Source organism: Oryzias latipes, chromosome 17, assembly GCF_002234675.1.
Source record: "Oryzias latipes chromosome 17, ASM223467v1".
NCBI classification, from domain to species: Eukaryota; Metazoa; Chordata; class Actinopteri; order Beloniformes; family Adrianichthyidae; genus Oryzias; species Oryzias latipes.
In genome coordinates this window covers 21,140,226-21,660,868 of record NC_019875.2, presented here as the reverse complement: position 1 = coordinate 21,660,868, position 520,643 = coordinate 21,140,226, and the positions used below count along the sequence as shown (strand labels likewise).

The following is a 520,643-nucleotide window of genomic DNA, read 5'->3' as shown; positions in this document are numbered from 1 at the left end:
TCTGCCTCCCCTCTTTCTTCGACCAACAGTAGTCAAATTTCCACCGACACCCTGTAGGTTAACAGCATCGGTGGCGGTCGTTGTTAACCCGGGCCTCGACCGATCCGGTATGTCTAAAGTGTTGTGGATGATTCGCATGGTTATTTTGGCAATTTTTACGCCGGATGCCCTTCCTGACGCAACCCTCTCTATTTATCCGGGCTTGGGACCGGCACAGAGGCAACTGGCTTGCAACCCCCTGTGGCTAGATATATCTATATCTATATCTATATATATATATATATATATATATATATATATATATATATATATATATATATATATATATATATATATATATAGCAATAACATAGTGTGGTGCAGCGTTACAATAATTTGTGGTTAAATTAGCTTGCTAACTTTTTTTTTTTTAATTGTTAACCATTTTCTTTAAAGCCAAAAGAGCCGCAATGGAGGGATTGAAGAGCTGCTTGTTGCCTTGGAACCTCAGGTTGCAGAACCTTAACTTCATCAAACTATTTTGACTTTAAATTTGTATTTCGGATAGTCTGGCAGTGAAAATAAGCAGTAAAATTAGAAATCATTGTTTATTAATCTATGGAGAGAAATTAGACTCAGTCGGATTTGTGCGTGCGTAATTCTTGATTTGTGCGTAAATTAGGATTTGTGTATGCATATTCTTGCTTTGTGTGTGCGTAAATTAGGATTTGTGCATAAATTTGGATTTGTGCGTGATTTGTTACTCACATAATATGTTTTGTGTACAAGTTAAAAAAATATAAAATGAAAAAAATACAAAATGCAATTTACGTGTGCACAAATCAAGATTACAACAGCTTGAAACTACTTACACACACACATCTTTAAAAAACACGCACGAATCCCTTGTTACGCACATCCGAAGCCAAAGTTACGCACGGATCTACCGTGAGACTGTTTTCACGTCTCACAAATTCGTCCGTAAGTGCTGCGTTTAAATACCAGTGGAATGCTCGGTCATTAGAATTTTCCAATCAGCCTTCCCTTCTAAACGTATTTAAACGTATAATATACTTTTAATATACATATTAGCGTTTAAAAGTGAACGTCATATTCTCAGATAATACTTTTTATTTTCTTTTAAATTTTTTTTAAGCCTTGCTACACCCACTGAAGGAAATGCGTTTAGAAGGGAAGGCTGATTGGAAAATTCTAATGACCGAGCATTCCACTGGTATTTAAACGCAGCACTTACGGACGAATTTGTGAGACGTGAAAACAGTCTCACGGTAGATCCGTGCGTAACTTTGGCTTCGGATGTGCGTAACAAGGGATTCGTGCGTGTTTTTTAAAGATGTGTGTGTGTAAGTAGTTTCAAGCTGTTGTAATCTTGATTTGTGCACACGTAAATTGCATTTTGTATTTTTTTCATTTTATATTTTTTTAACTTGTACACAAAACATATTATGTGAGTAACAAATCACGCACAAATCCAAATTTATGCACAAATCCTAATTTACGCACACACAAAGCAAGAATATGCATACACAAATCCTAATTTACGCACAAATCAAGAATTACGCACGCACAAATCCGACTGAGTCTAATTTCTCTCCATATTCCTTGTACCAGTAAGTAAACAGATCAAATATAATTACAATGTAAGAAACAATTTTGAATTTCAAGGAAAATGACAAATGTATTTCTAAAGACACCAGATATAAAAATGGTACAAGTTTTACACAAAATGAATATTTAAAAGTGGCAAAATGTGTGGATAAGAGTTGATTTCAAGGATGTTTAAACAGACTATAAAAAAGAAACTAATACAGATTTTCAAGTTTATTGGAAGATTAGACCGGATAAGTACTATTATATGTGCTGTGCCAAAAAAAAAGAAATGTTTTTAATGATTAAACTTTTTAATATAAGTTATTTTTATATCCAAGGCAGATGTCTAATAGAATCTCAAAATATTCTATTCTATTCCTTTTTATTTATTAACAGAAAGCACATCGAGAAAACACATTTTTAGGATATAGTTGTCTGATTTTGATTTTTTTTTAAAAACGAAAAAAATATAACATTTGCAATGCTATCTGTTCTGACACTAGATAGCATTGTTTTTTTTCTAAATTCAGCGGAGATCTTCTGCTCTAAATTTAAAGCTTCATCACTGTCCTGTTTTAGAGAAATATTCCAGTGTTATCACAGTTAGATTAGCTAGTCTTTATTTACAAAGCAGACTACAATACACTTACAGGCTGCTTGGGCAAAGACAGCCACACGGCATTTCTCAACACACACCGTCACAGAAGAAGCTCCCGAGATCAAAGAAAAGTAAACGACTGACACTCAAAATCTACACTCATATATGCAAGAAATGAAAACCACACAGACTCAACACAACAAATATATATGACAAATAGTCCTTTCATAGTTATGCTTAGGCTGGAAATGAAGAAATGTCTTAATGAAGCAGTTTGTCGGTAAAGCTGACATTTATAAAAAAATGTTTAGAAAAACAGCCAATGAATTTTTTCCTGTGAAATGATTCAGATTTCCAGATGTAAACCAAATTACCATACTACCCCGACCACTTTGAGCAAAGTTCCAATGGCTGTAATCAAAGGAATCTTCCCCCTTAGGAAAAACATACCCACTTACTTAAAGGACATCAGATCCTAAAGACTTTAAAAGCTCTAATAAGACAAATTTTAGGATTCTTAAGTATGGGTAAATATAAGACAAATTTTAGGATTCTTAAGTATGGGTAAATACGTACTCTCAGATTTCTGTATGTCTAGAACAGAATAACTCTAAGGGAATACAGCATTTCCACAGTTTACAGGTAGAGGATTGTTTTTGTTTTACAGGAGTTACAGTCTTTTCTTCTTTCGAGTAGCACAATAGTATAGGATGCTCTAGATAGAAATCCACTGTATAGAACACAAAACTTATGATGCTCAGTCATGCAAAATGCCAATTCAAGTTCTATACACTACAGTTCTATCTAACAGGTCCCAACAGAAATAACCTGTTCAACAGAAACCCTCATTCTGAGAGTCCACACATCAATAAAAAAAAAAGCAGCCATTAGTCCAGCAGGAGGAGGTTTTTAACGGCACAGTAGTAATAATGTCAATGTCAGTCTGTAATAATGCCAAAGTCACTGTCTGGTGAAGTTTGCTACTAAAAGTCCAGGTTTGTTGAAAGCACATAAGTATGAGTATATTTGTGTGTTTTATGAGAGCTTCGCAAAGAAAGAAGAAGATTTGGGTCTCATGTCCGTCTGGGCTCCAGCCGGTACGAGAGCTGGGTCAGCGCCCTCTGGTTGTCGATCACGCAGAGCTTCCTTACGTAGCCACGAACCTCCGCTTGATTCTTGTTCGGCTGGCAAATGTCGGGGTCTACATCAGGAAACAGGAAAGGTAGATCAAACGCCAGAAAGACAACAGACTATTCCAGATTATGATGATACAACCATCAAACGGCATCAAAAGAAATGGTAGAGACTCACTAAATGGTTGACTTCGACAGTGCCTCACTTGACGAATTGTGTTTGCAATGATCCTCTGAAAGAAAAGAAAATGCATTTGTTCAATTTATGTAACAAAAAAGGCAAGAAGACCATTCTTTTACCCAGCTTTTAATAACCCCAAATAGATTGTATCACCCCTGTCCCCCGAAGTGAACAGAAACTCACCATTTTCTCAAAATTGACCATGTTGTCAATAAAGGTCTTGTTGCCCTCATGGGTAAATGTCATGTCTGAAAAAAAGGTTAAGGATGAAGAGCAGCAGAAACTCTACTTGGATGTTGGAGAAACTAAAAACTGTACATCACAAACCATCTCCTTCTTGTTTCTTTTCTATAGATGGTCATATACGTTTAATTGATGTATGTTTAACTCACTGTAACACACAGTCATACCTTTGAGAAGGAGTGGCATGAAAGGGATGATTGGTGGTTCCAGTTTGGTGACAGTGATTCTGTAAGTCCTGTGGTTTCTTGATGGATCCTGTTATATAAAAGAATGTTAAAGTTTGCCCAATCCTTTATATGTGAGGCATAAATCAGCAAATAAAATAAGCTTTGGGTTACAGTTAGACTGAAAGCAATATTAATAATAACAAAATTAAATGTATACATGCTTTTTCTGAGTGTTAAGATAAACCTGCGCAAAAATAATATCTGATTTATTGCTGTCAGAGTAAAACTCACCATCATGCTCTCAAACTCAGCATAAAACTTCTTGAATTTGGTGGGAAGTTTCTATTGATTATAAAGCAAAGTGGAAATTAGTAACAAAGACAATTAATGATCTTCTACACAGATGTCTTCTAACTTTGGAACGGTTTAAGTAATGAGCTCAAAAAATGTTCAAATATTCAAATATTTAAGAAAATGTATAAAGAAACTCTTATTTCAGGATAAGAGGATAAGAGGATCAACAGGTGTTCCAATTCCAAATACATGTGTGAACTTGGTGAAATAATCAAAGCTCTTTTAATTACAACCAATGATTATTACATTGTAATGTGCAATAATGATTACTGAAAGGTTTGAATTACAACCAATAAGCTATTGATTTTCTTTACTTGATCTGCAATGTGTAGCAATAATTACTGGTTTAATGTGATCATGTGTTCTAATGATAATCAATTATTATTAGATATCGGTAATGTTACTGTTTACTGAAATCGTGAATGAATGTTTCCTAAGATAATCAATCATCAATAAATAAGCACTGGATTTTGTTACTTGAAGAGAATGTATCGGATCAGAACCGGATTCAAAAAATTGTAAAACTATCAAATGAATGAACTCAGTAGGGGTGGGATTATATAAACTTGCTTTTTCCCACTCCTTTTCAAGCAATAAATCAAACTCTACTTATACTTTAGTTAATGATCACTGTATTTAATTAAGCAAATGTGATTTAAGTGACGTTTTTGTTTTGTTTTATTTTCTGTCTTTTTAATCTATGCATTTCATAATTTTTGTAATGAGTTTGATAAGTATGTGTAAATTCTTTATTGCTTTGACTACAATGCTTGAAATAAATCAATAAATCAAATCAAATCAAATCAAACAGTTTTGGGGATTTTTCTTTTTTTCTTTTTTGAGAAAAGATTTACCTCCCACGTCTGGCTCAGTCTGCTGACAGCAGGGTTGCTCATTCCCATGATGATGGCAAAGAACGAATTAAGGTTCTTGAACTCTCTACAGCTATTAATGAGAACAAGAAAAAGTGGTTACAAACTGTAAATATTGCATGCTATCTCAAGGGTTGTTTTTTAATTACTGACTGTGCAGCAATCTTGATGAACTTCTTGAGGAGCTGCACTCTTTTGCTGAGTTGATTACAGAGGCAGACTTCAGTGACCACCCACAGCATAACCTGGTTGAACCTCCGCAGGAACAGATCGAGATTAGCTGTGGTCCTCCTGAAGCTCTGGCGACCGAATGTGTGGTAAAGCAGCTCATGCTATCAGGAAAAAAAATACATGCATAGAAATAATTGTCACTTTGCATTCATTAAGATGTTCTGCTACAATTCCATTAAAAAAAACCCTAGTACCTCATGTACACAGCTAAAGAGCTCCCAGTCAAACATTGTCATTTGATAAGCCAAATCCTTAGAGCTCATGAGCTCAAAAGTTGACATGGAGCCAGCAGAGGGACCTTCTTGATCAGGATGAGGAGTCTGATATACAATAAAACAAATCATTTATTAGCATTTTTATTTAAAGAATGAAAAAACCTTGAAAACATAGATTTTTCTTAAGACACTATCAGAAAGCTTGTACACTAAACTCATGTTGTTTTAGTTTCTTACCAATCCACTCAGCTGATCTCGAGGACAAGCAAACAACCTGCCGTTAATGCTCAAAGTGGAAAACACTGACACATCATTGGGTTTCAGGATCTGCTTCTCTGTTTTGTGACAAAAAATAGGAGAAAACAGAACACAATAAAAAGCTGGTCTTATCCATGACTCCAAATCTGCTGTCATTTCACATCGATTTTGTTTTTCTCTCACCACCGGCAGAGCTGAGGTGGATGAGGAGAAGCTCGTCAGCTGTGCCGAGTTTGTCGGTCACTGCACTGATCACTTCCCTGCCCGTTGCTGCCACAGCAATCCGAATTGTGGTATACGTGTGATCACTGCAGTACACCTTCAAAAGAACTTCACACATTCAAAATAATTACTTTAAAATAAAATTATAATAGTAATCAGAAAAACTGGTTAGTCCACTGCAGAAACAGACCCCCTAAAAATAAATTAGAAATAATTAGAACAGTTTTTGTTAAATAATCCAAAAATAAGTTTCAATGGAATAAGTAAAATTATCACGAATTTTTATTTTGATTCTAGTCATTAAGATATTTTTTCTTAAACTAAGAATCATTTGCTATCATAAAACTTTATTAAAAAGAACATTTTTTTACAATACAAAAATAAGCCATTTTTTTGAAACAAGGTCTCTTTACTCTCTTCTTATTTAGTTTATGCACAGCCAAAAATGAATGTGCAAATTATAGTGTTTTCTGATGTTAAAAAATAGAACATCTTCCTGTTTATTATTTTTAGCAATGACAAGGCAAATAAATGTGCTCCTTGTTTTGTTAAAAGTTTTGAAAGTTTCTGAATATGCACCATAGTTATGTTCTTTATATTTACATTTTCTTTCTTTGTTCCTGTTATTGTTGCTATGTATTATTTTCATGTAAATCCTAAATTCTTACATGCTGGAGAAACAACTAAAAAAATGTATAATTGCACAAAGTTTTATAACTATCGATGACAATTAATATACCTTTTTGTAGGAATACAAAACAAATGTTACCAAAAAAAGTCACTTGAGAAATACTAATCAATTCAGTTGAGTACTGTTTTTTCAAACCTAATCAATTCAAAATAAAAAGTATCATTAAGTAAAACCATTCTTGAAAGTGCAGTCTTACAGAATGGTCAATTGCTTACAGTAACTATACTAAGACTAAATAAAGTTAAAAGTAACTAAAGCAGCATCTAAAAGTAAAATAGTAGGCAACTAATACAAAACTACCTCTAAACTATACTAACTTTAACTATTTTAAAAGACATTAAAAGTAATTAAAGTAGTAATAAGGTATTTTGACTAGTAACTAAGTAATAAAACCTATCACTATCAACCTCTAGATATGTCATTTATTAAAAGCAAGTTAATAGGAAAACTTGTTATGTAAATAGATGTTCTTCCAAAAGCTGCAGGCAATATGATTTTGTGCATAAAGATATATACTAATTTGCACATTATATTAAAATTTACCATGAAAATAATTGCATAAATAATAAAAATAGAAATGTTCTTACTGTCATCCTGATTCTTGATTGGCTGCTTCTTTTGTAGCCTTTCCTCTCCATTGCTGAACTGTCGTATCAAAGTTTTCTGTCGAATTACAGAACAGCACCCACATCACATGATCCAGCTAATAACATAAATCACAGCCAAATTACAAACACTTGTCTAAAAAACTAAAAACATACCCTTTTTGACGATTTGGCTTCTTCAGAACTAAAAGACAGTTAAAAGTGACACAATAAATGTTGCTGACACATATAAAAAAAACACTGAACTCCAACTATTAATGTGGTGGGAAGTTATCAATGTGGTGAACACAGAGTTAAACAAAATAAAATCATGGATGGATTACAACAAATTATCTTTGAACCTAGATAAAACCAAAGTGATGTTTTTTGGTAACTACAACACCAATACCGAGCTCTCAATTCAAATAAATAATTTCTCAGTTGAAAGTGTTGCAGTGATCAAATTCTTAGGGTTGTTATCGATGACAAACTAAGTTGGAAGCCACACATCGGACACAAAGTTTCAAAAAGTATTTTAATTGTAAATAAATCTAAATATATATTAGAATACAACAGTAGATATTTATTGTACCGCTCCTTAATACTACCATATTTCCCATAAATACTTCCTCTCTTTTTACTTCAAAAATGAGCCATCAGAATTGTACATAAAGCCGCCTAGCTTGATCAAGCAAACAATTTTTTTTATCAATCCAGACTTATAAAACTGTATGACCTAGGTGATTTTTACACCACACAACTTTTATACAAAGGCAGTGGGAAATCGTCACCATTAAATATCCACAAACAGTTCTTAGAAAAATGAGTTGGATCCAGCCGTCTGCCTGTTCTTGTGACAATTACAATGTGTAATGTGCAACTTATGATTACTGGAATGTTTTAATTGCAATCAATAGGCTACTTATTTATTTATTTTTACTTTTCTTTTTCTTTTCTTCTTTTCTTTTTTTTTTTACTTGAAAATAATCTATCTAATCAGAACCAGATTAAGAAAACTATGTAGAACTATCAAATTAATTAATTTAGTGGGGGTGGGATGATATAAAATCGCTTCTTCCCACTCCTTTTCAAGAAATAAATCAAGCTCTGCTTGAACATAGTAAATGATTACTATATCTAATTAAGCAAATGTGACTTAAGTGTGTCTTTGTTTTTGTTTTTTTATCTGTGCATTTCATCATATCTGTAATGAGTTTGATAAATCTGTCTGATTTTCTTTATTAGATTGACTACAATCAATGCATGAAATAAATAAAAGGAAATCAAATCTAATCAGATGCAGAAGCGGACACTTACTGTAACTTCACAACTTTCTCTAGATCGACAGCCAAGTCTTTGAGACCTCTTAGTATCCGAGAATCATTCGATACACTTCCATACAACTCCTGCAGAGACAAACGGAGGGATCACTCAAACCGTGGACAGCACCCTGTCAGAAGCAAGTCTAAATGTTGCTTGTGTTTACCTCCAAGAAGGAGATGGCAGCAGGTTCTTCCTGTAGCAGGTAGGTATGTGCGTTTACCCAGCGCAGAGCCAGAATTAGAACCCTCCTCTTACAGTTAAGTGCATACTCCAGCCTCTCCTGCTCAGAGCCAGGCGGAGAAGCAGCATGGTAGGTGCACACAAGGTTAAAGATGAAACTTTAAACTGTAGATGCTAGATGTCTGATCCTGTGTTTAAATAAGTCCAGGCTGAAATCTGTGTCTGGCATCGTCATCTACGTTTTATTGCCGTCTGGGAGAAAATGTTTCTAAATCTTTTCAAAGAGTTTTTACTTGTGTCAGAGTTTTAAAGCGTTTCACCTTAAGTATCTGATCACATTACTTCACAACAGAATGTAGGGTATGTCTAAATAGTAATTCAAAAGGCAAAAAGGATATTGTGCCATTAATAGAGGGCACAGCTGGCTATTGGGCATGAACACACAGTGCATCAAGACAAAATCATCCACCGCCGGGTCTAACAGAGGGGAAAAAACAAAAACAGAGGAAGTCAAGGTTGAAAAAGAAGATAATAATCACAGCACACACTAAATATACACCATCTATTGATGCAATAAGTACCAGACTGTAAGACAAATCTGAAAAAGCCTAACAACTGTGAGACCTTTTGTTTTGGTACGATCTTATAATATATTTTTTAAATTAGATTTAATAATTAGATTCATGTAAGGGAAGAGGCATACAGGGTGAATTATCAAAAAGGAGATAAGATGTTTCCTTTATTATAATTAACTATAAACAAGTTAATGCAGAGCCATTGTTCATTGAATAGGTGATTGATTTAGAGGATGACGGTTGGCTAAAAGGCTGCTGTGGTAACAAGCTAAGATAACATCTTTGATACAATTTCTTAACTAATAAAGTTATTTTGTAAAACATATTAAATCATGAAAGATTGCCTCTGAAGGAGCACAATAAGATATTTGATGTAGCCATAATGAAAGTATATTGTTATTATATGTCACACAGATTCCACGCTGTGGTTTTAAACAAATATGGTCAATTCTGATTTCAATGACTTTTTCTCATGGTTTGACATTTTGCTACTATTTTAATGGGGTTCACAAAAGAGTTTTGAAAAAAAATATTAGTTCAAATCTTACTTTGTGTTTGCTTTTATCAACAAACTTTATCTCCACACAAATGTCCTTGACACTTCAAAAGCAGTTACAAGGTATTTTATTCAGGTAAAGCTATATTAGTTGCAGATAAAAAATACAACATCTCTTCTTTGAACAGTCATACCAAGTTTTTGAATTATTAGCAATTTGATTGTCCACTAAACTCATGTTGTTTTAGTTTCTTACCAATCCACTCAGCTGATCTCAAGGACAAGCAATGATTTAAAACTATTACAAATCTTTTTATTAAAGTCTGTTAAGACTGATCAGTCTGGTTGTTTTTGTTTATGCATCTTTTTCAAACCACCAGTCTTAATGCATTTGGTCTAGTTTAAACATGACAATATCTTAAAAGAACAAAGCTTTGATTTAAACTAGAGTTGAACTGACTACCTGGTTCATTGTGATGAATGTCAAGTCTCATAGCTTCCAGAAAGTGTTCAAGGATTTTCTCTGGTGTTCCTGATATCACAGTGTATCTGCGAAAAACAAAATACTCAAAGTGATCAAAATGACAGGGATACGGATTTTTAAGGAAGAAGCAAACATATTACAAAAACATAATGAGAGTGCTCACTTCTTACCTTTGATTAAGAAAGATAAAACACAAAAGAATCCGGCTTAAATAGCATTACATTTAAAAGACAAAATTAATACTTTAAATAATATTTACTATTCCTAAAGGGAAACTGTAAAAAATTCCTAGAATATGCTAAATGATAAAATAATTTCATTTTTTCTTCCAATTTATGTTAAAAAATAAGATTGCACTGTAAAAGATCATTCATACAGTGTAACCTTTGCATTAGCATGGGTTAACATTAAAAAACAATAATCTAAAAAATCACCTTCAACCAGTTTTCCAGACACAACAGAACACTTACTGTTCATGTCAACTTAAATAAACAAATATGGCCATTTGCTAAATTAAAGGCTCAAGAGACTCCTATGTTTTCTCAAACCTTTGATGAAGCTTTAAAAAACAACAGATTTGTTCTTAACCAAAAATTGAGAAATATGACAATGAGCAAATAAAAAAATGGACATCACTCACTTGATGCCTCCCAGTGTGGATGCTCGGGGGCTCTTCTCTAAAACCAGCACAGACTGTTCGTGCTCTTTCAAACGCACTGTGTTAGCTTCCACATCCTGAAACAAAAAGTTAACAAAAAGAAAATATATGGACAATACAATACTGTAATCTGTAACAAAAATCATAGATAAATCTGGGTCTCACCAAACATTTGATTACTAAGAACAAGGGCAACATTCAAAAATAAGGCTTATATTAATTCATCCATTCATTATTCATCTTCTGTTTTGGCCCTTTTGGGGTCACGGGGCTGCCAGAGCCTATCCCAGCCACTTGTGGGGGGAAGGCACGGGACATCCTGGAAAGGTCGTCAGTCTGTCGTAGAGGCTTATATTGTTTTTTAATAGCATTTTAGTTTGTATCTGTAATTCTATTGGCTAGTAAGATAGCAAAGGAAACATTAGCTGAGATCTGAGTTTTGAGGCTTTTCCTTCCTTTTTTTATGTTTACATATACTTAAGAGACAAAAGTCTTAGATGAAACAAAACTTAAACAAATGTGAACTCTTTAGAGTTATCCAAAAGTCATAGAAAGTGTTTTCTGGTAGTTTTTTGGGGCTATATCTAAACTATGATCAGACCATGTGCTGTGATGTCTCACCCTGAGTATCCTGTTGAAGTCTTCTTTATCCACTCGGAGGAAGTGACAGTTGTCCTCTCTCAGGACGATGGAGGCAGCACGAGGCGAGTCTGTTACCAAGGCTAATTTCCCAAAGTCATCTCCTTCGTGAAGAGTGCAAACTACACCCTAAGACACACAAACATAAACCCATGAATGCATACAATACAAATGAATACACAACAATACAAATGAGCTCCTACACATGTTGGGAAGTCGACTAAAAGCCTAAAAAACAAGAACACAAACCATTAAAACAGAATAAATTATAATGTTCATGCAGAGAGTTTGTGTCATGAGATCAATGTGTTTAGAAATCCTCTGCCTTTAAACTGAATGTGTGTTCTGACAATCTCTTGAGCCAGTTAATCATAATGATGAGTCATGCTGAGCTGGGCTGACTTTGCCCAACTCCACTGCTGGTCTTTCCCATGAGCTGGTCCGCTGCGAGCAAACTACTGCAACTGCTGCAGCTTCAAATTCCACATTGACAATGGAGAAGAACACCACCATGACATCAAAGCTTTACAAACAGAAGAGAAACTGAATTTATATTTTAGATGACCATTAACCAAAATTCAGAGGAACATTTCAGGCGTTATGGCCTGAAACATGTTTATTCTGTTCTTAAACACAAACCCTAAAGTGTAATACTTAAATACATTATTTGGATACAAATCCCTTTAAAAGTGAATAATGTTACTCAAACGGTGCTTCTATCGTGAGATTGCAATTCTATAATAAAAATGCTTCACCTGAACAATCTGAACGTACATGTGGTTAAGCCAGACATTAAGTTTTGGCTGCTGAAACAAAAATAACCTATACGTCGGTTCCAGCCATGTTTTGGTTGCAATGAGCACGGGCGCAGAACTCTGTAACCACACACCTTGCCATAGATAACCACGTTGACGGAGCCTTTCAGGATGATGTACCATGATGTGCCCTCCTCTCCTTGGTTAAACACTGAAAAAACAAAGATAAATTCAATACATCACATAGATCACATACGGTTATGGCTGAATAACACATTTAAATTATGAAATTTACAACCCCAGAAAGACCTAGAAAACAGATTTCTGTTTATCATCACTTAAAGACCCACTCAGATGAAAATTCAGTTTTTGGTGTTTTAAACATGCTCTTGTGGCATTTTGGAAACACAATGTTTTGCATTTCGGAGAATTTCTTTATTCATGAATTTTGAAAAAAGGCTTATTTGTGACATAGAAAATATACTCCGCAAACCTTTTGCATGGGGAGGGGAAATGGGGGAGGGGTTGCTTCGTGCCAACAGCCCCGCCCACAACTCAGAGGTGAATTTCCAATGAACTACTACTGAAAAACTACGTCCCAGAAAACAGCAAATGTTAAAAACAGCTTAATCATAAATAAAAGACCACTGGGAACGCTTTGAAAATAGATCAAAAGATGATCGGAGTGGTTTTTTTTTAAAAGAAGCATAACCTTAAGTTAACCTACAGAAAGTTTTCAAAAGTCCAGAAATAAAAGAACTGTTAGCACCCTTTTGTTCACACAAACTGGTATTTGTTTTAAGATTTTATTCAGTGAGAATGAGAGCCTTTCACACATTCTCCACAGCATATGTCCATATTTTACCACCACTGCAATCCACAAGAGGTGACAATGAGATTTAACAGAGACAAAATCATTCGAGATTTTTTTGTCAATATTCTTTTAATCTGCTTTCATTATACAAAGAATAATTTAAATTTTTAGAAACTTGCATCTTCTCACACATGGAGCCAATCAAAAGATTAAAAATGTTCTTGATAAAGCGCAGTTTCGCTCCGGAGGAATAGTCTTTTCAGGAATTAGACGGTGAAACACTTGAACTATGTGTGCGCAACCATAAAAACATTTGAGGAAGAGGCAAAGACTCACACACAGTTCCAGCTTTTGCATGTGATTCGAAGATCACGACACTCGCCAGTTCACGCTTCACCTGTATTTGGAAACACCATGTTTTGATCGTCAGGCAAAATCCAGAGTAAAAAGGTCAAAAGGTTATACAGCAGACACGTCAAGATTCTTTAAAGATCACTTAAAACAGTTTAGGAGCAGCCACAATATTTTTACAAATCTGCAACATTTGAAATCATCCCTTTCTAGACTTGATTAATTCGGTGGAGACCAGCCTTTTCTTTAAAAACTTCTATACATACATAGCTTTCTTATATTAGAAAGAGAAACCCTGTATGGTGCAAGAAAACAACAAGAACCCCACCTGGAAATGGCATTTCTTCACACAGTGAAGCTTGCCAGAACAGGACATATTGTGTGTCTCCAAACACTTATAAATAATAAATAAAACAAAAAACTTGTCTCTTGCATTTATTCAAGTGACTAAATGTTAACAAGGAAGAACAGGGAATACCAAGGGACTCACAGTGTTGGAGAGGTGAGCTAAGGCCTTGATGTGAAGCAGCTCATCATAGATGATCTCCAAGTCATCCCCTGTCCTCTGACCAGGCCTATGGACACAGAAAATTGGGTTCAAAAGCCAAAAAATATAAATAATCCCTAACTTGGTTTTTTTTTTTATTGATATGGCAAACTGCTGTTGAAATAGAAAATTAATAGACAATCGAAATTAACACAGTAAACCGGTAATAGTAAGGTTTACTGACGATTTCCTGAGGATCATGCGCAGCAGTGCGTCAGGGCCAATCTGAGCAAGGAAGAGGATGGTCTCTGGCAACTCTTCCTCACTCTCTCTCTTCTCTTCCTCACTCGGCAAAGGCGTGTCCTCGTCTTCATCATCAAGAAAGCGATAGAAGAGGTACTTGTCCTGGAAGCCCAGGTCCTGGTCCACTGGAGAGCAAATGAGCAGAAATTTTAGTGACAAATTGTCTTATTAATATCTTGTTTAAGAATCCTAGAAATAAAAACAGTTTAAGGAAATGACCGTGGGACGGTCGCTATTCAGTTTATATTTTACAATCATTTGCATCCTCCTTTTAATTCAAACAAACGCTGTAATACTGTGAGGAGCATTACAGGTTGAGATGATGGATGGATGGATGGATGGATGGATGGATGGATGGATGGATGGATGGATGGATGGATGGATGGATGGATGGATGTTGCTTCAGTGAATTACACTTTAAATCAAATTACCGTGATTGAGCACCCCTTCCTCCAACAGCACCTGCCACATTCCAACAGCATGGGACCTTGTGAGCACGCAAGCACTCTGCATCACCAGCCAGTCCACCAGCTCTGTTCCTACACAGCATTGTCTTTAAAACACATGCAAGCACACAGTTTGAAGATTAAAACTTTACTTTTGTTTTCAAAAAAACAAAGCCTTATTGGTGCATCAAACAGTAAAAAAAATCTCAGCAAGTTACACTTATCTTCTTATAATTCTACACTGATAAGGACTCTTGTAGACAGCTAGTTTCCCATACCTGTATGTTTTAAGGTGGTATTTTCTGTCTCGGATCATGTGGGGTGCTCTCGATAGGATAGCATTGCGGAGTACCTTTCCTGCTCTCTGGAGCTTCTCTGATGGGATCTAAAGAAAGCAAAGCCCAGTGTGAAAACCCCACAGATGCTATGGAAATATAGAAAGAGAGATGTGCAGAAAGCAGCCAAAACGTCTCTCATCTTGCCTTTTGTTTTGTTTTTTAAGGTCAGTTTCACTTACCCTCTTAATTTACAAAAGCAAATGGTTTTAAAAAAAAACATTTAAATCCTGAATAAATTATGACTTCAAGTGGGGCATGTTTTCTTTTTATATTTTGGAAGTTGGAAAATCAAAATTCTTTTTTTGGATCAGCATCAGAGGCAAATGGAAGCAAATAAAGCATTTATAAAAAGTTGCTTAGAGGCATGCAAACCAAAACTCCTACAAACGGACCAACTACCCAGACTTTGTTGAACAAAAAGCGATGATTGAAAGCAAATATTAACTCTTTTGCTTTAAAAGCCAGAGTCTTTAAGTCAGAGCCAGAGGTTTAACTGACAGAGTTTAAACACTTGGGTAATGTAAGACATGGGCAGTACAAGAGGTGTGACATAATTTTTCCACTGATGACACAACCTTTCTTTTGAGACTCGTTGAAATCGTGTGTACCAAAAAAAATTACATGCATCAAATTGCCCTTTAGCAGTAAAAAACTCACAATGATGTGGAGCGCTTCAAAGAAAACTGCATTTGTAAATAGAGATGAGCATGTCTTATTGCAGACCACCCCTGCATTTCAGGCACTGCGGAAGATGACAGATGTGCATATAAATGCAGACACAGCTGCTGCTGCTGCTGCCGAAAACAACAAAGGAAGGCATTTTAATTTGGCAGATGGGATCTCTCTCCTACGTGAATGAATAAACCGGAATTAGAATAAACTGCTGAACATCACAGCTATGAGTCTTCTGGGGTCTTTACTCAGAAGACATGTGCTTCCAAAATCCATTCTGGCATCATAGTTTGGGTTGAAAAACATAAAAATTATTTATTAGATTTGTTTTAATTGCCTTTGTAACTCTATGAATGAATAGCTTTTAATTAAAATATTTGTGAAAGTAGTTTGAAGCATCAAACATACTGATCCTAATCATATATCAGAAGAATATGCTTGAACTTTGATGACTGTCAAACAGATGTAGCATCTGTTTCACCTATAAACACACTACCATTTTAGATACATTATTAATCAAAAAAGAAGAATATAAGCCTCATCTGGAACAGAATACAATTCCCAGCTTGTTTTGTAACACTTTTTGGTAAGTGGGGTTTGTGCTTTTTTAATTTTCATTCCCATTGAGAACAGACATTAAAGTCAATCTGTGTGCTCTTGGATAGTTTACCTTGTTGTGAGCTTTGCTTCCAGATTCTGAATTCATGTTGTCTTTATCTGCGAGTCCTGGGGAGAAAAAGCCCCATCAAGGTGGTGGAGTGGACAGCTCTTACACAAAAAATATTTTAGTCCTTAAAACATTAAACGAACATCCTATAGTTTTGACTTCTTTTTTTTGCAGTTACAGTTTACCAGCTTTATCATTGATCATTTAAAGTCTCCTTGTTGCGTCTGCTCATCTACTCACTGTCGTTGTTTGATCCGCTCTCCATGGCTCCATATGGGGGGGCTAACAGTCCAGCCAGACTCTGGCGATACTTCTGCAAGGAAGCACACACATAACAGATATTCATAACATGATTACATCTCTGCTGACATTTATAGATCGCCATTGTTGTAGTTTAAATGAGCAAACATGCATTAACTTGTGTGTATTTTCTTCGTTAAAGTGGGTATTAGCCTAATGTTTACATCAGTCTTCTACTGTTAATAAGATGTTAATAAGGTGTTAATAAGACATTTCTTCTGAATTCTCAAAAAATATATTTTATAGCCCAACCTTTTCTGTCTTACCTCAAAAATCTAATTTTCATGATGCAAGAGGAAAACAATGACCACAGCTGTTGACCAATCAGAGGTCAAAATAGAGCCATCTTGTCCCTTTGGAAGAAACTGTGTTTTAAAGGATGTAATAAAGCACTACAATGTTGTGGCATACTGTGTGATGTTCACCTTTGAATCAGTGAAGTCATAGGATCACCTCCACTGAATTTGGATTTGGACAAAAAACTCCTTTGCAAAGAAGTTTTGCTTTTCCAAACTAAACCAATTTTCATTAACCCTTGTGCTATCTTAGATGACCCCACCCTTGCATTGACGTGTTCTCCCTACCATGACAAAGGTGGATAAAGTTGGAAAGATTTCATGTAATCCATGGACACCAGTGAAGATCACAAATCATTGAAGAAAAAAGGTTCAGCGCACTGTCTAGTGGGTCTAGATGACCCAACTCCCAACGTTAAAGTGCCTAGGATAGCATTTTCAACTAAAGACAATTTTCAACTGAAGATGTCAGTTTGTAAATGCAGTTAAAGTATATTTATAATTTCTTATAAATATTTCATTTCATTCTTGGTGGGACTGTTTCCACAGACTTAAATGTGTTCATTTAAATATTAACTTAAACACAAAAGCATGTGTTTCAGTTATTTTACTATAGGCCCGCTTAAAGACAAAAATAAGCATTTTCAACGACAAATCCCAATAGTGCCATGTCTCTCCCTGAGGCGTACAATGATACTTGAATACAGAATCTCAAGAGCCCCTTAAAACAAAGCCTTTTGTACAGCCAAGAGCATTTATATGCAGAGCAGCCATCATTATATAATACAAACACAAGCGTATACACGCACCAACCAGCTGTGGTTAACCAAAGGTCTGTGCAGCTGTTAACAGCAAACGTGTGTTAACATTTTATCAGTTTAGAAGTATAAAAATCTAAGCAGCGTTCCAGTTTAAGCCTGATCATGCCACTGCTTGTATTTTGTAGTCAATATGAAAGCATATACTTGCTGATGACTCTGTCAAACAGATGTATCATCTGTTTCACCTATAGACACACTCCACCATTTTAGATACATTATTAATCAATCTAAAATGTATATTGTAATTTTAAACAAAAAAAATCATTTCAGTTTATTTTTGAAAGATAATTTCAACCAATCTATGAAAAAGTGGAAACAAAATTGTTTTTTCCCCTCACAAGCTATGCAGAAGTCAAGAAGTCAGACTCACCTGAGGCAACACACTGAGCTGTCAAACCGCAAGAGCTGCCCTCTGCTCCCCTACAACTCACATGCACGCCACCGCGTTGCATCCTGTACAAAACATGCCTCTCTCCTCCTTTCTGCCACCCTCTTCCTCGCTCTTACCAACACAGTCGGCACAGTGTCTGTCTCTGTCTCTCACCCACCCTCCCTCGCTGTGATAGAGCCAAGAGCCAAAGCACTTTCTCTCACAGGTTACCAGGGTGATCTGAATCTCTGTAACACTCAGAGGCTCTGGTGGAGAAGTAAGCAGTAGGGGGGGGCAGAAGTAAGCAGTGGGGGGGCAGAAAAATGGGAAGGCAGGGCAGGAAGAAGGTTTACAAAGAAACGTGGCCAACAGAGGAAGTAGAAAAGGGGAATGAACATGCAGAGAAGGTAATTGGGCATATGAGCTGCCGAATAATACAAGAAATTTAAATAGAAAGGTCTATTAGCGTAGTAAATGTCATGGTCCAGGACACTGGTGCATCACCAGTAATGCTCAGGGTAGTATACCCACACACATCTGTTTACCCATCCCACTTCCATGGGGTTTCAGAATTATGGAGCAGCACCTCTTTTCTTTCATCCTCGCATCAAACACACGACTGCCTTCATCTTCTTGCTTTTCAGTCCTTGAAAGAGATGAGTCCGTGCACATTAGCACACATGTGAAACACAAAGCTCTTTTTTACAACGTGCTGGATCACACTCAAAAGAAAACAGCCTCAGGGCTGTGTGTTCTGTTCCGTCTCCACTGTCCCCAAATAGACAGCAGATGGGGGGCCATAGTGCACTTAGTTGACAGACAAACACTCTCCAGGTCTAATTAAACTGTTTATTTGCAAAATGTATCAATTATACAGGCCTTATCTCAGTCTTACAAGCCCATGTGGTACAAAAAGATGTCATGTCTGAATTTCCTGTTTTATACCTGGTAAGGTAGAGATTATATATATATATATACATAATACATTTGACTTTATTCAAAGGCTTATTGTGTATTGTGAGTATTCATTCATTACTCTTCTAAACCCATTGTGTCCTTTTTGGGGTCACAAGGCTGCGGGACCCTATCCCGAATATTTGAGCATTATTTTTGAAAATAAAGAACTTAAATTCGCTGTTAAGACAAATTCTAACAACAAATTTGTGTTCAAACCAAGTGACATTTAACAATTACAATTCATTTAATGATCTTTAAATGTCGCGGCCATTTTAATCTGCTGGAAAACCACTTTTCCATATGACACAAAAATAACCTACAGAATGAACAGCAGGAAGTTTTAATACTGAGGCACATTAGTCAAAGATTAATTTCAAAGGGATTAGGACGAGAAAATCTCTTTTTTTTTATCCTTATTTCTTAAAATATTTTTTAGGATTCCAACAGTCCACCTGAAAATAATAAGAGAATATAGAAACTAAGAATATGTAAAAAAGAATTATGAAAAAAAAGAGACTTACAGGAAAATGTATGATTATTTTTCTTAGCTAGCAAGCTAAAAGCTTCAAGGGCTTTAAAGGACAACTTGCATAAAACCGAACGACACACTAGTCTTTAGATGTTGCTGCACAGACCTGATCTACACCTTTGTCAGGACTTCCTTTCTGAGCAGGAACCAGTGAATGAGGGCAGTGACCTCAGGAAAGGAGACCCACAAAAGAGCAACTACACAAAGCCACCTTTAAAAGAACATTCTTTAAAAAGCTATAAAAAGGAAGTGAGGCTTTTATTTTGTATGAATTGGTTTTTGTCACATGGAAGCATTTATTGATCTTACTTCAACACTGCCTGCAGATTTATACATTGTATAGCTGTGTCAGTACTGCACTCTGCTTACTTATCCAGTTATACGTAAATACTATTATTACAAAATAAAAGCTACTAACTTCTAGTGGGCACGGTGTTTACGCGTTAGATAATTATTTTTAAAACATTGAAAGCATATTGCATTCAATTAAAAAAAAATCTGGTGAAGATGATTTTTTTTAGTGTATTTAGAAAAAATATTGTGTTTCTGGTAGGGTTGTGCCGATGGACGATATCATCGTCCATCGTGATGGGTGACTGACATCCCGATGGAGAGACCACCATCGTGATGCCACGCCCCCGCCACGTTGCGCGTCGACACCATAAGCCGCGGTTACATGTACAAAATATCTTGATGGGATCAATGGTCAGATTAGAATCCAACCGTGTACATGGGCCCAGAAAAAATGTTTTCAGAATATAAAAACGTTCACTAAGGTCACACTTTCGGTCGGAATAAATCATTCGCACATGCGCAGTAGGGTTTGAAAAACGGAAGGATATAAACTCCGCCGAGCGGCTTTTTTTTTTTTTCAAACTTTATTGTATGTAACAATTCAATACAAAACATTGTTAAACAGCGCCGAGCGGCTATATACATTGACATGCCAGCTCGGTAATATACGAGACGATCTTCTAAACCTGCTTTTAATAATGTTACGGTTATTATGAAACACCTGTTCGCTCATCATTTGAATTTTAATCCGTGTGGTCAGTGCTTTTTCTGAACGAAGCCAGGATTAGCAGTATGCTAACACGGGCTAACAACATTAGCTTTGGGTGGCGCTGCATGCTGGCTGCACGTAAACATGTAAGAATAACATCAGCCTTTATTTAGTCGGGACACGACTGGAAACACAAATCCGCGTGATTGTTTGAATGTTTTCTAAGGACTGAGCGACATTTCTGCTTTGAAGCTCAAACCGCTGTGTGTGCTGACGATCCGAGCTGTGCTCAGACACACACTTTTAGACCCGGTTCTGAGTTCGGATGCTTGTACCCCTAGAGCTGCGGGACGGATCGCAGTCTTAAATCTCCCACACATACCGCTCATGTACCCCCCCCCCCCCCTTCCCCTAAAACACAAAGCTGTAAATCCGCGCTCCGCCGGTCCACTTCACTAGTGAAGTGCGGGAGCGGACTACTTCTTTTCTATTTTGTTTGTTACTTTTTTGTTAAAGTCACTTCCCTCAGTTTATACTGGATCATCGCGGATTAGTCATTAGTTGGGAAATAAAATGAAAAAAGCAAAAAAACGAATAGCAGTTATATAAGAACGAAAAATGTGTAAATACCCCCCCCCCCCCCCCCCCGACGATGTCATCGTCCATCCCGATGGTTGACAGCAAACATCGTCAACGGCCAATTTAAGGGACATCGCCCAACCCTAGTTTCTGGCATATGTGGAGATAATTTATTTCTGAGGTAATTTCAGACCACAAACGCAAGAAAACTGCATGTTGATGGGCAATTGGAAACTGTCGGATAGACACAACATGTCTGTGTCCAGAATAAACATTTAGTTTTCATTGAAATGAGGTAGAAAATAAATAACAACCACAGTTATTGGTTAAATAGGATTTGCCGGCTTCATGCAAGACTCCAATATCAGGCCGTCAACAAAGTCCTCCAAAACATCCCATACATTCAATTTTATTTTTATCTTCACATCACGAAAAATAATCAAATTGACATCACTCATTGCTGTCGATACAGACTCCAAATAAATTCTTAATTCACAGCATTTAGTCACAGTTGATCTGAAAATAGGATTGTTTTGCCTGATGTTAAAAAAGTAAAGTGGTGTTTTGCTCCATTTGCTTGTTGTCAAATCTGTTGCTCCTGAAATTTGGTCATGTTATAATTCATTTAGAATGCATTTAAGGTAGACTATAGTTGCCTGCTGTCTGGCTGCAGCAATGGTTAGCAAATAGCTGCTCCCCTGTGTGTTTCTACCCATCAGTTCTAACTCATCTCATTTCTGAGATCATGTGTATTTAGTCAATTCAGCCAAACCATTCACTCAGTGAAGATGAGGTACTACAAAAAAAAAAAAAAGGCAGGGCAGTAAAACTCCAAAAGGAGTTGTAAACTGCTGATCAAGAATTTTAGGTGAGAAGAAAAAGAGGGAGGGTTGCCCTCTGGTGGTACATAGCAATAATGTTGACAGAAAAAAAAGCTGACTGAAATCTTTGTCTCACCTCCCAGAGGGTCTTAAACTCTCTTTGTTCAATCCGGAGAAGCTCACTGGTCTCTCTGCTGACGATGGTGGCGTGGCGAGGTGTGTTGTCCAGGATGGACTCGCCGAACGCCGTTCCAATCCCCAGGGTGCAGATTGTGACGGCATCCTGCAAAAAGAAAAGAAAATGCTTTAAACCAAGATGTCAAATGTAGTTCATTGCGTCGACTGTTTCTTAAGCTGTACCATCATTCACAAAATTATGAGCGTAGAACATTTTGCAGAAAGAGAAACACATTTCAATGATCATCATCAAGAGCAGGATCTGTTGTTAGGGAAATATTAAAATGAATAAATGCATAGGATTGCAGTGTATCTGTAGTTTCTTTAATTTTCTCATATCTTCTGTTGGAGAACTTGATAAAACCTAGGCGATAGAGTACTTAGGATACTTACACAGACATACATTTCCCATATAAGAGAGATTTAAACACAGTTTTTCCCCTTTTTATGTAAAAAAAAAACTAGTTTCAATGGTTTTGTTGAAACAAATGCATTAGGCATGTCAGAAAGCACAGTTTCTGTTGGATTTGTGTTCTATGCTTTGGCAGCTTTGTTCCAGCGGAACAATATCAAACAAAAACCAGGAGCAGCATTTGTTCAGCTGCTTGGATCAAACCAAAAGAGAGTGATAAAAAAATCTTTGATGGAAAGAAAACAAATGTGAAAATCAAGAGCACTAAGACATTATAATGTTTTATTTTATTTAAAAGGGTAACATGTAAACAGCTTCACTCTCCCCTGTACCTGTAACTGCGTTCTTCTTACCTGGTGATTGGCAGTTTCTGATACTTTCACGTCCAAGGATCCAGAAAGAACCGCGTACCAACTGGTGCCTATGTCACCCTGTCGAAACACTGCAATGAAAATGTACAGTAAATAGTGACTCAAAGCAAGTTATTTCCTTTTTATACCAACTGTAACAGTCATTTATGTCAGAAAATAATACTGGGATTGTTGCACATTGCCTCTAGATACATCAGCCACATATGACAACTTCACATTTCAGGTATCAGTCCTTGAGCCCCCTTCCCAAAGAAATACTTAAAAACTAAACATACAAGCATTTTTCTCAAATCTACATAGAACACAAAAAATAATCACTGTTTTCCAAAAGATTGAGCAGTGTTTCCTCTTCAGAAAAGATCACTAATGACCAGCTCTAAAAAGCTAGCAAAAACCAGAGCAATAAAACGAGCACAGCATGAAGCTGTTCTCACGTGTGTTTATAATGCCACAGCTGACTGAGTTGTGAAGACAGGCAGTGGTCAGTGGGAGGCTGGCCTAACCAGAATGCAAAGCAGTGTCAATCATGCCAAGTTTGTGCATCTGCAGCATTGAGATAATACCACTGGGAGCGTTGCAGAATGCCTCCAGCTGCATCAGACACATATGACTGCAGCTCATGAAGATCAGCTGAGTTGTCCAGCAAAATCTGCCAGCATCTCAGATAAAGATAGCATCTCTGCTGTGAGTATTCATTTCTGAATATTCCTGGCTTTGCTCAACACAACATTCATGTAGATTTTTTAATAGAGACAATGACAAAATACTTAAAGAATTTGCATTTCTTAAGCCCGTGACAAAATGATGCAACACAGGAGGTCAAGCTTGCCCAAAATTCTGTTTCAATTAAAATATGTTTCCTTGTTTTTTCATTAAAATGTCATAAATCTTTAAGGAAAGTATATCTTCTTAAAGCTCCACTCTGATGAAAACTGGGTTTTTGGTGTTTTTAATATTTTTCTGATGATGGAGAACATATATTAAGAATATCGGGATCAAAATGGCATTTCGGGCATTTCTTTGTTCAAGTCATTGTGAATCGGGAGCAGATGAAAAATTGCTGTTTGAAACAGATTTTATTTGTTACACAGAAACTACAATGGCTGGACCACGAGCTCCCTGTGCCGCTTCATTTTGTTACATCCATTTGTAGATGACTGTATCCATGTACAACTTTGTTTTTCTCATTTGAGGGGGCATTTGGCTCAAAGCTGTACCTTTGCTCAAATATTGCTCGCCATTTCTGTTGCAACAGTAATGTTAGGCTAGAATGTGAAGACCTGTAAACTAGTGGGAGAGTGTAAACAGAGAGCTCTCAGTAATGGGTGACGGGGGCAGGGTTGCTCTGTGCCAGCAGTCCTGCCCACAACTCAGAAGTGAGTTTTGATGAACTCCTACCACTCTGCAGAAACTATGTCCAAGAAAATGACACAGGTTTTTTTATTCTGGCTAAAAACAGCATAATCATAATTAAAATAGATCAAATGATGATCGGAGTGGGATTTTTATTTCAGGATTAATCTTTTGCAAATGAATCAGATAAATAACCTCAGGTAGAAGGTAAAATATGATATGTTATAATTCCTTTGCAGGTTAAGGGGTTAAATCTTTTGTTTGTTTTACAAACATGCCCGTACAATTGTCATAACACCTTCAATGTTAGGGATGCACGATATGAGGAAAACTCGCGTTATGCGATATTGGTGATTAATATTGCGATAACGATATAATTCGCGGTATATAAACAAATAGCAAAACAACCAAAAACATAATTTCCGTGTTCACTACAACAGTTTAAAAATTATACTCCAACTGACCCTTGTCGACGTAGCAGGCAAACATCAAACATAAAAGGGCTCATCTGATTGATCAACAACGTAAACGGGTCCTTCCGATTGGTTAAATGCATAAAGGGATTTATTTCATTTGTTCAATATTTCAAGCTGCCATGAGTTTGTTTTAGCACATTTAAGGTAACCATTTATTGCGATTTTCGCCGTCTTTTGCGGTATGCATATTGCACAGCTTAATGTCGCGATAACGATAAATTTGCAGTATATTGTGCAGGCCTATTCAATGTGAATGAAAAATGTATCCTGAGCTAATATACAATTTTCTATTAAATGTAATAGCTTTCTTTAAATGTGTCAAAAAATAAGCCCAGAATGCATAGAGGAAGATCACTGCACAATGCAGGCAGGCTATCATACTAAAAAAGAAAAACAGCAGTTCTATGGCATCAGCTGGTGCAGGATAAAGACTCATTTTGCGGAAGAAAGCATTTCGTTTTTATAAACCTTTAGTACGTTAAGTAGGTTTGCTTTGTATTTTCACTTACACGTGATTCCTTTTTCCAGGCATTCGTAGAAAGCGCAGGCACAGATCTGTAGTAAGAGTGGAGGTGGAAATCTCTGGAAGGCTTTGACCTCTCGCAGTCTCGTAAGAATAATGTCCACATCCTCTCCAGAGCGCTCCGACGGCCTGTGTGGAGAAGACTCACCATTAAAGATGTAAAAACATTCAAAATATCTATAGTGGGTTTGGCAAAACAGATCTATGCCATTAAAATATGGTGATTGTGCAAGATTTCTCTGTCTTTTCTACGACCATTTATGCCTGAAGTGCAGGAAATAAATCAAAGCCTTGCAAGGGGATTTAATTAGCCATAGCCTAATGTGAAATAGTTCCAATTAGAAACCAGTGACCTAAATACTTCAAAAAGAATATGGACACTTAAGAGATGCTGTTCCAGTGTTATCTCCGTTTGCTTTTGTGTTTTGTTCTGGGGCCTTTAGATGTGCTGTGAGCTCCATTTCTCTCTACATAGCCCCTCAGTGGGTGTTCATGTAAGATCTTGTACTGGGGATGTTATAATGTGCTTAAATGAAAAGTGGGTCTCAATTGAGCAGTTGTTGGACATGAACAACAGTGCTCAGACAAGAGAGCCCCACACAGACGTACAATCTGACGGTTCAAATATTTTGTTCTGAAACTGCAGTGATGAAAAAGCTCCAGCGCTCAGAGAAAAGCACACCTCAGTCAGCACTCATTCACTTGTTTTCTCTTCGCCTGGTGATTCATCCCTAAAACTGCTTGTTTGTGTGTTTGTACGGAGGAGCTAATGCATCGAGGGCTCCTTCTTTCACAGATGAGAGACCGTCTATCCCCCTTTTCATCTTTCGGCTTCTTTGTCGACTCTCGCCTCCAGAGCTCTTCCTTTATGTCTGGCTGCCTCACATTTGTCTCCTCTCCATCTACTTTGTTCCTCCATCTCGGGACTCGCGTGTTTCTCTATGAATATGATCTCATAAATGGCATGGACTCTTTGTGTCCATTAGGTCTCAGCACTCTCATAGAGCAATCCTGTGGATATTTTTGTTTACTTGTGCTTCACAATCTAAAAGCTACAGACTCCGTTTTTTTTTTTTTCCCCAATGTGTCAAAATAAATATATATGAGTGACCAAGCAGTAGATTAATATCACTGTCTGGCAGCAAACCCAGTAATGAGAGTGGAGCTTTTCTTTTTTCTGGCACATTTTTTAGTCTCTGACTCATCATCCACCTCCTGAATGGTCTTCGGTGCTGAGACGGAGCATCATATTCCATTGTGGGCTGGGTTAATAGTTTAGACAGGATCTCCCACACATGACGACATAAGAAGTAAGAAAGGCTACTTATAAAAATGTTTGATCGGTTAACATCAGCAACACCCCTGACCCATTTGTCTATATTAAAACTGCAAAGATTAATAGGTTATGGCCTCCTTGTTCAATGGTCACAATTTGTCTTTTTCAGAAGCCTGTGCCTGCTGGCTTCCTGTCTGTGCATCGTTATACTCTGTGTGACATGGATGTGACCTGAGAGGCGTTCACCTTGCAACACTCCCTCCCTCCATCCATCTTTCTTTTTTTTTTTTTGCTCTTTTCTCCGACCCCCCCCCCCTTCCAGCCCTTTCATCCTCGACTTCTAATGTCAGCAGAGATATCGGCTTTCAACCACAAGTTATGACATCGCAACACAAACGACACACACTCACAAATTGGGCTGTGTGACACACCGAGGAGAAAATCGAGACACCAGAAGGTTCTGCAGACTGTTTAAAAAAAAATCCATCTGTAACAATTCACAGTTTATAGATAAATAAGTCATCAGTTGACATGTCAAGTTCAACACAGACATGTTTCACAAGCTAGCAAGATGTGGGAAACATATTTAGCTTTTTTTAATGGGTTGGCATAATTTCGTGTGTTATTATTGGAATATCTGCTAGCAAGCTTGGTCAAATTAGCAGATGACTGACTACTCCAACAAATCTTGGGTCTGGGTTTAGTGGTCAACTGATTCTCCTGGAACTGTTTTGCACAAAGTATTTTTATTTGGGATCAATAATCACACAATCAGCACCTTATGGACACCAAAATGACACCTTAAAATTACAGATGTATGTCATTACTGTACAGCAGAGCAAACAACACCATGTCATAAATACCATGTTAAAGTAAAGCTTTAGAGGTGCTGGTTGTTATTCTTAAAGCCTGCAGCTCAGCAATCGGATTATGATTCTTAAATATAATATATAAAAAGAGTTTACTTATTTTTAATTTGGGTTTGAACATGTTACAGTTATATATTTGAGTTTATTCAAGTTTTATGCAATATGTAATATTTTTCATATATTTGGGAATTGTGTTTGCAGTGCTTGTTTGGTTCCAGTTCTGCCTTGTGGGGAGAAAATCCTAACTTTAATGGAGAGAAGTTGAGTTTCCACAAATATACGATAAGTTGGATTTCTTTAGCAGGTGAAAAAATGAAGACGCTATTGATACAATGAAAGTAATGCTAAATAATAATAAAAAGCAACATGTTTTGGCAAAAATGTAGGCTTCCCATTTCTAAAATCAGCCAAAAGTTGCCTGACATGAAGCTAAAACAGGAAAGAGATGAAGAGGGGGAAGATGGATATTTACAATCTGATTTGAGTCTTTGATGCAACAATATTGTAAATCCAATCCCTGAAGGATCGCTTTTCAGCCATTAAAAAAAAAAGAAAACAAAGAATAGGATCCTCAAAATTCACTCTAAAAAGCTTTTAAGCCAAAAGTTGTATCATTTTTTCCATAAAATTCTTAACTTCTGAATTGATCAGCAAACTTATCAATTTGATAACTTTCAAAGTTATTAAATTGAAGATTAACAAATATACCTTATGCATGTAAAAGAATTGAGAGTTGAAGGTATCCCATTTCTATGCATTTTAGGGATTTTTTTCTGCCTTTTCTAAGTTCTCGAGTTCACATATGAGCGGTAAAAAGGCAAAAATAAAAGTAAAAACTCTGCACCAGTGTTGTGCAGGTCTGAGACTATCTACCACCTTCCTGAAGAAACGGAAAACAAAACAAATTCGATTTCCTCTTGTTTATTTTACACTAAAGTGCATTAAATGTATTTTATTAAAGCAGTTGTACTTCAACTTATATTTTTATGTTGTTCTCTGTTCACCAACTTCATTTCTCCCATCAACAGTTATTGTAGATGAAGGTCTCCACACACAAAGACACTTCAAATGCTGGATATTGATTGAATAGGAGGTGAAAAGCTTGAGAGCACTGAGTGCTTCACAACAAGATCCCATCCCCTTCTTATAGACTCTGCAGACTGGCAGCATTTAGTTTAGGGTGTGCATCACTGCACCAAAATCTGAATTTCTTTTTGGTTGTTTGTTTCACAATAAACAAATTAGTTTAAGACACAATAAACTCACTATTTTATATTATATTAGCTTTGTATAAATTCCAGCCTATAAAATACAGCTCCTCAAACTTAGCAGAAAACTAAATTAACATGGTAACAATTCTAAATAAAATGAGTGTACCAACCAAACCCTATTTATGAAATTAATCTAAAATGTATTTGAGCTCCATGGAAAGGTTGTCATCGTATTTTGATAGTGATAAACCAACAGCTAATATTCGCCTTTGAAAACTCAAATTAACAGATCTTGGAATCTCGAGTTCTCCTGAAATCAGCCCATTTTTATCATTATTTAATAACATAAAATGATCAAAAATAAATAAATAAATAAGGTGATTTTAAAAATGTATCAATGTTCAAAACAATTTCAATATTGACAACAAATATCAATAAACTGTATTTGGATGATAGAAAAGATGTAATTCCAGGTAGAAGATGGCAGATTCAGGTTGCCAGTGGTAACATGGTGATGCATCAGAGATGGTGTGCAAGGTAAGTGTGGGTGCATGAGCCATGCATATCTCTTATTCTATTTTTTTATACCAATCTGTTTGACATTTACTAATGAATGCAGTGTTACTTGCATCCGTTTATTTGGACAGGTCACGAGGACAGGTATGATATAGACCAAAAAAACACATTTATAAACCATATTGAAAGGATTTTGAGACAAACTGGTTTGTAGACATTAAATGGTCCACGCCATAAGTGAAAAAACAACACTCTGCCTCTGATGGTTGTTTGAACGCACCACCTACACATGGTCACAGTTGTATTTTAAATATGTATGGTTATTTAGTCTAAGCGTGCAGACCAACCATGTGCGCCTCATCCATTCATCAAAGCCCGCGCAGGGCAGCTGCACCTCCAGGCCACCAACGCCTTTTTTGGCCAAGCACGCACACAAACTGTTTCTTTTTGGGGGGGTTTTCACCACCAAGACTGCGTGTTTCACGCCGCAGTCAGTCCAAATCGAGTCTACAACGCGCGGAGAACGAGGCGTGTCATACTGTCACGGTTGCGGCGATCGCCGGTTCCGATGAATCACGTTGAATAAAAAGGATGCGACGAGCAAAGGATGCGACAGCGTGGCTGTGGGTCGTGATCTGCTTTACCCACCTTTTGTCCAGGCAGCAGATCCACTCCGCCAATGATGGAGACGAACTGGGGGACGGCTGCAGCGCGACCATCTTCCGCGGCTGCATGTGGCTGTGGTGCTGCCGGAGGAGGATGCCCGGTTGTCGGTGGTCGTTAATGAACGTACCCCCTCCCCGCCCCTCCGCCTCACACGACTACAGGCTGCTGTCACCGCCTTCATCGTGCCATGCAGAGGCGCGCACCGGTGACTGCAGCTGCAGGCAGACAGCGCAAACCCCACGGGGGGAGAGCTTGTCATTAGAATTATTATATACTCCATCAATGCTTCAAATAACAAGGAATGCACTCTGACTGTGGGATACAAACACAATATTCCATTCTTGGATCAATAAGCTTCTCTGAAAGGATGAGACTACAGGTGGAGATAGAGTCTTAGTTTCAACTATAGTGCCTATTAAAAGTGAGAGTGATGCAACTGAGTACTGTGAAAATTCCCCACCTTAAAAACTAGGGGTCTAATAATTAATCAATGAATCGATTTCTATTTCTACTATCCAATCAATTCTGTCTGTGTGGAGTTATTAATTGAATTGACCTATACCATGTGAAATAGTTTCAAATCCTTTTTAAATTTAATGAAATTAATCACCGTTCAAAAATACCTTTTGGATTGAGGCATGTTAGATTTATTGTACTACAAGTGCCTTCATACTACATAACAACACACCATCATGCAGTCCATTTAGACTTTGAATTTTGGAAAAACATATAACCTTGTATTATTTTATTGTGGAAAAACAAAAGTGGGCTGAACTTAGAATTAATTTTTGAATTGATTTGACATTAATTCTTGTTTAATTGTTTGTACGCATATTTAATTTACACTTGATTATCTTGCAAGAAATGAGAGGAATCTGGAAAACTTCACCTGCACTGTTCAGTAGCAGGTATTTACCTCTGAGTCTCACTGGTTGAATTTTTGGCTAAAGACGTCCTGGATTGAATTTCGGTCGGTAAATCGTATCAGATTGTTCAAAATGAGCTAATATCAATTATGAATTATATCTGGAACCAAAAACTGTAGTAATTGAGTTGTTAAAGTGAATCGTTAAAGCTCTATCAAAGATTCTATTTCATGCAAAGCAGCTTGCAGAAAGTCATTACTTTCAATCACAAGCTGCAGTCTAAATTTTGGGTCTAAAAGCAACTAAATTCAAGAGTATTAGAATTCAGACATGCCATGTTTGCATTAGGAGAGAAGCATCACCTGTTCTGTTCAAAGTTGTTTTAAAAGGGTCTTAAAATCCTTAAATTTAACTTGTAAACCCTCATCCCTGGCTTAAATTGAATTGGATTTTATTTCTTTGTATTCGGGATATTGTTTACTGCTGTTATTGTTTAATATACAGTAAATCCAAAGGTCTGTACCACTTCAGTTGATGTATGACCCTCTGAGGTTTTCTCAGCAAATAGAGAAGGTTGCAGATAAAGATTTGGCCTATGGGTGACACCATTAAAGATGATGATAATATAAAACTCCCTTTCAATCTGTCACAGCCACAGAGTGAGGAATAAACAGAGTGATGCAGACGAAATAAGGAAAATGAAGAGGAGACTGCACACCATAGATCCAGTGATTGATCAATTAATTCATACATAACAGGTATGTCAATTTGACAAGTTAAGGATGTCATGAGTGTGCAGCTATATGAAGCAAGGCAGGACAAAAAGCTGCAAGATCCCAGAAGAAAAAATCGAAATGTGTACAAACTGTTTCGATTTTAACCTTGAAGGATGCCTCATACGGAATTACATAAGCGACAAAGGAGCATTAGTCGTTTAGTTTAAAGCGATTAGAAAGAGGCAGTCTGTCAACAGAGAGGATATAGTTTGTCTTTTGTTTTTGTGACAAAAAGCTGAAGAATAACTGTGAGGAGGGAGGATAAAGCCTAACAAGGCTTTGTCCGTGGTCATTATGTGCATTGGAGAAGCATGGCTGGTCACACAAACAGAGGAGGACATGAGAGATTTGGAACAGGATGAATGAGGCAGAAAGGAAAACTACTGTAGCCCCACACACACACACATTAACAACTTCTTCTCTTTTGATCTGAAACTTGTATTCTAATTAATAATTGCACAACGTCAGATCCATTTTTTGAAAGTATGCCCATAATGAAACGTGCTTGTGTACGCTCACAGCTGTCTTATCACCTTTGCCAAAAATGTCACTTCAGTGCGCATAACTGTGAAACTGAAGGGGGGGCAGAGCCTGTTTTCATCAGCCTCTTCACATGATGTGTGAGTTAGCGCTTGTCATAAGAAATGAGCTAATGTGGGATTTTAAAAAGTCAAACTATATGAATATTGAAATATTTTGCTTTTCTATTGAAAGAAGTTTTTTCAAAACATATCCCAACATCATAAAAAAGATTTTAATTATTACTTCTAATTCATTTATTCTCTTTCCACAACACTTCAGTATTACTCATCAAATTATGACTTTCAGTGTTAAGATGCATGCAGTGCACCATCATGGACACGAAGTGGCAGTATGACTATACATCACCACCATTTTTACAGCAGAATCAGATGTTTTATGGCACACACATGAACTTATTGCATAACTGAAAAAGAAAGATATCTTACTTCTAAACAATTAACCCAACAAATGGGTGGGTCAACAAATAAGAACATGTGAAAAGCCATAACCGTTTTCAAAAGTCTGATTGATTTCCTGTGTGAACTAAAAAAACAAATGACTGCCATGTTATCTGATTTTTAATAGAATGGAAAAAGAATAAATAAAGTTTGTAAAGTTTAAAGGTCGAATGAACTCTAGACTCCACATGGTTTTGTCCTTGTTCTTTAGACAGCAATAATATCTTGTTTATTTTTTAAAGAGAGAATTCTGTCATAGTTGCTGCCAGAAAATGTAGCTTTCAGGAGTTGAAAGCAAACACCTGGATATAAATAAGTCATCTGGTAAAGAGATCACAATAATAATAATAATAATTATTATTATTATTATTTAAACATTGCAAAATTGACTTTTTTGTTTCTTTTAACATTTATTAAATTACAGTACTGCTATTAAAACATTTGACAATATATGTACGGTACTAAAGTCAGATGAAGTATACTTTTTAAAAATCTAAAAACAAAAGGTATTTTATTATGAATAAATATAAAATGTTATTTGCATTATATTTGCCCTATATTTGCATATATAGTTGTAAGCATCTTACTTTAAAAACACACACACAATTATTCAATAAATATATGTTTCCAGCCTTACTTACGGTAGTTTTTTTTCTCATACATATATGTGACTTAATTATCAAGATAACCAAAATATACATAATTGGGCAGAGACAGCTAGCTTCAAAAATCAACTATTATTGTTATAAAGTGACCTAGCATTTACTTTATGAGCAATATATGAGCAAATATGAATAACTGATTATGTTCAATTTGGCATCTGCATCTAATGCAACAACTCATTCTTCATTGGAAAACAGTTTTTCGTCAGCCTGACCAAACATGTTTCTAGCACTGGTCATAAAAAAGAGTGACAGCTGGTTTGATTCAATAAGAGTCAGAGGCAATATGACTACAAGTTATGATATGATTGTTTTAAAAGCCATTTCAAAGGTGGACTTATTGTTGTGTTTTGATCATTGATTGCTGCAAAACTCAAATGTGTTTAATGTCACAAACTGAAAATTCCTGTTTTTATAGATTGTTTCAGCTGAGCACTAAAGCATGGTTTTATTAAATACAGCAAATCATCAAGACCCTGAAGCTGCAAGTCACAGGATTTCATCTTTAAATTGTAGTTTAAATGTGGAAAAGTTACTTTTTCTAATAATGTGTGTTGAGTTTTTCAGGAAACTGCAAACAGAAGCAACAGATTCATAAGCACGGTTAGAGCAATTAGCATCTTTTTGATGCATAATGAGTGAGATATTTGACTTTAAACTTTTTATAGAGGCAGTGTAGTGACTCAGGCACTGATTAGAGAATGTCGCAAGGGTTAGCAAAAGGTAAACAGGTTTATTGCTCAGCCTTGCGTCACTTATAACTGAAGTAAAGATAATAGGCATGTGATGCCTTTCTATGTGACTTACTGAACAGCAGCTACGTTTATGACTTATCCTTTATTTTTCAACTCATTTTCACCTTTCAGGTCAAGGACGGTTTCATTTTTTTTGCATTCATCTGCTCTGTCGCCTCCAAGCAGCGTTTACCCCATTGACTTTACTTTATGACCCACCTCAACGTCATTCCTTTCATTTCCAACTCTTCTTTAAATCACTATCTGCCTTTCCCCCTCCCTTTCCTGGTTAGCCTCATTCAAGAGAAGGGCTTTTGTGATTGGACAGTATTTATATCAAGTAGGTCCCAGTGCCACCTGGGACAATGGTCTCCAGTCAGATCCAGGTCAAAACAAGCAGAACCCATCTACGGCTTTGCGTGAATCGGTCTGATCCAGAGGGGTCTGGCTCCTTCTGCAGGCAGGTAGACAGGTAGGCTGCTGCAAAGACTCAGTCATCACACACGAACAGGTAAAGAAACATGTGAATCAACAGCTGCTGCATCTCTGCTTATGTTTGTCTCACACAAAGGGAAACCTTTAGGAGAACTAGCTGGCCGGAGAACAAGTACAGCAAGATGCTCTGTTAGACAAATATTGGCTGCACTGGCTGGGACTCAGGTAACGGTAAGTGCATGGGAAAAAAAAATAAGCTGCACACTTTAAAGTTATTAAGGATAATGTGTCCTAGATTTGTGGCCAAAAAAGGAAACATTTGCAGAATCGCAGGAAAAATGGAGCACAGAATTCCCCTCAAAATGCCTTTGTTTTTTTTAACTATATACTGTAGTAAATGGAGAACACAAGAGTCCAGGGTTCTGTTTTTAAAGGCAAATAGACTTTTAATGTTGATCTAAAAGAATGTGCTTTTAACACATCTAGTTGTTCGTCTTTTTCGTCACGCCTTTGGAACAGTCAATGCAGAATTAACCTGAATTCCTCACTAACATTTAGGACTAAAGAAGCTTCTAGATCTTTTAAAGTCCAGCTGTCCCGAAAAACTGAATCCTGCTAGTATGACAAGACCTGGAAGTCTGAGAATCTTCAACTGATGGGTGTTCATGTCGTACGTTTTCAATGTAGGCTAATTTGTTTTAGTGCTGGTACCCTCGCCACCAGTGTTTCACGGTTACGGGAGTAGTTTACACGGGATTACTCGGGGATAATCCATTTACAGTATTTAGAGACATGAGTCGCCATCTGTCTGTATTTATTATCTCAGCGAGAGACCCGTCACCGCCAACTGACAGCAAACAAACAACCCCACGGTGCTGAGAGGAACCTCCCAGAGTCAGAAAAGAACGGCCTTTCTCGTTTTTGGTTGTTAGCTGCCTGTAGCTGCACGGTGGATTTAAACGTCAGCCTACGACCTTTAAACAGCGCGCGCGGTTCGGAGAAGACGCTTCTGATGCCTTCAGGTACCACCGTAAACGCATATCCCAATGTTTAAGTTGCTCTGCGCTAGCTTTAAGCTATTGTTTTTTCAGTAACATGTTATATAAAATATATTTAAAAAAGCATATTATTGACTGTGGGTTCAAAACGAAAGAAAGCACCACATTGATTAAAATTTATTGGGACAGATTTGCTGAATAATTTCGCAAGTTCTGTGTGGGGGCGAATTATTTAATAGATTTTGGTCTGTTTTTTTATATATTGTACTCAAAATATGTTAGAAAAATAAAACCTGTTTATATATATGTTTGTCACTTCCTTTTTCCGTCGATGTAGCTCAAATGTCCTACTTTTCTGAAGGAACAATAAATACCACTTCACTAAAGAGCACAGACATGTAAGCCTTGTGAGAGTAGAGTTTTCCGGGTTTTTCATGGTAATGGGGAGCACACAGTAAGTTCAAATTGTGATGACAATGTAAAAATCATTTAAAAGGAGCAAGTTTGCTGTTTTATAGTTTGAAGGGGAATACTGTGGAGTGTATCTGTGTTTGATTCGGAATTATAATTAGAGACAGGTGGCGTGTGTTGCATAAATTGGAAAACCCTAAGGGAAAAGTTACAATTTTACTAAATGTTCTTATGAATCAAATGTTTTGTGACATTGTGCAAGCTCATTATAATAATCATGTTTTTCCTTCTTTCACCTCAGATATGGAGGTGTTTGGCAGACTAATTGAAGTTTTACATGAAGAGCTTGTCTTCTGAATGCAGTAGGACAACAACTTCAAGGACACCTTGCCTTTCTGTCATTCAATTACACCAGCAAAACTTGGACTGAAAAGTGAAAAAATCTTTTTTTTTTACTTTTTGAGCATTTTCTCTCCGTAGAGAGGCTTCATTACCAGATGATGAGGACAGACCATAAAGGCCGGAGTGCCTCCCCCCACAGGATAACCTATAAATCCGACTTCCGTGCTATCAAATACTCATTTGACACAGGAAACATTTCACACGGGTCTTCTGCTGCCTCCCATCGCACTGCTGCACATCCAGACAAGCTGTTTTCTACCATGTCGGATTCCATTATGTCTCACACCAGCACCGACAGCGGCGGCAGAGGCAGGATCCAAAGCACAAGGGGGACAAAAATCCGAGAAAACATCTTCCTTCAAATGGACAATCCACATTCGAGACAAGATGGTGCTCCGGTCCAAAGTTCAGGCTCCACGCCTCTCCTGCTTGTCCCAAAGCCCAACTCCCTATCTCAAACTTCCCCTGTTTTTGGGTGCAGACGTTCAATCATCAGCTCTTCTTCTGTTTTGAGTTCTTTGACATCTACCCAAGAAAAAGTTCGGGGAAAGAAACCCTCTAAATCAGAGGAAATATCTGATTTTGACAGAGCAGCTCTAGCTCAGAAGTTCTCTGTAACAAGAAGTTTGTTTGAGTCTAAAATGATGGAGGTTGGAGATAATGGAGTGCAGGCTTTGAAACCTGTTATCAGAGGAAGCAGTGGCGCTGCAGATGGAAAAGTAGAGGCGGAAAAGAAACTGCTAAGTGAGAGGATGAATCACACGGAGGAAAATTGTTTAGAGAAACCCAAACCTGTAAATCAGCTCATAAATACTGTGACTCTAAAACCTCATGTAGTGAAGTCGGTGTCAAAGTGCTCTAAATCTCCTGGAGTGCACGAACCTGATGAAGAACCCAACAAATCACCCTCCCATCATGGCGAATGTGATGAAACCACCACAACAACACAAACAGAGGCGGACGGAGGGAAAAGAGCTACTTTTAACCCCTTTTTGACTCCTGATGAAACTCTGAGGGCAGAACGTGTCAGCATCAAGAACGAATCATCTGAAAGTGATGAAAACGAAGAGGAGAAAGTGTGGAATGAGAATAAACACTGGCTCAAGGGTGAGATGAGCATGTCTGTGAGCCAAGGGGAAGGAGACAAAGAGGTGGCCCTTGTAGATGAAGTCTTCGAGGACATCATCGTGGACACAACACCAGAGCTGTTTGGAAAAGAAGAAGATGCGCTGATTGTTTCCCTGGAACACCCAAAGGAGTTATCAGAAGATGGGCACTGGAAAAAAATGACTGAGCATGACAGAAAAGACATGTATCAGCAAGTGAATGAACGGAGGGAGGGTGAAAGGGAGGAGCAGAGCGCCAAGTCGATTGCACAATCTGAAGAGGAGTCAATGGCAGAGGGAGACGATGGGAAGAAAAACATGGAGACAAAGTTAGGAGAAAACGTTCAAGGATTGGAGGAAGTCATTTTGCAAGAGGAAAAGGAGGAGGGGGAAGGTAGAGAAGTTTCAGAGCAATCGCAAGGTTTAGAAGCAAAAGAAACAGCTGAGCTGCAGGAAGTGCTTGTAACTGAGATGAAAAATGGGATCCATAAAGGAGGAAGTGATGGAACTGATGGTGTGGGAGAGGAAGAGGACCAAATGGTAATCTCTGGGATTGAGAACAAGGCCTTTGTAGACGAACAAGACACCCATCTGGAGGTTTTAGAAGGTGAAAGTGCAGAGCAGGGAGACTCTTTGCAAAGTGAAGACCACTTGGAAGAGGAGTATGAGGAAATTCCTGGTGTGCCTGAATTGGATGAGCGGGAGGATGAGGGCACATCTGACAATGTGAAGAGGAAGGTCAGGTTCTCCACTGCACCGATCAAGGTACGGGTTTCTGTGAAAACCGATATGCGGTCAGCCGTCTATGTAGGGACAGCTCCTTTGAGAAGCCATACATTTGTCAAGCTGTCAGCTTCAGCCTGTGTTTTAGTCTGTAAGGAAAGTCTCAGACTGCAGTCGTCATATTTGTAACACACCAGTGGGGAAGAACGACAAGATGCTACATGTAACAGAGGAGTGCTGTCTTCAAGCAGGGAGACGGGAACAACCTTCTGGTTTGTTAATAGATTTAAAAACCTTTGCAGTTTCTATAACAGTCAGTGTAGTAGCACCAATGTCACATTATGTGTGGGGTAACTTGTGATTTTTAGCAGCAGTTCTCCTGCCATATGCCCCTCGTAAGACTTTACACTTGGATTATGACGTCTCACACTTTCTTTGCCACACTTCCAGCTATAAACAGTGTTTTGTAGCTACAGATGGTTCTTCTTACATTTAGCTCATGCATTTGATGCGTGCATAAATTAGTATGTCTGCATATTTTTACTGTCGCTGTGTTTTAACATAATGCGTTTTTCAGGTGTACAGCACCTTTTCTAACGAGGAATACGATCGGCACAACGAGGACATTGACCCAGTGTCTGCTTCCGCTGAGTTTGAGCTGGAAAAGAGGGTAGACAGGATGGATGTTTTCCCAGTGGAGATCCAGAAAGGTATTTTATTTCCATTTGCCTTTATGTCTAGATCCAATATCGCTGGGGTTCAAAAGGGAACTTTTTTCCACCAACTCTAGGTGAGGATGGACTGGGCATCAGTATAATTGGAATGGGTGTGGGAGCAGACCAGGGGCTGGAAAAATTAGGAATCTTTGTTAAGACTGTTACTGAAGGGGGAGCAACACATAAGGACGGACGGTAAGCACCCACATCCCTTTTTTTCTTTTATTTAAAAAAAAAAAAAGAAAATATTTTTTATGCATTTTTGTGTAAACATTTAAGGATCCAGGTGAACGACCAGATAGTGGAGGTAGATGGCAGGAGTTTGGTTGGCGTGTCTCAGCTATTTGCAGCAACAGTCCTCAAGAACACTTCAGGGCTTGTCAAGTATGTTCCAAATATTTTCCTTTTTTCTCTACATTCACATTGTCGATTTGTTATAATGTTCTTTTGTGCCGCTTTAGTACAGTGGATTTTTGTATTCTTAAGAGGAAATTTGCTGTGGCCGTACTGCCGTGGTTTGAAAAGAAAAAATGTCCAAAGATTTAATGATGATGCGAGCTGAAGTTGCTTAAACATAGGTGGCGTGGTAACTATGTTTGATGGGGAGGATGTCCTAGTCTGTTGGGATGTGTTCTGACTGCTTCCAGCTGTACTTTGTGTGCTCACCTGCAGGTTTTTAATCGGCCGGGAGAAGGAGGGAGTGGAAAGTGAGGTGGCACGACTGATCAACGAAAGCTTGGAAATGGATAAAACAAAAAGCAAAAAGGTGAATTTGATCAAAAATGGGCAAAGTAAATGCCAAAATGTCTTTTTTAAGCCTAAAATAACTAATAAATGCGTTATTATTTCTGCATTTTGTAGAGGGCAAACAGAAGCAGTGGGGATGAAGACATTGATGATACCACGGGAGTGAGGAGTTCTGTTGAGGAAGAGGAAGAGGAGGAGGAAGAAGAAAAAGAAGAAGAAGAAGAGGAGGAGGAGGATGTGTCCCTTTTGTCCAGTCTTGACAACTACCAGCTCTGTCTGAAATACCAGCAGGTACTTTTCATTGTTGATAGGACACTTTTGTTCTTCTCAGTAATCTGTCTGCCCCCCCAACAGCTAAAAAGCCACTGAAATACGTCGGAAAGAAATGTTTTTTTTTTTTTTTTTTTTTTTTTTTAACTTGTTCTGTCCAACAGCTGAGCAAACAGATTAGAGCTGAAGGCTTTTTGTGTTGGACAGGTTTTACTATCACAAAAAGAGGTTATATAGCTTCAAGAAACTAGAGTGTAGATTTGTATAAACCCCTTTTTGTCGTATTATTTTTTATTTATTTGTTACATTTAGTGTGTGTGGGGAGGGAGAGGGGAAGAATGTGAGGGGAGGGTGGAAGAGAGTAAAAGGAAGAAAGGTGAAAAGGTGGGGGATACAAGCACTGATTTGACTCAGTTATTAATTTAAGCTGTAACAATTATACCAGATCTGCTGGAAAGACGAATGTTACATCAAAGGTGAAAATCTGACACTAAGATGAGCGAGAAAAAAAAACTGTCCATCAATACACTGTAGGTAAGGAGGAGGGATGAAGCAGACAGGGAGCAGTGTGGAGTGTGCACATGCACGTGGGGGTGGAGATACATGCATGCTGCCGACGTGAACCGTGTGTTCATAAAGGGAGCCAGATCCTACCCAGCCAGACCAGCCAGACCAGGAGAGGGGAGGAGAGCCCCCCAGGCCAGAAGCCCCCCCAGCATCCGGACCCAGGCAGCCCGGGAGGGGAGGAGGAGGGGACCGCCCACCCCACCAGCCAGGCACAGAGAGGGCCCCCCTACAGGGGCCCCCCCAATGCCCAGAGGCACAAGCGAACCCAGCGTCCGGCCCCCAGGCCACAAGACAGGAGCGCTTAGCCGTACCAGGCGGCAGCCATGGGGGCCACCGGGCGCCGGACACCGAGACAAAGGCCAGGGACGAAGCCAGGGCCCCCGGAACCCAAGAGCCGGCCACCACCCGACCGGCGCCCCGTCCCCGCAAGCCAGCCCAGGCCCGCGACCTTAGCAACCCAGGGATCGCCACGCACCCACAGCCACAGCCCCCCCCCCTAAAACCCTACGCACTACCGTTTTAGAAAACGTTTTGTGTCTGCTTTTGGGAGCTGCGATATGCCCAATGTCAGGTATGCATTTGATTTTTTTTTCCTTTCAATTGTCTGCAGCTTCAGGCAAAAATACATCGTCAAACAGCCCAGCTTCACTGTGCCAAAGAAAAGGTAGGTCACCAAATCAAGATCGAAAACTTGCACACAGCTAATAATTGTGCTCAGTGTCACACTCTACCTTTGTGCCCACATTGGGAAACCAGTCTGACCCATTTAACGGTGTATAAGATGGCTCTAGCTTGATGTGGAATTAATAGAATACAGGCCTCTGTCCAACTCTCTATGCCAGCCCTGCTTTCAATTGCCACTAAGAGATAATTGGGTTGGTAAAAAACCTTACGGTAAGAATAGTCTTAATCTGGAAAACGCTTTTTAATCTGTGGATTCCTGCTTTGTTTCATAATGAATTGCCAAATTTGGGGACATGACAAACTTTTTTATCCAGTATTTTCAGATTTTCATTGAAGTTCTGTATTTTTTTAATTGTTTTTTGTTGACGGGGAAAAAACAATGTGTGCTGTATTTGTTTCAGTTAAGAGCATGGGAGGAGCAGCAAGCCAACTGGGTAAGCGAGAAAGCTGAGCTGCAGCAAAGAGTTGAGGAAGAGGAGGAGAAAGCTGAGAAATTAGAGAAGTACGTTGGTAAAAATTCTGTTTTTTGTATGTTTTTTTATTGATTTTATGTCAACGTTTAGTCATAAAAAGTTGTGACTACAGAAGAAGAAAACTTTAGCTGTTTAAAAAGGAGCTAATGCCAACCTATTTTAATGATCAGATACTGGCAAGAGGCCCAGACCCTCTGCAGAGTCGTGAGTCAGCGGCTTGCTGATGCACAGAACCAAACCGAGAGCCTGGAGGTCAAATACAGCAAAGCCAAAAGGCTGGTCAGAGAGTACCAAAGCAGGTATTTCTGAAGATTGAATGCACAAAATAAAATACAAGCTCTTCTTTTTTGCTAGACACAGATATTCCCCATGTTAGTTTTGAATTTTGTCATGCAGAGAGGAGGAGATGGAAAAAACACTTTCAGATTTGAGGAGAGAAATGGAGGATAGAGAAAAGCAACACAAAGAAACCATTGAAAGACTGCAAATGCAGGTAAAAGGAGATGTTTTATCTGTCTTAAGCGTTCTTGTTTTAGCAAGGTCGGTCATAAATCTATTCTAATCACTTCCAATGGTTTTTCACAGGTGGGACATTTAGAAAGAATAGAGCCTGATCCGCAAATAAAAAACCAATCTGTGGAGTCTTCAGCCACAGGTAAGCATCTGTATAAAGATGACATGTGAATATGGCTTTATGATGCTAACAGAACCACATCATCCTCCACAACCAAATTTAAAAGTTCCCAGGTCCAAAACAAATGTCTTCCATCTCACCAGAAAATGTGAAGCTTTCATAGCTGGATTATTGCTAATAATGGAAACCGATCTCTTGCTAAGGATGGTCTTTTAAAGCGGACTAAGTAATCAGGTGGTCATATTACTGACTCAAGTTGCTGAAGATTTTCAGAATTTTCTCCAAAGTCTCATAGAACATGTGAATTAGTTGTTACAACTCCTACAAGTGAGAATAAAGGGTTTCTACAGTCTGGAGGGAACCCACACAGTTCCTCTGAGGCAAGGATGTAGGCCAGACTCTTCCACAGTCCCAAAGGGAATCAGAGGACTGGATCTGAGCTGAATTACTCTTTAAATCTACTGATCCATAATAGACCGAGCCTATATCGCCCCTTTCTTTAGGCGGCGAGTCCACAGGAGGGCTACTTCATTCAGGATAAGCCCCACTACCCCATGGGAGGACAGCCAGCCACCTGCTGCTTGTCGATGAGCCCTTCCTCCAGGCTTGGCCCCCAAATTTGGCCCCAATAACCCTTGTAAAGCAGGGGAATGGAGGAAAACAGAATTGTGTTGCTTTATTTGTAACTATTGGGGTTTTTCTAATGGCTAATGGTCTGACCCATCCATTCAACCAAGGCTGCAACAAGTTTCGCTTAAGATCAATAGTATTATTATACAGTGGGAATTAAACAGAAACTATCTTAAAAGCAGATTGAAACGGGAAATGTTTCTTAATTTATGTATAAGGTAATTGAGATTTTTTAAAATATCGGATGAATACATGCTTGTCTGATTAAAGACCATGTTTTTTTGTTTTTTTTATCAGACTGGTATGCTCCTCTTCCCAATACGGGACGTCTGGACTCCAGCGCACACATAGCCAGAGCCCAGCTTGCCCAGAAGTCTAAGCGCCATCCACCTTCACGAGACAAGCTTCGAGAAAGTTTTAAGAAGCAGGTTAGAAACTCTTGATTGATCCTAAACGCACAAATGCCAGACTCATTTGCCTTCTATTGCAGGAGGAATGCGTCACAAAACCAGAGGAGGATCAATCCCTGCCTTCATCTACAACGGTTCAAAGCAGCAGGACTGAACTGTCTAATGCTAATTCCTTCTCAATACTCAGTCCTCAGCCTCCCACCAGCTCCCTCTCAACTCCTCCAATTTTCATCACAGACACAGAAGCGCTTTCTCCATGTAAATCCTCATCCTCTAAAAAATCAAAGAGGAAGTTTCCAGACTTTAGGTGAAAGAGCTTTTTTTTTTATGACTTTTTTTTTCAAGCTTACCTGAGGCTGAATCTTTGCTTAAGGTAATATTTCTCTGTTGTTTAGTGGCCTTCGCAAGTCTCTCAGCAGACGGACAGGTGAAAAAACCAGCAGATCTGCAAACAGCAGGTAAGAAAATGTCTTTAGGACACAAAACAAAGGTTTTTGGTTTTTTTTGGTACACCTGTCTTTATTTTAGGGCAAAGATAACAATGATTGTTGAACTTTAATGTGTCCTGGGCACAATAAAACCACAAACTCTGTTAAGAAAAGGTTTCGCTCCGAATACTTCACCTCCACCCACCCTAGTGATGTTCCAGCTCCTTCATGGAGCTGTAAAGAACAAATGACTCTTTGTCTATAGACTCCTTGTTGTTTTTAACCAAAACACATCAGTGAATTTCAATTAAATTCCCAAGGGATGCTTTGACCAAACTAGGTTGTCATGTATAATTAATAAATAGATTTGAAGCCACAGAGCTGGACAATACTCCTGTTCCATTTTGGATTAACCTTTTAAAGAAGGAAATGAAAAAATATCAAAATGTAATAAATTTGGATATTGATATATTTGTAAATATTTATGACTATACATTTGAATAGTGTGGGAATGTATTTGGGTGCATTGGGGAATACAATGTAAATGGAACCAAATGGGTGTTTTAACATGACAATTGTATGTCAGATGTTTCAATGTGTGTATGTTTCTGTGTATGTGTCATCTATAGCTGTACTTATATGGGTATCTGAAACTGAATGTGTACTCATTAGAGAGGGAACAGGACTGATGGATGATGGGTGCACTGGGTGTAGTAATAAAATTGGTCTAAGGCATCTGGGCGTGAGAACTCATAAGACTTTTACTTCTCACTCCCTTTTGGATATTTCATGTTTTTAACTTATTTATTTTTAATTTTTCATATCTTTCTTTTCAAAGTATATGTCTGAAATAAAATATAATTAGCATCATAACAAAAATGCAGAATTTTCTTTTCAAACCTGTATAGATGTTTTTGTTGGATTTTTAAAGCCAAATCTGTTTCTTTAGTCTTTGACTGAAAATGATTGATATGAGATCAGGCAGGACTCCGCAAAGCAACATTTTCACTTGAAACTTATGAGGAGAGATCAATTGAATAATACTTTGCATTCATTCTGATGAATATGTACCACTAGGGGGTCCTGTGGTGACTTGGTGGATGAGCCAGTGGAAGTTTCTCCATCTGGCTCAGTGAGCTCTGTTCCTTCCTGCCTACGCCTTCCCTGGTTTGGAGAAAGGGGGAGAGAAAAAGCTGGAGAAAGGGAGAACATCAGGGAGAGGTTACGGTCCGTTTCCAGCAACAGCTTGCCTTACCTGACAACCACAGGTAGAAGAGATCAGGTAAGGGACAGCTGGCCAGCAAGTACTCTAAGCAGGACTTCTTCTTTTTCTTCTTGGGCTCCTTAAGTTTGATTTGTAAAGATGGTGGTTCTGAAAGATGGTTTAGCAGGTGTGAAATAATTAGGTTTCTGTTGGTTCCAGACTATTGGTTCTCCTGTGGGCAGCTCCAGCTTGGTGGGTCATGTCTCTGATTACTCCTTCTCTGGAAACTCTCATACTTGCACCTTTTCCTCCTCTGAGGTGAGCCTGTCTTTCTATTCCTGGGTTTCTGTGTCTGGATCTTCTTTCCTCACAGACTGCTCTGTCTGGCCCATTTTCCCGGGTGCACGCTCGAGTTTTAGTTAACAGCTGTCTCTCTTTCTAACTCTTCTTTCTCTTTTGCCGGAGCAGACTTTAGATGACTGTCCAGTTCCGAACAATAACAACAATCAATGGCAAACCCGACCTGTGTCAGAGTGGAACAACCAGCAGGTTTCCCTGTGGCTCATTGCCATGAACATGGATCAGTACTCAGCTGAGTTTGCTGCAAAAGGTTTGGATGGATCACAGCTTCTCAACTTGGACAGTCATAAACTTAAGGTAAGTCAAATATTTGGGGAGGAAAAATTAAGACTAATTAAAAAGTTTTATTGTTGTATTAGGAACCCAACATGTATCATTCATCTTTTCTATACTGTCCTTGTTTAGGATAAACAAAATTGTCCAGCTGTAGAATTCTCTAGAACAATTGTATCCGATAAATGTTTTTTTGTTGAAAGTTTACATTGTAGTTTATATGCTCCGCCCCTTGAAAACTTTGTCCTCGCATGCAAAACGTTTGAGGCAGAAATCTTCTCAAAAAGCTTGTTTTTTTTATTTTGCAACTGTATAAAAGTAAAACTTTTTCCCCTTTATCCTTGTTTTCTTTTGCACGCTATAGAAGCCTTTTTCCTTTTTTAAGTTTTCCAGCTGCCAGTATAAAGTGAGACATTGACAAAGACGCCCTTAATTACTTTCCCTTTTGATGATTTGCTACCCATGCATGAACAAGGTGTGTAACAGCATGGGATGTTAGTTTTACAAAAATCAAAAAATGATGAAAACAGCAAATCTTGCAGACTTTTATCTCCAACTAGTTTTAGAAATTGATATTCTACAACATTTCAGTTGAAAACATCATAAAACTTTAAATAATTGTACCACTACTTTTAAAACTCTGATTATTTTGGAATAAGACATCTGGAAGAACTGTAAAAAGCTCTTTTTTTTTTAAACTGTATTTTTCATAATCTAGTCAGTTTTTGGTGTGAATATTTTGATGATTTAATGAGTATTCAACCCAAAGCATCACACTCTGGATTATTCTCTCGTGCTTCTATTCTATTTCAGGCTCTCGGTGTTTCTAGTCAAAGCGACCGCTCCATCATCAAGAAGAAGCTGAAGGACATGAAGAAAAGAGAGGAGAAAGAGCAGAGGAAAGAGGAGAAAAAGCTAAAGGAGGAGGAAGAAAAGTTAACTGGACTGAGGGAGGAGGAGAGGTCTGTAAAGAGCATCGGGCGCAGGGGCCAAACTGTTCGAACTGAATCTCTTTTATAGTTGACAGGCTGAAAGAAGTCAAAGATGCACCACCAGCATAATGACTTTGTTAAACATGTGCAACAAGCCTTTTTATGATGTGTAAAGGTCAAATATATTTCAATAGTTCTTCTCAAAGCTCCCCACTGGTCAAGATAAAGGCGAAGTTGTGCTCAAACCAGTTATTCTAGCACCAAAGTTATATTTCATAGCGAAGCTGTGTATTTATAAAGTGGAAAGACTGTCTTACAGTTCTTTTTTTTAAATTATGAACTATCTTTAGAATGATTTTATTATTTAATGGTGTGCAGATTCTTGCATATTTGTATTTGCTGTAAAAATTTTATGTGTTAATAAATAATACTCAAACCTTTCTTCTGTGCCTTAAACTTGTATTTAGGTTGGACTCCCGTTTAAAAAAAACAAGCAAACAACTTTTGGTTTAAAAAAAAAAAAAAAACAGGAAACACTTTATAATTGAGATCAAACAAGGACTTTTGCTTTGTGGAATATTTACAACATAAGTCAATGACCTGTAGATGACGACATACAATCTGAGGCACAAAGTGCAGAGATTACCACAGATGAGGCACATTAAAAATAAAAAAACAGTGGGAAAAACTAACATTTCAGAGAAATCACCAGTGTATACATTTCATGTCTTTGGCCTTTTTAAGGGCAAGTAACAAAAATATTCCTTACAAGAATAAATACAAACAATTCAGAACCATCAAATGTACAAAACCTGCCAAGCCACTCTAGAGATAGTTTAGCAGGAGTGTCTTCCCCACATCCCCTTTAGACGAAGGTCATGTAGTTTGTAGTAATAGTTTTTTTTTTTAGCAAATTTGTTCTCATTGTGCAAGTGCTGGAAAGTTAAAAAAAAGAGAGAGAAAAAAGGAGGTGGTTCATCAATTAGCGAAAGTAACTACAGGCAGTCAGATTCCATTGGCTGTTAAGAATAGTGTCGGTTGTCATGCCAGGTTGTCATCCATGGCTTCTTTTCCAGGTTTCCCCAGTCAGCGTTTCCAGGGCTCCTCCCTCTCTCCTCTCGTGTGATCCGAACAGCATTATAACTGGGGACCTTGTCTTCATATTTGGCACGTTCAAAAAAGCCACACTAAAAGAGGAAAATAAATTAATTAATTCTTCAAAATATTGCTATTAAAAACAAGAGAAAGCGGCAAAAGTGTGACAAATCCGTTGAGAGGGATAGATGAGCCATCTGTGCGCATTCGTGAAGTAAGAAAAACAGTTTTTGCTTGAATATGCAAAGACAACTTTACAACCAAGCGACTGCATCCACAGTAGAAAGAAAAAAGAGGAAGATAGTTCAATGAAATGCAAATCACCCCCCAAAGGTATTCCACACAGCAATAAATGATGCTTTTCTTTCCCAGCAATCACCTCCACTGGCCATGCAAGTAGAATGTAGCAGTACACACATATGTATGTGTGACAATATTATGTGCCGTGTTTGTCACAGAGCAAGAAACAACCACTGCTTGCCCCAAACCAAAGAGCAGCGCTTTAAAGGCCCTCTCCAATCATCCATTGATCTGTTTGAATTATGTTTTAATTATGATTATGGTGTTTTTAGGCTAATTTTTTTTTAAAAACTCTGTCGTTTTCTAAGACATATTCTGCAGAGTGGCAGTACTTCATTAGACATTCCCGTCTGAGTTTTGTGGGAGGAACTTTTGGTGCAGAGAAAGCCTACCCACATTTCCCATCATCCATCTTTTTACACACTCTGCAGCTAACTTACAGCCCCTTACAACCCTAACTTAACATTAGTAGTGCAACAAAACTGGCGAGCAATATCAGAGCTATCCAGCTGTACAGTCACAAGCCAGCTCAGACGAGGAAAATTAAGACGTACATGGATCTATTTGTCTACAGGTGGATACATCAGAATGGAACACTACATAGCTTGAGGCTGATTGTAGCACCTACATCACTGCTACAAGCCTTTCTTTTCTGCTACTGATTCACAACCATTTGTATAAAGAAATGCTCAGAAATGTAATTTTAAGCCTAATTTACTTTATATATGTCCTGTTATATATGGAGTGGGTCTTTAAAGATGAGCAAGAGGAGGGAAGTTCCATTTACAGAGGACCGGCTCATTTTACCCTCTGTCTTTTTCTATGCATTTGAAGTCAGCTTCTCTTTTTCTGATGGGTCCTTAGTGTTCTTTCCCCCAAAGAGTCCAGACTGAGAAGAGGCAAATAGTTAGAAAATGTGTGGGACCAGTGCTGCATATACCTGGAAGCTTGAATTTCATTTTTATCCTCATATATTTTCCAGCAAATATGTGATTTTGACTCGCAGTTTTTGTGTGACAATCCTACCTTCCAAAGAAGGAAAGCCAGCAAAGCCAATAGCAGCAGGCCGAACAGGACGGACAGCACGATGATCCACCACGGCACTCCACCAAAAGCTGAGAGGGCTGCACGCCTCTCAGGAAAAGCAGTCAGTTGCACCTGCAGACCACAACAGCAAAAAAATTTAAAATGTATTCTTCTCTCCTAATGTAAAACGTTTATCTCCTCACCTCTAGTTTATTTTCTAAGAATTTTTACCCTAAGGGTTCATGATGTACAACCATGATATCTCTATTAAGTATAAATACTCATAGATTGTTGGTATTTTGATTGTTTAGCTAAATGCAGTTCATATTCAGTTTATAAGCTATATGCAACTAGGAAGTATCTTTTTTAACCCTTGTGCTATCCTAGGTACTTTAACATTGGGAGTTGGGTCATCTGGACCCACTAGACAGTGCTCTGAACCTTTTTTTGTAATCTTATTTGTAATCTTTACTGGTTTCCATGGATTACATGAAATCTTTCAACCTTTATCCACCTTTTTCATGGTAGGAAGAATACGTCAATGTAAGGATGGGGTCATAGGATAGCACAAGGGTTACTCCAGTTTGAAGAAATTGTTAGAGTTTTCAGCTTTAAATAGATTCATTAATGTCACACTGACATAAATGTGATGACTAATAGAATGCATGTGTGAAAATCCTCTATACAAACCCAAAACACAGATGAAAACAGAACCTTTGTGGACTAACACCGCATTTGTAGGAAACAAAACCCTCCTCGAACTACAACTTCCAACATCCCAAGTGAAGACCATTTCCAAGACTCAGACGGTTCGTTCTTGATGTCAAAAGCCTTTCTAGCATGAACCTCTACCCACGTGAAAAGACATGAATGGTTTTGAACAGCTCGTGATCTTAAACATGTTGAGCATTGTTTCTCCTTCATCTCCTTCATAAGGAACTGGATCTGCAAATTTGGAAACATTTAACTTGGCAGATTAATGCACTGATAGATTATCCAACTCCTTTCATAAAAATGCAGCAATGCATTTAGTGATATTTTAAGGGGAAAGGGATTTTTTTTAAGAATAAAATCAAAGAGACTGAGCAGATGAAATAACTAGCTAAAATAACTGATGTAAAGACATAAAGGAAGATTTTAGGGAAGTAATTCCTGGAAAGGATAAAACTATTCTTTTTCCATTGTATTGTTTTGTTTGATGACATTAGAGCTATTAGTGGAATGTGTTCAGGGAAATAGTGGCAACTCTTTCAGAAACATTTAAATGTATTATTCTTAAAAAAGATTTTGGTGCCAAAACTGCACTAGTGTTTGTGAGAGATAATCATCAAAGGTTTTATAAGTCATTTAAGATATTGTTCTACCATCTTAAAAAAGTTATTTTGGCTTTAATCACCTGTGTTACAGCATTCTGCAGCACCGTGTTCTTGGTTGTGCTGTCTACACGCAGGTGGGCCGTTACCATGACCTCCACATGATGAAAGTCTGAGTAATCCTGTTTAAAGGAAAATAAAATATTAGTTTTCTTACAAACAATTGACACATTAACCATGCAAACCTTCCAAATTAAGAAAGTAAAGTGTTTAAAATAACAAAAGCAAAATTCCTTTAAAAAAAAAAGGACTTGGAGGGAAAATCGTGTTACCTCCAAGAAAGTAGTGTTCCAAAGACGTGAGCTGAAAGTGATGACTGCATTGCCGTCCAGCCCCCCCAGAGGGCACTTTATCTTCACACATTTTGCCCCATTATTACAGGACTGTCAAAGACAAAGATGTTAGTCACAGATATTTTCTACTGATCAAAAATCTACTGATCCGAAATTGTATAAATCCATAGGAAAATAACATAAGAAGCTGTGTTACCAGAGTTATTTCTTTCTTGGTGTCTATTAAACGGGAAATGGTGCCTTTGACGTCGACTTTGGTGCTTTCTGCTGCTCTTCTCGACCTTGCTGTATCTGGTTTCTTTAAAAAAAAGGGGGTTTATAAGTCAAGTTATGTCTTAAATTTAAAATTTCAATCTCTTTAAAGGATGATAAAACTGCATAAAATAATAGAAAACCATTTTTGGTTTCTCAAACTTCTTTTGACTCACTTTATTAAGAGGGTTGATCTCTGCTGAGGGAGTGCACTTTATCTGATCCACTCCCATGGAGTTGATATTCATCAGGTACAGTAACCACTTCCCCTGCTCTGTTTCCTTTGGCCAGTCAATCTCAAGCGTGGCAGTGCCAAAATCAGTTAGGCGTTTTCCCAGGTTGATTACCTGGCAAAATAAATTGATCCTCTTTCTCATCCAATTCGTGGGCTTGAAAAGATGAGCAGGTTTCCTGCACTCACTCTGAACTGATGTGTGATGCCGCTGCCAATGTCGCTCTCAGTGATCATGGCCGTTTCACCTTTAATTTCTCCTGTATAGTGGACCTGAGATGGATTGACTTGGCTGGAAAAACACAAAACCACTGTGAGAAACGTAAATTGTATGTTTTCCTCTCATTGTTGTGTTTCTATGTATATGTGTGCATTTTCTTTTTACCCCAATAAAGACAGTTGCAGCATGATAGCCACCTTTGCCCTTGCTTTGACAGTTGACTTTGACTGTTTACTTGTCCTGCAGGATAAAATGTATATACTGGTTAACTTTGGGTGCTCCAAAGAAACTACTTTAATAAGTTTAAATAACATTTACTCCAAGGAATTTTCAGCATTTCTAAACATAAACTTACGTATTTAGCATGAGTGTAATCTCCACTTCAGATATGTTAAAAGAGATGCCTGCTGTGCTGAAAAAAATGTAGAATTTTGTCTGAAGAAAAAGAAAACAGTTTAATTGGAATGGGATTGTTGGCTTTGAGCTATCCAAGATATCCAAGAGCATGTTAAAAACATGAAAAACACATATGTCATCAGAATGGGTCTTTAAGTTAGCTGTCCATCTGACTTTCTCACCTCTGCGTCACGCATAAAGGGGTTCCCCAATTCACAGTCAGCCCGAGAACCCTCCTTATTGGATACACAAGTGACAGGACTTTCCTGAAATTCAAAAAATTATCCCAGTTAGAACCAGAAATGCGTACGTAATAGAAGAGCCAGTAGGAAAGACCAACTTGAGAGGAAACTCGATAAGTTGAGTATGTCAGAGAGCTGGGAAAGATGGCGGTCAAGGAGGCCTCGTGCGCGTCGTCTCCCTTTTGATTGGTCACTGTCACTTCCAGAGCGATGTCCTTTTGATTGCTTAACGAGATCACAGGAAGTCCGTCCTCCCTTCAGACAAAGGAAAGGTATTAACCTGCATGCTTCTTTTGTCTGTGTGGCTGCTGTTCTCCAAAGAAGCTCATTGCGAATGAAAACAAGATTCATCTTCTTACTGATTTAATTCAGTGAAATCATCTTCAGTAGTTGTCCTGAGGCCAAAGCGATAGTTCATCTTCAGGTTACTCTCACATTCATTGTCCTGACCACAGCCCTCTTTTAGGAACTCTACCTTTAAAAAAGAATAAAGAAGTGCAAAATGAGTGTGAAATAAAATTATATTTATCAAGTATGAGACATGTCTTGTACCGTTGCTCGAGTTGGTTTGATTTCATCCAGCACAGGTGTCAGCTTAGCAGTGGAGCTCTGCCGTCTTCTGCGTTTAGCGTCCTGGATGCTCACAGACACATCCACAGGAATCCCTTGTAGTTTATCTCGAATATTTTCCTGAAAGGTGTCAAAGTTATTCCTAGTCCACAGTGTTCTTCTTTTCGCAGATGATGCTGCATTTGTAACACACCTGGATAGCGAGTTTCCGGGTAACACACTGTTCCTTTCCTTGCTTGTCCATGGTGATGGTACCCGTGGACTGAGCGTTGCCGTCAAGCTCAGAGGACTCTGTGAAAATTGCTCTGGGTTTAAGGCCTTTCTTCCTGAGGTCAGCATCTGCCTCAAGAGTGTACGCAACGGCTAGACAGGAGAGAAAAACACACAGTTAAGGAAAAAGATGATGTTTAATGATGCAAGTAAAGTATAAGATGGCTAATCTTACTGAGTGTGGGGGCATAGCTCTTTGGGTTGGCAGTGTAGGTGAAGCATGCTGTGACATCCATGCTGAGGACACAACGTAATTTACAACAGAATGATTGAAAATCATATGAAGTAGAAAATGGAAATCCAATGCAGAGTTAGGAATGAAAACATAGACACTTTTACCAGAAAGCTTTGCCACAACTCTTGTCTGCAAGGTTTATTTGATTTGGTGAGAATGTGACTTCCTTTTTGATGTTAACAACAGGTCGGGCTCTGGAAGGCAAAAGGGAAGGAAGAGATCAATAGGAAGTAACATAGGATAAGATTAACTTTTTGTGTACAGCTTTCTCACCTGTACACAAAGACAGAATCGGAGAGAGATCCAACAGCTAGATCTGGATAAGTGTTCTTATCCAGGTCCATGTTGCCTGCTAAAGAGTATCCAAACAGCTTAACTCCTAAAGGCTGTCCGGAGAGCACCTGTTGCAGAAGGAACCACAAATCTGATGAAGGATTGGTGGATCTATGTCAAGCATGAGATTGTAATAGAATAAACAAAAAAACAACTTTTTTATTCGCTTGAGCTGGATGGAGGATGTCATTGCATTATCCTCAGTAATTTAAAATGAAAGCACTTCGAGGGTTTTTCAAGGCAACAGTTTGTGAGTTTGTCATGTTATTTGAATTTAAAAGTCACATTGTATTTCTTCAATTTATTAGCCAAATGCATTCTACCTTAGTTGTGTCCAAATTCCTTCACTCTTTAGTACACTATAGTGCATTTGCCATTTTGTGGAGCTGTCCAAATCTACATGGCCAAAATTCTCTACGCTGGAAATATCCCAGAAGCCTCTGTGAAAAACTAGTGTGCATTGATGCTCACTAGACTGGTGAATATAGACCAGAATTCCTTGCGTTTAAATGATTTTCCATCATAAGAACACAGTGGATTCATAATTAGTCTAAATTACATGTTCATATTTTTTAGGATGTTACATTGGGAAATTGATCATGTCATACTTGTGGTTAAGAAAAAAGAGTGAGCATGGTGTCCAAACTGCTCTTAAAATTTAGGGCACTTGATAGTCCCACACTAAATAGTTTTTAGTAGTTAGTGTAAGAAAGGAATTCATAGTCAAACTGAGACAATGGATATATTTTTGTTGCGTCTCAAAAGAAACTATCGTTATGATTGACATTGTCCAATTCTGACACAAAATGCTGTAAAAGGTATGACTTAACATACCTGTGGGTCCTTTTCAGAGATTATTCCGGTGGCCGAACCGCAGTAAATGTAAACTTGTCCAACACCATTATCTTTATAAGGAGCACCCACTGCAAAGTCTAAAAACAGAAAAAAATGACCTCACAGAAGTGTCACGAGAGAGAATCAGGCAGTAGGATGACATCATCCTCACCATGGTAACCATCCTGATTGATGTCTCCCAGGTTTTCCACGGCCAAACCAAACATAGAGTCCTTAGGTCCATTTATTCTGGTGGGAGTGACTTGGTCCCAATTGCCATTTTTGTTGATGTAGATGTAGATGGCTCCTCCAATTTCCCCATCCTTCACAAAGAACTGAGGCGCTCCAACCACTATGTCCTCCCAACTAACCAAGAGTGAAACACTCCAATGAGTCTTCTCACAAAACGTTCGAAACAGTGAAACTGCATGTGGGCCAAGCAGTATCCTCACCCATCCTTGTTGAGATCCAGTACAGCAAGATCATAGCCAAAAGATGAGGCCAGTCCCTCTCCTTCTAGAGTGTACTCCTCTAAAAGTATGTTGCTCGTGGTTAGGCCTTTTTTCAGCAGCACCACAGCTCCACTGTGATTTGCTCTGGGAGCTCCAGCGACAACCGTCAGCTGGCCTTTATTTGTCAAGCTTCTCCCTGAGTCCAACGAGAACCCTGAAGGAAAAAAAATCTGAAATGTTAGCCCGCAATGTCAAAGGAGAGTCAGGTGCAATTTAGGTTGAAGACAAAAAATGATATATTTTTACCGAGATAGCTGTTGGCAGGAGCAGGAACCAGGTTAGGGTTCTTCTGTTTCTCATCTCCTAACTCATACGGCCCATCATCAAAGATGCCCATTTCTACAAGACTGAAGTTCTTTTGCTCCAAGCGAACAATACCTTGAGGAAATAAGATAAAAGGATATTGAGTTGACTATGTGAATTAAACCATAATTTATTAGTCTTACCTTTCCAATTGTAAGCTCCAGGAGCCCCGAAAATGAAGTAGTGGTAGTCGTCATCAAACGTAGCTGAGAGACCCTGCTGGCAGGAGCCGAACATTTCGTGACCTCTGAGCCTGCTGTCACAAAAATGCCAGCTACCCCCATCTTCGTTTGAATCGGCACGAATACTTAAGTCCTGACTGAGCACGTAGCAACGACCAATGATGTCACGGGACTCCAGGTTTGTTCTAACGTTGTTTCTTCGCTGGTAGCGATGAGCACAAGTCTGCCAGGAAAACAGAGACAAAGGCTAAAGTGAGTCGATGGAACATTTCCTTTCTTTTACTATTGTTCTCCTTGAAGTACCTGCTTGAAGATTTCTATGCTAATGATGAGTGAAAATGTTCCAAAACAGAGAGAGCCATACCACAATCTTGCCACCTGGTCCTTGGCTGCTGACGCTCACACCCATCCACTGGTTTTCCTTGCTTTCTTTTTTGACATCCTCTGCAAAAGTTTGTGTTGACGCTCAAATTTTGCTTTTAATCGTGGTCTCAAAAAATATTTATTAATAGATGTCTCACCGTCGTTGTCAAAAATGATTCTTGTGCAACTCTTGGAAGATGATGCCATGTCACAGCTGTAGAGCCCTCCAGTCACTTTGGATTTTTGGTTGCTTAAGGCTGCTGCCCGTGGGGCTCCAACCAGCAGCCTACAACAGAGACAACATTTTTTACAAGTCTTCCAAATGAACATTAAGTTGGTTTATATTTTACTCTATGGTTACACACAGTAGCTATATTCACAGATGCTTCTGCTCCCAAACCAATGTTCTCACACTAAAGTTAACCATTAGTCACACGTGGATACGGGCTGCCTGCAGGCAAAAAAAATGGGCTATCTTGTGCAGGGTACACAGGTTGTCCGAATATCAACCTGTAGAGCAAAAATGTTCATACACATTTTTTTCTACAGGCATGCTGTGAGCAACAGGTCATAGTGAAAACGTCCCTTAAGGTGGTGGCATAGACCTCAAGGGAACTGCAAGATACACCTGCGCTCCCCTAAAGATGTAGCCACTCTGCTCTATGACCCTCCAGGAGCCCTGACAACCCAAAATCCCTCAGCATCCGAACGTGTCAACCCCCATGTGGGTGGAGATGACTAACGCTATAAGTCAATGACCTCTTTCAGGCTCCTGAGCCTGATACTTGAACCAGACACAGATGCCGCCTTTGTGGACCTCAAAAGGGAACTGCCACACCCATGATTGGAATCCAACTCTTAAAATTGTATTTTGATTAAATCAAATATCATTCATAGAAATTGTGTTGAAATTGAGATACATAACACTTTCCATCTGTATCTCTATCTCTATCAACTTCACTTCGTCCAATGCCCTTTAGAGTTAATGTTGCACAGCATGCTGGTTTTACCAGATGAAATTAGGCCATTTTTAGCTTGAAAACAAAGCAGCCTCACATGCAGTCACCATCTTGGAGGAATTTACTGTGACATACTGAGCTGAGGAGGAAAGTACCAAAGCCTAATGTCATCAGCATGTTCCAAATTTAGATCTAACTAGTCCGCTCTGCGAGGCACTTAAAAAAAGTCAGTCGCTAGAAATTTAGCTTTAATTTTGATGCAGTTGCTAATTCAAATGAACATTCTTGGTTAATAATGTTTCCTTATTTCCTTTATTTTTTATGACCAGTGAGCTTTTCTGAAAGTGTCCAAACTAAGTTTTAAAGTTCAATTTGTTTTTTAAAACCATTATCTTCAAATCCAATTATTATTATAAATTTATTTTTGATCAAGAAAAATCTAGAAATTTCAGTCTAAATCTGACTTAAATGTAATTTCCTGTTCTCATTCCCATTTTTGTCCCTTTCGGGGTCACGTGGCTGCCGGAGCCTATCCCAGCCACTTGTGAGCGGAGGCTGGGTACACCCTGGACAGGTCACCAGCATGACGCACGGCCACAATCACATATACAAATTCACACCTATGGTCAATTTAGAAATTTAGAGTAATGTAATCTAGAGCAGTGTTTTTCAACCTTTATTGAGCCAAGGCACACTTTAACCTTGACAAAAATCCCGCGGCACACCAGCATCCCAAAAAAAAAAAAAAGCAGAAATTCATGGTCTGTATTGATCAACAGCCCCCCCCCCCTGCCGCAATCTCACGTGGATTTTTATGATAATTGTAGAAGTAGAAGTTGCGGCTGTTTTTTCTAAGACATGAAATAAAAGTTAAATTAGAAAATTTAGAAACTGTTTGTTTGTTGTGGTTTCAAGACGTTTCACAAGGTCGACTCAGTATGCGCTGTCCCTTTAAGCCAATGCATCATGGGAGATGTAGTGTGAAAACGGCAGAAAAAGGGCAGAAAGACTCGCGTCTCTGAGCTTCATTGTTTTGTTCACCTGTTCCACGGTCTGATACCGGATTCTGTGGAAAGCTACACCGCTAAAGACGAGCTTTAGCTGGTATTTATGTTAGAACTGAGCGACTTTATCAGCAGAATTAAGAACAAGGAAGTTAAGACTTTAAGCACTTCTGATTGGTCAGACTGATGACATGTGATTAAGCCTTCAAGAATGATTGGCGGAGACAATTAAAGGGGCGGGGACTTTTCCGCAAACTGCTATAGCTGCAGGTAAATCGCGGTACCGTCATAATTATCAAAATGTCTTTAATAGAATTAAATAAACACAAAGAAAAAGTAATTTTAAGATCGTTTATATTCCTAATTACTCAGTGTTTTATCAGGGCCTGTTTGGATGAACAAAGAGCTGAAATCCTGCAGATGGGAAATGTTGTTAGTGCAGTTAATGAGGGCAATTTCCCACGGCACACTTGACCATCTCCCACGGCACACTAGTGTGCCGCGGCACACTGGTTGAAAAACACTGATCTAGAGCATGTCTTTGGAGGGTGGGGAAGCCGGAGTCCCCAGAGAAAACCCACACGTGCACGGGGAGAACATGCAAACTCTACACAAAAACCGGGCCGGGGCCTTCTTGCAAAAGCACTACCCACTGCTCCACTGTGCAGCCCTTTCTCATGTTCTTTTCCTACTAAAAGCCAAAGACAGCAGCTTCAAATTCCTTCTACAAAAATAGCAATGTGTGAATTTAAAACCTTCCAATGTTTCAAATATAGCATTTTTTTCTAATTAAACACAATAATTTGTGGACATTTTTAAATAAGACCTTTTTAGAGTAAACTTACATTTGAGGTTTGACACAACTATATCTGCAGGTATCATATTGTAATAAAACTATATTTTTGAACATGTTATATCAATATCAGGGAAAGTAAATCTCAAAATAATGAGACGGTGAGTTGAGGTTCCTGATTTGCATGTCTTTGCTCTAAGTCACATACAGGGATTCTAAACAAGCCATGATGCTAAGATTTAGAATAATTTGTAATAAATACAAAATAAAAAAATGGATTTTTGTGTAAATATTTTTTATTAAACAGATAAAAGCTACCAAAACATCAATCAGTCTATCTTTCCATCAATCCATCAATCTTCCAAACCCGCTTAAGTCTTTTTAGGGTCACCGGGCTGCCATGGTATCTATTGGGTGAGGGCGGGGTACACCCTAAACAGATTGTCAGTCGATCGCAGGGTCACCCAACAACCCACCCTCTCACATTCACACCTAAGGACAGTTTAGACTCATTAGGAAGCATTTTTTGGACCGTGGGAGGAAGCCGGAGTGCCCGGAGAAAACCCTGTTGGATCATGCAAACTCCACACAGAAAGGACCCATCTGGGATTTGAACCATGTGAGGCAGAGTGCCAACCACTACACTACTGTGCACCCCCGTTTATCTGTTTAACACATGGCTAACATTGTCAAAGGTTAAACTATATATCATGGCAGAATTCAATTACTGAAAAACCTTCAAATTACTGTTGACCCCATTATACATGTTTCATCTACATTGATAATTTTTGTTCTGCAGGGCTGAAGCGCTGACATTAGTGTGATCATTTTGACTTATTGCTCTGGGACATTATGTTTATCTAATAGTTTAAGACCAGAACAGGAAGCCTCAACTTGCAGGCTTTGACCACAGTAAAGCCTTAGACGACCAGAGAGACGGAGTATGTGAACCTTTGGGTTCAAGCGAGCAGTGACTCACAGCAGACACACACAGAGTCACGCAGACTGGCTCTGCCTGCACAACCACTGCTAATAGTTCAGGGTGACCATGAGACAGACATCCCAATGAAACAGGACTGTTGTTTCTACGGCGGTAAACTGGCTGCCGGCTCGGGCACCACTCGTTGCTCAGCAACAACCTGTGGTGCCCTACCGACAGGAGGAGTTCACTTTTAAATGGGTTACAGATTCAGGGGCTGAAAACGTGTCAGAAAACTTTTCCATCCATCTGCCAGGATGAGGAAAGCTGAATCTGAGTGGTTGAGAGATGATCGTTTGTGGATCCCAGATGTAGAATTGATTTATGTCGTTCTCGGCATTCCTTCCAGATTTTTTTTCACTTTGATGTTGGATAACCTTGAATGAACTAAGAGAGGGGTATCTGTTTTTTATTTTTTAGATAACACATAGCGCTGACCTTTACTGCATTGTTTTGGTGCAAAAATCGCAGTCCCTCTTATTAATTCTGAGCTTCCAATCATATTTTGGAGGACCCAAACTCTTAAAATCAGCCATTTTACTCCTCTCACCCACATTCTCCCTCACATTTCTCCTTCTCTCAACTTTCCCACATTCTCGCTTGGTCTCCTCCCTGCTTTCACCACTCCTGCAAGTTGTGTGTTCCCTCTAGATTTTTTTATACAGACATCTCTGACTTGCAATTACGTAGGAAGATGGAATGCTACATTCACCCGGACTCTGCAGTCACAGGCACGAGCACACAAGCACTCACAGGTCCTGCTCCTTCTCCCTGCAGCTACATGTAACGTTCATCTTCGCAAGACATAAAAAGCTGGCACATGCAAGTCTAGCGAAAAGTTGGCATGAATGGCTGGTAATGGATTATGAATCATTGTGCACACCCAGCTGGGGCATGATCCCACCACAGCATTCGTGTTTTTGCAGAGAACATCAAATGCACCTTAAGCAGAAACTGTCTGTCAACTGATCTCTTGTTTTTCTGTTGCCTCAGGTTAGGGCTGTTTCAAGCGGTACACGGCGCTCTCCGACACACAGATGACTGACAACAAGGCAACGCCTATAAGTGCTCAGCCGCAGCATCAACATCATGAGAACGTTTGAACAAAATGCACACGTCTCTCTGCAAAATCGAGCAAACGAAGAAGCAGCATGATTTCTATCTTCATCTGGGTCTGCAGTTTGAACACACAGATAATTAATAAACATGCAACTGATCGAATCACACCAGATGACGTCAATAAGCAACTTTTTGGAAGTCGTGGCTGTTTACCTGCCAATCGCAGACCCCTGATCACCAATCGGTGCTCCCACAACCAACAAGGGGGGAGCTTTAACATCACATTTTGTCTGGCAAACAATACAAATCTCAGTAACACACTAAATAATAACATACTATTGTGATAGATGTTTTTTACCAAAAAAGGAGATTTCCCACCAAAATAAAATTGCTATTATGACTAACTGATGTTTTTATAGGTGCACTAATAAATAGAATTAAATTCAGTTGTATTGATTAGTATGGTATTTTTTTGCCAACTGTCATGTGCATTTCATTTGACAGCTGAGGAGAGCAATAAAAAGCTTAGTGTGACCACAAAAAAAGTGCAAAAACTGGTTTACAAGGAAAGTTAGGGACTTGTCAAAGAAACAGGGTCATAACAGCATCATCATCTTACTCCTCCTTAACCTTTCATGACCTTTAAGTATAGCTTTAAAACTTTCTTTCTACTTAGAAACACCAGAGAGAAGATCATTTCTTTATAAAACAAGAAAAATGGACCACCTTTTAACAGTTGAAATTCCAAAACATTCAATTCTGCCAGAGCTGGAATTGTTACTTTATAATACTTTTGTATTGTAGTAATAACATTGTAGTAATAACATTGTAGTAATAACAGCAGGAGTGACAATTATTTGTATTCAAAAGAAGCTAAATCTGTTGCTGAGTTTGGCTATAAACAAATTTGACTTAAAAACTTAACATTAGTTAGGTTTGATAAAAGCATAAGTGGGGTTTGTTCTGTGTCAGAAATGAGGCGGAATTCGAGGCAGGTGTTTAAACCTGTTGGGCGTTGCGTTTAAGGACTGTTGGTAATTCTTCAACCTACCTGAGATCCAGGTAGCTTCGAGCTCTAAGCTGCTTAAGTTCATTTAAGCTCCACTTTCCCACCAAACTTTAGAAACTCTAACTGAAGCTTTTTCATCGAAATGTCCCCCTCCAAACACATTTTTCCTGCAAACTCCCGACTCTTACATGGTCTTATCCACCGGACTCAGCTGCCGGTGCATGGCGAGAGAGAAGCCGAACAGGCTCCCCGGGTCCCCGTCCTTCCGCAGCACATTGTCGGTGTCCAGGTTGAAAGCTGCGAGTCTCCTGCAGCCCAGGACGAGGCAGGTGAGCAGCCACAGTCCGCCCTCCATTAAACTGGTGAAGCTCTGTGATCTGAGAGAATGGAGGTGAGTTCTTGGCGCTGCAGAGGCAGAGTGCACGAGGGCTTCTGCTGGGGGGGTGAGTGTTATAGAGTAACCGTCCCTCCCACTGACTGACACACCAGCACTCCATCCTGCGGGTTTAGACCTCATCACTCACGCCGGAAACCAAAGCAAAGCATTTTCATCAATGTATTAAATTCAGGATTCAGTTCTGATTCCAGACAATAATAGTGCTGAAATTGTGTTTTTGGTGTTTTAACCAAGTCCTTGTTGCATTTTTCTGATGTTGGAGGACATGGAGAAAATTAGACATAAATAGTATTATTTCTGTGTTCAAATCGTTGTGAATGAAGAGCAGATGAAAAAATGCTGTCGACTACAACCGACAACTAACTGCAAACCATAATTCCCCTGCTCTGCTCCATCCTGATGCATCCACTTGTAGACGACTAGATCCATGTACTTCTTCATTTTCTTTGTCCCAGTTGGCATCTGGATCAAAACTGTCCAGCTGGATAGCTCCGATGTTTGCCATTTTTGGTGCACCGCCAGTGTTAGGTTGGGATTTTGAGGGGCTGTAAGCGGCAGGAGAGAGAGTAAACAAAGAGATAATGGTAAAGAAAGACCCTGGTTTCTTTTTAATTGGTTTTATCTGTATAGCAACCATTTTATTTTTTGATCAATTTGGGGAGAGAGATAAGTCTGTGTAATTTTTAGAGGATCCTGCTAAATTAAAATTTTGGATCTTCTTAGCAACAGAGGTTTTGTTAACCACTTCTAATATCTTCATATTGTTTTGCTCAGCTTGAGCAAACAGTTCATGTATTACATTTTCACAATATTCGTGTAAAAATTGTGCGAAAAACAGGGGAACTTATGGTAAGCTGCTTTATAATGTTTTGGCTTTGCAACACCACAGAAACAAGACATTTTAGACTTAACATTTGCCATTTTGTGTTAGTTTTGGAAAAGTAAAGCTTTTTTCCCCAAGTAGCTTCTCAATGATGCTCAAGGAGTTATGAAGGGATAGAATAAAATCCCTACATTTATAGCTGGTAATAAAGGTTAATTTTCTTTTTTTCTAGGAAAATTCAAGATGAATTCTATGTCCTGTCCTATGTCTATGGTGGTGGTTGTAATTTTAACCTGGTGGCATGTGTGGGAAATTTTATGAAGATCGCGCAAACAAATGTTTTTTTTTTTTCTCCATGATAATGTCAAAACTTCCTTTGGACATGCCTGGTTAGTGGATTGTCAAATGTTTTTTGAGCCCCATAAGAGTTTGGCAAGTTTAAACTTTTTTGTTGTCTATACCCCAAGACTCATTTTTACCACATATTAGGTGTGTGCACATTTTGGTGACTTTTTGAGTATGTAGCATGGCAAAATTGTTGCTTAAACATGGAGTAAGAGAGAAGAATTGCCAAAACAATATGCTCCTTGCAGTCCAGGACTGCACCCACCCATAAGGAAGCTGCTATTTTGTGTTTTGGCTTTGCAACACCACAGAAACAAGACATCTTAGGCTCAACATTTGCCAAATAACTTTTCTATTCTTACTTTTGCCATTTTTTTAGTTCATTTTTACCAATAAGTCACCTTCATGATGCTTTTATTTTCTGTAATGATGAGTCACAGAAGATTAAGGCCAGAAACTAGAAGGCTGGTGCCCTTGAGAAGACTTTTAAGGCATTCCACCGTATGCTGATCCAAGGCCAATCCTCACAACACTGTGTTTCAACAGACAACGCTTGCATTGTCTGCACAGTGAGGAGGAGGAGGAGGAGGAGGACAGGAGGGGACAGGGAGGAAGAAACAGTCCCTATACAGTACTGTAAATGTCACAAATAATGCTGGAAAAAAGGAATGGAGATAAGGGCAAAGAAGGAATGTGGCAGACAGTTCCGTCACCCAAGACTTTATCATCAACACTCTTTGGACAGAACCGAAGGATCACCCAGTTCTGCCTTTCCTTAAAATAGAAATTCCACATTGATGCTTTCTATTAGATTTCCCTTAATGATTTGAACATTAAAACTGAATAATTAAGTTAAAAAATATCTTCCTTGTTTGATGCCTTAAAAATAGAAATCTAGGATTTTAAAACTCATCCTAGTTGTTTCCTTGAATCCTGTTGGAGGTAGAGCGTTTAGCCACCAAGCCCCTGTTTTATGGGTTAAACTCCCAGCTCATGTAAGAAAGGCCGACCCAGTTTCTACATTCAAAGTTAGACTGAAAACATTCCTCTTTGGACAGGCTTATTGTCAGATTAGCTAGTATTCAGAGATTATTTAACTTAATGTTAATGTGTTTAAATTAAACGTAATAACAATAACAATTAGTTTTTAGTATGCTGCTAGTAATTTTGAAGCTGGAGTAGCTATGGTGAACTGGGGTTCTGTCCTCTTTTATCATCTACTTCTACCCTTCCTCTCTTCTCTATTCTTGATCATTATTCATCATTTAGTTCTCCATGCCTCTGTTTGGTGCAGTGCGATTCATGTACTGTCCCTCTTTCCCTCTCCCCTCCTGGGGAGTGGGAGTGCTTCGAGATTCCAGTTTGCTCATCCGTGCTCCTCTACCTCGTCTCTGGCTCGCCTCTACTACCGCTCCTACACCTGGCTGTGGATCCTGTCTCCGGCTTGTCTTTGCTCTGTACCTGGCTGTGTACCTCGTCTCTGCTCCTGCTCCTACACCTAGCTGTGGATCCTGTCTCCGGCTCGACTCGCGTCCCCGGCCGTCCCCCCAACCACGGCTGGATGAAGCTCGTCTGCTGGACTTTATATATGTAGTTGTAGGGTTAGATAAGTTAATTCCTCTCTAAGAGTTCTGGTAAATCGCCTGTCCGTCCTGGGGGAGGATCCCTCCTTCATGTGTACACCCCTGGGGTTTCTTCATTTTCTCCAGAATCCGTTTTTTTAAAGAGTTTTTCTTTACCGCGAAAGACGGTGTAAGGGCAGGGATGCCAGTTTAGTTTAGTCCATTTTTTTATTCAATTTAGTATTTTCCTATTGAACTCTATGTATTCATGATCCTTTTGATTCTATGTTTTACTATTTCGATTACCGATAAGAAGCCCATCGAGACGACTGTTGTTGTGAATTTGGGCTATACAAATAAAATTGAATTGAATTGAACTGTCTGTAATCTGAGCTAAATTGTTTAATTGTGAGTGTGATACAGTTTCATAGTAGAGACCATTATCAGGAAACACATTTTTGTGTTCTGTTTAAGCCGCATGCTTCATGTTTCACCTTCATCACTTTTTTCATTTGAAATCTTTTTAAATCTACCAGTTACCATCACATCAGGAATCACATCTACGAAGCTGCATTCACACCAAATTCATGTCAGACGCCTCTCTTTTGACAGCCATCAAATTCACTGCTGGACGCTTGTCCAAAAATGTGTTCGTATAGACGCTACAGACACGTGTGGGAGGAGCCACTGCCAAAAGTATATTGACAGCATATCTCATATATAATGCAAAATGCTCTGCTTCAATGTCTCTGTGACCCAGTTTGACGACTTGCTGTCCTGCGGTAGTTCGAGGATGGAAAAAAAAAGATCAAGAATGAAATTTGACAACATTTTTATGTTACGAAGTTGAGGCGAACTCTCAATGCGCCACACCCAATGCTCAAACCGCAGACCTCTGATCGAATCTTTATATTAACTTAACATTCCCCTGAAGCGCGAATCGTGTTTGCTGTGAATGCAGCTCAAGGCATCGGGAGCTGTACTAAAATATTAGTTATTTAAAACTTAAAACAGCAAAATACAATAAATAGAGTTACATCAAATCTTTACACTTTTTTTAATCAATCATAATTTATTTAAGAATCATATCCAAATGATGTCTAAAGCTTAAAAAAACACTATTCTAATAAATTCTTGTTACATGACTTGTACTTGAAGTATTAATTAATTGGTTTTCAGACTTTGGAAAGACTTGAGTCATTTGTGCTGCTCTCTGTACAGCATGTTCAGCACCAGTTTGGCACAAAAAAAAACCTTCCCTCAGGAAACAAGGAGTGACTAAAAGCAGGAGTTGAAAAGGCAGCGCCTGGACTCGCCTGAGACACAGCCATTAAATGTTCTGAAAGCCACAGTGCAACAGCAGGTATGCTACAGCAATGCTGGCGCGAGGGTGCGGCACAATGGGTTGAGGGTGTGTTTTATAACCCTAGAAACAAGCACTCCGTACAGATAAATGCACACTCACATTACTTTCGTAACTTTACTTTTAACCCAAGATCTTTTCCAACTGAGTTCACAAACTGCGCCTTCACTGAGCAGAAGGGGCTCACCTTTGGGTGAGGAAACAGTTGGTTAATACTTGTGAGGCGGAAACCATCATCCTTTAGTGGCAGTTAATGAATAAGTGCTGCTGATAGGAAAAACGGACAGAGAACGCTGGCTATTTCCTCTTTTTTAGGGTCAAAATGCTGCTTTATAATAACTGCTTTAAGTAAACTTTTAAAAAGTGTAATCAAAAGGTAAATGTTAGATCTTTAAGTCCATTTCTGAGTTGAAAAATGTTGATTTTGCAACTAAATGCATTTCCTATGTGGATTTTTAATACCTTCAGACATCCCACCCTTACATTTGTGATGTAAATATTACCAATATATCATAAGAATATGTATGTGTTTTAAGTAAAACAGAGCTATTTGAATCCAAAGTGGTTGTAGGCAGAGGGATTTACGATGGTTGTCCTTAAATCCTTGTAGAAACCAAAGAATGGTTTATTTGACTTTCTGAAAGAGCATTTATTACAGTCAGTAAAGAGCAAATGATGCCTGCTCCTGTTGAGTAGTGCAACCAAACCCCTCAGAAAACGCCTCACTCTTTTCATGTCATGTAGAGACGTGTGTCCCCGCCCCAACCAGAGGATGTAATGTGAGAGGCCCTAGTGTTAATGGGTCTAAGTGCACTTAAATAGCAGGCAAATCCATTGAATAACTGAACTAAAATACAAAGAAAAATAATGTGTTGTGCCTTATCTTTAAAGCTTTTGGCAGGCAATTGCTGGTTTTTCATAAACACATAAAAACCTGCAAAAATTCCATCTTTTTGGTTAAACTGTTTGTTTTTTCTTGCCTAAAATTGTTATTAGGGAGATACATGTCTGGCAGTAATAATCAATTCCAACTAAACATAAAAAATGAACATTTAGTTTTTTATATTACCTTTTATGGCCAAGAAACTACAAGAAGACCTTCATGAAAGAGAGGAGAAAACATTTAAAGATTGGCATTACTTGTCACAATGACAAAAAGCTGTAAAAGCAGAAATGTTGCACTTTTTCCAACATCATCAGGCTACATTAATTCTAAGTTTTTCTGTTTAAAGTCATCAAAATGTTTGCGGCAGAAAAAAACTGCGTCACTTGGTTCTTAAAGTCATATGCTAGAGTTAACTAATATTAGATATTTATTTTGGTCTTGATCTAAAAGTTTCATGTGATCTATATTCTTTTCTTTTGAAACATCTAGAGTAGATGCCAATGATAGTGTCGTCACAGAGCTGGATCTTCAGGACCCGCGCTTTATGCAAAGTAGGCCACAACAAACTCAGCACTAAAATTGGATATAAATTTAAATATATGCGCTTCCAACATTCCTTAGTTCGTCAAAAAGTACTTAGTTTTTTGTGGTTTTTCACCTCGTGGACAAAAAGTCATTAGCCTGTTTTATTTTCTGTTTTATTTACTTCTGTTATTTACCATCCTAATTGTCTACCAAATATTCAGAAAAAAACTAATTTGAATCATTTAAGTCTCAAATGTATCTCAGATTATTGATCTATGTTTAGTTTATTAATCTTTCCTGCTGCATTTTGTTAGTTGTCCAGACATCCTTCCTTTTCAAGTCTCAAACTATGTAACCCTTGTGCTATCCTAGGCACTTTAACGTTGGGAGTTGGGTCATCTAGACCCACTAGACAGTGCGCTGAATCTTTTTTTTCAATGATTTGTGATCTTCACTGGTGTCCATGGATTACATGAAATCTTTCCACCTTTATCCACCTTTGTCATGGTAGGAATAACACGTCAAAGTAAGGTTGGGGTCATCTAAGATAGCACGATTAAAGGAATTATGAAAACATTCATATTTTTCTATTAGGACTATTATATTGACATTTGTAGTTTTATGCAGTTCTGTTTATGAAATTTAATACAGCAACCACCCATCAGACTTGAGTGGAGAGCCTTCCATTTGGTCCGAAAAAACAGGTCGATAGGCAAACATTTCCCATACACAAATAAAAATAATAAAATTTTGTTCAGGTTGGATTTGTGCCGATTTCCAGGATGATGTATCTGCAGTCTGTATTTTAACAGAATAATCTGGCCAATCCCTTATTCCTTCACGTCAGTAGAGAATTAAATAGTTTCCAAAATGCTCCGTTTTTTTGTGCTGCCAATAAAACGATTACATTCTGTTACATAACCGTTACTGTGTCTAATGGTACTAATGCACTTTAGGGATGAACATTATTAAGAGCTTAATAATGTTGAGTTTAAAGCATTTCTTACTATCACAGTTTTTAGACATTGCTGGTCTGTTTGATGGAAATATTCTATTCCGTTGTTTGCCAATGAACAAAATAAAAGTATTTGACTTAACTCTGATTTTGCTATGCCAATTAGTCCGTTTTTCCTTGTTTAATTCTGAAGACAAAAACAGACAAGCGTTATCTAAACTGCTCAATACATATTTTTCTTAGTTTATTCTTTATATTTTTCCCAAATTTTACCTTGTTTACAGCTTCTTTATGAGTTTGGTATTTTGTATAACTTTAGGTTACTTTGAAGTATGAATAATCATGTTGTTTCAAGACCCCCTCTGATGGAAATTGTGTTTTTAAAATTTTCTTGTGGTCTTTTTCTGATGATGGAGGACATATATAAGTAAATGAATTTTAAAATGGCATTTTTCTGAGTATTTATTTATTCAAATTGTTGTGAAACAGGAGCAGACAAAAACATGTTGGAAAAAACTTGTAGTGATGTAGAAGCTACATTTTGCGGGCCACAAGCTCACTGCTCCGCTCTATTCAGATGCATTCCTTTGCCTTACTCTGCCCCAACGGTGCTGCCCACAAAGTGAATTTCTGATGAATTCTGTAGAAACTATGTCCTAGTTAATGACCCACTGTTTATAAAAATGTGGCTAAAAATTGCATAATCATACTAAAAAGATAACTTCGGAACGCTTTAAAAATTGATCAAAAGATGATCGGAGTGGGACCTTGCTTTCAAAGGTGAATAAACAGTTTCGTTTAGTTTGTTTTTTAAGCAGCCTTAGCATAAAGGACTGGAACTAATTGTGAATTCCCACACATACATAAAAACTAAGCTGTTTAAGTGGAACTCTGTGGAGACCGTGGAATGGGAATTGTTTCAGAAATTCCTTTTCCCATCCCTTCATGGCCTCATTTCAATCTATCTCTTTTTGTAACAGGCACAGCACTTTCCGCACAAAAGCACACACAGACAAACTGCTTTTATGTTTACTTCAAAGCAGGAGAAAAAAATCATTTCCTGTACATAAGTCTTTATCGTCTCATGACGGCAGGATCCGTTCATCTGCATTTTAGGCATTTATGACTTTTGACTAACCACTGAAGGGAGCAACTAAGGTAAATGTGCATCAATGTGGTGGGTGTGAATCTCAGTAAGAGTCCTTTTAGAGCAGCCTCAGGCAGTGCATACCATCTGCACGCACACGTGCACGCCGCTCCACCCTTTACCTCCTTCAGCAGTCTGTCACTCTTCAGGATCAACAGTGCAGTCAGAAGTAGAAAGAGACCTGCATGAATGGAACAAGTCCCGCTGGGGAAACACACTGAAGCTCATCCAAAAATGAAAATGTATGTGCAACAACAACAAAAAAAAACATGAAAACAGTCCTGGGAACTTAACAAAGATGTCTTCCATTGAAATGGAAAAGTGTCCAACAAAAGCAGTTGTCTTTGTCTTTGTGAACTGTCTTTGACCTCAGTTTACAAGCAGCTTCTTGGCCACCCTTGCAAACAAACACATAATTGCAGATTTACCTTTTCTTAATTATACAGTGAATCTAAAACTTCGGGCTTCAGTGGCTTTGTAAGCTGCAATAGGTAATTCTTGGCATGACAAAGTGTACTTACATAAATCAAGTTTGTCCCCAGATGTAGAATTTTATTATGTGAAACAAATTATTTTCACTAAGTTATTAAAAATGACCAATTAGGTCAGCAACAGATCTTGTTACTTGTTAAAGGACATAAAATAAAAAATAGAAAGGTCGCATAACATAAAATACGTAATGATCAGAGGAAAAAACGTGATCCAAAAATGTATTTACTTGCTGACTGGTGAGTAAATATCAGTTTTTTAGTGACAGAATGTGGCGGCTGGCGCAGGAAAGTCCCAGGTACGTGTTACATATCACAGGCCCACTCTCCCACACATGCAGCCATGCAGGTAGGAAACCCCTGGATTGTGGGAATGTCAGAGAAACAGGACACCTTCAGCTGCCACAGAACAGTTTAACAAACTACATCATCTCACACAATAAACATGTAGAATCTTAGCAAATCTTATATGGGCAGGTAAACACACTAGAGAAGGTGGATCAGTTTACAATCTAACATTTTGCTTTTTTCTACCTCTTAAGCACTTAGGAAAGCACTTTTGTTGACTTTAAAACCAAGCAAAATCCTTTGTTTGAATTGCATTTTTACCCAAAACTTGTCTTGGATCCACATACAAGAAACTGTTAGTATTTAGGACTAAATTTTTTAAAGATAGGGGGGGGGGCGTCACTTTAAAACTACATAACAAGAGTTCAGGAATGAGTCCCAACATGCAGAAACAAAAAAGAAAAAGAGAAGCATCACAGATTACTCAGATCTCAACATTTGAGTCTGCCACTCCCTGCTCCTCTTTAAACTCTCTTTTCACCATCTTCTCAGCCCTTGAATCCACTGAACGATCTGTTTTATTTGCTTTAATGTCTTATCAGCTTCTGTTGTTTAAAGTTCAGCTTGGATGTCAGTCAATCGCTGAGTCATGAGTAAATATAAAAACTGTCAAATTTGAATCACAGGATGGGAGCACTCTTCATGTGTCGAAACTTTAAAAACTGTTGAAGGGCTTGGACAGAAGAGACATTTTTTAAATAAAAACTGTATTTGTTTTTAGTATTGTTTTAAAATATCTTGTCCCCAAAGTTTAGAAATCTGGAAAAAAAAAATGCTCAGACACACACTTTAGTCCTCTTTTGTTACGTTCAGGGTTTAATAAAACCATTATGAATCATTTCCTGTCTTTCACCTGGTCAGCCTCTGGATGAACACGTCGACCTTTTCGCCCACGGTTGTGTTACACCCACAAACGTGTTGGCATGGACACACAAACCTTCCTGTAAGAACACATCAGGAGCTGGAATCTAACACACCCCTCAACCTTAAATCACCCGACAGCAGCTCTTCAACAACAGCTTTATTTCTGTCTCCATTCTACACAGAACTTTTACCAACATCCAAACTGTATTTAACAAAACTGTGTACAAAACAGGAACAACCGTAAAGCTTTTGATTGCTGTCAATACAAAAGAAAACATTTGGGAACAACAGTGCCATGCCTCCAGTCAAACCAATAGTTTTTTAAGGTAGGTTTGTGGGGCAGCTTTTGTTGTACCCCACCCTGTAAGACATCGCAAAAGGGGCAAAAGCATCTTAAATACTCCATCATAGGCAGATATTTGTTGGCTTTTCTATCGTAAATCATAGCAGCAAACTCATTTTAACCCTTGTGCCATCTTGGATGACCCCACCCTTACATTGACATGATCTCCCTACCATGACAAAGGTGGAAAGATTTCATGTAAACCATGGACACCAGTGAAGATCACAAATCACTGAAGAAAAAGGTTCAGCTTACTGTCTAGTGGGTCTAGATGACCCAACTCCCAATGTTAAAGTGCCTAGGATAGCACAAGGGTTACAGGTGGCAGAACCAGTATGGTTTAGATGACTAAATCTGCTGCCATCTAGTGGTTAAACATAGAATACAGATTAAAAATACAGATGATGAGGTAAATTAACAGTTTAACCCATTAAATGATCGTTTTAACAAAACATTTGTGTGACAAGAATGCTTGACCTTTTTGTTGGAAGGGATTTATCTAATCTATAGTTAAACGCCACCTCTCACATCACCAATAAAGCCCCTTTTTTATTAAAAGACACAAAAATATCATGCAAATAGTGATTTAGGTTTAAGAAAAATAACAAGATTGTTTTTATTTAACAGTATTTGATACGTTTTGTTTTAAAGAACTTTAGATCTTCTTTGTGCTGGCAGCAGAAATGTCCTCAGCGTATTTCAGAATTCTTAAGCTCAAATTAATGCAGATATTTCAACTCCAGGTAAAATAAACAGACTTTTACAGTAGTTGTAAAATCTGAATACCAATTCAAAACGTCACTACCCATCTTACTAAAGTGTAACTGTCTTTGATGTTGTGCTGCTGAAACCAACGGTCAGATTGTCAGAGATTACTTTCTCCTGGTAGTTTGGTGAGAATCTCTACTCCATCGGATGCGATGATCACTGTGTGCTCAAACTGGGCTGACCTGAGTGAGGAAAAGCACACGGTGCAAAACAGATGTTTTATATCTGTAAAAACTGCAAACATTTCCCCAAAAAGATACATTTGTCATGACTAAAAAAGGCAGAATCTTGAGAAAAAGGATTTTGAGAAAAACATACCTTTTATCATCCGCAGATACTGCCGTCCATTTATCTTTTAAGATCCTAAACTCAGCCGATCCTTCCATCACTATGGGCTCTGAAGGAGCAGCATCAACAGAGATTGTGAACCTATGATCAACCTGAATGTCATTTCTGTGTGTGCCTTCAATGAGACAAGTGTCTGTCAGTCACAGATCCAGCAATTAAAAAGATGACAGATAGAGGTCTGTAATGTTCACTACAACTGTGAGGACAGAATGAAAAATAAGAATCCAGGAAATCCCATTGTGTGAATTTTAAAGAATTTATTTGGATAATAAAATATTTGGCTCCTCCTGTAACTTGATGCTCTTCTATGACCCACTTGCTACCTGTATTAATGTCACCTGTTTAACCTGATTACCAGGGACAAGAATGTACACCTGAACAATAATGGGATGATCTAATATACAATAAGCAGCTTGAAGAGAAACATGGACAAAATATGACATCACTGACAATCTTTCTCCACCAGAAGCTCCATGTAAGATCTGACCCAGTGGGTGTACAAATGATCGTGATGTTTGACCTTTGCTGACCGGGGTTACATTCCAAAGTGTTGAAATTAATTTTTATTGCACCATAAAAGAAATCAATTCTTCAAAAAAAAAAAACAATGTGATTTTCCTAGATTCTTTTTTCCCCATTCTGTCACAGTGGAAGGTATTTCAAATGAACATTACAGACTTTTGTCATCTTTTAAATAGGCCAACTTGCAGAATTTGTGACTAACAAATACTTTTTTACCCCTCTGTAGAAAGTGCAGTGTCACTTGCCGATTGTGAAAGCCATTCCTTCCTCCATGATGATGTCATTGTCGTTAGCTGAAAACAAACACTGTCCTCGGTTAAAAGAACACAAACTCTTCTAGTCGTTTATAATGACATAAAAACATTGTTTTCTGGCGCAAATATTAATGATTAAAACACAATAGATGATCCATCTCTCCAGTTTTAGGGTCAAACCTACCATGGTGCCAAATCTCAGGGTGGCAATGAAAGGAGGAGCCTATCCCATGTCCAATGAAATACGGACACACTTGAAAGCCATTAGCTCGGACTATTTCACTGGTCGGACATAAACACATGGCGTGTTCAGAGGAAATGATTTAGTTTTTAATCAAATACATCTTTTTTTTTGTTTTTTTCCATATACCTGATAGTATTTCCTATAACGCAGAGCTGTGCCCCCGGCCTGCATACAGCTATGGCCTCATCCCTGCAGCGTCTTGCCGTCTCCACCAGCCGCTGACCAACTTCATCCACCTGACCAATCAGGAAGGTTTCTGAGGTGTCACCATGGTAACCATCCAGATACACCTGTAAACAGAGAAAACGTTATGTGAGCGCTAATCAGAGATTTGAGTTCAATTAACAATAACAGTCACTTTGTGCTTTACTTACAGTAACGTCTATGTTGATGATATCGCCATCTTCAAGTTTCCGACTGTGGAAAACAAACACTTTACCATACTCACTCACTCACTGCAAAAAAACTAATGCATATTTAAACAATGACACATCAAGGGGAAACAGATCTGGTCAACATTAAATTAAATAATATTTTTTTTCTGGAATGTCCTCTTTACCTGTCAGGTATGCCGTGACAGACCACATTATTCACAGATGTACAGACCGACTTGGGAAAACCTCCGTATCTGAGGGGGGATGGGTAAGCATTGTGCTTGATGGTCTCCTGGTGCACGATGAAGTCTATTTCATCTGTTGTCATGCCAACCTGAAAGCAACGAGTGAGGACTATTGAGATATTTTTAATGGTCCAAACAACTAATGGTCCAACAACACAGCTGTAGTGATTGGGTACTTACACTCACGCTACTTCCAGCTAGCAGCAGCACATGTCTTGCTAGCTGACATGCTCTGGTGAGGCCTTCAATCTGCTCTTGGTTTTTTATTTCAATGTAATCTGGCCATTCTGGGACCAGTCCAGAGGTAACGTAGTCAGGCCGCACTATGTGCTGCAGTCAGGAAAGAGACTGGAGGGTAATGAGTAGAATTTTGCAACAGAAATTTTACAAAAATATTAATCAGTGTTGGAGAAAATATTTAGAGGGAACCAAAACTTAAATTGTTATTACTCTATATCGTTCGAGGATCCACAAAACTAGTTATTTCATTGTTTGGCTCAGTTTTAATTTAATTGAATCACACTTATCAGGAAGTAAAAGTTTCACCACAAGAAAACGAAACAAAAAAAATCTATTAACCTGGGTTTAATTTTGAGAATGAATTGGTGTAAATCCCAATTTTTGATTAAATAAATAAAACATGGAATTCAAACCGATCTTTGTGGTCAATTGGAGGTTTCCATTAAATTACATGTTTACCGTAATTTCCGGACTACAAGCCGCTACTTTTTTCCTGCGCTTACAGCCCTGCGGCTTATTCAGTGACGCGGCTAATTTATGGATTTAATTAGCGGCCGCCATGTACGTACTTTTTAACTCAGTGAATAGTTTGTATTCTTTGTCTAACACCAAGCACAAGACATTTATATTCAACACACCTCTAAGCAGCCAAACAGCATGGACTTGACTTCAGGTCTTAGACACTTTAGTCATGGTTCAACAAAATGAAACACGCATGCCCAGCCGCATCCCAGAATCCTTTGGGGCCATTAGACCCAACGTGCACGTGATCGCCGCTACAATATGATGAAGCTTTCAAGTTAAAAGCAATCGTTAAAAGCAGCGTAAAAAAGTCCACCGTCACCAACGGGTTTGGAAAAGCCGGTTTGCTGCGTGACGGAGAGAACAGCGCATGGAGTGAATTTACACTCCATTTACGGTTTCTAAGGAAACCGTAAAAGCGGAATTTTGCATTGAAAAACTCACAGCCTCCGTGTGAGCTGGAGACATCTTCTCCTGCTGCTCTTATAGAGCTGCGGGGCCGATGGCAGTCTGATGGCTCCCACACGTAACAACGCATCCGCCCCTCATACACAAAACGTACAGTATTAAGTCCGATTGCTTTGCACAGAAACGATTTGCTCCGTCCACCGGCGCAACGGGGACGAAGTGCTCCTCCTTGAAGCCGCCCTGGCCAGAGGTGTCGGAGTAGATAGGAAGGGGAGACAAGGAGCGCGCGGGGCGGGAGCGGAGCGCAGAAGCGTCCGCGGAGTGCAGAGGCTTCTGAATTCTGACGCACGCGCCGCACTGAGGCGCGCGTATCGCGCTGAGGCGCGTGCTTTTCAGTCGCCGCTGCTGTATTTTACCGGTGTGTTTTTAACCAGTCCTGTTACTCCCATAACGCTGCCGCGACACAAGCGTAAGGAGAGCTTTACCCGTTCACCCCTCCATGCACCGCTGATACTCATTCTTAAACACGTACAACAGAATGGCGAGCCGGGCATTGGCCCCGCCTTTAGCCCCTAAGACTCATGGGAAATGTGGAATCGCGGATGTAAATTTCCTCATCATAACTGAGGGATGTAATGTTGATTATATGGTTACTGTTTGTAATTTTATGTATGATACCTAGATTGTCAATAAGTAAAAAAAAATGAAATAAAAACACCATAACTGAGGAACTTGTGAACAGAATAGAGGTTCATGCTGTTTGACAGATGTCGATACACTCAAATACATGAGCCAGAGGCAAAGCTGGAACCACCCACAATGTGCTAATGAATTGCACTCACTCTGGGATTCTGGCCGTGATCTGTCAGGATGACAATATCGCCTAACACATGAGCGGCTTGTACTCTGACGCGGCTTGTGTATGTATAAAACTAATTTTACACGTGAAAATGGGTAGGTGCGGCTTGTAATCGGGTGCGCTTTGTAGTCCGGAATTTACGGTAGTTTTTTTTTGGCACAATTGTGTGAATTGTGAATAACAAGATGTGGCAACATACCTCTGGAACTGGATAGGACGGCCGAACAGCAGCTGGTCGGACAACACTTGAAGAACTTTTCCATTTTCGCCAGAAAAACTGGCGGCGCTGCTGACATTCGTGTGCAGGAGGGGGACCAGAACCCCATGAGCAACACAACCTCTGTAGAAAATCTTTCAGTCCTGAAACAAAAAAAGGTTTTTCTGAAAGGTTCAGATTTCTGGGAGTAAATCCTCTGACATCATCTACACAAATGCATTTAGAACAGGGACATTTTAAAAAACAAAATCACTTTTGGTTAAAGACAAAACAAGATCGTTTTTTGAAAGTCAGTTGCTTAAGGGCCTTCTGTAATTGAATGAAATATTTCTGTCACTCATGCAGTGTCTCCTGGAGTGCATTCTGCATACTGGACTACACTGAACTACAATTGTGAATGGTGCGCCTTGGAAAGAGGTTCAAATAACTCCAAATATGTTTTTGATTACTAATAAAATGAAATATTGTTTTTAGAATTTACCCAGAACAAGTTTATATTCAAGGATTTAAGCTTAACATGGATATACAGTGCAATTACTCTCCTGAGACATGTTTGTTTTTTGTTCACTTTTTAAAATTAAGACAAAATTGTGATTTTATTAATGTTTTAAAGAAAGCGTTTAAATTTTGAAGGAGTGTGTTGTTTGGTCACATAATAAAGTAGTTTGCAGAGGAATCCTGGTTTGTATTTAATAAACATTGCTCCCATTGTGGCTAAATTAATGTATATAAATGCAAAATCATTAGCAGAAAAGCAGGTTTGATTACAATATAGTATAGACAGTATAGACCTTTTCTCTTATTCTGAAAAACACAAAGCAATTAGAACCGTGTCTGTGTGATATGTTGACATATTGCTGTAAATTATTACTGACTGTCTTTTATGTAGCTTTACGTCGACGAATGAAGTTAACTCTGTAGAATCAAAGCGTTCACTGCCATATGGTTCTATGTAAATGTTTTTTGTTTCTGTTCAATCACAGTGGGCAATAAAGTTAATTCAAACAAGCGAAAAGAGATCACATAGCACAATGTCCTAAATGCGTCTAATTTTGAAAATTCGAAGAGTGAGAGTGACAAATTATGAATACGTTTTCAGAAACTTTAATGGGAATGTGTGGTCGTGTTGATAAATCATTTAGTTTTTACTAATAGTGTGTCAGTCATGCAGGAGTTGAAACGCAAGTCTCATGGATGGAAATTTAAGCAGGCAGAAATCTGAAAACGTCTTACAATATTTATGTGTGTCAGTAAGAAACATGTTTAACGTAGTACCTGTTCTTGCCACCAGTCCAGAACACCGGCGAACCGTAGACGCCATTGCTGTTGTGGTTTCTTCTTCTTTGAATGTGGGGTTTCTTTTTATGGGTTGAGGTCGACAAATGTTTGAGTGGCTCATTACCGCCACCTACCAGTGAGGAGTGTGAACAACACCATTAAAAACACATTCACGTGATGACACAAACCAACAAATAAAATGTTGTTGTTTTTTCCATTTCGGATTGCGCTTCAACTTTAAGAGTAAAAGTAGTACACCTGAAGTTTGTTATTTTATTAGGGTACTTAAATATACGCTTTGCAAATAGACTGTATAGACCATGTACATGCAGTGTAGAAAGTATAGACCTACAAACTGAATACTTTTTCAGACACTTTAATATTACAGTATAAAGAAATGATGCTATATAAAAATAAGCTTCAAGCAAACTGTCTCACTTTTATTATATATTATATTCTTGTAGTACACAAATTAGACTTCTTATTGCTAAGGGAAGAAGCAGATACTGTTATCAGAAACAGAGACGTTGCTGCTTTATGTTCTTTAATACTTAGAATGCAAAGTCAGATTGATATAATTAAGGTGCACATTTTAAATATTCTGAATGTAACTAATGACTCCTATCGCATTTCATGAACAAAAATGATGGATTTATCTATCTTTTACAGATGGAGTTGGACTACATTCAACACAAAGGTACCACTCTTTCCCAGTACTACTTTGCACTTAATAAAGTACTACCACACAAGCTATTTACCATTGTTTCTGAGTAGTTCTCTTCTGAAATTTCATAAACAGCTTTTATTTTAAGTCAAAGTCTGCTAATGTTGTTGATTTGACCTTTTTGCTCCTTGTGATTTTCCTGAACAGCAATGCAGCAAACTATTATGAATGTTTTTTAAATTGGACATTAAAAGTGAATTTGTGTCTGTTTTGGTTGCAGCACAAGACGTAACAAATGCATGAATGAGTTTTTTCAGCATCACTTTTAGATAATATATTTCTGATCTTAGCTATACTGCACAGGTGAAAAAAGGCAGCTTTACAAGCCTGTGATATTTGATCCTCAAATGATAAATCCTGGTTAAATAAAACCCCTGGGATTCTAACTGTGGAATTGGAGGCTATATTTACACCATCCAGGGAGATTACCTGATCAGACAGACTATCAGACATCTCTCAGGTTTTTAGAACCTAGTATAGTGACCTCAATTTTTCTGGGTTTAGGAGGAGGAAATTAATTGTCATCCAGGTCTATGTCTCTGATGCAGGCATTAAGTTTCTCTATATGGTCATTCTGGTAAGGTTTAATGGATAAATACAACTGTGTATCATCTCCATAACAGTGAAAATTATTGCTGTGTTTCCTGATTATGATTTCTACGGGCAGCATGTAAACCATAAACAGGATGGGTCCTAAAACTGAAGAACAAGAGAGATTTCCTAAACCACTAAAAAGAATAAGATGGAGCAATTTTTGTTATCTCTGTGACATTCCCACGAATGTTTTCAGTTTTTCAGTAAATAAAAGGTAATTTTTAAACTGAATGAACAAAGAAAGCGTAATAAATGAAAAGTCTTATAAATAAACAGATGGGAAGACATTGGACAACTGAGAAAAGGTAGAAGAGGGTTCCTAAAGTTGTAAAGAGACAGGAGGGGGCAGCAGAGAGAGAAAACTCCGAACTCATGACACAATGACCCCCAAATGAAAACTACTGTCACCTGACCTGGTGCTTGTAAAAACAACCTGACAGACCATGTTTAAATATAATCCAATCTCAACCTCAAGGTCAATGGCTGGCAGAATCTTCTCAAAATAAACCTCTCATGGTAGACATTATGTTCATGCTTCAGATAGGAGGAACATTTTTCAAGAAAGTGTCCAGATACTTTTCCCAAAAATCACAGGAAACTCCACTTCAGGCTTTGAGCAGACACATGGCGTCCAGGTATAGGTCTTAAATGAAATAGGAAGCTAATGCATGTACAAATACTGGAATCACTGTCTGACAAAAGCCTGCTTTTGCTTCCTAACTCAGCTGCGACACCTTTGGAAAAGATCTTTAAGAATGGAAGATGTATCTCAACAAACGTTGTACTCATGCAGTTTAATAATAATTATTGATACTTTATTTATCCCATGGGGATATTCTTCTCCACATTTGACCCATCCCCTGGGGGAGCAGTGAGCTGCTGCCTAACCACACTTGGGAGACAGTAGCATTAAGGACCTTGCCTAAGGGCCCTCACTGGGTCATGTTAATTGCTCACCATTGATATGGTAATTGACCCAGTACCATCATTTATCCCCCTCCAGGAATTGGTCCCCGGGATTCCTGCATGGTAGCCTCTCACCTTACCAACCGAGCCAATCAAAGTTCATCAAAGTTTTAAAAAATAGTCAAAAAGAAAAAAAATATTTTGCACTAATAAATAATTTTTAAATTAAATGTTTGATTTGAAATGTTTGATTTTATATTTCAAATCATAAACTGCATTAAATTGCAGAAACTTACCTCAGTTCTTTGCTGTCAAAAATTATATATCTTGTATCATTAAATCCACAAAATGAATGAAGATTCAATTCAAGTGATCAGTAACATTCTGGATTAAATAATTAGTTTAAATGTTTCTATACCAGTTGTGACGGTCATCATGAACACATTGTGGTGGTGGGGACAGAGAACGCATTAATAAAAGGGAGCCAATGTCAGACTTGCAAGGAAGGAGCCTTGAGGAGAACCAAGAATGAGGTATAAGGATTTAATGAAGGAGAACACGAGGATAGATGGTGTGGTGAAACACCTGCCTTTTGTTCCCGAATTTTTTTTTTTTTTTTTTAACTTGTCCTGTCCAACAGCTAGGCAGGCAGATGAGAGCTGAAGGCCTCTTGTGTTGGACATATTTTAATTTAACAAGAGGGGTTATTAATCTTCAGACAAACCAAAGGTATGACTGAATAAACCCCTTTTGTAATTGAGGCCAAACTTTATTAATTTCAACCATGTTTGAAAATCTTTGGTGTTGGACCGGACAGAAAAGAAAAGAAGGGAAGAAGAGAGAGGGATGTTAGAGAGGGGAGGGTGATAGTGAGAGGGGGGGTAAGACCTTGAAGCAGCATAGAGCAGACAGGTTTACTGGTTGTTTATCATTACGGTACGGTTCAAATGTAGTACAAAAAGGGCGGGGCCTGTCCACACACACTCAAATGTTATCAACACACCTGCTAGCTGCAAAAATGTCCACATGTCAATATGCACACAAAACAGATAGTGTTCACAAACGCATACCTATGCCTTTAAACCAACTAGTGTGAAATCTTTCATTCATTCAATCATGCAAACTATTAGTGCAAAGGTGAGCTAACACCTGTGTTCAGGTGAGTGTTTATGTTCTTCTAAAATGTATGGTGGAATGTGAAAAGAAGGAGGAGGAGCGCCCAGCCACCCCCACACCCAGACCCCCGCCGCAGCAGCAGCGGCAGCCGGAATCCCCCCAACGCCACACGGGAACAGGCAGGGAACAACCGCCCCCCGGGCGACCAAGACCGCCACCCAGGCCAGGGCCAGCAGGATCGCCGCGAGGCCCCCAGAGCCAGAGAGCAGGGAGGCGCGGAGGGAAAGAGAGCGCCGCCCCAGCCCAACCACGAAAGCAGCCCCCCCGCCGCGCCGGGAGAGCCCAACGCAGGGCCCCACCGGAGAAGGACGCCCACAGCCCCAGACGAGCACCCCACCACCACCCAGGAGTTCCGGGCATCCCCCCGCCCCAACCCCAGGTACGAGCCAGGACCCCCCAAGGGAGACCCACTCCGCACTCCAGGCAGCCACCCACCCGGCCCACGGTTGGTCCAGGGAGGAGCAAGGCAGGGGCCCGCCCAGGAGGGGGGAACCCCGGGGAAAAAAGGGGACCCATAAGGGGTGTTGTAAATATGGCCCGACCAGGCTCGGCCACTGTTGGACGTTTGGCGGGGCCCAGCGCTCAGGAGCAAGGACCAGGACCCACCCCCCAGGGACACGAACACCCCCGGCCCAGATGTAATGTGAACCCCCCCACCGTGCGGAGAGAGCACCGCCGAGCCCAGGAAGCCGGCACCCAGGGGACACGGCCGCCGTCGCCAAGGGGCCCGCACCCCCCACCAGGGAAGGGGTAGGGGAGAGATGGGCCCAGGTCCCACTTTCCTTGCAAAATGTGTGTGCGTGTATGTGTGTTTGACAGGGTGTGTGTGTGCATGTGTGTGTGTTTATGTTGGAATGTATATATTGAAGGGGGAGGGGTGTGTGTACTACGGGGGGTGCAGTTAAAATTGGCGAGTAGGGCACTAAGGGGACATCTCCTGTCGTGAACGAATTGTGCTATACAAATAAACTTGCCTTGCCTTGCCTCCTGATTACTCACAGTGATGGCCCCCCCTCCCCCCCAGAACGCCCCCCCACAGGACAGGGCCGACAAGCCCCCCACCCCGCCCCACCCCAGACCCCGCAGCCGAAGCGGATGACACCCAGAGCGACCGGGAGCCCCGAGAGGATTGTCCCGTCCCGTCCCATAGCCAGGGAAGGGCCGATCCCAGCCCCAGGCGCAGATGGGCAGCCCATCCAGCGCCGCTGCCCCCCCCCCCCGAGCAGGGCCCCCCGCCAACCCCCCCCCAGCACAGGCAAAGGGACCACCCCCCCAAGCCAAGCCAGACCACCCCCCCACCCCCCCACCACGCACCCCTACACCCGAATTGAGACAAACCTGAAAAGTCCTGCAGTTCTTCCAAAAACCACAAGAGGCAGGTTGCATTCATGTTGACTCTTGACTCCTTGGTGCCCGTTGATGCAAATATGCACCAAACCACTTCTGCTCCAAACCTCACTTAATTCTGCATCCATATAAAAACACAAACACTTTTATTCAACGCTGAAAAAAAATTCAGGCGTCAAGGAGTTAAAAGTTTCACCAAAAATACACATATTTACAGTTTTATTGAACATTTTTAAGAATATTTTCAATATATGATAACTGTGTGAAGAAAATGAATCTTTTTTTAAACAATTAAATAGAGATGGAGTAGGCTTTTAACCCTAAAGCCTACTCTATCCAGACTGTACTCCGATTTGCCCTTTTTAAAATGATGTTGAGGTGAGAAGAGTTAGGTCGGTCAGCACGACCATTCCAATCTGTTGTGTCAGAGAAGAAACCCTTTTAATGTGTGGCTAAAAAATTCCTACAGAAAGAGTAGATCCCTGTTCCTGGCTGACAATGAGACAGAGTAGACTGGTTTAAAAAAAAACAGAACAAATTCTGTTGGATAAAGTAGAAGAAATGTTAACTAATATCACCACATGGTGATGGTGTTCCAGACAAAGAATTATGTCCTTTCACAAAAAGTAGTACACTTGAAGTTTATTTAATTAAGTCTACTTGAGTGTCAGTATAGCAGGTAGCCAATACTATACACACCATGTACAGTATGTAAGTAACTGAATTCTTCCAACAGAATACTAAATAAATACCTTTTCAGACTAAATTGGAACATTTTAGGCTTTTAATAGATAGACAGTATTTAAAAAGTAACCTTCAAGTACACTGCCTTGCTCATGTTACAGACAAAGTATACTTGTAGTACACTTAATTTAGACACTTTTTTTCCTATAAGGAATTGCATACATTTAAATCTTTAATCCAAAATATTTTGGTCAAACAAAAATGCAAATCTAAAAATACTGTGAGAGTAATTCTTATTTAGTTATTTAACTTTTTAAACTTGGCTTTTAATTCTTAGGAAAAAGGCTGCCTCTCTGTCTTTTTATCTCACCACATTACAATTGATTCTCCTTTAGGAAATATTTGTGATGTTTTGTTTTATTAGTATAACTTTATTCCTTTATACGTTTTTATCTCTCTGTCACTGTGAAGCACTTCAGGTCAGTATGAACAATATTTAATATTGTTATTTTAAATAAAAATAATAATAATAACGTATTATTATTGATTTTATTATGATAACTTTATTTAAAAGAGACACATATTTATTTAAAGATTTAAGAACACATTATTACCCTAAATTATGTCAAACGGGCTGTTATAGTAGTGAAAACTCAGCTATTGCATCAGTCTGTCTTTATATACGAGCCTTTCGAGTTGAGACTTGATTAAGTAAGCCCCACATTTAATAGTTTGGGTGTTGTTTTGTTATTGTTTGTGTTCTTGATTTGCTGGCACGCGCTAACTCAGGTCGCGCTTTTTTTTTTTTGTTTTTTTTAACCACACAGGTCGCGCTGCGCCGCAGTCGCTCACTGCGCATGACGTCAAATCAGCATGGCGGTCAAGGTGACTTGGGCACAGCTCTTTGGCGACTTACAATACTCTAAATGAACCTGTGTGCATGCTGCTTCTCCGTGTCTTCGCGTTCGGGTTCTATGAGGCGACGCTCCCCGGTCCCGTCCGTGTAGGATGAGCGGGGTGCGGTTCTGTCTGGCGTGGTAGCATCCTTGGGCTAGCTATCGCACGTCAGTCAGTCAGTGGCTGGCCTTGATGCAATCTCCAAGCTACAACAAGTTATCGAGAAAACGCACTAAAAACAACTTCTCATTCGCTAATAGGGGGTTGATGAAAATCCCCCCACTGACAGGAGTCGTCGTTTGGGGGCAGTTGGAGTCGTGTTTGCTCTCTTTTCGTTGCCTCGTGCCTGTTTGATGCGTAACTTTATGGCAACGGTTTGTGTCCTTCCGCAAGTACTAGATGCTTTGCTAGCTGTTCAGCCGGTATATCGGTACTTCGAGGATGACTGCTGGGCTAGTAGTAGTTAGTTCCCTGACATGTTTAGCATTGACTGCGTGTGGTCGTATGATGTTGGTGGAGAAAGGCTGTGTTTCTCGTTTACTGTTTTTGTTCTGTGACTGCTTTAAAAGAGACGTCAAATGAGCTAAAATTAGTGTGGATCGCTTAGTTAGAAGTACAACTCGATTTGACCGTAATCCAGTTTGGAATTAGCTGAGTTTCTCATGCCATGTATGTTTCTTTTTTTTTTAGGTGCAATCGACCAAACGCGGGGACCCAAATGAGTTGAAAGCCATTTTCCAGAAGGTACAGTTTTGTTGTCAGTAAATGATCTGTCCTTGGGTTGGTGGGTGTCACATTGCAGCGATCAGATCATGCATCAGTGTAGTCTGCATTAAAAACTCACCCACTAGTTTCACTTGGTTATGAGTTCAATAATTCACCTTTAATCTTATTGAGACGAATTCTGTAATATCAAAAAGAACATTTTTATTTTTAGTGCTAAAAAACAACAATAATAATTTTGGACCTCAATATTGACGCAAGATGGTCAAGTCATTTAAATTTTGGTATAAATATATATATTTTTTTGCTACTTGTAAAAGTTTTTTTTCTTCCTTAAAGACCCACTTCAATGAAAATCAGTTTTAGTGTTTTGCGAGAACATAAAGAAATTGAAGCTTAAAATTTGCTGTGAATTTAGAGCAGACAGAAAAAAAAAGCCATTTGACAAAGCTTGACATCTGTTACTACGGCAACCACAAGCGTCCTGCTCCGCTCCATTCTGATGCATCCACTTGTAGACAAACGGATCCACGTTTTCCTCGTCTGAGCTGACCTCTGGCTCACCACTGTACAGCTTGTCATTTTTGCTGCTAATGAGAGGTTGTGCGTAAGAGGGGCGTGTAAACCAAGGGATGATGGGAAATGAGGGTAGGCTTACTCCACAGCAACAGTTCTGCCCACAACTCGGAGGCAAATTTCTAATGAACTTCTCCCGCTCAGCCAGGACTATGTCCTAGAGAACCACAGGTTATTTTTTATTTTTTTTGGCCTATAAACCGCCTTAATCATATTTCAAAGAGCACTGGGAAAAATAAAGATCAAAAGAGGATTGGAGTAGGAGTTTAAAGTGTTAAATCAAAAGCACAGGTCTGTGTGAGATCTGGGATGTAATGAACGCTGGAAGCAGAGTTAAATGGACTTTGCTTCCGTCTACCTTTATCCACTGTCCTTCATGATGAATGTGACCCAGCATGTGATGGTCATGAGGCACTTTGGACTGTACTCATCCTCAGCAGGTCACATTACTGATGAGCTCAAGCCAAAAACCGCTGTTTACATCAGGAGCCTAGGATGATTGTCACATAGCATAAACCAGGGGGCTGAAACCTGGAGCTCCTCAGCCACATGGGTCTCATTTATGCCTCCATTGTGGCTCTATGACTTAAAAAAATGCTAACAATGTGAATATATATTAAATTACCTGCTTAAATGTATCATAGATTCTGATCTGTGCTGCACACAAGTGTCTAGTTGTTGATAGAAAATGTGTTTGAATTAATTTTCTAGCATTTTTCATTCAAGTAAATCTGCTGCAGCAGGAAGATCTTATTTACGGTAATTTAAAAGAAACTTTTATGAGCTGTGGGTTAAAGTACAGAATATAAAGGTATTGAGAAATATAACACTATCATTCAATTTCAAGCCATTCATATATAAAATGAATGTCCATGAAACATAAATGAAGTGTTTTTTCTAAACTGTTAAGTGAGACTTGGCGGCCTGCTGGGTTTTAATCAGTAAGAATCTGGACAAAATAGCTCTTTTGGTGTTAAAGACCATAATAATCAGTAAACAGAAAACAAAACAACAGCATGTAAATAATTGGTATGTTTAACTGCTTATTAAAAACTTTATTCTCAATAATTTGCAATGAAAGAGTTTTGTTTAGCAAAAATAAAATGCTAAATTCACAATATATGCATTATGTTAAACTAAAACAGTAGGTTTCTGAGCATTGTGGGTAATAAAGAAAACATTCAGGGATCAAGCTGGATCAGCTATTTATGCTTTGCTTTAGCCAGTATTGGGAGATTAGAGTTTACCAGCAAAATGGGATTTGTTTTGGCTCCATCTGAAGGTTGATCAGCGCTGATATGCATGTACATCTTTGTTGTGTTCCTGTCCTTGCAGTACGCCAGTATAGTGGACAAGGATGGGGAACGGTTCATGACTCCAGGCGACTTTGTACAGAACTATCTGGGACTTCATACACAGATTCACCACAATCCCAAAACTGTCCAACTCATTGCAGCTGTTGCTGACACCACGAAGGACGGGTATGTGCCGATAGCATCAGCGCCATTTGTTATCAGGCATTTTCTGAGGCCCTTTTAGGTCATTTGTGATTGTCACACTTTGTTGCAGATAAGACCACGTTCCCTCGCCTGTCATGTGACTCTGTTTACATTTGTAAAGTAAGCTCTCTTTTGTTTTGCAGGCTCATCTCATTCCAGGAGTTTCTTGCCTTCGAGTCAGTGTTGTGTGCACCAGACGCCCTCTTCATCGTAGCTTTTCAACTCTTTGACAAGACCGGAACCGGGACCGTTTCCTTTGGTACGGGTCTTCTGTGGGCTCTGGTTTATTGTAGTTGAACATGGAAGCAGTAAGATGAAGGTCAAAATTGAAGGAGACAGAATGAGTTTCTTATCATGGCTGTTCTGTTTGTGCCACAGTTGATTGCACAACATTTTGGAGTGTGGAGATCCTTTCCTAGCAGGACATTTTTTACCAGATTATTATTTGTCCTTAATCACAGCACTTGGTTTCTTTTTTCTGTTTACATCAGGAACCTTTTTGTGGTTGTTGTTGTGACGTTGACAGAGGTGTCTTTTGATGTGCTGCAGAGAATGTGCGGGACATCTTCAGTCAGACCACGGTCCACCACCACATTCCCTTCAACTGGGACTGCGAGTTCATCCGCCTGCACTTTGGGAACGATCGCAAGAAACACCTCAGCTACCTGGAGTTCACACAATTCCTGCAGGCATGGAGAATAAACCGACCCTGCCCTCTTTCTTTTTTTCTCTTCACTTTGCTTTTTGTTTCTCACATTTTTTTTCACGCTCATCTGGTTGGTGCTGTCTTTTAGGAGCTGCAGTTGGAGCACGCCCGCCAAGCGTTCGCCCAGAAGGACAAAGGGAAGAACGGCGTTATCTCTGCTATGGACTTCAGTGACATAATGGCCACGATCAGACACCACATGCTGACTCCTTTTGTGGAGGAGAATCTCGTGTCGGTGAGTGTTTCTGTGTCGAGGTGAGCGTGCTGGTGGCATGATCCCAAGGTTTATAGCCACGCACGGAGTTAAAGATTAATGATTCTTCAAATAAACATGACTTAAAACAGTGAAAGAATAATCCACCTTGACCTTTAGAGCTTTCCAGATGAAGACGGTTAAATCCACATTTGCTTCCCATGAGGAGAAGGAAAATGTCCCACCTCAATAATGTTTTTGGTAATGCCCAAAAGAATCCAAGGCCTTTTTTAAAGGGGTTGAATGGATTTAATAATCATATTTGCATTCCCGGCTTAGCTTTTGCCTAAATCCACTTTGAGATGCATTTTTATTTGTATTCACGCCTAAACTTACTGTGTAACATCTGTTTTCTACCAGGCTGCAGGCGGCAGCACCTCTCACATGGTCAGCTTCTCCTACTTTAACGCGTTCAACTCCCTCCTGAACAACATGGAGCTGATCCGCAAGATCTACAGCACGATGGCCGGCACGCGGAAGGACACGCTTGTGACTAAAGGCACATAGACTTTTATGTCAGTGTAATGATGCAGCCTGACCTTCCCACCAAAAGGAAGCAGGCCTTGTATTTGTCTGTGTCTTTACCCCTGCCTCTCTTTCTGGTTTTGCAGAGGAGTTTGTGCATGCTGCCAACAAGTTTGGTCAGATCACACCGATGGAAATCGATATCTTGTACCAGTTATCAGGCCTGCACTCTCCCTCTGGGTAAAAATCTCTTAAGTCTGCGAAGTTCACAGGAAATCTAGTTCAGAAGAATAACCGAGAATGTTTTTTAGGCGTCTGAACCTCCTTGACATTGAAAGAGTAGCTCCGTTAGAAGAAGGATGTCTGCCCCACCACTTGGTCGAAAGCCAAAAACAGGTCAAATGTTTGCATGAGCAGCTCTTTTTTTAATACAAACTATTGAAAGGAATCTAGAGAAATGTTCTCTTTGCATTAGTTTTTAACTTTAAGCAACAGAGCTTCTGATACCGTAAAACTCTGTAAATGTGCCTTCTGTTTTATTTGGGAATGTCTCCTTTCTGTACATTTCTTTCCTATAGTCCCATGGAGATGGCTCCAGGCCCATATGGCTGCAGGCAGCAGAGTCTGGCTACAGGTTCTTTCTGGGTTCCATTGCTGGAGGTGAGACGGCTTTTAAATGCACCTATCACCTTCTGATCGCTCATCTGTAAGATTTGAACCAGCTGGACTTTGTTGTGGTTTGTGTAGCCACTGGTGCTACAGCAGTATACCCCATCGACTTGGTGAAGACTCGCATGCAGAACCAGAGGTCCACTGGATCCTTTGTTGGAGAACTGATGTACAAGAACAGCTTTGACTGTGCAAAGAAGGTTCTACGTTACGAGGGCTTTTTTGGCTTCTACAGAGGTACGGTCATCTGCATGCTTTGTTTTCTAACCAATTCATTGGTTTTTAAGAACATACAGTGAAAATAAGGAAATAAACAGAAAAACGAAATTAAATATAACATTTTGACAAGAATAGTTTTTTTTTCTTTTTTAGTTCATTGTTTTTTTTGAATTTAATCTTTTTCATTAAAAGAAACTACTTTTTTTTATTATTATTTTTTTTTCTTATCACACAAATTACTTTCTACTGTAGTTGTCTCCATTCATGTTCCCGTTAGTCCAATGTCGGCGTGGAAGCTCATGTTTGTGTTTTGATGCTCCACAGGTCTGGTTCCTCAGCTCATTGGTGTTGCACCTGAAAAAGCCATCAAACTCACAGTGAGTTCCTCCTTCCTGTACAGAGCGCTGCGGGATCCTTCTCTCCTCCACCTTCATTCCAGTTCATTCCAGATACAAACAGGAAAAAGATGTGGCTAACGTTTGTTTGTTTTTTTCACAGGTAAACGACTTTGTTCGAGACAAGTTCACCCAAAAAGACGACACGATTCCTTTATTTGCCGAGATCATGGCTGGTGGCTGTGTGAGTGTCATGATTTCTATTTACATATAAACACTTGTTAGAATGGAACTTCCAGGAAACTTGTGCTAGCATCTCTAATTGATGTAGTTCCTTGTATGAGCGAGTGTCTTAAAGAGTGATTGATCTTTATAAAAAACCAGGCCGGAGCATCTCAGGTGATCTTTACAAACCCTCTGGAGATTGTGAAGATTCGCCTGCAGGTTGCGGGGGAGATCACCACCGGGCCTCGAGTCAGCGCCCTCAGCGTTGTCCGCGACTTGGGCTTCTTTGGCCTCTACAAGGTAAAGCTGCTGAAATCTTAGGCTTAAGGCTTTTACTCTTTATTGTCTTTTATTGTTTTGACCTGCTCTTTTCAGGGGGCCAAAGCTTGCTTCTTGAGGGACATTCCCTTCTCAGCCATCTATTTTCCCATGTACGCCCACACTAAAACGCAGTTAGCGGATGAAAATGGAAGACTGGGAGCTCTGCAGCTTCTCACTGCAGGAGCCATTGCAGGTAACTGAATGATTCTGATCCACAAAAACAAGAAAAGTTTGACCATTTAGCCAAAGTAACACCCAAATTTATCAATACAGGAAAAAGGGACAATAGAATGAAGGCTGAACATTTTGTTAGTTTCAGTTCCAAAAAGCTAATTGTTATGAATATTTTATTTATGCTTCACAGAAGTTTGTTTTTCCATCCCTCACCCATAGGTGTCCCTGCGGCCTCGCTTGTGACTCCTGCTGATGTCATCAAGACGCGACTGCAGGTTGCAGCAAGGGCGGGGCAGACCACTTATACTGGGGTCATCGACTGCTTTAGGAAGATTATGAAAGAGGAAGGCTTCCGGGCTTTGTGGAAAGGCGCCGGAGGTGTGTGTTCTTGCAGACTGACTCAGACGGAGGCGCTCTTGTTCTCTGTGAATTTAAAATACCATAAACTATCTTTTCTCCAGCTCGCATGTGCCGCTCCTCCCCTCAGTTTGGTGTGACCCTGGTGACTTATGAGCTTTTGCAGCGATGGTTTTATGTTGACTTTGGAGGACAGTAAGTTCAAGTGAAACCTTTTGATGCTCTGGAGTATGAAGTGTTTTCAAAAGTTGCAGAGTTAACCTGCTTGTTCTCCTCTCTGCAGTCGCCCTGCAGGCTCTGAGCCAACGCCCAAGTCTCGCATTTCCGAGCTTCCCCCCATCAACGCCGAACACATTGGAGGATACCGCCTGGCTGCAGCTACTTTCGCCGGGGTGGAGAATAAATTCGGCCTGCACCTTCCTAAGTTTAAGTCTTCCGGCGTGGTTTCCATCCATCACAGTGAGCCGGCCCCCGCCACGCCTGTTCAGACACCTTAGAGGCGTGCAGCCGCTTCTGTCTTCACCATCCCTCTCTGCCGCAACCAGGGGCCACTTCAGCAAAGCACACAGTAGACATATGTATACTCCACACATACATGGGGGGGCTTTTCACTCGACAGACAGAAGCAGAGAGCAGCCGGCGACTCCTGCAGGGAGGTGTGCTTCTGCGCTGCAGCGAGCGGCTGTCAGGTGTGCGGCTGCGCTTCATCCTCAGTGGCTCCTGGAATCTCCATCCTTTATGTTCTTCTCTCCAGCATTTGTGTGAAAAACAAACTTTGGGCACTCCTCTTAAAACTTGATCCATTCTGATACTGGACTGTCGGCATAGGAAGCAATCGATTGACCTGCACAGTGTGTGGGACGTCACTACAACTCCTCTAGGTGACTACATATACTGTACACGCTGTACTGTACTGAGAAAATGTTACAAGACCAAGTCCCGCAGCGCTCAGCTGGTCTCATTACACAGTAGATGTAATGTCACGGCAGTGGGAGGGGCATCCAGAGAATAACTTACTGATGTACAGGACTTTTCAATTTAGTGTTTTCTCAAAGAAAGAAAAAATCAAATGTTGAGCAGAGAATTAGGTATTAATAAATTAAGTGTATCTCAGTTCTGTTGTTGTATTTTAATGAAATAAATCATCCATATTGTTTTAAATTTACCAAGTAGTTTTGAGTTTTTTTATTTATGTGGAAAACCATTCATTGCATTAGGAACACAACAGGAAATACAGTTTTTCTGTGTGGAACATGGATCCTGTTCTCGATGCATAAAGCACGACTGCCGTTGAGTACATTCTGGCTAAAAGTAAGAATTTATGAGCCTGGTTAAGTTTGCGTTGTGAAGAAAAACACATTAAGTTCAGGTCTTAAGGTGGGAAAAAAACCATCGTCGTTAGATCTGACTTGATATACGTCAAAAGTAAACAATATTTGCAAATATAAAACTTTAAAATAGTTCAAGGTTTTTTTGTGTGTCAATTTTAAGCCAAATCGCACAACTGGACCTCATAAAAGGCTTGTAGTGTCACTGTCATTTCAAACATTTTAGTACTAAAATAATTAAATGGAAACAGCAAACTTTAAATAAGTGCAACCAGTAAATAAATATTAAATATTGTAGTGCTGAAATACACAAGAGCTGCAAACCTTGAAGAGCTTCAGGATCAAAGGTTTTCCTCCAAAAATCACCAGTAAAATGTAAAAACACTGAAATGATGATTAGAAAGGAGCAAGTAGAAAGGTTTGCATATTAAAATGAAACGGTGGTGGAGGCCTCAGGGAAAGAGTGCTTTCAGGATCCCTATTCATAGTGGACAACTTAAAAAAAAAAACCTTTTCTGTGTCCCTTTTGAATGATCTGTCGGCCTTCAAACGTCTGCCTCTACATCTACATATGACATCCTGCTTGATACAACCTGGAACGCTTACGTGGTTTCGCTCCGTTCTAGCTTAGCACATTTCCCTCAGGGGTGTAGTGAAGGACACAAAGCTGGACGCCAAAGAGGAGCAGCTTCTCTGGATATTCATTCTAAATTGCTTTAGGTGTTTAGTATTCGGATGAGGAATTTAAAAGCAGTTAGGAGGGAAGTGGGGGCGAGTGGCATCAGGCGTTCGCCAGTTCCTCGGCCTCGTCTCTGTTCTCGTTGATTTCCGCCAGGGTCCTGACGAAGCGCGTCCACTCGTCCGCCTTGGGAACGCAGATTTGCTGCAGGACGAAAAGAGCAAATGCATTGATTAGTTTTTAAAATAAAATAAAAATGACTAAAAGCCCCACAGCAGCAGCTGCTGCTGTGGGGCTTTTTTAGTCATTTTTATTTTATTTTAAAAGCGTCACCTCACCTCTCCTACGTCATAGATGTGCACATGCCCCTCCGAGTCTCCAATAGCGATCTCTCTCCCAGTGTGAGACCATCTGACGCGGTTCAGGGCTGCGCCGCCGTCCACGCCGACGCTGGCGGTGGGAACCTTCGACGCACAGCCGAGTTAGAGCGGGGAATCCCGCGTTGAATCGACACAGAAACTGCACATTTCCCTTACTTCTGTGTCATTGTTGAGGTTCCACACGTCCAGACGGCCCGATAGGTCCACGCAGGCGAACAGAGCCGGGTGTGTTGGAGACCACATCGCGTCGTAGACGTAGTCGCAGCTGTCCTCAAATGAGTACAGTGGACGGGTGCTCTGCAGGAAGAAGTCTGGTTGGATCAGGGGTCAGCAACCTCTTTAATCCATCCAGTGTGACTCTTTGGCTAACAATTTGTGGGTTTTGGTACATTTCTTTTGATTAATCAAGTTTTGTTATTTCGGTTTATATGTTTAACATGTCAAATAACTGAGCATCGTGATGGTAAAAGGTTTATTAATCCTCTTTCAGAGTGGTTTGTTGTTAGAATAAACTGCACCACAGTGTCTATTTTGCTGTTCAGAGGCAAATTTCCTTAAGTATAGGACGGAATATGCATGTTTAGATGTTCTTTTTTTGGATTCACCAATGTTGTCCTGACTATATTTGATGATACAAGTAGAAAAGTTTAAGTAACATGATTAGAAAATTCCATATTTGACTCGATTTTCTTGCGTTTTTGATTCCGAATAAATTATTTGGCACAAGGTGTATTTTATTTTGCAAGAAACTTGGATGTATTGCTGTCAAAAGAAAAAAAGGTAACATTTAAAAATAAAAAATAAAATAACTATCAAAAATGAATATTTGTAAATATTAAAAGGAGGGATTTCTTTTCTAAAGTGGAACTCTGGCTGGGTTTTGTTCAGTAGGAAAACTGTTAAAGTTTGCAGATCCCTGGGTTAGAGCTAAGCAACACTGCTAAAGATGCAGTGGCGGGTATTTTCCCGCGTGTCTTCCACACGTCTCACCCTGGTACTCCACAGCTTGACGGTCCAGTCAAAAGAGGAGGAGATGAAGAGATGAGAGAAGTCCACCGGTCCTACGGCGCTGTGGCAGCTCAGCCCCGTCACCGGACCGTGGTGGCCCTCGAACACCTCAGTGATGCCAGCCTTGCTGTGGAAGCACAACACAGAGTCAGACTTTAGCACATTACTAATGAAAAGTGTTGCATATCAGGGCAAGGATGCCTTTCTCCGCTACAGAATTCTGTCAGTAATCGAGTAAACGGTGGAAGAGTTAAGGTAGTGGAAAAAATGTCAACACTGGAGCTACAGCTTTGGTGTAAAAGGGTTAAACATGCACAGACATCAGTAGGGTGCACTTCCAGCAGCGCTTACCTGCCGTGGCGGCAGGCGGTGTAGACGGAGCCGTCCTCGCTCCCCACCACAAAGTTGTTAACATCCCCGAGAGGAAACGCCATGGAAGTCACAGCCACCGCCTTGCTCTGTTTGAACACCAGCTCCAGACTGTCCTGCAGGGAGGACGGGAACAGCGTCAGAGTCTCGTAGTGCGGCTGGCGTTCAGAGAAACGCCCACACAGGCGCGGCGGCGGACCTGGGGCTGGGACAGCATGTCCAGGCTCCAGGAGCACATCTTCCCGTCGGTGGAGATGCTGATCAGGTTGTGAGCGTTCTGAGATCCTACCACGTTCACGCAGTACACAGGATGCTGCGCAGAAAGAGCTGCAAGTTAGAGAGCCAGCTTCTGTTTGGCAAAAAGTGGACGTGGAACAAAAGGTTTTAACTGTGTGTGCAGCAGCAGACAGAGGCGTTCTCTGAACAGGAGTGCGCTTGTTGCTCCTGTTGTCCCACAGGACGATCTGGCCGGAGTACGTCCCGCCCACCACCAGGTTGGGGTGAAACTTTGCAAACCCGGCTGACATCACCTCGGACTGCAAAAAAGACAGGATAAAGAATAGGACTAAAGCCTCAAGAGTTTATCTATCAAAATCTTCTAAAGATTGTGGGTTTTTCATAGTTGTATGCAAAATCAACACAAAGTCAACAATGCCACGAAATGCTTCAGATGAAAAGAACTCACTAAAGATTTGAAGAACAAATTAAATAAATGTGAAAATCCATTTTAAACAAATTTAACTTCAAAACATAAACTGAAGAAAGGTGAAACTTGGATTAAATTATTAGATTAAAGACCAACACCGATCATCTGTTGAGCTATTTTAAAAGCGTTTCCAGTAGGGAGCTTGTGGCCCACCCAGCGTGTTTTCTACCTCACAAATACGCTCTTTTTCCAACTGCATTATTTTGTCAGCTCCCAATTTATAATTTGAATAAAGAAATACTCATATATGTATATATAGTCCTTGGAATGGGTCTCTGTTTTTTCTGTTAAAATATGACAACTGAGTTGAAATTGAGTCTAATAAGTAAAAGAAAACTACTAAAAAGGACTTTAAACTTCCTGACCTGGCAGTGGAAGATGTATTCTGGTGTAGGTTTTTTATACTTCAAGTTCCAGACCAGCGCGACGCCATCGGGCTCGTGTGGAGCGTCCTCGTTGTTGTTGTATGAAGCCACCAGCAGCTCTGGATACTGACAGGAGCAGAGGACAAGTCACAAAAAAGTCTGAGGATCACCATCCATAGGAAAAATAACCAAACACACGTTTCTCAACAATTGAATGGTGTTTTCTGGAAACATTTGATATCGTCTCACCTGAGGAGACCAGTCAAGACAGGTCACCACTCGGTTTTTTGTCCAGCGCTCATCCTCAAAGCGTCTGTTCAGAACTAGCTTGGCGCCAGCTTGCAAATCGCTGCAAAGGAGAAAAAAAAAATAATAATGTCCAAATAGCTTCCACATTCTCATAGATATATTTTTATAATCATTCAAGGGTCTCACCCCTCCTTATCCTCCAGATCCCTGCCACTGTAGTCGAAGCAAACATCCACCTGCTCAGCAAGAACTCTCTCCACGATTCTGCTGCCTCGCTCAAAGAATGACAAGAACTCCTCGGAGTGCAGGACCTGCAGTTTTTCCTCTTCTGTCAACTCCTTTGGAGTGTCTGCGCGCCGATAATTTGGGATTAAGGGGCAGTGGAAAGAGGAGAGAATTTTTATTTTTTCAAAACATGCGACAAACTGGTGTCCTTACCCTCCCCTTGCTGCTCGTCCTGAACAGCTTTTTCCTCCTGGTTGTCCTCTGTCGGTGGAGGAGCAGTGATATCCTCATCCTCCTCTTCTTCTGAGACAAAAACGTGCAAACTGCAGTAAATAAACTTGAGTAAGAAGAAAGAAAGACAAGAAAAGTGGCTGCCTACCAGCTTTTTGATCACTTTGAGACAGGGCGTCTGTGGGTGTCTGTGTTTCTTTGGAGTAGGACACCATCTCCTTGGGAAGAAAGTCCACCTGGGTCAGTTTTGACATGCCAAGCCTCACAGCTCCGCGCCTACACGCCCACGCCGTTCCACAAGGGAAGAGAGGGGGGAAAAGAGTTTGCACCATCAAAGGGGAGCGCCTGAACGGTCTGCACGTATGGACATAGATAATGATGTACAGACATATTTGATGCTCGAAGGCATTTCCTTTTTCGACAAATCTAAGATGAAACCACAAATAGAAGACAAGCCAAAGGAAAGAGGAGGAGGCAGTACCCCATCAGCTCAGAGTCGGAGTGGAGTTGCAGTGTGGAGGGGTCGGGATCCCAATGCAATGTCCTTTACACAGCCAAACACCAGACGGTGTTAGTAAGAGAAAAGCGGGACAAAGAAAACAAAAAGAATAGAGGATGAGAGCAAACGGAGAGGACGGGCAAACGGTGAGTCACGTACAGGATGTTGGAAAGTTGGAGAAGAAAAGAGAAAAGACAGAGAGAAGAATGAGTGTCCGGAAACATCAGCAAGTTGGCGAAAAAGGCAAAGAAATGGGTCAGATTTTGGTTTTAAGCATAAATATTCTGTTAAACACAAACGTCTGCATGCAGGTCAATCAAAGGCACACAAAAATTTCCTAAAACAAGAGAACTCTGTTTGTGTTTTTATTCCCAGTCATGCAACTTTGACAGACCTCGGTCCGGTGTTCCCATCCACAGAATCTTGGCTTCCCGCATCGCTGCCCACTGATTTGTTGGAGGGAGACATGGGGGCGGGGACTAGGTAGTGAAACAGACAGGTATCCTCTGTTACTACCCTCAGGGGCTGAACTGTGAGCGTGTGCGTGTGTGCCAGTGCGCGCACCGTGGGTGGGTGGGTGAGTGAAGGAAGGAGGGAGGGAGGGAGACGGCGTGAGGTGGTGGAGGATGGAAGAAGTGCGTGAACGAGGGAGTGATGAGTTTTCATGCAGAAAAGGGGGGACAAAGCACAAGAGGGCCGACAAAAGGGGGAGAGAGAAGAGAGAATGAAAATAAATGGCAGGCAACGTATTAGGTGTCATGCGCACAACATAGAAAACGGGTTTTGGAGAGCGATGGAAGCCACATTAAGCTGAGACAGAAAGTTCAGACGATAAACGCAACACATTCTAGAAACAAAGGACCCGATGATTTATGGGATGTTAGAATAAACCTTGATGCAGGCTGTAAGTATGGTAAATTTACCGTGTTGTATATCAGGAGTGATGCCAACGCTCTGCAAAAGGGCCTCAGCCTCCCTCCTCTTCCTCTCCAGATCAGAGTCCTCATGGCCGACCGAGGAGCCGGCCTCAGCTCCCCGTTTTGAGTCTCCCTGAGGAGAGCAGACACACAAATTGAGCTTTCTAACGTGACAAAATCTCACGCTGAAATGGAGCCTCGGCATTCTCACTCACATCCTTCTTTTTTTTCTCCTCTTCTTTTCTCTTCTTCTCCTCTCGAATCTGGGCAATCCGTTGCTTCTTCCTCTCCAATTCAGCTTTTAACTCACTCTTGTCAGACATACTGCAGGAGGAAATCAACTATGATCAATCTACGTACATAACAGAAAAATGCAACAAACACTGCAATCATTTGCTTCTTTTTTCATTTTTGTGTCACACAATGTGGTCCAATAACACACATTCAAAGCACATTGTTTCAACCTGTGTTTGTGCAGATAGAACAGTGAGGTTGTAGCCCTGGGCCTGTCACACTGCTACCATGTGAACAGCAAGCAGCTCTCGACAACAATGTTTTCTTTATCAGCTAATCTGCTCATCTTTAATGGTTACGATGGTATTAATAGTAAAAAATTAAATGATTAAGCTAAGCAAAAGATGTCCGTCCATGCTCTGTTAAAGCATTTCACTTCATAATAACCTTATTAATTATGAGTGAGCATGTACAAAATTGTTTAGCAAATAAAAAATCAACACAAATTTGCCTACAAACTTAAATGAAACCAATTGTCAGTTTTTTAACAGAAAAATATGTCTTTTATTCATTGATTTTACAGGTTAAAAATGCATTTCCTGTTCGTTTTCAAAATAAAGTCCCTTCTTGAAGGAAAAATAAAATGAGTTGTCTTTTCATCTCTGTATGAGAGAAATGTAAGGTTCTAACTGATGATATTTGGATTCGAAAAGTTTTTATTTCATGCAATTAAAGCAAAAATAAAACTAAACATCAGAAACACACACACAGAGATATGTGCAGCTTAGCATAATGGTCTTGAATTGATTGGAAACTATATGCATACATTCACATATTTGTAAACATTTCAATTTTAGTTATAACACACATAAAACACAAAACACGCATATCTTACTCTACAATAATCACATAACTCCTCTGTCACTGACTCGAGATGCTACTCCGCCCTTGTCCCAAAACAGCAGCAGAAAAACCTCCCGCTCCTGTCTGTTTCTGTCTTGTTTCATGCCTGAAGTCCGGCCTGTGAGCAGCAGGACGATTCAAACATGTCCGCAGTCATCCTGGCGGATTCTGGCAGCTCAGACAGACAGACAGACGGAGCTAGCATGCTAATTGCTATAGCACCGGGACGGGCGGGGCCTTCTTTAAGCCAGGATACACAGAACGATCACTATAAGCTCTAACGCTTTGTATTCCTAAAAAAACAAATGAGGAAAACTGTATAATTAAATACCTGGAGTCAACGTTCGGATTAAAGGAGAAGAGCGATGGCTGAATCCAGCTTTATTTATGTTTTTTTTTTTTTTTTTTGTTTTTTTTTTTTTTTGAACACAAGATGCTGGAAGAGACGGTCTGATGATGCTGGAAGAGTGGGCGCTCCTTTGGCTCCGTTATCCGCTTTTCTTCTTCTGTGGAGTTTTGCCTGCAAAACCCTTTAGATGTAAATGTACTGCCCCCTAGCGATAGAAATGTAATAGCGAACTGCAAAAATAGCATTTCCTGTAGAGGCTTTTTTTTGCCATCATGCTGAGTGTGAGGACAGATGTTTGATTAGATACACTTATGTAATTTACTCCTGATGTTGTTTGTTCCTTTACCTTTTGTTAATCAGAGAAGGAAAATATCTGTCATTTATTTTTATTGGTATACAACAATATTTCTGATTAATGTTGGGTTTACATGATTAGAGGAAAAGCTGGGGAGACGAAATAGTTATAATTATAAGGACAGTGGCAAAGACACATGTTTTATATTGAGATTATTTTTCAGATCTAAAGCAAAATTAAAACCCAAAAATGAACTTTATTTTTGATAATCAAACATAATTCAAAAGCAAAATGACTTATTTTCAGCAATTGCTTGAGATATTAGCTATGTATTTGCCTTTTTTATCATTTCCTATAGGCCCACTTGTTATTATCTTACATTAACTTGATTCTTTTTTAACTTTTTAATAATCTTTTATATTAAGTTTACTTTTCAAAAGCAATATGTTGAATCCCCTGGGATGTTCAGTCTTGTTGTCATTATAAATCAATTAAAATGTGTTAATTCTGCTAATGTTTTGAAATCAATTGAACTCAAATGGCCTTACACATTTAATAAAATTAGAAATTTACCAGTGAGAAAACTCCTGTCAGCTGCTTTGAAAGGGCCGAACATGAACAAGGAGATCTACTTAAATGTTTTAAAGCACAAGTGACTGATCAAATTTAGACGGTCGATATTCCACTTAAAACTGACAAATTTAAGCACAACCGCAAAAGAGGAAAAAGGGGGATCAATGCAAAAACCTAACAATAAAAGCAAAAGGAGAAATGCGAGATGAATCAAAATTTGTTGGAAAATGATTGATAATTGGTAATCTGTCTGCATGTGCTTCATTACAACTGACTGTATAAATGCTAAATTGGCTGTTTAAACTTCATTGGTTTTACATTTATTAAATAATGCTTTTAAAATTATCGAAAAACAAAATGAGTGGGGTGTTTTTTTCTATTTTTTCTAAATTTGTAGATTTCATTTAATAACAAATTAGAAAAAAAATTACAAACTCAGTAACAGACTTTTGTATCATTTTGTTCATTTTGTTGTTGTTTTATTGATACATTTACTTTCATTGGTTGTATGTCCATACATGACTCACTGTGTGGTTTGTCATATGAAAAATATAAAGAACCTGCTTCTGTCCATAATCTAGAAAATGATCATTTGCACGAATGCCATTAGTGTTGGACCCTTTTGGTTGGATTCACTGTGGATCTGGCTGAGCATAACGAAAGGGGTCATACAGGTCACGTTTGAAATCATAGGGGTCGTAATGGGGGTAGAGGGATTTCTTCACCCCTGCTGGAGCTGCAGGAGCGCTCTGTTCCGCTTTTGCTTCTTCCTCTTTAACCTCTGGTTCTTCGGCAGGTTCTGCTGGCGTGGATGCCTCCTGGACGGGTCGGGGAGGGTGGTCGACGAGGCAGTCGGGATCCCAGTACGGGTCACAGTCGTACTCCATGCCTTTGGCTCCGTCAGCGGGAGGGACAGCTGGCTCTGACTTTGCAGGAGCAGGAGTGGCTGTAGATGGCCGGGACACCGACGCAGCCTTCATCTCCTCCTCTGTTTTGGGCGCGCAGGCGGGATTGAGTCTTGGGTCGCAGAGAACAGGCACAGCTCCCGTCGGCAGGTACACGATCTGGGGTTTGCACAGCGGGTCCTTGGGGTTGCACAGGTAGATCCTTTGGGCGTTCTCCAGAGGATCTGGTGTTGGGGCAGGTGTGGTGGGAGGTGGAGGAGGCTGAGTTGTTGTTGGAGGTCCCACAGTGCTAGTTAGGAAACCTAAGGCATTTTGGTATTTGGAGGCATCTGGGCCATAGGTCAACTCCAAGTTCCGCATCTGCTGATACAACATCCTGATCCTGTCGATCTCATAGAGCTGACAGAGAAACAGACACGTGTTAGAGATAGAAAAAAAAAGGATTTGGGCTGTTAGATGGACGTTTCCTCACTCCTTCAATGTGCCCAATGCTGTTGTAGTAGCGGTAGTAAGACTGGAAATCAGGGTTGGCTCTGTACCACTTTGGATCAATGTTCCTTTTTGGTCGAGAATTGGTCAAGAAATCATTTGCTGCAGCAGAATTGATCCTCAGTGAGGGTCCTTGGAAAGAAAAAGGACGCAACAATATGATATGATACCTATATTTATCTCTGGTATCAAACCTTTTAGATTTATTTTTTAAAACACCTAAATTAAATCATTCTTCTATCACTTCGAAAAAAGAATGTTGAGCACAAAGATCTGAATTATCATCTTCGCCAAAGGCATTACCAAAGTTTTTTAAATACATTGTTTTTCTTATTTAAAAAAATTGATTTGGTCAAAAGAATGAAGAAATAAAGAAAAAGATAAGAACAGAAAACAAAGAGAAACAATTTAAAAATGAAATTTGGGAGAAAGAAGGAGTTTTGTTACAAATTTAGACCCTTCAAAGATTTCTTCACGTTTTAAATTCTAAATGCTTCAAATGTCATCTATATGTTGAATAGCTTCGTTTTTTGATAAGGTTTAAACATAGGTTGTAAAAACATTTTCTATTAGAGAAGACATTTTTTAACATTCATTTTAGAAATAAATGTCTTTTGTTCTATTTATTGTTTTCTTTTAATTATTCTTCCATTTCATTTTCTGCAAAAGGTAAAGCCATTAAACACAAATCTTGCATTTCTCAGACTTTAGCACAATATCTCCGCTATGGAAGCTTAAAAGAATAGTGTAAAATCTTTAGTGTCTTGTCGTTTAATATGTCTTTCATTTTCTGTAATTTTTAATTTTTTTTTAAATTCATTTGTGACTTCCAGTTTAATTTGCCATAAATTTTCACTCCCGAGATTTGATTTTTGTTGCCTTTTAATTTCAGCTCCACCTAGAAATATCATCACGCGGTTAATTTTTTAAAGTCGTGCTTAAATCATCGACCAATCTGAGCCAGAAGGTGATTCGGTACCTGCAGAGTGTTTGACTTTCATCAGAGAGGTTGATTCCAGCAAACCTGTGGGAGGCAAACAGGATTTGAGACAAAAAAGTTTTAAACCATAACTGGATGTTTTATGCATTTTACTCAAACAAACCTGGCATTAACAGCAGGCAACAGAAAAAACTCAACACAGAGACCTGAGAAGCCATCCTTGATCTCTGTAATAAAATTAAAAAAAATCTTGAATTTAGTTGGAACTATTTGTAAACTAATCAAGACACAAAAAACCCCAATAACTTAAACTCTATCATCTTTCATCTTGCTGAACGCACAGTTTGTTTTGCATTTAAAATTCTCCACTAGCGAAGGTATTTTTGGATTTTTTTAACAACTCACAGAAAAGATTGTTTTTCTGATATCTTCAACTTTTAACTGAACACACACTGAAATAGAGGACCTGTATGCCTACCTGCTGCTGCTGCATCCTGGTTTCTCCTGCAGCTCAGCTGCTCATCCATAAGTACAGCTGAGATCACAGAAGGCTGGACTCCACCCAGCCTGCATTTCCTGTAAACACGTGGACCGCTTCATCAGTATATCAACTATAAAGCAGCAGTTGAAGATCAGCTTCAAACAAAATGTGAGACCTTATTAAGCCATGTGAAGCAGCGCTGTAACAATAGGGGACACCCCCTGGAGTAGTCTGAGCTTTTCCTTTATATCTTATGTATGTTTTAACTAACTGTAAAAAATGTAGATAAGGCCAAACTTTTATTTGTGGACCTCCACTTATATATGAGCTTAATTAATCCCATTTTCTTTTTCTTTTTTTTGCTTTGAAATAAAAGAAAAGGAATTATAAAAAGGTTTGTCCTGCAAAACACGTTTGTTCTTTTTCCACAGAACAAACCACCTCCACCAGGTGAAACGTGTCACGTCTTTGCCGACTGCTTCCTGACAGCTAACAATTAGGCCTCTGCTTCCAACAGCTGGATTGCTCCTTTCAACTCCAGTCAAAAAACAGAGAAGTCATGTCAGCCAGTCTTTAAGCCAGACACATGCAGGATTTATGAGCTAGCTAAACTGACTAAACCTTCACCATTTTGTTTTTTCAAGAAAACATTTGAACTTTTATTAATTCACAAATATCTGTTAGTTTACACATTGAACCGTCCTTGTAGATTAACAGAAAAAAAGCATGAGAAACTGACGATTTAATGGGTTGTGAAGCTACAAAAGTTCAATTAAGAATCACCAGCAATGGTACATAAGGTCATACTATTCTAACTAAAATGGATCAAACCTTTTTTTCAATTCATTTTGTCCTTTAGGGTACTGAATTGTATTATTATTTATGCCTGTCAGTCGCCCGTTTGTCATTTCATCACCTGAAGTAATTCTATCCCTTAAATCAGCAGCTACCACTGCAATCAAAGACTGCCAGAAGGAGACAGAGAGTCTGAGGAGTTCGGCCAGGTGGCTAATGGTAACCACGGTACTGTAATTTTTCTGAGTGCATGACAAAAATGGAGGGGTAAAGCCATCCGTTACCTCCAAACTACACATATTTATCTGACCTGGACACATAACAAAATAGTCGGACACAATAAATCAGTGAGAAGGCGTGATCTGAGAGGGAAAAAATACCATACGTTTAAAATCCTCACATTTTCTTATAGCTTTGAATAAAAAGGTTAGTTTATTTATTTATTTATTTTAGGTTTTTTTTTTTTTTTATTTCTTGTTTTTTTTAAAGGAGAATGACTGGTTAAATACTGGGTCCATAAATGAGAACAGAGATTAAGGAAAGCACATCTCAAACCTAACAGTGATTCTGGTTTTCCCCCAAAAAAAACAATGTTAGACATTATAGTTCAAACATTTTATAATGGATAAAAACCTTCACAAAGTCACAATCAAACAGACAATAAAACATGGATGCATTATTAAGACATCTCAGATTTCCTCTGATCTAAAAAGTTTTAATGCCAGTTACCTGGCAATCAACATATTGATTCATTTTCTGGTACATTTTGCTCTTGATAATCACAGTTTCACTGGCTTTTTAATTCTAAAAAGGACAAAATATTTTTAAAAAAGCAACAACACAAAAAAGCCAGCCATATAAATGAGACAAAATCATTTCATTAATGTCACCTGAATTCAGGATTTAGAATTTGTTTAAAGTTTCCAATTTGCCATTAAGCTATTGTGCAATTCAAGCATTAAAATAGAAAGAACTGCAATAACAAAATTTTTACTTAAGTCAATATTTTATTGTTTGCTGTAAATGGATGTACTATGCAGTGGTGCCACCCCTGGCCAGTGGCCACCCCACTAGCCACTATAAAGTGTGGTAGCATCACAGCAGGCGGCAAGTCGCTCTGATCACCTAAACCGGCCCACACCCCCTCCCCTCCCTGCTGCCTCTGTGTGCGCAGACATTTAAAGCTGGATGCAGAACAGAATATAACGGTGAGGCTGATCTTCCTTCGGGGTTCACTTCCGCGTTCGAACCCTCAGAGCCTCCAGAGCAGGTTAAACCAAAGAACCAGTCTCAGTTCTTCAAGAAGAACTTTATTGATTACTTTTTCCTCAACTCCAAAACTCACTGCGCGTGTATGCGCTCTACACACTCACACGCGCTGTCCCCCCTCTCTTCCTGCATCGCGTGACGGAGCGCGAGCACCGGTTTGCACTGGCAAACCACTGTGGAGTTCTGGCAAATATCAAAAATAGTAATGTTTTAGAATTTTTTGTAAAGCAACATTTATTCTTTTTTTAATCTGTGGTTGACATGCTACTGGAATCTCATCAGATAAATTTGCACATCAAAACACAGTTAAAATGTGCTGCTAAACCATCAGTAATAAATGGTAACAGCAAAAAAAGTTATTTTCTACTCTTTTCAACTAAAATATTTACGTCTATTTATTTTACTTCAAACTGATAAAATAAAAGTTAACAAAGAATGTTGATATACAAAGTTCAAAAAGGGCTTCAGGTGAAGTTGAACAAGTTGACTTAAATTTTTACATACAGGATCTTTAAAGAATGACAAGAAACGGATGAATACACTGAAAAGAATCAGTTGTGCAAAAGAAAAAAATACATAGTTGAGTCCCTGATAAGTATTTATTATAATTTATAATTGCTTTGAATTTTTTATGAAATTTTTGTTGAACATTCAGTCGTCATTCATTTTCTATTCCGTTTAGTGCCTTTCGGGGTCACAGGGTTGCCAGTGCCTATAGGCTATGGCCTTGCCTATGACCTATGGGCTTGTGGGCTCAGGCAAGGGGCGCCCTGGACAGGTCACCAGTCTGTCGCACACCCATTTACTCTCACACTCACACCTATGGACAATTTAGAATTTCTGTTTAACCTATAATGCATGTTTTTGGATGGTGGGAGGAAGCCGGAGATCTGTACTACTGTAAAATTCACTACATAACTTGCTTTTAGAGGCGTTTTACATATCTATCTATCTATCTATCTATCTATCTATCTATCTATCTATCTATCTATCTATCTATCTATCTATCTATCTATCGATATAGATATATCTTTATCATCTATCTATCTATATAGATATACATATATGTATCTATCTACATATATGTATATCTATATAGATAGATAGATAGATAGATAGATAGATAGATAGATAGATAGATAGATAGATAGATAGATAGATAGATAGATAGATAGATAGATAGATAGATAGATAGATAGATAGATAGATAGATAGATAGATAGATAGATAGATAGATATCCACTAGATGGCAGTCTAACGGTTCATTCGCATCCTACGTCATATCCTGTTATGAAGTTCTGTAGTTCCCAATTTTTTGACCTGTCAGCATTGTAGTACCATCTGTCGCTGCAAATACATCGTTTCGTTTTACGTTATATTCACATTTTTATCTGTGCTATCGATGGTAAAAATATTTTGGCGCTAATGTTCTGGAAGTTGTTTCTGCATTCCGTTATAGTCATGGTAGATGAACAGATTGCTAACGGCTAAAATTAGCTAACAAGCCGCCTTAACTTCACAGCCAGCTAGCATCCAAGCCTACTTAGCAGTACTAGCTTAGTCTGCTGACAGGACGAGTGTTGGAATCCGCCCACCACTCCAGAGCAGAGTCCCGGACAGAAGACAAAACGGTACGCAAAATTAAACTGAATATCTACTTCTAGCCTCCTACGCGCCGGATATTTGTTAGCGTCTTGGTGGTTTTGTTGCGCTCCTGATCGTTCATAAGCCGGGAATTGAAAGTGCTGAGCTGATCAACTAGTGTCACCAGTTTAGCTACTCCCGTCAGCTGTTACAGCGACTTCTCTCTGTTTGAATCTGACATATAAACCTAAGTTTAGTGACGGATGTTGGCTACTTTGTAGAGATATTTACTTTTTGTGCTGTTAAACAGGCTATCTTTGTGAAATGTAGATGAAGGTTGTGGCTGAAACTGTTGGGAGGCCAGGAAAGAAACCCAAAACGCCCATAAACGGAATACCCAGCTAATTATGTAACTGTAGAAACATCTACAGAACTGAAAATCAATTGTCTGATAATTTATTTCAATTGTTTGGTTTTGATTTACAATATACACATTTAATTCTTGTGTATAAAGTAATAATCTGTATTTAGTAACTTCATAATGTCAACTGTAAAGTGAAAATCTTAGGCTACATAAATGTAAACTTTATGACACAATGAATACATTAGCTAAAGAGTGAATAATAGTGAAAAGGTAATGCATTATTGATCAAAAAATGTGTTACTTGTCATTTTTTTCCCACTCCTATTCCGGTGCTTTTAGTCAGACAAGCCTTGGCTCTGTCTTTTTTGTTGCTTTCTTATTATAGCAGCTCTTTTCAGCGATGACATGTGCTGTTGCTGTAAATCATTCCTGTCGCTAAAGCCCTGCTGTACCTTCTAGTCCCAGCCACCAGCAGCTGCCAAAAGAAAGAGGTGGATTGCTTGTGCAAATGCCCAATGTCGGATAAGGTTGCCGTCCCCAGCAGGACAGTGTGCAGCCGTGCCCTTGTTTTCATCGTGCTGTCTCACACTGATAACCCATTGAGCTGAAGATGCCACCGACACACAGGCCACTATTTAACTCACTTTAATGAGCTTTATTTGTTGGTGGTGTGGTGGAATGTGTGGAATGAGGCACAGCCTGTATCTGCAGATGGCTTGGACTGGATTCTAGCAGTCACTTTTGTTTTACAGTGCACTTACAGACAGGATGGGTGTGTTAGAGGAAGCACAAAAATCCTAAACGCGTTTAGAATAATGAAGATTGGATGGCAGCTTTAAAAATATAAAATATGCAAATTTACGATTGGTAGGCAGTTTGATGAACTATTTTCTTTAGTGTTCTCGCCTCTCAGTGAGAAGGCACTGGCCTTTTTTGTGTGGAATTTGCATGTTATCCCTGTGTATGTGTGGCTTTTCTTTCCGGCTTCCTCCCACAGTCCAAAAACATACTTTCAAAGGTTAATTTGTTATTCTAAAGTGTCCCTAGGTGTGCATGTGTGTGTAAGTGATTGTGTGCCCTGTAACAGACTGGGGACCTGCCCAGGGTATGCCCCGCCTTCCCCCAACAGTAGCTGGAACTGACCCTGGTGACCCTGTGACCCCGAGGGGGATATAGCGGGTTATGAGAAGTGGATGATCGGATTTATTTAGAAGTGTCAATAAACTAAAATGATTTGAAATAATGAGACAAGTAGTGAAAGTCACTCAGCTTTCATAAATGTATGCACCTTTTGACTGTGGAGCAGGTCTGGGTCTTATGTGGCCATTTATCGACATTTATTCATTTCCAAAACCATCAAATACTAAGGAAGGGCTGTGAGTTTTACAGAAAAGTGTTGCAATCTCCAGCTTGGCCGGGATTCCAGCTCGGGCTCATGTAGTGTGCAGCTTCTGTGAGTCGGTCAAAGGTAAAACTACGGCATGTCAACTTTATAACCCCACAGCTGTTGGGATTTACAGTCAGCCGATTAAGTAACAGACCTGCATTTTGGAAACATTGACACACGACACTGTAACGCAACGTCTGTGAGTCTGTTACATCACGGTCCAAGTCTTAGGAAACCAGTACATTTCACAGTTTAGAGGCATTTGGTCTTACTTTCCAGACAGATGGAGGCCCAAAGCTCCTGTGACCTGCTGCTGTCCAGGAAGAGAAAAAAAGAGGACTCCAATGGAGAGACCGATGAAGGAGAAAGACCAGGGAAAATCCCCAGATGCACTGTGGTGAGTCAGCCGTCACGGGGCAGCGTTGCTGTCCCGTAGGGTCCACACGGCTCTCTAAAAATTCAAACGGATCAAAGAAGAAAAGGGTTGGGGTTTTCGTTTTAGGCCAGACGATGACTAGATCAGATGTGTTCTGTCGCAGCCTTATGTTGTGTGAATCAATATTTCATTTGCCGGGGGTGTCCTCTCATTCTGCTGCGTTCGGTTCTGTAGGGATTAAGAAACCCAGCGCCTTTCGCAGATGAAATCAAGCCCGATGGGAAACCCTATAAGAGAGTCACCATGGAGGAGGCAAAGAGGGGAACACCTCGTGAGTTTAAACTTCCTCTTCCTCATCTGCTGCTTGTCTCTGAGGGATTTGATTTTGTATGATGTGACATTTGTTTATCTTTTTAACCGTCAAGCAGTTTGTTCTTGTCGAAAATGAACCGGCTTCTGATTTAAGGTTTGTTACAGGACATATTACTCAAATGAATTTTGATTTGATGTCCAGTAAAAGTAAAAAAACGACAAAACACAGATCTATTAAGCCCATTTCAGATATCAAGTTATACACTGGTTAGAAAATAGAAATAGAAAAAACTATTAAAAAAATTTTCCTTTAAGGTTTAAATGATAAATACTCACATTTCACCACAGAAGGGTATAAAGAATTAGAGATGTAGGTAATGAAGTTCTACAAACTGAGCCCAAATCATCAACTCTCCACTCTCATGCTTATTGCTTGGTTGATATGGTTTGTTTATATCTCTTTCTTTCTCTCTCAATTCATTTGGTTTTTCTGATTGCTTTTCCAAACATTTGTTCTTTAAAGTGTTATTTAAGACATTTCAAAGATGGCCAAAACCTTTGGTTGAATCTACTAAACCGATGAGAACAGTGTTATTCAGAATCGATGGTTTTCCCAGCGTTGTGTGGACTCGTTTCTGTGCCTGTCATCTGTAGTCATGGCGTCCGTATCTCATCTTGTCTCCGTGCAGCTGACAGACCCGTTCGTGTCTACGCAGACGGCATCTTTGATGTTTTCCACTCGGGTCACGCCAGAGCGCTCATGCAGGCTAAACGCCTCTTTCCAAACACGCATCTGATTGTTGGAGGTAAGAATGAAAGTCTTTGTGTAGTATTGTGCGTGTCCTAATTAGGGTTGGGTTGATCAAATCGATAAATTGATCGGAATCGATCCAAGCTTAATAGATCAATAACAAATCCATAGAAATAGAGATCGATCTTTTCTGCCTTTCCTTTTCCGGTGACCTAATGCAAAGTGGACTAGCTTGGTGCTAGTGTAGAATGGAATTTCCTGTAGGATGACTAATGCTAACGCTTGGTCGACCTAACCCTTGTGCTATCCTAGGCACTTCAACATTGGGAGTTGGGTCATCTAGACCCACTAGACAGTGCTCTGAACCTTTTTTCTTCAATGATTTGTGATCTTCACTGGTGTCCATGGATTACATGAAATCTTTCCACCTTTATCCACCTTTGTCATGGTAGGGGGAACACGTCAATGGAAGGGTGGGGTCATCTAAGATAGCACAAGGCCTAAACATACGTTGCTGACTTTGCATATTCAATATTCACAGGCATGAATTTTCCCCAAAATCTTTTTAAAAGTAATAATTTGTGGTCTAAAGCACCATTTTCTGCTCAAATCTTCTAGAATAAAGTGAAATGTTATAGCACTAGCTCCACCTAGTGGCCAAACTGAAACAGCCTCCAGGGAGAGGCAGAACATTTATTTTGAGCCGGTTTAGAGCCTGTACGATGTTACTGATGGCACGTTTTTGTTGGAGCTTCTCTGTTTGAGAAACCATGTGACTCTGGTTTATTATTTCACTAATACATTTTACAGTATGAGAACTATACCAGATTAATATGAATATCCTCAAAACATATATTGATTAGTAATGTATTTCTATACAAAGGTGTCTAAATGTGTGAGCTGTGTAAATTCAAAAGGGAATTGAACTGAATTAAATCAAATCAATTGGATCAACAGAATCAAAAGGCTCTGGTAAATTGAATCGATTCTGGAAATTATTGGTGAAATTCAGCCTTAGTCTCAATAGCTGTTTCATTGGAATGATAAAGTCTTGTCATTTCTATGTATACACTCGGTTTGTTGTGTGTTGTTTTGTGTCTTTCAGTTTTACAATGAATGTGTATAGATTTCAGAAATAATCCTTTCATGTGATTTGAAGTGTGCAGCGATGACCTCACCCACAAATACAAGGGCTTCACCGTGATGAACGAAGACGAACGCTATGACGCCATCACACACTGCCGCTACGTGGACGAGGTGGTGCGGAATGCTCCATGGACGCTAACGCCAGAGTTTCTAGCAAAACACAGAGTAAGTGGCAGTCAAAACAGAAAAAGAGACTTTTTTTTTTTCCCATTGAAAGATTCATGTGGGAAGGGAGTTGCCACCATCCCTGATCCGGTGATTAGTGGGACATGGAACGGAAATGAGCATTTAGTGTGTTGATTTCACTTCTCTAGATCGACTTTGTGGCCCATGACGACATCCCATACTCATCGGCAGGAAGTGACGACGTATACAAGCACATTAAAGATGCAGGTGAGCAGCACATTAAAAGGAAGACGGGATTTTATCTGTTGGAAGCTAAAATAGTTGGACATGGATCAAAAATGACTCTATGTTCAACTAAAGTTTAAGGCATTTACTACTAAATAAATATGAACTTCTTATAAAATTTAGTCTGCAATTTGGACTTCAGATGAAAAATCTTCTTTTCAGAACTTGCCTGAACTTTGTTTATGTCACTGCAGGGAACATATGACAGACAGGTTTGATCTGTTTGCTAATCTGCAGACTAATTATTGTTTTAAATTGGGTTTTTGAAAGGTATGTTCGCTCCCACCCAGCGGACAGAAGGCATCTCCACCTCGGACATCATCACCCGCATCGTTCGGGACTATGACGTGTACGTGAGGCGCAACCTGCAGAGAGGCTACACGGCCAAAGAACTCAACGTCAGCTTCATCAATGTACGCCACCTCACCAACTAAACACAAACTTTAGGCACAGATTCTGTTCTTGGCTGCTTTTCTGTCTACTTCCTTTGAATTTTCAACTGTGAGAAATCAGTAAGCTATAAGAGATTTTTGTTAGATTATTCTTAATTAAAACAGTTTGACACGAGTCAATAATAAAAAAAAATATATAAACTATGATGGAATTTGACCTCCTGCTGTAGTATAACTATATTACTGTTCATTTCTTTGCACTTGGACCTTGGCTGGATTATTACAGTCTTTTCTTTTAGTCAATCTCTCGACATCATTTCACAACATTTGCCTGAAATGTCGACAGAATTTCCACAAAGCTTTCGCTGCATTAAAGGTGACCTCGTTTGATTCAAGGACGCTTTTATTTATAGAAGACGTTCATCAGAGGGACTCTTAAATCAGGACATTTGAAATATTTCTGATTTTTAAACCTGTTTTTAATGATTGTGTGGTTCACTTCACACTCTTCTAATATGTCGATTTATTTCGGTTTTTGTCTAATTTCCTAACAGGAGAAGAAGTATCACCTGCAAGAGCGCGTGGACAAGGTGAAGAGGAAGGTGCGAGACGTCGAGGAGAAGAGCAAAGAGTTTGTCCAGAAAGTGGAAGAGAAAAGCATCGACCTCATCCAGAAGTGGGAGGAAAAATCCCGGGAGTTCATCGGCAACTTTTTGCAGATGTTTGGCCCAGAAGGAGCTCTGGTGAGGAGGGGTTTTCTGATGGCACTTTGCAGCCAAACATGCACAAGAAAAAGTCTGATAGTGACTCTATTTCCTGTGCTGAAAAGGAAGAATCAAGTTTTTCAAAGTGCTGTTTTTCTCTCCTCATCAGAAGCACATGTTGAAAGAAGGAAAAGGCCGCATGCTGCAGGCCATCAGCCCCCGGCAGAGCCCCAGCAGCAGCCCCACCCGCGAGGAGCGCTCGCCCTCTCCCACATTCAGGCTTCCTTTCTTCTCCAAGGCCTCCCCGCCTCACCACAGCGGGGCCCGGGGATACCTCGTCAGCGAGGACGACGATGAGGACGATGAGAGTTAGGAAACGCCTGACTTCTCAGTCTGTGGGGTCCCAGTCACAACCGGTTTTCATCAAGGTGTTCATTTAGTTTTAGCACCATGTCTTGTTCAAATGGAACGACCAGGTTCTCTAGATCACATAATTTAAAAAGAAAAAGATTTTATTCATTTTTTTGTGTCTTGTAAAAGTCAAGTTAACACTTACCACTAGTCACTTAAGTTCTTTAAAAGTTGCGTTCATGTATGTCTGCCACTTTTTGTAGGCAGTTATTCACTGCCGTCTTGGAACTTCTTCAGGTGGAACACCAGCTCAGGTGTTCCCATCATGACTGGCGCTCGGCCTTTTGTTGCAGCAGTTTTAATAGAGGTGGGGATGGGACACTGCAGAGCAAGAAAGGGTTTGAACGAGCTCACTCAGGTGTTGGGACGCTTAATACTTTGCTCTTCCTTTAGCTAAGATGTTCTTAAAAACTCTGAACTCTCCAGATTACATGGGATCCGCACCTGACAGCAGAAATGTTGACTTTTGTTGTTGCATGCATTGTTTGTGTGCAAGCTCTCAGAGTCGAGCATTTCCAGCTGTTGGCATCTTTGTGTTTAATTCTTTTAAATTTTATTAAATGACAGTCTTTGAAAGACTTAATTTCAAACAAGACGCCTTTTTTAGCGGCGTAAAAGTGAAAAGTTTTTAAAATTATGCACAAAATGACTATTTTTTGTAGTTAGTATCCTTTTGTTTTTTTTTTCTTTGGTTAAAGCAAAAAAATCAACACAAGACAAAAAAGCTCAAATTTGAACTGTGAGGATTATGCTTCCATAAAAGAAACATTAATGTGCACGATTAAAGAACAGCACTGTACGATTAAGTGAGCTTTTTTAACAATGAAAAAGCGTCTGATCTATAATATTCAGAACAGGTTTGAATGGTCAGCATAGAGGAATCACATTGCTGCTGCAATTCGGCTTCATTTCCAGTGTGGTCTCATAGTTTAAAAGCATGTGTAGCTAAAGTCACCTGATCCAAGGATTTGATGCTTTACTGTCATGACTAACAATGTTCTTGATCAAATTTGGACAAGTCTCTTTATTGTAAAGCAAAGCTACAAAGATCTCTTTCAAAGGGTTAGGAGCCAGATGTTTCAGTGTCAGGGACTTGGATCCAGTCTGACGTCGTCTGGAAACAGCCATGAATTTGGTGCTAAGCAACGTTGGGAGAGCCTGGCTTTGATTCTCGTGGAATCTTTTTTCCTTTTGAGTCTGTTTTCAGTGCGAGCATGTCCTTAAAGTGCAGACTCCAATAACAGCCCTGAGAGGCTGGCACCCAAATGTTACCGTCTGGAATATTGTCTTGCATTCTTGATGTAGAGGAAACAAAACAAAAAAAATAAACACTTTGACAAAACTACAGTTCTTTTTATTCTTCATGTGCAATTTAAGCCAAAGAAATCAGTAACGAACCTATTTAGAATTAGTAAAAAACAAAAACACACTAAAGCTGGTTTGGTTACATAGTTTATTGGACAGAACAGTCACCAGGGCTACAAACATGAAGAAGCTAACGGTGGCGAAGCAAACACCGGGGGAGACCTCATGTCACTGCAAACACTCCAGGGACTGATCTTCACATCTACTAGTGTGACAAAGTTCATCTTAGTGCTTTAACGTGTGTGTGTGTGGGGGGGTACGACTTAAGTAGCACATCGGGGACAACAGCAACTTTTGCCTCTGAAATTCTGTGACAACGCATTAAAGAGCGCAGAAAAGGAATAATACAAAAAACAAACATCTAAGTCATTTTTAAACTACACCCAAAAAAAGAAGACTATTTTGAAAGTTTTCGTATTCAAATTCTGGGGGAAAAATGTTCAGATATTCAATTGTTTTTGAGTAAATGTACAGAGAAATGACATCAAGAAACCATCTCACCAACTGTAACTGTCATGTCTAAAATGAGTAGAAAGTGGAGCAACAACACTGACTAAACAACAGAGCACTCATTCCAAGTCCCAGTCCTCCCCTCCCTCTGACACGCTTGGTTTTCCTTTCAGACACCAGTTGGTTCACAAATTTACTCACCACTACTAGATAGAAACGATACAATGGTTCACATTTTGCATATATCTGTGCATTATACCATATTTATTTTTTTCTCTTATTTATGATGCAAATTCAGTCGCCAACACCCATTTAAGGAGGGATGATAGGAGAGAAGTGATGAGACTGAAGGGAGAAAAGAAGACAAGAGGAGGAGGAGAAAGAAGGAAACAAATTCTTAACAGGGAAGTGGTCAGATCGCCGCCTGGTGGTGTCCAGCTTCAGCAGCGCGTTTCATAGATGCCGGAGCGGCCGATGTACCGCACCCATTTGATCACATCGTGGTCACTGTAATTGAGCTTGGACTCGAACACCTTCAAGTAGCGGACCTTCAGGCCAGACGGAGCAAAAGGAACCTGCAGAAAGGAGAGGAGTTGGCGTGAAGCAGTACAGCAGGCTGGTGGTTAGTGGGCAAAGAGGAAAGCAAGCAAGTAACTGATGCTTAGATGGAGCTGAATGCCCTCACCTCAAAGTTCATAGAGATGGGAGGCCTGGCCCATTTCTTTTTATCATTGGTGGGCAGCAGCTCGATCTCAGCGCTGATCTGAGACTCCTTCATTCCAGCCATGCGTTTGATCCTAGAGACAACAGATCAGAACGCAGATGAGTGTTTAAGTAATACAGGGTTAAAATAGCTAAGCTTTATGTAAAATAACACTAAAATATAAGATTTACCCAGAAATGAGTGTGGATGTGAGGCTAAAACTGAACTAAAATGTGTAAGTAATAAAGCTCTTTTCCCCTTGTACTCACTTCCAAACAATGGCGTTCTCACTGGCCTTGTATTTGGCTTTTCCCTTCATGCAGATCACCTGCACTCCGCTGGTGTTGAGGGGTGTTGGGATTCGCACCTGAGAAGTGAAGAATTTTGTGTTTTTGCAGGCAGAATTTGCTCCAGATCCAAAGGTCAGTCTCATCACACTCAAATAAACCAACCACTAGCGCTGTAGAGTGAGCTTGTTTATACCGACACCACTTCCATCAGATTATCATTAAATATCAGATTAACAATAGTATACATACAATGCTTCCTGGTAATAATGTAGCTTTTTCTAATATAATTAGCAGTTTTTACATTTGCGTAACCAAGGCAACTCAGTTTCTTCCACACTAGAACAAAAGCATCGTCTATATTTTGCAGACACATAAGCAAAGCTAATATTTTCCTATTTTTTTTTAATTAACAAAATTAACAATTTCACTGCATCTTTTCCATTTAGAACATTCAAATCCAAAAACCTTTTACAGTATAGTATTTTACAAACAGAAAACTAAAAAGCAAAGTGTAAGCAGCAGATTAAAACAGTATTAAGTAATAAAATAGAGTAATGAGTAATATAAATAAATAAAACAAACATAATACCAAACTAAAAGTACCAATAAGCAAAATTTATTAAAATAAAAAGAAACAAAGGCATTAATCCAGATAAACTAATAAACAGTTTCTTTTATGTCATTTCTAAATGGATTTATAAAAATGCAGGAGATTGTTTTTGAAATACAAAAAAATACAGCTTCTCTTTTAGAAAACGACATTTACGAATTCAACAACCCCCATTCAGACCATGGTGTTCACACTGGACAAGTGGGAAGGGGCTTCTTCTTTTTCTATTGTCTGAAACATTAAAGCGATGATAATCTTGCTCCAGGCTTTTTTCTTTCATAGCGACCGCAATTATTCATTCCTCTTTCATGATCAATTTTCAAACAGTTGGCCTCTCCGTGAATTACAGGGGGACGCCATCCATACGCCACAACCAAATCTGAGTTCCTGATTGGTCAAAGTTCAACCTGGTTTAACTTTAACTCACGGCCCCATCAGGACCATCGAACGCACATTTGTACGTAGAGCCAAAAAACAGCTGTAAAAACTTTGAAGTTCCAAACTCAGACATACTTTTCTTTGCAATGTGAACGTAGCTTGACAGGAGGGCCACTAACCTCGATCTTCTGAGCCAGCAGAGAGGGTTTGAAATTAGACTTGATGACCACCTTGACTTCCAGTTTAGTGCGACCCACCTCCCGGACCAAAGGAATGACTCGGAATGGCAGGATGATATCCTTAGTAGTACGGTACCTGCAGAGGAATGATCCTGAGTAAACTTCCCCTTTTTAAAAAACAAACAAATAACATAAAAGGAAGTGCAAAAGTTGAAATGGATGATCTAACCACTGACCTCATGAGCTCATACTCTCCATCAGGAGGGATGAAGCTAATGCTCCGCTCAGAATCAAATTTACTCAGACGCACACACTGGTGGAAGGTGCAGTCGTCGATGGCAATCGACTGCTTCCCACTGAGGAAAACACAAACGCAGAAGTCAACTAGTTTAGGATTAATGGAGTATTTCAGGTTCAACATCCCAAGGCATCGTCTTAGAAAGATACCAGGACTCCCCTCCCTCAATGTAAAGAAGTGACAAAAGCAACAAATGAGGAGAGCAAAGGGAACACCTGACACCAAAACATGTGAGCCTACTTTGAGTTAATGTCACTATTCTGCAGCTAAAGATGACAGTTTCTGATAGGTGTTAAGGTCATAGGTCAAGCAGGTGGGTGTGGGCTAATAAACATACCAATCTACTAAACCAGGCAGTCCACTGAGGAGTTTCTAAGGCAAATGTTGGTTGCACCAGTTGTGTGGAAGGGTCACAGTGCATGAAATGTTAAACTACTGAAAGCTATGACAAGACGAGGGGTGTGTGTTAAGGTGGCGGGGGGGGGACACTTGTCAGTACAGTACCTTCCTCCCCCTAAATCACTGAGGTACAGCACATAGAAAAGAAGGAAAAGAAAAGGAGAGATGCATCCAAAGGCAGGCAAAAATGAGAAAATTAACTGTAAGGCCTTGTTTGTTTGTAGTGACTAAGATGACAACACGGGTACAGGACAGAGGGACGGGCACATTCCGTTTTTCAATTTTCACATTCTTGGTATTTTTGGAGATTGGGTCTGGTTATCGTCGAGTTGCCATCTGCCTCCGTTTTAACACTCACCTCTTCGCTGCATCGTCAGTCGCTCCTCCCTTGCCCTGCTTGTCGATAACAATCTTGTCATTCATTCCAAATTTGCACTCTGGCATTCCGCTCAGATAGCTCTTCATCACAACACGACCCGACACGTGGGCGCTCAGGACCTGGCCTGGAATCAGGGAGGGGGACAGCCATGACGAGTTTTAACCCAAACTTCTACACCAGAAACCCTTCATGTAAAAAATAATTAGAAATTTGGAAATAGGCTGTGTCCAAATGCGAGGGCTGGGTTCTTCCTGGGCTGCATTTGTAGGATGTTTACGTCACAGCTCCAAGACAAGTGCTGTCCAAATGCAAGGACTCCTTCAAATGCGGCCAACGAATACGGCCGCCTTTTTCCCCCCAATTTCAAGGATTGGTCTGGTGTATGCTTCTATGCTGTCCATATCCCAAGATGCATTGCGGCATTGAGGGTTCTGGATGGCCGCCATGACGGAATAACCGATGCGTTTGGATTACTGCCTAAATCACATTTGCCTTCTAATTTTCTCTCACTTGCTATACTCAAACAAGTGCATATAACTGTGTCTTAATGTCTGTAATAACCCCCGACCACAACAAGATGGCGAACAGAACAACAAAAAAGGATGATACCATCGACGAGCCCGTCGTGGCTACGCTAAAAGATCACAGAGCAACCCTTCCAGCGGAGTTTAATGCCTCCATCACACGACTTGAGACAAAGTTTGATAACATCCAGTCTGCTGTTGAGGACCACCATCAAAGATGCATCGCGACAGAACCTGGAGATTTTCTGACAACAATGCTGGACTGTGAAGCGGGACCTGGAGTTGGAGATAATTACACCTTACAATTACAAGATTAAAAGTTGGATCAAATAAGCCAGGAAACTTTTGAGCTCCATGCCTGCTTCACCACTCCTCTCTGTTCGGGACCCACGGTTGCTAGGCGACAGGACACTTGCCGATGATGTAACGGCTGGAATTATCTAAAGACTAGACTTGTCCAAATTCACAGTCGTTAACATCCAGAACCCGGCCAACGTCACCCGGGAAGGCCGCCATTGAAGGATGCAGCCCTCAAATTTGGACACACCCATGGAGTATGCCCAAAAAAAAAAAAAAAAACCCACACAAAAACCCCCAAAGGATTTAGGAAACCGATCAGAGCCGAATAATACTCTAAAAAAATCAGCTGCATTTTCTTTACTTTATAAATATGCAGCACTAATCCATCATTACAAACACATTTTCCTCTAAAAAGTTACAAAAAGTGATTATTAGGGACAATTTAACCTAAAAGTCCTTAATGTTCAGAGGTACATTATTTAAGTCATACTCAAATAGGACATTTTTCTCTTTTTGTTCAACTACAACCAAAAATACCAACTTTTTTTTAAAGTAATTGTGAACATGTTCAAAACAATGGAATTCATATCTAACAACTTTCGATGCTACAGTTGAACAAGCGATAGAAAAAAATTGTATAAGCAAGTATTGTTTCAAAAGATCAAAACAGAAATTGGAGTCCTCAACTTTAAGCATGAACAGGAAGTTTTAAAAATAGAAGTTTGTCCATGTAATACTTTGAAAGACTTTGCAACTACTTGACATGTCTGATGCATTTACTAAACACAAATGTTTTCCTAGATCATGTTTGACGGGAAAACTAACTGACCTTGTGGAGACATGAGCAGATTCACACTTTCCAGCACATCCAGGAATAGTTCATTGCGGCGATATTTGATGCCCTCACGACGCCAGCCAATCTGTCCCGTCACCTGGCTGGTGATCTGAGACTGCTCCTCTTTTGTCTGAAAGGCAGAAAGAAAAGCCATAATGCAGATGGATATGGACGACCGAATTTCAACCACACAAAAAAGGCCTTGAAAAAGAGATCCCACTAAAGAAAGATCGAAAAATATAACCCTGTTTCACTATCTGAGGAGTGTAGCATTATATTACCTGGTGCTGAAGGGTCCAAATACCACAGGAGACAGAGGAAATGACATGGAAAAGAAAATATATTTTTTAGCATATGTCAACTGTTTGGTGTGAGTTTAATACATAAACCAAAAGAAAAGGTGTTTTCTTTATTTTAAGCACAGAATGGTAAAGAAACGTTCTACCGACATCCCATATTCATCTTTATAACAGGATTAACAGGAATTTATTTTAGCATTCTGTATAATTTTACACATATAGACAGCATACATTTAGCCTATTTTTGATCAGTCAGAGTGTGGATGTTGTACCTGTCCCTTAATGCCCTGCTGGGTGATGAAAGTCTTTAGGGCCCCGGTCTCAGAGTTCTGGGGATAACCAAAGTCCAGAATCTCTGCACAAACAAACACAACTATCAGCAACAGATAAGATAGGCAAGAGAGAACCCTAGATCATGAAATGATGAAAGCTAACAGCTCCGAGAAAGAAACTTCAAAGCAAAATATTGGTGCTAACGTCCCAACTCTCAGAGATCAGTCAAAGCATGATTTTTGTATTTGTGTCAACAACCGTCTAAAACTGAACAGTCACTTCATACCATCCAGCAGCTCATAGATGAGCACAAAGTTGTTCTTGATGTTCTCCTCGCTGATCTTGCCAAAGTAGGCCGTCATGACGTCACACATTTTGTAGAGGAACTCGAACACCATGGCAGCGTTGACATTCTGCTTGGTGACGGCCGCCAGCCAGATGTTGGAGCGTTTGACGTGGAAGAAGCTGGTGCGGGCGATGTTGGTCACTGGGGATCGCACTTGCTGCCGGGCGTGAATCACGTTCACGCGGAACGCGTCCACGGCGTTACGTCTGCCACAGAAGAAGAGGAGCAGAAAGAAAGTTTAGGAATGGAGTCAACGGATTAAGGTTTTGTGACAAATGAGAATGGATCGTTTGACGTGAAAATATTTTTTGCAAAAAAAGAAAAATTCTCTAAAGCATGGACATATTTAATAGGAATAAAATGCAGAGGGAGAATGAGGAGGTAGACACTTCGTTTTAATGTCTAAACTGTGATCAAACCAACAAATAAAAACTCACAGCACAGCAAAAACATTAACTGGACTTTGTGGAAACAAAAAAAATGTTTCAAACCAATAATTATCCAAGTAGGATTTTTATCTAGTTCTTTTGTGGTAAAACGCTCTACAATGCTCAACAGCCCTCAATTTAAACGGATACAGTGGACAGGATGGAGCTTGTCCTGACAAAAGTACCAAACCACACTGCTAATTGCTGGGAATATTCTGGAGTGCACATCAACTCACAACAGACATTACCAAAACCAGAAACATACAATTATCACAAATGATGTAGAGGATCTGTATGATCCCTTAATGGTTGTTGCACCACGGTTCCTATAAACACTGCGGTGTGAAACAGGCCGGGTTGGTTCACAGATGTTAACACGCTGAAAAAACTGTCCATGAAGACTCCATGGAAACAAGTGGACGTGTTGGAGTGAGTGTGAGGCATGTTAGTTCAGGATGCTGCCTTACCTGGTTGGGGTGTGAGGTGTTTTTATTAACCACAAATGAACAAAAAACACAAACTGGCAGCAAATTTATGTCCAGCTGTAGTTAAATCCAAGGTCTAGCTTTAACCGGGTGATTTAATCCAAACTCTCTCATTACTTTTGAATTAAAAAACAGAAATTAAATGAATAAATGACAATTCAGATGACTTGCCTGGAAAATTTCCATGCTCAAATGACATGCTAGAAGTGGCAGTTCTGGTTATGTATGAATTCCTTAAATCTCTCTTTTTTTAGATGATAACATGACAGGTGACATGCTTAGAAGAATCAGCAGGAATCCTGATGGTTGGACAGATGTGCATGCACTTTGGGGTTCATGAGATCCTCGAGTTGTAGCCTTTAAAAGGTGGGGTTCATGCTGTAGAGGCTGCAGTAGCTCTTACCTATTCCTACAAGGACCGTGATGGACAGATGGAGGATAATGGTGATACAGAAAATAGAGAGGAGAGAAGGATGAAGACAAAAATGTACAGGAGACATTTTCGTGCATTGTGTAGACAGAATGAGTAAGGTGAGGGTTTTTTTAGGGAAGTGGGGGGCTAGGTAAATCATTAGGGGACAAGGTTAGCATTATTTTACTACACTTTATCCTTGGGGTTTACAGTGCAACACCTCAACAGATTGAATTCCCCTTTAGTACAGTGTGTGGGCTAAGGTAATGGCAATCAACATTACTGCAAACATGCCTCAAGTTCATAGCGTTTTAGTTTTCCAGCGGATTATGCAAAGTCAAGAACTGCTACATCAGGGTTTCTTTTGTTTCCGTCTTTTCCCGCTTTATTCAGCAAAACGCATTGTGTCTGTATGAGAAGACAGAAGCTGCTGAGGATGATCAAGAATGCAACAATGGCTGAAAATGAAGCAAAAACAACTAATTGTGGCAAAGAGAAGAAAAGTGGAAAGAAGTGTACGCTTTTCTTAAGTGTTCTATTATGTTTGGAAAATGTATTTGAAGAGCCGCATGTGCAGATGCAAGAAATCCTACTGAACACCTGCATTAGGCATGCACACTTTGCTTTTGCCATCCTCCCTCAGAACTATACCAATGCACAAAAAAAATTTTGAATTCTGATTTTGCCTTTAAATTGACCCATATGGTAAATCTGCTGTGCAACTTTTTGCCCATTCTTCTTCTGTATGTCGACTGAACAGTCCGCTAAGACAACATAAACCCCCAAGTCAACAAGTCTGCAAGTTCTGGTTCACAGTACTATGACATTTTGATTGAAACAAGTTTCCTAGCCATGAATGAGGCCTTGCATCTAAAACTCAACCACTGGTTTAGTCAATGGACATGCACAATCTGCTGATTGTTTTAAATCTGAAAGAACAACACTTAAAAGACCATAAATAATACTTTTTGTACATAAGAAACTAGCTATGGGTCATCCAAGTATTTTTTAACCATCCAATTTAGGTTCTCTGTAATTCTTCCTGCCTCTAGAACTGAAAACAAAAGTCAACTCTTGATGAACAGCTCTAGCTAAAGCAGAGAGTGTGGTTTGATAATGCGCCTGAGCATCTGTAACTCTAATCATTTATTCAATTTGCATAGGCCTTCAGATTGTTAAATAAATAGCATCTAATCCCTTAAACAATGTTATATGAGCGGATGATTTAATCCAGGCTTACGTCTAACTCAGCTTCCTTGCACAAGCAGACATGATTTTAGCTGGATGTGGTGACATAATCCTCTCATCGAGGAGATCAACTCCAGCTAGCCCTCCAACGCAGGATCCAGATAGTTCCATTGAACTGAAGTCTTCCACAACTTGAGGAGACTTACAGAAGGTTAGTTCGTGTCAAACATACCCTATGTCATCTCGGTAGACACGGGAGATCAGGACCTCCCCCTTGTGGTTGTAGATAAACAGTCCTCCAATCATTGTGGCTGCCTCTCAAACACACCTTGCCATGATGAAACCAAACACCACCTGGCAAAAAACAGAAAGGAACGACATGAAGGCAGTGGTCCCCAAGCTTCCCCCCCCCCCCCCCCCCCTCACAAAGGTGTAACTCTCAGAATATATTTTATTTATGGAAAATCTTCAATGAATCAATAAAATCTTTAAAACAGAGTTTATAAATATAGTTTTTTTTACAAAGCACTAAATTTATACAAAATAAAAATTAAATGAAGAAATGTGATTTGTGTATCAAAAAAGGAAGAAAAAATTGTTGGTGTAGTAAAGAATAATACCACACAATGTGTTTTACTTCTTATACATATTCACCTTGTGTTAAAGATCTCATTTTTTGTTGTGATCATTTTTGCTGGGATCTTCATATGCATGATTGAAAAATACAAACATGTATTTAAATCTAGTACCTTTTTGGGGTACATATCTACAACAAAATATTAAGGCCCCATACAAGTAAATAAAAATTAAGTACAACAAAAAAAAAAAATCAACATTTACAAGAACAAAGTCGTAAAATTATGAGAGCAAAGTTGTAATTTTACAAGAAAAATGCATCCTTTTTGAATATAAAGTTGGTTTTAAGCCTCCATCCATAGTCATATTGAGTATCTACCTGAAAACTACTGACATGGAGGATTAAAAATTAGCCAGGAGAAGTGAAAGTGAGGGAGTCACCGCTGGTGACACAGAGACACATTTGTCCCTCACATCCTCTTTTCTCTCTCATCCTCGTTTCCCTTTTGCCAGCTGACTAATTCCTGCAGCTGCACTTCTTCCATTCGGACTCGAAGGAAGCAAAAAGATGCACACACATATCCAACACGCTGACTTGATGAGGCAATGGATCTCCATACTAATGAAACGGCAGTTCTTTTCCTCCAGTGACATATTAGATAGAAGAAGAAGATTAGGAGCTGTTATGGGTAGTTTGTTTCCAAGTTGCCTCTATCCATCTGTTTTAATGCCCTCCCGCTAGCTTACAGCTATTCACACCTCCAACCCAATTATTGGAGCAATAAAAACGGCGAGCACTTTTGGAGCTGTCCAGCTGTCCAGTGTTGAGCCAGATATCAGTTCAGGCGAGGAAAATGCAGACATGCATGGATGGATCTATTAGTCTGCAAGTGGATGCATCAAAATGTAGCGGAGTACAGAGCTTGTGGCCCAATGATTGCAGCACCTACTTCCCTGCTATGAGCATTTTCCAATGGAGTTTTTTCGTCTGCTCCTGATTCACAGCAATTTGAATATAGAAATACTCAAACACAATTTTAAGCTCAATTTTCTTAATGTACGTCCTCTATAATCAGAAAAGTGCCACAAGTCAAGAACATGTTAAAAACACAATTTTAATTGGAGTGGGTCTTTGATGTGTCACTTAGCCGAATACAAATGCTCATCAATTTAATTTAGATAAAAAAAAAAAAAAAAAAAAAAAAAAAAAACAGAAGTAGCAGTTTAAGGTTTAAAAAAATACAAAAAGTAACTTAAGGGCTGCTGGAGACAGGAATTTCTCTCTGTCCCTCCTTTTTTCTCTCCTTGATGATAAGAATGAACCTTCTGGAAACCATGAAGGACATTTCAAATTCCTCGAGCAGAAAATCCAAACATCGAAAAACCGACACTATGGGAGACTTGACACGTTAGCTGCAGGATTAGCAGCATGTTTTCCGCTTAAACACCGCTAAGTCGTGACTTAACCATCCGCACAAAACCTGAAGAGATTTAATCGCCTCTTTTTTCTGGCGAAGTCAAGATGTCTGCTCACTCACTGGGGCCATTTTCATACAGTCATACATTTCAAATGTTTGTAGAAAAGCAAGGGCCAAGTTTACCAGTAACGTTTTGTTTAAACAGTTACGTGGACGCAACACAGCCGAGTGTTTGTTCTTCGGTAAAAGCAGACTGCTAATTTAAGCTAATTTAGCTAGCGATAGCGGGTTAGCAGGCGATGGCTTCCAGTGAAATACCGTCGTGCATGGCGAATTTTCAAACGGAATATCCGGTCACAAGTACTACAATTCTGCGACTTGACAGGTTTTCTACACAAAACGGTTACGTGTTTGTTAAAACAATCAATGTCGCTCGTTCGACAAATGTGTTTTAAACATCTCATGCACACGCGGCAGTTTCAGCGTTTCCACAAAATGGAAATTACTTCATTTCTGTTATCGTGTGGCTAACTCCTGCTAGCTTGACGTTAGCTAGGCAAATAGCTGCTAACGTTAGCATAGAGGGGAAAGCGCTGACCTGCTTTTCGCGAGTCACTGGGTTCTAGCTAATCGTTTCGTTCCGGATACAACGACAAATTTGTCAACTTACCTTGGTCCTCTCACCAACACCAGGAGTTTTTCCCTTCCCGCCTGGTCTTAAATATAACGTCTGCAGAGCAGAATCTCTGCTCACACACCCGCTGCCCCGGTCCCCCGATAACTGTCAGCTGACTCGCCGTCCTTACGCACGCCTGTTCCGCTGACAGGAAGAAAAGGCGCGGCCAGTACGATGGCTGGGTGTTAACCGCGCCCAGGCCTGCCTAGCAGTTGAGAAACTACACGAGCTGTTCATCCAATGTAGTTAGAAATGTGTATTTTCAAACTAGTTTATAAAATAAAGCGATAGGCCAAGCCTTGAGGAATGTTCCCAATCAATCGCACCAAAAAGACCCAAAGATATTTTTTTACTTTGATTTCGACCATTTTAAGTCAAAAACAATTGTTGGTCAATAATCGCCTGCAATTTATAAACAAATTGATCTCAAATAATGAGCAATATATAAATTTATATAGTTGATTATAAAAGTTAAAAGTTTTTCACTCATAATATATTCGTACTTTTCTGTGTAATGTTTTTAAATCTGCTTTTGTTCAACCTTCATTATATCATTTGTTTATTCACCTGAAGTCTTAAATTCACTGCTTTGAAATGCAATCATGACCTTAAATATCTCAGAATGACGGAATTTATCTGACCAGTTTCTTTAGTGCGCACAAAAACACCACACAAACACACAGATATATCATAAAACTATCTTTATAAATAAAAAAGACATTTCTTTCTCAGTAAAAGAGTAGTGTGAAAAGTCTGATAAGAAACATTTTCTACTATACAAAACAGGTTGATGATTTTCTGGTAAAGCAGCTGAGGTGTTGTGTAAAAATGACTATAGAGCTAAACGCTGAGGTTAAGGGTTAGAAAATGATGAATATTATAACACAAATGCATCATTACTGCAAAAAAAAAAATTCTCCTGCACTACTTTTTTTCCATTTGTGTTAAACAATTCAAAGATCTGACTCAGGTTGAGTTCTTTTAAACTTCTGCTCAGTTTCTTCGGTTGAGGTCAGAATTTAGGTGCACAAACAAGAGAGGGAGGAAAAAGGCTCTTTTTCTCATTTCTGATGTACACTATGAGGACATGTAGTGTCAGATCAGGAAGGCAGATGAGAGGTTGGAAGAAATAGAAAACAGCAGAACACATTAGAAAACATCTGGAAGCTAAAGCACTTCATCCTCTTCCCCAGCAGATCGTTTCCAAGCCTCCCTCCGTTCTCTTGTTTGTTGTCCTTGCACAAAACGTCTCCCCGCATGGAGCAGAGGCTGTGAAAGGCGCTTTGGTTCCAGGCTTTGTTTCTTCACTGAAGAAAGTATGACGCTTATAACTAAATGACTAAGAACAGAAGCACAAATGAGGTGAAGGTTTTTCTTTTGGCATGCAAAAAATGGACTGCTATAAAGGAAAGTGAAATCAAGGCCATAGTTTCCAACTTGTTAATCTCCCACTCCCACAATGTCACGCTGTCCTTCTCAGCCTTGTTATTTGATAAAGTCCAATCTAATACTTTCTTCTCCAACAGAAGGCTACAGTCACATCACATCGACAAAGAACTCTCCAGCATTTCCCACTGCCATACGCAGAGACTGGCGCGAGGCGGTGAGCTCGGGGGGCACAGAGGCCAGCTCTCTGCCTTGTGGGGCGCCGGGGGCAGCTGTAGACAGATGTGCAGGCTGAGGCGGTAAACCAGGGGGGCCATAGACGAGACCGGGCCCATATGACAGCAAATGGGAGTTGGCACTGCGCTGGCTGAGAGAGCTGCGGATGCTCCTCTCACTAGGGGGAGCCACCGAGCGCTCACTGGGAGCTCTGTGGCTTCGGACCTCCGATTCACTGCCGCCGCTGCCGCCAGATTTTCTACCTTCATTCTTGCTGCAGTTGGAGCCACTGCTTCCTGTTGATAAAGCATAGGAAACAATCATTGCAGTTTGAATGCAGTAGCCAAAAATCTTACCATTTTTTAATGACAGTAAACTATTTTTCATGGGTATGCCACAGACATGATCTAATTTTTCTAGTGCATTTATTATAGACCAGTACAATCACGAGCTAAGAGAATTCATTAACTTCCAGACTCAAAACAGCACACAAATATCTACAGGTGTTCATACATTTAATACAGATTGAGATTTTTCCATATTTTCTAGGTTTACAAACCAAATCCGTTTGACGAGATGCCATCTGCCTGTTCTATTACATTTTTCCCGCAGATAATATCACAGCCATGTTATTTGTAAAGAGCATGTTAACTCTAAACAGAATATTTCAGATTTATTTTGCAGTGCTCTTTTCAAAAAAAAGGTTTAAATTTCCAAACTAATAAATGGAGGGGCTTTCAAAGAACAGCTGTGTTGGATGGAAGCAATAAGCTCACTGCACACAAGGCATGCAAATATGAAATTATTTGGCCGTGCAACGTATCGTATGTAAAACATAGTGCAGCAGCATTTGATGCCCCGTTTTCATACAATATACCTTGTGAAAACTGAGACTGAACGCTCTATAAGAATTCAACGTGATTTTATGGGATGACGAAATATTAGTCAGTATGTTGGGCATGTTTAACCAAAAGAATGACTTGTCTAATAAAATGTCTTTAGTAGACCCATCATGACATTAAAATCCAAAAGAAAGAATTTCAAGCAAAAATAATCATAGAAAATTGGTGCAAAAATGGTAAACCATATATCTTTAACTAAACTAGATTGGCACTAAAAGAAAACATCTAAATGTAAACTTTAATTAATTTTTTTCAAATCATGTTATAAAATGTTAATCAACATATTTGCAGCTAAACTGATGGTCTTTTAAGAAATCAATATAAAACACTGAACACAGAAAAAAACTTTTGGTGTGTGGATTACAATTTATATTTGTATGTTATTCTAAACTAAAACTAGAAATTAGGTTTAATGCAACGGAGACTGGTAAACATGTTTTATTGCAGTTATGTGTTTGAATAGATTCTGCTGAGTGTTACTTTTGAATCTATTGGGTGCTTACTGCCATGAACAGCAGCATTTTAAAGTAAATGAAGTCTAGCAGGGGTGTTTGATACTCTCCACTAATGCAATAAGATAAAAATATGTTTAAAAAAATCATCTGGTAGAATTTATGATCAACTCTTAGGAATGGACAGAGCGTCCAAATCACATGATCAATTGTAAAAGGCATTTTTGCCTGTTTCAAGATGTTGACTGTCCATTTCAACCGGCCCTAAAGCAGAGACTTCAAACTGTATTCCAGATGTGGTTTTGCTTTTTATAGCCCTTTTTTTTTTTTTTTTCATCTCCCAGTGTTACAATGAATCCTTGACTTGTATGTGGCAGAGCCAGTTCACGTTTGTTCCAGTGGACTTACCCCTTAACCCATTGAGTAATAAAGTAAACACATCAACTACCCAACACACTCCATATTGCTGGTTGCTGGAGTGAACACTAAGATTTTGTGGAACGAATAGGGTGGAGCAGGTGTCAGTGAAAAGATTTCTGAGCAGAGATCCTTGGAAGATTTGAGAGATTTTGGGTGTTAGGAGTGAACAGTGAGATGGTGTGATCAAAGTAAGTTGCTGATCAAAGTAAGGGGACCCTGTGGCACTGAAAGACCTCATGGCGGAGATGGTGTGGTGTTCCCACGAGCAGGAAGGATGATCACATTCCTGAGCTCCTCGTCAGAGAGACTGACTCCAACAGGGGCAGACAAAAATGCAAATGCTGCCTTCAGGTGGACAGAATCAGGAAGCACACAGCTTGGGAGTGTCAGAGCTGTGATGCTGTCCTGTGTGTACAGCTGAACAGAAACATTACATTTGTGTGGGATCCTATTGGGAATATAAATATGAATATAAACATTTGATAAATTGGCTGCATTTTACTCCGTTTTGGCAAACTTTGAATACGATTTTGTTCTGACTGTGTGTTCAGCTGTTAAAAAAAAAAAAGTGATTTATTTCTCCATCTTATTTTGAAACCTGTTAGGCTTAGCAGCAACACGAACAGCTGAGAAACTGTCAGTGTTTTATTGTGAAGGGTTGCATTTGACTTTGTTGTTTACAACATTTCTATGTTGTTTTTCAAGTTACACTATACATTTTTTTTTAGTAAAAAGTAACATAAATTGTGATTTCTGTGATAGGTTTTTTGTTTTTTGGGGGATTTAGATCCTGTGTGTTGTTACAGCATTGTGAAATTGAAAATAAAATAAATCAAATGAGTGTCACCTAACCAAACAAGACAAAGAGAACAGCTTTTCAGGTGAAAATATAAACTCAAAAAGTGACAAAAATGATACCCTGGACTTTCTAAGGGTTAACTTTCAGTAAAACCAGTTGGTACTGAGAGGATCCTTACCGCTGTGCTGGCTCCCTGCACTGCCAGCACCTGGTCCACCATGAAAGGGCTGCGGTAAATCGTAAGGATGTGGGATCGGGAACTGATAAGGTATAGCCATCGGCCAAGGGGCCGCACCAGGATGGGGCAAAGGGGGCAAAGTGTCTTGGTCTGAGGCGCCACCACTGGAACCATCATGGTCATGGAGAGACAAATGGGCCATATCTACAAAAAGAAAACAGCAGGGATGAGTTTAATGCTTTACAACAGTTTAGAAATACCTCATTTGTTCTCAGATGCTGTGGAGAACACAGAGTTTGGGTGGAAAAACATCTTTTATATTCATCACTGTCAGCAGACACTAATTAACCAAAGAGCTGAGTTTCCACGTACTGCCACAGAGGTCTCCGAACACATAGTAGCATTGTTCAGAGAAGGTGATCTTGTTGACAGTGTGGCGGATGAAGCCAGCTTTCAGCAGATTGCTGGCATATTTACGTGCTTCGCGGCGATCTGAAAACCCTTCCACATGGTGGAAAAGCCAGTCGACCACATCAGAACCTGAGAAAAAACAAATGGGAAAAAAAAAATCAAGACAAATGATCTAGAGGTCTTGGGGTTTAACCATTCCAAGTATTTACTAAAACAACAGAACTATTTGAATAACCACTAACGTTTGAGCTTGGATAATCTGTCAAATAACTAAATATGACTGAATGCACGTTGAAAAACAAAAAGGGCAAGAGCTGGATCCTGCTCCTTCTCTGGAAACATACCGATGAAGGCGTTGGCGATTGTTATCTTGAGCCACATCCTGTCCCGCACCTCTAAGCCAGATTCGGGACAGGCCATGGCCTTTGCAACGGTTGCCATATCACTGTGGATGGAGAGATGAAAGTCATCGAAGCCTAAAACAGACAGAAAGATGCAGAAAAATGATTAATCGTCTCTGTCAACATGAAAAGCTATTGAGTTTCAATGTTTTGACGATTGAATGCAGAGGAATTTTATAAACCGTTAAAAATCTGTTCACATATTCATCGTTTTTTGTACTTTGGAATTAGACTTGACCCAAATTCAAAAAACTAAATTGAATTCAGCTGTTGGACTGGACTGCAGCATTTGTTGGTTTATTAATAAACGTCAATCTTCAACCCATAATTCATGAACTTTAGTTTCACTGTATTTAAAAACAGAGGATTCTTTCAATTGTTTCATTCATTTGCCTCTGATTTGAACCCTTCTTGTTGAGCAAGAATCAGCGGCGCCTTTGGTGAACAAAGCCTCGAAACTTTCACAAGGCAAAAGGGAAAAAAACACTTTTGAAAACTGCCCCGCAAAAAAAGCACCTGAAAGAGCTAAATCCTTCCACACGTTTGGTTATTTTAAGATTTTAAAAAATACATTTACAGCATGTTTCTTTACAAAATGTGTTTTGTTGTAAAGCAAAAAACACAACGCAACTTTAATAAAAACCTGAAAAGTAGAAATATATTTTTTTAGCAACAAACCCAAACCCTGGCACTTACTCCAGCAGCTGATGAGGAAGATTTCTGGTATATGTATTGGCTCAGTGAGGAAGACAAGAGTTATTGAGCAGATGGAAGCTGTAAAGCTAAAAGCTGGAACAGAGACTAGGCTCAGGAATGCAGTTTAAAGGTGGGGTCCCACTTGGAGAACTTTAATAGTGTCAGAGAAGAGACACTACTCAGACAGAGCTGAAAACTCAAAAACAAAGTCCTGAAATCCAAATTCCTTCACATCCTGCCAATGGTACAATGTGGCAATCAAGTAGGTAAGAAGAAAAGCCAAAACCCCGAAATGAACACAAAATCAAAGCATTAAGATTAGGTAGAGCCAGAATGAAAGTTGCTGTGACACAAGCCAAACAGGCAGCAGGCAGCTCTTACTCACGCTCAGTCTCGGGGATTGAACTGCTGATGGAGGAGCTTGTGGAGGTGACGGTGCTCATAGAGGGACTCATGCCATATGGAGGGTAAACTCCCGTCATGGCTGCTGTGTGCGACACCCATGCAGCTGGATCAATGGGCCGAATGGGCTCACCTGTTGTTAAAACAAGTGTTTTAATATAACCTTTAGAGAAAGGAAAATAATAAATGAAGAGCCAATACTCACTTCTCGGCAAAGCAAAGCAGCTGCGAGGGTTTGGATCCCAGCACTTTGCAACGGTCAGTGTTATTGGGCTAGAATAAACCAAATAGAGTCTTTTAATATAATTTATAACAATATAATATTAAATAGAAAAAAACAAAAAAGAATGCAAAATGTGCAGAATAGGTTTGCCTGCAGCGTTTTCAGTCATTTTTTTAAAAAACATTTACATGCAGCTTTACAAATTCATCTGCTCAACTTACCCTGGTTTGTGTACTATGTCCCTCAGTACTCGCACTGCATCATCATTGCTCATGTTCTCAAAGTTGATATCATTTACCTGCACAGGTGAAAATGCAAAAGTACGTCCAATCGCAGATTTTTACTTAAAATGATGTTTTGTTTTTAACATCAACAGATTCCTATTTTAACACTGCAATGTCCCCACGATCAGCTTTCACTGCGTTGTAACTAAGTGGACAATTTTCGGCACATGGTGTCAGCTAAAACTGACCAAGTTTTCCCCTAATAAATAGTTTTAGAAAAAATGTTTTGTTTCAAATTAAAACATTTTTCGAAAACTCCTGGCTTACCTGAAGCAGCATGTCACCAGGCTCTATGCGCCCATCTGCAGCCACAGCTCCCCCCTTCATGATGGAGCCGATGTAGATCCCTCCATCTCCCCTCTCATTACTCTGACCCACTATACTGATGCCCAAGAAATTATATTTTTCTGTAAGTGCAGACAAAACAAACTGTAAATATTGGATGTAAACAATAATTTTGAAGATCAACATTTATGGATTAAAGTTGTTGAATTTGTCCATTTTTTTCTTTCTTTCTCCATATTCAGCAAAGCAAGTCTGGGAAAAAAGTTTATTCCATTTAAAAAAATAAAAACAAGTACCGTAACTTACCCATGTTAAGAGTGACAGTGATGATGTTAAGAGACATGGTGGAGTCCGTGATACTGCTGAACGAGGAAGACTGGACAGAAGGTTTAATGGATATTTGGGTGATGAGAATTAAACAAAAACTGTCAACATGTGTTTGCTGTCCCAACAAACGTGCGAGTCCCGTGTCTCACCCGGTCCATGTTGGAAGCCTTAGGTTTCCGTCGGCGACGGCGGTGGCGTCTCATCAAACGTGAAGAACTCTGTTCAGTTGAGCTACTAAACCTGGGGAGAAATACGAACTTTAAAAGCTACAAGCAGTTGATGTGGTGACTGTAGGGTCATTCACTAAATAATTGAATGTAAATCCATTCACCAGGATGGGGTGAATACACTGAACATGCTGTGACTTTTCAACATGTTTTAGTCTTGACTGCTTAATATGCAGCATAGCAAATTACTCCACTTAAAAGCCAATCGATAAAGAACTTGGGTTTAAAACAGCACTGTTTTTCTAGTAGACATTTCTCTATATCTATTAACCAACAAAATGGAACATCAGCATAATCTCTTAAGAATTTTTTTTCCCCATAATAAAACAAGGTTTTCCAACCAATTTTAACAACTGCATTTTGTTAATGATTTACGTCAGTGGTCCCAAACCTTTTCCAGGCCACAGACTGGTTTCATGTCAGACAATATTTTCATGGACTGGCCTGTACTAGCCTGAAGTTTAGCCTCCAGTTCCCCCTAACGTTTGTGGATAAAGCTCAGCAGAAATTCTGTAGCTGGTTTAAACTTCATTTATAGACTAGGTTTTATGTAGGAACCATTCAAATTTGATCTAGAAGCTAAAAACTTAAACCAGCTTTGGACTTTTATGGTGCGTTGGAAAAATCAAATAAAAATGGTCTCTAAAACCGGTGTAACGATAAACAAGAATCATCTATTTGAGTAACTTTATTAGCAGCATCTTCGTAACAGACGGTTGCGGAACATTATGCATTATTAGTATTATGGTGTGTGGAAACAACTGTCGTAGTAAATCCATATTTTGATCCAGGTTTTTGTCTGTTAAATGCAGCTTTCTTTTATTTGAAAGCGAAAGTCTCTTCTTTTTCCTCACTGACTCTTTTCTTAGAAAAGAAACTTTCCAAATGTGTTTGTTATAGTTAGCTTTGCAAGCTTGGGGGTTTCAATTTAGCGGACGGTACTTTATTAAAGTGGTGGATGTATTTCCAACCCGTGACTAAGCAACTTGAACTTCGTCAAGAATGATTCAGATGTGGTCAGGAGAAATCCAGCAGTTTTCCTAAATAAACTTCCTTGAGAATCAGATTATGAATGAAATAGAAAATATGTGGGTTTTTTGTTTTCCTCTGTGGCCCGGTACCGACTGTCCCATGGACCGGTACTGGTCCACAGCCCAGGGGTTGGGGACCACTGATTTGAGTGAAGTATGTTTTATTCTTTTTTAAACTACAGGTAATCAGTCTGGGTCTGGGACGCCTCACCTGCTGGTTGCATCGTCATCTTCAGAATCAAAACAGGAAGTGGATTCCAGCTCGCTGCTCATAAAGGACGAACAGCTGTCGTATTCTGGACCGCCGCGCCCCACTGCCCGTGATGTGTACCCATTCTGCCGCCCGCCTGCAGCACAAAAGCCAACAGATCACAGCTTCACTATGACGACCAATCAGATGCGGCCATCATGTCATTGACCCAAGACAGGCCTGATTTTAACCACACCTGATGAAAACCTCTCCTATGTCTTTCCAGGCACATGAAACAAACCTTTTGCCAAAAATAACGTGCTAAAATTACATAAAAGGCTCTGCTAGGTTCTGCATTGTTTTGAGTTAAATTAAAGGAAATGGGCGCACTCCAAAACACCCATTTATAAAGAGACAAAGGTGGGAAGCCTTTAAGACTTCTTAGCTTTGTTCGGTTCAGACATGAAGAAAATATCATAGCACTACAGGTAACTATTGTACTTTTTAATGACCCACTCCAATCATCTTAAATGTTCCCAATGGTCTTTTAATTATGATTGTGCCATTTTAGCCAAAATCTAAAAAAAAACCTGTGACATTTTCTAGGACATAGTTTCTGCAGAGCGGCAGTAGTTCATTAGAAATTTGCCTTGTAGTTGTGTCGTGAACCATTGGAAAAGAGCAACCCCACCCACTCTGTCCCTCCCTGTTGCTGAGAGCTCAAAGCAGGTGCTTGTTCCAACAAATCTTGTTCAGAAGAGCATTTTTTAATCTACTCCTGATTCACAACAATTTGAATCAAGAAATACTCAGAAATTAATTGTTAAGCCTAATGTTCTTTATACATGTCCTTAATCATCAGAAAAATGCTACAAGAACATGTTAAAAACACCAAAAACACAATTTTCATCAGAGTGAATTTTTCAGATTGCTCTAAACAGCTGACCAGACGCCAAACGAAGTGACTATTTCAGTGCACCTTCAGTGGTTTAGACTTGTCCACGGATGAACATGACACAGAATGGTTACCATGGTTTGGAAACGCTTGAGGTGGCATCTTATAGGCTCAACATCAGTGAGTTCATATCCCATGAAATCAAAGAAAAGAATACAAGACATAACAGGCAGTGCAGATCTGAAAGGGGATCATGAGAAGAAAGCTCAACTCTGCAGTTTGGTTTCCAGGGTTTCCTGCTTGTTCATGAAAACACATTTGGAATAAACTATTACCATCATTGAAAAAGACATGAAAAAGATTTATAACAGATCAAAGAAATTTTCAAAAAAAAGCAACAGACGCGGCGGACATCTTTCTGACCGTGGTCGTTTGTGTGTTTCCGTCTTGGCCTCTCCCGCTCTCTCCTTTGCGACGCCATGGAGCCAGTCTCTGCATCATTGTCCAAGCTGTCCCGCCCGCTTGCTGCTTTCCCACTTTCAACATTCAAAAGGAAAGAAGCTGCTTTAAAATGAGACTAAGATCCTAGAGATTTGTACGCAGATTTTTGTCAGATGAGCAAAGTTCATTAATAATAAAAAAATATATATTATTTTTTTTAAATCACAGGAATACATGTTTATATTTACAGCCAACTGTAGGAGTCTGATAGCAGTCTGCTGTGGGTGTGATGTTTATTTTAGATCCAGAGTGGTGAAGAGTGCAATCTTGTTGCAGAGTATTTTGGAGAAACTAGATGATGCATTGACAGACGTGATTTAGTTTAACGAGCTATGCTCATGTGCTGATATGCTGTTTTGCAGAAATGTAAAATGTCTTTACTGTTTTTACTTTTCTGATTATGTCTTATAGTGCTGTATGCGATGGAGATGTCAATTTCCATGCGGGAACCTCCCAAATGGATAAATAAAGTTGTCTATCTATCTATCTATGTTCCAATGACTATCGTGTTCTTGTTTAGAAGATTGAAAATGGTACTTTCTTTTTTTTCCCAGGATTTGTGAGACTTTTAAAGCACAGCTAAGGACAGACTGGGACTTTTTAATGGACAACTATAATTTTGTATTGATTCCTTGAATCCACCCTTTTCTCTATGGGTTCTATAGGTCCCTACAGATTTCATAATTATTCTGAAAATCAAGCAACTTTGGTTTTAAAAATTGTGATCACAAAGTAAAAAAAAAAAATAGGTATTTTCTACCAACACAGAAAAAATGAAAAGTATCAAAACCACACAGTAATGTCTAAATGTACTGACTGGTAGGAAGGTGGTCTTGAGTCTCCGATGCCCCCTGTCCTCTCCAAAGGTGGAGCCGGCTCCAAGCTATCTGCAACCGAGCCTGTGTCTGCATGGCCTCCGTCTCCAGAGACCAGCTGGGAAAGTCGGAGAGTGATCAGTCATGCAGATAAGGCAAACACAGACACGGCACATTGAGCTCGAGTACAGACTACTGTCAATCTGTGACGGTGTTTACATGTGAAACACAAAACCTGTGACGGCACAAAGCTATACAAAGGGTGCTCTGGATTTGAGTTGAGTAAGAAATAGCCTGGGCCAAGACCTAATGTTTGTGTATTTAAAGGTGTTGCTTAGGTTACCAAGTAAATAGGAAAAATAGCTTTCAACAGAAAACAACAGCTGTTATGAAGGCGTGGTACCAGTAAATTGGACCTTTTCTTTAAAAAAGGTGGTCTACTTTCTTTCCTTTAGTTTCGGTTACTCACGTTTATGTGACCAGTAAAGAGAACATGCATTCCATTTGTGAAGGTCCCAAATAATTTATTCAAAGCAAATTTACACATTAATAAATAAAACACTTGTGTTCGAGTAATCCACAAATAAAGAATTCATCTTTTAACATACTTTCAAATATAAAGCACAAATTCAATCTGAGTCAGCTTCAACACATTTTTAAAATATTATCCGTGTTAAAAGATTATTGAAACGGGTTAAATGATGGCATGTCGGCCAGGAAGGAACACTACTCTGTCCTGGAATGAAGCAACATTATCTAATAAAGCTTAAGTTTATCAGGTAATTGATAACGAGAATATGAAATTTATACTTCACTGGCAAGATTAGAGAAATGAACATAAATTAGAATGAACTGCTCCAATAGTGGATCCATAACAGCGTTTTATGACCTCATTAGCAAAGGACTTCTTTCACTACCAACATTTTTGGCTTTTAAGAAAGTTCAGCAGGAAGTAAGGAAGACAATAATCTAATCATTTTTGACAAAGTTTACGCAAATCAACTGATTTTCTTGCAATAAAGTGCAGTCAAGCTGAAATCAGTGTGCTGGACTGTTGTGATGAATAATGGCTCCCTTGGGATCAACCAACCACATCACTGACAAAACAGATGAGTGCTAGAGATTAACAAACGGATGAATCTAAAATAATAGTTCCTAGTATATCAGAAAAAAATGGGTAACAACCCTAAAGAATTTAAAATTTCATAAAAAATACAAACCTGACCACAAAGCTAAAAAAACACAGCAACATATCTAGCAATCATGGTGTGTTTATGGCTCTCAAATGAAACATTTAATCACAAACACACAGTATAATATTAGCATTTTCATATCAACCCACAAAACTCTCACAACTCCAGCCTTCCTCTCTGCGATATTCAATTTTCTTGTTAAATGACACACAGTAGGACCCTTTGGTAATGAGCAATCCACCGCTATCCTGTGATTTCACTTGTCTTTAATCCAATTTCAGTGTTAAAAGGAAACAGACTGTTAACCAGAACCAAATCTTTTGTCTAAAAGCCAATGCAGGATTTCTGTTTATCCCCAAAAGTTGTAAAACATTTATAACAAAAAAAAAGGAGTTTGTATTATGCTGGAGATCATAGTTTGATAGTGATGTTCTTGTACACACACACAGGTAGGTTGAAGTCCCTCTAGAATTGGTCCAGCAGAAGGAAATCCTTGTAATAGTTGCAAACGAATTGTCTGGCAGTGGTTTATAAAAAACACACAAAAACATCTATTCTGGATTTTGAACATACCCATGACACCACACGTCCATTGAAACAGGGCAGCTTCGCGTTGTCATCCGATATTTCTTCTTTTACCACCCTGTGAATAAAGCAAAGGTTTCAGTGAAACAAGAACATGAGATGAACAACACCAACTGATGCAATGCATTCATTCCATTTTCATAGAGAACTAAGAACAAGTCTAAAATAAAATGAAGAAAAAAAGCAGCAAAGGTGTATTATTACAGATATGTAAGGGTTAAAAAGTGGTTGATAGCAGTCATGTTTCGTGTATTACAGTGTCTAAAGAATGAAAACAGCTGTAAAGTTTCCATCAGACATCTTTCAGCACTCCAGGAAGTCAAAAGCATTGTAGTCCTTCATGTGGTGCAAAACCAACTGGTCTCAATCACATATCACATAGGAAACTGACTACATAATAAAGTAGAGCTTCTTTGGAGGAAATGCATAAAAGGAATTTAAAATAAAATAAAAAATGCAGGAAACAAAATCTTTTTGTGTGTTTGGTTCCTTTCCAGTTGATTTCTGTTGGGCTTTGTACTTTAAGTTAATTGTTGTGTTCCTGGTCTATTTTTTTCACAGAGCTATAAACTGTCTGTCCTGTTGTTACAGACGAGGTGGGGTCATTTTAACCCGCACTCTATAAGGCACCATTCTTTTAGGTGTCAGCATCTCTATTTTCCAAGTAAATGCCCAATATCTTTTATTGATATGCAGTAAACTGACTAAAGCTGAGGGTTGGCTTTCCTAATGTCTGTGCTGTGCTTTTGCTTTACCAAAAGGGGTGTAGATTTTAAAATCAAGTAACTGAAGCTATGCAGTGCAATAAAAAAAAAGACTTTAAGGTTTTCAAAATGTAAATAGATTTTAAAAAGAAAAAGCTAGCCCCAGCAATTAAAGGTTTTGTCCCACCCTAAGTTTGTATTTATGAGGGCAAGTGTGAAAACCTGACTAAAAAGGGTTTAAAAAAGACCGCACTGGCTGTCTGGATAGACGCGGATAGTCTACATTTTCAGGGGCTTTCTGTTTTTTTCTTCCCCTTTGTTAAAGACTAAAACACATGCTTATAAAGCTGCCAACATGATGAACAGGACATTCTTGTGTCTAACGCTGCATTCCTCGGGCTAATAGACAACAACAGCAGGGGCCTGCGGGTCTGGACCAAACTCAAAGTGGCCCTTCATGTTCTGACACCGTCCTGCTAGCATGGATGCTACATTAGCCAGCAACTGACAGCACTGAGGTTGGCAACTAGTACTTCTTTTAAATCCACACAATGTTTAAGCCAGTCTGGGGTTTTCTCGTGTGTTTATGACACTGACTAATAATACCAAACTTGGTCAGACAAATCTGAAGAAGCGCGAGGCGTATACGTTAGCCACACGCGCAATGTAAACAAACGAGAGCTGGACGCTGAACAGATCAGCTAACGGTACAAGCCTGACTAGCTAACAAAGAAACAGCTGAGCAAAAGGTTAGCAAATAATATAGTCTAATAATGTCAAAGCCGTATTTATGGGAAGTCGACGGAAGGGAAAACAAACAAGGAATCGCACAGCAAAATCTTCCTGAAAAGCATATTTCACTGACTCCTTCAGTTCTTGACAGAGAAAATCCGCTCTTTAATAGTTACCCGAAGTCATCATCCATCGATTTGAAGAAAAATTTGTAATTTGGTTTCTTGATGACATTTTTAAAGTCCGCAAGAGTGACTCTGTCTGCCGGGACAGACAGTTTCACCAGGTACGGCGTCTCCTGATCGTCGAGGTGGTAGATAATTTTCGTTTCCCCCATCCCGGACTGTGGTTAAGGCAAGGCAGGCTGGGTACATCAAGCCGAGGGCCTGGCAGGCTCCCTCTCGGGCCCCTACTCCCCGTGGCGCTGGTGGAGGCTGTCCCGTGGTCTTCCTTGGGTTTCTTGGTCCTATAGAGTAGTTCTTTTTAGTTTTGCTTCTGATTTTATACAGCTGCTGATAGACAAACGGGTCTCTTTCTGTGGAATGGTAATAAATATTTTCCCTGTCTGTCGTGTCTAAAAGTGTACCACCAGCGCCATCCGACGTGAATCGCTTTCGCTGCGGGTTCTGTAAACTTTCACAAAGCTGCTAAAAACGCCGAAAAAAGACAATAAGGTCTGGGAAAACATGGCAAACAAAGATTCTCAAAATGTCATTCTCACAACAGCTTTCTCCCTCGTCCCTTTGCCAACCTCTGCACTTTGTTGAACACGAAACTGAGAAAAAAAAGAAAAGGGAAAATACTAAAACCTGTTCTAGAAAAGAGCGACACCATCAGGAAAGGAGTAGAATTGCACGAACCACGTCACAGAGGAGAAAGCTGTGGTGTAGGGTTTCACGAAGTGAATCCTAACTAAAATAAATCAACGGAAGTTTTTTGTTTTAAATTCTGAATTGACAATTAATTTTTTTATTTTAAAATATATTTTTAAATTGACAATTTAATTTGCAAATCAGGCTTGCAATCTGAAAAGGCCTTTTGCAACTTAGATTTCATTATGAAAAATTACAATTCAATCTCACATAAAATAAAGCTAAATCAAATTTATTTTAAATTGCAATGGGGTTTTGATACCAAATTCAAAGAAAAATATATTTTTAATTGAAATTGAAATGTTTTAGTAACAAATATACAGAAATTAAGTGCAACATTCTTGTCAGTGATCCTGTCCTTGTTGACAGATCTCAGTGCTGCCCTGCTGTTAATGGGGAAAGTAAAATACTTAACACCCAAATTCCATTTTTTATATACATTTAAGGTATAAAAGCTTGATCTCAGATTTGATTTTTGAAATCTGTAGTTTTAATGTGCCCATAAGCAATGAGAGAAGTCAATCATACCTAAAGTCCTTACTTGATGTTTTTGAAACTGGCATTTAAAATTTAAAAAAAGTCTTTTCTAAAATCACCCCTTATTAGTTGTGTATTTTGCTTCTGTAGACCCTCCCCCAAAGTTTGAAGCCTAAGGAGAACGATAACAGTCAAAACTGTACAGCAACCACAATTTATTGGACTGAATCAACTTTGATTTGCATTAAAGGCAACACAAAGCAAAATGTGAATAACAATGTATAGTAGACAGAAAATCTTTTAAGTCTCCATCAATAAATGGCATAAAAATGGAGAAGTTACAACCTCCCCACCTTAATCTTCTGGAAAACAGAACAGAACTTGTATTATCTTCTAAAGGAATCCTTTCAAAAGCGGTAGGTCAACATGGCAATATTACACTTTTCATACAATAAAAAAAAAGAATGGGGAAAGGGGATTTGGTCCCTTTCATTTAAATATGTTCTGAAGAAAGTTTGGGAGCGCAAAAGCGGCAGGTTTCAATCTTCTAAGAAATCGTCATCGAGGTTAACATCTGTGGTGTCGATGTCGTCCAATTCCATGTTGTCCAGATCCACTTCTAGCTCATCCAGAGACTACGGAGAGACAAAAAAAAAACATTTAAAGCATTTGTTTGCTTCTTTGGATAAATGTTGCAAACAGATAACAAATTTGAAACGTGGTAATGAGGACTCTACATCCTGCAGTACAAATGCGCTCTGAATAGATACAATTTTTTGAAGTTTATTCATAAAATCTAAATTTTATAAAAACACCAAAAAAAAGCCTGACCTTCTCTTTCTCTGACTGTGCAAAATCAGGAAGGTCGTCCTCTGGCTCTTTTTCAGCTTCTTTAGGAGCCGGGGGTTCAGGCTGTGAAAGTATGACAGGAGCGACTGAGCTGGATTCTTCGCTGTCTTTTGTCTGGAAATAAATGCAGTAAAGTTAAAAAATTAAAGAAACATGTAAACTGGCAGAGCACTTTTCCAGAGTGCTACAGAGCTCAAGTCAGTTACAAGAAGAAATTGGATCAATAGAAGCAAAGTGCTGTAAACAAACCTCAGACACGAAGGGAATGAAAGTGCCTTTGGGCTCGTATCCCTGAGCTTCCTCCAGAATATTCCTGTCTTCATTGGGCTAAAAGTGTCAGAAATAGACTTATTTTAAATACATAAACATTCACTTTATTTAGTCACTTTAAAACTATGCACTCTGTAACTTTTGTCACAAAGAATAGAACTCACTGTGACTAGTGGATAGTCTTTAGCAGGTCTGGAGCCACCCACGCAGGTCTCTCTCAGGTAATGCTCTGCTGCAAAGGCTTCCTTCAGGCCTGGGAACAGGTTTTCATATTCTGTGGGGTCTGCGAGGGATTCAGCTGCCTGCAAATAGGAAGAAAATAAAAGAGAATAATGAACAGGAAACTTCCAAATCTGTCTGATTAACTCAAAGTTGCATCCACAGAAGCATCAAGCTACGGTAATTCCAAACAAACCTTCTGGTTGATTTTGGATAAACTCTCTCTCCACAGTTTGACCACACGGGACACCTGGCTAGGCAGGTAGGTGCGAGCCAAAAAGGCAGCCTCTGGTAGTCTGTTTGTCCTGATCAGAAGCTCCAGGCATTGATCAAGTCTAAAGTTAAGAAAATGTTTTTAGAATGCCCACAGTGACACTTTAGTTTATCTGCAGTTTCACATTTAGTACTTACTTCCCTTGAAGGAAGTACGTCATAAAGGCCACATTGTTCTTGCCATCCCTCTCTGCCCCTTCAGCCAGCTTTCCCACCATGCTGGCATTACCAGAGGCTGTGGCGAGGAGAAGCAGGCCGCCATAGTCCTGAGCGTGGTGCAGGCACTCCTGGGCCAGACCAAACTGGCACTTACTGATCGCCAGTTCTGCAAGCTGTTTCCACTTCTGCTCCGACTGCAGAGGTCAGAATTAAACATTCAGCAATGACATCAAAAACACACACATAAAACAATTCGGATCGTTGTAGCCGATTGTGAGGACAGCATGAAGTCATACCTCTGCTTCCACAGCCAGCTGGTAGGCAATCTTCAACTCTCCCAGTTGCAAGGCCAACTCAAACCTGTGCTCTGGGTCAGAGGACACAGCTAGCGCCTGCTGTTTGAAACCCTGAGGGAAAAATAAATCCAACCCATTAGCACGCAGAAATCTGAATAAAATTGGATATCACAACCAACTCTATTGGAAATATTGTTAAACATGAAATAAAAGGCAAGTAATACTTAAAAACAGTTGTTTTGTCGTCTCTTTACCTGTTTCTCCAGGAAATGTGCGACTCTGGTTCTCTGTTCTTTAGGGATAGTTGGCAGCACCTTGTCTGCCATTCCAAAGTCCCTTCTCATCACAGCGGTCTGGTACTCCAGAACAGAGACCAGCAGTGAGTAACTGACGATGTTGAGCTCCTTGTCTCCCAGGTACAGACGGTCATCCTTTGGGATGTAACCCAGCAGGTACATGGTTCTGCAGACAGAAAGGCAAAAAGGCAACTGTCAAAAGGGCTACAGAATTCTTAACCCCTAAACTGAAGCTTAAAACTTCATTCATGTCTAGATGTGGTGGACTTAGAGAACATTTCTGTACCATGGAGAGCTATTACCGTATTCGACAATTCTAATAATCCCATTAAAGTCTTGACGACTTATTGTGTTCTTACCTGTCCAGGTGAGCAATAGTCACAATCTCTCCTCCCACAAAGTAGTTGAGTCTGTTTACAGAGCTGGTGTAGATGAAGCAGTCCCCAACCCAGAGTCCAGTTTTAACAATCTCCTGGATCTCCCCTTGGACCTAAGCACATGAAATCAACATTCAAGATATTAAATACATTTTTAAATCGCTTTCATTGTTGACAACAATGTTTCTCCTATGTGATTATAAAGTAAGGAATTCACAAATAGTTCTACCACTGACAGTAAAACAAGAACTTAACATAGAGTTTAACCAAAATAAAACAACCTCAAAGGCATCTTCAATCCCATCTTCTGTCACTCCTTCATTGTTCTCCTGGGAAGCAGCAACTTTTTCTGCCATGTAGCGTAGAATGAAGAAAGACTCCTCTGTAGCAATGCAGACCAATTCACCAGAGTCGGACCAGAAGATCTGAAAGCATGAGGGGCAGGTCAAAACATCAGGAGGATACTCAGATTACAGGGAATTATAATCCGAGTGAATTCCTCTTACATGTTTGGGCTGAATCTCAATGCGCCGGATGAGCTCCGTGTTTTCCCAGTCATAAAATGCCAGACCATTCACTGACCTCACCCCAAGCAGGAAACCTCCATAAATCCCTGCAAAAATACAAATCACATGTCCAGTCAATCACTGTTACATTTAAATGCACTCTAAAAAGGAGACTCTAGCCTATGATAATAGTTACCTTCTGCTCCAAAATCAGGCTTAAACGATTTCTTATCTTTGAAATTTTTGAAGATTTTGACCACACTGTTGCTTTCTCTGATAGCATATCTGTGGAGAAAAGAAGTGTACGTAGAGATTGACTTCAGGTACACAAAGGGCTTAGCGCAGAAAACCATCGGTCAAATCTACCTTTAAAAACAGCAAACTTACTCTGAAGAGTCGTGTGCCCAAACAAACTCCTGAGCTGAGCCAAAGCTCTTGTTCCTCAAAGCCATAGCAGTATAGATGATATACTCGCCATCTCCACACACCACAACAAACCTGGTGAATTAAAAGAAAAAGAAAAAAAACACACAAGGTCAGAACTACTTTGATGACCAAAGATCATGGTTTCTGGAATAAATGTACAATAGAATTTTAAGGTGACTTCATTTGTACCTTCCATTTGGGTTGTGCTGGATGGTTTGGGGGTAAATCTCACAGCTGCCCATGTCTTTAACAGCCAGAGGTAGTCTCTCACCATCTTTGATTTCAGCATCCCCCATTGCCTTCAGATTGGCCTGCTGTACTTCACTGTGTTTAGCCCAGATGATTTTGCCGCTTGTGTCCATAGACATGGCAGGCTCCTCCCGGCCCACCTAAACAACAGTGGAAGTAAATAAAGGGAAATAATTGTATTTATTTGATTTACTTAAGTTATAAAACAAAATTAATCACAGATGCCTCCATTTTAAAACTCGTAAAATTTGTTTTGAATCTAAATAATTACCTTGATAATGATGCTGCCTTCATCATATCCCAGGGCCACATTGTTGGAGCCCCGGAGGCCGCAAACACACCACACTCTCTCCATGCCATAGTTTAACGTGCTTTCCAGACGGTAAGTGCTCGAGTGCCAGATCCGCACCGTGCCTACAAATAAAAGATTGTGCAACGGTCTGTTAGGCAATGATGCCACTGCTATACTTTGTGTGTGGCTTTGTGTGCAGGGGTATGGCTTTGTGTGCAGGGGCGAGTAGGATTCTTGCTCACCATCCTCTGAGCCGGTGATGATAATGGGCAGCTCAGGGTGAAAGCTGACACAAGAGACATTTTGGGCATGTCCCTCCAGTGTCTGAACACAGGTCTTGTTCTACAAAACAAAGTAGAGTTTAGCTTTTTGTATAAACACAATACACAACAAAACATTTTAATCGAAACCGTTAAACATCTTTGATATTTTTAAGGATTTAAAAAAAAACCTGCAAGAGATAAAAAAAAAAAAACTTGTTTTAGTCTAACCTGGTAGTCCCAGATCTTGACCTGGCGATCATCAGCCCCTGATATCAGATAGGGCTTGTCTCCTCCGCTGTAGTAATCAATGCAGTTTACACCTTTCTCGTGACCTTCCAAGGTGAAATTGGGGGACGAAGAGCCCAGCTGCCAAACCTTTGCAATGCCAAGAATATGCCCCAATTAATATTTAAAAGAAAAAAAAGTCGTACAGATGTGCGACTCAGTTCATTAAACAGATATATATTCTGCCATTACAAATGTTTAGAAATACTTAGCTAGTTTGAAAAATAATAATACAATCATCTGATCAAAGCAGCAATCCTTATTTAAAAAGCGTATTTTGAGATTTCTTTTAGTTATCATTCAGAATAAAAATTCAAAGCTAGAGATCCTAGAGAGATGAAATTTCCACCATTAGTTGGCACCTACCTTAATTGTTCTGTCAAGGGAGGCGCTAGCAAACTGATTGTTATCCTTGGGGTTGATGACGATCTGCATAACATAATGAGTATGACCCTCAAACACCTGGCTGCATGTCCACTTCTTGTCCCAGTCCCAAAGTTTGATCAGCATGTCATCTGCACAGACACCAACAACCATGTTCATACGTGTACACAAACTTCATCGTCTGAACATTGTAGTTTGCTATCGTCATTGGCATACCACTGCTGGTGAGAATGTATGGCTGGGTTGGATGAACAGCAATACAGCGGATGTAGTCAGAGTGGGCTTCAAACATGTGGACCCGCTCCAAGGTATTGTAATTGAACACACGAATCTGCATGTCATCCTAAAAAGAAAGAAGATAAATGACGGCCAATCATTAATAGTATTTAGTATGTCAAAACAGCAACCACAATGTGACAATGCCACACATATTTTACAAAATATAAACACCTTTCATCTCATTTCATGTAAGATTACAGGGATCCTTTTAAATATAATAAAGATTCTTTGACAGACATTTTAATTAATTTGTACCTGGGGCAATGGCACTAAAGGTCTATCGATGTATTAATCCAGTGCAGAACTTTCAGTACTGAAATCCTTAGGTAAACAATTTCAATTCTACTCACAGCTCCTGTGATGACCCAGTTCTTCCGCGCCACAAACTTAGAAGCTCTGACAGGTAGGTCACACACTTCAAAAGTCTTGACAAGAGTCTAAGAAAAGAAAATCAACACATAAATAGTCATTAACATAAATAACAGTAGTGTTCCAGCAGGAACCAAAACACTATTAATATGTGACACAAGTTTATACGGGTGGTCCCACAATCCTCACCTGCGTTTCGTGATTCCAAACACAGACGCTGCCGTTGTACAGACTAGCTAGCATCCATGGCTCAGTTGGATGAAGATCCACACTCTTCACACGGTCTGATCTGGCAGTAAGCCTCCGTTTAATGTCCAGCCTCAGAGGCTACGGAAACAAAAGGCAACAATGCATGTTTGGCCCCGAAAAAGGTTTTTAGACTCGTCATATGTTTGAATACTTAAATATTCAGTGAGTGAGTGCTATTAGCGTCTATATATATGTAACTTAGGTTTACCAACACAACATGGCTGGGCTTCAATCTAACATTAGGTAGCAACTATCGCAGTACCATCACGAGTTCGTGGCATTTCAAAAATCATATCACATAATTTATTAACAGAATGCACACATTTAAAGTCAAACAAAAATATTGACGTTTTTGTCACAGCCAATGTCAAGCTTTAATGTTAAAACCGACGAAGCTAGCTAGCTCTGCTATGCTACTTAGCATAAAGTTACTATTTAGCGTCTTATTTATCAAACATCCTGATCACTAAAGTGTTATATCTACAACAAACACACACGTAATGCTTTTTTAGAAACGACTTACCATGTTTCACTCCTATGTAGTAGCAACTAAACCAGAAAATATTTTGGAAGCAGTGCAATCGGGGTTGAATCCAGCGACTTCAGTGAGCACTGGGTACTGACGTGGAACTTCCTGAAACACAATATCGCGAGAACTGCGTTCTAGAAGTGATGACGTGACACCAACTTGCCAGCTGAGAGTTTTCGGTGTACCTTTGATAGAACTTTTCCATGATAGAGCAACAATTTAGAATCCCTGTTCTATCGTTCAAAAACCCAACCAAGAATAGAATGATTTAGAATCAGCTAAATGGTCAAAGGAAGTTTATTAACACGGTAACTTTAATGAATTTAAATACAGGATATTACTTATCCACTGCATATATGTCACAATTTATGCATATAAACTATGGTCAAATTAAAAAATGGCTTTGCATATTCTAGATAGCCTACAATTTGTGCAAGTACACAGAGAAGGAGATAGCACAGATATTCTTTTATTGTTGAAATTGTGTATTTATTCAAGCATAAGTTGCTTATTTGTGATGGGAATTAGTCTATGTGCAGAGAATGTTGTTTTTATTTTAATATAAATTATTCTGATATTTTTGTTCTTTGTTTCTTATAATAACTAAACAATGTATCTGATTTAAAATGTATTTCTGTAAAAATTTTACAAACAGAAATATTTAAATCTTTAAATGTTTGTAATGTAATGTAATGTTTAGTAACTAATTGTTTTTCTGACGTTCATAGAAATGTGCATCATCTAAATACCTATAAATACCTTTGCATATAGCTCTTGCTTAAATGCTAATTCTGACACAGTCTTTAAACCTGGTAACTACAAACAGAACAGTGTGGTGAGAGGGAACCTAAGGGGAGGTTTGTCCAAAATAGATCACAAACTGAAAAAGGATGACCACTAGGCTGACAACAACCCAACAAAAGAATGGTAGGGTTTACAGAACCTCACTAAATACAAAGGCAACATGGTCAGAGGTGGCAAATACTGATTCAGCATTAGTGGAATGTAGCAGAAAAGCATAAGCCCAACCCAATACTCCCACCTGGTGGCTCTTAATGGCTTCATCTAAGCAACATTCAATTAGAAGAGTTCTAAAAAGAAATACAATAGAAAAATGCCACCTGGATGTCAAACTGCTGCAGACCCTTCATCATTTATGTATAATGGAAAGACCTTCCTAGGTCATCGTGTCTATAAGCTTCTGCCCTGTCCTCTGACAGAAGATACCAGAGCTTTAGGAGCCTCACAATCCCAAAAATAATATATTTTCTGTGGGCAATAAAGGCTCCTAAACATGCCTGATTGAATTAATGTCACAAATGAGTTGCCATTGTGACATTTATTAACATTGACAGTAAAGGTTATCATATTTTATCCAACTTTTTTTCAATTTCAAGCCTGAAGTGGTAACAAAATGTTTCTGAGAAAAAACAAATAGCGGTGACACAAAAGATGAATGAACTGTGTCTGCACCACCGCACATTTACCACAACAGCAAAACCACAGAAAGCGGACATGCTTGCAGCATCTGAAGGGAATCTCCTTTGTATAAAAAATCAAGATAATTTAAACTGAAACTGCTAAGAAGTGGGAATGGTTTTGTTTTATTCAAGCATGGTGAGATTTCAGTCCAACAAGTAATAATGATAAGACATGATATATGATAAGATATCATATGACATGATAAGATATTTGACTAAAACTGCTTCTTCAGGGATGGAGGAGAGATGAAGTGATGCCCTTCTGAAGGGGAGGGGGATGGATCCAGGTGAGAGTCAAGTTCTGGAGTTTCATTGTAAAGACGACATTAAACTTTAACAAGATTCCAGCAGAAGCTAAATAAATCATCATGGTTAAGCTTTTAAAACCAGCTCTCTTACTCACCAAAGCTTTTATTTTGTACAAAATGAAGGAATGCATTATGAAGGGCAACATGAAAAACCACAAATAAATTATTTGTTTTGTGTCATTAAAAGTGTATTTGTCAGATGCATTAAAAATGCTAAAACAAACTGAAGCTTAAACCACCAAAACACAATTTAAATACATTGTAGTATTTCCAATATCCATTTTACTCTTTCACAACTAGGAGGATATGGCATAAATGTTTTCAGAATGAAGTCAAACAAATACTATTCTTTTCTCTTGAACACCTGAAGACACACCACATCTTCACACGTCAGCTCCTGTAGAAAAACAGTCAATTCGTTTAAGAAGAAATGAAAAAAAAGGACAGTAATGACTGGCAAAGCTGTGGTGCTTTCGACCTACCAGGTAGAGTTTTTCGCTTTGTAACCAGTGTTTCCAGCCACGATTGGCTTTCTGTCCTGTCTGAGTGCACACCAGCTCATCCCCCTCCCACTTTATCAAACTCTTCAAAGACAAAAAAAAGAAATAATTTTTAAAACAATTTAATCCTTCATTTCGGCTGATCATATCAAGTCTGAATTAGCAATAAATAGTTTTTTTCTTTTTTTTTTCTGGTCACTTGCAGGTTACAGAGCTAAAAAAGTGCAAGACAATATAAAAGGTAGACAACATTTTTTTTCTAATTCATTAAAAAAAATTGGTGTGCTTGACTAAGTCTTCTTATATCTGAGTACAATGTAGAAACATGTGTGCTTCACATTTTTGTCTACGTTATAAAAGCCTTCCATTTGTATTTCCTCTTATAAACAATCCAAACTCAGTAAGTTCAAAACTATTTTAGTGCACTAACAAATGATGTTGCAATAGTATTGATCAATAACCTGCTGGACAGAGCTTAATAAAAATAAAATCTTTGAAAAAAAGCAGCAAATCAAATAATATTTTGATCAAATGGAAGGCTTTTATGCTATAATTTTAATTTCAGAAATAACGTTGGACGCACAAAGCACATGTCAGTCCTTTTATCTGGACACACCTTAAAATAAATCTTCAGACTCCTTATATGAGAGGTCTACCAACCTTGACATGTCTGTTGTCTAATCCTACAGTATGCTCGTCAAATTCCACCCCCACAGTGAAGGAAATCTCATAATTCCTAAAGGTGCTGCATGTTTTGATGGTAAACTTGTCTCCGTCTTGGGTTATCAGTTTGGTCTGTGACAAGGCAAGGGCAATTTTCCTTGTGGCAAAGTCAATATCTGAGAACAGAGAAATTCCATTTGACAGCACAAAGTCATAATTCAGTTGAGAAAATGTAGTTAAAATTCAAGAATCTATTAAGTGAAATGCCATGAGAGATGTGACAGCTTCATTGATTTTTAAGTTTGCATTTGCACTAAAATGTAGTCAGAAACTGTTTCATCTCATTTTGGAAATGTTTCTGTTTTAAAATGTAGTTAAGCTTTATAAGTAAAAAAAGAAGTCCCCCTCCCCCTTACTTAGCGCTTTCATGTAATCCTCCAGTCTGTCATTGGTTTCCAGAATCCATTTCCCACTGATGTCTGGAGGCATGATAATACTCTGTGGCCTGTAGACTTCAGACAAAGTTAGAAAGGGAAAGGGGCACGGTGTCTCTCTGCCTTTATACGGCCTCGAGGCCGAGGGCAGAGACCTTTTGATGAGTGAAAGTGTCTGCTTGGAGAGGGCCGGCTGGGCTGCTGCTTTAAAGGGGAAAGCGATAGACTCACTAATTCTCTTTCAGGGTCCATGTGCCAAGGGGAGGTTACAGGGGGTGTATCCACAGCTGCCAGCACAGACAGGAACCCTTCAAAAAAAAAGAAAAAAAAATCATCTTTGAGCAAACACACACATGCACTTTAGTGATGGTGTCCAATGTACAACAGGATTTTGTAACTTGTGCCAACAGCATTTTGTCAACACTTGTATTATCTTCCATTTAGAAACATCAAACAAACTAAAATGTTTGAACTTTGAACACAATTAGATGATAATAAAGTTTTAAAACTACGCCAGACAGAATCTTTCAAGTTAAATTTGCCTCTAAGTGGCCAACAAGCAAAAAAGACTGCCCATTAGACATACTAATTTAAAAAAGTGTTAGTCAATGGAATTCATTTGGAAAAATTAGTGTGAATAACAGCTTGGGAGAGAAATAACCACAGCAGCAGAACGTTTGACAGTAATGAGGCAAATCAATTATTTCAGACAAGAAAAAATGAGCCAAAAAGTGTTTAAGACAACACCCCAGGTTGTTCTTTCACAATTTGTAGTCTTTCCAATAGTGAAGGATTGATTACAGTGTCAGATCAACAATATGAAGACGTATTAGTGGATGTAACCAGAAACACAAAGACAACGAGGCTGCTGTGAGCAACGACATTTATGGAGTCAGTCAGTGTGCTGTCAGTGGCACAGATCTGGGGGATTTCAGGTCAGTGGATGAATTATACTAAAATGAGTATCAGTAATGAAAAAAACAACAACAAAATCTTTCAGGTTTGTTAAGTTGCTTTTCTTTTTAATTCATTCACAATCAAAAACATGAACATTTTCCACTTTAATATTCCATCTTAATATCCAGCAGATGAGATTAGGAGGAAACATGCTTTTCCAGCTCAATGCCTCCATGCAAAACAAAAAAAACCCGTCAAATGTTTCCCATTTGTTTAAGTGTGGCTTCCCCTTGAGTCTCAAATAAATAGAGAGCAAAGCGAAGAAGTCGGTATCTGCTAGAAGCACAATCTTCCCTCAAGAGAGCGATGTCATGTTGTCTTCTTGTAAACCTGCTTGCAAACAGCTCCTCCAGCTCTCAGCTCCTGCAGGGAACAACAAGCAATTGACATTCAGACACTTTGTGAACTACGTAATCAAATGGATGATAACTGCATCTGAAACTGATTTACTGATGAAAAGAAAAATCACCATAAACATTTCATTTCAGCTGAAACAAAGCAGAAATTACCAATAGAACATGGAATCTGATAATCAGAGAAATCACAGTATTTTGACGTGTGCTGTTCATTCTACTCTTCCACAAAATGTTTGCATTAGCTGTATTCTTAATACAATTTACACCTCCTTTAATAAATAAGCCAATCTACTCCTAAAAAAAAGACCATTATTGATTGATTCAGGTTAATAATTTATTAAGCCTTATTACTTTACTGCATGTATGTGCATGTATGTGATAGGAACCATGAGTAACACTTTGATTTTAGATTTTTTTCTCAAAGAAAGGTTTATCTTGATTTTTTCTAGATAAAAAAGGTTGTAAACAACTTTCACACTAAAACCATTTTATTTGACAATGACTTTATTTGCCACTAGAGGTCAGTGTTCCTCACAGTTCAAAACCAATTGGAGCCATAAGGTTCTCACTGATATTCCTTAAGGATGTTGACTGAAACATTTGCAGATGAAATCAAATAATTGAGGAGATTATGTTCCTTAATCTTTAAAATATATACTATAACAATTACGTGGCATTCAAATTTCTTTCAGATGCAAAGTATTCCTGTTTGTTTCAGCAGCTTTTACATGGAAAATGACCAAAAAAAAAGGTTATTAAGCAATGTTCGACTAGTAAAAGTTTGGTCTAAGTAAAAATAAAGATGGATATGTGTAACTTTACATGAAATCATGTAGATGTGGTTCTTTCCTTAGGGTGTCATAATTCCTCTGATTTTAAATGAGTCCAATTACACAGAGTTAAGTTAGAGTTAGTGAACTGGCTGCAGTCACATCTAAAATATACATATGCATTCCACATACAGTGCTGGGAGGTTTTGGAGGGAAAGTTTTTAAATTGTTTGGATTAATATTCATAACAGGGGCTGGTGTATTCTCACCAGATGAAGCTCATCTCCCACCACCCAGTGGGTCCATCCTCTTCCTTCAATCTCTCCCTTCTGAACACAAACCAGTTTGTCTCCTTCCCAGTTGATGGTGGTCTGCATGAAGCCACAGAAACACAGACACGAATGCATCATTCTGAAAACAGACATTGCATTTTATTTCCTTTAATCTCTCCTCATTCAAACTTCAAAATAATGACTCTCCCACGTGTGACTTTCAGATTTAGACATTTTCATTAAGTTCTTAAAGCTTATCTGTAATCAGCCTATCTAAAATCACAAAAGGGGCTTCAAATCCAGATAATCTGTGATCCTATTCAGTATTCAGCTCCGTATTCTGTTTTAGTCGTGACTTTGACCCTGCTCCTCTCAGTACTTTTGCCTGACGCTTGACCAAAAAATAAAGAGTAGTCAATGGGTTCCTCTGCAGCATCACCTATCCTCACCATGCACTTCCTGTTATCCACGCCGCTGAGATCCTCTTCAAACTCTTGTCCCACGTGGAAGTCCATGTGGTAGTTTTTGAAGGTGCTGAGGGTCTTGATTTGAAAGTGATCCCCATCCTGAACTATGTCCTTGTCAGTCTTTAGTAAACTGGCAATAGTCCTGATGGCTGCATTCACACCTGGCCACAGAAAAAAAAAAGATAGGTTTCAAACATTCTCTTTAATAATTTGACATTTCAGGTTTTGGTAGTTTGAAATATGTTAGATGTGATGTGTTTTTAAAGATTTCTCACCGAGAGCCTTCATGTAGTCATCAAAGTTGTCATTGGAAACCATCTTCCAGTATCCGTTGAGATCCACAGACATGCTTCAGGGTTTGTCTGCGTCCGCTGCGAAGGGCTGCTGGTGGCAGGAATGCAAAATAACTAAGGCAAAGTCCCAATTTGAACCAATCTCTTTGTAATCCAATTACCTGACGAATCTAATGTTTTAATTGAAATGATCTCTTGCACCACCCTCTTCCTTCCCACTGCCAACAAGCCTCTTTCAAGCCTCAGGAACGTGGTTTTGGGATTATTTTTTAATTGTTCCCAAAATCCTTGCCTGCATTTTCAAAGTGACACACTTTGGACAGTCAGTCAGCTTCAGTTTTTTTTTCCAGAATGTGGAGCATCGACGTTAACACCATCACCTCCAGCTTCATCCTGGTCTTCGAGAGGACACATCTCAGCATCGGTGTCACTTCAGCACAAAGAGCCACCAGGCTCTGTGAGAAAACACCTCTTGAAGCCAATCATCTTTGAAGATTAGCCTACTTTAAATCCTTCTGTGAAAATGATACTGGCCTCACAGAATCCTCGGGGGGCTGGAGCTGAGAGAAAAACAATGTCCATCAAATATTTCCAGTTGTCTTTATGCCTCGTCTGCTCCTCATCTGCTTTCTTGATACGCATATATTTAAACTCAAATAAATAATAAATAATCAATGCTATTATGATAACAACTAGACTTTTGTTAATATATGTGTAGTAATCTTTACTGAAATAATGTCAATCATTGATCTGCAATGTGTAGCGAGGATTTCTTGAATTAACGTGAAAACGTTTTGTAATGATAATTAGTATTAACGTATCTTTTAGATGACGTATGATTCATGTTATTGTTTACTTAATTTATGAAAAAAAGAATTTCTGAGGATGATCAATAAGCTCTCCCTTTTGTTACTTGATAAATAATCTCCACTTGATCTGATCAGAACTGGATTATGACAGCTATGTAAAAATATCAAATGCAGTTTTCAATAGGGGTGGGATTATACAAATTGTCTTCTTCCCATTCTTTTTTTTTAGACGAAACTATGTGACTTCAGTGCACGGTGACGCAGTGGTTAGCGCTCTTGCCTCACAGCAAGAAGGCCCCCGGTTCAAGTCCCGGCTGGGGGACATGAAAAACACAACATCAATGGGGGACGTTTCTGTGTGGAGTTTGCATGTTCTCCCCGTGCATGCGTGGGTTTTCTCCGGGATCTCCAGCTTCCTCCCACCGTCCAAAAACATGCTTCATAGGTTGATTGGCAACTCTAAATTGTCCGTGAGTGTGAGAGTGAATGGATGTGTGATTGAGGATATTCTACCCTGCGACACACTGGCGACCAGTCCAGGGCATCCCTTGCCTACGCCTAAGTGGCCGGGATAGGCTCCGGCAACCCCGTGACCCCGAAAGGGAATAAACGGTAAAGAAGATGAATGAATGAATTAAAATGTTTGTTAGTTTTTTAAAAAATTACCTACAGACAAGAGGCCAACTTTTTTATGATTTTTTTTAATGATTAAAAAAAAATCAGGCAAAACCACTTTAAACGTATATTTTATTGCATTTGATCATAATGTATTACCTTGGATTGAGAAAGCACTTTCTACTAAAAGTTAAGTGCCGCCATTTTTATTGTGCAAACTTCTTCCATGATCCCAATCCGTCAGAAAAAGAACTCATTGAAGACGCCACCTGTCAGTCATCCAGACTCTTCCCAGGCTGCCGCGCCTGCTTGACAAGGGGTCTCAGTAGCGTGCCCTCGTTTCTCCTCTCGCTGTCCTCTGTGTACAGATTGTGCTGGTGAATATAGTCTATCACAGAGTCCGGGACGAGGTATTTCACACTCAGACCCCGCCTCAGTGCACGTCGGACCTCTGTGGCACTTGTCTCATTCCTCACCCACTCCGTCACAAGGAAAATGTTATGTCTGTGGCGGTGCAGCAGGTCGGACTCGTGTACAGCGCGCTCGGACTGCAAGCTTCCTCTGCTGACGCAGACGAGGCCGAAGCGCCCGACCAGCTCCTCCACGTGCTTGTCCAGCCAGAGGCCTGGAACCTTAAAGCTGTTCAGGAAATCGGCTCCGCACAGGAGCTTTAGCTGTGGGGAAACACCTGAGGGCACACACAGACATGCAGAATTGGTCCTATGTTTCTTAAAGTTTTAGTTTTTGTCAAATTTGTGAAAACACTTGCTTAAAATCGGACCAAATTCCTTAATAAATCACCTTCAGGGAAGAGTTTTCATCACTACTTTATAACCTGGAATCAATTATTTTTTTGTATTATTAAACAATGCACAACTGTAATAAATCATAATTTCTTTTAATTGGGAGTCCCACTACTGTCCCTACTTCTACATCTTAACTTAGATCTGCGGGAGAAACCAGGCTCCACCTCCTCCATGACAGTGTGAAAACTCAGGAGGACAACTGCTAAAGCAGAATCACCCATCAATTAGTCCTGGTGGCTCAAATCAGCAACAGCCGCTTATTGGACATTTCCCAAGATGGACTTGAATGACTCTTTGATCACATTAGACAGACTGAACCATTTGGCAGCAAGCGGTGAGTCCAGACAGAAGCACAGCTTCAGTTCTCAGAATGAGACTCTGTGGTGGCAACGTGGATCTGCTTCAAAGTGCTTCAGAGGTTCACACTTAGTACAACAACACACAATCAACAACCACGTGTCTTCAGGGGATCCCTGAAGACAAACACGAGTGAGTGAAATCTGTTGACCCCTGAGGGAGCGCTGGACTGCGGTCACAGTGGCGCCCAGGAACCGTTTGGTGGCTTCGAGACCTGAAGTGACGCAACCTTTGCCTGGAGTTGAGCTACGAGTGTTTACAGAGAGAAAAAGGCAGAGAAGTACGGCAAAAGTTTGACACCAGACCTGAAGGCACTTCTAAAGTCAAAGGTCTGTCCATCAATGGAATATTTTGGTTTAGTATTATATTTTTAATAAATACACGCTCCAGGAGTCTGGCTTTGTTTTCCCCAAAATTGAAATCACTTCACCAAAACACTGATTTCAGCTTTTTAAAGGGGTAGAAGTGCAGTCTGTCAGAAGGTCCTTTGAGGACATACTCACGCAGACTTAAAGAAGTAAAGGCTCTTCTTAATGCTCTCTGATGACTGCTAGTCAGGGATAAAGGGCACAATTAGACTTCTAATCCACACTAGCTCAGAATAAATTACACACACTACGCTACACAAATCCATCCATCCATACATGTCACGTTTAAGATCCAGCATAAAATTACCATTACTCACATTGGGCTGGGTTTAAAAATCTATTAATCCAAATCAATTGATCTTCATTTGGAAAAATGCAAATATTATTTAATCAAAACCACTAATTCGTTTTCTTTTAAAGCTATTCCATGTATTAGAAAAAAAGGCTAACATTTTAGGGAAAGCATTCAGAAATGTTTTATTACAATTCTAACTTTGTTATCTGCAAACTGTTTTTCACAACTAAACAAAAGTTAGTCTTAAAATGGAATTTGACAAACAAATCAATATTTAATAGAAGAGAAAATTCAAACAGAATAGTAAATCTTAGAATCAAAGTTAATTCTGTTTTCAGGCAGGGAGATGCAGCCTTAAATTCCCCGCTGCGACATCCACGACTAACCTTCAGTCAAGTTAAAGTGCCGACTAGCAGGGCTGGGTTCAAAAAGCCAATAACCAATCTTCACATAGAAGCAGAGTTTGCCATTGAAACCAGTTTCTCATATTTTATAATGCAAAATTCTGCTTTTCTGTTGATTTTTGATTACATTCATGAAAGTTGACGGTAAAAAAACTGGTTAAACCTGTTTTTTGTAACTAAACAAAACTGATTTTGAAAGGAAATGTGAATAAAATACTACAATTTTTGATTGAATCATTTTAAATTGTAATTTAAGTTAGTTTTTAAGTTTTGTTGATTTATTTTAAACATATAAAAACCACAATAGATATATTTATAGAATCTCTGATAACTATAGACTGTCAAAAGAGTCTCTACTTGACAGAACGCTAAACATGTTTAACCCTTGTGCTATCTTAGATGACCCCACCCTTACATTGACGTGTTATTCCTACCATGACAAAGGTGGAGAAAGGTGGAAAGATTTCATGTAATCCATGGACACCAGTGAAGATCACAAATCATTGAAGAAAAAAGGTTCAGCGCACTGTCTAGTGGGTCTAGATGACCCAACTCCCAACGTTAAAGTGCCTAGGAGAGCACGGGAGTTAAAAGGGAGATAGGGAAAAGCTGAAGCTTATTTAAGCCCACTCCTTTCCACTGATTCAACTTTGACAACAAAAATACTAAACAACAAAAAAATCAAGACAATATATTAATATGATCAATATCATTATCTGTCTGGAGGTTTATCAATCATGATAAATAATAAATAAGGGATTCACTACAATCATCGTGGGGCTCAGACATCAAAAGAAAAAATGACCATATAAAATAAAATTGACATATAAAAGTCATTTAAAAAATGACGCGCAATTTAAATCCATTTGTGATAAAATGGATCCAGTCCCCATTAACAACCCCCCGCCCCCAACACACACACACACACACACACACACACAAACACACATTCACAATTCTTGAGTCTTACAGGAGAGAGGGGGTGTGTTTCCATTGGGGTCCCTGTGCGTTCCCAGTTCCTTCAGAATGCGTTCAGAATGATATCTGACCAAAGAAAAGCAAAATCATGAGCAAAGACTCTGCCGGATCAGGTGGGCCTCATTTTTACAAATCTGAATTAGAATTCATTGACCGAGTTGAAAAACAGAAAACTGGACTTTGATTAATCTACTTATGTTTGCTCTTTGGCAGCCGTTTTAGCGAAATCTATCAAACAGAATAGAAAAGCTGATAAGCCTATCCAGCCCAGAAGAACTTTTTGATGTGTGTGTGTGTTGGGGAGGAACACGATGTGGCCTCTCGGTGACCTGGGTTCAAAAGTTCACCCGTGTCTTCGATCTGGACCCGTGCTGAAAGGACCAGGCTGGCAGATGCCAAGCTGCAAGGAGAGTGTGGCGACCGTGCATAAAGAGATTTGCAGGAAGCAGCGACAGGAGAGAGCAAACGGGAGGCCAAGAGGAGGAGAGTGATGCAAATGCTGGAAACCAGGAGCTCCAGAAATAACTTCGTGTTTACAGAAGGAGAAACGCTTTCCAATGGATGCATTTCCAGGTTTAAGCAGGTTTCTCTATTTCTGCTCAGCCAACTGAGCAAGAAAAAAGCTGCAGCTCGATCCTTATTGGGCAACCCAAACGTGTGCACTGGCAGGAAGATTAGGAGATCCCGGTAGATTCAAAGGTCTCTGCACCTCCTGCTGCACATGGGAGCCTGAAACCCGGAAAATAAGCAATAAAGGTCCTGCTAAGAATAGAAAATACTGTCGCTTCCTGTGACAATGCTATGTAATACAGGAAAGAAAAGGTCCTGCAGAAGAAAATGTCCTGCTGAGAGGAGGACTTAATGGGATGAAGAATCCAAAACGAATGGTTCTAAATCCAAAGTCGAGGAAAGCAGATGTTCATAAACAGAAATCCAAGAGGAGAGGTAAACACTGGAGACTGGGAGCACACTAAGGGAGTAGACTTAATAGCAACATTGGACAGAAAAGGGTCAAACAGGAGGACAAGCTGTAGAAACCAGTCACCCATGGCTCAAAGGTGGAGCGGATGCCCATGAGGAGAGGGGAAAACAAATCCTGCTGCAGATCACGACAGTGCCAGACCTAACAGATGTAACTCCGGATGACAAACTTTTCAGGAACAAAAACCAGGCAGTTCGTGTCCCCTACTTTAGCTAAGGCTAACAAATAAAAGACTCCTTGTGTTTTTTTCCCCTCAATCGGGTGCATAATTAATGTCACTGCCGTCACAAAAAACATAATCGGCAGTTATTTCAATTATAGTTTGGGACATTAAGTTTCATTTTCTTGTGTCCCCTGTTTCTTGAAACAGATTGGTCGATGACTCATGAGAAAAATTAAAGGTGATTAAAGGAGATAAAGAAAGAGGGGAAAAAAAGGGACAGCCTTTTAAAGCTCTTTTCCTAATTTAAACAAAACCTGTAACAAAAGTTTTTCATAATGCTTTTTTAGATGGAGGGAAGTGCAAGAGCCAAAGTCCAGATCATTGAATAATAAAGAAAATTAACTAATTTAGTGCAGTATAGGAAGATAAATGATGCCTATTATGACTTCTTATCCCTTTGACATTTTCTTTGAGGATATTTCAGTAAATGGACAACAGTAAAAATAACAATTTGTTTAAAAAAAAAAAAAAGGATTTTAATTAATATTTTGTATTTTCAGGGCATTGGCCAAACATCTCTGTGACAAAAGTTTTATTACAGTAGTAGGTTTAGCATTTATCTACAAAAATAACAGATATGACTGTAAATCCTAAAAATAAAAATAGTTTATTTTACAGCAACTGATTTAAATTTAGATTATAAGCATGAGGCATCTCACATTTCTCTAGCTTTATTATAAGACGCAACTTTTACATTGGTTATCATAGATTAATTCAGTTGAAAGTATCTAAGATAAATTCAGCCTCCTTTTTTATTTTGTACCTTTTTTCAGCATATTGGCGAATAAAGGTGTGTTTTGATGTTTTTTTTTTTTGTGGAAAACGGTTTTAAACTTTAGATTTATGATAATATCTTTAGATCATTTTGCATCTCCTCTTTCCCCCCGGCACATTTATATTTCAGAAATGGCCATTTTAGAACCCCAGAGCTGTGTTTAATACCTCATGGTTTCCACAGTCTCTGTCCAGTCCGGCTGCTGGCTCTCCCACTCATCAACGGTGACCCAGCTGGAGGTCCCAAGTGCCAGTTTTGCCATCGCATTGCGATGCTTAGCCAGCGCCAGGCCTTGCTTTCCATAGCCGTCACTAACCGGAGACACGATGCCACCCATCACTTGGTACTGGCCTGAGGGAAGAGAAGATTAATGCAGTTTTTCTGGGTCATGACAGGCGGGGGGAAAAAAAATGAAATATTAATCTGTGAATATAGCATCACTGATGTTGTGTGATATCACCCATTTAAATCAATCCAAAAGAACACGTTTTTTTTTCCAACTGAGATTTAACACCGCTGATCGTGATGAGATTTATTGAATTGGTCAATCGAAAACAATAATTTAGCTCATAGAAGAGTTACTGTGTTGCGTGGAAGAACAAAGCATCTCAGAATGGGGGAACTGGCTCAGTAGCATCATGTTTCTTATGTTAGGATGCTGCTGTTAGGATCATGGGGAAAAAGCCAGAGTAGCTTAAGGATGTAGATGTTCCTGAGACGGTGCCTCCTGAAAATACACAACAAGGCACAAAGCCTAGAATCCTTTTCTGTGGTGTGTGCAGCCCTCCACACAGAAAAAGTTTAGTCTAAAGTATGAGACTCAAAGAGACTGCTTCTGGAGGAATGCTCAGTCTTTCCGCACCAAATAAATCAGGGTTTTCAGGCAGAATGGCTTTTTTTTGTTGCTCCATAGTCAGAAATTAAAGCAAAACGAAGCCCCTTTTTATAGACTGATTTTTAGATCACAATTTTGAATGTTTCGGCAAAAAAGCTGCTTTTCTTATGTGGTTAACTTTCGTCTTCATACATCCTCGGGGGATAAACAATTTTCTGAAGAGGATCATGTCTGGAGCAAGTCTGTGTCAGAATGAGGCAAACAAATAAGACACTTGTTGTTTAGATGTTCCGATTGTTCTCACAACAGAACACGAACCATAATTATTAAATCAATCTTCTGAAAGGAAAGGAAGTAAACATACACACATTGAGACTGTTTTTTACAAAGAGGCAAAAACAATCTAAATGCCAAAGGTTTGGGTCAACCGGACCCCGAGAAGGAGGGTCTAACGGCAGGGATGCCCAGTTTAGCCTAATCTGTTTAGTTTAGCAATTACCAATTGAATTGTGTGACTTTCTGTTCATTATTATTTCATGTTCTTATACAATTACTGATATGAATCCCAATGAGATGACTATTGTTGTTATATTAGGCTATAAGAATAAAGTAAGCAATTGTAGGATGATGTATTATGAAAACATCATGTAAATAGGTAAAAATTGATGTATTTATTATAAGGAAGATAGACTTGTGACTTTGAGTTCAAAACTTTTTTTGGCTCATTTTTTCCAGAACTCATGGTTTCTGCATTAGAGGTTTTCATATATTTGATGTTTTTGTTGTTGTTTTCTGTCTTTTCTTTTAGTCTTTGGGTCTTGTAATCCCATCGGTGCTAATATACAAACAATTAATGTTGTTTAAATATTTAATTTTCTGTGCAACAAACCATATTGTGAATTAATTTGATTACTTTTACAACTTCATACTGCATAAACAATTCTATCACTTCAACTTTGATAAGTACCAACCATATAAGTCCTAAATAATATTTTTTTTTTGTGCTTTATCTTCTCTAATTTGCCTTAAAAAAATCATTATTGCTTTCTTGTTCATTTGACAAGAACAGAAGAGCCTGATTCAAACACTGAGTAAGTGAATAAAGGAAAAACATTCAGTATTTTTTAATACTAAAAAAGTGTTTGCACTATTATGCACTTTTGATACAATGTATTTTTAAAAATTAAGCGTTTTATAGAATTTTATAAATAAAATAATATAATAGATCTGACAGGAGATTGATTGGAAAGACTGATTAAAACACACAAGCCCCTCATCAGATCTTTGTGACCTCTGAGTCTGACCTGTGGCGTGCAGATGGTCTCTGGCCAGCTCAAACAGCCTCATATGCTGGTTAGTGATTGGATTAAAAGAGCCGCAGGCTAACAAAACCAGAGGAACACGGCGGGTGACCATCATGACTAACCCTCCCACTCCTTGGTTAATAAACCTGAAAGGAAAGACAAAACTTGTCTCAATAATGTTATAGTTCAGAGAGCCGCATACATCAGAAATATTCAGAGAAGATGCAGAAAATCAAACCAATCAGATATTTTTATGTTAAATAGCAGCTGTCTCATTTGAAAAGAATAAACTGTCATCTGGAACAGTCTGAATGCAGCAGCTACAGTCTGAATTTTATTATGATCACGTGACAAGGCTGACAGAGAAACACATAAACATAGATATGCATCTGCGTGTCAGGAAACAAAATTCAAACATTAATACTAAAGGCTTTTGGTATACAGGGGAAGCTAATGTTGTAGTACTAGTACAGTACGTTTTACGGGAGGTAGAAATAATCAAACGAACAGCCAGGAAATTCCTGTAAAAAAAATCTTAAAAAGATAATAGCAATACCCAATTTTAAAAAAATCATATATGTTAAACCTGTAGTGTTAACCTAAACCAGCTGCGTCTGACTAACGGGGTGCTTTAGCGATTAGCTCACAAAACTATATTACAAAATGACAAATTAATCTGACTAAATCAGTGGAATCAACACTTTAAGCTACCATTACTCTGACTCTTCAATCCACTTCAATCAAAATGTAATATGATTTTGTGATTTGATTACCTTCTTGGTGCATTTGGTTAGTGCGTCACATGCATATGCCTCCCCGAGTTCAAGCTTTCCGTCGATGGTTCCGCTGGGAACGTGTTGCTAAAGTGCGACCCCTGGTGGATAGAAATTCAAAATTTGTGCAAAGGGAGCTCTCCATGGTTCTAAATTGAGTCATTTGAGTGAATTTTTAGAACACTAAACAATGTAAATGGGTTATAGAGACCAGAATAAAGGACCACAAATAATGCAGTGACTTTCAAACTGGGGCAGAAATAATGATTAAAAAAATATATTCATCAGTGTGTTTATTTAATCAAGAAACTGCAAACAAAAACGAGACAGAATTTTTTTTAAATTACCTCTACATTTCCAAAGAGGTACATTAATCATTTTAAAGGTTAATAAGTAAGTAAATATAGTTTAGTAAGTAAATATATATTATATAATATTCCATGGTCTAAATGTAACTTTTCCCATTAAAAAAATATGCATGTGTAATTAGAGCAAAAAATTTTGCGTTGTGGATCATGATATTATTATAGTGGCAGTATAAACAATACTAGCAGAAAAAAACCATAAATATTAATTGTTCACATTGACAAGATTTGTGGGTCTTGTGAAACAGATATATATTTTTTGGGAATGACGTAGCACATGTAAGTGCCTGCTGCTCAACTAATGTCTTAGAAAGTACAAAAACAAAAGAAAATTCAAAGTTCTGAAACATTTAAAAAAAGAAAATCAGCTTTCAACGTCATAGCTTCCTGTGTCTCTGCCCTGAGGTTCAGTAAACAACTGTAAATAAATATGACTACCTTTATTGTCAGCTTGTGTGCTTTATGTTAATTAGTCTTCAAAATTATGTGATTTTTCTCTTTGAATAGTAGTAGTAGTCTTTTTTATTTACACACTGTTAACACCAGAAGAGTAAGATAATTAGGTATTTCAATAGCATTTATTTAATATTGAATACAATCATTAAAATGTGCTTGTGTAAAGTACAGTAGCACTATTAATCACGTTAATTAGGGTACAGATCACTGCCACAGCTGTTTTTAGTATTACATTCATTAAAATGAGTTTGCTTCTAAGTAAGGAGAAAACCATTTTGCATTCTTTTTTTTATCAGTATTATTTGGTTGGTATTTTACTCAGTCTTTGGCTCAAACAGGTCATTTGTCCACCCCAGGTAATTTTTCTCTGCATCGTCAAGTCAGCCCAACAGATTCAGACTTTCACCAATGAGAAGGACTTTGCTTGTCAAATTAAAACTCCACAGATGTATCAATCGTCGAACAAAACATATTTCAAGCAGATATAATAAATGCAATATCGTATAGATTGTTTTTATTTCCCCCCTATGCAGACGAGGCCTGTCGTTTTGTCTTTATCGAAACTGGGGAAACATCCTCTCTAATAAGAGTTTTATTTTGAAAAAACAATTCCGGAAAGGAAGTCTAGTTGACGCTGGGTAAACGTCAGCGGGTGTCAGTCTCTCTCTTTTCGATGACTGTCTCAGTGACTGTCTCTCGACCTGCCCACGGTCCCTGGCGTGCGTGGCCAGCTGAGAAGCGTTCGTGCTCCGTGGGAGAGCCAGGATTTGGAGGCGAGCAGGAGACGGAGAGACATCGCAACAACATGAAGACACGCGGGTTCCCGTTTGTGCTTTTCTGGCTGTTCTGGGGCCACTCCTGCGCTCTGGCAGGAAAAGGTAGGAAAAAGAAGATAAGGCCAAAACTATTTTTTTAAGTATATCATTTGCATTTTTATTTTAAACGTTGCAGTTGCAGAAGTTGGATCGAAGAGCAACTAGATTTGTGCAAGAACTTGGCTGATTCTTTCTTTGATGTTATTATTCGGAGATTTTTCTTTCAGTTCTTAAAGATTTAGAGCATTGATAATATGCTTTTTTCTTTGACATTATTCTAATAATGAGGTTAGTTATGATCAAGGAATAAAAACCAAAAAGTATTTAATTAGAGTGATGGTTTGATTTTTTATGCCTGTTCATTGAGTTTATTTATTATCTGATAATTTTAAGTACAAACATGTAGTAAGTCACACTGCTTATGAGAGCTGTAGCAAAAAGAAGATCATTCTTGTTATGTTTGGTATTAGATCAGCTATCAATAATAATCAGTAGAGATTCATTTGGGAATTTAGAGTGTGGATGTCTTAGAAACAACTTAAAAAAAAAAGCATTTCCAGGAAGTTGAAGGATGTAATAATTTTTGCTCTTTATCAGTGGAAAAACTAAAGACCTAGAAAAATAAACATTAACTTCTTGAATGTTTTGTTACATTTGGGATCTCAGACATTTGATCGTAACAAATATCAGGTCTTTTGAAAGGAGAAACTTTCAGTTAAATTGGAAAATGTAACCGAACTGTTGTGATTTTTTTCTGTTATGGGCTTAATGAATGAATAACTTCCTCCCAGCTCTAACATGGTCTTAGATAGCAAACAGTCAAAATGTCTCCCTTCTGATCTTTGAAATCTTTCATTAACAATACATGTGTAAGGCTGAGATACTTCTGTTGAGCGTTCGCGATTGGTTGGTTATCTATCGATTTGTGCATGTATTGAGCAGGTCTCTGGGAGGGCGGCCATGGGCAGAGTGCTGATTTTTAATCACACCCTCACTCTGTGATGCCCCTTTTCGTCTTATTTCTGTCTGTCTTACTCCCTCACTCGCACACGTAAACACACAAACAGGGACTGGTGTTGCCAATGAAGAAGAACTGGGGTTTACAGTGCTATTAATTGGGTCTCTGGAGTGAGAGCGCCAGGCTGGCTGGCTGTCTGCACTCCGGCAAACATTATCATTATTTTTACTGTTTATAGAAATCCAACATGTCGCCAAGAGCAAGAGAGAAAGCTTAATGAAAGGGCTATTTGCTGTTGAGACTTTGGAGTTTCTTTTTTTCCGTTTTTTTTTTTTCGAACTGAGTAAACAGAACTTGGTTTTGCAACAGTGTAGACTTGTGCCATTGTTTTTTTTCTTTAGAATTTTAAATCTTTCCATGTCTTTATTTGTGAAAAATGTATTTTAGGACTACAGAAAGGTAAGCATGGCTAGTGAGGTAAAAAAATGACCTCTTGTGCTTGAAAACAAAGACAAACAGATGACGGATTAACCCCTTCATGCTTTGTTAATACCAAATAATATTCTTCAATGTTTTTTTTTCCACTCAAGGTGGTGCTAAATTAAAGAATCACTCCAATGAAAAGATGTTTTGGTGTTTTCATTATGCTGTTGTGAATCAGGGGCAGATGCACAAATGCTTTTGAAAAAAGCTTCTAAGTGTGACATGCAAATTACTATGGCAAGCCGCGAGCTCCCTGCTCTGCTCCATTCTGATGCATCCACTAGATCCATGAACATCTTTGTTTCCTTTGTCTGAGCTGGCATCTGGCTCAAAACTGTACAGCTGGACAGCTCCAATATTGCTCGCCATTTTTGTTGCACCGCTAATATTAGCTCGGGGTTGTGAAGGACTATAAGCCAGCAGGAGAGCGTGTAAACAAAGAGGTTGATAGGAAATGAGCACAGAACTCAAAGAAGCATTTAGACTGACTACTGTTATGCAGAAACTATATCCTATGTCCACTTTTATGATAAACAGTGAATAATTTTAAATTAAATAATTCTTTTATAAACAGTTTTATATATATATATATATATATATATATATATATATATATATATATATATATATATATATAATGACTGATCCAACATGTGATTTTATTAAAAACGTCAATGTGTATTTAACATTATCTCATCTCTTGTGAAAGACCTAAAACATGCATTATACCATGGTCCGGTGAATACTCGATTCTGATTGGCTGCTGGGTGTGGATTAAACTTTTGCTTCTTCATCTGGAAAAAAACAAGCGGTAAGAAGTGAACTTTCTCTCTGAACTGATGCTTTATTTAACCCACCATGATTACCAGCTTATATCTCGCTTTCCTTTGCCGCTGCAGTCGAGGTCGGTGCCGGCTCAGCGCGTAGCTTCCACGCCGTGCGTCAATTTCTGATAATGCACACTTCCTCGGCCATCATCCCTTACATAACCAACTGGAGGAAGTTTTGTAGCAGAATCTAGCAACAATGGAAAATGAATATTGTCCATTAGTGTCATTTCAGCTGGATGCTGCTCTGCAGCAGATTGAACAAATTTCAATTTGTTCAAAAAAAGACCTGTGTAGCAGGTGTTATTTCTGCTACACATACTAGCATCCTGTCCATTTTCAGAACAGAAATTGTCTTCAATCCCTGCTTCTAAAGCAACGTTCATGATGCCCTCAGCAACGCGCATTCAAGCCATCACGTTCAGAACGAAAAGTTTATATAAATACGTATTTTGGGCTACCACATTCAAAACTCGTGTGTGTTCACGTGCCAAGACCTTTTTGGGCTCTTTGTCCAAAACAAGTGGCTATAGAACTCGGATATAATGTTAAACCAGGTCGAGCTTTGGCTAATCAAGGACTTGGATTTGGTAGTAAGGTATGGATGGCATCATTTTTAATTCACGGAAGTGCCCACCGTATGAAAATTGATCATGGAGGAGAACATACTAACTGCTGTTTGTGCCTGGCTGGAATTATGACACTAAGTCTTTCATATATCAGAACAGAGCTGTAAAAGAAAAAGCCTGGAGCAAGATTGCACCATTTTAACATTTCGCACCATGCACTTTCCAAATGTAGGTGGCGGACATGCGCTAGAATTGGTTAGCAACAGTCCAGTGTGAAGACCATATGCTAAGTGTGCGTTTAAAAATGCGCGTTTAAGAACAGACGTCTCGCTCAGTGGTAACGTAGTATAACAGCTGCATCTGCAGCATAAATAAATTGAATTAAGAAGCACTTTGAATGACAAAATTACATAATAATATATGTTTCTAATGTTAAACAAGAGGCTTTCTAAAAATAACTTTGCGGATGTGTTGGATGCATTGGCATTGCAAGAACCCACTTTCTATTCTGTATGACACAAAGGCTTCCTGCTCAATACCTTTTACATAAGAAGCTGGGAAACGGACCAGAGCAGATAAATGCTGAAGAACAGTCACAGAGAGGATCTAAGAGGTGCTGGGGAAAAATAAAAGAAACGGATAAAGACTGAAAACAAGATCAGATTTATGGGGTTCTTTTCAACAGAGCCGTCCAGCTACATTATCCATGCCAGGATATAAATTGTACGAGTGATGTGGAACGCAGGGCCATAACTCTGGTTTTTCTTCTTCTGTGCAGTGACTGGTGAAACGGTGTCTGACAGGAAGTGCTCTGGCTGTTTTGTTGCTCCTTACTCTTTACTGTCATTCATGCCCTTTCTGTTATCTCCCCTCTGCTTTCTCAGTTGTCTGTGTCTTTTTTTTTATTATCACTTGCTTCTCTTTTTCTGCCTTGACTCTGCATCACTCTTGACTGTTCTGCTCTGTTGAGCTAATGCCATTCAGAGGGCAAATGCCACAGAGTGAGAGATGTTTCATCATTCACCTCCTCGCTTCTCTTCCATGCTTGAACAGCTCTCGTTTGGGTTTTCAGAACTGCTGTTGCCCCACACCCCCACCCTCCACTCGCAGACTTCATTCCAAAGGTTTATGGGCTTAAGTGAGATGTATAAATGGGGAGACTATCTCCCCTCTGTCTTACTTTGCCTTCTCTCATTTGGAAAGTGTTGCACTCTCACTCCATCAGTGGTGCCTCCATTATAAATCCCCTCCACAATGCATTAATACTCTTCTCTCCTATATGGCTCACACAGATTGTTATTGCATTAGATCCTTCTTCACAAGTTAGGATGTGTGCTTTCTGATTCTAACTTTTTGTCCGTCTTCCAATCCAGATCTATATAATCGTTTGGGTTACACGATTCTTAACTGAGTGATTGTGATGTTGCAGAATCTTACTTGAAAGTTCCACTCCGATCATCTTTTGACCTTCCCAGCGATCCTATTTACAACAACAAAAATGGCAAGCAATACTTGAGCTGTTCAGCCATAGAGTTGTCAGCCAGATGCCAGGTCTGGCACGAGGAACACAAAGATGTGCATGGATCTGTTTGTCTACGAGTGGCTGCACCATATTGGAGCAGAGAATTTTCCATTTTTTTTCAATGGCATTTTTTCATCTCCTCCTGATTTATGTTTTGAAAAAAATAAATACTCAGAAATGCAGTTTTGATGTTAATTATCTCCATATATGACCTCCATCATGATAAAAATGAAACAAGAACCGGTTAAAACACCAAAAACACAATTTTCCTTGGACTGGGTCTGTATAGCATGATCTGTATTTTGTGCAGAAGTTCTCCAGGACGAGAACCAGTGCAAGATCTTTGTGCTCCTAGAATCCGATGCTAATTTTGGCAGAGATGCAAATGAAAGGTCTAATTTGGATGTTAACTACTCAGCACAGCTAATTATGAAACGTCTGATGAGGCATACAGCAGAGGAGAGTAATGGAAGACTTGCCATTGACTGACTGTGTGTGGTGAGATGTGTGCTCGCTCTGTGTTTGCCTGCATGTGAGGAGGAGAGGCGCTGGTTTTTCGGGCCAGAGCGTATGCCAGAATTACGGCAGCTGCTCCAAGGGCACCGGTGGGGCTTTCTGGTCAACATGCCTCAATATGTGCTGGATAAACATTGCATGCAGAGCGGACTTCAGAGAGACAACCTTCACATCTTTTTCCTATTATTAGCTGAACTTTCATACACTGGTTCTCCATGACGAAATTGTTTAGTTAAAGTGGTGTTATAACTAAAAGCTCAAACAGTCTTATAAAATTATGGCAAGAGCATTATTAACTGCTAAGAAGAAGACCGGAAATAATACAAGCAAATGCAACAGAAACGTATTCTGGAAATGTCCTCTTATTAAGGGTCCAAAATGGTGATACATGAGAGGCTGCAAAAGTTTTCAGAGCAGAGGCTACTGAGGAGAAAGTGGGAGGCTACCACTGACTGGGGAGGGGGGTTCTCCCCCTTGAAAATGTTAAAATTAAGGCCCTATATGCATTTAATGCTTGACTCACCGGCCAAGTTGGCCTGTAAATAAAAAACCTACCGGAAAAACATATTTTTAACGTCCAAATTAGCGCATTACACTATTTTAAATAGAATTTACCGTAAGCATTTTTAAAACACAAGATAAAAACAAATTTATTGTCTTTATTGATTTCTAATTAAAGTCTTTGCTTTTTACTTTTGGTGTTTTCACACTGTCGATGAAGTGTTTCATTTTCTATCACACATAAGTTTTCTTTTGCACAGCTGCTCAACACTGTTCCTAAAAAAAGACCCCCTGTAACCCCATGGGGAGAGGAAAATTTGTTTTTTGAAATTTTTACAAGAATAAAATTGCATAAAAGTGATTCCTAACTGATATGAAGACGTCTTTAATGTCATCTAACTGTATCTCTTATGCTGAGAAAACTATCTAGAGGGGGGCAGATTGACAGAAAAAGGACATTTTTCCTAATTCTGCCTCTATGGTGATTCATTTTAATATCAAATCATGACAAAAAACAGCCTGAAAAGATGATAATATCAGACTCTGCTAATAAAGTTTCATACAAAGTGGATTCATGTCTGTTGTTATATTTAGAAATGAGCAGTTTTTTATGAATGTCTTATGAATGAATTCTTTTTATTTATCAGACTGTCTTAAAGTCTGGTGACACAGAACAGGTCATTAGCATGATAGGAGTGTGTAACAACACAACCGCCCCGGTTCTGTCTGGATCCTGGTAAAAATAGTCACATGTCCCGCTGCTTCCTCAGCCAAATGCTACATGGAGGTGAATTACTGAAGTGGAGGGTGGGGCATCTTCTTCACGCTTTGGATGCGCTTGTGAAACCTTGGATGCGATCAGTAGAAGAGGAGCTTTGAAGAAAAACAAATTCAACCAAAGGAGGACTAAAATACATGATTTATTTGTCGCAAACATTTCTCAGAGTAAACATGAATTTACCACATCAGACACATGTTTTTGCTTCAAGGTACTAAACAAAACATTACAAAAATGGCGAGCAATATCGGAGCTTTCCAGCCATACATTTTTGAGCCAGATGTCATCTCAGACGAGGAAAAAGAATACATGGATCAATTGTCTGCAAATAGATGCATTGAAATAGAGCAGAGCAGGGAGATTGTGGCTTACCATAGTAACTTGCAGGTCACACATACAAGCTTTATTTAAAGGGCTTTTTGCTTCTGCTCCTGATTCCCAATTATTTGTATAAAGAAATAGTAATTTAAAAAATGTAGTTTAGCTCACAGGAATAAAAAACAATGAGGGATAAAATGGCTTGAAACAAACAAACAAAAACAAAAAAATAGGAGTTTCAAAAGCTAGAAGCTGGATCCCACACTGGATCCAAAACGGAGCAGTACAAAGGAAAGTGTTGAGTGATGGAGAAGGTCAAGCAGTGAGCTTCCGAAACATGTCACCAGCAAATCCTGGAAAACCATTCCTCTTTTTTGGCTGTCAGAGACAACTGCGAAAAGAATGCACCTGACTTTGTTGTATTAATATTATTATTTTTAGTTGAATAAGTACTTCTTTATTTTCCCCAAGTTTTTAAAGATTTTTGTATGTAATTGGAAAAACAAAAATCAGTTTAGGGCCAAATTATTCAATTTAGAAAAACAGAATTCTTTAATCCAAAATTGGTCATTGAGAAACATTTAAGGACTGCTTTGTGTTTGTACTTGAGAGGTGAACCGATCAGTGAATTTGTAGAAGTGTTGTTAGTACTGCGGCTCAATGGTAGACCTGTCACAACTCTGTTAAAGCTCTTATTTTGAAATGAAAGTTGCTGGTTTTTCCAGGTGTAATTTGTTTGCATAAAGAATCTGGGTTCAACACATTTGTTTTTGCGAAATCCCTTAGCTAAAAGTACCGTATTCTATTTAAGTCGACTACAAATATACCTAGTCTATACTAATAGCGAGGCAGTATACTTGAAGCTTACTTTTTACATACTATTTGTATACTGTAAATTTAAAATGTTCTAAATTAAGACAGAAGAATTATTCACTTAAAATATTTCCAGCACCACATGTACATGGTCTATAAAATGACTGCTATACTTATGTTCAAGTATACTTAATTAATAAACTTCAAGTGTTCTTGCTAAGGGATTACAATACTATACTGTTTGTTACTTCTGCAGAGTAAAGTCATATACATTTGTGGGCTAAGTGGTCTTGATCTTTAAATGCTTGTGTTGATCAAAGAGAAACTGCTAGATTTTTTTGTAATGCAAAAAAGATGATCAAACGTACTATTTTTACTCAGTTTAACAGAGTAAATATGTGGAAGTCTGAATTGAGGCGTTTCTTGCGCTTGTGTTACTATACCAGTCATGTTTGTGCTCCAACCCATTGCTAAACAATAGTGTGTGTTTTTTTTTTTTTTTTTACAATTTATGATAAAGCCTAAAGTTATAAAGACATGCACTGCTGCAGCATGTTTTAATTACAATTCAAAAACAACGTAGTAGCCTGCAGTGTGTTTTTACATTTATTAAAAAGGCTAACAATGTTCTCTGGGCTCAGTTCAAACTAAAATACAACATAAACGCACACACATGCTCTACTTAGTCACACACAAACACTCACAAAGCTCTTTTCATGTTACTTTGGACAGGATTGAGTCATCTCCTTCATCTTCCTTTCAAGTTGTTTTGCGTGGGTCTTGTGTGTAGTTGGTCCAGAGCGTTACAATATGCTTTGAAATGGCCTTATGTAATTTTTTTTTGTGTTATCCACTCTGTCTGGTTGAAAGCACAAATATGGTATTTTCAATTCAAAGACACTGTGACCGTGGAATATTTGCCATGTTGGTTCCATGTGAGAATCCAGTAGCTGCATCAGTGAAACATCACAGCTGTTACTGAAAGCCATGCCAAAGGCTTTTAAATTTGCCTGCAGGACAACTCTGTGTGTGACTGCAATGAACCATTTTCAAACTAAGAACTAAGAACAGAAAGGTCTTTGTGTTCCTTTCAGGAATAAAAATGGTAGAAAGAGCTGGTGAGATTTGGCTCATACCATTAGTCACAACTAAATCAAACATTATCTCCTGCATTTCTGAAACGTAGAAGAACCACTCCGATAATGTTTTGAGTTATTATAAAATTGTTCACATTGTTGTTGTTTTTAAAAAATTATGATTAGGCCGTTTTTAGCCAAAATGAAAAAATAAACTGTAGTTTTCCAGCAGTATATTCATTAGAAATTCACCTTTGAGTTGTGGGCAGGACGGTTGATACGGAGTAACCCCCCCCCCTTTGCAGAACGGATTGGTGCAGGGAGCTTGTGGCCCGCCCATTTTCAACGTCACAAATAAGCTCTTTTTTTTAAAACAGGATTTTTTCGTCTGTTCCTGATTCGCAACAAATTGAATTAAGAAATATTCAGAAATGCAATTTTGAGCATCATTTTGTTATCCTCCATCATAAGAAAAAGGCCACCAGATCATGTTAAAAACTCATAAAAACACAATTTTCATCCAAGTCTGTCTTTAATATTCTTTGTTTATCAGCTGCTTCCTTTAGGGGGTCACCACAGTGAGTCATCCACTTTAATCCTATCCCCTACATCATCAAACATAATTCTTTCTGTGAAAATCCCAACATAGAAATCTTAGGAATGTTGTCATAATGTCCTGTTTTTGAGTTGAATATTTTGCCATAATCATACAGCATTTGGAAATGACACATGATGTGGTGCTCAAAATCTGAGATCGCTATGTGCAAGTATAACCTTTGCCCTGTTGTACTCCCAAAACACTGTTTTGATTGACACGTTCAGTACCCCAGACGTACCAGGTACTGCAAAGCAAGACACAAAGAGGTCGATATGGGGGGCTGGAGCAGCAGGCAGCAGCCCCCCATATTCCGGTTGTCTAAGTTCAACCATATCTGCTTTTCTAAGAATCTAAACCTTTGTTTTGTGTTTCTTTTTGTCAGTGAAGGTCTACAGAGAAGTTTTATGAACCCAAACTATATTGATGCCAAAAAGCAGTGGATTTCGTTTTTTTTAAGCAGAAATGCAGCTGTGAAGGTTTCATTTTGTTTTTTTGTTCATGCCACTTCATAGAGGACAACATGAAAAAAACTCACAATAAAGCTTGACTTGTCATAAAACTGCATTTTTAATCAGGATGTTTTGGATCTGCTTATCACATATAATGCAAACATGCATATTTGTAAAAAATAAATTGTATGGTGTGAGAGAAAAAGTGTGCTTTATTTTCATACTGTTCTAAATGTAAACACTAATTTGAACAATTTAAACCCATAAAATAGATCTAATATAAGAGAAAAAAACAGAACTCCCAACAGATGTGTGACGGGCACAAAGGCAGACAAAATGAGGATGCAGCGGTCTTTAAAAAAAAAAAAAGCTACCTACATCGCATATAGGTAGTGTTTTTTTATCATTCAAAACTAGTCTGATTTACTTTAATTATTAAAAAAAGATCATTCTTAATAAATCATTTCACTCTGGAAGCTCTAACAGGAGTAGCTTATGATTTGCTTAATATTTCATTTTATTAAAAAACTACAATCTTCTCAGAAACAGAAGTATTTCCTCATAAAAAATGTACTAAGGCAGTTTGTGTTTCATTCGAACAGTGACAGTAGGATGTGGCCTTACAAACATTTTTTGTAATTTTTAAGTGTGTTCATTTTTATCTTAAATTACATTGCACTATAAACAGTTCATCCATGCTACAAGAGAAACAATATAAGATATAAGAAATGTTATGTGAGCAACAATTTGGAATTTATGCTGGCCTCTCCAGAAACAGTCAAACCCAAGAATGCAGAAAGCAGAAAACACTAAAAAAAATGACATGAATCAGGTATTTTATTTAGCTTTTCTCTGTTTATCCTAAATAAAAGGAAAACAGTCAGTTTGCAGCAATAGAGAATCATGATTAACAATAACTAATAAAACCGAAATTTTTCTATTTAATTAAAATGTTCATCTTTTCTGTTTTGTAAGTGATAATTTAAAAAGAATTAGAATATACTATAAAAAAGTGTTTATGTATTATAGGAATTTTATTGACCATCGCTTATTTTGGCTATAGTTGTTTGCCATTTCTATATTACAATTACCGGACTCCTCTTTTATCTGTTTATTTGCCTGCTTCTCTTAACCGGTTTTTAGCTCTGTGTCCTCATAAAACCAAAGCATTAACCACTAACCATGTCTGCAGTCTTTAATTTTTACTCCCCCTGGTTCAGTGATATTTACAGTTTATTTTCATGCATGGTCCATAGCTCTGACTATTGCATTTCTGTTTTCTGTCAGCAAAAAAAGGCTATTATTTTTTCTGCTCACTCAGCCTTCTTTTGGCACACACTGATAATTGTGCTTACTTTCATTTTCTGGAGCTCATTATTGTTAATAAATTGACATTTGTCATGGAGGCAAAATGAAACATCCCCTCATTCGCAAGAGCTCTGTCGACTTTTGCACAGAACAAAAACCCGAAACATTTGAGCCGATATTTGCTCTTTTGCTGTGTCAAATCTTGAAAGAGGCTTTTATCATTTGACCCAAAAAGCACAGCAGAGCCACATATTGCAGAATTGCTTGGTTTTTTGGAGCTTACTTGGACTTCACTTTTTTGTACTAGCAATAAAAGTCGTCAAAATGCCACAAAATCCATTTTTTAAAAACTTTTCTAAGAACCTTCCTTTTTCACAAGTTAAAGTCTTTCTCCAATCATCTTTTGATCTATTTTTAAAGTGTTTGCAGTGGTATTTTAATTATGACTATGCCATGTTTTATTGGAAAAATCAAAAACCTCTGTCGTTTTCTTGGACAGTTTCTGCAGAGAGGCAGTAGATCTTCAGAAATCTCCCTTTGAGCTGCGGGCGGGACTGTTTCCTTGTTCTCCCGCTAGCTTACAGCCTCTCACACTACCAACTGTACAGTTTTGAGCCAGATATCATGTCCGACGAGGAAAACAAAGACGTACATGGATCTAGTCGTCTATAAGTGAATGCATAGGATTGGAGCGGAGCAGGGAGCTTATCTTCTACATTACTACGGTACTACAAGCTTTTTCAAACTGGATTTCATTCGTCTGCTGCGGATTTACAACAATTGGAATAAAGCAATGTTCAGAAATGCAGTTTTAAGCTTAATTTTCTCTATATTTGTCCTCCATTATGAGAAAAATGCCACAAAAACATGCTAAAAAACATCAAAAGCACGATTTTAATGGTCTTTAAATTTGTTCTCAATCTTGCCTGATGGGACTGACTGAGAACTTTTATATGAATCAATTGTGTGTGTGAAAAACAATGGTTCAAAACCTGTTTTCTGGTCATTGCAATCACATCAAAGAAATGAGTGGGTTGGAAACAAAATCTTGAAGATAAATCCCAAGTGCAGACGTCCTCTTCAGTCTACCTGTCACAGTTAAACCCACGACCCAACTCTTTCATTTCTAAGGAAATGCCAAAGCTTTGTGTTGAGATTGCTCACTTCCATATCTCTGTGGCACGTTTTCCCCGCAATTACAGTCAATTTTCTTCAAAAGCAGACAATAACTTTATTGTGTTAAGTTGAAAAGACAGTAGCAATGCATTGTCCTGTCAAAGTTGAGTGGGCTTGATTATATGCGGCAGATGAGTACAAGCAAACACTCCTCCTCCCCATGGTGATGAATACAAACTCTTAAGACGGAACAGTTGTGTGTTTATCTCACCGCTAAGGTGGAAATTGTGCCTTCTTCCCTCAGAGATTATTGGGCGAATAAATGAATCTCCCTTTAAGCATGTACTATTTGCTCCACTGACAGCAGCAATCATTTTCATGAAACCTTTTGCAAAAATTTTTTAGGCAATAATCACAACTCGTTACATTGATTTAAGGGTCAGAAGTCTTAACTGATGCACGAACTTAGCTTTATACCACCTTAAAAAGGTACAGCTGCTGCTGCTTTGGAGCTTATTATTCTTCATCACACGTAGAAGGCAGATGTTTAGTAAGAGGAGACAATAGTAATTGCCAGAGGCAGTCCAGGAGCGAAGGGGGTTGGAGAGGAATTGTGTCAAGGTGAATTAAAAAAAAGACCTGGTCACTCCGGTTTTTACTCCCTCTAGATTGAACTATTCCTTTATTTTACCAGGGTTTGTCAATCCTAGGGGAATTTTGCATCATCATGAAGCCTGATGAAGTGAGGGAGGATGTTTTTTTTTAACTGGGGAGTGTCCTTTGAGTGTTTTGTTTTTCTGCTTAACTCATCTCCTCCCCAAAGAGGTTCCTTCATCCCTCATGACTACTTGCTCCTCGTCTAAACACACACCTCCACGTTTGTGCCTTCTGCAGCTTCGGCAACAAGGCTTCTATCTTCTTTCAAAACAGTGATCAGCAGCATGTAAAGCAGTCCAAATCAATGGTCAGAAAAATTGTTGTAAAGAAGAGAAAAGTGGAAGGAACCGATGAGCTTACTTACCTAGTATTATGTGCATCAGTTCTACTGTCGTGTGACATCTCTGACACAGTAGGACTGCCAACATCGGCTGTAACAAGGACAAAATATTACAAAAATATTTTTCACAGAGACCTCTCGATTCTTCTAAAAATTACACTGTATTTTTGAAACCAGATTTGGGAGCCTGGTAAAATGAGCTGAGCACTGATGATTGCTTGGGTCAGTAAAGAAATTCCCCGTAATGGATTTTACCAGCTCTTACAGGTGTTTTGGTGACGAGGATCATTATCTTCAAAACACTCTTTTCTTCTTTCACTGCATCCCTTTTTGATGGTTTGCCAGAGATTGAAATCTTTTTTTTTAAGCTCTCAGGCAGTTCGAGAGGAAAAGAAAAACAAACTAAAAAAGTGCTGCTGCTTCCATCTTTATCACTAATTCTTCCCCGTTGTTGGATATTGATTTTAGGAGAAAGCTAATGATGAACAATGTTTTCTCTTTTGCTTTGGTCCCTGTGGTAGATTAAAACAAACTGCTTAGGGGAACATGGCTTGGCTAAGTATTAAATTGCAAAAATAGCTGCCACGGTCTTCTAACTTATGACACTGTAAAAGTATTGCACTCCTAATATATTAAATACCAGCTAAAAATGATATCAGACCTAGACTTTTATATGTGACTAGCAAAACCAATGTTGTGAAGAAAATATAGATTACAAAGACAGTTCGCACACAATATGACAGTTTTTAAACTTCTTTATAAAAAGGTCTTGGTAATGTTTTAATTTTATTTAAATAACTCACATAATTACTACAGACAGATGCTGGGAAAACTGGGAATGGTTGGTGACCACACACGTCTTTTGGGACTGCCCAAAAACAAGACCAATTTGGGAGAATAACAAAAATAAGATGTTAAGGACATATGAACATATTAGGAATATGGGTGGGGTTAACCAAAAACCTCTGTTGCCAACCTCTGTTGATCTCCCCATGGATCCATGGATTTATACAGCAAATATTCACTCACCAAAGATAATTGTTACATTTTCCATGTTTCAATGTTGGTTGCAAGAAAAAACATCATCCTAAACAGGTTTACGCCCTGCCCACATATCACCATTTATTTGATGGGGTGTCTAACAACCCAACTAAAGCTGAATATTGACTATTTTTCAAAAAGATGGTCAAGAGTGTCTACTCCTGGACTGATTTTTGTTTGATCCCCAAATGTGCACTGTTGTATTGCCCCCATTCTACATCTGTATCCAGTTTTTAATAGCCTGCAGCCATCCTGGACTGCAAAGCCCCTTAATTGTTTCATGATTCTTTTTTACTGTGTGGGTGAGCGAAAATGTTGTCCCCGCCACACACCCAAAAACGAACCAAATTTTGCGCGCACCTAGTAACCAAAATAAATGATGATATCACACGAAAATGTAAAAAATAAAATACATATATTGGAGCCAAAATCTCTTACGGGGCTCAAAAAATAATTCAAAATTAGGGCTGCACGATATGAGCAAAAATTGCGATATTATTGATCAATATTGCGATAACGATATAATTTGGGGTATATAAACAAATAGCAAAACAACCAAATACATCATTACCATTTCATTGCAACAGGTTAAAAATTATAATCCAAATGCCCCTCGTTGACGTAGGAGGAAAACATCTGACATGAAAGGGCTCATCTGATTGGTCAACAACATGAAAGGGTCCATCCATAAATGCATAAATGGATTTATTTGATTTGTTAAATGCTTCAAGCTGCCATAGGATTGTTTTAGCACATTTAAGGTAACCATTTATTGCGATTTTTGCTGACTTTTGCGATATGGATATTGCACTGCTTGATATTGCGATAACGATAAATTTGCGGTATATTGTTCAGGCCTATTCAAAATCAAATCCTGTTGCTCACACATACTGTATTTAACCAGAATATTATGAAAAATTGTCGACTCCAGCTGAGTGAAACACTCTTATATACAATATGAACATATTAGGAATATGGGTATGGTTAACCAAAACCTCTGTTGCCAAGGAAATCCAAAAACACAATTTTGCTGATTTGTCTAAAAATGACCTAGACCTGTTCCTTATCCTCGCAGGGAACCAAAAAAGAAAATGGTCGCTATAGCTTTTGTTTTTTCTCCTCTTTGAAATGAGAAAATGCCAAATAAAACCTCTGAACATCACGAATAAAGGATGCAAAAAATATAGTTTACTGGAGAAAAATGAAACAGAAAAGATAAATAAAGCACCTTGGTTTAAAAAATAAATAAAAAAAAACGAACAAAGGGAGTGAAGCCGGGATTGAGGTGATGTTTGCCTTTGCCATTCAGAATTTGGAGGTGTGAGCAGTCTGTCCTCACTGAAAAACCCTACAGCAATTCATCATGATTATGTGGTAGTAGGCAGGTAATGTCACGTCAGGCAAGGCTGGGCACACTCGTGGTGGGGGCTACCAATCTTTCTGGGCATCTGATTTTTCCTCTGTTATTTTTTCCTTTTTTGATGTTTGACTTTCATAACTGTCTGTCGGATCAGTTTAATAGTTCGTCAGGACTACATGAGGTGGGATGCAGCTTTCACTAATGTGTGGTGTGCTCTTCCTGCTCTGTGTTCGTGTCTTTACTTTTAGCTCTTGTGTCAATGGAAGCTTTCTGGCTGATTAATGATGTTTTAAATGTCAAATGTCAGGTTCCGTCTCCATCTGTTAGTCTCTCTATTCTCTCCCTTTCCCTCTTGTGTATCTTGTTTTCTTTTGTCGCATTTGATGTCATGTCTAACCTTGATCATTTACAACTATTCCTTGTTTCCAATTTATTTTTGTTCTCAGCCAGACAACCTCTTGTTCCCTCTTAAAACTGCTTATAATGTTAAACCCATATGTTTGTAGGAAAACAAATCCATAACTGTCTTAAACACATTTTGGACTTATAAATCAATAAAAAAAAGCATGATTTTATAGGAAAATATTTTTTAAAAATTGTGAAAAACCACAGAGTGGGGGACTGTTTGGTCCAATCTAGGAACCCTCTAGCTGTACGGCCACAGTGCCAAAAACTGTGGCTCTTGCTTCCTGAGCACTAAGTCTCTAATGTGCAGTATGGTGGTAGAGATGTCTAAATTATTGATGATAGCCCTGGTGTGTCAGCCAACGTTGCAGCTAAAATCAGCGTCATTCTCTCTTCCAGCTGTGACTGTTTGAACGTTTTTACTTGCTTGCCCTAAAAATAAAAATTCTTATTTGCTAATACTAAAAAGAGCTTAATAATCATTTAAAATTTTGTTCTTTGTCTTTGTATCTTGAATAAAACAGCACAACGCTCCGAGCCATTTTATTGACTGCAGGCTTCTTCTCACTGCCAATATAGAATAGTTGGTGGTGTTCTGGCTTAGGTTCTGGCAATGCTTGTGACAGCCTTCATACCAGCTACCCTTAAAATTCCCTGCAGTGACAAGAAATAGGGCTTTTCACATTTCCCTGCACCGACAGCAATGGCTGCTCGTAGGCATAAGCAGCATTAGAGGGTATACAGTGCAACTCTAAACTGCAGGGAAATAGTTTTAAATTGCTTAGAATCGAAGAAGAAAACACCAGTTGCAAAGGAAACACATCATTCTCAGTCCATAGTACTGCCATATATGTGCTCTATATACAGATAAATGAATATCTACAAATTTGAAAGGCATTAAGTTGGTCTTACTGTGATTTCTCCAGACCAATTACTATCTTACACGTCATCGGACCAATGTGCAGCCAATCAAATAGTGTGACGTCATCATTAGAACGACCATGGAAGAAGAAATTGGGAGTCCCATTGTAAACAAAGCTCCGACATAGACCGAGTTGATCTACATGAAGTTGAAGTACATGTTTGCTTGTAGTTTTAAAAATCTGTGTGGCCAGTGCTTTTTTTTTTGGCCGAACTGACCCAGAAGATGGGTTAGGATTAGGTTAATACGTGCTAACTGGAATAACCATCAGCCTTTATTTTGTCCGGACCCGACTGCTGACACAAATTCACATGATTGTTTAAACGGTGTCTCAGGACAGTTCGTTCAAAAGCCGCCTCCGCCCGTCCCAAAGCCTGTCTTCTGTATGGAGATACAAATCTCCTGGGAGACCCGGTTTTTCTGAGTCCGGCAGCCCGCTCACGCAGAACAGGCGGGTGGACTGCGGTTCGAAGCCTCCTTTGTTGAGCACACCGTAAAAAAGCAGCCTCCCCTGCCTGCAAACACAAAGCTAATCATTTGATATAATTAATAAACATACCAAACATGACAGGAGCTGAAAGACACATAATTTATGCATTGGAATTGTGTTAGTGTGGTATACAACAAACAAATACATAAGAAATAAAAAAAAATAATCCCATATAAAAGCAAACTACCACCACGACAGAAAATACCTCCCAACTGTTGCTCAATAATAACTTTTCAGTAGTGTTTTTGTACTTTTATATTTAGTCTTCAATAAAAACCACCAGCGTAGTCAAATCAGATGATTTGAATATAGCTGAGGGTCTTTTAGAAAGTAACACTAACAAAACCCATTTGGATCATGTTACAGCAAATCAGGCACGATGCTCCCAAAAAAAACCTCTTAAGACTTGTTAAACACTTTATATAGAATTATGACATACATTTTCTGGGTCTTATTCAGATTATTACACAAAGCTGCTTTAGCTTCTGAGACCAACATTGCAAAGATGGGAAACACTCCTTCCTCCAAAAAAAAAAATCCATTTGATATGCCTTATCTTTTTCACTTTCTTATTTTGTTTAATCAATAGATATATTCAAACAAAAGCATTTATTTTTGATGCCAAAGATGAAGACAAAATTTATCACTTTATATTGGTTATATTGACATTTGTCAAATCATTCGCTTAAGCTGAGGATGCATTGCCAGGGTCATTAACAAGTAATCATTTAGCTGCCAGTCTACATGCTACATGATTACCCGTCTAGGGTGCAACTTTGTCAGCACAATCACAAAGGCTAACAGAGCAGAACCTTGTTCATTTTTTGTCTCATTCTGATGTGCACAAGGTGCTGTCTGCACCTCTCTCTGTAATGTTTCCTGTGATGAAGTAGAGAAGAAAAAATACAAACCAGTGTGTGAAATTGTGTTTTTTCATTTTTACGGAATAATGTTTTTTGTTCAACTTCAGCTTTACAAGATAAAACTGAATGTTTTCCTCTGCTTTTGCTGATACTTTTTGACATTTTTCTGTGGACTCCCTTGTTTTTTTCTGTTCCGGTTTGAATCGAGTCCTTGGCTCATGTGACACCTTACATCTTCCGTTTGAAAATGTGTAAAAGTCTGTTATACAATACAGAAATTACATTTTTTGAGTGAGAAACAACTTACCGGCACATAAATGATGATGAAAGAACAACTGTTTGTAGGTACTTATTTTTGATTTGATTGTTTAATTTTATTGAAGAGCTCAATTCAAATTATTTCAAATTCTAGTGTTCATTCCAGTCCATTGTGTTCAAACAAAGCATGCTTTTTAGACACACTTGAAGACATAACTTAAATGCTAAAAAATAAAAAAAGATAAGATTTATCAGAAAGGTGCAATTGTTGGAAAGGTTTATTTAGCATTAATAGAATGTTAAAAACATACTTCTCATTTTGTCCTTTTCATTTGTAGAATTAAAAATACTTAAAGATTGAAACAATATTGTTACAAAGTAAAGGAAATGAACTGAATAAAAAATGAAAAATACAGCTACATGACTAAATTGTGGAACTGTATATTTTATTGGAAATGCAATGAAATGGTAACGCATGCAAATATGTTTAAAACATCTTTCTCACAAAAAAGAAATAAAATAAAATAAAGAAGAATGTACTGGCTGACTTAAAAACTATGCTTTTGGGATTTGGAATGTAACAGGTCATGTATTTAACTATTCAACCGGTGTATCAGATGCTGAACTTTTGTTTATTTCACTAATGGTGTATTTTTGCATCATAATTTCCCATCATCCTGCTTGAAAAGGACACATATGCTAAACTATTGCAAAAATTAAAATTAAAATAACCTTACCTAAATAAAAATATTGCATTTTAATAATATTGAGAAAAAAGTACATAAACAAAGTAATAACTATATATATTTAAGAAAGCTATTGTAACATTTAGCATCATATCCCTGAAATATGTGTAGTTTCAAATGGTAAATTCTTCTTCCACTTTCGGCCTCTCCCATCCGGGGTCAATTATCTGAATAAATAAAAGCATGCAGATATAATCAGTGTTATAAAGGATTAGAAGGTATTTCATTAATCATAGTCATTTAGTGGAACAACTGCAGTCTGCATCCTCTGAGAGTATCTGGTCAACCCAGAACATTAATGGAAGTCGTTTTATCTAATGTTCAGGTGAGGGTGGGGGGGTCACTGTTTACATTTAAATAGCTAAAAAAGAAAAATTGAAGGTTAGCAACCCCATGTTTTTAGTGGGCAGACAAATGTAAAAGCTGCATTTTTGGGAAAAACATGTTTATTTATGTTTATTTGGATTATAGAATAAGGTGATACATAAGGTAATTTCCCCTTTGTGGGCTCAATAAAGTTTTTTTCTATTCTAAGAAGAGCTGATGCCGAAGGTTTGTTCCGTTAATTAGCTTTCCATTAGGATTTAGTTTAAAATACCATTAGGTCTTATTGATGATATATTAATATAAAGCAATAATTGGGGACAATAAATGTGTTTGATAAAGTAATTTTATTTTAAACATATATTTATTTTATTAGTATGAGTTCATGCTATTAAGGTTTTCTTTTAACAAGTATGCTTTGCATGCTGGGCAATTTCCTGGGAAGAGCATAATTAGTGTTGTAGTATAACATATTATTCTAAGCTTTAACTGCAACTGCGTGCAAATGAGGCTGGTCAGAGTTGCTGGTTTACTCCAGATTTATTTCCACTTAAAGTAGAACTTGGATTGGCAAAATTACAAGTCAGAAACTACTACAATTAAGTTTTTTTTTTTTTTTGTTTACCTCTAGAGATCCTTTTTGATGGTGACTTGGTATTTGCTGCATCTTGGGATTCGCAGAATGCTGTAATTTTTGGGAAAAAACTCATTTGGGGTCATTTTAACACCAGTATAAACTGTTTTTATCCTCCTTATAATTATCTTAATGTATTCAGCTCATTGGGAACTCTGATTGCCTGCTTTGGTATTGGCTCACACTCATTTTGACAGACCGATGAGTTGTTTTCTATTTTGTGTTTATATTTAAAGACACAGAAACAGATTTTATTTATAACTGAACAAAACAAAAAAACAGTAGTGAGCAATCATCTGGCATTCTCATATGCGAAACACAGGAATCTAATTGGCATACTTTTCTTACATGTCTGTCTAAAATGCTATGGAATTAAAGTCCCTCTCCAATCATATTTTGGTCAATTGTAAAATCGTTCCCAGTAGTCTTTTTCATTTAAAAAATCTTTGTCATTTTCTATGTCCTTCATCATGATAAAAATACTACAAGAACATGTTAAAACAGCAAAAATGTCGTATTGACATAAAAAAAAAAATCACTTTCATCGAATTTTTTTAACGCCCCATCAGGAATGCTTTCTGCAAAATTTATAACTTTCCTATTGGAGTTATGACCAGAAAACTTTGATATTTCTCTCTTTTTTTTATTGTTGGTCACTTCAAACACTAGTTTGAACACTAACTCTAATTTCATTTTCTAAACTTTACAAATTCCTTGAAAACAACAATTTCAAATTCCTATTTAAAAGTATGTTGTTCAGCCAAATGTTTAATCTATTTACTGATACGACTTTTCTTTTGCCTCAAAGCATTCTTTTCTATTTTTTCTGCGATCTGTGTCTAAATCGGTTATTTCAGCATAAAGGGTAAATCCTAAGCAGAAATTGTAACAATACCAGGAGCCATGCACTGTTCTGTATTTCTTTCCAATGTCAAATTCAATACACAGTCACAATCTCTGAAATAGTTAGCTGATAGTGAGATTGTTGCTCTCAGCCTTCCTCTTGTCAAGTCACTCGTCTCTGCAGCTGTGTAAAATTGAATTTTGATATGTCGCTGCAGGGGAAAAGGAGGAAATTGACATTAGGCTTTCAGAAATCCTCCTTGCAGACTTTCTGTAAGGGGACAATGTGGATGTCTTTATACACAAGTTCTGAATTTAGACTGAGAATTAAAGCCGGCATAACTTCTTAAAGACCTAATTTGTGTTTGTATCTCCTTTAATCTCAGTAAAAAGAAAGTAAAATCCATTTCTTAAGTGATAGATGCACTGTGCAATATCAGAAAAAAAACCTCAATGCTGTTTTTGAAGGCCAAAAAAATCCATTCAAACCTGAAAGAAAGTCCTAAATTGCCCTGTCAGACAAATGCAAGACAGATCATATTCTATTGTACAAAAAAACACATTTTGGGGATTTTATTCTGTGTTTCACCATGTCTCTAATTCAGCAGGTCATTGTGTTTTTGTAGGTTTTGATGCAGCTCATTGTCCCCTCAGTTACACTTTTGTCCTGAAAACGTCCGGCCTTTCTTTGTATACTGCAGAATGCTGACTGTGTAGGAAGCTCTTAAGCTTTCATCATGCAGAAATACTTTGGGGAAAACGCAGCCTGGTTGGCGAAGGTTAATGCAAGCATTTCCATTTATTTTCATAACGGGTGATAATTATATCTAAATGGTAGAATATATGGCTTTTAGATGGGGAAAGAGTAATTGTCTAAAAACACAGCTTGACATCTGAGGGTGGCATGTTTATTTTTAGTTTACTTATTTTTCTTCAAACATAAAAACAACATAAAGATAAATTTATACTCTTGCTGATAACTGTAGTCAGTGAGTCAAAAGAGTAATTAATAATAATTACTAATTAAGGACTACAAACATGCTTTAAATGGAGATAGGCATATAGTATTTGGTATATGGGGTATATATTAATAATTAGCACATTCAATATACATGATATACATATTAAAAACTATATATATTTTAGTTACTTAGATTTAAGATTAGAGTTCAGAAATTATATTTTGCTTTATTGTTGCACTTTACTTTTCCTGTTCTTTCATGCAGTTGTGATTTTTTTTTTCCCACAATGAAGGAACAAAAATCTTCATGTAAAATGTAGTGTTCTGCATTTACAAAATACATTTATTTTCGTGCCATTTTTAAACTTGCTTTAATAGGATTGCAGTTTTTTTCAATTTAATTTAATGTAAAAATGTCTTCTGCACGAATCAGTTATAGGGAAAATTGTCTAAACCTGTATTAATGCATGAAAAGCAGATTTTTCCATAAGTGTCACTGTTACGCTCTCTGTCTTGAGAATTTTCCTACTTATCTTCCTTTAATATTCAGTTTCTTTGAACATATCTGGAAGAGTTTTTGATTAGAATGTTTAAATGTTTCTGCAGCCCCAAAATCAAACTTCTTTTGCCCTCTATCCCAGGGCTTAGGGCCCCTGAATAACCAAGTGTTTTATGAGTCTGCCTGGGCGGCTCAAAGACTCATAGTCTGTCAACATTTACGCACATGAGATTTCTAACGTACATTTTTTAAACTTTATTCATTATAGTGACACCTAAATGCAAACTTATCTTCAAAATATCACCGATACCCAAATAAATCCTATATAATGTTGCTTTCTTGACTTTAAACTGAATCGTTCTAGTTTAGTTTTGATACAACCAGTGTAGACCCCTGTCAAGGCCTGATATGTTAATTACCCGACATGCATCGGAAAGGTGTGTTAAACTTGTTTGGCCCGGAGCTATTGCTCATTAGGGTGTAAAGTTTCTGACTTCATTAAAATGTAATTTATTTCTCCCCAGAAACCAGCGCTCCATTTTTACTTTTCACTTCACTGTACAAACACCTAACTAGGCCAAAGCACCCGCTGGCCATGGAACTAATGCGAATGCTAAAAAACACAGGGAAGCAAAAGTTCACAAAGGCCCTCGAAAAGGCACACACAAAATCACATTTGCGACGTCTGTCATTACTTCACATTTTAACTCGGAGCCAAAACGGAGCCAGAACTTCCCAAACTTGACTTACAAGATCGTTTATTTTGAGCTGTGTTGCTCTGTTAAACGTGGCTGACCCAATAAGCTGTGTCCAGCAGTCATCAAAAACGTGTAAAAGTGGATTTTTACTAAAAATACTGCACGTGTGTAGGAGAGATAGAGTGTATGCATTGTCCCGGCAGAAACATTCTACTCCTATCTAGGAATAGATCACTGCAGGATGTGGTAGCCTTATCATCGGCACCTTTTATCTAGAGTCACCCATATGTTCGATTGGTCGAACAGAAATCCTAATGAAATATGACAACACAGGCCAGTCCAGACGAAAAAAAGGAGCACAGTGCAGGATATTTAATTCCAGAATTTTTAAAGACTGCATGATTTATTCCTGCTTTTACTGATTCTTCCTCTCAAACATCTGGCACCCAACACCCTCATAGACGAACAATAGAACGCATTAGTCATGCTTTAATTGTTTTATAAAAACTACAAAATTGACAACATAAATACAAAAAATGTTTTTTGTTAAACTGGTTTAACGTAAATAACATCAATTTAAGCGTGGAGCATTTAAAGCAAGGTTTTCCAATCTGAGGCTCTTAAGGACATGTGGCTCTTTTTTCCCCTCCATAGTAGCTCTCTGGCTGAAGAAAATTAAAATAATAGCAATATTTTAAAGTACGGTTTCTTAATCAGCATTGATTTAACTTAGATTAGTCAATTTTGTAGATTTAGAGGTGCAGCTCTTAATGAGTAAGATAAACTGAAAGGTTTGTACATCCCTGCTGACATCAAAAGTTTTTTCTGATTGTTCAGTTTAAATCACATATTATCCCATCATGCACAATAGGGGAGTTGCTAAATTTATACATTTGTATAGTCTTTATATGCTTTTAACAATAGATCATACACCAATGAATTCACAGTAATTTTAACAGCATTTTTTTGTATCCAAACCCATTTTGTCCCTTTCGGGGTCACGGAGCTACTGGAGCCTATCCTGGCCACTCGTAGACAAACGCAAGGACCGTCCTAGACAGGTCGCCAGGATGATCGCAGGGCCACAATCACACACCCATGCACACCCACATTTACACCTAGGGACAATTTAGAGTAACCAATTAACCTATGAAGCAGTTTTTTGCTGTGAGGCAAGAGCGCTAACCACTCCTCCATCGTGCAGCCCTGGGTTAACAGCAGTAAAGGAAAAAGAATGACAGCTCACCAAAAGACTTAAGGTATAACAAGAGAAAATGCCATTTTATCTTGAGTTGTTTAAAACCTTTTATAGGAGTATATTAGCTGCACTGGGATGATCCTGTGTGTCACAGGAAATCTTTTATTTTGAAAGGAAGTCATACGAACTTCTGTCAAAAACAATTTCACATTTGGGGAAAATGCTGCTTTCTCTTTGTATTTTTGTTTTTATAATGCCAAAAAAAGAAATATAATTCATATTCATCTTTAAAGAAATACTGTAATGAAGGCAAAACAGTATGAAATTTACCTGTAGGGTTAAATAAAAATGTTATTTAAAAGGGTTCGATTCCCTGGGGGGGGAATGAACAAGCAAGCAATTGAATTGGTGAGCAGTTACCACCACCCAGTAGTGGGCAAGACCCTTGACGCTACTGCCTACCAGCATGAATGTGCATGAATGATCCCGGTGATGGTCAGAGGGGCCGTAGGCGCGAATTGGCAGCCACGCCTCTACCACGTATGAATGAAGAGTGAATGAATGATGGACATATGTAAGCGCTTTGAGCGTCTGGAAAAGCACAGATAAATCCAATCTTTATTATTTATTTATTATTATAAATAAGACGTTGTGGCTCAAACTAGGAGAAGTAAGAAACAGGCCAAAATGGCTCTTTTAGCATTAGAGGTTGGAGACCCCTTGATTTAAAGCAACAGAAACTCTGCAAAAGCTCTGCACTGCTCCTATGTAGCAAACTCTCATTGCAAAAACATTTTTTAAACTCTTCCAATCAGCGCACTTCTCTTTGTGAGGGACATTTGTTAAGCTAGCTGCAATAAAATGAACAGACAGGCCTGAGTACTGAAGATGACGGATAGAGATCATGCTTTACAGTTCAATCGTATCTTCAACAATTCATGTCTAATTCTTTATGACACTGTTATTATCGTAAAAACACTTTTTTTTTCTCTGCTTCTTTTTATCTTTCGCACTGTGAAATTTAGGTAGGTGTTGGTCTGACATGACAAATGTGTGTCCTAACCGAACCAAATAAGGTTGACTGTTGCATTGGTGGTTAAAATAAGCAGCATGGATTCACAGTACACACACAAAATCCAGAAATAAATGTAAACTTTCAGAAAAAGCAACTAAAAGGTTATTACAGGAAAAATGTGCACCATATGTCCCTACATTTATTGCAATAACCTCAATTTATCTTTTATTTAATAACAAATTGGCAAACAAAAAAGAGAAATGTAAGCATAATAAAATAAAAGAAACAATAAAAAACAAAGCAAAAAAAAAAAAAAAAGGACACACACAGAATTGAACACATTAATCCTGTGAGGCATGCAGACTAAATTTAATAGGACATTTTTTAAGATAAAGCCTTGGAACATTAGCTTTTATGAGTAGTATAATTTCTTGAAAGAAGAGTTACAGAGGCAGGAAAAAGAGACTCTGTATTAAAATAATATGCCATGAAGATTGCTCTGTTGAATTTCTCATTCCTGCAGCTTTTATCCTAAAAGGCAATCTTTGAATGTTTCACTTCTATGAAGCATAACACTAAAAATGAGTCTGTGAATTCTGTTTATGTCTGATCCAGTGATTGAACTGAAGTGATGCTGTGTGAGTCAAAAGTGATCATTTTGAATCATGAGGAAAACAAAATATCTCGCTCATTTAGTTGCCTGTACCTACATATCCAAAATAATAATTTTATTTTTTTACGGAGCTCTTATCCAATAGTGAGCAAAAAAAAAAAAATCACAGTAAAAGCTAAGCAAAATATGCCCCAAATAGAAAAGGTTGCTTTCATAAAATGCATCATAATACTCCTTATAAAAAATCTCTTTATTCATAAAATCTATGGTGCAGTTGTTGGTTTTTAAACATTATTATAGTGCTTTTATGCTAATAATATTCTGTGTTGATAATGTACAGAGTATTTCCTTTTAAAAGTGCACTTGGGTGTTTTTAACATAATCTTGTTGCATTTTTCTGATGATAGAGGACAAACAGTATATTAAGAAAATAAGCTTAAAACTCCATTTCTGAATATTTCTTCATTCATATTTTTCTGAATCAGGAGCAAATGTTTAAAAAAGAGCATATTTGTGATGTGGAAAATACACTGGTGTCGCCACAAGCTCACGCCAGTGGTCCCACCCACAACTCAGAAGCTCTTCCTAGAAAATGACGCAGGTTTTAGATTTTGGCAAAAAAAAAGGCAAAATCAGTATTAAAAGACAACAGGGAGCGCCTAAACGCCTAAACGGTGATCAGAGTGGAACATGAAAACGAAAAGCTGCATAAAATACTGATTTACTTATTTATTTAGGTACCTTCCTGGGTCATGTGACTTATGAGACTCTGTTCTTTTGAGAAATCACCATGAAGGAAATTTTGTATGTGAAATTATGCAGAACCTTTGGCCGTCTGGTGACTAATTTGAGTTAATGTCTATAGTGCAGCCATGAGAAGCAGGGCAAATTAGGGTGGAACTATCCTCAACTCATGGTGCTGAGATGTGCCACACTCCTAAACAAGTAAAGTAGGAATTCATTGACCCACCGCTCTGACAAATAAATATAACGTGCCAAAATAAAATAAAAATAAGCAACTAATACAGCAAAAATCCCCTGCAGTGAACTCCTGTCAGCTAACAGCGCTGAGAAATTGGATTATTATCCTGTTGTTTGGAATAGAGTGAAAGGCTTAATCTTATACGTGAATGAAAATAGATCATTCTGAAGGTGTGTAATTAAATGAAAAGCTTAAAATTAATTATGCTGGTGGGGAACAGAATTTAGTTTTCCATTTGCATATTCCACTTTACTGCAGGTTCCTGGAAGAGGTGGACTTAGAAGTTTGGGGGGCCTAAGTGAACAATGTTATGGAGCCCTCTGCAGTATTGATCATTTTTATTTAAAAAAATCTTACCTGAGGTGGAAATTTCTGTTAAGTAACTTCTTCACTTGGAAAAAACATAGTTTATTGAATCCATTATTTGTTACTCACTTTCTAATAGGAACAAATGTCAAAAGGAAAGAAAAAAATATTTTAATGATGGAACAAAACAGTAATGCATGGAGTGGCATCAAAAGAAAAATAAAGAAATATTCTTAAAAATATTTATTCTCCTTTTGCCTTTCCTCTTCTTTTCTCATTCTTAACTTTCTTTATCTTCTTTTGAGTTTTTATTGTTCTTTTTCCTGTTTTGTTTTTCTTCCTGCATTTTTCGAAGAGCTGCAACAAATGTCTTGCTTTCTCCTCACCTTTTTACTTTTTTCACGTCTGCTTAAGGAACCATGATTTATCTCTCCACTTGTTTGTTTTTTTCCAAATCTTTTCAAAGAATCTTTCTGCTTGGTAACTTTGCTGTTGCTGTTGATGAAATAGTTCAATGCTGAAGAGGATCTTGGGGGGACAAAACACTTTTACATGAGCAGTCTTATGCCAGTTCACCATGCCATTTGTTTTCCGTTTTATAATGACAACGTTACATATAACTAGGCATATACATTATTTTAGAACCCAGGCAATCACTTACCTTTGACGAATGGTGAGTCCGCCCCCGGAGACGTTAGCGTGGGCTGTTGTCTCCTGGGCTAGGTCCGAATTCTCTCCCTACTCCCTAATTATTAAAAAAAAACTATGTAGAGTAGGGATTTTTTTTTTTAGGGCCAAATATGACGTCACAGATTTCCCAAAGTAAAAACCTAACAAATATAAACATTTTACAGATTTATTTATTTATGAATCCACTGTGTTCTGAAAACCTGGATGGTTTATAAAAAAGAAATCAAAATAATTGTTTTTTCAGATGAAAAATAATTCCAACGCAATGAATTGTGGTTAATTTTTGGCAATCTAGTGGTTTTTCACAGAGACTTATGGGAAATTTACAGGGGACTCGATTTTGGAATCATAGATTTGGACAGCTCAACAAAGTAGTGAAGGAATTCGGTCCTGGTCAGGATTTCCACATTGATGATAACTGAGTGAGCAGGGACCTCTGTGCATCCAGAAGCTGCAGCATACCTAATGTCTATGAAAGCTTCATGGAGAAGCCTTAACCCTCCTGTTATGTTACGGGTCAAATTGACCCGTTTTAAAGTTTGAACATCTAGGAAAAATAGTTAAAAGTATTTTTTCAGCATGAAACTTTTTCTGCTTGCCTTAATTAGTGTAATCAACATATATTATGAAAATGGTTCATCTCACATATATGCAACCAACCCCTGCATGTTTATATCACATAGATACTGTTCGGGTCAATCTGACCCGGCAGTCAAACAAGGATGTCTTTTTATTATTAGTTTTCCTTTATTTGCAGCTGTGAGACATATTTCATCCCAATCACACACCTCACATTATCATTCATTATTCTTGAATTATACAGATTTGAGTGTAACTAGATATTAGAACTGAGGTAAAAATAACCCTTAAACATTAAAGATCCCATAGGTTTCTTTAAAAATTATGTTATTTTTAATCTTATAGATTTTTATTGTCCTTGATTTAATATAAAAAGCCTTTAAAATCCAGTAAAAAAATAGATCATTGCTTTTTGTGATTGTTGTTTTCTTTACATAAGCCGCACTGTTTACTGATGTCAGGAGGTACAGATGAAGAAAAATCTGCTGTGTTTATAAAGCATCTGCTCTCTTTATCCACTGTGGACAGTGTGGGAGAAACATGTGAGCGGTGATAATCAAGAGCATGCATTTCACTGAAGTCATGTGGCAGTGCTTCAAAAACAATTAAAGAAGCAATGTAAGGAATAGAAATCCTAGGAATGTATGCTAGGGAAATCTGAAAGAAATTGCATAAAGTGATTTGTTGTTTGGAGGAGGAAGAGGATTTGAATTTCCATTAAGGAAATAAAGCCCTTACAGTGAGTGTAGCAGCATCTATAGAGCAGGAATTTGCATGGATTTATTTTCTTTTTGGTGAACGCACCAAGAAAACTGTCAAATCTTTAGATGAGACCAAATGTCCCAATAAACCCAACAGAAACGGACTAAATTGTCAATGACATTAGCTCCAAAATCTTTCCTCATCCTCAGCAAGATGCTTTTGAGATCATTCAGATTGTGCTGTTGAATAAAAGAGCACCAGGCACAAGCGGTCAAATTGGAAGAGGATTTTACTTCACGTTTATCAGTGAAACAGAAATGTTCTGAGCAGAGCACTAATAGTTTACTCAGCTTTGGGCAAATATGTCTTTTTTGGTGTTGAGAGCTGTGAAAGGAAACAGATTTGCAAGTTGTTTACAAGTGGAGTTGACAGTGTTTGTCTTATGAATTAAATTAAATTAAGGCCTTTCACATGAAAGAAAGTCTTTTTTTTTGGGTTAATTTGGCCTACAACAGAACGTTTTTGGAACCTTTGAATCACATAATCCCATATAAAAGTAGTTATATTAGCATTTGAAATTAAAGTTCTGTAGTATTTCCAGGTGCCGTACGCTCAGGATCTGTTAGGTTGGCTCTTAAGATTGTGAAATAAAATATGCAAGTGCGGTTGAGTCTGTAATCCCACACAAAGAAAAATTTCCCCTATCATGATGAAATCCTCTTCCCCATCAGTCTGAAAGGTCATAGGATAAGAGACATTTTTCTTTCTTTTTTTCAGAACAGTTCTATTTTCATCCATGCTTATGAATCCATTCGTTATCATCTCTAATAAAATTTACCCTCCCTCCCTATTGCATTACTTTCCATTTCTGCCTGCTCAGTAAGACAATTCTTGGCAGATAGGGTGTTGTCAGACCACAGCTAAAAGCTAAGCCTAAAACAATTATTTAGCCATTAGACCTGGCAAGAAGTCTGATTGGCTCCATTAGCAGACATCTGCTGTCCCACCAGACATCCCACCCAAAGCCCACCTAAGGTCTAAATAACCCAGGCTGTCATAACAGATGATTTCTTCTAGAAATGCATTCCTATTGTACCTGCCATCATGCTTTTTATTTGGCATTAACTGAACCTGATTATTGTTAGCTTTTGTAAACCTTTACAGCAAACTAACATTACATTCTCATCACCTGCCTGACATTATGTTGGACCTGAAATATCTGCCCTAAACAACTTGCTAGTTGTGATGTAAATCCTCCATGGCTCTGCAGTTTCTGCTTATTTGTAAAGCCCATATTCAGCCCATTTTCATGATCCCACATACAGTCTGAATTTAAAAAAAAAAAAAAAGCAAAATATTTTTAGAAGATTTAAGACATTTTTATTTGTTAAAATCTATTTCTTTCAAAACTGTTTTAGCCCAATTTGGTCCAGATCAACGAGTGCAGTTCCCCTTACTGAGCATGCAAGTGGGTGACGTAGAGAGTTGGGATATTTCACTTATTCAAACTTTATATTATATTTCGGAGACCGGTTTGAATAAGTGAACTATCCCAACAAGGATTACAAAGCCCAGGACTTCCATTATTATTTCTCTGGTGCCTTTGCCCTACCCTCATAATTCCTGGTCAATGACTGAATAAATCTTTAGTCACATGGTTTGTTTACAAGCTTTGGTTCGACACAGAAATGTATTTTGAAAGGGATTCTGAAAATAGACCAAATGCAAGGGTCAGGACTCTATCCAGACCAATTTAAGTGGACTGGGTCCGGACCAATGGACTTTTCCAGTCTGAATACCCCCTAAATCTCCCTCCTGCAGAAGCAGACTCTAACCCTTTGACGTCGGACATGTTATATTCAACACCTAACACTCACTCTTTGATATTCCGTAGCTCTTTAACCATTTATACGACCGATGTGAATCAACTGATTCTGACATGGAGAAAAGTTGCTTTTCGTATCATCTCTACACCGACACGTCACTTTTCTTTACAACATAATTAGTGGATTTGCGTCGATTGCGTAAAGTGTTACATTTAAAGGCGGCTTTTCTCCACTTCAGAATCCGCTGGAATTACGTTAAATGCGTAAATGGTTGGAGAGTTACACTATTTGAAAGAATGTCAACACTGGAGCTAAAACTTCGGTGTAAAAGGGTCTAGGGCAACCATCTCCTGCGACCAACCGAAGTAAAAAAGAACAGATAAAGAGAAAGCACAGAAACCAGATTGTATTAAAAGTAATTTAAGAGCCCAACTCAACACCTTTGACTCACTCCTCTAAAAACTCCTGCAGCATTCATCCTTTGTGGTGCATTCTCCATCTGAAACACCTATCACTGATCAGGGAACATAGTTTCTATGAAAAAGTGTTGATGGTCTGCAGCAATTTAGCTAGGCAGCACGTGCCAAAGTCATTCTAGATGGCCAAACTGAAAGCTTTCAATCACATTTTCCATTTGCTGGCTTTCCTTCCTGAGTGTGCATCCTGATGCCATGTCTTCCTTCTGCAGCTGATGCACACGCACAAGCCTCATTTACCATCTTTGTCCTTTTTTCGGAGAAATGACCATTGTTGGAGCTTTGGAGGAGGGGGCTTCACATGCTCCACTGATTGGTTTGTGACTGTTAGGTCCTTTATGCAGCAAAGTGCATTGAAGGGTGAACTCTGACACATGTCTTTCAGAACTAGCATTAACTTCAGCTGTTTGATCTATAGCAGCTTCTCTGTTGGATCAGACCTTACAGGGCAGCCCTCACTCCCCACCCATGCATGGCTCTATTCATCACTGTTCCTTTCTTGGACTTCTTTGATGGAAACGGATCACTGCAAATGGAAACTTCCCAAAAGTGCGTTTTATTCAGGGGCAGGATCTGACTTGATCGTGTAGCGATTATGGTCTACTTTGATCAAACTCACTGAAATCCCTTCACATTTTTTTTTGCTGCTAACACATCAGTTTTAAGAACGTAATGTTCATGACTGATAAGTCAATGCACACATGTTTGTAATTTTTAGGATATAACTAAGATTAGGTTTTTTTAAAATAAGAGCTTTACTGTTCTTCCTTGGGTCAACATATCATGGTTTTATTGAGAAACATGTCATAAATCTCAACTAGGTAGTGGTATATTTTTTTATTTTTGTATTACAATGTTAGATTTTAAGATACTTTTAAAAGTTCTTAATTGTCTTTATGGTCTTACAGTTTCTTATCTATCTGATCTTTTAGTCAAGTATGAACCCTCGTGGATCCTAAGATCTTCATGGCGCTGGTCTTCTTACCATTCAAGCTGTGAAAACCAAAACTTATGGAAAGGTATCTTTTCAGCACTATGGCCCTCGTTTATTGAACAGTCTGCCAGAGGACCTGAGAGGCACAGAAAGCATAGTTGCAGTTAAGAATAGGCTCAAGAACCAAACTTTTAACCTGGCTTTTAGCTAATTTGAGTCTTTTATTATTATTTTTCTTATTCTATTTTGTTTTTAATTATCTATTTTATCTTGTTTTACGAATTTACACTAGATTATTAATGGTTTATTTTAATATCCCTTTTTCAATGTTTTATTGTTTATTGCTTTTATTAGTATGTTTACTTTTTAATTTTTATTTTTATCTGAATTCTTATTTCCGATGCTTCCTCAGTTGGGTCCTCTCCCTCTGGGTCGGCTGCTGTTCAGCCGCTGCAGCTCTAGATGGGGACCTGCATCGCCACTGAGCTGTGGTGAGGCCGTTCCCCGCCTGTGATGCTGCATTGGCTGGCTATGCAGCGATTACCAGAGAGGGAGGTTCCAATTATTAGCCTTTCCAACAACCAACTTTGTTTTGCACTCTCAGCCTATTTCCCATTGTCTATCTCCATCAGTTAGTGGTGGGAGGTGTGAGAGGGGTGGAGGGTAGTGTGTAGATCTGGGGAGAGGTCTGTATTTTAATTTTTGTGCTCTTTTTTGTTTTATTTTTTTTATTTGTCTTGTATTAGTGTAAAGCACTTTGAGTTGTGTTTTAATAGGCAGATCTTTCATTTTTTCATGCAGTTACTGTCTATTTATAAATTACATATTCTGCAGCCATTTATAGATGCAAATCATTTATTTATAGTTTCTGCCAAACCATTTGTATTCAGGAGTGACTCATCTCCCGTGTGATGTCTTTTTTTCATATATGTTGAGAAATTTTTTATTGAGAGGATCAGTTTTATTTAAAAAAATGCTTATGAGTATATTCTTCCAACTTTGGTTGTAAATAAATTAGCCTAACTGCTAAAGCAGGACGACCTAAGAAAAAAAAAGAAAACTTCCTCTGCACTGGTTTTGTGTAGCTTTACAAGACACAGTCTCACACAACACGCACACAAACACTTGCAAGCAAACACACTAAACACACATCTACATACATCTACACACATCTACACATCTGGATTCCTCTAAGTAGATCTGCATATTTTAAACTCTTGATATGTTAAATTAATTTCAGTTTGTAATTACTTTTAAAGATCATTTAATCCTATAATAACAATACTTACAATATCTAAAAAAGGGATTTTACTAAATATTGTACTGTAAAGGCTGAAATGCATTGTAAGCTACTCGCAAGACTCAGGCATAAACTGAGGTTAACATAAACTGCAAAAGTTAATCATGTAAAATGTATAAAAACGTTAACATTTGAGTGAGAAAATTACTGTTGAATTAATTTAATCAGATTCTGGTCTTCCGTTTTTCTTAACAGGAAGTATAAAAAAAATTCAGGAGAAGCTTAATGAAAATCCCAGTTTAAATATCAGTTTAAATATCAGTGCCATCAGACATTTCAGAAGAGAATAATATCAAGATTAATAAATTTCAACCAATGAAATTTTTCTTTTTTTAAAGGAAACAGGAACAGCAACAAAAACATACCTGTAAACCTGACAGTACACACTTATTCGTTTCCTAATCAAAAAGTAAATCAGAGGACTTTGGAGAAGTTGCTGTCAATGACCTAATTTTAGAGTGAAAGTCCCATTTTAAATGTCAAAGTATTTATGCTCCTGAAAATAGATAATCTGCATAAAGATGAGCCTTACAGCATTGCAACACACTTTCACAAACACACACGTGCGCACTCACACACACTCACACCCACACACATATGTTAGCATCACAGCTGTGCCCTTTCATTACATCAGTTGGATAGATATCTCCTTATTTGCTGCACTGACTGACAGCATCCATTTGTATGATTTTTATTGCATCTTGAAAGTAAAGCCACGTTTTAGGAGAAAAAGTGCAAACATCAATTGCAGATTTACTTATGAAAATAAAAGCAGGAGTTTAGCTTAAATGTGCAGTCTTTAAAACAACATTTTACAATTTAATCAGCGTTGTCACTATTAGTTTATTATTGTTTTTTTTATATCAGAATATTGTCACTGCATTAATTTATAGGCCATCATATTTGTTGTGTGGGCATGACTTTAATGTGTCTTTTAAATGGGACTTATAGTTTATTTTTTAATAGTGATGGAATGTATGGCTCTTCCTAAGGAGCCGAAACCTTTGGATCAGTTCATTTCAAAGAGCCGCTCTTTTTAAATTTATTAACTTCGATGAAGCCAGCCTGGAGGTTATTTATCTCACCCTGGAAATAATCACAGGGAGGATTGATGGGCTGAGATCTAGATCAGAATAATTGAAATTCAGATTTGTCACCAATAATTGAGTTCAAATTATTTTTGAAATATCAAAAATAGCTTCATTTAACATTGGTGGACAACATGATAAAGTTTGACATGGATTCATTGTAAATATTCCACTGCCAGCATATACAGTGTTTATATGTATAAGGAGTGTGTATGTGTACTTTGAATTATTTTATGGATGCAACAGCTAAGCCAGGGGTCTCCTCTAAAAGACCCATTTGATCCAGTTTCTTATTGGCTAAACCGAGTGAGAGCCATAAAATCTCACTACTCTTTTTATAAAAATACACTTTTTTGTGGCCATTCGGCCATTTATTTATTACATATTAAGTAATTATCTTTGCTAATATTTAAAAGAAATTATCAACTGTTAAACATTTGATTTACTCAAATGTTTTAGGCTGAGCCACAGTGGTTAGCACTCTTGCCTCACAGAAAGAATGCCCTGGTTCAAGTCCCGGCTGGGGGGTCTTGAACCAGAACATCAATGGGTGACCTTTCTGTATGGAGTTCGCATGTTCTCCCCGTGCATGAGTGGGTTTTCTCCAGGGACCCTTGCTTCCTCCCACTGTCCAAAAACATGGTTCACAGGGAAATGTTTCCAGTGTGGTTTGATGTATTCATCCCATAGAGTCCTTTTATCTCATAGTGGAGTTTGCAGACATGTTTCCTTTTTTTAAACTGACAGAGTCAGCTTTGTATTGACTTAAGCCCTAATTCAACATATGACCTAATAGTTCATTTTATGTGCTGACAATTAAATTGTTAGAATTAAAAGAATTAGCTTTTTTTTCTGCTTTATTTTTGGCACTCCAATATAAGATAAGATAAGATAAGATAAGATAAGATAAGATAAGATAAGATAAGATAAGATAAGATAAGATAAGATAAGATAAGATAAGATAAGATAAGATAAGATAAGATAGGACTTTATTGATCCCCGGGGGGAAATTGGGTTGTCACAGCAGCCAAAAACAAGAAAAAATAGCAGTTGGAAAGTACGAAAAAAAAAGTAGGAATGAGTAAGAATACAAATAATACAAGGTAGAAGTAAAAGTACAGTATAAATAACGGATTAAATAAGGCAATAAATAGCAGCAGCGGTTTTCATCATGTATATAATATATAAACGCAACACTTTTGTTATTGCTCTCATTTTTTATGGTATGAACTCAAAGATGTGAAACATTTTACACATACACAAAATAACCAGTTCTCTGAAATATTGTTCACAAATCTGTCTAAATCTGTGATAGTGAGCACTTCTGCTTTGCCAAGACAATCCATCCCACCTCGCAGGTGTGGCATATCAAGATGCTGATTAGACAGCATGGTTATTTCACAGGTGTGCCTTATACTGGACACAAGAAAAGGCCACTCTGAAATCTTCAGTTTTGTTTTATTGAGGGGGTCAGGGGACTCAGACAACCAGTCAGTATCTGGTGTGACCACCATTTGCCTCATGAAGTGCGACACATCTCCATAACATAACATAACCACACCGTAACATATTGATATCACATTGATATTATATTATTTATTTATGTCTGAATGTAAACGGCTGGCCCGGGACCAGAGAGCCTAATTTCGTTTTATCATGTGATAATATGACAATAAAGATTTCCTGATTCCTGATCTCCTACGCATAGAGTTGATCACGTTGTCTATTGTGGCCTTTGGAATGTTGGTCTACTCTTCTTCAATGGCTGTGCGGAATTGCTGGACATTGGCAGGAACTGGAACACGCTGTCATATACGCCGATCCAGAGCATCCCAAACATGCTCAATGGGTGACATGTCCGGTGAGTATGCTGACCATGCAAGAACTGGGATGTTTGGTGGTCTGCGGTTGTGAGGCGGTTGGATGTGCTGCCAAATTCTCGGAAACGCTTTTGGAGACGGCTTATGGTGGAGAAATGGACATTCAATTCCCTAGCAACAGCTCTGGTGGACATTCCTCTTATATACCCCTGAAGATTTCAGAGTGGTGTTTTCTTGTGTCCAGTATAAGGCACACCTGTGCAATAATCATGCTGTCTAATCAGCATCTTGATATGGCACACCTGCGAGGTGGGATGGATTGTCTTGGCAAAGGAGAAGTGCTCACTATCACAGATTTAGACAGATTTGTGAACAATATTTCAGAGAACTGGTTATTTGGGTATGTGTAAAATGTTTCACATCTTTGAGTTCATACCATAACAAATGGGAGCAATAACAAAAGTGTTGCGTTTATATTTTTGGTCAGTGTGTATATCCAATAAGGTACAGAACAAGTCATACCCTATAGCCGTTATATGAAACTGACCTCAGAGACCCATTATGAGTCCACATACCTTCTAAAAATGATGTGAGGAAAGATCCTAAGTTTAAATCAGAAGTTTGATGAGTTTGGCCTAAATCACAGCTAAGAGACGTAAAGATATGAGTGTCTATCTCTCCACTCTTTCAAATTCATGCACCTTTTTTCTTCTCTCCAAGGTGGCTTTGCAGATCTCATGTTAATGTGACATTTTCTGCAAATGTTATCTTTAAAAATGTAAAGGTAACACTAAAAATTCCTGACATCGCAGGTTGTTCTTGAACAGTCCTTTTAGTGGTTGCTTTAAGCACTTAAATATTGCTCCTGACATACATTAAATGTATGAGGTTCATGTAAAATGCACAACCTTAAACACTTTCAGGAAATTGCAATCTTAGCTCCGGTTATAAAACCTGCTCCAGAAAACTATTGTTATTTGAATGTGTCAATAGGGCGGCATGGAGACTATGATGAAAACAGGAGAAATGCTGGATTTATGAAAAACAGGAAATGCAGAAAGGAAGATAATTCTCTTGATACCCACCTCAGGGGAGAGCTGTAGCTTTTGTTTTGCTGCAAGAAGCTTGCAATTAATTAACGTAAACTTTATTCATGAAAGCAATATCGGCTGAGGAGAGCCACACGTCTGAAATATCATATTTTTCGATGAGATGTCACCTTTTCCAAAAGAAAAAGTGTTTTTATGCTCAGTGTGCAGAAGCACTATGGGAACTCCATGTAAATGGACTAACTACAGTATTATTGAGATATACTGAGAATATTCTAAAGGTAAGAACTGAAGAAGTAAAAAAAAGAAAGAAGCAAATGTTTTATATATGGTAAAATAAAAATACCGCAGACATCTCAAAAAAAAGTGCAGTGCTGGGAACAGCCAAGATACCAGGACCCTCAAGGTCCCAGGCCTCTAGTAGAGGACCCGAGCTTGGGTGAGAAACCAGCCCCCGAAACAAGAAAAAATAAAGTAAAAATTAGAAAAATAAATAAATACGTGGAAAATTAAAATAAAAGTTTAAAACAATAGGAGTTTTTTATACATAAACTAAGCTAAACACTCCAGTTTTATTTATTTTTTCTTTGTTTTTGCAAATTGTCTTAAAACTGTATTTTGTTTCTACTATTTGTCCATATTTAATAATTTAATTTATTATTGTCTTCATCCTTTTTACTATTTCATTTATTTATCAGCCAACTAAAATAATCTTATAGTTAAATATCCATTTGCATTTATTTAATTTGTATAAATATATTACAAATATATTGTATTTGCATATATTGTATTTATTTAATTCCGCTTTTTATTTAAGTTTTAATATTCCATTGTATATTTTATTTATTAACACCTTATGTATTAAATTCCTTAATATCAGTCTATTGTCGTACTTACTTTCATGTAACCATGAAAGACAATCTTTTTATTTCTTCTGTTTTATTGAACTTTTCTATCTTTTCTCATTCCAACTATGTTTTTTTATATGTGGAGTGAGAAAATTAGGTTTTGTAAAGAAATCTTTTAGAGTTTTGCAGGAAAAGGGTTGGGTGATTGACTTTGTTTACTTTTTAATTCTTCCTGAAAATTCCCTTTTTCTTGCAGTTTTATTATTTATTTTAGTTTGAAAGTAAGTCAAATAACAGAAACCAGAGTTTTGCTCACAAGCAAATGCAGAAGAAAAAAACAAGAAAAATCCTGCCTGGGAGACGGGGAATGAAATTCAATTTGATTGCTATCTGATGTACACATTCAAGTGTTTGTTAGGTAAATTACATTTTAGATTTGTTTTCTCTATCTCTTCCCATGACCCTGTACTGTATTAGACAGAGGCGTTTATCTGAAAAGATCTTTGGCCGTGTCTGATTGAAGAGTCATGCTGGGGGGAATAGTGGACAGATGTTAATCTATCAAACAGGATACAGAAATGTTTTATTTTTTGTGTCACCAAGACACAAACAAGCAGAAATTAAGATTTATTCTGAAATATAAAAAACATCACGTCATCATTAAAAAGCTCTGCATGTATGTACTTTAGCATTTCCTGACTAGTTTAATTGCTTCCTTTCATCAGATGTTTTTGTGAGGATTTTGCCTTTTGGTTGTCAGTTTTATTGTCTTGGCTTTAGTCATGCCAGTCACACCAGGTTTAGGTTGTCAATTATCCACAGCTCTCTTGATTTGTGTTAATGGGTCCTGGTGTTCAGTTTCTCATTGTCAGGTCATCTTTTTGTCACCCTTTTATTGCTCCCCCAGTTCCTGTTTCATGACGTTCAAGGCTCTGTCCGAGCTCCCTCATTTCTCTCTAACCCATAAATGACTATATAGTGCTATCAAGTGCTCTGGATTTTAACGTAATTCGGACACATGCTCGCTACTTTTACAGTTTTTTTAGACGGGAAAAATGATGTCACCCATTTGCCGAAGTGAAAACCTAATAAATGTGAACTTTTTACAAAGACTATATGTGAATCCACTGTGTTCTGATGATGAAAATGTGAATGATTAAAACAAAATTAAAAACACTCTTTTTCAAATCAGATTGTTCAAAATTAATGCATTGTAGTCTATATTCTCCAATTCAGTGAGCATCGATGACCACTCGTTTTTTTTTTTTTGCAGAGACTATTCGGAAATTTTCAGGTCACTGGATTTTGGAATTATGCAGACCCCCTTGCAAAATGGTGAATGCCTCCACATAAAGCATTAAATAGAGAGTAGTGGGAAATCAGACTACGGCCGACAACTAGAAACTCTTAAAATTAGAAAACCACAACTATGATTCTGCATTTTTTCATGTGACAAGCAAAAAGAAAAATCTTACATGAATAAATGAAGAAACTCAATTTACTTGAGGTTTTCAAAAAGGTGTTCATAATATTTTTCTTCCACAAGTCAAATAACTATTTAAAAAAATGTGAGTGGCACAAGAAAAAATAGAATACTTTGTAAGTAATAAATGTGGAATTTCCTTGAACCAAGAATCTCAGATTCCATTGAAAAAAAATAATCTTCATGTTCTGCACATTTTTTTGGTTTGTCTTTTAAACATCTTATCATTCTTACCGACTAAAATGTTACTCCACCCTCTTTGTTTCGGATTTGCATGCCTAAAAAAGAGAATTGTTTGCCTCAGGTTGCCGCCAAGGGTACTGAGGACAAGTCAAACGCGATGAAACTCAGCTATGCAGTCAGCCAAAAGCCAGGGAAAAAGTAATGGGATAGGGAGCAGGTGGGGTGGGAAAAGGAGGGCAGTCATGGTGGACTGAAAGCAACTTTATGTTGAAAAGATGGAAATTGCTTGTTCCATCGGAGCTCTGGTTTCACCCTCTATTTATAATGTCCTCCTATTTTTAGACAGTCTTTTCTTTTGTGTTCCTTCTTTTTCTTCATCTGTTTAGCTCACTCAGACATGTTTCCCTTCTGTGTTTTGTCTTTTTTTCAGCCCCTAATGTTTTCTTTTTCTTCATTTGTTGTATTTTTCTTAAGGAATTTTGTGATTCAAATACATTCCTAGTTAATGCTTAATCCTCCAATAAAGAAAGCCAAAATTGTTCTATTTCAGTGTTGATCAAGTTACTTGAAAACTGTAATATGTGCAAATTACGGGTAAATGCAACTTAAAAGTAATCCTTTGCTTTACAGTATCCCTGTCTTAGAATGTAATGCTTTGTAGGGACTGCTGTATTACTTCTACGTTACTTTCTTTGTAAGTCTTATAAAAGTAGAAGTTAAAATTGGAAATGCAGATAATTTTGCACTTCATTGATTTGTGGATCTCTTTAATAGTGACTGCCAATAGATTCGTCTCTTTTTTTTTTTTAAGTGAAATTAGTTGGAGGACCATTTTTTTAATTTAACCTTTATTTTTCCGGGCAAGATTATGAAAAAAAGAAAATAAAATTTTCAACTGTGGCCTAGGAAAAGGCAAGACCTTTTGAGGGAGTTACAGAAGACAAATAGACAGAAACAATCAGAATAAAACAGCAATAACACAATCACTGAAATAACTGAAATCAACAAATTATTAAAAACTAGGTTACAGCAGCGCTTTTCTTTCAAATGATCAGAAAGATCTCTCAGCTTTAAAGTCTTTAAAAATAAAAAAATACGTTTGATAGTTTGAAAAAAAAACCAGAAAAATTGACTCAAAAAGACAAAAACAAATGATATTTATTAAAAGCAAATTTAAATTATGCTACACTTGGTATTCACAACTAAAAAACAAACAGAATTTGGCTTAGAAAAAAGGACTACAAGCACTTGTTAGGAAGACACAAATACAATTTTAAGCGTTTGGATCTTTGAGGCCTCACAGGGAATTTGGCTCATTAATTTAGGTTGAAATTAATTTTTGTGAATCACCGCAAATAGAAAAGAAAAATGAAAGTGTGGCTGTTTTTTATCTGTTTATGCGTCACATGGTTTTTTCTGCTTTGAACAAGTACTTTTTGGGTGTTTAGTCTTTTGTAATACACAAGTAACTGAACATGCAATAGGTTAAAAATTCATTATTAAGGCTTTACTCTACTTTGTTACAGTAAAAAGTAATATATTACATTACTACGTTTCATAAGTAACTAGTTATTACAAACTGCTCATTTTTTATCGTGCAAACATGATTTTATTTGGAATATTTTACTAGGGACAGAGACAGCATCATTGCAACCATTTTTGGGGGGAATTATTTTAGTTATTGTAGTTTGTTTGGGAAGGAATTAAACATAAACGAGATCTACACCAGGTTTTCAGTCACTTTGCATCACTGATTCATAAATTTCTGTTGATGTTTGACTTACCTGGCTGTTATAACCTGGCTCTTGCTTAAGAAATTTCCGTGTAGTACCAATCTAATTTTTAAACCAGTCAGTAACAAGGTTATTAATATTATAATAATTACACATAATTAACCAATTATTTGTATTAAGTTAATTACCTCACACCTAACGAATGTAAAACTGTGCTGTAACGTAAAGTGCTGTCCTATCAGTCATTTTTTTCAAGACATTTCCTCTGTGATATAGAAGCCTATATAGCCTATATAAGCCTACCATTTATAGGTTTTCTGATTTTTTAAGCTGCGTTTAAAACAAACGGGATTCATGTGGCGTCCAGTTTTCAATGTCAATGTACAGACACAATCTGAGGTGATGCAGTGTAATTGGCGAGGATGACACATTGCATCAAACAATCAGGGACTCAGCTTTCAACCCAAAAACTCAGCTCAAGACGCTTGTATGATAACTTTGCATCCGCTATGGGGGAGGAAGGGAGCGGAGATCAAGAGCATGCCGGCCCGTCGGCTTACTTGCCGGCTGCTAAGGAATATTTCACAGCTATTTCCACCGGTTCCTGAATGGCTTTAACCGAAGTTTGTGCCCCTGCATGGAGAAATGGCATCAGCTAACTCAGAAGCGGCCTGAAAATATCCTGATAACGCTGAGGAAGATAATCACAGATGTGATCCGGAGCAGGTGTTTAATATAAATGAAACAGGCCTCTTCAAGAAGAAAAGGCCCTCCCTCACTTAATCGATAATGGAGGAAGCACGGGCTTTTGGTTTTAAGGCACAGAGTGACACTCCTAATGTGAGCTATAGAGAATGCTACAGTACGGTCAATTGTTCAAAAACTCTGTATGTTGAGCAATATTTTCTAATGTTCTTTATTAAATGTTTCACAAAGCATCAGACATGTTTCAGAAGGGTTTTTTAAGAGTAAGAATCGGTGACAGACATTCTTCGGCCACAAGGGTGGGGGGTGGTTCTCCGTATTCACAAATTCTGCCTATTCATGGGTGTCTCTGGTCCCTAACTCCTGCGAATATGGGGGAAATATTGTGTTGCGTGACAGCAAGTCTTCAAACTGTGTCTTAGAGAGATGGAAGTATCAGTGAACACGGGGGCCATTCAGATGCTGCACCTGCAGTAGGTGGTGAACCTCACCGTACTGGGAGAGTCTCTGAATGATCTCATGAACCCTGACCTGGAGACATCTAATGCTTTTAGAGCTCCTCAAAAAACAATAAACCTGATCTCTCATCATCATCTGTGTCTTCCATGCTTTTAAAATGAGATATACGCAGTCACAGCTCTCCATGTATTGATCAGGCTAAAAACACTTGGCGGTAGCTCTTCTCACACGTCTGGGGCGTCAAGTATGATCACATTTTTGGACAAGAGGGGAATTCGCAACGCGTCAATGCGAATTTGATGTTTGAATCGTGTTCGGTTTGAATGTTGTGTTAAAGCTTCTTGGTGCAACATGAGGAACATCACATGACCGTTGTTATAAATGTGGAGTGTCTTCAAATTAAAATGTAATCCTTTACATCAACTTCTAGTTTGACTTGGACAGCTGGGTTGGATCTCTGGGGAGAAAGACACAAATACAAATTTGACTTGAAAGCTTAATGCGCCTGCAAGCTGTGTTTGTTGAAGATGCAAATTCCAAAGAAAACGATAAAAAAATGACAGTTGCCATTCAGACTAATAGATAAAGTAGTGTTAAATTATTTTCTGGTATATTCTGGTATCAAAGCAGGTTACAATGAAACCCCTTCTGGGCTGTGAGGCAGCGTACTTCCCCATCAATTTAATAAGTGCTTTGCAACCTCTGTGCTGTTTAGTCAGGTGTGCAGAATAAATCAGCAGGGCCAAGCACAATTTTACAAAGGTGCAAGGGCATGAGTGGTAGCTAAATGACTTTCTGAGTCACCACATTGTTGCCTTCATTCATGTCAGCTGCAGCCAAAGCCTCGTACCAAGAATATTTAGCCACATTTTTTATGTTCTGTTCATTACAGTTTGGCTCAATAGAATAGAGTTCGCATTGCTCTGTAATAGGATTTAGACCACAAAACTGGAAAGCCTTAAAATGCTGTTTTAAAAATATCTTTTATTTCACATATTTAAAATCTAGAGGCAACATGAAAATCAGCATGCTGCTAAATGTGGACGTTTAGTGAATGGGATTGTTGTAATTACTTTAAGAAGTCCACTTTAATATTAAAATGTTGAAATAATCTTTTAACTTTAGAAAAATCTAGAGGCACCTTATTTCTAATAATAATGTGCAAGCTCATTTTCTACACAGTGTAGCTTCGCCATCTATAGTGCAGATGCAGAATGAATGAGGGATGTCAAGGAAATTTCCTAATGTGACTGAATTATGAAAAATCAATGTGCATACATAAATTTTAAAGCAGAAAGATAATCCCAAAGAGACGATCTATGCATATTATTAGAATAGTCCTAATTTTTGTGCCAAATGAGGATCTGAACTGGAATTGTCTGTTCTTAATTATGATTTAAGTTGGTTAATTTAGGATAGTGGAAGTAAAAAAAAACAAAAAAAGCTTTAATTTTTATTATAGGGACACGTTGCTTTGGAGGTCATAGAAGTTGGATAAAAATGTTTTACATATAAAGAATAAATGGTCCAGATTAATATGGAGACTCAAGTGATTTGAGAATGCTCACTATAAGGTATTCTAGTATAATAATAATAGTTATGATTTACATATATGTGTGTGTGTGTGTATGAGTCCCATATGCTGCAGTTACTCACGCATTTGCTGAAAGATTTATACAAAATCAGTTTTTCACATGTGCGTGTCAAAACATTTTAATCTTCCTGAAAAATACACATTAGAGTTTGTCGAATAAATATTTGATAGGATGTGTGGCATCTTTTCTAAAATTTTAGTCCAGCCGTATTCTGCTGTTGCAGTTTTCAAACACACGTTTGAGTTTTGTCAGTGCCTCGAAGCCACAAAAAGGCACGTCGGTGAAGTTTCCATTTCACCAACCATGTGGAAACAACACAATGGCCACGCTTCCACCAACACCCCTCTTGCTTCATCTGTATGCCCGGTGCAGTGGCGCTCTCTCAGAGCACAAAGAAAGTAAATTTGATGTGAGGTGAGAAGAAGTAAGTGACCAGAGGTTGCAAGCCGAGTACTTGCTTACACCACGATGAGAGTTGAGAGTTGAGAGTGCCGGGCTTCAAAGAAAATACAGTGACTTCACAACACTTGTGTTTCTTTCAGTGTTGTACCCCCTCTGGATAATGCACTTTCTGATGATGAAAACCTCCCTGTGTGTGACCGGCTCACTCGTCACCGACTTTGTCTGGTCTGTCCTTCTGCTTATCGGATTATCGACTGGTCTTCACACTGTGCTGTGGCTCTTTTTACTCTCACATTTGTTGCAAAGCTGCAGCTACTGCTGAGGACCCCAAGGTCATGTCTATAGATTTTTAGAGCCTTCTGACTTTTATTTTTCAATTAGAAATTCAATTCTTAGCTTCAGCTCATCTCAAGGAAAAGAAAGGAACCGTACATGCAATTAAATATCATAATTGCACAAACTCCGACTGCGGTGAAACTGCGGCAGCATATGGAGATTTTGATGAGACTTGGTGAGTTTAATTAGGCAGAAAGAATCCCAAGATTACAATTTAAAGTATATGTTTTTTTAGACTCAGTGTGATGATGTATTTTAAATCCCAATTTTTTTCACATGCTTGTTTTCAGTGCAAAAAAGTGTCAATAAAGGCAAAAATAATCTGTGTATTCAAAAAGTAAAATTTCCATTTTGATAGTAGCATCAATAACATCTTTAAAAAAATGACATTCACATATTTTTGTTTTCCCTGTTTTTTTCTGCATAGACAGCATAGTAAAAATTGAAATTTAGAGTTTGTGAAAGAAAATTATCAAGGATACATTTAAATGCTAGATTAATTTATTTTGTTAGGAGCCTATAAGCTACTTAGGGGTGAGGGCAGGTTTCCATTCTGGACACACCATCAATCTGTATACACACAGACACACACATTTACTCTAAGGGACGATTTAGAGCCACCAGTGAACCTTTGAAGCTTGTTCTGGGAGTGTGGGAGGAAGCTGGAGGGCCTCAAGAAAACCCCCACGTGTGGAGAGAACATGCAAGCTCCACAAAGAAAGGGAATTGAACCAGAGCCTTCTCGCTGCAAGGCAAAAGTGCCAACCACTACACCACTGTGCAACCAAGGAAAAAAAATTCTGAAAAATGAAAATGTACAGATCGATCTCTCTGTGGTTGCAACGATTCACTTTTTCTGTGATTTGGTTCAAATCTAAAGTTTTGGATCGCTGTGCTGTTTTGCTTCTGTATAGGATTAGTGTACTACAAAACAACAAGAATTTCATTTTTTTTAAAATCAATTTTAAAAAAATGTTCTTATCAGTAAGTGACAACGAAGAAAATCCTTTCCGTTCTAAGCCTGGTGTCATATAATAAAACAAAATTTACTAAATCTGTAGATTTAACACAATTGTTTGACACTTTTAAAGTAACATGCTGGTATACCGGAGAGATACAATGATTCACTTTCCCCACAATTCAGTTTAATGGTGTAACATACAGTTCAGTTTTTGATTGAACCCACATATCCATGCTATTGAGCTATTAAAACAGTTTTAATCCCAAGGATGCATTACAAACTTCTTTCTTTTTATTGCTGGCATTTGAAGTGCTCACTCTATTTTTCTTAACACATCACATTGGTTAAACTTTAAACTCACCTTAAATATTTACACTCCCTGGGATTAGTCAGGGAGTAATCACATCTAAATCAGTTAGATGTGGGCGGGGTTAATGTAAAAAGCATTTTGGTTTGATGGACATTCCTTTTTTATTTTATCTCTCCGGCAATCTTGTAGCTGAAATCTCCCTTTGTGTTCATCAAACAATGTTCTCCTCCGACACCATCGTTTGTAATTTCGGTCTATTGCTGTCACCATATTTAGGGCATGTAGTAGGAGAACTTCATGAGAATTATTAAGGATTTTTGGAGATTGTAAAATAATTTTCAAATTTTCTATTCACAATAAACTGAATCTTAAGAAGTTAAACACAAAGCATCTAAAGATTATAAAATAATGTAATCTTGTAAAATATGTCTATATATCGTAGTTTGTGATCTTTTTTTTTTTTTAGTGGATTTGTGTGTCTCTAAGCGATATATAGGAATCACATTCACCAGCCTGACAAAATTGTCATCTGAAATATAGCGTCTGCTCCAACATTGAAGTGATGTTTTATTGTGTGTTGTTTTGATGTGTGGGATGGACAGTTTCCTGCACTTTATGGAGGCATTATTCTACATTTGTCACACCAGCATAAATAAAAATCTGGCTGGTCATTGTTCAAGTTGAAAGGAAATCAGTTCGTTCTGTAATTTGTGCTGCTGCCTTGCACATTTGGCTGACCTAATCACAACTTAGACCAGTCATTTTTTTTATTGGGTTTAGAATGGAAAAAACCAAATGGAAAACAAAAACAGAACTGAACAGAAAACCTTATAGGCAGAAAGTTTTAGAAACCTTTTTTCAGATCCTCTTAACACCAGATGATCTGCCTCCATTTAACTTTAATTCTTGTTATTTTTGACAAAGATTATTTTGATGTTGGGAAGAATCGTGTCTGAAAATGAAAGTTTATGGTTTATTTTCTATTTACTTGCAGGCAGTGCAAAATGTTTTGTGTTTTTTTTTGTACATTTTTTTAACAACTGGGGCCTGTTTCAGAAAGGAGGTTAAGTGTAAACTCTGAGTGCGTTAACCCTGAAATCAGGGAAACCCTGGGTTTTCTGTTTCAGAATGGGAGGTTTGTTAAACCAGAGAAAGCAGAGTAAGTCAAACCCGTTTCTGAAAGAGAGGTAACTTATACTCAGTCAGTGTCCATGGTTACTTACGCTGTGAACCTAACCTGGTCAGGAGCAGGTTTTATTCTCTAAACTCAAGGTTTCTGCCAGTCCCCTCCCCTTTTTAAAGACGAAGCGGTATTTTCTGCTTTAACCTTCATTGCCCATATTTCCGTCACACAGAGACGGTCTAAGTGACAAGAATGGCTTGTCCTTTTTTGGAGGACCCAATAGACGAGGAGGCTGCATTAATTCGTAGAGAATTACATTTACGTCGTGCGAGGATTTTCAGACCTAAACTCGATTTTTTGTCATTTCCCCATATGTTTTTGTTTGAGCGTTACCGTTTTTCGTTGCAGTCAATAACATATATACAATGAAAACAACATTAGATATGTATTGCTATGTAGATGTTTCATATGTCAAATATTGTCAACAAAGCCTACATCCATGACATGCTCATATTTGACCTGATTGAATTATGTTTTATACTTCATTTTTAGCTGCTGCCATGTTCTTTTAATTCCTGCAGGATTGCATCTACATGAAAATGAAATCAGGGACATTGAATTAGATTAATGTAACAATTACTTTTAGGAAACACAATTTGCTAGTACTGCTTACTTTCTTAATCCCATATAAACCTATACCACTTGATCAATACAAGGGTAGACATAAGCTTACTTTTAAAAACACAATTGCATGTATTAATAATAAACTGACCAACGTTTGCAAGAGGGGGAGGTTAACAAAAAAAGTCCTCTAAACATTACCGACGTTAAATGCATTTTCCCCCCGATTGGTTCTGTACACTATGCAGCATTTCATGCAATTACACCAGGAATATCACTTCAAAAGTACACCTAAATATCGCCATTTTTTATTTCACACCTTACGCTACTTAAAAAGTTATTACAGCCAATATTTTATAACAATGATTTAAATGCAAACTTACGCATTAACTTGAGCAGCTATGTTTTCCCACGCTAACTGTCTCTGTTTTGCAGATGCAGCGGTGTTGCTTTTCTTCCAGAATATGTGCTCATATTCACTGTAACTCTGCAGCAGCACGTCAAGTTCAGCTGGCGAAAAATATGCAGACCTCTTTTTTTCCACGGTTGCCATGGTGACTCGTAATATCTGCGCTCCATTGATAATGGCTTCTTCTAGTCGCGGTGCACACGCTTACCTCCGAATCAGTCCACTCAGAATTGATTGACCTAACTCCGATCAGCTTCTCTGAAACAGAAAACTCAGAGTTGTTAACTCTCGATTGACCAACTCAGAGTTCAAGTTTAACCTCAGAGTTGGTTGAACCTCCTTTCTGAAACAGGCCCCTGGTTTTGCTCCTTGTTGTTGTTTTAATGTGTAAATGCACCTTCACTGTTTCGCCAGAGCCACAGCACAACTGTGCACAGGTGACCATGATATTTACACTGTCCTATAGTCTGTCAGTTAGATTACGTTCCAGCTTTGGAGCAATTCAGAAACTCCTTCACCTTCCTGTATTTCATGCTTCTTTCCTTCCTGACCTTATCTTTTTTCCTTATTTTTTTCTGTGGTTTTCCCTGTCTTCAGCAGCTTCTTTACTGCACATTTTTCACTGAGTCCTGCAAGTTTCTGAACACCTTACCATCTTTCTATAAAGGCCACATAAATGTGCCGTCATGCCTCATTGTCAGAAAAGAGCTGCAGATGACAAAAGCTGTCTGTGCAAAAGCAGAAATTGGTTTGATCTGCGATTAAAATGAATTTGCATAAAAATAACACACTTTTTTGCACATAAGATTTTATCGTCATTATTATTCAGTAAGGCAAACAGCCTTGTAAATTGACAGAATGATCTGTGACACCCTCACATTTCTTTATAATTTTGTCAGTTTTTATATGTAGCACTTATCTTATCTGTTAAAAAAAACTTGCTATTGTTGTCATGTTTTTTGAGCCTTTTAAATCGGTACAGGAAAAAAAAGAACAAAAATCCAAAAATAAATATTTAAAAATCAGTTCCGATAGGGATTTAAAGGCTGGTTTCAGAACAGCAGAATGGGAAAAGGGCTTTGTGTTGTGAAGCATGAGGTTTTCTCTCTCTGTTGGCTGACTTCTCCCAGCACTTGCTGCTTGTCTTTATATCAGTTTAACCAACTCTGAAACTTGTAGCTCAACGTGGAAAAAAACAAACCTTCCTGCTATTGCAGTCAATTGTTGTGCTGAGCTGCCAAAGTAAAATTTTACAAATCATAGGGAAATAACCCAAATTTGGAAGCGTATGTGTCTCATATTTCAAAATAAAAGACTATACCGGAAATGCCTTTTCATTTTCACAATGAAGCTGCGTTCGTTGACTCAAAAATTAAATGAAAAAATCAATCAGCCAAATGCCTTTTTCTTCTTCTTCTTCTTATTCTTCGACACCACTCATTCTGTCGCTTAATTAAAATAATAAAGAAAATGGAATTTGACGTTTTATTTTCAAAAAGTTCTCTTGTAAATGTGTAGTAAAATTCAATTAGAAATATCTAATTTGACAATTAAAATGGATTCACAGAAATGCTTTTTCAATTTCACAATATAACTGCATCAAATGACTCAAAAATTAAAGTAAAAATCAATCTTCCAAAATATTTTTTCATTTTCTTCTGCAACACCGTCAAAAAACGCAGCTTTATTGTGAAAATGAAAAAGCATTTCTGGTATTGGCTTTTATTTTGAAATATGAGACACATGCTTCAATACCTAAAAGCTTACAACAAAGATAGTATGAGTGTTACTTTTTCTGTCATTGAAATTTCAGGGGACTAAAAGGAAAACTCTAACACACCTTCATATTGTCTTTAACACACATCCAGCCTACACTTTGCAAAACACAAAAGCCAGTAAATATGGTAAGATATCCAACATTTAATCACAAAAAATGACTAAATCAAATGATTTGATTGACATCACAACGACAAAAATATGTATTTTTCGATAAATTAACACAATTAAAACCGAAAACTGTTATGAAACATTTTCAAAACAACCCAGCAACTCTTAACTACAGTATCTATCTGAGAACTCCTAACAAAACACAAATAGGAAAATAAATAGATAAAATAAGCAATGCAACATTTGTATCTTCAAAAATACAACAGAAACTCTATTAGCAGCCCAGAATCAATAAAGTCAAGCAAGTTAAAAACACAATAATATAAGAATATATATATATATATTGACTGCAGCTGCGGCCCGTTTGTTTGTTGTGTTCTCACATGTGCTATTGTTTTGTTTGTTGATCTCTTCAAGGATGACTCTTGTTCTCCCAGGAATCACACACACTTTTTAGTAACACGACTCAGATCCATAACATTTGATGTAGGCGTGTTCAAAACAAAACATCATCTCAACAGTAAAACCATGAAAACAGAAAAACAACACTTTTCCAAAAGGACCGAAAACACGTATTATAAAAAAAACCAAAATGGAATAGAAAACCTAGTGAGCACAGCAAAAGCCCAAAAAATGAAAAGCAGAGAGAATTTTACAATGCTCACTAATGAAAAATGCAACAACAATCTTCTTAAAATGAGACAGTAAAAACATTCTAACATCCACAAAAAAAGAGGTAAAAAATAGTTAACTAAAAATTCTAGTAAAGAAAAGTGTGTCTCACTGTTTGTTTCCTTTGGTTTTTTGTCTGTTTGTTTTTTGTTATTCTTTTTTTAAATTAAGGATGCCCACCACTCTCTTCAACAAACACAATCCCTGATAATAAGCTGTGTGTTTACCAAGCCTCCACTCTTTAGCTGCAGTTCCTCAAATGACCCCCAGAGGCTGCTTGCAAAAATAAATAATTTCCTATTTACGGCCGTGTTACAAAATATGTTACATCATATGAATGTTTACATTTCTTTCTTTCTACTGTGAAATTCAAGTTTCTTCATTATTAGCTGCGTTTTTTTTGTTGTTTTTTTTTTTATTTTTTTTATTGGCAGGTGGTGGACCTAACAAAACTCATCTTTGTCATGCCCAGTTGCTTGATTTCATTCCTTTTTTGAGTTGGACCGAGTAGACTCCAGTCAATGTGTTCGTCCCACTTCAGGCTTCATTTTTCACATTCAGAATCTTGCAGAAGACCTCAAAGATTTTATTGTAGTTGATCTTCCTTAGCTGATATTGTATAACTTTTTGTGGAAGTAATGTTTGGATAGTCGGTACGGGTGAGTTTCCCTCTTCTTTTCCATTCAACTGGATCTAGTATTAGAGGTCTGCCATTGAATTGCAGTCATTTATCTTTCCTGTGTATGTGGCATTATGAGTAATGGTACTTGCATGCTTTTCAGCTCAGCTGATTACTTTGGTCCCTCCTCCTCTTCCTAGTATTCCATTGAAATATTGTTTTAAATGGAAACTCAAACTCAAACAGCAAGGAAACATGATGCTTATAGATCATGTGTAAAGAAACGCAAAGCTATTGTGCCTTAACAAAAGCACAGGTGCAGGTTGACATTTCGGACTAAAAGTTAAATGCATTTTCCGTAGACTCTTTAAATTTTGAGGCCATTTTATAAGAACAATATCAGTTGCTCTTAGGTGCTCTTTTTTTAAGCCATTTTCTTTGTGGGTATTGTGAGCAGCTAAAAAGTAAAAAAAAAAAAAAAAAAAAAAAATTAAAAGAAGAAACTAATATAAAATCAAATGACTGCTAAAACCATTTTTTGTAACGGTATTTGATGATTTCCGATTCATATACGGTGCTACTTCTATCTAAACAGAGCTGTGTCATGGTAGCCTGTGTGTTTATCTGGTGGGGTTTGGTCATTGGTCAGTACCTGTTTGGTTCTACTCCAGAGGTGAAAAAGCCTTCTTAGCATTGCTGACAGCCCATAGATCTTAACTGGAATGTCCTCAACCAAGACTCCCTTTTCTCTTCTTTGTCTCTTTGACCATCTCCGGTGTGTACTCATGCTCACACAAACACACACAAATACACACACCTATCCTGGAGCAAGTTAATCTTTCTGGGCCTGTTGTTTCCAGGATCCTAATCACTTTCTGACTCAGCCCTGATTGTGTTTGAAGAGCCTCTGATTACCTTTGCATTGCAGCTTCTGAAAGAAACTGTCCAACTGTTGTTTGATAAACTCCCATCAAGGCTTGCATCTTCTAGACTAGAGCCTGCTATTTTTTTTTTTTTTTCTTCAAAGGCATGATTTGTTATGGTTTGGACTAAGCCTGATCTAACCCTCCTTACAAATATCCAATAGCATTTGTGAAATAGGCAGTGTGCTCAAAATATTCTAAAGTTGCAGCAAGTATTAATCATCGTTGTTAAAACCCCAGAAAGCTAATAGATTAAAAAAATAAGTTTTCTCTATTAAGTAAAAGACAAAAACTTGAAGAAGCTTTATGTTTACCACTGCTTTGACTTTCCTCCTAATTTAAAAGTCACAGTATCTGTTCTAAAACCTTGAAACGGTCAGCCATATCTTTGGAGTTTACTTCCGATTTAATGCCTTTTCTAATGTCAGTACATGCACTGAGTGTGGAGCGCAGCAGCAAAGCAGCATGTGGTCTCAGCAGGTGGCAGCAAGGATAAAATGCATCGGTATGTCTACTTGTAAAGGTATAAAAGATAAAAGTATCTCACCACTATGACACCAGCAGCTTAGATCATGGCTTTTATAATCCCACTTTTTTTTACTCATTTGATAAAGCCTCTCCACGGTGCACTTTTAATAACTGTATCAGTTGAAATTTGAGCCAGTGAGGGCTGTGTAATCCAGTTATCGTTTGGTGTAACACTAGGGTGTTTCTTTTGGCAATTTTTGTATTAGAAATGAAATCTTCTTTCGGATTAAATCGAAAGACATCAAGAAAAGCTGGAACTCTTTTCCTTCTGGTTTTTGGTATTTCATTTATTGCCCGTGCTTCCCTTGGGGATGATACTAATCCCTCATATATTTCTGTTTTTCTGACTCATTGCAGCTTTTTTTAATGTTATTTTTCTAATCCTCTTTTTTTTTTACTTTCACGTTTCCCAATTTTACCTCCCCTGCCCCCCAATCTTAGTTTTTTCAGCAGTTTACAGATAGAACAATGTGTTCTGTATGATACATTCTCCTATAGGTTGTTGAATTGGTTCATCTGTGCTGTCAGTAGGACACGTTTTTCAGCTTCTGCAAAACATAAACACAAGTGCACAATGGTAAATAGTGTCTGCTAGCCCAGGGCTGTTTCTGGGTAAACACTGGGTGTTACATAGAGTGGTCATTCAGTGGTTCATCACATTAACTGCCTTCCACTGTGCCGGTTTGGGTTTAGCCTCGGGTCATATTTGTGTTTATGATTCTTTTCACACAAAGTGCATGTATATGTAGTGTGACAAATGGACACAAGGAGATGGAAAAATAAGAAAAACACTTCAAAAATGATCAACGATATGCTTCAATACCAAGAGTCTTATTTCACTTTCACTGCTTTTGACAGATCTGAAATAAATGGTAATTAAAATGACTCTCAGCATTCCAATTAAAAGTTTGATTAAAGCTGATAAAAGTTGTTAATTCCTGAGCATATTGAGATTTTTCATAATTGATCTTCATGCTATTTTATAATAAGCACGTTTTATTCAGTTAAAAGAAATTGGTAATAAAATATTGAAACTACAAGGCATGAACTCGCTTCATTTCTTACCAATTACTATAACACAAACAGAAAAAGTTGAGTCAAATTGAATTAAAATCTGTTTTTACTTTTACAGTCTACAGTTTTTCTTCAACAAAAATAAAATCAGATTTTAAGTCAGGATTTGCTTTAAGTCGAGGACACTTTTAAGTTACTGTAAGCAGAAGAACTAATGCATCCATGAAATCTGACACTTAATTTTCTAAAACCTCATTGTGTTTTGTTCACTCATTGTCAACGAAACCAAGTCGATATTGCTTTAACAGAAGCCGTCATCTGGGAAAAGACTTATTCCATTTAAAGAATTTCGAGGTCCAAACTGCGATTATTACAAAGTAAATGTTGAAGGTTATCTGAAGCGTACATAATCAGAGGAATGAATCAGATGGCCAGGAGGAGCACAGACATTCTCCAGTGGTTTGAACAATTGTTTGGCTGCTAGATCTTTTTGAAAAAAAGGAGCGATTCTGTGCTTCTGTGGCTTAATGAACTGGACCAGAGTGTGGCTTATGAGTCCATGCCTTTCTGCCCTTTAACTTCACCTCTAGTAGGGATGCCCCATACTGTAATTGTGCTTCTGTCAATCTCTCAGAAACTCTAGAAGAAGAAAATAAATTATTGGATAGACGCTGAACAGAAAAAACACCAGGAGTGTGATTCTTTATGCTTAAAAGGATTCTAGTTGCTACTTTATTTGACCTTTTTTTTGCCTTGATCTATTTTCCCTTTTTTTTGCACTACCTTAATTTATTGAGAGAAGGCAGTACAATTATATTACAAGATTACTTATCTGCTTATACATGTCACATTCTGTGAATGTTTTGTTTTTAAATGGATCTAAGTGGTAATGTATACTCTATATTTGGTTTGACATCTTTAATGTTTGTTGGTCACCCTGTCATCAAGTCCATCATACTTTCTTTTCCATGGTTAGAATTTATGTTTGTCCTCCTAGTTTTCTGCTCCCCAGCAATAACAAGACAGATTACTTTGGTTAAGTATTTTCTGCTTTTCGGCTCCCTTTAAGGGTCGCCACATTGAATCATCGGCCTTCATCTATTTCCATCATCTGCATTCTCCTCGCTCTCGCGTCTTCCTTGACTTCATCCATTAACCTCCTCTTTTGTCTTTCTGTAGGCCTCTTTCCTGGTAGCTCCATCTCAGTGTCCTCTTACCAACATAATCTCTGTTCCGTCCCTGAACGTCCAAAACATCTCACTGATGTATTAATTCCTGATTCCATCCATTCTGGTGTCTCCCCAAGAGAACCTCAACATCTCCAGCTCTGCTACCTCCAGCTCTGCCTCCTGTCTCTAACCCAACAACATGGCTGCTCTCACCACAGTCTTGTACATATTTCCTTTCATTCTTGCTGAGACTTTTTTTTGTCACACATCAAACCTGAAATCTTTCTGCTCCCATTCCAACCTGCTTGCACACTTCTCTTCACCTCTTTACCGCACTCTTCGTTGCTTTGGACTTTTGCTTTCTCCACCTGCTTCACCACTGCTCCCTTTATCCTCACTGTATCCCTCTCATTTACACACAGATATTCTGTCTTGCTGCATCTTGCAAACATCCACCTCGCTAGATGGTCCTCTACCTGCTCCCATATCTAACTACAGATGACAATGTCATCTGCAAACATCGTGATACACAGAAATTCCTGTCTAACCATGTTTGTCAGTCTGTCCATCACCTCTGCAAACAAGAAGGGCTACACGCCTGCTTCTTCTCCTTCAGCCAACAGTTGACTGATTTCAAACAGCACCCTGTTGGTCAGCAGCATAGGTGTAGGTCATCTGAACCATGTTACAACAGATCCGAACAAAGTTATGATATGACTTTGGTTTTGCAGTGCATCTTAATCCTGCTAGACCTGAGTGCTGCCTTTGATACTGTTGATCATGGGATCCTTTTGCACAGACTCCAAGACTGGGTTGGCATCTCTGGATCTGCCCTAAGTTGGCTCAAGTCTTATCTAGAAGACAGGAAATATTTTGTTGAAATTGGGAGTTGTGTCTCAGACTACATGGCCTTGACTTGTGGTGTGCCCAAGGGATCGATCCTGGGACCCCTTCTGTTCAACCTCTACATGCTGCCTCTAGGGCAGTTAATACGCAGTAATAACATATCTTATCACAACTATGCAGATGATACTCAGATCTATGTGTCACTGACAACAGGTGAATATGGGCCGGTGGATTCACTCAGCCACTGCTTCCAACAGATCAGTGCGTGGATGCAGAACAACTTTCTTCAGCAAAAGTCAAACAAGACCGAAGTTATTTAATTTTTGGCCCACAGAAACAAAGAGAAAGTGTCAGCAGCTACCTTCATTCTCTGTCTCTTAAACCCTCAAATCAAGTCAGAAATCTAGGGGTAATCATGGACTCTGACCTGAACTTTAACAGCCATATCAAGTCAGTAACATCAGCGGCATTTTACCATCTGAAAAACATTGCCAAAATCAAAAACATAGTGTCAAAGCCAGACCTGGACATACTTATTCATGCATTTGTCTCCAGTAGGTTAGACTACTGTAACGGCCTGCTCACCGGCCTCTCCAAACGAGCTGTAAAACAGTTTCAGTACATCCAGAATGCTGCTGCTCGAGTCTTGACCAGAACCAGGAAGTATGATCACATTAGTCCTGTGCTCAGGTCTCTGCACTGGCTCCCTGTACCTCAAAGAATAGACTTCGAAGCAGCTCTGCTTGTGTACAAGTCTCTCCATGGCCGCGCACCAAAGTACATCTCTGACATGCTAGTGCCATATGAACCACCTTGTACTCTGAGGACCTCAGGGGCCGGCCTCCTGTCGATTCCCAGAGTCAGAACTAAACAAGGGGAATCAGCGTTTCAATATTCTGCAGCTAAAATCTGGAAAAGCCTCCCTGAAGTCGTAAGACAGGCCTCTTCTGTGTTCATGTTCAAATCTAGACTTAAAACATTTCTGTTTAGCCGTGTATATGACTGAAAGGTCCTATCTGCACTTTTCTTTCCTTTCCTTCCTTTATCTTTAAATCAATTTTCAAATTTTTTCTTTTCTTTTAAAGTAAATTTTACGTTGATTATTTCTATGATGTATTGTGATTTTAATGCATTTTTCTGTTTTGTGAAGCACCTTGAATTACTTTGTGTACGAATTGTGCTATACAAATAACCTTGCCTTGCCTTGCCTTGCCCATTTTCCAACACAACCCTCTGCATTTACCTGGACTTGGTACCAGATCACAAAAGCAAAGAAATGTGCCCCCTAGTGGTTATTTTCAATTAAATGAACCTATTTTTTAAAGGGATGCTTTTGGGAACTTCACACTTTTTTGCATGTTATACAGTGCAAATTCAAGATACTTTTTGTTGCAAATTTTATTTCATAACAGACTTTGAAGATAAAAGGCTGTCGACTGTTTAGCTCTGCTTTTCCCAACTGTCATGTGGTGTCAAGGAAAATCAAATAGAGGTTCTGAATAATGCAGCATTTAACAAAGATTCATATCTAATCTGCAATTGCCTTAACACAGGGAACTTGTACGAGTTTTTGGTTTTTGCAGTGCCAGAAAGTTTGTAAAACTGAGCAAACAGTCGTCTTTGTTTTATTTTTTTAGTAAGACAGTTAAAGTTTAAGATTCTTTTAAACAATTTCAAACTTATGGATTAAACATAAGCATACAAACCAAAAATAGCTTGTTGTCTATTTTAAGAAAACAGAAAATTAATAATTACAATACTCACTGTATGAATGTAATGTTTGGTGTAAATTAAGTGCACTCAGTTTTAGTAGATAAGCACCATCATGACAACAAAACTGCTGAAAATAAGTACTAAAAGTGGTACTTAAAGGGTCCTCTGGCTGTCTGAACGCTCCCCGTTTTATTTTTATTTTTTTGTGTGTTCACGGGCACCAGATGAGTTTTCTGTGGAAAGCATTTTTCACACTTCTGGTTTTGAAGGGGGGTTTATGCTGTAGACTCCCTCAGCCCTGTTTGAAGCTTTTTCTTGCTTTTAAAGTGTCTCTAGCAGGAGTTTAACCTCTCCAAAGTCATTTCTAAGCTTTTATCAATAGAACCATGCCCAGATTTTCAGCTTCTTTACTGCCAGCTGTTGCAGCTTTATTTTAAAAATGTCTTTAAACACAAATCTCTTGTGAAATCCATTTAATTTGGACCAGCTATAGCTGGAACAGAGACGAATAAAGCTATTAGAATAAAAAGAAGAAATCTAGCCACAGGGGTTGCAAGCCAGTAACTTCTGTGCCGGTCCCAAGCCCGGATAAATAGAGAGGGTTGCGTCAGGAAGGGCATCCGGCGTAAAAATTGCCAAAATAACCATGCGAATCATCCACAACACTTTAGACATACCGGATCGGTCGAGGCCCGGGTTAACAACGACCGCCACCGATGCTGTTAACCTACAGGGTGTCGGTGGAAATTTGACTACTGTTGGTGGAAGAAAGAGGGGAGGCAGAAGGGTCCGTGGCCAGAGAGAGAAGGGGAAAGGCAGGAACATAGGTTTGAGAATAGGGACTCTTAACGTTGGCACAATGACAGGGAAAGGCAGAGAGCTGGCAGACATGATGGAGAGAAGGAAGGTAGATGTACTGTGTGTGCAGGAGACAAGGTGGAAGGGCAGCAAGGCACGTAGTATTGGAGGAGGATACAAACTGTTCTATCATGGTGTTGATAGGAAGAGAAACGGGGTAGGAGTGATTCTGAAGGGGGAGTTTGTAAACAGTGTTCTAGAGGTGAAAAGAGTCTCAGACAGGATGATGAGCCTAAAGTTAGAAATTGAAGGGGTGATGGTGAATGTAGTCAGTGGGTATGCGCCACAGGTTGGCTGTGAGTTAGAAGTGAAGGAGAGATTCTGGAGTGAGTTGGATGAGGTCATAGAGAGTTTTCCCAGAGGAGAGAGAGTTGTTATTGGAGCAGACTTTAATGGGCATGTTGGTGAGGGCAACAGAGGTGATGAGGAGGTGATGGGCAGGTTTGGTGTGAAGGAAAGGAATCTGGAGGGACAGATGGTGGTGGACTTTGCGAAGAGGATGGAAATGGCTGTAGTCAACACTTACTTCCAGAAGAGAGAGGAACATAGAGTGACATACAGAAGTGGAGGTAGGAGTACTCAGGTGGACTACATCCTATGTAGACGAGGTCATTTGAGAGAGGTTAATGACTGCAAAGTGGTGGTAGGAGAGAGTGTAGCCAGACAGCACCGCATGGTGGTGTGTAAAATGACTCTGGAGGTCAGGAAGAAGAAGAGAGGGAAAACAGAAAAGAAGACCAAGTGGTGGAAGCTACAGAATGAAGAAACTTGTGAGGAATTTAGGCAGAAGTTGAGGCAGGTCCTGGGTGGTCAGGATGAGCTTCCAGAGGACTGGGAAACTACAGCAGAGATTATCAGGGAAACAGGTAGGAAGGTGCTAGGTGTGTCATCTGGAAAGAGGAAAGACGGTAAAGAGACTTGGTGGTGGAATGAGAAAGTACAGGAATGCGTCCAGAGGAAGAGGTTGGCTAAAAGGAAGTGGGATGTAGAAAGGACTGAGGAAGGTAGACAGGAGTACAAGGAAGCGCAGCGTAGAGTGAAGAGAGAGGTGGCAAAGGCCAAACAGAAAGCTTACGATGAGCTATATGACAGGTTAGACACAAAGGAAGGAGAGAAGGACTTGTACAGACTAGCCAGACAGAGAGACAGAGATGGGAAGGACGTGCAACAGATAAGGGTGATTAAGGACAGAGATGGAAAGGTGCTAACAACCCAGGAGAGTGTACAGAAAAGATGGAAGGAGTATTTTGAGGAGCTGATGAACGAGGAAAATGACAGGGAAAGAAGGGAGGAAGATGTGGTTGTTGTGGAGCAGGAAGTAGCAGAGATTGGAAAGGATGAGGTTAGGAAGGCTCTGAAAAGGATGAAGAGCGGAAAGGCCGTTGGTCCTGATGACGTACCTGTGGAGGTATGGAAGTGCCTAGGAGAGACAGCAGTGGAATTTCTAACAAGGTTGTTCAATAGGATTTTAGAGAGTGAGAAGATGCCTGAGGAATGGAGGAGAAGCGTTCTGGTCCCGATCTTTAAGAACAAGGGTGACATGCAGAACTGCAGCAACTATAGAGGAATAAAGTTGATGAGCCACACAATGAAGCTGTGGGAAAGAGTAGTGGAAGCCAGGCTTAGGAAGAAGGTGGAGATTTGTGAGCAGCAGTATGGTTTCATGCCCCGTAAGAGCACCACTGATGCCATTTTTGCTTTGAGAATGTTGATGGAAAAGTACAGAGAAGGTCAGAAGGAGCTGCATTGTGTGTTCGTAGATTTAGAGAAGGCGTATGACAGGGTGCCGAGGGAGGAGCTGTGGTACTGTATGAGGTCGTCTGGAGTGGCAGAGAAGTATGTCAGAGTAGTTCAGGACATGTATGAGAGAAGTATGACGGTGGTGAGATGTGCTGTAGGTCAGACAGAGGAGTTCAAGGTGGAGGTGGGACTACACCAAGGATCAGCTTTGAGTCCTTTTTTGTTTGCTATGCTGATGGACAGGCTGACAGACGAGGTAAGACATGAATCTCCCTGGACAATGATGTTTGCGGATGACATTGTAATTTGCAGTGAGAGTAGAGAGCAGGTGGAGGAACAGCTAGAGAGGTGGAGGTTTGCTCTGGAAAGAAGAGGTATGAAGGTCAGTCGTAGTAAGACAGAATACATGTGTCTGAACGAGAGGGATCAAGGTAGAAGCGTTAGGTTACAGGGGGCTGAGGTGAAGAAGGTGCAGGAGTTTAAGTACTTGGGGTCAACAGTTCAGTGTGATGGGGATTGTGGAAAAGAGGTGAAGAGGCGAGTGCAGGCAGGTTGGAGCGGTTGGAGGAAAGTGTCAGGAGTGTTGTGTGACAGAAAAGTGCCAGCAAGACTCAAAGGAAAGGTGTACAAGACAGTGGTGAGACCAGCTCTGCTCTATGGGTTAGAGACGGTAGCAGTGAGACAGAGACAAGAGGCTGAGATGGAGGTAGCAGAGATGAAGATGTTGAGGTTCTCCTTAGGAGTGACCAGGTTAGACAGGATAAGGAACGAGTACATCAGAGGGACGGCTCATGTTGCCTGTGTTAGCGACAAAGTCAGAGAAGCCAGACTGAGATGGTTTGGACATGTTCAGAGGAGGGATAGTGGATATATTGGTAGAAGGATGTTGGAGATGGAGCTGCCTGGCCGGAGGGCAAGAGGACGGCCAAAGAGGAGATATATGGATGTCTTAACAGAGGACATGAAGTTGGCTAATGTTAGGATAGAAGATGTTCATGATAGAGTGAGGTGGAAAAGGATGATTCGCTGTGGCGACCCCTGATGGGAAAAGCCGAAAGAGAAAGGAAGAATAAAAAGAACTCTGTGTGTTTTCTTTTTGTGGTCATTTTTGTCACCAATAAGCCACTCAGAGACCCTGGGATGTGATGTTTCTGCCTCTCTGGGAACCCCATTGAAGACACAGTGGAAGTAATTTGCAGCTACTTTCTTGTTAAAGCACTAAAGGAACAGATTTTGTGCCGTAATTGAATCAGACGTCTTGGAGCTCGGACTGATGCGAAACCTTTTTTGCTCTTTTCAGTCCATTATCCGTCCAGTGGGCCTGCTGTAGAGATTGCCTGGAGGAAAGCTAACAGACAGACCATAATGCCGTAGCTTGAGGGCAGCTAGTTAAACTTTTGTGCAGAATATGAATGTGTTATAAAATGGGGTAGTCTGGTGTTAACTCTTTTAGTGCAATGATTCAGAATTATTCTTTTGTTCCTTTTTAGGTACACAGGTACCAGCAGTTTTTACACTTTTCTCCTCGTGACTCTTTTTATTACTAATGTTTTTATTATTTCTATAGTCGTCTTCTTCTTATTAAAGTCCAAATTTGATCATCTGTTTTCTGCATCCCCAGTGATCATTTGATTTTGTCTTCACTGCTCTAAGGTTTTTCCAACAGCATTTTGTCATGTGCTCCCGATTCATGACAATTAGAACAAAGACACACTCAAAAAAACAATTTTAATCCTTAATATATTTCCTCCATCATAGGAAAAATGCTACAAGAACATGTTAAAAACACCAAAAACACACATTTTATTAGCATGGGCATTTAATAATATTATTCTGCCACTGAATACTCAGGGGGGTCCCACCTGTGTTGAGGCTGAACACCTTTCAGCTGATACATCTTTAACAAAAACAGAGTACAAAAGACGGCAAGACAGTCAAACCTGCGATTAAATCACACATGTACTTTAGCTGAAAGTGATAGAAAGCTCATGTTGAGTTAAATGTAAGGAAAGTGAAATACTATCAGAGTCACAAATGATAGTCTTAAGGTTTTTATTGCCAGTATAAAGAGGAGGGATGCAGCTGCTAAACGATTTTCACTGCAGGAGGGGATTTAAATGCATATATTTTATCTAAGATCTTATGTAGCAACCCCAGCAGAACGGGAGGACCTGGCCAGGTAAAGCAATTTTTTAACACAAAACCTTTTTTTAAAATAACAATCTTCACTGAAGATAATCACAAGCAAATGAATGGTTCTTTTTGATTTTGAATAGTGTTTTGCTTATTTTCCTTTTATATTTAGCAGTTAAATATTTATTATTGCTCTATGCATTGAAAGAGCTGACTTCTTTTAGACTATTTTCTCTCTACAACCACGTTTGAAATCAAGTTGAGGGAGAAACCCTCACAACAATGTAATTTTAAGTTTTAATTAGGATAACATACTTTGGTAAGCTGATAATGTCATAACAAGGACCTTTAGTTAAGCTGAGTTCTAGACCATATGTTCTCTTACTTATTGTTTTGGTTGAAAAAGTCAACTTTAGAATAAGCAAATGACCAAACTTTTTCAAAATTGTTGACCCCTTGATGCCTGAATTTATTTCCTGCTAGGTAAACAAAATTTTTGTAATGTTTTTGCTTTTATGTAGATGTGAACTTAAGGTAATTTTGGAGCAGAAGTAGGTCAATGCATGTTTGCATCAATAGGTGTCAAGGGGTTAAAAGGTTAAATGCTTTTTTACTGAATGCTTGTCTAGGTGATCAGTTGCGTAGCAATTTCTTACCTTTGCTGGAGACTTAAAACAACCAATAAAGAGTTTAAATGGTACATTAACAGATGGAGAAAACCTCCTCTCCGGCTAAGCAAAAATGTCCATTTAAATGTCTTTAATAGTCTGAAAATTGTTCTATTTGAAGTATTTGAAATGAGTGCAGAAAGTACAATTTTTATGTTGGCCTTTTGTCACTAGCATTCCTGGTCTGCGGAGTGGAACTGTCTCTAATTCAATCCGGTTGGTCACACTGCCATCCATTTCTCTTCACCACAGCTACCGCCGACTCCTGCCGGTTTCTGTTAATGGAGATATCACCTCCTCTCTCCCCTTCTCTGCCTCGGCACTCTCTTTGTTGTCCTTTTCCATCCACTCCACTTTCAGTTGACTTCCTTCACATCGTTCGGCTGTGCCTTTTCATTTGTCCATGCAGTGAGACTAATTGACAGAAGGCCATCAATAAATATAGGCATGCAGCAACTTAAAAAGGAAAATTGGTCTGTACTGGGTTTCAAGACTTTCTCCCTCACTATGGTCTCCTGCTGTAAGTCCACTTTCAATTCCGATGTAGAATAAAGTAGGAAAGTAGATGACAAAGAAATCAAATGGGGTTTCTCACTTAAAGTGAATTTTCAAGGAAAAGAACATATTGATTTCCCTATCTACAATGGTTATCTCCTTTATAGAATCACTGTAAAAATTCTGAAGACATTTGGCACCAAACTAGAAAGACATGCACTCACCAGCTACTTTATTGGGTACACCTTGCCAGTACCAGGTTGGACCCCCTTTTTGCCTCCAGAACTGCCTTAATCCTTGGTGACATAGATTCAACAAGGTACTGGAAACATTCCTCAGAGATTTTGGTCCGTATTGACATGACAGCAGCACGCAGTTGCTGCAGATTTGTTGGCTGCACATCCATGATGCCAATCTCCTGTTCCACCACATCTCAAAGGTGCTCTATTGGTTTGAGAAGAGGTGACTGTGGAAACCATTTGAGTTCAGTAAACACATTGTCAAAAAAAAAACAGTCTGAGATGATTCCAGCTTTGAAATTAAGTCAATCTTTATTTATAAAGCGCTTTTCATTCCCAGAGGAAACTCAAAGCGCTGTACATGAAAACAAATCCTTTTAACTTTATGACATGGAATGTTATCCTGCTGAAAGTTGCCATCAGACGATGGTACGCTGTGGTCATAAAGGATGGACATGGTCAGGAGCTATAACCCTAACCCTAACCCCCAGACCATTACACCACCACCAGCTTGAACTGATGAAACAAGGCAGGATGGATCCATGCTTTCATGTTGTTGACACCAATTTCTGATCCTATCCAAATGTCACAGCAGAAATGGAGTCTCATCAGACCAGACAACGTTTTTCCTATCTTTTATTGTCCAATTTTGGTTAATCTGTGTGAGTTGTAGCCTCAGTTTCCTGTTTTTAGCTGACAGAAGTGGTCTTCTGCTGATGTTCTTCTGCAGACCTCGGTTGTAACCAGTGGTTATTTGAGTTTCTGTTGTCTTTCAATCAGCTAGAACCAGTCTGGCTATTCTCCTCTGACCTCTGGCATCAACAAGGTTTTTCTGCCGCCAGAACTACCGCTCACTGAATATTTTCTCTTTTTCACACCCTAGAGATGATGGAGGGTGAAAATCCCTGTAAATCAGCAGTTTCTGAAATACTCAGACCAGCCCGTCTGGCACCAACAACCATGCCACGTTCAAAGTCACCTCAATCACCTTCCTTCTCCATTCTGATGCTCAGTTTGAACTGCAGCAGATTTTCTTGACCGTGTCTACATGCCTAAAGGCATTTAGTTGCTGCCAGATGATTGGCTGATAAGGAATTTACATTAACGAGCATTTGGATAGGTTAGCCTAATAAAGGAGTCAGTGAGTGTATATCTCAGGGTTATATCATTTTCTAACAAGATCTAAACAAATAAATATAGTGGAAAACTCCAAGTGATCATCTTTCAACAGACGAACTGTACAGCTTTTGTTACTTTCCTAGGTAGCCAATTATTTAAAATATGACAGAGACCAGCACACTTCTCCTCAGTTACCATCATCTCAGTAATGAACAAAGGAGAAAATGATCACCTTTGAGACAGTTTAACCTTGAATGCAAACATATCATAATCTTGTCAAAGTAAAGCTTGGAGAAAAGCAGAAACACTAGAATTAAAACATAACAAGTGTACCGAATAAAAGAGGACAGTGGAATCTTTGGATGTAGACTGGATTGTTTTTGTAATGATGTAAAAGTACGCCTTTTCAGTAAAAAATATTCAGAATTCAAAACTTAAGTCCTTAAGTAAGTTTAGATCATAAATACACCATTTAACAGTTAAGAATATTTAATTCAAAATATAATATTCTTAACTGTTAAATGGTGTGTTAAATAGTATTAGTATCAAATATTGGATTTGTTTTCATATATGGGTTGAAATATAATGCAGATTTTGACAGTATTTTTAAGCTGAAAAAAGGAAGTTTTAAAAACTTACCCCAGATTAGGATACAACTTATAAAAACAGACCATGAAGCAAAAGATCGTGTTGTTCAGAGTAAAAACAAGTGAGGGTCAGTCTGTCAGATGAAGTGATAAGGATGTTTAATGTTAATGATTTGAAATATATCTATTATTGCAAAACCCCTTTGGAACTCTATTACCCAAATCCAACACTTGTGGCTAAAAACTTTAGGTCCAAATAGAATATTGTTTTATTTATGTCATATAACAGACAAACACATGCAGTTATATCATCAAGATATTTAGATATTCCTTCATTACAAACGGAGATGTTTTTTTATATATATTTAGAGGTTTCATTACAGTAACCTTGAAAGGCAACAGTAAAAGAAAAGTTGTCAAGAAAAATTCCATTAAAGTAATGAAGCATAATTTTAAGAAAACAAACAGTCTAAGTGACTAAGAGACTTTTATATCAGTTTGGATTCAGCTTCAGTCTGTGCTGCAGCCGTTTTCCAGTGTATAAAGACATATCTCGTGTCCTATATCAGAACTAAGCAGAGCAAAGAATTATCTCTGTTTTTAAAGTGAAGAGATAATAGATATTCATACTAAAATTGTCACCATTTTCTGAAATATTTTTTGCCAACTCAGCCTTTAGGATCTCTAAAGATTTTGCAGACTCATCAAATTCAACAGAGAGAGCAAGACTCGCTCAGTTTTTCTCACATCCCGATGCAAACAGGATGTATTTGTCAGTTCACAGTCCTGCTTGTTTTTTTCTGTTCATTTTCTCATGGATTTCATATCATTACTGTTTCTTTTTTATCTGTGATTTTCATCAGGCATTTCCATGGCCATTTAACCTAAAAACACTGATGCATTTAACCAATTATCAGTTTATGTTTTCCTGTGTAACAACAAGCAATTAAGAATTAGAGCTGTGTTTCGTGGGTTAGTTCACTTTGATATAGTCACCAGGAAGTGCAAAAAAGAGGGTTGTGTGTCGCAGAGCAATTATGGTGCATCTGTGACCCACATAGTGTCTTTGAGTTGAGGAAGAAACCACTGCACGGTGGGCAAAAGCTAAATTAAATTGAACTCTCCATAAACTAATTGTCTTTGGAACTGAGGGGCTTTATGTCTCGTGGCTAATGGAGTTCAGAGTTTATGACCCCTTTAATAAGTTACTAAGGAAACAACACTTAATAACAAACTATGGGACCTACTGCAGATCTGAGGATAAAGGGTCCTGCGAGACACTGAGTGGGGAGAATTCGCTTTCAGAGAGTGAACCACTCTTCTACTTTGACCTAGTTTTGCTTTAGGAGATTCATTTTTAGGTAGAATTCAATGTTTCCTATTATTTTGTACATTTTATACCTATTTTATTGCCTGCAAAATAGTCACGACACCTTTCAGATGAGCTGAATTTGTTTTTATCTTCTGTTGAGTTTTTATGCATACTTCTTTTTTACCATAGTTGCTTCTTTTTTTCAAAATCACTTTTAATGTAAATAGTTGCATTTTGTATCCATGTCGCTCCCAGTGAATGAATGAATGAATTATTCCCCAAATTTGTTTGATTTCCTATTGCAATTGTATTTTCGATTCAGATAAAGTCATAATCGTTTAATATCATAGTTTGTCACCAAAATGTCCTGGATAAACCCTGTTTTTGCCTGACACTGGCCGGGATGGGCTCCAGCAACACTGAGACCCCAAAAGGGATGAAGAGGTCTTGTAATATGGATGGATGGATGGATGGATGGATGGATGGATGGATGGATGGATGGATGGATGGATGGATGGATGGATGGATGGTACCAGATATTTTTGTGAAGACTCATGCAAAGGCGGGTAGATTTGGGTTGGTGTCTGTTAAAAATTGATCTGACTGAAAACTCAGTGGCATTTGTATTTAAATTGCTCTTGGGTTGCATGGTGACACGGTGGTCAGAGCTCTTGTCTCACAGCAAGAAAGCCCTGTTTTTTTTAGGAAACTAACTGAAGTTTGTGGAAAATGGCAAAAAAAAAGTCTTAAACAAAGCTCTAATAAGGCTCAAATAAGCGTGAAGTCAAAGTCATATCATCCATCTGGCAAGTAATTAACTCTAAAGAAGAAGCTAAATGCAATTAATCTCCATAAAATCTTAACTGAGATCACTAGAAGAGTGACTCTGGAAGCTGTGGTAATTTATTTTTACCACCAATCGAAGGTTTAGTTTTAAATGTAGCTTTTTTTCACTGTGACTGTTTGCGAGTCACAGTCAATTTTCAAAGGAATCTTAATAGTGTTGCCATTCTTAGTTGAAGTCCCCTTCCGGTCAGGAGACTGTGGCCCTCCCAGCATGTTTTGCGTGTCACAAATATGATCTTTTTCCATTGGCATCTTTTCATCTTCTTCTGAATCTCAATGATTTTAATATTGAAATGATCAGAAAATAAATTTTAAGCTTAATGTTTTAATATATGTCCTCCATGAGAAAAATGCCACAAGAACATGTAAAAAATTCCATTTTTATTGGAGTGGGTCTTTAAGCAACGTTTCCCTGCCTGCTGCTTTTTCCTTTTCTATCTTCCGTCCTTTAATTTCCATGCCCTCAGGTTTTCTGTATTTTCGTTTACGGGTTGCCTCTTTTCTCGCATCTTGTCTTTTACACTTCCTGCGTGAACGCACACTTTCTCTCCTAAGGTGAGAGGATGCAAACGGGTGTGCAAATGTGCACGCTTACCCAGGTTTAATTACGGCTCCTTCTGCCAGGACACAAGGAGGTCACTGTAAATTTACTCGATCTGCTCTCCCGCATAAGTCAATACAGGCTTTGTCATTATTCTTTTAAATTACTTAAATATTGATGCACTGCGTTGGGACGTTTTATTTCTATTATTAGCTTTCTTGTAATGATTCACCTCTTTAAGCCTTTTTTCTTTTCACTTTATCAAGTGCACGTGTTTCCTTCTTGGTTTAAACGAAGCAGAGAAAGAAAACTGCTTCATGCTTAGTTGCAAGATAAAGACAGTTAGTAAAAGCTGTGGACTCAGTGACCCCTGATGGCAAATTTGCAGCTTTTGCTCAAAGTGAAGGGAGGAAAAAAGCAGGAGTGTGAGAGAAAACCATTCAGATTTGTTCTTTAGGAGATCCTTAAACTTTAAATTGTTCGAAAAATTAAATTAAGAGTTTCTCTATGTGATTGTTTCACAGGGTTGTCATAACTTGTACTTATTTGTCTAAAAATATGTCATTCTTGTTGGAAAGATTTGACCTTTGCAACAATCATTGCTGAGAAAGATAACTTTATTCCAGTAAAACTGCTTTCAAATTAATTCTGAAAAAAAACAGATGTAGATTTAGGATAATCTTATCATATTGTCCTAAATCTGATCAGATTCATGTGATGTAACCCATCTTTTAGTACAAGCGGGAACCACTCAAACAACAGCCTAATGTGATTTACAGGAAGCTTGTTTGTGCATTTCTATGAACATTCTCCTTTGGTAACAGATTTTTCTGCAGACTTCTGAAAATGCTGTTTGAAACTTTAGAACTCTTAGTCTTTTTTTAATTTGCAGTCTGATGCTGCAATGGCCGCAGATGTTTCATTAGATGTGATCAAAGACAACAGGCGTTTTGGCAGCCTGTAACTCTGACACTGTTAATCTTATCAAAGGAATCAGCTGCAACCAAAATGGGTTTTTATTAACCTCACTCGCAGGAAAGGAAAGGAAGGCAGCATCTGTGTCGTCTGGTTCCACATCCACCAGCTTGGACTGAATTGACCTTTTAGCTCACAGTTTTGTTCTTTTCTTTCATTTGTACACGTCACCTGAAAGATGAGTCTGAGGCTTTGTGTGCACTAATCCAGGCTCAAATTACTCTAAGTGTAGCTCTTGGTATACAGAGTCTCTTTTTGGGATTACCTCATAAATGTAAAAAGGTTGACTTTATTTACAGCTCTGACAGGATTTTTTCTTCTTCCTCTTTATACCATCTTGCCTCAGTGTTTGACATATTTGGTTCAGTGCAGGAATGTCAAGGATGAATACCTTAAATTCATCATTAATAGCTTTACGGTGCTTCACATAATGAAAGCCATTTTGGAAACGGCTCATTTCCATGGTCTGATGTGCGCTCTTCCTCTAAAACCGCTCTTCTGTTAGACTCCGTTTAATGAGGCACAGCTCTGCTGTGTCATCCACCACCCAATTTATTTGGAATAAATATAAGACCTTGAGCTTGAAATTGAACCTGCTATCCATGAGTAAACACCACTGGGTGTGTGCACAGCATGTAGACCTGCTGAAGACATCTGTAAAGGTAAATGAAAGGCTGTGTGCACATCATGGATTAAAAGGTATTTTCACCAAAAAGATCAGAAAGGCAGATGTGAAAAATTACTTTTTCATCCTATTCATAAATTGGATTGATAGCTCCGCCCACCTTAATAAGTTCCAGGATATTGGACAGGAAAAAGTAAGTTTTGATAGCTCCACCCATGGCGCCACCCATTAAAAAACACTCACCTAATAATGCAGAAATTTAAGCTTCAAAACAACTTGTTTGAAGACCCACTTCATTTTTTTTTACATGTTCTTGTGACATTTTTCTCATGACAGAGGACATACAGTATATCAAATTAAGCTTAAAATAGCATTTCTGAGTATTTCTTTATCCAAAATGTTTGAAAAGGTTTGAAGGGGTGACGTACAAGTTACTACAGCAAGCCACAAGGTCCCTGCCTTGCTCCATTCTGATGCATACACTTGGAGACTAACAGATCCATGTTCGTCTTTGTTTCCCTCGTCTGAGCTGACATCTGGATCAGAACTGCACAGCTAGATAGATGGCTGTAAGCTGGCGGGAGAGAGCGTATAAACAAATGAATGATGGGAATTGGGTCCAGGCTTACTCCACATGTAAGGCGCACAACTCCTGCCGCTCTGCAGAAACTATACCCTAGAACAGTGTTTTTCAACCTTTTTTGAGCCACGGCACACTTTAACCTTGACAAAAATCCCGCGGCACACCAGCATCCCAAAAAAAAAAAAAAAAAAAAGCAGAGACATAGTCTGTTTTGATCTACAGCCCCCCCCCCCTGTGGCAGAAAAAGCAGGAAGTTGCAGATGTTTTTCTAAAAGATGTAATAAAAGTTAAGTTACATACAAACTGTATGTTAGTTGTGTTTTCAAGACGCTGTCCCTTTAAGCCAATGCATCATGGGAGATGTAGTGTGAAAACTGCGAGAAAACGGCAGAAAGACTCGCGTCTCTGAGCTTCATGGTTTTGTTCACTTGTTCCACGGCCTGATACCGGATTCTGTGGAAAGCTACACCGCTAAAGACGAGCTTTAGCTGGTGTTTTTGTCGGAACTGACTGAGTTATGAGCTAAATTGGAACAAGGAAGTGAATACTTTAAACACTTCTGATTGGTCAGACTGATGACATGTGATTAAGCCTTCAAGAATGATTGGTGGAGTCGTGGAGACAGTAAAAGCTGCGGGACTTTTCCTTACACAGTTATAGCTGCAGCTATTTCGCGTTGTCGTCATTCTTATCATAATGTCTTTAATAGAATCAAATAAACACAAAGAAAAAAGTATTTTATGATCGTTTATATTCCTAACTACTCAGTGTTTTATCAGGACCTGTTTGGATGAACAAAGAGCTGATTTCCTGGAGATGGGAAATGCTTTTAGATCAGTTAATGAGGGCAATTTTCCACGGCACACTTGACCATCTCGCACACTGGTTGAAAAACACTGTCCTAGAAAACAACAGTTTTTTTTCCTGCCAAAAATGCATAAAAAAGACCACTGTGCATGCTTTGAAAAAAAAATCAAAATAAGATTGGAGTGGGAAATTTAAAAAATTACAATGAATAGAAAAGAAAGGAATCAACATCAGAAAGTTGTTGACACCAGACTGTATCAGAGTTCATTGTTGGCATACAATTTTACTTGACACATGGGAATTAATGGGAAATTGCCCCCTTTTGCCACTACCCTATATTGGTCATTTGAAATACAGCAACACTGAGTAGTTAAGAGCTGGATTTAAATTTGGGAACAGAAAGTGGAAGCTCGGTCTCAATAGTGGCTCAGTTTAATGTAAACTGACTTAAATAGAACTGTTAGGGTCGATGTTACACATTAAAAATATTTACATTTTCAATGAGTTTGAGTTTGTACCTCATCTATGACATTATCTATGTTGTGTCTTTGATATGTGAAGGCAAACATGCACTCTCCTCCTTTCATTCCAAGCAGAGCAGATGCATGCTGTGTGCTGCAGTCCTTTTCCTCTGCTGGATGAGCATAGGATGACACCATTAGCATTATGCTTTTGCTCTTCTCTTTTCCTCCCGATAATAGAATGGCCAGGTTCGTTTTCAGGACAATGAAATTGCCACTAAATAGACCCGCTGAGATCTTTCAGGGAAATTGGAGTGCTTCATATCAAAAATCAAATTAAAAAACAAAACACCATTGTAATAAAAATGTGGTGAAAATGTTCAGAAAGTTAGATGATAAAATGAAAAATGTGCATTAACAATCTGGAACCTTGGATTTTAAAGCTCTTGGTTTCTGGAAAAGGTACATTAAGAACACAGAACATTAAATAGAACACGTCTGAGTGGTTAAACCTTCAGTATTTATAAAAAAAAATCTTATATTTAAAAAAGAAAGCTAGCACTTGAACGTTGACTGGATGTGTAGTAGCAAGTCAAAATGGGTTATAATTTTATCCCTCCTTCATTTTGATCTCTTTTCAAGCAAACTGTGACCCTGCTCTTAAGAAAGTTTGGCATCTAGTGGGGAAGAAAATGGGATAGTAGGACAAAACTGCAGGAATTAGAAGAAAAAGCTTGGAGAGGGCTTTAGGAATGTTTTGATGCATTTTAAATCACTACCAGCTGGACGTGTCATCTGCTCATTGGCATGAGACAAAATGCTTTTCCTCAGCAGTTTGAAAGGTCAGGGTGACAGCCCACTCCCCAGAGAGTCAAAGTGAAGACCAGCAATATTCCTCGTGTGTGTGTGTTTGTGTGTGTGTGTGTGTGTGTGTGTGTGCAACTTTACACATAACAGCCATATTCCTTTGTTGCTAGAACAAGCTCCTATTTGGGAGGTCCAGTTGCAAGGAAGGGGAGGGAAGTTTAATATACAGTGACAACAATTACTCAGAGTGACAGGGATCTGTGTAAAGCTCTGAATAATCCACTACTGTGGAACCTTGCAGGACTGGGCATCATGAGGGGAAAAAAACTGTAGAAGTAGAGATTAAGTCCAAAATGTCCAGAATGCATAGCAAAAAATTGATATTTTGATTGATTCAGGACCTTTATGTCACAGAAGTTTTGTGGCAGTAATTTATCAGATGATTTGTTTGTTTTTTTAATTTAGACAATTGTAGCTTTTAGCCTGTTATTCATGCTGTCAACTGCAAAGATAGAACACAGAAGAGGAAGATTACTTTTCTTGTTTTCTTGTTTTAGGTTCCTAGATTACCTTGGCATGGTTGAATCTCTGCAAATCGAATTGAAACTACAGCCAGAGTGTTTCTTTCTCTCTTTTACATTCACAGTTAACAAGCACAAGCCATGGATAGAGACTTCTTACCACGGAGTGATCACAGAGAACATGGACACGGTGCTGCTGGACCCTCCTCTGGTAGCTCTAGACAAAGATTCTCCTCTCCCCTTTGCTGGTAAGGAAATGCAAATTCACCCTGACCCATCCTACTGCATCTAAAGTGAATGGGGTCTGCAGTGAACTGCAGCACATACACATGTAGCACACAGACTCTACTCCCACTTCATCTTACGACCTCAACAAAGCTTGAGCACAATTGGAGCTTCGCAAGACAAGAACAGATGATATAGCACTTCTTTGCGCTCACATTTTCTCCCAAAAGCATTTTAAAAAAAAATCTGTTTTTTATTGTTTTGTTTTCTCTCCATATTGTGTTGCCGTAAAGTATTCAAAGCCTTTTACTAGCCTGAAGAGAATGTTTTGACTTAAGTTATACCCAAATTATTATTCATTATTAATAAACTGGGTATTGGGGCGTTGAGATGTGATTTCTAATTCTGACGGGCCCAGATCATTAAAAACCTTATCTCTAGATGACAGATTCGGTTTTTGATTTTGTTATTTAATGAGTGCTGGAAGGAGAAACAGATCCCGCTGACGGTTATGGAAGAAGAGAGATGAAATCAGCCTTTATGATTGGACAAAGTACTCAGAAACACAAAGTCAAACGGAGAGACTTTTGGCAGCCTGGGCTTAACTGCTCATTATGGCAAAATGACTCTTATTAATCAAAGTGCTGACAACCATGGAGAACTGAAACGTCAGCTATTTTTCTCCCTCAGTTCTTTTCTCGTGTCTTTGATCCTATTTTTAACTTTTTTTCGAACAGTATGTGTTGTGGTGTAAAGAATATGGTAACAGAATCTGAAAAGGCTTTAAAACCGCACTCTAATCATCTTTTGAGCTATTTTTAAAGCATTCCTATTGATCTTTTAATTATAATTATGTTATTTTTAGCAAAAATCAAACAACCTGTGTAATTTCCTAGGACATAGCTTCTGCAGAGCAGCAGGAGTTCATTGGCGCATAGTAAGCCTGCGTCTACTTCCCAACATTCCTTTGTTTTCCATGCTCTCCCGGCAGCTTACAGCCTCTCACAACCCTAACCTAACATTACTGGTGCAACAAAAATGCAGAGCAAAAATGGCACTATCAAGCCGTACAGTTTGGAGCCAGATGCCAGGAAAACAATGACATACATAGATCTAGTCTTCTACACATAGATGCATCGTGATGGAGTGGAGCAGGGAGCTTGTGGCTCACCGTAGTACCTTCTACATCACACCTTTTTCAAATGGCATTTTTTGCTCCTGATTCACAATGATTTGAATAAAGAAATACATATAAACGTAATTTTAAGCTTAACCTCCTTCATATGCATCCTCCATCATGAGAAAAATGCTACGAGAGCATGTTAAAAACACCAAAAACACGATTTTCATCGCAGTGGGTCTGTAAATCCAGTTAAATTCAGTTGAACTTAATCTTCTCTGGCTTCAAACAGCTTTACAGTTTACCCAAATAGACACAGATCCTGTCCACATGTGCAGTCTCACAGATTTGGCTTTCTTAAATTAATAAATGTGTCACAATTCATTTTTAAAGTCACTAAGATAAGAAGGTAGACCAAGGGAAAAATGTGCATACACATATTTGGTGTTCCATAATTAACACTTGGCTTGTTGACTTAAGAAGGTCGGTAATGGTGAGATATTACCTGAGAGGGAACAACAGAAATGCTCACTACTTCTCTCCTTGAATGTTTTTCGTCGTATGTGGCCTTTAATGAATGGAACCTGCTCAATAGCTACCAAGGAGACTTGAAAAAAATGGCCATAAAAGTACAGCTCCCAATTTATCTGCAGTGCTATTCATTGTTTTGCAAAAACACTCCAAACGTGTCAGAGTCTAACTACTTTATCGTAGTTTATCTCTATCTTTGCCCTCGTTTGTGTTTTTCTCCCTTAACCCCACTGTCTTTTGTTGTCAACTGAGCCATTCGTTTCCTTCTTCTCTATCTTGACACGGCGCTCTCTGTGAGCCCACGTACAGCTCGTCACTTACACTACAGACACTCTCATCAATCTTGGTTTTGTATTACGGCAGAAAGGAGTGGGTTTTCCTCCTGGCTCCTCATTAATTGCAGTGTGGGAACACAGAGCAGGATTGTTAAGTACTCGCCCATTTCTTCCCCTCTTATTCTTTTCCTCTGTCATTGCCATTTTTATTCATTTCCTTGCCCTTTCCACTGCCGCCTTCGTTTTGCTTCACCTCTTGTGTATGTCCTCTTCCCGCTCTTTCATCTGTGTCTGCGTCCCGCCCTGGCTGTACCAAAACATTTCTTTGATGAAGAACCTGGATGAAGATTCCCAGCTCAAACCAAACACAATTCAACATCCTGGAGATAAATGTGTGTTTCTTTACTTCTCACAAAGGTGTGAGTGTGGTTTGAGGAGTACTGTAGTCACTGATAGGAGTCCTCAATCAAATTAGCATGAACAGTGGAGGCATCGGAGCCCTCAGTGCTTTAAGGCAAGAAGACAGTTTCATTTGCTTATTCTTTATCTCAAGACCACAGCGAACAGGTCTGTGTCTCTTCCCATTCATCACTGCGCCAGAATAACGCGGTGTTGTGCATTGTTTCCTCTGCAGAATTCACACTCGGTAGAAACATAAAAGTAGCAGAAGAATTGGAAGAGAAAACGCAGGAAAGAAATGGAGGAGACAATGGACCAGTTTTAATGAGGAGGTCATCATAGGCAACTGCTCCAATTTAACTGTTTTATTAATCCCATTATAATGGAAGCGGGTGTCTGTGTTTGCATTTGTGCTTCGTGAACAGTCGGCTACAATCATTTCACACCTTTTATCCCCCTTGGAGAACATCGCCTCCTTTTTCTCATTCTGACTCCTCCAAATTAAAGTGGAACGAGTGATATCAAAATCTGATAACGGTGCTCATCTGCATCAGACATCACTCCAGACTTTAAAATACAAATTCTGCTGTATGAGTTAGTAATTATCAATCAGTTATGTCTAACTTTTTAACTGCTTGGGTCCAAGTGTTTTAGATACTTAATTTGATTGGTAGCTACTGTCAAACTGCTTCATGATTAGCAAAGTCCACTTTCAGTGAGAAGGCCTAAATTCTGATTGGGTCCTTTCTGAAAAGTTGTAAATGTCTATGTAAGGTTTTACACTGAAAATAAAAATACTGTATAGTATTGCTATCCAGAAAGATACGTAGGAAGTAAACAGAATAAAAACAGATAAGGCAATTATTGGCATGTTTTCACAAAACTGAAAGTTGATGTTTGATCTCCCACACCCGCCAATTAACTCTGATTATCATCTTCACAGTCAGTTCAGAATTTTTTTCTCCTCCCCAAATCTCAAATATCAGTGCAACGTACTAAACAACACCAGGCTGAAAAAAGCAGAGAAAATAATTAGACTCTGGGACCCAGCAAAGCTCCAACAATGGCATGTTACAAAGATACTTGTGGGGCAAATGAGGAAGTGAAACAAGAAAAGCACAATGATGGAGATGTGAGAGAATGAAGATGAAGAGAGAAGCGCATACAGCCGCAAACAATGAGAAGATGTTGTATGGTTAAGGTGTGTGTATTAACTGGTTTGTGTTTGTAAGAGATAGACAAGAGAGGTTATGTGATTGATCATTGAAGGATTAGGAGGATTTAAAAGCCATGGTTCCGTCAAATTACCGTTTTTTTTCTCTGCTCTGCGAGGAGAACACTATCTAAAGCTTCGGTTTAATCTTCAGAGTGCTGACTCCTTTGGACAGACTGGATTTCTGCCCAGATCTACTGGGACAACCAGTTAGATGTTGTTCACCTTTCAGCATATCCCTTCAGGGATCGCCACCGCCAATCAGCTTTCACTGATTCACACAGGTGTTTTGGCAGAGATTTTTACGTCGGATTCCGCTTCCTGACACAACCTTGTATATTATCCAGCCTGGGGACCGGCATAGGGAGAACCAGACTTAAGTTTGTGTTTGTGGCTACATAGTTAGTAGCGTTTTGATTGAGAGTCAGAACATGAACCATCTTCATCAGTTCCTTGTAGTCCTATCTTCCATAGGCTCTTCATATAAAGTAATTTTATATTGTTATATTTTGTCTTTTGAGGGACAATTTAACTGTCAGAAGACAGAATATAGCAAATAAAAACACATGACTTCCACACAGTTCTCTAAAAAAAGGAGCCAGAATGAAAATGATATGCGATTCTACCTCATCAAAACATTGCTTTATTTTCATACCTGTCTGTTTTAATTATTAGACTTGGTTTCATTACCAATCCCTTTCAGTCTTTTTACTGTCAGATGATTTTTCCAAATATGCTGCTGAGCTTGGCCGCATCTTTGTTTTGTTTCAGTACATCAGCAGCTTATGTAACAAGGCAGTTTAACAGTGAGAGCAACAGCAGAACAGGCCTTTGCTCAACTACTAAAATGACTTGTTTATCCTTTTTTACTCACACTGTTGCAGGAAAACTCCAGCAAATACGGAAAGATTTAATCTTCGTAAGGTGTGAAAAAAAACAATTTTTAAAGCGAGCTCATTGGATCCAAATAAGAAAAAGATGCTCTGAGTAATTACACATCCAGTAATGCCTGACTGGAGCTCCGTCCTCACATCATTGTTAAATTGTTTTTAGCGTCAAACAACCTCTTAGGTGGATGATTGATTTTATGAAGCATCCAGTGAGTTCCATTATCCACATAACACTGTATGTTTAGATTGTCAGTGGCTCTTCCTCAGTTTCACTCAGTCCTCCTGGAGCAGTTTTATGTACACATTCTCATATGAGTGATAACTTTAGTGTCAACCGTATTGCTTAATGTGTTTATAAAAAAATATTTCCAACAGATTTATTCCATTTGAATTGATAACATAACTGAGTTAATTGTCACTTTCACTCTATTCGACTGTTTTGCCATTGATTAATTTAGGAAAATTGTTAAAAAATATCATTGAAGAGTATCTTTGGTTTTGGTACATAAAGACAGATTTGGATGGAGGGTAAAGCTTCCTCTCTTTTCTTAACAGCTCAAAGAACCTGCCCTTTAAGAAAAAAAGTAAAGTTCCTAAAATGATCTGATGAAACAAGCAGTGAAAGGCCCCTGAATCTAATCCAGTAACTCCGCGTTCTTTGGCTCCCATTTCTTCCTTCTGCATCTCTGGCAGAGGTTTGTCCGGACTCCAGCACTCTGACAGGCCAATTACACTCCAATTTGCATATCTTCCCCACTCGATTTGCCGTGTTCATGTGAGCATAAAAAAGGATAATCTGCCTTTTCAACTTGTGTACTATGTCAATGGTGGCTCAAGCTACTATACTTTCATAAAACCTGTCCGCTGCTGTAACTTCAAAACTCTTTCAAATCTCTGTTGTCATTTACTTGCAAATCTTGATCAAGGATTTTCCTTTCACAGTTCCATTCCGATATAGGGAAGACTTGGCATCATATAATTCCAGCCGGGCACAAACCCCAACTATTAAATTCTCCTTCATGATCATTTTTTAACCACTTTGTACTTCCATGTTTTAAAAAAGGATTGGTCAAACTTCAACTGATTTAACTTTCAGCGCACGTTCAATTGCCGCATGTTTGAACACCGACCCTGAAAATTAACTTAAAAACTTGCATAGCGATGCCTAGATGCGAGAGTTTTGAGATAAAGGCATAGGTGCGCGTTTATATAAACTTTTCATTGGAAGTACTTGCTCGACTGCGTGTTTCTGAGCCTGCTGTGAACGCAGCCTTAGATCCCAATATCTGTTTCCAGTACAGAACACGCCTCAGTGAAGTGTACTTAAGAAGATCCTCAAGATATTCTCTTCATCTTTCAGTCACAAGTAGATTACTTCATCCTAACTGTGAAATAGCATGTATATCCTCCCCTCATTAACCCCCTCTATGCACAAACACAATCTTTGTCTCTTTTACTTCAAGTGTATATCGAAATATACATTTTGATAAATATATAAGGTAAACAAATGAACAAAAAGATCCAAAAAAACCCAAAAAGCTAAAAAAGAAAAAGCAGCTTAACCTCTTTTTTGAGGCATCTGATCATTTGTCAAAATTTCCTCAAAAATGATGGAAACTCTTGCTCCATAGCCTCACAAAATTTTCTCTACACCATAGTTCTTGTTCCTGAGCTGCAGCAAAATGAGTTTCTCCTGACCTACTTCTACTTAATGGATGCCCTTAGGGTCCCAAAAGCTAAACAGGTCTTCTTTGCACTCCTTTCTGCAGCCAATGGTTACCTTTACTTTGGATGGAAACCCCTATATTGATGGGTTGGTGATACGTCCAGCTCAGACAAACTGCAGGGGTGAAAGAAGTGAAACTGTCCAAACCTTCTAAAGACAATGCAAGGGTAATCAGTTAACCCTGTGGATTTCAGAGTAGTTTGACTGGTTGACTCTATAGAAAACTAACAGAACCTAAAGAGAACTAGGACTATGAGGAAAAACTGACCAGCACTGTGAAGTCTCCTTTCTAATTGATTTTTTTTAAAGAAGAATGCGGAGCATTTATTGCATATAAAAATGTTTCAAATTATTTTCTTATTCAAATTGTCAGTTGTCAATTCACAAACTAGAAGAATAGAAAAGTAGTGGGAATAGAAACAGAGAAGTTCAAACATTGCATCAAAGAAGCCTCGGACTTCAAGAAATACTAGAACAACATCGTAAACTGAAATAAGGGGTCAAATACGCTGCTTCCCACATGGGATGCTTTTCTGTGAGGACCACAGCCAGATGCAGGGGGTGTGGTCACACACAGGTTTGACCAGGAGGCCACCCCCCATCACAAACCTCTGAAAATTCTTAAGAAGACTGCAGGCCAGCGGTTAAAATATGTCAATATAAACTACACCTTCATCCTTACCTCTGACCAAAAACAAAAAAAAAAAAGTCTAACTGTGTACAATAAAGACAAAATGAACGTGATTTCTCTGTGAAGGTAAGCAGTACCATGTGTTCCACACAGTTCCTTCAACGCTTTTCTCAAATTATCTGTCCTTCCTGTCCAAAGGGTAAAAATTATTCCCCTTGTTTTCATCTACTATTGAAGAGAAGGATCAAGAAATCAGTAAACTGACTGCAGCTAATCCTAATAAATTTTGCCTCTTGCTGTTCCGGACTTAGAACTCCTCTCCAAACTGGAAATGCTTCCACTGCTTCCAGTTTTTCTTTTGGTCTTTTGCTCTTAATCATTGGAAGTTGTAAAGAATCATTCTTCGTGGTTGCTTTACAAGCACAGCCTGTCACTTTAGCCACGAGTATAAAGAGTTTAATCAAATCACTTGTGAAAATGTATGTTCTCTTCAAAATGTCATACATGCTTCCTTTCCAGCTTTCTAATTTAAATTAGAAAAAAATAACATCATTTTATCAAAACAATGACCGTTTAAAATGACTGGTTTGCTGCCAAAGTCTTTGCCATTGGCATAAAATGTATTGCTCGCATAAATTCTCAAGGTAAAGTGCATAGCTCTATTGGGCCAATCTATTGAACATCCTGCCTGTCAATCAAAAACATGCCTCCAAAATGCAAATTTGTGCAAAGGGTATGCCCTTTAGAGTTTTCATAAAAAAATAATACAGCAATAAAAATCCAAAAAGTTTTGAAAGGTTTATTTTAGGCAAAAAATGTGACAATTCAAAGACCCACTTCAATGAATATCATGTTTTTAAGATGTTCTTGTGTCATTTTTCTCACGATGGAGAACATATATAAATAGTAATGTTAGGTTGTGGTTGTGAGGGGCTGTAAGCTGGCGGAAGAGAGTGTGAACAAATGAATTATGGGAAATTAGCATAGGCTTACTTCCACACCAACAGTCCTGCCCACAACTCAAAAATTCTAATCAACTACTGCTGCTCTGCAGAAACTTTGTCTTGGGGGCAGCCGTGGTGCGGCCGTGGTGCAGCGGTAGGGTCGACCCATGATCGTAAGATTACAGGTTCGATTCCCGCCTTGCACACCCATGTGTCCAAGTGTCCTTGGACAAGACACTGAACCCCACCTTGCTTCTGGTGCGAGGTTGGCGCCAGCGTTCGGCAGCGGAGCCGGCGCCAGTGTGTGAATGTGTGTGCGACTGGGTGAAAGGGTCTGTGACTGTAAAGCGCCTTGGGCCTACGAAAGAAGGTAGAAAAGTGCTATATAAGTATACACCATTTACCATTTTACCATTTAGAACACAACATAGAGTTTTTCATTTAGGCTTAAAACAGCATAATCATAATTAAAAGGCCAATAGGAACACTTCAAAAATAGATAAAAACATTGTTGGTACAGGACTTTAACATGTGATTCAAAGGAGAATATTCTCCTTCTGACTACCTGCAATAGTAGGTACTTCTTGGTTTGCACCAAATTTAGGAGAAGGTTGATCTTGCTTAATTTATTTTTTTCTTTCAAATTATACTTTATTTATATTTTTATTTATATATATTCAAAATGTCTTACCACTTGTCTTTGGAATTACTGGGAGCCTTTCAGTGAATTTCATCCTGTAAATTTGACACCACAGGGGGTTTTGCTTCACAGCACCTCAGACAAACTCATATATTACCCATCTGAATGCTCTCTTAAATAGTTAAATTGATTGTAATTTGTGACTTCTTTACCTTTCTACAGATAATAGTTAAAAGAAGAAAAAGGACATACATAACTAAGTGTGTCAACAAGGATAATGTGGCCACAAAAAGTAAAGCACACAAACGTTTTGAATAAATAAACAGAAACGTTGATTTTATTCTAATTATATTTGTTCAAATACAAAAATTAAAAACTGTAATACAGAGACCTCTGAGAATGAGAGTTGTCTCATGGATCACCGTTTTCTCTTCCCACTAAAATTATCCCAATTCCTTGTATTTCTTTGGCTTTAAGTCTTCATCCGAATAGATCAACTCTAAAGTGGTCCCCTAGTATCTGACAGCTGTGCAGGTGAAATAAGGTTTTTGTGCATCTTCACCTGCCAAGGCGCCCTCCTTCAGCTCCACGGACAAAAGGAGGAGTGTTCCCCTTCTCCAGAAGTGTCAGAACGTTTGAAGGGCAATTTCAGTGGAGCGGCAGCGTAATGGATGAGGGCAGAGTGGGCCATCAGTCAAGTGCTGAACAGTACCAAGTCAGAGTTCTAGAAAACAGACACTAACAGCCTCTCTCCTGCTTTTTCACTTGTTCCAAATGACTCAATCTTCCTGCCACGCTGTGCAATGTAATAGAACACTTCTATGAATTGATTTCTTCAATTTTAACATTCTGATTCGTTCTCCTTGTATTGGAAAAAAGTCTTTCTCTGCATCCCCACAAAGCGGCTGTTATTTTAAATGGTAGTTGACTAACGGCTAAAAAAAAGGATTTTAGCATGACAACCTGAGAAAATGAAAACCTACAATAGAAATATTTGGGTGCTTTAGTTTCTCACACTACAAAAATACCCTTCTTTAAAAAAGTTAAAAATATAGAAGACAGAATGTTTTTCCTGTGTTATAAGTGAAAAAAATCTGCCAATGAAACTAGTTGAATTTGTCTCGGCAAGATTCCTTTAAACAGGTTGTGATGTTATGCCCTTTAAAGTCAAAATAAAATCCTGAAATTAGCCATAAAAACTCATATTTAGGCATAATCCAGACTTTTGTCTTAAAGGGTTTTCCGTAAAAGTGGTTGTACAGCTTTAAGGTTAGTGTAATATACACTCTTCCCCCAAATATATTTTATATTAATTGCTACATCACCCCAACTATCCTTTTTTCTAAATCATCTTAAAGTAAGTCTAGAATTACACATTAAAAGATACATTTTTCCAAAAAATAATATCGTAAATCTCTGTTTAAAAGTAAACTTCTGATGCTAAATACATTTCTATTATTTTAGGCGTCAATAAAAACTTTCCAGTTCACCTAAATCAAGAAAGTCTGTTTCTTGAAACCACGCACAAATAAAATGTCTTATATTAAAAAAAAAATTGCTTTGATTAACAGGTTTTGTAGATCAAATGACTCAAGATTTATTGCCTTAAAGCAAGTCGTTGCATCTTAATGAAAATGACTAGAATGTTAGTTTTGTTGTATATCAAGACTATTAAAACATTTAAACTAGAAACTAGACAAAAATACTTGCAATTTTGAGTTTTTGCAGTGCACGTAGTAATCGATCCTTAAGTGTTCCTTAAAATAACATTTGCTGTGAATGCATAATAGTACTGCTACACTGTGATACACTGCGTCTCAATTATTGTTTTAAAGAAATGTTTTTTCTAATATACTCTTTAATAAACTTTTGTCTCTTAAAGTCTGGTTTTGCTTCTGCCAGAATGAACCTTCTATGTTTTTGTTCCTCCCACCACGCAGATGACTGAAGACAATCTCATATCAACCTCTTCCTGCCCTTCTCAGACCTTTCACTGACCTTTTCACTGTCATTTGACTATCACAAAGGGGCGCTGTCACTTTGAGGTCATCTTTTCATCAGCTCACAATAAAGCCCGACCCATGAGGATTAAGTAGCGATGATAGATGGAAAATCCCTTCAGACTGTATTTAATTAGTGAGGCTACAGTCAGAGGTGGCATTTGACCACATCATCAATGCGAATTCTCCGCACCACGTCTTTTTATGAAAATGAGGAGCATGAGGACTGCTTGGAAAAGGGCAATAAAAAAAAAAAAAGATCCTTAAATACTGAGCGGTCACACACTAGGCTTCATGTTGGAAATATTTTTTTATTAGTAACAATATTCACACATTTAATTGATAGAGATAATGAGCTGTTCTTGTTTTATTTGGTTTGTTTATTTTTTCTCTCTCTCCTGCTTATCAGAGGTTCAAGAACCAGAGTTTCTGTTTCATTTTGCTACCATGTGGAAACGGGTTAGGGTTTTCTTCAGTTTTGGTCAACATTTCATTCTAATGTTCAGCAAATTTTTATGTGATTATGACCACGACATGCATTAATTTATGGCTGCACGATGTCTTCTTTGCATGTCACTGCCTAATTATTAGGATAACTTAGTGCAGTGTTTTTCAACCTTTTTTGAGCCACGGCACACTTTAACCTTGACAAAAATCCCGCGGCACACCAGCATCCCAAAAAAAAAAAAAAAAAAAAAGCAGAAACTCATAGTCTGTTTTGATCTACAGCCCCCCCCCCCCCCCCCCGGCAATCTGACGTGCATTTTTGTGATAATTGTGGCAGAAAAAGCAGGAAGTTGCAGATGTTTTTCTAAAAGATGTAATAAAAGTTAAGTTACATACAAACTGTATGTTCGTTGTGTTTTCAAGACGCTGTCCCTTTAAGCCAATGCATCATGGGAGATGTAGTGTGAAAACTGCGAGAAAACGGCAGAAAGACTCGCGTCTCTGAGCTTCATGGTTTTGTTCACTTGTTCCACGGTCTGATACCGGATTCTGTGGAAAGTTACACCGCTAAAGACGAGCTTTAGCTGGTGTTTTTGTCGGAACTGACTGAGTTATGAGCTAAATTGGAACAAGGAAGTGGAGACTTTAACCACTTCTGATTGGTCAGACTGATGACATGTGATTAAGCCTTCAAGAATGATTGGTGGAGTCGTGGAGACAGTAAAAGCTGCGGGACTTTTCCTTACGCAGTTATAGCTGCAGCTATTTCGCGTTACCGTCATTCTTATCAAAATGTCTTTAATAGAATCAAATAAACACAACGAAAAAAGTATTTTATGATCGTTTATATTCCTAACTACTCAGTGTTTTATCAGGACCTGTTTGGATGAACAAAGAGCTGATTTCCTGGAGATGGTTAATGTTTTTAGATCAGTTAATGAGGGCAATTTTCCACGGCACACTTGACCATCTCCCACGGCACACTAGTGTGCCGTGGCACACTGGTTGAAAAACACTGACTTAGTGGATGAGCAGATAAGACACTTTTGTGCATGATTAAACTATTGTTTCTCTATTGCCATTGCTTAAAAGAATAAAGATATTTTCTGTAAAGACTACCAGACATTTTAAAATTTACTTTTGGTGAGGATTGATTAAAAGATTAAACACACCAGAGGTGTCTTGTTGAGCTGTTGCCTGCCGCCTTTTATAACTAACTTAACAAGCAGGCAAAGATCAATGAAAGATGACAGATGAGTTTGTCTTAACCTCTGCAGCGCAGGAAATGTGCACCGTTCATTACCTCCTTGTTTTCTTTGAATTTTCTTTCCTGATGAATGTGACACCAAATCTCACCCCAAAGCCCAACTACCTGCCGCCTTGGTTGACTGATGGTTTACTTAAATAATAATAATAATAAGAGTGCATCAGTATGCAAAATGCCTCCCATGTTTTGCAGTTTCCACTTGTCAGATTTAATTGATGTCTGTATTTACTGTAACTTGTACTACGATTTATACAGATAATGTGACCAAGACTCATATCTTTTGAAACTGCACTTAGTGGAAGTAAAATAAATATAAAAACACAAGATGGGTGGAAAAAATTAGAAATGGGAGGAAGAAATGGTACCTGCTAAGATAACGAAATATTTTAAGATATGTCCCTTTTTATGAAACAGGTCAACATTTACTATTTAGTATTAGCATTAGGGTTTGGGACTAAAAACTGAAGCATGTTGCTTTTATCATTTATATCTAGGTAAGTGTAACTCGTATGTCTTGTTAATTTTTGGAAAGATTCTCAAGATCTTCTTATGTCAGGAATTTTGACAAAAACTAAAAATTGACAGATCTACTCCACACAAAATCATGTTTTTGGTGTTTTTAACATGTTCTTTTGGCATTTTCTGAAAATTAAGCTTAAAACTGCAATTCAGGAGCAAATGAACAAATGCTGATTAGAAAAGCTTGTGTAGCCAACGTAGATGGTACGGTTTGCGGGCACAAGCTTCCAGCTCCGCTCCATTCTGATGGATCTAATTGCAGACAAATAGATCCATGTGCGGGTTTTTTTCTCATGTGCGTTTTTTTTCTCATCAAAGCTGGCATCTGGCTCAAAACTGTAGCTTCAAAATTGGTCTGCATTTTTGTTGCAATGTTGTAACGTTAGGAGTGTGAGGGGCTGTAAGCTAGTGGGAGGAGGCATAAACAAAGGGCTGATAGGAAGTCAGAGGCTTGCTCCGCGGCAACAGTCCACCCCACAGCACAGTTTCTGATGAATTACTGCTGCGCTGAAGAAACTATGTCCCTGAAAACGACACAGATTTTTTGGGCTAAAATCAGCATACTCATAATTAAAAGACCACTCGGAACGCTTTGAAAATAGATCAAAAGATGATTGTAGTGGAACTTTAATAAGTGAACCTACTGTATATTTGACTACCATAAAAGACAGATGTAAATACTGTGTGTGTGTTGGGTAGGATCTAAAAGAACAAAGAACAAAAGGGTGGCCAAACTGACAATATGATGAAAACAAACTCAAAGTCACTCCTGAATAGAGAGACAGCATGTGCTGCAAACAGCTCCGACCTACTTGTGGTGGCTTGAGCTGTGACCCGCGAGCCGGCTCACCAAAGCTTCAATGTAATTTTATGCTATAAATTGAGTGTTGGAGCGCCTTTTGTCATGGTGGGTTCATTGTGTAGTTCTCAGTAGTGTAAGTTTTGTTTATAAAATGAGCAGATATGTGGCAGGAGTGGCTCTGAGCGCTAACTTCTGCCGTGAGCCGCGCCTGACTCACGGACTATGGTTCACAGCTGACGGGCTGTCACTCTGCGGTTGTTCCTTCCCTGGAGCAAAATCCAAATGCGATGTGATCCCGGGAAGTTAAAACTCGGTCATAAGATTTTATTTAGGCATATGATTAAAACAAAAGGGATTGGAGTTTAATTAAAGAAACAATACATCTTTTCGATCGTTTCTGATCCAGAGTTCCAGTCTTCCAGTTGTTGCTCTGTAACTTTTTTGTCACGGCTGTTATTTATGATTCAGGTCTATTATCGGGTTTTATGGTGGAGGAAATTGGGCAGTTTTTCCTCTGTTTTTGTTTCCGCTTTCATGAATCCCCTACAGTGAATAGACAGGCGTTAAACACGCATACGTGTGAGGGACATAATGTTGTCGGCTGCAAACCCAGCAGGTCGTCTTTGCAGAGGTCAAAGAAAGAGCTGCTGTGACATTCATAGCAGATGGTGTCAAAAAGGGAGATAAACATTGTGATAGGTCACCAAATCTGGAGGCTGGTTCTGTTGAAGAGAAGTAAATTATTAAATTACAGATAACCAAAGCACAAGGCAGAGGCAAACTGTAAAATTTGAGGTTGGATCATTGATCAGGTAAAGTGTCTCCATCTGAGAACGGCTCTGATGAGGAGAGGGCGAGGTGTGGAGGACAGAGGGCAGCTGCAAGAGTGTGTGAGATGTGTCAGGAGTAAAAGAGGCCAGGGTTGAGAGGAGCTTTCGAGGGCTGTCGCTAAGAGTTGAATAATTGCTTACTCCTGTGAAATCTGCTGCGATGAGGAAGGAGAGGAGAAGGTGAGGATGATGAGCAGACATGCACCGATATACTCTAGAGGTTAGCAGTACTATTTATAACGGCATTAACGCGCTCATATACCAGGGTGGTCTGTGACTCACTTTTAATGGTACCTTTTTTGTTGTCGTCTGAGTTTCTGTGATCGTTGTTCGTTCTTACTTTTTCGTCATGTTTACCAAACTTTAAACGTCAGTGTAATTATATTAAAAAGCGGGTTTTGTTTGATGTTAGAGCGCACAGCCAGACCCACAGTCACATTTGCATTTTTTTTGATTAACTTGATAAACAACCTCCTGCCTCATTTACTTTTTCAATTACATATTTGTAATGAAGAAAGAATTTGGGGTAAAGACCCTATTAAAAGAACTCAGCTGAAGCCTATTAACAATGAAATCTTAAATATTTATATGTTGCAGGTGTCCTCTGTAAAAGTTGCTGCACAAATGACTCTCCCCTTTGTCTGACTTGATTAATAAACCAACTCATACCGATTCTCTACTTTAGAGCATTTAAACCTCCAAAATGCATCTTGGCATTGTGCGGTTAACTGATGCTGATGGATAAAGGACAGCAAAGTTCCTCTGATGACTTCCAATATGACAGCTTCGGAGCCAGCAATTAACGCTAATTGCATTGCGTACAACTGAAGCCTGGGGCAGAATGAATTCACGCTGTCTGTGAAAATGAAACCTATCCATTCTTTTATTGTGTTATGCGAGGCTTCTGTCATTCTGAGTGAAATAAGAGCCTGATTTTGGGCTTTGAATATATATGTGTGTGTGCACGTACTTTCCAGCCATGTGGAGTATTATTCTACCACTCTGAGGTGAAACGAATAGAGCCGCACTTCCCCAGTAGAGTTTAAAATAGACAAATGATTTACAGTTTTTCTCCTGCATGTTGGCAGCAGCTGACATATGTGACCTTTTTCCATAAAATCCCACACTGTACCCCCTATTTAATACCGATGCGTCAAGGAAATGACGTATTTTGTTTTTCCTGCAGCAGCCTTTCAGAGGACAGTTCTGGAATAGAACCGAATGGAGTGGAAGTTTTTAAGCTGCAGTTGTGAGTCTGGGCATGTAGAGGTTTTATCATAAACAAATCAACAACACCCTATGACATTCAAAGGAATTATTTCCGTACATGGATTTTTTGTGAACATTCAACAAGCCAAAAGTACAAGTCTGCAAATAAGAAAATAATTTCCATCAATTTATAATTTGATGCTCTTCTAGGAGCAACAATCCGCAAAAAGGCCCAGTCTTTGCGGGTCTTTTATTTTTAATGCTACCTTCACACCAGGAATGTGACGTGATTTCAAAAACGTGCTAAATGCGGGTTCTTTTTGAACAGGCTTTCTGTGTTTGGTGTTCAGACGGGTGAGCAGGGAGAGGCGTCTTCTTCTTTTTTTTTACTGCTTCCTAGCGCATGTCTGCCACCTACAGTTGGAAGAGGCTTGGTGCAAAATGTCAAAGTGGTGCAAATCTTCCTGCAGGGTTTTTCTTTCACAGCTCTGTTCAGATTTATGAAATACTTAGTGTCATATAATTCCAGCACAAACTGAATTCATTAATTTCTTCTCCATAAGAGTCAATGATCAATTTTCAAATGGTTGGCACTTCCGTAAATTAAAAAGGACACCATCCATAGGTCATTACCAAATCGGAGTCCGCTTTTGGTCAAAGTTCGACCTCGTTTAACTTGCGATGCGTGTTTAGTGGCCAAGCGATTAGTATGCAAAGCTTGAAAACGGTCGTAAAAACTTGCATAGCTAAATGGGAACGCAAGAGTCTTGAACACGGAAGTCCGAAACACACTTATATTCAGCTAAAAAATGTTACCCCTACCTTCCTATAAGGCAGCCCATCGCCGTGTTTGTATTCATGATCTGATTTGTACGCAACGTTAAATTGTGAGCTTCACTGTCTCACTCAGCTCTCTCAGTCTTCAACACAATACCATTCCAATTTGTTCATAAGCCTCAAAGTTTATTCTTCATTCATTTGTAAACAAAAATATGTTATTTATTATAGCAAAGTTTTACCTGTAGTCAGTTTTTGCTGTAACAGAAGCATTTTTTTCGTAATAATTGATACACTGTGGGTCAAGGTTTTCAAACGTGCTTTTTAGTCAGTACCTCTGTATTGTAGAGCATGCTTGTTGAGTTACTATGGTAACCTATCCTGCTGAGAAGCTAAAACACCTTCATGTCCCTGCAAACTCTCAACTAAATCTTGTTAAGCCCTAAAATCCTGCTTTGTACTACAGGCTGATGCAAAGTTTAAAGCTGTAGAAAGACTTCAGGTTTTCAAACTCTGTGCCAGACGTGAGCTCCTTGCTGCAGGTGTAGTGAGCGCCATGCTACTGACATTATCATCACCAACAATAGTTATCAGAAACAGCAAAATTTAAGGTTAAAGCTGTCATCCACCAAACGAAATCCAACCTTTTTTTTTTCAATTCCCCAAGTTATTGTATCCATTTTATTTTGCCAATCTTTAAATACTTTGATGAAATTAAAAATGTATAATGAAAAAAACAGTATTATTTTTTAATGAAAACACATAGGTTCTTGTTTTTTTAAAGCATTAAAATTTGAATTTCAGTCTATTCATTAAGCTGTTTAAATATATAGCTTGAAGAGCAATAATAATAAATACAGCTAGAAGAAAGACAGGAACACAAATTGTGCCATTTTCGTGGAATGACTTGTGAATGTAAAGTGCTTTGTTACAGGTAACAACTGTATTATCTGGAGAAAAGACAGCTGACCTTCAGCCTAACTTTCCTCTGCTCTCTTTTTACTGTTTTTCCCCAAACTTTTTAAAGGCACACCAAAGATAAAATCAAATTACATCCAGCAGAGAGTGTCCTTTTTTCACCTAAACAGCTCCTGAAAAGCAGTTCAGGAATAGTCTTTTCAACTAATCATTACTCAGATAATTCTTCAATATTTGTTGGACGGCATCCGACTGTAATAAACTTGATAACTAACAAAATCAGTAAGAAAATCATCAAAATCAGTATGATTTTACTGCAATACTTAACCAACCATTTTAAATCACAAAGGCTGGAAATACAAACAAATGTGTTTAGTTGGTTTTGGGCCTATAGAGAATGAAACTCTATGCAATGGCTTGATTAGCTCATCTGTTTGTTTGTTTTTTATTATTCCAAGCAAAAAAGAACAAATGATAGCTGATGCCAGAAAACTTACATTAATGTTTGAATAAAATGAGACCCAAAAGAAATACTAGAAAATACTAAAAAGTACTTTCTACATGTAAAAGATATTTACAGCAGTTTTCAGCTCTGATGCTACAAACACACACACATGTGACGCCCATTCAAGTACGCGCTAAAAGTGGGTTTTGAATGCGCTTTTAGTATATGGTGTTCACATTAGACAAGCAAGGAGGGGCTTCTTCTTCTTTTATCTACTGTTTACTAGCCCATGTCCGCCATTACGCGTGGTGCAAAATGTTAAAGCCCTGCAAATCTTGCAAATTTTACTCCAGGCTTTTTCTTTCCTAGTTCAAGAATTGGTGACCAAAAATTTCAGCTGGGCATAAACCGCAAGGATTAATTCCTCTTCCGTGATCATTAAATGGTTGGCACATCCATGAATTAAAGGGAATGTCGTTCCTTCGTCACCACCAAATCCAAGTCCCTGATTGGTCAAAGTTAAACCTGGTCTAATTTGTAACATGCGTTCAGTGGCCATGCGTTTTGTATGTAGAGCCCAAAAACGATCATAGAAACTTGCATAGCTATGCTTAAACGTGAGAGTTGTGAACACGGAGGCCCGACACACCTATATACGTGCGTTTACAGAGTCTTTAATTTGAAAGTGGCCCCTTGAACGCACGTAGCCGAGGGCGGTGTGAACATAGCTTAAGAGGGAAAGAAAGATGAACTTCTGTCTGTTTTTTATTTTGTTTTTCAGTTTGAGACAAAAAGAAATTCCTGTTTGTGCTGCCTTTAATTTTAAAGCCCAAAATTCATTATATACTGTTAATATTTATACTTGACATGATCCTATTAGATGCATTCAATATACTTTGCAAAAGCAGGCCTGACAGAGTGTGATTAAGAGTCTCATTGTGGGGTAGGAAGGGAATAATGTGAAAACAGTCCCTAATTAAACTAGAACTACAACAGTGAGTTGACTGCTAAAGACAGAAGAGTGACAGCTCAGAACTGAATGAGTCTCCATCTGCTTGGAAAACTACTGTAATCAACGTTTTATACACACTTACACACAAACACACCACACACACACACTTACTGCCAAATACTGATTCTTGAGTTTGTGTTTCCTGCACAGACAAACAGATGCACCAGATGGAGTGTCAGCTATGTTTGATTAAGAAGAGGAATAGCTGATGTGTACCAGAAAGAATTCCGAGTTAAGTCACTGTAAGGCAGAACTGTCTCTTATTTTCCCTGATCTAAATTAATTTTAAAACCTTATCTTTTGACAAAGTTGTCAGCTTTAAGTCCAATAGTGAAACGCCTTCAACTGATAGAAAACTAGAGCAAATGAATCACAAGCTCTGAACCCCACAGAGAACTTAATGTTTCTTCGTTTTTCTCTGTTGTTTTCACAGCTTGTTTTTTGTCAGATCTGTCAGACTACTCAATCTTTTTGTCAGATTTTATCCAGTTAGACAATAACTTTAAGTCTTTAAGTCACAGAATGTCACCCACATTTTCAGCAATCCTTTACTGCAACATAATCTCTCATTTTTACAGTAAGATGTTTGTAGGTTGACATTTATGCAGCAGTTACATGTAAATCCTAGTTTCTTTTAGTATTAGTAATACTGCATTTTGAAAGCTTTGCTCAATACAATATTTAATTTTTTTTATTAAGAATAGCCAGATAGAAAAGAAAAATACTTTTTTGAGTTTTATTTGGAAAGGACATTCTTAAAAGCACAGTTTCTGTTGTCTGATAACAATTACATTAAAATAAACACCTCATCAAAATATGTTAGTTTTAAAATGTTTTTTTATATTTCTATTAAACATGATCACTTTATTGAAATTGTAGAGTTAAGTGTTTCCTCTTTATGTTTTCTTTCTTAAAATAACCTTGCTAATATTTCTGTTTTCATTTCAATATGAATTCTTTTGATAATGGGACAGATGTTTTAAACTCATACTTTAAAGGCACACTTTTATTTTGTGTTTCAGCAGAAGACGTCTAGAAGTTGAGTTCTAATCTTTTGGTTTGTTTCTCTGATAGTTTCTATTGTTCAGAACAGAGACTCCAGGCCTTTTCTGTTTGTTTTTCATGAATAAAGATCCATGCATCATTGTTTAAGTTTTAAAATATGTATAAGCAACTGATACATTTGCCAAGCTGAAACAAATTAAACGGTCCGTCAAGTCCTCTTACTACAAGAAAACACTAATTAGTTCTGACTCTTTGCAAAGACGCAATCCTTTGTGAAAAATCATTTTCTCATTAATTGTATTCATCCTTCCCATTTCCATGTTTTTGTCAATTTAACATTACATGTAAAGCATACAGCTCAACATTTTCTGTCAATGCAGTTTATTCTACTCGGGACTTTAGTCGCTGACTTTGGTTTCTGCTGAATCCTCTCAATATGACATGGCAACACACCCACTTTCAATTCCAAAAGTTTTTTTGTTGGGTGCATTTTTGGTAGAAATTTTATGCTTGTCATTCGAAGCATATTTGCAACCCCCCATCATTTCAGATACATTCAATAAAGGTTGATGGTGAAAAAAAAGTGTGAGAAACATACGAGTGAAAAAAGGCTTTTTCTCCATTCCCTTTGCTTCATTTTGCTGCTGTGTTATATTCCCATGTAGCGAATAAAGCAGAAAGCAGATTTGCACCCATCCTTTCACCAATAGGCGTTGGCTTCTATTTTGTGAATAAAAGGTCACTGCAGGTTAATATGATTTGTGTGGTTCCATCTAAAGCCTGCGCTATGCAAAAAAGAAAAGATACAATTATATACATTTTGAATAAGTTTGCTTGTTGCTTTTTTTCTTTAGCAGTCAGATTTAATGTCCTTTTCTCCATAAATCTTTTGTTTTTCCTCTCCTTGTCTTGTTTTTACCAGCTATAACCTCAAAGGCTGATAGGACACTACAGGATCTTAAAGTGCTTTTTCTTTTGTGATCTATTGTTGGTCTTTATCATGATTATGCCGTTTTAGCCAAAATGAGAAACCCTTGTAAAAGTTTCTGCAAAGCGGCAGTAGCTTATCAGAAATTTGCCTCTGAGTTGTGGGCAGGACTGGTTGCGCAAAGTAAGCCCACCCCTACTTCCTATAATACATCTGTTTACACACTCTCCCACAAGCTTACAACCCCTCACAATCCAAACATAACATTACCAGTGCAAAATAAAAATGAGCAATATCAGAGATATCCAGCCGTACACTTTTGAGCCAGATGCCAGCTCGAACAAGGAAAGCAAAGCTGTATGGATCTATTTGTCTGCAAGTGGATGCATTTGAATAGAATGGACCAGGGAGCTTGTGGTCTGCTCAGTGTAGCTTCTACATCACAGCTGCAGTCTTTTTCCAGCAGCATTTTACCTTCTGCTCCTGATCCACAACAATTTGAAGAAAGCAATACTCAGAAATGCAATTTTAATCTAAATTTGCTTTTAAATGATGTCCTCCATTATGAGAAAAATGTCACAAGAACATGTTAAAACCACCAAAAAAATTATTTTCATCGGTGTGGGTCTTTAAACACTAAAGAGGGGGGAAACTCCCTCATATGTTGTGACCAACATAATTATTTGGGCAAAACTTGTGAAGTCAAAGTTTAACAGAGAAACTAGGATGAGCAAACTTAAGTTCAAAAACTCAGTTTTTTTTATTTTTATCAGCAAATAAGAACTCTTAAGAGTTATTTTCACATTTTAAGTAGACGATTAATCCTTAAGTTAATGTGGAAGTCCACGGCTGCACTTATGAACCCAATACATAGTGGGCGAACACTGACGGAGAAGCCTACTCATCAGGAGCACGTTTCTCCAGCAGTGTTCTCCCACTCTGTGGGAGAAACCTACTCATAAGGATCCGCACTCTGTAATTTTGTGAATAAGTCGTGCTGAGCAAGGATTCTGTGCAGAATTGAAACAGTCATGTATCTATTGTTAGTTTTTAGTTCCTTTCCCACTTCCTCAAATCCATGATTGATCTGGGAGCTGCTAATGAGTTCGGGAAAATCACCAATAGGGAGGGCAGCTGGTTCAGAAACTAAAGGTATGAAATAACAGGATGTTTCCAGAACAGAATAAAGACTTTTTAGTACATTAATTAATGTCAGTGATGTGTATTTTTCATTACTGTGAAATGAGGGCTGAGGAAATTAACCATTTGGCTGTTTAATGTCCCTCTCGTAGGTTTGAGTCCATTTCTCATATTCCTTCTTTTTTCAGTCTTTCTTGTTGTTTGCTCAGCTAACTCAACTGCACAAAAACAGAACAACAAAGTAAATGAAGATGGTCTTGCTCCACACCTGAACGACTGAACAATATGTTAAAATAACGCTAAAATTAAATAGTTTAATGTTACTGTGATTGTTATGATTTTCTCCTCTTTACTCCTTTCTTGCCTTTTAGGGGAGATTTGCGCCTTCAAGGTCTTTGGTCAGGATGCTCCGTTTGAAGCAGTTGTGCTAAATCGAACATCAGGAGAAGGAGTCCTGAGGGCCAGTAGTCCTGTGGACTGTGAGAGCCAGAAGGAGTACACCTTCATCATCCAGGCCTACGACTGCGGGGCCGGACCTGATGGGGCTGACTGGAAGAAATCCCACAAGTAATCCCACCTCATGTTTGTGCCTGAATGTGATCTTACTTTAAAAAACAAATGTACAATAAAAAAATCGTGGAGGGTAAGACTTGTTTTCTGTTGAAAGATATTAGGGAGTAAAAATAGATGCTGCAGCATCATATTTTAAAACAAAGTTGCAGCCACTTGTTTGGCCTTTATTGGACTCACTTTGGGCCTTTTCCTTACATTCAGAATCATTGTGTTTCCAGTAATAAAACCTTTAATCTAAAACAAGATCCATGCACAGCATTTTATTAGACAGAAGCAGCAATGAATTCTTTTTTTTTTTTTTTTTTTTTAACTTGTCCTGTCCAACAGCTAGGCAGACAGATGAGAGCTGAGGGCCTCTTGGGTTGGACATATTTTACTTTAACAAGAGGGGTTATTAATCTTCAGACAAACCAAAGGTATGTCTGAATAAACCCCTTTTGTAATTGAGGCCAAACTTTATTAATTTCAAACATGTCTGAAAATCTTTGGTGTTGGACCGGACGGAAAAGGAAAGAGGGGAAGAAGAAAGAGGGACGTTAGAGAGAGGGGTGGTAGGGGGTGATAATAGGAGGAGAAGGGGGATAAGACCATGAAGCAGCATAAAGCAACAAGTTTACTGGTTGTTAATCATTATGGTAAGGTTCAAATGTAAAAAAAAAACAAAAAAAAGGGCGGAGCCTGTCCACACACACACTCAAATGTTATAAACACACCTGTTAGTTGCAAAAATGTCCACCTGTCGACATGTACACAAAACAGGTAGTGTTCACACGCATACTTATGCCTTAAAACCAACTAGTGTGAAATATTTCAGTCATTCAGTCTGTTGAGCTGACACCTGTGCTCAGGTGAGTGTTTATGTTCTTCTAAAATGGATGGTGGAACGTGAAAAGAAGGAGGGAGAGTGCCCAGCCATCCCCACCCCAAGACCCCCACCGCACCAGCAGCGGCAGCCGGATTCCCCCCAACACCACACGGGAACCGGCAGGGAACAACCGCCGCCCGGGCGACCAAGCCCGCCACCCAGGCCAGGGCCAGCAGGGCCGCCGCAAGGCCCCCAGAGCCAGAGAGCAGGGAGGCACGGAGGGAAAGAGGGCGCCGCCCCAGCCCAACCAGGAGAGCAGCCCCCCCGCCGCGCCGGGAGAACCCAACGCAGGGCCCCACCGGAGAAGGACGCCCACAGCCCCAGACGAGCACCCCACCACCACCCAGGAGTTCCGGGCATCCCCCCGCCCCAACCCCAGGTACGGGCCAGGACCCCCCAAGGGAGACCCACTCCGCACTCCAGGCAGCCATCCGCCCGGCCAACGGTTGGTCCAGGGAGGAGCGAGGCAGGGGCCCGCCGCCCCCGCCCAGGAGGGGGGAACCCCGGGGGAAAAAGAGGGCCCACAAGGGGTGTTGTAAATATGGCCCGACCAGGCTCGGCCACAGTTGGAAATTTGGCGGGGCCCAGCACTCAGGAGCAAGGACCAGAACCCACCCCCCAGGGACACGAACACCCCCGGCTCAGATGTAATGTGAACCCCCCCACCGCGCGGAGAGAGCACCGCCGGGCCCAGGAAGCCAGCACCCCGGGGACACAGCCGCCGTTGCAAAGGGGCCCGTACCCCCCACCAGGGAAGAGGCAGGGGACAGATGGTCCTAGGTCCCACCTTCCTTGCAAAATGTGTGTGCGTGTATGTGTGTTTGAGAGAGTGTGTGTGTGCATGTGTGTGTGTTTATGTTGGGATGTATATATTGAGGGGGGAGGGGTGTGTGTACTAAGGGGGGTGCGGTTAAAATTGGCGGGTAGGGCACTAAGGGGACGTCTCCTGATTACTCACAGTGACGTCCCCTCACCCTCCCCACCAAGGGGCCCTAAATGTCTAAGGTGCGGTTAAAATTGGCGGGTAGGGTGCTAGGAGGACATCCGCTGCTTGCTGGCAGTGATGTCCAAGCACCCCCCCTACCAAGGGCCCTACATGTCTAAGGTGCAAATAAAACCGAAAGAGGGGGGGCCCACTCCATACGGCAACCACAGGAGGGGGGTCACTGCCTAGTAAACCCCCCCCCCCAAGGCTCATCGCAGGCTAAGCCCCCCACCCCCTCACCCTATTATGAGGTTATATGAGGAAGGGGGTAAGTTGGGGACAGATGATAGACTGTCCCCCGGTGGTCAAACAGCCGTCCCCCGCCCCCCCCCCCCAGCAAGGGGGCCAGGCCCACCCAGCCCCGGGGCCCCACCCCCGGAGGCGCAGACACCCCAGGCCCAGCACCACCACCCCCACACAGAGAGAGGGGAGCCAGAAAGCGCCGGCCCCCCCCGGAGCAAGCCCAGGCCCCCACCCCCAAACGCCGGCCCTAGAAGAGCTCTGGTCAGGCCTCGACGGGACCGAGGCAGCCAACCGGCCGGGGAAACCGCCGATGGCCTCAGCGGAGACCCCGACCCGTCAACCCCCCCTGCCCCGTACCAATAGTGGCCCCCCCCCTCCCCCAGAATGCCCCCCCACAGGACAGGGCCGACAAGACCCCCACCCCACCCCACCCCCAGACCCCGCAGCCGAAGCGGATGACACCCAGAGCGACCGGGGGCCCCAAGAGGGTTGTCCCGTCCCGCCCCAGAGCCAGGGAAGGGCCGATCCCAGCCCCAGGTGTAGACGGGAAGCCCATCCAGCGCCGCTGGGCCCCCCCCCCGAGCAGCGCCCCCCGCCAACCCCACCAGCACAGGCAAAGGGACCACCCCCCCAAGCCAAGCCAGACCACCACCCCACCCCCCCCACCACGCACCCCCACACCCAAGCCCAGAGGACCACGCAGCGCCCCAGGCCGCCCCACCCAGGCGCCGGACCCTACCCCCCGACCAACGGAGCCCCCACCACCCCCGGCCAGGCACCGGAGGCCCCGACCCCCACCCCGGCCCACGGCAGAAGGGCAAGGAGCAGCGACGACCATGCCCCCCCCACCCCCTAAGTCACGGAGTTAGCTATGGGAGACCAGAGAGACCGAATTCTTTCAAAGTTACTTGAACTTTGGGCTGACATTTTTTCCAAGCTGATATGATCAAGCAGCAGATTTCTGTGTTGACTTATATTTATATTTTTTTTGCTTTTCCAATTTATTAAAATAGTTTTTTTAGCAATGCAAAGAGTTATGAAAATGATAGAGCCTAATCCTCCTTCTACATCGATGGCACTCATGTCACCAAGCACACAAAGTGACGGTGAAGCTGTGATTGAAACCTTAAGCCAGACTGATAGATCGGCACATACCTGCTGCCAGAGAGCCTGGACAGGCGTGCAGAACCATAGTGCATGCATGTAATTGTCGGGTAGATTACTGTCACAGTGCTGACAAATGTCTGAGTTACTGAGACCCATCTTGAACATCCTCTGTCCAGTGTAGTAAATTCTGTGAAGAGTTTTGAAATGGATTAGCTGCAGATTTGGATTTTTTGTCATTTTAAAGGTGTTTAGACAAAGTTCTGACCAAAAACTTTCATCTGTGCTGATGCTCAAATCCGCATCCCATTTTGTTGTCGGAAGTGAAATATTGTTATCTAAATTACATAAAAGTTTGTATATTTTGGAGAGAGTTTTATTCATTGAGAAATTGATCAGAGTGGTAACTACATCTGGTAGCTTTAAATCGTTGTCTCTGTATTTAAACTTTTTAGTAATAATTGATTTAAGTTGCTGATATTCCAAGAAGTTATATATTCCATGTTTGTCTTGAAGTTCCTGGGGAGTTATGAATCTTCTATCAATAATTATGTGCTCTAGTTGTTTTATGCCCCCTGCTTGCCAAGCTGGGAAGTGGATAATTTTTTTGTTTATGAGGATGTCTGGGTTGTTCCAGATGGGTGTCATTTTGCACGGTTGAATTGATGATTTTGATATTTTGAGAAATTCCCACCAGGCTGTTAAAGTGGCATTTATATTAATACTTTTGAAACAATCCTGTTTTTTAACTATTTGACTAATAAATGGAAGATCTGACAGGTTGATCAGCAATGAATTCTTGATTCTTAAGGGCCTTTGATGCTGAGCTGTTTGGTTTGCAGAAATCTTCCACTATTTTTGGGCTGGAGTGAAATGGATCTGAATTTGGCTGCAGATCAAACAAAAGAACTCTGGTCTAACTACAATTAAAAGTCTTGTTTTACTTGCAAGTAATCTTGGTATGGTTATTTTCATTGTGAATCCAGGGATCCAAAAGAGTGAACAAAGATAATAAATGATGGGAACAATTTAGGAATCATTTAAAGTCCCACTCCAATCATCTTTTGATCTATTTTAAACGCATTCACAGTTTATTTTTAACTGCAATTATGTCATTTTTAGCCCAAATAAAAACAAAAAACAACCTGTGTTGTTTTCTAGAACAACGGTTTCAGCAGAGTGACAGTAATTCAGTAGAACTTCACTTCGGAGTTGTGGGTGCAACTATTGACATGAAGCAATCCCGTCTCCTTTTCCCCTCCCCGTTGCGAAAGAGCTGGTATCTTGTGGTCATCTTTTCATCTACTCCTGATTCTCAACAATTATAATAAAAAAAATACCCACGAATGCAATTTTAAGCTTCATTTTCTTTATATATTTCCTACATCATCAGAATTTTTTTTTCTAACAATAATTATGTATCAGATGTATGCACTTGTGTATAAATTATGAGGGAAAAACTAAGACAGTTTCAAATTGAGTTTGATGTAGTTTAGTAAGCTCAGGATGGAAAAAAAATTCACTTCATCTTAACTTTATCCATAGAAAGCTATTTTTTGGCAAAGGAAGCTCAAAGATGTAATCACTTATTTGGGGCCTCTACAGGAGGGCTAAAAGGAAAGGAGACACATTTTGCTCCAAATTGGAGGAGGTCTCCTGCAGAGCTGGACTCCAGGGATGGCAGCCATCTGCTTTGAATTTTTTGGAAAGATAATATAGAAAATTAAATAACTGCAGTTCCTGCTCTTTAAAGGACAAAAAAAAAGAATGCGCCATAATGGCTGAAATAAAAAAGGTGCATATTGAAGGTCACTTATCCAGCACTGTTGAATTTAAATCAACTATTAGATTTAATAAACATCCAAACTGTTTATCAGATAGAAAAAAAGTTAGGAATTATCCTCACGCTTACTGGAAATGTGTTAAATCTTGGATGTGACTTGTGAAGTCTTTGAGTCAAGCGTACTGATGTTGAAAACATGATTGGTGACAACATGTTTACACATTTCATTTATTTTTTTTTAAATTTCGATATTTTTTCACAAATTTTCTTTGGATTTGTATATAGCTTGCTCCTGTAGTTAGAAATATGTAACATTCTATTAAAATAGATTTTCCTCCTCTTCTTAAAAATAAGTCGTTTTTGTTGACACTCAGTGGTAAGGCGGTCTTAGCTGAGACTTGCAGATATGTCTGATGATATGCCTCAGTGATGGTCCATCAATATAATATGGCTCTGTATGTGTCTGCAGTCCTTTGTGGGTTAGATTGACAGGCAGGCAGAGTGCTGTGGACAGCAGCAAATCAAACCCTCCACTCCTTCAGTCAGAGACGAGCAGCTGCTAAAATAAGCTGCAGCTCGATACGGAAGGTGGAGAGGCGCGAGGAGGAAAATTTATCAGCTCCAAGATCTGTGATGAATTCCTTTAGTGGGAAATGAACACACACTGTGTACGTGTGTGTGTGTGTGTGCATTGAAGTGTGTTTGTGACTGTGTGACATTATCGTGCTATGACATTCTACACAGGTCTCATCAAACTAACATTAATTAGCCAGATGCACACAGTCTCGGATATTATCTGAGTTGCTGTCAGTGAAGGTCACCTGTGAAGCAACTCCTGTGTCTCCATTAAAGGTACTTATTCAGACTTCATGGCATGCTGCGGATGCCTGGTTAAAGCTTTTAGACAAACATGCTTTTTATTTCAAAAGTCCCTTAAAGCTTTAATCATTTCAATTTGAAGAATATTTTTCAATGCCAAACCTTCTTTCTGTTACCGTACTTAAAATCTTCCTTTTCACATGTCTGCACTCCCTTATCTAATCTTTTATTTCTGTCATTGTCTCCTGCAGGGCTGTGGTTCACGTTCAAGTGGATGATGTCAACGAGTTCAGCCCTGTGTTTAGAGAGTCCCTCTACAAAGCATCAGTAACTGAAGGCAAGATCTACGACAGCATTTTACAGGTATAGATGCTGTACAACCATGTTTTGATGAATCCCTTGTTGCTATGGGAAATGAATAATGATGTAACAATAATACATCTCTTTTCTACTTGGTACTGATGGAGGTCTGACTGATTGCTACTGTTGCAGGTGGAAGCTTGGGATCAGGACTGTTCACCGCAGTACAGCCAGATATGCAACTACGAAATTGTCACTCCTGGAACCCCATTTGCCATCGACCGCAATGGTGAAACATTGTGTTTATCTTAAATTGTTTTCCTATAAGTAATTATTAATCCTGAAAGAACCCAATGAAAATCATGTTTTTGTCATTTTTTTTGTGGCATTTATCTCACGATGGAGGACATTAATAAAAAAATTAAGATTAAAAAAAGCCTGTATTTGAGGCGTAGAAAATACGACAGGCGGGTCACAACCTCCATGCTACGCTCCATTCCGATGCATCCACTTGCAGACAAATAGATCCATCTACATATTCATTTTCCTCATCCGAGCTGACATCTGGTTCGCAGCATTATAGCTGAATAGCTCTGATATTGCTCGCCATTTTGTTGCACCTATAATGTTAGGTTTTTTAAGGGGCACAGTCACATTTTAAGGGGCTATAAGCTAGCTGGAGAGCGTGTAAACAAAAGAATGATGAGAGAAGTCAGGGCAGGCTTCCTCCATGCCAGCAGTCCCGCCCACAACTTGGAGGCAAATTTCTGATGAACTACTGCTGCTCTGCATAAGCTATGCTCTAGAAAATGACATAGGTTTTTGAATTTTGGCTAAAAGCGTCAGAATCATAATTAAAATATTTCTGGGAACACAATTGGAGGGGGACTTTAAGGATGGACCACATCAGTTTATTTTTGCACACATAGGGATTTAAGGTTTTATATTTCTCTGACCTGCACAATTTTGTTGGTAAAATATAAAAACATGCAACATTTTAGGTTTTTTTTTCCAATCTCATCAATTATTTTTCAGATTCAACTGGCATATGTATCTGTGTATTTTCCAAACTAGTTCTACTTACCGTATTTCTACCTTTAGGGTCACAGTGGATTTGCTGATATGAACCATCCTTTTCTACTTTGATGTTACTGTTTTTCATCAAGGATTTATTTTGAGTTTAGGAAGGACTCCATAACTATATTAATAAATAAGTAATAAAGTGTTGTATGAAAATTTTACTGCAAAAGCAGTCACTTTTGTAAAATGATAGGAAGCTATACACACTCTTGTGTACAAGCAGTTCTGTGTTGTCTAACAAGAGTGCAGCTTTTGATGTCTTGATGAAAGGAAAAAGCAAGCCCTCAGCTCCACGTGGTTTTCCTATGATCTCACAACCTTGTGTGCACATGAATGAGACTTTGCTAAAGATAGACATGAGAGAGCCAACTTAAATCCTGCAAAAGAAAAACAGCCGGAAACCAGTGTTCAGGCATAATGCAATTGGAGATTACTTGTTTTTTTTTCCAAATACTTGACATTTAGACTGAAAAAAGTCATTTTTTGGGACATTTATCAAAGCACAGTTTGTATTAGATGAAATGAAGATCATCAGAAAACAGTTTAAAGTCACACTGATCATCTTTTGATCTATTTTAAAACTGTTCCCAGTGGTCTTTTAATTATAATTATAAGACTTTTAGCCAAAATAAAAAAATCTGTGTTGGTTTCTTGGACATAGTTTCTGCAGAGCGGCAGGAGTTCATTTCAAATTTGAGTCGTGTGCATAGCAACCACCCCACCAATCCTGTCGTCCATAACTGAGAGCTCTACCCCAACATTAGCGGTGCAACAAAAATGGTGAGCAATAGCGTAGCTATCCAGCTGTACAGTTTTTAGCCATATTCCAGGTCAAATGAGGAAAACCAAGACGTTCATGGACCTATTTGTCTGCAAGTGGATGTACCGAAGGAGCGAAGCAGGGAGCTTTGTCGCCCACCCAGCGTAATTTTGCAGGACAAATACGATCTTTTTCAAGCGGCGTTTTTTCATCTGCTTCTGATTCAGAATGATTTGCACAAGAAAATCCACATAAATTGATTTTTTTATTTTATTTACTTCAGATATGTCCGCCATCATGAGAAAAAGAACATTTTTAAAACACCATTTTTATTGTTGCATAGGTCTTTCAAGGTTACAAAGACAAACCTGACCTGACAATTTATTTTATTATAAAGTCTTTATTTATTTTTATTTTCTCATCAGAAGAGTGTTTTCTGTTTATGCATACAACTCTGAGCAAGTCTATCTTTATGAAATTTTAGCCTCTGGATTTGTGTTCCCCAAATCCACATGATTTTCTTCTGAGAGCATTGTGGTAAAATATGAAGGGAGACTGAAGGACACCCTGTGTGTGCTTGTCTATATGCTCAAAAGACAGAAACCCTTTTTTCTTTACCCGTTTCAGGGTCATTTTTCTTATATTGCTACACACTTTTGTCAGTGTTTGACAGTGTTTCGACTGAATAACCTCAATCCCCTCGTAGGCTTAATAATACTGTTTGGAAGGTTATTGGATAGATTTACTCAGAGAACAATGGTAACTTTTGACAGGCATGACAGGATTTTAAGCGTTACTGAATGAAGCTTAAATATGCAGTTCGAAATGGACAACTCTTACAGAAAAATCATTTTATCTAAATTCTGTTCAAAAGCATTGCAAGAAAACTAGATTTAAACGTCAGAACATGTTTGCTAAAGTTGAATTCAATCTTGCACTATTTTGACTTCACTTCAATACATCTTAGCTGGTTTGTGCATTCAACTTCCTGCAGTCTAACTGCTTCTTTTATTACTTCAGCCAAAATACTTTTGACTCTGTGGAAGGCAGATGCAGTGAGTAGCAGACTGTGTTTGCACGTGACAAAGACAGAATGTCTGGCTGTAAATGATTTGTCAGGCAGCTGAATCAGTGAGTGGGAACTGGCTGCCGAAACAGACATATGCTGACTGAAAGCACTCTGCGCTGCAGCATTATGCCTCCTCTGCTTGGCCGGTGTGAATAGACACAGCGGGAGATACAGAACACTTTCCTTGAAGCACAAAAGAAATTTTATGTATTTTTCTCCAGATTAACTTAGAAGCATATTAACAGAAAAAGGAACAGAAATTGACTTTTAGAGTGAAGGCCGATGTCTGTGTTGATTAAATATTTTTGAACGTTTGTAAAACCAATGCACAAATTTGCAAAAATGATTAAATCCACCTTTTCTTTTTATCCTCCATTCAAATGTCACCAATAGAGTCATCTTAGAGGTCTTGACTTTCTTCCTTTGTCATGTCAGCTTGAATTTTTGCCTATTGTACTGTTTGGCTGCAGGGCTTAAAGGCAGAGAGTTTGACCCCCCTACTTCAGCACACCACCTCACTTTGCTAGTAAAGCAGTCAAGCAGCAAATCCTCCAGATGCAAACAGAAGCACTGGCTCAAGTTGAGCTAAAAGGGCTGAACATATGAGATCGGAGTGAAGATTTCCATTAAAAATATAACTACAGTCTAAATAGTGAGTCTTTAGAACTTTATAGTAAAGGTTTTGGATCATATTAAATGAAAATCTACTATTCCATATGGATAACCTAAAAGGAACTTTCTCCAATAAAAAATGAACAAATAACATGTTTAATATTTGATAAACCATTGGCAGGTGGACATAGTTTGTGCCAGCAACAATTTAATTGAGTAAAATTGCACCAAATCTGACTATTTTGTCAGATTTTCAGTGGGCTCTATTTTTGGCACGTTTCTTGGAACCCACGGTGCCCTACGTAAGATAAACAACAAACAAAAAGCAGCAGTAAAATATATAGCTGTAATATACACTTAATTTGGGGCGGCAGTGGTTCAGGTGGTTGAGCAGGTTAGCGGTTCAATCCCCGCTCCGCCTAGTCAACTGTGCTGTCCTTCACACAACAGTTGAAGACACCTCACCCTCCCTACCTCTATTGTGGCTGAATGTGTGAATGTGTATGAATGACCCAGTAATGTTCAGAGGAGCCGTAGGCGCTTACTGGCAGCCACGCCTCTGTCAGTCTGGCCCAGGGCAGCTGTGGCTACATCAGTAGTTACCATCACCCAATATGAATGAGGAGTGAATGAATTATGGACACAATGTAAGCGTTTTGAGTGACTGGAAAAGCGTAGATAAATCCAATCCATTATTATTATTATTATTATACACTAAAATAATGTAATGGTAAAACATATAAATAAGAACATGTATTTTTATTGTTCTGTATTTATGAAATAAAAGATAGACTCTTGTTTTTTTTTCCCATGAAATGAAACAATAAAGTATTTAGCCAGAAAGAAAACAGATGTTTTTTTTTTTTCTGGAGGCCTTGAAGAAATTGTCAAATATATCGACGTTTCTGCCTCTGTAGTTTCTAACCAACACCCACTCAAGAGTTTCACACCTTTCTTGCATATTTTTTTACATGCACAACAACTAAACAATTAGATGGAAATGTTCTCTTTTGTTTGCCATTTAAGTGTTTGACTGAACTAACACATAGTGGCAATTAAAAAAGCATACTTGTAGGGGGTGAGAATTGATGGAGCATTTTTTATTGTAAAAAAAAGAACAGTTAAAAAATATTTTTGGGGAAAAAAGTGTTTCAAATAGGATTTTATTTACACCTAAATCTTTGGTCTGTGCCACTGTTTTGCTCCCAAATTTGATTTGGATTGATTTATGTCAGATTAGGGTTCTGACCTTAAAAAAGATTTCTAATTTCTTTCAGTAGGTAAAAAGAAATGCACATGTTAATATGCTCCACTTTAATTAAAAAAAAATTCGGTTACTTTATGTTAGAACGTGTGACATATGTAGTAACCTTTTTTTTTAAAAAAGCTTTGTGACCAAAAAAAAAAAAATTTGCATACATATTTTCGCTAATATCCTAATGATTTATGATCACAGACAACAGTATGTTCAAGTTGTTGATTGTATTTAAAATAACATTTAGTTCAACAGATGCTGCTTTTGTTGTTAATCAAAATCTTTAAAATGTCAGATTATTTTAAGGAGGATTTTGTTTCACTTTTTCAATAATATATAATATATTTTATAATCATAATATATTAGTTTGCTTCTGGATTTGAAACCTTAATATGAGAAAACTTGATGACTGTCATGCCAAATGTGCTGCATTGATGCAAACAACAAGTAAAACGATTCAGAAACCCCAAAATCAAATTTGTGGAGTCAGATTGAAAAAAAACATCAGTGACGTACAGAGCAAAAGGCTTGAAAAGCAAAAAGCCTCAAAGATTCCACTGTGAGCCTCTTACATTGTCATAAGACAAGACTTTTGGATCACCACGCTTAGCAGAAACATAGAAGCCATCCTTATTCAAATCTGCAGCCCCGTTGCATCTCCTTTGTCTTACTTTCACTTGTTTTACACTGTTACCCTGGTGACTGGTGAAGATAATCTACCTTGCAGCTCCACATTCACTGTACAGAGCTTTTTTTTATATATAAAAGAAATGCAAGGTCACTGAAGCATGACTTTTTCTCCAGGAGCAATTCTATTCCATGCTAAGTCAGTTCCAGTTCGGTGAAACAATAATTGCTTTTGACTGTCAAATGAGCATGACATTTTCATTTCCTCAGTTTGTGTACAATCCTAATGTGTTTGCTTTGTTTGCGTTGCCTTCAGGTAACATCAGAAACACAGAGCGACTAAGTTTTGACAAGCAGCAGAGCTTCAGGATTATGGTGTCTGCCTTTGATTGTGGCCAGAAGAGAACAGAGGATGATGTGATGGTGCACATCGAAGTCAAGCCCGTCTGCAAACCTGGATGGCAAGGTCAGAGAGAAAGCAACAAATCCAAAGAGTGTTTACAAAAGAATATTTTTCAATGAGAAGCAGAAATCCAGGTATTGGTGTTTAGATGTACTTACATGCATATAGTGTCTCCAGCCCTGAAGCAGGAAATTCATCGCAGCTTTTTGGACACATCCCTCCTTTGAAGGAATTCTCTCTCATTTTAGAATGAACAACACTTGAGGAAATCAGTGGACCTGACAGAAACTTTTTTTTTTATTATGCCAAAGGCTTTGCATTTGTGTCAGCCCATCTCCCCTGCTGCTTCACCTGTCAGCGCTGACAGCATCTCAGGAATCAACTACGTGCAGGAATGAGAGAGAACGACAGGCATAGATGTGAGGAAAGGATGGAGAGAGAGATAATGGAGCAGGCTGAATGAGAAGGTAGCTTAAGAGACCAAAAAGCGACGTTTCACTGATGAAAAGAGTCACGGCTCTATTCTCAACACTTCAGAACCATTACAAAGCTCAGTGGAGACAAATGACGCCAGAATCTTTTACAACTGAGAAAAATGCAAAACATTGCCTGTAAGGCCACACTCTAGTATATCCAAATCTATTAGCACTAAACTAAAAGATGGAAAGTAGCATCAAAACATAAATGGCTGGTTTAAAAAAGATGCCAGTCAGGTGGTTTGCTCCAAATGCACCCCTATAAATATTTAAAATGAAGAAGAAAAAGGTGAATTTTTACATTTCTATCTATCTATTCTTTCTTTTTCTCGCTGCTGTGATATAAATTTCAATCTAGCAGGGTCATCACCGGCAGAAAAAAGCCTGCACAACTCATCTTGCTGTAAACAAAGTTTTATTACAAGCATGTATTGTCACTAATATCGTATAACAAGAAAAAAGAAGCTAAACATATTTTTATTTGCTCGTATTTGAAATTCTGGTCCAGCATGGATTTTGACCTGCTGGTTGTCTAAGCTGGTAAACCGTTAACTGTAACCTTGGGAGGTTTCTAAATCTGGCTGTTGCTTGGCATCCTGTGGCAAACTGGAGAAGAGCTGCTATTTTCCCCAAAGAAGAATCTCTTCATTTGAATATAAAGGTTTTTCCCCTTTGGTGAAATACGGCCTCTCAAGTTGATCAAAATGGTTTCCTTTCTTACTTAGGCTCATAGAACATACAGAGCCAACAGCTGTTTGGATCATTTGTTAAAGTAAAGGTTTATTTTAAAGAAGCATCGGTTACTGTCTTTGGCAGAGATAATAAATAAAACTAGAAACTAGTTGAATTAGTTTTTAGAAAAAAATAAATAAATAGAAAGAGAGAAAAAAAAACAATATATCCTGACAGTAAAAAAGCACTTCACTTTTATTAGAGGTAATGTCGATTTTACAAAGCCTTTAAAAACAACACAGATTGTGTTGTTGGTTTTAATAAACAAGACAAATCTTAAAAACACAGAACCATCTGCAGAAAATACAAGCTGAATCTAGAATAGTCTTCTTCTATGTGATATTTTTATAAATGTAACAATATCTGGTTTAATCTGGGCTCTCAAATTGGTTATGAAGAAAAAGCTCATCAGAAGGTTTTTGGGAAACCTGCTGCAGCTCAGAACCTATGAAAAGAATTTAATAAAAAGATGCCTTAAAATCCAGTTCTCTGCACGTCACTCTTTAATCTTATATAGTGTGCGTAAAGGTCATATAAGCATTTGCAGCTGTTTTTTTGAAGATGCCTGTCTGGTGCCAAAGCAGACTCATCCTGGCCTTTCCTTTCGATTAGTGAATCTCTTGCACCATTCCGACCGGTGGAAAAGTAATAAGCCAGGTTCAGGTTATGTGCGTACAAGAGAAATGTGCTGACAATGGAAACTTGAAGGGAAGACCGACCCATGAGGAAACAACACAAATACTTTGAGCTTCAAAGAGAGCAATATGACCCATAACAGCTAAGATTCTGCTGAGGAAGCTTTTTTTTAACATTAAAAAGCAAGGATAGTAATGAAAAAATAAATAAACTTTCCCTGAAAACCATCTTCAGGCTAAAAACAATCGTCATAAATTGTGCATAAGATGACTGAAACAGTGAAGTTGAGCTCACATTTTGTTAATGTTTGTATTTGTGTTTTGCACAAAAAAACATTTTAAAACACAAGAATTAAAATAAAGAAATTTAAAAACGTTATTTAAAACAGCGGCTAAATTTGACCCCATGACTTCTCCAGGGTTAACCATTAGAAGCTGAATAGTAAAGTTTTTTTCAGCCTAATGAAGTAGCAGCAATCAGTTGTTATCAGATTATTTATGGCTTTCCAACCACTGTATGGCTTTATTTGGATGTCATAAGGTAATGCTTGATTATTGTGAGGTGGGGTTTATAAAAGGATCAGTAACTCATGCATTATTTACAGTAAAGGATGTTAAAGGTGTTAGCAATGTGTTCCACTACTGCAGGAATTCAAATATTTATTTACAGCTATACTCTTACATTCCCAGTGGTGTTTTAAGTACGATTATAAAGTTTTTAACTAAAATCCAACAACCTAAATGTCTTAAAAGGCTACATTTCATGTCCATCTGAAGCCTCTTCCAAAATCTCATCTACATGGGTGTGGCCATTGGCGCTGGGCTGAGTAGCCCCGCCCTCGACCCCCCCTTTCTGCAAACTGTGTCTTGCATGACTGACACAGAGGGGAGGGGGCACAAATGACACCGACTGACAGTCTCTATTGTCAAAATTGTATCTTTAGCGATAGAGAAACGGTGAAAAGTGACATATTTCTGGTTCCAAATCGACACTTTTTGAACAATGTGCGGACTGACAACATGAATCTGTGTACCAGATCCTGCTGTTTAGTAAAATTACACACCAAAAAGAACTTTGATAAGCTAACAAATGCTTTGAATTACATTATAAGTAAAGCTACATTGAACCAGCAAGCAGCACTGACTTTGGCTCAGAACTGATTAGATGCTACATAAATGTATGACACTGGTGTAGAACTCATAGTTGCATCTATATTTTGTTTAAATAAACTATCCCATTTCTGAAGGACAGCTTAAGACTCTTATCAATGTAAACAACATTGAGTCACCTCTTTTAAAATATAAATTAATCATATACCAATACAAAGCAATATAACTGAATACTTTTTGTCTCTTTCATGTTTTATATTTTCTAATTGAGCAAAACTTTTGTACCATAATCATCAACAATTAGTGTCTGTTTTAAATATTTGATATTTTAGGCTGGAACAAGCGTGTGGACTATGAGCCCGGCACTGGGAGCAAGCAGCTTTTTCCCAAGATGCACCTGGAAACTTGTGGCGGTCCGCTGTCTGGAGTGAAAGCGATGGTGGAGTTACAGACGAATCACATCGGAAAGGGCTGTGACCGTGAAACTTACTCTGAAAAGTCTCTGCAAAAGCTGTGTGGTAAGAAAAAATGCAACTGTCTGGGAAAAAAAGTGTCCAGTGGTGTAATCTGATGACACGAAGTGCAAAAAAACCCATCCTGAATTAAAAAAATAAGAAGTATTTGTCATTTTTTATCTACCGTATAAAAAATTAAACTTCCTTTAATCCACCATTAGATTTATTCCCCATGTATGGAAAACTTTTTTTTTAAAACAGGTAATTCATCCATATAAGTAAAACAAAACAAAGAAAATGACTTTGTGTACAAATCCAAAAACACATGTTGATTATGTTATTTACTGTCTAACCTGTCATTTGAAAGAAGCATTAAACTTCTTCATAATTCACACTTGTTAAACTTTGACTCCATGTGTGGGCTTTTTGGGGTAAAGAGTTATTTTAGTAGACATTTTTACATTTGGAATATTATCATAAATGCTGTTGCTTTAGAAATGAACCATCGTCTTGGCTGAATCTCCAAGGAGACACAAAGTCTGCTCTGTGTTCTCTGACTGGCACATCCAGGTGCAGCATCAGGCAGCACGGATCTCCTTCCCGCTCCCAGCCCTTCCGCAAACTGGACAGCGTCTCTGCTCACTGACAGCGGGCGAGAAAGTGACCTCATCTACAGATTTGATGGGCACCAGGCTGCTAATGTTCCAGATCACGTGGTGCCCCAAAACCTGACGGACCAGTTTACCATAGCAACGTGGATGAAGCACGGGCCCAGTCCTGGACTGAGAGCTGAAAAGGAAACTCTTCTCTGCAGCTCTGACAAGACAGGTGAGGAAATCGCCTCCCATCTGTCCGAGGTCACAACATCAGGTGAACCGAAACGCAACACTGACACTAAGTGGGTTTTCTCCTACCGATGTCGAAAACGTAACGACTTCATCCTTTACAAAACAAAAATCCAAGAGAATAAAAGAACACGTGTAAGAATGAATTTGTGACGATGGCTTTCCAAACGTTTTTTGCTTTCCGCATGTCTGAAATGTGCCGCCTGAACTCTGTAATTAAACAAGCCATCTGCATGTCGCAAGCTTCAACAATGAACCAACAGATGGCTTATTAGCATAAGAAATTTTGAGCCTGATCCTGTCAAGTGAAGTCGTTGAAGAGTTTATTTCAGAATCTCAGGATCCTCCAAAGCCTTTTTATAGATTTTGTTAACAGGAAATAAGACAGCCAAATATTAGATTACATCATCTCTTGAGAGAGCAAATAGTGTTTTTTTAGAAAAAGTATTTGTAGAAACCAAACAAATTTGACATTTAAACTTGGTCGAACGCTTTAATCTGTTAAGGTGTTAACACATTTTTTACAAACATGCAGTGATGCATGTGTTCAATAAAAGAAAATGCTGAATGATCATTCATTAGTGCTAAAACGTGATAAACAAAGTTACCAACCAATTGTTAGCATTTTTCTCTGACCTTCCTTTCCTGATTGAAGGACAGATTCCAGTTTAGACAGCTGAGAAGAGATTCGAACAGATGCACAATATGACTGTTTCATGTCAGGTCAAACAGAACTAAACAGCAGCATGCAAATGGCAAGGTAATTCTGCAGGTGTTGATGGAAATGTACCTGAGCTGTTGCTCTTGTCTGATCACGCATTTCTTTCATCTTCCTGGTGCAGAGATGAACCGCCACCATTACTCTCTGTACGTCCACAACTGCCGCCTGGTGTTCCTGCTCAGAAGAGATTTTACGCAGATCGACACTTTCAGACCCGCCGAGTTCCACTGGAAGCTGGATCAGGTGGGAGAACTCGGAAAGAGTGTGTGCGTGCACGCATGTGTGAGGCTTGTCTGTGCTCCATCTGAGTCTGAGCAAAGATTGAGGGTGATTCCCTGCAGCAGGTGAAGGGCTTTCGTTATTTTTGTGGTGAAGGGAGAAGCTTTCCATTCTAATTACCACAGGTGCTCCATCACTTTCCTCTTCTCACACCAGGAGATAAGAAAGTGCACACACATTCGCACGTCTCCTAATAGCACTCCAGCAGCAAATCCCCCACTATCCGTCATGTATTTGTTGAGTTGCTAAACTTATTGGTAGTTTGTGTTTAAGTCCTGTGGAGAACTTTCGACAGGTAAACAGTTACATTATATGACATTGCTTCAGCTATAATAAAACAGAGACATTGTGATGCTGCACTGAGGCTTTTTCTAAATTAAACCAAAATGGTAAAGGCTATTCATAAACTTTGCTCATGTGAGCAGAACTGCAGGCAGCTTTTTCGTAAAATGATTAAACCTCCAGACTGGTACATGCTTTTTCCCTCCTCTTAAACGATGGAGGAGCAGAGCTGCTAAATATATAACTGTTAGTCACTGAGCTGGAGGCTCGACAATCCTTTGGCTAAAAGACGTTCAGTCATTCTAGCTCTGCAGGCCATCACTGAGTAGCAACAACCCCACCATAAAGAAAAAGAAAATTCAAAAGGGTTTGATAAGCCAATCAACTATCCCCCAGGGGAGGATTTGATTTATTTATTCATTTGTTTTTACAGATTTTCCTAAAAAACAAAAGAAAGAGTTTTAAAAATCTTTATGTTTATGCCTAAAATAGGTTATGTCCACCTCATCTTTATCATAAATGCAAAAGATTAGCTTCTTTTTGGGTGGAGTGCCTAAAAGGTGTCTGATGGGGGCACATTGGAAGCAAACATGTATGGCATTATTCTTTTGTTTGCATAGTTTCTATTTAAAAAAATGAATGTTATTGTTTAAGAAGATGTTCAAATGGAATGTGTTTTTACTGTTGACATTTTTTTGACTACCGTAACTCTAACCATTTACTCAATCAACATAAATCAGCAGATTCCGTCATGAAGAAAAGTGGCTTTGCATGCTTTTGCAACACTTTATGTTAGTAATGTGTGGCATATCAGTGCAAAGCCAAATGAATAACCGCCTTACCACACGTCAGAATCAACTGATACAGACTGATCGTGTAAACAGTCTAAGACAGGGGTGTCAAACTTATTTTCACCGAGGGCCACATCAGCATAGTGGCTGTCCTCAAAGGGCCAGATATAACATATACATGTAACTAAATTTAATGAAAAATAAATGTAACTACTTAATGTTAAATAACTCATTATTTATTTACTATAATTTTTTAAGTGACAATTGCAGTTGCATAGATAACATGTGTTTGCTTGTTACTCTAGCATATATCCTTTTAAATTTGATTCTGTCAGGTTAGGTTATATTGACAGTAGTGTTTAAGTCCTAATGTATCGTTGCCCAATCTGATATTTCAAGTCTGATTCCCCGAAGATAAGTGGTTTAAGAGTGACAGTATGTCAGAGAGCGAGTGGTACTTAGGTGTTGCCGGCGACATCTTCCATGTTAAAGATTCTGTCACCATCATTGCTGGTTCTGTTTTTTCTCTTCTGTGGGGGGTTTTGGTGATGCAAATGTTGCCGATATACTTGAAAACTTAAACAGAACCAAAAGCAAAGTTTGAGCTTAAATATGACGAGTCAAAAATCTAAAACAATACAGATCAAAGTAAGGGCTGTATTTTCCGCACTATAATGTGTACTTAAAAGCCTTGATATTTAAAAAAATCAAAAACAACAACAGTGCACCTCATAATCCAGGGCGCTTTATACCCTAAATGGATTGATTCTGGTTGTTGTTACAGATGTTGAATCAATTTTGAGAGAAACACGGCGCTCTGTCAAAATGTCAACCTTAACTGTCGAGTCACAAATAGGTTTGTGTGTTATTGTTAATCCACTAATGCGGTTAACGTGTAGTGGTTTTCGAACTTTTTTAAAATATTTTTTTTGTGTTACTAACAAGGGTGGGGCTTAGCGTAGCCACAATAACATTTGTTTTAGCAGTATCAGTCTGTTTTTTTCTTCATGATGCAAACAAGGTTGAGAGTTACAGGTATTGTAAATAAGCCAACACGACTAACGTGTATCATGACAAACAAGTTCTAGACTTGTGTGAATGCAGTTAAAGTCTGACTTATCTCTGACTCTCTTATCTCACTTAATGCACCTTAAAGTCCGCTGAGCCTTAAATATGACAAAAGTTTGAAAATAGACCTTTCATCGACAGTTTAGTGCAGAAAATATGGTCAGACAGGAGGACCTGTCAGTGACAATCTCCAAACCATTTTTTAAATATACTCTGATTGAGTAACAAAAGAAAAACTGTGTAAAAAACACAGCATACAGCTAAAAATAACTGAAGGAAAACCTAAACAGGTGAAAACATGCTAAAATAATATGAATAACAAAGACAACTAAACATGTAGATTGCAAACCTCCCAGTTCTGTTTGGTGATATTCACCAAAGCTCACAGAATCAGCTAAATGTGTTTCCTTCGGTTGTGCAGCCCATTCAGGTCTTTGTGTGTTCATGGTCAAAGGTAGAATAAAAAGTCTCTCCTCAGTCTGCGGTTGTTTTACCCTGTGGCCCTATGAGGAGGCAACGACAAAGAGAAGGAGATGTGAGCAGCTCACTGACACTGTTTTCTAAGCAAACAACCTGCAGCCACATTTCTGTTCCTGTCGTTTTCGCATTTGCTGCGTGTCTGGCATAATCTTCCCCTAATCTCTTTCCTACCCACTTTCATGAGGTGCAGGAGACACTTTCTGTCTTCAGTTTCTGTTAAATAAAAATTGATACAAAAGCTGAGATGTGAACCAACAGAAGGAGGAAAAGTTCCTGCTCCGCTAAAGACTACCAACACTGAAGGAGAGAAACTGTATTCAGTTTCTGCCCTTCATGAAATTCATTTAAAAAGTTGTAAGACCACTTAGCTGGAGGGAAATTGATTCAGCAGTCAGAGACTATATCTTTGAAATGGAACAGAACAATTCAAAAAGGAATGACTTTAGCGTAGAAGCATAACCCCTGTGTCTTCACAGCATGGACCAGGAGCCAAACAAACACTCAATTTTTCACCCTTAACAAAAGCTCTTGTTGGCACGTGGCATTTTGCAGCTGCAAACAGTGTTTTTCAGACATTCTCTTTGTCTTTTTTCCTTTTTCCACCGTTAGTTTCAGTGGTGAAACCATCAGTTTACCTGAAACAGTACAACAGGTTATCCATGCAGCGCATGGAAAAAAAACAACAATCTTTTGTGTTACTCAATTTCTGATTTTAATTTCCTTTTATATCTTTTTTTTAATCAGAGAATCTACAACAAATCTGAAATACAACTAATAAAAAAACCAAAAATTACTTCCTACAGCAGAGTTGGAATTATATTTCAAAAGATTATAAATCGCAATATGTATTAGGATCCTTTTAATGTGTAACTAAACCTGAACTCATGTGTTTTTGGTTCATAATAAAGCCAGAAAATCTGTTCTTGACAAAAATTGAAACTTTTATTCAGGGTTTTATTATAATAAAAGCAAAAACATAAAGCCTAGAATTAACGGGCCTTATTGTTGTTTTTGTCTCTTTAACAACACAAAAAGCCTTCTAGAATTTATTTGATCATCCTACAAATAATTTTGTACAAGTTCAAAGTTCACATACTTGTCATAAATAAAAAATAAGCAATAAAAATTGGACTTGTCCATACGTTGTTAACATTTGAGTTTAACACAGGATTTTATTTTCCTATCCTGAAATCAGCCTCCAGTGGTCATTTTAAGAACTGCAGCAATTGATATTTCTGGGTTGGCATCAAATTTTAGCCCTGAAGGTGCAGGCTTAATTTTATTACATCGTTACTTTTGGTTGGTGTCTCTTCAAAACTAACTGATCAGCTGTGAATTTCAGTTTTAGCATTACCTCCTGATGGATAATTAGGGCAACAGAAGTAGAGACTGCTGGGAGAAAAAGTGTTGTAGAAGAGAAGAAAGGAGTGTCATGGCTCCAGCATTTAGTGAGGACACTCAATGGCTTCCGTGGCAACTCCATTTAGCTTTATTGATTTTGCAATTCTCATCCCAGGAGAGGCAAGGTGGAGTGGGATGAAAGAAAGCTGACAAAGAGAGAGCGGGAAAGAAAGAAGCTTCCATTTTGGACATCGATCGACACTCTGAAGGAATGTCACATCTGGCAGAAACCTTTACTGGCGTCCAAAGCTTTAACTTATTCATGAGTCTCACACTTACGCTCACAAGATTGATGCTTATCTTTTTTTCATTCTTTTTCCGGCTCCTCTTGAGATTAAAAGATGAGCCAGTTCTTTTTTACGCACCTTATTCCCTTTCTGTGGGTCTATCAGCAAAGACTACATGTCCTTTGGATATTCAGTCGGTCAGTCCTGTTGAAGTCAAGGTGAAGTGAAGATGGAAACATGCAGCCATTAATATGTTTTGTGTTGGAACAGTTCTTCATAAACTTTATTGACGTAAGAAAATTTTCAATAGGATAAAAACGTAGAAAACATTAATTATTGACCAGGAACATTAGCAGCTCCCACCTGGTGAATGACACAGTAATATAGACCCACTCCACACTCGGCTATTGGTGAAGGGAAGGGGGGATGGGGTGTCCTACCCACAACTCAGAGGTAAATTTTTTATGGCACTTTGCGGAAACTATATCAACATATTTTTATCTGGGCTAAAAAATGAAAAGAAAAAAATTTCACAAATAGAAGACCACTGGGATTGCTTTCGCAATAACTTAAAAGATGATCGGAGTGGGTCTTTAAGATGATCAAAAGTCATATCATGTATGAATATTTAACAAACCCCACCCACTTTATTGTTTTGCTTTTTATTTCAAATAAAAGAACCAGTGCTCGATTAGCAAAGATTACTTTTTGCGTTTGCTATTAACAGATATACACTCATCTGCCTTATCTGCCTGCTGTCACCATGCCTGTTGTACCGCGGCTTGTTCTGTGCCCCGTGTTGATTAGAAGCTCCCCTTTTTTCTCAGCAGATTTATCGAATGGTTTCGACACTGGTTGTGGTGTCTGAGAGCACACTCTCCTCCCTGTTTAGAGTAGATATCAGGATATATTGAAGTGGATTTACTGAGAGCGATTTAGTTTTATCTGGAGGCCAGCAGATAAATGCTTTAGTTCAGTTTAAGGGTATTTGTGTACATCAGTGGAGAAAATGAACTTGCCGTATATCTCAGTTTGTTTTTATGGGAAAAATAAAAGCGCTGTCAGAAGAATAAAAGAAGAAATCCCATACTCGTTTATTAATGTTCTTCAAAAATATCTTAGATTTCTCTTCTTTTTTGTTAAAAAAAAAGTTTTTTATTTGTATTCTGATATTTATTCTCTTTGCCGTTTTGATTTTATTTGAAGTGAACCAAGCATCCCAGTCTCAAGTCTGTCAGGATGCTTTAATGACTGACTTGCACATTTCCACTCACCTGCTGGAAGACATCATAGAAAGAATGGGTTGCGTTTTGCCTGCAGTATGTGCATCCCCAATGTGTTCACTGCATTTCTAGAAAATATTTTGTCTGATCCTTTTAATCAAGAACTCATCTGGACTTTGCTTTTAGTGTTTGTGCTATTCTTTCTATTTAGAGTGACAGCATCCTAAAAAAAACGTAAAAATCTTTAAATGGAGTGACTGGGGGATGAGGAATATCGGTTCATTTGGACTCATAGAATCCTGTGTGGACCATCTGCACATTTAACAGACACAGCAAGGCACTGCATTTTCTACTATTTACCCTAATGTAGCTAAAATTAAAACCGAAGAAAACTTGAACTTTATTAATTTCTCACTTTTACAGGAAGTCTATTTGGAAATGCTTCCACTGTGCCAGGATGAAAATGTTTCACAATAAAAAGCTTATAAATATTTTGTTATTTTAAGAGTCAATGTAACCCTTGTGCTATCCTAGCCACTTTAACATTGGGAGATGGGTCATCTAGACCCACTAGACAGTGCACTGAACCTTTTTTCTTCAATGATTTGTGAACCTCACTGGTGTCCATGGATTACATGAAATCTTTCCACCTTTATCCACCTTTGTCATGGTAGGGAGAAGACGTCAATGCAAGGGTGGGGTCATCTAAGATGGCACAAGGGTTAAAAGCATGCACAACAAAAATCTGAACTTTCATGTCTCTGTAAATGGTTTTAATCATTGTCTATATGTGCTAGGCCACTTTACTTATCATGTACATGTTACATGTAAATCTGTGAAACACGCATACATCTCTTCATTGGAATCCAAACCTGTATAAATAGCTTTCATGATTTGGTTTGATTCAATACTGATTATTTTATTCAAATTCTTCTTCTAAAAACGATTTTCTTTCTGTTTTTAATCAACAACTTTCACATAACTTGCACTAATTTGAATTAAGTCAAAAACTAACAAAAAAATCAATTTCTGCCTCAAATACACAAAAACTGGCAACAGAGCAGGACTTTCTAATCCTGCCTGTTTTCCAGCTCTCCATACACATATTGTTGCTGATTACCGGCTCAGGTGAGTATTTTGGGACTTTCCTGTTTAAATAAAGGTTTAAAAAAAAGGTCAGTCAGAATGAGGATGCACCTGAGTCCACTAATCAGCAGAAAGTAGAGCAGAGAGGTCTGGAAAACAGGCAGGGTGGTAGAGCTAAAGGACCAGGATTAGGTAGCCCTTCATTAGAGGGTACAAGGATTTTATTCATCGCTTCTTATACGAAAAGACACATTTTAACCAGCAAATTAACTATGGTTATTGCTTTGCATCACAGTCCAAAAGGGGAAAATTGTACCTGCTGTCTGTTATTCCACGATGGTCCTCAGCTTGACCGACACACAGGATCTGCTGTTTTATTTATCCCAAAATGCAGAAGCTGCTCACTTTAAGGACGGCTTTATTGACTTCTCTGCTCCAATAAAAAATATGCAAAATAATTGTGTCGTACAAATGTGTGCTGTTATTGCACACCTACTGGGATTTCTTCAAATGGACAATAATTCATATTTTAGTTTGTGATTCTTTTGATTACAGCTCAAAGACCCACACTGAAAATTAGTTTTCTGTGTTTTTAACATAGAATTTATCTCACGATGAAAGACATATATAAAAAAGATTAAGCTTAAAATTCCGTTTACGATTTCTTTGTTTTATTTGTTGAGAATCAGTTCCATGGACGTCTTCGTTTTCCTTGTCCAGTGCTTCTCAATTATTTTTTGCAAGGCCCCCCTAGGAAAAAGAAAAACGGCAAAATCATACTGATACACTAGGAATACCTTTACAATAGACCAAAAGATGATTGGAGTGGGACAAGATCAAGATCAGTCTGAGCTGCCATCTCACCCATCAGAGACTTCCAGGTGCCCCTGCTTCTTAGAGAGAACTCCACAGATCAACACCGCATGGTGGAGGAATGCAGTGGATACCAGACACTTGCAGAACTACTGATGGAGACAAAGTCTGTCCAACTAGGAATTCAGATGAGGCTGCAGAGATGTCTGAGATCTAAAACGACACTTGTGCCTAAGGGATCTCTGGATTCACAGTTACATTTTTGGGGATCTTTCCATACTTTCTTTGAATGGGAAGAAGACTTTCTATCAGTTTTCACTTTAATGTCTTTGACCAAGGTCAATCTGTTGACAATAGTTGGATTTTTTGGCATACAATCTAAATCCCTTGATAATACCCAATTTTAGCAAAGGAGTAGTCGCCTTTCAGTAGATAGATGCACATTTCTGCAGACATAAATTACTCGCATGCTGATTCTGGCAGGAAAATTTCAGAAAAATTAAGAATGTAAGATTTGCATACATAATACTATCTTTCTACCGAACTACACAAATTATTGCATTGTTAGTCCTTTGGTTTTGAGAAATTCTGATATAATAATGTTCTTAATAAAATATAGTATCCAGCAAAGGAAATATACTCATGAAAACATTTGGGATGTCAGTTTAAGAGAAGAAGCTGTTCTTTAACACAGAGGATTCGTTCTAAGTCTTTGCTGGAAGGTTTTGTCAATAATGAGACATTAAAGTGTTTTATATTTAATTGATCCATTTTCATTGTTATTCATTTTTTATTTTTAGTGCTTGAATACATTTCCTTAAGTGGGTGAACCCATAATTAAACCAGTTTGAAATAAAAAATAAAAAAAGGATTTGTTAGTCTGCTTTTTTTTCTTTGCACTTGTTCCTCTGACATTATGGTTTTTCACCAATCAGGAGTGAGCTGAGGCAAGACATGCAGAGAGGAGGGTAAAGATGAGTAAACAAGAGAGGAGGAAGCTGGAGTGGTTGATGATGTGGAGGTGGAGATAGCAGGGGAAGGGAAACTGAAGAAATTAGACCAGACAACAAAGCAGAGAACAGGACAGAGAAGAAGAGGAGGAAATGAGGGCACGGATGCCTTAAGGCAAAGCCACATTTCATCAAATTACTAAATAATTCTGAATTCAAAGAAAATGGAGAGCTTGCACATCTAGATCTTCTCTTTTTTGTCATGTAGGCCACGACTGAAGTGTGATGCTTTGATTGCCTTGTTTCTGTTTCACATGTGTTGTAAGCATCTTTCCTCCAGTGCGCCTGACAGTTGTAATGTGTTTTCAGCATACACTGAACAAAGAAGTCTCTGTCGACACTGCTGACATGTCATATATCCTACACACAGTCAAGGGGGATGACAGTGTAAGCCAGTAGTTTTAATCAAAACGGAAAAACTGTTGAATACTTGAGAGGACGTCAGAAAAAAAAAATCATAAAACGATGTTTTTTCTAGTTTAAAGAAAGCCATTTCTTGTCCCAAACCTCCTCCCGTGAGTTGTGTCTCCAAGCAGCAGCAGGACGTCCTCATTATTTCGCTTATGTCAGCTGATAGAAAAAGCTCTAACGCCATCTGTAAACCAAGGCGCTGTTGCATTTTGATCCATTCCACCCTATTAAGTCTAAATCTTTGGTTATAAACCAAAAAAAAAACAATATAAGAATGAGTTGTGCTTGTTAGTTACTGAGATAATGCAGTGTTGAACTGTTTGTAGGGCAGAAATTAACAATTCTGTCTCTGGCTTTGTCATTTTCCGGGACTTTTGGGCTCTTGAGCTCTTCTCTCTTTTATGCTGATATATAGGATGTAATACCGGCCTCATAAATACTCTGTGGCAGATTCCCACCAGATGAAGAACCTTATCTCTGGTGTTTTATTCTTAGCAATAAAACTTCGCTGCTGCATAGTAGTATACAAAAGAAATGGAATCTGACTCAAAAAATTTAAAAACCCACTCCAAGGAAAATTATGTTTTTGTTTTTTTTAACATGTTCTTGCTGCCTTTTTCTCATGATGAGGACATGTAAAAAAGAGTTTAAGATTAAAAACTGCATTTATTCAAATCCTGATGAATCAGCAGCAGATGAAAAATCTATCTTTTGTGAGGCAGCAAGTGAAATGGAGTAGGACTTTAAGTCACTCACATCTCCATGGCCAAGCTTCGTCATTGATGGAGACATAAAAATTAAGATTTTGAGGCATGAGTAATGAATTACATACATTTTACAATATTTTGTATTATTTTGTTCAATTTACATTTTCAAGTTCTGCAAATATGGGACATCAACATTACATCACCAATGCTATAAATGTGGGGTTTTTTTCAGTCTTTGCTTTTATCACTTGAGGCTTCTTTTCAAAGAATCTCAATTTTGCTGGAAGTCTGCATAGATCATACCATTTCAAAATAAGAAATTTTATCTTTTTGTCTATTTCCCACTTTCTGCACTAAAATCCTTGCTGTGGCAATGCTGGCAATGTAAGCTTTAGAGATAAAAAAATCTATACAAATAAGTACAACTTTTGTTTCATATGTTCCAGCCTATTTGTGTCTTTATAAATACATCTAATAAATTGGATTACGTCATTCAACAGAAGTTTTATTGTGCCACCCATCAAGCTAAAGAATTACTAAGGTCACTTCACAGAATGAATTCGTTTTTACTTTTCTGGAAGCAAGTTCTGGTGGTTGTAAACACTAGCACAGTGAATAACGGTAAAAAAATATTAGCAGAGTTTGTGAATAAAGAAAAGCGTCTGTATAGATATGGTCTTTATTAAACGACTGCTCTGACGACTGTGTTCATCCCAAGCTGCCTGCCTGGAGCTGGCTAATCAGTGTTCAGCACTCATTGTCTCTTTGTCCCTCTACAAAGCAGAAAATAATTTCAACCTCCCACTTATTCATGCATTTTTAGACGAGCCGCGTGTGTTCAAACATGCCTCAGCAGCAGAAGAGAAAGGACTACAGATCATATCTGCTAATGATGTGCGCGTCCGTATGCACATGTGTACATGGTATCCCCGCACAATTTCTGTTGTTAATGCTCCTTAATTCCAGTAAGCATGTCTACAGATACATTTTGGTACTTTATGGACAAAGTTGATCAAATTTTCTCTTCCTTTTCTCGCCTCGAAGCTCTTCTTCCTGACATTTTGATTGATCCCTTTGTGCTGTCATATTTATGCCATAAATTATTGATTGCGTGTGCTCTGAAGGTTCCTAGAATGGATTTGCAGGCAATGTGGTTACCTTTGCAATTGTTCCAAGACTAGCATATAAACTAAAAGACATCATTTGTCGCTCTGGCTCTTTCAGAAGCTCCGTCATACAGTTATTATTTTTCAAAGATGAGGAAGAAAAAGATGAACTGCATGAAAAATAGATTAAAGAGAAACTCTCTTTGTTACTGTCATATATTTCATCCGCAAGAACTTGAGTTTCTCTTGAGATGTAGCATTTGATCATTGCCATGATTATTATTATTTTATTTTTAACCAGCTTGCACCATGGCTGTTTAGAAGACTGCCATGAAAGCATACAATTAAGACTAAAAATTCCACCTTAACTGTGCCATTATTCTTTAATTTGAAGGTTTGTTACTGGATTTAGGTCTGATATTTAATTTATCAAAGACAACTTTTGTTGGCTCACCAAAAAATGTTTACTAAAGGTACAAAACAAGTTAAAAAAAGGGACTTGTTTGCTCATAGATGTATTTTTCTAATTTCTCCTGCTTTCCAAATGTATGTAAGGTTACGGTTGGCTGCACTTTGCATGTCTTTTAAGACAATATGCATTGCAACTATGAAGTTTTACACTGACGTGCATCTCCAGAATTATTTTTCTATCTGTTTTCTGGTGAAGTTAGAGAATATAATGGCTGGGTTTAGAAAATTAATTATTCTAGTTTAATTAAGCTTCACTTAGAAAAAACTAAATCAATTTTTCTAAATCTATCAAGCAATTTTGATTTGAAAGCAATTTCTTGGGAGGATTTGAGGCAAAAATACATTTTCTGTTGGGTTTTTAATGTAGGATTGATTAACTTTTATTGAAAAGGTGTCATATTTTTTAGTTTTAATTAATAGTTAACTAAAAACTATTTTCATGGCCAAACAACATTGATTTTTGGATAGAATTGGATAAATTGGATAAACTGCAAATCCGTGAGATAAAAACCAACCTTCACGGGTTAAAAACAAAAAAGCCCCAGCAGAATGTTTAATACATGTTTTGTGAGACGTGCGACCACAGCTGTCTATGTGAGTCTTTCCTAAACAGCTCATTAGTTAGAAACCTCATTAGCTGTCTAACGACATGGAGCGTACGATCCAGGAGTGACAAGAGGGCTAAATGACACTGTCATTCACTGAAGGTAGACAGACGAGGAGGGAACACTGAAGGATGCACTTTCAATTTTAACCACACGATTGGAATGTAAACATCATCTTTAGCAGCCTGTAAACATAAACACCCAATAACACTTTCAAAAAATATTTAGTTCCATGGGAAGTGTTTTCAAGATGTTCTATATTGGAGTAAGACACTTTTTTATGTGAATGCAGATCAACTTCTGACTCATAGGGTGGAAGCCTGATGTTGATTTTTCTTCCTGCTTTGCAGATCTGTGACAAGGAGTGGCACTATTATGTAATCAATGTGGAATTTCCTGCGGTGACTCTTTTTGTGGATGGCGTGACCTATGAGCCCTACCTGGTGACGGATGACTGGCCGATCCATGCCTCAAAGATTGATACACAGCTGACTGTAGGCGCCTGCTGGCAAGGTCAGTGCCAGCTTGTGATGGCTTTTTTTTTTCTGGAAGCAGAATCCATAGATCAAATAGGATCAAATAAGACATGAAACTCCAGCTGCAGTTGCTTCAAGGTGTGCTGTTTGCAGCTCTAACTAAATCTGACTGCTGCAAATTTTCAACCCTGCTCTTTTGGCTTAAAGACCCACTCTGATGAGAATGATGTTTTTAATGTTCTTGTATAGTTTTGTTTTAATGGAGAACATAAATAATGAAAATGAAGCTTAAACTGAATTTCTGAGTTTTTCTTTATTCAAATTGTGAATTGTGAATTGAAAAAGATTGTATTTGTTATGTCAGAAATACACTGAGTAGGCAACAATCTCCCTGCTCTGATACAACGTCTTCATTTTCTTCGTCGGAGCCGACATCTGGCTCAAAACTCTGGCTGGATAGCACCAATATTGCAATTTTGCTGCACAGGTAATATTAGGTTGGGGTTGTGAGGAGCTGTAAGCTAGTGGGACAGTCTGTAAACAGATGGATGAAGGGAAGTGGCGTGGGTTTACTCTGCATCAACAGTCCTGCCGAAAACCCAGAGGTGAATTTCTAATGAACTACTGCTGCTCTGCAAAAACTATGTCCTAGAAAACTGTCAGAAGTCACAGCTCTGTCTCCCCCTCTGGTCACCGGCGGGAACACTCTCCAGAGTTCTTAATGCACTTCATTTCCCAGCAACCCCAGCGCACAGTTTCTGGATGCCACATATCTGACTTTCATGTGCAATCATTCACTGTATACTTGAGCACTGCATTGAGGCTTAAAGTATTGTTTGTGCCACTCTATCTAGAACTGATCTTCTCTTTCCTGACCCTGTTTCGTCTCTGACTGCGTTTGCTTGCCGCCTGCCCCGAATCGCGCCTGGATCCTGACTATTCTTTTTGTTTCTCTGATGCTCCCAAACCCGTTATTGACCCAAGCCTTCCTGACCCTGATTTAGCTTTGTGGCCTTTTTTTCTACTTTGGCTAAAAACAGCATGATCAAAATTAAAAGACCACTGAGAATGCTAAAAATAGATCAAAAGATGATCGAATTTTAAATGATTTTAATATTTTGATTTAAATTATATAAATGATTAATGGCTACATTTTTTAAGTTGTAAAGATGATCGAATTTTAAATGATTAATTTAAAAAATATGATCTAAAATATGCAATCAAAACTAACAATAATGGTTAAATTTTCATTTTTAAATGAAAAATTTAAATGGTTAAATGAAAATTTAACCATCTTTGTTAGTTTTGATTGCACATTTTAGAGCATATTTTTTAAATGACACTCCAAGAAATCCACCTAATCTGAGGAAGTCCCGCTGATGAATCATAATGAGCTTCTTTTTAAAGTAGGCACTTGGGTCCGGTCTCAAAATTGGTAACAACACAATATATTCCAAAGAGAGAAATTGAACCAATAAATAAGGACAACTGCCGGTAGATGTTGAAAATTACATTTGAATCCCAAACAGAACGAGGAGGAGAAAGCAGGAGAGTCACTGTTCAAACCAATAAAAGGATTAGGATTTATTCCCCGGGGCTGTGAGTGCTTCTTCTTTGAAGTTGGGGGGGGTATCAACAGGAAATTCTGTGTGTTAGCTCCAACAGCTGGAGACGAAAGCCAGTAGTGACTGCAGTGGAGTAAATGCAGCCATGTTTATTACTTGAGTAATTGCATCAAAGTGCTTCATAAGCCAAAAATGAAGATCTGCTCCACTATAAAATGCTCATGGCACCGGTGAACGTCGGTCATGACAACTTTTCAGATGCAGCCTACATGTCCTCCCATCCTCCGCTTGATTGCAATTTTTCTTTTTGTTGTCATCGTTTTCCTCCATGGCTCACATGTCCCTCTCGCACTCCTCTTTCTATGAATCCCTGATTGCGAGAGAAAGCCCTGAAGGAAGGATTAGCAGAAGTGAATAGAGGACAAGTTTGCCAGCTATTACATCCCAATGAAGCCGCTTTAAGCTTCACTAAGCTGCAACTGATAACTTTGCAGGCCATTAGCGCGAAAGCTAATGGCCTGAGTCTGCCATTTCTCTCTCCTCTTTTCCTCACAATCAACAACATAATGAGACATGCGGGTAAAAAACACTCTCCCTCAATACTCTCCCTGCTCTAAGAGCTAAAGGAAGTCGGCACTTCGTCCTGAGTAGGTTAACAGGAACAAGATAAGCGCTTTTTTTTGCTTTAAGCAGTTTTCTGCAATAATCGTCATGGAGTTTGAACAGAAAATGTGTGTGATTTTAGAGCGGGCGGGAGTATTTCAGATAATTCAGTGAAGAAGAAGAAGAAGCACATGTGTGGGCATAAAAAGCACAGAGGATTTTATGGAGGAAATGAAAGGCATCAATCAAAATAAAGAAGCTCGATGTGCTTCTTCTTAGCTTGCTGCGGCACACACTTAAGTAAGAAAAGAGCGGTCTGCGCTGTGCTTGAAGCCTCGACAGCTTGACTTATCGCTTCCTGATCAGGCTGGGAAGACATTGATCAGGAGAGCAGACTGGATCAATGTCATAATTTCACTCAGAGCCATCTCTCTGCATGCTCTTCAGTGATGTTCAATGGAAAAAAAGCTATTATCTGATCCAACACGCCCTTACATCATCATCCAGACCTGTTCCACAACTACACAGTTTTTTGTTGTGAATACTTAATCTATGTGATGATAAATAAAGTTTTCTCTGCTTTTGACCTTCCCTTGAAAAAGTTTAATAGCTCAGCAAATAAATGTGGCATTTAAAATTAACTCTGTAAAGTCAGAAAATTTAGTTTATTCAAATGAAGATGATTTTTTAACCTTTCGATGAAATCCAGAAAGAACATTTAGTAATATAAATTAATTTATGAGATATAGATAGCATTAATTATTTATTCATGCATTCATTCATTAATTATTTTCAAAGCACTTTCCACCACCATCCAAGGAGGCCCAAACACAGAGAAAAAAACTAACAAAGAACATTACACAGTCAGAAAACATAAAAAAAAAGAAAAATAACTATTTAAGGCACATAAACCAACGTAATAACAGTACTAGGCACATGCTAAAGCACTACAATTGAGGAACGATTCTTTTTTAAAACTCTCCAAGAGTGTAACCTCTTATTGCCAGTGGGAAATGGTTCCATAGTTTCCATAGAATCAGAATTTTAATAAAAAACAAGTTTTGCACTGGCAGCCAGTTCAAAGACATTATGATACGTTTAAGTGATGAGTCATGCTTGACAGCAGCTATTTTAAAAATCACTGCCTGGTAGGGAGTCAAAAGAGCCCACTCTCAAATGATGTGGCAGATTCTTTATTTTATTATTTTTTGCTGCGCGCTCTCAGCCTGCTCGTTCACACCAAATGCAATTTACGCGTCAGGGGCTTTGAGTTTCAACGGCTTTCAGCGAGAGGCCAGACAAAGCTGCTGTGGCGTGGGGAGGCAGCTAGCTTGGGCCTCCTAAACTTTACAATATTTTTCTTATTTTCACCGAGACAATAATAAAAAAAGATCCTTTGATTTTATTCTTTTTTTTTTATTTTTCCCCTCTCTGGTTAATGCGAGACATTAAGCCTTCAAAATGGTTAAATTCTTAAATAAAAAGGTTTTGTTATTCAGTTATTAGATCTTTATTTCATTTATTTGCATCAAAACAAAAATCATTACAATTTTATAAACTGTAAAATTTTATACTGTAAAACTGTTTTTAATTGCCCCCATTCTTTAAGTCTTCAAAATGCTTTTCATGAATACACTACAAAATGTTTAACACACAAAACATAGTTTTTTGCATCATTAATACGTTGGGTGATTTGTTAAGTTTTTGCTCACAACAATGTTAGTTTGAGATACAAAAAAACTGAGTTTTCAGGGGAAAAAAGCACGTTTTTTACAGACACACATGCCTGGTGTGTCTGTGGCTTTAGAGGTACACTACTGCTTCTTGCAAAACACTGATACACAAATATAATATGCAGAAAATTTAAACTAGACATTTATATTAGTATAAAAAAATATTCATAATGCTTTACAAGTAAAATAAAGTTTAAGTTTCAATTTTATTCAGGAAACACAATAATTAAAATGACTAGGTCTTTAATCTGCATCCACATGATTTATTATCGTCTTCTAGCCATCTGTAGTAATTATTTTACTACACTGCTCATCTGTGCAGAAGTCTAGGCTGCATTTTCATCTGTTTTACTTGGATTTTATTATAGCATTCACTCAGTGCAAATGTTGTATATGTGCTGTAGGTGCAGTGGTAATAAATGTGACCTTTTCAGATACATATATATGACAAATGTGTAATATTATGGAACAAAAGCCTGGTATCTATCCGGAAGAGCTACATGTAAATAGTACATGCTGTTGTAAATAAAATAAAAAGCTTTTGTACATAAATCTTTGCATGAATAGCAGAGAAATAAGGAAATTATTATCAAAAATGTTTTAATGGTTTGTAGAGACTGGAGAGTGTTTGCTTAACAGGATAGACTCAGCTCTACATGTTTACAGTGCTGCGCTCTTCACACGGACACATCTGAGACTGACATCATTTGCTGTTTCTGTCTGTGGTTCTGCTCTGTGGACAGCAGTCCAGAGGCTGGAACGATTTCAGGGTTCAGGCGATGCTGCTGAGCCCAATCTTAGCACTGTTGAACAAATTACATTCAGATGCCTGAAATATAGAAACACAACTGAATCAAGCCATCTTATAGTGGAGCTACAGAAGAACTTGAGAAGACTCATTTTCAGTTTCCCCAGTCTCTGCTTTAATTTCATAACATAAATCCGAGTACATTTTTAGATTAATTATTTTAAAAAAATGAAATTAAACACTGAAGAACACTTTTGACAATCTGGATATGAATCTGTTTCTCTGTTGTTTTTATGAGATTTTTAAAAATCAAGGACAAATACATGTATTATTTATACCTGATTGTGATAAATCTGCTGAATGTCTTGATATTTTTGGGGACTAGTCAAAAAATGTGTCATTCTCATATTTGTCCTGCTTTAAAATGTATTTACAAAATATACAAAAAAAATTCTCAGTAAAAACTAAATGAGATTATAAAATGTAGAGAGCTAAATGTAAGGCTCACTTATAGAAATGGTCTTCATAAGTAGAGCTGACATGTTGATTTAGTAGAAATGACACGCTTAAATTTAAAAACTGGTGGAAACGGCACCTCAGGGCTAACTGGCAGGTCCTTTAGGCACATTAAGGATTCTATATGAAAGAGTTACAATCAGTCAGAGCTTCAGAGACTCAGCTCCAATCCTATGTACACAAGAAATGAGTCCTCAAGCACTGCGGTTTGCATGCAGGAAAAAAAAGACATTTATTTTTGGCTGCACCTAGAGCACAACATTTGAGGTAAAGCTTGGTCTTAACTCGGATGGAAATCTACTGTAGCCCGCATGTGTTTATATTTTAAAGTCTATAGTTCATAAACTGCAGAAAGATTTTCATTTTCTAATCATGCTGCTGTAAATGTGATATGATCAGGGAGATAAAACCATGGTTTCATCAATTATTCAATAAAATGACATTATTTCTGGGACATACATAATTCTACACAAACTGTTACAGATGAAAAAAACTATATATTATGACTGCATGGTAAAGCTAGTAACGTTTTTTTCTGATGCAATGTAAAGAAATTCTCAGAGATCTGCATAAAATGCTTTATTTGCCAATTTTGGAAATGTATTTGTTTTCCTTTTATTTTGAAGCAATCTTTCTTGTTTGAGCCACTCCACTTTGCCTCCAGCCACCTGGCTAACTCTCCTAACCCTGTGTCTGCTCTTTTTTTTCTCCAGGTGGTGAAGTAGAGACCCCGAGGTACACCCAGTATTTCCACGGCAGCCTTTCGGGGCTGACAATCCGACCAGGCCGCATTGAAACGCAGAAGGTTATCTCATGTTTGCAGGCCTGCAAAGAAGGTCTTGATATTAACTCTCTGGAAAGCCTGGCTAAGGACATAAAGGTGTGTGGATCAGTGGAAACGCAGTTCTGACTCACAACATGCTCTCGCTTCCAGTAATAACTGCTTATTACCCAACCATGGCCGTGGAGGACAAGTAACTGTTGCAGTCAAGCAGGAGGCTGCAAATACTCCACTTTAACAAGGAACATCTCCTTTAAAAAATTTTCTGTCATGTTGTTTTTTCATGTTATAAATCAGCTCTAACTAGAACGTCTCAGCTTTGTGTTGTTTATCACATAGATACAGTTTAAATTTGTGTTTAGTTTGTTTTTATTTTTATGTTTTTTTTTGTGTGCGTCCAGTTTCACTTTAACCCGGCCCAGTCGGTGCTGGTGGTGGAGGGGGAGGATGTGGACAGTATCAATACAGCCATGACGAAGGTGTCCTACATCAACTCCCGTCAGTTCCCCACACCAGGCCTTAGACGGCTGCGCATCACCACCACTGTACAGTAAGTGCACACAGTGTGTGATATTTAGTTACTTCAGCTACTGTTTGCAAGACGAGCCACTCACTGACTTTATTTGGGGGCATTTTCTGTAGTTTTACCGTGGAAAGTTCAAGATTAGAAGCTACTTATTCATAGTTCAAACTTTTTAATAACTCTGACTTGTATTAAATACAGTTATTTGGATCATCCTAAATGACTCCGAAATGGCTTGGTTGTTTTGGAAATGCAGTGATAAACACTCATCAGGGGCCCAAACTGAGTACTTTTTTTTTAAATGAGAAAAGACGTGCTGCAAAAAGAAGTAACAAAAAATAAAGAACCCAGAGACATGTACTGTACACACTGAACATATAATCTCTGCCATCACCTTCAAGAATTAAAACAGGCACACGAACTGATGTTTGTTTGACCAAAAAAATGAATGCGCTGGACAAAGTAGTGAGAGATTCTTTTGTTTACTCCACAAACTTTCCCCGAGACAAAAATTCTCTTAGCAAAGAACTTTTCAGCTCTCGTCAAATCAAAACGACTAATTGTTTCTTTTTTTTAAATCTAAGGTAAGTACTTCTAAACTCAGAGTTCTCATGAAAAAAAAAATTAAGCAATAAAAATTAGAAAAATATAATATAAAACCTACCTAGAGTTGACTTCCAAAAAACACACCAAAAAAAAAGTATGTCAGAATAATGTGTGGGCACAAATTAGCATTTTGTGCACTGGAATTAGTATTTTATGGCCTTAATTTACTATTTTGTTGGCACAAGTTAGCCTTTTGTGAGCACTTATTAGCAGTTGTGCCCACCAATCAGTGTTGCCAGATAGAGTCACAGTTTTCCAGCCCATAAGTCATCTAAAAACCGCCAGACCCCGCAAAAACCCGCCCAACGGGGGGGGGGGGTGGATTTTTTCCCCTACTGGACTGATTAAGTATCCGATGCGGTGATTTTTCAAAATAAAACATTTCTTAAAATCAAAGATAGTTCAGACTATTAATAAAAGGAGTACAGCATTGCGTATTTCTTCAGCGGACCGGCCTTCTTCCATTCATTTTCTTAACCCGCTATAACCTATAACCTCTTCCATCCTTGTGCTGCGCTTGCGCCAAAGCGCCCCGACTACTACCGTGTCAACCTGCTGCTATGATGACCGTATTTTGCGCTCCCTGTGTTGGACACACTGGAGGAGCGCGGGGGAAAACAACTCTGAGCTACAGAGGATATGAACAGGTGAACAGGTAGAGAGGAAAAGCAGGTAGAGGGGCGGGGGAGGGGCTTTAGCTTCAAACTGTCAGAGAGATGGAAACAAACACGGGCGTCAGATTCACACGCAGCTTTCTCTGCGGGAGTTGAAGCAGAGACTTTCTGGGACGATCTCATGAACTCAAACATGGAAACATGATTACCAAGTAGAACTCTCCAAAATATTAAACCTGATCTCTCCACATTCTCCGTGTCTACCATGCATCGATACACACAGACATCCAGCCATCAGACCATAACGTTAGCTCGTAGCTCCGCCCACACGCGACCGCAAGAGGAGGGGCGGGGCGGGGCGGCAAACCCCCAACAACAGGTTAGATGACAGAACCCATTAAGCGTCTCTACCTGGTGTGTTCACGAAGCTTCAGAACATAAGACTTCAACAGCCACCCAGCCTAAAGTAGTCCGTTATTATGTATTCATGAGTGGAAAAAACCCGCCGAACAGACCCTAAAACCGCCCAAATTATGCGTACCCGCCCAAAGCCATTTTTACCCGCAAATTTAGAACAAAAACCGCCCAATCTGGCAACACTGCCACCAATTAGCATTTTGTGGCATCAATTTAGTATTTTGGGTGCAAATTAGCATTTGTGCTAACACTGTTTAGCATCTGTGGAGATATTAAATGTAAATTAAGGGCACATCCTTTAATTTTTGGCTTTTAAATAACTCATTTAATTAGCTTAGTTATTATTTTTTGTTTATTTATTTATCGGGCTTTTAAGTATAATATGACTTTTATGGTTTTTCATTTGTATGTTTTTATCTTGTTTATCTTTTAATCTATGCGGTGCCTACTTGAATTTTAACGACACTTTTTACTTCTTTTTTTTATTTTTGTTTTTTATTGTTGTTAATTGTTTCTTCGTTTTGCTGTTTAACTCATATTTATTTATTACTTTTATGTCAAGCACCTTGTGTTTGACAGCATGTTAATGAAAAGTTTTATATCAATGTTAATTTGTGCCTTCCAAAATTAAATCAATTACTGTGGCTACTCAGTCTTTTACAAAAATCTATTAAAAAGCTAGTAAAAAAAACCACTCCATTATGCATTTGTTTCCATGTTGACCTTTTTTTAGCTGTGAATACATGTCTACATGTGTGTGAGTGTTTAGATCTTAGCTTAGCAACAGGCTTTATCTTTGCATTTACTCTGATTCAGTGCTGACAGTGTGCTAGACTGCACAGTAAGTGAGATAGGATGCCTTTGCACAACCCTCTGCAGCCTTTGTTTTTCATGATTTCCAGGTGGGCTGTTTGATGTGACTGTTTGCAGGAGATTAATGTGAAATGATGCATTATAGCCACAGCTGGGTTAAGGCATGACGGACGTATGCCGCGTATGTCTTTGTCTTCTTCAAGCCACATAACTCTCAGCCAAAGGAAAATGGATGGGTCATTAGTATAGCAAGAAGGAAACAGCTGTTCTTGCAGGACATTAAGCCTAGCATTGAACATAGCTGTGGCTATTTGTACTTCTTTTTTCATCTGTTTATTTCAGATGTCACTTGCATTGCAGTATTGTTCAATTTTCCTTAATTTTGTACAATTTTATGTGAAAGACTCCATTTTTTAAAAAGGTGGATTTCGATTGGTTTGTTTACAAGCAGCTTCCTGAAAAAGTAGGAGCTGTTGTGACTCAGGGTGCCTGTTATTCAGTTTTCACTGAGAGCAGAACATGTTTGACAGGCACACACTCATGTCATCTTTCCTAAAAATGGCCTTTCTGTTTGAATTTTTTCAATGTTTTATGGAATCTTACTCTTTTTAAACCATTTTACTGCTTAATCCCTGCACTGGATCTGTGCTGCATACTGTTCATTGTTTATGACAATTTAAATCTTAAATCTAAAAACTGTTTAGATGGGATTGTACACTTAACATAAGTGTTTACTTTCATGACAGGATCCTTAGGTTGTTTTTTTAATTCTTATCATTGAGGACTTCATAAAAACATTATTATCATAATTTGAAGTCTGTTTTGGTGTGAAAGCCAGCTAAAGCAGCACTATAAAGAAAACTGCTCTTTATTTTTCTTTTAGGGTCACCAAAATTGTTCAACACTCCTTATAATATGAATGCCTTTGGCTAGTCTCAGGAATAAGTAATAGTATTAACCCTTGTGCTATCTTAGATGACCCCACCCTTACATTGACGTGTTCTCCCTACCATGACAAAGGTGGATAAAGGTGGAAAGATTTCATGTAATCCATGGACACCAGTGAAGATCACAAATCATTGAAGAAAAAAGGTTCAGAGCACTGTCTAGTGGGTCTAGACAGTATTAGAGTGCCTAGGATAGCACAAGGGTTACAGAGGCATTGGATGGCTATGCTGCCTCCTTTTGATGCACCCTCAGTGGCTGAGCGGCTGCTACACGCCCCTCACTCCCCCTCTGTGCCTCTGGCACCCTGGTCAGAGCTGCACAGGACAAATTCATAATAAAAGCTTTTTTTTATTTTTTTATTTATTTTTTCAGAATAGCTGCTTTTCTATTGATTTTATCTCCATAGCAACCATTTGATTTTTTTGTCTCCTTGGGGTGACGAACGGGTCTATGTGAGTTTTAGAAGAATCTGCAAAAGTAAACCTTTAGATTTCCTTGGCAAGAGTTGTGGGGAAATGGGAAAATCACCAAATCTAAAACTAATTTCAAAACTTCCTCTGAATATCTTTAAAATGTGTGTTTTGGTTTCATTAGCGGATTTTGATATATTTTTTACAAGCCCATTTACACTTTTGCCCGCTGTGATGCCTCTTTTTCTTTTTTTTGTGGGCGGAGTCGTTCACGATGCCCAAAATTCATAGTCATCGGGTACTAGGTGTGTGTGCAAATTTTGGAAGGTTTATGAGTATGTGGGGGGTTGACATTTAACTCAAACACTCAGTAAGAATGAGGAAATACCAATATGGTCTTTGGAGTCCATGACTGCTACGGGACATTAATATCTATAAATATCTTGTTTCTGAACGGAAAAATGTAGAAGTAAGAGCTGTTGGGAGCAGAGGAGCGGGTTTCATCTCTGTGTGCGTGTGTGTGTGTTTCAGGTGTTTTGGGGAGGATGCGTGCCTCTCCATTCCAGAAAATAAGGCAGTGGTTATGGTGCTGCCACCCAGTGAACCCAGAATCACCATTTCAGGATCTAATCAACTGATCCGGTTTGCCAGCGACCTTCGCAGTCCGCTGGGTGTGGCGCTCTTCAAAGACCTCCGCATCACCAGCACTGTGATGAAGGGAGAAAGCTCCGGCAGATGTGAGTGGAAAGATTACACCCCTTTTGCAAGTTATTTTGTCACTTCTTTTTCGAGTCGGCACAGGTAAACACTTTCCCGCTTATTTGCATGTACACTAACATGTCACCATGACTTTTTTGTTTTTAAACCAATTTGTGAGCTCAGCACGCAGGCCGGGTGTGATGGAGGTGATGCACAACCTGGATTACTGTGATGTGCTGGTAATTGGGGAGGAACTGAATCCTGACAGAGAAAGTCTGGAGATTCATCACAGCGCTCTGCTGGGAAAACACCTCGATGCCACCAACTCCACCTCTGGAATATCAATATATGGTATGAATAGCTAACGCTCTGATGGGGACACAAACGCGTGGTTTTAAGCCTCCTTTATGCCTGTGTTTAAGCATCAATCTCAAATTAGACTTGCCAAGACGTCATGTGGCGTGACACTTTTCCTCTCTAACCAGGTGTGGACTCCATGGCGCACTATGAACAGGCACTCAGACAGCTGCGCTACAGGAACTGGCGACCCACTTCTCTAAATGATAGAAAGTTCAGACTCACCTGCTCTGAACTTAACGGGCGATACACCAGCAATGAGTTCACTCTAGAGGCGAGTTCCTCTAACCCACTTATTGTGTCCGAGCAATGATCCAAGATGAGTCTCTTTAAAGCGTTTCTGCTTCTGCAGGTGACTCTCCCTCATCATGCAGCTCCAGTTGAGCACGTCAATCACATGGCTGTCCAGCCCCCGTACATGAGACCTGTCCATCACCCTCTTATGATCCACACCTTAAACTCACACACGTCAGGTAAGCCGCCAAACAAGTTCCACCCACACTGCAGCTGACTTTCCTCACAGGCTTCTTCCGTATAATCTTTTCAATTTGAGCCAAAATTTCTTAAAAAATTCAGGAATAGAAAAATGAAAACAGGAAACAAGTGGGGATTTTTTAAATATATATTTGTGCTATTAATGAAAAATTTCCTTCTTCTGATCGGACTCAAACTGTTGCAGCTGAGGAGCTAGAACGTTTAGGGGGCAGGATGAGGGCAGAAGACTTTGGAAAGGTGGCAAATGAAAACAGCAGAGTGGAAGGCCAATTATAAATAAAAAAGGATTAAAAAAATATGCATTATTATTAGTTTCATTATTGCTATTGTTGTCAAGACTAAATATATTAATAAACAGCAGATTTTTACCTGAGGTTTCTATTACTAATATAAAGCAGTAGCAAAAATCCAAAATGTGTTGAAATTCCTAAAAATTGATCATTCATATGGGAGGTCAAATGTATCCACAGACTGAACCTTCACAACAATAGTTTTAAATGCCCAAATACTGTCTAAACATCTACATCTTCTCCTACTAGCTTATTGCCCTCTCACTCCAAAGTTAACATTAGAAATGCGACAAATATGGGGAGCAATATTAGAGCTATCCAGCCGTACGGTTTTGAGCCAGAGGCCACCTTGAATGAGGAAAACAAAGACCTACATGGATCTGTTTGTCTGCAAGTGAATGCATCAGAATGGAGTGGAGCAGGGAGCTTGTGACCCACCCAGTGTAGCACTTACATCACAGCTACAGGTTTTTTCCAACTGCATTTTTTTCATTTGCTCCTTAGCAATTTCAATTAAGAAATACTCTGAAATATGATTTTAAGCTCAATTTACTTTATATATGTCCTCCATCATCAGAAAAATGTTACAAGAAAATGCTAAAAACAACAAAAACACCATTTTCATTAGTGTGGGTTTTTAATGAAGGCTGATCTGCTCGTGAAAAAAAGCTGCCTTGTGGTGACCTCACAAGCAATTTCTTTCTGCTTTTAAACTTCTCGAAAGGAGGAAGTGTCTTTATTCTCCCTTGGTTTACTCGAATTCTTCTCTTCCAGGATCAGCGCCTCCTGCTGCCACAGCAGTTATTGTGGTTTGTATCGCCGCCCTGGTGGTGATTGTGGTGATCGGCATTTACAGGATCCACGCCACCCATCAGGAAGCCTCCAGAGACGATGAAAGCGAAAGCAAGGATCCTGAGGCGGATTGGGAGAGCTCAGCACTCAACATCACCGTTAATCCCATGGAGGTATCTCCAACGAGAAATCCAACCAATGCCAACAGAAGAAGTAGTGAGGTAGTGCTCACAAGTAACTGAAAATGTTTTTGTTCTCCAGGACATAAAAGGACCTCAGGGACTTGGAGAAGCACTAAAAGGAGAACATGAAGAGGAAGAAGAGGAGGAAGAAGATGTTCAGGTGGTGGGAGCCATGACAATTGCTGAGTCAGATGTCAGTGATGAAGAGGTGGAAGAAAAGGGGAGAGAAGGTTTTGACTGGAGGAAGCAGGAGGGAAAACCTGAGTGGGACAGTTCCTCTGCAACATATTGAGAACGCACAAACATCCACACACACAATCACACAAATACACTCACATTCAGTGCAGGATGTTAGCCCTAACTCAAACACACACACACACACACAAATACACACGATGAAATAATTTACAATCTGTTGCTGGAAAATGCTCTTCATTTGTTTTCATTCCTAAAGAAATGTCGCCCTCTGGTGGACAAAGCTGAACGTACAGCATGTCTGAGTCAGTTGTGGTCCCACAGTACTGGAAAACTACATACATGCGTGTGCGTTAATACTCACGAGTCATTCAGTGAGGCATAATACATATAAATAGATGAAAAAGCACAGTCATCCCATAATTGAGTGTTAACACCCGTCTACGGTGGCGCTGAAGTGCAAATCACACCAACAAATTGATCAATGCAAAAACATGTTTAAGATCGCAACAACAATTAGCGAACCCAAAAAATAGGAAAGTCAAAACAAAATTTCATGAAATGAAACAAAATGAAACCTTTTGGAAAACAGAAATAATTTCCAAAAAATCAAAATGAAATGTTAAAATGAAACACAATAAGGTTGGTACTGTGAGACATCGCTTATTGGATGATGACGTTTGAGTTTTTTCAAATAGGTCTTCAATGTCTGCATACAAATAAAAGTTGTATGATTAGTACGGAGCATATCAAGTATCGCTTGATGCCAAATATGTTTAAATTAAAGTGAAGGACAAATGTCATCATCCGGTCAGCGGTGTCCAGACCGTTTCCAGTTTCCGTAAGAAGAAAAAATAATTTTTTTTGGAAAACAAAAGGAATTTCCAGAAATCAAATTAAGATGTTAAAAACATCTTGGTGTGATTTGCGTTTCAGAGCCCCCCCCCCCATACTTATCCTCAGTTTATTTTATTTTTTACAAAAATTTAAGAAATGTATTTTACATTTTCAAAGCAGCCTGTCTGCAAGATGTTTGTAAAAGTTACATGTATACATACTTGTATGCCCTCGTGAGTGTTTTTATATATGTGTCAGATATACGTCCTATAGGCTGCTGAGCTGTCACTCTCCATACACGCAATGCTTTTCACCTGAAATCCGATTCCTTCAGTTAATTCGTGTCTAGATGCTCTCGCGTCAGTTTCTCTGTAGGCTCTGCTTTGGTTTGTCTGACCTAAACTTAGAGAGAAAACATGACGTCCTTTTTTTTTACAATAAACTTTCCTTATTTGTCCTGAGTTGCATTCAGTATAATTCAAAGATGAACGAATCCATCCTTTCTGAAGAGAAAATGGTCAACTAACTCTGCAAACTGATTGTAGTTTAACACTGGAAGAAGGCCCGCTTGCCTGCATCTGTCAGTACATCGTGTTTGCTCATGTATCCCTTAAGCCCAATGAAGGATGCTCTTTAAATCTTTTCCCTTAAGGTTTTCTATAAACGGTAGCTCCTTTTTCCTTAATCAGAAGACAAGATAATCCAATTGTCATTGTATTTTAGAGATCTTCTACATTCTTTTCATCTACAATCAAAGAAGCCCTCTATGCAACTGTGGGCTTTGTGTGAAAACCCAATAGAAACAGATTTAGAAGGTTTTGCAGACGTTGCAACTGCTGACTTTAGTGTGTAAGTAAGCGGGTGCAACTACAATGGAAGTTTAAATTCTTTTCTCTTTGTCTGTAGCAAGGAGTGATGAAAAACACTGTTCTTTTTTTCCATTTAAAGACCCAGTCCAAAATTGAAAATTGTGTTTTTGGTGTTTTAACATGTTTTTGGGCGTTTTTTTTAAAGATTGGAGGACAAATATGAAGGAAATTGAGCTTAAATTGCATTACTAACTATTTCTTTGTGCAAATTGTTGTGAATTAGGAGCAGACAAAAAGTGTTGTTTGAACAAGCTCCTGCTCTGCTCCATTCTGATGCATCCACTTGCAGCCAAATTAATCCACGTACGTTGTTGTTTTCCTCCTCTGAGCTGGCATCTGGCTCAACACCGTATGGCTGGATAACTCCAATAATGCTCGCCATTTTTGTTGCAGTGTTAGGCTAGAAAGGGGCTGTCAGCTTGCAGGAGAGAGTGTAAACTGTCATAAATTTAATTTAAATTTTATTTATGATTTAATCACAAATAAAAGAGCACTGGGAATGCTTTGAAAATTGATCAAAAGATAATCAAAGTGGGATTTTAGGAATCAAAAATATTTCTTTGACTAATTTCTCTTGTTTGTATTTTGAAAAAGTCCCAAATCAGTCAGTCATGTGGTCATGGCAGATGTATTTCTGTTGCATGTTTGTCTTATCTTTCCTTTCCTCTCACACTTTCAGTCTAAATTTATCCTTCTTAAAAAAAAGATTAATTTACTGGTACTTTTATGTTTAAGGTTTGGGGGATTTTTTTTGTGTAACAAGCATCAGTTTCTAACATGGCACAACCAAAATATTTTAATAAACGTTTTTTAAGGACAGTGAGCCTTTTATTTCTTCTCTTTCTTCATCTTCGTTCATCCTCAGTTTGTGCCATTGGTGGCTGCATTTCCCAAACGATTTCAACGATGGCACCAAGTCATTCAAAACTGCAGTAAAAGACATCATAGAGAGTGTAATTACATTGAAAATAGTTTTTAAAGAACGAAAAAAAAAATCATGTTTTCAAATTGCAAATTACTTACCATAAACAAAACAAAAATGTCATTAAAGTTTACGCTTGTGTGATGCAGAGATGACGTCTAAAGGTCCGGCTCGTGGTCCACCTCTTTGTTCTTCACTCTCACTGTTGCATCTGAGCTCCCATCAGTCCCGATTCTGTACCCGCGCTTGTGAAGTCATCTTTGTGAAACAACTGCCTTGTCTCCTTTGTCCTTTATCATAATATGCTTTAGAAAATGTAAAGTAAAAAACAAACAAAAATGATGTTCTTTTACATATAAAAGCAAACCCTGTACAATTGTTCAAGATAGTTATTTTATATATCTGTTTCTTCTTTCTTTTGTAAATGAAACGGTTAGAAAATGTCTTTCTCTTAGTGGTCATCCCACAACTTTCTGTATATTGACCAATAAAAAGTTGTTTTCGACTCTGCTCCACTCCTGGCATGTTTATGTGTTTGTCTGTGGGTTGGAAATATGAATTTCATCAGAATTTGAGGTTTTCTTCAATTTGAATTACGGACCGGATATGAATCCATCAAAAGCTGATGAATAAAATGGCAAAGTCCAAAAATGTGGGGATAATAAACTGAAAAATAACAGCTAAAGCTGTCAGGATACCTTCAAAACAGATATGAAAATTGCTTGATTAGTTGAAAGAAATATTATTGTCCTAGATAAAAATTCAAGTTGTCATATCTAAAGAGTTAAATCACGTTTTTTTATATTTAATGATGTAAATATAAAAAAAACGTGATGCCTATTTTATACAAATGGATCACATCATAAATGTTATTTAATAGTAAAATTTTAAATTGATATCATTAAATATAAAAAAATGTGATCAGTATTTATATTATATTTAATGATACATTTACAGCTTGAAAGTTGATCGAAGCTTTAATCTCTCAAAACCCTCAATTTTTAGGGGTTTTCCAACTCCTGTTTACTGAGTGTAAGGCAGTTTAATACAGTAAATCTGTAAAGGTGATCAAAAATCATAACTACAAGCTCTAATATCCTGAAGGAGCTGATAGTTTTGAAACCAAAGTGATTGACGTAACTGGCGGCAGCAGAAGCTGCCTCAGCAGTGACACAACTGTAAAAAGGTGTTTCCATAACAACATGTCTGAGCATTACCCAGTAGCTTTCTGTCCACTATAAAGTGGATTTGGGAAATTCAGCTGATTTGGGATTGCCTGCCCCCCCCTCTTTATATTTTATTTATTTATGCATAAATAAGACATAAAGAGAAAATGGCCCTTTCATAATATGAAATAGTTAAAAACTTTTAACAGAGGTTCACATGACTTCCTTTCAAAATAAAAGACACCCGTTGTCACATAGGATCATCTAGATGCAGCAAATGTTGTATAAAGTGTGATGTTAGCCATGAGTAAAGGGGAAAAACAGTTTACATTATCCTTTGTGGTGCATCTCACCCAGAGATTCATAAATCTATCAAACTCAACTAAAAAGGTAACCCTTGTGCTATCTTAGATGACCCCACCCATTCAATGATTTGTGATCTTCACTGGTGTCCATGGATTACATGAAATCTTTCCACCTTTATCGACCTTTGTCATGGTAGGAATAACACGTCAAAGTAAGGGTGGGGTCATCTAAGATAGCACAAGGGTTAAAAGAATTCACAGAGTCCAGGGAACGCAGGGACAACGGGAGCTCATTCCAGAGTTTGGGCGCGACAGCCTGGAAGGATCTGTCTCCTCTAGTTCGGAACCGTGTGCGAGGGACCATCAACAGGTTCTGATCCGCAGACCTCAGTGCACGAGATGGTCTGTAGGGAGCGATCAAATCAGAAACATATGGAGGAGCTTGAGAATGAAGGGCCCTAAAAGTCAAAACTAAGATTTTGTACTGATAACGAACGGTAAGCAACCGGGAGCCAATGAAGAGCTTTGAGGATAGGGGAGATGCGGTCTCTTCTATTGGGGCGGGTCAAGATCCTCGCAGCAGAATTCTGGATCAGCTGTAGGCGAGACAGTTCCTTCTTATTCAGACAGGGCAATTTTACATCTTTGATAGTTTGTTAAATGACCTCCAACTGATACACGATGCTCAAAAATCTTTTAAAATTATGAATAGTTGTGATCCCCATTGCCCTTCAATTGTAAATGAGTTGAATGAAGTTTGAGTTGGTTTACTTTTCTTTACTTTAGGATATTTTAACTTTAACAACGTGGGTACATCTCTTTCCTCTCAACCCCTTTCATGGTTATTTTATACCCAGGCCAAATAAAACATAAACTATAAATTTTCATAGCTATGTCCCCTCAGTTTTATCTGCCATCATTTGTTTTCTTCACCAAGATGAAAAAGTGTTTCCCTGCGCTCTAACCTGTAATTTTCCATCACTGGTGGTGTTGTGTGTCGCCTTGCTGTTTGTTAAAGTAACAGTAAATAGTTGGACAATTAAAGAACCAATTTTCTTTTCATTCAACTCTTTACATTCAATTGTGTTCTTTAGTGACCCCTGCTGTGAAAAGACTGAACTTATTTATTTGGAAAATCTCAACACCTACAAACAAAGACGGAAAGAACAACCATGAAGCAAAAAAGTGAAGTGCTTTTCTGCAGTTTTTATTAAAATATGTTTGTGTGTGTAACAAAAGTATGATCCTTATTTATTTCAGCTTGAAGAAGGACCTGACTATTTTATGTGATAAGATGTTCAGGAACCTCAAAGGCACATTAGGTGGAAGCTGAACATCCGTGTCTGCAGTTGATCCTGTTTTCCATCATAGCCGTCTGAGGAAAAAGCTTCTGCTCCAAAATCAATACTTTAAAGCTCAACTGATGTCTGCAGCCGACAGAGGAAACACTAAAGGACTCCGGAGGAAGCGCTGCCAGGACAAAATGAAACAATAGTCGGCCTTCTCAACATCCTGACTTAGTTTCTTCTTAAATTGTGTGGACTGAACCAAATCTGTCAAAAAGCAAACGCATGCATATGAAATATTTATAAAGCGAAAAATGGGGTAAATCATGCTGATGGGCTTTTGCTGCAAAGGATCTGTGTTCAGCTTCTGATCACATCATTAATGTGTACATGCAAATTTCTGAGTCTAGAAATATGAAAAATAAAAACCTCTTAAACTAATTATTAAAATTGGACTGCTGACAGACATTACAAATCCTTGATTAGAAAGAAATGTCACTTCCTAGTGTTGATCAATAAAAATGTTTGGATTTGCAGATGAGGGGCTGCCGCTCTGCGGTAATTTTGTGCTCACAATCCTGCTTACTCCTCGTTTCAGCACTCTGGATCCCAGAGGATGGAGAATTACAGCCGGCTAATTAGTAGCTTAATGTACCTTTTTAAATGATGAGCACCGCATGTTCAATAATGCTGAAATGGAGCTTAGTGAGTCCCCGAAAGTAGTTAATTACTATTGACTTTGTTTTTAGCTTTGGAGCTGAAAACAGATGATTCTATGCTCCTGGAATTTTTCTTTTGCTGTTTTCTTTATTGAGTCTCGTGACTAAACTGATTCGCTTTTTAAAAACAAATAAAATAATGCTTAGACTGGTGTTATTTTGCTATTGAAAAACTTTATTGATAAAATTATTTTTCTTGCAAGATAGAAAATAGGACATTTTTTTACTGAAACAAGGGTCTTTTTAATTTCTTAACATTCGGTTTTTCCAGTGTAGGTCTGCAATCTGTAATAGTGATGAGTCACTATAAATGAGCATTAATATTGTGTGTTTTCTGTTTTTAATGTTAAAGCGCTTCGAGCTGCACAAAATGCATGAGAAGCGCTATTTTATAAATAAAGTTTGATTTGATTTAATATAAGTCTTTTCCTTAGGCTCAGAGAGTGAGTGCTGCAGGTTTTAAGGATTTTTTTATTTACTTTTGTGTTTGTTCAAATTACACCAGATCATTTTTTCACACATTTAATAAAAAGTGGAGGCACCTCTTGTTAGATGATGAGGTTTGTGTTTTGTCATTGGAGTCATCTGTTGCTGTGGTGCATGGTTGGAACTGGATGTTAACCTGTCAGAATCCCTGTGATCCACCTGCTCAATGGCTACTGGACCATTGGGTTCTATTTTTGGGCTTATTGGTAGGACTCAACCTTGGATTTGAACCCATGACCTTCCAGTCTTAGGGTAGACACGCTACCACAAGGCCATTAAATTGGAATATAGGTGGTCTGATAGGTGGTTTGCCCCAAAACACAATGACAGTCAAGGCCTTGTTCAGGATTTAAGCCCAAGACTTCTGTCACCTCAGGTGTGCATCCCACAAGTGATAAAGCACATTTAACCACTTCAAATGTGTTTTTTCCACTTTAGATTTACGTGGCAAAATTGTTCTCAACTTGAATTTGCTTAAATGCTTTTATTGTTTTAACCGTCTGATCCCTTCTGCTGTGAAGCTGCTGTGTCAGCATCGATTCCTGTGATGCAGAGCAGAACTTCTCTCCTCTTTTAATCACATTACATCTGTTCTCATGAAACCACACTTATGTTCATCAGTTGGATCGATGTTTCCTCTTTCCACCTCACAGCTCCTTTAATCAAATTACAAGCAGTTTTATCTGCTTGATTTTTATGATTAAATTTCAGTGACTTTTTTAGTGTGTCGTAATATTTAAGTGTTGTTAGGACAATTTGTCTACCGATGAAAGTACACTAAATCCGCAAAAGAAAAAAAAAGGAGAGTATAACCATGGCGTGCGTGTGTTTATGGAAATGATTAAAGTGTCGGCTCCATCAGCGGGAAGATGGTGATGGAGAAGCATCATTACACACTCTGTCTGCTATCGATCTGCGCAGCAAAAGTGCCCATGTGCTCAGACTTGATGAGCTGGACCTTCAGTTGTTCAGGGAAGGCCATTTCTCAGTGGAAGCTGGACGCCTCCAAGAATATGAGAAACATTAGGGTCCGCTGTGATCCACTCCTTTAGCTTCACTGGCAGCTAAAGGAGGAAACGAGTGTTTACCTCTGAAGTGGAAAATGCACTCTTGGCAGAAAGCAGTGCTTTAACAGAGATACTTCACATTTTTAACCATAAATAGCACCTAGAAGAGCTTTCAGAGGAGCTGCAAAGGTGTGAAGTCCAAGTGCTTACATTTTTACAACTCTCCAACTCTAATTTCTGGAAAAAGTGTATTCTTGTATTGAAGTTATAACCCCCGGGTAAGATAAATATGTAAAAATAAATAAATAAAGTAAAACAGTAAAGTAAAGCATAATAGGGGTATGATTATAACTTCATAGTTAATGAATTCAATGCATCATATATGAATAAGTCAAAATACTGTATGTCTATTTATTGTTAATAGCAATTATAATGGGATCGTTTGTATGTATGTGAATGTGTAACCCCTGTGCTATCTTAGATGACCCCACCCTTATATTGCCGTGTTCTCCCTACCAGGACAAAGGTGGATAAAGGTGAAGAGGGTTTCATGTAATCCATGGACACCAGTGAAGATCACAAATCATTGAAGAAAAAAGGTTCAGCGCACTGTTTAGTGGGTCTAGATGACCCAACTCCCAATGTCAAAGTGCCTAGGATAGCACAAGGGGTATACACTCACTGGTCACTTTATTAGGTACTCCATGATGGTATCGGTTTGGACCCCTTCTGCCTTCAGAATTGTCTTAATGGCATTTATAATGCCATAGATTCAACAAGGTACTGGAAACAATCCTCAGAGATTTTGGTCCATGTTGACAGGACAGCATCACACGGTTGCTGCAGATTTATCGGCTGCACATGCATGATGACAATCTCCCGTTCCACCACATCCCAAAGGTGCTCTGTTAGGTTGAGATCTGATGACTGTGGAGATCATTTGATGACAGTGAACTCGTTGTCATGTTCAACAAATCAGTCAGAGATGATTTTTAGCCTAGTGACATGACGCCTTATCCTGCTGGAAGTAGCCATCAGAAGATGGATGCACTGGGTCATAAAGTTATGGACATGGTCAGCAACAATACTCAGGTAGACTGTGGCGTTGGAACCATGTTCAGTTGGTGCTATGGGGCTCAAAGTGTGCCAAAAAAGATCCCCCACATCATTACACCACCATCATCAGCCTGAACCTTTGATACAATGCAGGATGGATCCATGCTCTCATACTGTTGACACCAAATTCTGACCCAACAATCCAAATGTCGCAGCAGAAATGGAGACTTATTAGACAAAACAACTTTTTTTCCAATCTTCTGTTATTCAATTTTCGTGAGTCAAGGTTGTACGTGTTGTACGTTTAGAGATGCTCTTTTGCAGACCTCGGTTGTAACCAGTGGTTATTTGAGTTACTGTTGCCCTTCTATACGCTGGAACCAATGTCTGTCCAATCTCTGGCATCAACAGGGCATTTTTCTGCCCACAGAACTACTGCTCACTGAATATTTTCTCTTTTTTTGACCGTTCTCTGTAGAGTTTCTGAAAGACTCAGACCAGCCCGTCTGACACCAACAACCATGCCACATTCAAAGACACTCAAAACAGCTTTCTTCTCCATTCTGATGCTCGCTTTGAACTGCAGCAGATCGTCTTGACCATGTCTACATGCCTACATGCATGATGTTGCTGCCATGTGATTGGCGGATTTGAAATTTGTGTAAACAAGCCGCTGGACATGTGTGCCTAATACAATTCAATTACAATTCAATTTTATTTGTATAGCCCAAATTCACAACAGTCGTCTCAATGGGCTCAGTAAACATACAATCAAAAGGATCATAAATGCATAGAATTCAATAGAAGAATACTAATCTTTAACTAAACAGACTAAACTAAACTGGGCATCCCTGCCCGTAGACCCCCCTTCGCGTTAAACTGATTCCGGTTTTTCAATACAGAGGCCAGTGAGTGTATATGAATATGCATCTGTTGTACTTTTTTTATTTTTTTTACAGATCAAGTCACGATTAACCCTTGTGCTATCCTATGACCCCACCCTTACATTGACGTGTTCTCCCTACCATGACAAAGGTGGATAAAGGTGAAGAGGATTTCATGTAATCCATGGACACCAGTGAAGATCACAAATCATTGAAGAAAAAGGTTCAGAGCACTGTCAAGTGGGTCTAGATGACCCAACTGCCAATGCTAAAGTGCCTAGGATAGCACATGGGTTAATCATCCAGAGAGATCCAATTTATCCACGTTAAATAAATAATTACGGTGTTTTTTGGGTGAAGTTAGAAAAGACACAAAATCCAAAACATAATCAAAGTCACTTGGCTTTTATTCACATTTCACATCCGTTGACCTCTGAGCTGCACTATCAGTCCATACATTCTACTACTTTCTTCAAGTGATCCCTCCATCCTAACTGATAAAACAGGAAGTAAGATCTTCGCTGTCTGCAAAAACAACAAAAAAAAGAAAAGAAAAGAAAACTATAACAATAATATAAAGCAGCATTGAAGAAACAAGTAGATTTCTCTTTCCCTTCATCGCCAGCATCTTTGTATTAAATTTACCTGAATGTGACCATCGCAGGTCAGTTCAACAAACACACAACTAGCTTGTGATAAATAAACATTGCTGTCATCCTATTGTCATCAGATTCAAACCTCACACTCACAATAATTATAATAATAATAACATTAATAGTTAAAATAATGAAGGATATAAACAGAAGATAAAAAAGTGACTCAAGCCATTTAAGGAAATAAAACTAGATTGGTCTTTAGGGTGTGTGCTCACACATGTGGTTGTGCATTGATTGTATGTATTCCATTCACCGGTTGTGCTGTGTGTCCTGCGCACAGTGGCCTGTGCTGTGACCGGGTCCGTCTGCTTTCTGAGGCAGAGACACACTAACTGCTACCAGTGAGCTACAGCAGGGGGGCTACAAACAACAGTTGTCCGTCTGTGCCGACAGCACCGGTCAGACAGCGGGACAATCGAATGAAAAACTTCGGCTCGGAGTTTCTGCTTCGCGGATCATTTAGTGTTGCTCCAGGATGGGATCTTACCCCTTGTGCTATCCTATGACCCCACCCTTACATTGACGTGTTCTCCCTCCCATGACAAAGGTGGATAAAGGTGAAGAGGATTTCATGTAATCCATGGACACCAGTGAAGATTACAAATCATTAAAGAAAAATGGTTCAGAGCACTGTCTAGTGGGTCTAGATGACCCAACTCCCAATGTCAAAGTGCCTAGGATAGCACAAGGGTTGCAGCAGCAATTCAGCAAAAAAAACAGGTTTGGTCTTCTCATAAAGCCCTGTCGGACACAGGACTCTTCATGGAAAGATCAGAAAGGAGATCCTGATGGATCACGGCTTGTAGCACTTTGATACAACCGAGTCACGTCCTCTCTGCTTTAGCATCATGTTCTGGTGTTCCGACAGAGGGCATTAAACCCCCCCAAATCTCTATTTTTTATGACACTCAAGCATTTTCAGATTTTCAAGAAATTGCCAAGTTTGGTCTTGATTTAATTTGGTGTTGCGTATAAAAAAATCTCAGTCAAATATGATTCATATCCATCAAAGCTTCTGAAACCAGTGTTGCCAGATTGTTTTTTTTTCCCAATTGGGCAGATTTGATTCAAACTTTGAGGGCAAAAATTGCTTTGGGCAGGTGAACATAATTTGTGCAGGTTTGGAGGTTTTTAGTTCCTTGTTAAAATACATTTCAACCAGGAACATGTTATCAGGGGAGGCAGGTGAGGCAGTGTAATCGTCCTAAACAGCATGAGCCACTACGGATAAAATATGTATGTGTCAAAGAATCTGTTCTAAAAATGTTATTTCTATTTATGGTTCTAATCTTTTTTTCTTATCACTTTTATCTTAAAAATTTTCATATTTTGCGTATTTCCTGTTTAATTGCAGTGTAGGCTGGGAGGTGTGATGTATTGTAATTTAATGTAATGTATTTGTTATGTTGATGTTCGGATGTGACATAAAGTTGAACTGAACAGCTGCAATAGGAAAACAACTGTGATTTTATGATATTATTCAAAGAAATAAAGGTTTGTTTTTTTGAATGCATATACGTTTTTGGGGGGATTTTTACCATTAAAGTTGCACAAAATTAGAAAAAAACAAGTAGCTTTTGGAGTAAACCCAGTAATTTGAATTTGTTTTTAACGTTTTAGCAATAAGATACTTAAAAAATTATAATCACAAGAACATGCTTTCAAAACTTAAACTACTCCTTAATATGCTTCACAAGTTTTTGATTAAATTTTACTTCTCTTAAATTCAGAAAAAGTAAAAATCCAAAACCAATTTTCACTTTTGATCAGAACCACTAGTATTTGATTATTTTTGTTTTTCCTCTTATGTCCTTGTGTCTGTGTGTGTGGGTGGGGGGGGGGGGGGGGCGTCAGCTCATTTGATCTTCTTGTTAATAAAGTTTGATAGGAGTCAGTTATTTTATGTTTTGCTCTGACTGCAAAAATGGCGGATGTAATATTGTTAATTAAATTGGGAAGTAATAAATAACTGATGATTAATTACGGCTAATTACAGCTAATAATGAACTTTTGGGGTGTTTTTTGTGGGATCTGGTAGTTTTTAGATGACTTTTGGGCTGGAAAACCGTGAGTCTATCTGGCAACACTGTCTGAAACCCTGAAGTTAGCTGCACAAAAAAATAAAACTGACAGATATGATAATTTAAGACTAAAAATGACATGTGAATGACGGGGCTTCAATGAAGCACCATGCATCACGATGAAATGGATTCTGAGGGAATATTTAAAGAAAAATTAATTCGATCAGTCTGAAGGGTTTCAGCTCTCAACAGATGTTTGCATAAAACCAACAGAAACGTTTTCCAAACTGATGTTTTACACCACATTCACAGACCAGCAGGCCCGTCTCAGTCTGTTCTGTGTGGTGGACGGATTCAGGCTTGACCACATAAAGCATCAATGCTAAAATCCTCCCAGACTTCGCCCTCTATCTGAACAGACACCTGCAGCAGTGACAGTCGCTGACTGCACGTCAGAAAGGCCTCTGTGGATGGGGTTAGTGTGCTTCCTCTTGCTCCGTTTCACACCACCAGGTGGCAGTGGTTGCTCATCGTCTCTGCTTTCTACTGCTTAACCACAAAGTGGCATCAGGAGATGGGCTTTCATCCTGGACAGGCGAGACACCGATGGGACAGTCATCAATAATTTACTCATAAATCTAAAACAAATGGAAAAGCAGCTTAAACCAAAGAGAAGGTGGTTCTGTCCAGCTGGAAACCTGAACTTCCCTCAGATCGTCTACCATCTTTGTGTCCCTCCATGTGGAGAGTCACGTGAGCCATGGAGCTTCCAGTGTGGACGTCTGTGCCTCCTTAAATTCATCCAGGCGTCGTCCATCTAAAGGCTCCCTGCAGGCCCCTCTGTTACATCCTTCTAGTCCCCTTTGGCTCTGCTTGTGTCAGTCACTGGTACTGGAGGTAATTTTTGAGCGACTGAGGCAGAGGAAGTCTCTCAATCTCCTGAAGTCGGTCACGACCTAACGCTAGGCGGGCAGCACGCCGACAAAGATCCATCAGAGGCAGAGGCTCGGCTGCGGAGAGGAGAAGGAAACAAAAGTTCAAATAAAAGTCAGGTTGGAGCCTCCAGGGCTTATTCAAACTCATGGAATTGATTGATTCATGTGCAGAATATTTACACAAAAGATACTTTATGTCTTCCTCCTGCAGAAGTGCACTGCTTCAGCAAAAAATTTGATTAAAAGTTAAAACTTGTTACTCCTTTTTTGAATCAGCAAGCTAAAGTTATTTATCAATCTCTCCTTGAAGCTTCTTTTCACATTGATGAAAGATACAGGAGGCTGCCCCACAAAGAGGCAGGATCTTGATTTTCTTTAAAAAAAAATAATTATGAAAACAACCTTTAAAAAAAATGAAAGTAGCTGTTCAAATGTGATCATTCCAAGGATTCTTTCATTTTACTTAACCTTTACAAATCATTTTCTGGCCTTCACAGTTAGTGTGACAACAAAAAAAACATTTCAGTTGATGTAATTTTATTTCAAACTGCTTTTTTTTTTGCCCGAAAGACAAATATTTTGGTTTTCCCCCCCAAATTTTTCTGAGATTAAAGCAAGTCTCATAAATCTAATCTAAGGTTTGTGTAAGAAAAAACGTCTTTGTCTTGATTCGTAACACACAGACCCCAACAAACTCCACTTAAATATCGTTAAAATAGGGAAGATTTACGGAGATCAAGACAGGGTTTTAACTAGAATGATAAATAAAGCACTTAAGTATTCAAATATTTTCAAGTCCTTCCATTTGACAGCAGCATTACGTTCTTTTTAATTAAAAAATGTACTAAAACTGCTTTTTTTTTTTTTTTTTTTTTTAGATCTCCATGGCTTTTTAATGCTTCTTTAGTGACATAAAAGTGAAAGGATTCTTTTTAATCCTTCCATAATGTCCCTCTCAGTAAATAAGTGGAGGATGCTGTGTGACGAGGATATGACTGCAAAGTGGATTAAACGCAGAAAAAAAGCTGAGTTCAGGATGGCCTGATTAGATTTTGGATCTGTGCGGAACATGCAGATGATGATCAAAAGAGTGCCGGTTTAGATAATCACAGGCTAACAACAAATTGACTTAGTTTTAATCGAGTTTAAAGATTAATAGCTCTTTGTTCTTCTAACCTAATTCTTTACGAAAACTTAGCCTCCTAGTTTTCTCCCAGTGGTTTTTGATCCCCAATGGTTCCTGTAGAATGATGCCAAAATAAGTCATTAAAGACCCACTCTGATGAAAATGTTGCTTTTTGGTGGTTTTAACATGTTCTTGTGACATTTTTCTCACAATGGAGGACGTATATAAAGAAAATTCCACATTTCTTTATTCAAATTGTTGTTATTCAGGAGCAGATACCAAAAAAAGCAAATGTTTTAGCAGTGGCATAGGAGCTACGGTCAGCAGGCCACAAGCTTTGCATCTTTTTGTACAGCTCCAATATTGCTCACCATTTTTGTTGCACTGGTAATGTTAATGAGCTGTAAACTAGCGGGAGACAAATGGATGGTGGAAAGTGGGGGCAGGGTTAATCCACGCCAACAGTCCGCCCCACAACTCAGAAACAAATTTCTAATGAATTACTGTCACTCGGGACAAAAAATGTCCTACAAAACAACAGTTTTTTTTTGTTTTGTTTTTTGGCTAAGAAGAGCACAATCATAGTTTAAAAATAGATCAAAAGATGACCAGAGTGGGACTTTAAAAAAAGATAGTAATGACAGCTGAACATTTTGAGGTTATAACACATTAGGATGAAAGGTTTCTTTCCCTCTAGTGTGCATGCAACAGTCTTTACCATAATGGAGTATAAACCAGGAAGGAGCCATTCAGACATGGTTTGCGTGGAAAACACACGAACAGACACGGGATTCAGTCATCACAAGAGAATCAAGCTCTGGATTGTTGAAACATTTACAGTATGGGGACAAATAAACTGAAGAGGACCAAACTGTGTCTTTCTTTACCTTTTTCAATAGGGAACCTCCAGGAATCATCTTAGAATTAACTTTTAGCATCAGAGGTGACTCATTACTGGGGAAAATAAAAGCAGATATTTAAAAAAAAAGCCTAATTTTCCAAGTCCCGGAACTGGTAAATGTAGACGGGTATCTGAAGCTAAATCACATAAGTGAATCTTTGGGTTATCCATTTTGGCTGCTCTGAACACAGCAGCCAAAATAAAATAAAATAAAACATATATTTTATAACTTTTTTCTATTTAAAAAAGGCTCTAAAGTGTGAACACTTAGCAGCTAGGCTTTCAATGGAAAAAAGCCCACCCTGCCATCACCTGTAGTCTCAGGACGTCCTCTAACACCTGCCGCTTCATCGGTCTGTGTGCTCAAGGTTAGATCAACAGGATGGCGAGACAGTCCAGCTCCTCTAGGTGGGTGTGTGTGTCCTTGCAGTGTCATTGTCAGCATTACATTCACCACTGTTTGACATGAAAAAGCAGCTGATCTCATTCCACCTACACATTTGACTCTCCTTTCACCAATCTTTGGAGCTTAAATAGGACAAAAATTGTATTTATTTCAGTATTTAAAATACAAATTGATAATTCAGCTTACAAAAAGATCCAAAATGGTATGTTTTATCTATCCAAGTAGAAAAGTTTTAAATAATATTCACCAAAGATATTAGAATTTCTTCCTTTGATAGGCGTAGCTAAAAGCTCTCAGGAGATAGTTATCATCCATCCTCTTCTGCTAAATGACTTCCTATTGAAGCAGCTGCCTTTCCTTATGTTTAATTTCTTTTGAAAAATTGCAGAAAAATCTTCTGCCTTCAGTGAGTTTACATTTTCAAGAACAAAAACAGCTCCAAATATCCGGTGAAAACAGATTAACGGAGATGCTAAGCAGGCTTTTCAGCTTTGCTGCCTAATGACCAGTGTTAACTGGCACCTGCTTCTAACTCATGTCCTAATTTGTTAGAAGAGAACAGAATTATTATGCAAAAGCTCAGCCTTTTTTGTATTAATAGCTTACTTTGTTTCAAAGAGACTCGTGTTAGATCATGCACAAACGGCTCATTTTGTCTTCTAGGAAGGAACAACAAAAAAGCCAATTTGTTGTGTCAGCTCGAAGCCCAAAGCCACTGAGTGAGAGCAGGAGACTCATTACAGCCCAGAGGACTGGGATGAAAACTTCCATCTGTGCTGGCTGAAGCCATTTTTAAATCACAGCCAGTCACCTGTGTGCGCGTGCCTGTGTGTGCATGAAATGTGCACATGCACTTATACAGAGGAGCAATTTTATACCAAATCCAATTAATCCGAGAGGGCTTGTAGGCTCTTTAGTGCAGTTTCAGTTATGCAGAGACAATTTGAGCCAATGTCAGGAGAAAGACTGGAGCTCCACTCCATGCTTTTCCTTCTTCCTCATTCTTTCCTTTGGTTAAAATATTTTAAAAAATAATAATAATACAAAATTAAACATAAGCACGTTTCTTAATACAGACTTATTCAAAGTGAAATCTAAGCTTCTGGTGGAAAAATGAGCTCTGATTCTTCTGACAGATTCAAAGCAGCTTTGCTTACTACGCCAGATATCATCAGGTATACTTTTCACTGGGCCCATTATAATGTATTATTAATGTATTCACAATGAAACATTAAAATGAGCTAAAGCTGTATGCTAGTGTATTAGGGTGACTTGTGCCTTTCTTTTTATTGAATTATCAGCATAAATTGATCTGTCACCAAAATACCCTTTGATAGTATTATCACTGTAAAATTGCCCATTTTGCAGTAGAAAAACACCTGCGTTTGACAGATATATGGTTCACAGCATCAAAGCTGTGGCTTCAAGAAGAGGTTTAAAGTACTACTGCATTCTAGCAGGAGGTGCTCCTGCAGCTCTCTTTACACTACACCGGGAAAACCTCCACATTAATCATCAGCTCCCGCTAGATGTGCATAACGTCCTCATTCTGGATCATAGCAGCAATTAGCCGAGCTTAATAACGTCTACACTCAGCATAACGGCTAACAATCCCTTCTTAATGACTTATATTCCGTCATGTTTTATTCTGGAGGCATCTTCTCAAGCGCCAGAAGTTAATAGGGCCATCCACAGTGGATCATCAGCACCAGGACATTTGCATCTGCTTCATTACACAGCAAGTGCATCCGACAAGATGCGCAAATGTTATCACTAAACATTTGAATTTGTTGATAAATCAGTCAGGTGGGAGGCTGCTGCTCTTTCTGTGAGCCTCCACATTTGTTCATTCATGTTACAGAGTTAAACAGAGACGAGAGAATGTTTTTTTTTTCCTAATCCTGGACTATGTTAACCCTGGATTTAGTTTTTTCTTCTGTACGTTGCTTATAAGTAGCTTTAACATGAAAAATGTGTTTGCTTGTTTAAGCTCATTTACATGAATCAAAGTTTACATATTATACTTCCAATTTGACAGGAAATACACAAATAAAATAAAAACGCACTCATCACTTGTTTTTGACTCTTTTTCATAAAGAATTTCAAACTGTAATACATTTAGACAGTCTGTGATGTAAAGGAGGGATCCCAGATTCATTTTGGGAACTAATGGCCATGAGAACAAGGATTTATACTGACGCGCTCCCCGTTTAGTGACGAGGAGATGAAACTGTTTGAGAGGGGTTCGGAGGAAATCAGTGGAGACTTGGGGTGAATCAGAAAATACTTTAGGTTTCAAAAATGTTCTCTGCCTCTAATCAGAAGACATCAGCATCAATGAAGAGCTTAAAACAAATAGGGACTTTTTAGAATGATGTTGGGTGAAAAGACACTGAAACTGCAAAAAATAAAAGTACCTCTTTAAATCTAAAATATCAAAAAGGATTTTGCCTCCTCTTTGCTCATTGTTGAGATCTATGTTGGTGGTGGAGTCATGCTGGTGACACTTTCTTCCAAGTAATTGGAGAGGCCAAAACACTGGAGCGCACAGAAACAACAACCTGATTAGAGCCCATGTTTCCAGCTAGGAAAAAAAATTCCTGTTTCATAACCTAAAAGTACACAGCAGCTGCAGGAAAATGAAAAAAATAATATTATTATTAAAAACATTCTAGTGAAGCTTTTATTTTTTCTAATTTCTGTAAAGTATTTTTTACTTTGACAAAGTTCTGTGATCTTATGATCTGTATTGAATGTAGAAACAGGAAGATATGAAGTCCTTTGTTTTACTGTTGTGTTACAGTAAATCTCTACCTTTTCTTCAGTTACTCTGAAGCTACTGCAATATATATATATATATATATATGTTCTTTTTCTGCAGAGCAGAACCACTCCCGCCTTTCTGCACTCCATGTCTTATCTCATCTTCTCTATCTTTCCCTTCCCCAAGGCCACGACGTTTGATATTTTGTAGAACGCACACACAACCACACACACACATCACAAAACTGCATGATGTCAAAATGTCAAGAAAACACTGAAAACCTGGTCTGTGTTTAGCTTGATGACAACCCAGTTAGCATTGTTTGGCTGACTGTGAAAGTGCTTTCAAGTCCCAAAAGGCAGAGAAATTAAGAGAAGCACGTAATCCTTTAATCCTTTAATTAAAGTCAATATTCCACAAACTTTATTTTGAAAATTACTCCTGCAAAGCTTTGAGATCATAAAAATGGGGGAAAATTGGAAAACCCCAAAAGACACAAGTTGTGTCACTTCAAGGTAAAACAATGTCACCTGCCTGCTTTTCACACCTGCTTTTCTCTGCTAATCTACAGCCAAGCTATTGACCTGCTGTGGCCTGTTTTCCTGTTAGCGTGGAACACGCAGAAGAACAAACATTTGCAAAAGGAAATCCACAAACCCGTTCTGCAAACATGTTGACAGGCAGAAGAACAGATGCACAAAGCAAAATCAAAGCCCGTTGTGGCAGGAATTCAGACTAGTAAAGATTTTTGACCTTCCAAAACAAAACAAAAAAGCAGAAAATTGAAAGTCTTTTAAAAAGATGTTAAAATAACTTCTGATAAAACATAGGATTTAATAAAAAAAGAAAAGCAAATTCATTCAAAACTGTCTTTTTACATCCTTGATCCTCAATCACTAAAATGTTTGATTCAGTCTTTGAATTAAACCCCTTTTTAGTCGCTTATGGAAAGCATGTTGGTTTCATTCAGAAAAGTAAGAATTCCTTAAAGTAAGTTTGACATCAGAACTCAAAAAGATCAAAAAAACATACAGTGCATGTTCAATGCTAATTTGATCTTCAGTCAAAGAAATGCTTCAACAGTTAACATCAAAGAAGCCTGACCTAAATTTGAAGTGCAGAGAAAAAAAAATGAGCAAAACTCCTGCTTGAGAGTCTTTTTCAGCTAACAGGCTTCAAAGTAAACTCTTTACAGATACTTTTTTGTGTTGTTTTTAAAACTCTATATATGTGTACTGTTTTTTTTGTCACTGTCGGGAATACCTGCACAGCAATGTGTCAGAGATGAAGCAACTGGTGAGCCTACAGAAAATTGAAATGACAACAATCCAGAAGTGCTGCAGATGTTTACACTGCTGGTCAATCCTGACCGTGTCCTTCAGCAGTGAAGACAACAGCAAGGCATTAGTGTGTGTTAGAGCATCTTTTGTTCCTCGACTGTCAGCATGGAGGCTGTAAAGCAGGGATTTTACAAGCAACAGTTTCTATCGTCCTCCCTTACTACCACTGATGAGAGATGGTGAGATAAACAAGTACAATTCCACCAAGAGCCAGGAATGAGCCTGAGATGCTGCTTTACTCTTTGAACACAGATTTTCTTCTTTTTGAAGTACAGCTGAACCAACTTCTGTCCAAGTCAACCCTTCAAAGGCAAAGAGGGAAGTTGGAGTCATTCACGTCTAATGCACCTACAGTGAAGTCTCGCATCTTTCATCGCCCATCATCACCAGTTTGTAACACAGTCACATTTAAGAACTAATGCAGAACTAATGCTGTCATGTTGCTCCGGTCCATGGAGGATTTCGAAAAAACAAAAAAATTAAGGAAAACTAATGGCTACAAAAAAAGCTTTAGTGTTTCCATAAAAACAAAAAAAAAACATCTTGAAATGTTTGTACAGAGCAAATGCTACTGCTTAAACCGCTTGTGCAGATCGTTTGGTATGACTCACAATGTACCCACCACATTACTGTCACACAGGAAGATCGCCACTGTGGGCAGAGCTGACCAGTATTGAAAGGAGCTGGTTGGTAATACAAGCCGTTCTGGTGTTTATTTTTAACCCCCCATCCCTCCCCCCTGCCTCTTCTCTGTCCTGAATTACTGTAAAGTCAATGTTCGCCATCTCCTCTGGGATGAGAGGAAAAAAGATGGGGGGAACAGGAGTGTGCAAGATGCGAAAAAGAGGTGGAAATATGAATGCAATAGAGGAGGAAGAGTAGAAAAGAGCAAAGGAGCTAAAGCAGAAAGTGGCTGTGAAGAGGTCATGAGATGACAGGGGAGGATGATGAATAGAAGAGGAAAGAGGAGAGAGCACAATAACAAGGAAAGTACCGGTAAGTATGATAATGACCAAATCGTGTATAGGAGCAAATAAATTCCTTTTAAACTAATAATCAGTGAAAGGATTAGATTTTTTTGGTCAAAAGGTGCAGGTGTGAGAACAACACCTGAATAGAATTGACTCTTTCCGCTCTAGCCCCATGGGCCCACCCATACAAACATGACCTTAACATTCAAGAAATTCATTTTTCTATTTGTCCAGAGGTTTGAAAACATCAAGAATTCATCTAAAATATACAAAAAAATTGTTGTAGATCTACATTCAGCTGGTGGTTATACATTTTTACCTACATTTTCTATAATGTGAACGCTCTTGGTGCTAATTTGCAGACTTGCTGAAATGAACTTCCACAAGATTTTCTCTTTCTATTGTCCATGCCGTCATTACATCTCGGCTGGATTCCTTTGTCAGAGTCAGCCACTCGTCCCTCTCATGTCTCCAGCTGGTCCAGAACGCGGCTGCTCTGGTTCTGGTACTGGAGCCAGTAAGAGGGACTAGATCACCCCCATCCTGGCTACCCTTCACTTGCTGCCTGTGAAGTTTAGAGTTCACTTTAAAATTCTTTTATTTGTGTTTAAATCTTAGAATAATTGTGCAATAATTGAGGTTCACTTCCCCTACATCCTAACCGGTCCGTCAGGTCGGCTGATCAGCGTCTCTTGGAGGTACCACGGTCTAAGTGGAAGCTCAGACGAGAGCGAGCGTTTTCAATATGTGCACCAAAGCTGTGGAACGTGTTACCTCGCAGCACTTGGCAGGCACCCTCAATGTCCATTTGAGACGGAAAAAAAAACGTCTTAAAATACATTTTTTAATCGCCTGGCTTTTGACATGGCATGAGACGCGGCTTTTTCATTTTTTTACTTTCGCTTGCTTTTATCAATGTTCTTTTTTTACTATTGCATCTATTTTATATTTTACTATTTTACTTTTAATAGATTTAACTTTTAACTGTTGCTTTTTTGCTTGTAGAATTTATTGTACGGCACTTTGTTCGACATTGGTCATGTCAAGACGCCGTATAAATAAATAAACTATCGATATAATTTTATTTATTACATTTATAATATTATTATTATAAATGTTAAGTGTTTTTAAGGGCCCTGTTTTGTTTGGATTTGAAAGGATTGGAAGATTTTGAATGATAAATGAATAGTTGCCATGACTGTTTAAGTGAAAGTGAATCAAATCTTGGCTCTAGACATTAGATCACCAAACTAAATCCAATTCTCAAGAGTCGTTTGTTTTAAAATCCTCATTGAAGAAGAATGTGTGCAGAGAGGTGAACCTTCGGTCACTGTGCAGACGAATTAAAGATTCAAAAACCAGGTTTTGTCCAAATTCCATCAATATTTTTGGTCCACTATGAAGTGTGTTTGCCATTTTATAAGGCTGCCTGAATCTACAATTCCAAAATTCAGTGCCCTGGAAATCTCCCAGAAGTCTCCAAATAACTGGTGTGCTTTGACGGTCATTAGATTGATGAATATAGACCACGATGCATTAGTTTGAAATATTTGTCCTTTGAAAAAATATACATAAATTTGTTTTTTTAATTAATCCAAGTTTTCGTCATCAGAACTAAGTGGATTTATAAATAGTCTCTGTAAAAAGTTTATATCTATTACGTTTTAACTCCAGCAAATGGGTGACGTCATAGTTTTCCTTAAAAGAAAGTAGCGAGCATGTGCCTGCATTGCATTCAAATCCAGGGCAATAGATGGTCTCCCACCATATAGGGGTTAGTTAGGGAGTTGCGAGGGAATTCGGGCATAACCTCAAAGAGACACATTTGACGCAGCTGAGGCTTCTTAATTTTAATTTTAATGGATTGGATTTATCTGCGCTTTTCAAGACACCCAAAGCGCTTACATTATGTCCATTATTCATTCACTCCTCATTCATACTTGGTGATGGTAGGCTACGGTTGTAGCCACAGCTGCCCTGGGGCAGACTGACAGAGGCGTGGCTGCCATTTCGCGCCTACGGCCCCTCTGACCATCACCGGGATCATTCATACACAATCACACACCAGTGGAGCAACACTGGAGGCAGGGAGGGTGAAGTGTCTTGCCCAAGGACACAACGACATTTTTGGCTGGTGGGAGCGGGGATCGAACTGCCAACCCTTCGATCATTGGACGACCCGCTCAACCACCTGAGCCACTGTCGCCCCATTTTACCTTTAAAGAAGTTAATTAAGAAGTTAATTACCTTTAAAGAAGTTGAGACATATCCCATTTGCACACAAACCCCTGCATATGCAATAACACGCCTGACAAGCGAGAGCCTTCGCAGACATGCAGGAGACAGGCCTCAGTCAGCGGCCTGACAGAGCCGTCCTTCAGCTGATCCTACACCGTATTAGAATGTCACATCGAGTTGTGTGCATGCCACACCGCAGGTTTGTTTGCACACACTGGTGCAACACAAATACAGGATCAGAAGGAGATGCAAGGTGTTCATTATAACCTCACAGTGGTGTTAAATACACTGTAAATCAAATCAGTGAAAAGAAATAACAAAACCTTAATCCCAATCCAGCTATGGTATGTGTCTGCCTACAGAAAAAAACTGCAAGTTTGAAAGCAATGACGGGAAAACTTCCCAAAGTCACTTTTGAGCAACGTTGGAAATGTCCGTGTGATGCAAGATGAGGCAGATTCACCCCAAACATTTATTACAATCATGTTTTCATGAGACACATAGTCTAAATAGAAACATGCAAGAAAGAAGCAAAAACAATATGACTAGACTGGAGCTTTATGTGGCCTCAATAGATGCATGCACAACAAAGAAAAAGCACACAGTGCCATTTGTAAACACAGAAATTATCCACACACTGGTGAATACTGGCACACACTTAGAGTGGTCATATACTTTAATCTGGGAGGGGCCTGGATTCAGATTAAGCCTGCAGATGGATCAAACATGTGAGTACAGAAACTGAGAGCAGGAGGGAAGGAAAGGAGAGTAAACACCTGGATAGCATGGCCCGAATTACTTTTAATGGCCCCATAAATCACTTTACAGTCTTCCTTGTTCTTCTACAATTACACACTTAACGTGAGTGCCATGCAGAGCAACTGACTGCTGTGAAAGGACAACGGGTGGGCTGGAAATCCAACTGGCAGGGAGTTTGGGAAAGCATCACAGCATGCAGAATAGACAAAGTTCTGCATAACTGCTATAAATGCCAACCAGGCTTGATATAGCTGTCAACAAATGATGGCTGATGTAAACAAAAACAATGATGTCCAACATTGATGACAAGTCAGCGATCACTGGCTCAAAGGGGAATACATGCAAAACTCTTTGGGGGCTGGTTTCAGTGGTAATCTGTTGCTCACTTATTTAGGTTAATATTAAAATACAGTTAATAATATTGGAATCATCTGGATTTAATTCTGAATTGACCATAATGTTTATTTAATAATTTGAAATTAGTTGGATTGCAAAAACCATAATTATTCTTCCTTGTTTTTTTTTTCATATATGTTTGTGTATCAATTTAAGACCAAACACCCACAATCTGCAACAAATGTTTACAGTTCCTCAAATGACCAGTGGGGGCTGGTTTCAGAGGGGAGCAAATAATTGACTTCCATGTCTAAAAAATACAAACTTTATATAAAAAATAACCTTGTCTAAAGCTAGTTTACAAAATGGTATTTTTTTTCTATCCCAATAACAATTTTTTGCCACTCTATACTGCCCAATCCCTAAATAACACCAAAGCACATGATGCAAAGAACAACACAATGGCTGTCATTCGTCATAAATACTCAGATGTGTCAATGCTCTTCAGCGCTGCAGAGTCAGCAATAAAAAATGGGAGGTGCTGCAGAAAAGAAGCATGCCTCAGCTCAGCCAGAAAGGATAAAGGAGACGGCTAGTGTGTTTTAGGTTTCAATTGACGGCAGGAGTATCAATATTTATGCAAGAAGCTTTTGGAATTGTTCCACCTGAGACTGTCATCACAGAAAACTCACCTGGAAATGCAGATAAGTGACTCTCAAACACAGTAGAATGATTTTACAAAGAGATCTTTTATTTTGCTTTATTGTAAGAGCCATCTATCCTAACCCTACATAACCATTCATATAACATTTGATACACGCATTTCTGAGACTCCCATTTCATAAGCGTAATCCAAAGTTTCCTTAAAAAACGATTGGATATAATGTTTTTTGCCTTGTAGTTCATCATCATTCCACTAGAGGCAGTAGAAGGGCTTTTTCTCCACATTTCAAAATGGCTGCTTCCATTAAATTTCGAAAAAACGTTTGGTACGAAAAGTTAAGCTAATTTTCAAAACTTTATGGTGAGAATAACTCATCTGATATTCATTTTTTTAAAGGACTACTTGCTGTTTTTTAAAGAATGCAACATTTATTAATATTTATCTCCTTATAATACAGTTACAGCGGTTTAAAAATGTGTGGATTAAATTTGAGACACTGAGTTAATACAATGCTTTTTTTCCCTGAACACTCATGTATGCATCTTAAACTAACTTTGTTATGAGAGAAAACTTACCAAATCATTCAAAGTATCATAATTGATTCTATCGATATCCCACATTTTATTTTATTTTTTTTGGATTTCATTAAAGGGTTTAAAATACATATTAATTCCCAAATATTTGAATGTGCCATGTATGTTTTTATTCTTGCTGTAGTGGGCTTCATAGGGTTAATCTATTTCTTAAATGAAGCAAAGCAACTGAGTGATAATGACCTTCAAGTACTCAATAACACCAGTATTATGAGAACAGAAAACATATTAGCAAAGCCATGCTTCTGAAGTTCTTGATAATATTTTAAAGAAAATAAAAGTTATGGATGAGCCTCTGGTTGTAGGACATCTCCCCCACATTTGGAGCATGTAGAGACAAGGACAAGAGCAGATCCATAGATGCAGCTCCGTCATTGACAAGTCTAGCTATCAGCATCTCCTAATGGTCAGTAAATTAGGTGACCAGCTAGAAAAACTGAAGCAGAACGAAAACAAGAAACGGTGTGGGACACATATAGGAAGAAGGTAATGAGAGTGCAGGGGATGAAAAGAAGACAACAGGTGGAGAGAGGCGGTGTAGGACGGGAGGAGCAGGTGAGAGACCTGCTGTGTAAAGTGGAGGACTTGTTGAACGAGAACGGAGGATGGCCCTTCTCCCTTCACATGCTTCAAAGGTTGAAGGAGGAACGGAGTCACAGAGAGCAGCAGCTAAAAGCTCGGCTGGAGGCGAGATCGATGCGGGGATGAATGTGCGGAAAGGACAAAACGCTGCAGAAGTTAAAAGTGGAACCAGAAAAGAAAAGCAAGAGTAGAACTTGAGAACAGACCAAGAGAACAAGGAGAGAACATCAGAGAGACAAGAGTCGGAAGAAGTTGGAGTGAAACTTGGAAAAAAAACTGAGTCTTGGAAAGAAAAGGTGAGATACAAGTTCTGACAGCAGAGAAGAGAGGAAACAGGAAAGAGAAGAGAGATGGAGAGAGAAAGAGAAGCACTGAGATGCTCACTAAGACGACAGCGCAATGTCGGCCTTTGTGTTTTTGCGTCCACAACAGGCTTGCAAAATCAATGACACTTTCAAAGTTAGTCTGATCACAGCCATCAATTAAATTTGCCAATCCAAAGTTATGAATGACACTCCCACCAAACAGTAAGACTCCTACTATGTGGCTTCTCAGCTGTGTGGATCCTATAGCAAAGCAAAAGCAAAATATGAAAGTTACATTCACTCTATAACAAAAATTAAAAACTGATGCTGAAACTGAGGTGTAAAGATTTAAATACCTTCTCCGATCATCTTAATTATGATGATACAGTTTCTTAGCCAAAATCATAGACAGACATAGTTTCTGCAGAGAGGCAGTAGTTCATTAGAAATTTGCCTCTGAGTTGCTCTGCTAAATTCCCTCCCTGTCGCTGGGAGTTCTCCGTTTATGTGCTCTCCTGTTAGCTTACAGCCCCTCACACCTCCAACCTAACATGAGCGGAGCAACAAAAATGGCAAGCAATATTGGGGCTATCCAGCTGTACAGTTTTGAGCCAAATACTAGCTCAGACAAGAAAAAAAAAAAGATGTACATGGATCTAATCGTCTACAAGTGAATGCTGCAAGATGGAGCAAAGCAGGGAGCTTGTGACCCATCCAGTGTGTTTATTTTACGTCACAAATACGCTCTTTTTCAAACAACACTTTTTCATCTGTTCCTGATTCACAACAATTTGAATTAATAAATACTCAGAAATGTAATTTTGAGCTTAAAGGTTTTTAGATACGTCCTCCATCATGAGAAAAATGCCACAAAATCATGTTAGAAACACCAAAACACCATTTTCACCAGAGTGGGTCTTTACAGACCTCATTGGTATCATCCTGGATCCTTGGTTCTTCAATTATTCTGTCTGAAATAACAATAATTGCAACCTAAAAGAAGTTATTTGTGTAACAATCACGAGAATAAGATCAGACTCAGGTCACAAATAGAACATTTTGAGTTAAGTCTATTGTGTAACTCTCAGCCATTTTATGTCCAATAAGTGTGGTTAGAGCTCTCGCCTGAAAAAGAGAAAGCCTAGCTGGGTCCTTTCTATGGGGAGTTTGCATCTTCTCCCCGTGCAATATGTTACGTTGGTGACTCTAATTTTCTTTTATTGTCCCTTAGGCGGGACTTTGAGAGCGTGCGGTTTGTGGCCCTGCAAAGGACTGGTGAAGCGTCCAGCGCTTGTCCTGCCTTCACCCTTCAGTAGCTGGATGGGCTCAAGCAACCCTGTGACCCCGAATGGGAATTAAGGCATATACAAACAAGAATGGACTCTTAAAACAATATACACTGTAATTACATCTTCCACTGTATATATAACACTTGAATTGTTTTTGATTGTTTTTTTTACATTCAAGTCATGTAGTTTGTACAAAAAAGGAGTACTATGTGAGTTGATAAACTGTCAAAAAATTGAAGGCTTTTTTGCATATTAATTAGACAGACTACGTTTAGTAAATAAAGTCTGTCACGCCTTCTGAAGCATCATTTGGTTCGCAGGAACCGTCATCTCTCGACTGACACGAACTGTTAATCCTTATCTCTGGCTCCCAGTCATGTCACCGCGCAAGGTCAGACATGCTATAACCGCTTTCCGGCCGGGACACAGAGCAGGGACCAGAAAAGTTCAATTCAAAGGCACGTAATCAGATTAAAATCGCTGCCTCCCTCATCTGGGATGTGAGTGGGTTTATTCAAAATGCACAACAATTTTACAAATGCTTAATCAGTTTAACTTAAAGATAAATGTCTATTTGCAATCAATGGTGTAGAGATTTGTTACACAGGCTTAATGGCTGGAGCAATTCAGACCATTCCTGAAGGAAACTAGAATAATTATTTTTAGATTTTGAACAGCCAAATTAGGCAGATGTACCACTGGGATATAACAAGATTCAACTGTACGAAGCGATGCTGTCAACAGTCTGGATGCAAAAATTCACTTTCACCATGATTCGCTTCAAACCTCAATTTTTGGGTCACAGTTTTGCTTTTATGTTTTTTATGATTTGTGTATTACAAAATAAAAATCAAAACAAAAAAAATGATTAAACTATGTTTTTATTTGCTAATGTACAAGTAACAATGAAGCAAAACGTTTCAGTTGTCTTATACTAAGCCTGGTGTAATAAAACAAAAAACAATTGGCCTAATTCTTTCTTAAATTTAGCACAATATGTGTACCCAAGCAGAAGGAATAAATTGTATCCGTCAAAGCATTTGGTTAGGATTAGGATATGTATATTAAGTTTTGTAGATGAAACTGCACTTTCATATTAAAAGCTATAAATCCTAGAAAATGTTTGTCTAAGTGACAGAAATAAAACTTGCATACATTGATACCCTTGAAAAAAGCTGATTTGTAGATGCTTTCAGGGAAATTACTCCGAAACCTTACATTAACCTGTTGTCTATGCATCCGCATGCATAGACAACCCATTGTGGGTTATATTACCATAGTAGTTAAGTCTGTTTAGCTGGGTACTACGAAATAAAAAAAAATATGACAAATTTGTAGTTTTTTGCGGGATTTAACAAACAACTGTCTTTGAAACTCTTTCTCTCAGCTTTGGGATGTGCAGGTGTTTCACAAATGAAATCATAACGGTCAATTTAAAGGTTTTATTGGATGCAATTGCAGAAGATAACCTCTGGGAAGCTTTCCAGAAACACAACACGTCTTGATTTTAAAACCAAAAATATCCACTGAAGATCATGACACATGCTGAGCCGACTGCCTTATGTCCTGTGCTGTGCACCTTCTCATTCAAATGAAGGCGTTTCCAAACTTTTGGTCTGTACTGTATGTGACGATTTCAAAAATGGCATAGTTTTCTGCAATAGAAATATTGTGAGAAATGCAACTGTTTTCCTTTAAGTGCCAAGCTGCCCCTTAAAAAGCATTTAATTTTTTAATGAAACTTTGCTAGAGTACTTTTTGCGGAAGCACTGCTGTTGCTATGTAACAGCTAACATTGTATTGAGCTGTAGTACGGAGTTAAAAGCTGAATTATTTTTAACTTTTTTGGTGCCAAGTTAGAGACATGTAGTTTATACATGGCTACAAGACACGTCAGTGAGCATTACAGGTGGAAGAGACGGGCTCCTGCAAAAGAAGACCGATCTGATGTCACTATATCTGACTTTAGATGATCTGACGCTGTCACATTTTTTACATTTATATTGGTTTAAGATTCACTGACAAAAACTTTACAGTGATAAACGACGTGTACTCTGCAAGACTATTTGAATAAATCCAGATATAAAGTGAGTGAAATTAAGATTTTCCTTTCAGATTTCCTTTATGTAGCCCATTTCTTCAAGATTATTGAAAAATACTGCATATGATATTAGTTTTCTATCAAGGTTTTATTATCTATCGTTACTGGTGAAAATTTTTGGTGATTTTAACATGTTGTTGTGGTCTATTCAATCAGGAGGAAAATTAGGAGCAAACAGAAAATGCAATTTTAAAAAGGACTTATTTGGGACGTAGAATATTTAATGGGCGGCCACTATGAAATGGCATAATTCTAATGAAATACTGCCACTCTGCAGAAACTATGTCCTAGAAAACAACACAGGTTTTGAATTTTGGCTAAAAACTGCATCATCATAAAAAAAGACCACTGGGAACGCTTTTAAAATACACTGGAGTTGCTTTAATTTGAATTGTATTTTATCTTTTTTCCTTTTTCTATACTATCGTGGTTATTGTGAACATAATACATTTTTAAGTGTGGGGCAATTAGAAGCATTATACGGTCTTATATTAATGTTTAGTAGTTTTACTACAAGTTTTCTAGCAGCAAATGTGTCTATAAAGCTTGAAATTTAAAAAAAAGCATGCCTTTATTTTCTCTGGTCTGCAGCTTCAACTGCTTGTTTGGAGGTGGTGCTCCCAAAATGAAGAACCGACCAGAAAGCACAAATGACTGAAGAAAAAAAAAAAGAACAGGTGACATCCTCATAAACTAAAAAGTTCCTTCAGCTTCTCGCCACACCACTTTTACCCAGGAGCCATTATTCAACCTTTTCTCTGATTTTCTTTATAGTTATACTTAGAGCTTTTTCCATTTCTGCTTTAAACAGATTAACATTGTGTCATTTATGACTTTGTGATCCACATTTTCACAGTTACGGCAACTAGAGAAATAAAAATTATACAAAACTCACACAAAAAACCCAAAACTAATTAAAAAGAAATACACACAAAAGACAACAAAAATTAAAAAAAAAATAAAAGCAACAAAAAATGTATGGATGGAGGGACAGACAGACAAATAGACATAAAAAGAAAAAAAAAGATAAATACAGCCTCAACAGGGCACAAGCCAGTGTCCTGCTTGTGCCTGTCCCAAGCCCGGTACATGCAGAAGGTAGTGTCAGGAAGAGCATTTAACATAAAAAGTATAAGACAAATAGCTCAAAGGAGAAGAAAGATATACAAATGGACGAACTGAGGAAGAAAGTATGGTTTTTCTTTGCATTTTAGGGGATCGGAGAGTTTTGATACCCCAAGCTCTCAGCACACCCGGACTTGCCCCCCTGATATTCTACCGGCTAAATTCTGTGGATAGTCCGTTAGAATTTGAATTTACCTTCACAGAGCTGTCTGCACATGGCAGTGAGAATGCAGCAGCAACACTACTGGAAATGACAAATAACACAATTGTGTAACAGAATTTCTGTGACGTCTCTTGCTTACTGGCCTCACCCTCACTGTCACACTCATGACCCGTTAAAACACTTTTCAACTTGAAGCCACTGAGATGGCGCGACCTGCAGAGTAACCTTGTGAATGTCTGGAGGGATTTACTGGAAGGTGACATCCTCCTCTAGTTCAGATCCGGTCCTCAGCACGGTGGATGTCCTTACCGTGCTACAGACATCCATCACACACACACAAACACATGCACAGCATTACAACTTATTGGTAAAATTGTCCTCATTTTTCTCTGGAAGGATGAGTTACAGGGGAAATGCATAAGAGTAAAAAGCTGAAGAAACAGAAACAGATCAGTTTGACTTCCAAAACATATAAGAATGTGCTTATTTTTTGTCAGACACATTAAATCATGCCTACAGTAAATATAACTTTTCTTTTTGATGTCCTGGATGCTTGTCCAAAATCTATGGGTTATTTTGTCTTTCATCCTTTGTTTTTTAACCTCTTATTCCAGCTACAGCCAAATTACTGGACTCACAAAGCTGCTCACATTCAGTTGCCTTGACTTTCTGCAGAGGTTGCAGCAAAGAAGCGTCTACAACCTGCAAAAGATTAATAACACCCCAGGAGGGGACTTAAAGTTCATGTCTGGCTAGAAAAACAAAATCTCCCTTTTTGAAAGCTTAGCAACCCTATCTCGAAAAAAAAAACAGAGAGGGTGGCAAGCAGTTGTTGCTGCTGCACATGGTGGAAAACAAGTAGATGAAATGATATGTGGCTGCCTGATTATAGAGCCAGGCTGAAGGTGAAAGGTCAAAGGTTATGCAAATTAGAACTGGAAGCTTAAGATAAGTAATGGCTAACCCCAAAGGCAGATGTGCAGTCTGGGCCCACAGAAGGGAGAACAGGAGGAAAATTGTGAGTTAAAGCAGCTACTGTACAGAGAAGACTCAAGAGATCTTATCTTCTGCCAAGATTCAATCTTGCAGTTTCCTCCTCTGCTTTTGCCTAAATCACTCCACAAATTGGTGATTGTGAACTGATCATGATAGGGAAAATGCAAAGCAGGAAAGCACACAGATTTCACACCAAATTCCGCCGTGGGTTTGTGTTTGGTAAAAGAAGAAGTAAATAAAGACAAAAAAAGAAAGAAAGGGGTAACGTAGAAAGACAGGTGGCGATGGATTCCACCAAAGACTGTAACTCCAGAGAAAGAGAGAGGAAAGGGGCCAGAATATCCTCAGAGAAACGTTCAAGCAGCTTTCATTACCTGCAGCTCTTTCACCATTTTTTTTTATATGGGAGTAAGAGACTCCTGTAGTAGAAGTATAGTTAATTGCATGAATAAACAAAAGTTAGAGATGAGGTTTTCAAAATCTAATGTAATGAAGGTCATCTGAGAAAACCAATCTATTCAGAAGTCATATTTGTCCATTTAATTAAGATATATGAATAAAAGATCAAATTTGAAAATTAATTCAACAAGTGAGAGGTAGTAAATTTAAAAAAAGTGCATTCTATACAAAACAAACTTGGAAAAGAACAAAAAGTCAGAATATGTCAGGTTTCTGTCTTGTTGCCAAAAACAGAACTACAACTGTAACAAAAGCAAGTTTGTCTCGAATTTAACGTCCAATCCTCTGTTGATCTATTGTAAAACAATTCCCAGTAGTCTTTTAATTATGATTATGCTGTTCTTAGACTAAATCAAAAAACCTGGGTCGTTTTTTGGACATAGTTTCTGCAGGCGGCAGGAATTCATCAGAAATTCACCTCTAAGTTATGGGTTAGACTGTTGGCGCAGAATAAGTCTTCATTCATTTCCCATGATCCCTTTGTTTACACTCGCTCCCGCTAGTTTACATCCCCTTACACCCTCAGGCTAACAAAAATGGCAAGCAATATTGGAGCTATCCAGCTGTCCTGTTTTTAACCAGATTCCAGGTCAGACGAAGAAAATAAAGACGCATATGGATTTACAAGTGGATACATCAGAATGGAGCGGAGCAGGGAGCTTGTGGCCTGCTGATTGTAGGCCGTACGTCACAACTATAAGCTTTTGCCAATGGCATTTTTTCATCTGCTCCTGATTCGCAACAATTTGACTACAGAAAAGGCAATTTTAGGGTTTAATTATCTCTATGTATGCCCTCTGTCATCAGGAGAAAAGCCACAAAAACATGTCAAAAACAACAATTTTATTGGAGTTGGTATTTAAGATGTTTGTTTTGAGAATAGAACAGTGAGGTTTTAATGAGAACAAATGGATACTATCCAGAAAGACTTGTAGTAAAATACAAGTTAACCAAAATATATTGTTCCCCTAAGAGTACCAACTGCCTGGACCTCCAGTTTAACTTGTACCTTCTAGTTCACACACAAGTAAAAGAAAAAAGCATTGAATTTTGCTAAGCCACAAAATAATTATAATGAATGACCTGATGAGAGAAACATTAAATGGCTTTTACCCCGCCAATGAGGCAAAGGGAGAGGGCTGAGACACTTTTGTGCAGAGCTGCATCAATGACCAGCGCACAAGGATCGGTCAGTAAATTGGTCGTGTCAGGAAGCCAAATAGAGGTGCTGATTGGAGGCCGAGTCCACGGCGTCCTGAACAAAGAGCGAAGGAGACAAAGATCTGGAGGATTACCTTGATCCTATTCACTGTGAAGCCCGGAGGATGACTGATGATCAAATGATAACAAAACCAGATGTGGAGTCTGTGTGTGCGCAACTAGAAACATTTTGAATTTGAAAACAATGTTCCACGTTCAAGAAGAGTAAAAACTATCAAAATAAAAATGTTCCTTTTTACACTTTTTTCAATAAACACATTACAACTTTTTTGTTTTTCTACAAAGCCGTCGTATGAAGGGAAAACGAGTCTCTGGTAAAAGCAGGCCCCGTGTGCACTCAGCCTCTGCTGTGGCGGAGTTAAACGGGGGATTTATGGGCTTGTAGAAAGCAACTGCTGAGCTTTCAAAACTGATTTTAACGCCTAAGCTTTTCTTGCCCACATAAATTTCTTTTGATCTCTGAGCCTGATGTCGGGCGACAACACTGACTACAGGGCAGAAAGAATCCACTAAAACCTGTTTCTATTGCCTATAATAACACACTTTTGATGATAAACTGAAAAAATGCGATTGCAAATAACAAAAGTTTAAATATACATGCTGGCATAAAAGAGGACTTCCTATGTTTTTCACACTTTTTTAACAGCCTCCTCTTTTCATGTTCAGTAATTTTCTGCTGTCTACCTATTTATGTACAAAAGGCGACCGTAACCCTTGTGCTATCCTAGGTACTTTCACATTGGGAGTTGGGTCATCTAGACCCACTAGACAGTGCGCTGAACCTTTTTTCTTCAATGATTTGTGAACCTCACAGGTGTCCATGAATTACATGAAATCTTTCCACCTTTATCCACCTTTGTCATGGTAAGGAGAACATGTCAATGTAAGGGTGGGGTCATCTAAGATAGCACAAGGGTCAAGAATATGCAAATAAATAAATAATAATATTAATTATCAAGATTAGAAAGAGGATCTCAGATGAAATAAGTGTGTTAAAACCCTATTAAGTGTTTTTCACAAATATTTACCACTTTTAATTTTGTTAACATTATTTAATAAACCACAAACTTTCAAAAGTGGAGAGTTTATCTGAAATAAGATTTTAAAAAAAGAACATCAAACATAAAAATGTGTTTAAAACATATCACTTCAACAAAAAATGAATAGAAATTTTAAGAACAAAGCATGTCTGTGAATAACTCAATGTGGACCATGACCAAATCTGATGACCTATAACAAATTCTCAAATCTATATCAAATTTCTGACCTCATTCTTTGCATCAGTGAGAGACGTTTCCTGTGTCCTTAGGTAAGACAAAGGAGCCATTTATATCTCTACAGCACTATCGAGATGCCTTCAGAAGGCAGGCTTTAAAAATATCTTCGAGGATACATTGCCTTGGCAGTCAGGTTGCTATAGCGACAGCTACATCTGCGAATTAATATTACAAAAATGTCACTGGTTTACTGTCCGGGGTTACAATTTCAGGCGAGTGCCTGTTTTTTTTTTTTTTTTTTTTTGTGTTAGTTTATGAATATTCAAGCATTTGCTCTTGGAGGTGTTCCTTATAGTGGGTCAAGCTCCAGCTGCTGAGGACATTAGTGAGAGCAGGTGCACAGAACTCTGGCTTGAGGGCGCTGTGATCAATAATAATCCCATTAATGCTGCAGAGTCAGTAAGTGAAGAGACACACACACAAGAAGTGAAAAAAAGTACAAAAAAGAAACCACTATACAGTCCTTTTTTTTAATAGTCTTTAAAGGATCCATTTTGTTGATTTAGATTTGCAAATAATCTGAGGTTTTTAAAAGAACAGCATCCATTCAGTCATAAGCTCTGGTTAAGTCATTTGAAGGAACTACTTTAACATCTTGAATGAAAGACATTAGATTAAAACAGTCTACTACACTGTCAGAGCTATTCAGTTTATTTATAGATTGCAATGATGTCAGCAAACTGGTTAGTGATGGTTCAGAGAAAAGTATGGTGATATAATTGCACAGTTATATGCACTCCCTGATCCTAAGCTTAACCATTATTTGCCAATCTTTGCAATAAAACTGGAACTAAACAGTTTTGATGAAATAAGACCATAGGCCAAAACATTTCAGGGAATTCAGATTTAAAAAACAGAACCAATGCACCATCATAGCGTTTGAGATACAGGTTTATGCACAGCATAAGGGGAACCGGAGAACGCACAGTAAGTTCTGATGGTTTCATGACTCTTCATCAGTGTACAGTGTTCTTGGTAAATTGTGACACAGGATAACCTGAAGCACAACAGTAACTGAAAGGGGAGATGTACCTCTAGATCAGAGGTCTGCATCCTGAGGTTCTGGAGCAACATGTGGCTCTTTGACTCCTCCTTAATGGTTCTCTGGTTGAACAAAAATTATGTTTTGAATTTTAAAAAGTAATCGATTTTTCTGACAATCAAGGCAAACAAAATAGTCAGAAAAGTCAACCTTTTCTGACTACAGTACCCATAATGCCCAAACAATTAGTAGCTTATTAGTTTCACAAAGTTGAAGATTTTGACAAACATTTTAGCACTGTATACCACAGAAAATCAATTTGATGTCAGCAAGCACAATTTACAAATTTCTGGCTGAGATGTAGTTTTCTTTCTTTTTAAACCACTGCTGACATCACATTACCTCTACATTTGCTAAATTGAGATAATCCTTTTATTTTGAAATTAAGTCATGTAAACTTCCCTTTAAAAGTTGTAAACCTTTTCATGTTTCCCTAAAAGATTATGTTTCTGTTTATGTTATATTTTATGCAAAAAAAAAATGTACTTTTGTTTGTTGACGGTTGCAGACCCCCGCTCCAGATGTTCCTCCACCTGCTTCCTGTTCTCAACAAATCAGTGTCATCTGCAAACATCATGATGCACAGTGATTCTTGTCTAACCTCAATCTGTCAGTCTGTCCATCATCAGAGCAGACAAAAAGGAGCTCAAAGCTGATCCTTGCTGCAGTCTCACATTCAAATCCTCTGTCCCACCTACAACACATTTCACCACTGTCTTACAGCTCTCATGCATGTCCTAAACAACTCCAACTCCACAGCTCCTCTCTCTCTTTGCTGTCATACACTTTCTCTTGATCTAGAAAGACACAATGCAGCTTCTTCAGACCTCCTCTGTTTTTCTCCAGCAGCATCTTAAAAGCAAACATTCAATCTGAAGTTCTCTTTCTCTGCATGAAACCATAGTGCTGCTCAGAAATACCCACTTCTGACCTCATCCTGTTTTCCACTACTCTTTCCCATAACTTCATTGTACGACTCATCAGCTTTGTTTCTCCCCTTCTCTTCTAGATGATCACCTACCTGTAGGGCATAAACCTGTGACAACATCACACCTTCAACTTCCAGCTTCAGACTCATCACCTATCTGACACTCTTCACCACCAGAACATTTTTAGCAAACTTCTCTTTCAGGATCACTCCTCCTTTGTCTCTTTTTTCATCCACACCATCATAGAACAGCTTGAACCTGCTGCTCCCAATCTATAAGCTTTGCTCACTCCCTTTTCATCTGGCCTCTTGGCCACACAGGATTTGCACCTTTCGTCTTTCCATCTTGTCGGCCAACTCTCTAGTGTTCCCCGTCATAGTCCCGACATTCAAACTTCATACCCCGAGTTCAACATTCTTGCCTTTGTTCTATGAACTTCCTCCTCTTCTTCTTACAATTTCGACCAGAACCCTATAAGTCAACAGCACCAGTGAAAATCATTGTTACCTGGGTCACGATTGAAGTTCTGTTCACAATTTATGTCTTTGGTTTTATGCCGGATGCGCTTCGAGACACAACCCTCTGCATTTACCTAGACTAGGGACAAATAAACAAAATCCTTGGATTGTATCCTCTTATGGTTGCATTTCTCTGTCTTGTTGCTTATTTAAAGCATCAACCCACTGACCCACATAAAAGCAGAAGATGGCGTAAAGCTCAGAACTTGAGTTTGTGCTACACTGCTGGAAAACCCGGAGTCGTTACTTTTAACAAGGTAGTATTTATACACCCCACGAGTTTCCCTTATGAGCAAATTCCCTTGTATTAAATGATTTGAATCATCTATCTGAACAAAGTTTGATTGGATCTCTTTGTGACCAGTGTTGCGTTTTAATGACTTGCTGCTGCTATTTTCAAGCTCTTTTTTGCCAAATGTTTTAAACACCTGGGTGAGCAAATGAAAGAGACATGAAATTTTAATGCAGATCTACATTACTGTCATCAGTAATTGCGAAGCAACGTGTTCGCCAAGTGCCCTTCCTGTCTCAGACTATGTAACTTTGTACAAATCTTATAAAATAATAAAACCAAGCTACACATGCTCCATCACAAATGGACCTCTGGCCCTTAATTATACGAAGCGGAAGCTGGTTTGGGATTTTTCTGTTTGCTTGTTCGAGATTCACTAAGAGTCTCCAAGCTTGTGGGATGAAGTCAAAAAGTATTCCCTGTTGTGAACTAAAACTGCAGCTACCTCGTAGAGAATGACATTGTACTGAGAAAAACAATCAGATATGAATCTGATCCAAGATTACAGTTCAAAGTGAACCAGGTTGGATTTTAAAAAAATGTGTCATTTGGATAGTTTAGACTGTCCCAAAAAAATTAGATGTGGCCTAAACTATCAGATCTATGCAATGGGTAGCCTAAATCACACTGCCTGAATCACATCATACTTTAACAAAGGCTCTAGTTGGTGCCCTTGCTGTTGAAAACTGCTTTTATTGCCATTGTTTTCTGCTTTAAATCATCTTCCCGGGAGGTTAGAACTGCTGGAACTCTTCACCAGGTTTTCTTTCCTTTTATTACATTCACACACATCTCCTCGCTCGCTCCTCTCAAGTTACCTTCACAGCAAACAAAGTTTTCCTCTTCCACAAATGTTGCTTCCAGCAAAGTCTCTGAAGCAGTAATGACTGGTTCTGAGTCCCTGTGACCCAAGAGGTTGTATCAGAAATCACATTACAGTTGTTATATGAGAAACCTCCCAGCATCAGTAACACATGAGGACGCCGGTCTTCTTTGGCCTTATAAAGATAAGAAGTGGCATAGGATTCTGTTTAAATTATAACACTTCCTTATTTTATTTTTTTTACATAGTTTTAACTGTTTGCACCATTTAAGAGAGTGACGGTGATAAACAATATAGTATTACCGTAATTCCTAACAAACCTACAATTCTCTTCTCTTTATATAAAAACTACAAAAAGACAATGTCCTTTTGAAAAACTGTTAAATTTACTTCAGTACTTGTGAACAGGTACGTCTCTCTCAAATGAAACTGTAAAATAAAGGTGGGTCCTTAAAGGCAAGTATTTATGATATTTGAGCAAAGTTTTTGAAGAAATGGCTGTAGTTTTCAAACATTGTATTTTTAACTTTTACTCAAGGAGATTTTTGAAGAGAAACCAGTTCAGTCACTCTGCTACAACGGGATCTACGGGTACTTGTGTTATTACTTTTCCTGTTTTTAACATTTGAACCATTCAAAGGGATACAAGAGAACTTGAGGGAAACATTGGTGTTGGCAGAAAAATAATGTGTAATTGTGAAATCAAAACTATCCATCTTCAGAACCAGCCGTTGGAACAACAAACCCAGTCCTGTTGGGCAGAGATAAGGTTCACCCTGAACAGGTCACCAGTCTGACGCAGACTCATATGCGGAAAATTCAAAATTTGCTGCTTGGGAGTGACGGAGGTTACTTTTTCATGGGGAACAAAAGTTTCATTTAGTACCTCGCAGCAAATAATCCGTTTATATCATCCTCATGTCACTGGGTTCTTGGCTAAAAAGACCTGGAAAATTGTTCTGACATTTAGTTGAATTTCAAACATCTACAGTCAATAGTGCCTTTTTCTAACTAGTTGTTATAAATGTGGTGACTGTAGAAATCTTAGCAAAGTTCTCAGCAGCTTTTGGAATAAGTACATCTTTCTTAGATGAAAATGTAAAACAAAAGTGAGGATTTAGAGGTAGGTACTTCAGGCACTTAAATAAAAATGTATTTTTGGGGGTTTTTGAAATCAGGATTACTTTGCATATTTCTCAGTCTCTAATACATTTGATATTACAGTCCTACACAGGAGGCTGGAAGCAACAAAGAAACTTTCATTGTTTCTTCATAGCAATAGTTTCATTGAATAAAACTTACTGACAAGTAATTTTTGTCTTTTCTGTGATGGTAAAACGCTTAAAAATAGGAGACAGATAAAGGCAAAGCGAGATGAATGAGAAAACGACAGTGCAGTAAAGCAGCATCTGTTAAACTACTAACAGGTAAGGTGCAGAAAATTTCAATTATTCATCCTGTAGAAACATTTCTAAACATACTTAACAACAATCCCCTATTTGGAAACCTCACTGTTGAGTTACTGCAGAAATGGGAGCGATGATCCAAGATGAAGCAAAATGATAATAATGGTGCAGGAGCCTAAAGGACGAGAAAAACAAACAATGTGACAAACAGACGGCGAGCCCATAAATCTATTTTTAATACGCAATGCTTCCCGCTTCAACAACAATACTCCAGCCATAATATTAATAGTCTCTACTAATAGAAAGGCCTATTAGAGGAAGCCCTTACCAAAGTGCTGAGAGAATGTTTTTAATATTTAGGCACACAAGTTCACAGACACAAAGGGACAGACTTTCACCTGCAGCGATCTCGACTTTCAGCCACGCTAATAACTCAAAAAGAAGCAATTATCCAGAAATAGGCAACAGAACATGATACAATGTCTGGTGATGAACTTCCATTGACAAACACTCATATCCTCAAAAGCAGACAGCAATTATGACTTCATTCTTACAGGCTGACTCACAAAAAATAGGACAGACAAGCTGATTCAAACTAAAGTCCATAATAACTGCATTTACTGCCTGTAATCTCACACTTTGCAACACAATTTTTTCTCCATGATAAACATTCTTAAGAAGGAGTTGTGGCTAAAAGATAGAGAAGTGTTTCTTTGTTTTTTTTTTTTTTTAGGAAGAATACATAATAACCTGATTTTCCTCAAAAGTCTGTGGCATGACTGCATGGGTCAAAGCACCAAAAAAAACATCCAATCATTTCAACCCCGTCCTTACAGGTTTAGAAAAGAAAACCCTAGCTAAGCACCCCCCACACAAAACTCTGCTTTCAGTGTTAAAGACTGCGGCTCCCTCCTCAAGTTATTCATGATTGGATTTGACTTAAGTAAATATTGATTCATTAAAAAATTATTATAAATGATTATAAAAACTGTTTCTTCTATACAAGGGCAGCATGATATAAGGAAAACTTATGATTTGCAATATTAATGATCAATATTGCGATGACGATATAACTTGCTATAAATGAAGAAATAGCAAAAACACAAAAACCATCATTTCCATTTCACTGTAACAGTTTCATTTAAAAAAGAGTTAACCCTAGTCTACATAGGAGGCGAGCATCTAACATTAAAGGGCTCCATCTGATTGGTCCAATGCATCAAGGGATTTATTCGATTCGTTAAATACTTAAAGCACATTTAAGGTAACCATTCACTGTTGCTATCTTTTGCAATATGCACAGCTTGATATCGCGATACCGATAAATTTGATATTGTTTTGAGCAGGCTTAAGCAGGGGTGGGGACAGATTTGAAGGAGTGAAAATGTGTGAGGGCCAAACAATCAGCCTGCACTCCCTGAACCTTTATATTCACATTATGCAGAGTCTCAAAGCAAATCAATTCTTTAATGAACATCTTATTTTTGCAGTAGGATACTTTTCATTTTTTCAAATACACATCTAAATACATTTTTAAACAAAATTAAATGTGAATTTTGTAATTAAAGATAAAAAATAAATGGAAAAAAAACTATTTCTGGAAAAATCCCTTTATCTGGATTCAAATAAAATGTTACATGTTATTCATTATTCAATGATTACTGGTTTACATTTTGAAATTTAAACCATGTGAACAGGAAAATAACACACATAGTTATCTTACTTTGATTAAAATATTGTTTCAGTTTGTTTCCTTTTAATCAGTCAATTTCTTCAAAAAGTGTTCGTTTCCTCTCATTTAACCTTTAAGGCCCTGAAGGTCAAGTAGCCACAGGTTTGTAGTGGCTTATGACGTAATTTACTCAATTACAATCAAGAAAGTTCTTAGAAAGTGCTGCAGTGCAAACCACATATTATGGATTTTATCACAAGAGCCTGCAGACCAGTAGAAATTTGAATGTGGACCCACGTGCTGGACTTTGGACATGCCTGTTCTATACCAAGTCTAAAAAACTGTGCAAATGAGGAACTTTATCAAAATCTTTATGACTTTCTTTCCCCACAGAATAATCTTCTTTTTGCCTAAATAATTTTCAAACCTAATTCCATAGTAAAAAAATTATCAGATTTAATTAATTGAAATTGCATCATGTAACTTAAAATTTACTCTAATTTGTTATTTGATATTTTTAACACAGCCCAATAACAACACCAAATTTAAATGTTGGACCAATCGTAGGAAAGCATAGTATAACTGGGTCAACTAAGGTGATGCAATAAAACCACATTTGGAACCAGAACAAAGCTGACATGTCTTGTGTCTCACAGGGATAAAGTATGAGACATACTTTCTTGGTTCTCGCATGAACCACGTTTTACTGCTCGTGTCAAACCAATTTGGACCTTTGGAAAATGCAAAACATCAATATTTACCCAGTGACATGTTGCTTGGGTTGTAATGAAATTAAGTTCTTAGTAACTTAACATGTTATATTGTCAGAAAAAAAATCTCCATTGATGCTTAATGTCATTCATGCTTCTTCACATTCACACGCCCGTGCATGGATTTAAATGGATGCTGCATTGAATTTAACATATTTTCTACAGTCAAATCACATTTCACACCATGAGGTCTTAATACTTGTTGAAGTGAGAGCTTTGAAGAAAGTCAGCCCTCTCCCTGATGGCCCATTGCACAGTCACTATGAAATTAAGTGGGTGGTTCCATAAATGGAAAATGACTGAGGTAATGTGCTTTCATCGACTCACTCGACTTTGTGCTTTGAAGTTACCTTGAGAGAAGATTTGTTTTCTTTCTGATTCACACAAGTGTGCCAGCTGACACTTTGCCATGAAAACATCCCAACTGAAGCATGGATGGGACTATTTTTTTTAACCCGTCAGTTGTCCTCTTACCATGGGAACACTTACATTCATGTTTCTCCATATCTAAGAGGGTTAGGAATGAAAAGATACAAATAAATAAATAAGGAAAAGGGAGCCGCAATTGTCACAGTCTCCACTGAAAGCAGAAAACTTCTGAGAAAAGTATTTCAAAAAGAAATCTGAGACGACTGGGCAAAGAGAAATGAGGCGGAACAAACTACAAAGAGAGAAGGGTTCCCTCTCGGCTCTCTGTCGGAGGAACAGACACGAAAATACTGTGTTGTGTAATCAAAAAAAGGCCCACGGGGTTCTGCAAACTAACAGCAAGGGAAACAGACAGACACCGTGCTTCGGTTTGTTTTCATAGCACACACTTTCCTTTCCTGGCAGGTGTATGTGTCCACGATGTGTGTCTAAGTATGCTTCTGAAAAGAGTCATTGTTTAGACTGACATGATAACAAGAGCATGCCTGTTCGGTCACGCTTATGAAAATCAAAAAGAGGAGTCTCCTGAAAGAAAGCAAATCTGCATCCAAGTACCATTTCTGAAAAACGATAGAACTCATTTCCTGCTTTGATGTGCAAAGAATGGATGCTGATATTTAGACTAAACATAAGAACCGGATCTTTCAGTTGGCTTTGTGCTCTTGCAATAAGAAATTCCAAAACCAAACTGTGAGAACAACATAAAAGCTGCAACAAAACCTGATCAATAGAACAACAAAGATAGAGCAAAGCTGCAGGGGGAAAAAACCCTTTTAATAACTGCATTGTTCTCATAAATGGAGAGAGAAAAGCCTCCAAAAAGAGCAGAGAAACAAACTGACATTTTAGTGTAAACTTGTTGAAACTTTCCAAATCTCAAAACAGACGTCATCCATGACCGCACAAGAAGATTTTGTCCTTTTCTCTTAACGCTAATGTGTATTTTCAGTGTTGTTCGTATTTAACAGAAGCAGCATGTTTTAAATCTTCTCCTTTAAAAGATCAAATGTGAAAACAAGACAGCGACATCTTTTCTTAACATTCACACCTTTGGCTGTCAGAAGAAAGTGTGTAAGAAAGGCACAGCTCTAAATTTACAGAGTTGCACAACAGACTCAAAATCTTACCCAAACATTTGACGTGCGAAAGCGTGTCACAATCAGTGAGAGTCCTGCTGTTGCCCCAACACTGACTCACTTCAAATTAATTAAAGATTTGTTATTTTGTTTTGTTTTCATAAAGAAAACTAACTTGACTTTTTATAATTGATATTTATCAAGAGTAAACAAGATCTTTAGGCAAAGATGAGTCTTTGTGTACTAAATTAGGTTCCAGTTTGATGTGAGTTACAACAGAGAAGTACTTACGATCCAAGCCGTTGATGTATCTCATGGATATCTCGCAGTGCCCCCACACGGCACTGACGATGGGATAAAGCTTCTTTCCTTTTAGGCCTCGAAATGCCACTCCTAGGTACTGTCCATCCACCATGAAGCTTAGTGTTCCTTCATCCATGTCCAGAATCACTAGCAGGGAGTCCGGTAGGATGAATGTTTCCTCAGGCTCCAGGAAACACGGGTATGAGGGCAGGGAGCTGTGGGCCCGGTTTTTACTGTCATGGTACAGCCTGTTCCGGCCTAAATCCCAGCCCCACGACTCAGAGTCTGAACCCACCAACGCCGTGTACCCAACAGAATGTAAAGGAGCTTCAGCCGTTGCCACCCCAACCACAGCGTGGGTCCCCCTCTGCCGGGCAGGCCAGTGAATGTTCCACACATGTAGACCTCGCGTGTATCCGACGCGCCCTCTGATGCAGTCTGTGCTCTGAGCTACAGGGTGCCGGTGAAAAGTCAGTTTATCGTCGTCTTTGATGAAAATATTGAGTGAACGGTCGTCAGGGTTCCAAGCGTGACGAAGCTGGGTCTCCACCCCAACACATGGCATGTCCAGCAAAAGGTCTAATCTGGGAGGCCTGGAAAAGTCTGGGCCTCTCAGCTCAAGATGCTGCCGTCGATGAGCGGTGGGCCGGTATGACGGGGAGGCGCCACTTTCTCCACGACCATCCACCGACTTAATGCCGCCAGAAATCTTCTGGCCCATTTCTGTGAGAAAGTGGTTGAAACAAAGACATGTTAGAGCAAGATAACGGTGTGTTCTGTGTATCTGGATGAAGATCTTGATGTTACCTCATAAATGCGACGACGTTGATAAGGCACTTCCTCCCTGGAGAGTGAGAGAAGGAGATGGAGGAGGGAATGATGAAAGAGAGATGGGTTTGATCCGGTTTCATGCCACAAACGTCATCATATAGAGCTGCTAAGACATCTGTTAAAAGGAAAGCGACAAGGAAAAACAAAAAGTTTAAATATCCACTGAATATATCCACTGAATTGTAATCTAAGTAAGAAACGTGGTTTTTTTACTGCATTACGTCTGTAACATGCCTGCATTAACAAATCCGTGTATTCCGAGTCATCTACCAGCTTTCTAACTCATGTTTACATCAATACGGGGATCTTTCCATCCAAGCATCTCCAAGCTGTGCAAGGCTGGCTGGATCTGAACCTGAAAAAACACTTATGGGGATGGCACTGTTTGAGTTTCAGAATGCAAAAAAAAAAATCAACAAAAAAGAAGAAAAAACCTAAAAGGTAGTATATCCCTGAAGAAATCTCACTTTTCAGGTGACAGAAGTCTTAAAGTCCCGCTCTGATCATCTTTTGATCTGTTTTAAAGGGTTTTTATTTATTTTATGATTGTGTCATTTTTAGCCAAAATCAAAATACCTGTGTCATTTTCTAGGACATAGTTTCTGTAGAGTGGCAGGAGTTCATCAGAAATTTGCTTCTGAGTTGTGGGCTGAACGTTTGGCATGGAGCAATTTCGCCCCCCTTCCCCTTTCCGTTGAGCAGGGAGCTTGTGGCCTTCCCAGTGTATTTTCAACATCACAAGTACCATCTTTTTCAAACAAAATTTTTTGTGTCTCCTCCTGATGAACAAAGATTTGAATACATAAATACTCAAAAATATTATTTGGACCTTAAAATATAATATATGTCTTCCATCATCAGAAGAATGCCACAAGAACATGTTAAAAACAACAAAAAACACTATTTCTAATCAGGGCTGGTCTTTAATAAAGCAAATTAATTGAAGTTCATTTGTTTTGTAAGTTTAATTTCAATTTTTAAGTTGAAGAACTGATCAAATCTGCAGGACATCAGTGCTTAATCTAAATATTAAAGTATTTCACACTATGTATTGACAGCTGTTTGTGATCTTGCATTCACATCAAGTTCACCATAGTATAGTATAGAAATGCCCACTTTTAATTCTGCTTTTCTTCCAGAGTCTCCCTATGAATCAATTTTCCTCACGTTCAAAAGCGGTGTGAATTTACCACCTTTCATTTTTGTTCTTTGCCATCTTAACGTCAAATCTTACAGATATTTAACCTTATAAAGCCCATTAAACACGGATGATCTCACAGTTCTGATAAACAGGCATGGCCGCCTGTTCCAGGAAGAGCAGCTGGTGCTTCCTGTTCACATGAAAAGTGTCAGCAGCATAAGTGGATGACAAAACGTCATGTCTGAGTTTGAGTTTTACCTCACTCAACTTTAGCCACAAAACAGAACTGTGCATGTGTGTCTGTAACAATCTTTCTTCTGGTAAAAGTGATTGACACCTCGGAAGGAGTGATGCATATCATACCAGTGTACCACTGATAAAATATGAGGCGTGAAGAAAGCAAGAGAAACTCAAGACTCTGCTGATTAAAAGTATGATTTTTTAAAAATTCCACTAGAATCTTTTTTTTTTACTAAAACAGGGTAAACATAAGCTTTAAAACCTTTTTATGATGTGAATATTAAGTGTTTTTTAATTTGAATGATTATTGAGCATCCTTTTGTGTTTTTTTATGGCAATACTGGTTTCAATGTTTTATTTATACAATTTGCCTTTTATATCATGATTTAGAAAATGTCAAAACTGCATAATTACCACAAGCTTCCTCCTTTGACAATCGTGTGTTTTGGTGTTTTTAACATGTTCTTGCAGGATTTTGCTCATGATGGAACCATTGTATAAAGACTCGAAAAAAGCCTTTTAAGTGTAACTGGGAGCTACAACAGCAAACCGCAAGCTCGCTGCTCCACTTGCAGACAAATAGATCCATGTACTTCTTCATTTTCCTCTTCTGAGCTGGTATCTGGCTCAAAACTATGCGGTTGGTTATGGCTATGTGGGGGGCTGTAAGATAGCGGGGGAGAGTGTAAACAGATGAATCATGGGAAGTGATGCAAGCTTTCTTCGCGCCAACAGTCCCACCCACAACTCAGAGGTGAAATTCTGATAACCCCCTGCCGCTCTGCAGAAACTGTCCTAAAAGAAACGACACAGGATATTTGACTGGCCATAAAAATGGCATAATTAAAACTAAAAGACCACTGGGAACGCTTAAACAATGGATCAAAAGGTAATCGAATACCAATCAAACAAAAAATGTAATGTTTATTTTTGATTGATTACAAGAAAAGTCTTCGTTGTCAAACACAAAAAGGTTTAGTTTGCCAAGTGGCCAAAAGAAATCTCAAACTAGAACAAGTCCTCACAAAAGCATCCATAAAACAAACACAAAAGACTCTTAAACCACTTGAAATTCACCATTGTGTATCTTACTGCTTTTTTCCCCCTGTGAATAAAGTTGAGCAGCTGGCAGCTATCATGGCCAATGTCCCCCCCTGCTTAGTCCACCCCCCAGCAGGAGAGGATTCAGGGCTGGAGCAGCGACACAAACCCGCACAGTTGCCTGTTAAAGCTGGACCCCGCATGGAAACTTCAAAATCCGCTGTTGCCAAACATCAGCTGGAAGTCTGAACAAACCCTGTATGGATTTTCAGGATATTTGTATTTACATTTTTGATGTACCAGTTTAACATAATATAAGATTGGCAGTCTGGCATTCTGCCTTGTCATCAAGGAGACGTTTGACCTCTGACCCTGTGTAGTCACAGTTCCATAGTTACCTTGCAGGACGCCGGTGGTGTGCCAGCGCTGCGTCTGCTGCTGCAAGGAGCGGCAACATGCTTTTACCATCTGTTGTTTACTTTTCCTTCCTCCCTCCATCTTGCTCTTCCTCTCATCTAGCTCCTTTTGGCTTAAACTCAGTCAGCCCCTTTCATAAAAGCCTCAGCTGGGGCAGACAGGTATGGAGTGGACAGCAGCACATGGTGCCACACATGTTCACAGAAACACATGAAATGAAATTTCCAACAAATGGAAATGAACTCCAGCAAATGTAAAAGCTGTTTTATGGCATAAATGTAAGGCAAAACTATTTTGCAAACTCCAAACAACAATATTTGAGTGATTCAAACAAAAAAAGTTTTAGGATTTGAACAAATTATGGCAAAACGCTGGCAATCAGATTAGTCAGCAGGACAGAAGGAAGCAAACAAACTGAGTTAACTAAAAGCCTCATCAAAAAGTGGAATAACAGATCATCAGAGGGCAGACAGACTGTAGTGTGCACCTGGTGTGTGGGCTGCATTCATCTGGCCTTTCGTGCACTATCAGTCCTAACAACTTTAATCACCAGAAAGCCTGTGAAGGAGGTGTCCACATCTTTAGTGCAACATTGCATGACTGAACTGACACAGTGTTTCTGTCTGTGTGTCTCGCAGACTGGGGTTTATTTGAAAACTGTCCAGCAAGCTCTTACTGGGCAGACTGGCTCTGAAGTCGCACTCCCACATGAATACATCCTCACACGCAAACAGACAGGGAACGGCGGAGGAACCACTCACAGCGGCCCAGAAACGTCTGTGGGCCGCCCCGCAGAAAACCCGCCAGGCTCCCCACAGAGTGCAACACAAGTCATTCACATATGAACACTAATGACACTTTTCTTGTGTTTTCAGGCACAGGATGTACACAAACCTGAATGCGTCACTCAGATGGCCAATCAAGAACAACCAGTGACCCTGAAAGCCACACAGGATAAGGCTCAATAGCCTGATGGTGATTCAGCCTTCCTGTTTCTCATCTCCTTCACGGACGCCAACATTTGAAATGTGTTTGTCAGGATCAGTATTAGTCGAGTCATATCCCTGGCACCTAGAGGCGGTACAAGCAGACGACCGAGCTGCTGTCCTAACCACTAATACTGTACAATACCCATTATGTTTATCACAAAATGACTGTTCTCCCGATACAACCAGCAAATAGATTGGAACCTCATGTATAAAAAATGTAACTGGTTATCTTTTGTGATTAAGTCAGGTTACCATTTGGTCATGAAAAAGCTGGCTGTCTGAGAGCCTGTAGAGACATATCCAACTTTTTAAAAAGGGTTGTTTCCATAATAGTCTATTCTTTTGAGACATTTCCAAATGTTTTAACATGCAGCAAAGCCAAATCTCTGTTTGGACAAACTTGCTTAGAAGACTAATGAGACACAAGGGAACCCATTTATCTGCAATTTTAAGTGCTCATTTCTGTTTTAACATAAAATCCAGTGGTTTTCTTTTGTAAATAAGCCGTGGTAGACTTGAATGATGTGATTAGATTACAAGCCATTTATCACTATTTTCACAGATTTAAGCTTTGCAGCCTTTCTTAGTGGCGTTAAATAAATCTGGTAAAACCTTCTAAACACTATAATTACCTACTTTTCCTGCATAGTTTACATAACTGATGCAATTTCTATAGCATCATAATGGTTTCTGTCTATTTAAAGCCTCCACAGGACCTTGACTAGTCAGCTGACTGTTAAAAACCAGTAAGTTAAGGGTGGATTTTCATGCTTTGGGGGTTGTTGTGTTAGTCACAGCAGTCTTAAAGGACATCCATCAAGTGGTGATGTCATGGAGTCATAAGAAATAAGGAAATGTGTTTCATGAGAGGAAACAAAAACTTTGAGAAGAACTTGACTGATCAAAAGGGGGCAAAGTGAAATAATATTTTAAAAGCTGCTCACACAGGAACGTGCTTAACAACAGAAGAGAACTAACAGATGCAAAGCTTGACAGGAGTAAAAGGTCAAAGTGGAGACAAAACGGACGTTTTAAAAAAAACACACAGAAAAAACAGCTACATAATTGTCCTCACCTTTGTGTTCTACTTTGACCTTTTTGCTCAAAATTTTACATCCGTGAGCCCTGCAATCCATATTATCATAAACATTGTTAGTTTGGATCTTTTCTGGATCTCAAAGGTACCATATTTTTCAGAGTATGAGTTGCGTTTTTGCATAGTTTAGTCAGGTATGTGATTTATACTCAGGACTGACTTATTTGTGATTTTTTAAAAACATAAATTGGCTCATATATTCCTTATTTTTCCACTAGCAGTTGTTGCTTTCCAATACCAACTACTACAGGGCACTGTAGGTGTGTGCAATAGCATTTGTTGTTGACAGCAATGCAAAAGAAGTTTTGTCCAAAACAAACATGAAGGAGAATGGATCGTTCTCCTCCTGAATTTTATGTTTGTCTTATTTGCATCGAGACATTATTATTTCTGTTTTTGATTTTTCTATGCACTGTCTAATGCGGGACGGCAAGTCATCAAACTGGTTACAGAGAGACAGAAGTACCGCTGAAAGTGCCACATATAGTAAAGATCGTCGTAAAAATAAAGAATAATAATAAAACTCGGAATGATCTCATGAACCCAGACCAAAAGAGGCAAATTTGACGCACGTTGAACAAGACGTAGTGAACACGACCCATGAATGGCATGGTGTCAAAGCTGTACTTGCGGATTTTTTCAGAAACGTTGCACTTTTCTCCCAAAAGTGCGACTTATACACAATTTTTTCTTCTTTTTTTATTTGCATCTTGTGGCTCCTGTGACTCAACTCCGGTATGACTTATACTCCAGAAAATATGGTAAGTTTTGCTGCAATGATGTGGAGTCATGATGTGACGCAATTCACCATGTGGTCAAAACTTCCACTTTTCATTGCTTCGAGGAAATCCCGCAGAACTTGAATGCAACACCAAACACCAACAAACACTTTGTAACATTCAGATTTTCCTCAGAGAAACGGCTGTACCCACTAGATTAAACAAACTGCCATCCTCTTAACATTGCTGACATTCATTCCTACTGAGGGAGACCCTGGGTGGCTGCAGAACCTAGAGAGACATAAATCTGTGCCGTCTGGCTCCTAACATAATGTCAAGCTACAGACTGAACTTCAAACAGGGACTTTCAACATGTCTGCAGGGCTGATGAAGGGAAATTGTGTGATGTTACAAACACTTTCGGACTTCACTAAATCTTCAGGAGGTGGTATCACAACCTATCTTTACTCTGCGATTTGCTTTTTTCCACTTCAGGCTTTATTTCTCCACAGAATTATTTCCCTCGCATACCAAAAAGTGGAGTGCACCACTTGAACGACAAATATGAGCAAATCTATACACAGTTCTATAAATATCTATGAAATTATGTTTGTATTCTATAAATGTATTGCATGTAATTGTAATGTATTGGATGTAAATGCAAATTTAAGTAATTGTATTCTATAAATATCTCTGAAATTATGTTTGAATTCTGAAAGGTACCATCTGCTTAAAGTGAAAAGTTAATGATCCAAAATCTTTTATCTTGCCATAAGGCACAGTTCTTTCCTTAGTCTTTCTTCATACTCTGAAATCTTTCAACAGGAACTCCTGTGATTGGCGCCTCCCTAATGAATCATGTTCCCACTCCCACATATTCCTTCTCCTTATGCATAAACCCGCTCTTCTCTAGAAATGAAGAATTTCCAAACAAAAACTCCCCTGCACTTTCTTTCTCAGGAAATACACAAGTGAACTTGGGAACTGAAAGAGAACGGGTAAATATGATAATAGACTAAGCGCGCAATTAAAATTCAGACTTCACAAGGTTTCCACAGAAGTTCTTATATTTCTGTTTTAACACCTTAAAATCCATGGTGCCCTGAGGGAGGACTATTAGCGCGGGAGTGATGGAGTACTGCTTTAAGGCAAAACCTGCACACACACAGACAGCCACACACAAACATATTTACACACACACACACACACACACACACACACCCACACACACACAGACAGAAGGCTTCAGCAGTGCCATCTATAACCCTCTCAGGGGGTAGTGCTGGCTGATTCACAACCCCACCACTAATGAAACTGAATCAAAGTCTGCCTGGATATGATGCACTGCTGCTGCCTCACTTGTTTAAGAGCCAAGCCACTTGCACAAGTGTGATGACATGTGTCACACCCACAGAAGTCGAACACAAGCGGATCATTTTTTTAATGCTTGCCTCATGAACCAGTAATTTTATCAGAAAAATACCATTTAAGCTCCATACTCTCCATTTTATGCCAAAGATATCTATCTAAAGTGAACACTTTGGAGCCACTTTTATCACACCAGTCCAACAAAAACAGTTATGTACTGCTCTGAGCGTTAGTGAGAACTACATAAAAGTGATAAACAGGTGGGAAGATGAAAAAAAAAAGAGTAGGCTGTCATAGATAAAGGCTTTCTGAGACTAAATGAAAATGAAAACAAGGGGTGATGGAAAGCGAGAGCGAAAGATAAATAGCAAGAGAAACGAAGGTCAGCAGCTGACAAAACAGGAGGATAAAGTTAAAAATGAGAGCTTTTTCTATCCCAGGATGGGCCACACAAACACACACTCCCACCCCGGTCCTTAGACTAAACACAACACTGTGAGAAAAGGTGCTGCAGACGGCACACAGTCACATTGGAGGTGTCTGTGACACATGCAAAAACAAAGTGTTTAAAAATAGAAAGCAGCATCTATCCTATTATTATACGTAAGCACGGGAAAAAGAGGGATAGCTTATCCTGTCGCTCTTAGCTGGGTCTCTCCTGAACAGAAGCAGCCACAAACACATCAAAAATGATGTACACGGGGGTATCCTAGCTGGAGAGCTGAGACTGTGCGACTGATAGGAGAATTAAGGGCAGTAGAAGATGAGCAGAATAAAGGAGACCCAAGATGTAGATACTATCCAGAGAATGAGACATCACAGAATCTATAATGAGGAGGTTAACAGCAGCAGCACAGCTGATCTTATTAATGTACAAATTATAAGGACAAAAAGCATACTCACCGTCACTTTTTTACCCACGGGCAATGTATATCTGTGCAGAAACTTTCACAAAGAGTGCATCCTGGATACACTAGTTCATCCACAAGTACAAGGTCTCCCAATATAACCAGCAAAGACACAGTACGCTTGGCAGAAAACACAAGAGAACATGCTGCTTACAGCAAAATGTCCAGCAGCGTCTCTGGTGTCTCGGCCCTTAGTCAGTCCGTACTCATGGCTAAAAGCACCCAAACCAAAAACAAAACTTCTTCAGTCGCCTGCCATCGATAAGGAAACCCCAAGAAGTCACGACAAGGAGGCGAGGCAGAAACAAGCAGCCTCTAAGTCACGTCAGACTCTTTACTCAGAGAGCTGCCTGCTTTTCTCTCCTCTTCCTCATCCCTCCCCTTTTCCCTCCCTGGAGCTTATCTGCCCTAAGGCTATCACTTCTCCTTTAACACCACCCCCCCCAACACACACACACCTACTTATGCTCCATTGAGTGTTTCCAAGGTAGCACCGCTACGACGTTCTCTGGTTAGTAGCGTGTACACACTCTTTCAGCCCCACTCCAGTTTCAGTTCCACTTTCCGAGAGCGAGCGGCGCAGCAGCGAGGGGGGGGGGGGCAGAGAGGGACATGTAGACCTGAAAGCCGATCCCCTCTGATCTCATCAAGTAAAGTTACCAACAGCAACCAGACCAGCCGGCAGCTGGGAGAAACTCCCGGTTCACCTCCCTCCCCTGTCAAATAACCCCCGTTCTCACAAAGAGCTCACACAGGGCCAGCCAACCAAACCGGCCCACCCCTCCCCCTCCACTAGAAGCACACGCATGTGCACGTACACACACTCTCCTACACGTGCCACAAATACTGCTCAAGCAGAGCATGTGAACAGTTAAGGCATCAAAGCAATAAAGGTCAGTCACATCGATGACCTCGGCGTAGCACTCACCTTCCAGTAGGTCATTGCTGCAATAATGGCTGGTGGAAGTGGAATGTAGTTCCACCTTGCAGGGCCACCATAGTAGATCAAATCTAAATGTAGATTTGTTAATCAACAAAAAGGGCCCAATGATCCAATGCACTTTTACATACAACCAATAATAACTGGAAAGGTCCCATTTCTATGCCTCAGACTGTCAGAAGCACCATTCAAGGAGAAAAAAGTCTTCTTTGTACTTAATTTTTTCTAGAGATGCGGGTCGAGACTCATTAACCTACTTTGCTTTCATTTTGTCCACAGTTCTGTCAGTACTTGAAAAACTCATATGGTTTGGGACCAAATGAGAAGATACCATTAACAACCATGGGGGCACTGAGACTATAAGGAGTCGTTTGACTGATGCATCTATGGCTACGTTCACACTGTAGGCTGAAACGATCCAATTCTGATTTTTTTTGCCCCTATGCAACCTGTATCTGATCTTTTCATGACAGTCTGAACGATACAGATCCGATCTTTTCAAATGGGATCCAGGCCACTTGGGTATGTGGTCCTGAATTCGATACGTTTCCGATCTTTTAAAATACGACCTCCGTCTGACCGGCCAGGCCACATGTATCCGACCCCTACGTCATCGATACACAAACGTCATAATTCTGCGTTGAAGTAGGCGGGAACGAGAACATAAACATCAACCATGGCGGACGATGCTGCTGAGACCAGTCAGTGGAAGGGAAGGGAGGTCACCGATTTGATTAATATTTGGGGTGACAGCTCTATTTAGGCCAAACTCCAGGGCTCTTATCGCAACCGGGCGGTTTTTAAAAAATTTCCAGTGAAATGGCCGAGCGTGGTGTTGAACTTTTCCTGCGATTACTTTTTTTCCTTTCCGACCATGGTCAGAAGTGCGGAGGAGACCTTCTCCAGGGCTGAAGGTGGATCCTCCTTCGGGGTTCACTTCCCCGTTTGGACCCTCAGATTCTCCAGAGCAGGTTAATAAAGAGTCAATGGTAGTTCTTCTGGGTTATACCTTCTTTTATTACCGTTATCCTTCCTTCGTAACACACAACAATATTTTTCACCAAGTCTGGGTTTGCAACAGCGTTTGCAAACTAACCGTACTTTATGGTCAAATATTCTCTGCCATGTGACAAATGGTGGGCTAACAATAGAATCTAAATTGGAAAATGGGAACAAGTTACTTTGAACTAACACTGGTGGTAACTGGTGATGCAGAACATCTGGAACAAGTCTAAACAAGCACTAAAACATGGGTCTGTTGGTCACTTAGGAGTTGTGAAGTTTTGTGCGGGATCAATAGCTTCATTCCCCCCAAAGGGCAGTTAACAGAATACAAAAAGGCACATAGAAAATCACACAAGTCTGAGAGCGATAATAGTGCAAATGTTTAAAGACAACAGATTTATATGTGTACAGAGACCATACATGAGCTATAAAAAGCTTTTATTTAAATGAGGCGGGTCGATTTTAGTGCTGAAGCTTATTTGGGCATGGGGCTGGGCCAAACCAAATGATACAGGTGCATATTTGAATATAGGATTTCTTACAGGGATAGACCATATATACTACATACTAAAAAGCTTTTTCATAATATTTTTCTTTGTTCATTTTTCACATTATAAGGAGTTCTGTTTGAGTTCTAACCTGTTCCCTTAAGCTTTAATAGGTGTCTGCTCTTTTCTGGCATTATGATGTACATTTTCACTCTACTGCATAGATTGCCTCCTAGGTGATTTGAGGATCACTTATCAGTTTCTCCCCTACAATTTCTTTAGTAAATTAGATGGTAAAACCTGAAAGTGAATTTAAAGAACTGCAATGTGATAGGTGAAAGAAATCCCACATTACACAATGTCTTGGGATATTTCAAAATTTCCCTCAAGCAAACTCATTGTACAACTTAATGTCTAAAAAGAAAAACAACGCAAGACAGGATTCTGTCAGAGAAATCATTCAGAGAAAAACCAAAGAGCCCACTTCCTCTGTGAATCTGCTTTTCTCGAAACTCCAGTGGCAACCAGGGAACTAAATTCCCCATAAAACCATGTTCTACTGAACCGCTTTAGCATTTTTGCATCAGTCATTCAAGTGTGACCTAAAGGAAGAAAGTTATCGTACAGTAATTCATGGTTTGTCGGACCTTTGTTCTCAGACATCTACAATTACAACAAGAAAAGCTTTAGTAGCTGCTCAATCTACAACTTGAGACACATTATAGCAATGGCCCAATATTTTTTAGAACATGTTTTTTCAATGAAGATAGGTATAAGAATTGAACAAGTAGCAGGTTGAATTTTAAAGAGAAAAACAACAATTGTTATCAGAATTTTCTAAAAAGTGCTGTTAAGGTTCAAAGTGATGATGATGTAACATTATAGGACGTGAGCCTTCTGATCAATGGTTTGAAGTCATTGACACCCGACTTATTATCTAGCAAAGCTCGTCATACTTAATGATTTTCTTACTCCTTTAGATCATTGGCCAGTTTAATCAATTAACTTTTTTTATTTACAATAATCTAGCATTGTACTTAAATGCTCTTTTAACATTTATGTGTCTATATGCATATGTTTTTGACAATGCCAATTATTAAAAAGCAAAACAAGAAGGAATTGTTGGTTTTGGTTTCAGTGGGTTGGAGTGAAAATAGGTTTTTAAAAGAAATGCAGAAGAAATGCTCAGGTGACTGTGAGAAACGTCTCAATATAAAGTGACCTTTCAGAGCTAAAGTTGAACTTTGCTACAGAGTCAGAAGAGCAAAACATGCTGGCATGTTCTATAAGACATCAGACCACATCAGTCACTCCTCACTTCTCCACATAATCGATTTTTTTCTGGTATTCTCTGATTCGATTGTTGAAATCAGTCACATTACAGGAAATAGACACACAAGTGACGAAGGATGGATATTGTTCATGTTGAAAAAAAGAATCTTGTTGATTCTGATCTCCTGTTTAAGCCAAATGTGATGTACATTTTCCTTTTTACATCCAATAAAAAGAAATACATTTACCAACCATTCAAACATTAATATAGCAAATTGTGGTTCGATCTGTGAATCAAGTGATTTTAATTTTTGAATCAAATCAGATTGGCACCAAAGTAACGACCCACAGCCTTACTACATTGTCCTTGGATGTGAATTTGTGTGGTTCTCTGTTTACTTGTGTTGGAACTGGCAAACCTAGTGTTCCCTGCCTTCACCCATTAGTAGCTGGGATAGGCTCCAGCAACCCTATGATCACAAAAGGGATACAGGATGAATAATTCTAACATGTGATGTACATATGTCATATTTTCAATCATAAATGACAAAACACTGACAAAAAAGCATTTACCTCCCTCATAAAGTTAGGTTAAGGATAGGAGCATCTGTGCAAACACCTTGGCAGGTAGAGATCTCTTGAAGCAGACATGTGGGTTAAATGCATTTCCATTGCCTCAATCAGGAACACGCTGCTATTGCATGTGCACACACGAATACCTCAGCCTCCAAAATTACTTTTCGTCATTCAAAGCAATGTGGGTCAATGGTTTTAAATGTAAGAAGCTCTGGCAGGCTTATAGTGATACTCGCCCTCACCTCCCTTAAGGTAGGAGGGAGCTTTAAAATTTGCAAATAAAACAAAAGACCATATTCGCAAAGGCACACCACGGAAATGCAAAGTGCGAGCAGATTAAGGGGTTTTCAAATTAAACTGCTTATTAAATTGCAGTCAACTTGACACTAGCATTCTGTAATCTTGTTTGGTGCAGAAATACACATCCTTCACTAAATTTAATTAGTTCTCGCTTCATCTAACTGACAAGAATTATGTTGCAATTGGCACATTTACTGTGAAAAAAGCCTGGTTGGAGGTGGAATTAAGGGATCAACTTTAAATAAATTGCCACAGGACAGGTAATAGTCAAATAAATTACTGTATCTCCCTGTAAAGCCGTTATTTAACTACCACTAATTTCAACTTTAATTAAGAAAAAGAGGGAAATCTGCAGCCCTGCCATGCCAATTCTGTTGGATTTCAGGCTTTCCAAAGCTTTACTTCAACCCAGAGATCACAAAAAGTGATTATGTTGTCAGAAAAAAACATCCTGTATGCAAAGCCTGTCTAATTGTTTATTTATGTTCATGTTTAAAGATTAATGAGGCCTTATCTTAGAATAGTTAAACAACTTTTAGTGGTGATTCACAGGGAAACTACTTGTTTTTAATACATTTTCATGAGCAAATGCAAAAAATTCTATAATTGTTCTGCTATAGGAAAAGGGCTTTATAATTTTTGACACCCTGCAAATAAACAAAGGACAGCAAGTGATATAAAGCTTTCTAACTGTGAGCTGTGGAACATCCCCCATCTTCTCTGCTGGACCCTCCTGTAAATTGCCCTCTGATTTTCTGCCTCAAGGCACATCCACACTTAAGGGACCCTATGGGGGTTTGGGGGAAACGTGTCTATATGCATGAGTTAATCTGCAGGACAATGGGTGTTACGTCCCCACCCCATACACTGGGTATTAGCTCTACAGGCCTCACAGCTGAGCATCCTCCTAACAAAAAAACCTCGGCATGTGTGTGCGCCCTCTTCAATACATGTGTCACAAACAAAGCCACCCAAATGTCCACAGCGCCCGGGGGAGAGAGGCAGGGTGGATGGATGGAAGATAACTAACATGAGGCAGAAAAGTAATGGGCGAAGCAGGGTAAAAGGTAAGAACAATTAGAGGGGAGGAAAGCTTAAATATAATAAAAAGGTATTACCAGTACAGATGGCAGAGCGAAAGAGTGAAAAGAGATGTAAGTTTGGTCTGAATAACAAACAGAATATTGGGCGTACACTTCTTTCTTCATTTTTTGCTAAAAAAACTCAGCTTTTATTTGCTTATTTTTTATAAATGATCCAAATAGATCAGGAATAAAAGCCAACAACTACCTTCATTTAACCTTTTCTTATTTTTTTACTGTTCAGTTTGATAGTATTTTTTTTTCTAATTTTTTATTTTAACTATGATTTTATTGTGATGGTGCTTTTTGGCAAGGTCTCCCTTGAAAAAAAAAAGAGATCTTATCTCATGGGACTTCCTGGTAAAATAAAGGTAAAAAAATAAATAAAACTAACTTTAGCTCAAACAAGAAACAGCTTAACCGATTAATGCGCATTAAAAGTGCCAGCACTATTAGATTATTTTTCTGTTAAGCACTAAATTGAAGTTACAATCATAAATTTTGGGCTTTTTCTTTAAATGTTCAGAGAAATATTTGATTCCATCTGTGTGCAAAATAAAATTCGAAATTATGACGAATAGAGAATGGATCAAGCAGTTTGTACAATGGCCTAAATGCATATAATACAGCATTGAAATTTTAAGATTTTGGTTGGGAAATCAAACACAAATGTTCAAGTTTTAGTGCAAAAATTGAACTATAGCTTAGACTCTGCCAGCTATAGGTTCTTCAAACCACATAAAACAAAAACGCCCACCCAAAAATCTGTTTTTTTAATGTAAATGTATTACATGTACACATTTCTAACAGTTTTGAATGTTTATGAATTTTTTAAAAATAAGAAAACTATAAAAAATATATGCATTCATGTTTGTCAATAATAAGTGTCAGTATTAGACCAGCATATCCACTCTGTTTAGTAGAACTTGTTGGTACCTCGACAGTGAAAACTTTTATATGCAGATGTTTTCTTCTGTGTGACACACATAAACCAAGCTATTGTGCAACATGTTACATTTTTTTAAATAAAAACTGATCTCTCTGGTATAATGTAAGTAAGAACTTCAAAATGTGATCAAATCTCCTATTCTTCATATCAAATTATTTCCCTTTTTTTGCATGTGATGGTATTTATTAGGAAGAGCCGTATGAGAACATAAGCTTTCAAATGTCCACAGAAACCCACTGGCACTCTCCTTCTCTCTGTATTGCACACATCAATACAGATACTGACCGTCTGAGTAGCAGGTAGTCATCAATTCCGCTCTAGCTGCACAATCAATGGGAGTAAATGGAGGCAGCAGGAGGGACAGACAGTGATCTGCAGCCTTCATTTCCCCTCCCAGTATCTCTCCGTTCCTCCATTAAAACATCCTTTCAATGTCTTCCACTTTAGGAAAGCTCACTTAATGAGTCACAATCAGACTTTGTCTGGCACTCATGCAGCTTTCTCCCTCTTTCAATATCCTCAGTTTCAAGAATACAGACAGATATCATGACTGCACAACATCATCAAAATTTCAAACCCCATTAAGCCAGAGCTTTTATCAGTCAATTCATTGGTTTCTATGCCTGAGTGTTAATTAGACTTAACTTTGGTTTTGTTTTCTTTTTTTTCTGTCCAGCAACATGATTGAATGACTTGCAGTATTTAAGGACTTAAGAGGCAGTTCTACCTGATCAGTTCCACCAGCAGCTCAGGCCCTCTCATTTAACAAACCTTCTCTCTCTTTGAGTTCTTGTTTTTTGGGCTATATTGTTAGTTGAGTTCTGTATGGGTCGGAATAAGCAGAATCCATTGTGTGGCTGCTTCCTAACGTCCCCCCATCTTTTGTTTCTCATTGCCAGACCTGCCTACGCTTTTGCTGCTATGTTTTGCTATTGGAATTCAAGTTTTCTTCATTGGGTGACTGCATGTGGGGTGCAAACATGTTATATTTCTTTGAGTCATCTAGACCAGTTGTGCAGTCACGATATCTGTCAGTATTTTTGCAACTAAAGCTCCCAACCTTTTTCAGATCGCAGACCGGTTTAATGGCAGAAAATATTTCCACGGACCGGTCTGTGTGAGGCTCAAGTGTTTTTGTTTTTTTTTAATCATCCAGTTTCCCTCAAATTTAAAGCTACTTTCAGACCCTCCACGGCAACGCACGTTCAAGTGACAGCTTCCAATGAAAAGTCTATGCAAACGCGTGTATATGCGCCTTTTCGGGTCCTCTAGTTAAAACTTCACAAGTCGCTCCGCAAGTTTCTGACTGTTTTCGGGCTCTACGTAGAGATTTGAACTACTTTGACATTTTACACTAAGTCTCTTCCAACTGTAGGTGGTGAACATGCGTTAGTATCAGGTAGTGACAGTCCAGTGTTAATCCCATATGCTAAGCACGCGTTAAAGCGCGTGTAAACATAGCATTATGGGTAAGGTTTATCGATAATGCGATCAATGTGAGTCAGCAAATTCTGACGCAGAGGAAAGCAGCATTTCATATCAGCTTCACGTCGTCATGCAACACTCTGCCTATATGTTACACATTACTAATGTAAAGTGTTGCACAACGGCGCCAAGTCATAAAGACCTCAATACAATAAAGTGTTGCATAGTAGTGCAAGGCTTCTTTTCTCGGCTTCAGGCTGACATGGCATTAATTTTGTAAACGGTTGAAGAGTTATGGTAGTCGAAAGAATGTCGCCAGGACTCCCTTGGAAAAGAGATTCTTAATCTCAATGGGACAATTTCTGGGTAAATAAAGATTAAATAAAAATAAAAAAAGTCAACACTGGCTCCAAATCTAAATGTCCGTTCACATCCCCCCATCCCTTCATTCTTTTTCTCCACCTGCTTCGCCCAGTTCAGGGTCTCGTAGGCGGTTAGAGGAGTGATGGGTCAGAGTTCAACCCAGCTGTCATTTGCCCAAAGGTGCGATACACAGTGGAAAGCTTTTTATTTTAAGTGTGCTGTATATCTTTCATGGCACAAGAGTCAGACTCACTGTCCTCCTCACTTTCTCATTTCTAGCCTCCAGTCCATCCCTCAAAAGGCTCATTTCCACCCTCTCTTCCATCTCTTTGTTCTCCACATCTTCTCCTTCATCTTTGCTCAACAATTTATCAATCTGGCACCTCCCTTGTCACCCCCTCCCCTTTTGATACCCTCCCATATTCCTTTATTCTTTGGCCTCCCTCCTTCCCCACCTTCAACAGCTGCTGGTCTGCGTCTGTCACTGCTGACCCCTCTTTGCCACGCGCCAAGCCCTCCCCACAGAGTCCCACGGAGACCCTAAACCGTTAACAGAGGCACACAAGCACAATTAAGCACAGACTGGTCTGTGATAGATTGCTGTCTCTGTCCCAGCAGAATGAAAAAGAACACAAAATTAGCGTCTGATTGCAGACTTTCATTCCACCACCTTTTATCTTCTGTTAATTAAAAGTCTAATTAAGGCTGAAAAACGACACACACGGTCAGCTTGGACAGAGGACACTCACTTTTAAGACGTACATAAACTTTTCAACCTGCATAGAAAGCTGTTTTTTTTTTTTTTTTGCCAATTCAAAATTACTGAATTCCGCGGTGCAATCCAGTTTAATAGGCCTGAGTATTAATGCCAGACGAGCAAATCAATGCAAGAAACTCCTTTACATTTAAATAGATTTATTTATTACATGAACTTTGTGAAGTAAAGTAAAAAACTTTTTTTCTTTTCAGAAATTAAGCTCAACTATTCCAATTAATATTCTCATTCCTCAATAAAGGGAACATATTTTCACATGGCATTATGGATTCAAATCCACCCTTCAGGTGCAGCATCCACACTGAATAACAGAGACCATCTCATTAAAACAGCCCACTAAAGAAACCTGCAGGACTGACCCTGAAACATCTCACAGATCAACCACAGGGTCCCCATGGCGACGACACTGCGATGAACTTTGCAACACATCCGCACACCGCGCAGGAGGCTGGCAAAGAGGCCAAATCATTGACCCGACCTACAAATTCCTTATTTCCCAATAGCAACCCAGAACAAGCCAGGTTATCAGAACCCCCACCCTGCAACTCACAAAACTCAACAGTTTCAGCCGTAACTGCAGAATCTCAGACTCCAGAACATTCCTTTGTGGATGCGGCGAGAGGTCACAGCTTTTTCGCCTTTGTAAAGGTCTGCTATCAGTCTACTATAGCCCACATCCGCTGAAAAGTTAGGACAGCAAGGATTTTCACAGCGCTGTGTGCAACTGAGATTCCCAAGAGACTTTCCAACACCATGGATGCTGTGATGTGAATACAAAGTAAAAAATACAAAAAAAGTCACTTCTCTTGGGATTTGGGACTCTGGTTTTAAACTATAAAAAACTACAAAGTACATGTTTTGCACTGTAAATTTCAGCTCTCACAATATTCCTACACCTAAATGTAAAATATTTCATTCTGATAAATAAAATAACTAACAATTTTGCAAAGTAGTTAAAAAAAAAGAAAAAGCCTCAGATTCAAAAATGTCTAAAAGGGTAGTTTTACAAGAAGTTGCCAAAGTAAAATAGAGCAAATGTAATATCACAGAAGAGATAAACAATCACTTACAAAAAATAGGTAGAAACTAAAGGGAATATTTATTGACAGAGGCTGAGTCACTACATTAGCTAAAAAAAATTAAGGTGTGTTTGTCTGAATGATGTAAAAAAGCAGCAATGAACTGAAATAATGTGATGTAAAAATTTGGCAAAGCAACAACAATTAATTGCTAAAAAGCTCCAGTCCGCTATCAGTATTTATGCAATTCTCTAAGTGTGTTTTCAATTGAGAATAGGCTTATTTTTTGGTAAAGGAATATTAAAAAACAAATTGTTTTTTTTTGTGATGGCTGTGGGGGCCGTGGTGCAGAGGTGGAGCGGTTCACATCCGATCAGAAGATTGCAACTTCAGTTCCAGCCCTGTCTGCCCATATGTTAAAGTGCCATTGGGTAAAACACTAAACTCCAGATTGCTCCTGGGGGGTTATAAGTTGGCTCCAGTCTTAGGCAGTAGAGGCCCTATCAGTGTGTTAAATCTGTGTGCATGGGTGAATGTACTTTGGTCCTTCTAATGCTACGATCACCCCGGGCATGTGTGTTCAAGTCGCATGTGTGTTCAAGAACATGCAAAAAGCACAGATATGGTGCTCACACGGGACTGTTGCCATGCGATACTAGTGCGTGTCTTCCACCTAGCTGGAAGATCAGAACAGTTCAGGCTAAACAATGTACGAGTCAGTCTTTAAAAAAACAAAACAATGTTGATTTTCTAAAAAAAATGCAGGTTTTCTTTTATCAAAAAATATTGTGACTGCCACACCATGAAACATGAAATTGAGTCTGTTTATCTTTTTACAAAGGCCCATTTCTATAGATCTCACAATCTAATATTCATGTTCATTTTCTGTGATATTAGACCATGGCAAAAGTTTTGTGTCCATAACATCAAACAACCTACTGCAAACCTGACTGCAAGATAAGCTTCAAGATTTTTATGGTTGATGTTAGTCTATGCTTCTTTTTTCATCTTCGCCATGATACACCAGCAGGTTTATCCATGAGAAATTAGCTCATCTATCTATCTTTTAACGTCAAGGGCTGACAGCTCTGTAGATAACAGACTCAAATCTTACCAGAATCACCTACACATGTCCAGAGTTGCAGAGGCATCAGTCAGTGTCTGTGTCTGCACCTCACACAGTTAAGTTCTCACTTCAAGCCCATGAGCTTACAGACACCATTACTAACAGTTGTTTTCATTGCTAAATCTGTGTAGGACATTTACCTAAGACATTTTCAACTGAAACAACCAGTGTTGTGAAATCTGAGGTTCAGTTTCAAAACAACAACAAAAAAAGCAGGTCAGAATTACGCAGACAGACAATCAGATTAAGAAATGAGGAGATGGGTAATCTTTGGAGACAGTGATAAATTATCTAAACACAGATGCACGTGTGCATGCAGGCATTGAGGGAAAATCAGAAGTAAGAAGAACAGTTTTGTCTTTCACTACCTAACTGAGGTGATAAGACAGTTTTAAGTCAAAATCAAGTCCAATTTGGTCATGAACTTCAAGAACTCTTTGTTACTTAGCTTTTGATCAATAGAACAAGGGTACATCAAATGTTTTTAGGCATTTTGTTCACAAATTGAAGACTTATTTTATGATTAGTGGAGAAATAAAACATCCATGATAGGTATATAAAACTCCCAGACCCCATTAATTCATAATTTTAACATTAACATACTAGAATTAAGAATAACAACCATATGTTGCCATGTATCCATTTTTATACTTTAACTGATATTCCAGCTGAATTCATAACAGTTGATAATTCTACACATCAATACTCAGTCACTATCACCAAAAACAACAAACATGGTAAACGAAGTACCTGTTTTCTGCAGTGAAACTCCTCAATACTTCTCTTCCTTACTTTACAAAAATTATATCCAAAGAATATCTCCACTGTTTCAATGAATATTTGATTTTTCCCATGAAATGTTCAGCCGAGATCTATTTAAAAGTTTAACATTTTCTGTTTCAAAGACAAATCTTTCAATTTTTTAAAGTCTGCACATTAAACGGAGGGATATAGGGGGCAAAATGTTTCCATCCATCTTCTATTCCCACTCCATCATGTGTCATTGAGACTGCTGGAACCTATTCCAGCCACTTTGGGGTGAAGGTTGGTTACGCCCTGGACAATTTGCTTAACCCATTGCCAACCCGTAGTCATACACATGCATGCTCACAATCAACCGATAAAAAATATTTCTGGACTGTGGGAGGAAGCTGTATAGTGTCCATAGAAAACCCACACATGCACAGGAAGAACATGCAAACTCCACACAGACAAGGTCTATCTGAGATTCAAACTGAGGGCTCCTTGCTGTGAGGCAACATTGCTAGCTACAACTTGCATATTTATGACTGTTTTCATACCTTTTAATGTAATATTTATCTATAGCGCTACCTATGATGATTCACACCCCTTGGGATTAAATGCTTCAAGGGAGTACCGTACTTCATTTAGCTACCTAATAGAGCATCACAACTATGTTCAATTTAAAATTAAAAAAAGTGACATGACTTGTTAAGGATGGTTGTTGGAGTAGCTCAACAGTTTAACTCTAGCACAGATGACTACAGATTGTCTGGAGAGAGTAGGTCCCAACAAAAACTGTATTTAGGATGAAGATTAAATTATCAAAATGCAATTACTCCATTTTCTGGACCATAAAGTGCTCTTAACATTCTTTCATTTTCTCAATAATTGACAGTGTGCCCTAAAATCCAGTGAACTTTTTGTATGTGTTCTGGTTGTTCTTACTGACTCCAACCGATTTTCTGTGGTGGACAGTGCAAAAATAAAGCTTATAATGGTTTAGTACGGCTTTGGTAAACTACAAAGTCACACCGCCTTATGGACTATTATCACTACTGTGGTCAGGGGCCTGGCAGAGTGATAAGTCCTCTGCTTCAACACAAGGAACTAAAAAACTGCAAAGTTTGACTTATCTTTCGTGTTGTAGTCTTTGTAAATGCTGGCCCATCCAGGGATTCTGGGTAGTGTAGTCATACCACGCCATATAACTTGTTTGATTGCTTAATGCACCCTATAATGCGGTGCCCCTAATGGTCCAAAATATGTGGTACAAAGATGTAATGTTGAAGCTTAAAAAGCCATTATTTGAGGCTCTGCATGTTGGTTGTGCAACAAAAAGCATTTAAAGAAGTTTGCTAACACATGGACACGTCTTAATTTAGAAAAATAAAGAGAACATTTTTCATCAGAATTGGTACGATTGTTACCATTTAGGTAACAATTAGCATTTGGCAAGCAGTAACGTTTAAACTCTCTACAACTAATATATTTGAACTGAGAGACACTTTGTTGCACAGAGGAGTTCAGCTGGGCAGGAGAAGAAACAAACAGGTGACAGCCGTTCTGCTAAGGAAAAGCTGACCATAGATATGGAGACTATTCTCCGGATACAGATGCACAGCCAGCATTTCCTCAACCCACATCATCTTGGCAGCTTTTAGTAGATACATTTCCTCTAGACAGACTTGAAGGGAGCACCATGCCGCTACACTAATCCACTTTGGGATTAGCAACTCCGTGCAGGCAAGAGTCACACTTCATCTGTCCGTCTGTCTATTTATGTCATGACCGCTTCAAAACTTTTGACTCATTTTGTTTTGTTACTTCTACATTCTTGAAAGCAGCACAGCAACATTAGGCTAGTTAATAAGTTTCTCAGGTATGAAATTATACATTTTGTTTCAGTTAATTAATGTCACTTTTCTATTTATCCAACTGTTTCTGGTCTGGTTGGCTTTGACCAGGCCTGCTTGTTCCTGGTCCTTGAGTTCTCCCACCCTTCCTGTTTTCCCATCTCTCTCTGCACTGCCGGCTGCTGATTACCTGGACGAGGTGTACTCATTCAATTACAATGTTGAGACATTTGATTGAGCTAATCAGACGCTAGCAGGGCTTGGAAGTCTGGAAAACCATTTGGGTGGTAGACCAGGAATGAGGTGCCCAGGTTTTGACAATTATTTGAACAATGACTACCATGTGGCCAAATACTTATTGAACTGCAGGTGAAATGTTGTTATTCACAGAGGCATTACTTAGGAACCCAGTAGAGGACCTAAATAATAGGTGGATTCAGGAAAGTTCACCGTCAGCCAAATTGGTAAACAGTAAGCTAAGAAGATAAATGCTGATCACACAAAACAGTAACACAATTTTGTTTGTTTGATGACTTTCTACCTGCAATAAAGGATTAAGACTCTAAAGTATAACCCGAGTACGACGTAAACACAAGGGGTTACAGTAGATGAAGTGAAGTTTTGCACTGCTCAATGATTTCTGAGAAAATACAAAAGGTAAGCACCAATAAAAAATTCATAGAAACTAATTCATGGTGGTCATCCTTTTACACCTTAAATCTCAGTATGCTTCCACTCTGTATGTTGTTGTTGTGAGGATTTTGTGGTTCAGTAGGTTTTAAGAGGTGTTTTGATAATGTTTCGAGTTGCCACCTGTCAGTCACACCTGGTTCACGTTAATCCTCCACAACTGCTTACATTTCTGCTATTTGTCCTCAGGCTTGTTTCCAGTTGGGTTAGGGTCAGGTAATCTGATTTGCCACCGTTTTGTTTCTCCATACTTTATGTCATGTTTAACTTTATCTATTAAATGTTTACGTTTCTGGCACAAAACCAAGTCTCCGGAATTTTTGTCCAACACCACCAGTTCCAAACAACTGTTGCACATAGGAGCTAGATCACATTAGTTATCCCTAAGCAAAAAGTAGTGTACTACAAGTGTACTATTACTACTACTATACTTAGTCTGTACTGAAGTGAGGCAGAATACTTGAGGTTCACTTTTTCTATACTATCTATATATTGTAAACCTAAGTGCTTCAATGTAATCTGAAGAATTATTCAGTTAATGTACTTCCAACTTCCTAGTGCACAACTCATGGTCTATGGTATACTTATGCTCATAATCAAGTATAGTTAATAAAATACACTTCAAATGTACTACTTTTTGCCAAGGGATATTTCCATGAATTCATTTTTTAAAGTCCCTCTCCAATCATTTTTTGGATTTATTGTAAAATTATTCCCAGTGGTCTTTTAATTTCGATTCTAACGTTTTTAGCACAAATTGAAAAGGCCATGTCTTTTTTTTTTAAGACGTAGTTACTGCAGAACGCCAGGAGTTCATTTGGAATTGGCCTCTGAGTTGTGGCGGGACTGTTTGCATGAAGTATGATTTTCCACCATCCCTTAGTTTACCCTCTCTCCAGCTAGCTCCCAGCCCCTTCCAACCCCAAGCTGACATTAGCGGTACAACAAAAATGGCGAGTAAAGTTTTGAGCCAGATGCCAGCTCAGACGAGGAAAACAAAGACGTACATGAATCTATTCGTCTACAAGTGGATGCATCAGAATGGAGTGGAGCAGTGAGACGTTGGCCTGCCCATTTCGGTTGCTGCATCACAACTGAGAGCTTTTGCAAATGGCGGTTATTTGTTCCGCTCCTGATCCATCACAATTTGAATAAAGAAATATTCAGAACACATATAATTTTTTATTCTTTTATATATGTTCTCTATTATAAGAAAAATACAAAAAGATCCCGTTAAAAACACCACAAACATGACTTTCTTTGGAGTGGGTCTTCAATACTTTTTTAAATCACTACAAAACAGTAGTTAGGTTTTAAAGGAGGCAGTGTTTGCAGTAGTTCTAGTGGTGACTTTGGTCTGTAAGGACAGCATTTTGATCTGTTCTTTCTTTGAGCTCATACGTCTATGTGAAGTCTTTAAGACAGAAAAACCTACTCTGAGCATCTTGATGCTCAAGCCATTAAGAAATCATTCATGCTCCAAGGACTTAAAGATTTGAATGACAGCTGGCATTTAAAAAAGAAGAAATGCCAGATGTCTACAAAAGACATTAATTTTTAAAAATATTTTCATTCTGCAGCTCCTAATTTGGCATTGAATACACCTTAAAAATGTCATAAATATTCATAAAGATATTCATGAAAGCGTCTCTTGATAGTCACTATTTATTGTTGTGTACTTTGAAAAATCAATCATTCGCTGCTTTGATAATAAAACATTCCAGGTATAGAGAAAAAGAAATATTGGTAAGAAAACTTTTACTACATCAGCTTAGATCTTTGAAAAATCTATGATTAATTGAAAATGTATTATCAACTTAGTAGTGCTGTAATAGGTCAGTGAATCTGAATCAAAAACGAACCAATATCAACTATGAAACGTCTTGCAACCAGAAATTATGATGTGAATCGAATGTTTGATAAGATGAATTGTTACACTCCTATAATCTAAATGTAATGCAATGAGACATTGTTTTAAAAATGAACATGGAAACAGACAAGTCAAACCAAGCAGACCTAATGGGAGCCAGAACACAACTGAGATTTAAATTCTGTCCAATAAGGGTGAAAGGTCAAACTGTTGAATATCTCCCGAAAACAAAGACTTAGGCTCATTATAGATGAGCCACATTGAAAACCACCTATATGCATGGCAATGAAATGTTGCCATGACAACTCAAGAAATTCTGAGGAGGAATACACACATTGACAAGCATGCAGGTGGCAGTTTTCAGTAGGATGATGGCCTACACAGAGGATGTCTCCGCTGTTAGCAAATATAGGAGGGGATGATACTGAGAGCCAAATATAGGAACAGAATAATGAGCCTCTTATCTTCAGCTCAATCCTTTCCACATCTCCTCTGCTGTCCCCGTCACTCAATCTCCCATTTCCCATTTGTCATTTTGCCTTCTCTTTATGTGACCGAACATTTCTCCAGGGATCCTCTCCCGCATGAGGAACTGCGTTCAGGAGTTTTCCATTATGCCATGGCAGTGATGTTTTCCTCACAAAAAGAAAAGAAATTTTAGACAATTTCTCGACTACAAGGGCCACATTTTCCAACAAATCAAATCTCAAAGCACTTGGATTCCTCTCCTGAACAGAATGCCCTCGCTCTTCTGAAAGAATGAATAACCGGGTAGTTATTTTAAAGGCTTAAATTGATGTTGTCTGACTCAATGCTTTTATTCAATCTTTGTGACGTTAGCCACATTACTCTGCTATCAAAGGGATAACTGATTTTTCTGTGTTCTAATTAGCATTCTCAGGCTGAGTGACACACGGAGAAAGAAGAAAACAAACAGAGACTGCAGAACAGACAGACACTCTCCAGTTTCACTGACACCTCCTGTTCCTTTGACTAATTTAAGGCAAACTGTAAGCTCTGTTACAGATGCAAGCTGAACTCCTGCACTCTCGAGGCACGGTTCTTCAGGCAGCTAATAATTTGGCATGACTTAGATGGCAATTATTTCCATTCCTTTTGTTTCTTTTTTCTTTTGTTTGTTTAGTAGTTGAGGTGATGGAGGGTGTTATTAAGCCCACAGTGGAAGCTCTGAAGCACGTGTGGCAAGAAAATGATTTTTTTACACACACAAAAAAGAACTAAAACAACAAAAGAAACATAAATTTGCTTTCAGACTAACAGGAATACCATTTTTCTGCCTGCAAAGAAATTATTTAAATGGAAATAGATCCATGAATTTGATCAATGGGGAAGGGATTTTCTAGGTGAAGTTTGTTTCTTTTTTTAATTAATCATTTTTTCAACCTAATCCAAATCTCTGTTTGATCGTATTGATGGTAAAACTTCAGAAGTCAACAATTTTACTGATTTTTTCTGAGAAATAGAAGGTACCGTGAAACCTTTTCATACTAAGCCAGAAATTGCCTGCTAAAAAATTTTAACAAATTTGGTTTAGATTAGACATCAGGAATTCATCCTCCTTGAATAAATGTAAACTATTTTGATTGACTCAACAGAACTCTTAGAACTTAAAGACCCACTCCGATTAAAATAGTGCTTTTGCTGGTTTTTTTTGAGTAGTTAAGAAAATTATGAATAAAATTGCATTTCTGAGTATTTCTTTATTCAAATTGTGAATCTGGAGCAGACGAAAAAATGGGACTTGAAAAAGAGTTTATTTGTTAAGTAGACGATACGCGTAGTGAGCCAAAAGCTCCATGTTCCGTAAACGGAGAACTCTCAGCAACAGGGTGGGAAAGGGGGTGGGGGTGCTCCGCAGCAACGGTCCCTCCCACAACTCAGAGGCAAATGTCTAATGAACTACTGCCACTCTGCAAAAACTATGTGGTAGAAAACAACACAGGCTAAAATGAGCATAATCAAAAGACTAGTGGGAAAGCTTTTAAAATAGCTAAAAAATGATCAGAATGGGAATTGAAAAAGTGATACTGAACTAGAGCTTTACTGTTTTTTAGCTTTCATCATACGTGAAAGCTTTGGTTACATCACCTGGGTGTTAATCTTTAGTCCAAAACTTTGGTAAAACAATTTGAAATCACATGTAGATTTTTTTTTTGTAGTTTACACAAGTGGAAGCAGCTTCACTCCCAACCATTAATCTGGAAGGAGCTTGTTGGATCTTGCAGTGGTGTTTCTTTCTTTAAGGCGAGAGGAGACGCCAGCTATACAGGAGAGTTGTCCTTTTCTTTTTCAGGTTAGGTATAGGTAGAACCTGCAGGTGCCAATCCTAAGATGTGTTTGGCCAAAGGCAGAGCACACCTCAGACAGATGGGCAGTCCATCACAGCGCCACATTTAAATCTAGGAATAGGACCACAGGGTCTCCAGTTAACCTGTCAGCCTGCAGGCTGTGATGAGAGCATGCACAATTTAGTTGACTTTTTAATTGGAATTTTGATATTTCTTTATCTTTTAATTATTACCAGAATGTCAATGCAGAGATATGTGCTGTTTTCTCATTTCTGTAAGGATTTATTACAGATTAAAAAACTGGATATACTGAAATTTAAATAACTTTGATGCCTCTAATAAAAAAAAAAAATCTAAATTTGTCTATTTTTTAATTCAGAACTTTATCAACAGAATCATAGCTAAGACATTTTGAATTTTGAAGCCTCTAGAACTAGAATAAGGAATGACTTCTCCCTATTATTGAAGTCCAATTATTTTGCTTGACTGTTGTTTCATAGATATAGTCTGCACACATGACACCGAGCACAGACAATTCTCCTCTCACACAGACAATTTGCATAGAAAAGAAAAGACCCCTCCCTAGATGTGAGAATATTTTTGACAATCAGAGAAGCCTGTTTCCATAAATTGTTCTGTCATCTGAATTTGAACACCTGTTGGCACAACGAAACGGCAAATGACAAACAGCTGGTTCCTAAATTAATGTCTATCTACATAGCTGTGCAGCCGCTTCACACTTTGCATTTCTCCTTCATTACACAGCAGTGCTCGCTCACAGCTGCCGGCTCTGCTGGGACCCCATCATGCCCTCTAATTTGCAGGACGTTTGTTTCCTTCTCTTATTTTTCCTCTCTGTATTTTGTACAGAGGGAAAAAAAGCGAGACAAATAGCACTGACAGGATGACATATCGCATTTGTTCTGACTGTTTTTCAAGAACTCCTCTTTACTCTTTTGGAAAGCAAATTCAGTGCTCGCTCAAGGGCTGCTGAAAAATTAACATGACTCCAGCGACACATGGAGGTCTTGCTTTCAAAAGCAGGAAAAGTCAAATGTGAAACTGCATTTTGATGCTTTTTAACACAATGTCTGCAAGTTAATGCGCGGAGCTGCTTACATGAAGGATGGTCTTTGCAGCAACCCATCCACTAAACGTGTCAAGGTCATTGGTGTGTGTCAGAATGAGAAACTTTAAACACTTATGTGCCACAGAATCACACAGCAGTCTGGCGGGGGCCCCTTACTGATGCATGTGGACTGCAACTGTGCCTCAATGCAAAGCTACTGCTAACAAGACCAGTGCAGTGGCTACTGCACCACATCCCTTTATTGTCCTTTAAAAAAAAACAATTCATTATTTTAATCAGTCATTTTTATTTTATTTGGATTCAAATTTATGAATTATTATGGGATTTTTTTTTCATTTAAAGGTCCATAAGTGGACTCAACAAATTGTCACTACACTTTGCTTCGCCCAATTGCCCGCTTTCTGACAGTTAATGAGGTGGGCGGAGTGAACTAGGTTTAGAGTGCAGACCCCAGACTTTAGTTTTGCTGTTAAGAATCCTAGAGGTAACGTCAGAGATTACCGTCCAGTGTATACACTTACATCTATATTTAAAAATAACTCAAATTTTCCATAATTTAAAACCCAATAGTGCACTCTGGGCAAATAAAAAATGCAGCAAATATGACACACTTTCTGTTATATGTTTAGTTTAATCTTTTTTTTAGGTTAAGTTTTTTAGGTTTTTTTAGGTTAAATACATGTGTTTGGTATTAATTGGGAATATGACTAAATTTCCAATCTAAAATCCCAAATTTAATCAGGGCAAAGAAAAGCTTTCTCAGACTCAACTTACATTTGTAAATGTGGAACTGTAAATAAATTTGAGCTTTTTTCCCTTTTAGTTGGAAATGGGGAAAGGAAACCAAACACCATAAAGATGAACCCACTAATGGGTGTTCTCTGAAACCCTACTATCTGTTTCTTTTATAGCAATAAACTTTTACCTCGTTTATTCAATTTTCTCAGAAGGACATTAAAATGTTCACACTTTTAAACTCTCAAAGTTCAAGCCTTTACATGAAAAACAGTCTAGTTTTACATAATAAAAACAAAAATCTGCTCTATTTACCAAGCTGAACACATTCTGTACAGGGGACACAGCACAGAGGAGATTGATTGACAAGGTCAAAAGCCAATCAGGACTCACAACACAGTGCACTTCAAGAAAAATTAAATGCATGCAAAACTGCACTGAAAAGAATTAGCAAGACTGCAAAAGGTGGACTGCCTTAAAACGAGGGAACATTTTAAAAACAGCTTTTATTATAAATATTAAATAACTTCTCTCGTTGATTTTGAAAAAAAACACAACTGTAGTTTAAAAACCAATAGTGAAAGAAGTCTGCTTGAACTGGTGACACACCTCATCAGATTGTGCTGTTATGAGTTGTGCTGACACGTGTTTGTGTGTCACAGAGAGTCTGCCTGTGCCTATAATCATTCCAGCGTGTGCATCACTGTCTTCGCGGCAGCAGCGCGACTTCACAGCATATGGCGGTAGTCTGGTTTCCGCTCGGAGGGCTATGAGGTGGCCTTGATGAAAGCTCACACATGGCGGTGGTGAGACGAGTCTGATCCCCTGCCGTGACAGCGGAGCACAAACGACTGGAAGACAGAACCTCCCAGCGCGTCGCATTGCCAAAAAAGTTTTTCAGAACTTAGGTCAGCTGGTATTTTTACACAGGACCAGAGAAAGATCTATATTGTGATGCATCGGGAGACCATAGAGGACAACAGAAGTTTATCAAAAATGAAAGTTTTAATTTTTCTCAAAAAATGTAAAAAGATTAACAAACTGGGACCTTAAAAGAGGACAACAGAAACATAATTAACTCAGACAACAAACTTAACTTTAACTTAACCGACTGAACAGACCAAGTAACAGAAACAAACTGACCTAAACAATGACACAACAGGGGAACATATATAGTGGCTGATCAGACCACTTGAGAAACATGGGGGGGAAACTAACAGACTTTTAACAAAGACTATAAAGACAAGACTAAACACAAAACTTGGTCTCTTGGTGGAAAAGAAAAATCATCAAAAGCGGAACAAAATGAATACTAACCAACAGAAGCAAAGCAAATAAACATTAAATAAGTACATCGGTTTCTCCCCTTGGAGGCTTCTGTAGATGGCGCCTGCCCAATTTGCCTGACTGGAGTATTTAAAGGCTGAGCTCCTCTTTTGCCAGTCCTCACAGCACAGCTCCAGGAGCAGAACCTCAGCCACACCCGTGGGCACCAGTAGCACCCTCAGCACTGGCAACTCAAAAACAGGTGACATTAATTAAACAAACCCAAATAAGTCAACTAAACATATGATCGTGTATTTGCTACAAATAAAAACTGAAAACAGAGAATAAATGCATATTTTAACTCAAAGAAATGTGTGCAAGTGAAGAATCTGAAATAAAATCGAAAAGAAAGTGCGCAATGCTGTGGGGAGGTTACCGCCATTTTGTTTGTGGGTGTGGCGGGGTATGCTGCCATCACATATATGAAAACTTTTTTTTTTTTTTTTGCTCATTACGAATTCAATCGAGCAACTTAAAGAAATAAAAGATCAGAGTTTTCTAAAAGCTGTCAACCTTCCTGCTTCTAAATTTCTGCAGTCAGATTGTGCTTTTGGATGGGTCGATGCTTCTTCCTTCAGCTTTAGTTTCGTCAGCTCCAGCTTCCACTGCTTTCATCATCTTGCACCAATCAAGCACATCTACAAAGATTTTGAAACTCGTGAAACACCTGTGCAAATGCACAATTCTTTGTGTGGCACAAAAGCAAAAATACTAACATCACAATAGAATCGAACGTCAAGAGCTTTCTAAGATTTTTTTCCAGCCCCTGTAATTATCCGTGCACAGAGTTGTTTGTGTGTTTGTGTTGTCTTTGCTTCCTAAAGGAAAGAATAACGGAGAGTCTTATTGTTCTAGACCTGTGTTATCGCACATCATACATAAAGAAAACGATGGTGCGGTTCTCTGCAGTGTAAAAGCAGATATGAGAACGAGAGCAAAACCCCGTCCTGACGTAAATCTTAGAGGACTTACTCGTTAGATATTTTATTTCCTACTGCCAACTATGGACAATGTTGCCCCCCTCCCCCGATCTGTGACTATATAAAATGGCCTACTTCCAGCCAGCTCCAACAAAGTGAAGGCAATTCAGTCGCCATTTTTTCATGATACAGACTCTTGTTGGAGCCAGACGACGTCAGTGAGCAGTGATTGGTCCGAGTCGGTCTGAGTTACTTTTGACAGTCAGAAGTGAGCTTATCGGAAGTCCACACCCTCACCACTTGAAAACAGGCTCAGGAGCATCTGTCAATCAAACATTGCGAATATTCGACATGGGGGACACATACTTTTATTGAGACATCTGATGGGACAGCCTGTAACTTGAAGAACTGGCGATGAAGAAAAAATATAATTAACGTTAAAAAGGTTAAAAAAAAAAGGTAAAAAAACAAGAATAGTTATTCTGACAAGTATTATGATGGAGTATTGGCTGTTTATTTCTCAATAGAAGTAGGTTCTTTGAACTAGCAGGCAGTTTGGAATATGAGGAGGAAAAGGTTCATTAGTCCAGTTTTAATATTCAGTGCAAACCAAATTTCCAATTGTTATCAATTATCAGACAGGATGATCCCAGGTCCTTTATCTGATTACACCAGTGACCCAATGATAAATTACTAAAAATCTACTTTCGCAGTTTTAAATCTGCACGCGTTTAAACTTCTCGCAGTAAAATGGAATGCACATGGGACCCCAGAGTAGCATTGCGTTTCCAAGGCAACTGCAGTTTCTATTTCACAAGTAAATTCAGAGAACAGCATCAACATGCTGTTTATGACAACGCTCCGAGGATAAGGAAGTGTAGACTGAGGGTTATTCTTTTCTTTTTTTTGATGCATTGAAGTTTTCAAAGTAACAGAAAGTGTGAAAGTTTTATCATTAGACACATTGTTCTCCAAAATAGAATAAGATACCGGTAAATATCACAATTTTCTAATGGTTGCATTTCCATTTACATCGATTTCCTGAACTCTGATAAGTCATATTAAATATATTGTGCTCTCAACAACAAAAGACTCACATCAAAAAATTGTAACAGAAAAGAAATCCAAAAACAAATGAAGAGACATTTGAAAAGAGTGCATCTACATTCTGGGGTCTGATTGCGCTTTATTGAAGCCAAAATATGCAAAAACTGTAATTAAAGATGATTTGATTTAGCTATTTAGTGCTTCGTGAAAATACTAAAGAATTTAAAGGTCTATGGTATAGGATACATTTCTTCTTAAATCGAGCTTCAGAGGACATTGTTGAATTTATTTCTTGTTTATTTACTACCCAATTTTAATGGAGGTGTTTGTGTACTGCTTAAGACATTACAGTGAGAAAAATCAATGTCATAATAAATAATCTTCATGAAAAAATTAGCTTTGTTTGCTCCGAAAGTACTAACATAGCTCTGAAATTTAAACTCAATGTCTTTAAATTTCTGCTTCTCCTTAGGGCAAAAAGGAGAAACAGTGATGGAAATAAAAATGTAAGACCTAACAATTCCGCCACAGAAAAGACTCACTCAAAAGCCAGCAATGGTTTGCTCTCAGCTTAAGTGGAACCACTAGGGTGTATGATGGTGTACTTTGAGAAGCGATTACACTGCTGTATCGTTCAAAGGCTGCACTGGACCATTAAACTCAAAAATACCACTTCACATGAGGCTTTGACTTTTTGATTCTGGTGAAAATGTGGGGGAAAAAAACCAAAATAATATCCACGAATGTCAAGCATCAAGAACACACCATACTCTCTCTATTATCAGTTATTGATATTCTGTAGAAAAATGACAACTGCATGAAAAACCGCGTTATTGCACATGTTCCTGCTTAAAGGAGCTGGGGTCAGTGGACGAATTATGGGGCCAGAGAATGATATCAATCATGCAGCAGCGGCCTTCACATTCTTCTCTTCCAATTGTTTTAAAACGTCATGCGCTGAAGCTAGTGAAAGAGGAGAAGGGAGTAAACTAAGGGAAGCAATGCACCTAGCCTTTCCCGCATCCATGCATTTCTGCAAATCACTCATCCAGAAACTGGAATAACGGAGCTGTGAGTTTTGCTGTGATATCACGGAGATAAACCAATGGCAGCCTGAGGGATTTCAGCCCTGCTACACTGTATGGATTAGATGCATTCAAAGCAGCATCGCTCCATGGCTATGGAGGAAAACTTTATATAACCAGGCTATTTTCCATCCTGCATGTCAAGCATGTACTTGTATTTAAATTCACCACCCAAGCTCCTTACTTTGACAGAGATCCGCTCTTCTTTCAGAATGATGTTCGTCTGTCTCACCTCTATCCTCTCTTCACACAATCAGCTGCCTTCTACTCCATCCTACATCACTCTGTTATAATGGAAAGATGTTCTCCCTTAGTTTACTCCTTTCTCCTCTTTCACTTGTCTACTTTCTTAAGTTTTGCTTGACTCCACTCCACAGTTTTCCCCTGATCCAGCCATCATTAAGGACTCCCACTGTCCTCCGTCTGTCGCTTCCTTTTTCTAATTAAGTTTTTGTGTCTCTGCGAAGTTCTCTTCATGCATCCCTTCTTTCCAATCAAGCTTTCGCCACCAAAAAAAATAAAGCGAGTCCCTGCTTTAGATTCCCCTTGACTTAATTCTGTCCATCACAGAGTAAATGAGTCGTAGGTGGGTTCATTAATGCTGAGACTTGGAAGGTCACTTGCAAACAGAAAAAGGAGCACATGCCTTAAAAACTATCCGCTGTAAATTGTTGGTAAAAATCGGAAAAAAAACAAAAAACAAAGGGGTTGTCATGTAAAACAGATATTAAGACAAATTTTTGTGTAAAAAAAAAAAGCTGAAAAGAAGTGAGAATAACTTTGATGAAGGCTGTGAATCAATTAAATGAAATTATCTAATAATACTAAAAGCCTTTTCAAGATGGTTTTATTTTTATTTAGGAACTAAATCCTCCAGCTAATCTAACTGAAGGTCAGTTTTTGTGCCAAATGAGAAAAACTACAAGCCACATCTAGGAGGATCCAAGCCTCAGCCTCTCAAAAACAACACAAACTTCATGACTTCCTGCTTAAAGCTGGAATGATGTAATTACTTTTGTTTCAAAGGATAAAATCATGTCAATTCAGCATTTTCAAGACACAACTCTATATATTTAGATATTTAAAAACTGATCATCACAACAATAACCTTATTAATGAATAATTTTGCTAAACTTGTTAAAAAGTATTGTGATTTTTTCAGTTTAGTTTATTAAAGGATGAAGAATAAAGGGTTCAATCACCTCCCCTAAAATAAAAAAAAGATTTTATAAAAAAAAATATTTTGGACCATAACATAGTTTCCATTGGGTTCAAGTATAATCCAGGCCTTGTTTAACCCAATATTAACTTTTCTCCTAATTGGGGGCTTCTGATCATTTTCTGGCCTTTTCTCTCTTATTTTACGCCTTTGTCTGTGAACCCATCTCCATAATTAGTGTGGACCGGCTACACAAGGGTCTCCCCTGACACTTCCTCACTCCAAGACCTAAATATTCATGAGCCTCTAAATGCTTTCATGAAACCTGTAATTACGGACAGGAAAATAGATGAAGCGAGAAAAAGAAAGAAAAATGAGAAAATCTGTAAGAAGAAAAAGTCATGTTTTTGTTTGGCTTTTGTTTTTTTTACATTTGTCCACCAAGTAAACTATAGGCTAAAGATAAACCATCTTAAAAGCTATCGACTTGAAAATTATTCTAGTTTTGTTCAGCGACAGCCTTTTCCTGTTTGAAGCCTTAGATGACTGCATGAACATGTATGTATGGTTTATATAACAGCTTAACGTGTCCTGGATGTGGTACTGTAATAGCCAGGGCTAAAGGTCTTCAAAGCCTTAAGGAAAATAATACTGTTACATGGTCAACATTGTACGACTCATATGGCAAATCTTAAACTATCAATTTTTTGGGGCCCTCATCTTGATTGGATTTCTAAGCTCAAGTTTTAAAAAAGTGGAGGAGAAATAAAGCATTACTAGTCATTTCAAATTCCTCTTTTACCATCCATTTTCAACTCTGCAGAAATTGCTTGTTGTTAGGAGCTGAAGTTGTTTTTTGTTGTTATTTGATGCAACTTTGTGACTTCCTCCAGTCAAATTTACCTCAGAAAAGACTTTAGTGTGCTTGAAAATGAAGTTTTTAGCAGGCAAGTGAACGCTGGTGCAGTTCAGAATCAGTGTAAGTGCCCCAAGGACTATCCAGCAGACCAAAGAGAACTGGATAGTAAGAGTGCCATCATGGTGAAAAGGTTTGATTTGTGCTGGAGTTTATTTCCTCTGTTATTCCACTTCTATAGGCAAAGGTAAACGCTCACCTGAACTCTTGGTAGCGATCAAACATCCTAAAACTGGTGCCCTTTAAGACCCACTCTGATCAAAATGGTGTTTTTAAACATGTTCTTGTGGCATTCTTCTGAAGACTTTAGGAATATCCAGCTTAAAATAGCATTTCTGAGTACGTCTTAATTCTTATAGTTGTGAATTAGGTGCAAACACAATAATGCGGTTGGAAAAAGCTTGTAAGTGCGACGTAGGTGCTACAATCTGCAGGCCACAAGATCCCTGTTCCGCTCCTTTCGGATGCATCCACTGGCAGTGAAATGGAACCACGTACGTCTTCGTTTTCCTCATCTCAGAGGCAAATTTCTAATGAACTTCTGAAGAAATTGTCCTAAAAAACAGCTCAGGTTTTTAGATTTTGGCAAAAAAAAAAAAATGGCATAAACATAATTAAAAGACCACTGGGAATGCTTTTACAGGAGATCAAAAGATGATTGAAATGGGACTTTAGGAGTTTTGTTCACCTGAGGGTCCGCCTAAGTGTGTACCTTACCATACGGTGGAAAATAACATTAGAGGTGTGTATTATGAGAGGCAAAAAAAACATGTCAAAATAATGTTGGTCTGCTTTAGACTTCGGTATACTTTTGACACTGAAGTGTGTGAAAGCAAACCAAACCAGATTAAAGTATTTATTAGCATTTAATCTGATTATTGAATAGATAATTGTAATGTGGGAGCAACCCAAGTAACATAAGCGCCACACAATTCAATTGAAAAACAGCCCATGGTGTAAATGAAAAAGTAGGCAAAAGTAGTGAGAAAGCCATGGAACATTATGAGGAGGAACTGAGATTCCTTCTTCTTGCTTTTCACTTTCTTCCAGGTCAGTGTTTGTTTCTGGCAACACTGTCCCCAAAAGAACAGCTGCTGTAACAGCAGGACGTCCAGTCAGTGTGGACCACTCCTGCTCGCTCTCAAGACTGCTTTGTGCAAAAAGAAACCAAACCAAATAGAGGTGTGACTTTTTTTTGTTATTTCCTTTCCACTCAAAGCCCGTTTGGAGTTCTTATTAGTTGTGAGTAATCACTAGTTTGCACAGCTTGACTTTCAAAAGTAGAGGGGAGGGGAAAGTATTTGAATTTTATAAAGATAACAACTTCAAACAAGGTCCCATTAATACAACTAACAAGTGGAGGAAAGAAGAGTTTCTTAAAAAAGAAGTAACAGAATTCCTGCTAAATATGTATTTTCTACACCATTATACAAAGAAATTCTTTAAAAACCATACAGCTCAATTTCCTGGATTCATTTTTTTACATTTGCAAACATGTCTCGTTTAACTTAGACTTAAATAAAACAGATACAAATACCTAAACGTAATTATCAAGGCATATCAGTATTGACACCTTTGTTCTTAGAATAGTTAAGTCTATTGCATGATTTAAAAAAAAAAATCAAAGATTCTCAGAACTTTGCAGCCTTAGAACATATGTGATACTGATTCTGATAAATGATGTAGCCAGACTTTATAGAGCTGTCTGGTCTATTTCTGGATTGTTAGCCTGTGAGGGTTCTTGTTACAAAATCCCTCTGAGAGATGGACGATACGTGAGAACCACTCCAGGATCTTAAAGATAGCATCAGACAGGAAACTCTTCTTCCCTCCTTTAAGTACAACAAAATACCACCTAAAGTCTAAGATGACCTCAGTCATTTTTCTTCCCAACTGTCTGAAATCAGCCCCTCCAGCTGACACCATCACGTGCCTGCATTTCATTCCAGGATAAGACAATTGATTTGATCCCAGTGGAAAAACCGTCAGATAGTGTTCCAGACGCCATGAAATCACAGGGAGGCTGCAGTAGGGGGCAGCTGATTGAGAGCTTGTCCCAGAGCTGCAGAAAAGCTCACAACTGGAACATTTCAATAACAAGAAGAAAATTAAACACACACACACTGCATCCCCTTAAACTAGCAAATAAACAAGAACACGACACCCCTATCATTTATATGTAAATCAGCCCGCCGCTGGTCTCTGTCACCCAGACCTTTTTAGCCGCTGGATACCAAGAGACAGAGGAAGAAGTCCCCATCGGATCAGAACAGATGCCAGGCAGCGTGATTGTGAGCGACAGGGAGTCAAATGATCCGTGACAAGATAGAACAAGACGAGGTGAAATGAGCTAATATGACAAAGTTTGCAAGGAGAGAGCACTAACTGGAACCAAGGTCTGTTTGTCACAACACTAATGATTTCATGTCCCCCAAGGGCTCCAAGTCCACTACTGGCTGGTCTGTATTCTCCACAAGGAGGCCTTTGATTAATGATTCACTGCAACAATCTCTTGTGACGCTATCACACCGGGATGAGAGTCAGAAGACTGTGACCATCAACGTCAGCTTGATAACTGATGAGCAAGCTGAAACGTGAGGGCGTACAGCAGGAGCTGACTGCAAATTCACCTTTTTCTTTTTTTTTTTTTTTTTACTTTTCCGCTCTCAGCCTTAAAGATGAGTCTGCATATTTCACTGCAAGGTTCTTCATTGCTTCAGTTAACCTGACAAAAAAAAAAAAAAAAAAAAACACCACACAAACACACAATAGGAGGTTTCCTGCATTTATTCAGTGGATTGAGGAGCATGTCTTCTTCCAAGACTCGAGCAACTGATGTTATACAGACAGCAAAAGTGCACAAGGGAGCAGATTTTATTGAGTGACATCTGTGTGTTTAAGCGCACGGCCCCGTGTGCCTGTCAACGTTTTAGAAAGCTCAGCAGTCTATCACTGACTTAACAAAAGGCTGCTGCATATAAATCTAATCCCATTCCATCTGCCAGTGTAAGACACATTCATTTAAATGTCTCTCTAAAGAGGAAGGAAACAACACTTGGAAACACACAGGCCGGCAGATATAGACCGTGGAAAAGATGGAGCTGTGAGCCACTAGCAAAGTTCTCCGTTAAATGCAGCTAACGTGCACCATTTCTACAACCTAATCTCAACATTTAACATATGCAAATTCTAAATTAGATTAAGACAAATAACACAGCAAGGGATTATCGTGTTAGTATGCAGATAATATCCCATGATTGAAATACTCGTCGAATAATTGAGTTGAAAATACTCCCTTATCGCCATATCAGAACACAGTCTCCAAATGGACTTGCATCAAGATTGATTTTCCTTTAAAAAAAATAAATAAATAAGCAACTAACCAATGACCTAGCCTGTTAGTTTCAATGGGAACCTTATGACTTCTTGTCAAAACAAAGCTAGCCGGAGCCAAGCTACTTCATCCATTTTTCCCTTATTGGTTTTGCTCACAACAATCCAATAAAATGTAACATCTTTTTATATCAACTCGAGCACGAGTACAGCAACTGTATGATGACTGAATAAACTAAAATAAAAAAACTGTTTAAATGAGTCATCTAAACACTTTATGAGTAAATGAAGAGATGGTTGTATTACAAAATGACTTTCAATGGGCTGCCAACCACAGACTGTCTGGCACATTGTTCTAGTTTTCCTGTCGGTGGTGGAGGCAAACAAAACACCCATGAGGTCATGATGTCTGACATGAAGTTGCAAAGTCCTTCACACTCCTCAGAACTTTTCTTTTTGCATCATCTGAAACTCTGATAAGTCAGATGATCAATTACCTTTCATGAACGCAAAAAAAAAAACCCAATAGTGTTAGTTTGTTTAAATGAAAGTCATTTCATTGAAATTGCTCAGGTAAGCATAGATAAACCTGCAATAGTAATTAAATTAATAGACAGAAAAAGTAATAAAAATTGGCTAAAGAATCACTTAATGAAAACTAGACATTGATTTTAAAATGATGCTCACCACAAATGTTTTCCAAATTAAATGAATGAAACAAGCCTGAACAAAAATATGAAGATATCCTCCTGCCCCTAATACCCCTCATTTTCAGCAGACTGTGTTCAAATTCCATCACTACTCAGTTTAATGCCCAACATAAAGCGTTTACTATTTTGTAGAGTCATCCGGATCTACAATTCCAAAATTCAGTGCCCTGAAAATTTCCCAGATGTCTGGGCAAAACTATTGTGCATCAATTCTCATTCAGCAAATATAGACCACCATTTATTGCATTTAACTATTTTTCATTTTTAAAAAAAAGGGTCTACATTTATTTTTTATAAATCATCCAATACATCAGAACACAGTCTTTGTAAACTGTTCCTATTTATTAGGTTTTAAATAGGTGAAGTCATGTTTGCTGTTTAAAAAAGCAGTGAACATGTGTCCAAATTATGGACACACTATATAATCTTTTAGGGGCTAAGTAGGAGTGAGGGTAGATGGACATATCCATTATTTGTCTTTTCATGGTGCTTCCTGTTGGTGGTCAGGGGTAAAGGACCTGATCAGAGTTTCAAGAAGGCTTTTGAAGTGCCTGAGCAGAAATGGGCATGCTGAATTTTAAAAACTATTTACACACCGGCTATTTGACACACGTTCAAGAACGCACAAAGAACATTTAGCCTGTGGTGTTCACACTGGACGAGCAGGTAGGGGCTTCTTCTTTTTCTTTGTGAATCTTGCTCCAGGCTTTTTCTTTCACAGCTCTAATCCTTTATATGAAAGACTTGGTTCCGTATAATTCCGGCCGGGCACAAACCACAATTATTAATATGTCCTCCATTTACAATTTTTAAACGGTTGGCACTTCCTAGAATGAAAAGGAACGCCATTCATACGTCACTACCAAATAGGAGTCCTTGATTGGTCAATGTTCAACCTGGTTTAACTTGGATTGCGCGTTCAAAGGCCACGCATTTTTTTTACATAGAGCCTGAAAACGGTTGTAGAAACTTGCGTAGCTACGCATGAAAGTGAGAGTTTTGAAAGCAAAAACCTGCGTTCACACACGTGTACATAGATTTTTCATTGGAAGTGGCCACTTGAACGTGCGTTGCAGAGGGCAGTGTGAACGTAGCTTTGTGTATACTAAGCCTGGTGTAATGTAATAAAACAATAAACAATAAGTCCTTAAATTGAGCACGACACGTGTTTGACACTTTCATTGTAAACATACTGGAATGATATGCAATGGGGTTTGCAACAATTCACGTTCCCCACAATTTAGTTTAATGACGTAACATACAGTTTGGCTTTAAATCGAGACCTGTGGCATCCATTGTGACAGCCAAATTTTTAAAATTAACTGACATTTGCTAATTTTACAATTGTAGTGACCTGTAGTGACAGCACAAACTAGATAGATATGAACCATGAAATACTAATATTGCTTTCACAGTGACTGTAACGAATCTTTCCTTAATTCAATTAATCAAACTATATTTTTTTTGAATAAATTTTCAGGGGAGAGACTTTTCATACCCTTAAAACCCCACATTTGCATAATTTACAAGAAAATTGTCTGAAAATCCAGCTATAGTGTCTTAATTTGACTTTTTTTGGTCAGCCTTGTTGCATCAAGACTTTGTGCTGTTTAGATATAGACTTTTCCTAAATCACTAAGGCCGGCTCCATGTGGTTTTACACTGGAAGGTCAAGTAGTTTGAGGAAATAGACTGAAGGCAATTCAATTAGCTGTAAAATGTGAGGTCCTGGTACCCTCAGAGAAGATGGAAGCTTCTATTTGTTGTACTTTGTTTTGAAAAGTTAATTCAAATGGTTAAGGACCATCCCTAAACTATAAATAAAATAAGATGTATTCTCAGATTGAGGTTGAGAATTTTGTTCACTTAGATGTGTAGTTAGAGTTTACTTGTGTAAAAAGTTGCAAAAATTCTATTTTACATATCCTAAATACTTTGATCATTTTGCATTTCCTGTTGTTTTTTGTTTGTCTTATATTATTTTCTGCCTTTATCTCTCTCTTTTTTTTTGCTAATCTTTTCTTTATCCTTCCAGAAGGATGGATGAGCTGTGTTGTCAGTGAGGAGAGAGGCAGATGGGGTTCAGTTTGTTGGCCAGATAAAGATTTTTAACTCCACTGTGTCTTATCTCATCCTGTCCGTGCTCTGAAACTCATCAGTCTGCGCTGCTCCATATACCAAGTTGTAAACATTTCCATTTCAGCTGGCGGTTTTGTCCAGCTCAGTTATGTCTTCGTATTGATTTTAGATACCAGCTGATACTTAACAGACTGATGAAGACCACAATGGCCATCATAAGATCTCAGCAACAGCCCAGTATATCTTCTCACTAATTAGTCAGCATCTTGGTTACAGAAAAGACTGTAAGCCGAACTTTTAAAAGCTTTTGGAAAAGTTTGCATTCTGCATTCAGCTCAGGGTCGAAGTTGCTGTCGCTCACCTCATTTGCTTTCACTGAAGGTGCTTTAGTGACATGGCAAACAGCATCTTGTAGTCTGCATGAGCTGCTCACCATCAGCTTTCATTTAATTTAATTAACTTTATGTTTCCCACTGTTTGCTGTTTGAAAGCGTGACAGGAAGGATGGGAACCTGTTCTGTCTGACATGACACTAAAGGAAGGACATTTGACAGGACGCGCATTTACACTTTTTTCAGGGTTGTGCCACACTTAGAGCGCCATGGGAAAAAGCCGAATAAAGTCTTAATCACATGAATCTTAATCTTAATCACATGACACAGGACAAAGTTCATTTGAGGGTAAAATTTTAGAATGATGTATTGTCTGTGTTTAGCCCAATATAACAGGTCAAACAGGGAACTATATACAGCACACCCCCACCACAGTCCTTGACTGTCTGGGCAGCGTAGAGCCCTTTTATAAGCTCCTCCCACCACAAATTTGGTTCAGTTGTTTCCCCTTGACAAGCATACATCACATATACACATCTGGATGGCTCAGTTGGCTGAGTGCAGGCCAGGCATATGGGAAATTCCCCGATTTCCCATATGCCTGGGAATCGGTTCGATTCCCAGTGTGCACAATGAGCTTCGTGCTATTGCCTAAGTATAGTCACGTGTCAGGAAGAGGATCAAATCAGAAAGCTGATTGGCTAAAGGAAAATGCTGAAAAATGAGCAATGACTCTGTTAACACCACCCTGTTAGAGTTTAAACGGCAGCTTCCAATGAAAAGTCTATGTAAAGGCGTGTTTTAGGTGTCCGGATTGGAAATTCCAACGTTTCTATGACTGTTTGAAAGTTCGACCAATTAGGGACTCTTATATGAATGACATCCTTTTTCATTTACAGAAATGCCAACAGTTTGAAAATTGATCATGGGGGGAAAAATTAATAATTGCCGTATGCGCCTGACCAGAATTATATGACACCAAGTCTTTTACATTTTGGAATAGAGAATGCACGTTTAGCTTATTCTACGCATAACACATCCCCGGTGTGTCCGTAGCTGTAGATTTTTTTTCATTGATGCTCACTTATAACCAAATTTAAAAAAAAAGGATTTTCTGAATTTGTAGGTTTTTTTTGTAATACATAAATCATATAACGAACCTAAAACCAAAAATAGAGGTTTGAACGGAAACGTGGGGAAAGTGAATCGTTGCATCCCTAGTTGCCACACACGAGGAGAACTAGAGGGAAGTCTAAATGAGTGATAAAGCAAAAATGACCCCGACATCATTACAACATCCCCTACTTCTCTTCTTCTCTGTCATTTGGACAGGCCAGCCATCAGCACCCAGAACAACCAGCGCCAAGGCGCTTCACAAGTGTCTTTCCTCACACTCTCATCCTGTCACATTTCAAGATCCCTCTCCTTCCTGCTTCCCAGCATCTCTCCTCTGCTCCCATTTCCTTTCCTCTCTTTTCACACACCGTGTACTCCTCTTGTCCTCCCCTCACTGTTCTTACCATCTGCTCTCCATCCCTCTTGTTCGTGTCACCTTAAACCCATCTTTGCCTGGTAAACAAACCATGGAAGGCATGGGGATAAATAGGTGGACAGATTGAGATTCTTATCATGATTTATTTTTGATTGTGACAGTCAATACATATTCCTTAAGGAAGACACTAACTTAAAAGTGACCAATTTGGGGGTGACATAAATGCTTTTAGTTTGTTTGTTTTGCAAAAGCAGGAACATTTGTGCAGGTTTGGACAACTTTTTAAAAATATTTAAATACACTCTCTAAAAAACTTTAGCAGAATCATATGTACGGTGGCTCAAACAAAAGGTAGGCCTCTCAAACGAATAACATGTCTTTAATCTGCATGAGGTCTGGTGGCAAAAAGCTCCAAAGACGCTTGGAAGACTTTTGAGGAACATTCTGCTGCAGAGCTCCAATCCCGCGGTGTAAACACAGGAGCACACTTACCCGACAACAGGCGATACTTTCGGGTAGCCTTTGTCTTCCAGCCCAGAAGTGTGGCCCCTTCTTCTTTTGGTTATTTATTTTTTATTTTTTACTGTTGACAACGTTATTCCAGCGATGTGACAAATGTTTCAACACCACAGAAACGATTTCTTTGTTGAGATAAACGGCTACTCGTTACGTCCAAGCAAGCAGAGACTCGATACCAGTCCGCACTCAACAGAGCAAGCGCTGATTGGTTCCTTTCACGCGGACGCAACATTTTTCTGCGACGTGATTGGCTGAAACCTTGATGGTGGATTTGGGTGTCGCTCGGAAACTCTAGTTACTCAGACGCAAGTTCAAGAGGGACACAACCGTCATAACAACAATAGCAATAATAAGTTGTTGTTTTTTTAATTAAATTCAAATAGTTCTATTCAAGAAATATTGTTGTCAATCGATATTTTATTGACAACTTATATATGTTGTGCTTAATAAATTCTTGACAACATGGTAACAATTTTGGCTCCACAGTGGTGTAGTGGTTAGCACTCTTGTGTAGTCGCTTGTTCCCAACTCTTTCTGAGTGGAGTTTACTTGTTCTCCCTGTGTGTAGATAGCTGGGAAGGGCTCCAGCAACCTCTGCAACCCCACAGAGGACAAATCATGAAAATCACAAATGGATGGTGATTTTTGCTGCTTTAGACCTGTTGGATTTTCTTTTTCACTTCTTGACTCCTGATTCTCAATGTAAAGCAGCACCTTGCAGATCCTATTCAGAACTGGCCCGTATGCATGGATCAGTTACATCCTCAGTTGAGTCCATTCTAAAGTGTCACAGGGTCAGTTTCCCCGCTCACATCATTTTCCGCTTGTGTAGCAATTAAATCTTCCTTTGGATCAGTTTTCTTTTTGCTGCACACGCACTGCTTTTTCTTTTCAAGCTATTTGAGTTAAATCTGCTGACCGTAAATCGTCTTTGGAGTTTTTCTCTTCTATTGCTGGTAAAGTGATGTAACTGATACAGTTTCTTTTTCATTCATGACTTGGTTGTGAGATACTGTCTTTGAAAGGCTATATTTTAAAAGCCATTCCATAATAAACAACTCCTAAAAAGAAAATGGTCTGCAGAAAAAGTTAAATTGTATCCTGCTGCCCCCCCCCAAATATTGGTAGCAAATGTGAAGCCCACTTGTTCAGAAGGAACTTCAGTCCTATTGTTCACTGTAAAGTTGTTTACTTCAATGAAGCCAGGGGCTGTTCCCTCATGCATGGGGCATCTCAGTGCTGCTGCCTGTCCCAATTTCTCTAAGTTTTAGTGGTTTGACCTTTGATCCTTACATTGATTTTTGTTAAGATGTGGTCAAACTGAAGGGAGTTTTTGTAGTTTCCTAATTCATAATGGATTTTTTTTTTTAAAAGATGTAAATTTTACACCACAAATATTGCTAGTTATCATCTTCTTAACCGTTTATTCCCTTTTGGGGTCACGGGGTTGCCGGAGCCTAACCCGGCCACTTGGGCGTAGGCAAGGGACACCCTGGACTGGTCGCCAGTCTGTCACAGAGTAGAATATCCTCAATCACACATCTATTCACTCTCACACCTATGGACAATTTAAAGTTGCCAATCAACCTATGTAGCATGTTTCTGGACAGTGGGAGGAAGCCGGAGACCCTGGAGAAAACCCACGCATACACGGGGAGAACATGCAAACTCCACACAGAAAGGTCCCCCATTGATGTTGTGTTTTTCATGTCCCCCAGCCGGGACTTGAACCAGGGGCCTTCTTGCTGTGAGGCAAGAGCGCTAACCACTGCGCCACTATTTTTCATGAGTTAAAAAAATAACCGTTAATGTGCAAGTATTTATAAAAAGCTACATTTGTTTTACTTTAGAAAAAAGGCACCAACAATGATTTGCCTTTTAATTAGAATTTTGCTCTGACTTAAAAGTTTGTCCTTTTTTGCATTCGTAACATTTTTATTTCTTTTCTTGCCAGCTGAACTTAAAAAAGTTCGTTTTTACTGTTCAGTTGTTAACTTTATGTTGGACAAGAACTTGAGTTGGACAAAAGAATCAACGGAGATGACATGTTATCAATTCTAACAGAGGTCTGGCTCCCCCTTGAGGTATGAGTATGGAATTACAATAAATGGGCTATATAAAAGTTTTTTGTGAAGGAAATATTTCTTTTTGTTTTACTGAAATTAACTTTTGAAACTTTTTAAGTTAAAAGGGTTTTAACTGTCAAATTACTTAATATGTATTTTACTTTTCATAACTTTAAGTGTTCACAACATGTCTGATCACATGATTCTTAACCATGAAGTAAAAGTTTTGGATCCTTTTCATTTCTAGAGTGAAAAACTGACATCAGTAGTCAAGGGACACTAAAAGCATAAGATTAGAAATGTTTTTCACAATTCTATCAATGAAAATATTTTTGTACTCAAATTCAGAAATGTGTAAATTTTAAGATTAAGCATTTCTTCTTTTTTTTTTTTTTTTTACAAAAGTTGAACACATAGCCACATCATATTAGCTTCAAATAAATTTTATTTATTTTGTGTTAAAAAAAAAAAGACAAAACACAAAAATAAACATAGCGAGCTATAACAGACGTTCAGGTGACATTCAACCCTTTTGAACTGCATTCTAGCCAAGCGTACAGAGCAAATGCACAAGTTTACAAGAACACTGAGATGAGAGGTACAGCATCAAGCTAAATGTTTGAACCGCTTCATTTCACTTTTTAGGTCGTCTGACCTGTTGAACCAATGACACATACAGAAAGCTTTAGTGTTTTAAAAGACAATGACTTTTCCTCCTTTTGTTTTGGCAAAAGCAAAGTATTGGGGGATTAAAAAAAACAACAAAGAATAGAATTCAGTGTCACAACTTAAAAGCACAGATTTTTTCGGTAAAATGAAACCGGGTCAAAATGAGAGACGGAGAACTTTCACAGTGGTAAAACAGCAGCTACTGGATGAGAGAGACTGTAGAGGAAGGAATCGGGAGTTTCACCAAACAATACAGATAATTTTTTTCATGATAATATGGATTATCTCTAAAACTGACTATTTGGGGAAAAAAGTCTAATCAAGTATTCTGGAGAATTTTAGAGGAATAAAATGTGGCTTAATCTTTTTTTTTCTAATACATAAATAAAAACCTCAATAACTTAAACTGGGAACTTAGTTTTCCACTGCTACTCATGTCGTTTTCTAGAAATATACCGTTCAGTTTCACTTTTCCAAGGCAGGTACATTACTGATTTTTTTGAAGAAAAGTGAACTTTTGCTCCTGAACTCCTGAAATATCTAGTTGTAAAAATTAGAAAATATTTGGAAAGGAAGTGGGGAATCATGTAAACACACCTTAAAAATCCTATGTTTTGGAAATGGAAACCAGTTTTACGCCTGTAAAAACATAACTAAAGCTCCATCACAAATCCTTACATCCATTACTTTGTAAGCATTCATGTAAGCACCCCGGTAATTGTGCGTTCTGAAACATACACTACAGGAAAACAAAACAAAAAAATTGCAATATTCCTGCCAACAGTCAACATAGAAACCAGCTTCATTTGCACACAAATAAAAACAAACACTCTTTTTTGCAGATGTAAAAACTACAGCATGATCAGAACTGGTTCTCATGAGAGAGAGAGAGAAAAAAAAATGCTGATATGTATTTCCACACCAATGTGTCGCGGCGTCCTTCACAATAATTAGGATCTCTAAACTGTACAGATATCTGCTAACAGAACAGTTGCGCAAAATACCATTTTTGAAATACAGTAATACTTTTTTTTCTCTTACAATGTACAAGTTTAATTTGTCCACACAATAAAAAGCAAAGCACAAACCCTAAAAGGCCACAAAAGTGCATGTTAACGGGTCAGTTGGAAGCCACCGGAAGGAAAGAAGGACGGAGGGAATGAGGGAAGGCAGGAAGGAAAAAAGGACTGGCATGAGTGAGAAACTCACACTTCAAACTGCAGAGTCTTGATAAATTATTGGTTAATGGATGAAGTAGACACTTCTGACTGAAGATGCACACATCCTTTAACACAATTAGATCCTCCAACTTGTTAAACACCCACACACAAACAAACACACACTGTAGGTGAGAAAACTCCAGACTCCTCCTCTTCAACAGTTCCTCCGAACTATCACATTATATTCAAGTAGCAATACTTGTATGAGAACGTGTTGGTGCCTTCCAGGCATGCCTAGTTGCTGAACAACTTTTAAACTGGTCGCGGCTTTGCTAATTCCTGAGCAGTGACTTGCAGGCTGAGCTGAAGGCAGTTTTCTAACCAAAGTCAAAGCAGAAAAAGAGCTTCAGCCCAACCAGTCACCACCAGGCATCGAGTGAAGGAGGAAGAAAACACCGACTGGAGATCAGATTTGTGACTGCGTTCCTATATGTCAACCAGGCAGCGCTAGGAGGAGACTGGCTGAACCGATTTTTGTGTAGTGTGAAGAGGTGGTGTATGAAAACCTAAACTGGACTTCTCTCTGACATTCAACCTTAATCTGAACATTCCTGAAATCCCAGCGTTCAGTGTGAACTCCTGAAAACGCACAATCTCTTTCCTCCTTCCCAATGTATGAACCATGGGGAAAATAGCGTCATCAAGATGGCTTCAAACTAACTACTTCAGTTCAAACAAGTCAGACTTTTGTTTAAGATCGCTCCAAACGGTGCCACACTGCATCCGTGACGCTCCAGTCGGCATTCCTTCCCCTCTCTGAACCCCCATCGGCGAGCTGCTCAGCCCGATCTGCTCCCGCTGTCACACTGGTTAAGGTACCAACTAGCCGTCCTAAATTCCTGCTCGTCTTTTTCTGGTCCGCTAGCACGTCTTCGGGTTTCCTTTGGTCTTCATTTTCACATTTCAAACCCACTGCTCTGGGCCTCCTCCTCAGTTTGCCGTCACACCCCCCCTCCTCCAGCGGAGAGGAGGTGACGAAGGCGGCGGGCTAATGGCCGAGCAGGTAGACCACCACCTCATAGGTGCACATCATGATAGCAGTGTTGGGAATCTGTCTGACGAGGTGGGTGGTTAGACCGCGGTACAGAGCTCGGTATCCCTCCTCCTTAGGTACCGTCAGCAGAGTGTGGAAAAAGGAGCGATACTTGCTGCCTTCCTCTCGTAGCCGTGTGCGGATCACTTCTGCAATGAGAGAATAGTAAGACAGAATGAATGCATTATACTTAAAAAAATATAGTAATTTAATCTTAGATCCTTTATTTATTCAGTGATGAATCTTTATTTTGGGCGAGAAAGGAAAAACTGATGGCCTGCCTAAAGCAAGAAACTAGAAGTGTAAAACTGATGGTTCTAAACAAAAACACTGGGAGCTACGTTCTAAGAAATAGTTTACATTTTCAAAGATTTTCTCCACAGTCATAATAGACTTTTTCAAAATGAAAAAAAAAATGAAGAAAATAACTTTTTTGTCTAAACTGTTATTGTGCCGCACTTTTTTATTAAGGATCATTTGCATTTTTTTTATTTTTTTATACCAAAAACCTTTTTCGGTCTTCAAGCAAAGTTTGGATCATACTCTTATGAGTTAGAGGTCTCACAAATGTGTGCATCATTATGATACAAGTGCATAAATCGGGTTAAATTAACTCTGATGCAGTCAAAGGAAACCGAATCAGAGCCTTAAATGTTTAATAAATGCAGGATTTTATTTTGCTCCAATAACCCTCGAGTTTTCTATTTTACTGCTCTAAATTCCATTCCCACAGGATCCGTCCTTGACTGAAAGAAGTCTTTTTATCCAGCAGTCAACCCGTTTCTAAAGACGACTAGACTTATGGCAGCCTTCCATTTAGACGGGTTAAACACGGATGTAGCAGAGGCTCACCGTGAGGATAGGCGATGGAGGTGGCGCAGGTTTTTGAGGTTGCTGCGGCAAGCATCATCCCAACAAAGTCTGAGGGGTCTTTGACAGACTCCTCCTCTTCGTCCATGCTGGCATGCGCTTTGGCCTCCAACAGTTTTCGCTTGATACTTTCATAGATGACAAAGTGAATGACAGTCTCAGAGATGCCGGCGTAAGACGCCGACATCCCTCTGTAGAAACCACGCAGGCCGTCCGTCTGGTACACCCGCCGGATACACTCAAAAGCATTCATGCGTCGCTCGCCTCGGTTTCTGCCATCGGAAAACAGTCAAAGTGAGAGGATGGACACAGAGTTTGTTCTACGCTTACGAGAACTGACTCGCTCACCGGGAGTCCAGCTGTAGGCGGGTTTTGATCAGCCAGATGGGATTGGTGGCTGTGATGGCAGTGAACCCTGAAAATTCAAATGAAGTCAGAGGTTCAGACAAATGTCTAGACACTTTGAATGACACAAATACTCTACTCTAAATTTCACATACTGTGCAAGGACAGACAGAAAGAACATCACAAAGCAGGACCAAATTAGGCCTTTATGTGGCTGTGGACCAACTTCACTGTTCTAAAGTGATTACAGTTTTTCTGCTTGAAGCTTAAAAATAAAGACAATTCACAGTTGCATTTATATTTACATATATGTGTGTTTTGTCATGTGAAATTTAAACGTATTACATGTGAAATCATATATTTTAAAAGTATATAATAATGATTTAATTTTCATAAATTAAAGAAGTACAAGTATCGAAGCAGTGTAAAAACCAAGCTAAGTTGTGAGGATGCATTTGTTTTTATGCTACAGCAGCTAATGCAAACATGACCAGGAAACCACAAATCTGCCGGTACACAAACTCCCAACACACAGGTTTAAAGACCCACTCCGATGAAAATCAAGTTTTTGGTGTTTTTAACGTGTTCTTGTGGCATTTTTCTGATAAAGAAAATTAGTCTTAAATGTGTTTTTCTTTATTCAAATCGTTGTGAATTCGGAGCTGATTAAAAAAAAAAAACAGTAAAAGCTTGTAGCTGTGACACAGAACCTACAGCGTTCCACAAGCTTCCTGCTCCGCTCCGATGAATCCACTTGTAGACGACTAGATCCATGTACGCCTTTGTTTTCTTGGTCTGAGCTGGCATCTGGCTCAAAAGTGTACGGCTGGATAGCTCTAATATTACTCCTCATTTTTGTTGCATCGTAATGTTAGGTTGGGGTGTGAGGGGCTGTAAGCTACTGGCAGAACAGGTAAACAAATGGATGATGGGAAGTAGGGGACTGGCTTACTCTGCGCCAACAGTCCCACCCCGAACGCACAAGCAAATTTCTCCTGCCGCTCTGCAGAAACTATGTCCTAGAAAATGACACAAGTGTTTGGATTTCTGTCTAAACACGTCATCATCAGAAAAGCAGAGGGAACGCTATGAAAATAGATCAAAAGATGATCGGAGTGGGACTTTAAGTCTTAACTTCCATTTCTCTAAACGACTGTTAAGATCGATGATGCGCATGTGTATAGATTATTCTCTGATAGCCATCATCATAAGAACCACAGGTCAGAGTTTACAGACAGGCTGTATGCCTCCAGCTGCCACAGCTAGCACAACCATTAAACTGTAGAAAACACACAAGTCTAGAGGAGATTCTTCAATTATTCAAAGTCTAGGCATTAAGTGCAGCCCTTCCATGTCGTATAGTTGCTTCGGCTGCAGCTTCATCAAAAGGTAACCAAACAGAAATGAGTATGCGGCTGTTTTGGCCTGAAATATTTACTTTAGTTATGAGGAACTTGAGCGTTAACAGCAATGTTAAAGTTTATTTTGTGTGGCACCTATTTATTTGACACTTTGGTCTCATGAGCGAGTAAGACAAAGATAATTTGTGTTTGGGATCATTTGAAAGAGCGAGCGAGAAGTAAATCAAGGTCATCTGGAGAGAATGGCTGAGACCAGAGGGAGTCTAACAGACACACATCTAGTGTATCGATGCGACAGAGACCTATGTGAAGACGGGAGAAAGAAGACACAGCTCTGTTGAGGAGGAGAGAAGAACAACAGGAGGAAGAAGAAAAATAATAATAGTAAAGAGGGAGGCAGAATGAAGTAGCATCTATGGCGTGTACTCACGAGGGAGGGGCAAAGCTCCTCCAGCTCCTCCCCGCTGCAGCTAGAAGCCTGCAGATATGGGGGGCTCAGATGGCGGGGGTCTCCCACCCAATCACGCAGGGGTGAAAGCTTTACAGTAAAGCCCTAAAATAGACACAGGCTTTTCTGTACCACAGTCACACACAAGCAGCACATCCACCCCAACAACCCACCCACCACCACAGCCCCTTCCTGATCAAGAAGATGGAGAAGAGATGGGAGGTGAGGGGGTGAGCCCCCTCCGCCCATCTTTTAGGAATGTCCCACCCCAGCTACCTACTTTTTCTGTGTTTGCTCAGATTATGGTCAAGTTTAAAAATAAATAAATAAAAAATTTCTCAGATGGCTTAAGGAAAATGAACTGGAGTCGAGGAAGACCTCCAGCTCCATCTCAAGAGACGAAAACACGAGGTGGAATGCAAAAAGGCAGCAAATCAAACTGAGGAGGAACTCTGCATTTTAGATATACCTCAAACACTTTAATCTACCTAATCTAAGGCACAAAGGATTTATCAAAATATTTTAAAAAAGAATACAAGGTGGCTGGAAATGCTAACCTTGCCGTTATTTGTGAATGAACCTTGGACAATGGCAGGAAAATAAAAATAAAAGAAAATCTGATGATAGTAAAGGTGAAACAAAGATGGAACAATGAGATCTAAACCTGTTGTTTATAAACTGGACACGGAGTAAATTTCAAAAAAAGTTAGTTCCAACATTTAAAATGTAGAGATCAATTATAGTAATTCTGGAACATACTGTGAATAAAATTCACTCAAAAAAAACACTCAAGTGGATATGAAAGAAGTACAGAATATGAAGACTACGTCATGTGTGATCACAGCCTAAAATTAAATCTGTTTTCAGTAACTCTACATTATATATATATCTATATCTATCTCTCTCTCTCTCGATGATAGTGGATATCATGTTTTTTTAAAGCCAAAGATAATCTGAGGGTAATAGATGGGAGATCCATTCAGATACAGAAAGCTCCATTTTGAGGCCAAATCTTTTTAAGAGGAGTCCCCTCTGAGCGTGCTGCTACATGCTGATCTGCAGACACATGCTTGTGCAACTTCTCCTGAGAGGTTCTGACCTACATTCAGGAAAATACTTGGACCAGATTCGCTTCCCCATTTGCAAAAAAATAAGACTCATATTTAAAGCGGAGCAGTTATAACGGACAGCAGAACATTTTTTGGCAACTGGAAGCAATTATCCTACATCAGGAATGAGTTTGGATGAAGTGGAACATTTCTGTTCTCAAATCAAGTCACTGTAGTCGACTTCTTCTGAAATCAGGACTAACAAACTTGTGCAAACGTTGGGAAAAGGGCACAAAAAAGAAAAGAAATAAGGGTATCTATGATATAAAATATTACAATGACATTCCTGTCATTTCTAACCGTCCTTTAAGCAACAGCACATTAAAATATGCTGAGTCATAAAATCAAAGTAGCAAAAAAATGTAAAAATGCTATAAAAAAAGATAAACAGCAAAAAAGATATGTCATAGTAAAAAACAACATACTCTTTAACTGATGGTTATCTTGGTTAGCATCTGTTTTTCTTTTCTTTAGCTTAGAAAATGCAAATAAAAATAAATCTAACAATATCAATAGTTCTTAAATTCCCATCATGAATTTATCTTTAATAGAAATGCAATAAAGGTAATGATGATAGCATGAAACAAAATGAAACGCCAAATGCAACCTTCGACAATGATGACATGGTTAGCATTTCTAGGGATTTTAGGAAACTAATTGAAAACAAAGTGTGTGTGTGTGTGTGTGTTCATAAAACCTTCATCATGGGTACTAAGGCTATACACCGATAGGAAACACGCTGCCATAAGCAATGGTGGTGTCATTACAAATGAATATCTACCATGAACTTTCTAGTTTTCATAGAAATCACCATGGTTTTGAATCATACCAGTGTAAAGAAATGGGGTGCTACCTGACGCGTCCGCCCGAGTGCCAGGGGCCCCGGTTGACCTTTGTGGGCCGTGTTCTCTTCTCTATACACACAGAGCAAAGAGGGGGGCCCAGACCACACTGTTTAAGTCACAACAGAGTCCTCTGGAGAGGCCTCAAAATTAGTTTAAAAAAAAAAAAAAAGGCAAAGAGGTAAGTAATGGACATGAAAGGGAAAGAATGGGGCTGGGAGAGGAGGAAAGCACAACCTAAACTTTAAGGACCATTTTTCTTTGCATTCATTTTCTCATCCTTTAAAATTAGTGCGATGCAATAATGAAGTGAACTTCAGCAGTGGGACACTGCAGCCATAGGTTGCCTAAGTATTGCATCTTTTCCCTCTTGAACAGAATATATAATATTATGATTGTTTGGGGATCTGTCCCCTCAAATACATGTGGACATTCAAGGCCGCCATGCAAAGACAAAAGGCAGCATCATCAGATAAGTATGAAAAAAAATAAAGGGGAAAGGTTTAAAACAAAAAAAAAGTCAGTACGGGTAAATAATAACTTAATTGTAAGAGCCATGTGTCACTTTGCAAAATAAACTATAAATAGTGTATTTTCCGCACTATCAGGCACAGCGGATTATGAGGAATTGTCAAATATGTCATATATAAGGCGCCATGAACTATGCAGCGCATTAAGCGAGACAAAAGAGTCAAAAGTTAATTACATTCACAGCGATATTAGAGCTTGGTTTTAACAGGCTACACATTAGCGTATTTGCAATACTGGCTGCAACTCCAAACCTTGTTTGCAACAAGTAAAAAAGACTGATATCGTTAGTAAATAAATAACTAAAAAAGTTTGTCACTGCTGCACATCGGCCTATTGACAATACCACCAACCTTGTTTGCAATTCATGAAAGAAAAAAAAATACAACCGACATTTAAACAGAGCGCCATGTACCTCTGAAAGTCGCTTCAACATTAATAAGCAGAATTAATCCATACATATATAGAAAGCGCTTCCGATCATTAGGCGGTTTGTCTTTTTTTTTTTTTAATAGTGCGGAAAATACGGACTATAAAAATATAAAGGATTTCTTCACACTACCTTTTTTAAAAAGTGATACCGTTTGATCCTGAGAGTCTTAAATTGTGCTTTCTGATCAACGGATTACTGTTCTAATGACAGAATTTGACTTAATTCTTTTACACATGAAACAGCTGGATGTTTCCAACTCAAAACAGACATTCTTATTTAGCCTTAGCATGCTTCGGGTGTGTGGGGAGGGGGGGTGCCTGGGACACTTTATATCGTGGGAATAAATGATGGGGAAAAAAAAAGGGAAGGCTGTCTTATGAAGACACGGAAGAATTCTTTTCATATGAATGTTTCTTTTCTTTTTTAACAAACCCCATCAGTTGGGATGCACTGCCCAGGTAGACTGACAGACAGTCAAACAGGCAGATTTGAACAGGTAGTGACAGAGACAGGCAGAGGGGCATGGGAGAAGGAGGCGTCATTACCTGCCATCCCAGCAGACAGCATGTGCACCTGCGTCGAGTCTGGCTCCAGCACGCCATTCAGCTTCTCTTTTGCTGTCGAATAAGCCGCAAAGTAGATCGCCCTTTGGAGAAAACAGTAAAAAAGGTCAAGCAGAGGGCACTATCTGGGGGGGAAAAAAAGAAAAATCTAAATAGTAAAACTGAGACTAAGTCCAGACTTTTTGGATAGCTATTGGATTGGGCATGCCTCACCAAATTGAAAAGGTCGGCAACGTAAAACCTAAATATAGCTCGTCGAAATGTAGGTCAGTGGAAAGAATAGACGTATTCCAAATGTGAGAGTGGAGGGCACGATTTCATAAAAGTTTACTGACGATTAGCTTCTCTTAAGACAGCAAATCTCAGGGTTTTCTGAACATTTCGGCTGCGACTGAATGAAAAAGCATCCGTGTGTGTTTGACACGTTAATCATTATGGTTAGTTGAACAAACCGCCTGCACTCTGCGAGCTGGTGCTGCTAATGAAGCACAGTGGACTGTCTGAGAGGCTTGTAATTTTCCATTGTGATTTAGAGGAAATTTCCACACGCAGAGTTCACATTTTTTAATGGCAAATAAAGAGAATAACCTTGCAGCTCCCTCATTATAGATTCACTGACCTCACACAATTATAAAACCTTACAACTGAAATAGTCTAAAGCTAACTAAGCCTGTAGAACGGTTTAATGAGAAGCCAGTGTCAATGCAAATTGATTCTTGTTTACCCATTACAAAATTTTCTTTTAATGTTGGCATTATTCTTAAAAACTTTGTCTCGATCTATGTGATTATTTTCATTTTAAAGCTTCAACCCACTGCAAGTTTAGGGATTATTTTGTCATTTCCTCAAACCAATTTAGACGTCAATGTGTGGCTAAACAAAAATATACAGATTTTCAGAGCCTCCACTCTATATAAGTGTTTAACTATAAAAAAGTTCATGCATTTTATCCTTCACAAGGGGGAAAAATACAAAATGACTTAAGAATTTAATCCTGATCGAACCTTTCTATATTAAAAGAATAAGCATGTTTAGTACAGAAAAACGCAAGTAAATCTTTATTTACATATTTTGGTACAAATTTAATTAAATCCTTTCATTCATTCATTTTCTAAACCGTTTTTCCCTTTCGGGGTCACGGGGCTGCCGGAGCCTATCCCGGCCACTTGTGGGCGAAGGCAGGGGATGTTCTGGACTGGTCGCCAGTCTGTCGCAGGGTAGAATGTCCACAAACACACACCCATTCACTCTCACACTCACACCTAGGGACAATTTAGAGTTACCAATTAACCTATGAAGCATGTTTTTGGACGGTGGGAGGAAGCCGGAGACCCCGGAGAGAACCCAAGCATACACGGGGAGAACATGCAAACTCCACACAGAAAGGTCCCCCGTTGATGTAGTTTTTTCAATAATTAAATCAATCTTTATAAATACAGCACTTTTCATACATGGCAATATAAAGTACTGAAAGATGCGACATACAACCATTGAGTGTATATGAGAACTGGACTGAGTGACTCCTCCCCCTCGCATTCCAAACAGGAAGTCCCATAGACTTCTATTGAGAAATAAACAGCTATTACTCAATAATTCTTTTTGTCAGAACAAGCGTCCATGCTCTGCTTTTTTTTATTTTAAATATTTTTCCCCTTTATTGCAAGTTATTTGAGGTATAGACTGGCCAATCAGATGCCTCAATAAAAGTATGTGGTCGCACGACAGACATTCAAAATGTTTGACTCCTGAGCCCGCTTCCAAATGGTAGAGGTTTGGACTTTAAACAAGCTCACTCCTGATTGGTTGGTGAGAGTGGTTGCCATAAAAATGTTAACTCCGACCGATTCACACCAATCACTGCTTAGTGAGGACATCATAACACAAAAATGGCGACTGAACAGCCTTCTTCTCGCTGGAGCGAAATGAAAGAAACCTTTTTATGGGTGACGTCACGCTCACTCAGTCCAGTTCTCATTGACAGTCATGCATAGAACTAATTTAAGCATTAAAACAGTTTTAACAAGTTCATTAAAGTGTTATTCCAATCACTTTTTGATCTATTGTAAAAGTGTTCCCAGTAGTCTTTTAATTATGATAATACTATTTTTAGCCAAATTATACATAAAAACTGTCATTTTCTTGAACAGTTTTTCTGCAGAGCCTCATCAGAAATTCACCTCTAAATTGTGGGCGGGACTGTTGGCTTGGAGTAAGCCATCCCTCGTTTCCCATCATCCCTTTGTTTGTCTCTTCTGCTAGCTTACAGCCCCTCACAACCTGACGGAGCACCTACCTTGTTGTGTCTGCATCATTAATTAACCACAAAACACTGCAAAGCATCTCCAGAAACAACAAGCTTCACTTTTTCACATACAGAAATATACCAAAATTCAATTTTGGGATTCATTTTTGTTATGCATGTTCTCCATCATGAGAAAAAATGCTACAAGAACATTTTAAAACCTGATTTTTATTTGAGTGAATCTTTAAATTACCGTAAGTAGTATTTAAGTATTAAACTACAGTACAGTAACTAAAGATATTATGTTCAGTGGTTTTCAACAGCTGCACAATTAGATGCAATTACATGCCGTCCACCCCTCAACACACAGTCATTAGATTGTGCAATTCTTCTTTGCAACATGCAAGGAGAGATTCTTTTTAAAGCTACTGTGCTTCCATCACACTGATTTGCTCATTAAAGACCTTGTGGCATTTGCTCAAAGGCGCCTGAACAGGCAACACAAAGTGCCAGTGGCACTGCCCTAATAAACCCCAGCTGCTTCTACTGACAATAAACGGACAAGAAATTAGAACAAAACACACATGCATGTCATTTAGAGCGTCCACATAGACACAGCTTGCAAGAAAACCAGCAAACGGATAAAGAAGTGGTCATGTGATCTAGCAGTAACTGGAGGGTGGGAGGGTTTGGCGACATACATAACTGCCTCCTTACAGAATCTTCCTTGCAACAACAGGAGAGTCACAGCTGGCCAGCGCCTGCTGCTGCTTCATTCAGATTTGGATTTCCTGACCTCAGCCCCTTACATAACCACAGCTCCATAAACAAGACTTCCTTTCACACCTGGAGCCCCCTACATTCATGACACTGCAACGACACTCGACCCCCTTTCTTTATCTGTGGCCCGTTTGGTCCTTCATGCAACTCTATCGCAAAAGTCAAGTGAATGACGCAGGAAGGTGATTTCCCCCTCAAAAGGCCCTTTTATTGGCGTTGCAATCTTTCCATGTAAACACAGAAGATTGTGGCGACCTATTTTTCACTATGTGGGATTGTAGAAAAGACGTGCAGCAGCGGCAGGGCTTAACAGTTACTGACAGTGAGAGGTCAAGTTGGAGAAAACCTCTTATACTCCTGTCAACACATCCAGACCAGCGAGATCTTGTGAGAGCGGTGAACGATTCGGGAGATTAAAGCAATCCCCAAGAAAGCAGCTGGGTTCAAGGAGGAGCAAAGACAGATCCAGAGTGACATTTGCAGAGTGATCCTATCAAATGTAAGCACTCGGATTTGCTAGATCTTTGACACAAGCTTAACGTGATTAACAGATCAACCAAACTGGCAAAACGTCAAAGAAAAGAAAAGAAAAAATAAAATCAACAAGTCCCTTTTAGCATGCCAAAGAAATATATTTAGTTAACATAATTTAAAAATCTTTGGTTGAAATATTACACTTCAATTGAAGAGCAACCTTTGTATTGCCTACTGGAAAAGCTGGTCTCCAACTTCTACAGATTCGGGGAAAGTGAAGGCAAACAGAAGAAAGCCTCAAAACACACCCAGAAAGCTGCAGATAATCCTTCACATACCTGGAAGGTGCCACACCCACTAGGTTGGGGCCCAGTCCTCTGAACAGAGAGCGCGGTCCTTCTCTCTCTAGGATTAACCTGCGATAAGAGCAAAGACGTCAACAGTTTAAGGGATTTAGTCATGAATTTTAAATATCTGTGTGTGATAACTTATAAATAACACTGTAAAAAGACAGAGCTCTAAAATAACATCATGGGGCTGCAGGTGGATCAAAGGGGTTATGAAGGTGCATTGGTCTGGGACAAAAAAGGGGAAAACTTTCACTCTGTCGAGTTTTTGTTTTTTAGTTTCCCTGCTGCAAAAAGTCTATGTTAAAAAAAAAAAGATAACTAAACTCAGACATTCAGACGGAGTCTCTGCAAACAAACCGAAAGACCAAAAATAAACATTAATGCACAAGACCTTGCACCGGGTGAGCAGCGTTATCAAGACGGCTCACGTTTTTCCTCCGTCGGTTCAAAGATTGTTCATTTGTCTCACCAAGTTACCCGACTCAGCACGAGCTGTTCTGAACAGTTACTTGCTACGTGCCATTACAAAACACACCCATTCTATTTAGTGAAGGAAAAGCATTGAAACCTTTAACTTTGTGCAGCAAAACAGAGCTTTAAGGTTAAATAAATTGCTTACAATTGAACCTTAAATTGTCAGAGACAGCAGCAGCTGTCTCCTGTTTAAAGACAATAGAGAGCGACTCTTTCCAGCAGAAGTTGCGAGACAGGACTTTGTTGAATTTGAGCACAGATTGGCGTCACTTTGATATTTGTGAGATTTGCCACATTCTTAGCAACATAATTTGCAACCAATAACTGAAAGATTTCAAGGAAAACCGTTTCATACGATCACCAAGCTCTAATGGTTGAACTCTGCTCTACAGAGCATGGATCGAGGCCTACATTTGACTGCGTGCTGGCCCACTTTTGGCTCGTGTGTCAGTTCTCTTTCCTTTCTCTGGAGCTCTTCCCTTTTTTGCCGTGCAGCACGGCGCTCTCTATTTCTGCAAATGGCTGCTTGTCTCAAGGACAACACGAGGAGCGGTTTATGTTGGCATAAGACCAGTGTTGAACACAAAAACATGCCCAGATTATTTCTCCCAAAACGAGGTATTAAATCCAGATTTCTTAGAAATCCTAACACAAGACTTGTTCACACAAACTAAAAAAAAAAAAATCTTACTTATTCTACCAACTAAAATGAGTGTGCATTTTTGCAGAAACTCTGCAAGAAAAGACTTCTGGTAAATCCCTCCGAAGACAAAAAAGGGCTTTTTTTTTAAAGTTCAAAAGTGCATGTTCAGACATTTGTTAAGAACCTGCTAAATCTGCGTTTCTATTTAAACCATCAAAATCTAAGAATACCCTTATACCGAGCAAAACAGGCTTATAATCCATTAAAAAAATTGTGACCAATTACTCTTAATTATCTCCTACCTTAAAGGTGATTTAGTAAAAGTCCTAATGCAACAGAATAGCTGACAAACATTTATGCATTTTACAATAGTTTTAAAATTTAACGACAGCCTCTGCAACACTAAAAAAAATAAAGGAAAGTTTTTTAACAATACACTCAATTCTTGTTTAAAACCCGCCCCTAGTAACTTTTATAGGTTTTCTGAATTTCCCAAAACTCCCACTTCCACTTGTAAATTTCCACAAACTTTACTGCAAGAAGAGTTTGGCTTTTATTTTCTCGAAAATCTACTGTTGACTGATTTTTTTTTTCCATACCACCAGAATCCGATGTTAATATTTCCCTTCTTAGTTTTATTGTATAATTCTATGACAAACTAAATGTAAACAGCTACTGTTTCCAACTGCTTCCTGATGTTTCTTACTTGAGGCAGTGCAGAGGCCCTGGAGGAGAAACACGAGCGACGCCGGCGCCGTTGACACCAGTAAGCTGGACTTCAGAGATGTACAGAGTTATAGAGGATGACTGCAGTCTGGTCTTCACCACCTCCAGAGGACAAGTCAAAATGGCACCAACGGTTCCCCCACATCTAGGAAGAAGAAGTTAAAAGTGCTGAAGAGAGTTGCCAACATAGAAAATCGAACTAATCTGTTTGTTTGTTTATGAAAAAATGAAAAGGTTTTGACTAATAAAAAAAAAACTTTAACTGACTAAGTGACATTATTTTTGAACATGCACATTTTATTTCTTGAATGCACATTTTTATCGTCAAAGTGTAATTCTAAGCAAAAGCGAGGCATGACTTGTGCAACATAAGCTAATATGCAGAGGGCTTTCATGGCGAGCTGCACACGTGCACAGTTTAACTGCGTCATTTTCTAGACTTTTGCCATGTGAAAAGTCCAAAAAAGGGGGGGCCTTTGTGTTTACTTTTTCCAAGTAAAAACACTGTCCACGTGAATGATAATGCTGCCAAATTATTCAAACAGGCTTGTAAACACAAACTAGTTAAGAAATAATAAGTCACTATAAAAATAAAAGCTTTTTTTGACAGAATTCAAAATGGAAAAATCAAATGTTTTCGACTGCATAAATTGTTGCCTTTTGAAATGGTTCATAATTTGTTAAAGCAATGTCAGTCTGACATTCATATATGGCCATTTCAAGGAATATGTATTCATCTTCTTGTCCAGATAAATACATTAATACAAAAACAGAATCCGATATCCAAGCTGTGGGCCTTCAGAGGGATATTCTGGCACCTTTCTGCAAGTTTCCTCAGTGTAGCACTAGCTATATTTACCTTTCATAACACCAACCTGCATTCATGCTTACAGTCAGCGGTGACCCTTGGCCTACTTACTGAGCTATTCCCGCGGCTGCATGAATGTCTCAACACTACGTCGATGCCTATTTGGGGAGAATCTAACTAAATTTGGTCAGAATTTAAATTAACAATATGTTTACTTCGCTTAGAAAGAAACAGATAACAGTAACGTCGCGGTATTGATTAAATATTACCCACCTGAATGACAACAACTGATAAGAATTCTAATGGGAAAAAAACGCAAAGTCAAAATGTCTTCTGGGAAGGATTTTTTTTAATTAACACGTTTTGTGACCAATTTTCAACTAAATAGTAGGACATTTTTAAGTTTTTTTGAATGATTAAACGTGAAACATTAGTAATGCAGTCGTTGCAGCTGCACTTTGATCAATCACTAACAAACAACAGCCCGGAAACGGATTCCAGAACCCACCAAAATAAAGGCGCCCAAAAAAAGAATAGGAAAAAAAGCAAAGGAAAAAATGTAAATTGTTGTTTTTTTAACATAAGAAGAATTATTTACACCAACCTCTATGCAATTTTGACGGTCTCTTATACGTCATGTACACTGTGTAATATTTGTTTTAGTATTTTCGAAACTTACTTCGACAATTTAAATGATTAACCGGAAGTACTGCTCTGTCCGTTTTTCCTATATGATACATTTTCGCAAATACTTGTTTTTTTCCACCTTTATGTACGCAATTAAATCGGTTGTTTTCGCGTTTTTTCGTCTGCGGTAACTAATTTACGGCAGGGGATAACTGCGCAGTTTTGTCAGAAACCCTTTGGTAATAAACGTCGTTACTCACCCTCCGGCGAACAAATGAACCAGTGTGTCTCTTTGGCTCATTATTTTGCATTCTCTGCCGTCTCGGCCTGCGGCAGAGTCGGCTTTCGTCCCGTCCCGCTGCCTCCTGCGTCCGTCCGTGAGGATGCGAGCGTCGACGCCACCAACCAACCCAGTCGACGACTAATCAGTCAAGAGAGAGGCGGGCGAGTCTCTGGTGATTCAGACTGCAGTGGGCCGACGAACCCGCTCCCGTGTACCTCAGATCTCCTGGACCAGATCTGGAAGAGTGCCGGGCTTAGGTACCGTCAGTGAAATATCTCAGGTCCAGCAAACGGTTATATAGCACATCAACGGGTTTGACTTGATTGTGTCCTCCGCTTTCATCGCTGCAGCAAGGGGGAAAGAGGGCAGAGCTCATAGTATTTACTGTACAATCATAGGCTGGAAACAGACGCTGCGATTGGTCAGATTGGTGCTTGACGTCACCTTGTGCCCGCCCTGATCATGCAGCGTTCACATGTTCGACATTGAATGAATCAGGCCTGGTTTGTGGGTTTCAGTGTAGTCTTTCTAGAAGAGCACCATGACACATGCATGTGTTGTATATTAGGACTTGTTTATTACCCTAATACTCATGGGGTTTTTTTTAAGGACACTCCTAAAATAAGATTTCTGCAATCAAAGAGTCCAAGCAAAGATTGTTCTTAAAATACAATGAAGAATTTGTCATTTTAATAAAATTACATTGTTTCTAAGTTCTGCACATCGAAATTAGTTTTGATATTGATTATTTATGAGCTAGTACAGCTTTCTTGTCCATTGTTTATAGTTTTAACTCTGGTGAAAATTGTGTTTTTGGTGTATTTAACATGGTCTTGTGGTATCTTTCCGATGATGGAGGACATACACACACAAAAATAAAGCTAAAAGTTTTATTTCTGGGTATTACTTACTCAAATCGTTGCGAATCAGTAGCAGACGAAAAAATGGCATTGGAGAAAGCTTTTAGCTGTGATGTACAGTAGAACCCACAACAACAAGTCACGTTCTCCCTGCTCTGCTCCATTCTGATGCATCCACTTGTAGACAAACAGATCCATGTGCGTCTTCGTTTTCCTCGTCTGAACTGGAATCTGGCTCAAATATTGCAATATTTATAATATAATATGATCCAATATTGCTTGATATTTTTGTTGCACCGGTATTGTTAAGCTGGGGTTGTGAGGGGCTGTAAACTAACGGACAAACAAAGGGATGATGGGAAGTGGGGGAAGGCTTACTCCACGTTAATGGTCCAGCCCACAAGTCAAAGGCGAATTTCTGTTACTACCACTCTACAGAAACCATGTCCTAGAAAATGACACAGTTTTTTAAATAAATTGCCTAAAAACAGCATAAACGTAATGAAAAGACCACTGGGAACACTTTGATTAAAAGATGATCAGAGTGGGACTTTAATAGATCATAGAAGAAGAAAAAATCCGGTTTTAAAATTTACACATTTTGCATTGATCCTGCACATGAACAAAATGTATGCAGGCAAATGCCATGTAAAGAGCTGAGATACATTCATTACACTCCAGTAGCCAAAGAGCTTTCCACTTTGATTTCATTTGTAATCACATTTTAGTTCAAAAATTCTAGATTATTTTTTTCCACTCAGATTCCCACAATGAAATATTCTTTTTACATGTGGAAAGCTCCTCAGGTGACCACATTTCAAAAATGTGTAGTGATCTGATAATGGACCTGATAGAATCCACGCAGGGTTTAAATTTAAACAAAGTCATGTGAGAAAGTGGAAAAATCTATCACTTTAATTTGTGAAGCTAAATTGTTTTGAGCATGGTAAGTTCTTGAACGTCCTCCTTGAGAGGATGTAACTTAATTACAACTATCACTAAAAAAAATACATTATTGTGTCACTTATATAACATTGTACAGTCCGTCATTTGTGATAGCTTTGAAAACCTGAGCGTTTAGAATTTGTGGTTCCGTTAAATACAAGCAAAGCCAAACAGTGTTTAAGAAATTTGTCCCAGGAAATTATTTAAAGCGGTAGAACAATTTCCATTCTAAAGTAACCTAATGCTTGCTTTTAATGCCAAGAATATTCATACATCCTTTATTTGTACTGTTGGGAATAAAATCCCTTTGACTTACGTTTTCAGAAAGGAGACAGAAAACAAACTTATGATAAAGTGGGTTTTGGTTACAAAAATTGTGGTCCTTTGTGCTAATTAAGTATGTGATGAAGTATGAAAAGCTTACAGCTGTAAATAAAAATCATCTAAAAAGATATGAAAAATGATTTTTGTATTTAGCTCAAAGTATTCTGTTTGATGCTCAGTATTTAAAGTACAATGACCTGCTGGACGCAGGAAGGGTTCTGTCCAAAAATAACTCAAGCAAAATGTTTCAGTTAATCCGATCTCTGTGGTCGTTGAAACCATGAGGGTTGTGGTGACCTGACGTCGATCCCAGCTGTCATCAGTCAGAGGCTCTGGGCATGTCTTTAATCCAGTGGAAGGCTAGAGCTGTGTGCTTGTTGGACGCACAAATCTGGAGGTCCTGGGGAGATTCAAGCAAAAGAATTAGAAATCTCCTCCCAAATAGATTTTTAGATTGTGAAACAGGACCTCTGACCTGTGAAGCAACACCTATAACCTGCCCTTCACAAATATTTCCTATCTGGATGGACTAAAATATTTTGATTTTAGCAGACATGTTAGGCACAAATCAATAATCTGGATAAGAAGCTTATGTCATTGGTGAAGCATGAAGATAAAACAAATATTGTGGCTTTACTGCATCAAGTACTGTGTAACCTTTAATCAGTACTTAGCAATAAATTTGTGACTTTATTATTTAAATTAAACATAAATTTAACACGCAAAAACGTTAAAAAGATTTGGCAAGACAAATTTAGCAGGTAGTCGACAATAAGGCAAATTTACGTGCATTTTTTTGTGTCTTAAAAAATGATTGCAATGATATCGAACCCATAAACACCGTACTATTTTTATCTTTAAAAGAATAGGAAATTATTTTTTAAATAATAAAAATGTGAGGGGAAATGTATATTATTGCTTCAGTGGATGTGTTTCCAAAAGATTAAAAACCCATTTTCCTTAATTTCACTGAAACCCACATTTTCCACCATTTCTATTGGAAGACTTAAGTTTATCACATGACATAACAACAAGCTGGAGTCACATTCGGACAAACCAGAGATGTTATGTTGAGCATTAGCGAGATCTCGTGACATAAACATGGAAAAAAAGACCTCAATCAAAAGGAAAAAAGTCATTGTACCTCTATTGATCCAAATGATCCAATTAGCAAAAGAGGTTTAAAAACCTGACAAAAACTAATAGTAATAATTGTATCCTTTATGACTAAAGTGCTTAAATTTAGTTGAGAAAATACTATACTCATTTTATCATCTTTAACAAAAAGTAGTCCCAATTTAGTGAAAAATCTTGTAAAAATGTGTTTTTAAATGAGCAGTTTTTTGTCTTGTTTTTGCTTTATGAGATGCTGCTGGAACTCCAGCCATGACCAAACTTCTACAAACTCATTCCTTTTTAAATTTCACAAAGCAAGACTTTTCCTACAAATAACTTTCATTCCTGTGGCTGTAATGAATGGATTGGGACTTTTTAAAATGTTATTTGATCTTTTAAATCAATGCAACCAGTGCCTGATCAAAGTCCAACGCATCCAAACAAATTCAAAAGATAGATAAGCACCAGAAAGCATGGGAAAATTCCATCAACTCTAACTGCATAAATCTACATTCAGTTGAGCAATGACTTTGATTTCTTGATTTATTGTGAGTTTGAAAATAAAAGGCCTTTTTTTTGCTTCCACTGTACATATCAGGATGCAATAATAAAATATTTATTTGGGCCTTTGAATCAGATCATAAAACTGCACATAAAAAAAACAACAACTATGAATTAAAAAATAAATACCTGACCCAAAAATGCAACAGAGTTGCATATAAAGTCTTATGATTCAACACTGTGATCAGCTTTTTTTTAACAGTAAAAAAGTAATAGTCTTGACTTATTGTCTAGAAAATTTGGCTCACTCCTCTTTGACATATACAACACACAAATGAGTATCGCCAAAAGACAAAACAAAACAAAAGACAGGAAGTCAACCGTCCAACAGAGCAGAGAGTGTTTGGTAACGTTTCTGTTCAGGTGTCCCTCCTTAGAAGATAAGATAACATATAGATGTGTCATGGATAGGCTTTGCTGGGATATGAGTGAAAGTTTGGGTTTTTGTTTTGCATGTGAACATTTGTTGAAGAAATATGGATGATTATTGTTGGAATTTGTCTCAAAGAAATCTCTTATAATTTGACAAAAATTTAGCTTAGTTTACACATAAGGAAAAAAAAGCTGAAAATCAATTTGTGCGCTGTACATTTTCTCCCAAGGATCTGTGAGAGCAAACTCAAAGATCACGAAGTGAAAGTGCAGCACCTAAATTGAACAAATATTGAAAGCACAACACCGCTAACAACTTATCACTTTGTCTGTCTTATCGCACTATATTTCTTTTTTTTATCCCTTTTAATAATAATCTTAATGTTTTAACATTTTTGGGCTGTGGTCAATTGCTGCCACTCAAAATGGGAAAAAAAAAGGTCAAATTAACTTTGCTCGTGGGTTCTCCAGATGTTTGTTGCCTCCTCAAACATGAAGAAAAATGTGCTTATTAAACAAACTCTTCATGAAATAAAATGTTCAAAAACAGTTCCATCAGTCAGCAGACGATAATTTCCCTAAAGTTCATGTCCTTATTACCTCGTCTGTCTGGTTTATTACAGCTGCAACATCCAAAGGGTTTCATGTTAATCACGTCGTAATACTTTGTCTGGTGGTCTGAGTCAAAATCCACTAACACGTGTCGCATGACATCCCACACATGCATGCATCTCATGATTTGAGTTGGACCTTGAACCAATAGATTTACAAACCTACTGATGAGAGGCATACTCAGAGATCTGCTTGCAACAATCTCTGCTCTCTGTAATTTTTTAGAAATCTCACCCGCCCCAGCAGGTGTCCTGGTTTATTATGGTTCGATGCAAAGGGCAATGGATTTCTGGCATAGAAAAACAGGACGCTGTGACAAAAATAGATTTTGTTTAAACTGACGGTTAATAATTAAATAGGAAATTATCTAATTTTTGGAAAACATTTCAAATTCTTTTAAATAGGATTGAGGTTTTTTCCAATATGGTTTAGAATGCCAGATTTTTTTTCTTCTCTTGTAATACAAGCAACAACATTTTTCCTAATTTGACCTTTTTGCAACAGTTTGTTGTTTAGAGATTAAGGCTAAAAATATAAATAACACGTAAATGAGTTGATATTTGTATCACAATGACCCAGGAGGCCCTAATTTTGCCATTCGAAACAAAACTTTACATAAATCTTTAACTACAAATAAAAATCTATCTCTAAATGTTTTAAGTCGGGCTGCACGGTGGCGCAGTGGTTAGCGCTCTTGCCTCACAGCAAGAAGGCCCCTGGTTCAAGTCCCGGCTGGGGGACATGAAAAATACATCAATGGGGGACCTTTCTGTGTGGAGTTTGCATGTTCTCCCCGTGTATGCGTGGGTTTTCTCCGGGATCTCCAGCTTCCTCCCACTGTCCAAAAAAATGCTTCATAGGTTAATTGGCAACTCTAAATTGTCCATAGTTGAGAGTGTATGGGTGTGTGATTGTGGATGTTCTACCCTGCAACAGACTGGCGACCTGTCCAGGGCATCCCCTGCCTACGCCCAAGTAGCCAGGATAGGCTCTGGCAGCCCCATGACCCCAAAAGGGACAAAGCGGTACAGAAAATGAATGAATGAATGTTTTAAGTCATATAATCTGAAACAAAACCAAATCAACAAAAAATGAAGGGATTCAGAAGTTAAGCAAACTTTGTTTTAGCAAAACTCAGTTCTGTTTATGTCAAATTAACTCCTTAAATAACACTTTTACAAAATGAAACAGAAAGCTGTGTTTAGCCATCAGTGCCAATTCTTTTCTGGAAACAGAGACGTCCACCTAGTGGTTTTACTTGACATAACCACAATCTGAAAGCATTAAAGGTTTTCCTTTGTTTTGATTAACAATTGTGTGCTGTAGGCAGACATAAATCTCCAAAAATTGCACCCTGCATGAATATTTAATTGTTATATTGAACTTATCATAAGCTTTAAAACTAATTTATGCGAATACTTCAGGCAACATTAATTATTTACTTCTAAATAACTCTCAAACTTACAGACTTTCTATCCAAAATAATACCTTAAAAGTCTTAATTAAACTATTGTGATGGGAATGTTACTGACGACTTTGAACGTAGCATTGTGTCACGTGATGCATGTACAGCTGAGGGTTGTAGAGACAGGCTTGCCCGTTGCTAGCCACTTAGCTGCGTTAGCCGCGTTGAGCAAGTTTGGCAGAAATTTCTTCTAATATCAGTCTGTATTGATCTTACTTGACGGCAGGCTTTCGATAAAGACATGGGGGGGATACAGGAGTCATGTCCGCCTCTTGTATCCTCTCCTATCTCCATCTATTTACCTAGATGTCAATGTCATAATTTGTAGCTAGGGCTTAGCACAGCTAGCTTGTGCTTGACAAATACCAGGCCAAGGAAAGAGGGGGGGAAACAGGCAGGCCTCCGGGTGAGTAGATTTACTGTAATAATTATTTTCCGCCTTGTTTACAACATTTAATTTGTTGGAAGCAGAATTTTTAATCAGGCAATAGAAATATTAGTGATTTTCTTTGCGTAAAATTCGCTGGTAAGGACTGGAGATGTGCATCCAGGGCTTAAGTACGATGTGTTTTTGACTGCAGTGGGTTGGGGATTTTTGTCCGTAAATACATCATTATGGCCCTCCAGAGAACTGATGTTTTACTTTTTTATTTAAGAGAGTTGTGCAAGAATTATTGGTGAACAGTGTCAGTCTGCAGGTTTCCACAGGCTCGTAAGCATTTTTTGTTCAGATTCCTGTGGTCGTTCTTTGCTAAGAGAAAAATACCTTTAACTAATATTAGTCTTAACATTATTGGATGTCTATAACTGCTTAAATATGCATTATATGCTAAACTTGCACAGAAGCGGTGAGGGGCAGCAAATCAGATTCGTTTTTTAAAAATGTTTCATATCACTGCTGGCTGTTTGTTGCATATTTGACATTTATAGCAATTGCTGCATCACACAAATGCAACTTAGTTGAATCCTTTTTGTTTCTAGGTTTAAGTAAACAGTAAATTGTTTAATTTAGCAGAAATAACAGGCTCAAGAAAGATAAAGGCTAATCATTGTCGATTCGAATACCATTAAAATATTTTTTGATTTAACAAAAGTCTTTAAAGACCCTTAAAGGGTTGATAAACATGTTATTTTGGCATATTTATCATGATGGGGGACATGTATGAAGAAGGTGAATCTTAAAATTGTGTTTCTGAGTATTTCTTCAATAAAATTATTGTGAATCATGAGCAGACCTAAAACTGCAGTTTGTAAAAGAGCAAATTTGTGATTTAGAAAACACGTTGGACAGGCCACAAGCTCCCTGCTTCGCTCCATTCTGATGCATCCAGTTGCAGATAAATAGATCCTTTGTTTTCCTTGTATGAGCTGCCATTTCGGTCAAAACTGGACAGCTGGGTAGCTGCAATGTTGCTTGACATTTTTGTTGCAAACTGATGGATGATGGGAAATGTGTGAAGGCTTATTCCGGGCCAAAAGTCCCACCCCCAACACAGAGGTGACTTTCTGCCGCTCTGCAGAAGCTATAACCCAGAAAATGACACGTTTTTTTTTTTTTGCCTGAAAACGGCATAATCATACTTAAAAGGCCCATGGGAACGCTTTTAATAGATCAAAAGATGGTCGAATGTTATTTGAAGCAATTAGTTGCTGCTGATTGGTGCAGAAATAAGAAAATAATGTTTTAAAATACTTGATATTCTGGTTGCAGAAAGAACGTTTTCTTTGCCTTAAAAATGAAGAACTAATGCTTTTCTGATGTCTGAGCATTTATGTGCTTCACAAATGCAACAAGGAAAATACTAAGGGGCCAACGACAACATTTTGTAACAAAATCTTACATTCTTAAGAAAAATACAGAGCATGATGGACTGAACAAATCAGACATGTATTAAATCTTGACTAAGAAAATGACATTGCTTGTGACAGCAAAAATAAAATCTTTACAGTGACAGTGAAAGGGTTAAATTGGATTTTCTAGAATCTGCAGAAATCCTGCAATAAATAATTCGCTCCATTTTGATTATATGTTTTTATTAAAGTATATTTTATTTTGTTTTAATTAATTTATGTATCAGTAAATAATAGATGGAGGCCTGTAAATATTTAAGCTTTTAACTTGTTCATGCTTACAACAATTCTACAGTAGGGATTAGGCCTGCACAATATACCGCAAATTTATCGTTATCGCAATATCAAGCTGTGCAATATGCATATCGCAAAAGACAGCAAATTTGCAATAAATGGTTACCTTAGATGTGGCCAAACAATCTTATGGCAGCTTGAAGTGTTTAATGGATTGAAAGAATCCCTTTCTGCATTTGACCAATCAGATGGACCCCTTCACATTGTTAACTAATCGGATGGCGCCCTATTATGTTGCATGTTCGCCTCCTATGTCAACAAGGGTCATTTGTAGTATAATTTTTAAGCTGTTGTAATGGAATGGGAATAATATTTTTGGTTGTTTTGCTAATTGTTTATATACCGCAAATTATATCGTTATCGCAATATTAATTACTAATATCGCATATCGCGAGTTTTCTTCATATCGTGTAGCCCTAGTAGGGATACAACTGTTTAATATAATTATTGGATTCCCGTGAAGATTATTATTTAGCTAGGAAGGTTCCATAGCACAAAAATATTTTAAAAGGGTCAGCTGACGGAGAAAGGATTTTGGATAAGTTCCAAAACATCTTAAAAACCAAGTCCAGATGACCCTTTAAAAAAAAATCTGTTTTTATTGTATGTTATTCACTGTATTATCTGTTTAATGCTTTGTCTGTGGTGGGATTTTTGGAAAATGTGTCAGCTAAAACAATAGTGATTAATAATTCTTTTAAAAGGGTTCCACCTCAACATTAATTTAAAGACCCGCTCCAATGAAAATCTTGTTCTTGGTGTTTTGTACCATGTTATTGTAGCGTTTTTTTCTCATGATGGATGACATACATAAAGAAAATTGAGATTAAAATAGCATTTTTGAGTATGTCTTTATTCAAGTCGATGTGAATCAGGAGCAGACATAAATACTGTTGGATAAAGTTTGTAGCAGTGACTTAGGTCCTACAATTGGCAGGCCACAAGCTCCCTGCTTCACTCTATTCCTAAGCATCCACTTGCAGACAACTACGTCTTCATTTTCCTCGTCCGAGCTGGCATCTAGCTCAAAACTCTACGGCTGGATGGCTCTGATATTTTTCCGTATTTTTGTTGAACCAGGAATGTTGTATCGGGGTTCTTAGGGATTCTAAGCTAGCGGAAGAGAGTGTAAACAAAGGGATGATGGGAAATGAGTGCAGGCTTACTTAGTGCCAACAGTTCCGCTCATAACTCGGAGGCAGATTTCTAATGAAGTGCTGCTCCTTTTCAAAAACTTTGTCCTAAAAAATGACTCAGGGCTTTTTAATAGGCTCCGTGCACGAAAGTAAGGAGTTCTACTTCCGCCGCCTTGAGTGTGAGGCCGACCATTTCCGGCTTGCGACTTCTATAGCAGCGACACGGCAGATTTTGATTGCGAAAGATGGTACATTTCGCCCGTTTTCTACAAGGTCTCCCGAAAATCGACGTGAACGACATCTACAGGATTGTCGACCAGTGCGTGGTTACATGGGCAAAATATCGTGTCGAAAATACCGAAAAGGAAATGTGTCCCGTTGTAAACAAACCTGTGCTGTCACATATTTATGCAGCAGCTCGTTAATATACGAGGCGATCTTCCAAACGTGCTTTTATTAATTTTATGAATATTATGAAGTGCCTGTTCGCTCATCATTTTATATTTAATCCTTGTGGTCAGTGCTTTTTTTGTGGAAGAAGAACAGAACTGAAGAACACCCAAGTGTTAGGAGAGGCTAACAACACGGGCTAACAACATCAGCCTTTATTTGTCGGGGCACAATTAGAAACACAATTCCATGTGTCGTGATTTTTTGAACAGTTTCTAAGGACTGAGCGGCATTTCTGCTCTGAAAAGCTCACACTGACACTGTGTGCTCTGCTCTGTCCTTGTGAGTCCGGCAGCCGCTAACCCAGAGCGGCGGTTCGGCTCGCAGTCCGAATTCTCACACATAACAAAACGCACACGTAACAAAGCACCCTCCCCTCAAACACATTAATAAATCCAGCTGCTCTGCTCAGTCAGAGAGGTTCACTAGGTCCACTGGCTCCGGAGCCCGAACGCAGAGCTCGGATGCCGGGTCCAGACGTCAGTGAGCACGCATCCCCCCCGCATCTCCCTCGTGAGGGGTGAAAGAGACGGGAGAGCCAGAGGGGCGAGAGCGGAGCGGCGCTTTACGCGGGGCGTCCGCAGAGCCGCTGGTCGGTCCCGTATGAGCTCACAAGCTTTCTCTCAGCGAAACACCGTCTATGCATGACGTAAACCAGAGCAGCAGTGACACACGATCGGAATAACCGTTGACATGCTCCACGATCGGATAAACGATCGGTATAACCCACCTATCTCGATCGGAAAGAAATTCTGATCCGAACGAGTCTGATCGGGGCAGAGTATTCCGAACGGCGTGTTTACATGACACATTTTCTTTCCGATTGCTGCAGATACGAAACACGACTCGTCTTGCTTGGGGTAAATCCCTCCCGCCGTGTTCACCATCCATTCGGCTCTCACCGACACATATACTGGAAAGCTATGAAAGCTTATATTAGTACTGTTGTTGTACTTTGACAAATTCGCACACGGGTACACAACAATGTTGTGATGTCTTTGTCACGCGTTGAAACACCAAACGCCTCTCTTTTACCCGAAATCCGCTATTTACTCAAAACTAGCAACTCAACAAAACTCCCCACAACAATAACACGAACAACAGGAAGTTATCGGCCTCACACTCGAAACACGGAAGTTAACCGGAAGTTCTGTCGTGCACGTAGTCTATTTTGGCTAAAAATGGCATAATCCTACTTAAAAGACCACCGGGAACGCTTTTAAAATAGATGATCAATAGCAAGTATCTAATATAATTTACAGGCTAGTTTGTCACTTTAACATAGCATGCAGAAACACATATTTTAAGATCATGTTTATTAATCTTTAATTTGTATTTTTTTCCCCTTCTTAATCACTGTTTGCTCACTAGGTGGAGAGGAGGAGACAGGAAGTAGAACATCTGGTTTGGGATCAGAACATCTATTGGAGACTCTTCACCATCCTCCTCATCTCTGTTGACCTCAGATGAGCCATGTCTTCTTCAGGGTGCTGCCAGCTACCTGGCTCCCTTTGTGATTATTCTGGGAATGCGGAATCTGACGCTTCTAAGGATTCCGAAGAATCTGACTCTACCACACAAGCCCAGTATGTTGCCAAGGTTACAGCGAAGGATGGCCGCCCACTCTCCACGGTTGTCAAAGCAGTCAGCATGCAGAGGTAAACCAGAGCAGACAAACTTTTATGGGGCATACAGATAATGTTGTAAACATTTTTTGTGTTTTCGGTGGTTTGTTGTCCTGCACAGCGATGTGGGAATGTGCAGGATTTGTCATGAAGGAGCTGGAGGGGAGACGCTGCTTTCCCCCTGCGACTGCACTGGTACCCTTGGAAAAGTGCACAAGAGTTGTTTGGAAAAGTGGCTTTCATCCTCCAACACCAGCTATTGTGAGCTCTGTCACACAGAATTCACTATTGAGCGGAGACCACAACCACTTACACAGGTGAGAAAGGTCCAGATGCAGTTTTTCATGCCTTTTTATCTGTTTATGTAACAATAAACTGTTTTAGTTATTAGAAATGGGTCTCAAACAATTCATAAAATTTAATCTTTAAGTTATGCAGACATAACTTTTTAAAGAGTTGTGTTGAGTTGACAACTGTTAGTGTGAAGCTACATTCACACTAGTCTCGGCACCGTGCGTTGAAGCGACCACTTTCCATGAAAAGTCTATGTTTTGGGCTTCCAAATCATTTGAAAACTACGAAGCTACATTTTTTTTACATACAAAATTGTGTCCATTCAGCACACATTGAAAGTTAAACCAGGTTCAACTTTAACCAATCAGAGACTTGGATTTTTAGGGGCGAATGGATGGCGTCCCTTTCAATTCATGAAAGTGCCAACCGTTTGAAAATTGATCATGAAGGAGAAATCAATTATTTCGGCTTGTGCCCAGCCCGAAATTATATGACACCAGGTCTTTCATGTATCGGAATAGAGTTGTGGAAAAAAAAAGCCTGGAGCAACACTTCAGAAAGGAATCTTCCAGCTTTAGGTGGTGGACATGTGCTAGTGTCAGGTAGCGTGGCTTGAGAAGGAGCTGATTGTGTTGATGAACTGTTCTTCCTTGCTTGCATGAAGAGCTTGCACTGCCTCTATGATCACATTTGTAGTATTCTTTAATCAAATTCACAGCTTACTGCTCATTGATATTATTTTACAGATATTATTTTCCTTTTGTAGAGCTAAAAACCAGACTTCTGTTTAAATGGCTTGGTTATTTTGCTGTCCAGTGGCTGAAGGACCCAGGCCCCCGCAGTGAGAAGCGCACGCTGCTGTGCGACATGGCTTGCTTCCTCCTGATTACTCCCCTGGCTGCCATTTCTGGGTGGCTGTGTCTGAGGGGGGCCCAGGATCACCTGCAGCTGAAGAGCAGACTGGAGGCCGTCGGCCTCATCGCCCTCACCATCGCCCTCTTTACCATCTACATCCTCTGGACACTGGTAAGTGCTGCATTTCTGACTCCTTCCACTGTAACTTAGCTAAGAATCAGCTTCAAAGGGAGCATCTCCTTACTGACTTCTGATTCACTGCAGTTTCTGTAGTAGAAACTTTAAAAAAATGTGAGAAAAATCCAGAGACCTTCTGTATCTTTTGCGGAGAAAACAGAGCAGAGAGCCTGTGGCCTGCCCAACGTATTTTCTATATTCCAAATACTATCTTTTTCAAACATTTTTTATACTGACTGCTCCTGGTTCACAATGATTTGAATAAAGAAATGCAATTTTGAGCTTAATTTCCCTCATATGTCCACTATTGTCACAAAATTGCCACAGGAAGATGTTAAAAACACAATGGGCATTTAATTGTCCTCAAAAATAATGTTTTTAATGACTGTCCTGCTCCTTATTTAGTCTGAGTCCTGTCCAGCCTTACATCTGTTTTGTCTGTTTAAATGACGCCTGTCTTTTTCTCCCTTCTTGCTTTCCCTCCCCACCCCTCCGCCACTCTTAGGTGTCATTTCGATATCACTGTCAGTTGTACTCAGAGTGGAGGCGGACCAATCAGAAAGTGCGCCTGCTCATGCCTGACATGAAAGGGATGCACACCACCCAGCGCTCCGTGCCGACCAAGTCGACCAAAAAGATGACTGATGAGACCATCGTATGAGTGCAGGGTGGCTGGGAAAAAGGAATAATTAAAAAACAACAACAAGAGCCCACCCTGGTACTCTCTAAACACAAAATAATCACAATACTAAACTTTTGCACTTCATACGGACCATTCTGAGGAGGAAGAGTCCTTTCCTCGTCTTGTCTTTATTGGAGCACTTGGAGAAAACACGGTTTTGGCAGACGCTGGTTTCGGGGAAGAACTCATTCCAGAGCCGTCCGACACGAGAACTGCGCCGTCGGCGGACAGCCAGTGTTCGGACGCCATTAAGTGGACATGTGGATAATGAACTAAAGTTGGTGTTACAGACTTATGAAATAACAAGACACAAGCTAATGTAGCAGAATATAAATAATTCAGCATGCTACTGCAGTATAATATACACTACCTATTATCCTGATACCCCTTCACGATTTATCTAGCTGGTTTTAAACAACGGGCAAACAATAACCCTGCGGCAGATAGTAACCTTCAGTTCATGACTGATAAAGCTTAGATGTGAATACTGCTTTTTTTTCTTTGTTTGACAAGTAGAGGGCGACAGTCACTCCTACCTGAGTCCTCGTCTGTAATCTAATCTCTTATTTTCCCGTTAAACATTTATGTTGCTGTTGAAGAGTGAAACATCCAACCGCGGTGCTGTTGAAGTGGCATGTCTGGATGGCACTGGTGAAGGGGATGAAGCACGACGTAAGAAACGACGCTGCGGCAGCGCAGCAAACGTTAGAGGAAGTATTGGCGTGCTGACAGGATGGGGTACCTTCTGTTGTCATAAGAGTATTAGCAAGCAGCCCTGCTCCACGTGTAAATGCATCATTCATTATAGAAAAAAGGCCGGTCTGATAATGCCACCAGATTCCAACAAAAGTGGAGGATCAGTGTTTTAGAAAAAAAAAGAAAGGGAAAAAAAAAGTATGCCGGTTTAGAGGATTTGACCCACAGCAGGCTGGTGCTTGGCAAAAGTGCAAAAGAGAAATACGTTTCTAAAAAAGAAAAAAAACATATGTTGATGTGTGCAGCGTAAAAACTAAAAGTATTTTGTGTTTTTGTAGTCTTCCTGCTTCATCCATGGAAAGTTGGGTTATTGTGCAATAAAACATGAGGGACTCTGAAGTGTTTGTGGTTTTGCTCTTAAGTTAGTTGTTTTGCAGTTTAACCAATTTGTTTCTGGACAACAACCATTTCTCCATAGTGAGAGTGTGGAGAAAAACCCCTCGCTATTTTGCAGGGGTGAAAAGATTTATCAATGAATCGATTTCTATTCCTAGGATCCAATCAGATCCATCTGTCTGAGGCAAGTTAATCTAATAGAACAATCTAAAAATCTGGTCGTTACAGTGGAGGAAAAAAGTATTTGATCCCTTGCTGATTTTAGACATTTTCCCATTTATAAAAAAAATGACAGTTTGTCATCCTGATATAGGTTCATTTGAACAGGGAGAGAGAAAATCACAAAGAAAATCAAGAATTTAAATAAATGTAGATGCATTTCATCGAGGGAAATAAGGATTTGAACCCTTTCCTCTTGCTGGAAAGACTACTTTGTGGGATAACCTTATTGGCAAACACAGAAATTAGATTTCTCTTGTAGTCGATGTTCAAGTGTCTGTAAATAGAAGAGATAAAATACTTACTTCCTCCAATATATTTTGAATTTTTTATGTTTATTATCAGATAAAATGATGCATTTATTGGTGTTTCTGTCCTCTTTTAGCCTCTCAAACTTCGCATTTAAACTGTGCCTCTATCCAGTTTCAACCAAGTAAAATTGTGTCAAACGTTTTTTTCTAATGCAACCATATAATTGTACTACTGAGGTGAAAACTGCTACACACCATCTTTTCTACGTGTTTTGATGGACAAGGTATCCAATCCTCTTCCAGGTAGAGTCACAAATAGATGATAAATGCATTTAGTGAATGTGTTGCCCATAAAAAAAGACACTTAAAGTAATATTGGAAAATTTAATTTCATGGCACTAATATGTATGTGAGCAGACAAGCTGTTAAAACAACATAATAGTTTACACAAAATAAAAAAAGCAGCAGTAGCAGCAGCTTCACAACCACTTTTGAAATGACCAAAGAGAGGAGAGAAAAAACAGAAATGCTGGTACGAGTGAAAAAGGCAGCATTTAAAAAAATAATAAAAATAAAAAACGGCCTCCGGCATGCGGTTATAACCATCTACCCAACATATGTCAAGGCCTACAAGGTCTCAGGCAAGGTTCTTCGGCTGCTCTGTCCTACGGTTAACTAAGTTTTGCAGCTGCTTACGCTGTACCATCAGTCCTGTTTTTGCAACAGAATATAGCCGGCTGTACCTGGGTCAGATTACAGTTTGATATCAAACACGTCTCTCTGGAATTGATCAATTAGTGCCTTGATGTAACTGACTCCACTGATCTAACAAGAAGTGCAAGTTCAGACAAACGTTGCACCCGGGGTGGATGGAAGCATATCAACACGGTTGATTTCAATTAATAATTGGCCCAGGTGAGGAGGGACGGTTGCCGTGGGTTACAGGTTCTGACAGCACTGTAGTTTGCTCCCTCTCTGACCGTCTGTGGTTGGTGGAACGCTGATGTCCACCACGTTGTTTCCTGGGGACTCGTCATTGGCAGATCGCTCAGCAATCTGTTTCTGCGATACAATGCGGTAGATTTCTGTATATGAAAAGGAAAAAAAGGGAAAACATTAACCCAAAGTTTTTGTCACTTGAACCTCAGGCTGTTACCTTTCAAACCAAAAGTTTAAAACCTCAGCTCAAAGGGGAAGTGAATGATCATAGTGAGGAGAAGTTGACTAGTTCCACTGAAAAAAAGAGATCTTTGTGTTCATTTTCATTTGTCAGTTATTGAAAGCGCATTAAATTAGTGCTTTTATTCATTCATTTAACGTTTAACCATCTTCAGAACTCCTACGTCTGAACACTTTCACTATAATCAACCATAACTAAAATAGTCATTAAAGATTTAAATATGGATCTAACTGCATCCATCATGCATCTACCGTTGGGCAAAGGCAGGGTAAACCCATGATAGGGCACCGGTCTGTAGCAGGACACACAATTAATCCCACTTAAGAACACGCAAGAGTAACATATTACCCTATGAGGCATGTTTTTGGACTGTGGGAGGAAGATGAAGATCCCGGAGAACATGCAAACACCACACAGAAAGGTCCCAGCAGGGATTCGAACCAGGGCCTTCTCACTGTAAGGTGAGAGGGTGCTAACCACTGCTCCACCACTGTGCTGCCCTCTGACATCATTTGATTAATGAAGTGTTAGAATACAGTCATTGCCCTGCTTGTGCAAAAAAAAAAAAAGATGTTGGTAGTGTGAGGGAACTCTGTCAGCCTGTAGATTCAACCTGTGTGTTGCCATGGTAACCAGCTCTATCAGGAGCAGAAAAACCCAGTTTCCTCAAATGCTTTGACTAATTCTTCTGCAAAAACAGAAACCCATGAACGCCTTGTTTACCTGTGGTTTCTGTTGTTTCTACTAGTGTGTGCAGGGCAGCTCTGAGAACGCACTCACCTGTGAGGATGTTTTTAAAAGCTTCTTCCACGTTTGTCGAGTCCAAGGCAGAGGTTTCAATGAATGACAGATTGTTTTTCTCTGGGGGAAAAAAAAAAGACCAGAAAGCATTTTATATTAAAAAAAAAAACAGAAAACATGTTTCAGAAGCAGAGGAAGTCAGTTTACAAAAAACAAAAATGCTTGAAATCCCACTCCAATAATCTTATGATCTGTTGTAAAAGCATGTTTTGTTAAATTATAATTATGACATTTTTAGCCACAAAAAAGCGGTTGTTTTCTAGGACATAGTTTATGCAGGCAGAGTGGCAGTAAATCACCAGAAATCTGCCTCTGAGTTATCGGCAGGACTGTTGAGTAAGACTTCCCTCAATTTCCATCATCCCTTTGTTTACACGCTCTCCCACTAGCTTACTGCCCCTCACAACCCTAACCTTACATTAACAGTGCAACAAAAATTGTGAGCAATACCGGAGCTATCTGGCTGTACAGTTTTGAGCCAGATACCAGCTCAGACGAGGAAAACAAAGACGTTAAAATAATGAATACTCAGAAACGCACATTTTCTTTATGTGTATGTCCTCTATCATGAGAAAAGTGCCACAAGAACATGTTAAAAACACAATTTTCATTGGAGTGTGTCTTTAAATTCAGTTTAGTTTTGACTCAAAATAATACTCAGATGCAAGCACAAATAGGCTCCTATACAGTTTTTATTCTATCAAAAATCATAGTTACAGTATTTCTAATCAGCCATCGTAGGGCAGAAATTCCAAATGCCTGAACATATGGGGTTTTTGTTTTTTTGGGGTGGTTGTTACCTGCAAAGGCCCGGGCTTCATCTGTAGGGACAGCCCGAAGGTGGCGCAGGTCGCTTTTGTTGCCAACCAGCATAATAACAATGTTGTTGTCTGCGTGGTCTCTCAGTTCCTTCAGCCAGCGTTCCACATTCTCATAGGTCAGGTGTTTGGCTATGTCATACACTAACAGCGCCCCCACTGCCCCTCTGTAGTATCTGAAACAGAAAAACAAACGGCTGTTTAACTGAATAAAAGTTGTTTAGCTGCTGAGGGCCCTGCCGCTTCCTTTGCTGGAGAAAACACACATCTGCATTTCTCCATCTGACCTTCAGCATGCAGGAATCAGGACAGCTCAAAGGGAGGACTCACGCTGACGTGATGGCTCTGTAGCGCTCCTGCCCTGCTGTATCCCAGATCTGAGCCTTTATCGTCTTGCCGTCCACCTGAATGCTGCGCGTGGCAAACTCCACCCCGATGGTGCTTTTGCTCTCCAGGTTGAACTCGTTCCGAGTGAACCGAGAGAGGAGGTTGCTCTTCCCAACGCCCGAGTCCCCGATCAACACGACTGGAGAACAAATCAGGCACTAGACTTCAGTCTTCTATTGGATTTTTGTATTTTTATTTTGTGATTGTATGTAGCTGATTACATTTTAAATGTAATACATGTAAAATATACAAATTATAAGCTTTAAAAATATATTTTTAAAGGTAAAAGTTTAAAATCAGCCAGAATTTTCTTAATTCCAAAAAGTTTTGAAATGATGACCTATAGAAAAATGGCATTTAAAGAATAAAAAATACCTTTTTCTTAACCTTTTATTATAAGTTTAATGGTACAGACAAAACCGAAAATAAACTCTGTAAACCAATTTAACAAACAAGATGATGTTATCCATCCCACAAATAAACATGGCATGTATTTATGCATATATTTAAAAACATCATAATTTGTGGTTTCCAATCCGATTCATAGTCGATATTTGTTCATTATGAACAATAAACCTACTGTCCCTTAATCCAAATGGAATTTTCAATATCAGTTAAAACTGATTTCTTTCATTATGAAAGGATTTTATAATGGTATAGGTCGATTTGATTTCATCAGCAACTTGACACAGACTAATCAATCTGGTTGAATTATAGGAATATAAATCAATATTAATCGTTACACCCCTATTAGGGCAGCTTTGCCCCCCCCCCCCATCCCCCATTGTTTGTTCAATATTAGTATCATAATGGACCATAAACAAACTTCTTTAAAGAACCCATTTTGACGTAACAAAGTGAGGAACGGCCCCTCCCAGGAAGAGTCTGGGCTGCCAGCACCGCCTCCAGGCTAACACACACTTTCTCCTCGGAGCTAGCGGTGATCGGCAAAAACGCTTTCATTTTATACGAACAACATGCACATCCAGCTCTATAAAGTTCGGATGTTGTTTGTTTTTCGTGGGCGAAACTCAGACACGCTGCTGAGGCCGGCTCCATGTTGATGTCATGAAATGGGCGGCACCCACACGGACTGGAAGGCGGGGAGAAAAAGGAGCTCGCGAAAAAAATTTCATGTTGTTTACTTTTTGGCACATCCTGGGAGGGGTCACCACAGCGAATCAGCTTTCAAAGATTCACATGATGCTTTAAGGTCATATCATAGATATAGATATAGTTTACTCTGAAAGGCTTAAGAATAGCATGGTGTGCGCCCTTTAAATGAAATCGTGAACCCTTCAGATGACTTATTTTATGTATTTTATGTCTTTTTTAAATATTTTTTTTTGTAAAGTCCTGTGCCCCCCTCCTGCCCCCCATGTAAAATGTTCTAGCTCCGCCACTGCTCACTTTCTAAGCTCATTTATTAGTCGGTATAACACAAACCTGGGAAACTCGTGTTGTTGACTCCAGTCACATTAAAATAGAAACAGCTGCAAAGTTGACACAACAACATTCAGTCTCTATGGGGATTCCTTTGTATGGAGCAGCAGAGGTGCTGATCATTAACGCCCTGCATTCTTCTCAGAACATGGATTCTGATTGAACAGATGGGCTGCTCTGCTCTGTTCTGCTCTGCAGAGGTGGAGGCGTCTTGTTTTCCTTTTTCCTCGACAAACGGGAAACGGAGCCGAACTTTGCGTCCCAGCGGACTCCAACTCCTCCAGGCTGCAGGAAGCCGATAACATACCTCATCAAACCCTGAATCGACAGTTTCAGGCCGCCTTGCCCTTCCTGTTTCGGACGGGTTCGGATGATGCCTCGATCATGGAGGCATAAGGGAGGGAGAGGAGAGGAGAGATCCCTCGCTCGCCTCCGGCAGATGCCCTATTCATCCCACAGAGGATACTTTGTTACATCTAAATGGCCTTTTTGGCTCCTGCAGGCCCAGGATGTTAATGTGCCACAGGATGATGATCAAAGGAGGCATTCTGGATCTGCTGCTCAGACAAGACCTGCTAATTGTCCAAAATAAAAATAAAGTTAGGAGCAGATCTCTCATTGGTCAGCAGATGAAGGCCTTTAGAATCCAGAGAAATAACCCGAACCCTGATTCACGACTTCAGGTCAGTTAACAGATTGTTTGGGTGTCGCGTGCTCTACCTTCAGACTGACATTTTTCGGCATTGTGTTACCAACACCCGGGCTGCCTCGGATTACAAACACTGTATCGTTTATAAAAATAACAAAATGAAAATGCGATCCAATTCTGGGCGAAAACAAATTTACAAGACAAGAGGCTGTATATAATAAAATAGGGAGGGAAAAAAAGAAAACGAAGGCATCCTGCTATTTCCCTGCTTTCCTCTTTACCTTTGAACAAGAAATCGTATTCGTCGTCTCGGTTCCCCATTCTAGACCAGGCCACTCCGACCGTTTGTCCCCGGAGGAGGAGGAGGGAAAGGACGGAGATGAAATGTCGCTATCTGTCAGGAAAATATGGTAAAGGTCTGTGCGGAGACGCTGCGCCAGTGTTGTCGGCTGTCAAGGCGAGCTGGCCGCAGAGGGGGGAGAGCTGGGAGCCCTGCAGAGGGAGGGGACGAGCCCTGCACTGCCCATTCTTTCCACGCGGGGCGCTCTTTAGCAGCATGCCAATGGATGACTGAGGGATGTTTGAAGGCTCTGCAACCTGAGGCTTTTATGTCTCTGTTGTAGCTATTTGAACTAAAAAAAAAAGATTATGCTTTGATAAAATAAGAGACTATTTAAGTATGGTCATTTATGTTAGTAAAATAAATATTTTTTTCTATACCACTGCTAACAAAAAATTAAAATCCAGAGGTCTTGTGTGCTTTTCTACTCCTCATGAAGTCAAACATGTCAAATAACTGAGCAAAATGATGATAAAGTGTTTAATTAAAATCCAGATGTAGTTCTGTGTTGGAAAAAGAATAATAAAGCAAAAATATTACCTTCTGCTGTTCAGCCGTCTTGTTCTGAGGCTAAATTCTGAAAAAAAAGGAACTTTGAAAACCAAAGACAGAATTAAAATACCCTTTTTGATTTCTGGATTCTCCATTCTCCACTGTCCCAACTTATTGTTCTGTTATTTGTTTTCAGTCCATTGATTACTTTATTCTTGTTTTGTGTTTTCTATCCACACACTCTGGGCTCCTTGAGTTGAACACATCTTCTGTATGTCAGAGCAAGCTAAGCGAGATATACAAAAAAAGGAATAGAAATGCACTTTTTAAATATAATTATTAAATAGTATGTGTTATATTTTAGATAAGCAACAACCACATGTGAGAAATAGAAAACCGGAGGTCATACTGTGCTTTTGGCTTGTATTGAACACATTTTTCAAACAAACATGGAAAAGCAAGAAGAAAATAAAGAGAAAATAAATCTGTAAAATTAAGAAAATAAGTGACTCCGAATATATTAAAACACATGAAGAATAGGAATCTCATATTACATTCTTAATGGAATAAAAATAATGCAGTGGTGATGTGATTGGCACTCTTGCCTCACAGCGAGAAGGCCCTTGTTTGAATCCCAGCTGGGACTTCTCTGTGTGTTGAGTTTGCATGTTCTCTCCTATGCGTGGTGTTTTTCCAGGCCCTCCAGCTTTCTCCCACAGCTCTGAAATATTAATTATAGGTCAGTTGGTCACTCCAGATTGTTCCCTGGTATGAGTGTGTGGCCCAGCAATAGACTGCTAGCCTGTGTGTACCCCGCCTTCTCACAGTGGCTGGGATGGGCTCCAGCATGAACCCACAAAGTATTATGCGGTTAGAAGATGGATTGATGGAATACATAGGGGGGAAAAAAAAACAAATTTAGGCTATTTTGGGGGATTTATAAAGATCAATTGAAGCCGGTTTTGTCACTCTTGTCATTGCTGGGTCTGACTTGAGAGAAATCTGTAAGCACATAGAAATAAATAAGACCTCATAACTGGAAAGTCTTGCCATTGAAATGATTAATTTACATCTGCATTTTTGCACATATTTATTCCAAAAATAAAAATGAGATGTTAAAGTAAAAACTTCAGTGTGTTACGATGCTAAAAACTAACATTACACACAGAAATAAAATAAAAAAAAGGGCGAGAACACCAATGCAGGGAGAACACATTTGGGATTTTAACTTTAATTTTAAATTACGTGCGATCAACAACAAAATCCAGCCTTGGACGCACTTAAAATTCATGCAGAGAATGCAGCAAAGTGCCATCTTCTCCTCTTGATTCGTTCATTGTTTTTACAGTCTATGTTTTTAAACCAACCGAAGAAGGGAGTGACACTGCACAAAATAGATTTAATTACATTCAAATAAATGTAATTCCAGTGTGAGTTCTAAAGGCAAAGTAAACGCACAGTCTAACTGTTCTCAATGTAATTGTATATATTTTAATATCATTTGGATGAGTCTGCGTGATCAAGAGAAACCTGACTGCACGTCACTGGCCAAACCGGAAGTTCTCGACCGGAACTAGAAGTATCCCGTTTTGCTCGGAAATAAAGCTTTGTTTTACAATTTAAGTTTTTTTTCTCATTTTAAGCTTAGATATAAGTTGTTTGTTTTACAATTCTCATAGATTACACTGCGTTGAACGGAACACAACATTGTTGAACAAAGCCCCGCCCCCGCAACCATCCTGCACATTTTATTGGTCGAGCGGTGCGTCAGCTGTTGCGGCAAGGACGCACGTGCTTCGTTGAAGACCAAGATGGCAGCGTCCGTGTGTCGGTGTTACGAGGTTAGACATCATTCATATGCTTACTTGTCGTTCTCAGCTTGGACACGCATCATTTTGTTAAAATTATAATTAAACTAAATTCTGTCGTATCCATAAACATTTCATTAGCGATGTTTCAGGCATGTTTAGGTCAGACATCGTTAGTTGGGGCCTTGTTGCATCAGAATCAGCTTCAGGACTAGTACTGTGTGTGAAAATTTAAGTCTAAACATTGTTGTGTCAGTTTGAGTTAGACTTTTAGACAATATTCAGTGTAACAGCTGAACGTTGACTGCAACAGTCTAAGATTAACAACTGCTTTGACAAGTTGACCTCTGTCTAAATGTATTTATTTTCCATTTCCAATGTTGCACGTGACATAATGATTATTTACTGAATCATACCAGAAGAATGAATCTGCATTAGTGGTTCTTTCAGCCCCCAAACTTGCATTTATTAGGCAAAATTAAAGATTTTCAGATATAATTTTTAAAAAGGAAGTTACTGGCAGCAAAATATAAGACCTATCAAATTAAATGTAATATATTTTTGTTACTTTTGAGGTATTATTAAAAAATAAAAAGTTCAAAACTGTTAAAACTCTTGTTTTCCAGATGGTAAAAATACAAACATTTCCGCTAATGGATTGATTTAACTACTTATTGTGGAGCCCCAATGAGAAGATCCTACAACACGTCACCCAGCAAAGTCAAAATGGATTATAACTCAATTGGATAAAAGTTCTTTATGTACTTGTTGGGCACAAACTTATTGTAACCAATCTCACTTAATTGTGAGATTGGTAATTGGTCTTAAAAAAAAAACGACCTTCAATTGAACTTATTGGTACCCTTGGACAGATCAATGTTATACGTTATCCATGTCTGTAATAACTTTTATTTATCCTTTGTTGGTCTCTTTTCATTCTCTCTTCTTTTCATTCTGTCTTTTAGCTACTTGGCAGAAATGCTTTGGCGTTCAGGTCTCTGCCTCTGGCATCTGTGGTGGGAAGAAATGGTGTTTTCAGGTTACGCGGGACCCCAGCTGCTGCACAGGTAAATAATAAGGGTTGAATGTATCTGTAAAATTAATTGTGCAGGAATATACAACAAATGTTACATTTAAAAGAGGGTTAGGGTTTGATTGCTTTTATTTGGTTTTCTTTACAGAGCCACTCTGATGAAAATGTTATTTTTGACATTTTCTTGTGGCATTTTTCTTATTATGGCAGACATTTATAAAGAAAATTAAGCTTAAAATTGAATTTCTGAGTATTTCTTTATTCAAATTGTTGTGAATCAGGAGCAGACGAAAAAATGCAGTTTAAAAAAGATCTTCAGTTGCCTCGTCTGAGTTGGCATCTTAGTCAAAACTGTATATCTGGATGCCTTCAATATTGCTTACCATTTTTGTTGCACCGCTAATGGTGGGTAGTGAGAGGCTGGAAGCTAGCAGTAGAACATGTAAACAGTTGGATGATGGGAAATAGGGGAGGCTTACCCCATGCCAATAGTCCTGCTTACAACTCAGTAACAAATTTCTGATGGAAAAACCGCCACTCTATAAAAATTATGTTGCAGAAAACAACACAGGTTTTTGATTTTGGCTAAAAATGCATATTCATAATTAAAAGACCACTGGGAACACTTTTACAATAGATCAAAGGATGATCGGAGTGGGTCTTTAATTTGTACCGAAGGAAGATGTCACTGTTTTTCTCCTAACTTCATCAGTGTAAGTCTCATGTGTCAAACTGAAGGCTTTTTTTTGTCTCTGAAGGTCCGATACGCCTCAGGACGTAAAGGTTTCTTTGGAGAGTTTGTCAATAACCTCCGCCAGGAGTTCAGTAAAAACCAGGAGATGAAAGACAACATCAAGAAGTTCAGAGAAGAGGCCAAACGGCTCGAGGAGTCTGATGCCCTTCAGCAAGCTCGCAGGAAATATGTGAGGATTCGTCGTCTAACCTGAGTTGTTATTTAAAAAATGGGATCTCCTTAGCAGCTGATTTCTCGCTTTTCATTTAGAAATCTATTGAGGCTGAGACAGTGAAGACATCTGAGGTGTTTAAGAAAACCTTTGGCTCTGTAGCTGAGACGGTCAAAGAGGTAAGCTGTGATAAAAAGATACTAGATAGATAAAGTGGCTTTTTCCAAACCTTTTCCACTTATCTATTAAAAGAGGGAGCCTCATCGCTGCATGCAAGTTCAATGTGTCTCTGTTTGTATTGTGCAAAAGAGTTTTGAGGAGGTCGGGCGTACAAACATTGGGAAGAAGATTAAGGCAGGCATGGAAGAGGCAGCCAGGACCGCCGCGCACTCAGCCGAGTCGGTCTCCAAAGGGGGAGAGAAGTTCGGCAGGAACAGTGCAATCAGGGCCATTTCACAGGTGAGACAAGCCAATGTATTTTTACAACACTTCTAACTTGTCAAGCATTGCTTATTCGAGGGCCTCCTGAAGATTTGTTGTTTAATTCCTTTTTATTTGTTTCTACTGTTTAGAGTGTGGAATCCATGAGGAGAGAGATCGACGTTGAGGATGCCGGGCCTTACAGAGCTCCCGCTCAGCTGAGGATGAGGAGCGACTTTGCATTTAAAGATGTTGACGGCGGTACCAGAGTGTTTGAGGCTAACGAGTGAGGAATTTTGCGTTTCATTTCAAACTTCCAAATAATTCCACATTGGTTGTTGCATCATTTCTAATTACTGTTTTTTCTTTAACCTCTTTGGATCATAGAGAGGTCATGGGTGTGGTTCTCCACAAAGACTCAAAATGGTATCAGCAGTGGAAAGACTTCAAAGACAATAATGCAGTTTTTAACCGTAAGTACATTTATTAGAAGGATGGATGGATAGACCGAAATATTGTAAAATAATGGTATTTTAATCAAAAAGGTGATGTAGTTGCTTAAAAAGCCTGCAGGGGGCGGCAGATTAAAAGTAGATTCTGTACAAAATTGTAGAACTGCAGCTTCTGTGTTATTTCAGACATTACTTTATGACCTAACAATACAAAATGCTTTCAATTTTTTTAATTAAATGAAATTTTTGTTTTTGGTCTTTAGGAATTTTTGAGATGAAGATGAAGTACGACGAAAGTGACAACGCCTTGATCAGAGCATCCAGAGCGATGACTGACAGAGTCACTGACTTTTTAGGTAATGCTCCATAGTGTTCAATTTTTATTCATATCCAGTTAATATCTTATATTTTAAGAAAAAGACAAATTCACTTTAATAAAAGACCTTTTTGCTTTATTACTAGCTGAGAAATGTGTACTTCCTGCTGTAATTTTTCAGTTGATTCCTTTTAAAATTTAATTTGATGTTGCTGTTTTGTGTTCCTAGGTGGTCTTTTTTCCAAGACAGAAATGTCAGAGGTGCTGACGGAGATCCTGAAGGCCGACCCTAACTTTGACAAAGACTCTTTTCTCAAACAATGCAAGAAAGACATCATTCCTAACATACTGGAGGTAAGCAGAATCCTCTAACCTCCTTCTTCTGTTCTCAGCCTCGATTTTGGCTTTATTAGCTTTCTTGTTTAGTTCACATTTTAACTTGATGAAATATGAACGTTCTGTCTTTGCTGTGGTTCTGCAAATAGATTCGCTCCTTTTATCCGACAAACTGGTACTTCCATGTCGGCTTCATTACAGCTTTATTATAATTTAGAAACTGTTTGTAATGAAGAAAGCAAAGGAGACAACCAGTACATGTTATGGGAGTTTGTTCATTTTGCCGTGACGGTACTAAGGTGATATAATATAGCCCTCCTTTAGGTCACTTGCTACATTGTAAGGTATTACACCTGTGTGTCACTTGTTTCTCTGCAGGCTATGGTCCGTGGAGAGCTGGAGGTATTAAAGGACTGGTGCTATGAAGCAGTACGTTTTATACAAACACAACATTTAAATTGAATCAGTTCTTAAACTCCAATCCAGGCTGGTTTGTATACAGACTCCCTGTAGATTACAGATTAACAGATGTGTATGTGCTACATAGTAGTGGTGGAGGAGTTTGTCATTAGGGATCAGAAGAAAATGAAACTGTCTCTAGGTAGATGGCAAATCAACTTTCTCTTTGACATTTAAATCAGAAAAAGACAAAATGTCAAAAGCAGATCAACTTTTTTATTTTTTAAAGTTAAAGCTCATCAATATTAGGATGGCATTTCTTTGGCTACAGCTGATAATTTGCTTTTATTCCAGGATTTCAGGCTGGTATAACTTGATAACTCCTCTTTAATTTGTCAAAAGTGTGTGTGGGTTGTCATTCATTGTCATATTGTTGTGTAATAAACGTCATTTGGGTGCTTCGTTCTTGGAAAACATGAAATGAAAGACTGTTTTTAAAAAAGTGTTTTGTTATTTTAAATTCTTCTTAAAAAATTGGGGTTATATGTTGAAATCCGGTTGAATAATAAATTGTGTAACCTGTTGACACTGGCTGTTTCAGTTAACATGACTGTTTTTCTTTTCATGTCAGGAATATGATTATCCTCAGGGTTTAAACAGTTTGTAGTATTATAAAACATATTTCTTTACAGTTATTCAAAATTTTCCCTGATTTTATTTTGTTTTTGTGTGTGTTTGTTGTCTTAGGTTTTGTGTTGATGTGTGCGCATGTTTTTTTTCTCAGACCTACAGTCAGCTGGCCCACCCCATTCAACAGGCCAGGGCTCTGGGACTCCTCTTCCAGTCTAAAGTCCTTGACATTGACAATATAGATGTAAGTCATTTTAGCTATTTTTGTTTGTTACACCAGTAATATTAAGTTAGAAGTTTTAGAGGCTGTAAGCTAGTGGGAGAGAGTGTAAACAGATGGATGATGGGAAATGGGGTGGGCTAGCTCCGCACCAATTATCCCACCCACAACTCAGAGGCGAACTTCTAACGAACTCCTGCCGCTCTGCAGAAACTATGTCCAAGAAAATGTCTTTTATTTTGGCTAAAATGGCATAATCCTAATTAAAAGACCACTGGGAACGCTTTTAAAATGGTTCAAAGACCTGGTCAGAGTGAGATTTTAAGTGATCATTTTTATAACTTCTAAAACTCAGATGAAAGTTTCTGGTCGGAACCGCTTTCAGTAGAGCATCTTTGACTAAGAATCTTCTATTTTTTGTTGTTTTTTTTCTTTATTCTGGATCCTGTGGTTTAGCTGGCGATGGGAAAGATAATGGACCAGGGTCCGGTGCTGATCATTACCTTCCAGGCTCAGGTTGTCATGGTGATCCGCAGCCCCAAAGGAGACATTGTGGAAGGAGATCCGGTCAGTCATGTCTTGATTCTTCTAGCAGAGTGGTAAATCTAATGGATGCAGTAAATACCCCACCCCAGATGGTTAAAATTAGATCAGCTTTCAGGATGTAGCATTAGTGTGGTGCAGCAGCAGGATCCTGGTGTGTATTTGAAGTTGCCTAACTCTTTGTCATCTTTAAACGCAGATTGTCAAATTTGAACTTGAACTAACATCTAAAGGAATCTGCTCTCCAACTGTGGATCTAACTGTGGTTCCTGCCTCCACTCAACAGGAAAAGGTGATGAGGATGATGCATGTTTGGGCCTTGTGTCGTGACCAGGAGGAGTTGAACCCCAACGCAGCCTGGAGGCTTCTAGACATGTCCGCCTCCAGCACTGAGCAGATCCTCTGAGAGAAAGGAAGCAGGGGGGGGGGTATTCAACCACCTGCTGCAAGCAGGACACGAACTCAAAAGGACAGAGGGAAAGACTGCACCTTTGTGACTCTTTGCACACGTTCTCATCAGTACCTTAAGGGTCTATGTGGATACAGATGAACTTACCTGACTTCATTGACAGATGTACAGGCCTGTAGTGTTCAGCTATACCACCATCGCACTGGAACTTTTATTTTAGAGAGAGCCAGGCAAGGATGATGAGAATGAATCATCACCTGAAATGTTCCTCATACAGCAAGATTCAAAAACACTCCTGGAGTGTGGGAAACATGCAGGAATCCGAAACAGGCTAGATATTTAATAAAACTATTGTTTGTGAAAGTGTCACAGGAAACCAGTTTATATAGCAGTTGGATAAGCTGAAATTTAAGGTTAATTAATTTATCTCACTGACTTCAGATGCTTCTAAGCTGATTTTTTTTTTCTGTTTTGCTAAAAACCAAGATTTGTACAAACATTGTTCAACCACCGGAAGAAAATGTCAGTGATTTTTTTTGTCCAAAGTAATACTTGCTAGATGTATTCTCCTGCATCTCCATCAGAACCAGATGTGGATCTGTGCAGAAATACGAGCTGATAATCTGTATTTAATTGACAATGCTTAGTTGTGTTGGGGGCATTGACTGTAACTGGTCTGAGTGAGTGTGACTTCACCCATAGAAAATGGTTTACTGCTGACTCCAACTAACTGAAGTCAGTTCAGCACTTTTTGTTTGCAATTCGGACGCCGTGTTGGAACCAGGAATTGTCAGTAAGGAATGATTAATCTGAGTCGGTCTGAGTCAACTTTTTTATGGCAACCACTCTTGCCAATCAGGAGTGAGCTTGTTGGAAGGCCGCGCCCCTACCATTTGAAGTATGTCAAACGTTTCGACTGTCCGTCGTGTGACCACATACTTTTATTTAGTCATCTGATTATAACTACAGAAACAATTGAATGAAGAAAAAATAGTATCAGAAAAAACGTGTTTAAATGGAACAAATGGAATAATTATATTGTTTCTCAGAAGTCTATGGAATTTTGACTTTTTGGAGCCAGCGGGTACTTCCTGTTTGGAAAGCGAGGGGGGAGGGGTTACTCAGTCCAGTTCTCACAGTCAGTGGTTGGAGCCATCTTGGGATAACATCCAGAAACTTCTCATTCAGGACGTTTTATTATGTCGGAGGATTTACTGTCTTATGTTCTGCCTTTTTTCCCCCAGTTTGTCTTATTGAACCATTTGGTTTACTATAATCAGAGATGGGACTTGGACTTCAGACTTGGATGCTACCATGCAGAGACTTGAGCAGTCAGACTTCATGTACAATGTTCATTTGTTTACTCCTTTTTTTTACGTGCCGTTTGTCACTCTCAAGTCCAAAAAGCAATGCAGAAATATTTTCCTGTTATTTTTTCTCCTCAAGTTGTTTAAAAGTAGTTTAATGACAATGTGTGACAATAAAATATCCATTAAAACTATAGGTTTTAAGAATTAAATCACAGCTAAAGACTTCAGATAGTAGTTGGACTTGCACAACAGTACTTATGACCACCTCAGACTCTCATGAATGTGAATTAAAACTGGAACGAGTTGGTATTTAATATTTTAACTGGACCCGCTGTTTTGACAAAATGACCAAAGTTTCTTGGTGAACCGTGATGGTCACACTGCACGAGATCCCAGCGTTTTCGCTAGTTTAAGTCCTTTTTAAGTTTGTTCTCTCAGAGAAGGAACAAATGCAAATTTCCAGTTGTAAGTTAAAGTAACTTTTGTGGACCAAATGTCAGAGATGGTCAGGCTGTCCTCTTCTTCCAGCTGTTTGAAGAGACTTCTTGCTTTCTAATGTGTAAAACAATCTCTTCATATTTTTGTTTGTCCAATGTAACACCTAAATGATGACCCCCCCTATGAGGGGCTGCTGTTTGTTCCCTCCTGAATCATTTCATTCCCTCCTAACATGTCCGTCAGCACAGTAATGTGTGTTGTAATTATCTGTACAGACTTTCCTCAGAGTCAGCAGCTCTGTGTGCATTGTGTGTCTGTGTTCATGATTAAATTAAATGGTGGATGTTATGTGTGTGTCATTAGTTTTTCTCAGTTCAGGGCCTAGGGTGCCATGATAGATGTGGACAGACACGGCTGTTGACGCTCACTGATAAACTAACAAATTAGTTTGTGTCCCTGAGACGGATGAGGCTTTAAAAAGGGACGTGCCTATAGATTCAAACGGGATGTATAGGGGCTTCGTCTCGCTGTCTCTTTAGTGTGTGATGTTTAAAGACCTTTTTGGGCAAACTTTCTACGCATCCTCCCAACAGCAACTGAAAGACTCATGTTAAACTTCTCTTAAAGATATACCAATGTCTGCATTCAGGGTTTGTTTCTATGCACAGAACAAGGTAATGGCGGTGTCCTACGAACCCCATGCCAACTGTGTCTAATTAAGGAATGTCCCTTTGAGCATTGTGTATATTGAATGAGGCTGAATGCAGAAACACCAGCCTGGAGCAGTGCTTTTTGCTCTGTTTCGACCTTACAAGCACAAAGCTGTGTTCTACTCTTCTCCATAAAGACCGCATTGGTGTTGGAGCAGAAGCTGTATAACTTAACTTTTGCAGATTGAATGCAAAGTTCAAATCCTTAATTGTTCTCAGGTATTTGATGCAATGCTGCACATACTGAAAATCTGACCGGGGGAGGGGGGAAATTCTTAGTCAATGCTGATTTGAAAGAGTCTGATTTGAAAAAGGAATCCCAGAAAAAAGAAAAGCTTGTCCCCAAACTTAAGCCAAATTCAAGAGGGAGTTTGAGACATTTTGTCTTTTTTCCCACACACTGGAAAGGTTTTAGACGTCTTTCTCGCAGCCTTGCTTAAATTTTACGTTTTATTGGGTATTTGTTTATAGTATTTTCAGGTTTCACTATGAGGTTTTGTTCAGTTGAGGCTTAAATTGTGGAAAAATGTGGAAAATATTGTTAATCTTTGGTTTTCCAGACGTTTTCTTAATTTGAAAGAGTCTCTTATACTTTAGATTACCGGTACTGGAACAGAGAGGAGTGCACGGTCGCCTGAATGACTATCTCTTGACCCATAGCCATAGAATAAGCCCAAATCATTATTCTATCAGCACTGTGCTTCAAAGTTGGGCTTTTACACGTCAATCACAAAACGTTTTTGGTAAATTGTAAAATATCACAAATGGGGAAGCAAGCAAGGGTAAAGACGTCATCTAAAGCAATGAAAACAAGCTAACATCAGTAAAAGGTATCAGAGCAATAATCTAAATCATGGAAATATTAGACACAAAATATCCAGTACTGCTATAATTTTGATTTACTCTGTTGACAACAAAGGATTCTGATTCTGAAAGTGTCTCAGTAATCAAAACAAGTATGGGTTGATCCATGGATTAGATAAGATTTTTGAGGTTAAACCTTTGTTAATGAAGAACATGTTGTGTCTCAAGTCTTCGAAACAAAACCAGTTGGACGTGCTTAAAGGTTAAAAATAAAATCTCCTCTCAATCAAGTGTATTTATTGTGAATCCTAAAATTTCATTTAGAGTCAAATACACCTGACTATTGCAGGATTTGTTTTAGAAGACGTGGTTTGTTCAGACTTTCTACAAAACGAAATGATCCATGATTCATATTTTTAATCCAGAGAAGATGCTTTACTTTGTCTATCATATCAGCACCACTTTCTTGAAAATGTTTTTTTTTTTTTAAAGTAAGTTTTCAGGTAATTTGGCACACCTTACTATTGGATAAAACATTGATATTTAAATAATAAATATTGTTTTTAATGAAACTACAATGAGATGGGGACCATAGCATCTTGCAAAAATACATGTGTGCAAAATAGCAATAGAAAATCAGAAACTTGCCTAGTTGTTGTTTTTTGTATATGTGTTCCACACATGTCTGATGTTTTTTGGGAGGGGGGTTGTGTGTCTCTTGTGGTGTTTATCAAATTTCTTAAACCTGTACCAAATATTTTGTGCAACAATATGGGAATTTATATTTCTGTCCAGTTATAAGCCTTGCAGCTTTTAAAATAATAAATGTAGCAAATTGGTTCAAAAGTAAAAAATAAAAGAGAGAGATTATTGTAAAGCAAGCATGAGCCTACAGCCCATTCTCACACAGGTCATTCTCTTAAGTCACTCATCCTCATGCAGTGAAACACTGAAGTGGAAGGGGAAATACTGAATTTCATAACTATGTGGGTTATGACCACAGTGGGCATACCTTAGAAGGACAGCTCTATGTGATCAGATCAGAAACCTCTTCAGTGATACAGTCCTCTCACTTTTAATTAAACCTACCGAGGGAACACGTGGACGTGCATGGACTGCCCACTGTCCTGGAGTTTTAATTAAGTCACATAATTACTTCTCACAGTGAGTTTCTGGAGGTAAGCCACAGGTTGTGTTGCTTGCTTATGTAAGCGGATCATGTAATATCTCATAGAAAATTGGTAACCCTTTTGTTACAGCCTAACAAAACATTAATTACGATTCTTTTCTGTTTTTTTCTTATAATAATAATTTGAGCTCCTCTTTTTATGAGGGTAATGGGAAGAAGAAAAATACGTCAACTGGAAAAACCAACAAAAGCTCTGCTAGGGTAGGATGATTAAATAAGACAAAAGCAGAACCAAAAGAAAAAAGATTCTTGGTATTAAGACAAGGCTGTGGTAACAACTGAAGCCAGAATTAATACTCACTGAGAAAGAAAAAGCACATAAAGGCAGTAAATCGAAGTAAATGGATAGAGAAGGGAATAAATACAATAATGCATCATAGTTCAATCGAGCAAAACTTAATTAAAATGTAAAGTTTGGTCAGATATTTCAAACTGTTGAGAAAAATAATTGAAGATGAGTCACCTAGGATAAATGTGAATAAAATTCAAATATCATTTGCAAATATCCAGTTTTATTTGTCTTTAGTTTCCATATAGACGTGCTGTTATAAGACTCACAAAAACAAAAGCCTAGACTACATGAAGACTTTTTCGCGGAGCGTCACTGCGCACGCAGGCTCATTATGTAACGCAGAAACCGCACTAAGTCCCCGACCATCCGCGGGTGGAGCAGAGGGAGGTGGCAAGGGCGGGTCCTGCTAAGTGTGAAAAGTCTAAAGGCTGAGTCAATGCGGCGCGCGGGCTGCAGAAGGTCAGGAAGCTCTGGGCAGAAGAGAGCCGGAGCTGTCCGCGGTGCTGAAACTCCGCTGCCGCCGCTGGATCATCGCTTCTCATCTCTTCCTGTGACAACTGAGTGAGGTGAGCCCGATCACTGTCTTTGAAACATAAAAGTTATTGCTTAGTTGATGCCTGTTTACCTTTTAAAACTATGCATCGGATTAAATGCTCAACTGCTCATGCGCGGCACATTTATGAGAGGATTTTTGACGGCCTCTCAAATACTTCATTAAATAAGAAGTTTAACATTACAGGTTATATGTTTTGACTGGTTATTATTATTATTGATATTATTATTGATATTATTATTATTGATATTATTATTATTGATATTATTATCATTATTATTATTATTCATCAGTCATTATTATTATTGTTGTTGTTGTTATTATTTATGTATGAACAACAGGCGCAACATGAGATTTGACATTAATCAGAACAAAATCCAGATTTTCAGCAAGAATAAAAATGGATTTCTAAAAGAATTTACCATTTTTCATCATTTCACTTATGTGACTGTTGGAATTTAAATGTCTATATGGTAAACGTACATGGTTACTTATATAGCGCCTTTGTTCCTACAAGGACAAAGCGCTTTACAGTCACAGACCCATTCACCCAGTCACACACACATTCACACACACATTCATACACTGGTGGCGGCTCATTCTATTTTACAGATTTTTTTAAACAAAAGGTTATTTTTAACCTTAATTATAGTCTGTGTTTAATTTTCAAACAACGCTTTCTCTAATTCTAAAGTCCTTGACTTTTCCATGCTGTCATTTAATCCAGTGAGGTTTTAGAGGTATTACTACCACAAAGAACCTCCCATGGCCCTGCATGTGACATGTGGTTTTAACTCTGTTATTTTAGATTCTTGTTGTTCATATTAACTTATAGGTTGCTTTAGGTTTTTCCTGTGAGGTCACAGAAACCAAGTGACTCTTCTCCTTGATGAATGTGCTAGGAATTTTTGTTGTTTTGCAGAAACTATTGCATGAAGCAGCCATTTTCTAAATAAACCATGAAGTTTTTGCTGCATTGTTTCTTTAGATTATTTAAATTTGCATTTGTGTTGCCCATCAGTTAACAAAACTATTTTTTATTCTATTACTAAAATTTTTAATGTGAACACTCGAAATTGCTACTTGCTTAGTTAGTCTAAACCCCTTTCAACTCTTATTTGTTCATGTCCCTGAGTAAAACAGTCAAAAATCTATCCTTTCACTGCAGATCGTAGAAGTAAACAATAAAACAAACAAGGAAAATTAGATCCACATGAACAAACAAAACCTTTAACGCTCAGGTTTGTCAATGTGTGATGAAATTTTTCCACTATTCATGTCAGCAGCTCTGTGTTAAGTACGTTAACTTTAACGTTTTTTATGTTTTTTTTCTAAAGTGTGTTTCGCATAAACTGCTGAATCTGCCTTAACTTCTGGAGATCCAGTTATCTGGAAAGTGCAGCTCTGTAACCACAGGCTTTTTATAATTGAAACCGAGTCAGATACCAAGTCCATTATCTTCAGAGAAGGGATAATGTAACAAGAACGATGCAAAAGGTTTCTGGTAAAGTACATGGGAAGGTGTTGACTCTGATTTGTAAAGAGAACAGAAAAGATTTCTTGACAGGATTGAAGAAGTAAAAGGATTTTTAAAACTGAATATTAATTAAAAAATAAATCAAAAGTTTTGGACCTGATTCTGAGTTATAAATGTATTTAAAACCTTACATTAAAGGAAATCAAGACTGAAATGTACCACCATCCTTTTCTAACCTTTAAAAAAATCAGCATGATTTCTTCTATTTTACAATTTCACATCCTAACATTTGTTTTACTTTCCTGTCTTAGGAGTGTTGAAGAGTGAGTCCTCATCATTTTTCCTCATGAATTAAGAAGACAATAAAGGAAGGGCAGCCTTTCAGGAAATTACAACACTTTCAAGCCTGCAAGCATTGTAATTTATCTGTGCAACAGAGATTGGAACTTCTGTTTGTAATTACCCAGAGTTTCTGTTAATCAAGCCAAAAAAGTTTAGGGTTGTTGTTTGCTTTGTTCTTTTGTGAATGGCTGATAATGCAGAGGAGAATAAATATAAAGGTTTACCCGAACAGCAGCAAGTTAGAGCTAATTAAAGCTCGCTGAGCATGCCTTGGCTTGCTGCACTGTTTTTAAGGGGGCAAATTAATCTGCACTGTTGATTTGTGCTGTGATTTCTGCCTGCCCTGTGGCTATAGTGGGAAACACTGCACCTGGGAGTAATCAGCAGCTGATATTTCACCTCAGAAGTCACACTTACTTACAAAGAGGACCATGCAGGGTTGCACCCCTTCCAGTTGCATCTAGCCACTTCACAAAAGCCACAGGAGGACACTTCAGATTTCAAGGCATCCCTCTCCTTCCAGCATGACTGAGACGACTCACTGGGCTGTAGACTATGAAGTCTCCTCCCCTGCTCCACCTGGATTCTCCAGGAGCCCCACAGCACTGCAGCCCATGCCGGGACACCCCGATCAGGGATCGGCCCTGTGCTTTGTGGGACTCCTTGTGTTGCTGCTGCTGTTTCTGGTGGTTCGTTGCGTTCGGATCTTGCTGGATCCTTACAGCAGCATGCCGTCATCAACATGGCTGGGTCATAAAGAGGGGCTTGATAGAGGGCAGTTTGATTATGCAATAGTGTAAAATGTTACATGACTGTGAATTTACCTTGACTTGATGAACAGTTACAAGCCTAACTGCATGATGGGAAACATTAGAAGCCATGCATTTATATTAATTTAAAATGATCAGTGTGCTGTTGCAGTGTTCAGTAGGACGATTGCTGATGCTTTATAACTATTTATTCTACCTTTGACGCAAGAGTGCTTTATAAATCCCTGATCTAAATAAAAAATATAGGATGAGTTGCTGTTCATTAAAAAAAAGTCAAATACATGGAGGGTGCTCACAGGCGAGCAAACTTGCTCTTTTAGCAATATCTATATACTTTTGTTTTTGTAAAAAAAAAAAGTGACTCTTGTGTCTGATCTCATGTTTAGAGATGTCATGGTCCTGAGCTGAAGACTTGATAACAATAGAAAGTAGATATTTCTCAGGTGAAATGACTTCAAATAACCAGAGGCACTACAGCTGGACAGAACCTGACCTTTGATTTACTCCAAAAAAACTTTTGCTTTTATTTATCATCACTGAGTCAAATTTATTTTTGTCGGACTCTAAAACCTCTAATGCATTTCAGTCAGTGAGGCATATTTGTGATTTAGTTCTTTTATGCAGTTCCTCCTTTAAGAGGCTTAGGGGGGCTCAGTGGTCATGGTCACTGCACTGAGTGAACGGCAGTCAGTTATAATCATAACATGAACTTATGATTATGGGAAGCACATACTCCAGTGCCCTCTTCATAATCCTTTTGGTCGTCAGGCTCAATCTAATGCATCAGCCAAAATCTGTTTAGCAGTGCCTGCAGGGATATGAGTAGCTCTGGTGTCTGTTTTATAGAATGATTTTTCTGCTTTGGATGTCTCTGTTTTCTACTGCTGCTGCCGTCCATCATGCTCCAAAGCCATTTATGGATCTGAAAAGATCTGCTGAAATGTTCTTTGGTAGTCATGTTTTTCTCCTGTCATTGTATCCTCAGTGGTTATAACCAAGACACTAATTTATAAGATATTAAACTTTTATTTTTTGTCTTTAACTTGATTTTATAATGATATCTTAGAAGTGGATTGCTTAAAGTAAAATAAAAAGGTTGTCCGATCCTTCTTTTAAACGTTTTTTGCTGATTTGCTAGGTAAAAAACAGTTTTAATATCTCCAGCCAAAAACAGAAAAGAAAAATTGATATTTACTGCTGCTTTACTTTCTTAGATCAGACTCAACCATGTTGGCTTGACGTTCACTATGTCACTCTGTGTTTTCCTCTGAGGACTTCCTTCTGTTCATGTCTTTTATTGACATGACTTTCCAGTTAATTCTCTCATTGTTCTCAAAATGTATGTTGGGAAATTTCCTGGATCCCGAACAATCAACTGTCAAACTTTCCTCCTCGCTAAGCAGAGACCTGGTCAGCTTGAAGGTTAAAAAAGTAAGAGAAAGGTTGTAACACCTGACATAAGCATGATAATGATGAAACAAAATGTGGTTTAAAGTGTTTATTTATCCCTTTAATCAAATCTACCATAAATGAATGGAAATATTATTATATTCTTTAAAGCATAAAATGGTATATTGCCTACAATACAACTTTTTTATTCATAGTAAATCTTGCATTACATTGCAATTTCAAAATACAGTAGGAAAATAAAGAGGTTTTACACCACCTGCTGTGGTAAATGTGTCATTGTAGGTAAAAGAAACTGAGCCCCACAGCCTGTGAGGATCTAATTCTTCTTCCTGGTTGATTCCTCTCCTCACGGATTGACTAAAGTAGAAAATGGTTGGATGGATCCAAACATTATGAAAAAAAACAAAAACTCTGCAGAGGGTAAAGACAAAGGGAGCCTTATTGTCAACCTCACTAACCTCACAAGAGAATTGAAATGTCACTAAAATAAATTTCCCCAAACTCCAAATGTGCAGACAAAGCTAAAACGTCACTAATAAAAATGTGGGATTAACCATGTAAACTGTGTTAAAAATGACATAATCGTAATTAAAATAGAACTGGGAACAATTTGACAATAGATCTAAAGATGATTGGAGTGGGTCTTCAACAAACTCAATGACTGCTATTTTGTCATAATGTTTAAGTAAGTGTTATTCCTTAATTATGCTGTTTTCTTATGGCAAAATGATGATTAAGGCCAATCACAAAGCAAAAGTGTAGCCAGACCTTGGTGACCAGCCTGAAACAGAAGGGTTTGGAGGCACAGTGCCACACTCTGAGCTCATTAGTTACCAGGACATATTTTGCTTCACTGGATTTGAACAATTCCTTTCCTCAGAAAACAACAAGGCAAACATCCTGGTCTTCTCAGCCTCTCACAGGCCAATGAACAAACACACCCTTCAGCACAGACAAAGATAAGCAAATAAGGCAGGTCCTGCTGCAGAAAAATATGACCTCTGAGTGGTTAAAGGCTTGGCTGATATGAATCACTCATTTTCATACATATGACACCTGATCTTTCACTAAGATGGAACTTCCCAATTAGAAACGTTATGCTTCAAGTAAACAAAAAAAAAAAAAACCGTCCATATTATTGTAAACACACCCGAGCGCGTGGACACACAAGAAAAGCATCATCCCCACCCAAATGCATGCAAATTATGTTCTTCAAACCACTGGCTTTTGTTATACAATTCAAAAAGATCGTTATTTTGTTCCCGTTGCTCTCAATTTTGAAGAGAGGATAGTGTAGAGAAAAACTGTTGGAAAACAGGCCTGCTTTGGAGTTTATATGATTCTATCGAAATAGAATCAGCAGCCCAGTCAGACGCACACTTTTTGTACAGCTGATTTAGATAATATTATGTCTAATAAGCGTTTCAAAATGTCAAGCTAATAGGTTTCATTCTAGATTTTAATCATGCGTTTTCGAAAAGGTTTGAAGATAAAGCAGCAGGTGAGAGCACACCGGAAATACTTAAATATTTCAATATAAATGTCCAAACAATGCAATCTGATGACAAAAATTAGGTTAAATGTGGTGCTATAAGCAAACAAAAGGATGAAAATTTGAATATGTTTAATTATGAGTCGTTGCTTTCATCAGATTAACATCACCGGTGCTTTATTTTATATTTGTGCACGTGACTTCCTGTCAGCTTGTCTAGCTTAACGGTAGATCCACGGTGCTGCATCCTAAAAAGCCTACCGAACCTCACCGGGACGCAGTCGTTTTCACTGTGGACCGCTATCACCCTGTGCTGATAAATTCTCCTCTCCGCGGAGCTAAAACGTGAGTTTTATATCGAATATTTCCTGTTATTTGACCAAATTTTCCGTTTCTGACCGTGAAAAGGAGAATAAACCAGTACAGCAGCATGAACGCACTTTATTCCCAAATCTTGATGGTAAATATTAATTTAAAGCACATGATCCCTTTTGTTTCATTTCTTTGCTTTGTGTTATTTATCGTCATTTATGAAGAGACACAGGTATTTTTTGCGAAACTGAAGGATGTTTGTGTTTTGAAACCACAGGGTTGTTGTTCAACCCACGTGACAGTCAGACTGGTGTTGAAGTGTGACCTCTCAGGGGTCTGAAGCCTGTTTATAGCTAAACAAACCGTTAGGAGTTCTCCTGGTTTTGCTCCTCTTTTTTCTATTCTCCTTTGTCAGACTAATACAGCTAAAATTAAAAATGATTTTACATTATACAGTCCATTGCAGACTACACCAGAAATTAGACAGTTTAATTCATAGGGTCTTTTTTTGCTGCCCACAGATTCAGGCTCTACTGTAAGCATTCCTGCTTGCTCAAGCAGGAACCAATCTTTAATTGCTTGTGGAGCGCGTGCGCTGTATAGCCCCCGCGCGCCCCCCACCCAACCCCCTCCATTGACCTGCCCTGCTACACGCCCCTCACTCTGCCTTTCTGCCCCTGCTACCCTGATCAGAGCTGCACGTGTCAACCTCATGAAAAAGAACAAACTTTTTTCAAAAATGGCGGCTTTTCTTTAGCTTTATCTCCATAACAACCATTTTATTTATTTTTTGGCCCACTAGGGATGACGAACGGGTCGATGTAATATTTAGATGAATAGGCAAAACCATTTATTTTGATTTCCTTGGCAACTGAGGTTTTTTTTGTAAACCACGCCCACATTCCTAACATGTTCAGATTTTATGTCAATCATTTCGTTCATCTTGAGATCGGGACTCATAAATTCAATTTTCATTGTACCCCGGCAAAAAGGTGTAAGCACCAGGGCAATGCCTCTTTTTGTGAGCTTGCCAACCTTGTGGCGTGCGCTTGAAATTTTGTGAATGATGTGAAAATCGCCCAAATTTCACACTTTACCACAAAATTTGCCAAGCTGTAAGTCCTGTAGCCATTCTTTAATACATTCAAAACCACCTATTTGCTTTGTTTACTTGATTTTGAACAAGTTTCCTTTGGTTCTCAGAAAGATGGATCTGCTGCCTGACCTCTGGAAACAGGAATACTGGCTTCCTCCTGGTGTGACCTGGAAAGACATGGAGCAGCTGGCAGACTCAAACAGACCTGAACCCCAGGATCTCCTCGTAGCTCTGCCCCTTTCCTTAGGCTTTGTTGTCCTGCGTCATGTTTTCGAGAGGTAGAGACAGCAGGGGCAATGCATCTTTTGCACTACGACCTTCTAAACTTATAAAACTGTTATAACTATTTGTTACAAATCTGGGAAAATGATGTCAAGATATTGTAAGAAGATTTCTCAAAGCAGCCTTCAGTTGGGTTGTTGTTTACAGTGTTCACAGCTAAAACCGCAGCTGCAGACCGTTCCACGTCATTTGTATAAACCACACTGTTGTCTTCGTCCACAGGTTTTTGGCCCCGCCCCTCTGCAGATACTTTGGGGTAAAGAAAAGATCACGAATGCCGGCTGGGTCCTTCCCACAGCTGGAGGTATTTTACAGCCAGAGAAGCAGCCACCCAACACAGGTAGGTCTGAAAAAAACAACTGTAAAAAAGATACTCTGAGGGGGTAATTACAAAAATATTATTCAATTAATAGATATTGACTGAATAAAACACTTTTTTTGAAGTAAAAAAAATATTGTAACCAAGTGATTTTGTTTTAGGAAGTTCTTTAAATTTGCAAAAACATAATCCATCCATATGTTGCCATGATAATATCTCATTTTCCTCTGTTCTTGCGGTGGTGATGTTTCAGAAGGAAATTGCTAGTTTAATGCTGCTGTGCGGGAAAACCCAGCGGCAGGTTGAGATGTGGTTCAGACGTCGCAGGAACCAAGACAGACCCTGTCAAACCAAGAAGTTTGGAGAAGCTGCGTAAGTGCATTTAACCCCCCAAAACATTCGCTGCTCTCCAAAAAAATTTCAAACTCCTAAAGGGCCTCTGGAAATATTTTTGTTCTTTTGGCAGCTGGAGGTTCTTCTTCTATCTTGCTGCATTTGTCGCTGGATTTTTCAGTTTAATTGATGTGAGTACGAGTTTTTCAAAAAAGGGAAATAGTTTTGACGTGTTTAGGTGTAACCCTCGCTCTTGTCTCTACTTTGAACAGAGACCCTGGTTCTGGGACCACAGGGAGTGCTGGAGGCAGTATCCATTTCAGGTAAAATTGCCATTTTTTTCTAGATGAAATTTTACATTTTTCCCTTTAATCTTTTAGACCAAGAGTGGGAAAACAACGGCCCAACGACATGGAGACCCGCATAGACCCTGATATTTTTTTATCCGACCCTTCCGCAGTCTGAACCCCGATCCGGGACCCCACCCCCTAAACCCTGTCATCCCATTCTACGTCACAGTTCATTTTTAGCAGTTTTGCTCATTCTGTCGGAGTGATTATGCTGCTTTTTTTCAAACAGTGCACCCTGTTCTGTGCCCTGATTGGCTGGAGACCTTGCCAATCAATCTCCTCCATGCCGTGTCTCCACAGCTCTTCAGATCTACAGAAATCTTTGATCGCGATCAGATCTTTGTTTTAAATTCTACAATCCTGGACTTATTTTCTACAAAGGTTTGAACTTTGAGAGTTTAAACAAGAGAGAAAAGCGGGAAAATGTTCATGTCTGTCTGAGGAAAGTGGATGAAACGTGGAGTGAGGAATTGCTATAAAACATCTGTAATCCTACTCCGCGGATTTTATCGATCAGGGGTTATTTTTAGAACATAACTCCTATGATAAACAAGGGAACACTATACTGGTGAAAAGGGAATGCAGAAATAGACCCAGCTGCAGCGGAAGACATAAGAATTTGACTTTTTTTCATTATCACTGGATGGGAAACAGAGGTGCAGGACACAGCACAGCTGCTCAGTTTTTATGGTGAAGTTTAGCACCAACTGTGAGATGTGCGAGGAGCTGCAGCCCTCCAAAGTCTCAAAGGGAGAATACAGACTATATATTGGTTATATATTTTTTCAAATTTATTACTATTACTTTTCCTGACTTTTTTCTTTAAAAACCACAGAGAGAGTTATTTGGTAATTTTTTTAGATTTCATCAATAGTGTTGTTTATTTCCGGAAAAGGATCATAAATGAATGAACGAATTAGTATTTATATAGTTCTTTACAACTACTTTTGGGTACCAAAGTGCTTTACAATAAAAGAAAGACATAAGAAGTTTTAAATTAGACACGTCAGAGAAGAAAAAAGTTCTGTGGCCCTCACAAGAAATAGTTTGGGGACCTCTGCTCTAGCATCCAATTGATGTTGGAAGATTTGATGTTTTTCCTTCTTCCAATTTGTCCAATTGGCTCTAAAATTAGAAGAAAAGCCGCAGATTTCAAATAAAAACTCGAAAATGCTTTGTTTTAAAATATGTATATTAATTTTCAATCCAAAAGTTTTTGTCTGGATTCCATGTTATTTGTTTCTCTTATAAGGTGGATTACCACAAGACTCCATGCATCTGCTCCTAGTCCTGCCCTTCTATCCATTTCTAGAGCCCTCTGTGGCCTTTGACTTGAAAAGTTAGCCCAGCCCTGTTTTAGACAAAACGTTTTTGCCATGGTTTACAATGTAGCAAACAAAAGATTTGTCCTAGAACCATTTCTTTTGGCATTAACTTTGCTTTCATTTAAAGATATGATGCGGTTGTCTATTCCATTCCTTCCTAGGCTTCAGTGTTTTGTTTCCCTGGTTGTCTTTTTAAGTGATGTGAATGAAACTAAACTTTCTTTTTCTTTTTGGGGCATCTCTTTCCTCCTCAGCCCTTGGAGAGAGCTCACTTCTGGTACTACATGCTGGAGTTGGGCTTCTATTTCTCTCTGCTCCTCCGGATTTCTGTGGACATCAAAAGGAAGGTGGTGGCCTTTTTCATGTCATAGATTTTACTCTAGCCCCTTAGAGGCGTGCCTAACTAGTTTGTCTCACTCCCATCTTCGGTTCGACATGTTCAGACGGCTAAAACGATCAAATTATTCTGTTTTTCTTTTTGCTTTGGCAGGATTTTATGCAACAAGTGATTCACCACTTGGCCACAATCATCTTGCTCAGTTTTTCCTATTGTGCTAATTATGTTCGCATTGGGACTTTGATCCTGCTGCTTCACGACTCTTCTGACATCCTGCTGGAGGTAACGGCCTCCCAGACATAAAGAGGCAGATTTTTCCCACATTTAGACATATTTTCAGCTTGAGCATAGCAGCAAAGTCACCCCTGACTGAGAGCTCTTGGTTTACACGCTCTCCCATTAGCTTACAGCCACTCATAATCCCCAACCTAACATTACTAGTCCAACAAAAAAGCTGAGCAATATCAGAGCTATCCAGCTGCACAGTTTTGAGCCAGATGCCAGCTCAGAAGAGGGAAACAAAGATGTACACGGATCTATTTGTCTGCAAATGGATGCATCAAAATGTTCCTGATTCAGTTTCTTCATATATGTCCTCCATCATCTGAAAAATACCTCAAGAACATGTGTAAAAACACGGTTTTCATCAGAGTGGGTCTTTAAAATGCACTTTTGGGCAATCAGTACAGCAGCTAACTGCTACCTGAACTTGGTTCAGCGGTCAGATCCTGTGATCCTCATATGTAAGATCACTGCCACAGCCAGAGGTACACCTGCACAAAGGGACTTTTTGTCCGCAAAATATAAATTAAAAGAAACTTTTTTTTGTAGAGTAATTTGAGTTACAATTTGGTCTTATCTTATGAATATAACCCAGATTGAAACAATTGCCATAATTTCCCCCCTACCTGTTTTGGTCACAAGTAATTTGGTTTTTTGCAAGTCCTTTTCTATTGGTTGTTTTTAAAATGATTTTTTATTATCCTACAGTCTGCTAAGATGTTCCACTATGGCACCGGCTGGAAGAAGACGTGTGACTCTCTGTTTGTTGTGTTTTCTGTGGTTTTCCTTGTGACTCGGCTGGTTATTTTCCCCAGCAAGTAAGCCACAAATGCTTCTTAGGTTCTAATGCTGCTTTGGGAACTGCTCCAGTTTTAAGGAATCTTAAAATATACCCCCTTTTTTTTTGCCCAGACTCATCCGTGCCACCCTGTTACTATCAATGGAGGTTTTTGAGCCCTTTGCTGGCTACTACTTTTTCAACATCCTGCTGATGGTACTGCAAGTTCTTCACATTTTCTGGGCTGGCTTAATCCTACGCATGGTCTTTAAGTTCTTGAAAGGCAAGGTAAGATTAATCAGTGAAGGTTTTTGGACATTTTGCATTCATCATGGTGCACCAAGAGTTTGAACCCAAGTTTAAACATCCAAAAAAGTGTCAGTTTGCCTGCAAACTAACCTTTAGTGTGCAAAAAAAGCACACTTCATTTCTGAGCCCCCTGTGTCTGCTTCTGTCCGCAGCTGGAAAAGGATGAACGCAGCGATGAAGAAAGTGTTACTGAGGAGGAGGAGGATAATAGTGAAGACGAAAACCTGGATCAAAGCAGAGATTGCTATTGGGAAAAAAGTAAAGAAACTTTGAACTCCAGACTTTCGGCACTAACCAACAATTGTGTCCTTAATAACCTGACCCATCAGAGGTTGTCTTTACCCAACAGGATGACTAAATCTCAATAAAAAAACATCTACTTTAGGGTTTTTATCCTTTTAAAGAAGCATTGTCAGTAACATTCTTAGAAGCTATTGACACATTATGACTCATAAGTCATTTTAAATACATTTCATTGTCATCACTCCTGGGTTATGCACCACTGTACAATACTGGTTGACAATGATACACATGTTTTTGGATGTTTTATTTAGATAATGCTGTTATGGAAAAAGATTTTGCCCTTAGGTTATAGAAATAAAGTGATGGTTTAACGTAGACAGTTAAATCTTTTACTTTGAGTTGCAAACATTTTTATTTGTTGATAGAAATAAAGCTTGACATGAGCTGTGAAAGTAAACCTAAGTGTTATCTGTATTTTTGTTTTGTCTGAGACTTTACTTTTTAGTTTATATTTTATGATTGATAGTGAGATTTTTCGATGTTTTATTGACTTTAAAATGATTCATTTTGAAATAAAAGTTAGATAACTTTAAAGTGAAATAAGATTATATTAAAATGCCATTAGTCAATCTGCATATGTGCTCAAACATAAAACAAAAGGGCTCCAACTAAAAAAAGCCTTCTAAAATCAGTGTTGATGCTGACTATTAATCTACAAAGGAAAAAAATGAGAATAATAAAACTAGCAGAGGATGTTTTCAATCCACTGACCTCTGGATTATGGGCCCATCAAGCATCTGCTGCACTACTCTGCTGTTTTTCAAACTGATGGACACCTTAGTATATATTTCCTTATTAACAAACTCAGATATAGGCTTTTTTACATGAGGATTGAACCATTGTTTGCCTTACAATATGGCATTTAGAACAGAACTTGTTTTAAACCAGCGATCTATTTTCTATCTAGCCATGATTGTGACAAACAATAAGCAAATGTGTGTGTGTGTTTTGGGGGGGAGGGGGGGGGGTTCTCCCAGAAAAAGTAAATATCCTCTATACAATATTAGATTCGATATTATTGAATAACTTGTTGGTTATACACTACAGATATTGCATACGCTCACTACAAAATGTCCACAGTGTTTGTCTCTAGAGCCATCTGCTGGCCATTAGCACAAACTACCAGGCTTTATGATTTCATATGCATAACGAATGTAACAGCATTTTAGTGTTCCTTAACACAAGTAAAAGTGGAGATCCATCAGTGGCAGAGTTACATCACGCTTCAAGTTTTGTCAGAGCAGTGATAAACACCTATAAGCTTTATTTCTCTTTGAACACGATTGATGGGTTTCTGTGCCACATTTGGACCACAATGTTCTCCATCATCCTTTTGCGGGAACTTCAACTGAATTTGTGGATTTTTACTCCAATTTTTGAAGAGTCTTCTAAAGTTTCATTTTGGCTTTTAGACTTTATCTCTCGGCCTTTGTTCTGATTTTTTGTGAGATTCATAGACTCAGGAATGATGGCTTTCTCTTTCTGATCAGATTCAGAGTATTTTAGTGTTATAAGATGTCCATGTTAAAATTTACAATTTTCTTTAGCGAAATATTAATTTCACCTGAAGTTTATACACATTTTCCTGGATTAATTTGTGTCACTGTGGCCGCTGCTGCTAATCATAATAAATATCATCATACTACAGCGAAGAGGATGATAAAGATGATAATGAAGATTAAGCTTATTGCTTCATCTCTGTCCCCACCCCTTCCTAAACTCCTACAGCTCAGCCCTGTCCTGCTTCTCCTGCCAGTGAAAGCCTGGACTCAGAGAGGAAAAATTCTCCTCCATAATAAACAGAGATTGTTTCTGAGACAAAGGTAAGAATATTTCAAAAAGAAAAGGGATAAATCCTTTTATTGTGTGTAGTTTAGCAGAACTGGACTTTAATTTGCATATTTCAGACAACCTTTTCCTTTTGCAGCATTACATTACTGTCTAGTTTCAGGGGGATCTTAAATGCTTTAATCAAAACATTGACATATATGTCTCAGTGTTGTCATGGAAAAGTCAATTTATTTAATTGATAAAGAAATGTAACTATTCTCCTAAATATTTAAAGATTTGTCATCCTCTTAAGGCTTGTATGTGTGGGTGAAACTCTACTGTTTTGTTCAGTTTGTTCAAACCAGCCATGAAAAAAATGAAATACCTGGCAGATTTAGTTTGCTGAGGCTTATGGGCTTTAGAGGTTTTATTACTGACGCAGGTTTGATCAGGTCTGTGTTGTCATCGCCCGCTCAGCTGTAAAAGCACCTTACACAGGCACTTTATCCCAGATGGGAGGGAAAATGTTCTCACTTTCCATCAAAACAACAACAATACACTTGTAGAAAACTTGTTTGATGCAGTGAAACATTCTCTGGGAGTTTCACTGAATAACTACTAGACCTAAACTAAAGACTCAAGTCTCTTCTGGTTTGAATTCTGTAAAAAAAAAAAAAAAAAAAGACAGGCATACTGAGCGTGCAAATCATATCAACAGTCTATAAGCAGATGTCCTCAGTGTGCATGCATGGCAGACTTCTTGTAATCTCAGCATAATCTGATAAGTAAACATCAGCCTGGTTCACAATAAGTGTTTGTGACAACATTTCTGGTCAGCTTTTGGATGCATTGCAGTTTTCATGACTTTGCAGAGAAACTCATAAAGTCCTGCTCTTTGTGCATAAGAATTTGTTTGGCCTGAGAAGGCCTCAGTGCGCATCAAAACTGCAGGTCCACAAAAGATACGTTTTTCCCACAATTCAGCCCTCAAATTTGAGGTGGATACATCAACTGAACTTGTGCGTTTTGACATGTAATTAAAAATATTCACTTTTTTTTGTTGAATTTGAGTATCAATGGTTTTACAACTGCGTTTTTCATAGCCTAGCATTTGTATTTGTAGTCAAAAAAATTGCACAGCACATTGCACAACTGAAGTTGTCCTAAAATGCACTAAAATAAGTTGACTTTCAATTCATAGTAGAGAATGATCCAGCTACACATCAGCAATAAATGAACACATGCAACAATTTTGTATATTAATATTTAAATAAATCACAATGATATCTGTAAAACCCATCTGAAAAAATAAGCAAAGTTAGCCACACCGAGTGTAAATCATAAGTTTAACTGGAGTTTAGCTTCACCTGCTGTCTGAATAGACCTGCTCAGGTGATGTAATGTTCATTTCCTTGTAGGCTTCTGTAAGGATGTCATCTGTTGTTCAGGAGGAGGAAGAGCTGCCTGCCAACCACACAGGTCAGAAACACAGACAGAAATCCTTCTCGCATACAAAGAACTGTTTCAATTCTTCGTATACAACAATGTTTCTAAATCTGGTCATTTAAACCAACATGTCATCATTTGAAACTCTACAAAATGAATAATTTTAAATTGACTTGCTTGGATCTTTGAACATGCATGCATGAATGTTAGTTAGATTGATGACATGAACATTCATTTATAAGGGTTTAATAATATTTTTGTAAAAACAAACAAGACACTAAATCCAAATCACTTTTGCTGTTTTTCTGTGGGACAAAAGAGAGATTTAGATTATGCATCCAGCATAATCTGCTGTGATCTGAACATTCTGGGACAGGTTTAATGCTGCCTGTTCCAAATTGTCAGAACCCAGCTTTCCATATTTTTGTCTGTATTCAGGTCCTAAAGGTGTGATCAATGACTGGCGAAGGTTTAAGCTGGACAGTGTGGACCAAAATGTCCCTCAAAGAAAGCGAGAGCTGCTGAGACAAATGTCCAATCCTCGAGATGACGACAAAGAAAGAGTTAACAGAAAGGTGGAGCTGCTAAAGAAGGACCCTGAAAACCAGGACATGTGTAGCCATGATGCAGGCTAACACACATGGACTCACACCCTACTTTTTTTTTTTGCACAGATGAGCGTGCAGGAGTATGAGATGATCCAGGACGAGGACGAGCGTTGCCTGAAACGCTACAGGAAACAGTGTATGCAGGAAATGCACGAGCGCCTGAGCTTTGGTCCCAAGTTTGAATGTGTCCACGAGCTTGAGAGCGGAGAAGCTTTCCTGGAGGTGATAGAGAAGGAGCATCGGCTAACCCTGGTAGTCGTTAACATCTACCAGCAAGATGTCAAAGGTTTGCTTCTCAGTTGCTGACATTTAAATATGATTTTTAGATTGAGCTCCCAAGCGTCATAAATATAATTCTGATGGATTTTTCTTTGTTTTGTCAGGCTGTGAGCAGATGAACTCATGCTTGGACTGCCTGGCTACAGAGTACCCCACTGTTAAGTTTTGTCGCATTGATGCCGTGGCAACAGGAGCTGCGGAGCGCTTCTCCTCTGAGGTTAGTGCCCCAGCAGAAGACAAATAAAAAGCTTCAATTCTGACTCAAGAAATTGCTGTGGAGAAACAAAATGAGATAAACTTGACCTGCCACCCAGTCGCCTACAGACACACAGCATGGGAAACAAGTCACGAAAACTTAGATGTTTGATCAAAAAGTTTTGACTAATACAAATCAATAAATCCTCTCAGGACAGATGTGTCACTCAGATTTAAAAAATGTGCTTAAAAATGACTACCCTGCCAAAAGATTATTGATTGAAACTTAATAGCAACTAACAAATATTGTTTTGATTGTTCTTTCAGGTCCTTCCCACTTTGCTGGTGTACAAATCTGGTGAATTACTGGGTAATTTCTTGTCTATTACCAAACACTTCAATGAAGAGTTCTTCGCGACAGATGTGGAGGCGTTTCTCAATGAATATGGCCTCTTACCTGAGAAAGAGTTCGCTGCATGTGCGGACGAGGAAGATGATGCTGCGAATGTGGAGTAAAAAAAAGGGGGAGGCAGATCAAACTCATTTTTATTAAAAGAGTGGGGGAAAAGAGATTTGAAGAGAGGGGTTGATGGATGGATGGATGGATGGATGAATGGATGTTGACAGTGTTTAAGTCAGAACACTCACAATCAAAAGAGTCAAAGTACAGAATAGTTAACATCCAACAGAACATGCTGGACAGCAGTTGTATTTAGGGGCAACTAGGAGTAAATCCTCAAGTGTGGGGCAGCCTGTATGAAAACACTGCTTTAAAGTCATATCATAGCTCACCAATAAATTGTCTTGACCAGAGTTTCTTTGTCTGTCTTTCTGTGTGGCATTGTGTGGAGGGATGATTCTTTTTGTCTTTTTTCTCACTTTTTCATACCAAAACTAGTCAAATCATTAATCGGTGCTCGCTAAAAGGACAAAAAGCCCTATAACAATCAAGTGGGACTTGTCTGCATGTTTAGTTTAGCTTAATGAGTCTTATAGTCTGAAAAGTATATTCCTTTTTAAAATTAAAATAGTTTTATTTTTCTTCAACCAAAGAGCCACAATAGAGGCTTTAAAGAGCCACTTGTGACTCCACAGCCTCAGGTCACTGTCACTTTAGGAGCTTGTGGTATATCTGGAACAAAAGGAGGAACTTGGTTGGAACATGTGCACTTGGTTCAGCAGCTGCACAGGGGCTCAAAGAAAAGCTCTCCAACGGTCATCAGCACCGCCCAAAAGATTGTTGACTGCTCTCTCCCCACCTGGAAACTCTCCACAGCTCCAGCTGCCTCAACAGAGCGCAGAATATCTTTAGAGACACATCACACCCCAGACATATTAAGTTCTGTTTGTGCCAAAAATATATGGGTCAAGCAGAGTAAGGACAAAAAGACTCTAATACAGTTTTTACATAATCCATAAAAATGTTAAATGTGGCTAGGAAACATTTAAGCTGGACTTCCGCTAAATTGTGATACAACGGACATTTTCTTCTTCATTATTATTATTATTATTATTATTATTATTATCTGAGTTTAACACATATTGACTATCATGTTTTTTTTTAGCAGTAGTCCATATAAAGCAACAAATTGGTTTAATTTCAAGTTTTAAGCACTGCCCAATGTACTTCTATGTTTTACTTTTTATTTTAAGTGGTAGGTCTTTACCATGGGTTGTTTTTAAGGTATGACAATTAATGATAAAGATCTATCTATCTATCTATCTATCTATCTATCTATCTATCTATCTATCTATCTATCTATCTATCTATCTATCTATCTATCTATCTATCTATCTATCTATCTATCTATCTATCTATCTATCTATCTATCTATCTATCTATCTATCTATCTATCTATCTATCAAAGCACAGTATAACATATAGGGGGGATTTAATGAGACTGAACAAAGTATTGTATCTTACAATTAAATTTGCGACAGCGGCTCGAATTATTTTAAAAAGCTCTCCTTTACTGACTCAAGTTGTGTTGTGGACATTAAACTGTGCCCTATACAATTGTATGTGTAAATTGTATTATTACACATTACTTTCTGCTTCTGATCGTATTTCTTTTCCAGCTGTGAGGATTTGGATTTGAAATGTTGCCTTAAAGTCATTACTTAGGGTCTACATTCCCCCTGTAAGTTATAACTCAGGGCACCATTTGCCCACCGACGGCTAACCCTCTAGCTTTGTATTATTGTATTAACTGCCGCTATCATTGACAGTCTGTGACGGGCAACCGCTGTGATTTCGGAGTAAGCTCAATCAGATGTGATACAACTATAGAAATAATAAAAGGGTAAATTAACATTTACAAGAAAATGCAGGAAGACACGCGCTGCCTCAAACGGTGAGTTAGAATGAATGAGTTATTTTTTGTCGATCGATCATCGACCAAGGCCTAGAAGAAAGAAGACGAGCTCTGTAATATTTAAATGAAAAAGTGATTGATTAATTATATCAGCAAGTATTTGTTTTTTGTAATTCGCAAGAGTCGTCACTTCACGAAAGACTATAGCCTAGCAAACACGTTTATATTTTGCTTAATGGGTACGGAGAGAAAGGCGTGCTGTTATTTATTTGCTTTCTTTTTGTTAAATGTACACCACATCTCGCAATTAAAGATGACTGTCGCTGCTTTGCACAAAACAACAACAAAACGCATGTTAAATTGTTACCTGAGGGTTTTTTTTTTTAATGAAGGGGCTTATGGGAAATCAGGGGGTTGCTAGCCTAGCTAATGAGCTAAACATGGAGAGACTAGTTTAAACGGCAACAGATAATATGTATTGTTTTACTGCTTCAACAGCTGGTTGTTGGTTTTCAGTCATAAGACAGTCAGCGTCCGCGAGTGTTTGTGATACACGTCGACGATGGAGATTCCAATAGGCCATCCTTTTCCCGTTGTCCAGCAATGTACGACAAGATTGACATCATCATATTGGGAGGGGCAGTAAATAACGACACATGGCTTTGCAGATACAAAATAAGACCCAGGCCGTGGTATCATGGCCCGTCCTGCTATCCCCACTGCCAAAGTGGAACAGCAACAGCCACATGAAACAGTGGTTCCACAGGAAACACAAAGTAAAACATTGGAGTTTTGGATAATTGGGTCTGGAAAGTATCACTGCCCAGCTGGGGTCAGCAACTTTCCTGTTGGCCGAGCGATGGATCAAGGTGGCATGCTAATGGTTCAAGTCTTTTTTCAATGATCATTTGGAACCATCTCCCTTCAGTCTCCCTGCAGTGGAACTGCAGTGGATCCATCCACTACTACCACACTCACCCCGCCCGGTTTGTGTTTCTGTTCGCAGGGCTCTCTACCTACTAGGGGTGTAACGATTCATTTGAACAATTCGATTCGGTATTTTTGCCAATCGATTTCAATTTGGCTTCATTTTGAACAATTTGATTCAATGTTATTCACTGACCTAAAATCAATCCAGAACATCTTCAGCTAACATTTCAACCAGTGTGACTCAGAGAGAAGCACCTGGTACTGAGCAGTGAAGGGGGGCATTCCAGAAAGCAGGTTATGCGAGTTACCACGGTAAGTTTGAGGCTAAGGAAGCGGATAACCTCATCTTTCAGTTCCAAAAATGGAGGTATGTTTCAGGGTATGTCAAGTTGCCATAGCAACTCTTGCTCTGAACATAACCTGGTCTGGAGCTGGTTTAGTTGAAGGTTACTTTGTTTTCAGAGAGGTGAAGGAGCATGGCGAGTCCATTTGAAGATGATTTAGTGGATGAAGAAGCTCAGATAATACTTTTTCCACCATGAGAGGGCGATAAGACCATGTATGGATGTTCAAGATTCATGATTTGTTTTATTGTCATTCCACATATAGTATTTGCAGAGAAATACACAGATGAGACGAGATGTTGTTTCTCACTAGCATGACAGTGCAAGAAAGCAGCAATAATAAAAAATAGCAATAAAATAACAATCCAAGACTGGAAAAAAAACAATGAAATGAAATTAATAAAAAAGGAAAGATAAACTTTTTTACATTGATCTAACTTAATTATTTGCTTCAGTTAAGATAAATCTTTTTTTTAGTTAAGGCTGCTTAAAAATAACACGTAGTTATCAGACTTTTATTTTACTTTCATTCAATTTAATTCAATTAAGTAGATGTAACTTTGATGCTGCTGTTAGAGCGGCACCGCAAGGGATTGTGGGATACCATTTCCTTTGCCTGTCTGGACGGATTTGGTTTTAAGTGTGGGTTTTTGACCAAGGCTGTTTATTTGTTTAGCTGTTTTACTGTGTTTTGCCTAGTTATTATGTCCTACTATGGTTAAGTCTCTGCACCATGAGTGAGAGGGAGGGAGAGGATGATGAGTTTATTTGTTCTCTGTCATTAAAGATTATAATTATGTGTTTGTTTTTTTCACAAGACATTTTAGACTGTTAACATTTTGACCTCATATTTGTTCAATTTTGATCCCCAGCAAAGTGACGTTAGGGAGTCTGGATGTCCATCCCACAGAGAAGGCTCTGGTTGTTCACTACGAGGTTCAGGCTGCTGTCTTAGGAGGTGGTGGAGGTCCTGTGCTTGGTGAACGCAAAGAAGGACAAAAAATGTATGTTTCTTGTTATCTTTCCTATATTTAAATCAAACGGATTGATTAACTTGTTAAGTTAGTTTGGATTTGTTTAAAAGTTGTATCCACCAAAACTGGATTAGCATTGTTATACATTTTTGCAATGATTAACAATGAAAAATTAGCTACTTCTAAATGCATCAGCCTCTACATTCTCCAAATGGAAATAATAGATGGAGTCAGTTATTTGTGATGCTTCAATGTTTGCCCTTCTCTCCATTTAGAATCCGTTTGAAGAGCCTCTCTCCTACCACAGATGTGGCAGCGTTGGCTAAGAAAGTGGTGGAGGAGTGCAAACTCCTCCCTGCCTCCCGTTTGCCACAAGTGGAGCAGCTCCTCTACTACCTGCAGAACAGAAAGTCCTCCCCGGTGGAGGGTAAAGGTCAGACATTTAGGCCGAGCACGTTCTAGGAGATGCTTTTAGTTTCTTTTTGTTTGCAAACACTTCAGGTTCTCAAGCTCATAATTTGTACAGAAAAATGGTTTCAGGGTTTGAACGTTTTAAACGTAATATGCCAAAATAGAAATAGGCTTTATGATTCAGTGATGTTCTCGTTATGGTACTAAACAAACTTTTTGTAAAATAATAACATAAACTGTTGAAAAAATTAGCTTTTTTTAAAAAAACTATAATGATTTATTGTATATGAATGTGTTTTTATTATTACCAGTGGAAAGGAAAGAGAAAAGACAAGTGAAGCCCAAAGATCTGACACCATTTGAAGGACTGGAGGTAAAGACTTCATTCAACACAGCAAACAGATGAAATCCTTATCTGTTAAAGTGCTTTTTCCTTTTAAAGTCAACCACATTTTGTTTGCCTTTTTTTGTCTTTCTAGTTAAATGAAGAAGCTAGTATAACTAAAATAGATGAGTACGTGGAGCTGCTCTATGAAGGCATCCCAGAAAAGATCCGAGCATCTGCTCTCATTCTGCAGCTGGCCCGTAACCCCGACAACCTGGAGGAACTCCTGCACAATGGCATGAAGTCAATTTACTTTCTTGTTGTGTTCAGTCTAAGCGTGAAATGTATTTACTGTATACAGACGGAAACTTTCTTCAGTTATTCAGTTACAAAAATGCATTTTAATACATAATTACTTATGCACCAGCCAAATCGTTTTTGCATCCCAAACAATCAGTGACAATCATCACACTGCATACTCTTCAACGTAGATAGGGTGGGTAGAAACAGTGTTTTTAAAATCCCACACAGAACATCTTTTAAACGTGTTCCCAGTGGTCTTTTGATTATGACTATAACATTTTTCACCTACAAGCTTTTTCCAACGGCATATTTTTTTGTCTGCTCCAAAAAAACAAACTCAAAAATGCAATTTTAAACTTAATTTTCTGTGCAAATGTCCTCTATCATCAGCAAAATGCTCCAAGAACATGTTAAGAATAGCAAAAACTGTTGTGCAGGTGCGTTTTTGTCTGCATATTTGCAATGTACTTATATTTTATTGTCCTCCCACATAAAAAAGTGGAAAGTACATGTTTGCTGATTTCCCTCCATGCCTCATGTTCTTGTTCATGATCTTCAGTTTCTGACGTAGCATAGAAAATAGCTTGTTCTCCTCAGATTTCTAATTTCGAGCCAAGATTCTCACAACTTTAGAAGTCCTTATTTATCACAGGCGCTACAATCTTCTGCACACAAATAATCTAATCACAACATGACTATGCATTTACAGAAGCAGCTCTTGGCGCCCTGGCTAGAATCCTGAGAGAAGACTGGAAACAGAGTGTGGACCTGGCAACCATTATCATTTACATCTTTTTCTGCTTCTCCAGGTAAAACACAAAAACACTGCCTTGCATTTATTTAACATATGAAGTCTTCACCATTTTGTATTTTTGGCTTCAGTTTCTCACAGTTTCACGCTGTAGTGAGTCACCATAAAATTGGAGCGCTGTGCATGAGTGTGCTGGATCATGAGATAAAGAGACACGATGTTTGGTGCGAGGAGCTGCGCAAGAAAAACAAGGCTTATATCCTTTTTTTATTCTGTCATTTCTAGCCTCGCTGCTCCTGTGTAGTTTGTCTGACTTGCACTGAGTATTTCCTTAATTTTTGTGCACGTGAATCAGCTCCAGAAAACGGCTCTCTGAGAAGAGATCAGGACAAAGTTCTGAAAAAGTACCAAAGCCTGCTGACTAAGCAGGAGGAGCTGCTCAGAGGTATAGCAAACCCTTATGTTACATTTGTGCTGCAGTTTTATCCCCGAAAGTGATATTAGAATCAATATCTTAGTTGCACTACAAACCATTTGCACTTCTATAACTAATGCTTCAAATGACAATAGACTTTTTTCATTCCTCCAGTCTCTCTTTATCTTTTGCTGAACCTTGCTGAGGACACAAGGACAGAACTGAAGATGAGAAATAAAAACATAGTTGGACTGCTGGTCAAACTTCTTGAACGCAACGACGAGGAGCTGCTGGTGCTGGTGGTTTCATTCCTGAAAAAACTGTCCATCTTTCTGGAAAACAAAACTGACATGGTCAGTGGAGGCTTCCATCTTCTATTATTTTTCTCACTTAAAAACGTGTTTTTAATATTTTATCTGAATTGAACAATCAGTTCAAATACTCAAACCAGATTTTGTTTCTTTCAGTAAAATCCTTAAAATGCTGATCAAAGTTCAAGATGTTTATCTGTTCCTTTATATCTTTTTTTTTTTTGTTCAAATATTTGCTGTATTATTTAAAAGAATCTTACCAGTGAGAATTTAATGAGTAATGTGTCACAAAATGTTTGATCACTGCTTTAGTTTCAGCAAACAACACTATAATATATTGCAATATATTCACAACTAATTACTATAAATGACAAAAAGAAGGCGTCATATTGATTTCTTTTTTCTTAGTTCATATAATAAAGCTGACCAATTTAATTTTTGGATGTTCCAAAATTAAGTGCAACTTAAAAATCTCTGTATTTTATTGAAATTGCTTGTTTGTTTTTTGATCAAATGTGTCTGTTCCTGCTTTGTCAGTAAAAAACATGGGTGTGTGATGTTCTGGCAGGCGGAGGTGGATACTGTGGAGAAGTTGGGGCGTCTCGTTCCGTGTGAGCATGAGGACCTGCTGAACTTAACTCTGCGGTTGCTGTTCAACCTCTCTTTTGACTCGGGACTTAAAGCCAAGATGGTGGAAGTTGGGTTGTTACCTAAACTGACTGCATTGTTGGGTAATAAGATTTCAGCCTTTTTTTTTCTATCCAAAATCAATTTAGAAACATGGTCCAACTTGCTTGTGGATCTTTGTAGTTTGGTCCTCTGTAATTGGATGGTGAATCACAGGAATCTCTGAAACACATTTGATGTTTTAATTTTGGGGGTTTGTGTTTTTTGATTTGACTTTGTGCCTAAATAACAGATGAATTCTATAATGGGATCCTTGGCTACAGATCCCAGAATTAAAACTGCAGGTGGCGTTGTATGACCTGCAGGTGCAACCTTGTCACCTTTTTACCCCCTTTTTACCTGGAGTCAGTGGCTGAGCGAAAACCCCTTCACACTCTTTTTTTTGTTGTTGTTTTTTTTAATTTCATGATGGTGGCCTCTTCCCAAGGTCACATGTCAACAAAACTTAAGTCGTGGTTGTTGGCTTAATCTGATGGCTCGCGTATGAAACTTTTCATGATCGCTCAAGTAAAAGTTTTCTATTCCCTTATGGTGTGAAATTGTGAAAAGCACGCAATTTTACACTAAATGGCCGGCAAGCTGTAGGTCCTGTGGCCATCCCATAATAATTTCAAAACTTCCTTTGGATATCCCTGATCCGTGTGTTTTGGTATCGTTAGTGAATTTTCATCGGTTTTTGAGCCTGTGGCGGGAGTGAAATCTTTGCTCAAAAGCTAAGTAAAAAAAATAAATAAATAAATAAAATTAAAAGTTGCGCCAACACACCACGGCTGACGGCTGTGGGCTCTAGTATGAATCAAGTTTTAAATCTTTACATTTTTGTCTGCTTGATTCAGGAGACGAGAACAACCGTGCAGTCATCATGCGGATCCTGTACCACATTAGCATGGAAGAGCGCTTCAGGGGCATGTTTGCTTACACCGACTGTGTGCCTCAGGTACAGTTTGACCCACTATGCTGAACAATGTCCCATACTTCCAAAGAGCGTCCTGAACATGTGCTTGTGTCTGGATCAGCTAATGCAAAGGCTGTACGAGCACGGCAAAGAGGACATGGAAGTTGAACTCATTTCTCTCCTCATCAACCTGGCTGCAAACAAGAAGAACGCTCAACTCATGTGTGAAGGTGTTTTAACTTTACACTAACAGATTCTTCCTGAAAAGAGCCATCCGGTAAAAAGAATAAAAAATTATTATTTGTATTCTGTCTGTTTGTAGGAAATGGACTGAAGATGCTCATGAAGAGAGCTCTCAAGACCAAAGCCTGCCTTCTGATGAAGATGATCAGAAACATCTCACAGCATGATGGTCCTACAAAAGTTTTATTCATAGTGAGTTGATACAGAAACCCGGTGACTGTATGAGAGAACCGGACTGAGTGAGTGTGACGTCACCCATAGAAAATGGCTTACTTATGGTTCCAACCAAATGAAGCCAATTTAGTTGCCTTTTTTTTCAAGATACAGACATCGCCATTTTGGAACCAGACATTGTCAGTTTGGCAGTGATTGGTGCAAGTCGATCTGAGTCAACATTTCTATGGGAATCACTTCCTCCAATCAGGAATGAGCTTGTTGGAAGTCCACGTTCATTTGAAAGAGGGCTGAGGAGAATCTGCCAATCAAGCACTTTGAAAATTCGACATGAAACCGAATACTTTTAAAAGTCAAAGTCAGCTTTATTGTCAAATATGCTGCATACACAAGACATACAGCACAGATGAAATTACTTTCCTCTCGCCCCACAGTGCAAGCAGCTTATAAAATATTAAAATAAAATAACAGTAATAAGAAGAAGAATAACAGCAATCTAAACAGTGCAAAAGAGCACTGAGATGGTTAAAGTGGCAGTTTAAAGTGACAACAGTGCTAAGAACAGTAAGTAGATGTGTCGGTGATGGCAGTCTTTGGGGAAGATGAATTTCTGAACATGTGTGAAAGTTTTTCAGTGTGAGTTTGTAGCAGGGAGTGGAGGGGGCAGAGGTGGTGGGGCAGGGAGGGAGTTGAGTTTCCTTATCGCCTGATGGAGGAAACTGTCCTTGAGTCTGCTGGTTCTGGCCTGAAGACTTTGCAGCCTCCTCCCTGATGGCAACAGTGTCTCTGGGACGGCTGTGAGGGGTCCCCTGCTGTCCTCATGGCTTTGCCGAGAGGCAATGTGCTGCAGAGTCTCCCGGCAGGACGCGGTGCAGGCTCCGTACCACACGGTGATGCAGCTGGTCAGGATGCTCTCCATGGCGCCCCTGTAGAAGGTCTGCATGATGGGGGGAGGAGCTCTGGCCCTCTTCAGTTTGCGGAGGAAGTACAGGCGTTGTTGGGCTTTCTTGGCCAGTGATGCAGTGTTGTGGTTCCAAGACAGGTCATCGGAAATGTGCACCCCCAGGAACTTGGTGCAGCTCACCCTTTCCACAGCAGCACCATTGATGATCAGTGGAGCGTGCTGGGTGTGAGTTCTCCTGAAGTCCAAAACCATCTCCTCTGTCTTCTCCACATTCAGGTGGAGATTGTTGTCTTTGCACCACAGAGCCAGCCTGCTCACCTCACTTCTGTACGTGGTCTCATCGTCGTTGTTGTTGATGAGACCCACCACTGTTGTGTCATCTGCAAACTTGATGAAGAGGTTGGAGCTTGATGTTGGGGTGTAGTTGTGAGTCAGCAGAGTGAAGAGAAGGGGGCTCAGCACACATCTTTGGGGTACATTTGTTCATTCTTACAAATGGATGTTTATTTCTCTACAGAAGTCTATGGGATTTTGGCTTTTTGGAGCCAGCAGGCACTTCCTATTCCAAATATGAGAGAGGAGGGGCCACTAAGTCCAGTTCTCATATACAGTCAATTCATAAAACCAAGGCTGTAATGTTGTTGCTTTTTAGGTTAGGTTTTTGTTGTGTTTTTAAAGGATCTGGTTTTTCATTCTGTCAGGATTTTGTGGGCGACCTCGCAGCAGAAATTCAGGCAGAGGAAGAGGAGGAATGGGTTCTGGAGTGTCTGGGGACCCTAGCAAACCTCACCATTCCAGACCTGGACTGGGAGTTGGTATTGAAGGAGTACAACCTGGTACCTTACCTCAAAGACCAACTCAAACCAGGTACTTCTGGTTTTTCTGAAGTATCTAGAAAAAATATTTTTAAGACTTTAAAGGATGTTTGCTCATCCTTTTTTTTTTTTTTTACACCAAAAAGCCTCATTGTGCAAAACAATGTTATTAGATACTTGCATGTTTTTGCTTTCTAAAAACAAAATTAAAATACAAATTCTTAACTTTTTATTGGTTTTCCACCAAACTAAAACTAAGAATGTTAAAGTAAAAAAATATAGAATGGAAATAATTCAAAATTTTTTCAAACAAGAGTAGCTGTCACTTCATCTTAGTATTTTTTAAGGAAATAATGTGTCAAAAACTGAGATGGACTCTGAGTTTAAATCCGAGCTAAAGTTGCGACTCTTGTCCTGTCATTGTATGTTTTTCAGGCTCTGCCGAGGGCGACCTCACCCTGGAAGTGGTCATAATGATTGGAACTGTCTCCATGGACCACGCTTGCGCCGTCATGCTGGCTAAATCTGGCATAATTCCAGCTCTTATTGAGCTGCTAAATGGTAAAACAGATTCCTGTGGTTCAATTGAAAATGAGTCTCAATACATTATTTTTACATAATAATAACTATTTTCTTAGTCTTTTTACTCAATTGTTCTCTCAACGCAGCCCAGCAGGAGGATGACGAGTTTGTGTGTCAGATTGTTTACGTCTTCTATCAGATGGTGTTTCATCAGGCCACCCGTGATGTCATCATCAAAGAAACCCGTATCCTTTCTTGGTTTTCGTGTAAATGGACCAGTAGTTCTTCCTGCTTCGTGGATCTCCAAGAAGACATGAAGCTGTTTTCTCTACTTCTCCTCATTTTCTTTAATCATCACTTCAGAAGCTCCAGCTTACCTGATTGATCTGATGCATGACAAGAATGCCGAGATCAGAAAAGTGTGTGACAACACTCTGGACATCATCGCTGTAAGTGACGCCAAATTGATGTTGTGGATGAAAGGTGTATGTATGGCATGCATTTGTCTTGTTTTTATCACAAAAGGAACCACCGCCTCCTCACAGTAAATGTTTTATTTATCAGGAGTACGATGAGGAATGGGGAAGGAAGATTCAGTCAGAGAAGTTCCGTTTCCACAACAACCAATGGTTGGAGATGGTTGAGAGCCGCCAGGCGGATGAGCCTGAACCATATCTGTATGATAATGAGAGGACTGATCTGTTCTACAGCGCAGGTAAGACTTGTGAGGATTAGAATAACTTCAGACGTGAAATGTGGGGTTTAACGCCTTCTGTCCAAACCTGAAGAGGATCAACACAAAGTACTTTGATGTAACTGCTTATTTATGAATATTTTTCCAGATGGAATAATTCCAGCAGATGTTTCAGTCAGTCCAGATTTATTCAATCCTTTTCAGCCTCAGAATGGAGACTCTCACCTTACAAGGTGAGATATCAGAAACCATAACTGACAAAATGAACTATTGTTTGTCAGTTTTCTGCTTAATGTGAATCACTTACATTTTTTTTTTGTCAGAGATGTGAGTGATGTGTTCGATCAGACCAGCTCATCGCCTGGACGACCAGCCACCGCCTATGGCTTCAGACCTGACGAACAGCCGCTCTACTTGTAACAATCAACTCTCATCCTGGCATCATTTCCCAGCAACCATTCCGTCTGCCGGGCATTTTACTTCCCTAACTTCAAATGTCTGACTGAACAAATAAAAACTGCATGCAAAACACATTTAGGAGAGTCATGCAATCGATACTTCCACTTTTATTTATTCAAAGTAATACATTTTTTTTAATGTGACAGTAATGGATTAAAATTAGTTTTTGCCTTCCAATGATCTTATCCCTTGTGCAATCCTATGGAGTCAAAATGACCATTGACATTTTGTTCCTACCATGATAAAGGTGGAGAGGATTTCATGTAATCCTCTCCACCTTTTGTGAAGATCACAAATCATTGAAGAAAAAGGTTCAGCACACTGTCTAGTGGGTCTAGATGACCCCACTCTCATTGTTAAAGTGCCTAGGATAGCACAAGGGTTAAATAGTGTAAATAATTCTGGTATAGTGGGGCTTTCTGGAAATATTTTGCTTGGTTTCAATGTGTTTACATTATATTTATATTCAAAACAAAATGTTGTACTTTTGCACACAAGAAAAACAGTAGCGTGCAGAAGTTGTTGTCTCTTGTAAAGTGAAAATGCTTAGAAAAACATTGAAAAGTGATGCTCTTTTACTCTTGTAGTGTCCCAATCAATGACTTTGTCCAGACTTTGTTACTGTGTCCATTCATAGCTGTATTATATGTTTTTAGTGTAAAAATAAACATGTTTCCATTAAGCACAGAGGAGACGAAGCATTTCTGTCCAAATACTCATCATGTTGTCACCACAGGTTTGCACTGTTCTTTATTTACTTTACCAGTGGTTAGATCTTGTTTGGTTTGCATGTTTTTGCTTTATATTTCAAGCAAGATGTTGAACTTATTTATAAAAATGCAGTAGACTGTTTATTTCAAGTACAACTCAATGACAATGTCCTTTAAAGTTTGTGAAAAAGCAATGTATAAAATATTGTTGGTCTCTTGGAAAAGCTTCTAACCCGTAGAAAAGGGTGTTTATTTTAAAACTACAACTGTGGTTAGGCTGTTTGGCAGAACAATAACATTTACATGCTGTATTCCATTTGTGCACATTTTTACCTTTTTTTTCTGCACATATTCCTGTATTCTCTTCATAAAGATGTAAATAAAGGAAAAATTTTGGAGTAGAGCAGTGCTTCTCAATTATTTTTGCAAGGTCCCCCCCTTGGAAAAAGAAACTGTTTCGCATGTTGACACCAACTAAACGACAGGCAGACAAAGAATATATTTAAATGGAAAATAAAGACACGTCATCAAATTTTCTACAATAGTTAATAAAGAATGACATTGGTAGCATGAGCTGAGTCATCTAAAGGCACTGGATGATCCTGGTGTTGCGCAATAGAGGCTGCTCGAGTGCGCCGTTCCACCTCGCAGCCTGAGCCCACTACCCCTCCCCTTTCATTCTCCCACACGCAGCCGCGTGAGACAGGAGCAGCTGCAGGGATGGCAGTTCACAGTTTCAGGCTGTTACAAACTGTGTGAGACAACAGATAATAGGAAACCAATAATGGCGCAGATTTTTTTAAGCACTGAGCCACTGTCACCACCACCCTCTTTAAATTTGCGCCCCGGGCAATTGCCTGTATTACATGTTCCTAAAACCGCTACTACTGCGCGCCCCCCCTGGCATCGCATCAGGAGGGTGCGTACCTCACTATTTGAGAAGCACTGGAGAAGAGGAAGTCCCCACATTTTATTGTCAATCATCTCCAGGTTCCAATAGAAATAAAATCAACTATTACACAGATTTCAGTTGTGCCCATAAGTTGTCAAAACCCTGGAAGAAGTGATGATTTTTTGGTCATTTTACAGAGAGTATGAAATTTTTTCCCATATATTCTGATGACTTTGTTCTGAAAACACACAAGTTAAAACAAAAGGGTTTGAATGGCAGGTGAAGGTATCCATCCTCACCTGTGACTCGTCTGCCTGTAATTAATGTGTGGGCACAAAAGATCTTGGAGTTTCTGGGCTCGCAACAAAGCCTTGCATCCCTCCAGTGCTGCACGGACATTTCTGGATCCTGAGTCAAAAGCTAAAGAGCAGTCAAAAGATCTACGGGAAAAGGTAACTGAACTGCGTAAAATCCGAAAGGGATAGGATACAATCAGATATCCAAGGAACTGAGAATGCCAGTCAGCAGTCTTCAAATTTTGATCAGGAAGTGGAAAGTGAGGAGTTCTGTTGAAACCAAGCAACAGCCACAAACCTTTCTGTCACAACTGCCAGACACATTTTTAGGGATGGAAATAAAACCCCAGAAATAACTTCAGCTGTGATCCAGGATGAAAAATGGGCTGCATGGTTGAATCGCCAGAAGAAAGCCTTTTTGTGTAAATGCCACAAAATCGCTCGCTTACAAACAACACAGAGATGTGCCTCCAAACTTCTGGACCAAAGTCCTTTGGAATTATGAGACCAAGATTTATCTTTTTGGCCACAACCATTAACTCTACATTTGGAGAGGAGTCAACAAGGCCTATGATGAAAATAACACCATTCCTTCTGTGAAACATAGAGGCAGAGTGCTTCAAATAACTGGTTGCTTCTTTTTGTTCGTCATCCACTACCCCTTGTGTGTGTTCCTGTAATCATTCTCCAAAGTATTTACCCCCTTTATCCTTTTGTAGCCTTGTCCCCTATCTCTACTGTTTCACTCTCCCTTCTCTCTTCTATCCGGTCCAAAAAGAGATGCACAAAAATATAACTTTTGCTAATTTTCAAAGATTAAAGGTAAGTATGACTCAATTATTGTTATTCATTTTGTACATGATTATTTGCTGTGTTGAAATAATGCAAAACTTTTTTGATAATTGATTCTTTATGTTACAGTTACACCATGTTAAAAATATGTGGATTATATTTGAGATGGTGGATGAATAAGATCCTTTTTCCTGAACACTCATATTATTATTTTTGCATCTAAACACAACATTGTGACCTAAAACTTACCAAATCACCCAAAAGTATCATAATTGAAACTATATCTAATAAAAAATATATATTGCAAATTTTTTGGTGGGGATTTCATCAAACGATTTTAAAAAACATCCTAATTCCCCAAAATTTGAATTTTCTTTCAATTCTTTGATGTTTATTGTAACTCCTTGTTAGCAGCGTGTCCTAAGAGTTCCTTAAGAATTTTCCAGCTTGTTCAGAACGCAGCAGCTAGATTGTTAGCAGGAACTAGCAGAAGAGATCACATCACTCATGTGTTAGTTTCGCTCCATTTGCTCCCAGTTGATTCTAGAATCAAGTTCAAGATCCTCCTGTTAACCTATAAGGCCTTTCATGGACTGGCCCCATCCTATATTAAGGACCTCATAGTCCCTTACCATCCAATAAGAACACTTCGCTCGCAAAATGAAGGACTGCTTGTGGTTCCTAGAATTAGTAAAAGTACGGTTGGAGGTAGAGCGTTTAGCCACCAAGCCCCTGTCTTATGGAATAAGCTCCCAGCTCATGTAAGAGAGGCCGATTCAGTTTCTACATTCAAAGTTAGACTGAAAACATTCCTCTTTGGACAGGCTTATTGTCAGACTAGTTAGTATTCAGAGATTATTTAACTTAATGTTAATGTGTTTAATTTAAACTTAATAACAATAACTATTTGTTTTAAAAGGCTGCTAGAAGTTGAAGCTGGGGTAACTATGGTGCTCCGGGGTTCTGTCTTCTTTTCCCATCTACTTCTACCCTTCCTCTCTTCTCCATTCTTGATCATCATTTATCATTTAGTTCTCCATGCCTCTGTTTGGTGCAGTGCGATTCATGTATTGTCCCTCTTTTCCTCTCCCCTCCTGGGGAGTGGGAGTGCTTCCAGACTCCTGTTGGCTCATCCGTGCTCCTGTTCCTGACCGTGTACCTCGCCTTTGCTCCTGCTCCTACACCTGGCTGTGGATCCTGCCTCTGGCTCATCTCTGGCTCGTCTCTGCTCTGTACCTGACCGAGTACCTCATCTCTGCTCCTGCTCCTACACCTGGCTGTGGATCCTGTCTCCGGCTCGACTTGCGCCCCTGACTGTCCCCCCAACCACGGCTGGATGAAGCTCGTCTGCTGGACTTTATATATGTAGTTGTAGAGTTGGATAAGTTATTCTTCTCTTAAGAGTTCTGGTAAATCGCCTGTCCCTCCTGGGGGAGGATCCCTCCTTCATGTGGGCACCCCTGAGGTTTCTTCGTTTTTTCCGGAATCCGTTTTTTTAGGAGTTTTTCCTTACCGCGAAGGGGGGTCTAAGGGCAGGGATGCCAGTATAGCTTAGTCAGTTTGTTAGTTCATTTTATTATTTTCCTATTGAACTCTTTGTATTCATGATCCTTTTGAGTTCATGTTTTACTTCGAAGACTGTTGTTGTGATTTTGGGCTATACAAATAAAATTGAATGTTGTGGGCTTTACAGTGTTAAGCCTCAAATGCAAAAGGGGTTTATACAAATATACTCCTTGTGTGTCCAAAGCTACAAACCGTCTGTCTATAACAGTAACATCTGTTCAACACCAGAGGCCATCAGCTTCTGTTTGTTCAGCTGTTGGGCAGAACTAGTTAGAAAAATTGCTAACTGAGCAAAGAGTTGCAACAGTTACATTTTTAGATTGGTGGAAAAAAGCTGAATGCACAAAAGATTTTAGAAATTAGACCTCCAGAGTGTGAGCTGTTCTCACTTATCACTCACTTTTTACCCTCTACACCAGTGAATTCCACTACAACTCTGATGCATGCCACATGCAAAAGTTCTCAGATGAAACAGCAATTGTGGCATGTATCAAAGAGGTTGAGGAGGGGGAGTACAGACAGCTGGTGGAGGACTTTGTGCACTGGAGCCAACGAAACTGCCTCCACCTTAACACCACCATAACAAAGGAGATGGTGCTGGACTTCCGTCGAACACCTGCTGCAGTTCAACCCATCCTCATTGGTGGAGCAGAGGTGGAGGCAGTAGATAACTACAAATACCTTGGAGTCCTAGACAAGAAGCTGAACTGGTCAGCAAACATGGACTCTATATACAGGAAGGGGCAGATCAGGTTATACTTCTTAAAAAAACGTGCCTCTTTTAATGTCTGCTCAGATCTCCTTTTTATGTTTTATGAGTCTGTTGTTTTAAGTGCCCTGTCTTATGCAGTGGTGTGTTGGGGGGGGGCACGAACAAAAAGGACATAAAAAAATTGAATCGTCTGACCAGGAGGGCAGGCTGTGTGGTGGGGCGGAACCTGGAGACAGTGGAGGTGGTGGCAGTTTGGACAGCATCATGAAGAACACTGGTCATCCCCTACATGGACTTATCACTGACCAGAGGAGCGCATTCAGCGACCGCCTTCGCTCTATGCCATGCTCCACAGAAAGACTCAGGAAGTCCTTTGCACCGAGTGCAATAAGACTGTTCACTACCGCCGGGAGGGGAGGGGGCATGAGGAGGAGTCACTAAACGGGCATCTACTTTTTACCACTTTTATGCTTTTACTTACTTTTATTTTATTTTTATTGCTCTTACACTTTTATTCTTTTTACCATGTTTTTAGTGAGTGTGATTATTTTATGATTTTATTACTATTTATTACTCAACTACTTTTTAAAATTTCAATTGAATGTTTGTGTATTTGAGGAGCAATGGATGGATATGCAAGTTCCCTCGGGATTAATAAAGTTATCTATCTATCTATCTATCTATCTATCTATCTATCTATCTATCTATCCTTTTATTTTGTTCATTAAATGCTTCCAAATAAAAAGAACGTGAACACTAAATCATTTTATTTGGTGGTTTATTGAGGGACAACAGCACAAGTCAACTTTGTGATTAAAATGATTTCAAATGTTTGAGTTATTGTTGACAAAATTAAAAAAAATTAAGGTTTAGCTTCTTGATCTTGTTTTGACAGAAGCCTCCTCTTCTTCACCTTTCTGTACCATTGGTGTAAAGCTGCTGTCATATTTAAAGCTGGTCAGAGTCTGATGCTGGTATGGAGGTGGTAACATCAGAATCCTCTCCTGCTGGGACAGTGGGTGTGATAATAGTTTCCACCTCAGTGACCTCCGTCACCAGTTCTCTGATGATGGCCACACTGTCCAGTGGTAGCTCTTCAGGACTCTCTGACTGTGGTTCTTCAGGTTGGACACTTTGGGAAGCCTCCTTTTCTTCCTTTACCTCTTCTTCTTCTACATGAACTTCGTCTTCTGCTGTGTTCTCTTTGTCTGTTTTCACCTCACTCTCCGTGACTTCATACTGAATTTCCTCAATCTTCTTCTGCTCTGTGTTTGAGGCCATTGTGAGCTCTGCTGTCAGAGCAGCAGGCTCATCTCCTGTGAGGTCTACATGTTCCACCTGTCCTTCCATCTCAACCTCTTTCCTCTCTATGACTGTTTCATTCACTTCTTTCTCTTCTTCACCTTTTTGTTTCTCCTCTTTTTCTTTCTCCAATTCCCAGTTATCTTTTATTTGTCCTGTTAAATAAACAGCTCTGTCAGTGGTCTGCTGGACCTGCTGAATCTCAGATTCTATGGAGGACGGAGCAATGGCTTCACTTAGTGACCCGAGACTAACTTTTGTTGGACTGTCTGTTCCAGATGTGTGTGATGGGGAAGGAGGTTGGATGGCAGAGGCCTCCTCGGATACTTGATCGGAATTTAGGAGTTCAGGTGTTGCAGGATCTTCAGGCATTTCTGGAAGCTCACTTTGAGAAGATCCAGCCTGAACGTCTGTTGGCTGAGGAGAGTCCAGAGCAGACGTGTATGCCGACTCTGAGATGTTGGATCCCAGATCAGCTGGTGGATCCTGTGTGTCACATGTGACAGGTCCATCACACGTGGAAGTCTCGTCTATCGCTGGAATCGTTTCACTTTCAATCTTGCCAGAAACATCCTCACTTCCACCATCATCCCACTGTTGTGTCACGACAATCAGAGGAGACTGTACCGCACTCTGCTCTGGTAACGGACATGTGCTGGACTCTGATTTGGTGTTGACCTCAAGGTCTGCACCACTCTGAGAGCAAACAACAGCCGATTCAACTCCACCTTCCATTGGAGTTTGTTTCTGATCACCTCCCAGCTCAGATGAGATGGAATCCCGAGTGTCCATAGTGGGGCTGTCAAATACAGTCTGTCCCAGCAGACTGTACTGACTGATGGCCAAATCTGAAGTGTCCAGGAGCAGATTGTTGCTCTTCTTACTTGCAGCCTCTTGGACCACTGTAATAGACAAAACATTAAATTTTCTGAGTCAATTCCTTTCTAATTTCCTTCAACTATTAAAAGCATGTGCTAAAATAACTTGATTCAGTCATGACAAGGACACTGATTTTGATTAAATAAAATCTATGGTGATTAACCCTTGTGCTATCTCATGGGGTCAAAATGAACATTGACGTGTTCTCCCTACCATGACAAAGGTGGATAAAGGTGGAAAGATTTCATGTAATCCATGGACACCAGTGAAGATCACAAATCATTGAAGAAAAAAGGTTCAGAGGACTGTCTAGTGGGTCTAGATGACCCAACTCCCAATGGTAAAGTGCCTACGATAGCACAAGGGTTAATGCAATCATCTTTTCTGATCATTATCAATAAAAACTTTGCATTTTGTTATTTTATTTGTGATGTGTAATAACAATTTCTGGAATAATTTAATGTCTTTGTAATCAATCAGCTCTTTATCTTCTTTGATATGCTCGGTACTTATGGATTTCATATATAAATTTTTGTTTTCATTTGTCCTCTGTAGTATTTTTTTCTTTTGATTGCTTGAAATAAATGAAATACTATGCACATAAGGCATCAGTCTATGTACTTACCTGTCTCTGTCTCTTTGGAGAGAAGGTTTCTCAGAACATCATCATAGATGTTTTGAACCACAATAAAGCTGCTGTAGTCGGAGAAGATGTACTGCTCGAACTGCTGGAGCTCCTGCACACAGAAAACAGGTGCTTTGCTTAGTGTGAGCAACAAAGGAGCACAAACTGTGTCTGTGAGTTTGACCTACAGTTTTCCAGCTGCTGTCCATCCTCCTGGTGAGAGCAGGAAGAGTGATCTCCAGCAGAGCTTCTTCATAGAGCCTCCTCTGGACCACTCGGCTGTCATAATCCAGCTGCTGCTCAAGCACACACATGTTTTCCAACACACTATTGTGTTAATTACTAAAAACATTCGCCAATAAATCTAAGTTAACTCCAAAATGTGCTTCATTCTGTATTTCCAGGTCTTTTTTTTTGTTAACCAGAATTGGTTCTTAATTCACTTATACTGTTGAATAAATGTAAATCTAAAATTCTTTACCTTGAATACTCTCTCTTTAGCACGATCCATCTTCACAGGAACGAGAGTGGCTTGCAGCCTTGTTGATGACTGCAAGAATTGTTCCAAGGTGTACACAGCACTGTCCAGCAGCTGCAAGGCACAAACCACAAAAGTTCATGTGTCTGCAAGGGGAAAAATCTGAATTTGAACTTGCTCTTTTTTGTCTTTGTTCCTTGCTAAACTTGGCTGCAGGTTCTCCGTCTTACCTGCTCCATCTCCAGGTGTGCAGAATGTACCAGTCTCTGAGCACTGCTCAATCCAAAGCGACCTTTTAAGTCTTCAAGTTTCTCTGCCAGGCTCTCCACCTTCCTGTAGCTTTGCTCCAAACTGATGGAGTGCAAACTGGAAGATATCTGGAACAAAACACACTCGGCTGAAACCAGAACCATGAATCAAAAGAGAAATTTCTGAGATTTTAAATGCAAAATTCATAACTGGATGCAAGGAAATAAAAATGTTTAAGGCATCTCACTTGCTTTGTCTCCTCCGTCCCTCCATTTGTAAGTGAAAAGTTGGAATCCATCTGTGTGTGCAGTGTGTCCTGCATCCCAAGAATCCCTGAACCTATATTCTCTGAAAGCGCCTCAAGGATGGAGGACAAAAACGGAGCTACAGACTCGCTGCACACTTTCTCAGCCTCTTCAAGTATGCATGCTGCAACGTACAGAAACATCCACAAGGTGTTGACAAAAACACACATTTTGATTTTCATAAGGTCTAACTGCATGAAAGCTGCATCCGTGGATAAAAACAACAGTTTTTCCTAAAATAAATCTCTGTTAGATATTACCTTTAACTTTTTCCTCCAGGAAGCTACGAGAAGACATGATCTGGTCCAGGTTAGATCTGATCAGAGTCTGACTGGCTGAAGCTGTCTCCTGACACTCCTTCCTCAGAACCTCCAGACCTGCAGTCAACTGATCCAGCACCAGCATGTAGGCTGCCTGGACTGTCTACACAAAAAAAGTAACAACAACCTGTTGATGGGGGGCTGAAATGATGATACCCCACTCAGTTGTACCGTCAAATGGCAAAATGTTAAATGACATATACTTATATAGCGGTTTTCTACCTTCTGAGAGCGGCCAAAGCACTTCACAGTCCCATTCACACACACATTCACACATTGATGCCCTGGAGGCTCAGTCGAACAAAGCAACAGTAAAAAAACATAATTGTGATTTCAAAAGAAATTTGCTTTGGTTTTCAAATAGCTAGAGTTTTAACCCTTTAACTGCCTGTTCAACCAAACAGTAGAGCACATTAAGAAAACATAAATAAAACAGTGGATGTCTATATTACTTCCCCAAAACAATTAAAAGCAGAAAATATTTTTTTTAAGAATTTTGTCCTGTTTGGATACCTGTATTGAAAGGGTTAATATGATATAATCACAATAAATATGTTTTAAAAAATATAATGAAGAGACAGGAAATGGGTTTCAAGAAAATTAGTTCATGGATTTCCAAAATCGGTTTTTAAAAAAAGTTGTAAAAAGAAAACAAAACATTTTACTTTTAAAGTCATGTCTTTTACCAAACCTTTTCAGGAGTTGCTAAACACTAAAACCAAAACAGAGTTTTGCTTGATTGTTTGAGTAAAACTCACTGCCAACCACTGTCGAATCCTCTCAATCTTCTTCCCTTTCAATTTGGAATTTAATTGACTCTGTAACCATGGCAACACCTCCTCCATCACCAGTGAAGCGAGCACCTGCAAACACACAATGCATTGACAATGGGGCTCATTTCTGAGAAGCCAAAAGTCAAAAAGCTGGAGATGGTGTGTCTTGCTGACTTGTTCTTCGGTGCCCAAAAGCTTTTCCCAGGATTCATAGCATCCTTTGTCCTGTTGGTAAAGACGGAAGGCTCGCGCAAAGGCCTGACCCTCATGTGATGTCCTGTGCCAGGAGTCTGCAAAGAAAAATGTACTTCGATTTTTTAAGAACCCTGGTAATTAATTTTCTGATTTTATCAAGTTGCCTTTGAAACATCGGTAATAGTAGATTTTTACCCCTGCTATAGACAAACACTTTTGCTTTAGTGTTGTTAAAGAAAACTATTGTTTGAAATCAAATCTTCTCCTACAATTTTCATATCCTGTGGTAAAAATAAAAAGCTTTTGTAAGTGTTCTGGTAAATCTCTGTTTCTAGCTTTAAACATAGCTAATAAAGTCTGCAATTCAAATACATTTTTAAGTGTTAATAAACTTAACTCAATGAAAAGTTCATTAATAAAGTTTAATTATAAAATAGAATGATAGTATTGAAAATTTATGAAATTCAATAATATTTTGAAATTATTTTAAAAAACTTTGAAGAAAAAACCCCCTCTCCATTTCATCTGTGATTGTATGCATTCTAAAACAAAAAAGCTACATTTTTATCTTCATTAAACAAAAAAACTGGCAGAATCTGAGCAGCTGAAATCTGTCATGTTTATTAGGACATTTTAAGAATAACAGGGAACTTCTTGATTTTAGTTAGGACTAGCTTTTTGCCACAAATGCTGAATATCTACAACATGCAGCAATAAAATTTTCAGTTAACAGTTTGAGTGCCTAGTCCTTGCAGCGAGTCTTAGCAACAAGACTCTTCAAAAATCCGGTCAGTAACAACATGTTTTTTTTACTTCATCTACAGGTTTTTTCTTTCAATTTTAGTTGATGAAAGCTGAAGAGCCCAGAGTACACAAGAATATACAAACACATTTTACCATGCAGGAGGTTTTAAAACTTTATTCAGTGCTGCTACAAATGTACTTGTTTACTCCTGAATTCTAAAGTCCACGTGTGCACACAAAGTTTCACTTCTCAGTTCTTTACACTGAGTTGTGAGGTTGTAGGAAAACGTAATCTTTGGTGGTTTACTTCCTCATCATGAGTTTAAGGAATGTTCAATTGCTAAACTATGTTGAGGAACAGAAGGTTCATGAATGGTGAGGAACATCCGTCAGCAGCACCAGTGCAATTTGCATGATGGCAAAGTAACAAAGTCTCTGAAGTGAACTGTAAGGCTTTGGTGTGAAAATGCTGCAGTGAAAATATTTACATTTCTATACTTTCTGCAAAAGTGATTGATCATTTAGATTTTCCACAGCGTTTCTTTACTCTACTAGACTGGTATGTTTCTAAAGGAATTTGTTGCATAATATTTCTGTTTTGATTGACTTTCACCTAGCTCGTGTGGAATTTTAAGGGCCAGGTCAGGCTCTGGCGGCACCATGACCCCGTAAGGGATACAATGGGTTAATAAAATGGATGGATGTAGTTTTGGATTTCACTTACTACGAAATAAAGGAAAGCTGTGTCTTAATCTAATTGGAAAAATTTGCATGTTTGTATATATTCAGTATTTATGTATTTTGAGTTTATCTTATCAATTTATGCAGAAACCTTTAACACACACATTTAGCAACTTTGGGGAAATGAGGAAACTGTTTTCTGTAGCAGAAGTGTGAAACCATAGAGACAACCAACCCGCAATCTTCCTGAAAAAAAACTCCAATAAATGAATCGGTCTAAATAAAAGGGTTTTTTTTGGAAGTCACACTTTGGCCTGTGTTGTGTTTCCTGTCTGTGCTCCGGCTAACATTAAACATTTACGTCTTTGCATTTGCACGCTTGTAGGTGTGAACTAGAGGGGTTATTTCTTTTAGGTTTGCATCTTGCGAACCACACAGGAAGCCAGCGTCAATAGTTTTATCTGTTACCCAGGCAACTGTCACAACATGAGCTGTGAGGCACAGCTGTACGGATGAGACAGTTTTGCTGTCAAAGATTTTGTTCCTTCATCTGACATTAAACTTGAGTTGCTTTCAATGTCCCATATGTGTTTTATGTTTGCAGTATACTGATGTTCTAGGTAACAATTTTATCATAAAAATTAAATTTTTATTTCTGGACGTCTGTACCCAAGTTGAATGTTATTATTTTAATGAAATCAGTTTTCTTAATGAGAATAATTTTCCAAAAGTGATAAACTTGAAAGTCTCTGTTGTTGGAAGTTTTCAAAAATTGTCATGTTTTCACGTTTAAATTCTAAAACCTTTTTCATGTACACGTCTCTCACAGACATGAGTTTTTATTTTACCAAGGTTTTGGTGTCGGATGCAGGTCTTGAGGACAGAAAGGAAGTGATCTCGTTCCCCTTCTTGTTGAAACAGGAAGCAGGTGTAGCCTTTATAAGGCAGATGGAGGTACACTGCAAACGTATCTGGAGATGACACCACTGAAGATGAATCCTCCTTTGCTCCTGTGGACACAGACAAATGGGATGAGGGCTGAACTGAATGTAGAGTGCAACCACACTCACTGGCCACTTTATTAGGTACACCTTACTAGTATTAGGTTGAACCCCCTATTGCTTTAAGAACTGCCTTAATCCTTGGTGGCATATATTCAACAAGGTACTGGAAACAATCCTCAGAGAGTTTGGTCCATGTTGACATGATAGCATCCCCTAGTTGCTGCAGATTTGTTGGCTGCATGTCCACGATGCCAATCTCCTGTTCCACCACATCCCAAAGGTGAACTATTGGGTTGAGATGAGGTGACTGTGGAGGCCCTTTGAATCCAGTGAACTCAAGTTCAAGAAACCAGTGTGAGATTATTCCAGTTTTATGACACAGCACCTTATCCATCCTTAGCCATCAGAAGATGGTACACTGTAGTCATAAAGGGATGAACATGGTCAGGAGCAAGACTCAGGGAGACTGTGGCATTATAACATTGCTTATTTGGTACTAAGGGGCTCAAAGTTTGCCAAGAAAATATTCCCCACACAATGACACCACCGTCAATTTGAACCATTAATACAAGGCAAGGATGGATCCATGCTTTCATGCACCGGACATCAAATTCTGACCGTACCATTCGAATGTCGCAGCAGAAATTGAGACTCATCAGACCAGACAACATTTTTCCAACAACCATGCCATGTTCAAAGTCACTTAAATCCCCTTTCTTCCCTATTCTGATGCTCAGTTTAAACTGCAGTAGATCGTATTGACCATGTCTAAAGTTGCTGCCATGTGATTGGCTGATTAGAAAAATTTATGTTGGACAGGTGTACCTAATAAAGTGGCCAGTGAGTGTATATTCTTTAAGTCGGAAAAGTGAAAAGAAATGCCTGGTGTGTTATTTTAAGTTTTCATACTGACAGGTCCAGTTTTTGTTTGAAGAAAAGATGTCATAGCTACACCTCACTTTAATGCCAAATGAAACAGAGGCTGCAACATGACACATTGGAGTTTTGAACAATAAGTTGTTGCTGTGAGGGAATAAATAATGTGATTCCCTGTTCATTCCATGTGCTTGCCCACTGACAAAAAAAGGATCTATCTTCAACTGGTATGGTGCATTAATCGAAACAAGGAAAGACAAAATAAGAACAAATGAACCTAAAACAGGTAACAACCCATTTGCGTTTTGAAGAGTAACAAAATTATTTTGCCAAAGAGCCTTGTTTCTCAACCACAAAGGTCAGATGGTTCTTGTAGTTGACCATGAGGTGCATACTTTTTGGGAGAGATTTGTCACCCACTCCTTTTTTAGATCTTCCCCAAATCATTGGGGTTTTGGAGTTGATCATTTGGTAACTCAATGCATCATCTTTCACAGATTTCAGTGGGCTGAAATCTTTCCTGACAATTCCTGACAGCAATTTTCCTTTTACTTAAAAAAAAAAAAACTGCCCCACATGTGGTCACCTTTCAGCTGTTCTGTTATTTTAGCTCAAGACAGCTTTTATAACACTTTAGATCAATAATCTTGTCCTTGACATTGTTGGAAAGCTGTGTTGTTGGTAACAGATGATGGTTTTGAATCTGCCTGACTGACTACTTCTGTGGACGGGTGACACTATTTCAGCACTGTTTGTTCCTGCATGTAAAGGACTCCCAGGAGCCTCCCACTGCTTTGAACCCATTCATGAAACTGTCATTTGGGATGTGGTGAAGCTTTTTCTGATTTTCCATTCACACTTTTGGTCTTCTGTTAGCATCATATGGGTCATGTAACATGGAGTGAAAATTTTTTTTATTGCAGCTTTCATTCCATGCATTCTACCCACCCTCCCCCACCTGATATACTATTAAACGTCTGGAGGATCTGAGGCTTTTTTAACCACATATTTGGGAAAACTTCTTAAGTCTCCTCCATTTTTTTGCACAAAGGACTTGGCAATCTGACTTTTATGTACCTGATGCTACGTTCACACCGGCTACGGCATTGCATTTAAGCTCCAATGAAAAGTCTATGTAAACGCAGCTATATGCGCATTTTGGGCTTGGTTGCAATTAAGCTTTTAAGTCTGTTTCTGTGGCAAAACACGTGGCCATTGAACCACAATGAAAGTTGAAACAGTTGAACTTTGAGTAATCAGGGACATATGGATGGCTTCCCTTTTAATTCACAGAGGTGCCAACCATTTAAAAATTGTTCATGAAGGAGAAATTATTAATTGCGATTTTTGCTTGGCTGGACTTCTATGACACCAAGTCTTTCGTGTATCAAAATAGAGCTTTGAAAGAAAAAGTCTGGAGCAACATTCGCAAATTTTGTGCTTCTTCGACATTTCACACCAAACCTCTTCAAGCTGTAAGTACACGCAATAGTATCGGCCAGGGACAGTCCTATGTAAACACCATATGCAAAAAGCGCATTGAAGAACACACGATCAGTGCGTTCTTGAACGTGCTGTACATGGTGTGAATGTAGTGTGAGGGGCAAATATTTATAGCATTTGTGTAAATGTATGTTGTGTCTTTTTGCTGTCACTTCTATTTCTCTTTACAGATTCCTCTGCAGTGAGCAAACACTAGTTTTGGTTTCACAATCCAGAATCATTTATGTTGCACAACTAGATGTCAACACCTTTAATCCGTATTAAGCATGTGTCAGAATGCCTTTGAGTTTCCTGGTGTTGGATTGGTAAATACCATTCAGTATTCCAGCGCAGGTCTTTTCCAACTGAGCCCTTGACTCCTCCTCTGTGGTGAACACCCGAGCCCCGGCTGGCTGAATGACCTCCTTCGGTGGGGAACCACGTTTGAAAACCTACACAAGAAGTAGAACACAGATCAAATACAGCAAATGCCATCTATTGTGTACAAAAATGTCATGCACGTGTCGTTACCTCTACACTGTCGTGTATTTCCACTTTGTAGATTCTTCTCAGGAGAATGTACCTCTCTTTCCACTTCTTACCCTGCTCATCCCAGCAGGAGAACCTCACACTCCCTTGGTACAGCACCTCCTCTGGATCACAGTGAGGCTTCACAAGAACACAATGTTGAGACACAAACAACAAATTCTTCCTGTTCTATCAATTATAAAGCCTGACGTATCAGTGGTTTTCTTTATGGAAAAACTCGTCAGCTCATACCCGGGTCTTCAGCAATAAGCCCCTCCCTTCTTTCTTGGGCTCCATCTCCTGGTGTAAGTGTCCAAGGTAAGCCACAGCATACTGCTGGCGATAAAATCCACTGAAGCTTTTAAACGCTGCATCAACCAGCCCTGGAACCACATGGGAGAACGAAAATAGCATGACAAAGATACCAACCACACTTTTTGAGAATAAAAGCAGGTGTTGCACAACAACATTGAGGGTTTGAACATGAAGATGGTTGTGTGTGAATTTGAGTGGTAATTCCTAATTTTAGGCGTGGTTCATGATGTTGATCTCCATTGCCAAGCATCTAACTATGAGTCCTGTAACACAACTGCCAACTGTTTTTGCTGAAGTAACCTGGAATGGCTTCTGGAAACTTCTGAAAGTTTCCAACTTTTGAAGGTGATCTCATAAATGACAAATCATTTCCTAGACTTTGCCATAATAACATTTATGGACAATCCAGCCTGACAACTGTTCAAATGCCCAGTCAAGTTGCTCTCAAGTTCAGAGTGTGACGGTCACCTGTTAAAGACCCATTTCAATGAAAATTGTGTTTTTGGTATTTTTAACATGTTCTTGTGGGATTTTTTTCTCATGATGGAGAAGATATACAAAGAAAATTAAGATTAAAACTGCATTTCTGAGTATTTCTTTATTCACATTGTTGTGAATCAGGAACAAACAAAAAACTGCTGAAGGAAAAAGCTTGTAGCTGTAACTAGAAGCTACAATCAGCAGGGCACAAGCTCCCTGCTCCACTTCATTTTGATGCATCCACTTGTATACAATTAAATCCATGTACGTCTTTGTTTCCTCATCCAGGCTGGCATCTGGCTCAAAACTGTATGGCTGGATAGCTCCGATTTAGCTTGACATTTTTGTTGAAGCGGTAATGTTAAATTGGGAGTGTGAGGGAACTACGAGCTAGCGGGAGAGCGTGTAAACAAAAGGATGATGGGAAATGAGGGGAGGCTTACTCCGTTCCAACAGTCGTGATCACAACTCAAAGGCAAATTTCTAGTGAACTCCTGCCGCTCTGCAAACTATGTCCCAGAAAATAACAGTTTTTTATTTTTAATTTTGCCTGAAAAAGGCTAATCATAACCAAAAGTCCACTCTAAATGCTTTTTAAAAAGATATTTGGACGCGACTTTAAGGGCAATTTCATCTTATAGTAGGTTTACAGGCAGAGCCTCTGAGTGTCTCAGTGTCTCAGTGTCCTTGTGCAAGACCGCTTGTCTCTCCAGCGCTTTACATGGTGGATCAGCTGACTGTAAAGCTCCAATAAGAAGACAGAAAAGTGTCATAAAAAGAGCCACTGTTCACCAAAAGCTTGCTTACATCTGTTGGGAAGTTGTGCTAGTTCACATCAGAGTAAAGCCTGACTTGTTTGTGTAGCAACACAGTGAATCGCCCTGACTCCAGTTACTTCAACTTTAATAAAGGAAGTCTGGGTGCTGACCTTCGGGTGATGTTGGATCAAAATTGTTGCTGGTGTAAGAAAATGATAAAAACGTTAGTTTTAACTTTGTTTTTACTGATTTTTTTATGATAACAAAGCAAGTATATACATAAGTGTAATGACAAAAGACATTAAACTTATCACACGTTTGTAACCCCAGGTTTGTTTCCTTCCTTTGTTTGCTGTGAGAATCTTAGCTTTGGGAGGCCACAATGTGTTTAGAAGCAAACCAAAGGTCATATCTCCTGTTTATCATTTGTTTACAGTACGTGGTCAGTATCACACATTCAGTCCATCTGACTTTACTAAAACACACAAACTAACACACAGAGATGGAAGAAAGATCAGACAACCCATAATATTATAATAGTTGGAAATAGCTGTAATTACATTGAAATTTGCTGGGGAAATCAGTGGCAGGATGTGACTGAGCTGATAAGACGTACAGGAATGCACACTCTGATAAATAAAAGCCTCCGAATATGTTGCTTTTGTTTGACATTTAAGGTGTCATGAGAGGTAAAATAGACTTGAAATTACGTTACCCCTTTTTGTGTTAGTTTGATGGTGAAAAAATGTTTGGTGATTGAAGTGGGCGTTGTAGGCCACGGCCCTGTCCTGAGCCTGATTCAAAGGATCTTTGCAGACACACCCCTCTCCACATTTCCTGTTCCTCTTGTTGCAGAAAGCCCTTCATAAAGTTAAATCCACTCCATGATCTCTCACAGAATATTTACCAATGAATATCATCTCATGATACTTCATAGTAGGGATTCTCATAAAACTGAAATGTTCTGAAGTGCAGGTAAAAACATTAAAACATCAGTCCAGGTCTGATGCAGTGATATGATCAAAGAAAGCAGAGTAAAAATTAAATGCAAAATATGGCAGGTTTGAAATTTTAAGCCTTGTTATTTACATCATGCTGCAAACACTTTGCCCACACCTACTTGCACAAAACAAACAATTATAGTTGCAACTGTGCAACAACTAATGCAAGTCTGCTCTCATTCATAAGATTTATCTGTTTGCTGTTTGACTGTTGTCACACTTCACTTTATATTTATGCATAAAAATTCATTATCCAAGTCCAGAACACTAGTCTATAAAATTGCTAAAATTTGAAAAACATTATAAAGTCTGTTGGTTACCTTTAATGTGGCTTATTTTGGCCTCATCCAGCATGCCAGAAGAAGATGCTCCCATTTTAAAAGGCTTTCTTCTCAAATATATCTGAAGCAGCCAAGTTTTCTTTTCAAATTTGACTGCACAGGAGCAGCAAGTGTCAACTGAGAGATCTGCTCTGATGTGTCAAGTGGTTTCGCTCAGCTAATTTCCTTCCCGCCTCCAGATCTGAGTCTGTGTGTGGTGAGTTGGGCGGGACTGTTAAAATATGAGGGTTAGGCTCACCACATTGATGCCCTATCAACTGCATCTTAAGCAGCTGCCACAATCACCTTCTGAAACCCTCTGCTGGTAAACTTATGCCAAAACTAAAATTTTCCCCTCAATTTTTACTTTTTGAAACGAACTTGTACTTTTTAATTCTTTTTTTATGTTTTAGTAATTTTATGTATGCTAACAAGAAAATAAAATAACATTAAAAAAACACTCTTGAGGCCATGAAGGTGCTGCTATTGAGTGAGTTAAACACTCAAAAAAAGGAAATTACCAGCCAATTAAGTTTATGAAAATGTAACTTGTCATTTCAACCAGAAAATGTTATTTTTGTAAATCTTATGTGAATGAATCATGTCGATTGTACATAAAAATAATCAATTTAACAGTTACTAATTTCAATCATCTTGATCCAACATGATACCATTAAATTGGATTACATTGGTAATCGCAAGGAATTGTGGGATACCATTTTCTTTGTCTATCTGGGCAGATGGGGGTCTAAGTGGGAGTTTTTGTCCATAAGTTTTATTATCTAGCTGTTTTACTCTATTTTAACTAGTAATTTAAACTGTCGTGTTTATTTTTTTTCTGCACCATGAGTTAGAGTGTGGTAGAGGATGATGACCACCCCCTTGCAACTACCCCTGGTTCACGCTACACAAGCTCCTGCCTTGTAATGTGAGACTTTGCTGTGAAGTCATGTCTTTAATGTGTAAAATTAACAGACCCATTGATTAAAACTTCAGAAAAGACTGTCAATTTCAAATTTATAAATAAAATTATAGAAAAAATACAAGATTTAGGCTTATCAACATAAATTGAGTTGGGTAGTCATACAAATTTAAGTTGAATAAACTTAATTTAATTAGGTGTTACCAACTGAAGTGATTCAATTAAGTTGGATCAACCTTTTTCTTTTTAGAGTGAGCAACAATATTAATTTAAAGTTGGGTCCAACTGTAGTATTTAAATGGAATCAACTTAAATTTATTAGTTTGAAGCTAAATACGTTAAGTTGACCCAACATAGATACATTAAGTAGGACCAATATGATTCATTTTTGTTCAAGTAAAGCTATCTAATCAGGTGGAAATCCTTTCCATAATTTTTTTATGTTCATTCAATGTGAACGTTTTTTGAGTGAGGATCTGATGGTCTTTTTATTCAGACAATCTTACCTTTATACCCAGAAAATCCAATCTGAATATATTAAAATCTAAAGTGTAGCTACCCAGTGGAATTTAGTTTTAAGCTTCCTTTTTAAGGTTTATTGTTTCACTTTAAGGATGTTTTAAAAGCCTTGCTGGCACATCTCGATGACTTCTTTAGCTATAACTCCTTCATGGAAACCTTGTGAAAGTCTAAACTAAGCAGAAGGTATCAAAATTGTACGTTTCATCAATGAATTTGTCTGCAAGTGGATGCATCTGAATAGAGCGGAGCAGGGAGCTTGTGGCCCGCTGATTGTAGTAACTTCGTCACTGCTACAAGCTTTTTCCATCTGCATTTTTTAGTCTGCTCCTGATTCAAAGTGATTAAAATAAAGAGATACTCAGAAATGCTATTTTAAGCTTAATTTTCTTTTTAATATAACCTCCTTCACGAGAAAGAGAACATGTTAACAACACCAAAAACACACTTGTCATTGAAGTAAGTGTTTAACACTTTTTTAATTTCGCAAAAATACAATGGAAATGAAAAAGGTGAAAGATGGCATAGTTTTAGTGGTTTGGTGTCTGGTGTTTCTTTTAGCCCTTTTTGAATTAAAATTCCCAGTCTAAAGATACTTTTAAACATTTCTTATTTAAGAAAGTACGTGACTTTTATGTTTCGTTTTGTTGTTCAGCTTTTTAGCGGTTTTAAAATATTAAAAGAAAAACAATTTTGACGATTACAGCATCATTTGAAAGGAGCCTCTAGCTTGACCAATCAGCGACTTTGTTAGATATGAAACGGCCCTTGTGATTGGCTAACAGTCATTCCTCTTAAATGTACACTGGGCTCGCGCGCAGGCAGTCTGGGTCAGGCCAGACCCGGTTCTGGATTACTTCTGTGTAAGAGGGGAGACATAAAAAAGTGTCGTTCGTTAAGTATGATTGTGTTGGTTATATATATATATTTTTTTTTTTGACTAAAGCAAGATAATTGGAACCCCTTTAGGCGTTTCAAAGATACACATTATTTATCTATTTATTTATTTGTTTATTTGTGAGCAGCTTGACTTGCAGACTAAACCCACTTTGTCAAGATTTTGGTACAAAAACAGAAATTTGGACACACCGGGCGGTCTGCGGTCCCACCGGCATCACGCAGGAGAATGTGGCGCCTGCTGCTGCTTTGTTGCTGCGCTCGCGCGCTCACTGCTCTGGCGGCGGATGGAAGTCAGGACTCGTCCCCCCCGGTAAAAATGACCGAGAATGGGGGCGAGATGCAGCCCACCGCCGAGCCCCTGGAGGAAGAACTGGACAACCAGGAGAACATTATAAGCCAGGTAAGTCATCTTTTTTCCAGCCTGCTTCCCTCTCATCAATAACGCACAGTAAGGACACAGAGAAAACTTTATTGATCCCACTTGAAGGAACATTCCTTTTTAAGCATCTAAAAAAATGTTCTTCAGCTGAATCGTTGTGGAAAAACATGTTTACAATTTTGTTTTAGCAAACACAAATCCAAAGTCACCTCACAATTAAAGATAATTTAGGCTCAAGTGTCCCAGGGCTGTCACTCTGGGATTTGAACCCCCAAGAATTTCTAAAAGCTGCACAACTTACTTTTATAACCCCCTCCTTAAGAAATCATTACTAATACACAACTTCTAGATACATATTTATGTAATTGTGAACAGCATTGGGAATGCCTGCTCCTCTGCATTGGGGGTGGAGGAGCTCCACAGAGGCTCTGCAGTCGGATTCAGCCACCTTTAACCTGCTTCCCTCCTCCTCCTCAGAGAAGTCCAGGACTCATCTAGCTCTCAATACGTTCTTTTGGTCTTTTCCTGTTCCAGTCTGGGCAGAAAATATGGCAGAGCGGAGGAAGCAATGGAGCTCTAGAAGGCATCAGCCTGCACACTCCAAAAGATCTTCATCTCTTCAGTAGATTGAAGAGGTGTGGCCTTTCTTCTACAGCAGGGGTCTGCAACCTGAGGCTCCAAAGCTGCATGTGGCTCTTTTACTCCTCCACTGTAGCCAGGCCCATTAGTAAGCCCCTTATGGCGCACAGGTGGAATAGTAGGAATGGGCTTGTCTGGGTGGGCTGGGAGTTTAAGGTTTCAAACCCCTCCAAGCCCCTAAAATGATTAGAAAACCAGGCTACCATCATGTCAGTTCATCTATCCATGTCTTCTCCTTTGAACTATTTGATGTGTCTTATAAGTTTTATAATGAATGCTCTTCCTGACATTACCCTGTGCATTTACTTGGGATAGGCACAAGCAGGACACAGGGTTGTGCCCTGTTGAGGCTGCATTTATTGATGTTTTTTTTCCTTTTTATTTGTCTCTAATTGTTTGCTGCCTTTCAGTTCACCCTTAAGGTATACTTGCATTTTATTATTTTTTAATTTTTTTGAGTTTGTTTTGTTTTCAGTTTTTGTGTGCATTTTTAAATGCATTTGTGTGTGTGTGGGGGGGGGGGGGGGGGGATGTCACAGCATCTTGGGGGGCCATCCCCCTCCCTTGCCCATGCCTATACTCACCTTGATTGTGGCTCTCTGGTTAAAGGAAAATAAAAGGGTTTTAATCATAAAAATGAACTGCATTGTGAGCAAGTAGTAAAGTAAAAACAGTAACTTAATTTAAGTCTTTCACAGTTTGTGTTACTCTGCCAGGCGTCTGACTGAGGTCACTGCGATGCTTCAACAATCCATCAAGCTGTGCCACTTTGGAGTCTAACAAAGTCGAACATTTTGACAGATTTTTGAGCGTTGTTTACAACAGAAAATCAATTGGAGGTCAGTAAACAGAACCAGAATTCATACTTAAGGCTCACCTGGTTATAAAGCAGATATTGTTTGCCTTATGGTTTCAAAAAATATAGGACAGGTCACTTAATTAGCTTCAATTTAATCTTGGTTAGTTAAATTGACAAATTTCTGTCTTAGATGCACCATAAATGGTAAAATATATTTTTTTTAAATCACTGCTGACATTGCACCACCTACTAGCACATCTGCTCCAGTGAGATGATCCTATGTTGAAAGGAAGTCGTGTGAACCTCTGTCAAGTCTTAAACTATCTTAGCATAAGAAATAAGGCTATTTTCCTTATGCTTATGTTTTATTTATGCCAAAAACAACAACAGCTCATTTATATTTATTATAATAGTGAAAAAAAATAATAAAAAATTAGTCTTATCTTTCTAAAAACTTGGTGGTTCCTTCTGGGTTTTGGTCAGTGAGAAATCAACCCAAATGGCTCTTTAACAGTTAAGATTGCAGACTCATGTTCTACAGTATTGGAAGAAAAAGGTCCAGTCAAGTTTATGGATGTGCACGACTGTGTGTCAGTCATCGTCCTTTTAGTGTTACAGTCTGAAACAAACATGTTCTGACACAAAGGCTTTGTCTCTTCTCTGCCATGGCTGCCACGTGAAACAGATCTAAAATCGATTGAGGCTTTCAACAGCTAGATTTGAACAAATTGCACGTTTAACTTTCCGTTGTTTTTCCAGGAGGCCTCGCTCCGTCCCCATGTGTCAACAGTTCTGCCTCCAAACAATGTGTCAGTGGTTACTCTATATCTCCTCTGTAAATCTTTCCAACCACAGCAGAGCACAAAGAGCTCGAGCATGTTCCTGCAGGACATGTTGATTTGGAACTGTAAACCTAAAACGTATCATTTCCCGTGAAAAAAAAAAAAGGATTTGAGGATTTCTGTATTCACACCACTTCTCCCTTGAAAAATGGGTCACTACTTAAGTTTTCCTTTGAACTCCGTCCAATCCCCATAGACTGCCAGTTTAGCCAAAATTATGGGAAGCATCAGACACAGACCTTTGCTTCTCCCACGCTATGGTAATAATTTGCATCCCTCTGGCAGATGGTTATATAATATTATTCAGATCTCCAAACCAAGAAAAGAGCCTGTTTGTAAATGCCTGTAGTTTTCACATCTGCTGCCACTCAGACAAAAAAAAAAGTTTGAATATTTGAAGCTTTCTCTTATCTGGTGGATAAAGCTGTTTTTAACAGAGGACACCTGCTTCTTCTCTTTCAGCTGCTGAATGATTACGACAAAGTAAAAACAGTGTCGTCAGGGTCGGACTGCGTGTGTCGCTGTGTCGTTCGACCAATCAAACGCTCGGAATGCAGTCGTATTGGAGAGCGCGACTCACCGTCGCTGTCCCAGGATTTCTACTCTGTGGAGACAATCACCAAGGGGACGGACTGCAAGAAGTGTGAGTGCATGGCTCCACCTTCAGCCGTAAACCCCTGCGAGGGGGAATACAGGTTCAAAAAACTACAGGAAGCAAGCAAAGATGACATTAAGGTAGAAACAGTTGTTGATCTTTTCTGTTAGAAAGGGATTTTTGTATAGTTGTTTTTTTTTGTTTTCATGATTTTTGGTGCCCCGCTAGCTGGCTACCATCATTGACCTGCTGGAAGGCTCTCTTTATGGGATTGACCTGCTGAAGCTCAACTCTGTCACCACCAAACTGCTGACTCGAGTGGACAACTTGGAGAAGGTAAGTTCCAGAAGTGGTGCTGCTGCTTTTTAAAAGTAAAAATGTTCGCCAGTCTGGGCCAGCGTGGCTCTATGTGGTAGAAAAAGGATACCCGTCCAGTTATCTTATAATAAAAAAGAAAAATATAAAGACAAAATTAGCTTAAGATAATCTGCTTGAAATGCAGTGTTTTATAAAATCATCTAATAAATCCCAAAGGTTTTATTTCTTCTCAAATTATTCTCTGTAGAAAAAAACGGTTGATGATGGTAAATTTTCTTTACATTAATTAACTAATTCAAGCCTTTTTTTGTCATTTTTACACCTTGGGTCGTTACAGTGTGCCTTATGTCGTGTTTAAACACATAAAATTACATTAAATATTAAATGTAAATTGAGGAAATGTAATAAAAATGTCTACAATGTCTACATTTTTTAAATAAGGCACTACGTCTTTGAATTGCTAAAGGCACAGAATCAACCCAGCTTGTATGGGATTGCACAATGAGGCACAGCTCGGTGCTGTTTAACCTCACAGCATGCGCTGTAATTGAACAGAAAATACACAAAACATAAGGATTTCGACCATAAAAATAATTACAATCATAAATCTAAATTGTATTTATGCAGACATTATTGGACGCATATTTATTTTATTATTAGTATAGATTTTATGATGGCAGGTGAGGCCTCACCTGACTGCACATCCCAGGTAGCTATTGACCAACTTTTGGTACCATTGGCTGTGTTGGCAGCTGCAAAGTATTTCTGGAAAATGATGTCATGAAATGAAATCTAAACTTTATAAGAAGTTCATAAAATTGAAAAAAATCTGCATGTACGTAATGTAATAACTTCTATTTCCCTGCTACAATCTAATTGAAATAAGAGTCAATATAACTTAAATTATTCCACAAATTACCTTCGTTTACATAGGAGACAAACATGTAACATAAAAGAGCTCCAAATAAATAGATAAAAGCGTTCCATTCGATTTGTCAACGACGAGAAGGCGTCCATCAGATTGGTCAAATGCATAAATGAAGATATTTGAGGCATTAAATACCTCAAGCTGCCATAAGATTGTTTTAGCACTTTTAAGGTAACCATTTATTGCAATTTTTGCCAACTTTTGCGATATGCATATTGCACAGCTTGATATTGCGATAATAACTTTGCGATTTATTTTGCAGGCCTAACGTAATGTAATGAGCAGTTTTAACAAGTTTAAAATGCAGCAAAAATGGCTTTAAGGAACGGAAAAACAGATTTGTGCACAAAAAGTCATTTTTTGTGCATGACTTCCCAGAAATAAATGTACAGAATGAGGAAATTAGAAGCATCTTATAAGTGGCACAGGGTTTTTCTGATCCTTAATTAAATCATAATTGAGGACTGCACTGTTGTGTATTGAATATAACTCTCACCTCACTGCATGAAGGACCTTTTAAATCCCAACTATGTGGAGTTTTCATGTTTTCCCCATGCATGTTTTCTCTGAGCACTCCAGCTTCCTCCCACAGTCCAAAAACATGTCAGGGTGCATCCCACCTTTGCTGCTAGGTTCCAGCATCCATGTGACTCCAAACTGGAAGATTAACTAATGGAGAGATTACAAATGAGTTTTATTATAATGTTTTTCATATTACATTCTGTCACAAGAACAGGCAGACCACTGGATCCAAATGCAGCAGCTCAGTTATAAATCCACAAAGCCACATCAGGGTCAGGCAGGCAGGGGTCGATAACAGGCATGAGATCATCAGAGAAGAGACGGGGTAGTCAAGATCCAGGCGAGAGTCGGGGCAGGCAAACAGTCAGGAAACACAAGATCAGGTCCAAATATAACACTCAGTAAGGCCAGCAGAATGGTTAAAAACAATACTTCACTCTGAGCTTGACTCAGTGCAGTGCTTAAGTATGCTGTGGTTGATTAAATGAATGAGAGTCAGGTGTGCGGCATCCAGGAACTGTGTGCTGGGGGTTTCTGGGAGTTGTAGTGTGGCTTGAATTCTGGAGACGGCTCCCTCCGATGACCAAAGGAGGAGACAGAGCTCCGACTTTTGACACATTCAATGGGTCCCTGAACCTTTTTTTTTGTTTTTTTACTTTAAGTTTCCTTCCTATTTTAGAAAGGTTGTTCACAAAAGACTGCAGAATGTCAATGAAACCTCTCTTGAGATGCCGTCTGTGCGCTGCAGGTTTTCAGACCAAATGTTACTGAAAGAAGCAAAGACAAAGATCGCATGAAGGAAAGGCCCAAAGAAAAAGATAAGAAGGCCCAGCAGAAGAAAAAGAAGATGAGCGATTTGGAGCATTCTGGGCCTAAAAGTGGAACAGCTGCAAACACAGACAAGCAGGTACCAAGTCTTCAAAAAATATAAAACAAAAGCAAACCACATTGATTTATTTAGAGCGTTTCATGTTAGAAGGTAAGTGATAGCTATGAGAGATGTTGTGTTGCAGAAGAACATTGAAGGGAAGAAAAACCAACAGCTGGACGGTTTGGAGATCCAGCAGGAAATCAGGAATGAGACGAGGGTTCAAAAGCCAGTCAAAGACAAGAACACAGTTCTTGTCAAAGGTGTGACCTTTTATAAAACAGAGGATGGGATCTATAAGGAGGAAGAGGAGCGTAAGAAAGGAAAAGCAAAGAATAGTAAGTCCACTGCTTTATTTTCTACCAAAAAAATGCAAAAAAAGTAATGAAGACTTCTGCTTTTTTTTTTATATATCTAATAGCGATTTTGGCCAAAAATGCAACAGAAGACCTACTGATTTCTGAAAGGCAGCAACTTCCCAGAAGTCCAGAGCTTTCTGTCACAATTCACAAACAAACAACCCACACTCATCATGTCAAAACGCAGAGCAATTCTTCACCTAAACCTCAACCTATACCAACCACCAAACCAGCCGATGACCTCAACTCTGCAGTTCCTGAGGTGTCTAGTCCTCAAACTGCAACTACAACTATCCAGCCCTCCTTGTCTGTCTGGTTGCAGACCATTGCCTCCTCAAGCACCAATATCAGCCCACCAACTGCTGCAGCTGCTACTGCACCGCCTCAGTCAAAATCCCGGAGTCGACTCAGCTGGACAGAGAGCCCAGCGGACCAACCAAAGCCCACCAAGAAGCCTGGTATAGTCAAACTTCATCATGAGTCTCATTAATGGTTTTTCAGAGGTGGATGTACAAATTCACATTCTGTTGTTTTTCAGGAGTATGTAAGGATACTGTAGCTAGTATCTCTGAACCGGTCCAAAAACACTCGTACGGCTTAAGAGATGGCACCTGGATGAGAGATGCTCGTGGCCATGGCAACGTCATCTACCTCACTAATGGTCACTATGGCAACATTTTGCTGGAGTTTCGTGACATGGAATCTTTTAAATCAGGTATACAGTTTGGAACCATTAGTCCTTTTTTGCTTAATTGAAAACATTGTTTAATTAATAACTGTTTTTTTTTTCTAAAGGAAATCCTATTATTTCTTTTGGTATTTAAACCTCTTTTGTGCCACAAATTTAAATGAAAATACCTCGAAATGACACTTTTCCAGCAATTATTAGGTTAGATTAAAAACAGATTATTTAATAAATAATTTTTTTCTCTCTAACTTGTCCTGTCCTACAGCTGAGCAAACAGATGAGAGCTGAAAGCCTCTCGTGTTAGACATATTTCACTGTTACAGCAGGGGTTATGAATCTGACAGCACTAATTTATACATCACTTTTTATGTAACCAGGTATGAAGATATTAATAAAGATTGAATGATTGTTTTCAACATCTGTCTAAATCTCTCAACCTAAAGAAGCACTAACCGATAAAAAACATTTTTTTCTCTCTGTAATATTTTAAAAGACCCAAATGTTACAGATCTGATAGGAACTTTACAGTTTCATTAATTTAAAAAAACATATAAGAAACTGTATCTAAAGCAAAAGTGAAATTGAAGGGAACAAAAAAGAAAGAAAAAGAAAGAAAAAAACAACTGAAGCATGTTTCCTACCAAAACTTTCATCAACTACAGCAGGATCCTATTTGGTTTAATATGGTTCTAGTTTATAGTTTCACATGTATAGATGCTGCTCTGGTGATTCTTTAAAATTATTTGAATTAAAATTATTCATAAAAGAAAAGCACAAAGCCTTGCTCCAGAATGAATGGGTTTTGCTCTTCTTTCCTCTCAGGTCAGAAGAGTAATTCCTACAATCTCCCGTACAGTTTCACTGGAACGGGCCACACTGTCTTCAATGGAGCCTTTTACTACAACCGTGCTTTCAGCAGGGATGTGATTAGATACGACCTGAGACACAGACTGGTGTCTGCCTGGACAACGCTGCACGACGCCTTGCTGGAGGAGGAAGCTCATAAGACACAGACTGAGGTGAGCGCATTTCAACCAATCCCAGTCCTTCTTTGCTATCTCCCTCTGCTTTTGCCACTACTACTTGGTTGTACTTGATCCAGTTAATAGATAGGACAGAACATCTTAAAAACAAGCGGGAAACTGTCCTTTGCTGCAGAGTCTTTTAATCTCATTTAAAAGCGTTCCCAGGGTTAATAATGACTATGCTGTTTTTAGACAAAATAAAAAATTATGTGTCGTTTTAGGACACAATTTTTGCAGAACAGCAGGGATTTTGCCAATTACTGTAGTTGTGGGTGGGACAGTTGATGAAAGTAAGCCTGGCCTCACTTCCCGTCCCCCATTTGTTTACGTGCTCTCCTGCTAGCTTACAGCCTCTCACAACCACAACCTAAAATTACCAATGCAACAAAAATGGCGATGACTATCTGAGCCATCCAGCCGTATGAGCCAGATACTAGCTCGGATGATGAAAATAAAGACGTACATGGATCTATTTGTCCAAAAGTGGATGCATCAGATTGGAACAGAGCTCCACAGTCTGTCTTCACAAACCTGGGTGTGAAACTTGATGCAGCCTTGAAGCTCGACCTCCAAATAAACGCTGTGACCGGGTCCTGCTTTTCTCAGACACGACTTCTGGCTTTTATATCAAAAGCTAACCTTGAAATTGTCACCCATGCTTAGTGTTCTAAAGACTAAATTTTTGCAGCTCTTTGTTTGTATTCCCAGAACCAAACATACTTTTCGGGGGAACTGTGTGTCTGCAGTATTGGCTCCTAAATTATGGAATCAGTTGCCACCGGAAATCAGAGAAGTCATGCTCTTGGAGAGTTTCAAAAAAGAATTTATCCTTCGTTTCAGTGCTTTAGCATCTGCCCAGTCCTGTTATTAAGTTAGTTTTAATTCCTGTTTTAAATTGGTTTTGTGTTTTTTTTATTATTTTATGTTTTATCACTTTATTATGTTCTGTGTTTTTTTTCCCTGTGTACAGCGCTTTGGGCCTTTAGGTGGAAGGTGCTTTATAAATAAATAAATAAATGAATGTTAGAAACACTAAAACACCATTTTCATTGGAGTGAGTCTTTCATACTGTTTTTAAAATTAATAAAGGTAAATATAAAAAAGGAAAGTTTTTTGTTTTTCATTTGTATTAATAAAACTGTAGGTTTAACAGGATCTGATAGATTTAGATATTCGCCTCCCTGACAGATCTCTTTCCTGTTTTCCAGGTGGAGTTTGCTGTGGATGAGTTGGGTCTTTGGCTGCTCTACCCCGCTCTGGACACAGAGGGCTTCCACCAGGAAGTGATCCTTCTCATCCGCCTCCATCCCAGAGACCTCCAGCCAATTCAGACCTTTCGGACAGGTCTCCGGCGCGGTCGCTACGGAAACACCTTCCTGGTGTGCGGCGTGCTATACGCGGTGGATAGCATGGAGCGTCACTTTGCCAATGTGACATACGCTTTTGACACGCACACACTGACGCACACAGTGCCGAGCTTGGCGTTCACAAACATGCACACACACACCTCCCAGCTGGATTACTGCCCACTGGATAAGAAACTTTACGCCTGGGACAACGGACATCAGATGATGTATGATGTCATCTTTGCTTATTAACATGAATGACTTAAGGAAAAAATAATGGTTAAATTTATTTAGCAGAGGCTCAAAATAATGTCAACAGAAGAAAGATGGACAAAAATCCCAGCTGGACAAATCATTAAGACTAATTAGTACAGAGTTTGTTCTTGGAGCGATTTTCTCAAGACATTTAAGGGAATGAAATATGTAGAAAATGAAGAAGTTGAGCCACTGATGGATGAAGGAACATCTAAGTTTTTTATTCTTGCTTTTTGAACTGACGCAACTAAAAAAAAGTCCCAAAGTGGTTCTAAAAACACATAAATTGTCTTTATGTGATCGATCACCAGTTCCCGGAGATAACCTAAAAAATCTCTAAAGCGTTGACCTTTAGCCTTCTGCCAAAATTGACTCTTAACTTAACATTAAGTTTTTGTTAAAATTTTCCAAAAACAGACTCACCCGATGATCAGAAGATGATTTATCAACCCTGATCAACAGTGATTGTGCTCGTCTCCACCACTTGACTTGGGAACCGGTAATGGGGCTCCCATGTGGCTGCATGGTTGTGGAAACTCATTTTAGAGTTTCTGTGTTAAATTTAACCCTGTAGAAGTTCTCAACTCATCATCAAAGGGTTGAGTGGAGCTCTTGGCTTTTATGTTAAGAAAGACTTAGAAATATGCTTCAAGAAGACACATCTTTATTCATCTATTCATTGTTCCCTAACCCGCTTTTCCCTTTTGGGGTTGCCGGAGCCCATCCCGGCTACTGTTGGGCGAAGGCGGGGTACACCTTTAATTAGTTGGTCTAATTGTTTTCTGACACTGAGCGGACCACACTGCATGGAAATGTCATGCAGTTACAGCAGCTGCCCCTCTGGGTGCAGCATTGGCCAAAAAAAAAGCTCTGATCAGAATTATTTTACAATTCCAAAAAAAAAAATCTCGCTAGTTTGACTAGCTTTCATATTATATTTTGGGTTTTGTCTCGACATTTTCGAGGTAATAGTTTACCAAGAAAACATTTTCCAGTTATTTATATTGGGGCTTCTTTATGTCTTTCTCTTTTGTTTTCTTTTATACCACTTTTTGGTGTTATTCATGTGCATTCACACTGTAGTGAACCCCACCAAGGTTTGTTTGCAAATCGAGGAGAACCAGAGGGTGTATTGAGACTGGAGAAGTCCTTCAGTCCAGACCGTGTCCACTTATTTTGGTCCGGTTCAAGTCCTGAACCTCGCATTTGGTCTGTAATCAGACTGCCGTCAAGCTGACATTTAACCAAAACTTGTAACCCTTGTGCTATCCTAGGCACTTTAACATTGGGAGTTGGGTCATCTAGACCCATTAGACAGTGCTCTGAACCTTTTTTCTTCAATGATTTGTGATCTTCACTGGTGTCCATGGATTACATGAAATCTTTCCACCTTTATCCACCTTTGTCATGGTAGGGAGAACACGTCAATGTAAGTGTGGGGTCATCTAAGATAGCACAAGGGTTAGCATGTGACTAAAGATTTCTTCAGTCATTGGCCGGGAATAACAAGGACAGGGCAAGGACACGAGAGAAAGAATAATGGAAGTCCTACACTTTGCTATCCTGGTCGGGATAGTTCACTTGTTCAAACTTTATATTTCGCTGAAGTGTTTATCACATAGATTGTCGGCTGTGTCTTATTGTCACGGTTGCCTCCTTCCTACTCTGTTTACATCCTCGTAATGCCCGGCTATGGTGGCCATTTTGAACCAGTTGTTCTGCTTTAAGCACGAAGCATATTCCGACTAATGATACTCAGAGGCAACCAGAGCTCAGTCCAATTAGAATTGAACTGAGACCACCTCGAAAGGTGGGTCAAAGACCGGTTTCTGGTCCCGGAAATGGGTCAGCTTGGGTGTATTCAGACTGAAACTCTGTTCCGGCTTATTGGGGGAAACTACAGTAATTTAACAAAACGTGTCCTGTCTGAATACACTTTAAGTGTTCAAATAGCTTTCAAATAGCATATTCTGTCCCCCAGTAGTCAAAGTGTTCTTTAGGCCGGTCTGGAGAAAAGCTTCCTCTGAAAGCTGCATCATGTTAATAACTTTTTGTGGCGTTCAGATTTGGTACTGAATCAAAAAACTGGTCTTCATGAATAACAATTGTAAAGTGTAATCGGATCTAATACTTAGACCCACTGTCAGTGCAATGCATTTGCTTCACTTTAATGACAAGTCAGTTGTTTTATATGTTTTTATGTCGTGTTTTTGCTTATTTGGAACTATACAGTCACTGTTCTTGTTTAAATTTTAAGATGCGGCAGGTCGGTCCCTTCTCTTTTCACAGGTTTGCATGCTTTACTTTGTTCATTTTGCCTTGGAAAAATTCAAGACAAGGTCGACTTTGACTCCTAAAATACAAGATTTGCTTTTGTTAATTTATAATAAAAGGTTAAAACATCAGTTATGAATATTAAATATCTCTTTCTCCTCATCTTCTGCTGTCCAGCCCTTTGTGGACATTACTTGTGAGGTCTGATTTAGTTTTCCTGGAACGAGCAGAGAGACTGGAAGGATCCCAGAATGGAAAACACTCCAGCCAGACGAGCTGGGACTGGGAGCACACAGATCTTACAGTTAGGGAGCCCCAAGTGCTTTCAGTCCATCGCCAGTTTCTCTAACTTTATGCATACATTTCTACCAGATGGTTAGTGTGTAAATTTAAAACTTTATAAAAAAAAAAAACTTTATTATAGCACCTTAACATGGACTACTTTATTGGCTCTTTGCTTCAGTTCCCTTTTGAAAGCTAAATCTTCCATAACCTAATTTATTATTTTCACAAGCTATAAACAGAATAATGATTCTAATTCGAAAATTTAAAATGAATCCAGCTGCACATGGATTCTAGTGGTTTCTAACCCCTTTAGATGTCGGTAGATGACATCAGAGGTAACCGTTATGCTTATGTGGTAGTGTGTTTATGTATGTGTGTATGTTTATATGTGTGTGTGCGTGTGTGTCTGTGTGTTTGTAGCTGACCACTGAGCAGGATGCAGAAGAAAGACGCACATTCAAATCCATGGTATGTTGGGTAATAAAAACAGCAACTTTCAGTCATTTTCAGTTTGAAAGCTGGAGGACCACACACATGAATACACAAGCAGGCTCCCTGGATGCAACTGCAGTCTGCGTCCAGCATCCCAGAAGCGCTCTTTTGGGTTTTTCAGCAGACACAAGGTCTGGTTTAAAGATAGCAGTATCTAAACCCACATTCCTGACTCCAGCTGAGCCTGACATCTGAGAAAAGAAGGCAGAGGAAGGAAAAGTTAAAAAAGAAACATAGATCAAGATCTGCTTCACAAATTCACTAAGATGGCATTAACTGTACAAAAGAAAAGCAGCAAAGTTGGACATCCGAATGAAAAAGGAAAGGAGCGCTTAGAGAGGACGAGTATGTCCTGCAGGATGACAGAAGAGAGGAGCAAAGCAGAGGTTGGAGGTCAGAGGTCACAGGCAGTGTGGAGGATGAGCAAAAAGAACATATTATTTCTCGGATTTCAAAGGAAAAGCAAAAAAGACCGGTCAACTTCAAAACTAATTTATTTGGTGGGCCCTACATTGGGTTTCCTATGGTGCGTGGAACATTTTCCACCCTGAAAACACATGTGAGGTTCAGCACCATTAGCAAAGAAATATTTTCTCTTTTTTTGGCTTGAGAAACAATTTTCTAGTCTATAAATGACAACAACAAAAAATATTACAAGGAATCGCTGGCCATCTTTCAATAGCTTTGAGATTTGAGGAAAAGCTTGAGTCATTTCACATGAAAGGTTTAAATGCTGCAATTAACTTTTTTTATTTGAACTACATAATGTTTTTACCTCATCTGCTGCTCTCTGACACATCCACATCAACTTTTCAACAGTTTTTTGTAAGAGGAAATATTAGAAAGCATAAAAGAAAAAGAATGATCAGCAAAGAGAAAGCAGACGAAGAGGAGGATGGGGATAAAACAAATCATCAAGAGGAAATACAAGTGAATCTGAGATGAATGGGAGAGGAAGACCCGGACAGGAGCTAATGTGGAAACCAGACGCTGAACTCCAACATCTGGTTTGTTACTCCCACACAGACTGAGAAAAGAAAGCCAGAAAACAGAATAAACAGAAAGATATTTATGATTTCGGATGAACATGATAAAAAACAGTTCAACAGATCTCAGAGGAAACATAATACATTGAAATCACACACAGGGGAAAATAAGTTTGATAAAATATCTGCCAGTTGTTCGAAAAAGTGAAGGAAACCGAAAGGGCTTAAAACTAAAAAGATGAATCTGCACCTTATATTGACCCCAAAAGTGCTTACTTGAAAATCAAAATGGTTGAAAATCCCCTTTCCTGAAAGCCCAGTCAGAACAGAACAGAAAGCCCCTGAGTGCTTCTTAAGTAGAAATCCTGCCTGGTTTTCCTGTGAGACCAGACACACAGACCACAGGCTAACAAGGTCATGGATTTAAACGTGACTCACCTCCTCCATTGTGTAACTCCCTTTCCTCCATCTGTTATCCCCATAAAACGTCTAATTAGTTTAGTTACAAGCTGTAACCTGATCTCAAAGTGAAGCTCCTCCAACATCTGGATGAAGATTCTGCTTTTTGTTTCACCAACAAATGCTGTTCATGATGCATTTCAGCACACACTTGTGTGATGCATCACCTCAGCAAAATCTTCATTCTGCTGCTGTTGCCTTTCCAGTGACCATGACTATTTTGGAAGTGTGTAAATGTTTAAAATGTACTTATTTATGTTAGAAAGAATGTCTACTCACTTATTATAGGTAAATTGTTCCTCTAAATCAATGGTAATGTTTGCATAAATGTGTAATAAACATGTAAAACAAAAGTTGAAAAATTAAATGAGGAAATAGCCTACAGATTTATTAACATGAACAAAATTTGTTTACATGAAAAAGCTGAACCTTTTACAGTATTTTTACCTTTTGGTTTGTATACTTTGAAATTTAGGTCTTTTTATTGCTAAACACATTTGTATTGTATTATGAGTCAATTTAGCCTGAAAAAATGCACGTTAATCATTCACAAATAAACGTCTGCCTAAAAATGTAACGTAAAGCACAAGTAGATTGTTTCGAGAGAAATATTGCTAAAAAAAAAGAAGTTTTCAAGATCAAGTGACTCAACAAGATAATGGAGAATTATTATAAAGTCATTACATAGGGAGCCAGTTTAGCTCGTGCTGGTTTGCGGCGCCTTCCATCCGTGAAACCAGGGTTCAACTCCAGGCTGCTCCCTGTTCCCTTCTCTACCTCTGCCGGTTCCAAGCCCGGTTTGAGAAGGTTGCGTCAGGAAGGGCATCCGGCGTAAAACATTGCCAAATTTACCATGCGACTTGTTCGCTGTGGCAACCCCTGATGGGAGAAGCCGAAAGTGGAAGAAGATTATAAAGTCATTACATCTTACTGGAAAGTCTCTAGGAAGTTAGCTTTGTCTTGTATCAGATGTAATAAAGATATTTAAACGCAAAACTAGATTTAAAAAAATACTTGGTAAGATTTTATGTCTTTGCAATGTATTTTTAGTTTGTTAAAAATTGCAATCATTTCTTAACTCTGTTTTTTTAAAGCTCTGATCTGGCTCAAGGTGGGCTATAAAAGAACTCAATAAAATGCTCTTTTAATGATTGTTGATGTTCTCACAAAGTCCAGCAGAGATCTAATAACACTTTACAGTGAAAACAAAGGGATCTTGTTTTAAGAGTTCAGCTTAAGGTTTGAAATGTCTACAGAGTCAGAGAAAGTGCATCATTTTAAAAAAAGAGAAAGAGATTAAGTGCTTTAAAGTTTTTGTAAGATGGTTGCTTTATTCCACAGTCTAAGTTAAACTCAAACTAGAAAAAACGTTGATTTTCTGTTTTTTTTTTCTAGTTTCATGGTCAAAAGTAGAAGTTATTCTTTTCTTCAATAAACAAATTTCTGGAATAAGTTTGGACCTTTAGAGGACATCAGTTGTGAATTCACACTTCATTTATGAACTGAACTGAATATTATTCCTATTCATCTAGGTGTGACACACATTTCCAGATTAAGGGATCAGCTCAGGTCCAAAAACACATCAAAATACCTAAAACTGTTGACGAGGTTCACTTCTGGCTTCTCTGAGTTTAATTAGAATTAACTATCTATTTTCAAACTTCAGTCAGAACCAACTAAAAATGTCAGTGTATTTTGTTTTCAGCTTTCTTTAGAGTCCATTAATCCCTGCATAAATCCCTCCATTTGCCTTTATTCTAGCCGTTTTATTAGCCGACAAACTGGTTCGCATGTTCAGAGGATTTAACCAGAGAGCTCCAGCTGTCCTGGAACTTCACCATCATGTCCCATCTCACCAGATCTGTTACTGCAAACAGAACATGTTAGGAAAAAGCTATGAGGCGTCTTTGATAGATACAATGCATCTCTGCTGCCCTGTGTGTCATGCTGAACTCTAACAGACCAGAAAAACTCATGTGAATAAAACCAATAACCACAAAATACTAATTTTAACATTTGTTGAGGGGGAAAAAGTCATGGTAACGCTTTTGTAAATGATGTAAAATTATGGCATTCGAACACTAAACAACTCTGACATTAAACTAGGCATGTTAAATATCTGAACAAAAGATAAATCACTAAAACTACTAACCCATTATTTATTCCGTTTGTTTGCATTTCTCCTGAAAACCAAAGACCCACAAAAGAGGGATGTAGGAGCTGCATGTGGCTGCAGAGCCTCCTGTTGCAGAACTCTGTTCTAGGACCTTTATCTGGTGCCTTCGTCAATTTTGAATATTGCTCACAGATTTGTGAAAGCACCTAAAGTATCAACAGAAAGCCCACAAGTAAGTAGTGTTACGAACAGTAGCAAGAAAATATTTTTACTTACATGGAGTAAAAGCATAAAATACTAAACACTCTAAAAAGTTTGATTCTTCCTCAGACTCAACTAGAAAACTGTTTATGTGTGAACTTTTTCAAGAAAGTCAACTTACTCATAAATGTAAATAAAAAATGTGTCCCCAAAACAGTTTAACTGCTAAATTTTAATATAATATTTCATTGTATAGATTGATATGTAGTTCGTGATGCTTGTTTAGAGTGATTTAACAGGAGCCACCAACAATTTTTGAATAAGGAGGAATGAAACTTTGATTTTTTTAGGTTTAACAGAAAACATTTGTCCTGGACATTAGTCGTGTTTCTTTGGAATCAGCATTCAGTCTATCACTGGTTCACTTCCTGTACACTCACTTTGCATGACATGACTTTGGTCTCTGTGGTTATTTAAATAGTTATTGTAATAAAAGTCTCATAAACAAGGTTTTGGTTTTCTTTATTGGATTTGTTGCTCTTTTAGATTCCGATTCCCCCTTTGCAGTGAAATACAACAGACTGGAGGACTTGTCCTGCATTACGAGGCTGGAAGTCCACTGAATATTAACAGAGATTATTAGCACTGAAGTCTTTCACTTAAACCTTCTCTTGACATATTTTCACTTGACTTCTTTATTTTAAAGCTGCTCCTTTTATTGGCAGTCAGTAACAGTCCACCTCCTCCTTCGCGCTAAATTTCCAGCATGTGGGCTGCAGTTTTCCGGGCATCTGCAGGGCATTCCTGCTGAGTTACAGCCTGGAGCGCATCGCTCTCTGCAGAAATCCACATAAGAAGGTGTGCAGACACCACATCTGACTGTGACATAATGCATGGCTCAGTTTAGGGTTTTTTTCTTATAAAAGCTAAGGCAGGTTCAGTGAAAAAAAGGCCTTAGACACAGATGTGGCAGAGACAAATTTATCTAGGAAACACAAATAAATCTACCAGGATTTTCTGTTGGCTCTACTTAAAAGTTATGTTTGCATATTTTAGAAAATGCTCAGCAATATTATTCAGATAACCTGGGCACTTACAAGCCAACTGGATAGACCAGGGTATTTCAAAATGAAACAAATCCCTGCAGCAACTGCCTGGAATTCCTGTCAATTTAGACCAAACGTTGTCACCACTTTCAAAAATACTCAAGGCTGCAAGTCAAACCCCAAGCAAAAATAAATAAAGTAGAGGGAAATTGTATAAACAGGCAGGGTCATAAGTAAGGTTATGTTTTAATAAATGTTCATTTTGAAACATATAGAAAGTGAAAAAAGAAGAAAAAACTAAAAGACATAAAACTGCTGAACTGAAAATTTGCCTCAAGAGCGAGAAGGTTTGCAGTCAGTAGATGTGGTCCAGCTTATCATGCCCCCTGGTGGCATCTACTCTGACTCGTGAAAGTATAAAAATCCACATTTGGGCCTCTGTAAAAGTACTGATCAGGCTGCCAAAGCCAGAAAAGACAAATCTCAACATAATATCTACATGCAGATGGATCATTTCTCTTGGAGTCATCCGTTAAGTTTATATTCTTTTAAATCAAACCTGTAGCAAAAAACAAATGCTATCACCTAATCCTTTATGTTTAAGAAAAATATGAGCAAAAGTGTGATAAAGTTTATGAAGATATGTGGCTGAAGTTTCCACTTCTGGTTTCTTCCCACATGATGGAATATTTACATGAACACAAATTTCAATAACTGAAATGGAAATATAAGGTGGATCGGAGTCCCATTGGGAGATTTTTTGCCTTTTTTTTTGTTTTGTTCGTTAGATGACTGTTGCATCAATCTGATCATCTACATGTAATGACATCTAATATGTCATTAATAGAGAATTTATGCCCGATTGAATACATTTCTCCTGACGACAGTGCATTTTTCATATGCCTACAAACACGGAATCCAAACTTTTACAAGTTAAAATAACATAAGAAAATCTTACTATCATGTAAACTTTACAGATTTACTTTATTTATTAAAAAATATACATCATATTTCTATTTCTTACATGTTTTTTTAATTTCATTCTAGCATGATCACAACAAAGTAAACATTGTAAAGGAACAGAGGGGCGAGGACATAATTTGTGTTATTTTGTTGAGTTGATTTGTCGAATCTCGTCGACTCTGTTGCGATGAAGCTGAAAGGCAGGCGTGACCCAACGTCCACAGGAGCACTGATCCCCGCACCAGCTGAAGGAGCCCAGCTTCGAGCTGCACTTTGGACACAGCAGCTAAACACACAGACAAAAGACAGACGCAGGAAAACAGCAACAACATTTATTTACATGACTCTAAACCAACAAAAAACCTATTTTAGCATAACCTGATAAGTGGTTTGGCAACCCAAAAGATAATTTTCATTGTAGCCAACCTGAACAATAAAGAAAAACATTTGAATATATTTCTACCTGTCCGTTCATCACTCCAAGTAAGGCTTGTTCCATCCACTGTACCGGCTCGATGAAGTAGGACGTACACTGAACTTCTCCTGAACAACAACCACAAGGCCTCATGGTCAATCACTGAGATTCACTGATTATTTTGGAAAACAAATTATTTTAATGGTTAGAAAAGAGACTGCTCAATAATTATAGATATATTTTATCACCCACTAACAAAGAAACAGAAAATACCATGAATAATATATTAGGCGTTAAGCTACGTTTACACCGCCTTCGGCAACTCAGCTCCACTTTTAATGAAAAGTCTATGTAAGCACGTGTACATTCGGGTTTCTGCGTTTAATACTCCTGTGTTTATGTGTCGCCGCACGAGCATTCACAACCATTTTTATGCAAACATGCATAAGTAGAAACCAGAAAAATAAACAGAGGAAGAAGCCCCTCCCTGCTTGTTCAGTGTGAACACCATGGGCTAAATTCTCAAATTAGAATGCGTCTTCATCAAATGCCCATTGTGTACGCAGCTTTACCAGAGAGGTTGCTGGTCTTCTTATGACTGAAGGCTGAAGCTCCATCGCCTACGGGATGACTGAGAATGCTGGAGCCACGGAACAGAGTTCGTCTGAGAAAGAAGACCAGGAAGTTAGCCCAGAAGTTCACTGTCGTACCTGCTTTGTTGCTTTTTTTACCTAAAATATTTGGGGTAATTATCGACACATTAGCTTATCGGGATGTCAGAAAACAGAGCAAAAACTTTAAAACAAATTAAAACAGTTTAAAAGGAAAGTCTAGTTGTTGAGCTCCGATAATAAAGAAAGCCTTAAAACTCTTTAGCATAAAAAAATAAGATTTTTATGCTAAAGAAAATTTAGCCACTAATTACCATATCTAATATTTCTAAGCAATTCACCTGCACTTCCGGCATCTGTATGACACCTCGGAGGAGCTGGAGTGGGCGGGGTCATTAGCAAAAATATCTCTTGGGACTTGCTGCAACTCTGCTTATACACAAATAATAAGAAACAAAAGTTGGGAAAGGAATTCCCTCCTGGTGTTCATCCACAGCAGCAAAGCTTTGCTTTCACCTGGATATCTCTCTGCAATCTTGTTCAGCCTGTATTGTTTGTACAAAGCACTAGATGTGTCCACCTGACATAGCATGGACTCATACAGCTGCAGCTGCTCTTCAAAACCCCTGTTGACCCTGAAACACACCCAAAAAAAAAACAAATGTTATCTTTTAAGCTCTTGTTTTAAATACAGTTTTACCTTTTGCTGGTGTATACATGACAATGCACTTATTAAGATTTTTTTAAACTTGTTTTTCTGAAATGATAAAAAAAAATCATGGAAATAGTCCCCATAAAATCTTTTACCCTGCTTTACTTCTATATTCCTTTATCAGGTTTATAACAACTGATTTTTTTCATGTACATTGACTTTCAACGTCTGTTATGTTTCTAAATAAAAGCTTCAGTCTTTTTTCAATGTTCACTTCTGGTGAAAATGCAGTTCAAGTCTTCAGTTTTCTGAAAAGTAGATGTTGGAGGCAAATCAGCCACAAAGGAAAATATGTCATAGCCAATCAAGAGACAGATGGGACAAAGATTTCCTCTCTACATGCTCCTTCTAAAATCTTTTTCTTTTTTTTTGCTGACATTTGTTGTGATAAAGTGACAGAAGATGTATTCAACAGAAGTTAAGCTTTCTTTAATAGCAAAAAAAAAGCTGAGTTTATGAACCCCCACATTTGATATAGGTTTAATTAATATTTTTATTAATGAGCAGCCCACTAGAAGCACTTTTAGAATTTTTTTTAACTGTAATTTCCAAAAATATATTGACAGAAACATGAAAAACTTTTTTTTCACAGCCAATTGCTTACCTACAATGCTGACAAACTGACCTAGCCAATTTTGAAATACCCTTAACACAAACAGAAGACATACTGGGAGAGAAGGGAATGACAAATACTTACTGAACATCTTGTTTGACACTTTTCAGTCTTTGGTAAGCTTCAGGGAAGGCCAGATGGTGTTTCTTCATTAAATATGCAGTCACAATGGTGGCGCTGCGGCTTCGACCTGCATGACTAATGTGCACAAAAAATAGTTTTTAAATAAGCGTTGTCCTTCTGCATTTTGTGCTTTTATATGTCGTGTCATCATGCACCAAAATGGATTCAGATTGCACATGGTTGCATAAATTCAAGGATGGAATGCGTGGAAAACACAGAAAGGAATAATGAAGCCATATTTGACTCTTACCAGTGAACCAGTGTAGCTCCGCCCCCTTTTACAGCCTCATCAATGAATATGTTGCAGGCGTCCAAGTAACTGAGCAGATCAGTCGTCTCTTCATCTAAAGCATTGATCCACTTTCTGATGAAGTTTCCTGTGGCAGGAATCTGTGGACCAGGATCCACAGATTCCACAGACAGGATGTGGGTGACCGAAGCTGCAGCGAGCGCCTGGCAGTCGTTCAGGTCAGCTGCAGTGCCGATGTACACTCCTGGATCTACGAGCAGCATGACTTCAGAAAAACACACAGGGATTAAAGGAAAGTAAAGAGAAAAATGAAGAAAAGTCCTCAATATTACTGAGCACAGGAAGAGTTGTGGAGCAGACCATCTGATCAGTTTGATCTGCGGAATTATTGAGATATTGAAACTGGCCCATTCATTTCCAGGTAGAATCATTTTAGCTACACAGAACTTTCTGGCCTTTCACAAAGCATCTCATTTGTTTAAATGAAAAGCAAAGTGAAAAAACATGATATTTTGTTTTCTTTGCTTACATATAGTAATAAAAGTATTTGTAAAACGTCTCTATGAAACAAAAACATTCCTCACTATAAATAATTAAAAAATCTAAGGATACAGAGTGAGTGAAGAGGATTGAACGTCTTACTACTTACTGCTGTCTGTGAACTGTATTATGGAATTAGTGTGTATGTTAATAAAGTCATAACACATTTTATGGCAAATATGCTTATTCTTCTTCTTTTAATTACTTAAATAAGGGGGTGTGACGTCACTAAAATATGTTTATTTGAAGATTTTTATATGTTCATCCCCCCCTCCCTCCCTCCCTCCTTATGTTCACTATTTCAACTTTTAAAAAAAACGCAGCATCTTCCACGTTAAATGTCTTTCCAATTTTTACTTTTCCTTTAATTTTTACAAGTATCACATTTTGTTGTGATAATTATAAAAACTACAGTGTAACACTCAAATGTGTGACTGGTTCTCTGACCACAGAGCAATACGGATTTAAATGGCATCACCGAGCTTCCATCTTCATCTTTAATTTAGGCTTAATGTAACCCAGCCTTCTCGGGTCACATACCAAGACAATTACCTGATTTCTTACCAAACAGCAACGCCCTGCTGCTAAACACGCGTGCACATAACACCGTGGTGCTGTGACAGCCAGCCTCGCAGTTAACTAACTCCGTTAACTAAACTCGTTAACTAACCTCATTTACTTGAGTATGTCGTTTCTTTCCTTCCTGCAAATTTTGGCTGCTTCAAACCTCAAAGCATCAAACGTGCAAAACACACAAAAACTAACTTTAAGACGGACCCTAAAGGCGTGAGCACCAACGGGACTGGTGTTTTTGTTCGTCTCTTAAAGCTGTAGGGAGGAAACACGACATCATTTTATAGTTCCGCTGATGATGATCGCACCAACACGTGTTTTTTGTGTTCTGCTGGAAGGTTTGATATTTTTACTAAAACAAAAATAATGTCATGACCTACTCCTCTTGCTCTAATTTTTTACAAATTTTTATTTATAATAACCATGTAATTTCCCAAACCCAAAGATTCATATAATGCATGCAGCAACAACTTAATAAGGGGTCATGTCTGAAGCTTTCGTGAGCCCAAAAAAACAGCTCTCTCTGATCAGAAAAGTTTTAAGTGATCAGGGAACTGTTTAATAAAGTTTGCCTAGCATCAATCTGAGTCTTAAAACTTAATTTTGCCTTTTCTATTTCTGTTTTCAACTTTTTTGTAGCAGAATTTTGTCATAAATATGTAACCAACACGAAAAGAGATTCAGAGACAGAGCTTTTCCCATTTAAGGTGTTTTTTTTCAAATAGTTTAACTCATCATTGAAGCAGACTCACACAACTAAACACACACATTTTGCTCATATGGCAAACATAGATTTTCTACTGGGAAGAAATTTTTTGTTCTGTAGTAATGTAAAATCTGAAGAACTCTATAAAATTTGGGCCTATTTTAAGAAATCAATAACATTTTTTACACACACTGATGTCCTGCAGACATTTACATAAAAAAAACAGAGTTTTCCAACCATATTATATTTTGTTAAGCGTGTATTAAAAGCAATAGTTTTTAGGATTCCAATTGACAGCATATACTGAGAATGTAGATTCAATAAAGCCTATTGTTGTATTTGTGTCAGTCAGACTTGACTTGATTACCACAGTGAAATAATGTGTGAAATAATGTGTTGTGATGGGGCTTTTTTTATGAGTGAAAGGTTATCATGTATGGAATGATTTGGGATGGGTCTGAGCAGGTATTAAGGAGAGCAGATTGACCCCTAATGTGCACCTGGATGTTACTGATCCAAAAACATTCAGTCATTGACCAAATGGTTGCTGGTGTTAGTTTTTGTTTTAAATTACAATTTTTATTGCAATTATTAAAATACGATAACAATAAAAGAAGAGAAAATAATATTTCCCAGAGAGAAGGCCCTAGTTTGAATCCTGGCTGGGACCTTTCTTTGTGGAGTTTCCATGTTTTCTTATGGCACTCTGTCTTCTTCCCACAGCCAAAAATCCTGCTTTAAAAGATTATTTGGTGACTCTAAATTTCCCCAAGGTCCCTAGGTTTGCATCTGAGTGTGTGAGTGTGTGGCCCTCCAACAGACTAGCAAGCTGTTCTGGGTGTACACAATAGTTGCTGAGTTGGCAGTAGCAACCCCGTGACCCTGAAGATGGATAGATGGATAAAAGAAGGGAACATTTCTGATGGAGCTGATGGACATTTCACATATCCTATGTGCTGATGGTGCTCCTGTTTGCCGGTTTGTGCCGTCATGATGTAGCTTCATGTTCCAGCTTTGTCAATCTGACTTACTTTATTTCAGTGCAAACATTTCCCATCACCTTCAGGACTAGGGATGTAACGATTAATCAATTAATCGATTAATCAATTTCTGTTCCTAGGATCCAACCAGATTGATCTGTCAGAGGCAAGTTCATTGAATCAAATCAAATTGACCTATACAGTTAAAAATCTTTTTAAAATTACATAAATGAATTCTTGATATTGGAAAATACCATTTGGATTGAGACATGGTAGGTTAATTTTACTATGACGTAAAAACGACCAAGTGCCATCACAGCGGACAAAACGTGTGTAATGGCAGCAAAAAATGATCAAACCATCATTACAGTCCAATTTATGGAAACACTTTGAATTTTGTTGACCATACAGTAGAATGTTCTAATAATCTTCCGTTTGTATTATTTTTATTGTGGAAAAGCAACATTGGACTGAACTTTATGAAATTAAAATGTGAATAGATTTGGCATAAATTTTTGCTTACTTGTTTGTTTGTTCACATATTTAATTGACACTTTATTATCTTGCAAGAAATACAAGAAATGTGGAAAAATTCACCTGCTCTGTTCAGTACCGGGTATTTATTTCTAAGTCTCACTGGTTGAATTTTTGGCTTAAGATGTCCTGGATCAATTTTAGGTCAGTGAATCGGATCTAACCGGATCCTTCAAAAGGAATCAATATTGACTAAGTATCGGATCAGCAACCACAAACTATGATATGAATCGAAATGTTGTTCAAAGTATTGCATCCCTATTCAATGCTTTTCATTCTTTCAGCAACTTTTTTGTGCAGACTAAAGAAACTTAACCCCTTGTTTTTTTTGTTTATTTTATATGTTTAAGTAATTTACTGTATGTCTTGGTATACTCCAAAGTTGTGCAGTCTCTCAACGTAACTTTGTGTTGTAAAATTCTCAAGGAATAAAGAATGGCTGATCAACTACAGCTATGAATAAAATAGAAACATTTTCAGTTGAGATTTCTCTTCTGAAGTGATAAAAAAAGGAACAAAGCTGGAACAATAACATTTTTAAAAGACTACATTAAATCTGAAACTTCTAATTTTTTTTTCTTTTCACAAAGCGCAATAAACATTGTGCATGTAAGTGTTCAAGCTCATTGTAGAATCTGAAACTATTTGTGATGACTGAAGTAAACATGTTGCAATGTTTATTCAAACAGCCAGTTGTGAGATTTGACCAAAGAAAACATAAAGTAAAACCATCAAAGTTGCTTTAGCTGTAAAGGAGGAGCGGAGTCGGAACAAGTGAACAAAGCGAGAGATGGCAATGTGATGAGGTAATGTGAGCCCACAGTTCATCACACCATCATTACCAGAGGCAGCAACACTGAATAATGAGCCTCTGCAGGCATCCTTTCTACTTTCATGGCAGTTTGGCTGTAAAAGTACAGCAATTATTTGTGAAGGAATCTCATGTTTTCTGCCGCCCGGCGCTCTTTAAACACAAAAGTCTGTCTGGTGTTCTGCGTCTCAACACCTACTGAGGGTGTTTGGTGCTCTGAAATGACCGCCAGCGTGTGCCACACAGTCTGCATATGGTCACAATGCGGGTTGTTAATAAAGATTTTACAAGCTTCTTCAATCTGATCGTCTGACCAGTGCAGTGCAACCACACCCCTCCCTGAAGACTCATTAGAGGGCATCAAACACACCAAAGTGACTAGACATGAAGCATATGAAAGGACGCACCAGCACAGACGATGGAGAGGAGCAGGTGAATGGGAAATGAGTGGGTGTGTTGATGCGCGTCTGGATGGGTATTGTTTAAGCACATGGCTTGGGAGAGCTCATCAAGCTCTTTGGTGCAAGATGTCAAACTACTTTTATCTCATTTTGAAAGATTTGGACACTCTGGAAGTCATTAGCTTCAGCGGTTTGATGGTTGTGGTGAAGGACGCTGTTGATATTTCAGTCCAAAGTCTAAATGAATGTCTAATGTTTAGTTGTCTCTGAAGATGTGCCTTTGCTTCACCTTCTTAGTTTCCCCTTTGAGGTTTTTTGTCTAGTTTAGTATTTTATTGAACCATAAAAGTTTTGTTTTTGCTCATTAAGTCACAAATTCACAAGTATCATAGCTGCTACTCATTTGTAAATTGGTCCTCTGTATTTTCAAGTTTCTGTCAGAATCTGTGTTTTGTAAATCTTTTAGGGTCCTCATTGTTTCGCATTTTGGTTTCCACCTTTGGTTTGCTTTGTTCTCCTCCATAACCATATTTTTTATATATATACCTAAAATATATATACATATATAATATCTCTGGAAAAACTAAAAAGATTGTTTTTAACCCTGTATAGCCCACTACATCAGAGAATTGACAGAAAATTCAAGTAGTTTTTTAATTAAAATGTATTTGACAGCCTATGATAAAGTCAACCCCAAACAAATTGATATATATATATTTTAAATCAGATAAAGATATAATCAATTCTGATACATTGGGCAATTTCATATGTTTTTGCTTACAACAATATTAGTTTAAGATGCAAAAAAAAGGCATGAATGTTCTTGAAATTATAACCCACACATTTTTTACATGGTGTAACTGTATGATAAAGAATTCGTGTTCAACAAACTTTGCATTTTTTCAGTACAGGAAGCAGTCAATTTAAAAAATAAAAAACAGTACATGAGTTATTCTCACCATAAAGTTTTAAAATCTTGCAAAAATGTTTCCCTGCAAAAGCAGGAAAAGCCCTTCTACTGCCCCTAGGGGAATAAGGATCCAATACAGGGCAGTAAACATGGACCAATGGGTTTTACAGGACTGTTTGGAGCATGCTGAAGAGATAGGGGGCTCTGATTTTTGTGTATCAAATATGATACAAACGGACGATCCAAAAACTTTTTTGAAACACTAATAGACAGGAAATGTATTAACATTCAAATTTATCTTGGGGTCCATTAGTTTTTGCTTCTTGAATCATATAATGCACAAAGTCCACTGATGATAATTACAGTCTTGCTGTAACTGAG

At 38.7% G+C, this 520,643-nt stretch overlaps 26 protein-coding genes and 1 long non-coding RNA gene across 55 annotated transcripts; 11 read left to right on the top strand and 16 right to left on the bottom strand.

Annotated features, from left to right (window-relative positions):
- Positions 1–2,187: 2,187 nt before the first annotated feature.
- LOC101167824 (rap guanine nucleotide exchange factor 4) lies at positions 2,188–30,229 on the bottom strand. Of its 3 annotated transcripts, XM_011486666.3 has the most exons (30): positions 30,036–30,229; positions 25,502–25,644; positions 23,146–23,234; positions 22,340–22,486; positions 16,768–16,840; positions 16,531–16,586; positions 15,129–15,235; positions 14,836–14,957; positions 14,346–14,529; positions 14,105–14,189; positions 13,600–13,660; positions 12,584–12,660; positions 11,677–11,823; positions 11,038–11,132; positions 10,377–10,462; positions 9,241–9,319; positions 8,826–8,976; positions 8,657–8,745; positions 7,517–7,544; positions 7,343–7,418; positions 6,026–6,172; positions 5,822–5,919; positions 5,564–5,689; positions 5,292–5,470; positions 5,121–5,211; positions 4,204–4,254; positions 3,913–4,000; positions 3,686–3,750; positions 3,500–3,554; positions 2,188–3,389 (listed from the first exon to the last, which is right to left on the bottom strand). In XM_011486666.3, exons 1-30 carry the CDS (start codon positions 30,119–30,121, stop codon positions 3,262–3,264), a joined length of 3,009 nt encoding a protein of 1,002 aa, XP_011484968.1. In that variant the 5' UTR covers positions 30,122–30,229; the 3' UTR covers positions 2,188–3,261. The 3 variants fall into 3 exon arrangements, with proteins under 3 accessions (XP_011484968.1, XP_020566646.1, XP_011484969.1); XM_020710987.2 differs by lacking the exons at positions 22,340–22,486; positions 23,146–23,234; positions 25,502–25,644; positions 30,036–30,229 and adding exons at positions 17,094–17,180; positions 18,315–18,452; XM_011486667.2 differs by lacking the exons at positions 22,340–22,486; positions 23,146–23,234; positions 25,502–25,644; positions 30,036–30,229 and adding an exon at positions 18,315–18,556.
- Positions 30,230–34,259: 4,030 nt separating this feature from the next.
- On the top strand, positions 34,260–46,915 carry LOC101167572 (neurabin-1). Of its 6 annotated transcripts, none has more exons than XM_023965071.1 (21): positions 34,260–34,543; positions 34,643–34,737; positions 35,333–35,528; positions 36,217–38,188; positions 38,724–38,856; positions 38,937–39,057; positions 39,142–39,246; positions 39,535–39,628; positions 39,724–39,900; positions 41,057–41,110; positions 41,532–41,632; positions 41,774–41,902; positions 42,000–42,096; positions 42,189–42,258; positions 43,165–43,295; positions 43,358–43,584; positions 43,673–43,735; positions 44,783–44,987; positions 45,129–45,161; positions 45,378–45,566; positions 46,356–46,915. In XM_023965071.1, the coding sequence occupies exons 4-21, from the start codon at positions 36,413–36,415 to the stop codon at positions 46,560–46,562; spliced, it is 3,912 nt and encodes a 1,303-aa protein (XP_023820839.1). In that variant the 5' UTR covers positions 34,260–34,543; positions 34,643–34,737; positions 35,333–35,528; positions 36,217–36,412; the 3' UTR covers positions 46,563–46,915. The 6 variants fall into 6 exon arrangements, with proteins under 6 accessions (XP_023820839.1, XP_023820838.1, XP_023820837.1 ...); XM_023965070.1 differs by having other exon boundaries at positions 43,673–43,729; positions 44,780–44,987; positions 45,129–45,227; positions 46,356–46,865; XM_023965069.1 differs by having other exon boundaries at positions 34,261–34,543; positions 45,129–45,227.
- Positions 46,916–46,989: 74 nt separating this feature from the next.
- On the bottom strand, positions 46,990–61,742 carry LOC101167322 (integrin alpha-6). Of its 2 annotated transcripts, XM_011486665.3 has the most exons (26): positions 61,497–61,741; positions 55,664–55,791; positions 55,507–55,586; positions 55,104–55,365; positions 54,904–55,035; positions 54,598–54,811; positions 54,318–54,511; positions 54,146–54,243; positions 53,252–53,379; positions 53,083–53,172; positions 52,919–52,980; positions 52,667–52,836; positions 52,456–52,593; positions 52,263–52,378; positions 52,002–52,158; positions 51,844–51,927; positions 51,621–51,700; positions 51,431–51,505; positions 51,235–51,337; positions 50,990–51,160; positions 50,758–50,859; positions 50,541–50,651; positions 50,292–50,390; positions 48,896–49,027; positions 48,677–48,758; positions 46,990–47,661 (listed from the first exon to the last, which is right to left on the bottom strand). In XM_011486665.3, exons 1-25 carry the CDS (start codon positions 61,661–61,663, stop codon positions 48,690–48,692), a joined length of 3,162 nt encoding a protein of 1,053 aa, XP_011484967.1. In that variant the 5' UTR covers positions 61,664–61,741; the 3' UTR covers positions 46,990–47,661; positions 48,677–48,689. The 2 variants fall into 2 exon arrangements, with proteins under 2 accessions (XP_011484967.1, XP_020566645.1); XM_020710986.2 differs by lacking the exon at positions 48,677–48,758 and having other exon boundaries at positions 61,497–61,742.
- Positions 61,743–70,943: 9,201 nt separating this feature from the next.
- metap1d (methionyl aminopeptidase type 1D, mitochondrial) lies at positions 70,944–77,733 on the bottom strand. The gene is made up of 10 exons (XM_023965414.1): positions 77,631–77,733; positions 76,338–76,498; positions 74,290–74,439; positions 74,050–74,198; positions 73,865–73,907; positions 73,617–73,780; positions 73,431–73,528; positions 73,238–73,285; positions 72,441–72,519; positions 70,944–72,304 (listed from the first exon to the last, which is right to left on the bottom strand). The coding sequence occupies exons 1-10, from the start codon at positions 77,674–77,676 to the stop codon at positions 72,220–72,222; spliced, it is 1,023 nt and encodes a 340-aa protein (XP_023821182.1). The 5' UTR covers positions 77,677–77,733; the 3' UTR covers positions 70,944–72,219.
- A 6,142-nt stretch (positions 77,734–83,875) lies between these two features.
- Positions 83,876–91,648, top strand: LOC101159534 (calcium-binding mitochondrial carrier protein Aralar1). Of its 4 annotated transcripts, none has more exons than XM_004079172.4 (18): positions 83,876–83,949; positions 84,652–84,705; positions 86,596–86,741; positions 86,903–87,018; positions 87,309–87,448; positions 87,554–87,700; positions 88,079–88,217; positions 88,330–88,423; positions 88,495–88,579; positions 88,762–88,843; positions 88,931–89,089; positions 89,396–89,448; positions 89,570–89,650; positions 89,791–89,931; positions 90,007–90,145; positions 90,346–90,504; positions 90,588–90,678; positions 90,767–91,648. In XM_004079172.4, the coding sequence occupies exons 1-18, from the start codon at positions 83,938–83,940 to the stop codon at positions 90,978–90,980; spliced, it is 2,052 nt and encodes a 683-aa protein (XP_004079220.1). In that variant the 5' UTR covers positions 83,876–83,937; the 3' UTR covers positions 90,981–91,648. The 4 variants fall into 4 exon arrangements, with proteins under 4 accessions (XP_004079220.1, XP_011484959.1, XP_011484958.1 ...); XM_011486657.3 differs by lacking the exon at positions 83,876–83,949 and adding an exon at positions 83,971–84,081; XM_011486656.3 differs by lacking the exon at positions 83,876–83,949 and adding an exon at positions 83,984–84,335.
- A 5-nt stretch (positions 91,649–91,653) lies between these two features.
- On the bottom strand, positions 91,654–99,059 carry LOC101158306 (cytoplasmic dynein 1 intermediate chain 2). Of its 9 annotated transcripts, none has more exons than XM_011486660.3 (17): positions 98,908–99,059; positions 97,655–97,763; positions 97,446–97,572; positions 96,917–97,052; positions 96,505–96,567; positions 96,172–96,299; positions 96,006–96,092; positions 95,754–95,916; positions 95,568–95,667; positions 95,319–95,444; positions 94,637–94,783; positions 94,447–94,560; positions 94,230–94,363; positions 93,861–94,005; positions 93,027–93,167; positions 92,829–92,954; positions 91,654–92,694 (listed from the first exon to the last, which is right to left on the bottom strand). In XM_011486660.3, the coding sequence occupies exons 2-17, from the start codon at positions 97,760–97,762 to the stop codon at positions 92,593–92,595; spliced, it is 1,947 nt and encodes a 648-aa protein (XP_011484962.1). In that variant the 5' UTR covers position 97,763; positions 98,908–99,059; the 3' UTR covers positions 91,654–92,592. The 9 variants fall into 9 exon arrangements, with proteins under 9 accessions (XP_011484962.1, XP_011484963.1, XP_011484960.1 ...); XM_011486661.3 differs by having other exon boundaries at positions 96,006–96,095; positions 96,917–97,001; XM_011486658.3 differs by having other exon boundaries at positions 96,006–96,095; positions 98,908–99,056.
- A 1,206-nt stretch (positions 99,060–100,265) lies between these two features.
- On the bottom strand, positions 100,266–107,129 carry LOC101158054 (extensin-like). Its single transcript, XM_011486652.2, has 6 exons — positions 107,073–107,129; positions 102,606–102,703; positions 102,291–102,354; positions 102,167–102,211; positions 101,171–101,319; positions 100,266–101,097 (listed from the first exon to the last, which is right to left on the bottom strand). The coding sequence occupies exons 2-6, from the start codon at positions 102,618–102,620 to the stop codon at positions 100,426–100,428; spliced, it is 945 nt and encodes a 314-aa protein (XP_011484954.1). The 5' UTR covers positions 102,621–102,703; positions 107,073–107,129; the 3' UTR covers positions 100,266–100,425.
- pcyt1a (phosphate cytidylyltransferase 1, choline, alpha) lies at positions 105,958–113,852 on the top strand. 3 transcript variants are annotated; one of them, XM_004079163.4, is made up of 9 exons: positions 105,958–106,303; positions 108,287–108,404; positions 108,618–108,714; positions 109,385–109,501; positions 110,606–110,757; positions 110,907–110,985; positions 111,274–111,416; positions 111,950–112,138; positions 112,269–113,852. In XM_004079163.4, exons 2-9 carry the CDS (start codon positions 108,291–108,293, stop codon positions 112,470–112,472), a joined length of 1,095 nt encoding a protein of 364 aa, XP_004079211.1. In that variant the 5' UTR covers positions 105,958–106,303; positions 108,287–108,290; the 3' UTR covers positions 112,473–113,852. The 3 variants fall into 3 exon arrangements, with proteins under 3 accessions (XP_004079211.1, XP_011484955.1, XP_023821291.1); XM_011486653.3 differs by having other exon boundaries at positions 105,966–106,303; positions 108,291–108,404; XM_023965523.1 differs by lacking the exon at positions 105,958–106,303 and adding an exon at positions 107,080–107,111 and having other exon boundaries at positions 108,291–108,404.
- Positions 113,853–113,946: 94 nt separating this feature from the next.
- Positions 113,947–125,530, bottom strand: ap2m1 (adaptor related protein complex 2 mu 1 subunit). 2 transcript variants are annotated; one of them, XM_011486655.1, is made up of 13 exons: positions 125,316–125,530; positions 122,884–123,005; positions 120,079–120,344; positions 119,792–119,874; positions 119,502–119,507; positions 119,215–119,350; positions 117,541–117,685; positions 117,288–117,305; positions 116,722–116,841; positions 116,486–116,621; positions 115,298–115,395; positions 115,011–115,122; positions 113,947–114,900 (listed from the first exon to the last, which is right to left on the bottom strand). In XM_011486655.1, the coding sequence occupies exons 2-13, from the start codon at positions 122,955–122,957 to the stop codon at positions 114,766–114,768; spliced, it is 1,329 nt and encodes a 442-aa protein (XP_011484957.1). In that variant the 5' UTR covers positions 122,958–123,005; positions 125,316–125,530; the 3' UTR covers positions 113,947–114,765. The 2 variants fall into 2 exon arrangements, with proteins under 2 accessions (XP_011484957.1, XP_004079210.1); XM_004079162.3 differs by lacking the exon at positions 117,288–117,305 and having other exon boundaries at positions 114,601–114,900.
- Positions 125,531–126,007: 477 nt separating this feature from the next.
- On the bottom strand, positions 126,008–140,360 carry dvl3 (dishevelled segment polarity protein 3). The gene is made up of 15 exons (XM_023965157.1): positions 139,753–140,360; positions 138,129–138,198; positions 136,365–136,480; positions 135,470–135,582; positions 134,173–134,308; positions 132,853–132,943; positions 132,683–132,752; positions 132,359–132,498; positions 132,029–132,105; positions 131,790–131,857; positions 131,568–131,717; positions 130,430–130,561; positions 130,047–130,214; positions 129,675–129,878; positions 126,008–127,219 (listed from the first exon to the last, which is right to left on the bottom strand). The coding sequence occupies exons 1-15, from the start codon at positions 139,911–139,913 to the stop codon at positions 126,858–126,860; spliced, it is 2,058 nt and encodes a 685-aa protein (XP_023820925.1). The 5' UTR covers positions 139,914–140,360; the 3' UTR covers positions 126,008–126,857.
- Positions 140,361–141,123: 763 nt separating this feature from the next.
- LOC101157089 (coatomer subunit beta') lies at positions 141,124–147,651 on the bottom strand. The gene is made up of 22 exons (XM_004079160.3): positions 147,490–147,651; positions 146,907–147,044; positions 146,699–146,785; positions 146,286–146,412; positions 146,052–146,200; positions 145,629–145,775; positions 145,380–145,479; positions 145,117–145,259; positions 144,786–144,985; positions 144,558–144,668; positions 144,367–144,455; positions 144,171–144,277; positions 143,946–144,089; positions 143,647–143,777; positions 143,246–143,453; positions 142,992–143,102; positions 142,675–142,889; positions 142,460–142,598; positions 142,209–142,346; positions 142,024–142,101; positions 141,757–141,888; positions 141,124–141,560 (listed from the first exon to the last, which is right to left on the bottom strand). The coding sequence occupies exons 1-22, from the start codon at positions 147,490–147,492 to the stop codon at positions 141,465–141,467; spliced, it is 2,793 nt and encodes a 930-aa protein (XP_004079208.1). The 5' UTR covers positions 147,493–147,651; the 3' UTR covers positions 141,124–141,464.
- Positions 147,652–149,076: 1,425 nt separating this feature from the next.
- LOC105356225 (retinol-binding protein 2) lies at positions 149,077–151,071 on the bottom strand. The gene is made up of 4 exons (XM_011486650.3): positions 150,864–151,071; positions 150,445–150,623; positions 149,767–149,868; positions 149,077–149,681 (listed from the first exon to the last, which is right to left on the bottom strand). The coding sequence occupies exons 1-4, from the start codon at positions 150,934–150,936 to the stop codon at positions 149,628–149,630; spliced, it is 408 nt and encodes a 135-aa protein (XP_011484952.1). The 5' UTR covers positions 150,937–151,071; the 3' UTR covers positions 149,077–149,627.
- Positions 151,072–151,881: 810 nt separating this feature from the next.
- Positions 151,882–154,526, bottom strand: LOC105356224 (retinol-binding protein 1). The gene is made up of 4 exons (XM_011486649.3): positions 153,979–154,526; positions 153,686–153,864; positions 153,234–153,335; positions 151,882–152,201 (listed from the first exon to the last, which is right to left on the bottom strand). The coding sequence occupies exons 1-4, from the start codon at positions 154,049–154,051 to the stop codon at positions 152,148–152,150; spliced, it is 408 nt and encodes a 135-aa protein (XP_011484951.1). The 5' UTR covers positions 154,052–154,526; the 3' UTR covers positions 151,882–152,147.
- Positions 154,527–155,534: 1,008 nt separating this feature from the next.
- Positions 155,535–163,604, bottom strand: nmnat3 (nicotinamide nucleotide adenylyltransferase 3). Its single transcript, XM_011486648.3, has 5 exons — positions 163,521–163,604; positions 162,748–162,893; positions 160,776–160,959; positions 158,621–158,694; positions 155,535–156,108 (listed from the first exon to the last, which is right to left on the bottom strand). The coding sequence occupies exons 2-5, from the start codon at positions 162,860–162,862 to the stop codon at positions 155,693–155,695; spliced, it is 789 nt and encodes a 262-aa protein (XP_011484950.1). The 5' UTR covers positions 162,863–162,893; positions 163,521–163,604; the 3' UTR covers positions 155,535–155,692.
- A 1,399-nt stretch (positions 163,605–165,003) lies between these two features.
- Positions 165,004–306,674, top strand: LOC101166581 (calsyntenin-2). Its single transcript, XM_011486645.3, has 18 exons — positions 165,004–165,219; positions 238,589–238,711; positions 260,728–260,923; positions 266,980–267,091; positions 267,221–267,317; positions 272,748–272,897; positions 276,120–276,305; positions 276,813–277,070; positions 277,930–278,051; positions 290,119–290,281; positions 296,123–296,289; positions 296,592–296,740; positions 301,053–301,258; positions 301,404–301,571; positions 301,706–301,851; positions 301,930–302,050; positions 303,137–303,327; positions 303,416–306,674. Exons 1-18 carry the CDS (start codon positions 165,015–165,017, stop codon positions 303,626–303,628), a joined length of 2,973 nt encoding a protein of 990 aa, XP_011484947.2. The 5' UTR covers positions 165,004–165,014; the 3' UTR covers positions 303,629–306,674.
- A 6,783-nt stretch (positions 306,675–313,457) lies between these two features.
- LOC101156850 (SPRY domain-containing SOCS box protein 4) lies at positions 313,458–392,042 on the bottom strand. Of its 4 annotated transcripts, none has more exons than XM_020710979.2 (4): positions 391,809–392,042; positions 348,364–348,400; positions 347,545–348,279; positions 313,458–316,755 (listed from the first exon to the last, which is right to left on the bottom strand). In XM_020710979.2, exons 3-4 carry the CDS (start codon positions 348,275–348,277, stop codon positions 316,628–316,630), a joined length of 861 nt encoding a protein of 286 aa, XP_020566638.1. In that variant the 5' UTR covers positions 348,278–348,279; positions 348,364–348,400; positions 391,809–392,042; the 3' UTR covers positions 313,458–316,627. The 4 variants fall into 4 exon arrangements, with proteins under 4 accessions (XP_020566638.1, XP_020566635.1, XP_020566636.1 ...); XM_020710976.2 differs by having other exon boundaries at positions 348,364–348,502; positions 391,809–392,041; XM_020710977.2 differs by lacking the exon at positions 391,809–392,042 and adding an exon at positions 356,769–357,103 and having other exon boundaries at positions 348,364–348,502.
- Positions 392,043–394,328: 2,286 nt separating this feature from the next.
- LOC101156608 (solute carrier family 25 member 36-A) lies at positions 394,329–411,111 on the bottom strand. Its single transcript, XM_004079158.4, has 7 exons — positions 410,707–411,111; positions 408,992–409,156; positions 407,157–407,234; positions 403,305–403,405; positions 398,042–398,108; positions 397,676–397,965; positions 394,329–396,972 (listed from the first exon to the last, which is right to left on the bottom strand). Exons 1-7 carry the CDS (start codon positions 410,745–410,747, stop codon positions 396,779–396,781), a joined length of 936 nt encoding a protein of 311 aa, XP_004079206.1. The 5' UTR covers positions 410,748–411,111; the 3' UTR covers positions 394,329–396,778.
- A 5,963-nt stretch (positions 411,112–417,074) lies between these two features.
- Positions 417,075–425,443, top strand: LOC101156120 (E3 ubiquitin-protein ligase MARCH2). The gene is made up of 5 exons (XM_004079156.2): positions 417,075–417,390; positions 422,087–422,373; positions 422,462–422,657; positions 423,451–423,660; positions 424,172–425,443. The coding sequence occupies exons 2-5, from the start codon at positions 422,189–422,191 to the stop codon at positions 424,325–424,327; spliced, it is 747 nt and encodes a 248-aa protein (XP_004079204.1). The 5' UTR covers positions 417,075–417,390; positions 422,087–422,188; the 3' UTR covers positions 424,328–425,443.
- An 837-nt stretch (positions 425,444–426,280) lies between these two features.
- Positions 426,281–431,679, bottom strand: LOC101156358 (ras-related protein Rab-11B). The gene is made up of 5 exons (XM_023964990.1): positions 431,470–431,679; positions 429,040–429,235; positions 428,692–428,885; positions 427,871–427,951; positions 426,281–426,995 (listed from the first exon to the last, which is right to left on the bottom strand). Exons 1-5 carry the CDS (start codon positions 431,507–431,509, stop codon positions 426,850–426,852), a joined length of 657 nt encoding a protein of 218 aa, XP_023820758.1. The 5' UTR covers positions 431,510–431,679; the 3' UTR covers positions 426,281–426,849.
- Positions 431,680–433,747: 2,068 nt separating this feature from the next.
- Positions 433,748–441,587, top strand: LOC101155883 (mitochondrial import inner membrane translocase subunit TIM44). The gene is made up of 13 exons (XM_004079155.4): positions 433,748–433,861; positions 434,794–434,895; positions 435,620–435,784; positions 435,865–435,945; positions 436,076–436,225; positions 436,339–436,472; positions 436,574–436,659; positions 436,902–436,994; positions 437,184–437,308; positions 437,669–437,719; positions 438,474–438,563; positions 438,996–439,106; positions 439,369–441,587. Exons 1-13 carry the CDS (start codon positions 433,832–433,834, stop codon positions 439,486–439,488), a joined length of 1,338 nt encoding a protein of 445 aa, XP_004079203.1. The 5' UTR covers positions 433,748–433,831; the 3' UTR covers positions 439,489–441,587.
- A 3,095-nt stretch (positions 441,588–444,682) lies between these two features.
- On the top strand, positions 444,683–448,493 carry LOC105356221. The gene is made up of 2 exons (XR_910438.3): positions 444,683–444,800; positions 446,576–448,493. It is a non-coding gene; the product is annotated as an uncharacterized LOC105356221 (long non-coding RNA).
- Positions 448,494–450,465: 1,972 nt separating this feature from the next.
- Positions 450,466–456,701, top strand: LOC101155637 (ceramide synthase 2). 2 transcript variants are annotated; one of them, XM_011486642.3, is made up of 11 exons: positions 450,466–450,623; positions 451,794–451,964; positions 452,191–452,308; positions 452,541–452,659; positions 452,754–452,811; positions 452,893–452,943; positions 454,550–454,642; positions 454,786–454,914; positions 455,623–455,732; positions 455,827–455,980; positions 456,154–456,701. In XM_011486642.3, exons 2-11 carry the CDS (start codon positions 451,798–451,800, stop codon positions 456,367–456,369), a joined length of 1,215 nt encoding a protein of 404 aa, XP_011484944.1. In that variant the 5' UTR covers positions 450,466–450,623; positions 451,794–451,797; the 3' UTR covers positions 456,370–456,701. The 2 variants fall into 2 exon arrangements, with proteins under 2 accessions (XP_011484944.1, XP_011484945.1); XM_011486643.3 differs by lacking the exon at positions 450,466–450,623 and adding an exon at positions 450,634–450,738.
- A 1,371-nt stretch (positions 456,702–458,072) lies between these two features.
- On the top strand, positions 458,073–461,414 carry LOC100422797 (rod type phosducin). Its single transcript, NM_001177894.1, is given in 6 exon segments — positions 458,073–458,127; positions 459,493–459,553; positions 459,959–460,095; positions 460,195–460,414; positions 460,512–460,624; positions 460,930–461,414. Coding segments are annotated over 5 exon segments (708 nt in total). The 5' UTR covers positions 458,073–458,127; positions 459,493–459,504; the 3' UTR covers positions 461,119–461,414.
- A 1,348-nt stretch (positions 461,415–462,762) lies between these two features.
- kifap3 (kinesin associated protein 3) lies at positions 462,763–474,187 on the top strand. Its single transcript, XM_011486641.3, has 20 exons — positions 462,763–462,956; positions 465,064–465,195; positions 465,441–465,598; positions 465,888–465,949; positions 466,056–466,197; positions 466,914–467,013; positions 467,087–467,211; positions 467,302–467,400; positions 467,545–467,723; positions 468,250–468,412; positions 469,205–469,305; positions 469,385–469,493; positions 469,586–469,698; positions 471,286–471,451; positions 471,835–471,960; positions 472,068–472,166; positions 472,285–472,370; positions 472,486–472,636; positions 472,764–472,848; positions 472,939–474,187. The coding sequence occupies exons 1-20, from the start codon at positions 462,928–462,930 to the stop codon at positions 473,033–473,035; spliced, it is 2,322 nt and encodes a 773-aa protein (XP_011484943.1). The 5' UTR covers positions 462,763–462,927; the 3' UTR covers positions 473,036–474,187.
- A 4,616-nt stretch (positions 474,188–478,803) lies between these two features.
- Positions 478,804–491,547, bottom strand: LOC101166336 (protein Niban). The gene is made up of 14 exons (XM_004079286.4): positions 491,358–491,547; positions 488,736–488,866; positions 488,487–488,624; positions 488,290–488,407; positions 485,442–485,603; positions 483,148–483,263; positions 482,959–483,063; positions 482,141–482,303; positions 481,823–482,004; positions 481,557–481,703; positions 481,330–481,440; positions 481,037–481,144; positions 480,849–480,960; positions 478,804–480,246 (listed from the first exon to the last, which is right to left on the bottom strand). Exons 1-14 carry the CDS (start codon positions 491,410–491,412, stop codon positions 478,991–478,993), a joined length of 2,904 nt encoding a protein of 967 aa, XP_004079334.1. The 5' UTR covers positions 491,413–491,547; the 3' UTR covers positions 478,804–478,990.
- Positions 491,548–493,596: 2,049 nt separating this feature from the next.
- LOC101166084 (olfactomedin-like protein 2B) lies at positions 493,597–504,167 on the top strand. 2 transcript variants are annotated; one of them, XM_011486639.3, is made up of 9 exons: positions 493,597–494,098; positions 496,820–497,092; positions 497,181–497,288; positions 499,469–499,627; positions 499,737–499,926; positions 500,010–500,405; positions 500,486–500,662; positions 501,458–501,654; positions 502,869–504,167. In XM_011486639.3, exons 1-9 carry the CDS (start codon positions 493,925–493,927, stop codon positions 503,256–503,258), a joined length of 2,064 nt encoding a protein of 687 aa, XP_011484941.2. In that variant the 5' UTR covers positions 493,597–493,924; the 3' UTR covers positions 503,259–504,167. The 2 variants fall into 2 exon arrangements, with proteins under 2 accessions (XP_011484941.2, XP_011484940.2); XM_011486638.3 differs by having other exon boundaries at positions 493,598–494,098; positions 499,734–499,926.
- Positions 504,168–511,442: 7,275 nt separating this feature from the next.
- dusp12 (dual specificity phosphatase 12) lies at positions 511,443–516,177 on the bottom strand. Of its 2 annotated transcripts, none has more exons than XM_020710973.2 (8): positions 515,900–515,957; positions 514,808–515,072; positions 514,519–514,632; positions 513,626–513,744; positions 513,451–513,538; positions 513,071–513,162; positions 512,547–512,626; positions 511,443–512,369 (listed from the first exon to the last, which is right to left on the bottom strand). In XM_020710973.2, the coding sequence occupies exons 2-8, from the start codon at positions 515,068–515,070 to the stop codon at positions 512,226–512,228; spliced, it is 900 nt and encodes a 299-aa protein (XP_020566632.1). In that variant the 5' UTR covers positions 515,071–515,072; positions 515,900–515,957; the 3' UTR covers positions 511,443–512,225. The 2 variants fall into 2 exon arrangements, with proteins under 2 accessions (XP_020566632.1, XP_004079200.1); XM_004079152.4 differs by lacking the exon at positions 515,900–515,957 and adding an exon at positions 516,018–516,177 and having other exon boundaries at positions 511,445–512,369.
- Positions 516,178–520,643: the final 4,466 nt, after the last annotated feature.

What these genes read in the sequence shown, in the direction of transcription:
- LOC101167824 (XM_011486666.3), bottom strand. Translation starts at nt 30,121, where the DNA reads ATGCAGCCGCGGAAGATGGTCGCGCTGCAGCCGTCCCCCAGTTCGTCT. An exon ending in GAAGCAAAGCTCACAACAAG is followed by an intron (nt 15,236 to 16,530) that starts GTAAACTATCCA and finishes TGCTTTCTTTAG; the next exon opens with ATCCCATCAGAGAAGCTCCA. An exon ending in TTCATCAAGATTGCTGCACA is followed by an intron (nt 5,212 to 5,291) that starts GTCAGTAATTAA and finishes TCTCATTAATAG; the next exon opens with CTGTAGAGAGTTCAAGAACC.
- LOC101167572 (XM_023965069.1), top strand. Translation starts at nt 36,413, where the DNA reads ATGATGAGGACAGACCATAAAGGCCGGAGTGCCTCCCCCCACAGGATA. An exon ending in GCAACACATAAGGACGGACG is followed by an intron (nt 39,058 to 39,141) that starts GTAAGCACCCAC and finishes TAAACATTTAAG; the next exon opens with GATCCAGGTGAACGACCAGA. An exon ending in GCACCTTTTCCTCCTCTGAG is followed by an intron (nt 45,228 to 45,377) that starts GTGAGCCTGTCT and finishes TTGCCGGAGCAG; the next exon opens with ACTTTAGATGACTGTCCAGT.
- LOC101167322 (XM_020710986.2), bottom strand. Translation starts at nt 61,663, where the DNA reads ATGGAGGGCGGACTGTGGCTGCTCACCTGCCTCGTCCTGGGCTGCAGG. An exon ending in GATTTCACTGAATTAAATCA is followed by an intron (nt 52,159 to 52,262) that starts GTAAGAAGATGA and finishes CTTTGTCTGAAG; the next exon opens with GGAGGACGGACTTCCTGTGA. An exon ending in TGCAGAATGCTGTAACACAG is followed by an intron (nt 49,028 to 50,291) that starts GTGATTAAAGCC and finishes TGTGGTCTGCAG; the next exon opens with GTGCAACTGACTGCTTTTCC.
- metap1d (XM_023965414.1), bottom strand. Translation starts at nt 77,676, where the DNA reads ATGGCGTCTACGGTTCGCCGGTGTTCTGGACTGGTGGCAAGAACAG. An exon ending in TGGACTGGTGGCAAGAACAG is followed by an intron (nt 76,499 to 77,630) that starts GTACTACGTTAA and finishes TTTTTGTTTCAG; the next exon opens with GACTGAAAGATTTTCTACAG. An exon ending in TGTCACGGCATACCTGACAG is followed by an intron (nt 73,908 to 74,049) that starts GTAAAGAGGACA and finishes TGTTTTCCACAG; the next exon opens with TCGGAAACTTGAAGATGGCG.
- LOC101159534 (XM_011486656.3), top strand. Translation starts at nt 84,315, where the DNA reads ATGCGTAACTTTATGGCAACG. An exon ending in GGCCTGCACTCTCCCTCTGG is followed by an intron (nt 88,424 to 88,494) that starts GTAAAAATCTCT and finishes AATGTTTTTTAG; the next exon opens with GCGTCTGAACCTCCTTGACA. An exon ending in CACTGCAGGAGCCATTGCAG is followed by an intron (nt 90,146 to 90,345) that starts GTAACTGAATGA and finishes CCTCACCCATAG; the next exon opens with GTGTCCCTGCGGCCTCGCTT.
- LOC101158306 (XM_011486658.3), bottom strand. Translation starts at nt 97,762, where the DNA reads ATGTCTGACAAGAGTGAGTTAAAAGCTGAATTGGAGAGGAAGAAGCAA. An exon ending in TCAAAGTGATCAAAAAGCTG is followed by an intron (nt 96,096 to 96,171) that starts GTAGGCAGCCAC and finishes TTTTTGTCTCAG; the next exon opens with AAGAAGAGGAGGATGAGGAT. An exon ending in TGTCTGCTGCTGCACACACA is followed by an intron (nt 94,561 to 94,636) that starts GTTAAAACCTTT and finishes CTTTCTGCGCAG; the next exon opens with CATCCTGTGTACTGCGTGAA.
- LOC101158054 (XM_011486652.2), bottom strand. An exon ending in TTGCCTGCTGTTAATGCCAG is followed by an intron (nt 102,212 to 102,290) that starts GTTTGTTTGAGT and finishes TGCCTCCCACAG; the next exon opens with GTTTGCTGGAATCAACCTCT. An exon ending in GAAAGTCAAACACTCTGCAG is followed by an intron (nt 101,320 to 102,166) that starts GTACCGAATCAC and finishes TTTCTTTCCAAG; the next exon opens with GACCCTCACTGAGGATCAAT.
- pcyt1a (XM_004079163.4), top strand. Translation starts at nt 108,291, where the DNA reads ATGGAGGCCCAAAGCTCCTGTGACCTGCTGCTGTCCAGGAAGAGAAAA. An exon ending in GGCAAAGAGGGGAACACCTC is followed by an intron (nt 108,715 to 109,384) that starts GTGAGTTTAAAC and finishes GTCTCCGTGCAG; the next exon opens with CTGACAGACCCGTTCGTGTC. An exon ending in CAAGCACATTAAAGATGCAG is followed by an intron (nt 110,986 to 111,273) that starts GTGAGCAGCACA and finishes GGTTTTTGAAAG; the next exon opens with GTATGTTCGCTCCCACCCAG.
- ap2m1 (XM_011486655.1), bottom strand. Translation starts at nt 122,957, where the DNA reads ATGATTGGAGGACTGTTTATCTACAACCACAAGGGGGAGGTCCTGATC. An exon ending in GTCTACCGAGATGACATAGG is followed by an intron (nt 120,345 to 122,883) that starts GTATGTTTGACA and finishes CTTCTGTGGCAG; the next exon opens with ACGTAACGCCGTGGACGCGT. An exon ending in CATCTATGAGCTGCTGGATG is followed by an intron (nt 119,875 to 120,078) that starts GTATGAAGTGAC and finishes TTGTTTGTGCAG; the next exon opens with AGATTCTGGACTTTGGTTAT.
- dvl3 (XM_023965157.1), bottom strand. Translation starts at nt 139,913, where the DNA reads ATGGGGGAAACGAAAATTATCTACCACCTCGACGATCAGGAGACGCCG. An exon ending in AGGCTTCCAACATGGACCGG is followed by an intron (nt 132,753 to 132,852) that starts GTGAGACACGGG and finishes CCTTCTGTCCAG; the next exon opens with TCTTCCTCGTTCAGCAGTAT. An exon ending in AATCGCCAACGCCTTCATCG is followed by an intron (nt 130,215 to 130,429) that starts GTATGTTTCCAG and finishes GTTTTTTCTCAG; the next exon opens with GTTCTGATGTGGTCGACTGG.
- LOC101157089 (XM_004079160.3), bottom strand. An exon ending in TCAAGATCTGGGACTACCAG is followed by an intron (nt 145,480 to 145,628) that starts GTTAGACTAAAA and finishes TTTGTTTTGTAG; the next exon opens with AACAAGACCTGTGTTCAGAC. An exon ending in TCATTCCCTTCGTGTCTGAG is followed by an intron (nt 141,889 to 142,023) that starts GTTTGTTTACAG and finishes ATTTATTTCCAG; the next exon opens with ACAAAAGACAGCGAAGAATC.
- LOC105356225 (XM_011486650.3), bottom strand. Translation starts at nt 150,936, where the DNA reads ATGCCTCCAGACATCAGTGGGAAATGGATTCTGGAAACCAATGACAGA. An exon ending in GGATTACATGAAAGCGCTAA is followed by an intron (nt 150,624 to 150,863) that starts GTAAGGGGGAGG and finishes CTCTGTTCTCAG; the next exon opens with ATATTGACTTTGCCACAAGG. An exon ending in AAAGCGAAAAACTCTACCTG is followed by an intron (nt 149,682 to 149,766) that starts GTAGGTCGAAAG and finishes GTTTTTCTACAG; the next exon opens with GAGCTGACGTGTGAAGATGT.
- LOC105356224 (XM_011486649.3), bottom strand. Translation starts at nt 154,051, where the DNA reads ATGTCTGTGGATCTCAACGGATACTGGAAGATGGTTTCCAATGACAAC. An exon ending in TGGATAACAGGAAGTGCATG is followed by an intron (nt 153,336 to 153,685) that starts GTGAGGATAGGT and finishes GGCTTCATGCAG; the next exon opens with ACCACCATCAACTGGGAAGG. An exon ending in TGGGAGATGAGCTTCATCTG is followed by an intron (nt 152,202 to 153,233) that starts GTGAGAATACAC and finishes TGTTCCCTGCAG; the next exon opens with GAGCTGAGAGCTGGAGGAGC.
- nmnat3 (XM_011486648.3), bottom strand. Translation starts at nt 162,862, where the DNA reads ATGATGGTCACCCGCCGTGTTCCTCTGGTTTTGTTAGCCTGCGGCTCT. An exon ending in AGACCATCTGCACGCCACAG is followed by an intron (nt 160,960 to 162,747) that starts GTCAGACTCAGA and finishes CTCTTCCCTCAG; the next exon opens with GCCAGTACCAAGTGATGGGT. An exon ending in AAACACACCCCCTCTCTCCT is followed by an intron (nt 156,109 to 158,620) that starts GTAAGACTCAAG and finishes GTGTGCCCTCAG; the next exon opens with GTGTTTCCCCACAGCTAAAG.
- LOC101166581 (XM_011486645.3), top strand. Translation starts at nt 165,015, where the DNA reads ATGACTGTCTCAGTGACTGTCTCTCGACCTGCCCACGGTCCCTGGCGT. An exon ending in CTGCGCTCTGGCAGGAAAAG is followed by an intron (nt 165,220 to 238,588) that starts GTAGGAAAAAGA and finishes TTACATTCACAG; the next exon opens with TTAACAAGCACAAGCCATGG. An exon ending in TCCACTGGAAGCTGGATCAG is followed by an intron (nt 278,052 to 290,118) that starts GTGGGAGAACTC and finishes CCTGCTTTGCAG; the next exon opens with ATCTGTGACAAGGAGTGGCA.
- LOC101156850 (XM_020710979.2), bottom strand. Translation starts at nt 348,277, where the DNA reads ATGGGCCAGAAGATTTCTGGCGGCATTAAGTCGGTGGATGGTCGTGGA. An exon ending in ATACATCAACGGCTTGGATC is followed by an intron (nt 316,756 to 347,544) that starts GTAAGTACTTCT and finishes TCCTCTCCGCAG; the next exon opens with CCGAGCCTCTGCCTCTGATG.
- LOC101156608 (XM_004079158.4), bottom strand. Translation starts at nt 410,747, where the DNA reads ATGAGCCAAAGAGACACACTGGTTCATTTGTTCGCCGGAGG. An exon ending in CGCCTACAGCTGGACTCCCG is followed by an intron (nt 397,966 to 398,041) that starts GTGAGCGAGTCA and finishes TTCCGATGGCAG; the next exon opens with AAACCGAGGCGAGCGACGCA. An exon ending in CTCCATCGCCTATCCTCACG is followed by an intron (nt 396,973 to 397,675) that starts GTGAGCCTCTGC and finishes CTCTCATTGCAG; the next exon opens with AAGTGATCCGCACACGGCTA.
- LOC101156120 (XM_004079156.2), top strand. Translation starts at nt 422,189, where the DNA reads ATGTCTTCTTCAGGGTGCTGCCAGCTACCTGGCTCCCTTTGTGATTAT. An exon ending in AAAGCAGTCAGCATGCAGAG is followed by an intron (nt 422,374 to 422,461) that starts GTAAACCAGAGC and finishes TGTCCTGCACAG; the next exon opens with CGATGTGGGAATGTGCAGGA. An exon ending in GACCACAACCACTTACACAG is followed by an intron (nt 422,658 to 423,450) that starts GTGAGAAAGGTC and finishes TTTGCTGTCCAG; the next exon opens with TGGCTGAAGGACCCAGGCCC.
- LOC101156358 (XM_023964990.1), bottom strand. Translation starts at nt 431,509, where the DNA reads ATGGGGAACCGAGACGACGAATACGATTTCTTGTTCAAAG. An exon ending in TACAGAGCCATCACGTCAGC is followed by an intron (nt 428,886 to 429,039) that starts GTGAGTCCTCCC and finishes TTTCTGTTTCAG; the next exon opens with ATACTACAGAGGGGCAGTGG. An exon ending in TTTTAAAAACATCCTCACAG is followed by an intron (nt 426,996 to 427,870) that starts GTGAGTGCGTTC and finishes TTTCATATACAG; the next exon opens with AAATCTACCGCATTGTATCG.
- LOC101155883 (XM_004079155.4), top strand. Translation starts at nt 433,832, where the DNA reads ATGGCAGCGTCCGTGTGTCGGTGTTACGAG. An exon ending in CAATCAGGGCCATTTCACAG is followed by an intron (nt 436,226 to 436,338) that starts GTGAGACAAGCC and finishes TCTACTGTTTAG; the next exon opens with AGTGTGGAATCCATGAGGAG. An exon ending in ACATTGTGGAAGGAGATCCG is followed by an intron (nt 439,107 to 439,368) that starts GTCAGTCATGTC and finishes TCCACTCAACAG; the next exon opens with GAAAAGGTGATGAGGATGAT.
- LOC101155637 (XM_011486642.3), top strand. Translation starts at nt 451,798, where the DNA reads ATGGATCTGCTGCCTGACCTCTGGAAACAGGAATACTGGCTTCCTCCT. An exon ending in GGAGGCAGTATCCATTTCAG is followed by an intron (nt 452,944 to 454,549) that starts GTAAAATTGCCA and finishes TTTCCTCCTCAG; the next exon opens with CCCTTGGAGAGAGCTCACTT. An exon ending in CTTCTGACATCCTGCTGGAG is followed by an intron (nt 454,915 to 455,622) that starts GTAACGGCCTCC and finishes ATTATCCTACAG; the next exon opens with TCTGCTAAGATGTTCCACTA.
- kifap3 (XM_011486641.3), top strand. Translation starts at nt 462,928, where the DNA reads ATGCAGGAAGACACGCGCTGCCTCAAACG. An exon ending in GCAGGAGGAGCTGCTCAGAG is followed by an intron (nt 467,401 to 467,544) that starts GTATAGCAAACC and finishes TCATTCCTCCAG; the next exon opens with TCTCTCTTTATCTTTTGCTG. An exon ending in GGAGACTCTCACCTTACAAG is followed by an intron (nt 472,849 to 472,938) that starts GTGAGATATCAG and finishes TTTTTTTGTCAG; the next exon opens with AGATGTGAGTGATGTGTTCG.
- LOC101166336 (XM_004079286.4), bottom strand. Translation starts at nt 491,412, where the DNA reads ATGGGAGCATCTTCTTCTGGCATGCTGGATGAGGCCAAAATAAGCCAC. An exon ending in TGGACAGCAGCTGGAAAACT is followed by an intron (nt 480,961 to 481,036) that starts GTAGGTCAAACT and finishes TTCTGTGTGCAG; the next exon opens with GAGCTCCAGCAGTTCGAGCA. An exon ending in CTCCAAAGAGACAGAGACAG is followed by an intron (nt 480,247 to 480,848) that starts GTAAGTACATAG and finishes TGTCTATTACAG; the next exon opens with TGGTCCAAGAGGCTGCAAGT.
- LOC101166084 (XM_011486638.3), top strand. Translation starts at nt 493,925, where the DNA reads ATGTGGCGCCTGCTGCTGCTTTGTTGCTGCGCTCGCGCGCTCACTGCT. An exon ending in GAGTGGACAACTTGGAGAAG is followed by an intron (nt 497,289 to 499,468) that starts GTAAGTTCCAGA and finishes TGTGCGCTGCAG; the next exon opens with GTTTTCAGACCAAATGTTAC. An exon ending in CTGCAAACACAGACAAGCAG is followed by an intron (nt 499,628 to 499,733) that starts GTACCAAGTCTT and finishes GTTGTGTTGCAG; the next exon opens with AAGAACATTGAAGGGAAGAA.
- dusp12 (XM_004079152.4), bottom strand. Translation starts at nt 515,070, where the DNA reads ATGCTGCTCGTAGATCCAGGAGTGTACATCGGCACTGCAGCTGACCTG. An exon ending in TACAGATGCCGGAAGTGCAG is followed by an intron (nt 513,163 to 513,450) that starts GTGAATTGCTTA and finishes CTTCTTTCTCAG; the next exon opens with ACGAACTCTGTTCCGTGGCT. An exon ending in GAAGACCAGCAACCTCTCTG is followed by an intron (nt 512,627 to 513,070) that starts GTAAAGCTGCGT and finishes GTTGTTGTTCAG; the next exon opens with GAGAAGTTCAGTGTACGTCC.